Source organism: Haliotis cracherodii, unplaced genomic scaffold (genome assembly GCF_022045235.1).
Source record: "Haliotis cracherodii isolate W230 unplaced genomic scaffold, xgHalCrac1.p SCAF_2, whole genome shotgun sequence".
Classification (NCBI taxonomy): Eukaryota; Metazoa; Mollusca; class Gastropoda; order Lepetellida; family Haliotidae; genus Haliotis; species Haliotis cracherodii.
Window position 1 is genome coordinate 28635989 of NW_027266275.1, and position 576716 is coordinate 29212704.

At 40.3% G+C, this 576716-nt stretch overlaps 20 protein-coding genes, 1 long non-coding RNA gene and 2 pseudogenes across 31 annotated transcripts in view; 13 read left to right on the plus strand and 10 right to left on the minus strand.

Moving 5' to 3' along the window:
• The first annotated feature begins 1847 nt into the window (after nt 1-1847).
• On the plus strand, nt 1848-21147 carry LOC139467550 (uncharacterized). The gene is made up of 3 exons (XM_071249084.1): nt 1848-1891; nt 3192-4448; nt 21018-21147. The coding sequence occupies exons 1-3, from the start codon at nt 1848-1850 to the stop codon at nt 21145-21147; spliced, it is 1431 nt and encodes a 476-aa protein (XP_071105185.1).
• Nucleotides 21148-28583: 7436 nt separating this feature from the next.
• Nucleotides 28584-30743, minus strand: LOC139467551 (cell surface glycoprotein 1-like). Its single transcript, XM_071249085.1, has one exon. It carries the CDS (start codon nt 30741-30743, stop codon nt 28584-28586), a length of 2160 nt encoding a protein of 719 aa, XP_071105186.1.
• A 32767-nt stretch (nt 30744-63510) lies between these two features.
• Nucleotides 63511-166476, minus strand: LOC139467940 (myocardin-related transcription factor B-like). Of its 3 annotated transcripts, XM_071249536.1 has the most exons (13): nt 166400-166476; nt 164129-164175; nt 159269-159361; nt 141040-141070; nt 100252-100500; nt 93757-93822; nt 91843-91898; nt 82826-82901; nt 79578-79739; nt 73794-75870; nt 72748-72895; nt 72116-72236; nt 63511-71880 (listed from the first exon to the last, which is right to left on the minus strand). In XM_071249536.1, the coding sequence occupies exons 5-13, from the start codon at nt 100394-100396 to the stop codon at nt 71087-71089; spliced, it is 3645 nt and encodes a 1214-aa protein (XP_071105637.1). In that variant the 5' UTR covers nt 100397-100500; nt 141040-141070; nt 159269-159361; nt 164129-164175; nt 166400-166476; the 3' UTR covers nt 63511-71086. The 3 variants fall into 3 exon arrangements, with proteins under 3 accessions (XP_071105637.1, XP_071105636.1, XP_071105638.1); XM_071249535.1 differs by lacking the exons at nt 141040-141070; nt 159269-159361; nt 164129-164175; nt 166400-166476 and adding an exon at nt 120882-121471; XM_071249537.1 differs by lacking the exons at nt 79578-79739; nt 141040-141070; nt 159269-159361; nt 164129-164175; nt 166400-166476 and adding an exon at nt 120882-121472.
• Nucleotides 77410-78287, minus strand: LOC139467941 (uncharacterized). Its single transcript, XM_071249538.1, has 2 exons — nt 77863-78287; nt 77410-77809 (listed from the first exon to the last, which is right to left on the minus strand). The coding sequence occupies exons 1-2, from the start codon at nt 78094-78096 to the stop codon at nt 77564-77566; spliced, it is 480 nt and encodes a 159-aa protein (XP_071105639.1). The 5' UTR covers nt 78097-78287; the 3' UTR covers nt 77410-77563.
• A 65-nt stretch (nt 166477-166541) lies between the features above and the next one.
• LOC139467942 (3-phosphoinositide-dependent protein kinase 1-like) lies at nt 166542-194743 on the plus strand. 3 transcript variants are annotated; one of them, XM_071249540.1, is made up of 16 exons: nt 166549-166788; nt 168549-168607; nt 173134-173289; nt 173667-173709; nt 174519-174656; nt 176422-176566; nt 177821-177936; nt 180373-180469; nt 180592-180660; nt 182168-182264; nt 182884-183060; nt 185156-185202; nt 185995-186109; nt 188549-188646; nt 191656-191710; nt 192009-194743. In XM_071249540.1, the coding sequence occupies exons 3-16, from the start codon at nt 173158-173160 to the stop codon at nt 192126-192128; spliced, it is 1449 nt and encodes a 482-aa protein (XP_071105641.1). In that variant the 5' UTR covers nt 166549-166788; nt 168549-168607; nt 173134-173157; the 3' UTR covers nt 192129-194743. The 3 variants fall into 3 exon arrangements, with proteins under 3 accessions (XP_071105642.1, XP_071105641.1, XP_071105640.1); XM_071249539.1 differs by lacking the exon at nt 168549-168607; XM_071249541.1 differs by lacking the exons at nt 168549-168607; nt 192009-194743 and having other exon boundaries at nt 166542-166788; nt 185995-186041.
• Nucleotides 194744-203328: 8585 nt separating this feature from the next.
• On the plus strand, nt 203329-221048 carry LOC139468945 (progestin and adipoQ receptor family member 3-like). 3 transcript variants are annotated; one of them, XM_071251088.1, is made up of 6 exons: nt 203329-204089; nt 207493-207655; nt 208696-208848; nt 210428-210625; nt 211895-211985; nt 220429-221048. In XM_071251088.1, exons 1-6 carry the CDS (start codon nt 203833-203835, stop codon nt 220551-220553), a joined length of 987 nt encoding a protein of 328 aa, XP_071107189.1. In that variant the 5' UTR covers nt 203329-203832; the 3' UTR covers nt 220554-221048. The 3 variants fall into 3 exon arrangements, with proteins under 3 accessions (XP_071107189.1, XP_071107187.1, XP_071107188.1); XM_071251086.1 differs by lacking the exon at nt 220429-221048 and adding an exon at nt 214471-215140; XM_071251087.1 differs by lacking the exon at nt 220429-221048 and adding an exon at nt 213051-214553.
• Nucleotides 221049-238648: 17600 nt separating this feature from the next.
• LOC139467946 (AP2-associated protein kinase 1-like) lies at nt 238649-300712 on the minus strand. Its single transcript, XM_071249546.1, has 16 exons — nt 300298-300712; nt 287257-287375; nt 285060-285165; nt 284182-284321; nt 283107-283228; nt 282109-282190; nt 280965-281097; nt 279972-280075; nt 278263-278345; nt 276926-277083; nt 274580-275127; nt 272991-273115; nt 271583-271672; nt 271140-271273; nt 270137-270229; nt 238649-243246 (listed from the first exon to the last, which is right to left on the minus strand). The coding sequence occupies exons 1-16, from the start codon at nt 300407-300409 to the stop codon at nt 241481-241483; spliced, it is 3915 nt and encodes a 1304-aa protein (XP_071105647.1). The 5' UTR covers nt 300410-300712; the 3' UTR covers nt 238649-241480.
• Nucleotides 300713-300720: 8 nt separating this feature from the next.
• LOC139467947 (set1/Ash2 histone methyltransferase complex subunit ASH2-like) lies at nt 300721-400449 on the plus strand. The gene is made up of 18 exons (XM_071249547.1): nt 300721-300962; nt 303858-303907; nt 304558-304735; nt 305500-305589; nt 306733-306821; nt 307380-307471; nt 308351-308446; nt 309404-309472; nt 311472-311559; nt 314876-314948; nt 316291-316508; nt 317383-317460; nt 318792-318881; nt 320690-320883; nt 396516-396608; nt 397453-397551; nt 397785-397844; nt 399147-400449. The coding sequence occupies exons 1-18, from the start codon at nt 300916-300918 to the stop codon at nt 399237-399239; spliced, it is 1797 nt and encodes a 598-aa protein (XP_071105648.1). The 5' UTR covers nt 300721-300915; the 3' UTR covers nt 399240-400449.
• LOC139467945 (neurofilament heavy polypeptide-like) lies at nt 324038-367068 on the minus strand. Of its 3 annotated transcripts, XM_071249542.1 has the most exons (10): nt 366794-367068; nt 362177-362339; nt 343597-345445; nt 329995-330079; nt 329330-329419; nt 328276-328630; nt 327308-327392; nt 326676-326719; nt 326420-326505; nt 324038-326095 (listed from the first exon to the last, which is right to left on the minus strand). In XM_071249542.1, the coding sequence occupies exons 3-10, from the start codon at nt 344235-344237 to the stop codon at nt 326006-326008; spliced, it is 1476 nt and encodes a 491-aa protein (XP_071105643.1). In that variant the 5' UTR covers nt 344238-345445; nt 362177-362339; nt 366794-367068; the 3' UTR covers nt 324038-326005. The 3 variants fall into 3 exon arrangements, with proteins under 3 accessions (XP_071105643.1, XP_071105646.1, XP_071105644.1); XM_071249545.1 differs by lacking the exons at nt 362177-362339; nt 366794-367068 and adding an exon at nt 356704-356784; XM_071249543.1 differs by lacking the exons at nt 362177-362339; nt 366794-367068 and adding an exon at nt 356527-356655.
• A 1155-nt stretch (nt 400450-401604) lies between the features above and the next one.
• On the minus strand, nt 401605-418372 carry LOC139468947 (geranylgeranyl pyrophosphate synthase-like). Of its 2 annotated transcripts, none has more exons than XM_071251095.1 (12): nt 418167-418372; nt 417706-417755; nt 416331-416399; nt 414882-414967; nt 412063-412109; nt 410883-410999; nt 409188-409289; nt 407835-407895; nt 407392-407470; nt 405754-405856; nt 404388-404502; nt 401605-402721 (listed from the first exon to the last, which is right to left on the minus strand). In XM_071251095.1, the coding sequence occupies exons 1-12, from the start codon at nt 418192-418194 to the stop codon at nt 402631-402633; spliced, it is 948 nt and encodes a 315-aa protein (XP_071107196.1). In that variant the 5' UTR covers nt 418195-418372; the 3' UTR covers nt 401605-402630. The 2 variants fall into 2 exon arrangements, with proteins under 2 accessions (XP_071107196.1, XP_071107195.1); XM_071251094.1 differs by having other exon boundaries at nt 417694-417755.
• A 247-nt stretch (nt 418373-418619) lies between these two features.
• Nucleotides 418620-430729, plus strand: LOC139468948 (F-box/LRR-repeat protein 15-like). Its single transcript, XM_071251096.1, has 4 exons — nt 418620-418700; nt 420196-420757; nt 424438-424569; nt 427943-430729. The coding sequence occupies exons 2-4, from the start codon at nt 420207-420209 to the stop codon at nt 428124-428126; spliced, it is 867 nt and encodes a 288-aa protein (XP_071107197.1). The 5' UTR covers nt 418620-418700; nt 420196-420206; the 3' UTR covers nt 428127-430729.
• A 2934-nt stretch (nt 430730-433663) lies between these two features.
• On the minus strand, nt 433664-435000 carry LOC139467552 (uncharacterized). The gene is made up of 2 exons (XM_071249086.1): nt 434772-435000; nt 433664-433941 (listed from the first exon to the last, which is right to left on the minus strand). Exons 1-2 carry the CDS (start codon nt 434998-435000, stop codon nt 433664-433666), a joined length of 507 nt encoding a protein of 168 aa, XP_071105187.1.
• Nucleotides 435001-435287: 287 nt separating this feature from the next.
• Nucleotides 435288-436025, plus strand: LOC139467554 (uncharacterized). Its single transcript, XM_071249087.1, has one exon. It carries the CDS (start codon nt 435288-435290, stop codon nt 436023-436025), a length of 738 nt encoding a protein of 245 aa, XP_071105188.1.
• Nucleotides 436026-436095: 70 nt separating this feature from the next.
• LOC139467555 (U1 small nuclear ribonucleoprotein 70 kDa-like) lies at nt 436096-437099 on the plus strand. The gene is made up of 2 exons (XM_071249088.1): nt 436096-436442; nt 436589-437099. Exons 1-2 carry the CDS (start codon nt 436096-436098, stop codon nt 437097-437099), a joined length of 858 nt encoding a protein of 285 aa, XP_071105189.1.
• A 72-nt stretch (nt 437100-437171) lies between these two features.
• On the minus strand, nt 437172-441436 carry LOC139467556 (5'-3' DNA helicase ZGRF1-like). The gene is made up of 5 exons (XM_071249089.1): nt 441425-441436; nt 440749-440877; nt 439746-439957; nt 437636-437764; nt 437172-437205 (listed from the first exon to the last, which is right to left on the minus strand). The coding sequence occupies exons 1-5, from the start codon at nt 441434-441436 to the stop codon at nt 437172-437174; spliced, it is 516 nt and encodes a 171-aa protein (XP_071105190.1).
• A 13960-nt stretch (nt 441437-455396) lies between these two features.
• On the plus strand, nt 455397-456461 carry LOC139468889 (tigger transposable element-derived protein 5-like). Its single transcript, XM_071251022.1, has one exon. It carries the CDS (start codon nt 455397-455399, stop codon nt 456459-456461), a length of 1065 nt encoding a protein of 354 aa, XP_071107123.1.
• Nucleotides 456462-488159: 31698 nt separating this feature from the next.
• LOC139468490 (uncharacterized) lies at nt 488160-499531 on the minus strand. The gene is made up of 3 exons (XR_011653689.1): nt 499460-499531; nt 497668-497748; nt 488160-488239 (listed from the first exon to the last, which is right to left on the minus strand). It is a non-coding gene; the product is annotated as an uncharacterized lncRNA (long non-coding RNA).
• Nucleotides 499532-501830: 2299 nt separating this feature from the next.
• LOC139467557 (alpha-1A adrenergic receptor-like) lies at nt 501831-503153 on the plus strand. The gene has a single exon (XM_071249091.1). The coding sequence runs from the start codon at nt 501831-501833 to the stop codon at nt 503151-503153; it is 1323 nt and encodes a 440-aa protein (XP_071105192.1).
• Nucleotides 503154-513894: 10741 nt separating this feature from the next.
• On the plus strand, nt 513895-543678 carry LOC139467951 (protein starmaker-like). Of its 2 annotated transcripts, XM_071249551.1 has the most exons (7): nt 513895-514019; nt 516557-518350; nt 519818-519898; nt 528519-528578; nt 531806-531934; nt 532947-533122; nt 537474-543678. In XM_071249551.1, the coding sequence occupies exons 1-7, from the start codon at nt 513941-513943 to the stop codon at nt 537579-537581; spliced, it is 2427 nt and encodes an 808-aa protein (XP_071105652.1). In that variant the 5' UTR covers nt 513895-513940; the 3' UTR covers nt 537582-543678. The 2 variants fall into 2 exon arrangements, with proteins under 2 accessions (XP_071105652.1, XP_071105654.1); XM_071249553.1 differs by lacking the exon at nt 528519-528578.
• Nucleotides 543679-552483: 8805 nt separating this feature from the next.
• Nucleotides 552484-555791, plus strand: LOC139468955 (uncharacterized; annotated as a pseudogene).
• On the minus strand, nt 553658-558468 carry LOC139468956 (uncharacterized; annotated as a pseudogene).
• A 5474-nt stretch (nt 558469-563942) lies between these two features.
• Nucleotides 563943-568357, plus strand: LOC139467558 (uncharacterized). The gene is made up of 2 exons (XM_071249092.1): nt 563943-564014; nt 566930-568357. Exons 1-2 carry the CDS (start codon nt 563943-563945, stop codon nt 568355-568357), a joined length of 1500 nt encoding a protein of 499 aa, XP_071105193.1.
• Nucleotides 568358-569483: 1126 nt separating this feature from the next.
• The window catches only part of LOC139468957 (toll-like receptor 4), an 11049-nt gene continuing 3816 nt past the window's right edge, over nt 569484-576716 (plus strand). Inside the window, exons 1-2 of the mRNA XM_071251099.1 lie at nt 569484-569530; nt 576036-576716. The exon at nt 576036-576716 is cut by the window's right edge and continues 3816 nt beyond it. Of these exons, the coding sequence (XP_071107200.1) occupies nt 576047-576716 (670 nt within the window). The 5' untranslated portion in view covers nt 569484-569530; nt 576036-576046. The remainder of the gene's footprint in view (nt 569531-576035) is intronic.

Here is a 576716-nt window from a genome sequence, read left to right on the forward strand (position 1 = left end):
CTGTTTAAGAGTAAATGAGTTTGTCTCACATTGTAATATTATATCGGACGATCAGATGCGGAGAACAAGCTTCATCCAGTAACCCATTGTGTGCGTGTGTGCGTGTGTGCGTGCATGCGTGCGTGCGTGCGCCCGCGTGTCATATGTTATATAGGTATGTGCGTTGTTGTGTTTGTGTGTGCGTGTCATATGTGTATGTCTTTGTCATGTGTGTGTTATGTGTGTGTGCGCCTGACTGTGTTTGCGTGTGGGTGTGTCATATATGTGTGTTTGCGTTGTTGTGTTTGTGTGTGTGATATTGATAGTGTCTGTTTGTTATATGTGTGTGCGCGCCTGGTTGTGTTTGCGTGCGTGTGTGTGTGTAATATGTGTGTGTTATATGTGTGTGTTCGTGGTTGTGTTTGTGTGTGTGATATTGATAGTGTCTGTTTGTTATGTGTGTGCCTTGCTGTGCTTGTGTGTTTATCAATGTGTGTGTTACATAAGTGTATGTGCATTCCTGCTTTTGTGTGTGTATGCTTTGTTGTGTATGCGTTGTTGTGATTGTGTGAGTGTCATTTGCGTGTGCCTTGTGTTTGTGTGTATGTTATGTGTGTGTGTGTTTATGTGTTGGCATGTTTGTGTTACGTGAGTGTGTGCGTTGTTGTTTTTGTGTGTCTTTATGTGTTTGTGTGTGTCATATGTGTTTGAGCGTTGTTGTGATTGTGTGTGTGTCATATGTGTGTGAGTGTTGTTGTTTTTGTGTGTGTTCATGTGTTTGTGTGTATTTCATGTGTGTGTGTGAGCCTTGTTGTGTTTGTGTGTGTGTGTTCATTTGTGTATTTCGTGTGTTCATTTGTGTATTTCGTGTGTGTGTGTGTGTGTGTGTGTGTGTGTGTGTGTGTGTGTGTGTGTGTGTGTGTGTGTGTGTGTGTGTGTGCGCGTGCGCGCGTGTGTGTGTGTGCGTGCGTGTGTTTGTGTCTGTGTGTGTGTCTGTGTCTGTGTCTGTGTGTCTGTGTGGTTTACCATTATTCCAGCAGAAACAGGCTTCACACCTTGTACCCATGTTTGTAATGGGACCCTGGCTTCGGCATGACGAGTTAATGCTTTAACCACAAAACTATCCCATCGTCCCTTTTTTGTGGAATCGATCCCTGTTGATGATTTAACGCATGGACAACAGAGTCACAAGCACGTCTGGTTTATGGAGACGTTTCTGCTAGGAGACTTACGTAGGCTGTTCTACATCTCCTGTTCTTGATGATCCAAACTGGTGCAACACTAGCTTTGACAGATGGTTAAAAGACACTGTTCATGTTTGCCTATAACAGAACACATGTAACGTAGGACCACGGACAGAGCAATAGTCTAAGCAGTAGCTTAACGGGAAAGATCATTATTCCAACGACCCTGTCTTTAAGAGCATTCTAAAGGCGAACTACACCATGAATAAATACAGAGCGAAACATACAATAGAGAGGTAAAGAGAAGGAAGCAGTTATTTACGTTCATCTACAGAGAGAAATGGTGTTGGTGTTTACATTGGTTTATTGTGATTCTAAACCTATTACTTATCGGTGGGGGAGACAGGGGTGGTGCGTTGCACGCCCTAATGGTCGAACACAGGTGGTAGAGAATAACCGTTGAGTTAAAATAACATTACTCCACACACAAACTCTTTTTTCTTATCCCATTATCTCAATGACGTTTGGAACGTTGTTTAACTTGTCCAAACCCATTGGCAGACTGATATAACAGGGACGTTTACAGTGTTCAGACTACACACTAGTAACTGTATGACTTAGTGTTGCATTGGTTCGCGGAATAAATCCATTATGTTGTGTTGTTATCGTGGGATGAACGTAACAATGGCATATGAGTCACTGGCAGAGATGCTGCGTGGGATCAGATGGTGAGCGGATGCGTCTAGATGATGGGGGATTGATTCTCTGACCTTTCAGTTCCCAGCAGCTCACAGCAATGATATCTTTAGAACACATTAAACCTCACAACGATGTCCTTAGTGTGTACATACAGCCTCACAACGATGTCCTTAACGTGTGTATTCAGCCTCACAACGATGTCCTTAGTGTGTACATTCAGCCTCAAAATGATGTCCTTAGTGTGTACATTCAGCCTCAAAATGATGTCTTTAGTGTGTACATTCAGCCTCACCAAGATGTCCTTAGTCTGTACATTCATCACCACAACGATGTCCTTAACGTGTACATTCAGCATCACAACGATGTCCTTAACGTGTACATTCAGCATCACAACGATGTCCTTAACGTGTACATTCAGCCTAACCAAGATGTCCTTAGTCTGTACATTCAGCATCACAACGATGTCCTTAACGTGTACATTCAGCATCACAACGATGTCCTTAACGTGTACATTCAGCATCACAACGATGTCCTAAGTGTGTAAATTCAGCATCACAACGATGTCCTTAACGTGTACATTCAGCATCACAACGACGTCCTTAGTGTTTACATTCACCATCACAACGATGTCCTTAACGTTTTCATTCAGCCTCACAACGATGTCCTTAACGTGTTCATTTACCATCACAACGATGTCTTTAACGTGTACATTCAGCCTCACAACGATGTCCTTAGTGTCTACATTCAGCCTCACAACGATGTCCTTAACGTGTACATTTACCATCACAACGATGTCTTTAACGTGTACATTCAGCCTCACAACGATGTCCTTAACGTGTACATTCAGCCTGACAACGATGTCCTTAACGTGTACATTCAGCCTCACAACGACGTCCTTAACGTGTACATTTACCATCATAACGACGTCCTTAGCGCTTACATTCAGCCTCACAACGACGTCCTTAACGCGTACATTCAGCCTCACAACGACGTTCTTAGTGTGTAAATTCAGCCTCACAACGATGTCCTTAGTGTCTACATTCGGCCTCACAACGATGTCCTTAGTGTGTACATTCAGCCTCACAACGATGTCCTTAACGTGTACATTCAGCCTCACAACGATGTCCTTAACGTGTACATTCAGCCTCACAACGATGTCCTTAACGTGTACATTCAGCCTCACAACGATGTCCTTAACGTGTACATTTACCATCATAACGACGTCCTTAGCGCTTACATTCAGCCTCACAACGACGTCCTTAACGCGTACATTCAGCCTCACAACGACGTTCTTAGTGTGTAAATTCAGCCTCACAACGATGTCCTTAGTGTGTACATTCAGCCTCACAACTATGTCCTTAGTGTGTACATTCAGCCTCACAACGATGTCCTTAGTGTGTACATTCAGCCTCACAACTATGTCCTTAACGTGTACATTCAGCCTCACAACTATGTCCTTAGTGTGTACATTCAGCCTCACAACGATGTCCTTAGTGTGTACATTCAGCCTCACAACTATGTCCTTAACGTGTACATTCAGCCTCACAACTATGTCCTTAGTGTGTACATTCAGCCTCACAACGATGTCCTTAGTGTGTACATTCAGCCTCACAACGATGTCCTTAGTGTGTACATTCAGCCTCACAACTATGTCCTTAACGTGTACATTCAGCCTCACAACTATGTCCTTAGTGTGTACATTCAGCCTCACAACTATGTCCTTAACGTGTACATTCAGCCTCACAACTATGTCCTTAGTGTGTACATTCAGCCTCACAACTATGTCCTTAGTGTGTACATTCAGCCTCACAACGATGTCCTTAGTGTGTACATTCAGCCTCACAACTATGTCCTTAACGTGTACATTCAGCCTCACAACTATGTCCTTAACGTGTACATTCAGCCTCACAACTATGTCCTTAGTGTGTACATTCAGCCTCACAACGATGTCCTTAGTGTGTACATTCAGCCTCACAACTATGTCCTTAACGTGTACATTCAGCCTCACAACGATGTCCTTAACGTGTACATTCAGCCTCACAACTATGTCCTTAGTGTGTACATTCAGCCTCACAACGATGTCCTTAGTGTGTACATTCAGCCTCACAACTATGTCCTTAACGTGTACATTCAGCCTCACAACGATGTCCTTAACGTGTACATTCAGCCTCACAACGATGTCCTTAGTGTGTACATTCAGCCTCACAACGATGTCCTTAACGTGTACATTCAGCCTCACAACTATGTCCTTAGTGTGTACATTCAGCCTCACAACGATGTCCTTAACGTGTACATTCAGCCTCACAACTATGTCCTTAGTGTGTACATTCAGCCTCACAACGATGTCCTTAACGTGTACATTCAGCCTCACAACGATGTCCTTAGTGTGTACATTCAGCCTCACAACTATGTCCTTAGTGTGTACATTCAGCCTCACAACGATGTCCTTAACGTGTACATTCAGCCTCACAACTATGTCCTTAGTGTGTACATTCAGCCTCACAACGATGTCCTTAACGTGTACATTCAGCCTCACAACTATGTCCTTAGTGTGTACATTCAGCCTCACAACTATGTCCTTAACGTGTACATTTTCAGCTTCACGCTCCTTTTTTATGCTAGCCCACTGAGATACCATGACGCAGTATAATTTGGATACCCCACTCAGACACAGTACACTGACTCAGAGCCTACCAGCCCTTATTTTGTCCCCTAGTACTCAGCGCCTGGCAGGGTAACAACTTGAATCTGTTAACGTCTTTTCGTATGTCGCGGCCAGGGAATCGAACACCGACCCTCCGCACTCCGGGTGGCCAGATGAGAGTGAGGACTTCACGCCAGGATGTGTCACGCCACTGTCGGAGACGCGTTGATACAGTACCCCAAGAGCTGACGAATGAGCATTTATTGAGACATATTTTGGCGAAGTGGCGTAAAACAATACTTATTCGGAAACGCCTAAGATGTAACTTCGCATCGGCATTATTTCAGCCATAGAGTGACCGAAACGCCAAGACCTGCATTACGTCAGTCTTTCCATCCACGGCAAATCGCCAGGTGGTGATGCAACTGGAGTATATGTATTGTTAAACGGCGTTACGTCCAGCCAACTCACATGGCAGATATGGCAGTCAATTACACAATAGCCAATAGTGATAATACGTTGCCTTACAGTTATATAACGACAGAGCGCATGCTGTCAACGACAATCGGTGCTATCAAATGCATTGACGCCAGAAGGGCAGGTACCCTTTCTAGTTCCTCAATTGAATCGGTTTGTTTTTCAGATTTACATTTAAAACTTTCTGCCTCACTGTTCAGTCTCCGCTAATTCAGAGGAGAGAAACATGACGCAAGAAGGTTGCGTACATGGAAGATAAATGTTTTTGTTTTTCTACTGTAAATCATGCAAAGAAACTAACTATTTCAAAGAACCACTGTTTTGAACTATTTTCAGAAATCTTGAAGTTCGAGCACATAAATATACATCTTGTTTTTTTATAGAAATTGCACTTCGTTTCCATACAACGTTGATGTATGGGCGGGCTTTCCAGGCGATATAACAGACAGGATGAATTACACAGAGGTGTAACAGACAGGGTGATGGTTTACACAGGGGGTGTAACAGACAAGGCGGTGGATTACACAAGGGGGTGTAACAAGCAGGGTGACGGATTACACAGGGGGTGTAACATGAAGGGTAACGGATTACACAGTTGATGTAACAGACAGGGTGACGGATAAGACAGGGTGTGTACCGGACAGGGTGACGGACTGCACAGTGTATGTAACAGACAGGGTGACGAATTACACAGGGTGTAACAGATAGGCTGGCTGATTACACAGGGTATGTAACAGACAGAGTGACGGATTACACAGGGTATGTAACAGACAGGGTGACGGACTACACAGGGGGTGTAACAGACAGGTTGCCGGATTACACAGGGGTGTAACAGACAGGGTCACGGATTACACAGGGGGTATGTAACAGACAGGGTGACGGATTACCCAGGGGTGTAACAGACAGGGTGACGGATTACACAGGGGGTATGTAACAGACAGGGTCACGGATTACGCAGGGGGTATGTAACAGACAGGGTCACGGATTACACAGGGGGTATGTAACAGACAGGGTGACGGATTACACGGGGGATGTAATAGACATGTGATGGAAACACACGGGGAATGTAATAGACACGAACGGGTTACATACGTAGAAATATAAAGATCCCCTCAAGCATTCATGCGATGTGAAACTTGGAGAGTGATTATCATCACCAATGACCTCTGTGGCCATAAAGTCAGTGGATCAAAGGTCGGGTCCCATCAACGCATCGAAGCAGAACCCCAGTTGCCGCGGGTTCCAGTTTATGAGACCCCTCAAAGTAACACAAGCCTTCTCATTGCCACACTCTAACTGTTAACATAAGAAAAATGCGAACGCTAATGGATGCCGTGGCACAATGGTTGGCACATTTACAACTATTATAGTTTAGTGCTTACTGACGTGTATATACGAGTTGTGATTGAAAACTTCTGAGCCTAAGTACATGTACACTAATGATGTATTTAAATAAAAGCGACAAAAGCCTTTCCATATTCATGAGAAATATCTGTTAAAAGCAGAGTCGATTGTAGGATTCCGACAATATCATGATCAAGTGTTTATGAATCACTGTCAAATAGTGATTATACCAGGTGTTCGCAAAAGCGGTAGCACCTTTTACAAACACAGGCAACAGCAAGTCAACTGTTGAAAAAAACACGGGAACACATGGTACAAGTCAAAATGGGGAAAATACATCCTTAACAGTTTTCATGCATTAAGCACGATACATTAAATAATTACAGGTTCCATTTGAACATAGTACACAACCAGACAGCATATGTCTGCAGGCTTGATTCTCGGTTGATGAAAATGAACAAAATTGGCGATCGCGCTGTCATCAAGTACCTACAACAGAAAGGTCTAACTCAAACATCTATCCATGTGGACATGACGATGCTCCTTCCCGTGCCACTGTTAAGAGGTGGGCATTGGGGTTCCAGAGGAGGGAGAGCTTCGAAGATGCTCCGAGATGAGGAATACCTTCTATCAGCCAGAGACTAAACAACCAAATCAGCGGACACACCTAACATCTCCTCCCCCGAAAAAGACAAAGTATGTTTCATCAGCTGGCATGGTGATGACTTCGGTTTTCTGACCGCCTCCGTGGTCTAGTGGTAGAGCGTCCGCCCGGAGAGCGGAAGGTCCGGGGTTCGATCCCCGGCCGCGTCATACCAAAAGACATTAAAAGATGGTACTTGTTGTTACCCTGTCTGGCGCTCGGCATTAAGGGGCTAAAACAAGGACTGGTCGGCTCGGAGTCAGTATACTGTGTCTGAGTGGGGTATTCATGTTAAACTGCGGCATGGTATCTCAGTGGGCTAGCACTATAGATCGGCATCAGTCCTGAGTACAAGCAGCCACACAAACACACACGTGCATGCACGTCGCTATATAAGTGCAATAATCATGGACGCGACGTTAAACCCAACTTCACCTCACCTCATCTCTTCGGTTTTCTGGGGTTCCAAAGGCATTCTACTGGCGGTCTACTTCCCGATACGACTGCGTAAGAATATGAAGGCTAAACCTCGTGGGAAAAAATCACCGAAGGCGTGTTGTTCCACCAGGACCATGCACCTGTGTACAAGTCTGTTGTCTCCTTGGCTGCAATGCAGGACTTATATTAAACATCCTGAACATGGCGCCGTCAAATGTCCATCCCTTCCCAAACTTGAAGAAAGGAATGTCTGGCAAGCATTACACAAATGAAGATGATCAGGAGGATGCCTTCTGCACAGGGAGCTCCGGCATTCCAGCATCATTGGTAGTTTTTTGTGGACAGCGGAGGGGATTAGTTGAGACATAATTAACAACCAACTCCATCAACGCAGTCAATCCTAGTTAGGCTCATAACCTTTCGGCCACCCTTTGTATTTAAAGGGAACCTATCCTCGGGAAATTGGCAGTGCTTCCAATTTTTATTTAAACGATTTTAATATCACTTTGATTGACTTCATACAGCTTGTGATGAATGTGACTCAAGCAATTAATGACACGCTAATCACACTCAGACAATGCTTCAGTTTCACATAAGGCGCCTATATCGTCTTAGCCTGGAATTGGTCAGGCTGTGGGCACAGTCTCTGTCAAGAGCTCGAGTTTACTTTTCAAAAAGAATCACCCGGTCACTGCGAACAAGAACCAGTTAGGGATGTGGATGGCGAACCGCCCTGCCCCATCAAGACAGCATGCCAGCCATATTTTAAAATACGGCTATTGCGGTATTAAAGCTGTCATTCTGCCCCTAACAATTTAGGGAATGTTCATTACATTGAAATGTAATCTTATACCACATAAACAACATGCCGTCTTTGTTTGTCTGATGGCATGCCGCCCTTAAACCACCCCATATATTTATGACAATTTGCCTTCTGATCAATGTATCTTATTTTATGATCTGACGTCTGAATGTCATTTCACACATGTACACTCGCATCCCACGTGAAAACAGCCGCCATACAAACAAAGAAGGGTTTGTTGGGTATTTTGAGAGGCAATCTTTCTGTAAAATCTTCCATAATGAAATAGGTGCAGCATCCTGCACGGTGCAGAGATTTAGAAGACAGTTGAAGATGTAACTATGTGTATACCGACGATTACAGAGCTGATATAGGAGTTATCCAATGTACGTACAAAACCTAGGATACAATGAAAGTACAACCTCGTTAAACCGTACAGTAATGTCCCCAATAGATTGCCCGGATTACGAAGCCCGTTTTAACGATCATTACAAACGAGTAATGCCCCTTGTTATGTAACTGTAGAGGTTGTTGTAAACGTACGAGTAGTGTCAGTGGCAGAAAGTGATTGAAGTGTTAGTAAAATGTCGAGAACTGAATTTTAGCGGCAGTCGGTCGGAGCGAGTAACTTAGAGTTATCCGCCTTTGTTGTTTATGAACCAAGCTCCTTCTTACCGCGTGACACCTTCGTTACACTCTCGGTAACATGAGAGCTCCGCGAACGGGTTATCGTTGTGAGGAGCTTGTTTATGAACATGATAAACTGGTTCCGCTGTTGGTACGCGCTTAGCGCGATTTACTAGTTTACGTTTAAATATAATGTAGTTAGTATTTATTGATCTTTGTGGTCATTTACTGATTTCTTTGTACCTAGATGCCACCAACATGAGAGAGAGAGAGAGAGAGAGAGAGAGAGAGAGAGAGAGAGAGAGAGAGAGATTTGTAAAACCCAGAATATCAAACAGTCCGTCGCTTAAAATCATATACTCAACAAGATGATATTCTGAAAAGCAGTTTTAACGTGTGAGATGTAGCATTGAAGACGCCCCTGTCCTGGAAGGCCTGTCATGTCAACAACACCAACAACGATGTGTGACTATGGCTGCTACCTGGGTTCACCACTTCCAGCTTGAGTCTTACCAATCAAAACAATGGAAACGTGTGACATCATCACCCCCAACGAAGACACATACTATCCCTTCAGCTGAAAGGGCTATGGCGTCCTTGGTCTGGGATGCCGAGGCTGTCATCCTAGTGGACTATCCTCCAAAGGGCCAATTTGATCGGAGCATATTATGCTGCACAATTGACGCAATTACGGGAGGAAAGACTAAGAGACGTGGGAAGCTGAGAAAAGCTTCCATTACCATGGCTACAATCCACGAGTGTGGCTTTTGACTTCTCCAGAACCCACCTTATTCGCCTGATCTCGCTCCGTCAGCCTCCCATCTGTTCCCAAACGTTCAGAACGCTCTAAGGAACGAACTTCGCCTCTAACGATGGCATCATAGCAGCTGTGGAGAAATTTTTGGACAGCCATGAGAAGGACGTCTACGAATCTTGGATAAAACCCCTCAAACATCGTTGGCAACAGTGTATCAATGTTAAAGAGGATTAGGTTGAAAAATACATCATTTTAATGTTTTCAGTTCAAGTCCTTCTATGTGAGGCTCAGAATGTATCCATCAGACTGAACGAGCTAAACCATTAACATGTTGAAATAACAGTCGGAATTTCTCAATATAGTCATTCGCCCAACGTTTCATTAGGCAGGAAAGTTACGTTAAGTATGGTTTAATAAATTATTGTTAGGCTTGAAAGTATTGGGTATGACTTGAATTAAGATAATTTAAAAGAAAATTCGGAATTTGTTAATGAAGTGACTTTTATTTATAAATTCAACGTTTCTTTTGGCAGGAAAGTTATCAAATCCAAATTTGGTCATGGCTTGCATTAAAAATCGTCTGAATTGTAACACTTCAAAGTCTTAAATGATTTGAATTGAGAGAATTTGTAAAGAAAGTTGGCATCCAGGATTCCATCAAACTCTTTTCCCATACACTGAATAGATCTGAAAATAACACTCATGTAAATGTGGCTTGAATTTGAATGTTTTGAAAAACATCTATTTTTTTAAGACATTGAGAATCTCACCTTCTTGTCTCCAAAAAAGTTTTGCCAAGAAGTTTTAAAATTGTATTGACGACTGTTGATATATTTTGTTTTGTATCAAAAGACACAAAGGTGGGATTCTATTTATCATCCAAAATCATTCTGCCAACTTATTTAGTTTGTAAACAGTAATAATCAGTGTCTTCAGTGTAAAGTACAGCTAGAGATTAGTGATGTCATTTGTTCGACGTCATGGTAACCGATGACGTAACAATGGTCTGCTAAGCATTGCGATGCAATTTCTTTGCATGGTGTCTCATAGGAGTTAGTGAGTGAGTTAGGTTTAGCGCCGTTTTGAACAGTATTCACAGTATTTAGGTTGGAGGAAAGCACGAAGTGATGCAGGTATCAGACGTTTATCACTTTGGTAAAACCCATGAGCACGGGTAAATGCTAACATAATCGAGGCGAACCGGGATTCGCACCCACGTTTCTCCTAGGAGATATCACTAGATCTCATCGAAGCTATATATCCCATGGAATCTAGTTTTTTAACCCACCCAGAAAGAATCGCGTTTACATTTTGATGAATAGCCGCTGTTATCATCAGTTCTAAAGTCAAACCTCTGTGCATATGAATGTTATTATGAATGTGATATTGAATATATCTTTTATCTTGATAAGTTTGTAAGCGGACTTCTCCATTTAAATATTGTGATCTTTCTACCTCTGCAGCCTATGTAATGAGTGCACCTAATCAATGCACTGGGTGAACTCACAAATCTGGGCGGACGTGGCCTTGGGTAGCGAGTTTGGAATTTGTTTAAGGCTGAACAATGGCAAACCTGTTCATGGAACCAGTGTTTGTGTACTGGGGCCGCTAAAGAGGCTCTGAGATGTACGTCACGGGCTGAGAGAGACACGTGCCGAAAAGGACTAACTGATATAGTAGTGTTATTATAGAGTACTAACATTGCCGGGGTACCGTTATACTGGACGTGTACTGTGTACAGAACACTCAGTATGACGTTTAACAGATTTCTTTTTCAAGTAACCGCGTTCCAGGGCCATTTGCTGAAGAACTGGACTTCCACCATTGCAGAGTTCACCCTCTCGACATTTTGAATAAATGAAGAAAAGGGATTTTTTTAAATGGCAAGAATTTGTTTTGGACACAACTATGAATACACGCAAATATACATCACTGGCTGTGCAATGGTCGTATATAAAACTGGGAAAACGTGTGATTTTGTTGAAATTATTAATATATTACAAAATATTGCGTGACTTATAACCCATGAAGCAACTAAGACAACAGCTTGAAGAACCATGCAGTATAAGAAACAGCAATTTGGTATCTTCCCATCCTGTCGCGATATACCTGGAATAATGCCGATGCGACGTTAAATATTAACCCACTCACTCTTCCCATGCTTAAATATAACTATGTGTTGTTGAACGTATCCTGAACCCAACTTATACAGAACGGAGAGGAACATTTCGTAAGAATAAATAGAAGAGAAGTGTATACGGTAAGTGTCTAAATAAGCCTGCGATAGGAAGGTCAATCTCATTAAAATCAGACCTTAGTTCTCGCTACCGCTAAACAAAGATCTGAGGACATCCCATTACGGGTCATGTCAGAACGACCTTTCGCGAACTTCGACCGACCAATCAAATGTCGAACAGGAAGTCGAAATTAGCCAATCAGGAAGCAGCTCTCTCCAGTTTTATGGCACTGGTTTCAAAATGGCGACTTCCATACCGGACAACGCTTTGGAAAATATTTTGACAAAGTTCGCGATTCCAAATCTGAAAACCGAACAAAAGCGGTATCGAGAACTAAGATCTGATTTTAATGAGATAGTAGGGAGGTGAATATCAAAGTTAAAGGACGTAATTGTATCGAAGATGTTACATAGAGAATATAAATATATAAATATAATTATATTAAATATATCCACACGAATCGATAAAAGTTTAAAACTTCGAGGTTTGCCGAGGCTTACCATGATATCACAATGAAATGACATCACTGATCTCTCTGTAACAGAAGCTGGTTAGCAGTGCTTTTCACACTCTTTGCGAGGCTCAGAGGCTCAGAGGCTCTTTTAAATCAACCCTCGTGTATCGGTGTTATCAGCCAAGGAAACGTAAGGTCTTAAAGTATTCTCACTGAACAAGTTAAACAATTAAAATGATGAAATAACATAGTTGAAATTTCTAAATATAGTGACTTTAAATCATACACCCAACGTTTCATAAGGCAGGAAAGTTACATTAAGTATGTTTTTTTTAGGCTTGAAAGTATTGGGTATGACTAAGGTAATTTATATGAAAGTTCCATCAATCTCTTTTCTCCTAAATCAAAAGCATCATACCCCGAAGCCATCTAAAAATAGAACTCCAGTAACTTTGACCTTTGATTGAAAGTTTTGGACAAAAGGTATTGAAAAGAAACACCGAGAATCTCTCCCACGTGTCTCAGTAACTTAACTTTAACTCCGAGTCTTGCAAAGTCATATTGACGAGTGTGGCTATATTTCATATCAATAGGCACGAAGGTGAGATTCCATTTATCATCCCAACTCTTTCTTCCAACATTTTCAGGTTGTAAACAGTAATAGAAGATATTTACGCGATAAATCGTAAAGAACAACGAAGAAAGAAGTGTAGTTTATTTCAGAAATAAACTTCGAGTTGGTGTTGTTTATGTATAATATAACACTGAAATAAACCACACTTCGTTCTTCATTGTTCTTTGCGATTTATCGCGTAGATATCTTATATTTAACGATAAAAACATTGTTCTATCATGACGTCATCTTGAGATTCGAACATGCGCTCGCAACTTGATGACGTCGACGTTATTTTTTAGAGGGAAGTGTCATGTAAGTTGTTCCCCAATAGATGTAGCTGAGGTACGCAGATAAACGCAGTGGCCGAACGGTCGCATCCAAACGTGGGAGAGATATGACAATAGGTATTATGAGAAAATGTACAGATAATTGAGTGAGGATTGTGAGAATATGCGGGAAATACCAAACTTAACCCAACTGTTAATAAATGGACTTGTCCGACATTGCCGAGGTCGGATTCTATTTAGGGATTCATCATTATCAAAAGTAAGGTAACTGTTTTTAAAGATCTTACATTTATATCAACATCCCTAAAGAGGGTGTACATAATGTGTATATATCATGTAAGATATACACGATCCGTGGTCGTTGTCTATCGTACAATAAAACACTGCAGTGGAGAATAAACCACTCGGGGCTGCGTCCTTCACGGTTTATTCTCCCTTGAGTGTTTTAATGTACGATAAACAACTCCCACTCGTTGTTTATTTCTTAAATAAACAGTGTGGTGTTAAAGGTACTGCCAATCAGCTTCTTTAGCAGACAGATTAGTGATAGTATTTGATAGTGACGTCATCGGTTATAACGTCACAATGGCCTGCCAAGCATTGTCATACATTCTCCTGTGGAGGCTAGTCTGAAATGATAAAGTTTTTCCCCTGTCGACGATGTTACAGTCGTGCCCTGTGGCGTTGCTGATTTCGAGTGCATAAGGGTGCAGATACCTTTGAACATATCGGGCATTGCCTGGAGAGCTCCCCTCTCCCGACACCCCTCCCAAAGCAGCGTCTTGTAGTCTGCACTTGCCAGCAAGGTTGTAATATCAGTACAGCGACTACCTCGTCTGTCAAACCCTCTCTTACTAAAACGCATTTGTTACCTGCGAAACAAACTAGTAGTGCAAGTCTTCTAATGAGTCGCATGATTTAATTCTGTGCAGAGCAGACATAAGCTGTTGTTTTCTTCTTTAGTGCATCAGCCTGGCTTAAGTAAAATAAAAAATGATGAAAAAAATATTTTTTTAAATTGCGTGTTTATGAATAACCTTGATTTGAACACACCCCGATTATATGATATTATTGCAAAAGATCCAAATCTCCAAGATTTATGGTAACTATTTGCAAATATTTTGAAGAAAGGGCGTTGTAACCACTTCACCTTCACTTGTAGGAAAAGGACATGGAATGCTTTGTTAGTCCGCGCGATGTTGTTTCCAGTCGTCCGGATTAACAAGTGTTCGGAATAACGAGTCCTCATAGGAATCGCTCTTTACGAGGGGTCTCCGTATTAGCGAGTTTCACTTAACCTGGAATAGGTATCAGATGCAATCTAACCAGTTTTGCCAAACTGATGTAACACAATCCTGTAAACATATGGCATAAAATGACTGATATACTAGCATCACAGTTGACACTAGCGAGAGTTTTTATCGCATTATAAAACCTCCGTCAATGGTTGAAATGCCATTGCAATCTGTTTCCATGACAACGTATGAACTTAGAGACAAGTGTGCATTAGTCTGTGCTATGTGTTCGCTTTCACGACACTTTGTAATGAATCAGTTCCCTAAAGTACTGTACTTAAAGTGGTTTCCTCAAAGTATCGATGAAACTGCAACACCGGTATACGATCGGAATGTTGTCGTCGTTGTTTCAAGACGAGGTCTTTTTACCATTGTTCGTCTCCACCTGTCAGTTCTGATGTATTGACTCATTCATACGAGAATCTCTGAAGAGCCAGAGTGGTTACGATAATGAAATATTCCCCGTCCTTGTGGGTACCGCGATGTAACGTGTTTGACAGCCCCACCCCCGCGTTGCCGGCTGTCAGGTATTCCGGGGGAGAGGAGAGTGGAAATACAGCGTGTACGAGAGAAGGCTATCCAGACTGCATGCCGACGTCGTGAGTTGATGCCCACCACGTAGCATCGTAGATGATGTTGGCGTTGCAGAAATAATTACAATGAAAACAAAACTGATCAGCGTCAATCTATCAATATTCTGTTGTTGTTTTTGTTTGTTTTTTCTACACTTGATCTCAGTGTTCAGCGCATCATGGTTCTCCCTAGTAAGTCAATTATTCACGTCAGAAGATATTGACAGATATTCTACATAACGTGTACCTTTAGTGCTGACTTACACTCTAAAAATGAGTGTCTATATATTAAACGCAAAATTAAACGCTTATTTGTCTCACCTTTTTAAACACCGTTTTGTGTTTATTATCTAAACACTGTTTATGTTATTAACAAGTGTTTACGAATTAAACAATAGGTTAGTTTCTAAACGGTACTGGTGTTTACAAAATAAACACCTAACTGTTTAACCAATGTCTCACCCTTTTAAACGCAAAAACGTGTTTACATTGCTACTTGTGTTTAGGAATCAAACATCTGGCGACTAAACACAAGTAAACTAGTACTGTCAAAGTAGATGTAAACGTGTGAACATCTGATGTCCATGTAGCGCAGTCTACAGTGGTCTTGTACATTTATCATACAGATTATGCTTGAACAGAGAGAGAGAGAGAGAGAGAGAGAGAGAGAGAGAGAGAGAGAGAGAGAGAGAGAGAGAGAGAGAGAGAGAGAGAGAGAGAGAGAGAGAGAGAGAGAGAGAGATGCTACATGTTATCACTCTTCGGGCTAGTATCTGTCCTTGTTGCTGTAAACAATGCCTATAATATAGCGTAAAGATATACTGGAAAACCAGTCACGTGTAAAGCAAGGTTTGCCAAAGTGAAAGTAGGAATAATATAATAGACTAAAGGCTGACAACCCGAAGCGAATGTAAAGTAAGTGAAGAGATTTATTCTTGACAGCATAACTATATCATCTTATGTATTAAATGACTATTACAAACATGATGATGATGACATACCTGGATGACAAAAGCTCCTCTATTCACAGAGAAAGTTAACTGTTGGAATAGAATCATTAATGTGACAATAGGAATTGTGTGTTGCATAGTTGTACTTTACACCCTGAATAGCAGAATTATATAAACACAAAATAAGGAACAATCAATAGAACACTAAACACTTCAGTTAATCAAGTCGGATGTCCACGACCCTGAATGCAGTGGGATTTACAACTTCCGTTCCACGGGCCACAAATTAGTACAAAATGTGAGCACGTGGATAATGGACTTTCTAAATGTAGGACAAGAAAAGAGGTTTATATTTTCAGCTTTGACAGTTGCATAGGTAATTGTATTTCTTATCACTAGGGGCACGGGTGGCCCAGTCGTCTAAGGCGCCGCGATTCGCTGTGCAGAGTTGCGTCCCTTGGGCACGCCAGAAACCTATGATTGTGGGTTCGAATCCCGGTTCGCCCCAATTATCTTTCTAGGTTTGTCAGCACCATACCCGTGCTCGTTGGTTTCCCCGAAGTGGTAAACGTCTGAGACCTGCATCACTTCGGGCTTTCCTCCCACATTAAGCTGACACGCCGTGATGTAACTGGAATACTGTTAAAAGCGGCGTTAAGTCCAACTCACTCACTCACTCACTCTAATCACGAACACCATCAGACTTGGCGAATGTTCGTTGGACGCTTTCTGTACACCCTTGTCTACATCGTCAGGTGAAAAATCCCGAAACAAAACAACAAATAAACACTTTAACAACCTCAGTGAGATCGAATTGCATAGTCTTAATTTTATAAAATATATTTAATACTACCAGAGCAATGCTTCACATTAACATGACCTTAAATATGACGGGACACGGGTGGCCCAGTCGCCTCCATACGTTGTGCAGAGTTGCTTCCCTTGGCACGCCAGAAACCTGTGATCGTGTGTTCGAATCCCAGTCCGTCCCGATTTATGTTTCGAAGTTTGTCAGCACCGTGGGGTACTAAACACCTTTGCCAGACGTGTGGACGAAGCAAAATGGAGAATAAACATGACGTCATATGCCACGTTCCTACCCAGAGATCATTGCGGCTAATGCTCGAAGTGTGGTCAAATGCATTCATATGACATCGGGGAATTCCGACCCGTTGTGTATTGACCTAAATGCGGATTGTATTTTCAACACAGTATGTTTAGAGTGCGAATGGTAGATCTAAACACCTGTGTTTAACATTGGTCAGTTTCATGTTAAAATTTAAGTATAAAAAATCATCAGCCATGAAGGAATGATTTAAGTCTTTAGATATCTGTATTCAGTTAGAGGTGATAGTAAAACTCCGCGGACAACTTTTTGACAAGTATGTATATCACACTGAACAGCAAAACTACGACACCGAAAGATGTATCTCTTTCATACCATGGTGTGTCATTAGAAAATTAAAATATTGCGTCCAAACTCATGTTATCTGGCAGACACTTTACATTACATAATTTTCAGTAGTCTCTTACAATGCAAGTTAGCAACGTTTAGAACTTACACGCTGAGGTATTAACAGCTATGTGCGATCTAACCATACGCATGTTGTATAGTTATCATGCAGTGTAGTGTTTAAAATGTAAACAGGAAATGTATAAAACATTAACACTCTAAATACAGATGGTTTACAGTATAACGTTATGGTTAATATATTTTCTGGCACGTCTTCAACTGAATTCAAAGTCTAAGATGTTGTAGAAGTACCAAACACTGCTGGTTATTGCTTGACGTTTAATGTTGATCAGTCCATCCTGGTTTTATATTAATTACACGGATTATGTTTCAAGGTTTATCAGCACCATACCCGTGCTTGTGAGTTTCTTCACCATTTCGGGTCTTCCTCCCACATCAAGCTGACACGCCGTGATATAGCTGAAATACTTTTCAAAGCGGCGTTTGACCCAATCGAACGAACGAACGAATACACGCTCGAACGGACGAACGAACGAACGATCAATCAATCCGCTGTATTTAACTTTACCAGTGCATATAGTATGGGAAAAGTCCAGTTCATCAGCAAGTGGTTCTGGAACGAAATTACTTAAATAGAAAATCTTTTGAACGTCACATTGAACACAGACCACGCCCTGTAGAACAGTACATTGACAATGTGAGAGAAAAAACAGCAATTTATCTGTCAGAACCCGAAACTTCGGCGAGGCGATCAAAAGGCTTAGCAGTGGAAAACCTTAAGGCCCCTCCGGTTTTTAACACAGATTTACAATAGTCGCAATTCATAGACATATTTGTGAACAGATACATTTATGAATGTGGTCAAGGGCCAATTTTCACGAAGCAATCTAAGCGCTACGACTGTCGTAAATCAATGTTAGTTTATTATAACTTTAACAAAAACAGGATTACTGACAAACTAGGTATCAAAATTGTATTATACCATGGTCCATTGCATACATGACAATTGTCTTTGGCGTCGGGGGATTCTCATGTTTATGAGTGAGTGAGTTTTACGCCACTTTTAGCAATATTCCAGCAATATCACGGTGGGGGACACCAGACATTTGCTTCACACATTGTACCCATGTCGGGAATCGAACCCGGGTCTTCGGCGTGACGAGCGAACGCTTTAACAAATAGGCCACCCGACCGCCCCTTCTCATGTTTATGCTAACTACAACTTTAACAATGAAACCTGTGGTTGGGCATCAACCTTAACTAGACAGTTTACATGCCTAAGAATTGGCTGCAAACTACAAAGATATAGTGCCGCATGTGAATGAGCATCACCAGAACTCGAGGCAGCTTGACGGAGCATCAGTCATTATGACCCCAGCATGAAGGGTGCCGTCGAGTGTACGACCTACGCTTCTGTGTATCAGAAACAGTAGTTGGCAGCGTGCCATCAACACTATTTAGTGACTCCTAAACGCTAGATATGGATATGCTAAACTGCATATTAAACTTCATGAGAATCCATGTCCCTAGGGATAGTTACAGAATTACAGAATGTTTGGTAAAAGACAATATCCCCTGAAAGATTATAGATATTTAACTAAGCTAGATGTGTACAGCTATGACTGATGGGGAGGGAGACAAATAACCCCTGGATCATTAAGGAATCTGAACTGCTAAACCGCAATATTAACACTGAGTATCACTGTCCCTGATACATTTAAAAATTGTGAAGCATGTCCGGTAAAAAGACAATATGAACATTGAGACTGTGAACATGTCTAAGAGGTGGTGTTGAGGGAGGAGGTGGTATTTTTCAGCTCACAAAGCATGGCGGATAACAACTTTAGCACCGAATGTCAACATATGTAACGGAAGTAGTATGTGAAGTGCGCATGAGCAGAAGTACTGAATGGCAACACGTAACTGAACGATGATAGTACCAAATATGTGACAAAGCTGTATTTATTATTGACTATGCATTGTGATTAACAACAATGTGATACAAGGCCGTGTGACGTCATCACGGGAGACTGATCCGTACAAGAGTTCTCTTGTAAAGCCCCCGTTACACTATCAAAAACTTGGTCAAAGAAAACTTTGACCAAGTTTTCTTGGTCCAAGTTGGACTGTTTACACTCATCAAAGTTTTGGACAGGCCGTCAAAGTCCGGGTAGGCAAAGGCATATTTGGTCCCGAGAATGGCTGCTCTTTGTTGAAACAAATCAATTAATTCTTCCAACATCTCGTCAGTCCAAAATAGTTGACTCATTTTGACTTGACTATATGTACTTCCGGTTGAAAAGGGGTAAATGTTCCTTGCAGTCTGATTGGCTAAATTAAATCAACGTCATCAAACTTTGATCAAAGTTTGACGAGAAATAGGATCGGTTTCTATTCCATCAAAGTCCCGTCAAAAACTTTGTTAAAGTTTTTGACGGCATGGTACAATATTAAAAACGTGGTCAAAATGGACTTTGACCAAGTTTTTGATAAAAGTTTTTGATAGTGAAACGGGGCCTTAAGACGCAACAAATCATTTTGACTTAAATCCGCTTATATACGCTTAAATCCATTTCCCCTCATAGAACTGATACTGTCTCGTTCCATGAACACCCTTCAGTAGGGGCCTCAGTAGGGAAACCTGAAATATAAACTCGAAGATGTCATTCGATGATGATAACAAATAAAGTGCTCTAATTTCACAAACAATTTTACCTGTAAGGTAAAAAGGATCAAGTGATATAACATAACTTAATTGCAATGTTTGTACATTTGTATTTTAGCGATTGTTTATGATGATTAGCGCTATGGCCTCACATTCCATCATTGTTGAGAATAATAAGATGTCACGTCATGAGTTTTTCATGACGTTAGAAATTGATAGCATTACGTTCTCTGAACAATATCTTGACATTAGTGACGTTTCTCTGTAAGGTTCCCATTTCATACGATTTTCTTTCGTAAATATTTTGACTTATTTCCTAATATATGAAATAACCTCGAAGCTCGACATCACGGATTATCTGTCCCCCGAATGAGTAGTGAAACTCTTAAACCATCCATTCACCCGTGAAGATCCCGAGTAGAATAGGTCTTCAGCAACCCAGGCTTGCTGTAAGAGGCGACTTATATGCTTGTCGTAAGACGCAACTAACGGGATAGGGTGGTCAGACTCGCTGACTTGGTTGATGTATGTCATTCTATTCCAATTGCGTGGATCGATTCTCATGATGTCAATCGCTGGATTGTCTGATCCAAACTCGATTATTTACAGACCGTCGCCATATAGGTAGAATATTGCTAAGTGCGGCGTTAAACAACAAGCAAACAAACAAACAAACAAAATTTAAGGTGTTCAGAACTTAGGTCAGGCTGATGCGCTAAGTAAGTAACACTGACCTGCTCAAAACAATATAACATGCGACTCATTTAAAGACTTGCACTACCAGCTAGTTTCGCAGGTAAGAAAGTGTTTGACAGACGAGGTAGTCGCGGAACTGATATTGTCAATACTTAACAACCTTTCTTGCATGTACAGACTTGAAGACGCTGCCTGGAGAGGGAAGGGGGGTCGGAGAGGGAAGGGGGGTCGGAGGGAGCACGAGGGGTTGAGTGCTCTCCTGGCAATGCCCGATCTCTTTGAAGGTATCTGCACCTTCCTGCGCTAGGAATCACCGCTGGTTTTACTGCAGCTGAAGTTGACCGTAGAAACATACCTAACCTTCCTGTCGACGCCGAACCTCGACAGTTATCGTAGACACTTCTCTAATATTTATTCTTACGAAATGTAGGTCACCGTTCTGTATAATTTGAGTTCAGGATAGTTTCAACAACACTGTCCAGTTTAAACAAACACTACACCATCTCCAACTTCATACCACCATTAGTGATATGTAAGGATTGGAAGCTATCAAATAGTACTTTGTGTTCCTTCAGGCTGTTGTCATTAGTTGCTTCACATTTCATAAATTACACAATATTTTATATTAATAATTTCAACAATATCTCACGACCACTGAGTAGCCAATGCATCATTGCGTTTATTCATATTTTGCGTCTAAAACAAATTCTTGTTATATGAAAGATTCCCTTTTCTTCATTTAATCAAATCAAACTCTTCAATGATGAAAGTCCAGTTCTTCGGCAAATTACCTTGGAACGCGGTTACACAAAATTGAAATCTGTTGAACTTTCAACAGTGTTCCATAAACACAGTGCATGTCCAGTATAACATATATTCGCCGCCATTTTGTTTGAAGCAAATGCAAGTGATATAAAAGGTGGATTCTGACTGGTCAATAGGAGGGACATAGAAGGGACATAACTCGTAATAACCACTGGTGGCGCTACGACCGAGCCTAGAAATTCCAGCCTAGGTCGAGAAGGGTAGAAACTGAGCTTTTACAGTCAGTTCACTACCTTGCCTCGTGAACATGAGTATAACGGTGCTTCCACAATGTTAAAAAGAGCAGTTATTTTGTATCATTTAGTTATTGTCGGCATGTGTTGAAATGTCAGTATCACCTGTGCCGCACGTCTGTGTCTACAGTGCACAAGTACTAATACCCTAAAAATAGGTTTGCAAATGTTCTTCCAAGGCCGCTTCCGCCCATTGTTATGAGTAGGATAGAGTAAGATACCCTAGTAGCACCCGAACATACAGACACTAGTAGGTTATCACTAATCTCATTGTGTATGAGCGAATATGTATGCAACAAGGATGAATGTCCTGTTCTTTAAGAACTTACTTCATTATTGTTTAATCATTGAATAAGTTAATATTTATTTATTTATAGGAATTGACTTCAATCTTTTGGCGTTTATGGAGATATACACACGCGAACCGGTTTACGAACTGTAAGTCCGCGTAGCGTATTTACGCAAAGTGTGCGCGCTGTTTTTACGTTTATATCTCCATAAACGCAAAAACGTCACAGTCAATTCATATGAAATAAATATAACTTATTCAATGATTAACACACACAAAACTGTAGAACAGTACGACATTAGTGACATCGTCCAGCGCAATAATGCAACACAAGCCCCGCCCATTCTGTAATCAGCCAATCGGTTAACAGTAGTTTCGAAGTAGGCGTGGCCTATATTTTTGTTCGGGTTAAGGAAACAAAAACGCAAACAACATTTCTTGGTTAGCCAATCAAATGCTACAGAGGCGCTTGCACTATATTTATTCAGCAAATGGTCCTGGAACGCGATTAAATAAAAAGCAATCTGTTGAACTTCCAATGAGTGTTCCGCAAACACAGTACACCTCTGGAATAACAGTGCTTCGACAGTATCAGAAAAAGAAACAGTATTTCATATCAGTTAGTCATTGTGTGCATGTGATGTCTCACGCAACCTGTGACGTACATCTCAGATCCGCAAGTAAACAAGTACCATAAACAGGTTTTGGAACTGTTCAGCCTTGATGTATATTAGCGTTTATTCCCTTTTGTGTCCAAAACAAATTCTTGCTGTTTGAAAAATACCTGTGTTAAGGGAAATGGAATGTTCTGTTAATCAGCACAATGTAATTTCCTGTTAAATCGTCCTGATTAGCATGTTTGGGGATTGACTCATCACGTAATCGTTCTTTACTGGGGGTAGCGGCTTTCCCGGAATATTCAGACCAGACCTAGACCTAGATACTTGCCCGTTATCTAACCAGTATTACCAAACCAATACAACACAATGCTGTAAACATGTGGCATAACGTGAATGATGTACCACAGTTTTCAATAAATGTCGCACGCCAGACAGTAACAAGTACAATTTTTAAACGGCGTTTTTTTGTATGATCGGCCGGGAATCGAACTCCCGTACTATTCTCTTCACACTCTCTATTCACTAGACTACTGAGAGAGAGAGAGAGAGAGAGAGAGAGAGAGAGAGAGAGAGAGAGAGAGAGAGAGAGAGAGAGAGAGAGTATCTGTGCCTGTGTGTGTAAGTGAGTGAGAGGAGGGGAGGGTGATACAACGAACGTGTACGGGAGAAGGCTATCCAGACTGCATGTCCATGCCGACGCCGATGACGACGCCGACGCCGATGACGACGCCGATGCATGCTTTACTCTGTGCTATGTGTTCGCTCTCACGACACATTGTAATGAATCAGTTCCTTAAAGTACTGTACTCAAAGTGGTTTCCTCAAAGTTTCGATGAACCTGCAACACCGGTATACGATCGGAATGTTGTCGTCGTTGTTTCACGACGAGGTCTTTTTACCATTGTTCGTCTCCACCCGTTAGTTCCGATGTACTGACTCATTCATACGAGAACTTCTGAAGAGCCAGAGTGGTTACGATAATGAAATATTCCCCGTCCTTGTGGGTACCGTGATGTAACGTGTTTGACAGCCCCACCCCCGCGCTGCCGGCTGTCAGGTATTCCGGGGGAGAGGAGAGGGGAAATGCAGCGTGTACGAGAGAAGGCTATCCAGACTGCATGCCGACGTCGTGAGTTGATGCCCACCACGCAGCATCGTAAATGATGTTGTTGTTGCAGATAAAAATACAATGAAAACAAAACTGATCAGCGTCATACTCAGAATACTCTGGTTTCTTGTTATTTCTACACTTGATCTCAGTGTTCAGCGCCTCATGGTTCTCACTGGTAAGTCAAACCTTCAGGAAAGAAGCTGTTATCAGATATTATACATGACGTATACTTTTAATGCTGGCTTATGGTTAATATATTTTCTGGAATGTCTTTAATTTAAGTCTTCTATGAATAATATTTCACCGAACATATTTCATTTCTTCAAGTTTATCAGTGAATCTTTGTTTCACATCCGTCACACCATGGATAATGCTTCATGACAGTGTTACCGGATCTTTTCAGTCGCTTAAAGATGCAGTTCCAATATAGAGGATAATCAACGTTGCCAGTGTCCTATGTCCAAATCAAGAGTGAGTGAGTGTGGATTTACGCCGCTCACAGCAATATCTCAGCATTATCACGGCGGGGGACACCAGAAATGAGCTTCATACATTGTACCCATGTGGTTAATCGAACCCGGGTCTTTGGCGTGACGAGTGAAAGCTTTAACCACTAGATTACCCCACCGCCCCATCAAGAAAAAGGTGGTATAATATATAGTTCTTACTCTCACGCCTTCCATGTCAGTAGAAAGCCGTCGGTAGGCTGCAACAAACTACCATGGGTTCCTCCACCTTTCCTGGGATACCGGGCTGAAATAATTAGAGCATAGCTAACTGGATAACAGAAATTATGGATTATATGTCCCTCGTGTTTGTTTGTTTATTGTTTAACGCCGCTCTCAGCAATATTCCAGCAAAATGACGGCGGTCTGTAAATAATCGAGTCTGGACCAGACAATCCAGTGATTGATATCATTTGCATCGATCCACGCAGTTGGGATCAATGACATGCATCAACCAAGTCAGCAAGCCTGACCACACGATCCCGTTAGTCGCCTCTTACGACAAGCATAGTTGCCTTTTACGACAAGCATTGGTTGCTGAAGTCTGGAATCTTCACGGGTCGTGTAAGAGTTTCACTGCTCATTCCCGGGGGACAGATAATCCGTGATCTCGAACTTCGAGGTTATTTTATATATTAAGAAATAAGTTATAATATTTACGAAAGAAAACAAAGAAAATCGTATGAAATGTCAACCTTACAGAGAAACGTCACTGATGACGTCAACCTATTGTTTAGATGACGTAATGCTATCAATTCGTACCGTCATGAAAACGGATTATTCTCAACAATGGTGGAATCTGTCGCCATATCGCTAATCAACATTAAAAAATGCATGTGTACAAATATTGCAACTTAATTATGTTACATCAATTGATCTTTTTACCCTAACATGCGCAAATATTGGAATGTTATTACACTTGATCTTTGAAATCCTTCATTGAAATTAGAGCACATTGCATGTTCGGCTGACAAAATGGGTTATCCATATGTTGGGCCTAATGTTCGCCAGTCAGTTGCTTTCATGCTTACAAGAGGGCCTAGTCTCCCGTAATGACGTCAGCCTTGTATGAGATTGTTGTTAATCGCAATACATAGTCAATATACAGCTATGTCACATATTTGGTACTATCATCATAGACGACGACATGAGCGTTGCTAATTACACACAGGAACTTTCCTCTCACCACAGACAAGTTGCTGCCTACACGCTGATTACATGCCATCTCGATAACTATCAGGGGCCACTTTCACAAAGCCGTCTATGTGTTACGACTGTCCTAAGTCTTTGTACGGCAGTCCTAGCGCTAAAGTCTACGAGGTGATTTCCAAATTGAAACGAAGATTCTAATCTAGTAATCGGAAAATGACAAGTTCAATATTTAAACACAGTTTTAGATAAACAATCGAATGGCAATACAATGTGCCAAATAACTAACAGGCTTAATTAATGTAAATGCACGCACGTATGCTATAATGTTATCATAATATTGTCACCGTTGAATGTCCGGAGAGAGACTGTTTCCGTTCTTGAATCCAGAATAGTATTGGAACCGGGCAGGAATTCGTTATCCCTTTGGCAAGTAGGGTAGGAACGAGTCAGTCAAAAAAGGCCCCAAATCGCACTCACGTCGCCCTTATGTAGATACAGCCAGCCTTCTAGAAACTGCCCCATCTAGAAACCTCTCGAACAATCAAGTCTTCCATGCTCATGTTTACAACCAATCTCGCTACCGCTACCGCTAAACAAAGATCTGCAGACATCCCATTAGGGGTCATGTCAAAACGACCTTTCATCCGACCAATCAGAGCGTCACTTACCAGATCATGAAAGTGACAGTCGGAATGTGATTTCTAATCATACAACCTCGAAAACATTAACACGGGATATTCCGAACAATAGTTACGGGTTTAACGACTGAATCCTTACAATCTAGACCATCTATTAGCCATTCCAGAATGTTCTTTTGTTCAGGTTTCAAATTTGTAATCGAGAATTTGTCAAAATATGTTTCGAAGCGTAGTCGCCAATTTGAAATTAGTGCCGGAAAGCACGAGAAAACTGCCTTCTGACTGGTCATTCCACTGGTCGGTCAAAGTTCGCGCAAGGTCGGTCTGACGTTACCCGTAATGGGATGTCCTCAGATCTTTGTTTAGCGGCAACGAGAACTAAGATCTGATTTTAATGAGATTGTGTATACAACAAGAACAGCTAAGTCTAATTCAAATCTGCGACAGCACTTGATATTGCCACTGACAATTAATAGAAATATTCACACTAAACTACTTACGCAACACACCGGTAACAATTAGTTTTCACAAATATGTCCTGTTTTAGCGATTACTGTAAACCTGAGTTAAAGCATAAGGGAGGGGAGGTAGGAAATACCATTGGTTAAGGCTCTCGCTCGTCTCGCTGAAGATTCGGGTTCGATTCCTGAAACTCTTTCTTGGTGTTTCTGGTGTAAATATCGTTGGAATTGTGTGCTAAAGCGGCGTCAAACAATACTCAATCAATATTGTTGGAATTGCAAAAGTACAAACACTTAGATTGCTTTGTGCAGACGAGCCTCCGTGTGAAACAATCACAACTGATAAAACATTGCAAGCACATATAATGTTTCAACTCGTTCATATATAAGTGAAAAGGAGTCTGTACAGTAGCAGATATACACCAGACACCTTCATGTCTGTCTGCGTTACTGGCTGGGAGCCAAGGTCACTCGACATTAACATTCATTTGTAATTGTCCTGATACACATCTAGGCATGTGCAACACGTGGCATGATAGACTCAACATTTAATATGCCAGGGAATTTCACAGTTAAACGACACTCACTGCAATAACAAACACGGAAGGCACGGAGCCTTATCCCTGTGTTCTACAAGAGGAATACGTGGCACTGGCCCCAAGCCTTATCCCTGTGTTCTACAAGGGGAATACACGGCACTCGCACCAAGCCTTAACCCTTGTGTTCTACAAGGGGAATACATGGCACTCGCACCAAGCCTTATCACTATGTTCTACAAGGGGAATACACGGCACTCGCACCAAGCCTTATCCCTGTGTTCTACAAGGGGAATACACGGCACTCGCACCAAGCCTTAACCCTTGTGTTCTACAAGGGGAATACATGGCACTCGCACCAAGCCTTATCCCTGTGTTCTACAAGGGGAATACACGGCACTCGCACCAAGCCTTAACCCTTGTGTTCTACAAGGGGAATACGTGGCACTCGCACCAAGCCTTATCCCTGTGTTCTACAAGGCGAATACACGGCACTCGCACCAAGCCTTAACCCTTGTGTTCTACAAGGGGAATACGTGGCACTCGCACCAAGCCTTATCACTATGTTCTACAAGGCGAATACACGGCACTCGCACCAAGCCTTATCACTATGTTCTACAAGGGGAATACACGGCACTCGCACCAAGCCTTAACCCTTGTGTTCTACAAGGGGAATACACGGCACTCGCACCAAGCCTTATCCTTGTGTTCTACAAGGGGAATACACGGCACTCGCACCAAGCCTTATCACTATGTTCTACAAGGGGAATACACGGCACTCGCACCAAGCCTTATCACTATGTTCTACAAGGGGAATACACGGCACTCGCACCAAGCCTTATCCCTGTGTTCTACAAGGCGAATACACGGCACTCGCACCAAGCCTTAACCCTTGTGTTCTACAAGGGGAATACGTGGCACTCGCACCAAGCCTTATCACTATGTTCTACAAGGGGAATACGTGGCACTCGCACCAAGCCTTATCACTATGTTCTTCACGAGTATGGTTCAGACAAGCCCAGATGAATATACAGGGGGAATCTGGGATTCAAACCTACGATCATAGATATCTTGCCCACCTAAGGGACGTAACTCTGCACAACGAATTGCACCTAAGACGACTGTGCCAGCCGTGCCTCTCGAACCAGAGAAACATTTCATTGCTCTTTACCCTCAGATGTCATACACCTGTTTTTTTTTAGAGCTGAGAGGTTTCTAGAGTTCGCGTGGCTGCTGTTGTATGGTAGACTGCGCTCTGACGTTGGGATGTGTGTCGGTCATGTCTCTGAAAGGCTGGGTGGGGTCGAGTGGGATTTGTTGGGCTAGGGTGAAATAGTATCGAGGTAGAGTGGTGTGCTGTGTGGCGGTGGTCTTAGATAAGGTGGTGCCGGGTGGCTGTGTCGGATGGACTGGTGGTGGGTGAGGTGGAGGGGTGTTGGGTTGGCTTGTGCCGGCTGGTGTTGGCTGGTGTTGGGTGGGCTTGAGCCGGCTGGTGTTGGCTGTGGTTGAGTCGGGTTGTGTTGTATTGGGTGGGGCTGAGTCGGGTTGTGTTGGATGGGGTGGGGTTGTGTCGAGAGGGGTTGGATGGGGTGGGGTTGTGTCGAGAGGGGTTGGATGGGGTGGGGTTGAGTCGAGAGGGGTTGGATGGGGTGGGGTTGAGTCGAGAGGGGATGGATGGGGTGGAGTTGTGTCGAGAGGGGTTGGATGGGGTGGGGTTGAGTCGAGAGGGGTTGGATGGGGTGGGGTTGAGTCGAGAGGGGTTGGACGGGGTGTGGTTGAGTCGAGAGGGGTTGGATGGGGTTGTGTTGTGTCGAGAGGGGTTGGATGGGGTGGAGTTGTGTGGAGAGGGGTTGGATGGGGTGTGGTTGAGTCGAGAGGGGTTGGATGGGGTGTGGTTGAGTCGAGAGGGGTTGGATGGGGTTGTGTTGTGTCGAGAGGGGTTGGATGGGGTGTGGTTGAGTCGAGAAGGGTTGGATGGGGTGGAGTTGTGTCGAGAGGGGTTGGATGGGGTGGGGTTGAGTCGAGAGGGTTTGGATGTGGTGTGGTTGAGTCGAGAGGGGTTGGATGGGGTGGAGTTGTGTCGAGAGGGGTTGGATGGGGTGGGGTTGAGTCGAGAGGGGTTGGATGGGGTGGAGTTGTGTCGAGAGGGGTTGGGTGGGATGGAGTTGAGTGGAGAGGGGTTGGATGGGGTGGGGTTGAGTCGAGAGGGTTTGGATGTGTGTGGTTGAGTCGAGAGGGGTTGGATGGGGTGGAGTTGTGTCGAGAGGGGTTGGATGGGGTGGAGTTGTGTCGAGAGGGGTTGGATGGGGTGTGGTTGAGTCGAGAGGGGTTGGATGGGGTTGTGTTGTGTCGAGAGGGGTTGGATGTGGTGTGGTTGAGTCGAGAGGGGTTGGATGTGGTGTGGTTGAGTCGAGAGGGGTTGGATGGGGTGGAGTTGTGTCGAGAGGGGTTGGATGGGGTGGGGTTGAGTCGAGAGGGTTTGGATGTGTGTGGTTGAGTCGAGAGGGGTTGGATGGGGTGGAGTTGTGTCGAGAGGGGTTGGATGGGGTGGAGTTGTGTCGAGAGGGGTTGGATGGGGTGTGGTTGAGTCGAGAGGGGTTGGATGGGGTTGTGTTGTGTCGAGAGGGGTTGGATGTGGTGTGGTTGAGTCGAGAGGGGTTGGATGTGGTGTGGTTGAGTCGAGAAGGGTTGGATGGGGTGGAGTTGTGTGGAGAGGGGTTGGATGGGGTGGGGTTGAGTCGAGAGGGTTTGGATGTGTGTGGTTGAGTCGAGAGGGGTTGGATGGGGTGGAGTTGTGTCGAGAGGGGTTGGATGGGGTGCAGTTGTGTCGAGAGGGGTTGGATGGGGTGGGGTTGAGTCGAGAGGGGTTTGGATGTGGTGTGGTTGAGTCGAGAGGGGTTGGATGGGGTGGAGTTGTGTCGAGAGGGGTTGGATGTGGTGTGGTTGAGTCGAGAGGGGTTGGATGGGATGGAGTTGTGTCGAGAGGGGTTGGATGGGGTGGGGTTGAGTCGAGAGGGTTTGGATGTGTGTGGTTGAGTCGAGAGGGGTTGGATGGGGTGGAGTTGTGTCGAGAGGGGTTGGATGGGGTGGAGTTGTGTCGAGAGGGGTTGGATGGGGTGTGGTTGAGTCGAGAGGGGTTGGATGGGGTTGTGTTGTGTCGAGAGGGTTTGGATGTGTGTGGTTGAGTCGAGAGGGGTTGGATGGGGTGGAGTTGTGTCGAGAGGGGTTGGATGGGGTGGGGTTGTGTCGAGAGGGGTTGGATGGGGTGGGGTTGTGTCGAGAGGGGTTGGATGGGGTGGGGTTGAGTCGAGAGGGGTTGGATGGGGTGGAGTTGAGTCGAGAGGGGTTGGATGGGGTGGGGTTGTGTCGAGAGGGGTTGGATGGGGTGGGGTTGAGTCGAGAGGGGTTGGATGGGGTGGAGTTGAGTCGAGAGGGGTTGGATGGGGAGGAGTTGTGTCGAGAGGGGTTGGATGGGTTTGGGTTGAGTCGGGTGTTGTTGGATGATTATGCTGATGCTATATAGAGGTTCCATGTTGCACTGACTTGACTTCCTACCTGTTCCCACTTTATGCTGTACAAATACATGGCGATGTAATCAAATGGTCTGCTTGCTTTATCAAACCTGAACACCTTCAAAACATAACGTAGTGTTCTCCACATGCATCTGGAATGTTTACGTTCTAATTTGTCTATCAAAAACTGCAGAAGGAAACACACATGCTGTGTTCTTGTATTCCCGGGGTATATTCCCTTTTATTCTGCACAGGTTTCCTTTAATGGTAGAAGCACGTACTGGGTGGTCTTATTGGCGAAATGCATCATGGTAAAACACGGTTCCCTATAAACTTTATATATAGAAATTGGTATGTTCCGTTACGTAATGAAATCTTGAGCAATGGTTTTTCATATGTGAAGTTTAAATTTAACGAGATTAATGTTTACCAACAGGTTTTGGCAGTAGGTTACAATACAACCGATACTTTGAAACCCCGTAAGTTTGGACCTCCTTATTCCGGAATATTCGCTTTACGGACGATATAGTTGGGTAATACACATGTATATGTTAACATAAATGTGTAAAATCAGTCAATGTGTAAAATGACTGAAATTTTCACAAAGGCAATTTACAAAACGCCCATTTATTTAGTATATTGTGATGTTTTTAAGCCTTTTTTAAACTTTCAGTCAATCTGACGAGAATTCTTTTTTTTGTAAAATGACTGAAATATTTTGGCGTTTTGTAAATCGCCTAAGTGAAAAATTCAGTCATTTTACACATTGACTGTAACATATATACAAAGTTGTATTTTTCCTTACCAAGAATTCTTTAATCCGGATATTTCTTAATCCGGATAGGTTCATTTGAAGGGTGTTGTGACGATTAACCTGGCTTCATTGTTTATAGTGCGGTGGGGTAGCCTAGCGGTTAAAGTGTTCGCTCTGCCACGCCGAAGGTCCAGTTTCACCTCCCCACAACGTGTGAAACCCATTTCGCCGCTGTCATATTGCTGTAATCTTACAAAAAAGAGGTGTAAAACCACACTCACTTACTCACTGTTTATGATAAAGAGGCTGCTTCAGTGCAACAAGCCAACTGGACAGCGAAACTCGAGTACATATAGTCCTCACTTTGTAATCCTTTAGTTAATGTCCACAGTTGTATAGAATCCTAGTAGGGACATTATCGCATTGTCGCGACAATGTGATAATGTCCCTACTAGAATTCCATTAGTTAATATATTGCATTTATAGGATAACACATCAGTTGTGTTTTCCGTCTCCTTTAGCCTATGTTTCAGCCGCTTGCAAGCGAAACAATCGCTGGCTGAGGTCGCTTCGTTCTCAAACCAAAATGGCGGCTGACTTTGACAGCGGGACAAGAAATTCCTGACTGGATCAACGAGGAAATGTGCAAAGGTAGATAAAAACCCACCATCCTCAGTCTGCTCCACATCTCCAAAGAAGTCGTAAATTTCATCAGTTCGTCATCATCGAGCCTCTTTTATTACGTTCTTCTACGTCAAGGCAACCAAGCGGTAGTTGCGCCGCAATTTTGGAAGAGTCCGCATGCGCTTCGAACTGTTGCAGTGATTGATTTGCTTTCTCAAAGCGATTGGTGGCTTGCAACGCGCCCCTAGTCTACCAGTTGTCGGATTTTCATTTTTGTGGAAGCCTCGGTGGCTGAGGGGATTAGACAATAACATTCCTGATAGCCTTACAACTGAACCAGACACCAACCTGCACAATACGCAATGATCGAAGTAAAAAATTCAATGTGCATATGCGTAAAATATATTCCATTATGTACTTGAACAATCATCAAATTCATATCAGCACTCAGACTTTTACCGTGTTGAATGCAGAGCATAACGTGTAATTATAGCGTATTCCAGAGGTCAGCTTGTGGCATATTACATTGTGTAGAAATACAGAGGGACACTGTTGTATTTAAGTCGGCGGTGTTTCTCAAGGCCTCGTAATGTTAATGTCACGTTTTGTTTGATACCAAGTTTGTTTCAAACGGGATCTGTCGTTGCAATCCATTGTTAGTAATAGTCGCATTATCAAATGTGACATTGAAATTAAGTTCACAATGCATAAAGGCCCGGATGTAAACAACTATGAAAATGAACTTGCACACCACTTGATATTTGTTTAAGTTCAAGTTCTGTATTTCACCAAAACCACTCACAGTGGTTCACGGTACAATTCAATTTTATTTGTAGCACTCAACATTTGTCAGGGGCCACATATTTGACTAATTGTGGCTATTTTGGTTCTTAGAATATGTTGAGTAGTATATCTACATGAGGCAGTTTCACAATACCTTTGCGAACTCTTGAAGTCAACAAAAACACAATACATTTTTGTTTTGTTTTCTGACTGTCAGTCCCCGTAGGACCACAATATGATCTGAAGTTGCGCAGCCCTTACGGGAGAAAATAGTTTTACTTTCCACAATGATAGAAAATATAACTTTCCAAGACATAACAGAATAGTAATTTGCCAGTAATTTTCGGAGTTGCTTATACACCAATCAGCCACGGTTCTAACCGGTATACCGAGATATGATCACATGGTTGTCCGCTGCTGAACCCTGTGTATTGCAGGTATCTCATCTTAAGTGAAACAATATCGACAATACATTCACTGTGATGCTAGCAAGCTGTTCCAATAATGTAATACTAATTAACTAAACATACAAACGGCAGTTGCTTAATGACACTTCATAAATGCTGCAATGGTGCGCTAGCCAATAAAACAAAGACAATCAATGACTTTCCGGTGTGGACTACATAACTGTATTACTTTAGTCTACCTGACTTCAGACCAATCAAGCTGTTTTCTGCATAGTTTAAGTTTATTCGGTAACTAACCACTCAAGGTGGTACATGGACATAAATGCAAGAAAAAAGTTTCATTTACAGAGGATATTCACATGATTATAAGTATGAGAATATATGATAAATGTTTTAAGTATACAGGAGACAAATCTGCTGAGGTTTCTTAACACTGAGACTTTAGGGGTAGTAAATAGTTGTTGAAGTTTATGATAATTAGGTTTGACATAATAGTACTTTTTAAAATAGCGCTGACGGTCAGTTTCTAAATGTGTACTCTAAAACAAGTAGTGAAACTCGTCACCGACAGATGTATTACAACGTGGACAAATCCTACCAACAGGGTAAATCTATCCATCCTCCCTTCTCAACAGGTAGAGAGTGATTGCTGGCTCTAAACTTAGTCAATGGTAACAAGTTTATATTATTTTTTATTAATATAGGGTCCAAGGCCGAATTCTGGTTTGATACAAGTGTAAAATATTGAACTTGATGACATAGTTTGATCGTTGTGCCATCCCTGTATAAACTGGTCTTTAAGCCTACTTTCTACAGTGGACAGTAACCATTGTCTGTTGTCAACACTTTGGTTTAACCATACAAAGCTTAAACCACAACAATCTAATATATATATATATATATCATTGATACACTCGATCCATTAAGAATGGTAATTGTTTGTGATATACATCTGGTAAAGTATGTTATAGATAATTACGTTATTATTCGTACAGGATATAGTTTTGTACCAGAATGCAACCATTTGCTTCTTGATACTAATTGTTAAAGGGGTTCTACCAGTCTCACCATACAACATGTATAATGAAGTATGTTTTCTTAAATGGAGTATATACTTTAGAAACATTTTATGAAGTCCTTCCACCCAAGTGAGATCACTGAATCCCACACCTCGCAACCATACATTGCTAAAGGCGCTACCATGTGGTCAAAAGCTAATCAGTAAACATTCTGTTGGGAGATATATATTTCTGGCTTTGGATAATAAAGCAAACAAGTCTTTTAAAGATTGTTCTCTTGACCTTGTGATCTGTTTTTATTGAAAGCAATTCCCAAATATGTATAACACATCAAGTTTACCTTTTTTGAGGTGCCAGAACCAAAGATTACTATCTTTGTTTTATTTAGATTCACCTTCAGTTTCCATTCTTCGCAGTATTTTACAAAGACGTTTAGACTACTTTGTAAGTCAATGGGGTTTTCCGAAAATATTACAGTATCGTCAGCGTACAGACATATACAGGCTGACATGGGCTATGAGTACTTAAGTGCCTTTGTGAATAAGTGCTCATGTCAGCCTGTATGTGTATGGGCAGGCCCATGGGCGACATAGTTTAAATTTTGAGTTTTCGAAACCTTATTTTTTCTACCTTAGTATGTACCCTTGGAAACAGCAATGTTGAATTTTGCAATAACCTTCGACCGAGATTGGACACAGCATGGAGCGTTTCTGGACAAATGAGTTTAAATAATTAAAATAATGTTATGGACCTATATAATATATTACCTCTTTGGATTAACAATATTATGCTTATTGAATATAGTTAAAGTTATACTGTGGAACATTGTTGTTTTCGCTGCAGCCAGGGCCAAGAGGAGACAACAGCATTCCTGGAAATACGGACCGAAGTGTTTGGTGTATAGAGGAATAGCCAAATACACCAGGATGGTTTTGTGGCGTTAAATTAATGCTAAGGATTGGATTTGTATCACTCAGCCACTGGCCGTTAAGTGGGTTGGGGTGTTCCTGGTATACCAATTTTTGTATTCAGTGTGATGCATGATACTGTTATACTATTATAGTTACCACAAAAATTTATCTGTCTCTGAATGCATATTAAAATATGTTTCCACCAAACACCTACAATTATATCTTTGTTAGAATACCGATAAAACGTTATCCTAATTTCAAAACATTTTGGAAACGTTATAACCAAATGTTCACAGAAAACGTTCCTTAACGTTTTGGGAACCATACAAATTCACGTGAATAAAACGTTTCCAAAAGCATTTCTGGAATATTATACAGAAACATGTTAGAAACGGTATAATCAAATGTTCACAGGAAATGTTTCTAAAACGTTTCCTTAACCATACAAAATCACATGATGAAAATGTTTTCATAAGAATTTCTACAATATTTTACACAAATATTTTTCAAACGTTATTACCAAATGTATCCGGAAAATGTTTCTAAAACGTTTCTGGAACCATACAAAATCACGTGAAGAAAACATTTTTTTAAACTTTTCCGGAACGTTTCGTGAAATGTTTTAGGGATGTTTTCATAACATGTTAGTGTTAGCTAGGATGGGGAATAACTCACTAGACACTTCCCTCTCAAAAACAAGAAAACATTGATGCAGAGCATCAAAGTTCCCCGCCATATGTGATGCCTCACAAACGCATAATTATGATGTTACTGAAAGGCATGAAGGAACATAATTTTATTAACCACAAATAAGAAAACACTGTTATGGAAAAACATATTATTTATTTTGAGTATTTGGCAATATAGTTGAAACATTTGCATAGGGTAGGTCTATTTAGAAACAGTTTTCTTGTTTAACGCCCACTCAGCCTTATTCCAGCTACTTGACGGTGGACTGTAAATAATCGATCTGGTGATTTACATCAAGAGCATCGAACTATGCAATTGGAATATGATGTCATGCATCAACCAAATCGTTGATCCTGACTACCCAATCCTGTTCGTCGCATCTTACGGCAAGCATGGGTTGCTGAAGAAATAGTATCTTTGTACATGCACTGTGTAAAATTACCATTGTCCAAAACCAGTTTTATTCATCACTGGACTTAACAAATAATATTTACATAATTTGATAATAAGTATATCACTGTGAATATTCATATGGAATACTAACAACAGGTACTTTTTGCACAAACCTGAAACCACAAAAGACTAAAAGTCTTGAATTGAATTATGCAAGTAAAATAAAATACAAAACTTATGAATTACATACTTTCATTATGACCATGATAATGCATATTCGAATGGAATTCAAAATTAAGGGATATGTGTGTTTTACAGGTTACGGTTGGTATATCTATTTCAAATACTAAATAATAGTCATCAACATAATGTATAGTTTATACTAGAAGCCTTTCTTAATTTGATAATTACACAACAATTTATGCACATGCTTTCTTCAGTGCATAAAAAACCTCCTTCATAATTTAAAATATTTCTTTAATAATTAACAAATTTCATCATGGAAGATCATTTACTTTATTAAAGGTGTGTGACAGAGTGAATATAACTAAATGTAATGCATATTTACTCTTGAGTTTTAAACATATGACTGGTTTATTAAGTACTAAAATTACTAAATAAATAATTAAATAGAATATACTAAAATTAATTTCACGTTTAAAAACATCTTCATTGCAAAGATTTTCCAAATTACATACTCCAAATCTTGCCTTATAATTTAATGCCTATTCAAATTGTCAAAGGCACGGCTTCCATGACACTGCTCATGCAGTCAGATACCAGCATACCATGGTAAGTTGGCTAAAGTGGCCTACCTATTAGTAGTTACATTCTCATAAATAATCTAACATCACAGAAACATGTAACACATCCTCCGTAATCTTAAAACACTGTCCACTGAGACTATAAATACACGTCTGAACGATAGTACCGCACTGGTTGTTAAAATTATTGTAAAGGTAAAAAAAAGGACACATACCATTACGAAGGGTCCTATGGTTGTCAGTTGTCAGTCAGGAGCCAATAAACCTTGCAGGAATAACAAATAACCGATCATATTATTCCGAAATAAATAAACTTTTACGAGTGTCAACAGAGGTGACAACCAGGCTCGGTAGTATACTTGGTCCCGTCTACAGAGTTAGCTTAGGCGGTCGCGCATTTCGAAAGCAGAACTAGTTCATGAGATGAGGCATGTCACCGGAAATGCTGGTACCGGAAGTTGCGCTTCGAGAGTCTTACGAACCCTATTGACGTAAGGATTATGAGAAAATGTGGGAAATACCCACCTGTTCATAAAATGGACTTGTCCGACATTGCCGAGGAGGGAGTCATCATTATAAAAAAACGGGTAAATATTTTTAAAGCTTATAATCTAAGCTAATACAATTTATTATCATCCATAAAAGGCTGTACATAATGTTGATATTTCATATAAGAAGTAAACGACTCGTGGTTCTTTATCGTACAAAAAAAACTCGGCAGAGAGAATAAACCACTCGAGGCTGCGCCCCTCATGTTATATTCTCCCTAACGTATTTCATTGTACGATAAACAACTCCTACTCGTCATTTATTTCTTAAACATACCACAACCACATGGCACGGAAATTCGCTGGTCAGAGTTCTGTCATTTAGGCGTGCCCCAAACTTCGAATCCCAAAATCGCCCTGATTATGTTTCAAGGTTTGTCAACACCATACCTGTGCTCCTACGGCGTGGCAAACGTCTAATCTACATCACTTTGGACTTTCCTCCTACAGCCGACACGCCTCGACAAAATTAAAATAAAACTCACTCACAAATAAACACGTTCGAAGACGCCGGATTCTTCCAAGATCAGCCTCTAATCAATTACGCTGCGCATGTTCGCAGTTCTTGTTGGGGTCACGGTCTGTTACCCACGTATCTGCCTAGCAGTAGTAGGGCGCATAACTTCAGTAATAGAGATATTAAACATGACCCAAGTCAACAGTATCGGGCGAACGGGAGCCCAAGAGACCCGGAGAGATAGACACTGATGGCACAAGACAGTTGTGTCTGAGGTTTTAAGAAATATAATTCTACTTATTGTCGAGAATTGATGGATAGTTTCTCAACACCTGTTCATAGCCGCTGAAACTCTTGTGTTGTGATTCACTTTGGAAAAGCGGCGAAATATGTTCTTGTATGTTTAAATTCACAATATCGTTTGATGTATAAAACCTGCCCTACGTGTGCTATGGGAGATGTTTCAGGTTTCCTGAGTCCACAGACGCTATAAGAACCCGACCACATGTAGGTCTAGCGACGGTATGTCGGAAACTGCTGCTGACAGATACAGAATTGCCGAAAAACAAGCAGTTTCTCTCATAAACACTCCTCTTGGTCGACTCGACTCCATGTCAACCAGTGCGCGTGTGGCGTCAGACAAATTTCTTTGCCATCAGGTGTCATTAACACTGATAGTGTTTCTCATCGCGGAATCCTATACCACTACATGGCTATAGACACTTAAAGTAGACTACAGCACTTTAGATCACTATAGTGAGTGAGTGAGTGAGTGAGTGAGTGAGTTGGGTTTACTCCGTTTTGAAAAGTTGTCCAGTTATATCACTACGTGTCAGTTGGACTGGGAAAGACACAGACGGAGATGCTGTTACACTGGGCAGTGTCATGGCCTCCGTGGTCTTTGGTGTCGTCAGGGGTTCTGTAGCTGCACTTGGAGGCAAATCTGCTAGTCAAGACAAAAGTGGTACAAAATATCAGAAACTACATTCCTACTGTGAGTGAGTTGGGTTTGACAATTCTGAGAACAGTAGCCCTCGATTGAACATAGAACAGTTATATCACAGTGTGTCTGCTTAATTTCAGAGGAAAGCCCGAAGTGAGGAAGGTCTCAGACGTTTACCATTTTGGTGACACGCCCGAGCATGGGCATGGTGCTGACAAACCTAGAAACATAACCGAGACTATAGACCTACTTGATGACAATATGCACAGGACTATAGACCTATTTGATGACAATATGTGCAGGACTATAGACCTATTTGATGACAATATGTACAGGACTATAGACCTACTTGATAACAATATGTACAGGACTACAGACCTACTTGATGACAATATGTGCAGGATCTAAGACCTACTTGATGACAATATGTACAGGACTATAGACCTACTTGATAACATGTACAGGACTATAGACCTACTTGATGACAATATGTACAGGACTATAGACCTACTTGATGACAATATGTACAGGACTATAGACCTACTTGATGACAATATGTACAGGACTGTAGACCTACTTGATAACATGTACAGGACTATAGACCTACTTGATAACATGTACAGGACTATAGACCTACTTGATGACAATATTTAGAGGACTATAGACCTACTTGATGACAATATGTACAGGACTATAGACCTACTTGATGACAATATGTACAGGACTATAGACCTACTTGATGACAGTGTTGAATTTGGAATTTGGAATCAAATATTTTTCAGATAAAACACAACCAGGTGCCATTCACCCATAGGAGCGACCGTAATGAATCGATGGAATACATGATGGTCTGTGGTTCAGTGGCCGGAGGCAAGGCTGTCGGTAGTTCGGGGGCGAGTTACTCACAACTGCGCAATATCCATAAATGCGTTAAAAGGTGTAAATATAAATTATCAGTTAGCCCGTTTTGTTTGTGCAGAGATAAACATTTGAGGATTCCCCGGATACTGACACTGGAAATGGAACAGAGAGATGTATTGAGGAAAATGTGAATGTTTCACATTCTTTCATCGGCCGGTAATGGTTCCAGTATCAGTTGACAGTCGAACTGAGAGGCGCATCGCGTAATTGCAACGATGCACCAGTCGACGTCATTGGACGACCGTAGGGGGCGCGACGTGACTGGGTGCAGAAGACGACCAGGAAAACTCTACAGTTCCGTCTAGCAACGCGGGACGTGATCAGGAGCCACACCGGTACTACACTCCCTTGTCAGTTTACCCAAACACATTTCTAATAAGATAAATAATTGGAAGTTGGTGAATGACGCAGTGGGAGATATAAGACAGGTGAATTACGGCTCGGGAGTGAGAGAGTTTAGTTTTATGCCGCTTATAGCAATATTCCAGCAATATCACAGCATGGGACACCATAAATGGGCTTCACACATTGTAGCCATGTCGGGAATCGAACCCGGGTCTTCGGCGTGAAGGGGCGGATGCTTTGTCTCCTAGACTACCCCACAGGTTGTTGATGTTTACGATTTGGTGAAACCTACGAGCCCATTAGGGTGCTGGCAGACCGAGGATGCAGAACACAGAGAATGGTGGTGCCTTAGGCCCCTCAGACATTCGGTATCCGATAAACATGGACCGATGCTCATGCTATCAACCACTGGTTTGTCTGGACCAAGTTCGATTATGTGCAGCTCGAAGTGATATAGATGGTATAGTACTGACTGTGGCGTACTATAGAGGACTGACTGATAGAGCCGACAGTAAGTACAACGCATTGCCATAGTGTTCCTGGAAGTCGTGAAGCCCATTTCTGGTGTCCCCCGCCGTGATATTGTTGGAATATTGCTACAAACGGTGCCAAACAATACTCACTCCCTCACTCATCCTGGAAGCTTAAACTTTACAGCTTGAAACAGGCTTTGATGTTACCACTATGTGTACTGTGGCTGTGAGATTTCTGTTCTTCTTGTGCGCTTTGTATCTGCTGATCTCTGACAAGAATCCATGGAGGAAAAGATCGCTGTAAAAATTCATGAGCTGAAGTGTTTCTCATAAAGAAAACACAAGTGGGGATTTATAGTATTCGTTTTCAAATGACGTCACCAAGTGCGGATATGTGTGTTGGTATAAAAATGTCATAAACATGGATAGCAAGAATTCGTACACCCACAGCTCACCCACAGTGAACACTTGGCTAACATGACGGATAACATACGTAACATTTGGCTGATGTGTCGGATACCATGCTTAACATTTGCCTGATGTGACGGATAACATACGTAACATTTGGCTGATGTGACGGATAACGTACGTAACATTTGGCTGATATGACGGTAAACATACTAACATTTGGCTAACATGAGGGATAGCATACGTAACATTTGGCTGACATGACGGATAACATACGTAACATTTGGCTAACATGACGGATAACATACGTTACATTTGGCTAACATGACGGATAACATACGTAACATGACGGATAACATACGTAACATTAATTTGGCTAACATGACGCATAACATACGTAACATTTGGTTGACATGAAGGAAAACATACGTAACAATTGGCTGACATTACAGCAATTGGCTGACATTACGGTACGCATGGGTAACTGATGGCTTATATGACATCAAGCATGAGTAACTGATGGCAAACATGACATCAAGCATGAGTAACTGATGGCTAACATGACATCAAGCATGGGTAACTGATGGCTAACAAGACATCAAGCATGAGTAACTGATGGCTAACATGACATCAAGCATGAGTAACTGATGGCTAACATGACATCAAGCATGGGTAACTGATGGCTAATATGACATCAAATATAGGTAACTGATGGCTAACAAGACATCAAATATAGGTAACTGATGGCTAACAAGACATCAAGCATGAGTAACTGATGGATAACATGACATCAAGCATGGGTAACTGATGGCTAACAAGACATCAAGCATGAGTAACTGATGGCTAACATGACATCAAGCATGAGTAACTGATGGCTAACATGACATCAAGCATGGGTAACAGATGGCTAATATGACATCAAGCATGGGTAACTGATGGCTAATATGACATCAAATATAGGTAACTGATGGCTAACAAGACATCAAATATAGGTAACTGATGGCTAACAAGACATCAAGCATGAGTAACTGATGGCTAATATGACATCAAACACGGGTAACTGATGGCTAACAAGACATCAAGCATGAGTAACTGATGGCTAATATGACATCAAACATGGGTAAATGATGGCTAATATGACATCAAACATGGGTAACTGATGGCTAATATGACATCAAGCATGAGTAACTGATTGCTAACATGACATCAAGCATGAGTAACTGATGGCTAACATGACATCAAGCATGGGTAACTGATGGCTAACAAGACATCAAGCATAAGTAACTGATGGCTAATATGACATCAAACATGGGTAACTGATGGCTTATATGACATCAAACATGGGTAACTGATGGCTAATATGACATCAAACATGGGTAACTGATGGCTAACAAGACATCAAGCATGAGTAACTGATGGCTAACATGACATCAAACATGGGTAACTGATGGCTTATATGACATCAAACATGGGTAACTGATGGCTAATATGACATCAAACATGGGTAACTGATGGCTAACAAGACATCAAGCATGAGTAACTGATGGCTAACATATCATCAAGCATGAGTAACTGATGGCTAACATGACATCAAGCATGAGTAACTGATGGCTAACATGACATCAAGCATGGCTACCTGATGGCAAACATGACATCAAGCATGAGTAACTGATGGCTAACATGACATCAAGCATGCGGAAACTGATGGATTACATGACATCAAGCATACGGAAACCGATGGCTAACATGACATCAAGCATACGGAAACTGATGGCTAACATGACATCAAGCATACGGAAACTGATGGCTAACATGACATTTAGCATACACACCCATGGCTAACGCTTTATTAATCAAACGCACATCCATGGCTTATAGGACAGCCAGTACACCTGCAACATTCGCAAATAGTGCAAAGAGTTTACATTTCGTCCAATTACACAGTCATTAACCTTTCTTGTACATCAAGCATATAGTTTACAGAAGAAAATAAACAAAAAGAAAAACACATTTTCTAAATTGCGAAATGCGATTGTAAAATGTGACATAATAAATGCTTCATCGAGTAATACAAACGGAAGAACTTCATATAAAATTCAGTAAATATAAATTGGTTCTGAAATTGAATGATACATCTTTTAATACAAATGCATGACGACGTCTCCCCTACTTGAAGGTCGTGGGTCTCAATTTGCACATGCATGTTCATGCACAACGCACCATTTGGATGTTTGCGTGGTTGTTGAGAGAACGATACTCACACACATGGTTTATGAATGTGAACAGCACACAGGGATAGTTAAGCTATCAGGTGCCCATGAAAAAACCTTTTGTTTAACCGTAAATAACGCTTACGCAATGCCACGGCTTGCTGAAATCAACGCCGTGGGTAAGCTGCAAACAGAAATGGCGCAAAACGAACTTGCCAGACTTCATGCTCATAGAAAAACAATATCATCTCTTTGGAGACGTTATCTGTTCCAGGGAAATACTGATGACTTGCGACTACTACATTCGGTTGGTGCATCTACGGAATCGATACCAAACTGCCCCAGTAACAGCTCGGACAATTCCTAGGTTTGGGTAGTGCAACATCCAGCCCGACGTCCAGCGATACGCCCATGTTTTTCCTTCACGTCATCGTGAGGCACGCCTGGCTTGGTGTAGACACTGGCCCAGAAGACAAGACTGGGACACAGATGAATCTAGACTTCATCTGAAGAGCTCTGATGGTCGTGAAAGGCTCCATGAGAACGCTTTAGCGACGCTTGCGTTACTCAACGTCAGTTTTCGGGGTGGAAGAGTAATAGTATGGGGTGGCATAACAATTCATTGGAGAACACAACTCATCACTGTTAACGGTAATTTGAATGGCGTACCCCACAGGAACGACATTGTTTGAGATTATGTTCTACCCTTTGAGCAAATAATAGGACGTAACGCCCCGTCCGTCACATTGTTGCACGTGTTGTAACAGACTCTTTGAGGCAGCATACCATTGCTGTACTGCCATGGCCGGCCGTTTGTCCTGACCACTACCCAATGTCTGGCATGAGATGGAAGGACGCCTACGACAGGACCAGAACCTACCGGTCACGCTAGCTTTGTTGGGCCAATCTTTGGTTGACATTTGGAACAACATCCCGCATCTCGTGTCTTCAATTCGCAGCCGCTGCCTCTTCTGCATTAACGCATATAGTGCCACGGCAGCTATTGACATTGCAACTTGAGTTGTGACACCAGTCCTCTTTTAGGACGTGTCGCTCTGTCTCTTGTTACCAGGTATGGTTTCGTCAATGATTTTTACATGATAAAACATTGATCAGACGAATGACTAAATATTATGTTGTTTACACTACTTTATATGAACCGCCCTCATATAGCTGGAATATTGCTGAGTGCGGCGTAAAACAACAAACCAACTTTATATGAGGTGAGGTGAAATTGGGTTTAACGTCGCGTCCAAGATTATGGAACTTATATAGCGACGTGCATGTACGTGTGTGGCTGCTTGTACTAGTCCGGACTAATGCCGATTTATAGTGCTAGCTCACTGAGATACCATGCCGCAGTTTAACATGAATAACCCACTCAGACACAGTATACTGACTCCGAGCCGACCAGTCCTTGTTTCAGCTCCTTAATGCCGAGCGCCAGACAGGGTAACAACAAGTACCATTTTTTAACGTCTTTTGGTATGACGCGGTCGGGGATCGAGCCCCGGACCTTCCGCTCTCTGGGCGGACGCTCTACCACTATTCCACGGAGACGGTCCAACTTTATATGAAGCACAGTTACTTTTCCGGTTTCAGATATAAATCTGCTTTATGACAGACACCGTTTTGAAAAGGGACCTTCAAGAGGAACATTGAAACATGCACAACCAAGCTGCTTGTGTGGGAGAAAATAAAATCCATAATGTGACAATGTTGATTAGAGTTACAGCTTATCTTTACTTAGCTTCCAATCTTTTGTTTACCCTAACGCTACTTTCTTTCTCCTCGTTGGTTCCTGGTCGTCAAGAGGCGAGTACAAGTTAAAAACAATCAAATACCTCCACGTTCTAACTGGTTTACGTTGTAAACAAAATCACTCACAGAAAAACACTGTTCTGAAACCCATCTCCCCGTATTTATCTCCGCAATTTGAGGTCCTACGTGCAACGCTTGAGCCAGAATTACACGCTGAATATATCACGATGGCAATAACGTCAGAGAAAGGGATCTTGGGTGTCCTATCTCCAATTATCATATCGGTTGCAATGGATTGTCCTGGTGCCAAACTGTATTGTTTTGTAGAACTAGAAAAATGGTTGATGAGTGATCCACAGTCCCCTCTTAGCAGATGGTACACGCAGCGAGTTGACACTAATTATCTGTACTACTAAGCCCGTGCTATTAAACCTGTAAATACGAAAGTGGTTTATTTGTTACTGTCCGACACTGTCATTGACGGATGCTAGCGTACCGGGACGAGTCTTGCAGGTGCAAGTGCTTGGAATTTTCCGAACTAAAGAAGCTGTCTACTTTATTTTTGACTACTTGTGTATCGCGTATTTAATGACAATAAGTGGGTACATGTTTCTGTGCTGTGTGACTCGGATACAGGTGGTACACGCTGAATCGCGTCATGGCGGGAGTGCCAGATTTATTATGTAATGGGCAACTTACAAGATGTACCGTTCCCCCCCCCCCCCCACCTTTGAAAACCAAATGTACTATGTTGTAGTCAGGCAAACCACCCCCACCCCCTCCTCCCACTGAGAGAGGATCTTGATATTTTTTACCCCTCCCTTTAAAACCAAATGCAGTATGTTGTAGAGAATGTATATGGACTTTGATTTGACAACGTGTTAATCGAATTTATCAACAGAAACGCTCATAAGCTAAGGGGAAAAGGAAGCTATACCTCTCAGTTGATGTTATCATATGTTCGATTGTCAAGTGAAAATATCTTAAGTTATCGATATTATATCAAAAAGTTAAACTGTACTGACGCTAAGTCACTACTCAAAGAATACTTCGACATGGTTTTATTTCTAAAATATAACTTGATTTAAAACTTTTGCAAAATGCACAACTGATGAGGGGTATCTTAGACATCTCATTTTTGAAAATCAATATTATTTGCTATTTTCGGCGCACATTTACAACATTTCAAACATGGTAGGGGTCATGTGGATGCAAATACATTTCTTACCCCAGTCTTCATTGAACCAGTTTATTGTTACACAAAATTACACAGCCACAGATTATTGCACAAACTGGTGCAAGAAAGAGTGATAGTAAAATAGAAATAATCAAATTTAACAACAGTTCTTTCAATTTTCCATTACATAAAAAAGAAACTCGGTAAATTTTCTTTTGCTTCTCGGTTTATATGAAACTAGGCATAGACTGGGACATGGAACTTTTTTCAAGAATTCCTGTTAAGACTGATTAGTAGCGCCTTGGCACCGTCCCTGATCAGCTGGAGGCGACCGTTCTTCACTAACCGCACATGGCACAGGGAGATAGATGAACGTAAACTTGCAAGATAAGGGTATTCCAGGTTTGGAAAAAAGGAATCCTATATATTTATACTCACAAAACATACACGTTTATGTTAGAAAAAAGAACTGCAATCTTGTCCGAGGTACTCCATCAACACAAAGATGATAGTTGATCTTTTGTATCTAAGGTCATGTTCGAACAGCATGCGTTCTGGACACTCATCCTATCTTGTACTTGCAGGAACCACTTAAAAGACAAGATCACACGAAATTGAACCTCTTTTTCTTGTTCCTTTTCAACATGAAAAGTATTTACCTGGTAGTTTTATAGAAAAAAAAATACAAATATCACAACTCTCTGATTTTTGGCATTAAGACGATTAATATTTTTCACATTTACCGACAGTTCTATTTCCATAATAAACACACCATGACTGATGTCTCTTGCAATATGACGTCAATGGCGTCAATTGATAAACATATGACGTCATTAGAACCGTATCACGTGGTGTAGGTACAGGTGTGTGATTCTAGTCTCAGTTTGCAGCCTCATGTTTTGAACATGGTTCGCTGTTTGGTGCCTCGCTGTTCAAATTACAACGCCAAGAAGAATGACTCTAAAATTAGTTATTTTCTTTTTGTAAAATCGCAACGGAGAAGACAACAATGGATAAAGCACTGTAAGATTCACCCAAATGGTTGGAAAGGTCCGATGTGAGAATAGCGCGTCTGTGTTGCGCGCTTTCGCTTGCTGTCTTGTTATGTCTGCCAGGTGTTCAACTGATCGTAAGCAATTACTCCCGGATTTTATATGATATTCCCAGCAAATGCGATTCAATGCCCTTAAACACAACCTTTTTGTCTAATAGTTGATATTTTATTATGTTTATCCATCTAGCAGTTAATGATATCTACACAGAGGGAATGACACGTGGTTTTCATAACGATGTCCAACACTAGGCAATGCGTGCCCCTTTGCTGATGTAAGTAATGAATGTAGAAATACGTAACTACACCAAACCCAAATCCCAGTCCTGGGACCATCATGTGTAGCCTTATCTGTAATTCGAGTTATGAGTATCGATATTAAACAATAGGGATTCTACTGGTTTTCTGAAGTTGCTTTGTCTACAAATATATATCGAGATAGCGGAGTTCGAGTTCACTATTCATTTAACACTTCTTTGGTGATGTATACTAGTACATGTATATAAAACGCCAGAGAACAGCCAGCCTCGACCATCCCCCGACACAGATTCCATTGGACGCAAAAGGCAAAATAGAAGTGAAAACTGCCTTCATGTGATTTTTTGCAATCAATCAATCATCAATCAATCATCAATCAAACACTGGTACCTCCCAAACATGGCGTGTGTATCCGGGTTGCTACCAGAAACACAGCCCTTCTGACATTCTGGGCAATGCGGAAGGATGCAGTGTTTGGGAGTCATAACATTCTCCGAAAAGTTCTTGGTGGTTTCGACTAGGTCCCATTCGCTGTCTGAGTTGCGTGTAGGGGGCAAGGGCTCTGAGCTGAAGAGCCAAACCAGTCTGACTGTGCCAGGATCACACGAACCCTCTTTGCTGCAATTGTTTTTTTAATATGTTAGTATAATACGTAATTTCATTCCACCACGATCGAACAGCGGTTGGAACAACTGGAGAGTTGTCCACTCAACATTAATGAAAGTACGCATGTCATGCCAAGTATTCTCGTACTGCCATAAGGCGGTGGGGTAGTCCAGTGGTTAAATCGTTCGTTAATCTCGCCGCAGACCCGGGTTATAATCCCCACATGGGTACAATGGGTGAACATAGGTGAAGTCCGTTCTTGGTGATCCCGTCGCGATTTTGCTGGAATATTTCTAATAGTAGCCCAGACCCAACTCACTCACTCACCAACTGAAGCGCTGTGGATGAAATAGCGGATTGGCTATATCAAAAGAAGGGTGAGTGAGTGAGTTTGATTTCACATCGCTTTTAGCAATATTCCAGCAATATTACGACGGGATCACCAAGAATGGACTTCACCCATTGTACCCATGTCCGGAATCAAACCCGGGTCTTCGGCGTGACGAGCGAACTCTTTAACCACTAGGCTACCCGACTGACCCTTCAAAAGAAGGGAATTTGGCCAAATTGTTTAACTTAAGTTTCAGGTTTATGGAGACCGACGAAACCACCCATCTGTATCATATTTAGATCTATGCAAATAGATTTAGAGAGACTAAACACTCTCCACTTAACTGTATGAATGAGAAGGATGACTTCAACTTTCCAATACTCAACCTGCCATGCTGTCTGCATTTCACAACCCACAATCGAGCATGCTCTTCCTGCCAAGCTTTCAACATGTTCAAAGAGCGTCATACGACGCTTGTTCAGAAGTTGTTTGATCATGGTTGCAACTTTCAAGGCCTCAGCAAAGCTTTCAAAAGGTTTAATGGTAGACATGGTGAGGATATTTCAAGATTTGACGCATCAGTAACAAAAATGATGTCCAATGCAATCCCCGATTTTGACTTGTGCGATTTGTGTCTTTGCCTTTGCATGTATTTGTGACGGGTGTCATCGGTGGAGCAGGATGCGCTCACCTTTTCGCGAACATTTGGTATAATCATTATTTGATAGTGATTCATAAATTCATGCTCATGATATTCGGAATCGTACAATTGCCTCTGCTTTTAGCACAGTTTTCTTTGACTATGAAAATGTTTTTTGACGCTTTTATTCGAATGTACAAAAGTGTTCTGTATGCAAATGTTTCACAGTTACAGCTTGACATCGACAAAAACTGCCGGGCAAAAGAAAGTATACAGCAACGTTTAATGGCGGCTAAAATGCAACAAATAAGATATGGTTTTTTTCCGATGGAAATGTATTTTATACGGGTATCATAGTTACCAACACCTATTTCGAACACTGAGTCTTTGTTCTCAAATGTGTAAATGGACAGGTTCCTGAGTATCTTACCTGCCTACTTAATCAGGCCCAACATCTGGATTGTTGAGGTCCAGTGATCACCACTTTCTACAGGTTCCGTCTACATGCACAAAATCACATGGCGACCACTCTTCCGATCTCAAGCTCAGAGCACAGCAACAAGTATGTACTTTTAAGTGTCAACAGAAGACACACTTTTCAAGATTGCTTTTACTGTGTGGCATAGTCAGTCTCAGATACTTCTCGCCCACTCGGGTCTCTGCTGAGGTTTCAGTAGACCATTATTTAGTACCTGAAATAAAGTTAAGTTATTCAAAAACATAAATCTGCAAAATACAAAATAAATCCAAATGGAGCCCAGAACAATGGTTACTTTGTTAGTCTAGAGCTGAGGCAAACTAGACTTGAGTTGTTTCGTTGATTAATATATTCTCTAGCATCCGGGACACAGACTAAGATTTCAGTTATTTTTTGCCCTCTGGACACAAAAGGGCTTTGAGAAGTGTTAACTGTTATATTAGCGCTCTATGAATGTGTGTATGTGAGTATATCTGTATGTATGTAACTGCCCCAGTTAATGTCTTTACAATGACCCTTAGGGGTTTGGGATTGTCGTTTAGCCGGTACCAACTAGTCTGAGAATGTCTTGTCTATATACACCAACAGTTGGGACTGTCGCTGAGCGAGAATACTATAAGGTCGGAGAATGTTCTTGAATATGCACCAGTTGGTACTACGCTTAGAGACGTAGCTTATAATTATCACATCGACATGCTTTGCATTTTAGAAACATAGGCAAATCAATAATCCTTTTAAAAACTGCGTAATCATTCAACCTTTTACATACTCGCATCCATCTTAGTCTTTCCTTAATAAGTAAAGTGTACTGAAATCAACTGCGACTAATCCTAACATCATTAAATCCTCAATAACGATTCCCTCATTTTCTCCTCACAGGCTTAAAGCAATTGGGAAAGTTAGATAAACAGGTACATATATAATGTGCCGCCAAGCTGAGGAAAGTTTCTTGCACCTGCCGTCATTTTTTAAAAGCGGGATATATATAGATGCATTCTATGCCAGAAAGCTGTTTGCAGCAACAAACAATACCTTGATTTCTCAGAAAATATAAGCGATTAAAGTGCCTTAATTTAAATTCCCAGGCCTCTTTTTTATGCAATTTGAAATTGCCATGAAGACGTCTGGTGTATTGATATTGTTTAGGTTACTTTCTTGTGCACTTTTGAAAGTGAAATTGGATGTCATTGGCATTACTGCTTTGTTCCTTGTGTTTGTTCTTCATAATAGAAATGTCAAGATTGATAGGTATAAACTCTAAGACAAATAGTATAAACAACATTATGACAACAATCGAGGTATGTACATAAGGTTTATTTAAGGTTTGTGATATTCAGTGACTATAAATAGACTCTCCAGTTGAAGCTAACATCTCGCCTAGGAACTTTAAATATAACCTTCGCTTGTTACAGGGTGAGCGTGGGTGAGTTTAGATGTATATAGGTTGAAGTACATAAAAAGTGTGTTGAATGTCTCATGTGTTGACGAAGTACACAATACGTGTGTTGAATGCTTGATGTGTTGTATCCAGGGTAAAAGACGAATAAGTGTGTTGAATGTCTCATGTGTTGACGCAGTACACAATACGTGTGTTGAATGTTTGATGTGTTGTATCCAGGGTAAAAGACGAATAAGTGTGTTGAATGTGTTATGTGTTGACGAAGTACACAATACGTGTGTTGAATGTTTGATGTGTTGTATCAAGGGTAAAAGACGAAGTGCACAAAAAGTGTGTTGAATGTCTCATGTGTTGACGAAGTACACAATACGTGTGTTGAATGTATGATGTGTTGCATCTAAGTTGAAGATGAAATACACAACAAATGAGTTGAATGTCTGACGTGTTCACGAATGACACAATTCGTGTGTTGAATGTCCGATGTGTTGAGGAAGTACAAAATAGGTGTGTTGAATGTCTGACGTGTTGTATCTAGGTAGAAGATGAAGAGCACAATACGTGTGTTGCATGTCTTACGTGTTGTATAGAGGGTAGAAGAGAAAGTACAATAATAAATGTGTTGAATGTAGAGGAGAACCATCACCTTCAGCAACAGGACCCATGACCTACGACTAAAGGAACCATCACCTTCACAAACAGGAGCCATCGCCTTCACCAACAGGAACCACCACCTTCACAAACAGGAGCCATCACCTTCACAAACAGGAACCATCACCTTCAAGAACAGGAGCCATCACCTTCAGTATCAGGAACCATCACCTTCAGGAACAGGTACCACCACCTTCAGCAAGATGCCTGACGTGTTGTCTTGAGGATAGAAGGGAAAGTACAGCAATAAATGTGCTGAATGTCTGACGTGTTGTATAGAGGGTAGAAGAGAAAGTACAGCCATTAATGTGCTGAATGTCTGACGTGTTGTATAGAGAGTAGAAGTGAAAGTACAACAATAAATGTGTTGAATGTCTGACGTGTTGTCTTGAGGGTCGAAGAGAAAGTACAGCCATTAATGTGCTGAATGTCTGACGTGTTATATAGGGTACAGGCGAAAGTACAGCCATTAATGTGCTGAATGTCTGACGTGTTGTATAGGGTACAGGAGAAAGTACAGCCATTAATGTGTTGAATGTCTGACGTGTTGTATAGGGTACAGGAGAAAGTACAGCCATTAATGTGCTGAATGTCTGACGTGTTGTATAGGGTACAGGAGAAAGTACAGCCATTAATGTGTTGAATGTCTGACGTGTTGTATAGGGTATAGGAGAAAGTATTAAACAAGTGTGCTGAATGTCTGATAAAGTGTGTCTAGGGTTGGTGTGCATTGTGTCTTTAAGTGATAAACGAGTATATACCACCGTCTTATCTCCCAAACAAATAAGTTGAAAGATCGCCCATTCCAGATAGGTTCCCACGTGTTTGAGATCAAGACCAGTATCTTTGTGTTGAAACGGTAATGTTCACGCATTCTGAAACCATCCAAGGATTTAAGCATTGTGTAAGAGCTTCTCAAGTTAGGAGACGTTATACATGCAATGTATATGACGATAAGTGTAGGTCATATCGATTTCTGCTGCCTGGTTCATGTATACCCATAGTAAAATTATTATTAGCGTGACGTAGTTTTTCAGGGAATTATCACTCCTTCGTCGGGCAGCTAACAGCAGACCTCGGGCTTCTTCAAATGATAATGCCTTGAAAAATAAGGTTGCCATTATCTCCATAGCTAAGAATTTGTAGCTACTCCCCGAATGAACAAAACAACTAACAGCGGCCTAGGTTTAGTGGCTGTATAAAAAAACTCATGAAAGAGGTCAATGATTTTCAAATAGTAATGTCTTAGAACATAACATAGGATGACGTCTCAAACAGGAAACGTGATGCCAAAGACGTCACATAACAACAGAATAGAAACCAGCCGTCGGTACGGAAAGTGCGGGCTGATAGTGTCCCGCAGATGTCTAGGTTGGTTGGTTGGTTGGTTTGTTGTTTTATGTCGCACTAAGCAATATTCCAGCTGTATGACAGCGGTCTGTAAATTATCGGGTCTGGACCAGACAATCCAGTGATTGATATCATGAGCATCGATGCGCGCAATTGGGATCGATAACATGCATCAACCAAGTCAGCGAGATGACCAACCGATCCCGTTAGTCGCCACTTACGACAAGCAAACTCGCCTTTTACGGCAAGCATGGGTTACTGAAGACCTATTCTACCTGGGATCTTCACGGTTCGCAGATGTCTGGGAACGTGCGGGCATTTTTATAATAATTCTATCCATTTTATCTATAATATGCGATTCACGATTCAATACCCCCTACACGTGTTTATGCAGTTGATTATTTGTGGTGTGACAGTGACAGAGTTGTGAAGGAGATATTACCACTTTTAACTCTTAGAAAATGTTAGAAACAATTAAAGGATCAAAGGTACCATCACCTTCAGCAACAGGAACCATCACCCATAGCAAGAGGAACCATCACCTTCAGCAACATGTACCACCACCTTCAGCAACAGGAATCATCACCTTCACCAACAGGAACCCTCACCTTCACAAACAGGAACCATAACCTTCAGCAACAGGAGCCATCACCTTCAGCAACAGGAACCATCACCTTCACAAACAGGAACCATAAACTTCAGCAACAGGAGCCATCACCTTCAGCAACAGGAACCCTCACATTCAGCAACAGGAACCCTCATCTTCACAAACAGGAAGCATCACCTTCAGGAACCGGAACCATAATTATCCTTCACAAACAGGAAGCATCACCTTGAGAAACAGGAAGCATCACCTTCAGGAACCGGAACCATATCCTTCACAAACAGGAAGCATCACCTTGAGAAACAGGAACCATCACCATCAGCAACAGGATCCCTCACCTTCACAAAAAGGAATCATCGGCTTCACAAACAGGAACCATCACCTTGATGAACAGGAACCATAACCTTCAGGAACAGGAACTATCACCTTCACAAACAGGAACCACCACCTTCAGGAACAGGAACCATAACCTTCAGCAACAGCAACCATCACCTTCAACATCAGGAACCACCACTTTCACAGCAGAAGGTACCAACACCTTCAACATCAGGAACCACCACTTTCACAGCAAGAGGTACCAACAACTTCAGCAACAGGAACCCTCACCTTCAGCAACAGGAACCCTCAACTTCAGCAACAGGAACCATCACCCTCAGGAACAGGAACCTATCACCTTCACCATCAGGAACTATCATCTTTATCGATGCACGAAGCACGCCTTCCCAAGAAAGCGTACAATATGTTAATGTGTTTACATAACTCATCCGAAATAAGATATTTACTGTTTTCACATGGCTTTGGAATAGCATGGTTATCACAAACAGTGGTACTCATAATTTTTTCAATAAACTGTTTGAGAATATACTATTAATATGTTTCATCTGAACTGGAAATTAACTCTAGAAATTTGTTCGAGATTTTATTGCATGTGTAATGTAAGACTGTGGAGCCAGAGAGTTATCTCACTGTAATAAAGTAACATATAGAAATATCTTAGTTAAATGTAGAGAGGAGCTGTTAACGGTAAAACATAACGAAGGTAGATGGCGAAGTATAGATGTCTCATTTATGCCAATCAGGAAACGAAGACGAATGTTGTTTCCTTCCACGATGTACTGCTCTTAAAGATAGTAGGAACACGTTTATTCCAAGGAAAACGTTTAAAATTCTAAATATGTAAGTATGCAAAACATGTAGCAGATTATTCGTAACACGTGGTACAGTTAACTGATGTGCTTGGATGACCTCCATGTCAATATAACCCAGGTTTAAACTACGTAAATGGACATCTGTTTTCCTGGGTCGTCCTCAATAAACATTAGTTCACATTTACAAATACATTTACACACTCATGTCACACAATAAAATATTCAAGAATACGTGGTATTCATAACAGTTCCTCGGTCGCCTGTCAAGAAAAAGAGATGTATGAAATGAAAACGCCAAATAAAATAACAAGAAGTTCTTTAACCAATGTGCCTTCACGGAAAAAGATTCCATGGATTCGTAATGACTATTAGACGACAAAAAGCTTCCATATTCATGAGACATCTCTGCTAAAGGCTGAATCGAATTTACGATTCCGACTATGTCATAAAGATGTGTTTATAAATCAGTATCAAATACGAGTAGTGATCACACAAGGTGTTTGCTAAAAGGTGAGCGTATCCTGTCAGTGGCACCCGTCACAAACACATGCAAATGCAAGTCAATTGTTCACCTGAAAATACACGAGAACATATGGTACAACTAGGGAATTGCATCAGACATCCCTTTTGTCACTGATGCGAAATGTTTCCTCCACATGTGTACCATAAAACCTTTTGAAAGCTTTACTGAGGTCGTGGATGTTGTTAACCTGGTGAAACGACTTTTGAGGAAGAGGCGTATGGTGATCTTTGAAAACTTGGTAGAGCATGCTCAAAAGTTGTGAAGAGTCACTTTTATTTACTTTTCATGTTGTACCTTTTAGAAAGCCACAAGTCCCTTTCTTTCTTTGAAGATGTGTACTGATTTTCAATTGTGCTGAATATAGATGTCTGAATATTATATTTTGGTTGTCTATATCAACATAACTACAAACATATGTTCAGTTTCAAATTGTTGTTCCTTTCTTTCCTAGTTTCGGAGGATAACTCCTGGATTTAGCATCGTATTTATTTATCAGACCTCAGTTCAAGTATTTGGCGGAGAGTCAAGTTGGTCAGTGTCCATCCATAACATTGATGTCTGGTGAACACGTGGTCATGTTCCAAATACTAGTCCTGTAGTCACCGTGTTCCAAGTAACCTATCCCGTTGGTAAGAGGCGACAAAAGTGGACTGGGTGGGCAGGGGTCCGCTTCACCAAGCGTCGTAAAGCTACGACTGTTATGATCGGAGTAACGATCGTGCGATATGATCGGAGTAACGCTACGACCGTTATGATCGGAGTAACGATCGTGCGGTATGATCGCTTCGTGAAACTGCCCCAGGCTCGGTCACTTGGTTCATTGCATGTCATCATATCCCAATTGTGTGGAATGACATCATGGTATCAATCACCGGATTGTCATGTCGATCAATTTACAGACCAATTCAGTCACTCGATTATTAACATAATATCGTCATCTAGTTGGAATATTGGGGTGCAGCGTTAACCAAAAAACAAACAATCTCCGCGTTACTTATCTCTGGGTTTTTTAAAAGTCAAATCCTGGCCTGTCAACCAGCTCTCAACAGCTTCAACCAATTCCTGGTCCTGACCATGCAAGGGTTTATTCAAATCTCGAAACAGGCTGTAATCTCTAGGGGTCCGTTCTGGTGAATAAGGGGGATGAGGCAGAAGGTGGTATCCCCATTATGATCTGAGCAGCAGATGGAAATTGGACTTTCAAACGTCCCTTCTCAAATCGAAGACAAGAAATGAAACCTTATCCTAATGTATGATGAGAATCGAACCTGCAACCTCACTTATCGTGTTAAGTTTGGTAACCCACTGTTTTCCCACTGAGCCACCGAGGCAGACGTTCAATTTTAGATGTCATGACTTAGTTTTGTCTATGCTGCGCGTGGTTCTTCTCTCACAACATTTTGATCGCATTCCTTTTATACCGCGACACATTGTATTGTTTCACTATAACATATATCGATGTGTTCTTATTGTATATGCTATTTCTTGCATTCATAAGTGAGATAAAGCATTCCTCCTCGGTTATAGTGAGGTTGCTCCTTGGTCATATATTGCCGATACGCTCTTGCCTCGGTCTTACTTCCTCGACCATAACCTCGGAGTCGTGCTTTATCTTCCACTTCCCGTACAGCAGTCATTGCATCTTGACTGGTGTGAACTGGAACTTTGTCCTGAGGGAGGAAGTTAGACTAACATTTAGTCTCTGAAATCTTATATTACACAATATCCTTCTTGACTCTAACAATAAAAAAAATTCTCTATGCATGCTGATTTCAGAGCAGAGTGGAATAGAGCTAGCTTGAGCTGGCTAGACTTGCTTTTGTATGCATATCTAGATTATTATTTTTTCATAAAATAAATATATTCCACGGTCATGGTGCAGGACTAGGAGGAGGTTTTCCGCGGCGTTTCTCTTTGAATGACACGCGGAATCTTTTCAATAATAGGCATAATATTCACCATTTATAGTTGTTCTCCGTGGTAAAGAATCGATTGCGTATAATGCCTCTGCTGCCCCAAAAGAAAATCGCCAGAACTTTCTTAGTGGATCTGGTTGCTTGAAACTTCTTTGTTTGGGGAGATCCGAGGTGTTTCACTGCATGGATTCTTGTCTGCGTTAGGGATCACGTTGATGGATCCAGTTCTCGTCACCTGTCACTGTCCTGAAAGAAGGTGGTCACTTCATCCGATAGCACTCCAGGAATCGTCTTACAGACCCTGATACAAATATATATCAAATACAGCCCATGCAAGTCTATAATGTTTGGCAAGTCTAGATTACTGCAGTATCAAGAATGAAGAGAGTCGCTGGGCTCCCTTTTATTATACTTTTATTAATATATATATAATATTATATAATATATATTAATATACGATATGTTCATTTCAGAGACTAGATGTTAGTCTAGGCACCTTAAACCTTTGACATATGTAGATGTGCATGGTGGATTGTTTCACTCGTGGAGTGTAATGCACATACATGTATTGTTTCGGCGTCAAACAACAAACAAACAAACAAACAAACAAACATGTATTTTTCAGAACCAGGTTGAGGACGTCATCGATGTTTTCTTGTATGGTGCTGGTGGTGGGTCGACCAGAGCAGGGGCCATCATCCAAACGCTCTCCAACGCTGATATTCATTTATCCAACGATTAATTGTGGCCTCTGATAGGGTAGCCTCCCCATATACAAATGTTCTTCAATATTCTTTGGTGATTGACCCACCAAGGTGAAAACTTTGATGACGGCTCTATACTTATTTCTGTCAATTCCAATACTAAAGGGGTATGGTACCTCACAGAGTACATGATCAGAAAGTCACTGGACTGAAGGACCCCACATTGTGGAAGATGACTCAACAAACACAGGTCAATACTTATATGTCACACGTAGGCATAGCAACCAAGGTCCGCCATACCTTTCTGATATCACCTAGTAGCACTCCAGAGTGAGTGAGTATGGTTTTAGGCCGCTTTTAGCAATATTCCAACAATATCACCAGATATGGGCCACCAGCGGAGGACACCAGAAATGGGCTTCACACATTGTATCCATGTCGGGAATCGAACCCGGGTCTTCGCCCTGACGAGCTAACGCTTTAACCTCTAGGCTACCTGACCGCTCCTACTCCTGATAAGAAGCTATTGTTTATGTTGGAATGAAGAATATATACAACGGTAATACACTCGGTCTTAATAACGGATGCAAACTTTTGAAGTCAAGATGTATGGTTTTGCAGATCTCTTCCTCAGATAGTGAATATGTAAGCACTCTTTTCAGTTGAACAACATGCACCGACTTACGTCGTACTCGAAGGATGGACTTTTGTGCACAGTTAATTGATGTGTTGATATATTTGTATATAGGTATTGTTTAATTATGAAATGTGTTGCACTCAGAATAACCCCTGGTAAAGCTTATCTAACCAGCAATCAGTGTGTGAACGTGTTGGCTTTAAAGAGTGCAGTCAAATACATTTACATACTCCAGATCATATCAAAAGAAAGAAAGATTGTAAACGTTCTTGTTTTTCTTACATATGTAAATTCCAGATAACGTCTCAAGTTGAATATGTATTGCAGAGTCTAAACATACTCAAGGACATCGTTAGCTTCATAACAACAAGCCTTTCAAAGTAAAAACCTCCAGCAAGAAATAACCATCAGTTATTCATTTTCTATACCAAATCTCGCCATTGTATTTTTGAGGGAACCACAAAATTCATCGTACTACACTTATAACGATGGTGAAGGTTTGTTATTTCCCCATAGGGAATCGTGAAGGTACGAGGGTTAATTAATAAGTTCTAAGCCTCACAAAGAAGAAATTGCGTGGTGGACCCAGGTTTCATCCATCGTGACAAATCGTTGCAATAACCTTTCTGGGTCAGCTTCAAACAGAGCTAGATTATCACGACATAGAGACATGTTGTGCCTAATGTGTCTTTTTATCAGATGTCAGAAGCTTTGGAACCCACTGAGCTGATACTTTCTTCACTGCCAAAATGTCTGTGATAATGATATGTATTCTCTCAAGGGGATGCCTACTAAACTAGCAATGTTACGCTCAGTCATTTGCCGGTCGATCATCACCATATCATGGATTCTCTGAATCATTTCTAGTGTTGTTGATGTGACAGACCTTGAGGACGGGGGTCGTTTTCATAGCTCTCCCTGCCACGCTTAAATTCTACTGCCCACCTCTTTACTGTGGCATAGAAAGGGACAGCCTTCCCTAATACTATACTCATATCCATACACCTAGAAATTAATTAAACACCCCCTTGTTTTGCGACCATATCTGTCCAACAACAAGGTATCATTCTCGTCAAGCCTGGGCTTTGGCGGAGAATTAAATGTCTTGTGTTAGATGAGACTCTTGATAATGAAAACACAGAGAATGATAAAATGTTCAATATTTTAATTGCCTTAGCGATACCACTGTAATTGAGTAAAACTGAAAAACGCGAAAACTGTGGATATGGGAAGTTCCATGATCAGGTATGAACGACAATTACTGTCCAAAAATGTACTTCGTTATCTCACAAAGATAATCACAATCCTGAAAATCATTAGCGAGTGTAACCGCCCTGTGCCTGGATAACCGATTCTATCCTCCTCATTCCTCTAGTAAGTCTTCTGATACGATCACGAGGCAATTGCAGAGATGCCCGATGTAAAGCAGCTGCCACATTCTGTACAGGTGGATCCATTGCCTGCAGCCGACGTCCAAGAATGTCCCAAACATGTTCCAATGGATTCAAATCTGGACTCGTAGTGGACCAAGGCAAAGTGTCAGCAGCGTGAGAACGATTGGGTCTGGCTTTGTCGTCCATGAACAGAGGTTGAGTGGCATGTGCATGATTGTTAAAATGTGGCACAACAACAGGCTTGATATTGTCCTGGATGTAAAGATGGCCATGGAGAATCCCTCGTACTGTTTAGTCATGATATATTGCTCCCCACACCATGACGGAGCCTCCACCATACGGGACTGCTGGTACAATGTTCCTAGGGGTATACGCAGTGTTGCTGTGTCTCCAAACCCGCAATCCCCATCTGTGTGACGTGTATCAAGAATCTGCATGCATCAGACCAACGGATCCGTCGCCACGTCCTAAGATTCCAATAAGGTCTCACCATACACCAAGCCAATCGAAGTCTCTGATGATGAGCAGTTAACAAAGGACATCTGGTGACCCTTCGTGACTTCAACCCAAATGATTTTAGCCGGTTTCGGACAGGTCTGGTGGACAGATGCCTGTTGAGAAGCCATTGTTCTTTCAGAACTTTGCTCTGTCGCCTCACAAGACGTGCTACAGCCCTGTCTTCCCGTACAGTTGTCTTTTGGGGTGGCCCTGGTCGTGGACGGTCGTTTATTTCGTTTCTGTCGGTGTTTTCTGACGAGTCTGCTGATGACAGATGACAGATAGCCAAGTGGACGTCCAATGGCTCTGTATGACATACCTGTGTCATGCATGCCAATAATTTGCCATCGGAGCGCTCCTGGCAGCCTCCTGCGTGCCACAGTTACATGTGCTGACTTAACCATCGGATAACTGCCACTTTATATACCTTTACTTGCATCAATATCAAAGTGTTTTTTTCATGCTTCATGTTCATGTCTGTATGTTTGGCCGACACATTCAGTTATTGTCATAACGATACTCGAGATCGACAGCCATACTATGAATGAGAATCATGAAACGTGAATTTGTATAAACGGGTATGTCCCTGTTCTTTATTTTGTCAGGGGGTGCATATTCAATTTCTAGGTGTATACACGGTTTTCTTTCGGTTTTGAGTCTTTTTTTCTGCAAGTACTTGATCACTTAACGCTCCTCAAGTTGTCAATGTTCTAAAGGTCACACACCCCTGTTTATTTTATTAATTTGTCACAGCAAAACAATTTTCTCAATGGCTCAAGTTTTTGTAATGAAATGTCCAGAGCAAAAGATTTCACTGTTGCATGTTCTGTGCAGAAAAATGCACTGTTTGGTCCATTAAGGTATCAACATGGGATGTGTTAAACTAAATTGACTCAGTACCAGCTCGGTGTGAATTAACCTGATCGTCTAGGCTAATCCTTACAATATACTCTGAGTGATGGTCCAGGCAAAGACGGCACAACACATATTTGACACCTCTTATAAAATGTTCGCACATTGTATATATCAGGCACCTGTATGTACCCATAATGGCATTATATTATTATAATAAACCGTCCTGCTATTAGCCATATAGCAGTAATGCCACAGGTTATTTCTTTGTTTGATATTGTGCACTCTGTTGGGAACACTATCAACCATGTCATCAAGCCTGACATCCTGATTCATTTGGCCAGCATAGGTTGCTAGGGACCGTTCCTAGACATGAATCCCCACAAGGCGGGAGGGCTTCAGGAATGGGCTTCATACATAGTACTATATGAAGACATATCTATAACTCAGGTCATAAAAGACACCATTTTTAACCATTAGACAAGTCACCCCATTTCTTCATGCGATGGTCAGCTACCACACAAAGACTAACTGATTGTAAAGCAACTATGTGAAGGTCCAGCCACCATGTGAAGGTCCAGCCACCAATGTCATGATCAAGACAATATGTGAAGGTCAAGCCACCATGTGAAGGTCAAGACACTGTGATGGTCAAGCCACCATGTGAAGGTCAAGACACTGTGATGGTCAAGCCACCATGTGAAGCTCTAGCCGCCCATATAATGGTCAAGCCACTATGTGAAGGTTAAGCCACCATGTGAAGGTCCAGCCACCAATGTCATGGTCAAGACACTATGTAAAGGTCAAGCCACCATGTGAAGGTCCAGCCACCAATGTCATGGTCAAGACACTGTGGTGGTCAAGCCACCAATGTCATGGTCAAGACACTGTGATGGTCAAGACACCATGTGAAGGTCAAGACACTGTGATGGTCAAGACACCATGTGAAGGTCAAGACACTGTGGTGGTCAAGCCACCATGTGAAGGTCAAGACACTGTGATAGTCAAGCCACCATATGTGAAGGTCAAGACACTGTGGTGGTCAAGCCACCATGTGAAGGTCAAGACACTGTGATGGTCAAGCCACCATGTGAAGGTCAAGACACTGGGATAGTCAAGCCACCATATGTGAAGGTCAAGACACTGTGATGGTCAAGCCACCATATGTGAAGGTCAAGACACTGTGATGGTCAAGCCACCATGTGAAGGTCAAGACTCTGTGATGGTCAAGCCACCATGTGAAGGTCAAGACACCGTGATGGTCAAGACACTGTGATGGTCAAGCCAACATGTGAAGGTCAAGACACTGTGATAGCCAAGCCACCATGTGAAGGTCAAGACACTGTGATGGTCAAGCCACCATGTGGAGGTCAAGACACTGTGATAGTCAAGCCACCATATGTGAAGGTCAAGACACTGTGGTGGTCAAGCCACCATGTGAAGGTCAAGACACTGTGGTGGTCAAGCCACCATGTGAAGGTCAAGACACTTTGATAGTCAAGCCACCATATGTGAAGGTCAAGACACTGTAGTGGTCAAGCCACCATGTGAAGGTCAAGACACTGTGATGGTCAAGCCACCATGTGAAGGTCAAGACACTGTGATGGTCTAGACACCATGTGAAGGTCAAGACACTGTGGTGGTCAAGCCACCATGTGAAGGTCAAGACACTGTGATAGTCAAGCCACCATATGTGAAGGTCAAGTCACCATGTGAAGGTCAAGACACTGTGATGGTCAAGCCACCATGTGAAGGTCAAGACACTGTGATGGTCAAGCCACCATGTGAAGGTCAAGACACTGTGATAGTCAAGCCACCATACGTGAAGGTCAAGACACTGTGATGGTCAAGCCACCATATGTGAAGGTCAAGACACTGTGATGGTCAAGCCACCATGTGAAGGTCAAGACACTGTGATGGTCAAGCCACCATGTGAAGGTCAAGACACTGTGGTGGTCAAGCCACCATGTGAAGGTCAAGACACTGTGATGGTCAAGACACCATGTGAAGGTCAAGACACTGTGATTGGCAAGCCAACACGGTGACATGAAGCCGCCACCAACATATTTGTAGTGCTTGTCAGAGACACATCTGAATGTTCAGCTCAATAAATTAGTAAACCAGCAACACACATCCAACACAACTCCAGTACTTCATACCAAGCATTTATTTCATAAGGTCTAGATAGTGTTCACATCTGGATGCATATACAAAGCCAACTGCACTGTTAACATATGTACAAGTCACACAAACAGTCTGAGGAAAGGCATGTGCTGGCTGTTGCCCAATCTGCTGAAGATGACAACTGCAGACAGACAGACAGACAGACAGACACAGCCAGTGTGGTGATGAACAGCAGTACACAGCAGCTACAGGTGCTCTTCAAATAGCTAATACTAATCCCAAGGGCTTAACAGTATCAAAATACACAAAATAGATTTAAGATTCTTAGTTCTTTGTATGAGTTGACAATGAATGAACCATGATATTGAATCGGGTTGATATTGTGTTGAATGTCTGTGAACTAGTTAAGTGTTTGTTTCATGAAATACAATGGTGAATTGCTTATAGTTTTATGAATAAACTGCAATATTTGAAAGAATGAAGTGTTACAAGTTCCATCTACGAAGTAAATGCTCATCCAGTCATCTTCAGAATATTGCCACATTTTCTTTCCTGTCTAATTTCACTTTGGATAGTAACACATATATTCAAATATAGTGAAATATGTTTTTCCCACTTGATATCACAACTAACACCTAAAAATCTAACAACTAATCTAAAGATTTCATTCAGATACATTTGTCAAGGATCATTAGCTAAATTAAACATATGGTCCACAGCTACTGACTTACAATATTATAAGATTTGGCCAGACCAACTCCCTACCCCTCATTTTATGGAGTTTAGATTTTTAGTTTTGCAAAAACAACAGCTTTTGTTTTCGTAGGAAAATAAACTAGGAGCTTACAATGGCAGATTCTGAGATTCATAATGTCACAATTTTCTTTTTCATATTTTGCCTCCAAATAATTCTGACCACAGTTAGTTGTCTCAAATTTATTTTGCCTTGAATAAGTAAGTGAAAAACACCAGTTTTCACAGTATTCCCATTACATCACAGCATTATTTTGTCTTGAACATCCATTAAATGAAACAAAAGAGTTAGCCTGGCTTCTTCCAAAGTTTAAATAGCGATTAAGTTGTCAGACCTTCAGACTAGGGATGGCCTTGATTGAAACACCAGCGACTTGACAGTAGCACACTCTTAACATCTCATCAAGAAACAGTGTCACAAACAAGACCCATCAGATATTTCGGTGATACAAAATTGACCAAATTGCAAAAAAAGTGCATCACTAAAACACTCATTTTCAACAATCAAAAATATCTAATTTAGTTCACAAAATATTTTTATCCTCCTAGATACAATAACAAGTGAGTATCGTAAAACCAAACTTTAAAATTCAACAATGACGAGTTGGCATAGGAAAGGCGGGACTGGAAGAGGCTGTATATATAAAGTGCAGGTCAATTAACAAGTGACAACAGTGTGCAGCACTACAGCCTGGTTAACCCTTACCTAACTAGTCTACAAAATGTAGGGTTAATAATACTGGTGTTGTAGACCTGAGCCATATGAACAGGGAGGAATATGTAACATTCAATCAACCCTGGGCCTTAAATGTACAAAACAATGCACAAGATCCATTTTTTTTCCCAGTTAATCCCACTTAATTTCACTCATCCACAACACCAATAATTATCTTCTCTCATTCAAAATATTTGTTTTCCACTTGAAAGAAACTACCAACTATTGATTCTTTGATTATGAGGGAAATGTTATCAGATTTATTTATCACGTTTGGATTTTTCTGTATAAAGTGCAAATAAGGCTAGTTTTGTATTATCACATATTCACTGGTATAAGCTGTAAGCAGTATGATCACAAGGTGATGCAATGTTGTATTACTGAATGATCACAATGTGACACTATGATGCTGTACTGTACAGTGAATAAGCTACTTTGTACAATGAAACACATACCCATTGCTACAAGAGTTAGAGGAAAAGGTTGGATAATAGCACCATATCATAAAGAGAGTTTTGATTGTATGGAATCCAACTGTGAGCGCAAGGTATTGACAGTGACGTCAACACACAACCACATAGGAACAAAAGCACTGGCTAAGTCATGCAGGATAAATAGCACTAACACTTACAGGTTAACAAAGACATGACAACTGCTCAGAGATGCTCAAATGTCTAAATTTCACACATTTTATAAAAGTGATGAGAACCTTGGTCTAAATATCTAAAATAAACAACTTCTCAACAGCAAACACCAAAATGTCGAATAGATCATTTGACAACTTTACAAAAAAGAAAAGTGAATTATTAATTTCATGCAGTTTCGCTCACGTAATCTTGTCCCGAACATTCACAAAGCTAACATGGTGCTCATAAATCAAAGTTTATGAATCTCAGCTCCATGTTGCATTGTCATGCATCTCGAGGCCCTTGTTCACAAAGCAATCCTAGCTCTACGACCATAACATCGACAGTCGCAGAGCTCTGAGTGCTTTCTGATACAGCCCTGGTCAAACATGTATGTTTTCCATCACATTGTTAGATGTTGGAGCATGAGAACAATTGCCTCTCCTTGTCATGTCCAAGATGGCAATATATATACATATACACTCACATACAAACAGTGCTGTGAGGGCAAAGGGGAAACAGGCAAGAAGGACCTATAAACCATTGATAAATAATGTCAGAATTATACAGATGTTTATAACTTCTAATACACACTACAATGTTAATATATTAATTGATTCTGTTGGTTATTCTTGGGTGAGAATATTGATAACTTAGGAAAATATTCCATATTTGACGATGTTTTGTGGAATGTAAAACAACATAAACCTAGTGGGCACTACAAGAAGGTCAGGACGGGAGCAAGGTCACCTCACCTCGATGGAATGAGTAATGGTTTATACTGAAACTGTATTTCTGAAGTATTCTACCTTCGAGAAGGACAGGCTAGCTGTTTGTCTCTGCTGTCAGGTGACATCAGATGGAATATGTCATGTGGATATACCTATATCACATGAGTTAGGGTGTGATAAGAGTATGCATACACAGTACTGACTGAGTCAGGTGCAGGGAAATACCCTCGATCAACCATCTTGAACAACGCGAAGTAAATGAAGAGAGAATGACTTTAATGCTCCTTGATAGAAAAGAAGATTTTGGAAATACGCAATGTTAAACTTACCAATGTTAACTGACCTTCAGCTATCAGAGATAGTTGTGAAAGTGGAAAGGTGTACCCTATTCAAATCAGTTTCCAAATTAGAACCAATAGTTGAAGTGGTACGCAGAATTGTGAGTTAATCTTGAAGGAGACAGTTTCAAGAGGTAGACAGAATGGAAGAAATGAGATTCTAGGTGAACACGACAATGGTTTGTAAGTAAAGATGAACAACTGAAAATCACATTATCAGTATGAACAAGGAACTAATATGCAAACAGCATTGACATAATCTCTATTATGGAAGTTTGGGTGAGGAGGAAATGAAGATTGGACTGTCACCATCCTAGGTTATCCAGCGTAGTATGTCTCCATTCTATTAGAACCAATACCTAGACCCCTTCACCATAAAAGCTTGGCTTTGGAAGCAACATCACAATATCTCCCAGCATTAACCTGACACAGAAGTTCTCTCACTCGTGTCATTCAATTGTTGTATTTGTAACATCATGGGTCTTGGGTATGCATGGTTATATAAAGGAGACATAATACGCTTGATAATCGAGGGTGCTGTCACATAGGAAATGTACTTTGTAAGTGTAGAATGCAAGCGAAATAATCCGTCTATAATCCTTTCAGTGACTTTCATCTAATTTCTTAAATAGGCTCTTAAGGAAATACATATAGAGAAAATATAAAGGAACATTTTGCAGATCAATCATATCAGGTATTTATAACATGACACTATTGCAGTTATTCTCTATGTGGAAATACAAGTGAATGATGTGTCAAACTGCTACTCAAACAATATTCATGGACACATTAATTAAGTAGATTTCCTTGTGGGAAACTTTCCCCTGACAATGAAAGACTTGTAAGCCTGGCCTAACATTATGCTACTGCCCCACACCATTTGACGGTCAAGCAGGGTCACTGGTATGACTGGTATGATGCCATAGGTCAGTGGTCTTAGATCACTGTATGATGGTACAATGCCAAGAGGTCGGTCTTGCAGACCACGGTTATGACAGGGATGAGACCGAAAGATCAGCAACAGCATGGAACAATCTTAAACCATTTTCGATGGCTGTCTGACTTTATCACAAATAATGAAAATGCACTTTGTGAAGTGAGCTAGAGATAATCTTAATGAAACGTTTGGTCGATGTTTTGCTTATCAGCGACGATAGTGGACGGCTTTCAGCAACTAAGACTATACTAGACAGGCCTACTACAGACAGACAGACACAACAATGTTGAATGAAGAATGAAGGTTTTAGTATGTCATGGGTACAACCAAACTCAGCTCAAACCACACACATAATGTACAGACATATCTCGCTCAAGAAGTCATGCAAAAGTTATCAATTAATAAAGGTTTATACAACTGAATATACTCATCAATCACAATAAATAATTACAATGAAAAAATACACCATACAAAACCAACTCATTTGACACATACAGCTAAATGAGGAGGACTTCTGCATATTGAATCACATCAGGACATGTTTTACCCGGACTTGTCCCGCCGGGCGTAGGTCTGCAGTTCCTGGTTTTCACTGGGGTTTCCCAAGTCATCTGGAGGCACCTCAGACAACAACTAGTGACTGCTACACAACAGATCATTCACTGTTAACTTACTGACCCATCGCGTTACGTAACAACTCTTCACCAAAAGCTTATATCACAGAACTATTTCACAATGGTGCTTGAATACCTCCAGTCTTGAGTTATCTCCCTTGTGATCCTCAAGGTCTAGGTTGTGGGTAAGATGGTCTGTAGTTCCCATAGTTTCAATAAACATGCACCGATTTACTAGCACTCACTAAACAGGTTGGCTTGCTGGTTTACAGAGTGACACTAGTAAGTACTTCTACATTTAGCCAACAGTTTTGTTCCTGTTTGAACAGTATTAGTTCCAGAGTTTTCACCCAACACTGACAAAAACTGTTCACGGTCACAGATGTCCACAAGGTATCGTCTGGTATGAATGGCAAGGGTTCATGATAGGTAGCCATTGTCACCAATGATAGAGAAACACTGACACATATATAGCACTCAACCCATGTCTGATCACTGCACATAACAATGGTTACCACATTAATACCAAAACATGTGAAGGTCCGATTGATATCAATAGGTTGGGTCACTGCTTAGTACAGTTCATACATTCTGTTGCACACTACAGCAATGTCCATATATGTACTGAGCCTTCTGAGCACTAGGTAACCTGTAGTACACTGTATGCACATGTAGTACATTGTATGAACCTGTTAAACATAGTAACATCTGTGAACATGGCAATATCATTGTATACTACTCCAAACAAGTTAAAGAACACACACATTAGAAGGCTGTGTTTTGCAATACCCACAGCCATGACAGATTAACTATAGTCATATCAATAAGTGGGATGTTCTTTAACTTCTTTTGAGTAGCATATATTACCTAGACAACAAGGACTTCATGGCATAACATCATATGACCTGTATGACAAGGTATGACAAGGTATGACATGGTAGGACCTGTACTACACAGTAGAGGCTATTCATGCCTTGACGATGATGGTAACAACTTAACATTTGTTTATCACAGCAACAAGGAATGAGACGAATTGTGACAGTCATACCCAAAAGTAATATCAATTATTATAAAACATATTCTTTTTCTCCCCCAAAGGATGAAATTTCATAATTCATAAACAAAAACTTGACTTTCTGAGAACAATCACCAAACAATATTTCGGATGTATAAACTTGTATATATCATCGATTATTTCAGGTCACTATACATGGCCTGATGTTATGCCACATACATAGATAATTAATTGATATGATTGGATATAGTATATATTTGTACCAGTATTACATTTTAGGCCAAAGCCAAAAAGATGGAGAATACTGATAAAGAATATAAGACCAGAAAGAGTTAATTTACATGGAACTGATAGTCTTGAGCACTGACTGGTCACGATGAGAACATATTTAGATTCCAATGAGTTGTGAACGTGATCTGACTTTATGTAGAGCTTACAGGGCATGGTGATGATATGCATAACAAATTTATATAGTCGTGTAGATTCTTCAAATTACATGAAAATGGATGCTATGAGAGACTATGCACAAAGTAGAAGATGCTGCAGCTAGTGACAAAGCTAGTTGGGGAATGTTAGAATTGCACCGATGATGGCTAGAGTAATACTGGTAACACCCCTTACTCCCCTTAAAGGCATCTCATTAACAATGGTAGAAGAGTCCATTTGAGGAATGTATAGGGGGAAAGGGAAAGAGAATTGTGACCATATTCATCAGATAATGGTCTTTCCTTAGACCCTTAAGGATTTTCTATGTTTAAGATTATTCTTAACAGGTTTTTAAAGTTTTTAACCTAGTGGAAGGTTGGATTATCAATATGGTACTTGATAGTGTGGACAAACTCGGGATTTATCTACAGACTAGCATCTTGGAAGGTATTAATGCTGTGACAATATGGCTTGTATGCAATACAAACAATTAATTGACTTAAACCAGCCACTTGGTACTATTGCTGTCAATTCTGATGCTTATTAGAACCACACAGATGAAATGCTTGCTCCGGAGTCCTTGACCCAATGATCTCTACATGATATAAGTTACAAGAAACTAGGAGAAGCAGATGCTTCATAATTCATGTTTTCGCTATTATTAACAGCTGCAATTGGATTTGAATAATGCTTTAAATGAAGTGATGGCAGAACCACTCTTGAGGAAGTCTGAACCAGTGTTGCTGCCATTTCGAGGCCCTCCTGTCAGTGCCCATAAAGCTTAGTGTGATTCGTCCTACATGGTCCCCGCAAGGTTGATAACACATCATCATTGTCAAGCTCTAACTTCTACTTTGTGCATGCACAGCTCACACAGAGGGAGAGTGAAGTACGAATGGAATGCTTAGTTACAGAGGCAGATGACTGACTGATGAGAACAGAACATGTTCAGTGACGACCACTGCTCACAATGAACGAACGTGTCTACAGCACAGATATATGCAAAATACCAAAAAATAACAACATTCCGTTTTGATGGACCCAATAAACAGTGAACCAAACTGCCATAAAGTCAAGAAGTACATAGGGACACACTGTGTTTTAGTAAACTATAGGCAACCATAAGAGGCATATTCAAAACCTGTTAGGAAGTAGATTTGTAATACATGTGGTACAAGAGTGTGAAGACTATCAGCTGTCGCAGCCCTACAACACACAGTGAGAGCCGATATCACAAGCATAATCTTTTGGCAGTTCCTAGTCACTGGGCAGTCTAGATCTAGACACATCCTACACTGGAGGTGCACTGGCTCTAGCTTGTCAGGCTGGCAGTCCACCTAGGTGCTGAGGAGGCACTTGGTCCAATAGAAGTAATCGGCATAATCTGGTCACAGCAGCCCTCGGGCTGGCATCAGCGTTAACATCAGCAGCAGCAGCAGCATTACATCACACACGACCACTAACTTGAGCTTGGTTCGGCCAGTTTCTCCCAGTTCAAACCACAGTGAGAATCTGTAGGAGTGCTGAAGTCTGCTTCGTCAAAGTTAAACAGGTCTAACACTTCTTGTTGTGTCTTGGGAGTTAGGATGGGGTCGGATGAGAATGATACTGGGGCATTAGTGCTGAGTGGGGTCAGCCCAGTGCTCGGGACAATAACATCCAGCCAATCAGACACGTCTATCTGCATGTTGCTGTTGGCATCAGTGTCATTCAGTCCAAGGGATGCCAAATCGGGCTCAGATCCGTGAGTGCTGCCTGATTTTTGAGCACAACTAGTAGGCACACTGAGGAGACCGGTGTCACTGTTGGTCAACCTTGTGTCCAGAGAGACTGGCGTCGGGTCTGTCAAATCCAGACCAGAGAAATGATGGTCACTTGTCCAATCCATTCCCCCTAATTCGCCAGCAGACAACATTTCTGTGAGATCAAGCAGTTCTGTGTTGGTGTCTGCTGGGCAGGGTGGCAGAGGGGAACTCACAACTACCGGGGCAACCAAATCGGGCACTTCTTTCTTAATGTTCTTTACCACGCAAATTGGCACATCATGGGCAGATCCCAAGGAGTTGACAGTCACAGTGTTTGTGGCAGTGTTTGACATGATGACATCTGCTTTAGAGAACATCAAGCCGCCACAGCTCTGTGCTGAGTTGACTGGGAGAGACACAGACGGAGATGCTGTTACACTGGGCAGTGTCATGGCCTCCGTGGTCTTTGGCGTCGTCAGGGGTTCTGTAGCTGCACTTGGAGGCAGATCTGCAACAATCAAAGCAAATATGGTACCAATAATCAGAAACTTTATGACATTCCTTAAGTGAGTGAGTTGGGATCAACACTTCTGAGAACAGTATTCCAGTTATATCCTGAGTGTGTTTGCTTAAGTTAGGAGGGAAGCCCAAGTGATGCAGGTCTCAGATGTTTACCACTTTGGTGAAACGCACGAGCACAGGTATGGTGAAAAGTTGAGGAAAACACAGCTGCAACGACCTACCTCCATGCCTTATAAGAATCTCTAGAACATCGTCCATCATAGGACTCTTGTGTGACACTGTTGTTGGGTCAGGTGGGTTCGGCGACGATCCACGATCGGACTGGGATATCACAGCATTTGTCTACAAAACATCATAGTGACAGTGATAAAATCTTCTCACAAAAACATATATCTATATTTATCACTTATTTTATATCTTGATCATCTTAAAATGGTTGAAAAAATGAATCTTATATACTGCAAAAAAAGGTAAGGGATCATGAATATTGTTGGAGATATTACTTTGTAATAAAGTGAGTGAGTGAGTATGGTTTAACGCCGCTTTTAGCAATATTCCAGCAAAATCATGGCGGGGGACACCAGAAATGTGCTTCACACATTGTACCCATGTCGGGAATCGAACCTGGGTCTTCGGCGTGACGATCAAGCGCTTTCACCACTAGGCTACCCGACCGCCCCCTTTGTAATAAAGACTGTGTACACAATTTCATTAAGATATCACCGAAAATAGTCATGATCCCTAACTTTCTTTGTTCAGAATATGTAAAAAATATAAAACCCGGACAGGTGAATATAAAATATTTAGATCAGTTCTAAAGTCCTGTTGATCCAATCGTGTTGACTGTACACACCTGTGGTTGATTATGCATTTGTTTGATGGCATCATCATACTTGGGAGGCTCCTTCATAGGGAGGGAGAAAAAGGGGTTGGATGCACTCCTGGTTATCACCTTCTGGCCATCCAGCGGAGAGTTGGGCAAGGAGTTGCGGCCAGCAATGCTGAAGAAGCAACATAGAAAGATAAAACAACCAAGCCTTACATGCCTCTTCAGGCATTTATCCAGAAGTGCTCACATGCCCATATTCTGTCCCGATCTTAGCGCTACAATTATCCTAAGTCTATGTTAAAGTATGGGAGTTACGAATGTCTTTATGCTTAGAATTTTTTAATTTTGATAGAAACAAACAAACTCCATTAAAATTGAAAAGGAGCCCAAGTGAAATGAGAGATTCAGAGACTAATAATCTGTGAGAAAATCTAGACTTGCTCCATTTAGGACCACAACATTACAGTAAGGGCTGAGCGAAAGGGAAAATAAAATGGTTCTGTGACTGTGAGACACAGTAGGATACTACAAGAGCTGAAGAGATCCTTTTAAGGCCCAATATTTAATTTGGGTGTATTGCAATAGTAGTCATATCACAACATATGTGGCTGCCCCATATGGTTACACCTGTGGTACCCCGAATAGGGCAGAACGAGTCCCAGAAACATATGCTGGTTGCATGAGATGGCTTAATGGATCGGGTGGTCAGGCTTGGAGACTTGCTTGAAAGCTTGGGTGATCATCGTAGCCTGACAACTAGCCACTAATCCAAAGCCTGGGACTAGTAAAATTCTATTCGGCCTAGTTAGCTCAGCTTAAAATAGTCCACACAGTTACAATAAATCTAATGAAAAAATGGTATGAGTCATGTTGTGGATAGTAGTCTCAAAGCTTTTTGGCACAGACTGGACCATTATCACAATATCAATCACTGGATAGTCTGGTCCAGACTTGACTATAAACAGGCCTCTATCGTATAGCTGGAATCTTGAATGCAGCATTAAACATGTTAAACAACAAACCAACCACTACACCCTGGTCAGTACACAGTTCACAGATGAGCCACTCACCTTGTGTGAGTAACACCATTAGGAGGGACAGCAGCACTAGAGGTTTTAACTGAAGAAGCCGTGAAGACAAAGGGCTGTTGAACACCGGCAGGTGCCGTAGCAACAGACACTTTGGGCTTACTCGTGCCCATGTTCAGGCTTTCATGCAACGAAGTCTTTAGGAAGTCCGGAATAACATGCTTCTTCTCTGCACTATTGGTAACAATGACAGCAGGAATAGCCTGATTGCTGGTTGTCTGGATGGTCTGGGCATTCTGCAGCAGCTGAGCTGGAATATGAATAGGTTTGGCTGCAGTTGTCTGCAGCTGGGGAGACTTGTTGTTGCCAGCTATACTGATCTGTATGGTGTTCATCATAGGGGTTGTAGCAGTAGACTGTACCACGGACTGCTGCAACAGCTGCTGATTCTGGTGTTGGAGATGAACCTGTTGCAGCTGCTGCAGCTGGAGTCGGATCTGGGACTCCTGAAGCTGCCTCTGCAGCTCCTCGATGTGCTTCTGCTGCTGTCTCAGGATGTCCTCTTGAGTCACCTGCTGCTGAGCCTGAGCTGGGCACTGTGCCTGCTGTATCTGCTGCAGCTGTTGAAGCTGCTGCAGTTGTTGCAGCTGTACCTGGGTTTTCTGCAGTTGCTGCAGCTGTGCCTGTTGGATCTGCATTTGAACTGCTGGACTGAGAGTGGTAATAGTGTTAATACTCTGACCGGGTTCACCTGGCACCTGGTCCACATCCATCGCCACCTCAGTGGACATTGCTGACACCACTGACGGTGGTCGTGACTGGTGGTCCACGGACATAGGTACCGAATTATGATTAGAGCTGTGCTGACTTTTCAACTGGTTTAATGTCACACCAGCACTAGACACTTCCATTGAATCAGGAGAGAGTGGAGTTAGGGCACTTTCCATCAATGATGGTGAGGTCGGTGGAGAGTTGATAATACTAGCTTCTTCATTAGATGCTACTGACTGTACACTAAGTATAGCATTCACAGTCTGTATGGGTGGTGGAGAAACCACATTTGTATCCTGAGGAGTTGGACTCTGAAGGGATATTGTAACAGTTGGTTTTGGTGAATTGGCTGGGCTTACTGCAACAGGTGCAGGAGAGGCAGCCACTGGTGCTACTTCTGTGTATGGTTTTAACCTCTCGATGAGCTGTGGCTTAGAGCCAGACACAGGCATGTTCCTCTTCTTCAGCTCTGCTTTTAAGTCGGCAACCTTCAACTCCTCCAGGTTTCCTGTCAGTTTAGGATGGGAAGCAGCCACAGCATTGATGGCAGCTGATTTACTGCTTGAATGTCGACTTGGAGGAGGATGGGGCTGTACAACTGGAGATGGTGGTTGGGAGATTTGTTGCTGAACAATCTCTTGTTTAATCTGTGGCTGCTGTGGCTGTTGTGTTTGGACTACAGTGGGAGCATGGATGACAGACTGAGTTGTCTCAGTCTTAGGAACTGTAGAGACCATTGGTGCAGTGACTACCATGCTGTTTGGGGGATTGCCTTGGGGTTGGAGTCCGACAGTTGCAGGAGGGAGCTGCCCTTCACCCAGCTTCTGTGATGGCAGGAGGAATGGCAGGTTCTTTTGCTGGAACTCCAGCTGCCACTGAAGGAACAGCTGCTGCTGCTGCAGCATGACGTGGTAAGGAGTTTCGTTGTTGTTGTTCTGTTGGGAACTCTGTTGGTTCTTAACAACGTTTGGTGGACCCTTGTATTCATGGAATTTGATAACTTTAGCTTTAGGTGCAGTCTTTGGCTTGGATTTCTTTGGTCTTGATTTATTGTTGCCATTGCTGCTGGAATTCCCATTTTTGGGTGATGTAACTGGGTGGCTGCTCAACACACTTGATGAAATCTTGGTGATGATAGGAGGTGGTGGGGGGCTCTTCTGCATGGAGACCGGGAGTTCAGGAGGAGGTGGGGGCATGGAATTGGGGCTGCTGATGTCCGAGAAGCTGGAGTCATCCTGAGGGGGCGATGGCGCTCCATCACTGATGCTCTCTTCATCAAACAGGAAGTGTTGAGGTTGCATGAGGATATCCTCATTCTCCCGTGTCTTATTGAAGGCAATAGATCCATCTGTAACATGATGACAAGAGTTGGTTTAATATGCTTATCACATCTACACCTAGGTGATACATACTACAGTTTAAGGATGAATATATGTGATGAATATAGACAGTGTTATTATGTTCAGATAAATCATATTCAGACAAATACATTTTTATGTTTGGTTGATCTGAAGGTGTGACATACTAAATATGTCAAAGTACAAAAAGAACACTGATGTTACTCATAAAGGTGGCATGGTAAGATAATAAACCCCATATAATGAGCAAAACTTGCAATCTAATAAATACAAACAGGTATTTCAATAATGCAGCCATGATAAGACAAGAGGCTGGCAGGAATTTGGCATGAAGCCAATTGCTATTTCAACCACTTTAAGATCATATGTTCTTACATTCTCATTGCAATTTGAAATTATACAAAAGTTAAAGAAAATTGAATTACTCCACATAAAAAGTAAATATTTCTTAAATGTGTGTTGAAAGAGGAAATATCTGGGCTTGTGTCCGCCTGTTAGAATGTTGCTACTTGGTGTATTCTGACAAAACATTAAACTGGTGTGGCAGGAAAGATAAGATTATCTTTACAACTCTGATAATAGGCTCAAACAGAATTCAAAGGTAGTTAGCAGTTTTTCCATGCCATAGCTAGCACTACATAAACATCAAGCCTATCTCTTCCAAAATTGAAAAGATGATCTCGTCATTAACAACCTCTGCAGTAAGTCTAGCCATCATATCAGAAACCTGTTGATAACCCTACGGCAGGCCTTCAGTATGTAGAGCAACAACTTGAGTGCACAGATGTGTTCTAATGTAGAAACTGAATAAACTTCTGAAGCTGACTCTAAACAAAATCCAATGACACCCAGTAACAAAATACACCTTATCTGTAAATGCCTCTCAATAACAGTTCCTTGTTTTTCATCACATAATGTGGCACTTGAACAGTCACAACTCACTGGAGTGATGGTAAGTGGTGGTAAGTACTCTTGGCTGTAATTAATGGTGGTCCAAATGTATGACATGGATAAATGGAAGCCTCACTACAAGATGTTGATCAGCAAGAGATTACAAGAAAATAAATTGTCTTGAATTCGGTGTATCTGACTTGAAGACCTGTCTGATACTTCCAACTGTCTACACACATTCCTAACATATCCAGGTTCCCTATCCATCTTGTGTTGTCTACAGCCCCACCTGGCATGTCCAGGTTCCCTATCCATCTTGTGTTGTCTACAGCCCCTCCTGACATGTCCAGGTTCCCTATCCATCTTGTGTTGTCTACAGCCCCTCCTGGCATGTCCAGGTTCCTTATCCATCTTGTGTTGTCTACAGCCCCTCCTGACATGTCCAGGTTCCCTATCCATCTTGTGTTGTCTACAGCCCCTCCTGGCATGTCCAGGTTCCTTATCCATCTTGTGTTGTCTACAGCCCCTCCTGACATATCCATGTTCCCTATCCTGCCTTGTGTTGTCTACAGCCCCTCCTGACATGTCCATGTTCCCTATACTGCCCCTTGTGCTGTCTACAGCCCCTCCTAGCATGTCCATGTTCCCTATCTATCTTGTGTTGTCTACAGCCCCTCCTGGCATGTCCAGGTTCCCTATCCATCTTGTGTTGTCTACAGCCCCTCCTGACATATCCATGTTCCCTATCCTGCCTTGTGTTGTCTACAGCCCCTCCTGACATATCCATGTTCCCTATCCTGCCTTGTGTTGTCTACAGCCCCTCCTGACATGTCCAGGTTCCCTATCCATCTTGTGTTGTCTACAGCCCCTCCTGACATATCCAGGTTCCCTATCCATCTTGTGTTGTCTACAGCCCCTCCTGACATATCCAGGATCCCTATCCATCTTGTGTTGTTTACAGCCCCTCCTGACATATCCAGGTTCCCTATCCATCTTGTGTTGTCTACAGCCCCTCCTGACATATCCATGTTCCCTATCCTGCCTTGTGTTGTCTACAGCCCCTCCTGACATATCCATGTTCCCTATCCTGCCTTGTGTTGTCTACAGCCCCTCCTGACATGTCCAGGTTCCCTATCCATCTTGTGTTGTCTACAGCCCCTCCTGACATATCCAGGTTCCCTATCCATCTTGTGTTGTCTACAGCCCCTCCTGACATATCCAGGATCCCTATCCATCTTGTGTTGTTTACAGCCCCTCCTGACATATCCAGGTTCCCTATCCATCTTGTGTTGTCTACAGCCCCTCCTGACATGTCCAGGTTCCATAACTGTCTTGGTATATCTACAGCCCACAGCAAGCACACCAGCTCCCTACATGCACCGATACACGCAACTCAGTATACACACCATGATAAAACTTCTCTGTGTTTTGATAACATGCTATTTTCCAACACTGCTTTCAACAGTATCATCACAGCTCTAATCCATTTACAAGCACTTTTTTCTTTGGGCTGAGACGTCTTGTTCAAAATAAACCAAATTCTTTTGGGCATCAAACCATTATACACATCATTTGATGTATAATTAAACAAATAAACGACCCATATTTCTCAGGTATTACAAGTGTGTGTGTCAATTATTATTCCCTGATTTACCATATGAGTCATCAACAAGAAGCATGTAAGAAGTACAGAACCTGGGGTTAGAAACAGTTGGAGATGAAGACACTGACTTCAGGAACGCTACACATGCCCCTTCCAACCAAGTGCAGAAACATTTGCCCAGTCGGGCATAAGCACACCAACGTTTTTCGCCATCAGGTGTCTACTGAGCAATTATCCTCCATAGCACCTGTGGGATATGAGCTCGTATTTTCCTTGTTCTCCAATGGCCTGTGTGACCCTCAACATGGATGAGCCCATCCAGTCTGATAAAGCTACTTGTCTGTGCTTGAACAAATAATCCTTCAACTGGAACTCACATAAACTAGATCTGGTTACCTATTGTTATTTTTTAATGGCACCTGCTATTCCTGTAGTGTTCTTTTGCACTTTATAAAGTGAAAATGCCAGCATCACATTGGAGCTAAATGTTACGGCTTCCTACAGTTTTTGTCAGAATCTGGGAATTGTAGACATTTGCCAAAGGGGTTACAAAACAAATCGAACACTGATAAGAAAGTGTGCAAACATCTGAAAAAATAGATGGGGTTTTTTTGGTACCAGTTAGTGCCACAAAGTCATAGTTACACATTAGAAGGTCACGCACAAGACAAATAAATAACTGTTCATGACAGCACAGACTCTGTAGACCTAATCAATTTGTAAAACAATCAAACTAATGTCAGCTTCAACAAAAAGCTTCAGGAAAACCATCAATAATAATCTATGACTTTTACTAGGTAGTTTCACCAATGGGAACGGAAACTGAATACGTAGAAATATACACTATGAGATTCAGGACGGTACTGACACCATCCAATGGGATGAAAACTGTAAGCCAACAAATGAACACCACAATGCAAACCACCACTTTCCTTACTTGTGACTGCAAGGCCGTGCACTGCCTCAAAATGTAATGCAAAACTTTCCACCTGGGCTAACACTTACTCAAGACAACTTTCATCAACAGGAATCACAAAGCCAAATTTTGGAAAACTGACCATGAAATCACCTATCAAGATGAGTAAACATGAAAGAATTATTTCTGGAAGGTTTTCGTCACGTTCAATAGCATAACCACATATGTGGTATTTGTCAGGAACATGTGCTATGTGTTATGCAAGCTTGGAGCGTAGATTGTGGTACCTTTAATGGCTTCCACAAGCTCATCGCTTGTTTTCAATATGTTTCCCTCTACCAGTTCCAATGGCCCTGGTCGATTGGCAAGTTTGGTGTTGAGGCCATCAGTCAGACGAGCTTTTTTAAGCAATCTCTGTCTCTCATGCAACGATGGGTCAATTTTAGTGTCTGGAAAATAAGGAATCCAGTTAGTATAATACCACACATGAAAACCAAATTGGAGAAAATGCTCAAATTTCACTTTTCAAACCGAATTTGAAAAATCAAATGTTATGCATTTCTCACAAAGTTAATAGTTATTGGTTATTAGTAAGTTAGAGAGTGGAAAAACAGTTTGCAAACGTTTCTTTTAATTTTTGAATCTGCTATTAGAAACTGTGTTGTCTAAAGATGCGTCTATAATACTAAAAGAATGCCAGCTTATAGTGACAACATAGTACACTATTTGGTTTTCACTTGAGACAAAAGGTTAATATAACAAGACATGCAAATGGAGCACTCATGAATACGTTTCTATATCGAAGAAAATATTTCTGTATTCATTTTTGCCATGCTTAATATTTGACATAATTTAAGACACTGCCCAAGACACTGTTCCACAAAGCAATCTTAGCGCTAAGACAATGGTAAATCACTAAGATAATCATCAGATCACATGGGAACTGGGCCCAGGACTCAGGACTCGGTTCCACAAAGCGATCTTAGCAGTAAGAGGATCAGAAGTCTCATGCTTTAACACTGACGTAAGGCTACAGATCACTTTGTGGAACAAAGCCAAGAACGGTTCATTTACAGAAGTGAACAGTATTATCTCCCTGAAGTGAAATGACAGAAGACATTACCACTTCATTAAGAGATTATATCTATATGATAAGCAAGCATAAAGACTTCATGTAACAGCAAGCCCATTTCAAACCATCACCCCATACAACAAGCAAAATCATGCACAACAGAGAGATGATGTACAGATTTGGACACGTGTTTATGTCAAGGCTGTGTTTTCCCGTGTACTTTCTTTTTCTTTCTGGGTTTTCTTGGTGAACATGCCAAGATGACAGGAGGCAAAAATATTATTTTTAAGAAATACACATTTTTTATGTCACCATTTGTGGGTTTTTTTCAAACAAAATAACTTCTTGAATCCAAAGTTCTACCAAAAATACACACACACTGGCCTTATAAATAAACATGTGAGTCTGAACAATCTTTACATCACATGCATGATCATGCAGAATTGTAGTGAGTGAGTTGGTTTTTTTGTCGCCTTTAGCAATAGTCCAGCAAAATCAGGGCTGGACACAGGAAAGGTGCTTCCCACATTGTAACCACATGGGGCAGCAAACCAGGGCCCACTTGCACAGAGTGATCTTAGCACTAAGACTATTGTAAGCCTATGTTAAAGTATGGGAGTTAAGACCATCTTAGCACTAACATCACTTTGTGCAAGTGGGTCCAGGGCCCATGACGTGGCAAGCAAGCACTTTTACCACCCCGTGTAGACTAGGAGGACATACTGGGGTGAAATGATACATGGGGGTGCGATACAATCTGTATCAAGATACTAGGATCACAACACCAAATTTGAACATTTGAGGTACATTGATTCAGATTGTCCTATTAAGACAAGTATAATACTTATTCAATTCAAATCAAGATCCCAATCCTACAAAACACTGTATAGCAGTATCGTCACACCCCTGGAAGATATGTCTTTAGCCAGTCTCCTCAACTATCCACTGTGATGAAGCATGGAATGTACAGTTCATGACAACAAGGATTTGTCTGATTCTGTCAGAACAAAACACCACAGCCCTATTTTACAAAGCAGTCTTAGCATTACAATGATTGTAAGTATATGTGAAAGTATGGACATAATCACAGGACTGTCTCCCTGGTGTAGTGGGTAGAGTGTCTGCCCGGAGAGAGAAGGGTCAGTGGTTCAATCCCCCGCTTACATCATACCAAAAGATGGTACATGTTATTACACTGCTTAGCGCTTGGCATTAAGGGGATAAAACAAGGACTGTTTGGCTTGGAGACAGTATACTATGTCTGAGTGTGGAATTCATGTTAAACTATAGCATGGTCACTTTGGTGTCTCAGTGAGCTGCCACCATATAAGTCTGGACGAGTACAAACAGCTAAACATACATGATGCATGCACGTTGCTATGTAAGTGATACAATCTTGAACAAGATGTCAAACCCCATTTTACCACTCACCTCATCTATAATCACAATCTACACATTCCAACTATCGTAAGTATATGTTAAGGTATGGCTATAATCACAGTCTTAAGATTCGACTATTGTAAGTACAGACTAAAGTATGCCTATATCAGTCTTAACATTCCAACTATCGTAACGTTGCTCATAAGTATATGTTAAGGTATGACCATAATCACATTCTTAACATTACGATGATCATAAGTATATGTTAACATATGACTATAACCACAGTCTTAATATTACAACTCTCGTAAGTATATGTTAAGGTATGGCTATAATCACAGCCATACTTACGATGCTCGTAAGTATTTGTTAAGGTATGACTATAATCACATTCTTAACATTACAATGCTCGTAAGTATATGTTAATGTATAACTATAATCATGGTCTTAACATTACGACTATCGTAAGAATATGTTAATGTATTATTATAATCACAGTAAAAACATTGTGACTCTTAAGTATATGTTAAGGTATGACTTTAATCACGGTCTTAACATTACGACTATTTAAGTATACGTTAACATATGGCAATAATAATAGTTTTAATATACAGACTATCTTAAGTATAAGTAAAAATATGGGCATTACCACAATCTTAACATTACATCTATCGTATTTGTTAAATTACAGGCATAATCTCAGCACTACTCTAATATTACAAGTGTAGGAACGGATCTAGCAACGTAGCACAACCACCATCCACAGCTTATCTCAAAGTTACGACAGCCTCAGTGTTATGAAAACCACAAGTCAATGCATATCATTACAACAGTTGTAGTGATAAGATTGCTTTTGTTGAATAACGTCCATGACAAAATCTTTGAATTTATTTTCAGTCCATGAGGCATTGGATTTCCTAACTTGAAATACACACAACATGACAACATACATTTTTCAAGTTTTTTCTTCTGAAAATAAGGGCACCACTCAAAATAAGAGTGTCTTGAAATTGTGATACATATTTGAGCTTGATAAAGGCTAAAACATATATACGATATACACATTAGACAGATTGAACCCACCTTCTAGAATGTGTTGTTGAACAAGCGACTGTCGGTCAGGGCGAGACTGGATTTTGTGTTTTAATAAGTCTCCAGTCTGAAATTAATAGAAATAATTAGTACAGTATCTTAAACAATTTAAAAAAAATTAGCAAATGAGACAACAATGTTGACAACTGAGAATTAGCATGGGTTCAAATTCATGTATATTTAACAGGTTAAGAAAGGCACTTGAGTAAAATTGAAGAAATGTCTTTGTAAATGACCAGTAATTGAAGTGTCAGCATTAGCAATCTGATGGAATGTTGTACATGCTTGTGGGACAAGTGTTACACATGCAGCGATCTGCCCCCCACTGGGGCATGGGAGATAGCCTTGGAGCCAACTGTTTGGAACTAATTACACAGATAAAGCTGACATTTCATTAGTGATAAACTGGGTTGATGGTGTTTACATTCAATCACTATAAATTCTATACTGGAGTCATACCAGTTGAACTTAACATCCTTGATGGAATTCCCCCAAAATAAAACAAAGTGCAAGTTTACTGTCGTGTTAATGTGGGTGTTGTATGGTAATTTCATTAGACCTCCCTGCATTTTACTAGTTTCCTAAAAATCCTGACCTTGTACCAACAGCTTTACTGATTTCCACCTAACGCACCATCCTACACCTCCGCATCCTACCACCCCACACATCCTCCCAAGCCAACACCCCACTACACCATCTCCACCGCAACACCCACTACACAATCCCCACCACACCATTCCACACCTCCCCATCCTACCACCATCCCCTCCTCACTACACCATGCCACCCCAATCCTCTCCCACTACACCATCCAATACCTACCCATCTTACCACCCATCCTCCCAAACCAACACCCCACCCCCCTAAACCCCACACATCTTTCCCAAGCCAACGCCACACAACGTCCCTATCAATTCTAACAACCCCAACCCACCTCAGACATCATCCCCATTCACACACAAATCCCCAACACATACACTCCACCCACATCACAAATCATTTCTTAAACTAACACCTCACCCCACCCATCCCCATTCTACCACCCCCACCCACATCACAAATCATTTCCTAAACTAACACCTCACCCCACCCATTCCCATCCTACCACCCCCACCCGCATCACAAATCATTTCCTAAACTAACACCTCACCCCACCCATCCCCATCCTACCACCCCCACCCACACCCACATCACAAATCATTTCCTAAACTAACACCTCACCCCACCCATCCCCATCCTACCACCCCCACCCACACCCACATCACAAATCATTTCCTAAACTAACACCTGACCTCACCCCCCCCATCCCCATCCTACCACCCCCCCCCCCCCCACATCACAAATCATTTCCTAAACTAACACCTCACCCCACCCATCCCCATCCTACCACCCCCACCCACATCACACACCATCCCAACCACACCTTCACTCCATCCTCACACCATCCTCACCCTAACACCACCCCACTGCATCTCAAAACTACCGACTAAATGGCAGCTAATACAAACTTTTTTTTCGGTTTCTTTCTGCTATAAATTGTTGAAGTATTTAGTGTGCCATGTTTACTTGTGAAGCACAGAACCTGATTGGTTTAACACAAGCATGAATTTGCTGTACAGCAGTCGAACAGCTGAACGTCTGTGACCAGTGACCAAGTAACGGGGTAGGCTTGTGTCAGTATGAGAGAGACAGCTGCCAAAATCCACCCATTCTCTCTCCCTCCCAACCCCACCCTCCCTGGTAGTGATACCTGCAGGCAAGACAGATGATGGGATACCTGCAGGTGCAAAACCCACAGTTGCCAGCAAGGTAGTAACACCAGCAGGTGCCACGCCCACAGTTGCCACCAAGCTAGTGACACCTGCAGGTGCCACGCCCACAGTTGCCACCAAGTTAGTGACACCTGCAGGTGCCACACCCACCACACCCCCAGTTACCACCAAGCTAATGACATCTGCAGGTGCCACGCCCACAGTTGCCACCAAGCTAGTGACACTTGCAGGTGCCACACCCACACCCACACCTGCAGGTGCCACACACCACACCCATAGTGACACCTGCAGGTGCTTCGCCCACACCCACAGTTGCCACCAAGCTAGTGACACCTGCAGGTGCCACACCCACAGTTGCCACCAAGCTAGTGACACCTGCAGTTGCCACACCCACATTTGCCACCAAGTTAGTGACACCTGCAGTTGCCACGCCCACAGTTGCCACCAAGTTAGTGACACCTGCAGCTGCCACACCCAGTGTTGCCACCAAGGTAGTGATGCAGGCAGGTGGGCGATGCTGGATACAAGCCACCACAATTCCACACCAATCTTTTCTTCCAAAGTCTAACCCCCAGCAGAGCTGACTCCCACAACACCAAATTTTATTTTCCCCATCAAACTATCCTGTCATGTCTGTCTAGCTTACATGGCAAAGTCAACAATGTACTCCATGTATGAATCCACCCAGGCTGTGCCAGAGACAGACTGCAAGATGGACAGGTAGGGGTGTTATCCACTGCCACAAGTGCCAAGCTAGCATGGTCTCCATCACAACGGCAGACTCTGCAACACCCATGGCTACAACCAATGCAACAAGAGGTATGTAGGCGATGCACAGTTGGTACACCTGCAGGGCAGTTAACAAACTCATCTCCCCTCCACTACCAGACCATGATTCTACATCCACCCCACCCACTGCTGCAATCTGTAGAGATGTAGTCAGTATACCTTGGGGGGAGGGGGGTAGAAATACATGCTCCTCTCCCATACTATATCCACCCCACCCAGTGCTGCACAGCTAGTACACCTGGGGGGCAGAGATACCAGCTTCTCTCTGCTACACTGCCTGACCATGACCATGACTCTCTGCCTGCCTGGGGACCTCCGACAGTTGGTCCTCACATTCTTCATTACATCAGTATCTATAATCAACTTCTGTCAGTCACAGAACATTTAGCCTGTATGACAAATTAACCATGACAGCTACATCATGGCATCAGCTGCTTCAGGTTTAGGTGATGTAACTTCATAGACCTGTACCACTGGTGTAGGGCAGTGGGGGAGGACATCCCTCAGGGCAAGTCCAATCTGATCACACAAGTACCGCAACACTCATTCCAGATGAGAAGGTACTCACTGGGCTTCAGTGGGATTTATCACACCTGCTTCACTAAGCCTATGTTAGCCATGTCAAGCAGAGACACACTTCAGTCTCAGATGGCATCTACATAAAGCATTTCAAAATCTTCTTCAAGTGTACAGGTCTATTCAAAAGATAAATATCAAAATCTTGAAACCAGTACATGAAAAATATATTTGAAATGCTACTGGCAGCCACATGTGCCATGTTACATCTCGACACAGTACACGATGGCATCAATGTTCGGCATCTCCTCTACACAATCTCATTGGGACTCTTCATATGACAGTTTATGTCTTGATAATCAAGTGTTGAAGTGCTTCCATAAGAACTGCTTTAGCTCCCTTAAGAGGTAGGTCAAGTCATCAGAGTGTTCAGCTCATGACCACATGCTCTGGCAATGCAAAACATCTGCCTACCCAAATACAGATCGTTCAAAATTATTCTCGGATAAACATGCACCTAATTTCTAAACAAATTGCTAGGGTTTAAGCATAATCTTGGCATCACTGAGCCCTGGGGTCCATGTTGCCAGCATATGTGCGATGCTGCAGAACATGAGTACACTACTGTGATGGTATCATACCAAGCTTACTTCAATCAGGTATTAGGTTTACCACATGTATATTTACATTGCATCAAAATACGTAATGGTGCTTTTCTACCTATGTAAAAGATTAACAAGCAAAACATAAAAGAATTACACATTAACAAATTCATGTGTACAAGAGCACTGCCCAGATTCACGTGTACAAGAGCACTGCACAGATTCATGTGTACAAGAGCACTGCCCAGATTCATGTGTACAAGAGCACTGTCCAGATTCATGTGTACAAGAGCACTGTCCAGATTCATGTGTACAAGAGCACTGCACAGATTCATGTGTACAAGAGCACTGTCCAGATTCATGTGTACAATAGCACTGCCCAGATTCATGTGTACAATAGCACTGCCCAGATTCATGTGTACAAGAGCACTGCCCAGATTCATGTGTACAAGAGCACTGTCCAGATTCACGTGTACAAGAGCACTGCCCAGATTCATGTGTACAAGAGCACTGTCCAGATTCATGTGTACAAGAGCACTGCCCAGATTCATGTGTACAAGAGCACTGTCCAGATTCATGTGTACAAGAGCACTGTCCAGATTCATGTGTACAAGAGCACTGCACAGATTCATGTGTACAAGAGCACTGTCCAGATTCATGTGTACAAGAGCACTGTCCAGATTCATGTGTACAAGAGCACTGCACAGATTCATGTGTACAAGAGCACTGTCCAGATTCATGTGTACAATAGCACTGCCCAGATTCATGTGTACAAGAGCACTGCCCAGATTCATGTGTACAAGAGCACTGTCCAGATTCACGTGTACAAGAGCACTGCCCAGATTCATGTGTACAAGAGCACTGTCCAGATTCATGTGTACAAGAGCACTGTCCAGATTCATGTGTACAAGAGCACTGTCCAGATTCATGTGTACAAGAGCACTGCCTAGAATCATGTGTACAAGAGCACTGCCCAGATTCATGTGTACAAGAGCACTGCCCAGATTCATGTGTACAAGAGCACTGCCCAGATTCATGTGTACAAGAGCACTGCCCAGATTCATGTGTACAAGAGCACTGCCCAGATTCATGTGTACAAGAGCACTGCACAGATTCATGTGTACAAGAGCACTGCCCAGATTCATGTGTACAAGAGCACTGCCCAGATTCATGTGTACAAGAGCACTGTCCAGATTCATGTGTACAAGAGCACTGCACAGATTCATGTGTACAAGAGCACTGCACAGATTCATGTGTACAAGAGCACTGCACAGATTCACATGTGCAATATTACCAATATTTTTCAAATTGGAATTACCTTGATTGCAACGCCCAGACTGTTTTGAAACACTTAAATATTTAACCACACTGCAAGGCTAATGAAAGACATGTCTAAAGTAGCATTAGAATAGATTCTAACTCACTTCAGGAGAAATGAGTGGAAAAACACTTAAGTTCAGTCACAAATCATCTTAAAAAAGGTAACAGGTTTCAATTACTTAAAAATGAAAGCCATTATTAGTAACAAAACATATAAATCCTACAGTGTGTTTCAACAAATTGCATTAGTGCTTACATCTTTTCCTCTAGCCTGGTTGAAAGGTCAGTGACCTAGAAATGACCCTGGAGACTACCTATCAATGAATGTCACTTAATCATGGCAAAACCAGCCCCACTTTCATGCATTACTACCATCCTACCAGCGTGCTATATAAGCGTGTCTTCCACCTCTGAACATAAAGCATATCCAGTGAACAATATTGTGTGGCTGTAACACCTGAGGAGAAATATACATTCCCAGCATTCTCAGGAGTGAATTATCTAAAAAGTCCCAGCCCCTTCATAATATGAAATAGTCAGCCAAACAAACCTAGAAACATAATCGGGGCGAACCGGGATTCGAACCCACAATCATAGGTTTCTGGGGTGCCCAAGGGATGCAACTCTGCACAGCGAATCACTGCGCCTTAGACGAAAGGGCCAACCGTGCCCCCTCAATATCAAAGATCAAATCAGTGTTTTAAACTGCCTACCGCCTTTAAACTGCAGGCTGGGACTGGCATGAGGAAAAAATCTTGTTGCAGTTAAATTGTTTCAGGTATGTTAAAGAGATTTGTTACCTGTAATTAACCATAACTTAATCAGATTTGAATATTTTCCATGGTAGAATGCTCAAGCAGCTTTAAATAAACAATTTTCAGATTTTCCTGGCAATATGGAGATCCAGGGGAAAAAGAAGTCAATAAATGTGGAAAACATGTCTGCACTACTAAAAAACATATGTACACTCTGCAAAATTGCCCATCCATTATTTATGACAACTATTCTCCTCTCCTAAAAGTATCGACCATGTTTTCACCTACAAGTGTGTATGTATAGAATGCCAATCTCGAGGAGAACCAGGAAATGTATTTAATACATCACCTTTCAACCCTACCCAAAGTCAAGTAGCATTAAGGTTGGGAATCTCTATATTCACTTAAAATAATGTCTGCAGTTCTGGCACATGCTGAACCCATGCCAAAAACAATTTGTTATCTTCCACTTGCATGCCACATAATGGCAGCAGTAGTTCCCTGTGTTCTGGAGAGCATCATAGACTCAAAGTTCTGGCTTTCTCTGCAGGAACTACTCGCTGCATAATTTCACTGATCGCTTACAAGAAATTGAATTATAAAAGCATTACCATAATTGCTGAGGGAGTGTGTTGGTCGCCTGTCAAAACACCTAACAACATTGTAATGATAACATGTCTCTCACATTTTTTCTAAACAGATTCCTTGTAACCTTTGATTTTGATAAAATCCTTTAAAAGTTAGCGAAGGCCGTGATCAGTCTTGACACAGTGTAATTATTATCCCATTTACAGTCAATAAACATGTTTTCTGAAGACAAAATACACTTTAATTACAATGCCTTACTGAATGGTAATTTCAGCAAGAGAGCCTATCAAATACAAATAAACAAGACCTGGACAGATTGCTGTTAAATGTTAAGATCCCTAGATTGGTTGACTGCCTGTTTAGGGAGCTAACTGTACAGGCAATCACCAAAATCTGGCAACTGGCACCAGACCTCCAAACAAACAGTTCCTGCTTTTCTTCACTTCTTGAAAATGGTATGGGAAGAAGGAGCAAACGGAAAGTGGGCGAGGCAACTTCAAAGGCTCCGCTACCATTTATCAAAGGTTGGTATACACTGTGAAGTCATGCCACCTAATTAGCAGTGTGCACCTTCATGGGGGCACTGCCGTGGTATGTAAACTCCATCACTGCGCCCCCTGGTGGGGCCATCTATCTTACTCCAATGCTGGATGATCAACAAATTATTTCTATTATGCAATTATATAAAAAGTGTGTATACCTCTTAAACTATACTAGGTAGAGGCGGTCGTCTAGCCTAGAGGTTAAAATGTTCGCTCGTCATGCCAAAGACCCGGGTTCGGACCCCGACATGGGTACAATGTGTGAAGCCATTTTCTGGTGTTCCCCGCCGTGATATTGCTGGAATATTGCTAAAAGCAGCGTAAAATCAAACTCATTCACTCCGTGAAGGTATTGGGGATAAATCTATTGATTAAAGATGCAAAAGATGCTCTAATTTAGTGAACCTCAAGGCCAATCACGAAACAAGGGAGACAAGTGAGACAAACTCTCACACCCCTGAACCATTACGATAATGTCACACTATTGTTGCAGTTGAGCCTGCGGCACAAATTCAGTAGCCATTCTGATCATTCATCTTGTTCAAGTACAAGTTCAACATACATCAATCATGACATTTTTTAAGTGGGACAAATCACTCGAATCTGTTGATTCAGGAAGTAGAATTATCTTATCCCTCCGAATTCTAATTCTGGAATCAACCGATTCGAGCGATTTCTCCATTATTTTTTGTAGTCATGCTTGAAGCAGTTTCACTGAACATAGTTGACTTATCGAACACATTATCATTCTGCAATATTTTATGTCCATTCTTTTTTTTATGGGAATATTTCAGATTCCAATTTTCTTTCTGCCTGGAAACATGACTAACTGACATGATCAGCAATGAGATTACTCCTTGTGAGAAGCATTAGTAAACTGCCATGTGGACCAGTCTGACTCAACAAACAGTACACCAGGACGTGTGTACCATGATAGCACACCAGAAAACTACAAGAAGATGAACCATATCCTGCCATGCTGGCCTAGCCCGTGTATTGTGTAGCTGCTTGTGTATGAGCAATGTTTTCACAGGTAGCCATATTTGTTGTGATATCACATCAGTCATATTCCACCAGATCTAGCAAGGATATTAAAGTTATCTCTCATCACAAAGCAATGTGGACAAGCTCAATAAACAAACATCAGTGAACATTATTCAACATTTACGGCCCATCTTTCCATTCAGTGCAGTAAACAAGCATCCCTGGCTAAAACAACCAGTGTTGACATTATACAGCTGTGAGTCGGCCAAGCTTAGACTACCACCTTCAAACACAGTCTGTGATACAAGTAGCAGTACAGTGCCATCCAAACCACCCTCATCAGACTAGCCGCAAATTTGATGCCACAAGTGTGTTTAAAAGAATGCAGACCTGCTTATTTATCTTACAGCACTGACTCTGTGTTCCCTGAAGATGAAACTTGGGATGAGGTAGAGGTAGCCATGTCTCCCTCGGTCACATTACTATCTGCCGGCATGGCCTGCATGCTTCCCATGTTTGTTTATCTTACAGCATGCATGTTGCAGTCTCCAACTGAGCACTTAAAAGCCTTGTTTAAAGACCACACTGCAACCCCAACCTGTTCCTGTTAGTGTCTATGTGCACTGACTTGACACTACATGTGCTGACAGTGCTAGGATAACAGTCAGATATGTATTCTGTCAGCTGGTTGCAGGGATAAAGGGTTAATGCAGCTGCATTTCATCACAGCACCTGTGCAACTGTCTGTTTCCATGGTAATGTTTTCCTGTAGTCAGGAAACAGGGATTAAAGGAATAAATTTGAAGTAAGTGAGTTTCTATTTCCATAAATATTTTTTTCTGTCTAGTTTCTGGAACGATACGAGATACTTATCACCTTGACGTGTTCCATGCTAATTTCCTGCTGGTTGTATCAATACAAATATACAAGCCCCTTGAAAAGTTAATGGGCTTCTATCTGCACCATTCCCTCCTATGTAAAGGTGACAGGTTCAGGCTACACCACAGAAAGCTGAATTGGCAGTACCAATAAATGTGTTCTAGTGCATGAGAAAGTAGGTGACAGCGAGTAGCCTCCCACATCTATCAGCTGCTTGCGTGTGTGCATGCTGGACACTTTCTGATTTATATTTATGCTTACCTTTGCCCTTTCCAACTGCTTCCTCTGTTCAGCGTATGCTGGAGGGGTTTTCAGTGCTGTAACACAAAATGCAGCGTAAGTCACCAGGTCATCAACAGCCTTTGTACATGGAACTCAAATGTGTCAGTCATCGTAGCCTCCGTACATGTAATTAATATGGGACACTCTCATCGTAGCCTTCGTAGAACATGTAATGAATATGCGACACTCTCATCGTAGCCTTTGTACAACATGTAGTTAATATGTGTCACTCTCATCGTAACCTTTGCACAACATGTAATGAATATGCCACACTCTCATCGTAGCCTCCGTACAACAGGTAATTAATGTGGGACACTCTCATCGTAGCCTTTGTACAACATGTAGTTAATATGCGACACTCTCATCGTAGCCTCCGTACAACAGGTAATTAATGTGGGACACTCATCGTAGCCTTCATATAACAGGTAATATCAATATGCAACACTCTCATTGTAGCCTTCGTATAACATGTAAATGAATTTGGGATTATTTTGATACATTCACAAGGGTCTAGGAGAGAGACTAACTGCTGTTGTATGGTGGTACTTAATCATCTCTCTTCCCGCTCCATCATAATGTATTTACACCACAAAACAAAAAGCTTTCTTATCAAAAGAAAAAACTAAACGAAAGTATGTGCCCCACCTGCAATAATAAATACACAACACATCCAAATATATCAGATAAGCCCAGCAACTTTAGAAATAAATTATATAATAAATAAGTTTCAGCAAAAATCATGTCTGTTTTGATATTACTGTTTATTCTTCTAACTCTCGAACACTGTTTAAGTTTGGAATCAATTCTGCCTTGATCGTGAAGGGATGTGGAACCTTATCTCGGAAAAAGTGTGTGGAAGACACACATTATAATTGAGATCTCAATATCGGCTAAAAGATAATTGTTATCTTGGCTGCTTCTCCTTGCATTAGAAGAGGGTTTATTGAAGTGCAGTTGACCTGCAATATGGCTGATTATACAGGTGTTGACATACAGATACTGTCTACCATCACCGCTGAGAATGGGCACAATAATAAGTCTCCTTATCTCTCGCATGCCTCTCATTCAGGGTTGTAATCAGTGTTTTTCTGTCCCTAGATAATTAATGTCTGTTTTCGTTTCATCTCGAGCGCTTCCAGTTCAAAGCTGGAGTGAATTCCTGGTCCTCCTCAGCTGTCCTGGAGAAAATGGAGTGATGCGTCTACATTCCTCCAAGTGGCCATGAATACAATTCTGTCATTCCTGTGACTTAATGGCAGTGGGCAGAACACACTACCTCTGCAACCATATAGCAGTGGACAGTTGCAGAGAATAATAATTAGCTGAATGCCACTTTAGCCACCAGTCTGTAGTCCAAGTCATATAAAACTTATTGGTCAAGCAAGCTCTGTAAATTACCCAAATCTACTGAACATGAATTCAAGTGACAGGTTCGAGCAAGAAAATATTTTTTGGCACAGACTGATTTAAGGTTCACTGTGAGCAAGATAATGCAGTTTTATGCCAGAGTCAGCACTTTTCCAGCAATATCACAGTGGACAGTACAGAATGGCTAAGCAACGATCCGAGCCGTCAAGTCACAGGGGCACACTATCAGCAAGGCTACACATAACCTCAATCAAGGGCAGAGTGACACTTCATTAGTTTGGTTGCACACTGAAATCACCCAATGTTCATTTGAGGGTGGCTCTTATGACAAGCAAGAGGTACTGGAGAACTATTCCTAACACTTGAAACTAAGCAGGCAAGTGAAGTGGCCTTGTCATAAACCTAATGCTAAAAGCTGTAGATTAAGGGGGCCCCTAGATTCAAATACCAGCAAAGCTCAAGGGCCAGGTCAGGCATAGCTATATGCTTTGGTTATCATCAGAAATACATTCAACATCAACTTACGTGGATATATTCCCCTGTCGACCAGTTCATTGACCGACCTCCTTAACATAAGCTTTCTCTTCAATGCTGAAACAGAACAAAAACATGTGTCAACCATGGAACTATTCAGATTACACCAAGAAATAATTGTCTCATTTCACGCAGCAACTAATCAGATCCTTATATTCATGGCAGTATTCCGATGGCTGCATCATGCGTAACGGCTGTAGAAAGCAACATACATGGCCACAGGTGTAAAGCCTAGTTTCATCCCAGATGGCACAGATCTCATATTGAACTGTGTAACGGGCATTCATGAACACTCCAGATAAACCATGAAACAGAACAAGACAGGTCAACATTCAACAATGTATCCATGGGATAAGCTAGAGAATTTCACACAATTTCAGGACAAGTTAAGTACCATGATACATATCATACTGTGACACAACCATTTCAATGTGTATCGATACGTATGTAACCCTGAATGTATCCCAAAAGATGACCGGAGGTAGTAGGAAGTGGCCTGCCAGAGTAAACTTGCTCTCCGAGCCGACCAGTCCTTGTTTTATTCTCTTAACGCTGAGTGCCAGGCAGGATATCAACAAGTACCATCTTGTAACATCTTTTGGATCCATGGGGCCAGTGATCAAACCCTCGAACTTCTGCTCTCAGGGCAGACCCTACCCACTGGACTACAGGCAGTCACATATGAAACGCAGTATTAAAAGCATTGTCTTCATAGAATACGCACTGGGAGAAGTGGTTCTAATTTCTAAAGGGATGTTTCAGGATAAATATTCAACCCAAATTTATCATAATAACAAAGGTCAAAGGGAAAGCAAATAAGTAATTGTTTGTGTTTTCTTGGTCATGATAGATGCGCCTTCCTCTAATTGTAATCTGGTGGACAGGCTGCTATGTCGGCCATCAGAGTTGGTTAACACAGAGATGCGTGGTACATATCTAGCATAACACTGTGGCATGGGGAAGATCGTCCAGATACTTTGGCCATGTTGAACCATCTGCCCCAATCACTCAACTCAGCTGATTAGCAGTACTGATTCACAGGCTTAATTCACTTATATCTAGCACATCTTTTGATGGAGGCTGCACCACCTCAGAGTCGTTTCCTCAGCTGTTGTTGCAACTTGGGAGTTGACCTTCACTACTACCTACAAGCAGAGTCAACAACTGAGTCAGTCACAGCAGCATGGAGGGAAACATTCCGCACATAGCCTCCGCCTGTCCTCCTGGACATATATCAACACACTGTCTGTACACACCACACATGTCTGTACACAGCTTATATGTCTCAGCACTACACGTCTCAACACACAGTACACTTATCAACACATCTCAACACATCGCACACATCTCAACACATTAATCAGTGGTAAACAGCCATGTCATAATCAGTTTTAAGTACCCTCATACTTCTTGTTATATTACACAATGATTTCTCCTCTATAATTACATGTACATTAATGGTGCAAATTAGTTTTCACTCTTAGAGACATTTCCGTCTTGAAAAGTTCTATGACATCAACGCTTCATAAAAAATTATGTGAGGCAAAAAGTGCTGTCATTACTGCCATGCTAACGTGAGGTGAAATGGGGTTTAACATCGCGTTCAAGATTATTGCACTTATATAGCGACGTGCATGTCATGACAGTGACAGATTTCACCACCACATGACATTCATGGCTTAACAGGACCATGTCTTGACAGTGACAGATTTCACCACCACATGACATTCATGGCTTAACAGGACCATGTCTTGACAGTGACAGATTTCACCACCACATGACATTCATGGCTTAACAGGACCATGTCTTGACAGTGACAGATTTCACCACCACATGACATTCATGGCTTAACAGGACCATGTCATGACAGTGACAGATTTCACCACCACATGACATTCATGGCTTAACAGGACCATGTCATGACAGTGACAGATTTCACCACCACATGACATTCATGGCTTAACAGGACCATGTCTTGACAGTGACAGATTTCACCACCACAAGGACATTCATGGCTTAACAGGACCATGTCATGACAGTGACAAATTTCACCACCACATGACATTCATGGCTTAACAGGACCATGTCATGACAGTGACAGATTTCACCACCACATGACATTCATGGCTTAACAGGACCATGTCATGACAGTGACAGATTTCACCACCACATGACATTCATGGCTTAACAGGACCATGTCATGACAGTGACAGATTTCACCACCACATGACATTCATGGCTTAACAGGACCATGTCATGGCATAGATATATCTTGTATATGCCAGGCCACGGCATGACATATCCCAATCAAGGCAATGCAGAGCTAATGGACATCATGCCAGAACCATATCTTGGGATGACAGACCCGTATGTCCAGAACAGGAAGGGGGATTCTTGGCATCATAACCATCTTAAAAGCGTGTGGGGGAATTATTCTGGGGACAGAACACATGTACAATGATGAGCATTTGCTTGAAGTGACCTGAACCAAGAATGCTTTCTGGTATTTGGAGCAGGCTGATGTCCACTCAGGGAGCCTTGGCTATGCTTGAAGTGGGGAGTTTCCTAACAGCTGTAATTGGTTTAATCAGGCATGATGCTCTTCAATTAAGATATATTACCCTAGACTGAATCCAACATGAAAGCTTTCAACTGCTTATCATCGTTCCAGAAGTCTAGAGTGCAGTGAATGGTGGCTGTGAAAACTTGGATTATCTAATGTAAAAGCAGTCTTGCAATTAAAAAGTGAACCTTCCTGTCTTAAGATACCAATACATAAAATACATATGTATCTCTAAAGCAGCATGAATTTCACATTAACAGATTTCATCGGTAGCAAATTGATTCTCAAGGCTCGTTTAATTAGACCCCGGTTATGCTGCTTTACCAATTATCACAGGTAATATACTATTTATGTGGACTAAAGGGGCATTGATTGGAACTTCTTCCCATTTCATACTTCATTGTATCTTGCAAGAGTTCTTGTAGATGAGGGCGCCAGGAAGTGGTATTCCAAGGCCGGGATATCTAGGGCAATCTATTAGTATGTTCTTACACAAGGTCACAGACTTGGCAATGGTTCCAGTCTATAAGAATCACATGTACCAAGTCTAACAGGTGTAAGCAGACAAACAGAGTGTTTGTGTGTTGACAGTTTGGTCCGAAAAGCCAAACTGACCAGTCATAGGGAACAAGCCGGCTATTTCATCATCAGCTGGCAGTGTTACCTATCTCACCTTGGGCCATCTACACAGGTACCAGATCAGTGAAACACTTGCAGCACCATCTGGTTAAGTGTTCAGTGAAAAAAAACTGGCACTGAGCCCTCCTCCGACTCCTTGTTCATGCATCCGTTCTGCATTCCTCAGTCTACCGTTGGCACAGAGCCAGAGTCACAGATCTTGGTTGGCTGAGAATCCCAAAGGATTCCCTTGCTGCCGATGAACAGACGTACAAATTAACTGCAACAAAACAAGACTCTGTGCTGTGTTGGCACTTTCTGTGTGGATGCTTCAAGACCGACAATGGATACTGAGCGGGGGCAGTGGACAGAAGGAGAAGCGGCCACTGATAACGGTGGAAGGAGATAGAATAGAGTGTAGCACCCCTGTCCAGGGTCAGCTAACATTTCATCACCTGATAGCGACCCACTCAGGGGGAACCTACTACCCTACAACATCAAGCCAGGTTTCTTCACCCTTCATAAAGCTTGTTAGACAAAATGGAGCTATTTGACGAACAGAATACTTTGAGAAATGCAAAAAAGTTAGGCAATTAAGATAAGATTAGCATTGGAATCATGTCCCAGAGAGCCCCTATGCGTTATCAGTGGTATGGTGAAGGATGTCTCAGGTTTAAATAAATCAAATTATTTTTTCCTTCTCCTGACAGAGTTTTTATTACAACCTGATATCTAGAATGCTTTTCTGAGAGATTAGAACGAGGGAGGGAGGGAGTGAATGAATGTTTAAATGCCTCTGCAAATACAACAACTGCCTGTAAATAATCAAGTCTTGAACAGACAGACCAGTAGCTGATGGCCAAAGCAATGGTCGACACTGTCAGAACACAGTGACATACTCTGAGCCATGTCAATATTGCAACCACCAGTTTCGTTGGCTCTTGAGTCAAGCATTACTCAATTAAGAATTATTCAGTCCTAGAATCACCACAGGGTGAGAGATCATAAAGTTCCTCAGAGATCTTGGACATGTTTTAGTACTTGACCAACTAATTACAACTTTATTGAATTTGTGTTCTCAAAGAAACCTGTAAATGCTATTTTTGCTACACTGCAACAACCTGGATGGAGAGAACTCCAACTCACGAATACCTATGTCCAAAGTCTGTAGATCAGGACACGTACTGACGTAAGTCATGTTGTCAGGCTCGGTACCAGTAGGAGCTTCTGACAGTTCAATGGCCCAGGAAACAAGAAGAGAATGGCAGACATTCGGTACAAAACAATGTACCCATTAGCTTGTGGTTGTATATATATAGATTATTGCTGGCTCAGCTATTTTGTCTTCATTGAGGTTTTATAACTGCACTTGTAACAGATGATAGACCCAATTTGAAAAAAAATATCATTGTTCCTTAGAAAGATGTCAAGCAAACTTAATGTTTACAAGAAAAAAAAGAAGGCCATATTCTAACAAATCACATACTAAACTTTCAGCAGGCCCTCGCTTGTCGAAATATCTTCATATTCCAGTGGGACTTTCCAAAACATTTGAATCTTGAAATCAAAGCTCAAAACACCTATTTCCAGTGAAGCATATGAGGTGAGGTGAAATGGGGTTTAACGTCGCGTCCAAGATTATTGCACTGATATAGCGACGTGCATGTACGTGTGTGTGTGTGTGTGGCTGCTTGTACTAGTCCAGACTGATGCCGATTTATAGTGCTAGCTCACTGAGATACCATGCCGCAGTTTAACATGAATATCCCACTCAGACACAGTATACTGACTCCGAGCCAACCAGTCCTTGTCTTAGCCCCTTAATGGCGAGCGCTAAACAGGGTAACAACAAGTACATCTTTTAACGTCTTTTGGTATGACGTGGCTGGGGATCAAACCCCGGACCTTCCTCTCTCTGGGCGGACGCTCTACCACTAGACCACGGAGGCGGTTGTAAAGCATATGACTTTCATGAGGCAGAAAAGTGGGAAAACTGTTCTGGGGCACTGTGCTATGTACCACTTTCTGTATCTATATTATAAATTGATTATTATTGTTCAACTGCTGTGCTTTGAGCATGCATTGGGTGTATTGAGGCTAGCTCACTATAAGTACACATTATTATTATCATGATTATACTGAGATATAAATGTAACTGATAGTAATGACTGCCAAACTTTCACATTGTGTTCCTCGAGAGAGGGAGGGAGAGAGAGAGAGAGAGAGAGAGAGAGAGAGAGAGAGAGAGAGAGAGAGAGAGAGAGAGAGAGAGAGAGAGAGAAAAACCAGTTCACAAAATGTGTTACAGCTACTCCACAGCGGGGAACACCAGTAATAGGCTTCACATATTGCTGCCATGTTTCCAATCAAACCCAGGCTTTGTGAGAAACTAACAAACACACTTCCCACTGGGCCTCCACAGTCCCTGGCATGGCGGGATGGTCTTAATGAGCAGAAGCTACCATTACCATTCATGAGGTGTGGCAGAGACACAAGTTTTGTACCCAGAGTAAGACTGAGTAGGTTTAGCAGCCTTACTATGGACATATTACTATTAAAGACAAGTGTCAAAGACGTCAAATTTTACCAACGAGGAAACTGGAACCAACACATACTACTCAAGATAACTTAAGGAACACCCTATTCTTTCATAATTCTAAAATTAATCTGTCATGACCCAGACTGATAAAACCAACCTCCTAAAACAATTTATGAGCCCTCCAAAATAATGTTCAAGTCTTGTTGCCAGGACTGTATTTTGTATGTTTAAACTGAGACCAAGGTAAGGGCTCAAATTAGATAAGATAAATTCATGCATTTATGTTTTGTATATATGCCATGTTCTCATCTCTGTACAATATAAATGCTCTATTTTTGTACTAGGTACCAAGTGGGCATTTTGCACGATATAAGAAAGAAAAGAAATTCTATTCTATTCTATCAATACAGTATCAACACTAAGTGTACGCTGACAGCCACCTCATGATATACATAAATGTTTATATACTGTAAATGAAAATAATACGTAATACCTCTTTATATAATGTACATTACGTATATCTACATCTCATAGTTATATTTATGTCCATATATAGATAGTTTGTACCCTGCCCTACGAGGGTGTTCTGTACAATAAAAATTATTCTTATATTTTTTCTGACATGACTGACGGAAGGATAGTATTATGAAAGAATTGGGTGGTCCTTAACTTCTATTGAGTAGTATATTTGACACCATCCTCTGGACAAAATCAAAATCAAAATCAAAATCAAAACAGTCATATCCACATTTTGTACATAACTCACATTCTTTGTTTTTATCCATGGTCTGCTGAAGGGAGATCTCGTCCAGCAAATTGTGAGGGCTAGAAGGTGATTGTGTGGGTGGGTCTTGGTCCGTAGATGTCCCCGCCCCAGCTTGTTTTGCTCTTTCAGCAGCCAACTTCTCCATTCGGCAATCTTTGCAATAGATGCAATGGATTATCTGGATAGCGTCCTTGTCAAGTTTGGACCCGCCCCCGTACAGGGGGGACCAACTTGTCCCGCTACTGGAATCTGAAAACAAATAAAACACAATAAAAATCTAAATTTTTTAACATCCTGAACTATGAGGCAACCAACATCCAGCTTTCAGGATTGAATCAACATGTCATGAATCATGTTGCTGATACATTTTGGCAAGGATGCCTCACATGCTTTACTGTAGTCCCGTTGGGAATCAACCTGGACAGGCAACCACACTCCTTTCTTCGCGAAGCTTCATATACTCTGTGAAAGCAATGTACGGCTCACTATTGACAACAAGGTAAAACACGGTCACTAGTCCGATTGTCGGAGACCAGTGAAAATCTCTTGGGACTGGTTGTTTTCTCCTGAAATGTACATATTTTGCATAAACCACTAATCCGAAGTTAGCTAGCGACTAGGTAGATATGGCTAATAATGCCTACCTCTGACAACCTGTTCTTCATGGTGACCCAAGAGTCATGCATGACCTGACATACTTATCAGACAAGGAGTCAATATGAAGAGTTACCATGAAAAATAGCCCCAAATGAGAATAATGAGGAAATAAGAAGATAAATATTGTTTTCAAAAAGGAAAACTGACTCATTACACACACACGGATCCTGACACATTACATTTTTATTTTATTTTGCTGTTGACAGGATTTCTTGATCATACTGATACTGTAAGATCCTGTTGTACGTATAATAGAACAGGACACAGCAGATACCATATTTCCTCTATTAGAAGGCCTGGTGTTTTAATTTCACTCAAGCCGTTGACAAAATATCTATTAGAGGCCAGGGTTTATTTTGTTTAATGCTGGCACATAGCAATGAACTACCATACTGAACCCCAAATTCTACGTTCATACAAAGGGAACATTTGCAGGGAACGTCCATTACTAATCACCAACATATCACAGTATTAGAGACCTGGCTTCTATTCTTGGGACAGAGTGTATGACCAGGGCCCACTTGCACAAAGCGATCTTAGTGCTAAGATGATCGTAACTCCCATACTTTAACATAGGCTTACAATAGTCGTAGCGCTAAGATCGCTTTGTGCAAGTGGGCCCTGGTGTTAATTAGAGACCAGTGAGCATTGGAGGCCCTGTGTCTAATAGGGGAAGTGTTTTTCATAATTGTTTATCTTGACCACAGCTACAAACAAACCATCATTAGACACTGCAGTAAGTGGCACAATCCCAAATGTCTGCTACAAACACTAGAACAGTTTACTTTCTCACATTCATGAAAACCACCAACAAATTCCACGGCAATTTCTCTGTCTATGAAGCAGCCATGACATATTCTCTCAGAACAAAAACCGTGACAGTTTCATTACAAGGGTAATCACAAAACAAGGGCATTTCATGAAAGAAAAACAGAAACTTGTACCCAGGCACCTTCACTGAACAGAAACAGATACTGGGGTATTAGTAGACTTGCACAAGTCTCTAAGGCAATAATCATTAATTGGAATCATAATTTCAAGATAATATAAACAATACGAACAAGCTGTAAGTCCCTAAGTGTACTGTCTGCTTAACTAGACTTGTACATTATGAAGATAATATTACTATAGATCCATGGACTTGTCATTGAGTATAGCCTTGGACCAAGGCTAGGGCATTAGTTATGCAGGTAATTCATTCAGTGTAGCCCCACTACTGAGCTGACAGGAGGAGGTGGAGTCAATGAGACCCAGGTGACGACTTGGAATATCTAAAGTACCAGCTTTTGTATATGAAGGGACAGAAGCTTCACGGGCAAGGTGCTGGGTGAGGGGGCTTATAGGTGACTTATCTCATCTGATTCATCTGAAACTCCAGGTGATCATAATTAAGGAATAAATGAGAACCAGGACAGGAGTGATAGTAAAATGTACTAAAGCACTGATGCCTGCCATGTTGGCATCTGTCAGCCCTTCCACCAAATCTATATGAACATATATGAATGTCAACATACACTCACAGAAGCCTTATGTTGTTCAAATCACTAAAGTTCTCTTCCGCATCACAAGTTTCAGTGTAAAGATTTGAAGAAACTGATAGTTGGTGAATGAGTTGGTTATTTGGTTTTAATGTATTTCAGTCTCATCATGGCATGTTAACTAAACGTTGGAAGAATGTTTCAAAGTTGTTTAACGTTTCGATTCTTTCCACTTTGGTGAAACCCACCAGCCCAGGAAAGGTAGGGGGGTGGTCACAAAGGATCATGACCAGGACAATTCCGGGATTTGAACCCATGATGAAGAGTCCCGGCTGGCTCAGAAATGTCTGTTTGTTTGTTTGTTTGTTTGTTGTTTAATGCCGCACTCAGCAGTATTCCAGCTATATGATGTCTGTCTGTAAATAATCGAGTCTGGACCAGACAATCCAGTGATTGACATCATGAGCATCGATCGAATTTGGATACGTTGAGCCTGACCACCCGATCCCGTTAACCCCTTTTACTACAAGCATAGTAGCCTTTGACGGCAAGCAATGGGTTGCTGAAGACAAATTCTAACCCGGATCTTCACGGGTCGGCTAAGGGATGAATTCAGAACAACTAGCTGTGACGAGGATGGAAATTAGCACTAGCCCACTTGTCCAGACCAGTGTTGTTAATGTAAACAGTATCCTAAGGGCTAGAATTTTGGGGGTATTGCCATATGTTATCACTATTCAGGCTAGTCAACTTTCTTGGTTAATTACATCCCTGTGTGACTTATGCCACTGGGCTAGCCTTGCTTCAGAAGTGAGGATAGGCTTGTTCCATGACATGGAGGTACGGCTTCTGCCTCACGCAAGGCAACAATATAGTGTTACACATGCTTCCTGATGCAGAACACCTGCAGGTTCACGTATGTCACCTGCAGCAGATGTGATACTGTAGGTTACACTGTATAAACCTATCCCCTCACGTCATCGCATCAGATTCTGTCTTCTAATTAATGACCTGATACATGAATGAGAGTCAGTCTGTGCAAAGTTTATCTATGCCACTCACGCAAATAAAAGCCTGATCTGTAATTGTTAACCATAGCATATAATGTGTATTACACTATAATGAAGTAAGTGTGTGTGAGTGCGTGTGTGCGTGCGTGCGTGCGTGCGTGTGTGTTCTGTTATGTGTGAACAATGACACATTATTAATGGCACAAGGCTGATCACTCGATCCACAAAGTCACGTCTTATGACCAGCATAGGTTGCTGTGGCCCTATTCTAACCCAGGATCCCCAAGTGACTCATACTTCAAAGAAAAACAAACAAGAAAACAAACAAAATACCTACATATATTTGATTCTATTTGCAACTTGTCCACAGTCGAAGAGAAACAACAAACCCCTACTGATAATGCCTCTGGAACCAGATCCAAAATAATTCCTCTAATCTGTGTAAGTTGGAAATAAACGTCTATCAAGTGATCTTCTCTAAACACATCATGTTTTTCAATAACAAGCCTTGATATTTCAATACAGACAACAGAATGCAAAACATGAAAAACATCAAACTTGGCATTGACAATAACACTGATATTTGCAATTCTGTATGCCATAATTTCAAAGAGCACAGCATAACCCACCCAGATTCCTCCTGTGAAGTTTATGAGATGCGAGTCGTCGGGAAGAGCAGCAAGGCTAAGAACCAGCCCTGTTTACATCTCCCTCACAGAGGGACATGATATTCACAGAAGTTATCAAGAAGTCAGAATTTCAAAGTAAACATGTTGTGTGATACAATTACTGTGTTGCATTCGAAATGTTCCTGTAATGTATCTGACATCTATCTTGTCCCCTCTAACATCTGGCGCTGTCATCACTAGCTTTGGCCAGCCAGCTCGCAAATACCCAGGGGCATATTTCAGCCATTCTGGTCATCTAGAGTATGTGTATTTTGATGTAACTGCCAATGCCTTGGTTTGTGATGAGGACACCAGACACAGGCATCTCTTTACCATGATTAAGAGTATATATCACATGTTCTGTAAATGAGGACGATTCCTGCTGCTTCCATCAATGCTGCAGTCATGCGTGAAGGTATTCGCATTTGACATCAGAAACTGCACCTTCCTAGAGATTCAATCCCAGGTGTAACAAGCAAACACTTTGACCACTGTACCAATTTGATAGTGCATGAAATGGAGTTTAATGCTGCTATGCTAGACAGGCTTCAAAGTGTATGACAATATCAGCATAGATCATGGTGGAGAGTTAATTTTCAAAGATGGTCATGCTGTCAAGTGAATGAGTGAACCATGTAATCCACTGTAGTCACACATTTCAAGCTACATCATAGAAGTCTGTGCCAAATATGTTTGAGTCTACAAACCCTAACTTGCATTTTTGCATTATGCTCAGTAGATTTTAGTCTCAGTATAGTGACTAGAATAAGCTGATCTTACTTGGGCAGAAGAAATTTTACTAGACCATGTAGACTTGGACTTGAGACTAGTGGACAAAATCACAGTCTGGTTCAGGCACACCAGTGACAGAGCATGAACACCACCTTCTGAATACAATGACACACAAGTCAGCTATTATCCTTACACAAGCTTGTAAACCCAACTTTTGACCTCATTGGAAAATCATTGGACCTATTCTAACCAAAAACCTACCCGGTAAACTGTTTATAAAACATATATAAACACATGGTGCTGACAAACCAAGAAACATAATCGAGGTGAACTGGAATTCAAACTCAAAATCATAGGTTGCTGGTGTGCCCAAGGGTGCAACTCTGCACAGTTCCTTAGACAACTGGACACCGCCCCCTATGATGGATCAATCAGATCTGTGAATGTCCTAATAAAATATTTGACAACCTAATTAAAGAGTTCATACATGTTAATGTACTTTACTTTTTATTATTATGAATGTTTTCCAAAAGGATTTTAAGACCCTTTGTGCATGTGTCTCCTCCGGTCTTGTGTTCTGCCTGTACTGTAGGTGCCAATACACGCAGGAGAGGATGCCAGACCACCAGTAATCAGCCACCGATTAGTCCCACACTTAGCATTCATTGATCTCACACTACCTCTTGGCACAACCCTGCATTGCAAGGTAAGACTTTACCACACATTCAGTCATATCATATGGCAGCATGGCTTGTTCCGCCATGGTTAGAGGCAATGCTAATCCAGCCACCATCGGCCCAAAGAATCTAAATGTTCAGTATCGCTCATCAAATTTTCTTCTTCTTCTCATCAGGATACATAAGCACAGACAGTTATGAAAGACCCATGTTAGAAGAAGAAGTAAGGAAATATTGTTTCATGGTTTTCAAAGTTCCGTGAGCAGAATATTTCCCCTGACCTTATTCATAATGAGTTATCAGAGATATGTTTCCTTTGAGCTACAGATACCTACAGATACCTAGTTCCAAAAGATTCCCTGTGTCATTTCTTTATGAGCAATAATTTCCACTGCCAATATAAACATACATGTAAAGATACAAAGAAGTAAAAACAAAGCCAAATTGGCTTTTTTATCACAGCATCAATCATGACCACAAACCCCATTTGTATGTACCATCTTGTTATCCAAGAATGTCAGTACTTTGGTCTGGAGACCTATTACTGATTGTCTGTCTGTCAATTTTCTATGAGGTTTCTGTGTTAAGGTAGTGGCACTTTTAAGAGTTTCTAACCAGGCCCACAGTAGCTGCTGATGAAGATAGGTTTGGTACAGACTTCTTGATGTCTATCTTAAAATTAGGAGGCTGTTTGTTGTGGTGAAAGACAACACATCGCCTCTCCATCCAGGAACAGGCTGTCCCTCTGAGCAAGGATACTTCCCTGTGAGTGAGCATGGTTGGGGTTAGTGCAACAATGGCCAGACCCATTACCTCCCAAGTCTGGCATGGCTAGCATTCAAGGAGGCTAATTTCCCTCCCAGGTTATTGCTTGACCATTTGGCCAGTTGGTGTTATCTGGGGGATCTAACAAGCCTGGGGACTGACCAACACATGCTGATGGGCCTCATTACCCGCCCCCAGCTGCTTCTGTGCCACTGCAAGACACTTTCACTGAGAGGCATCTGACTTCAGAAACTACACTTACATCATGTACATGCTGAGATGCAAAATTTGTTGTACGAGATAAAAACAGGTTGCACCCATAATTTCATGAATAATTCTTTTGAAACAGCAAAAAGTATTCTTAGAGTCTTACTCTTAATTCAGCTAAGTGACTGTTACACACACAAAATAATACTAAGGAATGGAGAAGACAAACCCCTGGGAAACCAGCCCTGTATGCATAGGTGCTGTTGATGGCTGCCGGACTTGCATACAGGGATGCTGTTGATGGCTAGCCACTAGTTGTATAGAGCATTGCTGTTGACAGTGACACTATTGATGGTTGCTAACCCTGTACACAGTGACACCAGTTGTATAGAGCACTGCTGTTGACAGTGACACTATAGATGGTTGCTAACCCTGTACACATCGACATCAGTTGTATAGAGCATTGCTGTTGACAGTGACTCTATTGATGGTTGCTAACCCTGTACATAGTGACACCAGTTGAAAAGAGCATTGCTGTTGACAGTGACACTATTGATGGTTGCTAACCCTGTACACAGCAACACCAGTTGTATACAGGGATGCTGTTGACTGTGACACTAATGATGGTTGCTAACCCTGTACACAGCGACACCAGTTGTATAGAGCATTGCTGTTGACAGTGACACTATTGATGGTTGCTAACCCTGTACACAGCGATACCAGTTGTATACAGGGATGCTGTTGATGGCTGGCCACCAGCTGTGGAAGATTGAGAGGTTGTGGGTCAGTTGGGATGGCCAGTCTGGCGGTCAGCAGCCAGTAATTAGAGTCCTCTCTATGACAAACATTTCCTGTTTGTTGTGAATGCGCTTGTGTTTTCACGGCAGATAACTTACAGATGGCCGAGCTGCAATTTCATGGTATCCTCCTCCACAGCATCTCCCAAAGAACAGCACTTAGTGTACCATTGCTGCCACCAAAACAATATTTTCTGTGAACCATGCAGCTAAGGAATGGCTGCAGGAGCAGAATGGTGTAGTGTCTAGCAGCTACCAGCTCAGGCATCTCGTCAGAGGAATGCATTATGTTCCATGTGTTGTCCTTGTTTTGAAACTACAAGACTTAAATGAACCATGACTGATGTAAAAAGTTATTTCTATCTATCTATTCTCAGCAGCACGCTTCTACCTTTACAATCTCGCAAACACGAGTTCAACACAGAAACAGCAAATATCAATTAACTTGACACATGAATCATCTGTACAGTGGAAATAAGTGCAAGCTGATATGCTCCCTAGTTCACTTCCATGCTCTTATCTCATTCGCATAACACATTCAGCAAATTAACAGAAACATAAGACCATGAATTACTTCCCAGCTTCAATCTTTTTCACAAATTTTAAAACATGTTTTTTTGGCTTTGAAGATAAACACAACAACAGGAAAACTATCCTGCATGCTTCTCATCTGTACACAACATACCATAAGCCATCATGGTGAGGTGAAGTGAGGTGAATTTTGGTTTAAAGTCACATCCAAGATTATTGCACTTGCACTATATATAGTGCGTGCGTGTGTGGGTGCGTGCGTGCGTGCGTGCGTGCGTGCGTGCACTAGTCCTAGTCTGGACTGACGCCGGTTTATAGTCTTAGCTCACTGAGATACCATGCCACAGTTTCACTTGAATACCGCACTCAGACACAGTATACGGATTCAGAGCCAGCCAGTCCTTGTTTTTGCCCCTTAATGCTGAGTGCCAGACAAGTACCATCTTTTAACATCTTTTAGTATGACACGGCCGGGGATTGAACCCCAGACCTTCTGCTCTCCTGGCGGACGCTCTACCAGTAAACCATGGAGGCAGTCTGAGCCATCTTGGATACAGGTAATTGAAATGCTCTTCAGCAAGTCCTAAGCAATCTGGCTGCAACTTATTACTATATTTCGGTCATAAATGTCACAGGCTTGAGGGCAAGTTCCACCTGCACGTACTGGTCCAATTACAGCCATTGTGTGTATACATTCTGGTATATTCCTTCAGCGCCATCATCTTCCTACACACATTCTTCCATGCAGGCACACTGTCTTCCCAGTTAGTCATGTTGTGTGTAATCACACAGCTATCTTACAAATGTTACAGCTAAGTGCAATCTTATCGGCAACTATCTGATGAACATGATCTTATTTTTTCTGTTCTGTATGTGTATATATAGCTGCCATTTTGAAATTCCAAAGGTTGAGAAGTATAAGATTAATGTGTTGAGTTTTCATAAAAAAATCTAATTCCTGATCAAATGTCTACCACTTTGAAGGCATTAAATGAAAATCAAATTCATTCTAAATCTTATTCTGTCTTTTTCAAAATGTGTTTTAAAATATAATCCATTCATTAAAAGTGTAAATAGCACGACTTTTATCTATAGATATGAATGATAAAAAAGAGCCAATAATATACCAGCATGATCAGGAGTATTGCATAAAGTGGTGCTGTGAGTGAGTGAGTGAGTGAGTGAGTGGGTGGGTGGGTGGGTGGGTGAGTGAGTGAGTGAGTGGGTGGGTGGGTGGGTGGGTGAGTGAGTGAGTGAGTGAGAGCGTTTTGATAGAGGCTTAGAAATATTTAAGAAAGTACCACTAAATCAGATAACATGAATAGGTTCACAAATTGCTTCATGAATCATACACAGAGAATTTGTTTGTTTGTTCATTCTGACAACCTTTTACCACTTTTATCACAGCTATAGCCAGATTTTCCACAGGTTCAGGTACCAAACTCACTGGGGCTCCTTTTCAATTTCAATGGAGTTGCTTGTTTGTATAAAAATAGTATATTTTCATTGACAATGCATTAGTCTGGGTTATCTATCAAGGGCTGTTGCTTCGGTGACACCACAAGAGAAATCAGTTGCAGCAGTATCTACCTCTAGGTGTACATCTGTCAAGTTGGTTTCTTCTACTATCCAAGTCATGCTGATATCCAGCTATTGGTGTGCACCTGAAAGGTTGGCATGCATTTGGTTTCATTTACCTGAATACACATGACCTATATTCCTGGAAGAACATGCAGCTGGCATTTGAAGGGTAGAAGACATGCAGGAGATGGCATGACTGAAACTATGTGGTGGAACAGTACATGTTTCCACCTAGATCCACATCTGCAACTGGACTTGGACAAACACTAGCCTACACAAATAGCCCGCTGACCTGGAAATGGGCAACATGGAACTTGGGAGACATTCCCCCACCACAAAGGTGTAGCTAACAGCAAGTCAATCTACCCACTGGCTGTTGCTAACCTTTTAGCCAGACAACAATCAGTAGTCTTGCCAGATCCAGGTTGACCTTTTCCCAGTTTTAGGAACACCTTGATCCTAAGTCGGAGTTTGCACAACAGAGGGATGACCTTACCAGACATCTGGGTGGGCATCCTACTGTACACCGATGTCCATGTGTTATTAGGATCTAGCCTGCTCAGGTCAAACGCTTGGGTATCCAAACACTGTATGTAGAACATGTCCCATGGTGCCTGGTGCTTTTAGTTAATCAGCAGACCATGACGCTAATCTTTGTTCAAGATGGTCAGATGCTTTGATGTGTCTGCTGTTTCCTCATCATATCAAACTCAACTGTGTCTGAGCAGAGACAAAGAAGCTCAAACATTTAAATCTTCAAAACATTTCTACTGTTTATCAATTGCATGCATCTTTCTCCTCAAGGAAGCCTTTCTGATCAAAACTCAACCTCAGGAAGAAACAAAATGACGTATCTCCACGAATCATTAAGCACATCACAGAAATAACATATAATGATAATGCATGCGAGATGATAAGGTATGAGTAAAGCCAGCATGGGTCTAGACCACCTGATGTGCTTCTCTACCACCATCAGATGTTCCTCCACCAGTTGCTGTTTCAGGGTAGAGTAGGGGAGATGGGGCACCATGGCCAGACACAATTACATCATCATGAATCTGCAGATCTCTACAGCGTACACGATGTTACAAATGGTCTCATATTTCAGCGATGACTAATTAGAGAAAACAAACATTTCATGAAGCTGGTAACATAACATTTATATTCACTACGCCTGTGTTTATTTCTTCATTACAGTGAACTGTAGCCGGAAAAATTATTCTTCATAGTTGTGATGGGATATGAGGAAGATTCTGGGTGGAGTGACTTTTTCAAGTTCTTAGGGGCATTCCTGTTTCTGTTATTGATTTTCAATATTATCTTTGTTTTTTTTCCTGTTTATACATATGATTTATCAAGCTCATCTCAACTTGTGCGCTGTAAACAAAGTCAACTCCAAACAGTTGTTTTCTCAATTTTTTTACATAAAACTATCATCATCTAAGATAGATTTTTGCAAAAAAAATTAACAAAATTTAATCCAGCAGCAGTAGAAATGTGACCTCTGATCCACCAGGTGTTTAGGACGGAAGCAATCTCTCCACATGGATACAGCAACTCTAGTGCCAGCTAGGGCTCTTTAACAAAGAACCAGTTCATTCAGCAGCAGCCGCTCACTGCAAACCTGCCTTGAATTTAGTGAAGTGGGCACCGGGGTATACATTGAGATAGCAGGACAGCTGGAGTCCACTGATAGAGGCCATCCTTAAACCCTCCAGCACTCCAGGTCCCCCCCCCTCCGGGTCCCCCCTTCCCCCATACTGATACTATCTGACGTAGACTGACCCATCCCTGTCATATTTCCCCCACATATGTACACAATAACAGGCGCTGTGCTCAATCACGTTTTGGGGAGGAATGTAAAAAGTTAGCCTTTTTACGCATGAAACGTGTTATCTATTTATGAGAGCTCAGAGATATAAACACCATATTCCTACATAAGCTGTATTCCTTGCTATGTTCACTCACTGTGATGGAGAGGATGCTGACACAGACAACCTTGTCATTATACTCCTCAATTAACCATTGTAGGAGCGAGTGCTTGAACAGACATCAAGTGCCTAGCAACACTAACCTTTTCAGAAAATGTATGTTAGCAAAGAATTCTGAAGTCGAAACTTTATTTCAACACAAAGCTGAGTGAGTGAGTGAGTGAGTTTTCAGCAGCTTTATATCAGCTATTAAAAATATCCCATCCATTCTTCTTCAATTAACCTTTCACATGACTATTAACAGTTCCCAGTGCATAAAGCAAATTGTCTTACACTGAATATACAACAATGCTGTGTAGATATTTCACCTTGCTGAACACACACTGCTTTGCTTATCAAAAACAAACATCACAGTTATGCCAAGTTTAAACAGGAAACCTTAGAGTGAAGTCACAACACACAAGCTGTGCGTGGCACACGAGCATGATAATCAGATTCAGAGCCTCATGTTAATTTCCTGCCCCATCTTATGCTATACCATCTGGCCAATATACACATGCACTGGCTGACTTCAGACTCGCAGGCAGAGCAGTAGTGCTTACAGCCCTGTTGAGCTTCCAATTATACATGGCGGATAATATAGATAGAATACTAAGACACAACAGTATAATATTTCATAGCAATACACTGTTGCTTTGCAATATACTACTCAATTTATGATAGTTGCTCAAAGAGTAGTGAGTGAGTGAGTGAGTGAGTGAGTGAGTGAGTGAGAGTGGGTTAATGTTGCACTGGACAGTATTTCAGTTATATCATGGCATGTCAGCTTGACGTGTGTGGAAAACCTGAAGTGATGAAGGGCTTGGAGAAATCTGAATAATTATTTGAAGATGTTGTCAAACAAATAGCATTTTATATTGCCATGGAACGGACATACTTTCAGCTTCATTTTAAGAAAAAAGTAAACATAAGAACACAGTTCCACACATAGTTGTATTCTGAAAACAAATTGGTAATATATATTTACATTATGTCAGGCAGAACGTACATTTGTATATCTAAATGTACTGTCATTGTGTTATTCATGTATGCAGTGGCTGTACGGGTATATCTATAGTGTGTTAGAGCGAGATAGAGAATGACACAGATAAGTGTATGTGTGACCGAGAAATATTTATACCTTGTTCACCTTGTAAAATGACCCGTGAAGATCCCGGTTACAATGTCTTCAGCAACCCATTCTTGTCGTAAAAGGCGACTATGCTTGTCTTAAGAGGCGACTAACGGGATCAGGTGGTCAGACTCGCTGACTTGGTTGATGCACATCATCGAATCCCAATGGCATGGAACGATGCTCATGATATTAATCACTGGATTGTCTGGTCAGGCTTGATTTTTTACAGACTGCCATCATATAGCTGGAATATTGCTGAGTGTGGCGTTAAACAAACAAACCAACCTTGTAAAGTAGTTCATATTAGAATTTGTACCCGATTCCCAATCAAAATGAAAGAGTACAAGACAGATTAATCATGTTATCAGCCCAGCCCCTGACTGTAGTAACACTAACATACACATACTAAAGTTGTAGTTACGATAACTTTGTGAAGGGGACCTGAAATCCTGTATGGAGACAGGTGCATTTAAGTACATGCTGGCATGCCCTGGTCATTAAGTTCTGACATGAATCAACCAGGCAGGTACTAATGCCTCAGAAGTGAGGTAAAGTCAGTTACAGCATCGCGTGTGCTGTTAATCAACACTACCAGTAGGTGAACATCACAACCCTGCCCTCCTTCAGCCATCAGGCTGGCTACCTCTGTGACATACCATGCAACAACCAACCATCTGACTCATATTATTAATCAGTGCACTCACTTTATCAAGTAATTACAGTGCTTCCACCAAGGAATTAACAGTGTGTCAACGACTCAAAAGCTTTACACTTTGGAGTTAGGATGTTGAACTTTGCTCACAAAGGTCAAGTTATGTCTTAATTTTAACAGTCAATAAATTTGAGCTTCATTGATGTTAGTGGTTAGTGTTTCTTACCAGATGTGAATGCGGGAGTCCTAGGTGCATGTCATATCAGTATCTCTTTTCACTGTGATCAGTTTGTGTATCTCGGTTATCTAAGTTTAATCATTCATAACCATATTACCCACATACACTATCACATGACATTGACACACGCTTTGCGGCAGTACAATATATCCGTCACCTTTTCCTTGATGCTGTTAAGCTGGGAGTGTGGGAGCAATATTTTGTTGCCTTTCCTGATGTTGAATGTTTCAAAGACAATTAGTAAATTGTTTGTTTCTGACTTTGTATCATAATGATTAACAAACAAGAACAAATTAGAGAAATTCTGTAGTGATCAAGTAATCCAAAGACTGTTTAAAATCTGAACTTAGTGTTAAATGATGCTTATTTTGTACAGTTCATGACCTGCTTGAGTCAGATGCTTATAAGTCTGACAAGTACTTGAATGGTAGAAGGAAATTTAAACTATGTCACCAATGTCCCCTGTGCAAGAGACAACTGTCTGTAAGTGGAATGGACTCCCTGATCAATTGACACAAGGACAGGATGTTTTATCTGGTGGTGACAGCAGATGGCTGTGTCCTTCCTCAAAGGAAGTCATGGGCGGCCATCTTGTATCTCAAGTCTGCTGACCAGTCAAATTGTTCAGCCTGAGGACTGAGTGAATGAATGAAGGAGTGAGTGAGTGAAGCGGTCTGTTCCTCATAATAAAGAAGTTGACATCCATAAATTCTCTTCCTCTTGTGTATCGCTTCAAAATGCCTTTCAAAGAGTAAATTAAGAATCATACTTAAGACTTAATTTTGTCACTAAAATAACTTCCACAAAAAAACCCATTTATTTTGTTTTAGTCCTATTTCCTGGTCCCTGACCAGTCCAGTTATCGGACATGTTTCAACAGCTTATGCATCAGCACCCCACAGCTGGGCCGTCATGGCAAGCATATCAAACTATACACTGACCATATGGTTTGCCAGTTACTATCACCGACCCTGTCACATCAAATACTTCATCAAGCTCTCAATGCTTACACCATATGGCAAAACATAACTTCCAATGATCTAATTATCCTCCATAAATACATCAGCTTTCACTCAATATGCACCAAATACTAACTCTGCATTAAGACAAAAACATGGTGCATTATTAACATCCGTTTGCACTGGCTTTGCAGTGTGTTTTTCGTGTCATTTAGGACATAATAAACAAGATCACTTCTTCCTACATACTATACTTATTAATATTATCTCTAACATGAAGCCTAACGATTGGCTATAATTACACTGGTAATCATACCTCACTCTGTATAATGTTAGGGTAATATAATGCAATATTGCACGTTGCATCAGCGTGATCCATCAACATTACACAGATTATGAAAACATGGCATATGACATGTATCAGTTATCAACAAATCTGTAGAATTAACTACCCTTTCATGTGTATTACCTCTAATCTTCATCAGGATCATGCCATTATCAAAAACGCAATATTAATGAGATTTTGTTTGTTTGTTGTTTAACACCACTAAGCAATATTCCAGCTATATGACAGTGGTCTGTAAACAAGTGAGTGTGGACGAGACAATCCAGTGATTGATACCATGAGCATCGATCATTCAATTGGGATACGATGACATGCATCAACCCAGGCAGGGTTCCTGACCACCCTCACCTGCTAGTCGCCTCATACAACATCCATAGTCACCATTTACAGGAAGCATGGGTTGCTGAAGATCTGTTCTAACCCAGATCTTCACGGGTCTTTAATGAAAAGAGTTGTGAGTGTGTTGCACAAGGGTGTATATACTTACATCATCAATATCGGTTGTGTCCTCTGCAAGAACTATCAACAAGTCTCTCCCTGGGTGAGACATGTTCGTATGTCATTCAATGTCAACAGTTTTCCATACTGGACTACTACCTTCCCTACACGGCGAAAATGCTGAAATGTCATTTCACTGACATTACATATTCACACAAAAAGATGCAAAACAGTAACATTGATGTAAGTCTGACAACTTCGATAAAATATATTTGTTGATTTTATTTATCAAATTCATGACGCCGTGGCCAGTGTTCACGGCCTATGGTATTGAAAGAGTTAATTAACGAACAATTTATTTCCTTCTTGTTAAAATTATTTACAATCACTTCAATGACAATAGCCGGAATATGAAATTTGTAGGTTTGACTTTGAAACAGGAAAATCATGTACTTCCCTATCATTAATATTATCTTAACACCAACTACACACTGCTACTCCCTGATTGAGCCACTGACAACATGCAAAGGCAAGAAGAGCAAGAGTCATCAGAAGATGACATATCACCCACCCCCCACAATAGCAAAAGGCACTATTTCAGCCCCTGGTTAATGCATATATTAAATTTGAATGAAAAATCTTTGACAGTTTTCAAGTTATGCTCTGGAAACAAAATACTGACGGATGGATGCATGAAGTGACAGACAAGATGATGATTATAATCATATCCCCCTGCATAATATGCCATGGGGGTGGGGGGAAGAAATAGCTTTAATTCCAACCATCCCTACTGAGGACTGAATCACAAAAATAACAGTGAAATTTCTGAAGTATTCCCTGGAGTTGTAAGAAACACCTTCTGTTCCCCACCATTACAGACTTATCTAAGAACACTTCATCTAGTACTCACTAAACTCTCCTTCAACCATCTGGCTTCACAAGGACAGCTGTATTTGTATTCATTTCTTTTGGTCACTCTTAAACTGTTCCACTAACACAGAACACTTAACCTCAACCATACATCCTGCATCAACCTTCCCCCCCCCTTCAACCCCAAGAGCTCCAAGTCGGTATCCCCCTCCCACCAGGAGTGCCCATCCCGTCCCCCCCTTCCCACCCCGGGAGGCCCCTGCCCCCAGATTAGACCAGGAGATGAGATCAAAGCACCGGGAGAACATAATCCGCAGGAGCCAATCAAGCGACCATCTTAATTAATGAGGCTGTAAGTAGTAAACAGTGCAGCTGATGGTGGATGTCCTCCAGGTGATGAGTGAGTGGTCAACACACCCTCCAGTAACACAGCCAGGCCAGTCATCGTGACATTTGAAGCAACATTTTCTAGGCCAGTGTTTACTACATACACAGAGATAACTAAAAGACCAACCAATAACACATCCCAACCTGGTGTGACAATTAGTGAGGGTACAAAAGATACAAGATTTTATTGCGCAAACATTCCAAGAAGAAACAGTGACAATATTCTATAAACTATATAAACAGCGTTAACAACTACATACTTAATGATAACGAAAAGACCCACCCAATAACACATCCCAGCCTGTTATCACGATAACTGAAGGTGCATATCCTGGACCAATATTTACAATATTTATAGCGATAACACACGAAAACACACAATTACACACCCAACTCTGTTATAAATTCAGTAGTGCCACTTCCTGGAACAGTGTAAACAATGAAATAAATTGTACTAATACAAGCTTCCTAATACCACATCCAGCTGAAAAAAAGACACTTTGTCACAAGATTATTAAAAGCTGCATAAAGCCTTATTTCCACTCCCCATTTATAAACAATAACTCTCAGGTAACTTGGTTAGATAAACTATGACAACCCATGACAACATTTTAATAGTTATTTTTTATTTTATAAGGAACAGCAACAAAACCTAAGCTGCCAAATTAGATTTCTTGGACTGATCCTGACGATATAATGTGACTGAGGCAAGTGAGATTCGATTAAATCTGAACTGCTGTGTTTAGAAGCCTGCTAAATGAGCCAATCCTGCCTTTACTACCCACTACAAGTCATCACAACCTCACCCAGCACACAAACCTACTGTTAAAGCCCTGATAAACTCCTGTAGTTATGGAGAGAAAGAACGGCAGTAATCTGAATGGAAGCAGTATCCATTTCAAAACATAGATGATTGCAGTCTAATATTAGTGTGTTTTGTTTCAAGGGTTATCTCTCTGCCCACATGCACAGCTGCCTGAGAAACACACACACATTGTGTCTATAATCCACACATTATATCACACATTCATAAAGCTGAAGCAAGTGTGTAGTCCAGGACTTGGGAATCAACAGCTCCATTCTGTGTTATCAGCTGATCCTCAGCTGATTGGGTGATGTGTAATAGGAGCCCTGACATGCGAGCCTGCTGTCTTTACTCTCTCTGTCAAGCTGGTGAGCGGTGTCACGAGGACAGGCTCTCACTGATGCTCCACATGGTACTGCGTGATATAACCACAGCTTGTTCTTAGGCAATCATTATCAACACATGGCAGTAATCACTGTTTGTGTGTTATTCGAAATATAATTCATTCAAATAAACATTGGTCCTTTTCTTTGAAAGAGAACTAATCTTTAAAGAGTTAGAAAAAAAGAAGTATTTTTTTATAACAAATCTAAAACATTCAGAAATAAACTTCCAAATGTAATTTCCTGTTTTGTAAACAAAAAGTCACATACACATTAGAAACAGATAATATGGCAATAGGCACATATGGAGGAAATAGTAAATAATGGTTTTTTAACAGTATTATTATGGCAATACTTGACACAACTAATCAAAAAGTAATACCTGACATATCATCTCATCAAAATGTAGTACTTGGTGTACTATCTCGACACTAAAATCTGACGTATCCCACGCAAAAGTAAAACGTGATATATGATCTCATCCCTAAAGCAAAATCTGATATATATATCACATGCAAAAGTAAAACTTGATAAATCAACATATCATAATAAAACTTGATTTATCAACACATTGCAGAGCTAGTCAAATGTGATGCACTGAAAGTATTCTTTGACAGACATCACCAAATTGCCTTTGTTTGGACTAAATGACTTCACCTTGCATCTATATCAAGGGACCAGTGATTCTTCTGCCAGTGCATGTAATGCATGTGCATGTGTTTTTGTGCATGTGCGCTACTCGCTACTCCCTGTGCCCAGTTGATCTCATCTCCGAGCCTTCTCCCTGGTAAATCTATCACGGCCAGATCCCTTTCCTACGAGCGTGTCACGTTCATCTAGCTTTTGCTTACATATGTCATCTTCTGCTTCAACTGATCCGTTACAGAGAGATAACATTTTTCAAAACTGCATACTGCCTGAAAGTGGAGCCTTGACATTTTGAGTATGAACCAGAATATGAATGTGGAAGACATCCTTGCTGGCATAAAAACGAATAGTCGGGAAGATGGATGATCTCCGTTTCATGTCATGTCACGCTTGTTTTACTGAAAATAAATTGATCATTCTGATAATGCTTGACCTCATCTACATGAACTTGGCACTTTTAAAGCATAGGTTTTCACAAGGCATGCTAGCTGGGGTTTATTCTAGAACCAGAGTCAGAATATTCAAGCCAAGTTTCTTCAACACTTTCAACACAAACTGCATTCCTTATTCTTAAAACATCCAGTTTAAACTAGTGTAGGAATATGGACGCCATTAGTGACCACAAAAACATATCCTCATGATTGATGGCTTCTGAATCTGTTAATTGGAAGTTACAAAAAAAGATCCAAGCAGGGATAAATCTAAATCCTAGGCTATGGTTTAATGACATTCTGTCTTTGGAGGTCATCTGTGATGTCATAGTTTTCTTGACATTGCTGACAGATAAAACAGAGTCCCATTCCTTTCCCTGGAACTCCGGATAAACCAGAACACACATATGTAACCCTCCAGACGCTGACTGGGTGCCAAGTTTGTGCAATCCTTCCATAAAAATACACCACTTATCATGAGTTCATAAAAACAATTATAGTAATTTCAACCGTACCATTAAACATGCATGCTCAGTTCAACACGCAACTATCCATGAAATCAGTCATAATCAAAATTTACATGTGGGTTTTTCAAAAGACTCAGCTCGTCAGCACAAACAAGCAACTAATACCCTGTCAATGTCTTCAGCAACACATCTTCGGTACAAGCTGCGTATCTCTATACAAATTAAACCCAATGGAAAAGAAGGATGCAATTGGGGTATGTTCTAAACCAAGCCAGTGTGCCTCATATTAAAGCTATCCTTTAGTGTTCTCATATGTCATCACCACTCTGGTTTATAGACTTCCTTGTGTCTACCCCTTGATTTCATTTTTCAGATAAGATAAGATAAGATAAGATAAGATAATATTTATTGCAGAATCGTTCCATTACGGGACAGATGCAATTTTAAGAGACAAAACATTATGATATGAAACATCAATTCCCAAGAATAACCAGTCTCGTTTATCCACCAAAAACGATTCCATTGGGTGCACAAGGCAAAATAGTGATGGACAACCATGTTGTATTGGGACTCTCCACTTTCATATGCAAAGATTGTGTACAAGAGCAAATCCATCATAGTAGAAATGTTGGAAACAGGGAGACTCTCTCGCCATTAATCTAAACATTTCCTTTCTTTTCTTCTATATTGGATACAAAGGGCTTATATCCCAACATCTACATACATCAAAGGGCAATAATTCCAAATCCACAAGAGAAAAGTGATGTTTTCACTATTTGAACCCATATCTGATTTATGAAGCAGAACATCTTTCTCATTCATCACTCAGCGAGACCCGTCCCTATGCTTGTGTGTTTATGATGTGAAGATGACATTATAAACAGCAGATAGAGGCATAATGAATAGTACGCACAGAGTATCATCTCCCTTGGGTGGGGGAGGCGATAACCTGCGTAACTCCCCCTACATATTACAGGTTATCTACTGAAGCAGTAGCAACTCTATCGTCTTGGACAACTCGTGCAACAGCTGGAGAGTGTCATGTTGCCCAGTGCTTTGCAAACTGGCATATTTTTATTATCCTCAAGTTTACTCAGTTTAAACTTCCTCTATGTTACTTCTGCTTGAGACAAGCATGGCAAATACAAATGAACTTGTACACAAGATGGATCACAAGTATTTAGATACCATTGACATTATTCATAATTTGAACAGATTTTCACATTCAGTAGGACACCTGAGATACTAATAGTTACTCACTCTGTCAAAAAACATCTGGTGATAAACTTAAGAAATACTGGAATGTTACAAGAGAGCTAAAATTGAAATATCAATATGCTGGTTCAAAGTGTCTCCCGACATGTTTGCAAGGGCATAAGTCTAAAAAACAGGATAAGCATGTTAAAAAAAATATAATAGTAAATAAAATCTAAACATTTCTTCCACAAGTAAAATAATATTGTTCACTTAGAGATATTGTCTGTAATACTTTCAGTGATTTTATCGATGCCATACATCAGCATATATTTTGTAGGTAATATATTGATACCGAAAACTCTGATCAATGACAGCATTATCAAATGGTTGACATAAGTGGTAAGTGGTAAGTGGTATGAAATTAGTAGTTAGATATTAAAGAAGTTGAGTTGTGTTGTAACTCTGCACATGAACACTGACAGATGCACGAGATGAAGATGCCCTGAGCTGAGGAAGTCAGCTTCACCTCCAGAAGCCATTAGGAATGTTGTGAAAAGTGATATGTAGCAAGCCAGTTGCCTGGTCGGAAGGATCCACTCACCCACATTCGACGTATTCTGGACAAGACAGGCCATGTTTTTACTGACGGTTGTAGCAGCAGCCAGACTTTTAGCAGTGTCCTTTCGTCGTTGTTGTTGCCGTCGCCGTCGCTGCTGTGACGACTTGCCTGCCGTGGACGCCGCCTGAATGGTGGAAATTGTCCTGGGTGACAGCGCGAACTGTCCTGCAGCAGCAGGCTACAAGCACTGGCCAGCTCACAGTACCATAACCCAGGTTGTCCAGGGTGGTGTTGGACGAGCCGGTAGGGCTAGTCACTTGTACAACACATGGATGCAAAACACAGTACTATCCCGGTGGGCAGTCCACAGCTGACTACCACAGCTGATGAGATGGTCGGGCTGCCCTGTCAGGACTGTCGTCACTGTCAGCCAATGAGAAGAGGGTGCGGAGGAGGTGTATCCCAAGACTACTGAGCTGGTGTATGTATAAAAGTAAGGCAGCTCCGGCTATTCTGCAGTAATAGTTTGTCAGTATGGTGTGTGGGGGAGAGGACCTGGAACCAGCAAGCATCAGTCTAGCTGCTGTAGCAGTGGAATGTGTAGATGCTCCTCTCTGTCTGACTGTCAGAGGTAGCCAGCAGTGCTGCCTCTCTGCTCTCTCACACACACCATGTGGTCTCCATTAATCGGATGCCCAGCTATAAATAGACTGGCACACTCCTCTACCCTCACACACCTCCAGCCAATCACAAGGAACTTACAGTAGACTGCAATTTCAAGCCTATCAAATTAAAGTGTTTAGATGATTAATTAATCTGGTAGCAATTAACAAGTTTACAAGAATAGTTTCATAACCAAACTGACATATTTTTGTGATGAACATAAACTATTATTTAAAAACAAGTAATATGCTGACCAACTTTATAAAAGATTAAATAAGTAAACCTCGCTGTATTTCCTTACACAATAAAACTGACAACACACTTGATGATAATATTTTACGTTTAGTAATGACAAGTAGGATTATGTGTCTGTTAAATTTGAGAAGAATCATGAAAAAGATCCCAATTCAAGTTTATTTAGTTATAACTAATGAGATGTCCGAGTCAAGCGGACTTGTATTTTACTGATGACATGGACAGTGAAGATAAAGAGCCGTGAACGTTCAATTACAACAGGGTGTTAAAATGACCCTGAAATAAGAACGTAATAAAATAAAATAATTCAACAAAATAACAAAATTCTCCCAATTTTACTGCCAAGGTCACTCAGTATAACATCCAAGATAAGTCCCTGGTGCATAAAACTAAACACACAAGAAAGCAAATCTTATTTCTACACCTAACAGTTACAGAGATCTCAAAGCGGAAACTAAATGGATGACCTCAAAGGTCATCCTTCCTCATGACACAATATTGACATGTGCTTTCTTCGCCACAGCTGACTCCAACCTGCAGGGACATTATGGCCTCATTTCCAAGAGACAACTATGCAAATTTGCTCATGTCTCGTTAGCTGAAATGTCCTGTTCATCAAGCCAAACATTGGCAGCAAATGTATTGCCTGTGCACCATAGCTAAACTGAGAACAGACATGTCAACACTTTATTGTTGGGTCTCAAGTCATTTGCTAATTTGCATGGCAATATACAAATACTGCTTGTTGGACAGTGTTTGTTCACTGAAGACTTGACTTTAATCAAAGCTTACATGTTCTTACCTTACATTTAGCAATTTTCTAAACTTGACTCTTGACCACACCATTATTGTGGTGATGCTAACTAACTACACAGGTAAATCTGTTATAGGTTCTGTGAGTACTATCGCTATTTCCAATACAGGAAACATCAAAATACCTGCAAAACAAACAACACGTTTCTGGCAATGTTCCTTGTTCTGATTATTTGATGTCACAGAATGTTGTCTTTATATAAACAACTCATCAGGAGATTACATATCCCCTGGTCTGGTGCAATTCGGAAATGGAGTTTGGCTACTTATTCCCCACTTTTGGCTCATTGTCATTGGATACCTTCAGTTCAGCGAAGAAAAGATAATGCTGTTCAGTATTTTTAAATATCTCAAATCATCAAAAGGCAGTATTGCATGTTCAATCAAGATATATTTAACTGTTTTGTAGTTTTGCTCTGGAAATGAGTGAGTGAGTTGGGTTTATGCCGCTTTTAACAGTATTCCAGTTATATCGCGGCTTGTCTGCTTATTGTGGGAGGAAAGCCCGAAGTGATGCAGGTCTAAGATGTTTACCACTTCAGTGAAACACATGAGCACGGGTATGGTGCTGACAAACCTAGAAACATAATCGAGGCAAACGGGGATTCGAACCCACAATCCTAGGTTTCTGGTGTGCCCAAGGGATGCCCTTAGATGACTGGGCCACCCATGGAAATGACACCACCCTCATTTTCAGTAGAAGTCCAAGTTGTCGTCATGAAAATATGAAGAAATTCTTACTCTAAAACTGACATTATTATGCAGTCCAGCCAGCAATTCCATATTTTCATAAAGTAAAAGCACTTTGTCACTATCAAGTACATCAAATGTGTACTCTGTGACCCAAAACATTTTGGCACAGACTGATATAATAAAGAATATGAAGATATGCAAAAATAAAGAGGTCAATTGCATCATTGACATTACAGCTTAAAATGCCACTTAAAAAATTAAGAATTGTCAATCCAGCTCAGTTTGGAACAGCAGATAAATCTGTGATCGTACTTATCCCATCTGCCAGAAGTGCAACTGCACATATGACAGGCCAAGGACGTGGAGGTATGTAAGAATACTGCACCGAGTTGAACACTTCAAAAACACAACAACTAACAAAGGCAAAAAGTGAGCAGCACCAACCACAGGCAAAGGTAGGGAAACAGTATCGAGAAATGCTGCTCATTTACTTGGAAATGAGGGTCACATTTCTCTCCAAAGCCATTATCACTTCTTCCAAAGAAAACAGAAACCAGAGAAACTATGTTTGTCTTCAATGCCATAAATTTCTGAACCTCCAGTGTCCATCATGGAGCCCATGTTGATGACCACCCCGCTGTGATGAATATGCAGACTGCTACCTGCAGGAGCAGACGCCATCTTTCACCAAGTCACCGGGACCTTGCCATGACCTCATGCTGCGTCTGTTCTCATGATAATGATGAGCATTCAGCGCCACCAACAAGAACCTTTTCAAGAAATATGATAAACCCAAGCCAAAAGTACTTACTGGATTTTAAGCAAAAGGGTCGACACTATTCTATGATATTTATCGAAGATAATGGCAAGGTAATTTTGGAAAATAGACAGAAAATGGAAAACAAAACATGGCTGACTGACACAAAGTGACCTGAAAGATTTCGGTTTTGCTTGCCCACTCCATGTTTTTTTAACATCCCCGCAAGGTCTATGTGCACATTAACCGTTGACTGGTATGTAGGAATACTCTATTGGTGAATATCCTAAAGTAAAGAATGAAGGGAATTTTCTTTGCCTGTTTTCTCTTTGAAGCAATACAATTAAGGAAAGCGGGTAGTGTTAATCTCACAATTAATCTATTATGACCTTATCTTTGTAAAACTCTGCACAAACATATCCTTCGGACAGTCGGTTGAATGTCTCCATGCCAACATCAGTCACTGGAAAAATAGGTAACTTCAAGAAACAGCTGAAATCCAAAGAAAGAAGCCAGCCATTAACAGAGATCAAGGCATCTACCTACCCAGGGTGCACTCTGCTGTGCTTTAATCCTATCATCAACTGCAAATGGACATCCTTATTACCTTATTGTTTGTGTTGCCATTGTCAGCTCCTTGTTATTTTACACCCAGCCGAAGCACTACACCTTTAGTGTACATCATTGGCTTTTCTCCTGATAATCTCATTGTCATTATACTGTTATCTTTGTAAACCTTAATCCTACCTTGTGTAAAGAAATGCGTGCGTGCGTGCTTACTCAGTATTCACCTGATGAAGAGGCAAGAGGTAGCTCTGAAATGCCATTACAAAGTTGTTATCTATCAAAAAGTGGCTATGAAGTAATTATTTAGGTGGTTTTCATTTACTTTAGTGATACTGTGGATTACACATTTCCAAGAGCTTTCCATATATCAATAACATACGGTGTGGTTACCAAAAGGGGTCCCGCGACCAGTCCCTATTGCATTATGGTAGGACATAATGTTTGAAACCGGTTTGGACATGCAGAGGATATACTACTCAAAATTAGTTAAAAACCTACAATTCTTTCACATTACTATAGTTAAAAGGCAAAATATACTGACAGATACCTTCTCCACATGTCCTCCTTCCATGTATCTCACATGATATAATACTTCCAGGTATCTCACATGATCTAATACTTACATGATCTAATACTTCCATGTATCTCACATGATCTAACACTTGCATGTATCTCACATGATCTAATACTTCCATGTATCTCACATGATCTAATACTTCCATATATCTCACATGATCTAATACTTCCATGTATCTCACATGATCTAATACTTCCATATATCTCACATGATCTAATACTTCCATGTATCTCATATGATCTAATACTTCCATATATCTCACATGATCTAATACTTCCATGTATCTCACATGATCTAATACTTCCATATATCTCACATGATCTAATACTTCCATGTATTTCACATGATCTAATACTTCCATATATCTCACATGATCTAATACTTCCATGTATCTCACATGATCTAATACTTCCATGTATCTCACATGATCTAATACTTCCATATATCTCACATGATCTAATACTTCCATGTATCTCACATGATCTGAAACATCAGTGTGTGAATTGAAGTTCAGAAATGGAACAAAATAAAGGTGGTATACCCACGAGATGTTCACCGTTTTTTCTTGAATATATTGCACACCTTTTTGGACATTATACACGCCATAACCTGTTGTGATTTTTGTTTGTTAATGTTTTGACATTATTGTAGCATACTTCCTTTAGAATTCTACAAATTAGACCTTGCAGTGCATGTAGCCCTGACAGAATTTATCCTTGCTGAAACACGCTGTGATGTAATCCATTCATAGCATCAGCGAAGTAAGATTAAATGTTACTCAAAATAGGGCTGAGGAAAAAAATGGTTATTTTAGTCTTAAGAATGTTAGACTTTTCAAGTTTGTATCTGATGTTTTGAAAAAAGATTGAAACAAACTACAAAACTTCTTTTTCAAACAAGCAACACAAAATTTATACAATTTTGAAATATACAAAAGGTCGATGTTAAACAGTGGTAAATGATTGAAGTCTAAAACATAGTTCTTTGCTGTGCCTGGCATCGTTCACTTTGGAATACAGCTTATTAAAATGATGTGTAGTTTTTATGTATCCTATAGTGTATCTCCTTACAACCTTACTGTCAAGAATTGCATAATAGTATGACTGTGTAAAAGTAAAGAAGCATGGTTAAGTTGGTGAATAGGCCACACTGACTTACTAAAACAATGATACATGTTCTAAGATATATGTAAAACAGTTTGGAACAATTGATTCATCAGCCATAACTTTTTGAAAATTCTGTCCGCCATATTTATCAAAATAATGTTTTTTCATTGCCGTAACATTGTAAAGGAAAAAGCAAGTTTTTATCTCCTGATCTGGTAGTTTTCAAGTTTAGAAATATTGCACTTTCCTTCCCTGCATTTGATTTCCACACTTCTAAAGGAATTAAATCTAGCACACACACAGACACACACAGACACACAGACACAGACACAGACACAGACACACACACACACACACACACACACACACACACACACACACACACACAATGGACCAGGAACAACAGTTAATCTGCTACTTATCTACTGTGTTCCATAAATATTACAGTAGGCCAGTGTCATTTTATACCATCAAAGGATCTCACAAATTTAATTTCTTATGACTGCAACAATCTGGGCAAGCTGTTCTCCATCAGGATGGTAGTTAAAGACACAAGGGGTGTGTGCAGAGTGCCATTTGATCAATGCTGTTACAGGTAGGCCCTGTCAAGCTCTCCACAACTGGAGGAGCGATTGCTACCACATCAAAGGGCAGAAGGAGATCTGGAATCTCCCTGTCTTCAGCAAGAATGGACCAATGAAGGAGGTCAACCACCATCTCTCATACAAGGCACTTCTCCCACAGCCGGTTAGACTTACTGTAAGTTGAAAACAGTTACTTGTCTAAGGCAGACTTTAGGACAAACAAATAAGACTTGACTCTCTCCTGAGAAGCAGACCTATATTCACAGCTCAACTTAGTCATGAGAAACAGACTTACACTCACAAGAGACAGACATAGGGACTGGTCATTTATTATAGGGAGGGGAAGGAGGGAGGGGGGCATGAAATAATTACACAGTTTTATTTTCCCAAATAAAAAATATAAATTTGAACATTTTTGGGATTTTATAGTCCAGTCCTAAGGCCAATCTCATTCCCCCCCCCCCCCCCCCCCCCCCCTCTCCACACACACCTACTGGTATAATAAATTACCAGTCACCAGACCCACAACCCATCGATCTATTCCAGAAAAAGATTAACATTGACTAGACTATGACATGAACATCACCAACTTCCCTGACAGAGACAGAAATAAATAACGTGACTCACTCCAGCAGGAACTAAATGAAGAACTTTCCAGATTCAACCTTTACATTCTTGATAAAAGAAAGCATGCACAATAAACTATTGTAAAATGAATGAGAGTGTGGGATGCAGGCTGTTTGGTTGAGAAATCTTATTAAATGGGATTCAATCATGAAAATCTTTCATACTTTACACTGGATACAACAACTTTCCTTCATATGTATCTTTCTCTCCCACCCCAATTTTTTTTGAAAAACACCATTTGTCTTGGCAAAATGGATGCCACGTTAATCCAATATTGTTCAATATTTTCCCAACAACTTTGAGTTAGTTTACTTAACCAGAACCATGTGACGCCATCACATTGCAGAGTGCCGTCATGTCCGTCTAACAACTGTGAGAGTTCATGTAGAGAGAGCATGCTTCAGAAAATGACTGTACCTTTTGTAGTTTCAAATGTCAATAAATATAAAGTGTTTTCAGGTTTGCAAGTGTTATGAAATATATTCGAGGCCTGGAGATTTTCGGTCATTATTGGACATTGTCGGTCCAAATGAAATATCTAGAATGGATTACTCAACAGGAAAACAAAGTTATCACTGTCCCCCACATTAGAATTTTGTTGGTTCATATAGCAGGTAAAATAAACTATTAAAAAAGATATCTATAAAGCCTAAAGAAGAGATAGGCACTAGTGTATCTTTGTCATCACAAAAAATGATTAAATGATTAAACACACGCAAAAGGCCACGAGGGAAAAATAATTTATGGCACCAATTCTCGAACGCAGTCTTCTGAGTCTTGATAAGTATCTCTAAGATGAGCGAACTTCAGTAGTTTCTGAGAACAATTTTCCCCATTGCAGACACTATGCACTGTGTAAAATAACATGGATCATGTGCCATAACTGTGTATGCTCAAAACCTAAAAACATGCATCAAGGTAAAGTAACTCTGTAAAAAATGATTTACTGCACCAATTTTCAAACTCAGTCTTGACAAATATTTTTCTTCGTGGCGGGGGATAATAATGTTGATCTCCCAAAAAATTCATGTAATTCTCAAAAAACACCCAGATTCTTTGCCCTGTTTACCTGGTATCTTATTTATGCACTTACAACATGCCTGGTTGCAGGGAACCATCAATGTCCCTAATGCCAACCACATGACAACAACTTCCCTGCTATTCATCTATTGTGTGAATCCCTAACATGCCCTTGTCTTAGGTGATAAACCTTCATTTGTGTGACACAAGTATTTTCAGCCTTGCATAAACACTTCGCACTCATACGATTACACAACTTCCTCATGCAAGTTTTTACCTCAAGATAAAGGCTTACAAACTAATTAAAGGTATGTGGCAACGAGCATATATCTCTTAACTAGATCGAAAACAGAAATTATTCATATGGCAAGGAAAGAACATGACTGACTCAAAGATAAGCAATTAGCTTTACTATCACAATATAGAAAGATGTACACTTACACTGAACAAGCCTTGCATAATCACCTTATGTAACATCAGGTGCAAACACAATATACACCGTAACACATACCTCATTAACATAGACAGGATGTCGAATAGGGTGGAATCTATTACAAGAGAAGATATAAAGCTGATTATTGCCTTGATATATACCACAAACACAATCTGGAGTACTATGTCAATGCAAACTGCAGACATTCAAAAAGTGGGTGAGTGAGTTGGGTTTTTTACCATTTTAAACAAAACTACAGCAATATCCAGGCGGGGGACACCAGAAAATGGCTTCACATATTGCTCCCATGTACTGGGAATCAAACCTGGGCCTTCCATTTGATGAGTGAATACTTTAACTAGAAGACTTCACCATTGCCCCCAAACCAAAGTATCTCAAGGCCAAATGAGCATCACAAAATGATGCTTTTTTACATCAAGTCATCAAGATATGACAAGCCTAAAAACTTTATTCTTAATTTATCCATTATTTTTCATACCCTCCTCACCATAGCACCTTTCCAACAGCCTTGATGATCTGTTGTGGATTCAAGCTCTGAGAGCATCCAGGTAGCTAGATCAACAGTGTTATGATAACGACTCTGCGATAAATAGTCCAGTATAGAAGCATAGCACTGGTGCAATAAATCATCAAAAAATCCTATTTTCCTTGCATCAAATACGACGAAGTTGTTGCAAAATACCGTTCCGTATCAGCCAAATACCCATCATCCCACATGCATATGTTTTTCCGAACCAAAAATATACAAAATCGGTTGCACATGATGCCAAAACCTGCAGTAGAAGTTCAAATATCGGTGGTCCACACACCTCTCCCGTTGGTAATAAACACTTACATTTCATCAAACATCATGGCAAACCAATACTCTAATCAAGTCAGGAGCTATCTTATCAAGTGGTTACCTAGCTTGGTAGGTATGGAATAGCTATCAAAATATCTGTGAGCTAACGCCTGCAAGCAACAGCACATGAGTCTCCTGTTGTAAATACCACCTACAGATCTTTGTGCTGACACAGAAATCACCCATTGCTGCTGGCTGGCAAATAGGTAAATATGGGGGATAATTAATTTTTCAAACAGCCTTATTGGCCTTTCCGCTTAACAACTCTGGGTTTAGGAGGGAGCTACACATAATGTCACTTGATGAGTAGAATGGGGAAATATCACCTTCTGAAAGGGTATGGCTTCATGGTAAATTCAGTTGGCTAGAAAAACAAGGCATTTCATTAGGAGTGTTGGTTGGAATCTTCCCTGCCAAGTTTAACCTTCAAAGATTTGGCATGCTTGACAAATCAGCCCTTGTTACTTACAGGCATTACATTTCACGTGGGATGTAAACCAATCATTTCTATGATATTTTATTAACATTGCCATTTACTAATAGTTAAGAAAGAATATTTCAAAGACTTCAAAAATGTTTGAAAAATCTGCAAAAATTGAATGCATCCTAAAATAGACTTCAAACCAGAAACAGAGTGATTGAATTAGGTTTAATGCTTTGAAGAGTATTTTACATTTTAGCCACAGCTTGTCACCTTGTGGGAGTAAGGCCCCAAATGATGTAGCTTGTAGGTATGTATACCAATTTGGTGAATGCCAGAAGCATGAACATAGAACTGGGAGATTGGGGTGAAACTGGGATTCAAACCCAGGATTAGTGAGTGAGCTGGGTTTAACTCCTTTTATAACAGTATTCCAGTTATATTGCGGCATGTCAGCCAAATGTGGGAGGAAAGCCTGAAGTGATGCAGGTGTCAGACGTTTACCACTTTGGTGACACCTACGAGCATAGGTATGGTGCTGACAAACTTAGAAACATAATCGTGGCGAACCGGGATTCGAACCCACGATCAGAGGTTTCTGGAGTGCCCCAGGCACTGAGAGCCTTAGGCGACTGGGCCACCCGTGGACCCAAACCCAGGATTAGCTGACCCTGACCCTAACACCGGCTATCCTACCCTTTACTCGCAACAGATTGTTTTGTTCCTTATTTAACACCGTACTCAGCAGTATTCCAGCTATATGATGGCGATCTGTGACTAATCGAGTCAGTGAATGACATCATGAGCAGCAATCTACACAATTAGGTTCATCAACCAAGTCAGGGAGCCTGACCAATAGATTCTGTTAGCTGCCTCTTACGACAAGCATGGGTTGCTGAAGACCAATTATGACCCAGACTTGCAATAGAAGAAACTTGAAGCTGAAAATCCCATAATTTCCTCACAGAAACGGTTTCACCTTTAACCATGTCCATCTAACAGCTACCATGTATACTTGGGTGGTCTCCATTCTACTAACAATGTCATTTATAGCTAAGTAATCTCCCCTACAAACTGCATCTAATCTTACTAGTGTCCATCAGTGATACCACAAGGGCGTTACTTCCACACAAACATTATACATGTCCCAGTAAGCATAAACACGAGCATTTGTCCAGAATCTGATTCAGGCTGAAATGCATTAACTACAGAGGAAAATGTGACTGAACTCCCTGCATACTGTGTTTGTTTGTTTGTTTGTTTGTTTGTTTGACGCAGCACTCAGCAATATTCAAGCTAAACGACAGCGGTCTGGTAATAATCGATTCTGGACCAGACAATCCAGTGATTGACATCATGAACATCGATCCAAGCAGATGGGATCGATGACATGCATCAACCAAGTCAGTGAGCCTGACCACCCGATCCCGTTAGTCACCTCTTACGACAAGCATAGTCGCCTTTAACGGCAAGCATGAGTTGCTGAAGACCCATTCTACCCCTTATCTTCATGTGTCCCTAACAATTGGAATACAATGACATGCATCAACAAAGTCAGCGTGCCTGACCACCAGATCCCGTAAGTTGCCTCTCACATCAAGCATAGTAGCCTTTAATGGGAAGAATGGATTGCTGAAGACCCCGGATCTTCATGGGTCCCTTGAATACTGGACCAAATAGTAATGAATGGGTTGACTGATAAAGATGAAGATTTGAGTGAGTGAGTGAGTGAGTGAGTGAGTGAGTGAGTGAGTGAGTGAGTGAGTGAGTGAGTGAGTGAGTGAGTGCGCAATATTCCAGCAATATCACATCAGACGCCATGTGGGGAATCGATTAAATTATTTCCCTCCACTTCATTTGAACACTAGTTTCACCAAGCACATATCACTGAAATCAGACACACTTTGATGTCAGATGCCAACTTTCACTTTACTAGCATTTGTTTCAGAAAGAAAACCAACTTTATTTATTGCAGTACTCATTCCAACCATGCTGAATCCAGATTCCACACCATAATGACACCCAAAGCAAAAACAATCATTACAACTTCAAATTAGTCCTGACAAAGTTACACACGATGTTTACCTCATTGGCAATTAGTTTGCTGAAAGAGTACAACATGGGTCTAAACACAGACTATTTCAACAACAACCTAAAAGTTGTATTATTTGTAGCCAAACAAATGATATCAAATTGGGAAGCAGGGAATCCTGAAGTAAATGTTAGTCAGGCTCCATGGTAAACAACTATATCTTTCAACACGGCCTCTGGATATTGTTTAACACAAATCTATGTCAAATGTCCAAAAGAGAGTAAAAAGTGTTCCTGGGCCTCCTGGTGCATGCTGTGTAAGTTGGAAGTGCCCCACTACCTGTAAACAGATGCCAGGTTGGAAGATGGGAGGCTGATTCTGCTGTCATGGCAGGCAGATCAGTGCTACCACTGCCACACAGACAAGATAAAAGAAGCTGCATGGCTCCGAAACATTGGCTTGGGTAGAAACTGAAGGTGGTCCTTGGGTCTTTGTGCCTTTCTGATCACTATTTTAATCTGGTGTTGCAAATTAATTTGTAATATTATCAGTGAAATGACCCCTTGACACTTCTCCTTTATTTTCAAAAAGTGATGGTTTTGTACTTGGGTACAGAGGAACAGTTTTAAAGCTTAAGTGAACAGTGATATTTTAGTTATTTAATGGGCATGACTGAATTGATTTTTGTTTTGTTTCTTTGTTGTTTGACGCCACACACGCAATATTCCAGCTATATGATTGGGGTCCGTAAATAATTGAGTCTGAACCAGACAATCCAGTGATTGAAATCATGAGTATTGATCCACGCAAATGGAAAACGATGACATGCGTGAATCAAGTCTGACCACCCGATCCCATTAGTTGCCTCTTATAGGGGGGGGCAGTCGGGTAGCCTTGTGGTTAAAGTGTTCGCTCGTCATGCCGAAGACCTGGGTTTGATTCCTGACATGGGTACAATGTGTGAAGCCCATTTCTGGTGCTCCCCGCCGTGATATTGCTGGAATATTGCTAAAAGCGGCGTAAAACCATACTCACTCACTCACTCTTACTAAGGGTGTGCAGAATTACCGGTACACTGGTATATTGTGGTTAAAATCTTCAGCAATACATATTGTGATACGTTTGTAAATGTAGCAATATATTCGGGCAAATATATATAAGTATATTTATGTGTTCCTAATTGATATGGAGATTGAAAATAGTTTCTTTCTGATACAACTTGCCTCTGACAATCTTTTTATGAATTAGCATGTACACATCGTGACCATCAAGCTCCTAACAGCGAAAAGGAAAAAAATGAGGGACACTGACTGATGGTATCTGACATTAATACAGGGTATAACTCTGATTAACTCATGAAAATGTAAATTGGTAATACAGGCTAAAGTATGGCAATATATAGCAATACAAAATCCAGGTCAATACACAGCCCTACCTCTTACGACATGCATAGTAACCTTATACAGCAAGAATGGGTTGCTGAAGACCTATTCTACCCCGAATCTTTTCGGGTGTGACTGAATTGCCAGTGTATCTTCATGTGTACCATCTTATTCATGATAAACTTGGTGATACATACATTACAGTCTATCTTAGACCATGTAGACGTCTCGACAAAACATATACAGCACCTAACCCTCACTTGTGAATTGAATGACATAGATTGATATCAATGTTGAATTCAAGTGTCTTATCAAGTCAAAACGATTCACATGTGATCTAATCTCAAACTTCAACAAATCAATTGTCACTTGTCATGACAGAAACTATTCAAAGTATATCAGAATCACCAACAGAAACATTTTTTTGTTTCCAGAAAATGTGTATTATGATTCCCTAAATTCTAAACTGTGCAAATAAAAAGCCCCTTGTTCTTGCTGCTGCAGCAGTAAGCAACTCTGAAATACCCACATATCTAACAAACAAACAAACAAACAAACAAACAACAGACCCATCAAGAGTCAGCCCTAACGCCATTTACCGAAGTTGTTTTTGTTGACTGACTGCCACTCCAGCAAACAGCGTGTATTTGAGAAGGAAGGAGTGGACGAAACTACAAGTGTTTGTTGGGCAAGTGTTTACAACCAGATGTGCTTCATGTCCCGATAACTCCCATGACAAGTGCTTTTCGCTTTTCACCATCGCTGTGTCTGAACCAAACCCTGGTGGCCAGCCATGTCACCCAGGTAGACTTCCCACAACCACAAAATCTGCCTCTCACCAGCATAAACATTATCTATCAGAATGTTTATTCTCAACCATCTTGATCTTTATTTTATTCTACATGTTATTGCCTTGAGATGATAACTAACCCATTATTCAATCAATTTTTTAATTTGTTTGTTGTTTAACACCACACTCTGCAATATTCCAACTATATGACAGCGGTCTGTAAATCATCTGGTCTGGACCTGACAACCAGAGATTGACATCATGAGCATCGATCTGTGCAATTGGGATAAATGACATGCATCAACCAAGTCAGTGAGTCTGACCACCCAATCCTGATAGTCACATCTTATTTAATCATGTAATCCAGGAAGAAAGACCCCACTGTTTGTTATTTTTATTTTCAGATTAATGCTTCTATTACTGCTATACAACTCACTTCTATACATCGTGTTTGTTCAGGACATATCAGACAGGATACATCAGTGTTCCTTGTCTCAGGAACATTTCTTAACAACTGGACACAGGTTTAACATGATTGTCAAAATCACGTTTTCACAGGTCCAGCCAAAAGTTTTGATAAGGGGGATAACAATAACGTACTATACATCCAATCATGATACAGTTGCCTAAGACTCATTTACATCGGCTTATCATGTAAATTATGAAAAAAAAGAACAATTGCAGTTTGTATTGAAATCCTTAAAAAAAGTGCTTATAATCCAAAGGAAAACATTGACAAGTATTGTATAATATACGATATATCAAGCACCTACTGCAATATATATTGTTACCGGTATACCACATCCCTCTGAAGCCTACATTACTAATCTTGTTTTGATATCGTCAAAGCATTGTATCAGGCCTCTACTACTGCATTATAAGTCATATTCCATCTACTGGTCACTAGTTCTGAGATTGTCAGAATGGCGTATGAGACTCTTCTACTGCAATAAAAGTCATATCCCATCCCTCAGGTGCCACTTCTGACTCCCCAGTTCTGACATGGTCAGAGTGGTGTAGCTGGCTCTTCCAAAGCAATATGAATTATATCTCACCTGGTGCCACTACTGACTCCCTTGGTTTGTTATGTGTTTCCGCTATGGAACAAGAGCTATCACTTCACAGTTCTGACAATAAAAATATGAAATTGTATTGTTAACTGTTGCCAAGATTTCCGGTCACCCTTACATTACTTCCTGAAAGTGTTTTGACATCTAACGTTATTTATTGAGAACAACATCTCCAAGGGCTCTTGGTGCAACTTTTTTAGAAACACTGGTTATGTGCTCTTAAGTCAGATTGCCCTGTAGATTACCCAAGATTACCCAAGAAAACAATTAAATCACCTCTGGATCATAAAGGCCTGCAGACCATCCCTGGATCATAAAGGCCTGCAGACCATCCCTTGATCACAAAGGTCTGAGGACTGCTCTGGATCATAGAGGCCTGCAGACCCCCCTGGATCATAGAGACCTATGGACCACTCCTGGGTCATAGAGGCATGCAGACCACCTGTGGATCATAGAGGCCAGTGGGCCACCCCTGGATCATAGAGGCATTCAGACCACCCCTGAATCATAGAGGCCAGTGGACCACCCCTGGATCAAAGAGACCTGCGGACCACCCCTGGATCATAGAAGCATGCAGACCACCCCTGGATCATAGAGGCATGCAGACCCCTGGAACATAGAGGCATTCAGACCACCCTGCATCATAGAGACCTGCGGACCATCCCTGGATCATAGAGGCCTGCGGATCATCCCTGTCCACCCCTGGACCATAGAGGCCTGCGGACCACCCCTGTCCACCCCTGGGATATAGAGACCTGCGGACCGTCCCTGGATCATAGAGACCTGCGGTCCACCCCTGGATCATAGAGACCTGTGGACCACCCCTGGATCATAGAGACCTGCGCACCAACCCTGGATCATAGAGACCCGCGGACCACCCCTGGATCATAGAGGCCTGCGGACCACCCCTGGATCATAGAGGCCTGCAGACCACCCCTGGATCAGAGACCTGCAGACCACCCCTGGGTCATAGAGGCCTGCGGACCACCCCTGGATCATAGAGGCCTGCGGACCACCCCTGGGTCATAGAGACCTGTGGACCACCCCTGGGTCATAGAGGCCTGCAGACCACCCCTGGATCATAGAGACCTGTGGACCACACCTGGGTCATAGAGGCCTGCGGACCACCCCTGGGTCATAGAGGCCAACAGACAACAAAGATTCACAATGGACAGTAGAATCTCCCTCAACCTAGGAAGAACAGAGTGTATCTGATGCAGAGTGTTTAACCACAGTTGCTCACTAGAATAATTCGAAACAAACAAACTGTCCTTGTGATTTATTGTTCAGGGGTTAAAGGTGCAAATAAACAATTCTGCTTATTTTGCAATATCAATCACTAAAAGAGCCCAGTTTTTTTCTTATCTTGTAGCAAATACTGTAGGGAAGACTATTTTTAGGTAGACAAGAGTGAGTGCATGGTCTAACAAGACAACAGACACAGGGTTTATCTCTTGTCTTTCTTCTCAGAATGTGTAGCCTAATTTCTCTAACACTAACTACGAACCATGAAACTGTGCGTTAGCTACTTCAGTGTCAGGAAGTAACACTAGCCCGCTCATATACAAGGCCAGTAGAATGTTAGCTTTCTGACTTGTTGGCTGGATTTTACTTTTTCAGTGTCAAGAATTTCTGGATCTAACAAACATGTTATTTACACCACATAGTACTTACCAGTAGTCCCTGTCATAGATCAGAAAACATACTTTATCATCACACAACACTGTATAGTAGGGGCTAGTCTTAAATACAAGGACATGTTCTTCAGCACATGGCTATTGAAGCTTTTGGCACAGCTCCTGATAAAAAGCTACATATTTGTGTAAAATAGAAAAATAAATCACCATTGCCCAATTAATTTTAGTTGTTTGCATACAAATATGTATGAAATTTGTCAAAAACCCAACAGTATAACAACACAATGTAATTACCCAATGTATCCTTTGACCTTGCGAACCTGTATTTCTTTGATCGAGTGCAGGCATCACATATACATGAACTCTACTGCAGTGAATAATGCATAAAAAGGCACTATGTCTCACTTACTGTTAATTAGACATATATATTGCTGTAGTGAGATTAGGCACCATGCAACACACTTGGGGCAGCACACAAACAGACACAACATAGAAGTCACCTGTAAACAGCGTTTCAAGCAGACTTCTTTTTTCCCCCAAAAAAGTCTACTCGTTGGTAGAATACCTGTTAGACTGGACCCAAGGGAGTGAGATACACTGAATACCCAAATAAAACTATCAACACCCAATGTGTGTCATAATGTGTCAGTAAATACTTAATGGCGAAAAAAAATATCTGCAGCCTGTTTCAGGATCATTTCGTGTTCAGTATTTTGAAAGTAAGGATCTATGATTATATTCTCACTTCAGGAAACTTCAGGAAAACAGTTTTTGATGAATGCCAACCATCTTGATAATAACAAACTCCCAACTTGATGCAAACTTCAAATAATGTGTATGTCAGCATAATTTACTGCAGATATTTTAAGTGTGATTCATTCACTATTCAAACAGTTTCAGAAATATAATTACCGACTGCTGCAACAACATAAAACTGGAAAAGCCATTTTGTGAAAGAAAACTTAGCAATACATACCGCATTCGACATAATAATCGCCTAGAAATAGGGGGCTCTAATTAGAATATTATTTTGGTGAAAAACAACAGAGTTGAAATATTGTAAATTTTGTGGTTTATGCTGGCAGTGTGAAATGTTTATATACGACAGATATATTTTTCCAGAATTTAATTTAAAAAAATCAAGAATGCATATAACACAGTATTATACACAAATAAATAAGTCTTGTGTACATTGATTAATCGGAAGGGGTGCTAATTGGGATTGTCTACTAGCCAATATATTAGCAAATATCGTTTATTACGTCGAATATTGTATATTATTGCGCAAATAGAACACTGGAAAGCTCCTAAATTTTAGAATAAAATGCTAAAGAACACCAACAATTTGAAGCTATGTGTTGCAATACCCACCAGCCATGAAGGACTAACTATAGTTACATGAAACATTCTGGGTTTTCTAAACATCTTTTGAGTAGTATACATCACTGAATCACTGAAACATCTTTTTAAACTGGACGACAATTGGAATTTAAAGTGTAGCATCTAGATTATTAAACTTCAACATTTGAAATACTGCCTTTTCTGTTGTCAGGAGAAAGCTGAGAAACTTGAAAAGTCTATGATCTGACTTAAGTTGATGTGACATGGCTAATTTCCAAACTTCTTTGTTAAACATAAAAATCTCTTAAAAGTCAGAATGGTTTCAAATAAGACACTTGTTAAGACTAGGATTAGATGACAAAACATAATATCCTATTGTACAGATTCCATGCTGTTTGGTTATTAGTGTCAAGGCAATACAGTTAAGACCTTGACGTTTGTGAGTGGGTCTCTTCTATTTTTTTGTAGTGCATAGCTCACATGCATGTAAGGGTCCATACCCCATTTTTCATTCACATCCTCATTTGCCAACATGCTAATGTCTTGTTGTGAAGTATCCCAGAGAGGAATTGACTGAGATTGACTGAGCACATGCCACGATCCCCGCGCGCCTCAATCCCCGCCCGCCTCATCCATCCTCCACTCCCCCTCCCAAATCATCTACCCAAAAACCACTCAAACCTCTACACCCCTCCCCATCACACAAACACCAATCTTCTTAAACCTCTACCCCCATCCTCTCCCTCAAACACTCATGCCTCCCCCCTCTCCCCACAATCAACTCCTGTCTTGCCCACTTATCCTCTTCTATCGCAACCCCAATAATCTTCTTTCCCCCCTCCTCTCTTGCCTTCACCCCCTTGTGTTTCTCCTGACTCCCTGTGTCTTGGGAGATGTAGCACCAGAGTTGTAGGTCTTTATTGATGCAAGGTGGGGAGGGTATTGCAGAGATGCAGCATGTAACAACTGTTACCCATATAACAGCCAGGACCAGGCAGGTACATAACATGAAGGATAAACTCATACACTACTGGTGTTGCACAGGTAGAGTTAGCAAGTGAGGAGGTTCAGTGCCACTTTTAACAGTATTTTAGTCATATGATGGTGTGTCAGCTTGGTGTGGGAAGAAAGCCCAAAGTGATGCAGTTCCAAGACATTTACCACCCACACACACCGGTATGGTTGCATAGAAACCAACATCCATAATCAGGACGAATCTGGGATACACTTATGAGAGATGCAATCCTGCACATTCACAGGTAGAACTAGCTTTTGATTTACACCCTTGAGGTAGTCTTGAATTGCTGTAAACATGTTGCACATGTGCAAGTCCAGACACTAAGTCCCAGAAACATAGCAGTCTTTTTTAAACATATACATCTACAAAACATAAAATAAACCAAATGGTGGCCAGAACAATGCTTATTTTCAGGCAATCTAGACTTACCAAATCATTGTTATTTCTAGACTTGAGTTGGATTTCTTTTTTAATTTATTTTCTTGGGTCTGGGAGACAGACTAAAGCATTGGTATCATGACTTGGGCATGCAGGTCTTGAATGTGAGTGAGTGAGTGAGTGAGTGAGTGAGTGAGTGAGTGAGTGAGTGAGTGAGTGAGTGAGTGAGTGAGTGAGTGAGTGAGTGAGTGAGTGAGTGAGTTGGGTTTAACGCCGCTTTTAACATTTTTTCCAGTTATATCCAGCGTGTCAGCTTAATGTGGGAGGAAAGCCTGAAGTGAAGCAGGTCTCAGACGTTTACCACTTCGGTGAAACCCACGAGCACGTCTATGGTGCTGACAAACATTGAAACATAATCGGGGCAAACCGGGATTCAAACCCACAATCATGGGTTTCTGGCGTGCCCAAGAGACGCAACTCGGCACAGCGAATCGCGGCGCCATAGACAACTGGGCCACCCGTGCCCTCGAATGTGATACAGACTCACAACTGGGCAACCTTAACACTGGATTACCTGATTCAGAAATTACAACTACAGCATACCAATAGAAACATTTCAAATGTCAGAGCACAAATTGATGACTTTTGTAAAGTGGATAATGGTAAGTGAGTGAGTTTGGTTTTACGCAGCTTTTACTAGTTTTAGCAATATTCCAGCAATATCACGGAGGGGGAGACACCAGAAATGGGCCCATGTAAGAAATCGAACCTGGGCCCTTGGCCTGACGAGCAAACGCTTTAACCACTAGGCTAGCCCACTGCCCCTAAGTGGATAATGAATCATGGGTATGAAATAACAACACTTCATGCAAATGAAAACATTCCCAGCAGTCATGTCCAGAAGGCAAGGTTTCCACATGCACAGGGTTTCCACATTAACAGGTTTCCACATTAAAGAGGTTTCCACATTAATGTGAGTTTCCACATAACACCTCCAACTTACCAGGGTCTTGACAAATGAGGTTTCATTGCATATGTATATGATACAAGTTCAACTACTGTTGAACGATAGCAGTCACATTTCAGAAAACCTTGTTTGTTATGAGACACGGCAGCCTGTAAAGAACCAGTCACAGACATCCTGGGTGTGAAATGAAACAAAATCAACACTCACCACTGGTCTTCTCGCAGTTCTCGGGATCAACCTGGAACAAATCAGCGTTTATGAATCTGTGTCAGAAGAGTGGGCAAAACATCCAGAAAACAAGAGCCCATGAAGGATTGTCCGAAACTTAGAGGGACAATCCTAACTGATAACTCATCAGAACTTCTACAAAGTTCTCAACCCTTGGTATTTCTTCACTACATGCATGACAGCTGTGTAGGAAAAAGCACTGAAAGGGCTCTTAAAGAAAACTAGAAACTAAATAATCATAATAATCAAACATTTTCAAAAAAATAACCAAAATTCTGAAGAGCATTAAATGTAATTACTCTGAACAATTTCTTAGTTATCGACCATTCGTTACATTCATTTCAACCTAATTTGTTTTGTCTCTCCCACTGGCCCATAAAACTCTATAAAACTGGTCCTAGTCTGATTTTAAGTTTTTAGAAAAATTCTCTGTGTTCAGATTATACTCTAAACATGTTTGACTGCATTGTAATAATAACGTCTGGTTACATGTTTACTACCCAAAAGATTTATAAGAACGCCCGATTCTTTCATGATACTATAGTTAAAGGGACAGTACATCCACTGTTCTGTTTTTCAAAATCCTGCATGCAATAATTTCCTAGTGGGACAACACCTGCCCAGTTCAATCCAAACCAACACAATAGAGCTCAGCACAGTGAAGTCAACACAAGCACTGCACAGAGTAAACAGGTATCAGGCTTGTTTTCTTAAAGCTCTGCACGCTAACGTCGAACCCATTCGACAGAGGTGTCCATCCCCGTGCATCTGATGTCGAACCCATTCGACAGGCGAATAGCATAACAACACCCCAAAATAAAACTCGCCATATCTATTTACCAAGAAGGCTTTGCGTAACATTTAAATTACGTATGACATGCATAAATGCTCAGCTTGCTCAATATCAAAACGTTCAGTCATTTATTTACCTCAAAAAGAAAATATCGCGAGTTAAAAAAGTTTCGGCCAAACTTCTCGGCACACATCTACCAGGAACGGCCATTGTTGACTTTTGGCACTTCACGTTGAGCGGCATGCAGTCCGATATTTTCTTTATAATTTCATCATTTTTCCTATTCGATCATAATTTTTTGTTTGCTGACGAAAGGAAAACACTCATGTTCCTTTATTTCTAAAAATTAGCAACTTTCGGTGTAATTAATTGTTAACAAAAACAATCTGAATCGTAACATCATCGATTGGATGGAACTTGTACGATCATGGCAACGGCGGTAAACAAACAACTCCACATGCATAGTTATCCCGTTAGACTATTACAATCATTTTGTTACATCTAACTTAATTTTCTAGAATTATTGACACGCATGTATAAATCTTTGTAAAAAGAATTTCATTTTTAAAGAGTTTGCAAATGATTTCGTTTGATAAACTTTCCGACACATTGCCAAGCCGACAAACGTCAGTGATACGTTTGGGCGTGGCCTACCTCGCGATTTGTTGAGTCGAACAAAGTCAACAAACACTGCGAAAAATGACAAATATTGGATGATACGCAAAATCTGAACTGATATACATTCTAGGTAAACCATTCAATAGCAAAATAATGCATTTTACGAGAAATAATCAAAATACTTGCAATTTTAGCTATCATTTCTGAAACCGGAAGCACGTACCGCATGTGACACATGGAAGCAAAATATGCAAAAGTTGGTAAGCTATCATAAAGAAATAGATTCAAATTCAAAAGAAAATACATAATTTACTATTTTTCGTCAACTATTTACTATTTATTGATCTGGAGAGCAGTCTTCACTCTTATTTGTTTCATATTTCTTCGTGATTGTCGCCATAAAATGTGTAAGTCTAAATCCGAAACCGTAATGGATTTCACGCTCGATGATTTTAATTTTAAAATATTTTCTATAAACGAGCGCAACGGAGAGCGATCCAACGTATTGATATGCCATAATAATAACATAATATTGTTATTGGTCTAACATTACAAAAAGAACAATTTAAATATTAAAGATGTTGTTGAAAACTTTCTGAGAACCTCCCGTCCTCTGAACCGATAACATTTTGGTACACAACGAGGTAGTGTAAATATATATAGATTCTAGGCTCCTATTTATATATATGTGTGATTTTGTACCCAAAACAAATTAAATTGTACCCAAAATACTTTGTGAATTTGTACCTAAGAAAATAAGACAATAGATCTATAATTATATTTATGTTTTAATGTAGATGAACAGAACACATAATAAAATATTTCATCAAGTTCCAAATATGATTATGACTGTGATCCTTGAAATTGATTGTTTAGTTTTGAGAGAAAATTGACGTCTTGTCACTGAAGGAGAGGCCAGTTAAGTTGGTCAAACCTAAGTTAGAATGAATTGTTTTGATAGGAAAGTGATATTATGTTAAGTTTAAGACACCAAATTAATGTATATCTTTGAAATAATTCTAGGTAGATCTACAAAATCACATACCCATTTGGGTAACAAATTACTAGAAATTTTGGGTACAAAAGTCACCACTGTACATTTCAACTGATTTTTGTGAATCAATGGGATAAAAAAAATTCGTCTGAATGATTCCTTTTCTCATTTTTTAAGACAAGAATTTGTTTTACATAACAAAACAGGCAGATCTACACGGATCACGTTTAGTCCTAAAAATGTGAAAAATATGGACACCTCAGAAATGAGGGCTTATAAGGTTATAATTCTACCTAACTAGTCACATGGTTTGACTTAGATCTAGGTCTATCTAAGAAAAGTCCTTATGAAAATCTTTTTTTAATTTTTTTATGACACTTACATTTCTGGCACTTAGACAAAGAGTATTCAAGGAAAGACAGATATGTTTTTGAATGAAAATATGACTTTCCTTTATAATTCTTTTTTCATGATGACAGGGGAACTTTTATACACACCAGCTGAGGAAGTTGTGATACTGTGATAGCATACAAAGGAAAAACAGGTTGGAAGCAGTACCTGTATGTATAAAATAGACCACATAAGGTGAACAAAAGTAATGGATTGGCTGACTGGAAAAAATACATCTGGCAAGGGTAAACATGTAAACAGGCATGTTTCTTTTCATTCCAACCAGAAGACTGAGATAGCATTTTCTAAGAAACCTATGGCAAACTAACCAGCTTATGTGCCACCATGGTTCTTGTGATTAAACAAACAAAAATGTCATGTACTGTTACAAGTACTGTTACTGTAATTAAATTAAATTAATTCCTATTAAATTATATTTCAGAATTGTTTTATTTGGAAACAAACCACATAATGCGCAAAATTAATGTCCATATGAGTTTAGTATGTATATGTTAAGGATCTGATTTAATCATTATTCATGGAATACTAAAATTAAAATGATGACATCAGAGAGTTACTTATTCACATAGTTGATTTTCAGAGTGCAAGATAATAATTGTTGAATAAATATGTTTAAACTAAAGATAATAATTGAAGTTTGATCAGTTACACTGTGCTGATGCAAAGACTAATATTTACTGTCCCCACACACCATCATTGTGGGAAAAATAACTATTAAATATAACTTTAAATTTTAAAACCTGTAAAAAGCTGTAAATAATTAAACAATTACAAATCTATCATCAATGCGCAATCATGGTGGTCTTCATATTTTTGGAATAAATTTAGAAATCCTTCGTGAAACTGTTCTAAAATCATGCTAGAATCTATGAATGTATTCCCGAAAGGAAAACTATCCTAAATGTAATGTGGAACTAACACCGAAAATATGTACGTAGAATTTTATTGCGTATATATACCCTATCATTTTCAGCAACGCGGGGATGTTATTTTGAAACACGTTTTGTCAAGCCCATTTTCGCGCACCTGTTGTTGAGGGTGATCTTGCTGATCGACGATATCCATAGACGTATTACGTGGGATACACTTGTTGAAATATGAATCATGTCCCATTTATATTCAATGGTGATTCTTAAATATCAACAGAAGTTCAAATAAAAGATATCGAGAAACTAGCATGTGGCATGTTGATTTATCGTCTACTGTTTCCGGGTCACGGGAGCATGCAAGGTCAAACGGATTAACTAATACGCGAATTATATCGTCAAAGTCACATTTTTATTTTATGTTAGTGGTGATTACTGATACTGTGTATCGACTTATACTTTTGCTGTATGTGATAGGCGAACTATTTCAAAATTTACTGTAATTGTTTTGTTTCGAAAGCTTATCAGCAGACTACCCCTGTCTGTGACATCACATCCGGTGACCTTTGCACTAATTGAAATAGTGCTGACAGAATTCACGATCTTTATTTTCATTTTTCATTCGTCATATTTATTGGAATATGACGAATAAAACATTCTTCGATTGAGAAGATCGTCAACTTTCGCCAAGTTATATTTATAAAGGCAATGTAAACTTTGTTGATATTAAAATAGCAATAAGTTATGCGGAGGTCGGGCGAAGCGCGCCATGTTTGATTTTAGGACGTCTGCTAGCATCATGACACGGGTTGTTTATTTTTGTATATCGTAAATATTCAACCAAAACGCTTGAAATTAGGATTAGTGAATATCTATAAGTCATTAATTGTTTCCTGCAAATTTTATAACATGACACGTCAGATTAACCCGAATATTCGTATTTCTGCAACCGACATGATGACCTCGAAAATTAAGTTATTTTTCTGTTTAACGTTTAGATAATAAATTCACTGAAATGGTTCATAATTTACCATCGCGCTGATATATGCCGATTATAAATCCCGAATTTTTACTCAATTAAAATTATGATATCGGAGATATGATTATTGAAATCAATTTGCAAAAATGTTACGATATTAGAGGGTTCCTAGCATGAAATGCAAACCACCTTCAATAACGCAATTCAGGTAAGTTCAAGAAAATTAACAAATTTTGTGTTCGCTTTGGTCTTAACCTTGGTATGATTGAAAACACCAGGAAATTTTTATATAGAATTGTGTAGTTTTCTATCAGGAATAAATGTGCAAAATATTTCTTCAATTGGCCCTTGTTTAATGAGGCACCGACTGTTTGAAATCACCCACCCTCTTTAGAGCGCCTTATGCTAAAATTAATCCAGCAGGCAGGGGTAAGAAGTGTGAAAATAATTCAGCAGGCTAAAGGTTAATAGAGAAAAAAAAGTAAGAGAGAGTTTGTGTGTTTTTAGCAAGCATGGGTTGCTGAAGACCTATTCTACCCCAAATCTTCACGGGGTCAAAAGGTTTTGTACAGGCACAGTGTGTGTTGCTGGCAAGCCAAGAAATTTTGATTTGGGAATCTGGGATTCAAACAAATGATCATGTTTCTAGCATGCCCAACATACCAAGGGATGAAACTCTGTACAAACAATAGGTGCCTCTGATGACTGGGCCACCTTTGCCCCCTACGATTGTACTGATAGAAAATAAATGTTTTATAAATAACAAGTGCATTAATACTTCATTACATATCTACCACCAGGGTTTAACTGGATGTAAAATATTGCATCCAATGCACATACAAATTGAGACTTGACTCAAATAATTTACATTGCAAGTCCTGTGGGATGCAAAAAGTATGGATGTTGGAATCACATAATTTATGACAAATAAGGATTTTATGTAACACATAACTGACATTTCTATTCTGGGTAAAAAGTATACTCAAAGTTCAAGGTGTCATTTTTTTATTTCTCCACTGTAGCATTGAAACCCATACATATTAAGATTCTCAGTAAGATTAGTCCCAGGCAGCCTATGCTTGTCATAAAAAGAAACTGAATGGATTGGGACCCAGGTCAAGCCTTGTGACTTAGTTTATTGCACATTTTTGTGCCCTATCATGGTTAACATTTTTACTAAGTTATCCTATAATAATTAGATCCACATCAAGTGCTTTTATGAGTTACCATGGTGTAATATTTATACATCATTTCATATAATAATTTAGCAAGTAATACTTATCATCAGGTAAAATGCATATATAAAATATCAGTAGCATCTGTCTAAAAAGCTATAGATTGAAACTACTGATATTTTATATATGCATTTTACCTGATGATAAGTATTACTTCCTAACTATTATATGAAATGATGTATAAATATTACACCATGGTAACATACTTGATGTGGATCTAATTATTATAGGATAACTTAGTATAAATGTTAACCATGATAGCCCCAATACAGAGGCTTTTTCCAATATCAATCACAATATCAATCTTATGTCTGGTCCAGATTTTATTATTTAGAAGCTGCTATAATGAGCTGAAATATTGCTGAGTGCTGTAGCAAGCCACAAACAAATCATTTGGGAAACAAAGCCTTCACAATAAGGTCTGCATGGTCACGGTCCCACGCTGTACAATGAACAAGACAGCCAATTAGCAGCTCTGTAACCACACTGGAAACCTGCTGCATCAACTCGGCACACCTGGAACCATACCCTTACTCGCCATGCATTACTGCTTGGCCTGACTCGGATAGGCCGATTATGAGGAAATACACAACATCTCGCAGAGGTAATCAAAGGGGAATAACTCTGTCTGCACCAGTTCAGCCTGATGATGAACTATTTAGCAGAAAATAGAATGCCAGTCAAAAAAACATGAGATTAATGATCATCTTTCGTATAAAGCACGCCACGAATGTTTATGAGTCACTTCTGGTGTAATCTTCATGACTGTTTGGCGGCAAACAAAAACAAGCAAATTGCCTTGTTGCCATTAAACAATGTTAAAAATCTTTGAACCACCTTTGCCTAGTGCCAGGATCCACACCACATATCTCTCATCTTTTGAATCTAATTTGGGGGTTTCAGGAAGAAGCGCCGCAGAAAACCTTGACAGTTGGTAGATCACTCAAACAATGGCAGGAGGCTACTTCCGACTGTGGAAATGTGGCAAGAAATTCTGAAACCACGTTTTTCCAACCATCCCTAGTTTTCCCGCCTCAAGCATTACTAAGAGATGCAAGCGCCTCAAGAGTTAAAAGTCTGAAACAAAACTGCTCCACATCACTCACAAAGCCACATCTGTGTGTGGCACTATCAACCTCCCTTTACACCACCTTCCCTTCAGTAGGAGACAAAAGCTCTCCAGATCACTCACACAAACCTCCTGTGTGTTGCACTTCCATACCTGCATCAACCCACCATCCACGCTTCACACCACCTCTCCAACTCACCATCACAACCACATCTGTGTGTCCCAAACAAACCACCTTCCCTTCAGTTTAAGACTAACCTCTCCAACTCACCATCACAACCACATCTGTGTGTCCCAAACAAACCACCTTCCCTTCAGTTTAAGACTAACCTCTCCAACTCACCATCACAACCACATCTGTGTGTCCCAAACAAACCACCTTCCCTTCAGTTTAAGACTAACCTCTCCAACTCACCATCACAACCACATCTGTGTGTCCCAAACAAACCACCTTCCCTTCAGTTTAAGACTAACCTCTCCAACTCACCATCACAACCACATCTGTGTGTCCCAAACAAACCACCTTCCCTTCAGTTTAAGACTAACCTCTCCAACTCACCATCACAACCACATCTGTGTGTCCCAAACAAACCACCTTCCCTTCAGTTTAAGACTAACCTCTCCAACTCACCATCACAACCACATCTGTGTGTCCCAAACAAACCACCTTCCCTTCAGTTTAAGACTAACCTCTCCAACTCACCATCACAACCACATCTGTGTGTCCCAAACAAACCACCTTCCCTTCATTTTAAGACTAACCTCTCTAACTCACCATCACAACCACATCTGTGTGTCCCAAACAAACCACCTTCCCTTCAGTTTAAGACTAACCTCTCCAACTCACCATCACAACCACATCTGTGTGTCCCAAACAAACCACCTTCCCTTCAGTTTAAGACTAACCTCTCCAACTCACCATCACAACCACATCTGTGTGTCCCAAACAAACCACCTTCCCTTCAGTTTAAGACTAACCTCTCCAACTCACCATCACAACCACATCTGTGTGTCCCAAACAAACCACCTTCCCTTCAGTTTAAGACTAACCTCTCCAACTCACCATCACAACCACATCTGTGTGTCCCAAACAAACCACCTTCCCTTCATTTTAAGACTAACCTCTCTAACTCACCATCACAACCACATCTGTGTGTCACAAACACACCCTCTTCCCTTCAGCCAGAGACAAACCCCTCTGATACATTGGCACAACAGCCTGCGCCACCTCCTTCCCCACCAAGACAAACACACCCCTCTGATACATTGGCACAACAGCCCGCACCCCCTCCTTCCCAAGACACACACACACACACCTTAGGTACATTGGCATAACAGCCCATGCCCCCTTCTTTGGCCCCTTCTCTCCCACCCCCCCCCCCCCCCCCCCCCCCCCCGAGACATTGGCACAACAGCCTGTGGCTCCGCTACATTTCACTGCCACAACAGTTAAAGACTCTCTCCTGCTTCCAACATTCAACCAACATCAGTGTACCGAAATACATACCTGTACAACACACACATTTGTAAAACACATTCAGACATTCTACACCCACCTCACCTCAATATCAGGCATCCATATTCACAGAACTCAAGCAAACAACTGTTTTTTTTCGTAAATAAAGTTCATTATTTCAGATCAATTTAACTGAATACTTTAAGAGAAGGATTCCCTTTAATTTTGATATTTACCAAGCATAAATTGTGTCCATGAGCAGTGCAGGTCACCGACACTTTGAAGAAATAGATAAGATCTCCCTGGCTATAGAACAGAACAGTTTACACATCTGTAATGCAGCAAACTTCTATTTCCGTGTTTCTCTTTCTCCGTGCTTAAAGATATACGCACTCCAAAGAGGTCAGGTTATATTTTTCATTAACAGTTTATCATGTTTTTGTTTTCAAGACAATTTGTACTAACTTGTTTAATACTCGCTGTTACAAGTTCATGGAACTGGTAGTGCAAGATAAAGCAGATTGTCCTAAGATTTATGGTGCTGATATTGTTTCAGTTGTTTAAAGCATATATTAGTACAGTGATCGCTCGCTATTGCGCTCTTCGATAAAGCGCTACTTCGGTTACTACGCGCGGTAACACATGGCTCCCAAAATTTATGTACACTTTTATTACTGATAGTTTTACACAGACATAATTGTATTGTTGTTCGTTGTTCATTTGCACATAACGCTTCTCATTGCATAATCAACCGTTTATCGCTGAATGGAGTTCTAATAATCTGTTTGAAAACATCCGCGGCAAGTCCCGGAAATACGATTGTTCAACTAGTTAACTTTTCACACTATCGACCTTTGATCTTAGAAGCGCATGCATGCAATAAAAGAGAACCACAAGCGAAGTTTATATTCTTAATTAGTGGGCAATCCAATTTGAGGCGACACTGTCACACACATGTAGTTGCTGTCACAACACGGCGGTCATTCATTTCGTAATCGCGCTTTCGTAACATCACCTGTTTTTTTCCGTAGTTATAACAAGCGATTTCATTGGATTAAAATTTGTTTCTAATGACGCTTTCTTGCCGAAATCTACTACAAGTTTCGTGATTGGTCAATTTTGAGCACGTGACCTCAGGCAGCCAATCAAATTATAGCTGTGATACCAAGCTCGTGTTTGATAAATTTCAGAAGTTGGCGAAAGATTTTTTGTTAAATCGTGTTATTCTGAACGTTTTAAGCAGGAAATCACGATATATATTAAAAATATGGAACTTCGCGAATGTATCGTGCTAGGTTACGAGCTGTGACAAAGATTTTTCATGCATATATTTTTGCATTAAACATTGTGTCCGAGCCGAGAATTCAAGGCGACGAAAGCCAAGATGTCATTTGACTTACATTACACGCGATCGCACAAAACGATGGAAATAATAACTTAGATGTAAGTTTGATTACTTTTAGATATATTTTTGTTGATTTTATTTATCACTTTGTATAATATATTTAAAGATTTGTTTAAAACGTCTTTATTTTGCTCTTTGATGTGGACCCGTTGTCGAAATGTGTGTCCGAGAATTTTATTTTCAATAACATCGCGGGAAATAGTGAATAATTTTTTAATTTATCGATTAAAAATGATAAATTGAAATGGAATACGTATTTCAGACATTGTGAAATGTGACAGATTTAATAAATGAATGATATTACAGGTAGATCTAGGTCCATAAAAATATATACTATTTTGATGTGACGTGAGATAAACACATATTGATGATTTGAGATTTTCCGAGCGCGCCTCGGCCTCGGTTAAACGGCTCATCGTCTATAACGCCCACCAATTATTTGGACCCCATTGGTAGCGTTATAGCGAGCGAGCGATCACTGTACACTTATCCATTAAAATTTATCAAAAGCATAAGAATACCTAAAGTTTCAATGTTGGTGGTTTTCTGCCTCACTAAGCAATATCCGACATCGTCATATGGTGGATAGTCGAGGTGGTCTATTAATCAAGATTGCCATTGCCATGTGAAAACATCTTAACTCAGCATGAAAGTAAACCATCTTCCTGAGGCAAGGGAGTTAACTCACTCTTAAAGTCCAGTTTCCACACTTGCCGAATTTGGCTGGAATTATGAAGTTATATCTTTGGGGTGGACTAACAGGTCTATGCATAGTCCAATCAAAATCAGGTAACGAAATTGACATCTGGTTCCTCAACTGCCGTGCAGATTTTGGCCAATTGCTGCATTTGTAAAGGATGTGTACCACCAACTCAGTGTCAACAGATATTTTCCAAATCCTTTCATGTTTCTAAACAAGGTGCTCACATTTGATTACAATATACATTTTGATTATCGATCTGATCGTCTTGAATGGGTGCTGCCATTTTGTTTGAAGCAAATGCAACTGGTATGAGGTGGAATCTGATTGGTCAATAGGAGGGACATAGAAGGGACAAAACCTGTTACTGGGGGCGCTACAATCTAGCCCAGAAATTCCAACCTAGTTTGGTAAGGGTGGAAACTTGAATTTTACAGTAAGTTCCCTTGGCTCGGGAAGATGGAAAGTAAAGGGGTACTTGACTCATTGACCTAAAGTTAAAAGCTAAAGATTTAGGACATCCCCTGATTCAAATACCACAGGAGCAAACATAAGCTTAATTTCGGTCAGGTGTTCATGCTCTTGCACACAAGTTGCAGTCTACAAAGTCAAAACAAACAAAGGCATACAAAGTTTGAATATTGTAAAAAGAGGTGTGTTTGCAAGTACATGCAAAGAGACAAGAAGCCCTGTCACTGTCATTTCTTCACAGTTTATAGTCCTGATGTACCACCATGTACTTCCAGTCACAAAACATCACTTTCAGACCTTGACCTTAATCAAGACCTTGACTTCTCAACAGTCCAACAATTATCCAAGTCTCAGGTTTGGTTTGGTTTGTTGTTCAACGTCACACTCAGCACTATCCCAGCTATATGACAGCGATCTGTAAATAATCAAGTCTGGACCAGACAATCCATCTCATGATTAACATCATGAGCATCGATCCACGTATTTGGGACCGATGACATGCATCAACCAAGTCGGCGAGCCTGACCACCCGATCCTGTTAGTTGCCTTTTACATGCATGGATGGATCTTCATGGGTCTCAAAGTCTCAATATTGTAAAAGTAACAGGCAATAAATGACAACAATGTTACACAATAGCCTCAAAGATGACTGATCTTTGATAGACATAGCAACAACACTAACAGTAGCAGGATCTGTAAAGATACATGCAAACATACAGTTTCATGCCTGCAAAGAGATAATTATTACTGACAATGACACAGCCATGTTTAACAGGTCTACAGTTTAGAGAAGGCATGCATCATCCAAGTCTTATGACAACTGCACTAATACTGAGAAAGTGCACCTACAAACCATCTTTTGAGGTTTTTTGTATCTCGTGACCTTGACCCTTGATATTTTGGTGATATGTACAAGAATTGCCCCAAGGACATTTGGAAAAGGTCCATGGAAGGATAACCTCTATTGTTAATAATCTTTGTGTAGCAGTCATAAGATAAGAAAAAACACCAGAGACGGTTGTCAAATTATAAAAAAACTAAAACAGTTTCTTTACATGGGTCTGTTAATATTACACAAGAAGGTGGGCGAGTGAGTTGGGTTTTGTCAGTACGTTCACAACTTTTAGCATTATTCCAGCCAAAGGACGTTGTGGGGGGCATCAGTTATGGGCTTCACAAATAGTACTCATGTGGGCAATAGATCGTGTGTCTTCAGCGAGACAAGATAATGCCTCATCAACCAAACTAAACAACCTTATTGTCTACACACTGGATAAATTAGCATCCAATGGGTTTGCCATGGAAACCAAACGAAACTTTCAACATTTTTTTATGGAGCTGATTTGAGCTGGAGAGAGAACATTTTTTATCATCCTTGTGAAGATACAACATGTCCATCTTTATTGCTTCTTATTTTTTTTAAAATTGTTTTTAATTTGTACTTCAGAAAAATACAAATATCCCTTCGGTGAGGACATCTACACAATAATTCAAGTCATAAACACTTGATTCCCATTGTATTGCTTTTCACAAATCTGTGGGCTACCTCTTTCACTTTTAGGTGGATAGCAACCCTAGTAGATAAATCTGTGGGCTACCTCTTTCACTATTAGGTAGATAGCAACCCTAGTCGATAAATCTGTGGGCTACCTCTTTCACTTTTAGGTACATAGCAACCCTAGTAGATAAATCTGTGGGCTACCTCTTTCACTTTTAGGTACATAGCAACCCTAGTAGATAAATCTGTGGGCTACCTCTTTCACTTTTAGGTACATAGCAACCCTAGTAGATAAATCTGTGGGCTACCTCTTTCACTTTTAGGTACATAGCAACCCTAGTAGATAAATCTGTGGGCTACCTCTTTCACTTTTAGGTACATAGCAACCCTAGTAGATAAATCTGTGGGCTACCTCTTTCACTATTAGGTATATAGCAACCCTAGTAGATAAATCTGTGGGCCACCTCTTTCACTATTAGGTATATAGCAACCCTAGTAGATACATCTGTGGGCTACCTCTTTCACTTTTAGGTGGATAGCAACCCTAGTAGATACATCTGTGGGCTACCTCTTTCACTATTAGGTACATAGCACCCCTAGTAGATAAATCTGTGGGCTACCTCTTTCACTTTTAGGTACATAGCACCCCTAGTAGATAAATCTGTGGGCTACCTCTTTCACTATTAGGTACATAGCACCCCTAGTAGATAAATCTGTGGGCTACCTCTTTCACTATTAGGTAGATAGCAACCCTAGTAGATACATCTGTGGGCTACCTCTTTCACTATTAGGTATATAGCAACCCTAGTAGATAAATCTGTGGGCTACCTCTTTCACTTTTAGGTGGATAGCAACCCTAGTAGATACATCTGTGGGCTACCTCTTTCACTATTAGGTGGATAGCAACCCTAGTAGATAAATCTGTGGGCTACCTCTTTCACTTTTAGGTGGATAGCAACCCAAGTAGATACATCTGTGGGCTACCTCTTTCACTTTTAGGTGGATAGCACCCCTAGTAGATACATCTGTGGGCTACCTCTTTCACTATTAGGTAGATAGCAACCCAAGTAGATAATTTTATGGGTTATTGAAAACAAACACTAACTTCAAATCCTATTGACCATTGCAACAGTTAAATTGCAGGGATTTATCATAACTTTGCTCTGATTGTTCAGTGAAATACAAGTTACTTCTACAAAGTCATAACATTAGTTATTACTATGTAAGATGAAGTGGGGAGTTTGTAATTCCAGTTGGAGATTCTTTACTAGCATTTGCTGGAGCCATGGGGCCGGATGGTCTCTGACACTCTCCCCTACTAACCTACCAATATCCTATTACCTCGGCCACATGAACAAGGATAAAAAAAAAATGTGTCAAAGATTTTACCTAATGACTCTTGTTTTACTTTCTATGCAGACAAAACCTGCAGTGTACCTTGACAAGTTTGACACACATCAACCACTGCAGAAAATACAAACATGATGAGCATCTTCAACACGAAAAAGCATTACCCCTTTCTGACCTGATAACCTCAAATGATATTCATGAAAGAAAGGAAATTCTTAGCTGAGGCTTGGTTTGTTTTCTATACATCTGAGGCTTGGGTGAAAAACCATACTGCAGTAATTGGAGCTGGTAAATATGAAAGAAAGCACGTGTGTGATGAAGAACAGCCTGGAAGCCTACACTCAGCCAGCAGGGACTGCCATGAACCTTTTTCTTCTACTACATTTCTGTATCTCTTCAGATTAACAAAGTCACGTTGGTACTAAAGATCACATCTGTTTCAGCAGCAAAGGATGAAGATATGATGGTTTTCAACACCTCATCTCAGTCCCACCTTCACCATGTTTACATTCAAAATTACTTTTTCACATGATTTCGGATAACGTGGCAATTTATATAGTATTAAGAATCCATTACATGATATAAAAGTGGTTCAGATTGCCATTGTTTATTGAGAAATCTAAGAAAGACAAACAACTGTAAGTAATGTGGGTCCCCTGCATACTGTAATTCTAAAGTCTGGCCCATCATTCTCATAACTGGTCCCAATCTGATTTATCCAGGCTTCTAAACTAATAGCCCTGGCAGGTAAATTGGAAAAAAAGTGTTACTTGGTTCAAAATTTGGATTTTTGTAAAAGTTAATATATTCTTAATTCAGAGGAATTTTAACATTGTCTTTTGAGATAGTTATATATCATTGTATTGAATGATAAGCAATAAAACCTCTTCCTATTTACTGGCCCTGTTATCAGTGAAATACAGGTTACTTCTACAAAGTCATAACATTAGTTAATAGTTCTACATATATATACACATTAACATGAATAGGTAAATTTTAAATTCCAATTTGTAAATTTTTTTATGACATTCAAATATCGTCCTCTTGAGCAGGTTGGTTAGACTAACATCTAGTCTCTGAAATGAACATATCATACATAAAAAAAACAGTTGTTCAGTTATCTTAATAAAAATATAATAAAAAGGAGCCCAGTGACTGCAGTGATCTAGACTTGCCAAACATTATAGACTTGCATGGGCTGTTTTTGATACATATTTGTATCAGGGTCTGTAAGACTACAGGTTGGTGGATGCTGCAACATAAGCTGATGCTCCCTGTTGGTAATGGTGATGTAGACTTCATAAACACTGACAAATAACTGTTAATCTGTCGAACTACCATGACTACATCACCTGCAACCCATGAAAATACGGGGTACAATGGGTTTATAGCAACCCTAGTAGATAAATCTGATAAAAGGCGACTATGCTTGTCGTAAAAGGCGACTAACGGGATCGGTTGGTGAGACTCGCTGACTTGGTTGATGCATGTCATTGTATCCCCATTGCGTGGATTGATGCTCATGATGTCAATCTCTGGATTGTCTGGTCATATAGCTGGAATATTGCTGAGTGCGGCATTAAACAACAAACCAAACATCACCTACAATAGACTTATAATAATTTATGTTTGTATTTTAATGTTGCATTCAGCAATATGATAAATGGTGGCGGCCTGTTAATAATTGAATCTTGACCAAACAACCAGTGATTGACATCATGAGCAACATCTCAAACTTTCTGGGTATGCTGATACAATGAATCAAGTGTTGAAAGTTTTGCTTCATTTTCTTTCTTAAAATACAAGTTGGTCATTGATGGAATCACCTCTGACCAAACTCTAAAACTCTTCCTTCACTTTGTACATAATCCATAATTATCATCTCAAGACTTCTGAAAGGAATCGTAGTCGCAGTAGTTTCCGACCATGGCTTGTACTGTGAATACTGGTTATACTACTTCTAATTAAGGGGGATCCCAGGATCTCTGATGTTGTCAACTATTGTTCTAATGACCAAACATGATCAATTTCTGAGTGAGTGAGTGAGTGAGTGAGTATGGTTTTACGCCGCTTTTAGCAATATTCCAGCAATATCATGGAGGGGGACACTAGAAATGGGCTTCACACATTCCATGCCGGGAATCAAAACCTGGGTCTTCAGGGTGACAAGCAAACGTGTTAACCACTAGGCTACCCAACCACCCTATCAATTTCTGAAGTAACAAACACTGAATATAGTGAGTGAGTATGGTTTAATGCCACTTTTACGTTTTAGCTATATTCCAGCAATATCACGGCGGGGACACCAGAAATGGGCTTCACACAGTTTACCATGTCAGGAATCGAACCCGGGTCTGACGAGCGAACGCTTTAACCACTAGGCTACCCGACCACCCCCTGAATAATAGTGAATAACACCATGTCCCTCGTTTCAAAAACAGACTGACTGTCAACCAAAACATACTTCATATTTGGCTCAGGGATGTAGGGGAATGTCCTATCAAACGCTGATAACATCAAGGAAAGGTCACGATGCCATTTGTCTCCAACACATTCACAGCATACCATAACTAACAGTGTTTGAAATTAAAAGTGAAAGTCAAGGGGTACTTGTCCTAACCCTACTGTTATAAATTGAAGAGCTGTGGGGATCCTAGATTAAAGTACCATGGTAACAATCTTCAAGGACCCCAGGACCTCCTTTTATTTCGAACACTGACCAACCATTCAGCTTCGTAACTCACTAAAATGCAAATATCAGTAAGTTATAAACTCTCTATCTTTTGGCAGATTCACCAGCAGAGTCTTCATCTACCATCTTATAGTCTTGGATGCAAAGATTTACAGCCCACAAGTTTATATTTCATACCAACTACAGAGTAACCTTCCCCAGTTTTCTTCTGAGTGAGGTGAATGCTTTTAGCAGCCAAGAGACAACTCGTCACAAAGTGTTAAGACACCTTAACCTCCCATCAAGTGGTACCCCTGCACTGGCAAGGTACCGGTACTGATTCAGTACAGACATAAATACTTCTTACCACAGGGGTGCCTACCCTATTTATGCCCTGTCACTAATATCTGGATAAAATAGGACTCGGGGTTTTATGTGACGCACAAATGCACGTTCAGTACGCACAAATGTTGAGACTGGATGCAGAAACAGAAAATACTGTATCCTGAGACACACACAATACTATTCACTGTACCTGCAGCACATCAAGAGCAATCTGCCATTTCAACCATAAATCATGGCCATTGTCCACATGATCATTGATTCCCTCTCTAAAGTAATTATTACAAGAGTTTGCCACTAACGTGGCTACTACCTCGCCCCTGTTGCAGAATTTATGACATAATTAAATCTAAACAAACCCTAACCTTTTTTAACCGAGGTGGAACTTGTCATCGAAATTGTAAAAAAAAGAAGAGTTTGGAACCTAAGTCCATCTTGCTGCCATGGAAACATAAATAAAAATTTCTAAAATTTCTAAATAGCAAAAGGCACCAGTTCAGCATGTACCTGACAAACCTGCAAAGGTTGATGAAAACATATTGAACGGTTTATGAGTTATGCTCCAGAAACGAAACGTGACTGACGGATGGAGCCTGTTTCTATATCCCCCATCAACTTTGTTGGGCGGGGGATAAAAATGTACAGAACACGACACCACTGCATTACTTTACAGGACACTCATATTGCCAGCAAGGACCCTTGAAATTAATTATTGTGGGCCCCCTGTATCCCCACTTTTGAAAGTCAAGGTAAAACCTTGGGAGTAATTTTTAGCAATCTTACAGTAATCTTTGTCAGTAAAGATCCTTGCAACCCGGCCAAGTTAGTTCGTCTGTTTTTCGGTTCAAATGTTTATTGCCATTCGCCATGTTACTCAACATTTTCTCAATGGAAATCGAAAACTACACAATTTTTTTTCAATTTAACATTAAATACAAGCTCCCTACTGCATACTTCAAAACAAGATAATATGTTAATCTGCAAGCAAATTACATACAATGCGACGAGTAAACTACTAAATGTAAGCTGTTGATTTCTATATTTTTTTCTTAACAACTGACTTTATTGTAATACTGTAATATTTAGCTTAAAATCGTAAAACTAGGCACCTCTGTTAGCCAGTATGCAAAACAGCTGGTCAGCTGGCAACGACTCACTCACAACTATATGGCTAAACACACTGGATGGACACATAATCAGTATGTGTCAAATTCATCATGCATACTGATATGTTTCTATATATCTGAAACAGAAATAGAAACCTGATGTGTGACTTGCTGGCATTCAACTAATTAAAAAATACATATATATGACAAAATATAGAAACTTATAGAAAATTAGGAAACTTACCAACTGTATGTGGGAAAGGAAATCTGACCGATGAGTTCAGTCCAAAGGGCAGGCTGGCTACCTTGCTGAAGTCCTATTGGCAAAGCCGATGAACTACAAGTAAAATTAGATGCTCTTGTTAATAAATAAAAAAAAAGGCCTTTATCTGTTTGTTAAACTGGTGGTTGGGGGGAAGACCAATATATAATCTTTCTACTGTCTGTACTGTACTGTCTAGCCATACTACACCATGACAGCAAGTCCCTTAGGTGTTGGCTTAAGTGTTTGACCATTGCTAATTACCTATTGGCGTCAATTAACCGTTGGCTTCCCTTGTTAAGTTTCCACCTTTGTTATCATATTACTTTTGCTGTTCTTGCAGGTAAAAATATATGTTCTTTGCCAACTATGTTGAATGTAAACATGAATAAGTGTTAGAGGGAATAGGAAAATATCACTTCATAATTTTATTATTTAATAAACTGTTATGCATAAATGAAGGATACTGTGGAAAATGTTCTATGTAAATAGACAAAAAAGGTTGTTATCGTTATTTCATTAATGATAATTTAATCAATTGCCAATGTTGAAATGCTAAACGATTCCCAACAGCTGCACAGCAACAAGCAGGGTGTTCAGCTGATGGACATCTCAAGTTACTGATATTAGTGATAGAAGGGAAGTAACTCTTGGTGGAGTTAGAATACACTGATCAATGGGCCAGCCAGTTCATAACGATGAAATTAAAAACTCTTTAATGACTTACTCCTCTAACATGTTTAACATTTGACAGCGTAACAAATTTGTTATGTACATGTTTTTGAAAATGAATTTGTACATGTTGAAAACTACAAAACCACAAAATCAAATTTTAGAATTGTGTTTAATCTGACTTCCATTTGATGTTGGTAATCAATTTCTAAACTATCTATAACATTATCCGATGCATAACAAACAACATGTGCTTGACATCTCAAATGGTTGATGACTCAAAAAAATCTGTAAGAACTAATGGCAACAAGAATTTGTCTTTACCCATCAAAAAGATTATGCAACACAAACACTAACAAGAACCAGTCTCTCTGCCAGAAGGGCTTATCTGTTGTATCATTGAATTATTAGAAACTCACACTCCTTAAACATGGTTCAATGTCTTGCAACATTAAGCATATGTACATTGAAACCTTCGGTTTATGTGATTGATATTAAGAGCAACAATCCACACCATCAGTGTACAATCATCACAATAAACAGTCACTAGTTAATGGGCTTAATAACCTGATCCATAAACATGCCTCTCATGACAACACTGGTTGTGGGCTTGTTCCAACAAGAACCTAAATACTGTAGTATACACGGTATAGAAGGTGACATGTATGTAACCTTTCAGGGATGACGTCTCACTTTAAGAAACAAATCAGTAACTCCCCAAAATAGTGCCACTGCATGCTATAGTGAGTCAGCAGTAGAGCCATAGGCTCAGTTGTGACCTCTTGCAGGAATTGATAGTCATTAATTAGAACCGACTTTCACTTTGTGTGAGTTCATTGGAGTATGAACCTTCATACAGTGTTTGGCCCTCACTTTATACATACTCCAGTGAACTCACACAAAGAGGAAGTCAATTCTTATAACATTATATATCGCCATTTTTTACTGTGATGGATGTAGCGCTAGATCTATACGTGTGACTTCATGTTTACACTGACAGCCACACAACAACCAGCTGTATCGCGGAATAAAATAGTTCCCCAAACACAGCGGTGACATGAGTGTATGTATGATGAACTTGCTTTACAGGAACATCTGTTGTAGTTTGTTCACAACAAATGTATTCAAATAATTGATCATATAATAATATAATCATTGGATGAGTAAGGTCTGTTAGTAACTACCTCAGTAAGTCAGTCACAATTATAGCGCGTTGTAACACATGTTCGACACGATAAACATGACGGGAGAGATTTCCGAAGTTGTTCATGAACCTGTTGCGCTTATATGTGTTAGTGGAAAGGTGATTATAAAGATGTGTCAAATAGATACTAAATTCATAGATTGCTGTAGACTTTAACTGTCAGTCTTAACATGGATTGAGTGGATACTACAATAGTTTGTATGCATTTTTTCGTTTTGTCCACTGGGATGGGTTGTAGCGAGAATCATTGTGAACGATTATGCAGGCATTTATGACGTTTCTCAATGTATGCTAAATAGCTGCCATCAAGATTAAAGGGTCTAAATGATCAGACACAACACTTCTGTATGTACTCATGCTGGGGAATTACCAGTGTTTTACCAAGGAATGTGTAAGTAGTCCATCAGTGTTTACGTCACTTCAAGAACACAGTCTTGTGAAAAATGTATGAACATGAAATAGTGTCCTTCATGCACTTGCGAATGTTAATTTTGTGGTCATGTGACCAACATCTCGTTCAATGGAAAAGCTGTATATCATGTACTAAAACGTTATTTGATATTACAATTGATACTATGAATTCATGAGGACCATTAGACTGTAGTCATGACCATTATTTCATCATTTCTCATGATGTTATATATTGATCATACATTTTATACAATCGACAATGGTTTTGACTTTCAACATTGATCAATTGACTGATTATTTGATCAAGCGAACGAACACTATTGCCGGATATTCTGATTACGTAAGGAACAGTTTGATGAGTCACCGTTTGAGTCTTCCGCGTTCTTGCTATTATGATCACAATGAACATTATGTCAACATATAATAGTTCAACAACAAACATTACTTGTTATGAGGTGAGGTATGGCATTTATGAGTGAGTGAGTATGGTTTATAGCAATATTCCAGCAATATCACGGCAGGGGACACCAGAAATGGGCTTCACACATTGTACCCATGTCAGAAATCGAACCCGGTTCTCCGGTGTGATGAGTGAACACTTTAACCACTAGACTACCTGACCGCCCTCATGGCATTTAAGATATATGTAGGCACTAGCCATTCTCTGACAACTTTGGTTACTTTAAGGCATCAATACAGTAATCAGTGATTGTAATCGAGAAAAAGGCCATGATGTAAGTTCTCTTGACTTTTAGCCAGGTGAGCTAAAAGACCAGGAAACATAACTCGCAGTATCAATATCTCATAAAATCAATAAATGTCCAAAAGTACCAAATACTTGTTGTGACACAAAAGCAATAAATAACACTACAGTAAAACACGGATATAACGAACACGTATAGAGCAAACAAACGGATACAACGAAATGTTACAAAATCACTGATTTATCTCCTATATATTATCATATAAAATTTATGAACATGACAAACTCTCACTTACTTACTTACTTACTTTGGAGATTTAACGTGCGCTTTCCGACTGATGCGTATTTCGCACAGGGGCCCGGCCAGGCCATTTAATGTGTTTCCGAAAGGGGCGAAAGTGGTCTGTGCAACCCAAGAGGGGGCTTTAGGGGTTGCTTATATAGAATTTGGGAATTTTGAGATTTGGAATAGATGCCGATGGGGTTGGGGAGTAGAACTAAGGGAGCTGGGTATGGTGGATGTTTGTTTATTTGATTTTGATTTGGTAGATTATAGTGTTTTTAGATGCGTTTTAATTTTTTTTTGGTGGTTATTTAGGTTGGTGTGTCCTGTTTGGAGTTTAGTGAACTAACATATATAGTGAACTGATATCTGATCCCCGACAAGCCCAAATACAACTAATTAGTGACATGTATAGTGAGCTGAAAAATCTCACTCAGTGTCAAGTGTCACTGACAGTTGGCTATACACAATCAACAGTGTATCAACACACTCAGTGGATTCAAGTTTCAATGAATCAATCTTCTTAAACTTGCTTTATGTTAATCTTACCTGTACATGTAATTGGACTAAACTTGTCTGTAAAACAAACATTAAACCTATGCACATGATGCAGTTTCACGAATGCAGTCAGCAAAACAAGGCAGGAGCAAAATCGCTGACTACCCATCTCCCTGTATGAAAATTGTGAAATGCTGAATACATATTTGATAAAGAAGGTTCTAAAATTGTTATGAATCTAATGTTATTGACTGAATGTTATGAAATCAATTGAATGCTATGAAGTACTCACTGCTAATACAAGTCAATGCTGCAATTATGTGTAGTGTGTTTTGTTTTATCCAAGATGGCGGACGTTTCCAAGCGAAAACATATATAACAAACTGATTTCTCCGGTCTCTTGTAGTTTGTTATATCCAGGTTCTACTGTACAGGTTACAGTCCTACATTGTCCTAGTTGTATAGAACTATGTGTAAAGTTACAAAAGGATGAGCGATTTGAGAGTTCAAAGACTAATGTTTTGTTTGTTTGATATATAACCATACAAAGCCACACTCAGCAATATTCCATCAACATAACGGCAGTCTGTCGATAATCCAGTCTGGACAAGACAAACCAGCTGACACCATGAGCATCGATCTTAACAATTGGGATCACCCCTTATAAAAAACATGGGTTGCTGAAGATTAATTCTAACCTGGATCTTCACGTGTCCCAAAAACCAAATGGGCCTTAACTATAGACGAAGAACCAAAGTCTAATATCCTAAGACATGTAAAGAGGAAACCAATGCTATACTTTAAGAAGCCACATATGGAGACTATTGAAATATGAACGGTACATAATTCAGTGAGTGAGTTGGGCTTAATGCTGCTTTAAACAGTATTCCAGTTATATCACGGCATGTCATGTTAATGTGGGAGGAAAGCCCAAAATGATGCAGGTCAAAGACACAATTCAGACAATCTCATATTGGTTCTTGGCAAATGGCTTATCAAACACTTTACTTTTGGACATGTCCATGTACTTGCGGGGAATGACACAGGTAGACATTACAAACTCTGACTTACCTTCCTTGATTACAAAGGCATGATGGCAGAAGCACCCAAATGAGTGTCTGAAATGAACAAGAAGATCAGTCAGTGTAAATTGGCAGAAAGAGCTAAGGATCATTCTGTGAATACAAGAGAGAAAATGAAACAGATACAGCTTTCTCATATACCATGTATGCCTGAGTGAGTGAGTAAGTGAGTGAGTGAGTGAGTGAGTGAGTGAGTGAGTCTTACGCCTCGTTTAGCAATATTCCAGCAAGATCACAGCAGGGGGACACACATTGTACCCATGTGGGGAATTGAACAGTGAGTGAGTGAGTGAGTGAGTGAGTGAGTGAGTGAGTGAGTGAGTCTTACGCCTCGTTTAGCAATATTCCAGCAAGATCACCGCAGGGGGACACACATTGTACCCATGTGGGGAATTGAACCCAGGCATTCTCCGTGACAAATGCATTAACCACTTGGCTACTTCACCAATCCCATAAGTGAGTGAGTAAGTTAGAGCCGCTATGAATGTGTTTTAGTTATACAGTCTGCATCTTTAGCCACTTGTCCAAAGTCTACGTCTAGCAAAATGACCTCAGGCCTAGTAAGATCAGCTGAGTGATACTAGTCCATAACGTATGACTAAAATCTACTGAAAATAATGCCACAATACCTTAATGTGGGAGAAAGCCCAAAGTGATGCAAGGCGTGTGTGTTTAGTACACGCATGGGAATAGTGCTGACACCTAACTATTTAACATCTTAAACTTGGCCAATCATGTCAGTGAATACTGTCTTACGGCGAAGTCACGACTTTTACAATTTTGTTCCAGTCTTTAAAAAGCCAGGAATTTTGTAAAAGTCGTGACTTCATCGTAAGACGGTATTCACTGACATGATTGGCTAAGTTTAAGATGTTAAATAGTTAGGTGTCAGCACTATTCCCATGCTTGTACTAAATCTTACTTAAACTCGCAATCTGATATGATCTGGGTACAATTTTCAGTACAACACGTCATTTGACATGCCTTCAAGAGTCATATGCACCATAGTCAACATGACAAGTAAGAAATAGTGTTTTTGATTTGTCAAATATACAACCATTGTCAATAAACATCCAATTGTCATATAATGGGTAGGTTTCTGGACCCATCAACAGAAAAAAAGAGTATCTTTTAGGTCATTTACAGATAATTATGCAAATTATCAAACTATTAGTCTAAGATTACAAAAATCAATATCTAAAAGGAAGTAGCTGCAGCCTTTCACAAGTGTAGGCAACTTTAGGCCTTTTGGGTCTGAACTAAAAAGTTTGATTTGGCCGAATATAGCTGAAAAATGACCGAAATGTTACTTGCTTCATTTTGGCACTGTGAGGGATATCAGATTGCACTTGGTTATCTCATTACGAAAAATTATGACAGGCCAGACAGACTCTACACAAACCTGACATTTTATAGACGGGAGCAGCTTCCCTTTAACTAAAGGGATATTACTCCAGTTGAACTGACAATAATGATCAAATATTATCTGTGGGCAATTGTCTTTTTGCCTATATGGTAGACTTTATGCCACTGTCAAGAACACTAGTTACAGCTGGGGCTGTCTGATTAATCACTGACATTGTGACAACATATTCTAAAGGCACATTTTAGGACATGTTTGTTCAGATGCCGTTTGTGAGAGATGAAAATATTTTTTTATGACAGAATTTAACATTACACCTAAAGAGTTATCGTGTATGTCGCGATTGAAAATAACCTGAATTAGCAATAAACACTATAAATCTAGCTCACCGAGGCTTGATAAAATATTTTTTATTCATAATATTGGGTATTCACCATCCAAAATTATACTTGTGTGATTACCTATTTTACTAAGCTGAACTTTCACACATTCTTCAAGAACCCATACACCGATCGGTATATCCTCTCTCTGATTCTTCCTACTAGATTTTCTGAAAGGGTTGCAGATAGAAAACTAACCTGAGGAATAAGTGATGGTCGGTTTAAAAAATGCAAATGTCAAATAAACTGTCAAGATGAAAAGACTGGTACATGCACAGTGCATCACGCACAAAGTATCGGGATATGGTTATGCTAAACAAGTGCACTGCCTTTCGTGTTAAAAACGTGAAAAAGATTTAAAACATCTCTTCCTCGTCATGACATGACAAGTCGTTTTCACTTTTTGTGTTCAGTGGTCTGGTTATCTTGCATCTCACTTTGTTTTAGGTAGCTGTCATAAGTGTTCAAAATCAAACAATGTTGTTTCAACAAAAAGGATGCTGTCAGGTGAACAAACCTTTGACAAATCCGGAAATCATGACGAATTAGCCATTTCGCCCTTCGATGTAAATAGGCAGCCATTAAATACCCCGGATGAGCGGTGCCTGTGACGTCATGTCTGAAGTGTCAGTTTTCACTTTCATTTTCAAATGTCATTGACATTTGATAGCTCTAGTATTTTTCAATGATATATCAGTTTCTGTTTATAACTAGATAACACCGACGCCTGAGAAACCTTCAAAACATCTGCATTCTTAAAAAAACAATAATCGGAAGTAGAGTTGAATTATAGAGGGCGTTGCGAATACTCTGACATGCGTACTACGGCACCCCGGTTGTTGTGATGGCACTTGCTGCAAATGGGGTAAATGCTGGCACAAATTTGAGAATCGGTTCATCATAATGGTAATATATTCATAAGATTTATACAGAAAGTATTCCACGTTATTTTTATATCAATTCCATCCTGTAATCAAATTAAGAATATTGAACCTCGATCTTGTGATAGTGTTGCACACCTCTTCAACAGTTATGCGGTGTACAGCACATGCATGACAGAAGATCGGGATTTAATTGTAAACTGAGTGGTCCTACCCTTGGAACATGATTTTGTAGTGACCAAAGAAACCCTTTTATTTGTTGTATAGATACTATGATCAGTGCTTGACACGGGCCAAAATTTGTCAGTTGTCCGAATGACCAGCGCCAAAAAAATCTTCTGGTCCGGTTGGATCTCTGATAGACACAATGGTGCTTAGAGTTTGGACTCGATCAATCGCAGATTTCAAAAGTCATTCAAACTTATATTACTTTGTTTGTCCCCAAAGTTACACCCGTGTCGAGCTGTGATAATAACCAATTTTAAAGACTAATTGATGCGAGTTATTTTGGTTTTCTGAGTCTGACATGATTCTGAAGAATTCACTTAATCAATTAGTGAATTACACAGAATATTTTTGTATGTGTGGAGTGACAACCGATTTTGAAAACAAGAAAGCCATTAGACATGGGTTACTATTTGGGTGTTATACAGAAAGGCAGTCTTTGGACTCTGTTCCAGGAGGAATGTACTACTACCATACATGCAAGTGTTTAAGTGTTTTGTTTTGGTCAGCTCATGTAGGATCTGGTAAAAAATAAAATCATCCACATTGTCAGAACAAAGTAAACCAATATTAAATGGATCACAAATTATTATGGTCTAAATTGTCAATATATATGCATATTATTATTACTGAGTAATGGGTGAAGCAGTTAAGATGTTCTCAGATATGTCTATCAGGTAGAACATTATGACAAGCTGAAATACCCAGTATGTAGAATTTTACCTATTACATTGATAATATAAAAAACTAAATTGGATGAGCTCATAGCAGTGTGACCCCTTACACTTGCCTTCAGCAGGAATTGCTCCCTACAGTAACTGAACATAAGGAGTAAACCTGCACTTTGGCACAAGTTATAATAGATCTCAAATTGGAGTATGAGAGGATATTTTATGTTGGCCTAACTAAGCCTCCAGCTAAGATGATATTATCTTCAGTTATCCTTAGGGAAGACTTGTTTTATTTATTACTTTGCAGACTTAAAATTATTTGTGAAAGACCCTGATCTGTACATGCTGTATGTTGGAAGCAGAAAAGACATTTCACATTATTCTGATTTCAAAAGTTATCACTGTGGTAAGGGTGTTATTTAATCTTGCATTGTTGTTTATATAATAACCTAAAGTAATGTATTGTGCTCACAATTCTTTTGTGATGGACCGCTGATTAAGGCCAAAAGCTTATTTCATAAACATGATGAAGAAATTAGTGCTTTTCTTATTTCATTCTTTGGGTATTTTTTAGGGTGAGAGTAACATGATAATCCAATATGAGTTTCTTTTTTAGAAAAGCCTGTATAATATGCATATTTTGGGTAAAACATTTATTTGGTGAACATGGTGAATACTAGTTAACAACAATACATGTGTCTTTATTAGGAGTCAAACAATGCTAAGTCAATGTCACCTTGGTGTTAAGAACTAATCACATTGAGTGTCAGTTTTGTGTTGTAAAAATGTAAGTTATTTCATGTAAACAGTTTGTCCGAAAAACATACCAGTTATCATCAGTTATGAGAAAACAAAAAGAAAGTGTTTGGTTAATTTATTACATTTACAGGACAGTTAGACACAGGGAGTGCTATAGAAGACAAGAAGACTTCCTTTCTGTAGAAGAAGGTAGGAAGGAATGAGTATGGCATGCAAGAAACTGTTTACAGAAACTGCTCTTGATGCATGCTGAATAAGCAGGGATTTATCTAGACCCATCCAGAGGCCAATATTTGGTCCCAAATCTGCAGCAAATGTCTTGGATTAGTTGCTTGTGATTTGGTATTGAAACACATCCTTATTATGCTTTAAGACATGTCATGGGTCATCATTATAGGCAATCTCATTAAAATCAGATCTTGGTTCTCGTTATCGCTAAACAAAGATCTGAGGACATCCCATTACGGGTCACGTCAGAACAATTTTTCATCCGACCAATCAGAGCGTCGCTTACCAGATCGTGAAAGTGACAGTCGGAATGTGTTTTCTGATCATGCAATCTTGAAAACGTTAACACAGGATATTCTGAACGACAGTTACAGCCCGTACGACTGATTCCGTCAAAATTATCGTCTATCTTTTGCTTCCGTTGGATAAACATTTGAACTGAGGAGGTGTTGCACAGTACGTGGAAAGCACTGCCATACAATCTCAACCATATACTGTAAATCGTGAAATTAATGCGTCTCCAAAAGAATGCAACCACTGGACCGTAGCCAAAAATGCGACTCAATATGAATGCGACACCCCGTCCTCTCAAGCATCAGTGGATTTCTATCTAAAGATGTCCTCAGTCAGGTTTAGAATCCTCACCTTAATCCAATCACACACCAAATAGCACCGCGTATTAGTGCTGAGTAAAGTGCTTCCGCAAAAACAATACATGAGCGCTGGCTAGTGTCGGCCTTTGACACAGTCGCAAAGAACTAAGGGTGGCATCTGTCTGAACTTGCATGTGATGACATAAGTGAGTAGAACTCTTGTCTTGACCTCAGCAGTGACAATTCACAGGACGTCATTGAATGACATTGTTTATATACTTTATATACAAGTGCTGCTCAATAAACAGTGTTGGTAGTTTTGCTTTCCAAAATGTCTTATTGTTGATATAAATGGGATATTTAAAAATGCGAGCAAAGACCACTCGTATTTTTCGCATTTAATTCACGCTCGCGTTAATTTCAAGATTTACAGTATTAGACATTTGGAAATGTTGGTTTGTTCAGTTTTCAAAATTTTAATCAAGAACTGTCTCAACATATTTTTCAAGCATAGTCTGAAATGGAAGTCGCCAGGTTGAAACGAGTGCCGTAAAGCTCAAGAAAGCTGCTTTCTAATTGGCTGATGCCTACCTCTTGTTAGTCATTTCAGTGGTCGGTCAAAGTTCGCGATAGGTCGTTCTGATGTGATTAATAGGATTCATCCGATCTTTGATTAGCGGCAGTGAGAACTTAGATCTGATTTTGATGTGATTGTCACTATGGGTGGATTAAGGTCCCCATACATGTCCTGATACACACTGATCATGATCCTGGTCAGCACCATACCCATCACTGACCATGCTTGTGGTTCATAATGGTTAAATGACTTTTATCATGTTTTGTTTTAATATGGTGAAAAGGTAGATTTGATGGAACTTACGTTCTTCAATCACTCTCACTTGTTTTGTTCAGATGTATCCAAGATTCCTAACTAAGTACCCTTGGCAGGCAAATTGGGAACATTGTAGTTTGTTCAATGATGGATTTCTTTATAAAATTCTTTATATTTTCTTAATTTCAGTGGTATTGGGACATTGTATTTTCTGAATGAGTATGACATGCAGGAAACTGTTGCAGTCTTGAACTTACACAGAAACTGCATTGATGCAAGATTAAGGACTAAACATGTAATGGCCCTGTCCTTTATTGTTCCTGTTAACAGTGAAATACAGTTCACCTCACCCAAGTCATCATGTTAGCCTTTAACTATATTAACATCAACTGACATCTGCTACAGTCTTTGGGTGGAATACAGGCAACTGAGCAGGTCTAGATAACTTCAAAACTTTCTCAATTTTTCTTTAATATGAACGTCACACAAACAGTAGTGGGAAATGACTATCCTTATTACACATTTATGATTGTTTCACACAAGGCACACTAACTAATTACATCTAGACCTTTACTGAGACTCTGGGACATTGTTCTCCTTTAAGACAGTTCTCAATCTTGTCAATGTTGCACATATTAAGCAAGAATGTGAATATTAAACCTGAGTGCATACACTTAGAACCATTCATTTGCTTGTGAGTGCACATGTGGCCAAGCCGTCTGAGTTGCTGTGTCTCTTGCTTTTGTGTACAAGTGGATAACCACTGCAAAGCATGTTGTCCTGTAACTGTTGTCTTATGTATTATTTCAGTAAACATGCACAGGATGTAGAATTGGGTGATTAGGCGTGCAGTGTACAAGCTTTATGAGCAAAAGTTACCCCCAACTAGTAGTAGAACTTGGGAGGAAATAAAAGGCACAATTCCTCGATTACACTAATTATTGGTGACCCGTGAAGATCCAGGGTAGAATAGATCTTCAGCAACCCATGCTTGCCGTAAAAGGCGACTATGCTTGTTGTAAAAGGCAACTAACAGGATCGGGTGGTCAGGCTCGCTGACTTGGTTGATGCATGTCATCGATCCCAATTGCATGGGTCGATGCTCATGATATCAATCACTGGTCCAGGCTTGATTATGTACAGACCACCGTCATATAGTTGTAATATTGCTGAGTGCGGCGTAAAGTAACAAACCAACCAACCAACTAATTATTGGTCTCCACAAGATGGTTTTTGATTCACTACACATGGCGATAACCCGAGCAGATTACAGGTGGAAATATTCCATCCTGAAACGCTATCTCCTCTCCATTCGTGACTATCGCAGTGAGTGCTTCCAGATCAGTTATCAGTTGTTCCACTGACTTCATGTGGCTACCGCCAGATAGATGAAAAGTACCCACGGTACCATCAGGTAAACATAATCATATCATTGTTTGTACGCCGGAACCCGTGATCTGGGGCTTATTGATGGTTGTGAGCTACTTTTCGAGGCGAAAATGAAAATAATCTACAACCCTAGTGTCACTGTCACGAAAAACGCCAGTTATCATAATGTCTGGAAACAAGATACTGTCGTGCCAACCATTAGTAGTCAGAAGGCGACACTGCAGGAATATCTGACATCTTGCAATGTCGACTTCAGACCATCTGAGATTAAAGTTCAACTCACAGAGAAACTTTGCCAGAAAAAGGAATCAGTAAAGTACAAGACCGATGTCCTGGCGGTACAACACGGTCACATTGTGTTATGTATGCCAGTTAGACATTGTAAGCCCAACCCTGTTGAGCTTATCTGGGCTAACATAAAGGGTTCGTGGCAAAACATAACACAGCATTCTAACTCACACGTGTTAAAGGGTTGATCAACATAGCTTTTGCTAGAATCCCACGAGAGGTATGGCTGAAGGTTGAAGATCAGGTTCTTGAAATAGATTGTCAGTACCGCCAGTATGACAGCAGAGATATCAGCCTTGTTGCACCACTTATCATATCTCTGGATGATAGTACAGATTCAGATAGTCATCAGCTGAATCAGATGCTGGCTAAAGAAATCATCTGTAGAACAACAAATACTTCTTGATAATCCTCAACTTTCCAATACTCTTCCCATTTCATAGCTTCTCACTATTCCATCATTTTCCAAGCAAATATAAAGCAGTACATTTCTTAATTGCCTCCTGACGCATATGTCAATGAAATACAATAACAGCAATATTTTGAGACGGATGCACAGGCCAGTCTGAGGTCATCACCTCGGGACAGGTATTAGGTAAATACCTCAGGCTTTAGGCATTTTCGTACATGCATGACAACACATGGATATTTTCTAATCTTATCATCATTTTACCAGTAATAGTACCTTTTAGGCTGATCACAGTGTCAGTTAGGATAGGCTTGATTAGGTAGATTTGTGTTATGTATTTTCATAGCCCTATGATTTGTATTTATTAAACGAAGCCAGAAAATCATTTTTCTAGCATTTCCGACTGTACTTTGGTATTCAGCCCTAAGTCTGCTGGAAGCTGGTCAGATGTCCGTTCAAAATCCCAAATTGAAATTAAAATGTTTTCGCTTCATGTTAATATAGTTGTAACTGGTGTTATTTCTTTGAAGACGTGACTTGTTTTTCACAGATAACAGGGCCAATAAAATGGAAGAGGCTTAATGCATATTTATATATCTGAATTTAAGAAGCTAGAAACTTTTAGAAAATCCCTGTTGTGAACAAAATAATTATTTTTTCCCCAATTTTTCTGCCAGTGACACTTAGCATGGAGTGCTAGATAAATCCCTGGTGGCTAATACCTGTCTTCAATGTGTAAATTGTGGCCCGGTTGTCTAACACAACACTATTAGCTGTGCCTAGTTGCTTACCTTAGGCAGTCAAAAATCATATGATCCTGGGTTTGAATCCAAGATTCTCCCTGACTTTGTGTTAAAAATCCAATCATTCCTCCCACTTTTAGCTGAGACCTCGTGATAGAAATGAAATACTGTTCCAAGTGGCCCAAACCCAACTCAATGTGTTATTTGTTGATAATGACTCCTTCTTTCCCCAGTCAGGGGTGAAGGCTGGAGAGGACATGGGGTCTCGACGAACAAGTTCCTCCTCATCAATGTCTGTGACTGACACAGAAACCACAAACAAGCCAGCAAAGAAGACACCAAATGATTTTATCTTTGGCAAAGCTATTGGAGAAGGATCTTTTTCAACTGTAAGAAAGATTATCATTGTAAAACAAATGGGCGGGTGTGTGTGATACAGTCTGATTGGTTGAAAGCATTGTTAATATGTTAATTTATACATATATACTTTGTCCTAATGTCAGAGTAATGATAACGGACAAGTTAAACATGCATTTAATTTTATATTACTGCATCTTAGATCTAAATTGAGAAAGAAATACTTTGATAAACAAAATGTGTGCACCTCCAAATGAGTAATGAGTTCATTTTTCAAATACTTGTATGCACTTCCGTTTTAGATTTATAGATTTGTCTTTGATCAAGTCCTTGTGATTAAGAAGACTTAGGAAGATATTATATGTGAACTGTTCCTGTGTATAAGTAATGCTTAACCTCACTGGTTCAGGTGTACCTGGCGAAGGAGGTTGGCGTGGATAAAGAAGTAGCAGGTGAGTTGCACAGAGTTAGAGGAAGGAAGAACTCGGTGGGGATTCTGGGGCAGAATAGATAGACCTGCTTGCTGGATCAGCTCACTCGTGAGGATCTAGGAATTGCAGTGTCTGCCCTGGCTGATTGTGTGTCAACTGCATTGAGCATTGTCAGCCAACTGTCAACCACTGGTTTGTTGGCCGTGACAAGATAATTCCCGTGACATAGCTGGAATGTTGATGACTGCGGTATAGCATAACATTCACTCACTCACTGAAGGAAGGAATGTCTTGTCCTTACTTTCACATTCATGGTTCTTGCACTGTGGCATAGTAGCAGTGTTGGTGGTGCTAAGCAACACTTTCTTTTCTGCTTTGAGGCCTCAATATCGATCATGAGTTTGTATTTTGGCTGCTGTCATATGACTGGAATGTTGCTGGGAGCAGCTTGGAACATTAAACAAATATTTTTTGCGATTGTGTTCGTCATAATCAGTCTGCAGTATTAGCCCCTAGTCCACACGTGAACTTTCTAATCAGCTTTGAGGCCTTGAAATCTTTGTAGGAGCGAGAGAAACATTCAGTATATCTCATTTCTGGAGGGACGGGATGTAGCCTAGTTGTTAAAGCATTTGCTCACCACGTCAAAGACCCGTGTTTGATTCCCTACATGGGTACAATGTTTGAAGCCCATTTCTGTTGTCCCATGCCGTGATATTGCTGGAATATTGCTAAAAGCGATGTGTTTGTCTTCCTCTGATACAAAACATAGCGTAAACGTAATATATTTAACCCCTAAGGTTAATTTTTTTTTTGACAATTTGTTTCAGTGAAAGTTTTGGACAAGAGGCATATAATCAAAGAACGCAAGAACGAATATGTGATGAGAGAAAGAGAGGTTCTCATGAAGTTAAATCACCCCTTCTTCATTCAACTCTTCTGCACATTTCAGGACACAGAGAGACTTTGTATCCTTCAGCAGCTACTTGACACAAACACAGCACACCACAATTAAGGATGTCTGCTTAATATTAAACTTTTGGGGGCGGTCGGGTAGCCTAGTGGTTGAGCGTCCGCCCGGAGAGCGGAAGGTCCGGGGTTCGATCCCCGGCCGTGTCATACCAAAAGATGGTACTTGCTGTTACCCTGTCTTGGGCTCGGCATTAAGGGGCTAAAACAAGGACTGGTGGGCTAGGAGTCAGTATACTGTGTCTGAGTGGGGTATAAACAGTACTATATTCAGTGTTTGTTACTTCAGAAATTGATAGGGTGGTTGGGTAGCCTAGTGGTTAAAGCGTTTGCTTGTCACCCTGAAGACCCAGGCTCGATTCCCGGCATGGGTACAATGTGTGAAGCCCATTTCTGGTGCCCCCCCCCCCCCATGATTTTGCTGGAATATTGCTAAAAGCGGTGTAAAACCATACTCACTCAGTCACTCAGAAATTGATCATGTTTGGTCATTAGAACAATAGTTGACAACATCAGAGATCCTGGGATCCCCCTTAATTAGAAGTAGTATAACCACTATTCACAGTACAAGCCATGGTCAGAAACTACTGCGACTACGATTCCTTTCAGAAATCTTGAGCTGATAATTATGGATTATGTACAAAGTGAAGGATGAGTGTAAGAGTTTGGTCAGAGGTCATTCCATTGATTGAAAATCTGCCCACATTTGTCCAAATCAGCTGTTTTGGGATCATTTTGCCTTCCCTGTTATTTTTTTGTGATGGACTCCAAACAGTTAGGTATGTTAAGTAAGAAACAGTCTGTCACCATTGTTTCACATGTAGGTAGCATCACCGACAACAAATCTTTGCCGGCATGTAATATAGATAGATGGTGCAATAAGACAACCAGTCCATCACTCCAGTGAAGTCTGGGCCAGAATTGGTCTTCAGCTGCCCATGCTTGTCCTAAGAGGCGGCTAGCAGGATCAGGGCAAACTCACTGACGTAGTCGGTCATTCTCTCCCATTTGCATAGATCAGTGCTCATGATGTCAGTCAAAGGTTTGTCTGGTCCAGACAGATTCGTAACAGGCTGTCATATTGATTATTGCTGAGAGCAGCGTTAAGCAACAAACAAACAAAAAACAGTCAATCTGGATGTATATTTGTCATGGACATCTGTGTAGAACTCTACATTACTGCATCACATTTTGTCAATAAAAATGGTAAAAAAAGTATAATTCCTTTGAATACCCTACCTCTGTTACATCATTGCCATAAATTCCTGTTTGCCTGTTAATCACACTATAAATTTTAATTTAAAATTTGAACAGATGTCCTCTTTACTGCCAACCTATGTTATAGTTGTGGGGGTAATCTATCCCCAAAAAGCTGCGCATGCGCAAGACGGGAACACATCACTTCTTTCCTCAGTGTCCGGATGTCAACAACCACAATTTCGCTCCCCACATCCAGACATTTTGGTAACGAGTTCTTCACACTATCTCTGCTGGATCTTCTGCTGCTTGTCGTAAGAGGCAACTAACGAGATTGGGTGGTCAGGCTCGCTGACTTGGTTGATGCATGTCATTGATCCCAATTGTGAGGATCCAGACTCGATTATTTAGCTGGAATATTGCTGAGTACGGCGTTAAACACCAAAGAAAATGGTTACAAAAGTATTTCTCTCATATTTGATTCCGTGTTGAAAGATTGTAGGCTGGAAATGCAGAGAATAGTTCTTGTAAAACCAACATGGTGTACTTCCCTTGACCAGTATCCAGATTTTGTGTTGAGTTATGCAAGAGGGGGAGAGCTGCTCCACTACCTGAACAAGCTGTCATCCTTTGATGTAGCATGTACACAGTTCTATGCTGCGGAAATAGTGATAGCGCTCCAGCATCTACGTAATCTAGGCATCATCCACAGGTACGCCTACATTTGTATTATACCATGTATAATTTTAGTCATTGTAACAAGTAGCTCTTTATTTTAAGACGACCGCCTCCGTGGTCTTGTGGTAGAGCGTCCGCCCGGAGAGCGGAAGGTCTAGGGTTCGATCCCGGGCCGCGTCATACAAAAAGACGTTAAAAGATTGTACTTGTTGTTACCCTGTCTGGCGCTCGGCATTAAGGGGCTAAAACAAGGACTGGTCGGCTCGGAGTCAGTATACTGTGTCTGAGTGGGGTATTCATGTTAAACTGCGGCATGGTATCTCAGTGAGCTAGCACTATAAATCGGCATCAGTCCGGACTAGTACAAGCAGCCACACACACATATACACGCGCATGCACGTCGCTATACAAGTGCAATAATCTTGGACGCGACGTTAAGCCCAATTTCACCTCACCTCACCTTATTTTAAGACTGTAAGAGTTGCAACTTATTGTACAATTTATGGATAACAGTAATACAACAGATTCATAGAACACCCCTGTGGTTTGGTGCATAAAGTGTATGCCTGGAGAGGATTGATGGTATTTGTTGTTACCCCCTGTTCCGGGCATCAAGGGATAAAAGAAGGACTGTTTGGCTCGGAGTCACGATTCTGTGTTTGAATGAGGTATCCATGTTAAACTGTGGCATGATATCTCAGTGGGCTAACACTGTAAAACTGGCATTAGTTTGGACTAGTACAAGCACACATGCTCACACAGGCACACATCACTAGGTGAATGCCAAATATCGCATTCGACGTAATAAGCGCCCCGCTCTAATAAGCGCCCACGGCAATATTTGCTAATATATTGGCTAGTGAACAATCCCAATTAGCACCCCTTCCGATTGATCAATGTACACATGACTTATTTATTCGTTTATAATACGCACTCGTGTGTTATATGCGACCTTATTTATGGGCAATTAAATTCTGGGTAAGTATATCTGTCGTGTATAATACACACAGACTTTTATTTTGTATCATTTCAGGCTGTCAGCATAAACCATGAAATTTACAATCTTTCAACTCTGTATTTTTTTCTCCAAAATTTTATTCTAATAAGAGCCCCCTATTTCAAATTTTGAGAGCGCCCTGGCCGCTTATTACGTCGAATACGGTATCTTGATAAGGAGAATAATTGTTACCTTGATGAGATACACATAATTTTTAGTCTTTTGGGGTTTAAATTCAAAATGTTTAAACATGAAAATATCCTGTAGTACAATATTGAATTGATATTTCAGAGATCTCAAACCCGAAAATATTCTTCTAAATGATGAGATGCATATCCAGATCACTGACTTTGGGTCAGCCAAGATTTTGAAAGACTCTTCTCCAGAAGAAAACTCTAAAGGTGGAGGTGAGGTACTTAAGGCCATCACAGCCAATGCATTTAAGGCTTGCACCACACTCACATGCCTACCCCAGACCATCTTCCTGAGGCAAGGAAATTAACTGATTATTAAAGTCCAATTTAAGGACTTGCCGAAGTAGGCTGGAATTATGGAGTTACATTTTGGTTGGACTAACAAGTCTGTGCATAGTCCAATCAAAATCGACATCCAGATCATGACAACATGGCAGATATTTGCCAAATATTTTCATGTTCTTTATCAAGTGCTCAAGTGATTTGATGCACTTTGCGAGGTAAGACCATTTTTATCATAATAAAGATCTTGATTATCAATCAGATCGTCTTGTTTGAACAATTTCAAGTGATATGAGAGGTGAAATCTGATTGCTCAACAGAAGGGACATAACTCATGTAGCCACTGGTGGCACTACGATGGAGCCCAGAAATTCCAGTCTAGTTTGGAAAGGGTTGAAACTGGACTTTTACAGTCAGTTGACCCTAGTTGAATTGGGGTTCCTTGGGTCCTTGTGGTATTTACCCTTAGAACTTAGGGATGTGACACAAACCCTTTGACTTCCAATCTTTATTTGGACTTTTTGAGCTTGTCATGACACAGCCACTTTCTCTCACATGCTCAAAAGATGCGGTTGGGTGGTGGTGTGGTTTAAGGGTTCATTAATAACACCCGTGGCCCAAGTTAATCCAACTAACATAACAGGCAATTAAGTTGATAGAATAATGCTAAATGCAGAATAAAACTTCATGCATTGACCATAAAGCTTTGACAGAAACTCTTGTGTATTATCATGCTAGATGGATTGTAAAGCCAGTTGCCTGTTCAGGTTTTGTAGACCATATTGAATGTTTCTTTTTGAAACGTTTTTATTACCTGTGTAATTGTGTTGGCGCAATATCCATAGATGCCCAGTGGTCTCAGGTGCCACGATTTACTGTGCTTAGTTTCCTCCCTTAACCAGGTTTTACTGATGATGGATTTGAATCCCAGATTTGTTCCAAATATGATCCTTGGTCTGTTGGTACCAAAACCCGGTCATGGAGTTCATTAAATCAATATAACCTGTCCCACTTTGGGCTTCCTCCGAAAACAAGCTATGACTGAAACATTATCACTGGCTGTAAAGTGTTGATATGACTGAAACATTATCACTAGCTGTAAAGTGTTGATATGACTGAAACATCACTGGCTGTAAAGTGTTGATATGACTGAAACATTATCACTGGCTGTACAGTGTTGATATGACTGAAACATTATCACTAGCTGTAAAGTGTTGATATGACTGAAACATTATCACTAGCTCTATAGTGTTGATATGACTGAAACATTATCACTAGCTGTAAAGTGTTGATATGACAAACATTATCACTGGCTGTAAAGTGTTGATATGACTGAAACATTATCACTAGCTGTAAAGTGTTGATATGACTGAAACATTATCACTGGCTGTAAAGTGTTGATATGACTGAAACATTATCACTGGCTGTAAAGTGTTGATATGACTGAAATGTTATCACTAGCTGTAAAGTGTTGATATGACTGAAACATTATCACTAGCTGTAAAGTGTTGATATGACTGAAACATCACTAGCTGTAAAGTGTTTATGACTGAAACATTATCACTGGCTGTAAAGTGTTGATATGACTGAAACATTATCACTAGCTGTAAAGTGTTGATATGACTGAAACATTATCACTGGCTGTAAAGTGTTGATATGACTGAAACATTATCACTGGCTGTAAAGTGTTGATATGACTGAAATGTTATCACTAGCTGTAAAGTGTTGATATGACTGAAACATTATCACTGGCTGTAAAGTGTTGATATGACTGAAACATCACTAGCTGTAAAGTGTTTATGACTGAAACATTATCACTGGCTGTAAAGTGTTGATATGACTGAAACATTATCACTGGCTGTAAAGTGTTGATATGACTGAAACATTATCACTAGCTGTAAAGTGTTGATATGACTGAAACCTTATCACTAGCTGTAAATTGTTGATATGACTGAAACATTACATCATTATCTGTAAACTCTACTAACTCACTTCGATATGGTTGTCATGGAAAGAAGTCTGCCCACTTACTCAATATTAACGAGCATGTCCAGTTGGTCCGAGAACAGCTTGCAGACCTGACCTTTCACCTGCAGGTTTTTGGTGCAAGTCCTGTGTCAATCTCCATACCTCAGCTCATGGGTTTCTTCCAAATGGTGACGTCACCTTGGGTTTTCCTCTCACATTAGCTGACATGATATGATATGTAACTGAAATACTGTATAAACCAACTCTTCCTGATCCAATAGATTTGATGAATTGATAACAGTTGACTTGATTGCAGATAGATTTGATGAATTGATAACAGTTGACTTGATTGCAGATAGATTTGATGAATTGATAACAGTTGACTTGATTATTGTTCAGATGGCACTCCAGCCTCGGGTGGGCGGCGGAACTCCTTTGTTGGAACTGCCCAGTATGTGTCCCCGGAGGTACTCACGAGCAAGAAGGCATCATTCAGGTACAAGTTTGTCACATTTCATAATTCTGTCTGTAACATCAATGTAATGTCAAAACAAATCCTATTCATATGTAGGTGAAAGTGTTGAGGCCGAGGTGACAAGGAATGTTGTGTTGTTGCAGCTCGGACCTATGGGCGTTAGGATGTATCATATACCAGTTCCTGGCAGGCTTGCCGCCATTCAGGGGAGGGTAAGTGCACAACTTGGATTCAATTGATTGTTGAGTGTGATCATGTTGCTTGAGTTAGGCAAGACAAGACAAAGTTTATTTAATAGACAACATGCCAATCATGATACACAAAAAAACCATCAGTATTGTTCACAGAGCTAATCCTGTATTGGACATGTTGGAGAAGAGCAGTTACATATCTTCACAATTGCAGGTGTTATTGAGTATTTGAGGGCAAGAATTTATCTTGTTGAACAGCTCTTCAAATTGCAGCACACCGTTCCATCCATTTTGAAAATGAGCCATTGCTTCACTTTGCCATCTGGACCTGTGAAGATCCGGGTTAGAATAGGTCTTCAGCAACCCATGCTTGTCGTAAGAGGTGACTTGGTTGATGCATGTCATCGATCCCAATTGCGTGGATCGATGCTCATGATATCAATCATGTGGATTCCGGTCCAGACAGATTATTTCCAGACTACCGTCATATAGCTGGAATGTTGCTGAGTGTCGCGTTAAACAACAAACCAACCAACTTTGCCATCCTTGATTCCATTGTTAAGTGAAGTCACCATCTCTATTTCTGTGCAGTTGTCTCTCACACATGAGCTTGTCGTCAACAACCAAACAAACTGACTCTACGTTCATATGCCATATCTACGTTCAACAGTGTGGCCCATACATTGGAACCCTTGATATGTTAAATTGAATCAGATCATTGCTCATAATATTGATCACTGGATTGTCTCGTCCAGAATCGACTATTTTTAAACCGCTGTCATATAGCTGGAATATTTCTGATAGTGGCGTTGATCAACAATGGTGTTCAAGGCGGTGTTAAATTCCACTCACCGTCTTTCTCCCGCAGCTGAGAGCTGTGTCACTTTAACCCTCTGCAGTTGTTTGACTTTTGAATATTTATGTGAATGCTTTCATTGTTTTCACGAGAAAATATTTGTCATTAACCATTGAGTAATGTAAAATTTACATTCTGCTCTATTATTCATACCTTCACAATCATGGTAACAATGATAAGCTTCTCAAAAGAAGTTAAGGACCACTTGATTCTTTCATATTACTATAGTTATTAAGCCATACCTGAGGATTCTTTCATATTGCTATATTTCGTTGGTTGGTTGGTTGGTTGGTTGGTTGGTTGGTTTTACGCCGCACTCAGCAATATTCCAGCTATATGACGGCGATCTATAAATAATCGAGTCTGGACCAGACAATCCAGTGATTGACATCATGAGCATCGATCCACGCAATTGGGATCGATGACATGCCTCAACCAAGTCAGTGAGCCTGACCACCCTCGCTCTTACGACAAGCATAGTGGCCTTTAATGGCAAGAATGGGTAGCTGAAGACTATTGCTATAGTAACAAGATCATGACATAACTACCGTCATATGAAAGAATCGGATGCTCCTTAACTTCTTTTGAGTAGGATATATAGCTTCATTTCTATTAGAATGATTTCTTTTCATTGATCACACTGCTATCTATTCTTTTTCTTCTTTTTTTCAGGCATGAATACCAAATATTCCAGAAAATAACAAAATTAGAGTATGATTTTCCCGAAGGTTTTCCAGATTCAGCCACAGACTTAGTAGAAAGGTTATTGGTAAGTAGAATTCTGATATATGGAGGCTGTCAAATGAGTGTGTTTGGGGATGATAAACTGCCTGTATTTGGAATAAAAATTGTATTCAGTTCACCAAGGTGTCAATCGTTGCTCTACGTCAATCACTGGATTGTCTTGACCGAAATATCTTCAAGACACTGTCATAGAGCTTGAATTATTTTGATTTTGGCACTAAATACAAACAAGTCATAATAGCTTTAATCCCAATTCACTCACATGTTGGAGATATCTGTGAAGATCCAGGTTAGTATAGCTCTTCAGCAACCCAGGCTTGCCTATAGGCAACTATGTTTGTTGTAAGAGGCGATTAACGGGATCGGGTGGTCAGGCTTAGTGACTTGATTAATGCATTTCATCATATCGAAAATTGTGTAGATCGATGCTCATGATGTCAATCACTGGATTGTCTGGTCTGGACTTGATTATTTACAGACTGCCGTCATATAGCTGGAATATTGTTGAGTGCGGCATAAAACAACAAACAATCAAAGATGGTGGAGATGCCAAAATGTCATATGTTGTTTGTAAGTTACAGTTGTTCAATTTTCATGAAGATATAAATTAAGAAAGGATCTCTAGTTTGGTTTTATTTTCTCAGGTCATAGATGAAACAAATCGTTTGGGTTGTCCAGAGTTAGGAGGATTTGGCCCACTGAAAGATCATGAGTTTTTCAAGGGCATCAATTGGGACTCTTTGAAAGATGGACCTGCACCCAAAATGATGCCATATCTACCAGCAACTAGTCATAACCCTGAGCTGTGGAGCTCAGAGAGGGTAAGTTGAAGGCGTATCTCCCAGCAACTTGTCATAACCCTGAGCTGTGGAGCTCAGAGAGGGTAAGTTGAAGGCATATCTCCAAGCAACTTGTCATAAACCTGAGCTGTGCAGCTCAGAGAGGGTAAGTTGAAGGCTTATCTCCCAGCAACTTGTCATAACCCTGAGCTCAGAGAGGGTAAGTTGAAGGCGTATCTCCCAGCAGCTTGTCAAAACCCTGAGCTCAGAGAGAGTAAGTTGAAGGCGTATCTCCCAGCAACTAGTCATAACCCTGAGCTGTGGAGCTCAGAGAGGGTAAGTTGAAGGCATATCCCCAGCAACTTGTCATAAACCTGAGCTGTGCAGCTCAGAGAGGGTAAGTTGAAGGCTTATCTCCCAGCAACTTGTCATAACCCTGAGCTCAGAGAGGGTAAGTTGAAGGCGTATCTCCCAGCAGCTTGTCAAAACCCTGAGCTCAGAGAGAGTAAGTTGAAGGCGTATCTCCCATCAACTAGTCATAACCCTGAGCTGTGGAGCTCAGTGATGGAAGCAGTTTAGTTGGGGCTGCCATGTTTTCCTAAACTGCTACTTGTCTTTTAGCTGGACTCCTTGTTTTGGACATCAAAGCTTTGTTTTGAGTATTTGTCAATTGACATGATGCTAAAAATTGCTGTTGACTGACATTGCACTGTTCCTGTTGTGGTAAATGAAGGAAGATAATATTTAATTAGTTCATGCAACTGTTTTATCAATTGTAGCCAAACAGAATTGTACAAGTGCACTGTAAATCCTACAGAGCACATTGACAGACTTTTCTAGTGGGTCTATCTGTCGACCCCTGTTGTGATACATAGAGGATATGATATGAGTGTTCATCTCATACTATGTTAGCGACACGAGTGTCAAAATAATTAGGCATGAGTGTTGTAACATAGTATGACATGAACATGAATATAATTTTCTATTTATTACCAAAAAAGATATCTACATACAGAGACGAATTTGATTGTTTACCTATAAGGACAGCAAGTTGCAACTGCAGCGGAACCACTATTTGTCGATTTACGTCAACAGTCTTCAGCAATGACATCGTTTCTAGTGTGACGTCATTCCGACCTGACGTCACAATAAGATTCGGATGACGTCAACAATGCTGTCTGGATGATGGAAACAATACACTGTTGACGTGTGATGTGATATGACCCTAGGGCACATAATTGTTATGAACCCCGATATGTTTGCCCTCGTAGGTAATACCATATTTGACGTAATAAGGGCCCAGGGCGCTCTCAAAATTAGAAATAGGGGGCTCTTATTAGAATGTTATTTTGGTGAAAAAAAACAGAGTTGAAAGATAAATTTTGTGGTTTATGCTGACAGCCTGAAATGTTTATGTACGACAGATATATTTTTCCAGAATTAAATGCCCATAATTAAGGTTGCATATAACACACGAGTGAGTATTATACGCGAATAAATAAATCTTTTTGTACATTGATCAATCAGAAGGGGTGCGAATTGGGATTGTTCACTAGCCAATATCTTAGCAAATGTCAACGTGGGCACTTATTAGAGCGGGGCGCTTATTACGTCGAATACGGTAAATCTAAATATGGGACAGATGATACACTGTGAATGAGGGGAGACACAAAAACTGATGCTAGGAATGGATGCTGTGCCACCGCTGTGGTCCAAACTAGGGATGAGTTTGTAAACTGTTTTGTGTTTGGATTCAGATCACATTTTCTATTTTTTTGTTACTTCATGATGATAAAATACAACTTAGATTCAATTATTGGACACCCATGTAGATACGGGTTAAAATGGATCTTCAGCAACCCATGCTTGTCGTAAGAGGCGACTAACAGGATTGGGTGGTCAAGACTTAGTTTATGCATGTCATCATATCCCAATTCCGAAAATCGATGCTCATGATTTCAACTGGATTATCTTGTCCAGACTCGGTGACTTTGTTGATGCATGTGATTGTATTCCAGTTTCCCAATGTCTGGTCTAGAGTCGATTATTTTACACACTGCCATCATGTGGCTACAATATTGCTGACTGCAGCATTAAACAGTCAAACTTAATTATTGGTTCTTCCTTTTGTTTACAGGTTGGCTTTGATGACAAGAGACTAGTTGAGATAATAACAGACACAGTGTAAGTAAAAGTGATGGGAGAGCCTTAACTTATTCTTAATATCGGCTCTGGTTGCATTAGTCAGACACACCGTTTCAGATTTAAACTTGGGGATAAACCAATTTTTGGAGGAACAAGGAAGACATTTTGCTCATTCAGTGTCAGGAGGAAACATGACAACTGTGTGCATATAGTTATTTCACTTTTGTCAGCTTTATGACCAAGCTTCAGGAATTGATGCTAGCCAAGGATTACAACTACCGTATTCGACGTAATAAGCGGCCAGGGCGCTCTCAAAATTAGGAATAGGGGGCTCTTATTAGAATATTGTTTTGGTGGAAAAAAACAGAGTTGAAAGATAAATTTTGTGGTTTAAGCTGACAACCTGAAATGTTTATGTACGACAGATATATTTTTCCAGAATTAAATTGCCCATAATTCAGAGTTCATATAACACACGAGTGTGTATCATACGCGAATAAATAAGTCTTGTGTACACTGATCAGTTGGAAGGGGTGCTAATTGGGATTGTTCACTTGCCAATATATTAACAAATATCGCCGTGGGCGCTTATTTTCGTCGAATACAGTATTCCAGATAAAGTGAGATACTTGTCAGATTGATGTTGAAACCCAATCCCTCACCCACAACGACATAGACTCATTGTTATCCAAAATGTCCTGAAGAAATTTAATGCTTTATTTTTCACAATTTGTAATGACAGAAGAATGTCTTTTCACAACTTGATAACATCAAGACAATGTCCCACTGCCATTTGCCTCCAGTTACACCAGTATGTGTTTGTGTTGACAGTATGACGGCTGACGAGCGCAAGAAGGAGCTGGAGAGACAGGCCACAGGTAACAAGTACCACCAGTTTGTGGAGGGCAACCTTATCCTCAAACAAGGCTTGATAGATAAACGGAAGGTTGGTTCAGACTTTCTCTCTGTTTGGCTGATAGTGAGCGAGGTTTTGTGCTGCTTTCAGCAATATTCCAGCAATATCATGGCAGGGAACATCAGAAATGGGCTTAACGCTTTGTGTCTATGTGTGGAATAAAACATGGGTCTTCGATGTTACGAGCAAATGCTTTAACCAAAAGGCTACCCCAGTGCCCCTATTTGCTAGAGTATTACATAGAACTGATTATAAGTCCCGTGTTTGTGTATGATACAACTGTTTACATGATTAAAACATTGTTCACAACGTTATTACTTAGACGAAGAAGTGTGAATGAATTAAATTTGTCACTGGATTGAAAACTGATTTATTTATTCTTGTAACTGAAAAGAATGAAGAATGATGATCTGGTCCTCGAAGGTGTCAGAATTCCCTGCAGAGTTGCTGGAAACCTATGATCAATGGTTACATCACAGTTATGTTTCTAGGTTTGTCAACACCCGTCCCTACTCATGCGTTTCACCAAAGTGGTAAACATCTAAGACTTGTATCACTTGTGCTTCTCGAGCATCAAATTGCCACACTGTGAAATACTGTTCAATGCAGTGTCTGAAATAATTGCCTGCCTGCCTGCCCGCCTGCTTGTGGCTAGTAACTCTTGTGTTGGGCTGAATGACATTTTCTTCCAACTGCCTGACTGTCTGGCAGATAATTTTAAGACTACTTACGTATTCTGTTTTATTTTCTCCTTGTAGATTCGCAAGTAATTGTTTGCATTATTTCAGCTGAATCAAGACATGATTTGTTTCTCTCTTTTTGGGTTGCGATTTTTCAATATTTATTATGTCTGAATACGGGCAGGTAACTTGGAAGATGGGCAGGCAACACTTATAGGTCACCTGCTCGACTGTCTTGTTGGGTTTTAAAATTATTTCAAATACTGGTGCAAAGCAGTGTTCAACCCCATTGAATCTGTTACTTCAATCACACATTTTGGATTTCCCTGAGTAATGTGTGGTCTGTCATTATCAGACCAGATCTTGCGTGTTTCACCAGTGGTATGTGTCCGAGACCTTCATCACTTCCAGCTTACTTCCCACTTCAAGCTGCTATGCTTTCATATGAGTGAAATTGTGTTCAAATCTATGTTCAATCACTCACTCACATGTTTTGTTTGTTTGTTTGTTGTTTAACGCCACACTCAGCAATATTCCAGCTATGTGATGGTGGTCTGTAAATGATTGAGTCTGGAAAAGACAATCCAGTGATTGACATCATGAGCATCAGTCCATGCAATTGTAATACAATGACAACTAAGTCAGCGAGCCTGACCACTCGATCCCGTTAGTCCCCACTTCTGACAAGCATAGTCGCCTTTTACGCCAAGCATAGGATGCTGAAGACCTATTGTACCTCAGATCTTCATGTGTTCTCACTCACATGTGCAACCAGTGAAAAGAGTACTTTGTCTTTAGCGGTGGCACGTGGTCCTGTGTACAGCGCACAGGTCACAATGAGATGAAGTAAAGAAACGTTGGTTGGATGGGTGACCATATTCAGCAGCTTAACTCCGGAGAGTTTCCTGCTCCACACTGAAGGTCGTGTAGCACATGTGGTGTCTCCTTAGACAAGGGACTGTTCAAAATATGCCTCGCTTCACCCAGCAGTGAATGGTACCCAGTAGAAGGAGATGGTTATAAAGCTGTCAGCTTCTAGTACCTCAAAGGCAGCTTGGGTTATATACTCCCCAGGAAGCTGAGAATGAAAATTTAGTACACACTGATCCATTGCCCGGGGTAATAATAGAGTAAAGCGACTGTGTGCAGCGTGGCTGGTATTTGGGGCTGTATAAATAAATTCTTATGATAATATTATTACATTTGTCAATAGCAGGATGGACAGGATGTTATGAACTGAAAGGCCTGAACTGAATATGATTGCAAAATACAACCTTCGTTTTCAGTGAAATATTTCTGTGATGATGAGCTCTATCTTGGGGCCTGAATTAATTGATTGTGACATGCATCAACCACCATGATATCAACAGACTTATATGATACTTATAAAGACAGTGAGTGGAGGAGTTTAGGATTGAATGAATAAGTAGGGAAGGCTGCCAGCATAGGGACCACATGGTTGATCACCATGTAGGAGATATCATTAATCAAATGATTAATTGTTGTGTGCTATATAAGTGAAAAATCAATTGACAAGGCACTGCTTTAACTGAGTACCGACCAGGTGGCCCCTGTACAAGTAGTCTTCCCCAAATATTGCTTTTCACTGCATTAACATTGTTCCAGCTTTTCGCGGTGATTTGTACATAAGACAATTCAGCTTGGGTCAATTGTGGAGTGTCGATCGTGTGACAAATACCATGATGTCATGATATTCAACCGAACTTTCCAGGTCTTCAGAAGACAGTGACTTGACAATGAGTATTGATAATGCCACTTTCTGTTGCAGGGTCTGTTTGCCCGGAGGCGCATGTTGTTGCTGACAGAGGGCCCCCACCTGTACTACGTTGACCCTGCCAACATGGTCCTCAAGGGACAGATACCATGGTGAGATACACAATTTAGGGATAGCAGCTTCTTTATTTACAATTTGTTATCCATAAATTGTGTCTACTTTGTCATCTGTCAACTTCTAAGTAAGGCTAAAAAGGCACCGCCTGCATCATCATTAAGTTTGTCGCATGTTTCGTTTTTATTTTATTTTTATTTCTATTTATAAAACAAATAAAAAATCCTAAAACTTAGAAAAAATGAGATCAGATATAGCACACAGTTACTTCCCTTTACATGCGCACTGCTTTACTGCGCATCTCGTGTTATGGTCATGGCAGCAATAGGAGTTTGTATGCTGGTTAATGTAGGAGATCCTTTCCCAGGTTGATTTGATGGTACACAACCGTATATTTGGTTTGAATACTAGTTTGAACAAGCAAAAAAAACAGCCTGCCTGCACTATATTTTCAAGTCATTGCCTGCGAACTAATTCTTTTATTGTTTTTTAATCCTAATGCCTATAAAACAATTCTATCAGTGGGGATTCTGGGTAAGAATAGGTCCCCAGTAATATGTGCTTTGTTTGTTGCTTAGCTCTGCACTCAGCAATATTCCAGCTATTTGACGGCAGCCTCTGAACCGTCAAGGTACAATGACACACATATTAGCCAAGTCACCGAGCCTGACCACCCAATCCATTTGGTTGCCTCTTATGACCAGTATAGGTTGCAGCGGGCCTATTCTAACCAGGAGTCCCCATGGATTGTTTGACATACCTGTCCTTCACTATCACCTGTCCTCCAACACTGAGCTGATACTTCCACTGAAAACTGTCCATTGTAGCTTTACCTCCATGGTAGACTCAAGAAGATCCGGGGTAGAATCATCTTCCCGAGGCAAGAGAGTTAACTGACTATAAAAGTCCAGTTTCCACCCTTGCAGAACTAGGCTGGTATTATGGAGTTACATTTTGGCTGGACTAACGAGTCTATGCATAGTCCAATCAAAATCGCCCACCAAAATCGAAATCCGGTTCGTAAACCGCCGTGCAGATTTTGGTCGATTGCAGGATTTGCAAAGCAAGTGCACCACCAACTCGTTGTCAGCAGATATTTTCCAAATCTTTTCATGTTTTTAATCAAAGTGCTTGCGTGATTTGATGCATTTCGCTCTGTAAGACCCGTTTGATCACAACATAGATCTTGAATATCGATCAGATCGTCCTGACTGGGCACCACCATTTTGTGTGAAGCAAACGCAAGTGATACGAGAGGTGGAATCTGATTGGTCCATAGGAGAGGCTTAGAAGGGACATAGCTGGTAATAGCCACCGGTGGCGCTACGATCGACCCCAGTAATTCCAGCCTAGTTCGGCAAGGGTGGAAACTGGACTTTTAAGTCAGTTAACTCTCTTGCCTCGGAAAGATGGGGTAAAATAGGTTTCACTAACCCATGCTTACCGTATAAAAGGTGACTATGCTGTGTCGGAAGAGGCAACTAATGTGATCAGGTGGTCAGGCTCGCTGACTTGGTTGATGCAATATCCCAATTGTGTGGATCGATGCCCATGATGTCAATCACTGGATTGTCTGTTCCAGACTCGATTATTTACAGACCGCCGTCATATAGCTGTATTATTGCTGAGTGCGAATTTAAACAACAAACAAGCCAAAAAAAACTCATGGGGATAATAAAACTGGTAGCTTGCAACTCACCCTTTGCTGGTCGTAAGAGGAGACTTCATGGCTTGTGTGCTAAGACTGTCTCTTGGATGACATCATGTCATGGTGTACATTATTGCTGATGAGATCAATCACTGGATTGCCTGGCCATGACTGGATTATTTATGGGCTGCTGTCAAACAGCTGGAATATTGCTGTGTGCTAAGTTAAACAACAAACCAAACTCAAATTAGAAATGTTTGTCATTCTGAACATGACCTTAATTAGAATTAGTTGGAAGATTGGAAATATGTTTGTTTTAACATCAGTGATTATTGAAATGAGATGTGTTTGGATAGTTACATGTGATGCTAATTCCAAAGTCAATATGACCCAATTGGAACACTGAATAAGCATGCATACTCAGGGTTGTACCTTGACTTACAACGTCGAGAGTCCAATAATTAATTGTAAGGGTCCTTGCAGGCAATATGAGGGTCCTGTAAAGTAATGAAACGGTGTAGTGTCTGTACATTAAGATCATGTCTTTACAGCCTGGAATAAATCAGTGATCATGTGGACAGTGGTTATAACTGATGGTTGAAATAACAGATACCCATAATTGCTCTTTATACGCTGGAGGTACAATGAATATTAAATATTGTGTGTCCCATGGGACACAGTATATTTGTTTCCTGCATCCATTCTCGCCCAATCTCATTTAAATCAGATCTTATTTCTCGCTACTGCTAAACAAAGATCTGAGGATATCCCATTACGGGTCACGTCAGAACGACCTTTTGCGAATATTGACCGACCAATGAAATGACTGACAAGAAATCTACATTAGCCAATCAGAAAGCAGCTTTCTCGAGCTTTACGACACTAGTTTCAAACTACGCTTCAAAACATATTTTGACGTATTCTTGATTTAAAAAAATTAAAACTGGTAAGAAGAACACTCTGGAATGGCTTATCGATGGCCTAGATCATATGGATATAATCATAAAACCTGTAACTGTCGTTCAGAATACACCATGTTAAATATTTCGTGGTTGCATGATTAGAAAACAGATTCTGACTGTCACTTTCATGATCTGGTAAGCGACGCTCTGATTGGTCGGATGAAAGGTCGTTCTGACATGACCCTTAATGGGATGTCCTCAGATCTTTGTTTAGCGGTAGCGAGTACAAAGATCTGATTTTAATGAGATTGATTCTCGCCATTTGTGCATACTGGATGCACCTATGTGCGTCATGTCAAACCCTGATACTGTTGTTTCCGGTTTACTTGTGTTGGGCACTATTACCAAGGTGTCGTGAGGGAAGGGAAGGGAAGGGAAGGGTTGTGTTATATTAGTCCTTGGTTCTTTCCTTATCTCTACCTTTCTGTCTGTCACAGGTCCAAAGAACTTCGTCCTGAAGCCAAGAATTTCAAGATATTCTTTGTACATACTGTAAGTACAGTACACATTGTGAAGTAGAATCTTCCACAGATCCGCAAATTTAGAGCAACTCTGAACCCCCATGAACATCCCCAAATTATGGACAAGGCTCCATTGAAAAGGAAAATATCCATTCTCATCCCTGTATAATGGATAAGGCCCAAGGATAAGAATAAGCCTGGAAAGTCTCCAGCAATTAATTTGTTTTTTTATGTGGAAAACATGTTTCCAGTATTTCATAGAACAGATAATATAAAAATCAAATCTCTTGAATGTATGTAAAAAAAATTGTTGTTTTTTCCACCCACAGCCTAACAGGACATATTACTTAGAGGACCCTGAATCCCGAACGGAAGAATGGGTTCGTAAGATAAGGGAGGTGTGGAGGCGGTACTACAGTTCCGACAACAAGCCAGTGGAGAGGCCCTAGCCATGGTGGGACTGTGTGTGTGGCATACTGACATACTGACATACCTAGCATACTGGCATGCACTGGGACTGGATATCAATGTGCTCTACAAGCTGTAAATGCTGTACACAGAGATAAATCTAGGCCACACAATGGAGGGATTCCTTCAGTATCACTGCACATTCCCATCAAATTCTAATCTTAACGGGGGATTATTCTCATTCAGATATGAGCCCATAACTTTTTCATTTGTGTTATACATGACCAATGGCCATTGGAACAATCTCCAAGGAGACATGTAATACTGTAATCATCCACCATTAAAGTCAATGAAATGGAAGTTACCAAAGCAGCCAATCAGAGAGGTTGTTACAATCCTGTTTATGATTGTCATGGTCCAATCACAATTTGTGTTTCAAAGTGGAATAGTCTGTAATCAGTCTTGCCACTTGGTGGTCATATCTGTGAATGTCGGAAAACACTTTAATGCAAGTAGGTTGTATTAGTGCGTCCTTAGGTGCTCACGTTAATGTGTCATTCCTCCCCCTTCCATCACCCCTTTGTTGTCATCCTAGATTCATCTCTGTGTATATGCCCCAATAGTCAAGTTATTAGCAGTCTGCTATGTATTCCCAATTAAAACTTAATACTCCAATCTAGTACTATACTATTCCACTTTTGATAGGGATAATGATGTCAGGTATATTGAACTATACACTTGACTTATTACCGGTTTTAGAACCATGTGTGTATCATGGGAGGATAAACAATATCCCCATCAAATGTGAAGTAGGATATAAACATTTGTACTTCAAATAAGGTTAGCAAATCTGTCTTAAGAAAGGATTATATTCCTTTGGCTCTTTCTGTTTTGCTTTTGATAATTAATTTAAAGAATTTCACTTTAATTCTGAACTTAACTTTTAACAGTGTTTCATGCAATAGATGGGACTGCTCCCAGACAGTACCTATGATGTGGTTCTGTTGCCATGGTTGCTGTTGTCTGTTAATGTTACGCAATGTTGCTTGTGTATGGATTCATTCATCTGCACTAGTTGCTATAGTAATGTATGTTTTGCTGCTTGTGCATCTTAGCACATGCAGTCTTTTCTGTTTTTGTCTTTCAAATAGTCATGGAATGTGCCATAAATAAGTCCAGTCCATTCTTCAGGACGTCATCAAATCTGAGGTGACTGACCTATCTTTACAACCTAGTGGATTACTGTCTTGGTTCTCTCAGTCTCATTAAAATCCCATCTTTTACTCTGAGACAAAACCCCTATGCGTGACCATTTGATTAACCTGATGCTACCTCCTATGGAGGGATTTCAGATCTTCACAAAGTTATCGTATCAGAGGGAAAGATCTGATCTTAATGAATTTGTGTGGATCATTTGTCTGCAAGTCATGACAATGCCAGAAATTGTTTACCTATGTGGAATATGTTCATTATCGGAATCATGCCTATGTGGTATTATGCACTACATCATTATCAGTGTGATGCCATTGTTGTTCATCACGGGGGACCCAGTGGTCAAGGTCGCTGCAGTTCATTGTACAGAGTTGCATCCATTAGTCGAGTCAGGATCTGCAGATCCTGGGTTAAGATCCCAGTTTATGATCATGGTTTTGTCAGCACCACAGCCATGCTTGCAAGTCTCACCCAAGTGGTAAACATCCGAGACCTGCATTTCTTTAGGCCTCCAACATAAGCTGACTTGCCAGGATATTACTGAAATACTGTTTGATAATGATAAACTCACTTCTTCACTCCTCTTTGTGAAGCCTAAATATTAAATCATTCAAAATAACATGGAATGTGTAATCGTGAGTTCGAATCCCAGTTTGCCTGATTATGTTTCTATGTTTATCAGCACCATGACCATACGTGTTGGTTTCACCAAAGTGGAAAATGTCTGAGTCCTGCATCCCTCAGGACTTTCTTCCCACATCAAGCTGACATGCCGTGATATAACTGGAATACTGTCCAAAGGAGTTAAACGCAACTCACTCAAAATAATATGCCCCACCTGCCGTGAAGCCACATTCTGTAAGCTGTTTCCAGATGCTACATGGAATTATTACAGTACCTGAAAGGTTCACATGTTATGTAGATAAAACTTTGAGCACCACATCAGAAATTACCAAGTCAATTTCTACCCATAATAGTGTGAGTAAAGTGCAAATGAACAAATTTGCTGGTCGATCCTTTTGCTTCAGTAATCAATCATTAAAGCTATAGTACATAGAAGCTGAAATTGCAAATCTCTGAATCCAGTGTGTCATTGTGTTGAGATTGTTCTGTAGTAGGCTGTTTTTTCTCTCCTTGTTTTTTATATGTAAGACTGATGCTTTCACTTCTCGTTAAAACTACCGGTATTCTTTTTTGCTAGTTGTAGTGCAAATTAGTTTTTTCCTGGTAACATCATTTTTATCAATTAGAATATTATGGTGATGTTATTAATTAATTAAGTGCAATTTCATGATTTATTGAACCTATGATGCAGAACCCAAAACATGCCTCTCCAGCAGGGGGTGCTCCAAATGCTGTCACCGACTAGAGTTACCTCCCCTCGAGCCCTCATTTTCCATCTCTGATCAGCTGGCAGCATGTTGTTGTGAGCTATTCTTTAATATCCTTTTTTTGTTCTTTTTAATAGTTTTGTGAATAATCTTTCCTTTGGAAGGTTACTACATACATGAAGTGCTGACATCTTTGTCGGTTAGCAGACCAGATTTAGTTTACCATGCCCTCTGTGCGAGAATAATGGGCAGATTTGTAAGTACAAGCACCACGTCTACTGTCACCAGTTGGATGACTAGATCCACATATCTACTGCAGTTGTGTTGGGACTCAGCAGTGCAGCTCTTTTGATTGTCTCAAGGGTTCCTTTACTCATACTCAGCTTATAGCTTTGCTGCTCTCTAATCAGCTGGAGGTGATCGTCAACTAGAAACATCCTGCCCCCGAATGAAGTTTGTGCAGCTTTTAGATGAGAGTAAAGTGAGAGCTAAAGGGGAGGTAACTCTGGTCGAAGACCTGCTGGAGACACATGCATTATGTTTATAGGATCAAAGAAAATAAGGAAAGTGCTAGTATATCATAAATATACTATTTTTTTAAAATTTAATTTACTTATTCACTCTTTTAGAAAATTTATCCAAAATGAAGTATGTATCTATTAAAAAATATTACATGTAAAATAGTAAATGATGCACCTTCCCACCAGATAAAACAGTTCTATACGATTGCCTGTATCCATAACCACGATCATATATAATAGTAACTCGTTCAGTCATGTGTACTGTCAATGTAGTTGAATCCCTCCTTGAGTTAACATACCAGTACTGTGTTGATTTGTTGCAGACATTTGTCCTGTATAGAAATGTCTTGCCACTTACGGAACCCCTAATCTGTGTTTTGTTTTGTTGTTGACAAATCTGTACAATGTATAAAGTTTTGTTATTATTATTATTTGTAAATATTGTATTTTGAGATTGATATCCCGAGTCTTAGTGGCCCACTCCCTGAATTGATTGTTAACTTCCATTATTTATACTGTTAGTACACAGATAGGGCTACGTCTATGTGCAGCTAACCAGTCCACTCCCTGCACCCTTCCTTCTACATGCTAACAAAAAGGTTACTTTACTTGGCTGAAAAGTTTAGAAAATCTGTTCTCAGGTAACAGCTTTTAACATATTATCACAAATGTGCAGATTATTTGTAAAACATCAGTTCCAAAAAGTTTACTACTAAGAGGTAAGAATTGTCCTCCTTTTTCAGTGAAATTTACATTTGGGCTTCTCAGCTCAGTTTCAATTTTACTGTTATTTCTAAATCTTTTTGTCTTCTAGCCCAAACTTGTCGTTCTGAGAAACTTTCAGTAAAATTTAATCTTAGAATGTAGATTATCATCTGTACTTTGTGGGGTGTGTTTATGCTTGGAATGAAGAGTACACTCACCAGTGAAGTATGTTGACAATGCATTGGCTTAGCTTACTGGACCAATTCATTTTTATGTTACTCAGGCTTCTCATTATTGCAGACTGAATTTGGTCCATCACTTGGTGTGGAGGGGTGGGGTTGTCTAGAAACATGTAAACAATATACTGATCTTGCTAGGGGGCTTTTGCTGATGGAGGGACCTGGCAACCAATCTCATTTTCTTATTTTTAGCCTTAGGTAGTTAAGCAAAGTGTATCTTGATAAAGGCAAGGGTTTCCTGTGTGGAGTAACTGCACAACATTGATAATCTGCACGTGAAAACAAATCTTGGAAATCAAACAGTCAACATACATTTTGTTCCTATGATTATATATGGTTAGAAGCATTGGTCTGGTCAATATTTGAAAATAAAATCAGAATTTTATCATAACCCATATATTGTTTGTGTTGTTTATTCCTTTGTATTGATTTATATGGACTTGGAAAACCAATTCTAATATGGTTCTCACTTACAACTGTTACCAGGGGTCCGGAAAATTTAAAATCCCAATCGGACACTTGCATTTACGCCACACCCCCTTCAATTAGCACATTTTAGTACGACTTTTCACACACATTACAAGTTGTTTAGGTTCAGTGTTACCTCGTTATTGCGCGCTCCAATATAGTGCTAACTCGGTTATAGCGCGCGTTAAAGCATGGCTCCCAAAATTTACTAACATTTTTAATAAACTCAAGCTTTCCAATGACTTCTTTGATAGGCATTTAGAAGTTGGAGTACTAAGTAAGGATAAGAATTTATTGATGAATAACTTCTTTATTATAGAAACGGGCTCCGTCCGTCCGTCACGTTTCGTTTCCGGAGCATAACTCATAATAAACCGTTGAATATTTTTTCTTCAAACTTTGCAGGTCTGTCAGGTACATGCTGAACTGGTGCCTTTTGCTATTGAGAAATTTTAGAAAATTTTATTTTTTACGTTTCCTTGGCAACAAGATGGACTTAGGTTCTGTGAGGGTAGGGTTCGTTTCCGGAGCATAACTCATAAACCGTTCAATATTTTTTTCATCAAACTTTGCAGGTCTGTCAGGTACATGCTGAACTGGCGCCTTTTGCTATTTAGAAATTTTAGAAATTTTTATTATTTACGTTTCCATGGCAACAAGATGGGGACTTTTTTTTACAATTTCCATAACAAGTTCCACCTGGGTTAAAAAAGGTTAGGGTTTGTTTAGATTCCATTGTCATAAATTCTGCAACAGGGGCGGGGGATATAGCCACGTTAGTGGCAAACTCTTGTTACAATTGAGAACGACGTTTCGGTGTAGGTTCTAACACCGTAATCAAGCAAGTGCTTGCTTGATAACGGTGTTAGAACCTACACCGAAACGTCGCTCTTAATTGTAATAAAGAAGTTGTTCATCCATAAATTCTTATCCTTACTTTTTCCAATGACACGATGTTTTCCCCCCATCTCAGAAAACAGATCACGTAACACCGGAAATACCAGTCAAGAAAACCGAACTGAAGTACGCAATTTATTCCTATTATCATAATATCTGGTAATAAAAAAATTGTTCATTGTTTATCTTTACTGATGTTTGCAATATATTTTATAAATTATATTCAAATTTCATTCAATAATCATATTAATGTTTACAATAATTTCGGCGAAATTGTATGCGAAGTAATCGGTGTATCGCACAACTCATCGTTATTTGAAGCAACCACGGTCAGATTACCGCTACTGACGCCTTGAAACGAACTTTAGTTGCAAGAGAATTGATACACATATCATAAATGCTGTACCATGACTCGCCAAAAGTCATATTTGAGGCAGTTTGACTAATAAATGTCAACATACCATTTTCGAAATACATGTAGCGCGGGAAGTCCCTACGGTGACTGGTCAAAATCGTTCCATGCGTTAAAAAATATCCTGCATACCATCTGTACCAAAGTACTACAGAGAGCATTCGCTACCCTATGTCTCCAGTGAGCATTCGCTACCCTATGTCTACAGAGAGCATTCGCTACCCTATGTCTACAGTGAGCATTCGCTACCCTATGTCTACAGAGAGCATAAAATACCATATGTCTACAGTGAGTGAGTGAGTATGGTTTTACGCCGCTTTTAGCAATATTCCAGCAATATTGCGGCGGGGGACACCAGAAATGGGCTTCACACATTGTACCCATGTCGGGAATCGAACCCGGGTCTTCGGCGTGACGAGCGAACGCTTTAACCACTAGGCTACCCGACCGCCCCCATATGTCTACAGAAAGCATTCGCTACCATATGTATACAGAGAGCATTTGCTACCCTATGTCTACAGAGAGCATTCACTACCCTATGTTTATAGAGAGCATTCACTACCACATGTCTACAGAGAGCATTCACTACCCTATGTCTACAGACAGCATTCACTACCCTATGTCTACAGAGAGCATTCACTATCCTATGTCTACAGAGACAGAAGGTCGTCTGTCCAGTGGTTGCTAGGCACCTTCTGACCTGTGGTTGCCAGGAGGTCGTCTGTCCAGTGGTTGTTAGGCACCCTCTGTCCAGTGGTTGCCAGGAGGTCGTCTGTCCAGTGGTTGCTAGGCACCTTCTGGTCTGTGGTTGCCAGGATGTCGTCTGTCCAGAGGTTGCCAGGATGAAATCTATCCGCTGTTCCAGTGGTTGCCAGGATGTCGTCTGTCCAGAGGTTGCCAGGATGTAATCTATCCGCTGTACCAGTGGTTGCCAGGAGGTCGTCTGTCCAGTGGTTGCCAGGATGTCGTCTGTCCAGTGGTTGCCAGGATGTAATCTATCCGCTGTACCAGTGGTTGCCAGGAGGTCGTCTGTCCTGTGGTTGCCAGGATGTAATCTATCCGCTGTACCAGTGGTTGCCAGGAGGTCGTCTGTCCAGTGGCTGCTAGGCACCTTCTGTCCTGTGGTTGCCAGGATTTCATCTGTCCACTGTACCAGTGGCTGCCAGGAGGTCGTCTGTCCAGTGGTTGCCAGGAGGTCGTCTGTCCAGTGGCTGCTAGGCACCTTCTGTCCTGTGGTTACCAGGATGTCATCTATCCGCTGTACCAGTGGTTGCCAGGAGGTCGTCTGTCCAGTGCTTGCCAGGATGTCATATGTCCGCTGTACCAGTGGTTGCCAGGAGGTCGTCTGTCCAGTGCTTGCCAGGATGTCATATGTCCGCTGTACCAGTGGCTGCCAGGAGGTCGTCTGTCCAGTGGTTGCTAGGGACCTTCTGACCTGTGGTTGCCAGGATGAAATCTATCCGCTGTACCAGTGGTTGCCAGGAGGTCGTCTGTCCAGTGGTTGCTAGGCGCCTTCTGACCTGGGGTTGTCAGGATGTCATCTGTCCGCTGTACCAGTGGCTGCCAGGAGGTCGTCTGTCCAGTGGCTGCTAGGCACCTTCTGACCTGTGGTTGCCAGGATGTAATCTATCCGCTGTACCAGTGGTTGCCAGGAGGTCGTCTGTTCAGTGCTTGCCAGGATGTCATCTATACACAGTACCACTGACTGGCGGGATGTCGTCGATCCACTGGTTACTAGGCACAACTGGCCGATGGTTACTGGGATGCCATCAGTCCAGTGGTTACTAGGAGGTCGTCTCTTCTTTAGTTTCATTGCAATGGCTGTTCCATGATTGAACAGACCAAGGATCTGAATTGCTGTGAGTCACTGAGACGAAATTAACTCCAGAAGCACCTGGCAGGTGTTGATAAAAACGTCCCCTTCCCCATCTTCCCAAACATACCCCTAATATTTCGTTTGAAAAAAACCAAACCTAAATTGTCAAAAACGACCTCATTAGTCATAATGAAAACGGCTTGTGCGTTAGACAACATGTGATTATTCGCTACCATATGTATACAGAGAGCATTCACTACCACATGTCTACAGAGAGCATTCACTACCCTATGTCTACAGACAGCATTCACTACCCTATGTCTAAAGAGATCATTCACTACCCTATGTCTACAGAGAGCATTCACTATCCTATGTCTACAGAGACAGAAGGTCGTCTGTCCAGTGGTTGCTAGGCACCTTCTGACCTGTGGTTGCCAGGATGAAATCTATCCGCTGTACCAGTGGTTGCCAGGAGGTCGTCTGTCCAGTGGTTGCTAGGCGCCTTCTGACCTGTGGTTGTCAGGATGTCATCTGTCCACTGTACCAGTGGCTGCCAGGAGGTCGTCTGTCCAGTGGCTGCTAGGCACCTTCTGACCTGTGGTTGCCAGGATGTAATCTATCCGCTGTACCAGTGGTTGCCAGGAGGTCGTCTGTCCTGCGGTTGCCAGGATGTAATCTATCCGCTGTACAAGTGGTTGCCAGGAGGTCGTCTGTCCAGTGGCTGCTAGGCACCTTCTGTCCTGTGGTTGCCAGGATTTCATCTGTCCACTGTACCAGTGGCTGCCAGGAGGTCGTCTGTCCAGTGGTTGCCAGGAGGTCGTCTGTCCAGTGGCTGCTAGGCACCTTCTGTCCTGTGGTTGTCAGGATGTCATCTATCCGCTGTACCAGTGGTTGCCAGGAGGTCGTCTATCCGCTGTACCAGTGGCTGCCAGGAGGTCGTCTGTCCAGTGGCTGCTAGGCACCTTCTGTCCTGTGGTTGCCAAGATTGCATCTGTCCACTGTACCAGTGGCTGCCAGGAGGTCGTCTGTCCAGTGGATGCCAGGAGGTCGTCTGTCCAGTGGCTGCTAGGCACCTTCTGTCCTGTGGTTGTCAGGATGTCATCTATCCGCTGTACCAGTGGTTGCCAGGAGGTCGTCTGTCCAGTGCTTGCCAGGATGTCATATGTCCGCTGTACCAGTGGTTGCCAGGAGGTCGTCTGTCCAGTGCTTGCCAGGATGTCATATGTCCGCTGTACCAGTGGCTGCCAGGAGGTCGTCTGTCCTGTGGTTGCTAGGGACCTTCTGACCTGTGGTTGCCAGGATGAAATCTATCCGCTGTACCAGTGGTTACCAGGAGGTCGTCTGTCCAGTGGCTGCTAGGCACCTTCTGTCCTGTGGTTGTCAGGATGTCATCTATCCGCTGTACCAGTGGTTGCCAGGAGGTCGTCTGTCCTGTGGTTGTCAGGATGTCATATGTCCGCGGTACCAGTGGTTGCCAGGAGGTCGTCTGTCCAGTGCTTGCCAGGATGTCATATGTCCGCTGTACCAGTGGCTGCCAGGAGGTCGTCTGTCCAGTGGTTGCTAGGGACCTTCTGACCTGTGGTTGCCAGGATGAAATCTATCCGCTGTACCAGTGGTTGCCAGGAGGTCGTCTGTCCAGTGGTTGCTAGGCGCCTTCTGACCTGTCGTTGTCAGGATGTCATCTGTCCGCTGTACCAGTGGCTGCCAGGAGGTCGTCTGTCCAGTGGCTGCTAGGTACCTTCTGACCTGTGGTTGCCAGGATGTAATCTATCCGCTGTACCAGTGGTTGCCAGGAGGTCGTCTGTCCAGTGCTTGCCAGGATGTCACCTATCTGCTGTACCAGTGGTTGCCAGGATGTCATCTATACACAGTACCACTGACTGGCGGGATGTCGTCGATCCACTGGTTACTAGGCACAACTGGCCAATGGTTACTGGGATGCCATCAGTCCAGTGGTTACTAGGAGGTCGTCTCTTCTTTGGTTTCATTACAATGGCTGTTTGAACAGACCAAGGATCTGAATTGCTGTGAGTCACTGAGACGAAATTAACTCCAGAAGCACCTGGCAGGTGTTGATAAAAACGTCCCCTTCCCCATCTTCCCAAACACACCCCTAATATTTCGTTTGAAAAAAACAACCTAAATTGTCAAAAACGACCCCATTAGTCATATGAAAACGGCTTGTGCGTTAGACAACATGTGATTATTATATGTTGTTTAAATATAGTCAACTACAGATTACAACAGATAAACGTACTAAAACCATCTATAATTCCCACCATATTTCCTCAAACGCAAGGCCTCGAAAAAGCGCTTGGGTACCGGTGTATCTGAAAACAATAAATGCCAGGTCTTGATAAAACGCAGTGTAGTTTTTATGTAGTTATTACATTCTTTGCGTGACGATCGATCCCTTCACCGGAAGTTCTTGACAGAACCGTGTGGAAATTCAGTGTCTGGAGTTAACGGATTGATCTTCTCGTTTCAAAGAAGCGTATGTGGCTTTTATGTTCATTAAGATTGTTGGTCTCCTGTTGTTGATGAACACTTACATCTCGTATGGGAACCCAGAAACCAGTGCGATAGAATTTCAGTATGAATTAGAAAGCTGTCTAAAACATTAGCCGGGTAACATTTAACTTGGACTTTGAACATTCGGTTATATTGTTGCAGTTGACATTGACTTTTCATCTTGCTTAAAATATGTGATCGTTTTCTTCATTCGGATTATGCGTACGCTTTTACTTTAACCCCAGTTCCTTTACTCCGGTATAAATTAATTACCAGATTATCATCCAACTTTTGAAAAAAATAATAAAGAGGGAGGCATTTTTATCATCACTTTTTGCTGAAAATCGTTATGAAAATGAAGTATATTGGAATAATATAGAAATAAAACGATGTGTGGAGGGAACTTAAAAGTAAGGAGGGAGGGTGAGAATCTAATTATTTGTTAATACTAGCCTTATGTACGTTAAAAACAGATGAATGAAATAGCAAGAATTTCATAACCCATCCCTTATTGTATTTCGACTACTGTATGTGCCCCTGCTAAACAGAAGCACTTTGGAGAACTTTTAAACTACTTTACCTTGAGATGGATTAAACCAAACCATTGGTCGAACATTGAAATCATGTTAAATGCTTCCGGTAAAGACTGTCTGAAAGAAATGAGCATCCCATCGTTTAATCAAGGGAATAATGGTAGCCTAGATTAGGCCTAGATTAGGCCTAGATTAGACTATAAAATCTAGTCTCTGAAATAAACATATCTTACAAGAAAACACCAACAACACCAGTTGTTAAATTATCTTAATAAAAATAAAATAAAAAGGAGCCCAGAGACTCTCTACATCCTGATACTGCAGTAATCTAGACTTGCATGGGCTGTATTGGATATATTTGTATCAGGGTCTGTATGACAGACTATGTAATTGGTTGTTTTCTGTTTTAACAGCATCTACACCTTTGATATTAAGGTAATATAAAACACAATGTCTCATTTAATTCACAAATACACACTGCTAAAAATTGGGGTTTGAACCCACAATGGTGGAAAACAAGTATTATTACGTAATATTTCTAAACAAGGGCGGACAACTCTCGATATCTTCTCCTTCATAAGCGGAAGTGGGATTTGTTTATAGAGAATAGTGTTTACGAGTTGTCATGTGAACCCACTTATACCGCTGCCTGAGACGGGGAACATGTGCAGACGACATGCAGTGGCGATAATGGAAGCACGGAACATGCTACAAGAGAAACAGCACCTACAGAATTAACCCGCTGGGCGCGTGGGATGGTTGTACACGTGATTGACTCTGGAAGAATGCAGTTGCCCCAACTCTCACTACAATTTCCACTGATATAGCGCTTTCTTAACGACTCCTGTCACGTCTAGTCGTTTCTTATACAATATATATGCTATCGTGGAACAAAGTGTATTTTGCATGTGATCGACTCCTCGGACAATGACCTCTGCTTAAGATAAAGGAAACAAGCTTTGATCTGTGTTGAACACATAGCCTACATATACAGTCACTTGAAGCACTGTGTATCGTCATTGGTATAAGCCCAAGTGTACCATGGAAAGTTCTGTGTGAGATCTTAGGCGGAGTTGTATGAAAAGATTGTCAACTGAACAATGACTATGGGTCGATCAAGCTCAGACACAGTCAAGAACCGACTGTCCACGTCTTCCCATCGACGGGATGCATACAGCATCCTGGATATTGAGATCGACCAGGGGATGCCCCAGACTTGCAGCTCGGGCCTGTGTGATGTCAGCCCCAAAGACATCCCACTGTACAAGTACAATGAAATACCCGACTTCCTTCAAGGGAATCCATTTGTTGTTGAAGGTTACAGAGTATCTCTTCCATTCAGTCTGTGTCTAAAAAGGTAATTTAGTCATCTTTGTTGTGGGAAAATGGTTTTAAAATCAAAGTAAAATGTTTGTTTAACTCTACTGCAGTATATCTAAAATGATTATCGATTTTGTCTTTAAAAGTCTGTGTCTGAAAAGGTAATTTAGTCATCTTTTGTGTGGGAAAATGGTTTTAAGATCAAAGTAAAATGTTTGTTTAACTCTACTGCAGTATATCTAAAATGAATATTGATTTTGTCTTTAAAAGATTTCGTTCTGTTCCCTATCTTGCTTATGTCTTTGTTAAATGATAAGCAACTTTCTAAGGTTCGAGTGAGATGAAATGAGAGGATTTTTCATGCCTTTAATGTGTTTAAATTTTGGTATGTGGCAGCAAATTTAGAATAGGCATCATTTATTGCAAAGTTGAGTATCAAACTGTCGACTCAAAGTAACAAAATTAGTTATTCTGTATGTGTATAGATACAAAATACATATGTAGACCTGCATTTAATCAAGTTGATGCTAAATATGAATTAGGTGATCCATTAAATGTCTAAAATTGAATTTTCTGCCTTCTCACTGTCAATCTTTACCATGTCATTAAATCTGTAATAAAAGTAAATACTTCTGTTGCAGTGAATATTACTTTACTATTGATATATTTAAATGGTATTGATGCTGTATACACATTTAAAAAATAGGCATACATTGATATATGATGACATTCCTAAAAAATAGTATTCTTGTTTCTGCCTATTGCTCTCTCTTTTGCTTTTGTCACAGAAAAGCACTACAATATAAAATTGGCAACACCACACATATCGAGTTGAGATAGCAAACAACAAATTAGTTAATGCAAATCCAGTGGTAAACCCTGGGTAATTAACAATACTGTATATGTGGGCTGCAATTTAGGATTAATGAACTGCTCTCAGTGAATCACAGGAGCAAATATACTGAGTGAAGCGGCATGGGTTGAGTCCAGTGTTTTTAGTGGGTAATCGATCTGAATTACGGCATCACCAAACAAAATATGGTGCTGTATATACTCAAGCAGTTTGTTTACACCGTAATACTTCACTCGAACATATCACAGGCATTGAAAGCATATAAGCACAGCAACTTGGTAAGCTAACATGAGGTGGGCATCCCTAAAGAAAACAAAGCATGCTTTGCAAGGCTTTCGCTCTACATCGCGCCTCACCATTATGACGTCATATCGCTCATTGTGACGCAAAAGATATGATGTCACAGTCGTATATAGAAAAGCCAAAATTCCAAGCTCTCTGTTGTGTCCAAAACGTAAGTACATTCCCTTTGTTGATTTCTATCGTGTTTTTCTGCACGAAATATATTGCCACACATCCTTTGAATATTGCCGTAACCACATCTGTACATTTTGTAACCTGTAATTGAAGATATAGTTATTGAAATATGCCCACCAACAATGACTTAAAATAGTACTATTCTATGAATTTTAGCTTCCGCGGTGATGCGGCCGTCAAACCAGCTGTTTCAATCAGAGGGGGGTTTATTGTGATTTTATAGCCTCTGATTGACCAATCAAAATCGAGTAAATTTCAAATTCATGGTAGAATGAGCATTAACAATGCAGCCATCCAATGATTCATTGGTATATCCAGCAATACTAACTGGCAATAGATTGTATTGATTCATACATTCCAGTACTCGTATCTGTAACATTCCGATAAATAAGACATGTTAGATGTATTGCGTATGGAACAATGCCATTGACGTTCCAGTAGACATATTCTGGAAGAATGCTGTTCCCAGCTGATCAGACTAAACCAGCTGCGTTTTGATATAAGAAAATAAAAAAATACTTTCCTCAAACATGTCAAATGTTACAATTTATATCTTTCATAAATCACATGTTTTATCTCCCTTTTCAAACTAAGTGCCTGTGGCAAGCAATTTTGGAAAAATTCATCGTTTTTGAACAAATTTGTGATGGTATGAAAAGTTATCATTTTCTTATTTCATTCATCCAAAACAAATTTATTTAAATATTCAATCAATAAATTAATTAACTCATCAAGAAAATGAAAATATTTGAACTTTGAAAAGGTTTCTTTTGATGTAAATGTATTGAGATAATGCACATTCCTAATTGTCCAATTGTCTTTAATAAACAATCAGCTATGTCTACTTGGTAACTAACTGCTTCTTGTGACTCTTGTCAAATTTCTGCCTTGCCAATATATCACAATAAAATCACAATACAATTTCAAAGCTCCAGTTAACTTTTTGAGCAATTGAGTTTTTACTTGAGGGTTTCTATTTTAATTGGGTTACCCCCGGTATTACATTTTCTATTGGGTAACCAAACTTTTTCTCTCATCTATTCATCACTCTATTTGTTTTTTTCCCAAAATGAGTAAACATTTTGAGATTTAAAAAAATGAAATAATGTTTTAGATGTAATATAACGGTTGTAAATATAGGCTTGACTCGGAAAAGTAAATTAGATCTTAAATGTGTTTCGAAAATTCGTTCCATTGTTTGCCTCACTCAGTATTTACGCATGCTGTTTTCAAACAATTGAGTTTTCCTTCCATTAAATGCATGCGTTTCTGTACACAAGTTAATTGAAAGTAATTGGGTTTTGAATAGTTTTGGGGGGTATTTTACGCAAATACGCAGCTTATCGGTAGCTCTGAATTTGAAAGATCACAATATATTGCAATACATCTTTTTGTCCAATTCCCAGCCCTAGAGCGTGCCATATGTAGAGTGTGCCATATGTAGAGTGTGCCATATGTAGAGTGTGCCATATATAGAGGTTATCACACGAGTGTGTTTGGGGATGGTAAATATCCTGCATTAGGAATAAACATTTTATTTAGCGAGCCTTGGCGAGCTAAATAGTAAATACATAGTGTTTATTCCTAATAAGGATGTTTACCATCCACTAACACACAAGCGTGATAACATCTTTATCATATAATGTCATTCTTTAATTCTATGCTTTAAAATCGCTTTCCCTCTCTCACAAACATTACCTAAACATTGCGAGTTTTCCTAGAATGCGCGCATTAATATTTATTACGTCACAGGGTAAGTGATGTGTCAGTCGGACAGTTACAGTGGCCAATTTAGTTCCAACTGAAATCTGTTTCTTATACAGTGGCAAAGCAACATGTACACAATACAACAATTGTTTTTAATTGCCTTTCGCGTCAATCCATCGGTCTGTCCGCTAGAGTAACTGTCCTTTGTCAAAGGGAAGCTTTGAGTTGGCCTCAGATCCCTCCCTCACTCACTCACTCACTCACCATGCTCACTCACACCATTATTTGGCACTATAATGCAAGGATCTTGGATATCATTAACACCAGGTGGTTTGCTATTGGAGAGAGGGCAAGTGCCTTATGTTTGCTCTGTAATGATGCTAGTATCCCTTTTTCTTTCCAGCTTGTTCCTCTGGAGCAATGAAACCATCAACATCTGGTCACATCTCCTTGGGTTCTTCATCTTCCTGCTGCTGATGCTGTATGACAACATCATTGTCATTCCCTCCTACAGCGGCACCCTCTCGGACCATGTCGTCGTCACCGTCGGCCTTCTCTGCTATCAGGTGCTCACATCGTCTTGCTGGCAAATGTCACAGATACCAATCCATGTTGAGATACTATATATATGTGTAACATATGCATTTTGTGAATCAATTTCTTCAGTCATGGTAATGTTAAGAAAATAATTCAAATTTAAAATGACAAAATGTGGTTTATCATCTAGGACAATTACCACCTGGCCATATTGGGGGTCATGGTCAGAAAAGATTCCCAGTACCTCAGGACTAACATGTGGGTTGATCTGAATTTGGAAAACACTGACAAGAACCTTTGTACATTCTTATACATGATAGGCGACTATGCTTGTCATAAGAGGCGACTAACGAAATATACCCTCTTTGTCAATTTCTAGCGCCTTTCCTGCCCAAAATGGTATTGCCACACAAACTTGGTAACAGTTGTAGGGGCGATCGGAAACCTAGTGGTTAAAGCGTTAGCTTGTCACGCCAAAGAACTGGGTTCGATTCCCCACATGGGTACAATATGTGAAGCCCATTTCTTGTGCCCCCAGCCATGATGTTGCTGAAATACTGCTTAAAGCGGCATAAAACCTCACTCACTCACTCTGATAAGTAACAGTTGTAACATGCACCTCTGTATGTTGTAAGCTGCATGTGTATTTTTCACAATACCTATCTAAAGACATTGAGAAGAAGTACTTTTGTATCAATATTAGCTTCCGTGGAGAGGCAGTCGTCCAATGAGCTATTTCAATCAGAGATGGTTGTTATGATTTGAAATTTTTATTGACCAATCAGAATTGAATATGACATGGTAGAATTTAGTGCAGTATTTCAGTCATGGCGTGTCAACTTGTTGTGGGAGGAAAGCCCAAAGTGATGCAGGACTTGGACGTTTACAAACCCACGTCAGGTGCTGACGAACAAATCTGGGATTCTAACACAGTGTCACAGGGTTCTGGCATGTCCAAGGGGCACAACTCTGCAGGGCTTTCAGTCTACTGAGACAATTTTATCATCAGAACAGTGGTTGACTTAATTTAGATTTTAAATCTAACATAACCATATGTCTTGTGTTGCAGTTCTGCATGCTGTGTTCGACGGGCTTCCATGTGTTCTACTGCCACTCCGCCCGGGCCAGCAAGCGGTGGTTGGCGGTCGATCTGACGGGGATATCAGTGGGCATTATCGGCTGTTATCTTCCTGCTGTACATTATGCATTCTATTGTTTGTCTGTAAGTAAACCCCACTGAGTGGTGTACATAGGAGTTATCAGACTGTGTCTACCTAGTTACTGATCAACCAGTGGCCTGGGTCAGTTGGTCAGGTGAAGTGAGTGCTTGTAGATGGTTGATGAACGAAGTTAGAGTGCTTATGAACGCATTAAGAGATCAATTGAGATGCTTGTAGAGGGTTGATGAACGCATTTAGAGATAGATTGAGACGCTTGTAGAGGGTTGATGAACACATTTAGAGTGCTTATGAACGTATTTAGAGATAGACTGAGACGCCTGTAGAGGGTTGATGAACGTATTTAGAGATAGATTGAGACGCTTGTAGAGGGTTGATGAACGCATTTAGAGATAGATTGAGACGCTTGTAGAGGATTGATAAACGTATTTAGAGATAGATTGAGACGCTTGTAGAGGATTGATAAACGTATTTAGAGATAGATTTAGACGCTTGTAGAGAGTTGATGAACGTATGTAGAGCGTTGATGAATACATTTAGAGTGCTGATGAACGCATTTAGAGATAGATTGAAACGCTTGTAGAGGGTTGATGAACGCATTTAGAGATAGATTGAGACGCTTGTAGAGGATTGATGAATGCATTTAGGGATAGGTTTAGACGCTTGTAGAGAGTTGATGAACGTATGTAGAGCGTTGATGAACGCATTTAGAGAGAGATGGGACGCTCGTAGTATGTTGATGAATCCATGTAGAGTGTTGATGAACGCATTAAGAGTGCTGATGAACGCACATAGACATAGATGGGACGCTTGTAGAGTGTTGATGAACGTACATAGAGCGAGATGGGATGCTTGTAGAGTGTTGACATGTTTGTTGAGTGTTTATGAAGTATATGAGTATATAGGTGACTAGAGTAGATTGACAGGGACAGTGCATGAGTGACAACAGGTCACCGTATTCAGTAGGTAGATAACATGATACTGTGTAGATACACACCACTAGCAAGTAGAGAGGCTCATGTAACTGATCATATCAGTTCTGTGATAACTGTCAATTGATAATAGTTACTATGATATGTACCATATGTCTTTATTGGATGATCAATCTTGTCTTCACAACAATCTACCTGTCAAGCCAGACCAGGGAAATTGAATCTGTAGTTTCTGTCACACCTCAATTGTTCTATCCCTTTCAAACTGCTAATGTGGAATTGCAATAAAAAGACATTTTACCATAAATTTTCTGAACTCAATATTGCTTGGAAGGACTCAAATTTTATATTTTGATTTTGTGTGAATTTTTGTTCAGAAAAAATGCAAACCTGCAAACATGATCAAAGGAACTGAATTTGGAATATATTTTTTTACTGGTTTAGATTTTAGTTTAAAGATATCAACCTCTAAACAGAACTCAGAATTAAGATTTTGAATATGTTTAGATATCAGTTTTAAAAACCCTATCCTTTGGGTCCAATCTGCAATTAAACACCAGTAGGCTTTAACTGATCAAATAAAAACTGGAAAATTTTGAATTATGCGTCTCTAGACAGTCACAGTATCATGACATATGTCTGAAATAGGCACACTGGAACACTAAAGATTTGACATATGTTGTGTTTTCAGATATGGCGGGATATTTATCTGATCATAATCACGCTGCTGGCAGTGGGCACCATCTGTGTTCAGCTCCATCCTCGCTACTTCTCCCACGCCTGGTTCTACCCCCGCATGGCCATCTACTTCTGTCTCGCCGCGTACGGAGTCATCCCCACGGTGCACTGGGTCTACCTCAGTGGCGGCCTCGGTGCAAAGGTCGTTCAGGTCAGTGACGAGGTCAGATAACATCAAGTTGACAGGCAATCATATAACGTCAGACCTTTTATTAAACTTGGTCTTGATCAGGTGTTCAGAATCAGTGACTCGGTTGATTTTGTGTCATCGTACCTCGCCAGTATCGGTGTTCATAGTATCGATCACTCGTTTGGTCAAGATTTAATTATTTACTGGACGCTGTCATGTATCTTGAATATTGATGTGTTAGGTGTTAAATGGGGACTAGACTAAGGCAAATTGACAGTTCTAGCAAATTGGTTTCAGGTAGTTCAGCTATCCACTAGCCTATATCAAAGCCTAGTTTCCACCCTTGCTACATCAAGGCCACTTTTCTTGACTCCACCCTGGCACCACCTCGCATAGATCACTAGTTGTACCCCATGTAATGAAAACATGATGTCCAATCATATCGCTGTTCTTATCTTGTATAGCTTCACAAAGAATGTGACTTCCATAGGCAACGACCTAGTCAATAAGATAACAACAACAATTTCATTCCTGACACAAAAAAAAGGCAATCGTTGTGGTGATTAAAAGATGAAAAGTGAGTGAGTGAGTATGGTTTTATGCTGCTTTTAGTAATATTCCAGCAATATCATGGCTGGGGACACCAGAAATGAGCTTCACACATTGTACCCATATTGGGAATCAAACCCGGGTCTTCGGCGTGACAAGTGAACCCTTTGACCACTAGGCTACCAGACCGCCCCTAACGATGAAAAAGACGTATTCATGTAAACAAAGACAGGAATTGGTAAATCGCTATCATACGGTGCACCAGTCATGGATGTTGATTTTGTGAAACGTTCTCTGATTGGATTATCGATATGTGCAACAGTCCAATCATATTTAGCACAGGAAAGTGGGCTTGATGTGGTTAGGGTTGAGACAAGACTTTGATAAAAAGCCTAGTGGACGCTTTTGCCTTGGGAAGATGGATGGCTCTAGGTACGATACTCTATTTGGCTGAAAAGTAAAATCTTAAGATGCTCATCAGCCTAACAGTTAATGAATACCCTAATTTCATTGAGACAGTGACTCATCAGTTTGTCACATAGCTCTAATTAGAACAGCTAGTCTACAAATAGGTTAGAAATAGGCTCTAGGTCCCTTTGTACACAACAGACTGAGAGTTGTGAAGTTTGTAATGACATCCAGAGTGATACCACAATGACATATAGCCCTGTGAGCAATGGTGACCACATGGAGACAAATCTGTAACAAACGAGGTTGTTCATGAAGATGTCATTGTTTCAGCTCTTCGTACCCAAGGTCATCACCATGTATGTGTTGGGGGCAACAGCGTTCTTCTTCTTCCTATCCAAGTTTCCAGAAAGAGTGTTTCCAGGTAAGAGTCCTTAGTCTCCGTTTTACCTGGTGAAGGGCATTGAGGTAGGCATCGACAGTGTATCCATGCTGTGATCCCTCCCCACCGAGCACTGCACGACAGTCCCAGGGATTAGGTGCCCATGTTTTGTCTGTTTGCAAGACTGAACTGGATTAATGGATTTGAGTTTGCATATCAGTAAAATGTTTCATCAGTCACCATGTCAGCCAAGCATTGTATCAACAAATGCAACTTGTACTCCAGATCTGTAAAGCAGTAAGTGTTGTATCTCCCAAATCAATCTTGTACTCCTGGTCAATCATAAGTCAACCATTGTATGAAAAAGGTCAATCTTGTACACCAAGTAACTCATAGGTCAAGCATTATATCATCAAAGTCAATCTTGTACCTTAATGTTATCAAATGTCAATCATTGTATTAAAAAAATCAATCTTGTACTCAAAGTATATCATAGGTCAAGCATTATATCATCAAAGTCAATCTTGTACCTAAATGTTATCATATGTCAATCATTGTATTAAAAAAATCAATCTTGTACTCAAAGTATATCATAGGTCAAGCATTGTGTCATCAAAGTCAATCTTGTACCTGAATGTTATCATATGTCAATCATTGTATTAAAAAAGTCAATCTTGTACTCCAAGTATATCATAGGTCAAGCATTGTGTCATCAAAGTCAATCTTGTACTCAAATCTTATCATAAGTCAATGATTGTATAAAAAGGTCAAACTTGTTTGCAAGTCTTTTCTTTAATCAATCATTGTATCATTGTATCCATCTTGTACTTCAAAGCGACACAGATATTTTGCTTATCAATTTGCTTGGGCGGGTCAAAACAGACATATAACTATGTTTGTGAAGCACCATATAATTAGGTCACCATATAATTAGCTCACCTGACTGAAAGTGTTGAAGTAGTAAGTCAATCCTACCATTAAGCCTAGAAGGCCAGAGGTGAGTCCATATTCAAATTATCCCGATACAATCTGCACGTTGACCTCCCACCTCATCACCTCTGTATGCTTGACCCGGCTGCTTATCAAGCATTTTCTTGTTTATTTCAGGCATATTTGATTTCCTTGGTTCAAGTCACCAGTGGTGGCATTGCATTGTAGTGTGTGCATATCTGTGGTGGCATCACTCAGGCCAGGACATACTGCTGTATAGGACCACACATGAATGCTCAGTCTGACCTTCACCTTGAACCCTTGAACCTTGACCTTCAGGAATTCAACCAATCCCCTTGCTTGATACAGACAGCTGCATAACATCTTCATCAGCTAGTTACATGCATAATAAGGGCATATACACTTTTACAGTTGTTTTTTACGCAATTATCAGGGAAAGATGACCCAATTTTGCATAATTGTTTTATCATTATAACCGTCCTGTTTTATATGTTTTTGTTATATTGTGTTTTATATAAGTGTGAAATATTTTTAGGATATTTGGTTGTATGTACGGTAGATTTTATGACTAGCTGTCAATGTGATATAACTGTGTATAGATCAAGGTGTTAGAAGGAGAAATGCATGCAGTGTTTAGGATGTGTGTGAAAGATGGGCTATTGATGGTGTCTGTAACACTTGATAATGGTTTTGCCTCAATTTGGCTAAAGTTAAGCTGAACATGGGCAATTAATTTGCAGTAGCGTTTGAAAAATCTCATTATTTTTTCTTAAACTTATGAGATGTAGAGGTGTGTTTTTTATGATTAAATACAGATTGTAAGTCTTTTAACTGTACCAGGATCTGCTTATCAGGGGTCAAATCCCATTTACCGAGATAATGATTCTTGGTTTGTCAGCACCACACCTGTACATGTGGGTTCTACCTTGGTAAAATAACTATCAATCCAGCTTTAAACCCAACTCACTCACTCACCCAACCTAGCACCAAGTTTTGTGCTATCTGTTTATCAGAATCTGTTGTGTTGTAACCTTTGACAGGTGTAGTCCATTGCTTCAGTGCAAGCCGTATGTATGTTCAGTCAGAGAGGTAGAGTAACAAGGCGCTGTCCTGAGATACTTTATCATGGCAAGGAGGCAAGGATGGCCTAGTCGTCTAAAGCGCTGCAGTTCACTGTGAAGAGTTGCTTCCCTAAGTGTGTCAGAAACCTATTATTGTGAATTAGAATCCCAGAGGGCAGAGGGATTGCCTTGTGGTTAAAGCATTCACTCGCCACGCCTAAGGCATGGGTTTAATTCCCACATGAGTACAATGTGAAACTGGTGTTCTGGTTGCTTGAATGTTGCTGAAAGTGCCATAATATCCATCTCACTCGCAGTCCAGATTTGATCGTGTGAATCGATGCTCATGCAGTTGACCACATGTTTAATTGGCCCAGATTATCTATAGACTACTGTGATATAGCTGAATATTGCCGAGTTTTGCCGAGTGTGGCGTTGAACACCATCCCTCCACTGAGTCCGTCCCCACTCTGCCAGCCAGACAATGCACTAAGAGGTGCTTGTTGTTGTTTCAGGTTTCTTTGATTACATTGGGTCCAGTCATCAGTGCTGGCATACGCTCATTCTCTGTACCTTTCTGTACTGGCACGAGACTGGCTGGGACTTTGTTGTGTATCGGAGCTATATCTGTGAGATCTTACAACATCCGTGATTATCAAGTATATCATAGCTCCATATATATATGTACTCCATTTCTGGTGTCCCCTGCCATGATATTAATGGAATATTGCTAAAAGCGGCGTGAAGCCATACTCACTCACCCATATATGTACAGTAAACTACTTTTATTATGAGTGAGTGAGTGAGTTGGGTTTATTGCCGCTTTTACAGTATTCCAGATTTATCGCGGTGTCAGCTTAATGTGTGAGGAAAGCCCAAAGTGATGCAGATATCTTTTAAGACGAACTCAAAGGGACCACTAAAAACCGTAGTTTGTAATAAGCATTTCTAATGAATTGCCTCACTCTAGTCGTTGCATTTTATCGACAGATTATATCCACTTTGAAGGTTAAAGAGTAGTCACTGTGTCACTATATGTAATTGAGGGTGCAAATTGGACCAGGTGTCATTACTTAGTCCAGTTAATCACCTGCCTTCAACTGTTAATTGCTGTCTTGAACAGTTGTGTGGGAACATGGATGTTTGGTGAACTGCATGCATAGGCATCTTTGGTAATATTTTTTAATGTACATTTTGAGGGGGTGGGGTGGGGGAGGGGGTAAATTTTACGAAACATTCTTCTTTCTCTTTATTTCTTTTCAGGACATCACACATGACATCACACGTGACATCACACATGACACATGTCCAGACACATGACACATGTCCAGACACCCCTATTTCTCTGGAACAGCTTTTTTATTTAAAACAAAATCCTGATACCTCTCAAAGTTGGTGGGTGCACTGGCATTACATATTACAAAGGTTTGTAGTGGATATAAAAATATTTTAATTTCAAGTTTAGCAATAAGCTGATACATGACAAACACATCTCACCCACAGCCAGACATCCGCCACCTACCTACACGACAAACACATCTCACCCACAGCCAGACATCTGCCACCTACCTACACGATAAACACATCTCACCCAGACATCTGCCACCTACCTACACGACAAACACATCTCACCCACAGCCAGACATCTGCCACCTACCTACACGACAAACACATCTCACCCAGACATCCGCCACCTACCTACACGACAAACACATCTCACCCACAGCCAGACATCTGCCACCTACCTACACGACAAACACATCTCACCCAGACATCCGCCACCTACCTACACGACAAACACATCTCACCCACAGCCAGACATCTGCCACCTACCTACACGACAAACACATCTCACCCACAGCCAGACATCTGCCACCTACCTACACGACAAACACATCTCACCCAGACATCTGCCACCTACCTACACGACAAACACACTTCACCCACAGCCAGACATCCGCCACCTACCTACACGACAAACACATCTCACCCAGACATCCGCCACCTACCTACAGGACAAACACATCTCACCCACAGCCAGACATTCGCCACCTACCTACATGACAAACACATCTCACCCAGACATCCGCCACCTACCTACACGACAAACACTCGCTAAACAAAGATCTGAGGACATCTCATTATTGGTCACGTCAGAACGACCTTTCATCCAACCAATCAGAGCGTCGCTTACCAGATCATGAAAGTAACAGTCAGAATGTGTTTTCTATTCATGCAACCTTGAAATATTTAACAGAGGGTGTTCGGAACGACAGTTACAGATTTTATGATTATATCCATACAATCTAGGCCATCTATAAGCCATTCGAGAATGTTCTTTTTATCAGTTTTATTTTTTTTTAATTGAGAATAAGTCAAAATATGTTTCGAAGCGTAGTCGCCAGTTTGAAACTAGTGTCATAAAGCTCGAGAAAGCTGTCTTCTGATTGACTGATGTCAATTTCTTGTCAGTCATTTCATTGGTCTGTCAAAGTTCGAGAAAGTTCGTTCTGACGTGACCCGTAATGGGATGTCCTCAGATATTGTTTAGCAGTAGCGAAAACTAAGATCTGATATTAATGTGATTGGATCAGTGTGGGACTATGTAATCATTCCAGTGTCAAAAGTCTCTGTCTGTAGTCTGTAGGGCCTGTCACAAGGTACTCCAGTGTAGAGTCTGTTTCATCCCTAGTATGATCCATGTACAATGCAATGCCACCACTTGCTTACTGACTTGCATCTACGTTTTGAGGGCATGCATGTCTCATTTGCCAGAAGTGCTGTAATTTGCTGTTCAGAGTTGTGTCCCTTGGGTGTGCCAGAAACCTGTGATCGTAAATTTGATTCCGAGATGTGCCCTAATTATGTTTCTAGATTTATCACCTCTATATTCATGCCTAAAAGTGGTCAATATCTGAGATCTGCATCACTTCGGGTTTTCCTCCCACATCAAGCAGACACTCAGTGATGTGACTGGAATACTGTCAAAACAAACTCATTCATCAACTTTCAAGTTAGTTTATGTTTTATTTGTTTGTCTGTTGTTTAACGCCGCACTCAGCAATATTCCAGCTATATGACGGCGGTCTGTAAATAATCGAGTCTGGACCAGACAATTCAGTGATTGACATCATGAGCATCGATCCACACAATTGGGATCGATGACATGTATCAACCAAGTCAGCGAGCCTGACCACCCGATCCCGTTAGTCGTCTTTTACGGCAAGCAGTCGCCTTTGGCAGCAAGAATGGGTTGCTGAATACCTATTCTACCCCGGAATCTTCACGGGTCAGTGAGTTTATGCAAGACCCTGTTGTGTCAGTGGGCTTCATATTTTAAACTCATAATTTGTAAGAATTCCATTGAAAAATAGGAATCGGCTTGTACATCTACCCCAGAACTGTCCATACTTATGGCAGTGATGATTGTATATGTGTCTCAGTCAGTTATTTTTGTTTGTTGTTTGACGCCAAACTCAGCAATATTCCAGCTATATGATGGTGGTCTGTAAATAATCGAGTCTAGACCAGGCGTTCCAGTGGCTGACATCATGAATATTGATTGGGATAGGATGACAGCTAAGTCAGTGAGGTTGACCACCAGATCCCATCAGCCAGACAGTATATGGAGAAAGATACATGCAAGCTGCATAATTAAGGAAAACACATCTTTTGATTGTTTTGTTTGTTGTACCAACATTTATAATTATTTATGAGCTTTAAAATATAAGTTATATCTTGTTGTTTTGATTATGTATTTTGGTACAGATGATATTCTACTTCAAATATAGGAATGATTTATTTGAAAATAAAATCTGAACACGAACTGTAATATAGGTTTGTTTTGTATCAGTTTCATCAGTGTTGACTTGAGGCTGATGATGTCAGTCCCGTCTGCTGCTAATACTGCAAAATATTGCTGCTATGAAAATATATGACATTTCGGGATTTATTGTTTAATACCTAACTTATCATTTAAGAATTGACCTTCACTTTGTGTGAGTTCATTGGAGTATGAACCTTCATAGAGTGAGGGCTTAACTGAGTGATCATCGGAGCTGTGTCATTGTCTGACCTAGTTGAGGATTATAGTCAATCCTGATTATCACATTACTGTCCAGACCACCGAAGCCATGACTTTGCCAACTGACGCCACCTGCTTGTACTACCTGGGTGTGTCCAGATGTTCCAGTTTTGGCTCTAAACCTGACTGAGTGTACAAGACATGCCTGTATAGGCAGTTGTCTTGGAAACTGTAAATTCCTCCGAATAAAGAAAGTCATTCTCCGGGTTATGGATTTCTGCAGGCAAAGTTGTGTTGTGACTCAAGGCAGCACCAACATGAGCATGGCATGGATGTTGTAAAGTCTCACAATATTGGAAGAACAATCCCTGTATTACCCACGCATCCAATGAACTTGGCAGAGTTTATATTGACTTTCCAAGGTGTCTGTGAAGCTAGGTGACTTCCTGTGAAAATACAATAGCATGAGTACATAGTGTAGTGGTGTACCAATGTCAGCTGTACTCTTATATATATCAACCTGGAAAATAATGAAGCACTTCCCACTTAAAATAGCAATTGTTAGCTCACCTGCAGACAAAAAGTATTAGATGTAATTACTGCAGACAAACCTAATGAGCACATGTAGATACTGCAGACAAAACTAAGGAGCACATGTAAATAGTGCAGACAAAACTAAGGAGCACATGTAAATAGTGGAGACAAAATAAAGGAGCACATGTAAATGCTGCAGACAAAATTAAAGGGGCACATGTAAATAGTGCAGGCAAAACTAAGGAGCACATGTAAATACTGCAGACAAAATTGAGGAGCACATGTAAATAGTGCAGACAAAACTAAGGAGCACATGTAAATACTGCAGAAAAAATGGAGGAGCATATGTAAATATTGCAGACAAAACTAAGGAGCACATGTAAATACTGCAGACAAAATGGAGGAACACATGTAAATACTGCAGGCAAAACTAAGGAGCATATGTAAATACTGCAGACAACTAAAGAGCACATGTAAATACTGCATAAAAAAACTAAGGGGCACATGTAAATACTTCAGACAAAACTAAGGAACACATGTAAATACTGCAGACAAAACTAAGGAACACATGTAAATACTGCAGACAAAACTAAGGGGCACATGTAGAAACTGCAGACAAAATTGAGGAGCATATGTAAATACTGCATACAAAACTAAGGAATACATGTAAATAGTGCAGACAAAACTAAAGAGCGCATGTAAATACCGAAGACAACTAAAGATCACATGTAAATACTGCAGACATAATTGAGGAGCACATGTAGAAACTGCAGACAAAATTGAGGAGCACACGTAAATACTTCAGACAAAACTAATAAACACATGTAAATACTGCAGACAAAACTAAGAAATACCTGTAAATGCCTAAGGGATATCATTCTTCACAACAAATTTCAGTGATTTTCTGAGGTCAGCAAATTTCTGAGGTCGGTCTTACTGTTGGTAGGGAACAATGAAGAAGATCAAATTGTGCATACGCATCATCATTAAATAGAAAGATCATGGTAAGAATTGTCGACTAATGGGATAAGGTGGTCAGGCTCGCTGACGTGGTTGATGCATGTCATCGTATCCCAATTGTGTAAATCAGTCCTGATTCCCCTGCAAAAAGGACCGCGTGCGTGGTCTAGTGGTAGAGTGTCCGCCCGGAGAGTGGAAGGTCCGGGGTTCGATCCCCGACCGTGTCATACCAAAAGACGTTAAAAGATGGTACTTGTTGTTCCCCTGTCTTGCATAAAGGGGCTAAAACAAGGACTTGTTGGCTCAGAGTCTGAAAACTGTGTCTGAGTGGTTAAACTGCTGCATGGTATCTCAGGGAGCTAGCACTATAAATTGGCATCAATCCGGACTAGTACAAGCAGCCACACACATGTGCATGTACATCGCTATATAAGTGCAATAATCTTGGATGCGACGTTAAACCCAATTTCACCTCACCTCACCCTGCAAAAAGAAAGAATATCAACTTTTGAAATACAAGTACTGTATGGTGATACAAATCACACCCATAGTATCAGGATATGTATCATATCGCGACGTGAAGATCCGGGGTAGAATAGGTCTTCAGCAACCCACGCTTGCCGTAAAAGGCGACTATGCTTGTCGTAAGAGGCAACTAACGGGAATGGGTGGTCAGGCTCGGTGACTTGGTTGATGCATGTCATTGATCCCAATTGCGTGGATCGATGCTCTTGATGTCAATCACTGGATTGTCTGGTCCAGACTCGATTATTTACAGACCGCCGTCATATAACTGGAATACTGCTGAGTGCGGCGTAAAACAACAAACAAACAAAATCGTATCGCGACCCCACCATATTACACCTCCAGAAGCGATCAATAGGTGGACCACCATGAAGTCTTGCTGCTTGCTGATCTGTGCCTACACTGTGTGAGCTGCTGTTTTCTGTTGCAGGTCACCTGGACTACGTAGGTTCAAGTCACCAATGCTGGCACACACTTATACTTGCTGCGTTTGTGTACTGGAGGTTTGCAGCAAATGCCTTCCTAGTCATACGATTGCAGGAACAGTGCTTCTGATGCCATCTCATCGCCGACCTCGTCTCTGACCTCATCATGAAGGCGCCATTTATCTTACATGATGAAGGAGACCACTTTATTGTTTCAGTATAGAGCTTTACACATTGTTATTTTTGTGGTCATTTTATGGTATATGAAGACAATGCATTTATTTATATAGGATATACACTGTTGCTTTATTGGTACAGTTGCATAATTGATTTCAGTGGAATAATAGATTTGCCTGTTTAATCAGAGAATACATATCATTTGATTCTTTCCTCTAGTCATTTCTCACTTTAAGGGAGCAATCATTTCATTTTCAGCATGTTCAGGGGGCCCAGTATTTATAAAAAAAATAATCATTATACTGTATTTGTTTTACATATATACCTTGTACAGTAGGGAAAAAAATCATGTGGCCTTTCTTGCAGACCAGTCAAAAGTATACAGTTTGATATTTATACTTATTAAAAAAAGTAAAATTGAACACCTGTTTATGTTGGAAAAAATAACTGAGCTTTTACAGATTTAAGAAAATATACTGATATCAAAATCCCCCCCCCCCCCCCTGAAAATCAAATGGTTGCTCCCTTAGCTAAATTGATCGCATCCTTGATCATCCAATAAATTATACTTCTCCACACTATTCAGATAAATAGTCTAGACCCATGTGTAAGCAGAACTTCACTATGAGTAATTTTCCACAGAATTTCTCTGGCACAGGGGCTCTAGTTGATTGGACTGATATTTTAGCCTTGCATCAGTTCATTAGAATGATGAATGAGTCCAACTATTTCTATTTTTAGAATGGAGATGTATGATATACAGTGGGTAATCAGGATACATTGAGAGCAGCATCACGTTTCCTGGAGTGAGTGAGTGAGTGAGAGAGACAGACAGTTTACCAGTATTCCATTAGTTTGGTAGTGGGATCATTATGTTATGTGGCGTGCCAGGTGAAATGGGGTTTTATGTTGTGTTAAAGATTATTGCACTTATATAGTGACATGCATGTGTGTGCGTGCATGCGTGTGTTGGTGCTCGGAAACCACTATGGGAAGAAGGATGACAGTTTGCATACGTCATAAGGGATAAATATGTTGATAAGAGTTTGAACACCATAATCGAAAATTAATGTTTCGAAAAGTTATGGCCTTTGGATTGTCTTTGGAACTTGATGCACAGTACTGTCAATTTTTCAGGAACCACTTTAGATGACATTTTGAATGCATCATTAAGTGATGAAAATAAGTCTGAAAAACGCCATTAAGAATGAGTATATTGCAGAGTTATGTCCCTTGCTTCAATTTTTGGGGGGTGTTTGTTCAAGTGAGCGTAGGGTTTGTTTCAAAAGCATTACTTACAAACCATTTCATGTGTATTTGTGAAACTTTGTATGCACATCAGGCATTTGCTGAAGTTCTGGAATTTATTAAATGTTTCATGCTTTGCATTTTTTCCAAGGCAGCATGTTCCAATTTTGGTACTTGTTTATATAATGCCAAACCTTTGTTTGTTTTTCCATGACCCGTCACAACTGTATTAGGCTAGTTAGGATGTGTTGCCAATCAATTTCTCTAAGAAATCAAAATCATTTATTGACAGTAGTAAACATGCAAGAATGGGGTGACGTGTGGATGATGCCATCTTGTTGATTCTTGGATAACAGATTTTGTATGATGAAATGTGTTGGACAAGGAAATGACCGTTTTATATTCTTTGGGGTGGGTGGGGAATGCTTGGATATTTGTTAGAAACAATAGTTATTCAGTCACTGTTTTGAGGCATGCGATTGTTTTCTCTGAAAGGTGGAATCGAACAAATTTTTTAACAATCATTTTTGTTTTCCTGACATGTCCTAGAAACAATTTTTGAATAAAACTGGAGGAAAATTTATTTGTTACCAGTATATATTTGTTAACAAAAAGATATTTGCCAAAAATATTCACATCCCACATAACCCCCACCCCACCAGGACATCAAACGGTCAGTCCCTAAGCAACAAGGTATTAGCTAATGTGTTGCATAGTTCTGCGTCTGCAAGACATTGGCGCTGAAAGTATTTCTGTTCCAGTAGATGACATATCAATGAAATTGTTAGCAATCCGATGAATGAAAAATTTGCTTATTTCATGAGCTGTGAGTTATTAAATTATTGATATGTCTGTATTATGAATTGGATAATGTAAGTTTCTGATGATTCAAAAGTACCGTATTCGACGTAATAAGCCCCCACAGCAATATTTGCTACTATATTGGCTAGTGAACAATACCAATTAGCATCCCTTCCGATTGAACAATGTACACAAGACTTATTTATTCGTGTATAATACTCACTCGTGTGTTATATCAACTTATATGCACCCTTAATTATGGGCAATTAAATTCTGGAAAAATATATGTGTCGTGTATGATACGCACATACTTTTCTTTTGTATAATTTCAGGCTGTCAGCATAAACTACAAAATTTACAATCTTTCAACTCTGTTTTTTTTCTCACCCAAATTATATTCTAATAAGAGCCCCCTATTTCTAATTTTGAAAGCGCCCCGGGCACTTATTACGTCGAATACGGTAACTGATGTTCTGCACAGTCACAGGAATCTGAGTTGCGATATAAACAATGAAACTGTATGCCTTTTTACTATCAAACATCTTTCTATATATAGACTCTATATCCTGAACAAAGTTATGGATCATTAAATATTTTTATATACTGTACACACTGTCTTCACTTTAAAAAAATATTCATAATCACTAACTTTTTTGTTCAGTATATAAACACATGTTTATATATAGAGAGGGATGTTTGATAGGCATACTATTTTTTATTTTTTTTTATCAGATTCATTTTGAGGGCACGGTGACCCAGTCATCTGAGGCACCTCAAATCGCTGTGCAGAGTGCATTGCAGAAACCTATGATTGTGGGTTCATATACCGGGCTGCCCTGATCATGTTTCTAGGTTTGTCAGCAACATACCCATGCTTGTGGGTTTCACCGAAGTGGTAAACATCTGAGACCTGCATCACTTCAGGCTTTCCTCCAACATTAAGCTGACACTCCGTGATATAACTGGAATACTGTTGAAAGCGGTGTTAAATTAAACTCACTCACTTACTCAGATTCCAATAGTCAAAGTAATGCATGATTTTGTAACAACCATAATACCATGATAATTTAAAACTTGAGTGCGATGGTGGTAGCATAGTGGGTAAAGCATCTACTCGTCACGCCGAAATTCTGGGTTTGATTCCTGGGTACAATGTGTGAAGCCCATTTCTGGTGTCCCTGTCGTGATAATGCTTGAATATTTATAAAAGTTGCTCGAAACCCTGAGTGAGTTATTTACTGAATCAGTCTGGTTACAGCTACTACATCGCAATCAACATACGTGAGCGACTGGCCATTCAGCTGTAGCCTGTGGTGCTGTTTGAAGTTTTTATCAAGTTTGCATAATTAGTTATCATTGGTTTTAAATATTCATATTTATTTATTCTTTGATTGTTCTGTTGATGCATAAAACGCTGAAAACTTGTCTTTGTTTTCTTTCATGAAATTGATGAAATTCTATGATCTGTGAGTTTATGTGTATGCTCCGCTTGAACATTATGTCTGTCCACTTGTTGTGTTTGTTTCTTTGTTGTTTAATGCCACACTCAGCAATATTCCAGCTATATGATGGCGGTCTGTAAATAATCGAGTCTGGACCAGATAATCCAGTGATTGACATCATGAGCATCGATCCACGTATTTGGGATACGATGTCATGCATCAACCAAGTCAGCGAGGCTGACAACTCGATCCCGTTAGTCGTCTCTTACGACGAGCATAGTCACCTTTTACGGCAAGCATGGGTTGCTGAAGACTTGTGGAAGGACCATGTTCATGGAGATTTTTCACACTAAAATGTGTTCCGAATCTGGAGCAGCATCTCTTCATCCGCAGATGTCACAGAGCGCCACATTCTGACATTTTGAGTTACATAGTAGATAAAATTGACACAGAGTGACCAAAGACTGGTCGATAATTACTCGTGGATATACTACTAAAATAAATGGATGCTGCCACCAGTCACAGCCGATTGATATATCTGAACTGCTAAAACAATTAAACTGAACAATAAACTTTGAAACTTGAAAGTGTACGAACTTGGCTGCAACCGGAAATGGATCCATGTAATCAATACTTTCTGGAAGTCATGTGACCCAGAATGAAAAACAACGAGGCCACACCTCCACGAGCTGTCAAAATGCGATGTCAGCATGAAGTCAAATCCTAATCAAAGCTTGGAATTAAACATACAGGATCGATTCTAGAACGATCCATGTAACATCAGTATATAAAAACCCTTAACTGTCATGGCATCATCAGACAACCTCCCTATAAAACCACAACCTATACAATAAAAATCTCATGCGAAAAAAATAGAATTTAGCTGTGACGTAACTCTTGAATCCTACCTTGCTTGTTAAAGTCAAAATTGCTGCTGTCAAAGTTAACCGTGACAAGTCTGTTATATATAGGTGACCTCGGAACACATTTTACGCAGACGTGACTTCAGAAAATCCAAGATGGCGATTGTAAATGTGACTAACGTGACTCAAGTTGGAATTTACTAATTTTGTAACTTGGAAAAACACTGCATAAAGGTATATCATCCTTATAACATACAACATGATGCTGGTACCATGGCTGAAATGAGAATGATGGCTGGGAGTTGTCCCACTGTCATAAAAGGCTGTATCTGTGATCTTTGAAGAACGTGTTAACTTTGATAGAACAGGAAGTTTTGTTACACTATTCTTCATCAGAACGTTGTAGATTGCCTTGTTTTTTACGCATATAGATAAACATAGTAGATAGTATTCTTCATGAGAATATTGTGGAATGTCACGTTCCAGTGTGGGAAATGTTCTAAAGAAATGGTAATACCATGTTCTGGTATGGATGGTATCACAGAGGCCACATTCAGACCAACTGTCGTAATATATATTGGAGATAAGATTCTTCATGAGAATGTTGTAGAGTGCCATGTTCTTGCCAGATATAGAATTATATAGCAAATATTATCTTCCATGGAGTGCCACATTCTGGCGCAGACAACTATGTTGAGCGCCGTGTCCTCGCGTAGATAATGGTCTACGTGTTGTAGAGCGCCATGTTCTAGTGTAGATAATGGTCTACTTGTTGCAGAGCGTCATGTTCCAGTGTAGATAATGGTCTACTTGTTGCAGAGCGCCATGTTCCAGTGTAGATAATGGTCTACTTGTTGCAGAGCGCCATGTTCTAGTGTAGATAATGGTCTACTTGTTGCAGAGCGCCATGTTCCAGTGTAGATAATGGTCTACTTGTTGCAGAGCGCCATGTCCTCACGTAGATAATGGTCTACTTGTTGCAGAACGCCATGCTTTAGTGTAGATAATGGTCTACTTGTTGCAGAACGCCATGCTCTAGTGTAGATAATGGTCTACTTGTTGCAGAGCGCCATGCTCTAGTGTAGTTAATGGTCTACTTGTTGCAGAGCGCCATGTTCTAGTGTAGATAATGGTCTACTTGTTGCAGAGTGCCTTGTTCTAGCGTAGATAATGGTCTACTTGTTGCAGAGCGCCATGTTCTAGTGTAGATAATGGTCTACTTATTGCAGAGCGCCATGTTCTGACGAACTACAACAGATAATATATTCCATGTAGTCCCAGTAAGTTAAAACACCAGACACAGGAAGTATTTGGGATTTCTTTATTATAGCTGTTAAGTACAGCTAGACTCGCAATAACATGATACACATGTTGACAGGAGTAGCAACACTCGCAGACAACCATCTACAGTCACACCAGCTCCCACTCACATTGCCATTCTTTCCTAATAACAACTGTCTGCTGGGCATGAAGGCTGTTTCAGCAACCACAGAATGGCTGGTCTACATCCAGGCTCAGTCACTAGGTTCCAGCTGCGACTATCAACAAGCCACTTGAAATATACTTATAAAAGAAGGTAATGAGTGAGTGAGTGAGTTGGGTTTAACGCCGCTTTTAACAGTATTCCAGTTATATCGCGGCGTGTCAGCTTTACGTGGGAGGAAAGCCCGAAGTGATGCAGGTCACAGACGTTTACCAGTTCGGTGAAACCCACTAGCACGGGTATGGTGCTGACAAACCTAGAAACACAATTGGGGCGAACCGGGATTCGAACCCACAATCATAGGTTTCTGGCGTGCCAAAGGGACGCAACTCTGCACAGAGAATCGCTATAAAAGAAGGTAAAGAACACCTGATATTTTTCATTTGACTACAGTTAATCTGCCATGGCTGGTGGGCAATACACTGCCCTCCAATTGTGGGTGTTCTTTAAGTTGTTTTGAGTAGTTTATATTCTGTTTTGAAATGTGAAGAGGAATGGTGTGGACTTCAACTTCATTGACATGGAAACTATGAGTACTTTGCAGTGTTAGAAATTAATCTTCAGACGTTTAAATCTTTTGACATACCGTATATCGCTGTCTATAAAGCGACCCAATGTATAAGATGACCCCCCTGTACAAGCCTAGCAATAGTGAAAACTTTATGCTGACAAATAATAGTCAAACTACAACAAAAATGACTTTCAGCGAGTCAAAGTATTGTATTTAAGATATATACCGGTATACCCATTCTCCATCCACTTAAGTTTGTTTCAAGGGGTCAATAGCGGTAATATGTCTGTAGTTGCTGTAAATAACAGTGAGTTGTGCGGTCTTCCGATCACTTCACATATGATTTTGCCAAAATGAAAATAAACAATATTGAATAAATTTTGAATAAAATTAATAAAATAGATTACAAAGGTAAGTCCAGATATATAATGAACTGTTTTTATAACCAGACAGTGTAATTACATGATTAGTTTGTGTACTTCATTACGGACTTGCTGACATGGTATTTCCGGTGTTACATGCTCACAGTTGTCTGTGTTGGGGGGGAAAACATCAAAACTCTTCCTGTGTATAAGACCCCCCCCCCCCCCCCCCCCTTGAAAGGCCCCTAATTCTAGGTACAAAAAACTCGCCTTATACACAGCGATATACGGTAAAGATGATGACAAAGACCTGATGATATTTATCCTGAAGTTGAAAGAATACCTTCTGTATCTTCTACAAGAACTCTCAACATCCAAATGGCACTGGACTTGAAAGTATAGGTTTTCAATTTTAGAAAAGCATACCCAGAACATTTGTATTGTCCTGTGAGGTCAGACCAATTTTCTTTAACACTTTTATCAGATTTGGTTGTCAGGTTTTGAGTGAAGAAAGGAAGAAGAAAAGTAATAGAAGACATTAAAATCACAACATAGGCATGACTAGACAAAATTATACCATGAATCTGGGATACAATGTATACTCAATTCCGATTTAATAGTCAATCAGAGATATTAGTTCACAATAATCCCCTGTGATTGAAACAGCAGAATAAAATAGAAATTGAAAAGAACTTCTTTCTCGGTCATTGATCTGAGGTCTGAGAAGCCCATCTTTGACAGTTGCTAACGATCTCTCAGAGGCAAATATACAAGACTAAAAGTTCTTTAGCTGGGGGGAGAGGCCAGACAAAATTGCAAAAGAAGTAAATAATTGGTCTTTCCTCCTAAACATTAAATCCAACTATCAGTCCACTATTCAGACAAAACACATTATTCCTTGCTGATCAACATCGTGTGCAGCTGTTTATAAACAATGAAAAAGGAGAAAGACAAAGAAAAACTGGTTGTATCTGGAAGCCATGTTGTGCTCCTAAATCTCATTCAATTCAAATCTCAGTGCTCGCTAGCTCTACACAAATGCTAAACATCATTTGGAATGCCTCATGTTTACCTCTTCAGGGTTGCATTATTCAATAACAAAGTCTGAATTTCACTTTTGTGATCTTGTTAAAGACACTCGGATTGGTCGGATGTAAGGTAATTCTGATGTCTTCAGATCTCTGTGTAGTAAGCACTAAGATCTGATTTGAATGAGATTGTTTGTTCCCTGACATGGCAGAATGAATGTGTGTCAGTGTTCTTTCACGGACACATCTCGCTGCAACTCACAGAGCAACAAGCACCAGTCACGCTCCATGTCACAGGGAACATGTCAGTATAAGTAGTGAGTGAGTTTGATTTTACGCCGCTTTTAGCAATATTCCAGCAATATCACGGCGGGGGACCCCAGAAATGGGCTGCACACATTGTACCCATGTCGGGAATCGAATGTCAGTATAAGTACCAAGACAAGCTTATGTGTTGACCATATCACTGCAGCGAGCAACAGTCATGTTATTGGAATATACAGCCATTGTCACTAAAACTTCGCCCGTCTCGCCATACTTCAGCCACAAGCCAAGAGCAGTCATAAGATACTGCAGCTACTAAAATACATGATCCGTACAACAGTCTCACTAGTCCGTAGAAAACCATTGCAGCTCCTTGCTACATAACAACAGTACAGTGTGGAACAAGAAGAAGAGCAAACATTATCCCCATTCACCATGGCTGATTCCTTCGTCTGTTAATACATCTGGATATATATATTCTCTCCATGTTAACAATCACGGGGAAAACAAGCATTATCATATCACCAACTCAACATTCTAGGGTTGACCAATACATACTATTATGAGGGCATGTCTTTCAAGCTTAGTGACCAGTCATTTATTACAGGCGTGGAGTGTGTCCAGAGGTTTTTGATGAACTAAAGTACTGAAAATAATGACCCTCCTCTCTTAAAATGCTTGTCCTATTTTTGGATGACCCTCCCCTAGAGACTGTCATTTATTGGTGACCCTCCCCTGATTCCCTCCGACCCCCCAATAAATGACTGGTCCCTTATGAAGCCATGATATCAGAATGAAGCTCACATGCGGACTACATTTCCCCACATAATCCTATGCATTCAATAGTGCCTGATTTCGAACAGCACATTCAACTATAGAATCATGTACAAGTTACGGTAGCATGTATACTATTCAAAAGAAGCAGAAGAACACATGATGTTTTCATATGTTTGTTTGTTTGTTTGTTGTTAAAAGCCGCACTCAGCAATATTCCAGCTATATGACGGCGGTCTGTAAAATAATCGAGTCTGGACCAGCCTATCCAGTGATTGACATTATGAGCATCAACCCATGCAATTGGGATCGATGACATGTATCAACCAAGTGTTTTCATGTGACTGTAGGTAATCTGTCATAGCCATGAAAGATAAACCATAATAATTTGATCTGGTGTTCTTGTACTTCTTTTGAGTAACATAAGGACATTAGAGATACATAAATAACATTAAAATTATATCACACCCCTGGTTTCCTCAGGATACAAGTGCAAGGTAAATAATGGCACATGTTTTTATTATGTTTGCATATAATTAAACAATTCTGACCTGTTTGGAACAAAACACTGCATGACACTGAAGCTTAATAATTATATTCCATTCACAATGACCAAATAGCAGCACAGAAAATATCCTTATGACAACCCAAGCCGTTGGAAGAACCAGCCAAAGATCAGAGTGTGCTTTCAGCTGACCAGTGGTTTCTTGCAGTACATGAATCTTCACTTTCTAATTTACATAAGTTCAAGTTCTTTTCACAGGATGTCTTCAGACATATGCAGTATATTCATATCATTCCAAGAGAAACTAAACCGATTACTGACATTGTGGAAGTCATTGCAACACTGGACAGTAAATCCACCATCTAAGGGAATGACCATTTAACATACACAACTCAAAATAAGTCAAAAGAGTACCCATTTTTTTTCTTCATATGACTATAGTTAATCAACAGTCATATGAAAATTGGTTGGTTTTTTTAACTTATTTTGAGTAGCATATTTGAGACAGGATATGTTTTGGGTCACTGCTTAAAAAAAATATCTAAAAGGTGGAGCTAAAGAACAGGCAAACAATCTCTTTCCAGTCCCCAGATGACCGATGAAACTCCATGTCCATCAAGCCTCCTGAGGTGTCAGGGGCGGTCGGGTAGCCAAGTGGTTAAAGCGTTTGCTCGTCACGCCGAATACCCGGGTTCGATTCCCGACATGGCTACAATGTTTGAAGCCCATTTCTGGTGTCCCCCGCCGTGAAATTGCTGGAATATTGCTAAAAACGGCGTAAAACCATACTCACTCCTGAGGTGTCACAAACTATCAAGTGCAAGCTCAAGGACTCTGATATATGTGTCATCTTAGACCACACCATGCCTAGATTATATACATTGTCTCTATTTGTTATCTGAGGACCATGTTTATGGTAACAGTTGTGAGTGAGAGCTACAGCAAAATAACCGTGCAGTGCGCAGATGAAACAGGTGAATAAATTATACATTACACAGGTAAAAAACAATGCAAGAAACAAACATGAAAACAGTATTCACATCATTCATCCAACAGCTACCATTCTTGCAAATAAATATTACAACCATGTTTTAGAAATGCTAGGAACGGTCCTGAGATGGTGGAGGAATACAACCTGGAATGATCCGTTTCAGCTACTGTTGTCACACTACGTTGCCCAAAACCCTTACTGTTGACAGACTGTTGTCACACTATGTTGCCCAAAACACTTTCTGTTGACAAACTGTTGTCACACTACGTTGCCCAAAACACTTTCTGTTGACAGACTGTTGTCACACTATGTTGCCCCAAACACTTACTGTTGACACACTGTTGTCACACTACGTTGCCCAAAACACTTACTGTTGACACTGTTGTCACACTACGTCGCCCAAAACACTTACTGTTGACACACTGTTGACACACTACGTCGCCCAATACACTTTCTGTCGACACGCTGTTGTCACACTACGTTGCCCAAAACAGTTACTGTTGACACACTGTTGTCACACTACGTCGCCCAAAACAGTTACTGTTGACACACTGTTGTCACACTACATCGCCCAAAACACTCACTGTTGACACACTGTTGTCACACTACGTTGCCTGTCTACTGTGTTACATCAACGAAACTCGGGATGGCACAGGCTGGAGTTTCTGGAGTTTTCTTCCTCATCCCTAAAATCGTCATGCGTACCTAGAGCCACCTTGTCAAACAACACCCAAACTCTGGATGGCAGACACAGGAACTAGTCTTCCTTGCTTATCCAAAATCCTGTCATGTGCATCACTACAGCCAAGCAACATGTGGAACAGAGCCCTGGGCCTTGCTGCTTCAACCACAGGTATCTTGACTTTGATGAAACATTTACTGTTGCAATTTCTCACAATGACCTTATGTCCCCTGGATATGACCTTGACACACTTTCATATCATAAGACGCAGACTGTTGATGTATGGTACACCGGACGAGAAGATTGTTAAACTATGCATTCTGGGTAGTTTCATGTTACACGATACGAGTAGTTCACTCAATGCAATTCAAAACCTCAAAAGATCAAATTGAACATTCTGAAAAGATGCAAATATTCTGCAACATTGGGCACACCAGCATAGCTGAAAACCACTACATTTCTCCATTCAAACACATATTCTGCTACGGTGGGCACACCAGCATAGCTCAAACAGTCTACAATTAGCTATTCACGCACACACCCCTCCTCCCTCTTCCAGCTACAGCAGCAATTCCTAATCAAGCAATTCCTATTAGTATGCCATATGATGAAGATGGCTACAACCTGTGGACCATCACCCATTATGTAACAATCACTGACCAGGACAGCAGGGCAATGGTGGCATTTCAGATTTTGTCAGTGTTAACTTGGAGTCAATTACAAGTAAATATCAAATCAAACAAAAAATAGAATTCAGGACATTAATTAAAAATGGGCTACTTGTCTTAGAGCTATGAAACATCATGATGAAACAAATGTATACAAAAGTAAAGTCAACTTTTCATTTCATTTTCACTCAGGAACATCCTAACGCAAGGATAGAAAATGGTCAGAACATAAAGCCCGCTCCCCAAATTATTTGTTTGTCTTAGCCACAGTCAGCAATATTACATCTATACTCCTCAAAAGAATGGACCAACCGATTCTTTCATATTACTATAGTTAACTGGTCATGGCATGACAGACTAACTATTGTGATATGAAAGAATTGGGTGGTCCTTAACTTCTGTTGAGTAATATATATCAAGTTTACCTGTAAATGATGAAGTCTGGGACAGACAAACCAAAGCTTGATATTATGAGTGAGTGAGTGAGTTGGGTTTAACGCTGCTTTTAACAGTCTTCCAGTTATATCGCAACGTGTCAGCTAAAAGTGAGAGGAAAGCCCACTTTGCTAAAACCCACGAGCATGGGTATGGTACTGACAAACCTAGAACATAATCGAACGAAGTTGATTATATGAGCAATGTCGCACACTGTTGACAACCCAATCCATTTTAGTCACCTCTTATAACAAGCTTAGGTTGATAGGGACCAGTTCTAATCCAGAATAAAACAACTAAAAAGACTAGCTACGTTCATTCTTGCCTCTGACCAGATGGGGGATGATTTGATTGGATAAATATCTGTTTGATTGTATGTTAAAATACTGTCTCAGTAAAGACAACCACATGAAAATCAGCAAGATCAATTGCCATGCATAATGTAAATATGAGCATATTTAGTTTAAAATCCTATCAGTCTACATAGAAGATACTGCAGGTCGTAGGCCACCATATTAAAACCTATGAGCGTAGGTATGGGTCCTGGCATTGCCACATTGAGACTGCCAGCCACCATAGACCGCCTGTTTGTAGCGGCCATAAAATTTCCGAGTCCCGTGATGGGATTCGAACCACGGACCTTCTGATCAGAGGTCGGACGCCTTGTCCACATGACCAAAGAGGTTAACCCCGTCAGCAAGCTGACAAGGTAAGGATGTCATCTGTGGGATGACTCCATGTCCTACTACATGTTCACCATCCACAACTGTAGAATAATAAGGACAGAGCAAATTATTTACTTGTCATACGAACCTGCCTATCAGGTTTCTTCCAAATTGCGGGGGAAAAAACAATACAACTTACGTTCCAAGTGGAAAAATAAAAACTACAATACGCCTGATGTGATTGTATTCCAAGTAAGGGAGGCTACTCTAAATACAATTCATTGTCATATTTGTTTAATATGAGTGAGTGAGTTGGGTTTATCACTGCTTTTAACAGTATTCCAGTTATATTACTGCGTGTCAGCTTAATGTGGGAGGAAAGCCCGAAGTGATGCAGGTCTCGGGCGTTTACCACTTCGGTAAAACCCACGAGCACGGGTATGGTGCTGACAAACCTAGAAACATAATCAGGGTGAACCCTGATTTGAACCCACAATCATAGGTTTCTGGCGTGACGCAACTCTGCATAGTGCCTTAAATGACTGGGCCACCTGTGCCCCTACTTAATATGAAAGCCTTATAGCCATTGGCTAATTCTCTACCAACAGCCAATGATATTGAATGTTTCCCACTGCCAAAACTTTGCCTTTTGTTTTTGCATTATGCCAAGGTGCTTCTGTCTAACAACTGTGAAAAGTCCTTCAACCTTGTAAAGAATTATATTTGTCATGACTGACGATAACTCTGTAGGTGACAAGCAAACATGAACGTTTGGATACAAATTGCTCATGGGTCTGAAGAAAACACCAACACGCAGAATAATATTGACAGTTCAACCTTTTTGCACATCTTGGTAACTCTTAATTTGAAATATGTAAAAGTCCGAGTTGTGAAAGTTGAAAACAAGACGATTTTTTAAGTTTCCACATTTGATAAACTGATGAGCGTTCTTAAAGAAAAACGAACAATCGACCAACTTCCCGAGAAACACCATGATGATAATTGAAAGTTTTGTGGCAACTACAATCTCTATAACGGTTCAGTGTGAAAATGTGCCACCTGTGAACCCTTGAACAAAGTTTTTTCTCCTTTCACACCCCTTCTGCATCTAGACATTTAAAAAACAACTTCCTGTGAAACAAGTAATTAATTTGGTATGCTCTGATGGACATTTCCAATGCACTGAATCCACTCACTGAAGCACGCTCATGGAGTTACATTTATTATTACTCCGAATAATGGCTCAGTGTCAGTTACATTTCATTCTCAGTTCCATGGGGATTATACAAGGTCATGTCAGTTTATGTACTTATACTTGCAGCTTATGGATGACGGATGAGTGAACAAGGCTCATGGTTACAACACAGTATACCTTTATCATAATCAAATCAACACAAGTCAACAGCTTGTTAATGTGTAGTCATGTCTATTGTTGATAATGATTCCTACTAAAAATATGCTTAAAAAACAAAGTTAAAAGATTATGGAGGCTCCCATGAAAATTGGTGATGGCAACCGGTAGACTTACGTTAGTTGTAGTGCTACAATCGTTCTGTTGATAGGAGCCCAGGGCTGGTACATTGATACGGCGAATGGCAGATACTATTTTGATGGATATTGCGGGCTAACATTACAAATGGCAAGGTAAATAAAGAAGCATACGGTACTTGCCAAAAAACATATCATCAAAATGCACACAAATCCTTTCAACTGAGTTGCCACTATCATGGGAGACATCATACCAATTCATGACATGTCTATTATACAGTCTCATACCAATGACATGTTCAATTTCTTCTAAATATCACAAAGTTAACGGAACTTAACAAACACATTCACAGACTAGTATGGCCAGGCAGTACAAACTATCACACATCCCTCTCACAACAACCTCACAACTCTGTCAGCTAATGTTAAATTTATGATTTTAGTTTGTGCACAAGCAACGACTACCTCAGCTGCAGCATTCTTGTGCTTTTATGTATCTTACAACGTCACAGTTTTATTATGAACTGTACATCACTAATACATTGTACTCCATTTTTTTCTACTATGGATCAGGTTACACTTTACCTATACCACAATCTAATACTTTGTCGGCAACGCATACTCAAACCTATTCTTCTGAGGTCACTCACTAATGCCTACTTAACCCTTCACTCGCCATCCTCTTGTTCTCATTGCCATCTTGTTTATGCTTCATTATCTGACTGAAAGGCTTCACGACCCTCTCAGACAAGGTCACGTACAATCACTGCTTCAGAGGCAGCACCACTATGCACCTAGGAAATTACTACACAAATCATCAATCACAGGCTCTCTGAGTGAGTGAGGGAGGGACCGACCGTATAATTTTCAGGCATCTGGGATTTGCCATGCCTGACACAGTAACTATGGTAATATCAAAGAATTGGGTGTTTTCTATCTGATTTTGTGTAGTATATGAGTCTGTGCTTAAAAACACACATTTTTTTTCTGTGAAGGAAGGAAGCCAAAACAATTTTTTTCTACCCTCAACATAATATTTATCACATCATTTCGCACCTCCAGTGAACGCTTTATTTATTTTTGTATGGCATGTGGAAAATTATTATTTTTCAAAGCATTTTCAGACAGTTTTGATTTTTTTTTTTAAATCCCACGCCACCCCGAAATATAAAAGGGACGGCTCCTGCCCAACTCATCCTGGCTTAAGATCAGGGCAAAGGTTAAAGGCGTCACTATGTACCTAGATATCACTACGCAATTGGCAGACATGAATTCAGTCATTCATCAAACAACAATATTCCATGACATGCAGACTCCAAATCACAGTGTCCTGGCAGATGCAGGCTTGTTAAACACCTGTTGAAAATCGAGGCACTAAGACAGGAGGATATCTGCAGATTCACCAGACAATCCAGCCACTTGTTCATTACATGCCAGTGAAGAATGCAGTTCAGAGCTGTGGAGATACAGGTTCTTATAAAAAGCAATACTGGTAATAATACAGCAATTTCAACTGCCATTCTATGCAACTTGCCAAATTGTATTGTAAGTATATACATGCAATGTCTTCTTGTGCAGTTATCGCAATAGAGAGTGAGTTGGGTTTAACGTGGCTTTTAACAGTATTCCAGATATATCACGGCGGGTCAGCTTAAAGTGGGAGGAAAGCCCGAAGTGATGCAGGTCTCAGACGTTTACCACTTCGGTGAAACCCACCAGCACGGGTATGGTGCTGACAAACCTAGAAACATAATTGGGGCGAACCGGGATTCGAACCCACAATCATAGGTTTCAGTTATCGCAATACATATGTGGGACTCAGATCAATGTTGGCCTCTAATCTGTCTGACTTGTAGCAGAAAGTATAATCAAACATAGTCAGATCGAACATGTCTTCAAATGATATCACCTGCACGATGACATCATGTTCAAGCGGTGTCAAAGGATGGAGGAGCTGGGGTAGCCAAGACGTGAAAGCGTTCACTTGTCAAGCCGAAGGCCCTGGTTCGATTCCCATTGGTACAATGTGTGATGGCCTTTCTGGTGTCCTCTGCCAGGATATTGCATATGTATTGCTGAAAGTGGCGTAAAACCATACTTGCTTACTGAAGGGTTGTTGCCCATTTCATTCTCATGTTGTGTTTTGGGTGTATCAGTTATATAGCGCACAATCAGCAATATTCAAGCTGTATGTTAGGGGCCTGTAAACAATCTGGACCAGACAATCCAGTGATTGATATTACAAGCAATGATCCATGTCGTTTGGGTATGATGACACACAATCAACCAAGTCATCTTATCTATTCGGGGTGGTGGGATAGGCTTAGGGGTTAAAGCGTTCGCTTGCCACGGGTTCGATTCTCCATATGGGTACAATGTGTGAAGCCCATTTCTGGTGTCTCCCACCGTGATATTGCTGGAATATTTCTAAAAACGGTGTAAAACAAAACCCGCTCACTCTAATCTATTCAGATGCCCCATATGACAAGCCTAGGTTTCGGGGAACCCATGTTAGCACGGAATCCACGCTGGTGTAATTCTCATGGCTTTGTCTGCATCCCACTTTACTCCCCATCTGGTCAGTTTAATATTTAGAGCCAAGATTGTGATGTTACAAGATCTAATTTCTTAATAATCATTGTTTGTGAGATACAATAGTAAATCTACCACAGATGGGAACTACATGTACATCACAGATCAGAGTATTAGCCATGGATCTGAGTCCTAACATGGGTTTGCATGCTGCACAAACACAGTTAAATGCAACATGTTTGTGGGGAGATATATTGTCTGGCTGCAGCTACTGCAAGTGTAACAGACAAGACTGATAGTGAGGCCAGACCTCTTTTTAAACCTTGTTACAATACAAATCCACCGACTCCCAAAAATTGAAATGCGAAAAAATAAAAACATATGAAAAGCAGATTTGTTTTTTTGCTGACCAGAAATGAGTAAAATGTTTTAAAAAATCATTTACTGTCACTATCAATATTAATAAATTATTTAAAATACTATTATTAAAACATGCTGAAAACTTATTTACATTTTGATGAAATAAAATATATATTGGAAATTGGAATTGTATTTTTGGTTAAAAAATCCATAGGCTGCACTTGAGGATGCTACTTGCAGCCTAGAAGTGCTGAAAGTTTAGGTGTACTATACTTTGATACCTGCTCACAGGGATGTTAGAAATAATCACATTTGATTTGTTGACTATACATTTTTTATGTTGTCCAGGTAACTCAGGACAGCATGCCGATGTATGCAGCATTGTTGAGTACTACATATCAAAGCCATCTATTTTCATTTCATGAACAAGTATCATTAGGCTTGGGACACCCATTCACTAGGACAAGTATATCAATCTTTCCTTTGCTTATTCATTATTTTCCTTGTGGAACTATTAGTAAGTATCACAATAGTTGTCAACACCAAGAGATGGTCACGCCATCATGTGATGCGAGCTCCATATAGACCATGACAACTGTCAACACCAAGAGATGGTCACGCCATCATGAGATGCGAGCTCCATATAGACCATGACAATTGTCAACACCAAGAGATGGTCACGCCATCATGTGATGCGAGCTCCATATAGACCATGACAATTGTCAACACCAAGAGATGGTCACGCCATCATGTGATGCGAGCTCCATATGGACCATGACAATTGTCAACATCAAGAGATGGTCACGCCATCATGAGATGCGAGCTCCATATAGACCATGACAATTGTCAACACCAAGAGATGGTCACGCCTTCATGTGATGCGAGCTCCATATGGACCATGACAATTGTCAACATCAAGAGATGGTCACGCCATCATGAGATGCGAGCTCCATATAGACCATGACAATTGTCAACACCAAGAGATGGTCACGCCTTCATGTGATGCGAGCTCCATATAGACCATGACAATTGTCAACACCAAGAGATGGTCATGCCATCATGTGATGCGAGCTCCATATAGACCATGACAATTGTCAACACAAAGAGATGGTCACGCCTTCATGTGATGCGAGCTCCATATAGACCATGACAATTGTCAACACAAAGACATGGTCACGCCATCATGTGATGAGAGCTTCTAATGGAAGCAAGAGGACTCTACCACTTGTGAATGTTCAACAAACTCAACAACGCTGGCCTCCTGAGCAGCAGATGTAGCCAAAGATTTCTACAGCCAAACATAACAAACTACTCTAAAACAGTTCCATCCTTCATATAGGCAGTGGCTAATAACAGTCATATCAACATACAGCAAGACCCCTCACACTGCGCTTCAACATCCAGTTCATCCACATTCTTTACCCAGGGTGAGACTATAGCCACTAGTCCGAGACTAGTGAAAAGTGTTAAGGACTAGTAGTTCCAAATGTAATAACATCACATATCCCACTAGTACGAAATGATTAGTGGACTAGTTGATTTACCTCTACCACTGATAAAGAGATTGGCGAATAAAACTTCTTTCACCAAAGGCGAAATAAACACATTCATGATACACAAATATACTTACAGGGTGGTCCAGACTGGTCAGTGATTACGGAACCCAGAATAATTTTCACTGTAGTCAGACAGGTCATGAACATCAAAGCACATTCAGAAACATGGACATAGAACACGTTCTACATTTCTTGGTTGGGTGTAGCCCGTGTCCGCTCATAACTAATAAACAAGTCTTAAAGCTTAAAAAATGGAATAGATGCTTTCATCAATATGCCTTAAATACAAAAGGATGAAGTCTGTCACCAGGATTCTTTACATTCTACCACAGTCCCGTTCAACATATAATTAGGTAAGATTCATAGACATTTCATGTTTAGCCAATCAGGGCCCCATTACACAAAGCGATCTTAGCGCTAAGGTGATCATACAGCAATAGAAACTAACAGGTTTAGTCCACTAGTCCTTATAATGATAACATATAGCAAAATCCTTAAAAATGGCAAATATCTACTAGTCCTTAGGATACCTTAACTATTGGGCAGTTTGGCAAGGACTACAGGACTAGTGCCAAATTCTAACACTGTCGTAACTCCCATACTTTAACATAGGCTAATGACAGTCATTGCGCTAATATTGCCTTGTGGAACAGGCCCAGATCTTTATACAGAATGAATTAAGTGACATAACAAATTATGTAGCAAAGTTTTGCTGTTTGGACAATGTTCAGGTGAATAACACCACACATTAATTGTCGTGTGGTCTAATGTTAGCTTAATTGTGATCATCTGATTGTGCAGATGTTTTGAAAAGAAGCTATGATTTTTTAGAAGATTGTGAAGGACAACTGAATAACGACCTTGACATTGGCTTTTGCTGGACATTCTTGCCAAGGGAGATAAGACAATTATTTGCAATACTATTCACACAAATGCTCAGTTTGATAGTACAAAATGTTCAAGTTTTGGTGTGCAAATAGATCTACTTGTCTCTTGATTATCACTAAGAGCAAAAACGTAAATAAAATAGCATTTCCACAAAATATATTTCAAAAGAACAGTCAAAAAGAACAGAAAATAAACTATATGAAAACATTAGTAAAACATTTATATATCATTTATGCATCTAAAACATTCCTAGTCATTCAACAATCAGGAATAAAGATATCGAGATAGGAAACAGTTCTTTTAAACCACAGGTGAACATAACAAATGAATTTTGAAAGTCAAACCTAACACCAAGGTGTACCTCTATTTTACCTACATCTTGTGTGAAAACATTAAGTACATCACAGCTGCAGATATATTATTCATACCTGTATTATATTAAATCTATCACAATATTACATAATAAATAGTACAGGGCCCGTTCCAAAGAGCGATCGTCACGGTAAGATGATCGTAACTCCCATACTTAACACAGACTTAGGACAGATGTTGAGTACGATCGATTTGTGGAGCTGGGCCCCGGGCCCTTTTACACAAAGTGATCTTAGTGCTACGATGATCATAAGTGTTCGTTAAAGTATGGAAGTTACGGTCAACTAAGCGCTAAGATCGCTTTGTGGAATGGGGCCTGGAGTGTAACTACCTCTCAGGACATACCCAGTAAATGGATGAGGTTTTCGCCATGGTAATATCAATTATTCCTTCTGCTACCAGATATAACAATGTTAAAATCGAAGCCATAAACAGCATAAAGGCTATAAGGCTAAAGGCTATTATTGACCACAGCGAAATATGTCTCTTTCAACATGATTACTAGGACACTGATCACAAAAGAACTGGGTTATACACAACCTAAATTCAACGCTATATGATTATGATGGGCAGTAAGAGTGAGAATTAACATCCTGCATACAGCACAACCAACTACCTTATACGGCTAGTGCACCTAGGTAGAGAATTAGATGATAAATAATACACTACATTTGGCCCAAAAAAATTAATACTTGCGTTTCTCTGAATGCCCCTTATAGATATAGGTGAGAAGAACAAGTGACTTCATTTTATAAATTCATATATATTGAACAAAAAAAAGATATGGATCATGAAAGTTTTGGGGAATTTTTTTTTAAAACTGATCATAAGGTCTGAGGAAAAAATTCCCCGAAATATGCATGATCCCTAACATTATTGTTTAGTTTAGTTGTTTTTGACAACTTATTTTCAGGAAACACAAGCATTTTTTTTTTGCCCAACAGATCTATCACTGAGATAACTTATTTTTTCTTGACAGTAAATGGCTCTGCTGTAGCAGGGATAGGTAACTTGCGCTGTTTCCGTGGCCATGTCCCTGGATCGAATCCGCCTGACGAGACTTTCATTGCTTCCAGGGAGGCGTTTGTAATAGCTGGGGGAGAGGAACCCTTTGCAAAAGCTGGGTGCCTAATACTAGCTATATGCAGATTCTGCGCAGACTTAGAAGTAGTGGGTTGTCCCTTGCCATCTTGGGCAAAACCCATCTGCTCCTGAGACGGTGAGTCCATATCAAGTTCATCATCTTCATCGTTGTAACTCATGTTTGAGAATGCTGCACTCGCAATATCACGAATAGGTTTCTTGGATTTGACTTTGGTTTTGGAATGTTTTGACATAGTAGGATAATCACTGTCTGTGACAAGAGCCTGATCTTCCTCCAAGAAAAGGTCGTCAGGTCTCTGTCTTTGTGGGGAGGAGTGGGTCTGACCCATGGTCTTGCTGGAACTGGCTGGGTGCTGACCCTTCATGGGAGTGCTGGTCATCACAGCGGACTTGGACATGCTTGTATAGCCAAACATCTGCCCCCCTGGACTAGAAGACTGGGTCTGCTCGTCTCTCCGGATAGAATGCGAGCTCACGGCACGATGGAACGGAACTGCCCCGAAAGGATCCTCAGCTGTGTTTGATGGCGGTATTTCTTGTGACCCAATCTCTCGGACTCCTGAAATCTTCTGAGCTGCTGAGCTCCCCCCTAAAGCAGTCCTGACTTGATACCCTGAACCAGGCAGGGCATCCACAGGGGTTATCACAATTTGGTCCTCACCTATAGGCGACACCGGGCATGAGGAGGGGCCAGTAGCTGTGGAACTGGGCGTCCTCTTTCCCCCGAATGGAGCATTCCCAAACACATCATTCTCGGGACTCTGTGCAGAGTGAGATGCATAGCTGGGAGTAGTACTATCTGCAGGACTGACAGTCTGAGAAGAGGCTTGGCTCTTCAAGGAACCTCGATATTTGAAGGGAGCATTATCAAACACTTCATCAACAGCTGGACTGGCTTGTGAAGAAGCACTTGGTCCAGAAGCAATGCTACTCCCAGGGCGCTTCTTACTCCCTTTCTTCTTAAATGGAGCAGCTCCAAATATATCATCAGGCCCTTCCTCTGGACTCAAAGCTGAGGCTCGAGATGAGTTCATTTTACTGTTATTGTTCACATTTACATCTTCAGTCACAGGTTTTGACATATAGTGATGCTGATTGCCGTAAGCATCTTGCAGCTCATCATCATCAAGCAGTGGCTTCACACCATACTCATGTCCAACTATCCGATCCGACTGGAAGCTGTCTGATCGCATGTCATTTTTACTGTTCCGGACACTCACCTCCCGTGGAGCCACATGCTCCACGTCCTTCCTGCGCGTAGGAATATCAACCGGACGACTTCCATATTCATCATCAAGCTCCTGATAGCTGAAATCTTTCATCCTCGGCTCAGCTACCCCATCACAATGGTCATCCTCCGCGTATGACGAACTAGATTCTATCCTGTCTCTGTGGCTGCCCTCAGAACCCTTCCGCCCCTCCATCTGGGATTTAGAGTGCCGGATCTCCTCCTTCTCAGACTCGTCTGTGTCCACCAGCTGCTGGTACTTAGACCTTGACAAGGCCGCCTTCAAGTTCCCTGCACCGAGGAAGCTCTTGGACTCAGATTCCGATGGCAGTTTCTTCTCCTTCTTTGGGCGATCATCTTCTGAATCTGGACTTCCACGGGATGGGCTGTTCTCATCTGTAACATGTAACAGTTTGGGTTAATTTGTAGTTTCACAGTGCTATTGATAGATTACTGAGTCATATTCAAATCGGTGCAATATTGTCCGAAGTCTGATTCTATTATTACATGCACAAACAGAAGTAGCCCCATTCCCACCTTTACCAGAATGCCCGACATCTTCCCCTACAGAAGTCTGCTTACATATTACTGCCAAGCATGTTAGAGTAAATATTGTACAGGCGTGCCTCGTTTATAAGGACACTTGCGTCATTTCACAATCCGTCCGTATAAACGAATTTCCGTATAACTGAAACCAGCTTCTTACTGGAAGAGTTACTTCCCTTCAATTATGCAACTCATGACAGATGACAGAACAAACAGATACATCCACTCAATCTTTATTCATACACGTTTCAAAACGTCTGTCATGGAAGTTTGAACTTTACCACATTTTGAGGTTTGAATTTTAAACAATAATGTGTCACTTGGTTAATTGACTTCTCACGAATCAAAGGATTACCACCAGCGGAAGGATTACCACCAGCGGAAGTGTATTGTCCGGATAATTGAGACAATTTTGTGTGCATTTCAGTGTTTTGTGTATGAAAATGACCGTCCGATTCCGGAAACTGAATTTCCGTATATACGGGTAAATTTATATAGTAATTATTTCGTTTTGAATGAAAATCGTCCGGGAACCGAGGTTTCCGGATATCTGAAGTCCGTATAAGCGGGGCACGACTGTATAAACGTTAATATCTACTGAAACTAATGTTCGTGAAAATAATGACACATAGTTAGGGTACAATGTATGCTTGCTCAGATTTCAGAATTAGTGGAAAAGACTAACTTAATAGATTTGTGTCATCACTCTAAATATTGAGTGAAGAGTGTTCTTTCCATTAAAGAACACATTTCATAAGGCATTTTGCGGTGAGTTTGCGAGATCAGTTAAATATATCCTGTCTCCAGTTAGTCTCTGCAGAATATTCATATTGTCTAGTAGTCCATCTGCAGATTATTCATTTTGTTTAGTAGTCCCTCTGCAGAATAGTGATATTGTCCAGTAGTCCCTCTGCATAATAGTAATATTGTTTAGTTGTTTCTCAGCAGAATAGTAATATTGTCTAGTAGTCAATCTGCAGAATATTCATACTGTTTATTTTTTTCTCTGCATAATAGTAATATTGCCTAGTAGTCCCTCTGCAGAATATTCATATTGTTTAGTTGTTTCTCTGCAGAATATTCATTTTTATTAGTAGTCCCTCTGCAGAATATTCATATTGTTTAGTAGTATATCTTCAGAATATTCATTTTCCCTCTGCAGAATAGTGTTATTGTTTAGTAGTATCTCTGCAAAATAGAAATATTGTCTAGTAGTCGCTTTGCAGAATATTCATATTGTGTAGTAGTCCCTCTGCAGAATAGTAATAATGTTTAGTTATCTCTTGGCAGAAAAGTCCAGAAACAGTGTCATTAATTTGGAACTCAGTTACAACACTGTGGATAATGCCATGTTGCCAGGGAAACGAGTAATTAGGAATGTTCATATATGCTTCACACATCACACAGAACCATCTGCCTCTCAATCATATTGTGATGTACACATACTATACAGGCTGCTACATCCTGAATACTGATGGTTTAACAAATCATACACTGCACCAAAGACCGTGTAGTGTTTTCACAAAGCTGTGCCATCACATACAATATTTCCTTACAACACACACCATAGCTCAGAATGTGATGCAAGGTCTAAAATTAACGGGTTCTTGTTCATGAGGTTTGTGAGTGAGTGAGTGAGTGAGTGAGTGAGGTTTAACGTGGCTTTAAACAGTATTCAAGTTATATCGCGGCGTGTCAGCTTAATGTGGGAGGAAAGCCCAAAGTGATGCAGGTCGCAGACGTTTACTGCTTCGGTGAAACCCACGAGCACGGGTATGGTGCTGACAAACCTAGAAACATAATCAGGGCGAACCGCAATTTGAACCCACAATCAAAGTTTTCCGGTTTGCCCAAGGGATGCAACTCTGCACAGCGAATCGCGGTGCCTTTGACGACTAGGCCACCCGTGCCCCCGATTTGTATTTAAATCTAGAGGCCCCTTAATGTATCGTTTAACATTAGGGTTATTTTAAGAACCCCTTGAATTTCATGCTTAATTTTTAACACTGCGATAATGCAAATAATGCAAGAACATCAACACTGCTGTAATACTAATTCCCCTCATATCCCCAATAGTCTATAGAAAACCCAGGGTTAGAGCTGGACTCAAAAGCTGTCCTAACCCGAGAGAAGATAAAATGCCCTTGTAATGTTAAAACAATCTGGAAATTAGAACTAGCCACGGCCAATGAAGTGTGTCAAGTCCCTGATATGCAGGTGTAATATGAGATCAGTACATTAGGCATACAGCACTGTTTGTGAAATTGTTAAAAATTCTCCCTTAATATAGTCATGCATTATTCAATTTCTATCTCACATGCAATTCCATATCTGTATAAAAGAAGCATACTGCAAACATTAATATGTAAATTTGGCTTCAATTAATGCAATTAAAAATTGTAATTCTCGTAACTATTTGTCCTTAATGACAGCCAGGTACACAACCACAGAGTAACTTTGACTGCCAATCATGAAGCACTGAATACCCTGAATCTCTCATTATCATGGTCACTGGTGCATTCTGGGATGAGTGAGTGGGGATTAAAGCTGCTCTGACCAATACAGTACAACCTGGTTATAATGCCACCTATTGTCCATTTGAAAATATGGCATTGACATTGGCATTACAACCAACTTGGCATTATAAAAGGTAATTAGATAGTGTAGAAATCTTTCCCAGAAAAACATGGCATCATAACTGGATTGGCATTATTAAAGGTAATTTGATAGAGCAGTAATCTGTTTCAAGAAAAACATGGCATTATGTAGAGGGAAATGTCTGAGTAACTCTCCATTCCTTAAAAATAGTGGAGCAGAAGACCATTATTTTTAAGGAATGGAGAATTACGAGGATATTCCCCTACTTAAATCTCATCCCTACTTTTATACTTTGACAAAATATTAGGTTGTGGAAAATATTTGAAAAATAAACCAGAACTCTTTGTTGTCTGTATTTTTACTGCGTGAGTCGCCATTGCATGATGCACGAGGAATGCATTCTCTGCCACTGTTGATTCTCAAATCAAACGATGCGGGTTCGAATCCTGCTTGCAACACATGTTTTCGGAAAAATTATGAAATCATTCACGGGTCAATAAATGTAGAAAAAAGTTACGTCTATTCCAAGCGGAAATTAATTCAAATGTTGGTTCAAGATAATGTATAGAATTGTTGACAAACAACTCTCCATTCCTGAAAAAATCATGGAGCATTCAAACAATAGTATGACGTCACAGATGTGTTTTAATAAAAGTTAAAACACATCTGTGATGTCAGTCTATTGTTTGAATGCTCCATTACTTTTCAAGAATGGAGAGTTTGTCAACTATACATTATATTGAACCTACATTTGATTAAAAATTTCCACTTGGAACATTTATTGACAAGTAAATAATTTCAATTTCTTTCCGAAAACATGTGTCGCCAGCGGGGCTTGAACCCGCATCGTTTGATTAGTGAATGTGTAATTGTCAACCACAGCTACGGTGGTACATGAAGTAATAGTGTGAAATTAACTATTAAATATTTTCATAATTTTGCATCATGTTTAAAAGCTCAAAATGATATGTATATAATAATGTGCTAGAGCAGGTTACCTACAACAATGTTCATATTTATAGCAATTAGATAAACCTTTGACGAGAAATACAAATCAGGTAATCCAATTTATCCTTGTTCGGGGTTCTATATTTCTTATTATTCCCGTCAGCATGTATTGACGATATGCAAGCTTTTGATAAATACTAGTTTAGGACACAACAAAATTATGAAGAGCCGTGAACCATGCATTGTAAATGGTATCTCGCAGTGGAGCTTGGCGCACATGCGATAGCGGCAGATAACGCATTCCTTGTGCATCACGCACGGGCGACTCACGCAGTAAAAATACAGTCAACAAAGAGTTCTGGTTTATTTTTCAAATATTTTCCACAACAGAATATTTTATCAAAGTGTAAAAGTAGGGATGAGTTTCAAGTTGGGGAATATCCTCTGCCTCTGCTCCATTATATTTAAGGAATGGAGAGTTACTCGGACATTCCCCTCTACGTAATTGATTGTGCGGAAATCTGTTTCAAGAAAAACATGGCATTATTAAAAGGTAATTTGATAGGGCAGCAATCTGTTTCAAGAAAAACATGGCATTATTAAAAGGTAATTTGATAGGGCAGAAATCTGTTTCAAGAAAAAACATGGCATCATAACCAGGTTGGAATTATAAAAAGGTAATTTGATGGTGCTGAAATCAACACCAAGAAAAACATGGCATCATAACTGGATTGGCATTAGAACCCTATTGTACAGCACTTAAATTACATCATGGTGTGTCAGTTTGATTATTTGCAAACTTGCACAGGTTGTTTTCTGCGATTTCCAGAAGTAAAACTGCATGGACATTCACTGGCCCCAACAGTGATAACACATTAAGACAATCTAAAAAGCCTGAAATTCTACTAGCCCTCAGGATACCTTGAACATGAAACAAAGTGACTAGGGCTAGCGTGCTATTGTTAATATGCATCCCTCTGCTGGCACTGTAAAACCCTAGAGCTAATGAGTCCTGAGATCACCTCTAGACCTACCGTATTCGACGTAATAAGCACCCCACTCTAATAAGCGCCCACAGTGATATTTGCTAATATATTGGCAAGTGAACAATCCCAATTAGCACCCCTTTCGATTGATCTATGTACACAATACCTATTTATTCGTGTATCATACGCACTTGTATGTTATATGCACTCTTAATCAGGGGCAATTAAATTCTGGAAAAATATATCTGTTGTGTATAAACAGTCAGGCCGTCAGCATAAACCACAAAATTTATCTTTCAACTCTGTTTTTTCCACCAAAATAATATTCTAATAAGAGCCCCCTATTTCTAATTTTGAGAGCGCCCCGGGCGCTTATTGCGTCGAATACGGTAATTCAACACTGCATCACTACCTATTTTCCCCCAGGACATCTGCATAAACTCCACTGGTCTGTGACAAAAACTGTGCTACTAATATTAGTATGGATGTCAAGTACTTGACTTCTCCGGAACATATATACAAACCTCTAACACATGACCAGTGTTTGAAATTAAGGTAGTCACAGGGTCCTCCAGGTTTGCTCTTGAGAATTGGAATCAAGGACCCTAAACGTAAACCCAAATAGGGTCATGATTGGGTCCCATTAACTTTCATGCTTAATTTCGAACACTGCATGACTCAAAGAAAATGTGACATTGGTCTCAAAGGAATAGCTGAAAACGCAGAAACAATGAATGGAATTTCAACCATTGTTTGTGTTTATAAACATTTCCCATTTTAGATCAACAATCAGTAGACAAGCATATAAAGCAGTGATGACAACATGCAGCAAACATGTACAAACAGAGACCTTGGAATGCACATCAACTATTAACAGGAATAATTCACCTTTTATATTCACGACAACAAAACAAGTTTGGAGTAAAGTTAAAATACTTACACAAGGCCATCTCTAACAGAATTAAGTGAGCCATCTTGATTTTCCTCAGCTGAATATCTCATATGGTGTATCCCATTAATGGATGATGTCTATATGTTATGAGTTACTACTGTTTGGTGAGTACAACATTCACAACCAACACAGCCGACTCATGTGGACAGAGCGGATGAAGTACATGAGACAGGAATTGTTATTCAGCTGCATTCTCACAGCTGCTGATTGTGTTCAGTTGGTTTTTTTTCAAACACTCCTTTAAAGGGCATTGACACAGCATAACGTGTCAGTATCATGAGTGAGTGAGTTGATATTTAACGTCACATCGGCAATATGTGCAAGTTATGCGTTAAGAATACATATATTTCGATTAAATCGATGCACAGTAATATAACTAGAATATCACAGATTAATATTTAAAACTAGCATACAACCATAAAATATATCACTTTATGGAACATGGCTATAAATCGCCAGCAGCTGAAGGTAGATCACCATGCTAGGGTCCATGGGGACTTACAGAACCTTTGCTACCTGCATGGACCCCAGCCGGATTTACATCATTTCTTCAGGTGTTGGCCATTATTGTCAAATTTCGCAAAAGTTAAATGAACACATATTCTACGATTGAAAATGTGGTAGAGAAAAATGACTTCGAAGGACATGGTCTTACATACCCTCTCTGGGGGACAATAATTTTACGATCCAACTAATTTCCTTCTGACAAGTCTAAAAAGATCTTTTTCTTAATTACAAAACATGTTCAAAATTTATTTTAATAATTCTATTTCTTTAAAAAAATTAAAAAATTAAATGCGAATTAATACAATTAAAAAATTCCTTGACAGATGATGATTTGAAATATTTATCCCTTGCGATGGCAAATTCAACAGCCTGAAGACAGGACATAGAGTCTGAAAAACAATGAATTAATGATGTTTAGACTGTTTGATATATTCTAGACCTGTTAAAATGGCCTTTGATTCAGCTGTAAAAATGGAAGAGTAACTTGGTAATCTAGTTGATATAGTTTGGGATCCAACGACAGTGGCGCTGGCAACAGCGTCACCATCCTTGGACCCATCTGTAAATATTGATTTTTAAGTATGTATGTATTTCTTAACTGATTACATGTATATTCTTGTTGGTACGGTAATTGATTGGTTTCTGATTTGTTTAGTTTGGTCAATGACAGGTTTACTTGTGGCTTTACCATTTGCCAAGGAGCAGACAGCAGCAGGAAAGGAGATATTGTTTCAAGTTGAATGTCAGCAGCAGAAATATAAGGTTTAATTCCTATTCCAAGAGGTTGAATATGACCTTTTACCATACAAATCCTCATAAAGGGGATTAAACACACATCTGTATGCAGCATTGGACTCACTGGTATGTAACTTTGTGATATACTGTAAAGATAGTTTAATATAACGTTGTTTAAGTGGTGGCTCGTCGGCCTCAATGTACAGACTGTCAATGGGAGAAGTTCTGAAAGATCCCAGACAAAGCCTAAGACCTGGATGATGTATAGGATCGAGTAATATAAGGTTACTTTTATAAGCTGCATCATAGATGATGGAGCCATAATCAAGTTTAGAATGGACAAGTGATCTATATAAGTGAAGGAGGGTTGACTTGGAATTAGAAACAACCTTTCGTAAATCTAGTGCCTTTAGACATTTAGCTTTCAGATATTTAATATGTGGTAAAATAGTAAGATGATAATCAATAATTATTTATAAAAATTTAACTTCTTTTACAACTTTAATTGGAGTTCCAGCTAGATGTAATTCTGGGTCCCTATGAGGTTTATATTTTCAACAGAAATTAGTGCAATTGGTTTCAGATTTAGAAAACTTAAAGCCGTTCTGCTCTGCCTAATCATTGATTTTATTTAGACAAAGTTGCAAGTGTCTCTCAATCGTGTTCATATTTTTACCTCGACATGATACATTAAAGTCATCGACAACATTCGTATAAAACTTAAGATAAACTATTAATTTTTATGCTAAACAAAGTTACCGATAATATGCTCCCTTGTGGGACACCTTGATCTTGTTCGTAAAAATCAGACAAGGTGGATCCCACATGAATTGCCTATCTGTTAAAAACTGAGATATAAAATCAGGCAAATGTCCTCTCAATCCCATTTCATAAAGATCTTTTAAAATTCCATGTTCCAAAAATATTGATGTCGCATGTTGTTTATTAATGATAGCATTTTTCACAAAAGATCTTTTTCTTAATTACAAAACATGTTCAAAATTTATTTTAATAATTCTATTTCTTTAAAAAAATTAAAAAATTAAATGCGAATTAATACAATTAAAAAATTCCTTGACAGATGATGATTTGAAATATTTATCCCTTGCGATGGCAAATTCAACAGCCTGAAGACAGGACATAGAGTCTGAAAAACAATGAATTAATGATGTTTAGACTGTTTGATATATTCTAGACCTGTTAAAATGGCCTTTGATTCAGCTGTAAAAATGGAAGAGTAACTTGGTAATCTAGTTGATATAGTTTGGGATCCAACGACAGTGGCGCTGGCAACAGCGTCACCATCCTTGGACCCATCTGTAAATATTGATTTTTAAGTATGTATGTATTTCTTAACTGATTACATGTATATTCTTGTTGGTACGGTAATTGATTGGTTTCTGATTTGTTTAGTTTGGTCAATGACAGGTTTACTTGTGGCTTTACCATTTGCCAAGGAGCAGACAGCAGCAGGAAAGGAGATATTGTTTCATGTTGAATGTCAGCAGCAGAAATATAAGGTTTAATTCCTATTCCAAGAGGTTGAATATGACCTTTTACCATACAAATCCTCATAAAGGGGATTAAACACACATCTGTATGCAGCATTGGACTCACTGGTATGTAACTTTGTGATATACTGTAAAGATAGTTTAATATAACGTTGTTTAAGTGGTGGCTCGTCGGCCTCAATGTACAGACTGTCAATGGGAGAAGTTCTGAAAGATCCCAGACAAAGCCTAAGACCTGGATGATGTATTGGATCGAGTAATATAAGGTTACTTTTATAAGCTGCATCATAGATGATGGAGCCATAATCAAGTTTAGAATGGACAAGTGATCTATATAAGTGAAGGAGGGTTGACTTGGAATTAGAAACAACCTTTCGTAAATCTAGTGCCTTTAGACATTTAGCTTTCAGATATTTAATATGTGGTAAAATAGTAAGATGATAATCAATAATTATTTATAAAAATTTAACTTCTTTTACAACTTTAATTGGAGTTCCAGCTAGATGTAATTCTGGGTCCCTATGAGGTTTATATTTTCAACAGAAATTAGTGCAATTGGTTTCAGATTTAGAAAACTTAAAGCCGTTCTGCTCTGCCTAATCATTGATTTTATTTAGACAAAGTTGCAAGTGTCTCTCAATCGTGTTCATATTTTTACCTCGACATGATACATTAAAGACATCGACAACATTCGTATAAAACTTAAGATAAACTATTAATTTTTATGCTAAACAAAGTTACCGATAATATGCTCCCTTGTGGGACACCTTGATCTTGATCGTAAAAATCAAACAAGGTGGATCCCACATGAATTGCCTATCTGTTAAAAACTGAGATATAAAATCAGGCAAATGTCCTCTCAATCCCATTTCATAAAGATCTTTTAAAATTCCATGTTCCAAAAATATTGATGTCGCATGTTGTTTATTAATGATAGCATTTTTCACAAAAGTCTCCAGTCTAACCAAGTGGTCAATGGTACATCTATTTTTTCTAAAACTACATTGAATATTTGATAAAAAATTATTGGTTTCTAAAAAACATATAAGTCTGTTATTTACCATTCGTTCCATGGTCTTGCAAACACAGCTGGTAAGTGATATTGGTCTATAATTAGAAGGATCAGTAGGATCACGGCCAGGTTTAGGATTTGGAATTATGACAGGATTTCGCCACGATGAAGGGAGATTACCCGTCCAGATATGATCAAGCATACCGGTAGTTAACAATGTCTCTAAACAGGAATCAGGCAAATGTTTAAGCAATTCATAAAGGATATTATCAGAACCTGTAGCAGTATCATGAGCTTGCCACAAGGTGGTACGCAGATCATGAATGGAAAAGATTTCACTATAATCCTCACCATTATCAGAATCAAAATTAAAAATATTTATTTCTTCTTGTTTTTTAACTTTCTGAAATTTGGGGGTATAATTTAAAGAGGATGAATGTTTAGCTAAAGTTTCTTCAAATTTATTTGCTGCATCAGATTTAGCAGTAAATAATGTGTCACAATCCTTAAGATGGTGAACACTAGATTTAGAACCTTTACCTTTAATCCTTTGCACCATATTCCAAACCTAAGACATAGGTGTTCTGGAACTTATTTTCGAAACATAGTTTCCCAAGATTGGCATTTATTCTGTTTAAACATACGACAAGCTTTTACGTTTAATATCTTAAATTAATTTAAGCTATGAACAGTTGGGTGGTTTCAGGAATATTTTTCTGCCATTTTCCTTGCTTTCCAAGCTTGTTTACAATCCGTGTTGAACCATGGTTTACGAATATGTGGATTTGTAGAGGACTTTGGAAAACATTCATTTAAAAGTCAGCAAAAAGCTGAATAGGATCAGACACATCACTGAAACAATCAGGATGTTTGAAATAAAGGCCAGTTTGCCTTTGTAAAATTCTATCTCGTTGAAGGTGGAATATCAGAAGGATTTATTCAATAAATTTTGATGTTTTAGTGATAGTTGGGAAATGGTCATTTCCACAAAGGTCATTGTGGACTGATCATTCAAATTCATTGAGAAGGTAAGAATCAGTTAGTGACAAATCGAGTGAAGAGTAGGTCCCAGTTGCAGGATGCAGATAAGTGTTTGAGTCATCATTATAATACATAGGTCATTATTGGAGATTTAAAATCCTCAAGTATTTTACATTTAGTGTTAGTGGTTGTGCCACCCCAGAGTGTTTGTGGCCATTTAGATCACCCAGGATTATACAAGGTTTGGGGAGTTGATCATAGAGAGCTTGAAGATCAGTCAGCTGAAGAAGGTGGAATGTACAGTGAGCAGAAAGTAAAAAACAACGTTCAAAGTAAGTCGCACTGCAATGGCTTGGAGATTGGTGTTAAATACCGGTATAACAGGGCTGTGGATAACATCTCTCTTAACAATGATTGAAGATCCTCCAGTGGCCCTTTCACAAGGAGGAGAAAAGTAATGATATGCATTAAACTGACGTCAATAAAATTATCTGTCTGCATTAGATACGTTTCTTGCAGACAGAATGCTGAAGGTTTAAAATCCTGAACTCAGAGCTGTAATTCATCTACAATTCTGTTGTACTATATGTGAAGAAGCTATCTCTTCTGAGGATCGACGGGAGATCTACCCCTCACCTTCCGTGAGGGCGACAAACTGTGTGTCCTATGATGACGATAATGACTGTTGTCAGTCACCTCCATATCCTCAAGGGATCCATACTTATTAAAAAGTTGGACCTGGTTATCTGCCCCTTTTGGGGTTCTGCCACTATGATACTTTTTGGATGATTCTGTTTTTGGTTTGGGTTTGTTTTTTGGCAACTTGTTTCACTTTAGTTTCTGAGTTAGGTTTAGCTGATTGAGATGATGATAGTTTCTGAGATAAAGATGAATCCTTATCACCAGACGCCTGTGATTGAATGATTGTTTGTAAAGAAGAGATGGTTTGTGAACTGGAGGTCTCTTCTGGAGGTCTCTTCTGGAGGCCTAACCTTGAATGCAGTAGACAACATGGTAGGGGCAGAAGCTTTCGCCCATGCGTATTCAGTCTGTGGATCTCCAACAGACGGCACCAAGGATACCAGGAGGGTATACTCAAGCAGAAATATATCTTGAAAAGATACATACTACTAGTTTGGCCCATGAGCCACCGCCTTCTGGCACTGGCATCTAGGCAAATTTTTAATTTAACAAATATAGTGAAAATCAGTGTAAATGATTATGCATACAATTCTATCATAAATATAAATTTTCAGGCTGAATAGTGAGAGAGCAGAGAGCAAGAAAAGTAAGGTGCTCAGGGTTTGGCATGACCAGCCGATTGAAAGGATCAGTCCCATCCTACCAACTATATAGGCGAAGTAAATGTGGAAGTAGTGTATTGGGCAAAGGAAACGTATTCCGGGAAACTCATATTCCGCACATGAAACTCATGTCCATTCATGACCTCTAAACTTATGTAGAATAATCCTAATAATACTGACTAATTTTTTTTTTTTTCTTATTTTTTTTCCTCCTTGCTCATAACGAGAATGCTCTCGGTGGTTTGATCCCATTCCACGTCATACCAGAGGACAGTAAAAAGATGGTACTTGTTACCCTGCCTGGTGCTTGGCATGAAGGGGATAAAACACGGACTGGCTGGCTCGTAGTCACTATGCTGTGTCTGAGTGGGGCATGTTTGAAGGAAAGAAAGAATAAAAGAAGAAGTAATTGCTTCTAGACATATAAATGTCAACCCCAGAGAAAACATAATGAATATCTGCCGAAACAGATTCCATTCAACATGAAAGAGGTGAGGTGAAATGGGGTTTAACGTCGTGTCCAAGATTATTGCACTTATATAGCATGTGTGCGTGCGTGCGTGCGTGTGGCTGCTTGTACTAGCCCGGAATGATGCCGATGTGTAGTGCTAGCTCACTGAGATACCATGCCGCAGTTTAACATGAATACCCCACTCAGACACAGTATACTGACTCCCAGCCGACCAGTCCTTGTTTGAGCCCCTTAATGCCGAGCGCCAGACAGGGTAACAACAAGTACCATCTTTTAACGTCTTTTGGTATGACGCGGTCGGGGATGGAATCCCTGGGCTTCCGCTCTTTTGGCCGACGCTCTACCACTAGACCACGGAGACAGTCCCAACATGAAAGAGAGAGTGGCTAAGTTGGTTTCTTTCAGCAATATTCCAGCAATATCACGGCGGTGGACACCAGAAATAGGCTTCACACATTTTACCCAGGTGGGGAATTGAAACCAAGACTTCAGCATGGCGAGCGAACGCTTTAACCACTGCCCAGGGTGTGGAAGACAAAATAGAGATGAAAGTTATAAGAATGGATCACTGAAAATCAGTGATGACACCAGGTGTTGCAAAAAGGGTAGCATGTCCTTCTCCACTGGTGGCCACCGCCCCTCACACAATTTGCATAAAAACGTAAGCGTTTGTTTGTTGCCTTATACGGCACAGCATTACTGGGGAAAATGTCAAATGGCAATTTAGCATTTATGAAAATGAACTTTTCAGGGCAAGTCCTCCCTGTGATGAAAACAGCAAAGCGAGAGTAACAAACACTCCAGAATCTATGTTTGAATAATGGCAATTTCTGAGTCGTCACGAATACACTATGATGCGAATAAAATGAATATGAATATGAATTCATGAATAGAATAACAAGTCAGCAGTTATATTCAGTGAAACAAAAGCAACATAATTATTTGACATGGTTTGTTAATTATGAATATATCATACATTTCTATACTGCACTCATCTATGTACTAGTATCTGCTCAAATGCAACAATGACGAGTGACCACATTACTGTCAAATTAAATATCATAAGACATCCCTATCAACAACAAAAGTTGCTGTGACACCAATATTTTAGTGTATTTTTCAAACAAGTAAAGTTTGGTTTTCAATATTGTAGTACATGTATGGAATCAAGTCAAAAACACAACTGCTACAGAAAAGCATGCATTCCATACAAGCCCCATGCATTTCACTACCCAAGAATGTGTATAAAAACATGTGTTAATGGGATTCCATATGCATTGTTTAGCATTGTGCTGACAACAACCACTCAGAAAAACAAAATTACGCAATAATTCAACATTACGAAATGCCACGCCTGTCCGAAAATGAGTGTCTGCGAGCCATTGGTATGCTTGAAGCAGGATCGAGTCAATGTGATGTTGCAAGACAATTTAACGTCCACAGAAACACCATTTGGTGTTTATGGCAACGTTGGCAACAGACGAATGCAGTCAGAGACCATCCTCGGAGTGGCAGGCCATGCGTAACCAATAATCGACAAGAAAACTGGTTTCGAACAACACACCTACAAAATCGATTCCAGCCAGCAACAGTGACTGCAAGAAGCATCCCTGGCTTTCGACGAATATCTTCACAAACAGTACGTTGCTGCCTCAGATGTGCAGGGATTGTTGCTAGACGTCCCATTTTGACAGGTAACCACCGTCAAGCACGTCTAGTGGTGCAGACAGCGTCTACGCTGGACTGCCATGCAGCTGGGACAAGTTCTATTCACTGACGAGTCTCGTTTTCACCTCACCCACAGCGATGGACAAATTCGAGTGTACCGACGTGGAGGTGAACTTTATGTCAATCATTGTGTCATGGAAGAGGATCGGTTCGGGGGCGGCTGCGTTATGGTATGGGGTGGGATTACAGCAAGACAGAGGACCTGTTTGATAGTGGTAGAGGGAAATCTCAATAGACAGGGCTACCGCGACAAGATCATCGGCCCTGTTGTTCTAACGTTTTTGCGTCATCATGGCCCAGGCATTACCTTTCAACATGACAACGCCCGGCCTCATATTGCTCGACTTGTTCAGGATTCTCTTCAACAAAACAACATGAATGCCATCCCCTGGCCGGCTCGCTCCCCTGATCTCTCACCAATCGAGCACATGTGGGATGAGATGGATCGGCGTTTTCGATGTCAACAATGTGTTCCACAGACACTCCAGGAACTTCTAAACATGCTCCAGCAGATATGGACAGATATCCCACAGGACTTTGTGCGACGCCTGGTCCATTCCATGAGACGAAGATGTGTTGCTTGCATCGCAACCAGAGGTAGACACACATGCTATTCATTTTGGCATGTTCATGTTTTTTATGAAATCACACATTTTCTGAAGTCAGTATGGCAAATTAAACCATTTGAACACTTACAGGTGTCTTTTATCTGTTGCAAAACCGGAACTGTTTCAGATTTGGTAAAAAACATAACTTTGCATTTAATCTTATTCAATGTCACAGGAACTTTTGTTGTTCAGTATATGTATATAATATGTTCTGATGGATATTTTAAGGTACAGGGTATGTAATTGCGCATGATTGCATATTCATAAATATTAAATTCTAGTGGTCATGAATAACAAATTCATTTCATGAATGGATACGGTTCGATTCACAGAATACACGAGTGACTCGTAACAGCCCTAATGGATATTGTCATGGATGTGATCTGATAAATATGGTATCATGATCCAATAAATGTGCAAATGAGGTGATCTAGAAGGAACTACTTTTAAGAGCCAAACATCGATGAAATGTCTTCTTGCTCAAAACAGTTGACAAACCCAGAAAGTTTAAACTGTTTGAAAGGCATTATTTAGAAGTTGACGGATGACAAAGTAGAGACAATATATGGATAACAACTTCTTTATTTACTGGATCTATAAGGATCTATACCGAAATGTCGCCTTTACAGTAAACATGGTACATGTCTCCTGATGTGAGGGTGGTTCTGTAGACAAGTCATTTGGCACTATATGATAAATTGGTTGCTTCAATCAAACACTATTCATACATGGTACCAAAGGTACTACATTGAGTGTTATACCTCATATTCACTGCAGGACTGTTTTAAGAGAGACATTACGGAGTCAATTTAACTGCTGGCCCACTGGCCCGTGGCCTGTTTAAATTACAAAGGGCTGGTTGAAACGTAAAGTTGATTGACGTCTGGCTGGTCAACATTTCACCCCTTCTCCGTGAAAGTTTAATTTTTGTAATTGTGTCATCTCAATAGAATGACAACCAGCTGCCATTTTGTAATGTTGTGTACAACTTCTTTATTTGCTCCTAAAGAGCCATGAAACGAGGCAAATGGAAGCCAAGATTTAATCTCAGAGTGCAGGAAAAAACGTTTTAGGGGTGAGTAGTTCTAAAATTTTCAGAGCCCTGCGAGGTGGATACACAACCTGAAGTTTGGCCACTTTGTGACCTCCACCATTTAGTTGTAGGACAGTTAGCTGAGAGAAGGGCCAGTAACTTTTAAAAGGAGAAAGCCCTGCTGGCTTCATACAGATATGTTGTTACATCTTCTCCTGCAGTACACCATAAACAGATTATTCCCTCACGTCCCAGAAAACAATTATTATTCCTAATATATACTACTCAAAAGAACTTAAGGATAACAGGTTAATGATAGTCAAATAAAAGAATAAGGTGGTCCTTATCTTCTTTTGAGTAGCATATTTATGATACGGATCCCCAATCAGCTAATAATCTCTATATATCAACCCCTGTTGATATTCCCGACACAATAATAAGACCAATCAAATGTCACCATGTGAAATTTATTGCATGCTTTTCTAACGTTCTCATAGCATCAACTTGGGACTGACTAACAAGGCAGTTGCAATCACATATAGTATATACATCATAACAACCATATCCACAGCCTGAAAGTATTTAGGGTACCTCAGATTTTGCATTGTATTGCACCATTACCTGGCTGTCATTTCAACATTCGTTCATGTCAGGCTGCACATCCATTACATGTAAACACTGATTTCTTATGAAGCCCTCAAACCTCAGCATAATAACTGCACAGCTGCCAACTTTCCAAACTATGAGCAGGTTTTTTTTCACATTCCTTTTCCCCCGACAACACACTACAACTTCCAACAATACGAGTTACACGTTGAGCATCTCAATTGGACTGCAACAGTAAACACAGGATTCAAACCAGTTTAAAAACAAGACGCACTGGCGTATGTAGCAGACAGTTGAGGCTAAATGACCATCTCTTTACAGGTGTCTATGAAAATTTAGTCCTTGTGATGTTATTTTCAGATCGGCAAATTATTCGTATGAATTAAGGAAGAAATCGTATCTTATTTGCAAATTTACTAAAAATTGGAACAGTTGGCAGCTCTGTTACTGTGATATACAGTAAAACCCTATTAATCAGGACAGTACCGATCCCTGTGTAACTTTGTTAATCTGGATGGTTCTTATACCAGTGAAATCACCAGTATTAGCAAATTTCTGGATTATAGGTATGTATAATGTCATTTCATTTATTTGAGGCATTACACATAGAAATTGGTTGGAAAGCAGGCATCCAGATTAACAGGATCCAGTCTAACAGGGTTTCAGTGTATAGGATGTAATGATACAATACATATCATGATACAGGAGTAAGGACTGTTACATGCCACGATAAGTGAAAATTATATTACATAATGTGATCTCGTGGACATAGACACAGTTTGAGGTGTTTTAATACAGAATATAAACATGCAAAGTATCACTTGTATTGTCAGGTTATCATTTGTATCGCGATACAACCATTGTAAATAGATGTGTTGTATCGGCGGCGGAAACGTTGTAGCATGATACTGTATCACCAATTGTTACACCGTGGCAGACTAATGTTCTACACAGCGGACATCATCGACAACATGTCTATAACAAACATATGTTCCCCTTGTGAACCTGCCTTAATCCTCTACATCAAGTATTCTCAATGAAACTACAGACACAAGGTAACAAACATGTGGCCAGTTTCATAACAAGTGACCAAACTGATAATAAAATAATAACACAAATGATCAAATAATTTAAGGAAAGCAAACAAATGTTCAGTCGGTGACCATTTGATAACTAAAACAGTAAACAGCACTCCATTGCAGCATGTACACACATATAACAGTCAATAAAATCTCTCATAATATTGGTATAAAACTGAAAACATATGGTGCATTGTTCCGGTCATACAAGGAGACTAGCACTTGTGTGACCTTGGGGCACTATAACCTCTCTACCATGGGACTAGATTACATCTAACTCAGCTCCTAGCACTACATCTGGCCTGCCAAGGCAAGCACCTGTGACATCAACTGTTCCCTGGACAAGTGTTACAGGTGGCCTGGGGTCCTTGGGGTACGCTCCTATAGAAATGTTTTACAAAACAACTTTTGAGTCTCCTACCCTGAACTTTTCCCCTGGCATTATTTGCAATAGAATTCAGTGTTAATTTACAGACTCGTACTAATATTTGAATCAAGGTCCCCATTAATCATCAGTTTTCAAAAGTAGCGTTATCAGGACCCCTGGGCTTACTTCCTCAACTCTGAAACAAAGCATTGACTACACTTGCACTTGATATCTGATATCGTAAGTAGATACTGAAATGTAGCCCAACCTAAATAAAAAGGGAATGTCTCTCAAATCTATGACCACTTTAGGGCTGGGACTAGTCCAGATTTACTACCTGTGTACCCGACCCCCTATTACTTGACTCTACCCGGGTACCCACTGTAGGTCTCCAAGAGTTGGGTAGAAAATGTCTAATTGGGAATTGTTTTACGGCAGCCTTGGCAAATTCTGTTTTGATACATGTATCAAACGATCAGATCATTCATACACTGAAGTTGAATCTTTACTCAAACATATACAAGTCAAAAGGAATGTATGCATTGTCAGAAAGAAATGACTTGTAGTGTAACCACTGAGCTATAGTCAGTTTTTGTCATTAAGTATATCATGTGACTAACCACGGGTCTGGGTAGTCCTGTGAGTACCCGGGTCCTACTGAGGACCCACCCAGCCCGAGTACCCGAGTTACCCGTCCCAGCCCTAGACCACTTGATAAACAGTTTAATTTGAAGAAATTAATACATCTACTTTGCAATGTTTTGGAATCCTGTGAATTACCAATGGTTTTGATACCTAGTATACATCAACACAAAAGTCATTACTGAACTACTCAAAACCTAGTGCAATGCCACATCATATTAAGATTCACAATGAACACTGCTGGCCTGAAATATACTACTCAAAAGAAATTAACCACTTGATTATTTCAAGTGACAAGAGTTAATATGTCATTACTATAGTTATAGGAAACAATCGGATGGTCCTCAACTTCTTATGAGTAGTATACATTGCATTGGGTTTAACGCCTTTAGGAACACTATCTAAATTATAACATGGTGTGTCAGTATGATATTGAAGGAAAGCCTGAAGTGATGCGGGTCTTACCACTCGCCACTGGTGAAACCCACAAACATGGGTATGGTGCTGACAAACCCTGGAAACATAATCTGGGATTCAACCCCATGACTGTAAGTTCTGGCACGCCTAAGACAATGGGGTTACCCGTGCTCCCTGTTTACCTCAATTGCAGCCTCTATCTTCTTCTAGATTTAACACTTAGCTCAAACTATTCTCAATATACAACACTTTACACATCTGTAAACTCATGTTTTATGATCTACATATTCAAACAGATGGTTCTTGTCTTCCCATTCCACACATAAAGAAAACATAACTATAACGTTGTGGCCTAACCAGCAGCGAAATTGAACACACCTTGAATGGCTACCAATAGCACATAACCTCCATGATTCCATATCTATATAACTAAGCATAGCCTAAGAAGCAAGATACACTAACATCGGAACAACAGCTACTCCTCAGTATGACTACAGAAAGACCAGATCCCACTGACCATGTGGACTCAGAAAGGCACAGGAATACTTGATTAACATGAACTAGTGATCACCGTGCACCTATACTACATACTAAAGTCTAACACTATAGGATCTCCAGAATAAATACCATATGGTTCCGATATTCCCTACCTTTCAAGAGTGAGTGAAGGAGCATGTTATTTACCCATCTGTTTTTTTGGGCAATATTCCGTATATATCCTGGCAGGGGATATTTTGGATATGATACCAGAATCAAACCAAACCTTCTGCATATCAAACAGACACTTTCACTGCCCCTCTTTCCTAGGGTTAAACCTAGCTAAATATTGTATCCAACTGACTGTATCTACCATTGCTACTGTGTTATCTGCGTTATTGGATACACACTAAGAAAATCATTCCCAATAAATGATATTTTGGCATTTTTTTTCAAAGACAGCATATTAGGCAACGTGAGTATTTAAAGTCTGTTATAGGTTGAAATATTGTTATTTTGCAAAACTAAATAATACATCATTTGACAAAGAACATAAATTCCAGGTAATCAAAAATGAATTAACAGATTAGTTTAGACAAGATTTATTTGGCTGACAAAAGGAAATGTGGTTCTCACAAAACCAGTGTTTGTAAGTAAGTCTATTTAATCAATCTATATTATAGGGCAACTTTTGTTTTACAGGACGTAGTAGTATTTGTTGATTATTTGATACATAGCTCAATGAAACTATCTAGTTTGCCACAGGGAGATCGGAACCATATTTGTTGTCCCATCTACAGCCTATAGGTCAATTGAAGCACACCTGTTATCTATGAAATACTACATCATACCTGCTTGCTAGACTTCCTTTACTGGAACTGCCATGTATCATGATTTAGCACACAAGACATGTTCTCATCATAATGTATCAATGCATGGAAATTTAGTACCTGGAATGCCACTTTCCTAAAAGCATTTATCTGATTTCAGCACAACACTCTACAGTTGTTTCCTTGAAATCCTCAGTAAGTCAAGGGTGATCTCAATGAGTGTCCAATTAAGTACTTGATATATTTATACACACAGTAAATTTGACAGTTTTGGGAAATAAATTTTTCCAAAGTTTCCATTTGAAACATACATATTAGGTTAAAATATAAAAGGATCCGTACCTAAAAAAAACCAACTCCTTTTTTACAAAGCAGATGAAAGGAGTGACAAGAAGCACAGAAGAGAGACACAAGGTAGTGTTTGCAATGAAGGGGGCCTGTGTTCCCGAATATCTTCTATTGTATTTAACTCTAAGGATACCTGTATATAGGTGATAATATTAGGCTTGTGTGAACGATAAAGACCCCTTGACATTCATGTTAAAGTTCTGACACCTATAAAGGTGTGTATGGAAGGGAGACAACTAGGTGTGTAAAGAAGGTAGGGAGATTACTTGGTGTATAAGGAAGGGAGATAACTAGGTGTGTAAAGAAGGTAGGGAGATAACTTGGTGTATAAGGAAGGGAGATAACTAGGTGTGTAAAGAAGGTAGGGAGATAACTTGGTGTATAAGGAAGGGAGATAACTAGGTGTTTAAAGAAGGGAGCAACCACAAGCTCCTCACAGCGATAGTACGTTCCCGGAGCTCTCTAATACTATCGCTGCCACCAGTCAAAACTCCCCGCTGTGAAAAGGTGGCCACAACCATGCTTTGACTTGAACTCGCAACCGAATGACCGTTATGTTTACAAACAAGTGATGACTGTCGTGACGCCGAATACACTTATCGCTGCTAAATTACTTTCTTCGTTTGTCAATTTGAAATGGCCGCGCCCACACTGGTGGCAGCGATGTTACCGAGAGTGTAACGAAGGTGTCACGCGCTGGGAAGGAGCTTGGGAGCAACCACAAGGAAGGGAGATAACTAGAGAGGTAAGTAAGGGAGATAACTAGATAGGTAAGGAAGGGAGACTACTGATGTGTAGAAAAGGGTGAAAAGCTGGTATGCAAGGAAGGGAAAATGCTGGAGGTGTCAGGAAAGTTACTTCTTGTAGTTTTAACCTGGATTTATCTGTGTAGTAGTTTTCATGTCACAGACTTTTTGTACTGTGGACATATTTCTACCTTTCTCATCATCATTATAACTGTCAAATGTGTTTTGTACTAACAAGGATATCATGCCACAAGAAACATAAAAGGCCTAAAAGGAGTGGTTCTGAAAACATATGGATTTCTCAATCAGGACTGCATGTATTGGCAGACTCTTCAAACTGTATTTCAAATAATATTTATACTATTTAATACAATAACAAGAATGTCAATAAAAATGTAAGGCCTACTTAGAACCACAACCATTTGTCTTTTATAAATTATAGCCTTTGTTAAGTTGGTAATCCATTCATTCTGTTGGCCCACTTCCTCAACTTTGGAATGTCCTGGCAGCCATTGTATCTTACAAATTATTTTACTTCAGAAGTCATATTTAACGAAACAGTCATGGTAAGGCTTTTCTAAAATATACACAAGTATTTACAGGTAATCTACTATCACAGGTATTGGCAATACACACAACGTATCAATGTATCAAAACAAACATGCCTATAAACTAAGTACCAAATCCTGACAATAAGACTGTTAAATACCTTAGAAAATACAATAGAAAAGACAGTTTACTCTAAAGTTTCATATCAAATTACTTAAGAAACTATGAAGACATTTATACATTATCTAAGCATTCTATATACAGAACATGTTTACACTAGAACTATAAATATACGCATATTCAAACAAGTCATGAACTGTTTTGAAATAACGATAATGTACATATTTCTTCACCAAAACAACATCCTGTCATGGCAAACTTTGGATCACTTCAGTTTGGGGCTACTATTTCTATGCAATAGTGAGGTATTCACGAACACAGTACATTAAAAATATTCTGATTGTTGACTAGATTTTGTGTTCCCCAATGTCACCATCGACTATCATTCACTGTCAAAATTTGAGCAAGACTGGCTTGGCCACATGGCAATGCCAACATTGAACCTCATCAGCATAACAAACTTTACCCAGAAACCTCTGACGTAATGCAGGATAATCCCTTCTGGAGCTTGGAACATCAATATTACATACACTGGTGAAAAGTATCTTGCCCTTTGGTCATTGGTATAATACACATTTCCTAACTAACATCTCGGCACTATTAATGTTTAGATTTTTTTTTACAACATTTTTACAACTTTCTTTAGATATACAAGCTTTGTCATATTCAACAATATTACAGCTATATGTTGACAGCCAGTAAATAGTGGAGTGTGGACCAGACAAGCCAGTGACTGATATGAGCAACGATCCATGCCGTCGGAGTACCACACACAACCAACCAAACCATGGAGCATGGCCACCTGAAGCATGTGGTAGCCGTGTATGACAAGCAGAGGAAACAGTAAACCACCACAGTACAAATATTTTAGTGTGAGAAATAGTGACATCATTTTATTTATTGACTATTTTGAACACTGTTAAGTCTTAATGGCTGTGCACTTTGATGTTGTTGTCGGAAATTGGAATGGAACCCACGAGCTAACGCCTTTAACCACTAGGCTACCCGACCCCCCTGAGTGAGTCAGTGTGTGAGTGAGAGTGTGAGTGTTTGTTTTGTGTGTGCCATCACTACCTGAAGGGTTTCATAGTAGAAACGCACTTGTATATCATTTGAAATGCATGCCATGTGTTTCCTTGTGTTTACTGTTCACGAACTGTTCTACATGTGCAATGGTGCAAATGGCACGTGCAATAAGCAAAGTGCCATGCAGATATTGTTGAATATCAGCTGGTATATAAACATCAGAATTAATACATGTTTAAGTCCCAAAATCAGTTGGATGTTGGTTCTGTGTGATTATTTACTAGCATGTGTTTACAAGGTATCACTGCCATCATGAGAAATATCCGATTCACAAGTACAACCCAATCGACCCATGTTGTGATGTATATTTATACATACGGTATATACTGGTGTATCAAAAATACAAAGAGAAAAACTGTTGAGTGAACCACAACCACTTTGTATTACAACAGTGACAGCAAAAACAGCTACTCTGATGGGTTAATAATTCCACTCCTAAACTAACAATATACCTACACTCTTTATTTCAGTATAAAGTCGAAAAACATCTGCTCACAATCAAACCATATGTGTAAGTTATCTAAAAAGAAGAAGCATTTCATCTACCTTGAACTACAGAGAGCAGCTAATCACAAGACAAATTATGGATAAGTCAGATAAATATGTGTTTGATATTAAAGGTGATTGGGATCCTTGAGGTTGGCTCCCATAGCATTTAGGGACCCTATCCATTTTAAATATTCACCATTAGGGTTACAACAAGTACCCCATGACTTTCATGCTTAATTTCAAACACTGAATATCGATGTAATAAACATTCAACATTCAATATTAAACCTTGTATAGGAAAGGTTTCATTAGTGTTCATTTTGTTTGTTCAAAGGCTCCATTTATCGACAATGAATAGTGGCCATGAGTCATCGTCCTCGTGGTTACATCATATAGTGGTAAATAGTGGTGCAATACATCAACAGAATCACTCTTTTTCCAATATGTAGTTACACACTAAACAGTTACCTCCCCTTATTAAATGGATGCATAAATACGTCATACACATCAAAATCTACAGTTTGAAGGCAAAGATACCAACTTGTCATAATGCCTTATTCTGACTATCATGTACACAACTCAAAATACATTTAAAGAGCAACTGATTCTTTCCTAATACTATTGGTATTCTGTCATGGCATGCATGACATTAATTAGAGTAATATGAAAGAATCTGGTGTTCTTTAACTTCTTTTGAGTAAACCTGAATGGCCATTTTGCTCAGTTTAGTTCAAAATTGCACAAAATGATAATCCATGACTGATTTGTTGTAAATCATAATCTGAGACCCTCAGCTTTGGGGGAACCATTTCATAATACTACAATTATGTAATACCTCATGAACTGACAACTGAAAACTTCATTACCTCAGCACAAATCGGATCAAGTGACTGCATCTTACAGTCTTGTACAGTTTTGAGCAGGAGGCCACTATAGAGGAAATAATTTGGCACTTTCATAATCAGCTTCCAATGTTCACGGACACTTGATAGATATTTGATATGTGATATGCTGTCTAGGCGCATAGCAGAATTGATATGTGGTGATTACAATCAAATAAATAAAACATGTCGTCCTAATCAAACTCAAAAAAAGAGATAGGATTTCAACATGTCAAATTCCCTGTAACATTCCAATGCACAATCAACACTCCCTCCAGCCACAGAGTCTAACAGCTCCATGACAAATCTCTGGAGCAGGCGACTATCAAGCCTCTTCGAACAAGGTCCAGCCAGACAAACACCGTCCCGGATAGAAGAACGCTGACGGCACATCTCCATAGCAGCCTGCAAGACCCAGACCAGACATTAGTCATCTGTGGAACACGCAGAGGGACAGACAGAATAGGCGGTGTCACTTTCTACCTCCGTATGTGGAGCAGGAACTGTGAGAGGTGGTTCGGTTGCCATGGCGGTCAGCGGTGGAGGTATTCCCATGCTTGTTGTATCTCACTGCAATAACAACAGCAAGGCAGCCGGCTGTAGAAGCATGCAATCATGCACTGAAAGTTACAGGGAATTGCCAGACATTGCTTTATGTTGGTCTGGCTGACATTCTTTGTACCTAATGCACAATTAGCGATGTAGAGTGAAGAGATAGGTCTGTACAAGAACTGATAGAGCTTTCTAAATCCACATTCAAATCTGCTATGCATAGAAACTCCTGGTACTGAAGTTATCACAGGATTAGAGTTATTAGTGATTTAGTAAACAAACAAACAGTTAGTAAACCATGCCCAAACATGACTACTGAAAATAGTTAACATGACAATGAATCCTTTCATGATGGGGAAATTATTTCACTGCAATAATAACATGGACAGTAGTTACACACTGGGGAAAGGGTGGTTTAGGTTGGGCTGTGTGGAATGAGGAAATCACATGCAGACATTTGCCCTGCCATGATATTCAAAACTTTGGCTTTTCGTTTAAAATAAACGACAATGTTCAAAGATGTGTTTCATACACAGGAACCTCAGTATCCTGGTCCTTACACTACTCAAACACAGTTAAAGAACACCTGAGTCTTTCATAATACAGTCCAACATTGTGTCGAAGATGAAGGGACTTATGTAACTGCTTCGGGTTATCCTAGGTTTAACACAACCGAAAATGAGTGAGTGAGTGAGTACGGTTTTACGCCGCTTTTAGCAATATTCCAACAATATCACGGCAGAAATGGGCTTCACACATTGTACCTATGTCGGAAATTAAACCCGGGTCATCGGCGTGGCGAGCGAACGCTTTAACCACTAAGCTACCTGACCGCCCCCAACCGAAAATGATGAATAAAGAGGGAAAACGCGGTGACCATGCCTTAACTTCGAGACAACTGTAAGTTTGACACAACAGTGTTTGTACTGGGGTTTATCTGTCGGTCATCGGAACTGGTCAATATTGACTAAACTTTCATTTACATAAAGGTACATCTCATGAAGACTATTATCTCCTGTATACTTGAATGAATAACAAATAAGCAGTGATCTGGTTCAGCAGTTTAAATTAACCTCAGCTATTTACTTGCCGATAACACAAAGGACCTGTCCCAAAAGGTCTGAAATTCTACTGGCCCTTGGGATACTTGTAACCTTAGCATGAATAACATGGCCAAGCAGGTTAGAGCCAATTTCTATCCCTGCCTTAGGGAAGTATGGGGTATCAAATCCAGATCTTATCATCAAACATTAGACATGATCAGTTTGTTTCCAGTAATCAATTGAACCATAACCAATTGCTTATTTTTTTTCTGCATTTTCCAGATATTGTCAAAGAACCTGTTAATGTGAAATTATAAGAATCTTGTCCATAAATGAAAACACCTGATTGTTGGCATATTGATCACAAATACGTTTAGGAGTCATGTACATATAAAACTAACTAAGGGAATCGTTCAATGTTTTTTTGTTTTTTTTACTAATATCACTAATTGCAATATTTCTTCTCCACGACTGGCTAGGAGCACTAACAGATGATCTTTGTATGAGTACATGTAACCAATCGATCTTCATCACCAGAACATCACCATTGAAGTAATTTTCATAGCTAAGGAAAAGTACAGGTTATGTAAAGGTTAATAAGGTGTACCTGTTGGAATTTAAAAGATCCCAAAAAGAAATAACACTTTTCAACCGTCTTCATAATCAGTAAATGTCATTACACCATGAGCTGATAATAAGCAGTTGTAATCGTGAAAGTTTGCCCCTTTGTTTCATTTGGACTGATAACCTATTCAACTGTCTAATTGGGTTGTCTAATGAATCATACACTGTATTAATGATGTTTGTGTACTAACCTCAAGTTATGCACATAATTTGAGCTGAAGATAATTTTTCACCCATGATTTTTAGCTGTGCCATGATTTTTAACCCTGCCAATGGAACTATTATACCAACAATTTTGAGCCCTGCAAAACAGGGGGTTATTTAACAGGAGCAGCATGTGTTGGCTCTGGTCATGTTAGGTGAGAGAGAGCATGGCCCTGTGCAGCTTCTTGCAAGGTAGGAGGAGACGTGAGAGCTGGGAGGAGATTGCAAGGGAGGCCAGAGGCAGAGGCATCATGCTGTGGTCATCTTATGTAATCTAGCAGTGGAAGACGTGGATGCAGACTTACCCCCTGGTTTCCTGAAAGGTGCATTTGAGAAGGGATCTGAAGAGTCGGACCCGGACATGACTAAATCTTCTCTACTTTTTACATTGGATATACCTGTAGAAGAACAGAGACAACATAAGATACAGCAGACAGGAGAAGGGTGTAAACAAGGTAAAGATTTTTTGGTTGTTGGTTGGTTTGTTGTTTAACGCCGCACTCAGCAATATTCCAGCTATATGACGACGGTCTGTAAATAATCGAGTCTGGACCAGACAATCCAGTGATTAATATCATGGGCATCGATCCATGCAATTGGAATCGATGACATGCATCAACCATGTCAGCGAGCCTGATCTACCGATCCCGTTAGTCGCCTTTTACGACAAGCATAGTCACCTTTTACGGCAAGCATGGGTTGCTGAAGACCTATTCTATCCCGGAATCTACAAGGGGCACAAGGTAAAGAATGCTGCGTTCAAGATTACTGCACTTATATAGCGACGTGTGTGTGCGTGCGTGCGTGCGTGCGTGCGTGCGTGCGTGCGTGCGTGTTTGGCCAACTGCTTTTAATCCAGACTAATGCTGACTATATAGTACTTGCCCACTGAGATACCATGCAGCAGTTTAACATGAATACCCTACTCAGGCACACTATACTGACTTTTACCCCTTAATGGCGAGCATTCGGAAGGGTAACAACAAGTACCATCTTTTAATGTCTTTAGTATGACATGGCCGGTGGTCGAAACCCCGACCTTCAGCTCTCAGGGCAGATGCTCGATTACTATACCACGGAGGTGCTCATAAACATGGTAAAACAATAAAGCACTATAATCATTGTGAGTGAGTGAGTGAGTGAGTGAGTGGGTGGGTGGGTGTTTGAGTGAGTGAGTGAGTGAGTGAGTGAGTGAGTGAGTGAGTGAGAGTGAAATGTTTCAAGCTGCTGTGAACGGTATTCCCGTTATATGACAGTGTGACACACCTGTGACAGGTCAGACAGCTGGGTGAAAGTAGGACAACTTACTTGTGTTGGATCCACGCCTTATTCTATCAAACTCGGCACCAAACATCATATCATCTGAGTTGGCTCCAAAGTTGTCATCACCGAATGGGTTCCAATCTGATAAATCTACAGATAATGCCCTAATGTGTTCTGACCTGTCAAGTAAAAACAAAACATTAATCATCAATCTCAGCTATATGTCATGGTAAGGAGCCACTTAACAATGCTGGGACCTTTTTCTGGCAAGTAAGGTGGTGGGGAACATAATTTATAAACTATATATATAAAATACATCCAATAACAGAGAAATTACAACTTCTAAACTTATTTTCATTCGTTTTTCTTGTCACTAGAAACCCCCAATCATCCACCAGCTTTTTACTTTTGTAAACCAGAGGGAGCATTCTTCCCAGAAATCCCCAGTGGGGTGAAGGCACTTCTGCTGCCCGTCACTGACAACTTACAATGGAGGAGAGTGGACTGGTGTTGTGCTGGCTGACTTAGACTTGTTCTCCAGGGGAGCGGACAGAAGGTTGCTGGTTGCATTGTAGGCCCTGTACAAACACAACACATCTTTCATGATAATGACACTGTGATGGACTTGTATCCCTTCCAAAAACATTGTTCATATTGTGAAAACAGGTGCCCTGGGCCCACTTGACTGCACAACTGTGGGCCACCCAAACAACTTTAAAAAGTAAAACTGGCAAATGTCAAATACCCATATTTAACATGCGAGTGAGTGAGTATGGTTTTACGCCGCTTTTAGCAATATTCCAGCAACATCACCAGGGGACACCAGAAATGGGCTTCACACATTGTACCCATGTTGGGAATTGAACCTGGGCCTTTAGGCGAAAGCTTTAACCACTAGGCTATCCCATCGCCCTTATTTAACATGTTGGTTTGGTTTGTCGTGTGTATGTTCTCGAAAACTAAGTCAGAAATAGCAATCAGCTGTGCACATGTTTCCTCCCAATCTACCAGTGATTCAGTTAAAAAGTAACCAATGATACAACTTCAAAGAATTTGGATGCAATGGTCGGAAGAAATTGTATTTGAAATTATTATTTTAGACGTCAATAGAGGTAATCTGACTGTGGTTGCTGTATATAACCAATCACTTCGCACATGAATGAAGACATTATTCAATGAAATTTAGAATAAAATGATTAAAATATATTAAGAAAGAGGATAAAAATATCAAATCTGTGAAAACTTGTCTACAACCCCAAATATGTCCTATGAATGAAAGTTTACTAGAGTACATTGTCTAGAGTACATTGGAAACAGGAAATGACATATCTCCCTGTTCTGGTGCAATTTGGAAATGGAGTTTGGCTACTTATACCCAACTTTTGGTTCATTGCCAGTTCAGTGAAGAAAAAGATAATACTCTTCAGTAGTTTTCACTATCCCAAATCATTAAAAGGCACCAGTTCACCACTAGAGTGATCTGTATAGCAAGTTTCATCAAGAAAGATTCAATAGTTTGGGAGGCTCCGGAGATGAGAACTACCCTCATTGGACGGACAGACATGCTGATCGCTATATCCTGCCATTTTTCCAAGTGGTTGCATTAAAAAGGATTGGTTTGTTGTTTAACGCCGCACTCAGCAATATTCCAGCTATATGACGGCGGTCTGTAAATAATTGAGTCTAGACCAGACAATCCAGTGATTAATATCATGAGCATTGATCCACGCAATTGGGATCGTCAGCAAGCCTGACCACCCAATCCCGTTAGTCGCCTTTTACGCCAAGTATAGTCGCCTCTTACAGCAAGCAATGGTTGCTGAACACCTATTCTACCCCGGATCATTAAAAAGGACTTTGAGCCAAGATGGTTTGTCAGAACCTGAGAGCACTCACCTGAATGCACTTCCCTTGCCCCCCATGGTGAGGAATGACGTATCACTGACATTCCGCCGATGAGCTTTCACGTGCCTCTGAGGGGATGCAGGTGGGGTGAGGGCAATAAGAGGCTGGTTATCTTTCTGGAAACAGATACAGGTTTCACTTAGGATTTCATGTGACACACAATTCTGGTGAATCGTTGCCATACAAACATTGTGAATGAACTTTTAAGATTACATTAAAAGAGCATGTTGCTTAACACTGTAGTCAGCAAGATACCAGCTGAGCCAGTGAAACCAGTGTTTGACAGCAATATTCCTACTGTATCACAACAGCCTATAAACAAAAAGCCTGCCCACGCAATCCCCACTTTCAGCATCTTCTACAAGTATGAGGAACATGGACCTCTTCTTACTTCAGGGGGTAAGTGGGTGAGTATGGTTTTACGCTGCTTTTAGCAATATTCCAGCAATATCACGGCGGGGGACACCAGAAATGGGCTTCACACATTGTACCCCTGTCGGGAATCGAACCCGGGTCTTCGGCGTGACGAGCGAACGCTTTAACCACTAGGCTACCCGATCGCCCCTCTTACTTCAGGGCTCTAGATATATGTTCTGAGCATTTTGGCAGTCCATTGGGTTTTTAGGCCAAAGAACAAACCATTTTTTTGAATATAACTCTCCTAAAAATTCTCTTTCAGATGACATCTAATTTGGAACTACATGTATTCATTTGCTGGCCCAAGTGTTTCCGTCACATGATCTCATAAAAGAGATATGTACGTCTAAGTTAATATAAGCGAGGTGTAGTGCTTTGCACATCATTCACGGCAGTAGAATTTATGTTTATGTGATGCCTGAATCCATCACTAATTAATGATCTATAAACAAATACACAACACAAGCTGAAAGGAAGCATTGTGTAATTATGCACCATGTTATTTTGCTGTTTGTTAAACTATAACCCATACGCAAGCAACTCAAATTAATTAGGTAGAGGTGCCTTATTTTGTTATTTAAAACGAAGATGCAGCTTCTCTAGAGCTGTCACCTGGATTTGGTTTGGTTTGTTGTTTTAGACTCTACTGCAGTGCACAAAAGGACTATGTCCTGCTTACTGCAACTGAGACAGGTATCGCGTGAGCTTATGCAACATTGGGCAGCACGTGCATTGAATAAACTTAGAATTTACCTGAAACAGCATTTTGAAAGAATTATTTTAAAAAATGTCTACCCATTGGTATCAAAATACCCAGTAGACTTGGTTGGTTGGTTTGTTGTTTTACGCCACACTCAGCAATATTCCAGCTATATGACGGCAGTCTGTAAATAATTGAGTCTAGACTAGACAATCCAGTGATTGATATCATGAGCATCGAACCACACAATTGGGATCGATGACAAGCTTCAACCAAGTCAGCGAGCCTGTCCACCCGATCCCATTAGTCGACACTTAGAAAAAGCATAGTAGCCTTTTAAGGCAAGAATGGGTTGCTGAACACCTATTCTACCCCAGATCTTCACGGGTACTGTCACTTGAAATCAATACAGGATTAGACAGTTCAAACATAATTCGGCCAGCAACAGCCACTGAAATCTCACCTGATTATCATCAACTGTGTTCATCTTTGGAGGAGGAACAACAGGCTTTTTAAACATATCCTCCTGCGTTGATACACATGGTGGAGTGGTCTCTTTCTGTTGTTGCTGTTGCGGTTGTTGTTGTTGCTGCTGCTGCTGTTGCTGCTGCTGCTGTTGTTGTTTTAATTGATGGTGATGTAGGTCATCATCAATCTGTATTAACTGTCCTGTTTCTACAGAAGTAACACCAACACCCCCTGCTCCCGGCTCTTGGAATGGGTCAGAGAAATTGGCAGGGAACATTAAGTTTTCAGCACTATGAGACTGTGAGATAGCCTGCTGCTTGTACTGGTCACTGAGGACATGCTGTAATACTGCAGGGGGTTGGGACGAGTACATCTGGGAGCCCTGGGGTACAGGCAGTTGCTGCTGACCCAGGAACTGCATCTGCTGTGAGTTGAAGACAGGTGCTTGCCCTGGGGGGTACTGTGGTGATGGCTGTTGAGGGTACTGTGGGGAGGGTGCTAGGTGCTGCTGCCCAGCGTAGCTTGGAGATGGCTGCTGGGGATCTGGTGACAAACGCACAAATGATGTTATCTAAAGAACAAATGATGGTGGTCAAATCTTTGTGTCATATGACAAAGAATAAGAAAAAGGTCTCATCAAAAGTTGAACCTTAAAAGAGCACTGAAAACATTTGACCAAAATGTAGAACTTCAATTGTCACAACCCTAATGATAATTTCAAATGCTGAATTTTCATTATGTTTGTTAGTTTGTTGTTTAATGCAGCACTTGGCAGTGTCCCACCCTTATGACAGCGGCCTGTAAATAATCAAGTTTGGACCAGACAATCCAGTGATTGAAATCATGAGTGCAAGTGCATTTATAATGCGCCATATTCCATTTACCAAGTGGATGCTCATAGCGCTACACTATTATTACCCCAGTCAATGGATCAGTGAGCACTTGATTTTCATTCTCATCTCCCTGGGGAGTATACAACATAAGCTGCCTGTGAGGCGCTAGAAGGTTAACAGCCACATTACCATCTCATCCTACCGGGTATTCACTCACTGATCTACGCAATTCGGATACAATGACATGCATCAAGTTCAACCAATTCAGCAAACCTGACAAGCCGATCCCGTCAGTTGACAAGCTTGGGTTGCTACATACCAATTCTATACATGGCCTGCTTATTAAAGGATACACCCTCAACCCATATGGACACCCAACCCAAAATACTGAAAACGTATGTTAACTTAACCCAGGAATCAAACCATGACCACTTCTGCAGCTGCACTAACCACTGAGCTGTCTCAAAGATCCCCATTTATCAACATGATGTTGCAAAAACATGTAATCTAACATACATCAACTTGTCAAAATTCTCAAATATTTTTTAAAGGCTAAATAGAATAATAGTCTTGGTTCTCAGGCTCCACCCGCATCATCATAAAGTCCACTGCTGTTTCATTTTCATTTCCATTTTCAAAACGTAAAAAATATTTACACATTCTGGTCTCAAACCCTCGACCCAGGCAGCGAAATGCTACAATACTTAAGAAGAACATGATTTTGTCGAAATCATTGTGAACAAAATTTGGTTACACACTTGCTTGAACAACAACAAAACAAACCAAAACCAACTTCCACCCGCACTATATTTTCAAAAGTCATTGCCTGAGAACCAATTCTTTAATTTTTTTTAAAGCCTAATTTATTGTTGTATATATTTATTATCATCAATATCTTGATTATAGCAGAGATGCCAAGCCAAATTGAAGCTCTGGAGTAATCGGGATACAAAACAACAACATAATTTCATGTAAAAAAGCATGATGTTAATGGTACCAGGATGCGGGTTTTGCCTCAACATCTTTGTTAGGCCCAGTTCTAAGTGGAACACAGGTACACATGCACTGAAGCTAGTAATAAAGTCACTCAGGACACCATCACTATTTGAAAAATAAGGCGATAAAGCTCAACATAAGCAGAAGAAATGACTCTGCTTCTTTTGAATGGTTTAATATGATATGAAATTAAATATCAAAGCAATTCATAAACACTGAAAAAAATTGATAATATTCCTTATCATCTAAAAAGTTTTATAATGAGGTGCTACAACTCTATCAGTGACATCCATCGGGGCTGCATTAAGAAAGCACGTAGTATTTTCTACAGCTTTGGCAATTAAAAATCATTTTAATTACCAAAGCATTTCATTCAAGCCCCCCCCCCCCCCCCCCCAATCATATTACGAAGGGGCAATTATTCTTTAATAGATTTTTACTCCCAGTTATGGCACGGATACATTGTTCCTCATGGAAATGATGAACGTATTGAGGTCAGCTTGTCAACTTACCAACAGGTGTGTTAGGGTTGCTGGCTGAGGGTCTTTTCCTCGGCACTATAGCAGTCTGAATGGGCAATCCAAGACCTCCACTCTGAGGCATTGCTGACCCCTTCGGCCTCTGTCTAGGTGTCACACTCGTACTCTCTATTGATGATGATACCACCGACCTGCACAGGAGATACAACAGTTAATAATTATCTAGGTCGCAAGCAAGCATACCCTCTAAACCCTAAAAAACGACACTGACTAAATTCTTTTTTATTAACCTAATATAATAATAATAATAATAATAATAATAATAATAATAATAATAATAATAATGTCTGTTTGTTTGTAGCCTCAATGAATAAAGAAGTTGTACTCTGTACGTCTACTCTTTGTTTGTTCATTTGTTTGTTTGTTTAATTGTTTAACGCCGCACTCAGCAATATTCCAGCTATATGAAGGCGGTCTATAAACAACTGAGTTTGGACCAGACAATTCAGTGATTGACAACATGATCGATCCACGCAAATGGGACACAATGACATGCATAAAACAAGTCAGCGAGCCTGACCACCTGATCCTTTTAGACGCCTCTTACGACATGCACATAAACAAAGAAGAGACTATATCCAAGACTCACATATACCTCATGTCTTTGACTGTAACTAATTAATGGACTGGATGGAAATAAAAAATAAAAAATTCCGTCTTACAAATACAGAACTAAGTCTTTGGGATCGATGACATGCATCAACCAAGTCAGCGAGCCTGACCACCCGATCCCGTTAGTCGCCTTTTACGACAAGCATAGTCTCCTTTTACGGCAAGCATGGGTTGCTGAAGACCTATTCTACACCGGAATCTTCACGGGTCTATTGCATATAGCAATGTTTCGACGTAGATTCTTACACCAGCTTGATAACTGTGTAAGAATCTACATTGAAACGTTGTTAGATGCAACAAACCAGGAGTTGTTATCCATAAATTTGTACGTTTTCTCATTTAGAAGTTGAAAGATCAACACTAAGCAAGGATAAGAATTTATGGATGAACAACTTCTTTATTGTAATTAAGAGCAACGTTTCAGTGTAGGTTCTAACACCATTGTCAAGCAAGGGAGCTTACGGTGTGGGAAAGTACACCAAATCATTGCTCCAAATTGTAATTAAGAAGTTGTTCTTATCCTTGCTCAGTGTTGAGTGTTCATATCTCTAGGAGTACACATAGTAAACATGGTAAAGAAGAGATCCCCAAATCTATTTTGTAATTCAAATGTTTTAAGCATGAAATTATGGCAAACAAGAAAATAAGTCCTGTTTGAGGGTGAAGGCAGGTTTTTGTAGGAAGGCAGGATGACTTACTTCTGTGCTGTTGTCCTGGTCTGGCGCGCCTCTGCCTCAGACATGGGTGTAGGAAGAGAGTTCATGTCTGGTGTTGTAGAAGACTGGAAGACAGGTACACAATACTAACTCAGTCAACGGCAGCAGCGGAGTCATGTCAGTGTTTGAAATTATACATGAATGTCAGGGGGCCTGTGTCATAACCTTAAGTTAAAGATTTCGAGGGTCCCCAGATCCCAACACAACATGAGATCTCAGGGACCCCAGCACACAGCTTAATTTCCAACACTGCAGGTCCACATCAATATTCCCCTACTCCAGAGTTCCAGATAAGCTTTCGGTGTTGTGGGTATTTTACCCATGCATTTTAAAATCATTGGGTATCAGCAATTCTATCTGGGTATTCAAATTTCTGTTACCCACTAGTTTTTAGACATGTGGGTATTCAAGTTAAATATTTAAAAACACTATTCATATAGTCCCTGCAAACTGGTGTCGTGTAAGTTCGAGAGCTTTATAGGACTAAAAAATACCACGATACTTCCACAAGAAAGTATGAAGGCAAATGATCATGATGTTACTGTCATCGTGGAGTTTGGCAAGGTTGACGGAACGCCCGCTTATAATTTCAAAATAAGTTGCTGATTTGCTAATCGAATACGCAGGGTAACTTCACAATATTTTGATGATAGGCACAAGTTTTATTTTTGTAGCGTATCTGTTATGTTCGTTGCGTATTTGATATGCTTGGATTTTATTTTACTGCGTATTTCTGCATTTCTGATGTGTATTTTACGCAGATACGCAGCTTATCTCGAGCTCTGCCTACTCCCTCGAACAAGTTATTAGGATATCACACCTGTCACTGTCCCTCCCACTCTCTCTATTAAAAAAACAGTCAAAATAAGATAGGACTTGATTTCCCTTAAAAAGTCAGCATAACCATGATAACACACATCAAATTTTTATTGTCATAATCAATCCATTTCTATGAGTCTACACCATAGTCTACGATATCACCAAAACAAATAACCCAACGAATCGGCCATCATCTACAGCTATTACTATCCGAAAATAATATAGTACCAAAAGAGGTGAGGTGAAAAGGGGTTTAACGTCGCGTCCAAGATTATTGCACTTATATAGCGACGTGCATGTATGTGTATGTGTGTTTGTGTGGGTGCTTGTACTAGTCCGGACTGATGCCGATTTATAGTGCTAGCCCACTGAGATACCATGCCTCAATTTAACATGAATACCCCAGTAAGACACATTATACTGACTCCAGGACGACCAGACCTTGTTTTAGCCCCTTAATGCCGAGTGCCAGACAGGGTAACAACAAGTACCATCTTTTAACGTCTTTTGGTATGACGCGGTCGGGGATCGAACCCCGGACCTTCCACTCTCCGGGCGGACGCTCTACCACTAGACCACGGAGGCGGTTAGTACCAAAATAGGTCACACTTAATTCATTAGGTAGATACTGTTTAACAACCAATGCAATGTTACAAAAACATGTAAATACAAAACAGTCGTAAAATTATATTCATTCATGACGCATGAAGCAATGATGCAAGACTTGACTGCAAACAGTAAGTTGCAAGAGTATGTGGCTCAATAAATGTGACTAAGATATCAAGGAGGGATGTTTGTCTGCCTGTTTTCAGCCACAGTATTACCAGCATTGTTATTTTATTTCTGAATAGTGACAGAACGGACACACTTACATTCATATTTGGCACAGGGTTTTCCCTTCCCATTAAACGGAAAGCAACACAACACACTTGGTAGACGTCTGGTCTCTTTTCAGGCTCAACTTCAAGCATGAACGCTGAAACAGATACACCACAAGAATAAGGAATGCTCTTCTAAGGTTTGAGAATTTTTTTTTAAATGTTGTCAAGAAGAGAGAGTAAGATGAAATGTTAGAGAGAAGAAATGCTTACAAATATAGCGTTACCACAATAGTGAGTGAGTGAGTGAGTGAGTGAGTATGGTTTTACGCCGCTTTTAGCAATATCACAGCAATGTCATAGAGGGGGACACCAGAAATGGGCTTCTTACACTGTATCCATGTGGGGAATCGAACCCGGGTCGTCGGCGTGATGAGCGAATGATTTAACCACTAACGTAGATCATTGCCCCATTAACGTAGATCAAGATTTTTATTTGCTTCAGCAATATTCCAGCTATATAAATTTAGTTGCCTTCCACTAATACATTTTGTTTCCTTCCATGACTGGCGTATTAATACATTTTGTTTCCTTCCATGACTGGCGTATTAATACATTTTGTTTCCTTCCATGACTGGCGTATTAATACATTTTGTTTCCTTCCATGACTGGCGTATTAATACATTTTGTTTCCTTCCATGACTGGCGTATTAATACATTTTGTTTCCTTCCATGACTGGCGTATTAATACATTTTGTTTCCTTCCATGACTGGCGTATTAATACATTTTGCTTCCTTCCATGACTGGCGTATTAATACATTTTGCTTCCTTCCATGACTCACCAATTAATATATTTCGCTTCCTTCCACGACTTACCTGTTTATAAATATAGTTTCCTTCCATGACTCGCGTATTAATACATTTTGCTTCCTTCCATGACTCGCGTATTAATACATTTTGCTTCCTTCCATGACTCACCAATTAATTAATTTTGCTTCCTTCCACGACTTACCTGTTTATAAATATAGTTCCCTTCCATGACTCACCTATTAATGAATGTAGTTTCTTGGAGTACCTGGAGTGATCTGGGACAGTGTAATTACCACTCTGAATGGCCAGCGAGCTTTCTCCAAAAGGAAGTGAGAAGAAGCACAGTTTGTACAACAAGCAGCCCAGCGCCTGGAAGAAGGGAGAGAACCAACTGCACCAAGACAGGACAGACTCTGATGTCACAATGAGGGTTACAACTGGTTCACAATACATAGGAATCAATGATGAAGTCATCCCAAGCCAGCATACTTCCTTTCCATCATATTGTCAGATAGTGTCTATATCTCTTACTCTCTGCAAAATGTGCAATGGGCACAGTTTCATAAAGCAATCTTAGTGCAACAACTGCCTTACGCTTATGCCAAATGGTTGAGTGAGTGAGTGAGTACGGTTTTATGCCGCTTTTAGCAATATTCCAGCAATATCGCGGCTGGGGACACCAGAAATGGGCTTTACACATTGTACCCAAGTAGGGAATCGAACCCAGGTCTTTGGCGTGAGAAGTGAACACTTTAACCACAAGGCTACCCGACCGCCCCCTAAATGGTGGACATTATGAAGATTGGAGTGTTGCAATTACTTTGTCTTGCAGTGGAAATAAATGTTCTAAGACTATGACCAATTACATATACTATTCACAAGAAGTTAAAACAACACCCGATTCTTTCATTTTACAATAGTTAATGTCATGCCACGACAGATATTATAATTGTAGGTCATGACAGACTAACTTTAGTAATATGAAAGAAGCAGGTGTTCTTTAACTTTTCTTGAGTAGTAGTAGTAGTTAACACATCAATACAAAACAATTATACTGTCTTTCCAATTAATCCGCTTCATATCAAGGGTCAAGCTATGATAAATGATAGGGTTAGTCCTTGGTAATATTCTAGCTATATGACAGTGGTCTGTAAATAATCAAATCTGCAGCAGACATTCAAGTGATTGACATCATCTGCATTGATTCATACAATTAAGATACAATGACACGGTATCAACCATCACTGATTCCGATCCATTAAGTCACCTCTTACCACAAGCATAGGTTGCTGGGGACCTATAGTCTTACTCATAATCTCCACAAGTTAGTAGTTGGAGTGTTGCCGATCATAGCAGTACATCAGGAACACAGAAACTCACCCATATGTCAGCCTTTGTTGTGATGGGTTTCCCCCCATAAAGATCAACCATCTCAGGTGCTCTATATGATAATGTTGTATATCTGGAAAGACATTCAGGTCATATATAAATTACAAACACATTTCTTTCAGGTGCCTGAAGTCCACACAAATTTTTTTTAAAGAAAAAACACTTATTACATTAAATGTACTTTCACAAAAGTACACTGGACAAACATGTGGAAAATATATACATGAACATGCTTAATGAACAGTATAATTCACATAGATAGATAGAGAGTGAGTGAGTGAGTGAGTGAGTGAGTGAGTGAGTGAGTGAGTGAGTGAGTGAGTGAGTGAATGGGTGGGTGGGTTGGTTTTCACTCCATTTTTAACAGTATAACAGTATTCCAGTTATATCACAGCATGTCCGCTAGATTTGGAAGGAAAGCCCAAAGGCATGCAGGTCTTAGACGTTTACCACTTTGGTGAAATTTACAAGCGCAGGTACGGTGCTAACAAACAAACATAATCAGGGTAAACCAGGATTTCAACAATCACAGGTTTCTGGCAGGGCCAAGGGACACAACTCTGGGGGCTGACTGGTGGCAGTGATAGTGTTCAGCTCCATGAATGGGCTATCACTGTGAGGGGCTTGATGAACCTCACTGTCCAGAGTTTAATGGGACATTGACATTATCAACAACAATTCACTTTGCACCATGTTATCAAACAATACAATTACATGATAGGCTTTCTATGTTTCGAGCAACAAAGTGTTTATATAATCTGCACTTACGATGGTCTACTTGCTATATCAACAGTCATGTCTTGGTGTTGTCTTGAGACAACATTACCATGAGACATCAAGGAGCAATTTTTGAAAATAAATCAGATGGTTTTCTTTGTTGTGTCAAAAATAAAATATATTCACAAATGCCAGTGTGTGCCCTGATGTTCATGCAATGTTTCAGACCTACTACCAAACTACCTGTCTCAGTCTGACTCTATTTTACTAACTTTTGAATATCCTCTTCAATCTGTTTTACGTTATGAGATTCTGGCACCATGGTTCGACCTGTGGCACTGCCAAAATCACACAAGACATAGTTCCCCCCTTCTCCAATGAGGATGTTCTCAACCTGAAACATAGACAGTTCCATGTATGGGTTTAATGCTGCTTTGAACAGTATTCCAGTTATATTATGGCACGTCAGCTTCATGTGAGAGGTAGCGCAAAGTGATACAGATCTGATGTTCACAATTTAAGTGAAACCCAGAAGCACGGGTATGGTGCCGACAAACCTGGAATCAAACAGGGTGACCTGGGATTAGAACTGTTTATTAGAGTGAGTGAGTTAGGTTTAACGCCGCTTTTAACAATATTCCAGTTATATCACAGTGTGTCAGCTTACTGTGGGACGAAAGCCCAAAGTGATGCAGGTCTCAGACGTTTACCACTTTGGTAAAACCCACAAGCATGGGTAGGGTGGTGACAAACCTAGAAACATAATCTGGGCGAAAGGGGATTTGAACCAACGATCATAGGTTTCTGGAGTGTCCAAGGGAAGCAACTCTGCACAGCAAATCGCGGTGCCCCCACTGTTAATTTGAACCAATGATTAAAGGGTTATGGCATGCCCAAAGGACACCATTCTGCTCACAAATTGCTGCGCTTTAGACGATGAGCCACACATGGCTCCAATAATAGCATGAAAAGGGGGGCGGTCATCTACTTCCCACATGATACACACCTCATCATGATCTTTTGTACAGAAGGAACAAGGTTTATGTGACAACAGGATGAAAATAGATAAAGCCAGTGAGTTCTGTTTTTAGAAGCTTTTCTGACAGTGTTTTGTTGGTTTATTTGTTGTTTAACACCATACTCACCAATATTCCAGCTATATGATGGTGGTCTGTAAATAATTGAGTCTGGACCAGACAATCCAGTGACTGATCTACCCAAATTGGACCATGCATCAATCAAGTCAGTGATCCTGACTGTCGCCTTTTACGGCAAACATGGATTGCTGAAGACCTATTCTACCCCTGTTCTTCACGGGTTGACACTGGTTTATCGACACTGGCTTACCTTGAGGTCCCTGTGTAATATGGGTGTCTGACAGTGGTGGAGACGAGACACTGCCTCAGACACATCACAGAATATTTTCAGCACTTCCTTCTCTGAGAAGCCACTGTTTATCCGGTCATTCATGAGTTGTATGACAGACCCTTGACACAGAACACAAAGTTAAGCCACCAATTAGAAAACAAAACATTTGCCACAACATACACTCTGATTACAGCAGGCATTTTAATTTAAATACAGTAGAATTAACTTCCTTAATTTCTGAAATATGCTTGGAAATGCTGACATAGCCTTTACCAATACCAAAACACAACTAATACTAAATGCAGCTGATCTTACATAAAAGAAAGAATGCTTTAGTTGATAAATGAGGTTAGAAAATTGTCAAATTTACTCTCATAAAATGAAATGTGCAGGAAATAGAAAGTCAGTGTCCAATGCTACTGCAGTATGATGACATGCAATAAACCAAGTCCCTGAGCCTAACCAACCAATACAATTTCCGAGTCCCGTGATGGGATTCGAACCACGGACCTTCTGATCCGAGGTCGGACGCCTTGTCCACAAGACCAAAGAGGTTAAGCCCGCCAGCAAGCTGACAAGGTAAGGATGCCATCTGTGGGATCCACACCCTGGTACTTTGACAATGGTTGGAATCAACTAGGTTTAGTGAATTTGTTGTTTAACACTGCATTCAGCAATATTCCATTGACATGAAGGCAGCCTGTAAATAACTGAGTCTGGACCATACAGTCCATTGTCTAGATTTTGAGAATGTTGTAGTACGCTATCACGCCTCTTTCAACCAACATAGGCTCCTGGGGTCCTACTCTGACCTGGAACCCCCTGGAGCATATTAACTAAGTGCACATGCATCCTACCTCTGCAGTATTGCATCAGGATGAGAACCTCGTACACTCTGTTTGGGGTGACCGTGACGCTGGAGTCAAGGAAATGGATGATATTCTTGTGACCACTGAGGTCTCGCTGCAAATGAAATATGGTTGAAATTCTTATTCAGTGCACAATTTATTTCAATATCTTGATATTAACTACGTTTAGAGTTGGTGTTACATTCAGTTTACTGTGTAGATTACTATACATCAAGCAACTTGATTTAGCAGACAAAACGGTAGTCTTTAGACAACCAATAGGACTTCCAGTTGTACGTGTTGTACAAGAGTTATCTGTTTGTTTTGATTGATGTTTAACGCAGCACTCTGCAATATTCCAGCTATATCATGGCGGTCTTTAGGCTTAAAAAAATAATAGTCTTGGTTCTCAAGCACTGCCCACATCATCATAAAGTTCATTAAACATTTCATTTTTGAGTTTCAATTTTTTGTGCATTGTGTTTAAGTATTAGGATTTATATATATTTTTCTGAAAATGGAAATAAAAACAAAACATGTGGCAGACTTGATGATGATGCGGGTGGTGCCTGAGAACCAAGAGTATTATTTTTTTAGCCTGGATCTTCGCAGGCAGTACAAGAGTTACAAGAAACTTAAAGTCCAGATAAGCTGCATATTTGCATAAAATATGCTTAATAAATCACCATGTCCCAATTAAGTTGGAGTTGCTTGCATACAAATACCCATGAAAAATTTAAAAAAATTAATAGTATATCAACACTGTGTGTAATTTGCCAATGTAGCCTTTCCAGTCCGCATAACAACATATCTTGACGTATCAATATCTTCTATTGAATGCAGGCACCACCTGTACATAAACTCTACTGCAGTGCACAAAAGGACTATGTCCTGCTTACTGCAACAGGTATTGTCGTGAGCTTATGCAACATTGGGCGGTACATGCACAGAATAAACTTAGAATTTACCTGAAACATCATTTTAAGCAGAATTATTTTAAAAAATGTCTACCCATTGGTATCAAAATACCCAGTAGACTTGGTTGGTTGGTTTGTTGTTTAACGCTGCACTCAGCAATATTCCAGCTATATGACGGCCGTCTGTAAATAATTGAGTCTGGACCAGACAATCCAGTGATTGATATCATGAGCATCGATCGACGCAATTGGGATTGATGACATGCTTCAACCAAGTCAGCGAGCCTTACCATCCGATCCCGTTAGTCGCCTCTTACGACAAGCATAGTCGCCTTTTACGACAAGCATGGGTTACTGAAGACCTATTCTAACCCAGATCTTCACGGGTACCCAGAAGACTGAATCCGGGGGAGGTAAAACATCATAAATACACAAACAGTACAATAAGATACCCAATTGGAATAACAAGAATGAGTAAATTCTCAATGGTTTAAATAAATAAAACATTATCTGGAGCCCTGGTTTTGTTTAATACTGTTTTGAACAATTGTGTGTCAGCTTGACGTGGGAGGAAGGATTGGATTGGATTGGATTGTTGTTTAACGCCGCACTCAGCAATATTCCAGCTATATGACGGCGGTCTCTAAATAATCGAGTCTGGACCAGACAATCCAGTGATTAATATCATGAGCATCAATCCACGCAATTGGGATCAATGACATGCATCAACCAAGTCAGCGAGCCTGATCTACCGATCCCGTTAGTCGCCTTTTACGGCAAGCATGGGTTGCTGAAGACCTATTCTACCCCAGAATCTTCACGGGTCTGGGAGGAAGGACAGAAATAGTGCAGGTCTGCGTACATTTACCATCTTGGTGAAGCTGATGACCATGGCATGGTACTGACAAACCAAGAACCATAATCAAGGTGACCGGGATCCGAAAAACATTTCTGGCATGCCTAAGGGCATCTCTTAACAGCAAATTGCGGCACCTTATACCGTTATATGAATAGGCCATTAGTCCATCACACAAACTTAATGGTTTGTGAAAAGGTCTTTGACTCAATCAAGTGTTAAAGCATATCATCTTAAATCGAAAATGTGATCAGCCCAGCTGGATGCATGACTGATGCTACCTGATTACAAGCTCTTGTGAGGGTAAGACACTGGGGCTCACAACATCAGAAGAACTGATAGGCACAAATCCAATCCACTTCAAGTGCCAATAGGACGTTATGGCAATAATTGGGTAATTATGTGCAATCATTACCAATAGATGAGTACTCACAGCAATTTTGATTTCTTTTTGACAGACTGCCAAATCACGGTCATTGTTGACGTACATGCGCTTGAGGGCATAGCGGGATCCATTTTGAGCCTTCACCAAAAACACAATGGCAAAACCACCTGGAAAAGAAACAGAATTGATCAGTTATTGTCGTCTGTTTCATTCAGTGCCAGCTGCCGCAACACGTGACAGTCAAAGCTCAAATTGCGGATCAATCTCAAGTAACTCTAGACTTCTCCTAGCTCTAACGCTTGCTGAGTGATGTATAGAGTTATAACCTATGTCAAACAAGACACTATATAACAAGGATTACACTGCAGTAAGTTAGTGACATAGACATTTGTATCTAAGCCAGAGTAATGGAATTAGAAAGATTGAGTTAGGAAATTGAGGAACTTGTACAATCATAAGAGACTGCAGGTCTTTTCAGCCAACTTTTAAGGTTACATATTTTCATTAAGTAATTTCCAGGAGACACAGAGGAGAAAATAACCTTTTCATAAAAACAGCCTTCAAAATTCATGCTAGTCCACTACTAAATTGTGCTGAGGACAGAGTAAAACCAGTGATGGTAGTCCTCATTGACTAGTAGCATTTGAGAGCTATAACTCTGAACCATTTTTCAAAGCTTCACTTTTTCTACAGCTTGAATAAACTTGAATAAAACTGACAGAAAATGAAAACATAGTACACATTTTTGTCTTGTACAAGCGTGACCAGCTACAAACTCTGAAGACTAGTTAGTCTGTAAAAAAGGCTGAATAAATGATTCATTTCCACATGTGTTCATGTAAGCATTTTAAGTCAGTTAACACGAACAGTAGTTTAATTCTTCACAGGGAAGAAATGAAGCTGTCAACATTTACATGAGACATTTACACAGTAAAAATGATTTATTTATTTATTTGTTTGTTTCACACTTAACCCAGCAATATGACAGCGGTCTGTAAATAGCCAAGTCTGAACCAGACAATCCAGTGAGTGAATATGGTTTTACGAATATGGTTTTATGGGAAATCGAAATGTCTTCAGCGTGACTTGCGAAAGCATTAACCACTAGGCTACCCCCACCACCACCATCTCATGACAATCCAGTGACTGACATCATGAGTATTGATCTAAGCAATTGGGATACAATGAAATTCATCAACCAAGTCAGTGAGTCTGACCACCTGATCCCGTTAGTTGCCTATTACAACAAACATGGGTTGCTGAAGACCAATTCTAACCCGGATCTTCATGGGTTTATTTACTAAAAATAAGACCTAAAAGCCTTCAACGATAGTAGTGTTTGAAATACATAAAATTGACAACAGCTACTGCCATTAGGACCAATAGACTTCAGAGTGAGTGAGTTGGGTTTAACGCTGTTTTTAACAGTATTCCAGTCATATTGCAGCGTGTCAGCCTAATGTTGGAGGAAAGCCCGAAGTGAAGCAGGTTTCAGACGTTAACCACTTCAGTGAAACCCATTAGCACGGGTATGGTGCTGACAAACCTAGAAACATAATTGGGGCGAACTGGGATTTGAACCCACAATCATAGGTTTCTGGCGTGCCCAAGGGACGCAACTCTGCACAGCGAATCGCGGCGCCTTAGACGACTGGGCCACCCGAGCCCCCCATAGACTTCAGAAGCTGCAGGCCCTGACTAAACTCTTCAGGCTCTCATTAGAAAAAAACTACAGCTTATTGTGACAAATAAATAGACTCATAAATTTACTGCAGGCCACAAGGACTATGGGCCCGACATGAGATCTACCTGCCACGGGCTTCAGGGCAGGCACTCACTTTCTCACTGACTGGTAGAGTGAGTGAGTGAGTTTGATTTTATGCCGCTTTTAGCAATATTCCAGCATTATCACGGCGGGGGACACCAGAAATGGGCTTCACACATTGTACCCATGTCGGGAATCCAAACCGGGTCTTCGGCGTGACGAGCGAACGCTTTAACCACTAGGCTACCCTACCGCCCCCTGACTGATAGAAATATATATACATGATACACGTTACTGTGACAATACATTGTGAGTGTCAGATGTAACTGTGGGAGTGTGATGATTCTAGTATGTCGTCATGTTTACTCTCACCACATGTGGTGGTGAAAGGTCCACCCAGTTACCCTATTGGGCGACAGATAGGGATGTTATTGTGTACCATATCAATATATCAGTAATTTTTAATACTGATGCAGTTTCGATACAAATGACTGAATATTGATCTGTATAAATAATTCACTGCCAGAGACATGTTCACATTTATTAAGGTCACCATGGTAAAGATTGATAATGAGGCAGAAATTCAATTCTAAGGATCTAACAGATCAGCCTAGTGCATATTTAGCATTAATAATTGCAGGTCTAATTAGTAATGTTAACTTTACACATACAGAATAATTAATAGTATTGTTGGTCGATATATCAAAATATCGCGGTACTTATATATCGACTCGACACTAAAACTTTCAACTAACTACAGCCCTAGTGACCATCAATACATAGTTAAACAATTCCCTTTGTTCTGTGTCAATATGACAGAAACATTGACTGAGGAACCTTTGGGGGTCTCTAGAAAAATACTAAAATCTTAAGAGCAATTATATTACATTATACACCTTATGACTAGTAAAGCATACCTTATTTGAATTTTTTTTCATTTTTTTTCAATCTTATTAAATTGGGAATAAAATATTCATATTCAACTGGCATTAACATATATAAGTTTGATTCACCATGTTTCAGAGATTCCGTTACCTAGGCAATATGGAGCCCTTGCCCATGTATGTGTAGATCTATGTTCACTGTTTTCATAGGTTGGGTTCCAAATTCCATGTACTACAAGGACAATGGCACAGCTAAGATAAGTTCCAGGTGCCTGAAGTCCACACTTAGAAATCACATTTTTTAAAAGCAAAAGCACATATTACATCCAATGGACTTTCACAAAAGTACAACGGACAAGAATGTGAAAAATAAATACATAAACATGCTTAATGAACAGTATAATTCAGTGAGTGAGTGAGTGAGTGAGTGAGTGAGTGAGTGAGTGAGTGAGTGAGTGAGTGAGTGAGTGAGTGAGTGAGTGAGTGAGTATTGTCATACACTGCTTTTAGCAATATTCCAGCAATATCACAGCGAGGGACATGGGATTCACACATTGTACCCATGTGGGGAATCGAACCTGGGTCTTCGGCATGACGAGCGAACGCTTTAACCACTAGGCTACCCCACTGCCCCTAATTCACAAAGTTTGTTTGTTGTTTAACGCCGCACTCAGCAATATTCCAGCTATATGCGGTGGTCTGTAAAACCTGGGGATGCAGAAACTGAAAAGGATATTATGTTTCAAAAAACAACAAATCCTTTCTTACACCATTTATTTTTATATGGGGCTCCACTTCCCTGAGCAACAGGGATTTCAGAATAAAAACATAATCATAAAAAATATATAAAATAAGCAACAAACATAGTGAAACGACATTCACAGAGGTTGAAGATGGGATCAAAAGTATTGTTCTTGTTGGCATACTTCAAATTCATATAGCACACTTGAGTGATTGAGTTCATATTTAACGTCACATCAGCATTATTTCAGCCATATCGTGAGGAATGGCACACTTGAAAGAAATGGGGTCACTTGCCAATAAGTAGTTAACTCAAACAGATTTTTCGGGAGTGATGCTTTCTGCTATTGTCATTTTAGTAGAGAAAATAAAGCTGAAATTCATGTTCCTTAAATCTGCTTAAGCATGTTAAGTAACTATTTCTTTTTCTGTGAAATATGATGTCATCATTTGTGAAAATGATTCAAGTGTAAACTTAAAGAGGCAGTGATCATGCTAAAATGGCTGTTTCCTCAAACTACAAAGCTCTTGAATAACTAATGTGACAAGGAAACTGGAGGAAGAGCAGGAAGTAGAGATTGTTAATATCAGGAACCTATATGTCATTGTCTTCTTGCTTCAGGTCATATTAGGTCAAACCCAGATTCTCTTTATTCCTAAAACAGGTCAACAATATTGCTGAGTGTGGACTTTCTGGTCAAGGTATAGACTTCCAGAATTAACCTACTTTCAACATAAAAATCAGTTTTGCAACAGAACTAGCAAAAGAAAAAATAATTCATAACATCTAACACCTGAGCATGCTGTGAGAGTAAGCCAATGTGAACAGCTTTTCAATTTTATTTTAATCGCTATCATGCGAGAAGAAAACCTGAAAAAATGCTGACTCTATGTGAGTGAAATCAACGACCACAGCTATGACACTTCCAAACCAAGAATCATAAGGATACATCTCAGAACTGAACCTCCAAACAGTGGATCTTGGTAGCCAAGGGATGCAACTCTGCAAAGCTAGTTCAATTCAGTGCCTTCAACTACTTGGTCACCAGAAGCCATTATTAAACTAATGATAGTACTTTCATTTGTTATAAATCTAATTCAAAATGAACCCTTTAGGGTTTCTTTACAAAACTGACATGCAAATAGTTACTCTTGACGAGGTCAGTATGTGAAAACAAGGGCCCGACCCCTGAGGTGGTATGACCGAATCACGGTTGCAGGCCAAGATCCAGTCAGACAGGAGAAGGGGTCGGTTGATCATGTCACGAGTCATGTTTGAGGTCAGTGATAGTCATGTTTCGGGGGAAACCTTGAAATGTACTGTTTCGTCACTTGATGGGGATTAACTAATGGAATTGCAAGATTCTTAATAGAGGTAAAACAACATTGTTTGAAGGAAATTACATGAAAAGTCTTCAAGATATCAAGGCTTGATCATTTGGATTGGTCTGTATGTCAATTCAATTTTCCTATCTCAATGAAATATCCCTTCAATTTTGTTTTGTTACGTCATGAGATAGTTTTGAGATACATTTTAGAAACAGACTTGATGTTCAATTGATTCATATTTCCATATTTGGAAAAGATCAAATTCTATATCTGAAAAATCCCTATATCATGTATACAGAAAATGGCACCACTTTCAACATGTTCACCTGTATAACCAAGAGCTTCAGATGGCTGTGGGTCACCACATAGCAATTCTATTTAACAGACGGTTTGCTTAAGTTGTCGGTTTTTTTACCGATAGAAATGCTAAGCAAGGCGTCACATGTTTTATAATTTCACAATTAAAAAGTAAATAGTATATGTAGTAAGCATTAGTCCTACATCCAGTATTGATTTAATAAAACAATACACAGACACAGCCTTAGAAATTGGCACTAGCCCTATAGTCCTTGCTAAACGGCCCAATAGTAAGGTATTATAAGGAACAGTAGAAATTTATCCATTTTTAAGGGTTTTGCTATATTTATATGCTTTCATTATGAGGACTAGTGAACTAAAAATGTTAGTTTCTACAGCCATTAAAAATGTAATTGAAATTCTGAGTAGCCTGTGTCGTTGCATCAGACTCTCTGTATCATAGGGAAACACTGTCACGAAAAGCTGTAGGAAAAAAACTGGAAGTAGATATTTCTGGGGCAGTAGCCTGCTCGAAAAGGGAAAGAAGTGACTCTTGTTCAGTTTGAAATGAGGGTATATTGGCCAATATGATCTGATTAAAGGCTGTCCAAACAGAAATTTGAGTTTTGTTTATTTGACTTACTGACTTTTGCCATTGACTTATTACATTTCTTGGGGCCAAGTCATTGACCTCTGTACAGCTGTTTGTGTCCAACTCACTGCGACCCACTCAACTAGACATGGCTGGCTGACATGAATGCATAGTTTTGTGAAGAAACATCGACCAGATTTTATGATGAATAAATAATGCAAATGCTTATCACTTCCATTCAATAATGGCTGGGGGCAGATCTTTCTGGTCAAGATTACAGCACAATACTGCTTAAATATTTCAACTGTGGAATCTCTGGAAAGAAAGAGTTAGGCTTAATGACAAATTAATAACTTTGGACGATATTTCTTTTCTATCACTGCATCTCAGTTAAATGTTGGATGCCAAAGGTGAGGCAGGTCTCAGTTGTTTCCCACAAGCATGGGAATGGTACTCATAAGCCAGGAACCATAACGAGGGTACATCTGAATCTGAGCTTTAACCTCGTATCCAGAAGACGTTAGGCTTAGTATGTGGACTGATCACACCAAGCCAGAATAAATTGTATTTGATTTGCTAAGACTGACAAGGAATCCCAATCAGGATATGTCCTTACAACATTCAATAAATATTTCCTCAATGATACTGACCTTTCATATAAATCACTTTGGTTCTACCAAACAGCTTTATCAAGTATAATAACTTGTATTACCAAATGTAAAGCCTCAAGAACTTAATGATGTTGTGAAAGGTTTGATAACAAAACCTATGTCAGTAAGTTAAACTAATGGCTCAACTTTGACCTCAGCTGTTGATGATAATAATAACAATAACAATACTAATAGTATTGCATACTTATTACATGTATATAGCTCTAACATCGGGATTATGAAAAGGACCCCTTGACTTTCATTCTTAATTTTGACAACTGTGGTAATAATTTATCTTTAATGTTTGCTTCAGGGGACACAATCTTAGGGGATACTGTCCTTGGTACTGTTAGATATCACCTCACAAAAATCCCCAGGAAGTTTGGCCCTAACATTAGACAATCTGACTAGAGCTTGTGCTATATTACATTCCTGCTACATTATTTTTTTCTTGAAGGAAAGTAAGCTCTTATTTAACATGTGACAAGTTCTCATACAAAACAGTGTGTGGTGAATCACAGCTTCACAGGAAATCACGGGATCTCCTCAATTAGTTCAGAAAACCTGACCTGACCTGGTACTCAGAAATGTATTTTAGCTATATGACCATGGTCTGTAAAGTAAGGAAAATACAAATTTCCAAAAATTATGATGCTGTAAGATGCGACTAAATGTATCGAATGGTCAGGCTTAGTGATTTGGTTGATTGTATGTCATCATATCCAAAATTGATGCTCATGTCAGTCAGTGGATTGTCTGGTCCAGAGCTGATTTCTTTTCATCTCTGAGTCTGCTAGAATGAGTGAGTGAGTGAGTATGGTTTTACGCCGCTTTAAGCAATATTCCAGCAATATAATGGCGGGGACACCAGAAATGGGCTTCACACATTGTACCCATGTCGGGAATCGAACCCGGGTCTTCGGCGTGACGAGCGAACGCTTCAACCACTAGGCCCCCCGACCGCCCCTCTGGCTGCTAGAAGTCTTCACAATGACAACACCGTGTGACTTATAACATCAAAAGGGGGAAAAGGTCTAACCTTAGCCCATGTAACCTATGTACAGAATTTGTGTCAAAATCTAGCAGGTAAGTTCAAACACTCTGCAGCTTGAAGTTTTGCCATGGGGCTCTGCAAACAAGAGAAATGTAGATCCTATTCACAGGAAGTATAGTATAGGAAGTATAGTCATGTGAATGTTGTAACTCCCAAGATTGAAGAGGGCAGATTTGCTGCTCTTTCTTTACACAGCCGGGTCACAAGTACTTATTGCAAACAATTTCAAGGCAATGTTTGTCTTGTTCCCAAAATGCAGGAAAAATAATGTATCTTTCTTTAAACGTGATCCAGGTCGCAGGGCTCCAGATAAGCTTTTGGTGTTGTGGGTATTTTACACATGCATTTTAAAATCATTGGGTATCAGTAATTCTATCTGGGTATTCAAATTTCTGTTACCCACTAGTTTTTACACATGTGGGTATTTAAGTTAAATATTTAAAAACACTATTCATCTAGTCCCTGCAAACTGGTGTCATGTGGGTTCGAGGACTTTGTAGGACTAAAAAATACCACGATACTTCCACAAGAAAGTGTGATGGCAAATGATCATGATGTAAGTGTCATTGTGGAGTTTGGCAAGGTTGACAGAATGCCCGTTTATAATTTCAAAATAAGTTGCTGATTTGCTAATCGAATACGCAGGGTTACTTCACAATATTTTGATGATACACACAAGTTTTATTTTTGTAGCATATCTGTAATGTTCGTTGCGTATTTGATATGCTTGGATTTTATTTTACTGCGTAATTCTGCATTTCTGATGCGTATTTTACGCATATACGCAGCTTATCTGGAGCTCTGGGTCGTCCCATTGCTCAGAGGTGAAGTACAAAGAAAACCATATATGTACAGATAATAACCTAAGAATCTAGGACATAAATTTGTAAAATGACTGCTGATTATATGGTGAGTTGTTTGACCTAAAAAGAAAAACTTGAGTCACTAGTCCAGGACTATTTCTTTTGGTCTGGTTAGCTTTTCTCATAAAAGCCCATACATTAACACTGAGATCCACTGAAAATGATGTCAGAGACAGATTTGGGCTAGTAGACTCAATAGTGTTAGGCACAGGCTGCTTGCTGCAAGTAACTACATGCAAGCAGAGGCTTCAAATAAGCATTCTGTCACTCAAACATGATAATGCATTCTATTCTGAGTGGAACTTTTGACAATACAGACATGCTCAGGGATGATTCAGACTCAGAGAATGACAAAACACCCCATTTTTTATCAAATGAGTAAGATATCTTCAAACTGAAGCATAATTATCATGATTATGGCAAACCTGCATACAGAGAAATTAAAAAATGTAAATAATATCCACTGCAACTATGTCTGCAAGTCAACGAGTATGAATATTGTAATCATTGAAACGAACAACATTGAGATAAGTATCTGATAAGAAATACAATGTAGTACAGTCCCTGACAGATTTTGTTCACACAATCACAAAGTTTCAATTCAAACAAAATACATTCCCATAATAAGCATAAGGCATCACAGATACTTTGTATTTCATGTGGTGTTGTTACAGTTGTGATCCTAGCGACCCATCCCTCAGGACTGGACAAAACAAGTCCTGAATTCGATACCTTGTAATGTGGCCAGATTTTGCCATTTTAACAAATAGAGTAATATCTAACCGTATTTTAGCAGAGGCCTTTTATACAGTTAAACTTTGCTGACTTTTATATCTGTATATATTTACATTTTAGCACATTTTGTATTTTTATAATTAATGTCTTTCATAAATGGCTGAGCAATTGGTTGTTATATTTGTTACATAATGAGTAGGCATACACTGTAGTAGATGTCCATGTAAAATGACACGTGAAGATCCGGGGTAAAATGACACGTGAAGATCCGGGGTAGAATAGATCTTCAGCAACCCATGCTTGCCTTAAAACAAGACTATGCTTGTCGTAAAAGGCGACTAACGGGATTGGGTGGTCAGGCTCGCTGACTTGGTTGATGCAGGTCATGGATCCCACATTGCAAGGATCAATGCTCATGATATCAATCACTGGATCGTCTGGTCCAGACTTAATTATTTATAGACCGCCGTCATATAGCTGGAATATTGCTGAGTGTGGCGTTAAACAACCAACCATGTAAAACAAGTGAGACAGAAATAAACGACTACTATAACAATTTCATACCTTACAACGGTGTTGAATTGTTAAAATGAAAACAGTGCAGAAACATCGTAATGCAGTCAAAATATAAAATCAGTTTGTAATGGAGCATAATGAGAGCAACTACAGCAAAACCTTACTTGGATAAGTACTGAAATAACTTTAATCCTTAAATGTCTGAGAGATTAAGGCCACCACAGGGTGAACTCGACATAAATCATAGGTGCCAATTTTAGACCATGGTCGTATTGGTGATTAAAATGATTGCAAAATAGAAGGTTGGTTAGTTAGCTGTTTCATTTATCAAGTTTATTAGCATCCATCATTTGTTTATTTCTCGGATACGTTGTGACAGTTTTAGTGCTGGATCTAGTGTCATGTGAGTCTACTGGCTCAAAATTGTCTAAATATCATGGCATCATTTTCAGTGGATTTTAGTATTCATGGACCAAAATCTTTTTACGAGACTCTGGCTTTGGATTAGCGGGAGAAGACGCAGACTAGTATTGGTGGCATTTGTCATTATTCATAATCAGTTTGTTCCAAGGAACCAATCTCTTACTAAACTAAACAGTTACAAATGGTTTCTGTATTTTTTCATCATGATTTGAAAGTACTAAAATCTTGCAAATAAAAACTTGGTTTCATATAAAATATCGAGCATATGTGTACACAGATTAAGATTTAATTAACGGTTCACCATGTTGACCATCCCAAATAAAAAATGACATTTTGAAAATATTATTCTCTGCAATCATTCACTGCATCAGTACACCTGGCAAACAATCAATCGTCAGAACATCACAAGGTAATCTCAAATCAATAAATAATATGAGCTACATTATATTACAAAATGACACTTCAAACATCATGAACTTCCCTTACTAGGTCATGATGAGACAACAACAAAATATACATGTTTCTTGTACATGTACTTGTTTCAAGTAACCAAGGTAACATGTATTCAAGAGAAATCAGTTGGTAGGTGGGGTTTTATGAAAACTCTTCTGGTGAGTTTTAGTTATTTTATTGTTAGATGAATTTCCATATGAAATATCAGTCACAGCAACAATAACATGATAAAACATTTTCCCGAATGTAAACATTGATGGCTGTTTTCCAGCTGTAATACAGGGCTCGATTTAAGGAACTGGATTTAACTTGCAACAGTTGCGTGGTGACATGAAAGCAGGGTTGCACCAGGCAAAACCTAGTTGCACCCTGGTCCTATAAATTAATCAAAGTTGAAACATAGGCCGATCTTCTACCAGTGTCACATAAATAAATGACGTAATGCTGTATAACTTTATGGGAACATGTGCACATAATCTTGAAGAATCCAGAGTTTGTTGATGTCAAGCCAAAGATGGTGAGGTGAGGTGAGGTGAAATGGGGTTTAACGTCGCGTCCCAGATTATTGAACTTATATAGCGACCCAAGCCAAAGAAAGTGTGACTAATTACACATAACACAGGGATGAGTGATATGGTAAGGTAAATAAAACTCAGAGGTATTGTGTTGAAAGATCAAATTCCACAAATCATGACAATATCGACCAATAAATCCCCTTAAAAAATGTAATACATGGACACTACTGTTGGATTGATTGACTGGAAATGTAAACAACAGAAAATGACAATAAATAAGGGTATCTCGTCAAATTTTCTGAAAATATTTTATCTGCCATTTATCAAACCACAATTTCAGTTTCTCCACCCTTGTCCACCGACATCAAGTGTATAGGTCCAGCAATGAGCCGTTGTCATTACCCTACCTGTCAACAGGACAGTTTACGACACAAAGTCCTCACAATATCAGTCAGTCCATGATAAAGTGTATCTTACTAACAAGAAAAGCTGACACTTATCTATAAGACATTTGGCATACACAATGTGTTAACATTGTTATGTTGACCATACATACTAGATGTGTTATCATTTTATTGTTTACCTGAAATGCTGGATAATTGTATACTTTTAAAAAAAGGCTTTTAAATTACCAAAGTGGTCATGACAAAATGTGTAGCCTGTAGGATTTGTACAATATACCAACTGTGCATCCGATACGTATCACGACACCCTGTTCACGATCCGATACGTATCACGTTACTTGTATGTGCCCTTATCTGTGGCGTGTAAGCCATCTTTTTCATATACAGGATAGTCAAATACCTAACACTCTTTACGAATTTACAGTTGGTTGTGTCAAGTATGGTGCAATGGATGAAAATATTTACTTTTTCACTACTTATTATTGTTTGGCATAACAACCATTAAAGTATCATTTAAGGTATGAGTCGATATATTTTACTTAGTGTGTGACTGTGATCGATACTGGTATGGGGAAGTAAAATTTCACAATCCACCAATGCATCGTGTCCAGTTTGATGACGTGACAGAATAGTTCTCAATTCTTTTCTTACAAATTGAAGATTCTTGCCTAAAAGGTTTGACAGCACATGTTTAGCCATGTCAGTCAAAACTAGGACTGGGACAATACACTAACTGTGCAATCCAACACCTATCACGATGCCTTGCTCACAATCCAATATGTACCATGATACTTGCATATGCTCTTATCTTTGGTGAGTAAGCCACCTTCTTCATTGACAAGATGGTCAAATACCTGGCACACTGATGATTTACAGTTGGCAGTGTCAAGTAAGGTGCAATGGATGAAAATATTAATATATTCACTACTAATTAGTGTTCGGTGAAACAGTTATTAAAACAAACATTTAAGGTAAGAATCAATACTTTTTACTTAGTGTGCGACTGATCGATACTTGTAGTATCGAGAAGTTAAAAATCTCGGTCCTACGGTGCATCTGTGTCTCGTCCCACTACCAGTCAAATCTTCATGTCATGGTGTTAAAATTATTAAATTAATAGGTACACAAAACAATCAGAGCCTAAACATTGCTGAATAATTATTTTAACAGGATGAGTAATGTTTCACCAAAATAATTTTGTCAATACTACATGGTATCTCAAGTCAAAACAGTTTGTCACTATGTTGCATTGTTGGGTTTTACTGTTGATTCTATCATATATCTTTGCTGCTATTTGTGTATATGTATGTATTAGTGCATGTACATGTGGTGCCTAGAAAGGTGGGCAAAGTTCTGTACATAGAGTTTAATGTTCACAAGAAATGGCTTAAAATTGATAATATTGGGAACAGTGAACTGCTTTAATCATTAGAAAACATCAGTCCTACCATGCATTCTAAATCAAATATATGGGATTTGGCATCATATGCCTATTTCTTTCTATAAGATATGTGAAAACAGTGCCAAATTTCCTGACATGATCAGATGAAAAACATGACAAATCTTCTGAACATTCTACTAAATAATTCAAGTTTTTACTCCAAGAAATAGAAGAAACAATCTTTCCCTTATATGCAAGAAAGAAGCTGAAATAAATGTGTGTATCTAAGCGACAGTTGTTGCACACAAACACCAAAGCATAATTCAGCTTACAATCAACATGCCATTGCAGAATAAAGACATGAGCTTTTTACAGGTAGAGTAAAATATCAACGTGACAGATGGGTGTCACGTCCATAAATATGTTAGAGTCCGTATCTTGAGTTCACGCCCCCAAATAAGATTTGCTTAGGTTTTGTTTGACCCACCTTCTGCAATCACATCTTCAACTGTGACACTGTATCTCCCAACTTGGAACACTTTTCCAATATGTGCATTTTGTTGTGTTGAACCGTCAATTTTTGAGAAAAATTTCTTCATGGCAGCGGCCTACAAATGTGAACTTGTAAGTCAAATCATTCCGAGGTTACTCATCAGATCAAAATTGAACTCGGTTACTTCCTGTATTCTCACTGACTTCCGCTGGCTTCTGACAAATTTCGGAGTGCCACATTCCCGAGCTGAAATCTCTCACTGTCTCACCGAAGTATATACCACTGCACGCTGATTCAACAAAGACCTGTTATACTTTACAATAAACGGTTCATTTGTGAATACTGATTGCGGCGAATTCATCGCACCTGCTTCTGCTAAAATTATGGCGGACTTCTCGTCTGACAGACGTCACGTGACACACCTCGGCACTTGTTACATGGGCTTGTTTACCTTGGTGTCATTATAAAGCGCCGCTTCTTTGCCCATTGAAACCGCTGATCAGTAATGAAAACGTTGAAGGTTTAAGATAAACCTGCATTTATCCGTTGTTCGTATCACTGCGACTTGTTCATTACTCATCTCGCGGTAAATAACGAGATCAAATTAGGAAAATGGCCGACAAGGCGGGAGAGAAGAAATCGAACAACCATTCCCCTTTGTAAGGAAGCAAAGTTGTGTATTGATCAGTGCGATTTAAAGTTCATTTCCACATGGATGTGTCAGTTGTATCGTTTTCTACCATGTCATTCTTATTTGAATATGTTTAAAGGGTAAAAACGGACAGATTTGCACTGAAATTGGATTTGTTTACAAAATATTATACTGAATTTGACAACACGTGATTATCACTATGGGACAAATTTTATGACATGGAGCAATGCATAGTCTTCCTTGGCTGCAAGACAGTCACAATGAACGTTGGTCACTTGTTTGTAAAATCAGAAGCGAAAACATGTGCTGTGTTCGTAAAATCAGGGGGTTGGCCAACTATATGGGTTTTATGCACATTGTAAGCCTAAACGTTTTGTCAACTGTATTGGTGTTGTTCAAGTGATTATTTTTTAGCGACTAGAGTTGACTCAACAATTAACTTTGATTTTAAAATGAAGTAACTGATGGGCAATGTTATGTGATCAAAAATGAAAACTTTAATCATCCCTGAAGAAACAAAACCTTTTTCTTTTATAAGATTAATGCCATTATATGTAAATAACTAGTTTATTTAAGTGCATATTGTACTCAACAATGAAAACAGTATAATGAAACTCAATGTGATATAGCTTTATTGTCCCAGAAAACGTACAGATTGTATTGCACATACAATGAAATGGCTTTATAGTACAATTCTGTTTTTGAGAGTGGTGCAGATATGTTTAACAGGTCACATTCTAATTAACATAGCATGATAACATTGATAGTTTCTTTAGAGTATCGTTATCAGTTGTTGACATGATCGATATAAATTTTTGTTGAGTGGAATGTACATAAAAAGGCAGATCAATATATATACACTTCTTAGATGGTCATATTTTGGACAGACTAACAGAAAATGAAACTTATCATAGTTCTTTTGAAAAGCTTGTAATAATTGCGTTTTTCTGAACTTAAAACATGACGATATTTGTAAGTAAATATCCTTAAGCCTTTTGCGTATAGATACTAAAAACGAATCTGGATCTACACATTGATTATGCCAAATATACCTATAGCCACATTCTTTTAATAATGACTTTACATCATATACCCAATTGCGAATTCCATGTTTTTCATACAATAACATCATATTATAACATTTTCTTGTTTATCTATCAATAGGCATTTTAAGAATCTTGAACCAATACATGAGAATTCTAACATGTTGAGATATGTAAAGTGGTACACGTCCACATTCACCATATAACATAACACTTGATGTACATTTTTTTATGCCAAGGAATCATTTACAAGCATATAGATGGAACAGTTCAGTAGTTCTGTATTCAGCATGTCCCCGGACCTCTGCGCCATATTATAAAATTGGAGTAATTTTTGTATCTAATATTTTAAAAAAGGTTTTATATGAAAGATAAGTGAAAGTTTTTAAACTATGTAAGATTCCCATAAGTATCTTATTTGTCTGCATTGCCGCATTACTGTTGTGGTAATTCCACGATACTCTGCCTGTGAAAGTAACCCCCCAGATATTTATAAGAAGTGACAATTTGTAACGGTTGTGAGTTAAAGAACCATTTTTCCCTACTTAATAGTTTATTTCCCTTTTTATAAACAAACACTTTCGTTTTCTCAGTATTTACTTGGAGTTTACAATTAGAACAGTATAGTTCCAGTTGATCTATCAGATTCTGTAAACCTTTTATCGTACTAGAGAACAGAACTGTATCTGCCAAAAGCAACAGAAATATCTTAACAATATCTGGATGCAGCTGTCTACCATCCGTACAATTATCCTTATTTTGTGCAGCAAGTTTATTGATGAAAAAAAAGAACAGGAAGGGGCTAAGAATACAGCCTTAGCATACACCAATGTTACATGTAAAGACATCAGAATATATTCCCCTTTTTTTTAACACATGACTTTACATTTTGATAAATATTGCATAATAATTTACCCATTTTGTTACACTATTTGAAAGAAACTGCCCACATTATATTTCTGTGTACAGAATCAGACGCCTGTTTGAAATCTACAAAAATTGCATAGAATTTTCTACCTTTTCTCTGTATGTGTTTGTGAATAATCGCATTAAGTATGAAAATATTATCCATAGTTGAGTACCCTTGTCTTAAACCTGCTTCTTCCGAAAGTTTATCAAATGAATCGGACCAAAAGGTGAGCCTTTTATTGATAATAGAAACAAATATTTTGCAAAAAAACACTCAGAAAGGTAATTCCTCGATAATTGTTTGTATCAGTACATGATCCTGATTTATGTAGTGGAATAATCACACCAATAATCCTCTCTTTTGGGAAATAAGACGTTTCTAAAATCATATTAAACAGTAATTCAAGGTATGGGAGTAGAATATTGACAGAATGTTTAAAACTTGGTAATAATTAGTTCTTCCCTTGCTGATAATATGTTGTTATAGCAGTGTGCTATCTTTACAGTATTTGCTTTGCAGGCAAATTTGTCAAAGGCCATGATGTGACTACAAATAACAGAATTAATTGTTTGTCATATTAACATGTATTTTGTCCAAGCTTTTCCATTAAGATTTCAAGGTCTAGATGCTATTTTGATAACTAAAGCAAAATTGTAAGCTAGAAAGTTGATTTACAAACATTCTGATGGGTGAAGCAAGAAGCATTTGGCTAGCATGCAAGTCAGATATTTAACACTTTGCATAGCCATGATAGCACGTAAAATTGGACAAGTGATATTTCCTTCTTGTAACACTGTAGTTGATGAACAGTGTTAGAAATTATTGGGTCCTTGAGTGTTTCTGCATTTGAATCCAAGGACGCTAGGTGTTAAATTTGTGATAAAATGGGCTCGTGACAAGAACCCCGTGGCTGTCATAAATATTTTGAAATATTTCTGAACATTTTCAGGGAAGATAAAACACAGGAAGAGCAAGAAGAATTTAGAAAACAAGACACAGGTATGTTATCAAGCAGTGCATGATTATGTTTTATCAACTTGAACAGGCACTTATCCTAGGCCTTTTGACATTCTTAATAAATTCCATCCAAGTTGTTCCAGTTCTACATTGTTTATCTACAGGATTAATAGAAATGGCCATCAGTACTGTATCTTCATAGGCACACAGACCCCCCCAAAAGTAATTGTGTTTCCTCTGTAAGGAGATGAATTTCTATTTACTTGATTAAGACTAAGAGATGACCCTTATTAGAGCAGGGGCTAAGGGCATGGTTTTGAAAAAAGAGCCAGGGGCCCGTTTCACAAAGAGATCGTAGCGCTACGACTGTCGTAATTCTAAGTTAAAGTATGGAAGTTACGATCATCTTAGCGCTACGATCACTTTGTGTCTTACTCTATGATAAGAACCAGGTAAGCTACAGCTAAATATTTCTCACCATTACATTTTGAATATCATAAAGTTTACTTAACTATACCATCCCTTCTTGTAGCTTCCAGTGCCAGGGAGACTTGAATGAGGGCTAGGCCTCTAATAAGAACTGACCTTAATAGAGGCCTAGAATAAAGGTAAACTGTATTGATAGCTCCCGGGCACTGAGTTGAGTGAATATATTTGTTTACTGCTGCCTGAGTGAATGTTTACATCGCCAGAGGCCATGGATACCAGTGAGGGGTGTGAGGAGGGGGCACCTGTCCCAGGGACTACTGACTGTAATGGGGACAGTGGTCAGGAGAACAAGGAAGACATTGACATGACGCCAGCATCAGATATGGGAGACCTTCCACCTCCAATGTCAGATTCACAGCCACAAGCTTCTCAGTGCTATTGGTAAGAAAGGGTGCAGTTATGAAAGAAATATGAAAATATATACCCGTGAATATCCGGGTTAGAATAGGTCTTCAGCAACCCATGTTTGCCGTAAAAGGAGACTATGCTTGTCTTAAAGAGGCGACTAACGGGATCGAGTGGTCAGACTTACTGACTTGTTGACACGTCATTGTTTCCCAATTACGTAGATCGTTGCTCACCATGTCAATCACTGGATTGTCTGGTCCGGACTCAATTATTTACAGACCACCATCATATATCTGGAATATTACTGACTGCAGTGTTAAACAACACACAACAACAAAATATATGGAACTATGATAGGAAAACACTATGGAACAGCCCAGATCTCTGTATAGCGATAAGTCAATATCAAAACGTTTACAGGGAGCAGCACAGAGATATGGTTACTACAGCTAGGTGCATGGGTGGCCCTGTCGTCAAAGTCATTGCAATTTGCTGGCAGAGTTTTGGACCCCTTTGGGATGCCAGGATCCTGTGATCATGGGATTCAATCCCAGATTCTCTCTAGTATTCTTGATTTCTGCCCAAAGTATTAACTTTTAATTACTGCATCACTTTCTTCCCACAATCAGCTGATGTGCCATCATATAACTAAATAATGTTCAAAGCCATATTAAACATGTTAAACACAACTTATTCCATCAATATTACTAACCTGGGACTATGGAATGGTTGTGCTCTTGTTTCCTTAAGGTTGTTCTTTATGAAAAGGATTAAATAAAATGTATACATTGTTTTAGTGGCAAAGGTCGAAACATAGGCAGTGTGGAGCTCCAGTGCAATGTGTGTCAAGGCTGGTTCCACTCTCAATGTATCAGCTGTCATATCGGGTATGTATTCTGTGTATCAGCTGTCATATCGGGTATGTATTCTGTGTATCAGCTGTCATATCGGGTATGTATTCTGTGTATCAGCTGTCATATCAGGTATATATTCTGTGTATCAGCTGTCATATCGGGTATGTATTCTGTGTATCTGCTGTCATATCGGGTATGTATTCTGTGTATTCACTGTCATATCGGGGTATGTATTCTGTGTATCGGCTGTCATATCGGGGTATGTATTCTGTGTATCAGCTGTCATATCGGGTATGTATTCTGTGTATCAGCTGTCACATCAGGGTATGTATTCTGTGTATCAGCTGTCATATCGGGTATGTATTCTGTGTATCAGCTGTCATATCGGGTATGTATTCTGTGTATCGGCTGTCATATCAGGGTATGTATTCTGTGTATCAGCTGTCATATCAGGGTATATATTCTGTGTATCAGCTGTCATATCGGGGTATGTATTCTGTGTATCAGCTGTCATATCGGGTATGTATTCTGTGTATCGGCTGTCATATCAGGGTATATATTCTGTGTATCAGCTGTCATATTGGGTATGTATTCTGTGTATCAGCTGTCATATCGGGGTATGTATTCTGTGTATCAGCTGTCATATCGGGGTATGTATTCTGTGTATCAGCTGTCATATCGGGTATGTATTCTGTGTATCGGCTGTCATATCAGGGTATGTATTCTGTGTATCAGCTGTCATATCGGGTATGTATTCTGTGTATCAGCTGTCATATCGGGTATGTATTCTGTGTATCAGCTGTCATATCGGGTATGTATTCTGTGTATCAGCTGTCATATCGGGGTATGTATTCTGTGTTTCAGCTGTCATATCGGGTATGTATTCTGTGTATCAGCTGTCATATCAGGGTATGTATTCTGTGTATCAGCTGTCATATCAGGGTATGTATTCTGTGTATCAGCTGTCATATCAGGGTATGTATTCTGTGTATCAGCTGTCATATCGGGTATGTATTCTGTGTATCAGCTGTCATATCAGGGTATGTATTCTGTGTATCAGCTGTCATATCAGGGTATGTATTCTGTATATCAGCTGTCATATCGGGGTATGTACTCTCTTTTTATTAGATGTCGAGTGATTGAGGCTTGTAATTGATTCTGTTCATCTATTTTCAGCAAATGCATTCCCTTCATGACAAACTACCAGTTTATTTGTAAAAATTGTAACCAGACAGGCCTGGAGTCGTGTCAGAAGAAACAAGCCAGTAAGTGGAGCAGCTGTTGACGATGTTCACCTCTACATATTGTGTCACCTTAACATTGTTACATATACAATCACACCATGGAGATTCTGGGTTGCAATAGGTCCCCAGCAACCTATGCTGGCTGCAAGAGGTGACCAAATGGATCAGGTTGTGATGCTTGGTGTCTTGGTTGATAGCGTGTCATTGTACCCTGAGAGCGTGGATCATTGCTCACAACATTGATCACTGGATTGTCTGGTCCAGACTTGATTATTTACAGGCCCCCGTCATGTAGCTGGAATATTGCTGAGTACAGCATTAATCAACAACACATTAAAACTGTTAATAAGCATTTCATAATCACTTGTTTTACCTTCGAGATGATTTACAGCTTTTGAGGAGTATAATACAATGCAGAAGATGATTTATTTTTGTCAACACCGTATACTTGTAGTAGCAAATTATCCCAGATTTTCCTTATTGCCTCAGTTCCCGGTTGACTTGTCTGTTTGATAAATAATCCAGCTCCAGTTTCTGCTGAGACTTTGTGTAACAATGTCGCATGTTTCTTGCTTGCAGGTTTTACACAGATCTGCTACACTGCACTAGCCAACCTAGTGCACACCGCCGAGAGCAAAGGGGAGTCCAAACAAGTCTTCTCCAAGGACAGAGTGAGTAGAGTGCCTGCACAAAGTTATCTCCCTTTGGTTAGGATGTCGGTGTTACCTTGCAGTTGGGTGTCAAATTGTCTTGATTTCATCATTTGTTGCAACTTGGAGAGGGTGCTCTTAGTCATTAGATGTGGACATCATACTCCCTCATCCATTTATTGTCTAGTATCAGTCGCTAGGGATCAACCCTGTTGGAAAAGTTCCAATAAGCAGTGTAGGATTTACAGAGCATTTCTACATCTCTGTTTGGCTACTCAAAACATATTTTTAAAGTCTGTTTGCCAATCTGTTCCTTAATGACTTGCCTTCGGATATGTTAACCTTGTTAACTTTGTTAAAAATAAGTGAACTTTGTGTTAGGAACAGCCACACTGATTTCATCTTAATATTTAATGCATTTAGGGTGCAATATTTTGTGTCTGGTTAAAGCCTGCATGCAACTTGTTTGACCTTTCTGCATTCTAGGCTGTCTAAGACCTGCTGATTTCATAGGCATGTCACAGTGTCTATAACTAGCCAAGTAGCCATCATACAATTATGGGACATGCTAAACTAACAACGCTTAGGTTTTCCTAACCTGAATCCTTTCTAACTACTGTCAGAATAATAAAGTAAAGGGACCCCCCCTTCCTGCTCCTGCTGCTCTTTTTTTTCACTCTTTTAAGAAAGAATTCATTTTAAACTGTGCTTAACTGTAAAATGATTTGTAAAATTTGAAATGTGAAATTACACCCAACATGGTACAGACTTTTGCTATCCGTTCACCATAATTGTGAAAGAACCTCTCAAGAATATTCCTAACTTTTAAGCAATCATTTGTGGACTGTAACCTTTCCATATTTCATGCCTGATTTTGAATGAAGAATGTCTGTCTTTCAGGAGATAATTCCTTTCATTGACAAGAACTGGGAAAGTCTTACAACAGTCTCTCGAAGAACCAAACTCACATGGCACACTACTGTCTTCAAAACAATGGTATGTCACATTGTGTATATATTGTTTAGTGTGGACACCACTGTCTTCAAAACAATGGTATGTCACATTGTGTATGTATTGTTTAGTGTGGACACCACTGTCTTCAAAACAATGGTATGTCACATTGTGTATGTATTGTTTAGTGTGGACACCACTGTCTTCAAAACAATGGTATGTCACATTGTGTGTGTATTGTTTTGTGTGGACACTGGTGTCTTCAAAACAATGGTATGTCACATTGTGTGTGTATTGTTTTGTGTGGACACCACTGTCTTCAAAACAATGGTATGTCACATTGTGTGTGTATTGTTTTGTGTGGACACTGGTGTCTTCTAAACAATGGTATGTCACATTGTGTGTGTATTGTTCAGTGTGGACACTGGTGTCTTCAAAACAATGGTATGTCACATTGTGTATGTATTGTTTTGTGTGGACACTGGTGTCTTCAAAACAATGGTATGTCACATTGTTTATGTATTGTTTTGTGTGGACACCACTGTCTTCAAAACAATGGATGTCATGGTGTGTGTGTTAAAGTTAAAGAGTGAAAGAGCACATGTTGTTCTGATTACCTTAGCCTTCTTGATTAATGGCAACCTCAGAATATAAAAATCAGTGTTTACCGTTGTTGAAGTCCATGAAATAATATCATATAGCATTAAAATGACTTTTTGTAAGTCTTGTATTCATGGTAAGTGGAGAAATTTGTAGAGGTTGAGCTTTGTATTATCTGTCTATTGTACCACCTTGGCAGGGAAAATGTATGATCTGTCTATGGCCTTTTTAGAAAGTGTGTGATTGTTGTCAATGGTTCAGAATTGCCATTATCTAAAAATGGACATGAAATGCTGCCATGAGAATGTGTCTTCAATGCAAGCAGGGTTGTAGGACCATGTCATGTATTTATCTATAATGGGATGTGGTCTTAGATTGATCTACTGATTGCTGATGTTTCAGACCAAAGAAATTGACCTGTTTGCGTGTGATGACTCCACAGGGGACTTCTGTTTCAGCTTATTGACACAGGTGAGCTAATACTCGGTTGTTCTGGAGAGATTTCTGTAGCATACTTGGCTTGTGCTTGACCTTGTCCTTGCCAAGTAGGATCTACGATGGTATTTCTTCACATATCTGCACATACTAGCATCAGGATGGGAAATTAATTTATATTTCAGGGCTCTGGATAATATATTTCTGGAATACTGATGTCTTTGGGTATTCTATATGTTTTTACTCCCTTGGGTCCAGTATGTTGGGTATTTTTACACCAATGTGTAGACAGTTTCAAAAACTACTTGTGCTTAAAATGCTGTGCCAGGTGACTTCTAACTAGTATCTGTTCGTGCGCTGCCCTGAGTGTGTAACATGTGACATAGCTTCACAACAGCGATATACATGTCTAATTAACTATGAGTGAGACGTGGTTCCTATTTTATGAATTATTCACATTATTGTATGTAAGATGCCTGCACTCGCTCAGTACCAGTATAGAGAGATAGGTAAAGAAATCCAGGCATGCAAGTTAAAAATTTAACTCCATTGACTGTTGTTCTACTATTGGGATTTAAATTTTTCATGCATATTTGTACTCAGGCAACTCAAAATGATTTGGGTAGTTCTAATTTATTCTATCTCATTAAAATCAGATGTTAATGCTCGCTTCCGCTAAACAATGATCTGAGGACATCACATTATTGGTCATGTCAGAATGACCTTTCTCAAAGTTTGACCGAACAATAAAAAGACTAACAAGAATTTGGTGTTAGCCAATCAGAAAGCAGTTTTCTCGAGCTTTACAGCGCTAGTTTCAAAATTGGCAATTTCCATTCCAGACTACGCTTTGGAAAATACCAATTTTGAAAACTGAACAAAAGAAAATTCTTCAATGTCTAATATTTGGCCAAGATTGTGTGGCAGAACTTCGGACTGGCTATGGAAAATCTCTTCCATTTCAAATGTGTATTGCATTGAAGCCAGAGATAAATGATGAATCAGTCATACAGCTTGTAACTGTCTTCCTCGATGCCCAGTGCTAACCATTTTGAGGTTGCATGATAAGAAAACACATTCTGACTGTCACTTTCCCGATCTGGTAAGTGATGCTATTTGGTCGAATGAAAGGTCATTCTGACATTACACTTCATGGGATGTCCTCTGATTTTTGGTTGGCCTTAGCAAGAACTATGGGATTGCTGATTTCTTTTTCACAAATACAGAGCTGAGTTTATCTAAAGCTCTGATCATTTCTGTGGACTAGTAAACATACAATCTGCAGAGTTTCCATCTACATAATGGTAACTGTGGTAGTCCACAAGGAAATGTCAATATTCCTCCTTAATTTCCTCCTTGACATGCAGACTTACATAATTTCAAGCACTGGTCATGTTGGTGAGATTTCTTATGGACAACAAGAGGCCATTTAACTGACACTAATATGTCCATGTTTTCTCTAACATTTGCTGACACACAGTGAATGGTTTTTCAAGGCTCAATTTAAGGAACTTGATTTAACCTGTACCAGGTGCACGTTGATGTGAAAAGCTAGCTGCACCAGACTAAACCAGGTTGACCCTGATCCCATAAATTTATCAAAGTGAATGAGTGTGTTAAAATCTAACGTCGCATCGGCATTATTTCAGCCATATAGCGACGAGAACAAGCTCATATATAGTAGTTATATACACAAGTTTTATCAAGTTGAAACACAGATGCATAAGCTCGTCTGAATAAGTAAAATCACAGATCTCCGATTACTGTTATATATCATGAAACTGACACAACACTGGGATGAGTGATATAGCATGGTAAATAAAACTTTGAGACATGGAATTTGTTCAAAGATTGATATTGTTTGGACAAGTAAGGGTTAGTAAGACACAAATTTGAATTTTTGGGTGCATGTAAACATAAATATTTGGTTGTGTTTTTCAATAATAGGCTGCACTTGTGCATGTTTTATATAGCTAAATCAAGCCCTGATTTTGCGAGAGTGTTTTATGTTTTTGTCTGTCTGCTTGTGTTGCAGGATCTGTCCAAGATCGGCCCCAACAGTGAGGTGACCAGGACCAGTCAGCTGATAGGACAGCTTCCAAAGGCTCTCCCTGTGGTGGACAGTATGTATCCATGTTCAAAACGAGGCTGTATGAGCAGACGTCCTCCACAGGAGACATGCTGGGTAGCGATTCCTGTGTAGATACTCCTAGTCCAAATTGTAGAAAAACGTCCCTATCTAGAAGGATCTTGTGTTGTAACAAAACTGTCAGCCGGTCAGTAACGTGTGGTCAGCAGACATCTCGAGTCCCTCACCCATTGCCCAGCTTCACACAAGGCAGTGTCATATTACTATAAACAAAACAATCTTGTGCCTAGCAGGTATAACTGGGTCTAAGTTTGCATCACAAATATACTGTATTCCCTTGAAAAGTCTACAGTCTGCTGAACACTACCTCCTGTCTGATGGATTGTGACAGCCACCGGCTGTAAACAGGACAGAGGTGTGTGGTGGACAAGCTAAGGCAGGGAGTAATAGATTACTTCATTTTAACAAACTTTCTGAGATTTTCAAAGGAGTATAGATAGCTGGTGAGGCACCCATTTATCCATGGGCATCCTGACTATTTTGGCAGTGTTAGACATACCGGTAACCACCTTTAGTCTGGTTGAGATGCATTTTATTTCTCTCACAATAGCTAGTTATTTTACATTAAGGTTTAATCCCAAATGATAAAGTGTTGATGCCAAAGACCCAGATTCAATTCCCAAAGGAGTCACGATACTCCTATGTACATGATGTATGTATTAATACATTGTGATACTTATTTGCACCGGTTTTGCTTGAAATTCCCACTGTTCCATGCAGCCTGGCAAAGAAGACGTTGACATCAAACAGTTTGTTTTAACTTGCATGACTTGTTATCATGGTACAATGCCATAAGATTTATCATGTTTTGTGGTAGGCGCTATGGTATGCCAGGCCAAGTATTTGTCAGGCTAGATTATTACTAACTTATAGCAACATATTACTTAGTGAAAATCAATACACAATTAAATCATAATGAAACAGGGCTAAGTTTGGGCTGATAGGGATAGCTTCCCAAATGACAACAAACAACTGTGGAGTGTGGGGCTGATGATGTTTCTTGAGCATATGTAGGTAGGTAGGGACGTAGGTAGGTACGTAGGTAGGTAGGTACGTAGGTAGGTATGAATGTACGTACGTCAGTCTGAAACAAATAACAACATAAGCAGATCTATAATACAATCTAATAAATATGTACAATCTGTTTGTACAGATACTCTTACTTACTCTTTGCAGTTGTAAAATACACATCACTTTCATTAACAAACAACATTTAAATGACATGAATCTAGTTACACTTATCTGACCCATGAAGATCTGGGGAAGAATAGGTCTTCAGCAACCCATGCTTGCCGTAAAAGGCAACTATGCTTGTTGTAACAGGCGACTAACGGGATCGGGTGGTCAAGCTCGGTTACTTGGTTGATGCAATTGCGTAGACTGATGCTCATGCTGTTAATCCTTGTCTGGTCCAGACTTGATTATTTACAGACCGCCGTCATATAGCTGGAATATTGCTGAGTTCGGGGTTAAACAACAAACAAACAAAAGTTACGCATAGCAAGACAATAGGTCAAGGTATTAGGATACCAAACATATTGGTACAATTATATAGTGATAAGTTGTATGAAACTGCAGGAATTACAAGGTCAAACCTGTGCTGGCACCACCAGTGATATACTATGGTACATACACACTCGGCAAGTGTTGCCAGTGACACACCTGCATACGGAAGCAATGTGTATGCAGAAAACTCTATATATACAAGTGTTATGATATGGTACAATAATGATAAAACTATAAGGTACGCTAGCCAACATACAATGCTCATACACCTGCACTTACCCAAATACATCAATCACTCACATCAAACATACAATGTATATACGTACCTACACCCGAAACAAGTGTCAAAACGTGTGGTGTCCCCCGGAGTGACTTCATATGTTCAAATGTGCCTCTGTTCACCCAGCAGGGAATGGGTTACCAATATGTGAGGTGGATGTAAAGACCTAGCACCCTTAGGCAGCGTGGGTTGTATACTCCCCAGGGATTTGAGAATGATAACTGGAATGCAAATGGATCCACTGATCGAGGAGCAAATATAACTGCATTTGAGTAGATACCAATACCTGGATACCTGTGGTGTATGAATGTATAATATAATAATAATAATAACAACGCTCTTACACCTGCAGTTTTCCAGATACATCAATCGTTAATTTCAAACATACATTCACATTTACTTGCCTTTACTGGACAGATAGGTTATAACATAAGATATGTAGTCGATATAAAGTTAGGTTACAGTGTAATACTTAATTCTACAGGTTTCCCAATAAGTCACTGAACTCCCACATCATCTACAACTATAAATTTGTACCAGATACATTATATTTCTAATCAATCAAACCTGAAATGCACTGCACAAAACATCTTATTTCTAATCACAGTAACTAGAAATCATCCATAAATACAACATCATACAATAGATTATCAACTAACCTCAAGTGTGAATAAATTTCCTCCTATCCCTCTATATCGTCACACAATGAGAAAGGTGATGAAGACCACTGCAATAAATATACACTGACTACAAGATGTCCTATGAGAAGTAAAGGAGCAACTGATTTTAAAATGTATACAATCTGAATATTGAGGTTTATAGCAATGGCCAGCTTGGCCTATCAGCGACACAATAGATTGGGCTGGGGTGTTGGGGCAAAGAGTGCTCTAGGTCAAAAGCATGCAGTGTGACAATTATTGGGGTTTGAACTGAGAGAAAGCTGTACAGAGCTACTGAATGATTTTTTAAGGTACAAAATGCTAAATTATAAAACAGAACTAATATTCTAACTTATACTACATTCTTATTGTATAGTGTAACTATCAAAGGTACTTAATGTAACTATCAAAGGTACTTAACTAATTAAATGTCAACAGACCCATGAAGATCTGGGTAGAGAATAGGCCTTCAGTGACCCATGCTTGCTGTAAGAGGCGACTATGCTTGTCTTAAGACTAACGGGATTAGGTGCTCAGGCTTGCTGACCTGTTTGATGCATGTCATTGTATCAGTCACTGGAATGTCTGGTCCAGACTCAATTATTTACAGACCAACGTCGTATAGCTGAAATATTGCTGAGTGCGGCATTAAACAACAAACCAACAAACAAATGGCAGTGAGGTCAACCTTACTACTTAATACAAACTTACTGATGATTCTTAACTAAAAGTTACAAACTCTTACTTACAAACTTGCATGGAGATACTGATATTAACAGGATAATTGTGCTCTGTATTGAAATGGTAGATGCCTGCCACAGACAAAGAAATGGGTATTGCTTCAGGTAAAGGACGCACGGCCAAGAGGAAAGCACCCTTCGACAATCAACTAATACCAGGATCTAAGCAGAAAAGAAGGTAACTGACACAGTTGATACCATGATGCATGTCTTGTAAAGAGATGATTGATGAAGCTTCATGGCAGACCACCTCCATGGTCTAGTGGTAGAGCGTCCGGCCGGAGAGTGGAAGGTCCCTGGTCGCGTGATACCAAAAGACGTTAAAAAATGGTACTTGTTGTTACCCTGTCTGGAGCTCAGCATTAAGGGGCTAAAACAAGCACTGGTTGGCTCGGAGTATTCCATGTTTGAGTGGGGTATGCATGTTAAACCGAGGCATGGTATCTCAGTGTGCTAGCACTATAAATCGGCATCAGTCCGGACTCGTACAAGCAGCCACACACATGTGCATACATGTCGCTATGTAAGTGCAATAATCTTGGATGCAATGTTAAACCCCATTTCACCTCCCCTTATGACAGCATGATAGCAGTCTGTGCCAAAAACGTTTTAGGCTAGTTTTCAAAACTTGGCTCTTAGCATAATTTTCAGTTGATTTTAGTGTTGATACGGTCTATATTTAGCTGAGCTGACTTAGAATTAGAGTTTTACTAGACATAGGCATGAGACTAGTGGCAGATTGATAGTGAGGTTAGTTTGGAGTCACTAACAAGTGTTTAAGTCAGCTGGGAAATGTTGATATAAATGATTGATTAAAGTGTGTACGTATTTGAACTGGTTAGGTTTTAACAGGGGTTTATCAAGACCACCTTATTAAAGTTTTAACTGATGTTACGACCTTGTAGAATCTTGTGTCATACCGATAACAGGACCAGTAAAGAGGAAGGGACTTTAATACTGAGTTGAAAGTTGTTGCATTGAATGCAATGTTAAAATACCTCTAAATATAGGAAAATCAAAACTTTTGAAAATCCCAGTCTTGGACACAATAATATTTTGCCAACTTTCCCTGCTAAGGACACTTTGTTTGGAATTCAAGTTTAATGAAGTCGGCTATTGACTGTTGCTACATGATTGGTTAAGATGTGTTAGTATTTGAACTGGTTATTTTTTATGTCATATGTACTTGTTTAACTGCTTAACTGACAGCTTTTTATGCAAGTGAAGAGATGTAGATGTAATTTATGCCCATCACAATATGGGGTTCTGTGATTCATATAACGCAGAACAATTTGGTTATTGAACTAATGTTCCCCTTCAATTCAATTCAATCCACGTTTCATATTTGGGCTTTCAAACCTACAACCTATTACCAGTTCTCATATTTATCATTTTCAAAAGTGAATGTTTTAATTTGGATCTTGCAAAATTTGGATACAATACAGTGTCTTTGCATTTTTAGTCTTGTGAAGTTGTAACTAAATACCTAGTGATTTTAATGACTTTTTCACACTTTGCAGTGATCAGAGTTCAACAGCCAAACTCCCACCTCATGGCTACCCCTTGGAGCATCCATTTAACAAAGATGGCTACCGCTATATCCTGGCAGAGTGCGATCCCCACGCACCCAACAGACAGGCGTTCGACGAGAGCCTGGACTGGGCTGGAAAACCTATACCTGGCTACCTGTACAGGACCTTCCTGTCTTCCCATGTTCTCCTGGCGCTGCATGATAGAGGTCAGCCTCCTTGTTAGTTGTCAGCTTGCTATGTAAACATATGCTTGAACTTAACCTTTCAGGGGGCATGGATGCTGCAACTTGCTGTTCAGAGTTGTGTCCCCTTAGCCTGCCAGAAACCTATGATCATATGCTTGAATTCCAGATTGTCCCCGATTATGTTTCTAGGTTTGTCAGCACATTGGGAGACCTGTATCCATCTAGGAAAGCACCAATAGCCTTCGTTGCGATATGTTATGGTGTTCAAATTAAGTCAAGGGGTCCTTCTCATTGCCATTATGCTGCAAGTTAAGATCTGGCGTCAAAAGTATTAAGATAACAAAGGTGGAAACTTAACAAGGGAAGCCAACAGTTAATGCCCATTGCCAATCAGCGCTGATTAACTGTTAAGTGTTGACTTCTATTTGTCCATTGCTAATCACCTATAAGCGCCAATTAACTGTTGGCTTCCCTTCTTAAGTTTCCACCTTTGCTATCTTATTACTTTTGTTGTTCTTACAAGTGCTTATATTTGTTCTCTGCTTCATAGCATTCATTCCCCCGCCGTGATATTGCTGGAATAGTGCTAAAAGCGGCGTAAAACCAAACTCACTCACTCACTCATAGCATTCATTCACCTGATGAAGGAGTAAGAATATACTCCGAAACGTTGTGTTCATCACAATAAAGAAGTTGACATCCATAAATTCTCTTCTTTATGTGTATCACTTTTAAATGTCATTCAAAGACTTGATTTACATGACATGTTCAGGGAAAATTTCCGTCATCAAAGGAAATGAATAGTTGTCTTATGCTGATTTCATGGTGCTGTTGAGACTTGGTGATGAAAACCGAATGTGTTCCTTGATCTGAGTGTTATGTTTTCCTGTTCCAGCTCCCCAGTTGAAAGTGTCGGATGACCGGCTGTCCGTGACGGGGGAGAAGGGATACAGTATGATACGTTCAACTCATGGTATGGCACGCAGTTCACAACCTCTTGTCATGCTTGTGGTTTCTTCTGAATTAATTATGTGCATTTTTATAATGCGCCATATTCACACCCTAAATACGACCCGTGAAGATACCCATGCAACCCATGCTTGTCGTAAAAGGCGACTAACAGGATCGGGTGGTCATGCTCGCTGATTTGGTTGATACATGTCATTGATCCCAATTGCATGGATTGATGCTCATGATGTCAATCACTGGATTGTCTGGTCCAGACTCGATTATTTACAGACCACCGTCATATAGCTGGAATATTGCTGAGTGCGGCGTTAAACAACAAACAAACAAACACCCTACATACACTCAAAGCGTTACATTATTATCCCAGTGAATGGATCCGTGTTCACTTGAATTTCATTGATATATACTACTTTAAAAAATTAAGGAACACACAGTTTTTTCACATTACTGTAGTTAATCTGTCATGTAATGTGAAAGAATTGTGTGGTCCTTGACATTTTCTTAGTAGTATAGTTGATGACATGTCATCATACCCTGATGGTGTCAATCGTTGCTTATCATATCAGTCATTGGATTATCTGGTCCTTCCTCAATTATTTACATGTTGGAGTATGGCGCTAAACAACAAACTAACAGTTTCTCATGCAAATATGGTAAACCTCAGTTTACAAATCAATGAGAGTCGGGTGAACTACATTGCCTGTGACTGTTGAATTATTCAAAACATATAACAGAGATGTTATAAGAGGCGACTAACGGTTGGTTGGTCAGGATCTTTGACTTGGTTGATGCATGTCATCATGTCCCATGGAGACCACCGTCATATAGCTGGAATATTGCTGAGTGCTGCGTTAAAGAACAAACAAACAATCAAACATAATGGAGAACATGGGCTTACATGCCACTTTTTCCTTGAAGATCTGGTTTAGAATTAGTCTTCAGTAACCCATGCTTGTCGTAATAGTGTGCTCAAAGGTGGTCAAACTTGTTGACTTGGTTCATGGATGACATTGTATCCCATCTATTGAGATTGATGCTCATGATGTCAATCACTGGATTGTGTTGAGCCAGACTCGATTGTTTATAAACGACCATCATATAGCTGGAATACTGCTGAGTCCAACGTTCAGCAAGAAACAAACAAGCCAATTTGATAAATATGAATACTTTCAGACGGTAAATTAAACCAAATAAATTTTGTGCCAGGAGAGAAAAAACTAAGAAAGGCCAGCTAACAAACCAAGCTCTTATTTTAGTTCCCAGTGAGATGTTATGCTTGTTTCTCCAAGGTGCAATATGATCTGACACAGTGCTGATATTTTCCTGTATCCTTAGGGGTGCAGTGTGGTCGATGGTACTTTGAGGCCAGGATCACAGACATGCCACCCGAGTCAGCTGTGCGGATAGGCTGGTCGCAATCCCTCGGTGAGTAGCTTCACAGTGTCCTCTACCAGTGCATAAACTCACAACAGTTTCATTGAAAGTTGCTCTCACAGTTTGTATCTTGTTTAAATCCTGGCTGCCATGGCGGATAGACTTCTGTATATATTGAGTTTTATGGTCTTATTGTCACATAAACTGATTGGACCCCTGAAGATCTTGGGTAGAATAGGTCTTCAGCAACCCATACTTGCCTTAATAGACGACTATGCTTGTCGTAAGAGGCAACTAGCGGGATCGGATGGTCAGGCTTGCTGACTTGGTTGAAGCATGTCATTGATCCCAATTGGGTGGATTGATGCTCATGATATCAATCACAGGATTGTCTGGCCCCGACATGATCATTTACAGACCGCCGTCATATAGCTGGAATATTGCTGAGTGCGGCGAAAACAACAAACCAAACCAAACCATAAACTGATTGATATCATTGCATAAATCTAATAAACATCAAGGTGAGCTGATGGCCCTAGTATCAAGGCTTCAATGATATCTGCTCATGTGTGTTGGTGGATAAAAAAAGTGAAAAATTCCTCATACAGTTTTCCCCTCTGATACAGTTAGTCTATTTGTAGAATTTGTTATAACCTGGATTTGAAGAATTGTCCCTGATATCTCTGTTTGATTTGATTCCGTTGTCAACTCTTTCTTATGCACAGACAAATGCAGTGTGTGGGTTTGTATGAACCCATTATTTGATTTTCTGCATTTATTCTAAGGAAATACACCCTGGGATTCCAATTTAGAATTGATACCCAGCAACCTATGCTGGTTGTAAGATGGATCTGGTGGTCAGGCTCTGTTCTTGGTTGATTGTGTGTCACAGATTCCAATGTGGGTCGCTACTCACAATATCGATCATTGGATCCTCTGGTCCATACTCGATTATTTACAGTCCCTACATTGTATTGATGGAATATTGATGAATGCGATGTGGAACAAATAAACAAACTAAAGGGATATATTCGTCTCTTCACTTATTTTGGCATTGCAGTATTTTCTTCATACAGTGTTTTGTTTAATAGGATTGCTGGGTTCCCTTTTCAATTATCAGGATTTGAAATTAACACAAGTTTGCTGGTCATAGAATAAGAGTAAAACTCAGGAAAAACTAGAGAAATTTCTTTATGTACTACCACTTTTAACATTAGGTAGATAACAGCTCTGCAGCAGAACATATTTGCAGATGAGTGATTGTTTACTTTACTTCAATTTACTATGCAACAAAATTTGTAAGTTTACAAAGAATGAGGCTGTACATTCCATCTCACAAATATTTCAGTTATGTATTTTAATATTTCAATAGTTGTCAATGAGGTATCCTCAGAGTACAGTTCCCACTGTCCAGGTACCGTATTAGACATAATAAGCCCCCAGGGCACTCTCAAAATTAGAAATGAGGGTCTCTTATTAGAATATTATTTTGGTGAAAAAAAGAGAGTTGAAAGATCGTAAATTTCGTGGTTTAAGCTGACAGCCTGATATGTTTATATATACAAGACAGATATATTTTTCAAGATTTTAATTGCCCGTAGTTAAGGGTGCATATAACACATGAGTGCGTATTATACACGAATAAATAAGTCTTGCGTACATTGATCAATCAGAAGGGGTGCTAATTGGGATTGTTCACTAGCCAGTATATTTACAAATATCGTCGTAGGCGCTTATTAGAGCAGGCGCTTATTACGTTGAATACTGTAATCGCCAAGCTCCATGCGGGTATGACAAGTTCAGTCATATTTCAATAGTTGTCAATGAGGTATCCTCAGAGTACAGTTCCCACTGTCCAGGTAATCTCCAAGCTCCATGCGGGTATGACAAGTTCAGCTACTCATGGCGGTCCCGGAAAGGCACACGCTTTCACCAGAGTCATGGCAAACATTACAGCGAGGACTTTGGCAAGGGCGACGTCCTTGGCTTCTACATCCACCTCCCCCCTCCAGGAGACTCGGGGAAGCTGCTACCTCCCACCTTCAAGGATAGGGTGAGTACCTGACAGCCTTCATGTGCTTGGTTCTCAGACAGGAGGAAATATGGATATTTTTGCCTCATTGGTAATTACACCAGAACAAAACTATTTGACAGGTAGAAAACAAACAATAGGTGTTTGTGTTTGCAAAAACAGAACCTATCCTTTTACTGATATTTCCTTACAAAGGTCCCAAAATCTTTACATTTCATATACTTCCAGATCTTGGCCTTAATAAAAAAATAAATTGTTCAAGATCCAACAATTATCCAAGTCTCATTATTGTACAAAGGGTGTGATAGTGGAACATTAACTGTGATGACACAGTTTCACAATAACATCATTCATGACTTTGACCTTTGACTTGTTTTGACCTTTTCAAAGTTTAATGATAAATGTGTTAATCCTTTTTGAAAGAGTGTAACCACAAACCTTTCTGTGGGGTTTAATGTCTAATGACCTTGACCTTTAGCCTTTTCATGACATATGCCAAAGAAATTACCGAGGGTAATTTGGAAGAAGTGGCAAGGCAGTCAAAGTGTCCCGTTTACAGGGCTTTTAGTTATCTGACAGCACTTCACACTTGAACATGAATAATGTTTTGAGAGTCTTTACCTGAGAACCAAGTGTTTTACCCATTTAGCCTTCGGTGTATGTATGCATTGAATGTTTTCATTTGCAGGGCAGTTCAAACAGTATGTCAAACTTGATTATAGGGGACTGTCATGTCATGTGTTTTGTGACAAGGGGATGGAGATTTATGAGAAGGAGTTTGTGTATTGCATTGAAACCAGACACTCAGAGGACAAGATGTTGTTGGTGGTCGTAGTGTTGACTGGATTACTGAAGAATGGCAAGCTTGTTTCAACCATACAACAGTAACAGATCAGCCCAGATCAGCCCTTTGTGAATTGTTCAGCAGAGCTTGAGTTATCTATTTGAAATAATTCCAAATTGTGTATGACTAACCCTTACCTTTCCACACAAGAACAATCTTAGAACACTCTCAATACCTCTGAGCTCTATATTCAATATGACATCACTAATCCCTGTGTTATGTGTGATTTATCATGCTTTCTTTGGCTTGACATCATCAAACTGGCTACCTCAAATTATGTGCACATGATCCTTATATATATTTTACAGGAATACGTCATTAATTTATGTAAAATCATGACCGTCATCAGAGTTGTGAGATTTTATATATTTAGACTAGTTTATGCATCTATGTTTCAACTTTGATAAATTTATGGGACCAGGGTGCAGCCTGGGTTTGTCTGGTGCAATTAGGTTTCTGTCACTTGCAGCATGTAAAGCACTGATTTCACACTTCCAATGTTCAACGACCAGTGAAGATTCTGGGGTAGAATAGGTCTTCAGCAACCCATGCTTGCCGTAAAAGATGACTATGCTTTTTGTAAAAGGCGACTAACAGGATCAGGTGGTCAGGCTCGCTGACTTGGTTGATGATCGTCAACGATCCGAATTGCGTGGATCGATGCTCATGATTTCAATCACTGGATTGTCTGGTCCAGACTCGATTATTTACAGACCGCCGTCATATAGTTGGAATATTGCTGAGTGCGGCGTTAAACAACAAACCAACAACCAATGTTCAACAAGGGTTTAGATGGCTCAATAGTAGAACTAGGGCTGTTCTCTCATAATGGACATTATGATCAGTCACTTCCTCATTCTCCAAGAGGCGGCACGGGTGGCCCAGTTGTCTTCGGGATTCAAAGTGCAAAGCTGTGTCCCTTGGGTACGCCAGAAACCTATGATTGTGGGTTTGAATCCCGATTTGCCCCGATTATGTTTCTAGGTTTGTCAGCACCATACCCGTGCTCGTGGGTTTCAACGAAGTGGTAAACGTTCGAGGCCTGCATTACTTTCGGCTTTCCTCCCGAATTAAGCTGACACGTGGCAATATAACTGTGATACTGCTAAAAGCGGCGTTAAAGCCAACTCACTTACTTACTTATTCTCCAAAACATTTTATGCACCTTGTGGAAGAATAATTGCTGAATCTGCATACCGTATTCCCCATATTAAGTGGCCTGCCCTCAAAGTGCCCCCTGACCAACTTCTCGTCCAATTTGTAAGCAATGTCTTCGAAGCCTGAACAGTCTGTACTTTATCCTGTACATTACAGATTCTGTTACAGAAAACAGGCATGTATAAGGGCAGTATATAATTGCCTTGTAACTATTATATGAAAAAGTTTTTATTTCTTTGAAGTTAGAACTATTTTTGTTCATTATCGTTAGATCATTGATAACAAATTTGAATTGTGTCTTGTTTTAATAAGTCCCATTTTATCAATCTTGCACTCACCATACAGTTTTGTAGTTTTGTGTTAGGCATTTCTTTTCCATACCAAAGACCTGATTCACTTTCTCATATATGCAGGACTTGTTAATCCCATTGCGGATCTGATAAAATGAAATACCTCGATACTCATTCACTTTTGAACTTTTCACTCAGCACATTGCAGTTTGAAACGACCTCAGGTTGGAATCCATATTGGCACTGGTTCTGTGCATGTGACGTCACCCAACCTGGTGGCAGTTGTGAACGGGATACGACCTTTCAGATTGTTTCCATTTGCCTTTGTCTTCAGATCTAAGTGTACACCTGATTTCTTTTAAGCACAGTATGAAGTAGGTAGAGGAATAAACAGTGGATCTGATTGGACATGAGTGAAGGTCAGGCATGTAGATATACAGAGTTATCTCCCTTGATGTGTTTCCTTGCGGTGGTTAGTGATACGTATGTACTTGTTTGTCTTGGATTTGTGAGGCATGGGTGTCACACTTGTCTCACTGTGCAGAGAAAGCTATGATTATTGGTTCAAATCCCCTTTCGCCGCGATTATGTCAGCACCATACCTATGCTGTTGGTTTCAGCAAAGTCGTAAACATCTGAGACATGTATCACTTCAGGCTTTGCTCTCACATTAAGCTGATTCGTGATATAAATGGAATACTGTGCAAAGTGGCATTAAACCCATCTCTCTCACTCACTCACTCACTCACTCACTCACTCACTCACTCACTCACTCACTCACTCACTCACTCACTCACTCACTCACTCATGGTATGTGTTCAGCATAAACAGGCAGGGAGGGCATTTCATCACTTACACGCACAAAAAACAGTAAAGATTTGAGTGAGTTAACCAAGTTTATTTAGTTGGTAAGGCACCATTATAATGGTTTAAAAAATACACCATATTCTGTACAAGCTTAAGTAGTTGACCTACTTGCGAATAACAAGCAAAACATCCTGTCAACCGAGAGAGGGAAACAGTGCTATGTACATCACATCGATAGCAGTGGACATAGTCAGTAGTCATGTGACCTGGTCAGGTATGTCTTGCATAGGTTCGTACTGCAACTCACGCAGGAGTATTGCACAGTGTCTGCATGATGTGTAGATGTGGGAAAGGTTGAGATCAAGTTTGGTATTTTATGATGTACCAAGACATTTGATTGCAGGAGTTTCCATGCTTACTTATTTCTAATTTCTAATCTGAGTTTGTAACATTGTTGTGTTTTTCTGGTTATGATTTTAAGAAACACGAGATTCTGTGATGTCAGGAATTCAAGAAATAGATTTATGTCAAGTGAACATGCATGTTTTGGCAGAATATTTTGACACCTGTCAATCATCTCTATCATATACAGCACTGTAGATCACAAGGTTGTCGTCAACATGTTTCAACACAGATCAACACAATTGTTAATAGCACTTCTACATAAAGACAGAAGAAAACAAGACCAATGACTGAGTGTTGTGGTGTTGAGGATAATAAACAGTAAAAGCTATCTGATTTCGAGGGTCAAGTTCATATTTAATATATAGTGGACTTATTTTCTTATTATTTTCCACATACTGAATGTTTTTACTTCTTTGAGAAATATTTTCATTCAACAGATTTGTGTGAATTTTTCTTCTTCTTTTCTTGGAACTATTATACAGAAGAAATGTTATTTCAACTTCCAGTTTGACAATACCACCAGTTATCTTCTTCTTCTTCTTTTCTTGGAACTATTATAAAGAAGAAATGTTATTCAACTTCCAGTTTGACAATACCACCAGTTATCTCCCTTTGCAGTGGTGGTTTGTGTTAACAGGATGCTAGCAATAAAACTGACTAGGCCCCAATATTTCAGGCAGCAGGAAATGATGGGATGAGCAAGACAACAAACAAACTGTCATACAAACTTAACACAATTAACTGAAGTAACCATGGTAACAATGGGTATATATGATGTCAACAATGGCGTAACAGTAAGGTAGCCCTATCATTCCATCTGCCGACTCTCACGCCAATAATGCTTAACATGTGCCTGAGTCAGTGTTTGACCAGCCGCTTTCATTGGACGCTTGATGCACGGCTGCAGATCTACGGGACTACACTACATGCTTTCAGACGTTCTCTGACGTTCAATTAATTATCCTTTCTAAATGGAGCTAAGTGAGGCAAGCCATTTCCAGGTTGGATCTGTTTCGTAAAACAGTCTTGCTGCTACAATTGTCATAACTTATACTTAAAAATGTACACCGACGACAGTTGTAACACTAAGATTTCACAAAGATGTTGTCACCAACATTTATGTTTATTTCTGAGTTTTGTGACTTGTCAGCCATTGTTTGGTTGAGTCTGTTTCCAACAGCAGTCTTACTGTTATGTCAGTCGTAACTCTACCCTAAGATGTAGACTTCAACAGTTGTAGCAGTATGATTGCTTTACAAAAAAACCACCAGAAGCAGTTTTTTGTGACTTTCGAAGCGATCTTGCTGTTAAGAGTTGTAACTCAAGTCTTTGACATTACTACAGCTGTAGTACTAAGATTCCTTTGTGAAACCGGGCCCTGGTTTGGATTTGTTACATTGACACTTTCTTGCATTGATCTGCAAGTAGTTATGTCTGTATGATATGTTATTTACCTTGAAGGTTTAGATTTTAGAAATGAAAGTGGGGTAATCCAGACAGTATTGTTTCTGATCCAGACTGATGTCTGAGACCAATATGGTGTCACATGATTGTTCTCAAGGCACTGGATATCACAGTGATATGTCTACAGCGACATTGACTGAAGTAGTCTATGGGCACGTGGAGATCCTCCGGGCAGTCAGACATGCGTCTGCTTCACGCCAAGCAGATTCTTTGTAGGGTCAGAATGAGATCGTTCTCGACTTTGAGGCTCCATGTCATCATCACTCTGCAAGAGAGAAATAGAGGTGTTTGCTGAATGGTTATAATGATCAACACTTGACTTTGTTAAAACACTTAAGCATCAGATACTTGGAAAAAAAAATGTTTGTGATTGAGATAATGATAAAACAATGACTACTTTAACTGATAAAAATCAAAACCGAGGATAACACTCTTTTGCTGATATTGGAGTTCTGTGTATAATTTGTATAAAACATCTCCAAATTTAGAGCAGTTCAAGTGAATTATTTTCAGCCATCATCATCCACACAGTGTTGTGGTGTTCATCCTGCTGTTGTGCACATACGGAGGGTGTTTCAGAGTTACCTACCCCTGAGGGCACCACCTTGTTTGTGGCCAGGTTCCGGGCACTCTGGCAAGTTGGGGGCTTGTCTTCTTTTAACCTCGTTTTCAGAGCTGAAAATGGCATCAGGCCATGACAGATTATTTATGGTAATGTGAAGGAATAGGGTGTTCTTTAACTTCTTTTGAGTAGTATATGTTACGTTTGATTGGCTTAGTCCACAAAGTGACATTAAATGTCTCCTTTAGAATATACTAGATATACCAGTGTACTGTATACTTACATTTAACAAGTTGGTCCATCTGTTCCCCGTGCACTGAAGGAACCCTGAAGAAAGGAAGAACTTGTTGAAGTGGTTTATTAATTCTTGTTATTATACATTCTGGGCATCAGTACTGTAAATTGTAGGTGGATGTGATTAATAAAACGAGAACGGGCACAAAAAACTATATTCGATTCTCTGGAATCTGATCCTCCCACAACGGGACTAAATATGTTTAGTGAGAACAGTAGATTTGAGATACGACACATAATAGGGATTCTTCTAGACCTGCCCAGAAGATGATATTCAGTCCCTAGTCAACAGCAAATGTCAGTAAAAAAATTCCAATTCATGTTTATATAGTTACAGTAAGTGTGATAGCTTAGTTGAGGTGATTTGTATTTCACTCAGGAAGAGGAATAGGCTTTAGTCCATAGTTTTGTGTTATTGCAGTGAATGTAATGTTAAAATACAGTATGAGGGTCCCTCGGAAATTTAGAAAAAGAGGACTGTAAGAATCTCAAGTTTGAACAAAATAGCAGTTTTCCCACACTTTGTGAGGAATCAAAGATAAATTCCTTCACAACTGATGTGAAAAGGTTGATTTGATCGTTGGATTCTTTGATGGTAGAAGGAAAGGGGTGTCCACTCACAAGAACTTCCTCTGCTCCTTGTTGGCGCTGGTTGGTCTGAGACTGGCCCCTTCTTTGGAGGACGTGGGAGGTGAGGACTGGGGCGCTGCAACAGATTGGCACACTTCACATGAAAGACTGACTTAATGTTTCTTGACAAATGTGTTTGCTAGTTTGTGGTCTGTTGAAAAACTCAAGATTGTCTACACTGTCCTTGAGTTGTGTTTCATGTTCTGCATTAATGAAGCTGAATACCATTAAAACCTAGTCAACTCCTTGATACTGATAGACTGCGCCTCATGGGCAGCTTGGGTTGTATACTTCCCAGGAAGCTGAGAATTAAAATCGGTTGCACACTGATCCATTGACCAGAGTAATAATGAGTGCTTTGAGAATGCTTTAGGGTGTGGATTTGGAAATAAGCACATCATATCTACTGCTTTTATCAAATCATGACATCATTAAGAACATGTGGTGGCAATAATCTTTGGTGGTTTACTGTCAGTCCTCTTGCCTTGAGTGAGTATGGTTTTATGATGCATTTAGCAATTCCAGCAATGTCATGGCACGGTACTCCAGAAATGGGCCTCACAGAATGTGGGGGATCGCACTTGTGGATTAATCAATAGGATTAACTACAGATAACTAAGACCGCTCTGTGCAGCGGGGCCCAGGACGTCAGTAGTTGGGGTTTGTTTGTTTGTTTGTTTGTTGTTTAACGCCGCACTCAGCAATATTCAAGCTATATGATGGCGGTCTGGACCAGACAATCCAGTGACTGACATCATGAACATCAATCCATGCTGTTGGGATCGATGACATGCAACAACCAAGTCAGCAGGCCTCACCACCTGATCCCATTAGTCGCCTCTTACGACAAGCATAGTCGTCTTTTACAGCAAGGTGTCTTTGTTTATGTTATTAGGTACATTATCATCATCATCGTAATATGTCATAAATAAAAATATCATCAGATATATTTCACTTACAAGATCTGACAGGAATTTTACTGGTCTTCTTTTCACTGGGATCTTCTATTTTCACAGTCGGATCTATTTGCATAAATATATTCCCTCCATTAGACTGAACGCTCTTCACCTTAGGCTCTTCTGGCACCTCCTTGGATGGCTCCTCTGGCTCAACCACTACAGGAGTTGTCTCCCTTTTGTCCCTCACCTCAGCAAACATGCTGTCCACTATTAGTTTGGCCGCCTCAAATGAATTCCGCTTTTCCTCCTGTTTGGTCGGTTCACAGAGTTCATCCTTGCTGTCTTTCTTCTCAGGAGAACTGCGCTGAGATCCAGATTTGCTTTTAATACTGCCTTCAGCTTCTTCTTTTATCAGCTAAAAGAACATCACAAAATTAGTTAATTCTAGTATTGTTGATTAATGGTTTGTCTTTATTTAATTCTGCTGTGGTCTAGGGGTAAAGTGTCTGCACACAGAGCAGAAGGTCGGGGTTTGATCCCCGGCCGTATCATACCAAAAGATGTTAAAGATGGTACTTGTTGTTACCCTGGCGGGCGCTCGGCATTAAGAGGCTAAAACAAGGACTGGTCGTTTCTGTATACTGTCAGTATACTGTGTCTGAGTGGGGTATTCATATTAAACTGTGGCATGGTATTTCAGTGGGCTAGCACTGTCAAATCGGCATCAGTCACCCCATTTCACCTCACATCGCGTCCTTACTTAACTGCTGTAGTGAATGTTATGTGGAGGTCAGCAACATTACTGCTTCATTACAGCTACATCAAGGCAGAATGTAATTTGTGTCTTGGGCTGAGAACTAGCGATTCGATTCTTAAGCTATTCACGTCACAGGGTCACAGACTATTGGTCAAGCCACACACTGTGACCTGCCAATCCCCGATTTTAGTTGACTTTTGATGTGCTTGGGGAACATGCCTCTCTTTAATACATAGAGACGTTGTATGACAAACAGTGAGAAACAGAAATACTACAAACTTAGTTTTTATATGAAATATTTCAATGCCTGTCTTTGCTTAGTATTTGCCATGTCTGTGTGAGACCAAGGTTACTTACTGCGAAGCCATCTTCCTTGGAAGCTGCGGCCTTCACTCGAGGAGCCCGACTCGCTCTGGCTCGGTTCTTTGGAGGTGGTGGTTTTCTGAACTGTGAAATCAAGGGGGAATATTCCAAGTCAGCAAACTTACATACATTTTAATGTTGGAGCAGGGACAGACTAGTGGCCTTGAGGTCAAGGGCACTGCAACTGACTGATTTGAGTGTGGCTACTAGAGTTTAGGAAGATAACAACTAGTCACTTGAGATTTCACTAGTTTCAGACTTATAGACTTACAGAATCCACTACACTAATGCAATTTGATGGGGAAAAGTGCTTCTTATTGCTTAAATATATAGACATAAATAAGGGCAGGGTCAATTTTAGGGCAGGTGGATCAGGAACAACAAGAAGTTGTTTTAACAAGTCTTAGTTGATCTACAAGGTTTGGTTGGTACAGGTAATATTGACAGGTGAAAATTACTCACAGACTTGGTATCTCGGTTTCTCGCAAGAAAAAGTTGTTTCTTAACTGTGCTTGAAATACAAATATAAATACAGGCAGGGGCAGTTTTAGGGTAGGTAGATCAGGAGCAACAAGGTTTTTCATCCAGTGCTAGGTTCAGCCCCATTGAAATAAAGGTTTGGTTGATACAGGAAATGATCACAGGTGAAAATTACTCACAGACTTCAGTATCTCGGTTTCTCTCAAGACGACAGAAAAATCACCCAAATCATCATCTTCCAGCAATTTGTCATTTTCTGTTTTTCTGAAAGGAGAATTTTCATAAATGACAAATCGAAATTGTTGCATTAACATACCTACACAGTACCTATGCAAAGAGACACTAAATTGTGATAGCAAGGATTTAATGTTTAAGACATTAGATGGCCACTGGTACCTCTGTCAATCTTAGAGAGGGTCTGTCCTCCATGCCAGTGACCATTCCCAGTCTAAATCTGGATGTTGTTTTAGTGATGTGCAGTGTTTGAAATGAGCACCTGCCCGTAAGCCCATGGCTGATAGATGTCAGGTCTGTAGTTTCAAATGGGTATGGGTCCTTAAGCCTGCAGTAAATTTACGTGCTGATTGATCAAATGTTAATTGACAAATAAGTGCCTGAAGAGTTTAGTCAAGGCATGCAGGTTCTAAAGGCTGAGGGGGCGATGGGGTAGTCCTGTGGTTAAAGCGTTCCCTCGTCACGCCGAAGGCACGGGTTCGATTCCCCACATGGGTACAATGTGTGAAGCCCATTTCTGGTGTCCCCCGCCGTGATATTGCTGGAATATTGCCAAAAGCGGCGTAAAACCATACTCACTCACTCACTCTAAAGGCTGATGGTCCTGTGGCAGCCTGGCAATATATTTTGTTTCAGACAGTGGTGACGTGAGTCTAACTGAGACAGTCGTGTATAATTAGGCCAGTAGGGGGTAATCATTTATTGTTAAGTTGATATGCAAGTATATAAATTATATAACATTTTAGTTTATGGACAACCCTCGTTTACAAGACTTGCTGGGTTTGTACTGCATGTTGGCCTAGGCCTAGATAGCTTTGTAAAATCTGTCTTGATGAGAAACTCCGTCAAAGTGTCACATTATTTTCAAATTATAAAATTTTGGCTTCGACTTTTGATACAAGATAATAATTTGATTTTGAAAAAACTGTATAGTTTTCAATATAAAAGGGCAGAGAATGGCAACGCTTGCTGGGCACTCAAGGTTAAATCATTGCTGTTTTCTTATGGATTTGCAGAGGTATGGCTTCAACAGGGTGTTGGTAGATCTGACTTATTCTTACATAAGTTTAGGCAAAGGAGCGTAGACATTGAAAATCAAGTGTTGCACAATAATTGTGAATCTTGTTCTAAGCTTGAATTGTTCTCTGCAGTAAGGGATAAATTTCATATAATAACTGGATTTGATTAATTGATGTAACATTATTTCCAATTAATATCTTGAATTTTCTTGGATCCAATCAGCGTCTTATGGTTGAAACAGGCAGATACCATAATATACCAAGACATGAACGTTTCTGTCCCCTCTGTGTTGTAAGTGCTATCGAAGATGAGTTCCACTTTTATATGGTGTGTCTGTTCTATCTTGATCTGCGGTCTAATCTCATACCCAATTATTATCACATGTTTCCAAGTCGTGAGAAAATGTCCTTATTATTCAGGTCGACTTGTCGAAATCAAAGTATTTGCAACAATTTAGCAAAATATGTATTTCTTGCTGGTAAGAAACATAATTCCATTTTCAAGGGAATACCTGTGTCATATAATTAACACCAATAATAACAGTTTGAATACTGCATTGTAAATCTTATAATTCAGGGCTCTGTCATATTTGTATGCCATCATACTCTGCACGTGTATAATGGGCCGGTGGCCTCATTACCTGAATAAAAAGCATCAATCCCAATCCCTGGGCCTAGTCTTCCTTACAGAGTACACGCTGACATTATGTTGGTTTTCTGGAGTTTGGCCTCATTGAACATTCCTGTGTTACATGAAATATCTAAATGGCTGTCTTGCGTGTCTTAAGTTATAATATCTTTGTTTAAAAATTTGATTGATTTATTGATATTCAAGTCTGGCACCTTCAAGCTTGTGAAATGTTTCAATAACTTTACGATCCAAGTTACAAAGTTTCATGTGGAGTTCACAGGTCTGCTACAATTTGTGTATTGTGAGTGCATAATATTTCCAATGGGCTTTGAATGTTTGCATTATGTTGCTATGTTTAAAGGTTAAGGGTGAGTATGGCCCACACAATACCTCGTATCAGTCGTCACCTTGCTCTGTTGTTGTGTGAGAGCGGCAAGACATGGGTGCAACTCGGACATGTGTCTGGCTCTCTGCCAGGGCAAACATGGACAACGGCATAGACCACCAAATAGCTGGGACGCCCACAAATGCTCAAGTTAATTGCCTCCATGCCAAATATATAGGCCATTATGTCATGATGGTTCGACTTATGCAGGAAGGATGTGTTGTGTCAAGATGTTCTCTGCCTGGGAAGATTGATCATACCCACTGACAGAAGCCAGCATTGACTGATATTTAATGCATAACTTTCCTCTGTGTGGGATTCAATCTTTCATAAACAGAATGCCATAGTTTGAAACAGAAAAGGCAAAGTTTCTGATCTTTTGTGTGTGTGAGTGAGTCAGTATGGTTTAATGTTGCTTTTAGACATATTCCAGCAATATCTTGGCAGGGGACACCAAACATTTGCCACACGTTGTACCATGGGGAATTGAACCTAGGCCTTCGGCATGGTGGTTGAACCTTTAACCACAAGGCTACCCCAATCACACTTGATCTTTTGAATATATTTATATTGATAATCATTGTCCCAAAGCAGCTTGTGATATATTCCCATGTATACTAGTGAGATGATGAAATTACTGAATCCTGGTGTTATATGTCCGTATCTACCAGTGAGGTGATGTGGTTACTCTAGTGAGACCATGGGTCTCTGACTATTATCTCTGGCTGTGTTATATTTCTGTATCTACCAGTGAGGTGATGTGGTTACTCTAGTGAGACCATGGGTCTCTGACTATTATCTCTGCCTATGTGTTATTTCTGTATCTACCAGTGAGGTGATGTGGTTACTCTAGTGAGACCATGGGTCTCTGACTTTTATCTCTGCCTATGTGTTATTTCTGTATCTACCAGTGAGGTGATGTGGTTACTCTAGTGAGACCATGGGTCTCTGACTATTATCTCTGCCTATGTGTTATTTCTGTATCTACCAGTGAGGTTATGTGGTTACTCTAGTGAGACCATGGGTCTCTGACTATTATCTCTGCCTATGTGTTATTTCTGTATCTACCAGTGAGGTTATGTGGTTACTCTAGTGAGACCATGGGTCTCTGACTATTATCTCTGCCTATGTGTTATTTCTGTATCTACCAGTGAGGTTATGTGGTTACTCTAGTGAGACCATGGGTCTCTGACTATTATCTCTGCCTATGTGTTATTTCTGTATCTACCAGTGAGGTTATGTGGTTACTCTAGTGAGACCATGGGTCTCTGACTATTATCTCTGCCTATGTGTTATTTCTGTATCTACCAGTGAGGTGATGTGGTTACTCTAGTGAGACCATGGGTCTCTGACTATTATCTCTGCCTATGTGTTATTTCTGTATCTACCAGTGAGGTTATGTGGTTACTCTAGTGAGACCATGGGTCTCTGACTTTTATCTCTGGCTGTGTTATATTTCTGTATCTACCAGTGAGGTGATGTGGTTACTCTAGTGAGACCATGGGTCTCTGACTATTATCTCTGGCTGTGTTATATTTCTGTATCTACCAGTGAGGTGATGTGGTTACCCGGATAAGATGAAGGTCTCAAACTAACATGCTGTTACACCAGACAGGGAATACACAACTGATCTGAGACTGACCACATAATCAGATTCCCTGGTGTGTAACATCGTTGTAGCTGGCTGCCTAGATGGAATGCTTGTCAGAGCTGTGTTATGTAAATACAGGCATCAGAAGGAGTAGGACTGTAATCTGGTGGAGTTGTATTGACAGAGGCCGGGGAAACCTTCAGCACATGCTGTTGCATTGTCTCACATTGTCTTATGTCATTTGAAATGTGCATTCCTGGACATAAGGAGTTGAAGGCCAATCAAATAAGTTTGTTAATCAAATATAACTTGCACATGTACAGTAATAACCACTGCTCTGTGATAAGATTGGGATTGATTACTGGGTTGAATACTGTTTGGAATACTTGGTTGAATACTGTTTGGAATACTGGGTTGAATACTGCATTGATTACCAGGTTGAATACTGTTTTAAATACTGCATTGATTTCTGGGTTGAATACTGTTTTAAATACTGCATTAATTACTGGGTTGAATACTGTTTTAAATACTGCATTGCTTTCTGGGTTGAATACAGGGTTGAATACTGCTTGGATTTCTGGGTTGAATACCACATTGATTACTGGGTTGAATACTGCATTGATTACTGTTTTGAATACTGCAATGAATACTGCATTGATTACTGTTTTGAATACTGCATTGATTACTGGGTTGAATACTGCATTGATTACTGTTTTGAATACCACATTGATTACTGGGTTGAATACTGCATTGATTACTGTTTTGAATACTGCATTGATTACTGGGTTGAATACTTCACCGATTACTGTTTTGAATACTGCATTGATTACTGTTTTGAATACTGCATTGATTACTGGGTTGAATACTTCACCGATTACTGTTTTGAATACTGCATTGATTACTGTTTTAAATACTGCATTGATTACTGGGTTGAATACTTCACCGATTACTGCATTGATTACTGTTTTGAATACTGCACTGATGACTGTTTTGAATACTGCACTGATTACTGTTTTGAATACTGCATTGAATACTGTTTTCAATACTGCATTACTGGACTGATTTTAGCCCATGTTTCATTGTTACGAACTATAGATCATGGGCAGATTGCACTTTATCAACCAGGCTTTATAGTGTTTTGTGTTATATCTGTTCAAATGTACTCATGTTGTTGTGAAAAACAGGGAATATGTAACTCAATAAACCCCAGCAATTCACTCTGGCTTTTTAACCTAAATATCATTCAAAGAACATATTTTGTCATGCCGTTTATCATCAGGAAATAGAGTGCCTTTTAGTTATGTTGTGATTAGAACTAAGTCACTTTTCCTTATGTATTTGTTTAGGAGCTAATTTAAGAAATGCTTCCTTCTAAAGTTCATTTGATTAGTTACTTAGGTTATAATTACTGTGGCAGATGTTGTGAAAGTTCATCAAAAGTTCGTGGAAGACTAATAAGAGTAAGGTTGCATTTTAATGATAATGGGACTGGTTTTCTGAGTTGATATTGTGTTTCTACTTTCTGTCTGAGAGAGAGATTGAGATGTAGACATTGTGCTGACTTGGTATGGTCATGTGTAGTGCACAGGAAGCCAGGCCCAGTCTGGCTAGCCGTCAGGAGGAAATACGATAACAAGTTGAATAACTGTTGTAACTGTTGGAGATGTAGAGATGATGTAGACAGAGATGTTGTTAGACACAGAGGTCTTGGGGCAGGAGCATAATAGATATTGTAAAAATGATGGATCCGAAATCTAACAATATTTGCAAAGTTGTAGGATTATGCAATGTGTACTGTAGCATCTGCTTCTTAGTCTGATGTTGAGTAAAGTGTTGTGTGGATAACAGCAGTACAGTGCTATTTCCTGTTACCACTCACAATCAATCAATCAATCAATCAATCAATCAATCAATCAATCAATCAACCTCTCACTCAATCAACCATGTAACCACTCGCTCACACTTGAAGGCCAGTGGGGTAGCCTAGAGGTTAAAGTGTTCACTTGTAATGGCGAGGACCTGGGTTCAAATCCCAACATTAGCACAATGTGTGAATCCCATTTGTGGTGTTCCCCTGCCATGATATTGCTGGAATATTGCTAAAAGCGACGTAAAACAAGACTCACTCACTCACTCATTGACTTGACCAATCACTGACTCAACCAACCAACCAATCAACCACTCACACAACCTTCTGACATATGACTGATAGACACTACGTGGGACAGCTACAGTTATGAATATGCCAGTCCACTCACCAAGCTGGTAAAAGGAAAAGGAAGATCAATTATAAAGGAGTTAAATAAAACATGGTCCCTAGGTTGCTGCTAGCTGTGAAATTAACAGGACTGTTCAGAAAGTCAATATGCATTGTGGCTGACACCTCACTGTGTGTTGAAAAACAGAGATGAAAATGGCACTGGTTTTCTCCATTGAGTCAGGGTGCAGAAAGGTTTTGTCCAACTTTGGTAGTCGGCTCCTTGTTCACCTATCAGAGGATGATTTGATAATAGAAGAAGGGGATGAGGAGCATGGGAGGTGACGACATGATGTGGAGGAGGAACAAGGACCGGAGGTGTTGCACAGGTGTTACCTGCGTGAGTCGGACATGTCAGCCATAGATGTGGTCAGTGTTAACGTGGTGGTAGAGAAAAGTCACGCCACAACAGACTTTAACAGCAACATCAAATACATGCTGTCTTTTATGTCATACTGCGGTGGCCATGTTATGGAGGATGGAAAGTTTTCACCCCGTAATACCACAGTTTTCATTTGCCATTCACTTTGAACTCTTTTATGTCTTACTGCGGTGGCCATGTTATGGAGGATGGAAAGTTTTCACCCCGTAATACCACAGTTTTCATTTGCCATTCACTTTGAACTGGGAAACGTGTGTGGTGTCCCCCCCCCCCCCATGGTGAAGCTTGTTTGGTGCGATGTATTTGATAGTGTGTGAAAAAGCCTTCTTTGCCCATCAGAATAATTGATTGTAGTATTAAGTCCAAGGGCCATCATTTTGTTTCAAGGGGAGTGAGTTTTATCGTCTGTGACTATCACTCCTGTTATTTACCATTTTCACAGTTCTGCTGGAGGTGATGGATCATAAGACATGCATGTTTCTTTCAGAAATGTGTCACAAAATGAAACAGATGCTGTTCTGTCACAACATGGAGAAGTTTGTGCTTTGGTTTAACTTCACATTTGGGTCTGTGTTTTAGTGGATTTCACTGTGGCGTGATGCAGGTGTAGATGAAAGAATGTGATGTATTGTCTTGTAGGTAGATTTGCATACCCTTCATTGTAGAGAGGCTCATGCAGTAGACCATGGCCTTATTCACAACATGGCTGCCAAACGTTCAGCGAAAACATGGTGTCTGCACAGTGGAATGTATTCTGTATTACCAAATCAAAACCTTATCTCATCTTAAAATGTGACCAACCCGAGACAAGGGACCTTTTCGGTGAAAAATCACATTTTGACTTTGTATCGTATTGGAACATAAAAATACAATTTGCAAACTTCAATTCATATTCATTACAGTGATAAATGACATATAACTGTTCTTGTAATAGTTGTAGTTTTTAGACATAATTTCTTATGAATTGAAAGTAGACATTACGAACTAATGAGAGAAAAATAAGAATTTGCGTATAGTCCGCACACATGGTAATCTTCACTGCAGTGAGATGATGTCAAACGTCTTACAACGTCACAGCACCATTGTATCCTATCACCCATACAGACCCTTTTCTCCTGGTGGTTCACATGTATTATTATAATTAATATCTTAAATACTGGGGGGGGCGGTCGGGTAGCCTAGTGGTTAAAGCATTCGCTCGTCACGCCGAAGACCCGGGTTTTGAATCCCGACATGGGTACAATGTGTGAAGCCCAGTCACTGAACTGGTAACATCTAAATGAAACTGACATTGCGTGTGGCAGGATCACCTACATGGAACAGTGCACTGTGGCAGGGAATAGACGTGACGTCATCGAATGCCCCCGAAACAATCTCTCCCTTGTTTACAGTATCTTTTGGATGAGTAAAAATATTGTTTTGTTTTTTTTGGTACTAGAATGCCCATATGATATCAGTATTCAGTGGTGGTGTTAATAAACATGAGTTTTATTCCCTTTACAACAGGGTGACTTTAATAGGGTCAGAAGTATTTTATAGGGTAGGTCAGTTGATCGAAACGACAAGGATATTTTAAGGCCTTATGGATTTCAACTGCTTTATTCTTTCAATGCGACATTTCGGTACATGCTTGTACCTTTATGAAGCAAGTGATCAACCAAGTGGTTATAAACGCCACATTGAAAGAATAAAGTTGTACTCCGTACGTCTACTCTTTGTTCGTTCGTTTGATTGCTGTTTAAAGCCGCACTCAGCAATATTCCAGCTATATGACAGCAGGCTTTAAATAACTGAGTCTGGACCAGACATCTCAGTGATTGACATCATGAGCATCGATCTACACAGTTGGGATACAATGACATGCATCCACCAAGTCAGTGAACCTGACCACCCAATTCATTAGTCGCCTCCTTCAACAAGCATAATCACCTCTTATGACGAGCATGGGTTGCTGAAGACCTATTCTAACCCGGATGTGCATGGGTCACGTCTTCTCTGTCCTTCTTGATACAACATCTTTACAATACCACTTAAAAATATATATAGTATTCTATCTTTTTTATCCCAGGAATATATTTCACCTCAGTTCTATATTCAATGCAATTTATGATTATTTTCAGATAGTATAAGACAGTGGAATTTGTTTATCAATCTTGTCACATAGTGCATCACAAACGTCAATGACCCTCACCTTGCCTATGGCCTAGACTGGACAAGTGACAGTTGGGAATTTTCTGGGATCGTGTGAGGTTACTGACAAATAGTGGAGGAAATCAATTCAGATCTCATCACTGCACTGCGTATGTTTGTCATGTCAGAGTTGAGCCAATTTCTTTGATTGTTTGAGATCCAAACAAACGAACAATTGTTCCACTTACTGAACTAGGTCACTGGTATAGGAAAGATGACTACCATGGTTACGAATTAATGATGACACAATAGCTGGGAAGGGGGTGGGTACAACCCGGTGTTGGTATGCCCACGGGAATTTGGCATGTTATCAAAACTGACATTGCGTCGTTACTAGGGTGAAGTGCAGATTGACATTACTATCTAACCTATAATGTCCAACAAAATCTGCATGAGATATTTTTGATTTGTCAGTCCTTGTCTTCCATTGGTGGACGTCCTTAGGATCCAAATCCGCTTAAAATTATTATCATGGAGGTAATCATCCATCGTTTAACATCAGTGTGCAAAAGTGATAGAAATGTCTTAGAAGTAAGAAGGGAAGATGTTAGACAGACATGACTGAGAGTGTGATGTATTTCCTGCTAAATGCTGTCACTTTGATGTCCCAGTCTACAGGGAGCAGTCCCCAGGGCTGAACGTGCCTGTGTGGTTGTGTGAGGGGAGATGGTTTATACATAAGGTGGTGTGATGGTGGTGGGCTGAATGTGACTGTGTGGTTGTGTGAGGCGAGATGGTTTATACATGAGGTGGAGTGGAGGTGGTGGGCTGAATGTGACTGTGTGGTTGTGTGAGGCGAGATGGGTTATACATGAGGTGGAGTGGAGGTGGTGGGCTGAATGTGACTGTGTGGTTGTGTGAGGCGAGATGGGTTATACATGAGGTGGAGTGGAGGTGGTGGGCTGAATGTGACTGTGTGGTTGTGTGAGGCGAGATGGGTTATACATGAGGTGGAGTGGAGGTGGTGGGCTGAATGTGACTGTGTGGTTGTGTGAGGCGAGATGGGTTATACATGAGGTGGAGTGGAGGTGGTGGGCTGAATGTGACTGTGTGGTTGTGTGAGGCGAGATGGGTTATACATGAGGTGGAGTGGAGGTGGTGGGCTGAATGTGCCTGTGTGGTTGTGTGAGGGGAGATGGTTTATACATGAGGTGGAGTGGAGGTGGTGGGCTGAACGTGCCTGTGTGGTTGTGTGAGGGGAGATGGGTTATACATGAGGTGGTGTGATGGTGATGGGCTGAATGTGACTGTGGTTGTGTGAGAGGGTGGTCTGAATGCACCTGTGTGGTTATGTGAGAAGAGGTGAGGGGGTGGTCTGAACGCACCTGTGTGGTTGTGTGAGAGGAGGTGAGGGGGTGGTCTGAACGCGCCTGTGTGGTTGTGAGAGGGGGAGGTGAGGGGTTGGTCTGAATGCACCTGTGTGGTTGTGTGAGGGGGTGCTCTGAACGCACCTGTGTGGTTGTGTGAGAGGAGGTGAGGGGGTGGTCTGAACGCGCCTGTGTGGTTGTGAGAGGGGGAGGTGAGGGGTTGGTCTGAATGCACCTGTGTGGTTGTGTGAGGGGGTGCTCTGAACGCACCTGTGTGGTTGTGTGAGAGGAGCTGAGGGGGTGGTCTGAATGCGCCTGTGTGGTTGTGTGAGGGGGTGGTCTGAACATGGTTGTGTGAGGGGGTGGTCTGAACGCGCCTGTGTGGTTGTGTGAGAGGAGGTAAGGGGGTGGTCTGAATGTGACTGAGTGGTTGTGTGAGGGGGAGGTGAGGTGGTGGTCTGAACGCGCCTGGGTGGTTGTGTGAGGGGGTGGTCTGAACACGCCTGTGTGGTTGTGTGAGGGGGAGGTGAGGGGGTGGTCTGAACGCGCCTGTGTGGTTGTGTGAGGGGGTGGCCTGAACGTGGTTGTGTGAGGGGGTGGTCTGAACGCGCCTGTGTGGTTGTGTGAGAGGAGCTGAGGGGGTGGTCTGAATGTGACTGAGTGGTTGTGTGAGAGGAGGTGAGGGGGTGGTCTGAATGTGACTGAGTGGTTGTGTGAGGGGGAGGTGAGGTGGTGGTCTGAACGCGCCTGGGTGGTTGTGTGAGAGGAGGTGAGGGGGTGGTCTGAATGTGACTGAGTGGTTGTGTGAGGGGGAGCTGAGGGGGTGGTCTGAACGCGCCTGGGTGGTTGTGTGAGAGGAGGTGAGGGGGTGGTCTGAATGTGACTGAGTGGTTGTGTGAGGGGGAGGTGAGGTGGTGGTCTGAACGCGCCTGGGTGGTTGTGTGAGGGGGTGGTCTGAACGCGCCTGTGTGGTTGTGTGAGGGGGAGGTGAGGGGGTGGTCTGAACACGCCTGTATGGTTGTGTGAGTTGGTGGTCTGAACGCGCCTGTGTGGTTGTGTGAGAGTCGGTGAGGGGGTGGTCTGAACACGCCTGTGTGGTTGTGTGAGGGGGTGGTCTGAACGCGGCTGTGTGGTTGTTTGAGGGGGAGATGAGGGGGTGGTCTGAATGTGACTGAGTGGTTGTGTGAGGGGAGAAGGGCAAGACAGTAAGTGGTGTGGTGGTGTGGTAATGATGGGCTGAATCTACCTGTGTGGTGGTGCCAGGGGAGAGAAGGGGTGGCCTAGATGTGAGGTTGTGTGGCTGAATGCTGTGTTGTTGTTTTATGTGAGGTGAGGTGGTGGGCAAGACGTGATGGTGTGTGGGTTGAATTTCATATTCAATGTCCCCATATCACTACTGTGTTAAAACATGGGTTGCAATGACCTTTGGGCAAGAATTTCCTTTACTGGTAAAAGGTTTGTGCATCAGTTGGTGGTGATGCAACAGACTGCAAGATGTGTCCCAGGTGGTAAATAGATGAGTTCTTTGCTGAATATTGTGACAGTCATCAGTGAGTGAATTGTGCAGTGATAACAATTTTCCTAAACAATTATTGGCTTAGAAATACCTTACAAAGCCAACTTGAGGACACAAGTATGTGTTTAGAGGGTTTGACATGACAACTTGTCAAGTGAAAAGCTGTAAGGACTAGTATGTTCTCCCTAAATATGGTAATGTAATTACAACATTTCTACAATTAATTGTGGTTTAGTTAAATGTAACTTGTAGTATCAACCACAGGTTTACTGTCAAAAATAAAGCCTTAAGTATGTGTAATTCTTGATAAATTTTGAATGTACTAGCTTTCATACACATGTCAGGGTTTCGAAACTCCTGGTACTAAAGTGGCGATGACACCTTGTGCCGATTTTAAAGTAGACTGGACAAACATACGGAATAGGATAAAATATTAACACACTTAATAAACCTATATCTTCTTTTCATTGAAAAGTATCCATCTGGTTGGCAAACTTCAATTTCCATGGGCACACCCTAGCATCTTTATCAGTGCCCTGCAGCATGTGAGATAAAACTATTTCTGTCTCTGTATGCTGTTTGATGAAAGAAAGTATGTGAGTTATGTTGGTTGGTCAGACTTAATTGAGATTCATTTGTTGGCTACATGAGACTGATGTTCACCAGCTCATCATTCAGTATAACTGAACCATGTGTCACCATGTCAACCTACACTTCAGCAATAATGTAGTGTATTCAGCCTGTGTTTTCAGAACATGTTCTAGAACTACCTCTGATACTAGTTGTTAAAGTGTTAAACTATCTTCCCCTGGAGTCAATGTAAGCTCCTGTTTAATGACATATCAAGAACCGATGGAGAAATTTCTGATGGGGAATGCGGGACTCTATCAATCAGCTTTCCCAGGATATAAACTGAATATCATCATTGTAAGAAGATTTGTCATAATAAACACTCATATTAATGTCAAGCAGACATTCATCTAAAAATCGTTTATCACAGAATCACTGGCCTGTGGCAGACTTGAAACAATCATGATATTGTCATGTTTTTGTGATATATTTCCATGCCGTCTCAGTGTTAGAAATCAAATGAGTTTCTTGAAGTTTTCAGCTACTTGGTACACAATGATCTTGGGATACCCTAAATCTTTCGTTCCGAACATTTGTGTTATTAGCCTTGACCCTTCTTTTAAACATGCTTCTGCTATATTTGTCTTGTGTGGTTCACAGCCCCCATTTACGTCTATTACAACATAGCTGCTATGTGGGATACCTGACACTCGGCCGGACCTGGTAACTTGATAAGGACTATTGTGTATTGCCACTGTTATCTACATTGCAGTGCTATAACTCAGTAACTCACTGCTTAGTTTATCAACAGGTTCTTTGTGGTGCTACAAGATTGTCCCGTGATAGAATATCAAAAGGAACATAATCATTAATCATAACTTAGGTAGTAATGTGTGGTGCCAGTAACAACAAGCTGTACTGTGTTGTGTCGTAACACCACGTTATGAGGTCTTTAGAGGCGCACTAACATGCTTCAGTGACTTCATGGCACATGTGATTTCTCTATCTTGTTATAGCAGGCAGAACATGTAATGCACATGTTATGCACAAGCCAGATGAGTTTATGAAATATGTGAATGCAGAAATAATGTTGCTGTTCTTGTTTGCTATTATGCATAATATATATATATTTAAGAAAATTTCATTAAGAAATTTCTGATAGGCTTTTCATTAAGAAATTACTAATAGACTTTTTCATTAAGAAATTACTGCTAGACTTTTTCATTAAGAAAATACTTATAGGCTTTTTTATTAAATAATTACTAATAGACTTTTTTATTAAGAAATTACTAATAGACTTTTTTATTAAGAAATTACTGATAGACTTTTTTATTAAGAAATTTCTAATAGACTTTTTTATCAAGAAATTACTGATAGACTTTTTTATTAAGAAATTTCTGATAGACTTTTTCATTAAGAAATTTCTAATAGACTTTTTTATCAAGAAATTACTGATAGACTTTTTTATTAAGAAATTTCTGATAGACTTTTTTATTAAGAAATTACTGATAGACTTTTTCATACAAAAATATGCATTTGATTATTTCTTATGTTTACTTCCCTGTAGTAAGTGTGGCGAATGTCTCCTGATTGTTAACCTGATACGAGTGTGTCTTATCTTAGATAGCCAGCTTTACGAAAGCAATGTAAATAAGTTAAAGTTGTTTGTACACATTACTTCAAGCCTGTTGATACTTACTCTTCCAACTCCTCTGGTTTTGTGGTATCCTTTTCCGGGGAGGGTGATTTAGACTTCTGTTTTTCTTCTTTCTCAGCCTTAATAGCATCTGCATCTTCTGCCTCCGATGTGGTGCGCTTCTTACGGCAGCAACACTGAAATATGGCTGCCATCACACACATACCAAAGAAAGCTGCTACAGTGGTAGAGACTACAACCACCATCTTAGGTACACTAGACAGTATGTCCCTCTTCCGGACGTCCTGGGACAAAGCTTCGGAATGCCCTATTTCATATTCCTCATCTTGATATATCGAATTCTCAGCTCTTAAAACCCTCCGGCTATTTTCGAACTTATGTTCCCTGTAGTCAGTGGGAGTGAAGTCCCAATCAGACTGTTGTCTATCTTTGGATTTAACTTCCCTGTTGTGGACCTGTTGGGAAGTTTGTTGATTATGGGCAGCCTGCCTGTGTTGTGACTCATGATCCTGTACTATAGGAAGCCTCTGCTCTTCATGGTCGCTGCTCCTTATCCTGTGGCGTCTCCTCGCACCTTGTGTCTGTCCGTCTGCCTCTACATCTTGCTTCAGAGTGAAGGCAACAGCTAGGGAGAAATAACTAGCTGCCAGGAGCAAGCATAGGTGTATAGGTTTCCAGGTCATTTTATCTAGCAGACGTAACTTTACAGGAAGTGGTGATGATTGCCACTACATGATCGGCAGGTTTGAACACTCGCCAATTTTCACTATTCCTGAAGTAGGAACACTCACTTGAGCGCGAAGCAAATAATGAAGTTGTGCACTGAGTTAAGAATGTGGTCAGGTGCATATAACATGGGGTTTACTCTCCTGGCTGACGGGGAGGGCCACGGAGCAGGGTCAGATGTGTCTCACTGTATACACACTTCATCCCCATCCTCCCCACACGGGCAGACGCGCACTGAAGTAATCTCCATGTTGTTTAATTACTGACCTGCAGGCTGCCACCCAAAGGACGTATGGTCAGATATATCACCTAGTTGGACACTAGTGTAAGCAGACGCCAAATGATTCAGGTGTGGGGTGGCATTTGTTCATACTACACTTGTGATTTCCGGGGTCACTTTGTAAATAATGTAAACCAAGATATTCCCTTGCAGTCACGCTGGTATGTTGGAGAGTATGGACGGAGAATAGGATAATGCTGACGTTGCCTGGATTAATCACTCAGCTGTAATGCACAAAACTGAATCCCTTCCTTGTGAGAAATATGCAGGTAAATTGTTCACAAGAGCTTCAGGTTCAGTCCACTGGAGAGGAAGAATTTCTGTTAATTCGTTGTAGAAGATGAAAATGAGATATAAGTTGTCCGTCTGCTCCCTTGTTTTGAAGGTTCAACAGAGAGAAGCAGTGTCTAGACGCGTGTTTGTTGATGCAGACAGCAGATCAATTAAACAATGCAACAAATACACACATCTCCCAGCTCCTAATTCCTTGGTAATGAGAATGAATCTTGCCTGAAGTCGTAGTTCTCAACTTAAAGGAAACCACTGTTCCTAGCTTAAGCTTGTGACAGGAGTTCAGTCCAAGTGACAGAATTTTTAAAATTGAATTATTTTCATGTGAAGAGAAGTTGTGTTTTGACCATTGTTCAGTTTAAGACTTAAACAAATAGTATTTAAATCACAACACACTTTTCTCCAATTGTTTCTCTAAAAAGTGTGAATTGTTTCCTTGTCAAATCACTCCTCCCTATTCTGGCTAATCACTTCTGGTCTGTGATGTAACCTTCCTCTTGAGATGCAGTTCTTGGCCATTAGTCGGCAGCATTTTGATTGTAACTAGTCTTGTCATCTCCGGCTGTGCTGTCAACACTGTTTCATGTCATGTGCCTGTCAACAAAATACATCACATTAGGAATATGATCCAGACCTACAGGATGTGAACACTCTCATTATATCTATATATGGTAATTATTGTTATCTGTTCAGTGCAAGAGGATGTAGTCATGATAGGTATGTGACGCAAGCACCAGTAATGTCGCGTTCATCCCACTTCATGTCTATTTCCTGTAATGAATGAATAATTTAACGAAATAATGGCATAATGCTGACATTAAAATCAAGAAATTCCTGTCAACAATGAACAGGCAAACTCTATCAAGCTGGCTGGCCTTGTGTCAAGTCTTACCCTAGTTACACAGCTCAGTGATGAGGCAGCTCAATGATGGGGGCATTGTCGTCTAAGGCGCCCCGATTCACTGTGCAAAGTTGCGTCAGTTGAGCAATCCAGAAACCTATGATTGTTGGTTCGAATCCTGGTTCGCCCCGCTTGTGTTTCTAGGTTTGTCAGCACCATACCCGTGCTTGTGTGTTTAACCAAAGTGGTAAATATCTGAGACCTGCATCACTTTGGGCTTTCCTCCCATATTAAGCTGACACGCCGTGATATAACTGGAATACTGTTAAAAGCTGTGTTAAACCCAATTCACTCACTCACTCACTGCAGTAGGACAGATTCCAGGGGCAGTTCTCCAGTGCTGAATCTCACATACCAAGAAGTGAAGTGAATGGGGCAATATGACACTGAGGAGAGCATGAGGAGTGGCATGCTCCCACAGATCGGTACACCAACCTGACATCTTTATACAACTCGGCAGTGATAGTGCACAGGTTACTGATGGGATCAGTATGGTCATAGCAGATGTTCCTCTGTAACATAACACTGACGACTTTTGGCATGTCAGTAGTTACTAGGGTCTCTCCCTTATGTTTAACAAGGAATTGTTTTTCTTGGGGAATTGAATTTATATTGACCTAAGGCTTAATATAGTAAGGAGACACAGGATATATTTCCACTCTTGATGTGTCCTTTTGGTTTCATTTTCGAATGAAATTCAGAAATTAGAATCCAAGATTACGTAAATTTTGATATTTATTCTTGTTAATGATTTTATCAAATTTTATCAGGCAGTTCCCATATTGAATTATGTTTGGGCAAAGATGCTGTAATTTAAGCTTTATGTCACTGAATGACATTCGACCTAAACAGGATATGATAGTGGTGTGCTGTCAGCTGTGATGGGATCTATTGATGAGGAAATGGCCTGGCCTGCTTTCTGTGTAATGTTGGAATTCCTCCGTGATAGTTTCACCATTTCCATGGCAACTACACTCTTCAGTTTGTCCGTCCCTCATTCCATTCATGCCTTCTCGTTATCATGTCTATGTTATTACTAGCCCAGTGTGCAATAATTCCTCATGGGAAAGTCACCCAGAGGAAGGGACCAGAGTTTGTAATTGAGGGAGAATTAGCAGAACAACGGTTTCAATCTGTGGTGGCCTCAGTATTCACTGTTAAGATGAATAATAAAAAAACAACAACTCATGTTTGCGGTAACCCCACCTTTGCAAACTGAAATGGACTTTTGTATACTGGTATATTGCTATATGTCCATCAGCAATACACATATCACAATACAACCCATGTGTATTAATATTTTCCAATACAGTCACAGAAGAATTGATATATAATCATATATGATATATCTTCTATCTGGACATTTGGGGATGGTCGGGTAGCCTAGTGGTTAAAGTGTTCGCTCGTCACGCCGAAGGCCTGGTTCGATTCCCCATATGGGTACCTTGTGTGAAACTCATTTCTTCTATCTCCTGCCATGATATTGCTGGAATATTGCTAAAATTGGTGTAAAATCAAACTTATTCACTCATGATTGCAGTGGTAGAGATATGCTTGTATGCTGCCTACTCCCAACAATGCAGATTTCCTTCCTTTAGTTGACTTGATGACAAGGCAATACATATTGCCCGCCATTTCCTGGGTGCAGTAGATGGAAGTCTTTAGGGAAGTAGCACTGATTATTAGAATGGAGGATATATGGGTTTTCTTGTCACATGACATGCTTATGTCATTGATCGAGTGACATGGCAAAATATATATTGTTATTAGTGAGTGGTGGCACACTCGATGAGATGTACATGGGTTGTTGTTGGCGATAAAAGTCAAACATTGTAATAATTAGACGTGTTGTATTGCAATTGTTTGCCCTAATTTATACCATATGGGTAGGAATTTAAAAATGCCAATGGTTTTGTTGATAGTATGCATAATAATCGACAGTTTTATATGTCTGAATTAGTTAAAAATGAAACTTTATTTATACGTAAGTTTTTCTCGCTGAGCATTGTCTGAATACCATGGCGTCATTGAGGCAGATTAAAGTGGTCCTAACAAAACTTTGGTCAAATATCAATTTTATGTTTTCAGATAAATATACCCCTAGTTTTGCATCACTAATCACAAGATAAAGCTAGGTATATTACCATAAAGGCTATGAACATTTTCTGATTAAAAAAACTTTGTAAAGTACTTGGTGGTTTTGATGACATGTATGTATCTATGTTATTAAATTAGAAGATCCTTACATAGCTATCAAGACATTCAATAGTCATGGAATGTCAACCACTGATATTTTAACTTGACACCAATATTTTGACATCTGCTCATGAGCAATTGCAATGCATAAATCAATCAGTAAATAGTCCAGTGTTGGTCAGTAGCTTCCAACTTGGTTTGCTAATCACTGAACCCCGTGGTGATTCTGGGTCCCCAACAACCTATACTGGTCGTAAGAGGCGACCAAATTGATTGGGTGGTCAGAGTCTGTGTCATTGTTCCCCCATAGAGTGGATTGTTGCTTACAATATCAATCGCTGGATTGTTCCAAACTCACTCACTCACATATTGTTTGCTATTTAATGCTACATGATGGTGGTCTGTAAATAATCAAGTTTAGACCAGACAATCCAGTGATTGATATCATGAGCACTGATCCACGCAATTGGGATTGATGACATGCATCAACCAAGTCAGCAAGCCTGACCACCCGAACCTGTTAGATGCATAGGTTGCTGAAGACCTATTCTAACCCACGGGTCCACTCACATATTGAGCTCTATGAGGCGTAAATGTCTGTTTCCAACCTTTGAGCATATAAAACTATAAACATGCAAGTTCTGTATGTGGAAGGCTGGAGATATCTGCCTGATCTTGCTAGATATTGTCGGGATCCACTATGATATGCACATCCTCTCAGACGAGAAGTATCCTATCTCCATGCATCTTGTCTGGATCACACGAGGCTCAGGATTCTGGACAGACATGATAAGCATGCTTCCACTATCCATACAATCCTGGTTTATAGGGAAATGGGTGGACTAGCTAGATGTCAGATGTGTGGCCAACATTTTTAATTCAGGGTTTATCTTATAAAAATATGACAGGGAACTGTTATGGAGATTGTGGGGAAAAACAGATGTCTCGGGTGCTGTTGATATGAGGCCGATAAAGCTCTTGCAGCCAGTGATATCATTTTCATGGCTGTCATATGTGTTCTGGTGATAACTTTTAATGAGTTTTCCTTACAAGAAATTGCAAGCATGTAGGAGTGATTACAAGAATGTAGTTATTTGCCCATTCACACAACGGACATGCAAACCATGGTTGTCAGCTTACATTGGTTTGATTGTTTGTTGTTTTACGACGCACTCAGCAATATTCCAGCTATATGACGGCGGTCTGTAAATAATCAAGCCTGGACCAGTCAATCCAGTGATTGATATCATGAGCATCAATCCACGCAAATGGGATTGATGACATGCATCAACCATGTCAGCTAGTCTGACCACCCAAGTCGCCTCCTACGACAAGCATAGTTGGCTTTTACGGCAAGCATGGGTTGCTGAAGACCTAGCCTATCCTGGATTTTCACAGGTCTGTCAGCGTACATGTGATGTGCAGCCAAACTGTGTTATGTTTATGTAGAATGGAGAACTGGAAAGTAGGAAGTGTCTCAATGTTATGGCAAACCACATTGTTATGATTTTTACATCCAAAGTCTCAAAACAACAAATCGTATTTGCTGAGAATAATTAAAAATATCCTTAGAACAGCTGGAATAACAGCAACAAAATGTGGAATTAGTGATTCCCTTGAAATAGATCAAAATACTAGTTTCCAGTATGCAGCCACAGAGGTACTACACTAAGGATCTCGAAAATGTATTTGGAACTTGGAGTAACATTCTACAGCCAGCTAAAATGTATGCATATGAACTTTTCTTTTTCTTTTTGACATTGTTCCTCTTTTCCGCCTGGCCTTTCCTTGTCTGTAGTGAGAGTGCTGCCCAGGGTCTGCTCTTTTGATACTTTAAGGACTTTTAGACATTGGGCTTGCAGCATTCAAATGGCTATAAAGTCATTATTTTGGTTATTCTAAAGGGCGCACGTTACCAGCCCCTATTGCATTATGGTCGGAAATTACATTTGAACCCATTTTGGACGTGCAGAGGGTATTATATTTTTCTGAAATACATTACAATAGTGTATGAAAAAATACCTGATGAAAGACTAGTGATTGCAGATGACGCGGAGTCTATTGCCGACATGCAACCTTTGTGTACAGTCGTCCCCTGTACTGAACTGTGCTGCACAACAATAATGTTACCTGTATATGAAATGTATATGCTTGCTGAAAGTACTTATAATTATAATTATAATAATATAAAAAACAAAACCATTTATATTTGTGTGGAATGAGATAAGGGAGGAGCTTGAATGTGATGACAAACTAAACTATTATGATGCCGTGCTGTGAGGGATAAATATTACAACAATCAATTCAACTCCATTGTGTAATTGCAGTCTGATGAGAGATTTCCACAGGAAGATAATGTACAGGGGCCATCAATAGTGCAGTGTGAGATAAAAAAATGGTATTTATAGTCAATTACAATGAATAATAGAGATGCGGACTTGCATGGCTGAGAGAGCTGGGAGTCACTTGTAGATGGCTCAACTTCAGCTGGTTTTGGTGTAGCCATTGATTACTGCAGCCACACATGGCTTCAGGGCAGTGTAGATTCCATTACCTTATGCGTTTAGTGAGATGACTAGATTGAGAGCTAGGTGGCTTAATGGGTGTATGGGTTTAGATGACACATGGGTGACTATAGGGTGAGAGTGAGTTGAGTTTTATGCCCTAACTGTATTTCAGTATAAAGATGTCAGTTTGATGTGGAGAAAAGCCTGGAGTGATGCGGGTCCTGGATGTATACCTCTTGGGTGAAACAGTAGGAGTTGGGGAGCCTAGTGGTTAAAGCGTTTGCTCTTCATGCTGAAGACCCGTGTTCGATTCCCGACATGGATACAATGTGTGAAGCCCATTTCTGGTGTCCCCCGCCGTGATATTGCTGGAATATTGCTAAAAGCGGTGTAAAACCATACTCACTCACTCACTTGGGTGAAACCCATGGGCGGGGATTGGATTTGGTTGTTTGGTTGGTTGATTTGTTGTTTTACGCCGCACTCAGCAATATTCCAGCTATATGACGGTGGTCTGTAAATAAATGAGTCTGGACCAGACAATCCAGTTATGGATATCATGAGCATCGATCCTCGCAATTGGGATACGATAACATGCTTCAACCAAGTTAGTGAGCCTGACCACCCGATCCCGTTAGTTGCCTCCTCTGATTGGAGCTGCCAAACCTAGAAACATCATAAGGACGAAACTGGGATTGGAACCTGGGATCATAGGTCTCTCACTATCAGGGAAGAGCAACTGCTGGTTAGGACCTGGCTGACCTAGTGTATCATCTTACCCCAACGGTGTGGGTCAACTGGTTTGTCTGTCCAGGCATGGTAGATAAAACTGGTAAAACCCTTCTCCCTCACTGCTATGTGTATTGAGCACTAGCCATTTATTGCTTTGTCCAATACAATCAGGACATGCTCACTCTTGCCAGCCGACAGACTATAGCCAACTTGGCCAATCATTTACTTTCTTTTATTCTCTGACTATCGATCCAGGTAAATAACACCTACCATTGTCCTGCTTTGATGTATGGGCTGCTGGACAAGCAGTGGTCTGTCAGGGCAGAGATGCTTCACGGGTCTATTGATTAGGACTTTGGATAGGGAGCCTTGAACTGGGATAGGTAGTCTTTACAGTTGGGATAGGGAGCCTTGAGAGCTGGAATAGGGAGACTTGAGAGCTGGAATAGGGAGCCTTGAGAGCTGGAATAGGGAGCCTTGAGAGCTGGAGTAGGGAGCCTTGAGAGCTGGGATAGGGAACCTTGAGAGCTGGGATAGGGAGCCTTGAGAGCTGGGATAGGGAGCCTTGAGAGCTTGGACAGGTAGCCTTTAAAGCTTAATAGGGAGCCTTGAGAGCTTGGATAGGTAGCCTTTAAAGCTTAGATAGGGATCCTTGGCAGTTGGGGATAGGGAGCCTTGACAGTTTGGGATATGGAGCCTTGATAGCTGAGATAGGGAGCCTTGTTAGTTGGGATAGGAAGCCCTGGGTGTGACATTTCTACTGGTCTTGTTGTGTCAGCTGTAACTTCACTCATATCAGGGTTTTATGGGACTCGGAAAGGTTCCAGAACTCACAAATGTACAGAATGGACACATCAAAACAAGAATATAATGTCCCAAGGGACACACAATAATATTCATTATACCAAATTCTTGAAAAGATATATAGAGGTCATGTAATTAAAGTAATTATCAGTACACAGTACACTATACAATTTCATTACTTTATTTAGTTAATTATGGGGAGTCCTTTGGACCCTGAGTTTTGGAAGTCAGAGTAAAGCCTTGCAAGTGAAATACTTCATTTTACAGGCACTGCCTCTGTTCCTGTTCCTTTGCCCAATGCTTTACGATAGAGGGCCTGCGTTTGTTTAGACCCTGTTGCACATACAGTGTGTAGCAGCTGGCTCATGAGATTTCAATTGTTTACAAAACACAAGCTGGAACTGTTGGCAGCTGCATTCGTTTATTACATTTCACTTGTATGTTCAGTGTCCATAATTAAGCATGGAAGTCTTGGGTTCCTAGTCAAATCCCACATTTTGGGGTCCCTAGACTCAGTACGACAGCAGCAAACCTCAAGGTCTCCTTAGTTTCTCAACACCCCTTAGTTTCTCAACACCCCTTAGTTTCTCAAAAACCCTTAGTTTCTCAACACCCCTTAGTTTCTCAACACCCCTTAGTTTCTCAACACCCCTTAGTTTCTTAACACCCCTTAGTTTCTCAACAACCCTTAGTTTCTCAACACCCCTTAGTTTCTCAACACCCCTTAGTTTCTCAACACCCCTTAGTTTCTCAACAACCCTTAGTTTCTCAACACCCCTTAGTTTCAAACACTGATATTTGAGGAATGCAAGTTGACAATTCCTACCTCTGTCATCATGGCACGTGTGGAGATAAGACAAAAGACCTATGTTACATACTCAGGTAATTATATCATAATTTCCTGAAAGTATTTGGGTTATGTTTGTCCCCTCTCCAGCTCCTGAAACTATCCATCACTGAGACTGGGGGCATCTCGATACCGCGCCAGGCATGATCGGTGTGGGTAATCATTTTCTGTCGTGGAAGTTGTCCACAAAACACATCATACATTATTCATGTCCATGTCTTTGGCCCATTAGCCGGGGATTGACCCACAGTAATTAAAACACCACCTCCCTGTCATTGAACATGCGTGAAGCTGTCAGTCTACCTGAATGCACAGATGATGTAGAAGCTGGTGATGTAGAAGCGGATACAGAAGATGTATTATGTTGGTATTCTTATTGTTATTGGAAATGGCATGGGCTTATTTGTTTTGTAGTACTATATGTTTGGATATATGTTTCATTATAGTTTTTGGGCTTACAATAATATATGTAATGTCATAAAAAATATATAATTTCATTAGGTTATTGATCAGTAGACTAATATTAATAGTAATATATTACTTCAACAAAGGGAGTTACTGTTACCGTTTGTGCAGTTATCATCTATCTATAATCAATGGTCCCGGAGCTAACCAGCGAGGCGTACAGGACTCTTGTTTATTCTGTATGTAGTATTTCATGGTCGGGTTCAGTCCTCTACAGGTTAAGTATGCTCTGATAGCTTAAGGGCAGTTAGTGACTCTAGTTTAATCATTCATCAGGATGTCACTTAGCTCAGGCGCACCTGATGCAGTTGGAACAGTGGCAGCCAATATTGGGATTTCCCAGTGACAAGACTGAACTCTTGCAAGTTAAGATCAGCTTGTTCAGCCAAAGTTTAGAAGCAGACTGTACTTGGTGCAGTTGGTAAAATTTCCTCAAACAGGCAAATAATGTCACATATTTCCAATTTTGACCATGTATACATGGTCAAAACAAACTGAAATATAATTACTTTCATTTTGCACAATGTTCCTGTTTTCATCCTGTTGATCTACACTACAGATCTTTGCCATATATACATTTAATTTTCCAATAAAATGTGTGGTGCGGCCAGTTGTTATCTGCAGTGCACTCGGTTGGTATCTGCAGCCTGCACTAGACACAGCGGAAAAGAAAACAACTAAAATGCACCCTGATGGGTTATGTCCAACTAGACCACAGCTCATTTCGGACAAGTGATTTATGTAAAAAAATAATAATTTGGGATTAAACAGCTTGTCCTTCTGGATTTTCACTAGTCTTGGACTAACAGGCCATATTTATCCCTGTGAAGTGTATTTAAAGTACCATGTAGTACCATATAATGAAAAATACCCAATGATGATGTTTATTATATAAAGCCAGTGATAAATGTATATTCGCATGTGTAACTTGGACATACACTTGGAAAATGATAACTATGTGAGCAGTGTGTGTCAAAGATGTTTTAAAACTTGACTCTTAGCCTCATTTTCAGTAGAATTTAGTGTTATGTGGACTATAATTAGCTGAGCTAACTAGACCGAACAGAATGTTTCTAGACTCAGACTATTGGCTAAGGTCACAGACTGTATGGAGTGAGTGAGTGAATGTGGTTTTACGCCGCTTTTAGCAATATTCCAGCAATATCACGGCAGGGGACACCAGAAATGGGCTTCAAACATTGTACCCATGTCAGGAATCGAACCTGGATCTTCGGCGTGACGAGCGAACGCTTTAACCACTAGGCTACCCGACTGCCCCCACAGACTGTATTAACACGCTTAATGAACATAATTTAGAATAACTTTGTTTTCATTTTTATTGAAAACTATTTTTCTTGTTGATAGACTAAACTTCCAAGAGCGCACCCAAATATCTTTACGATTGCCCTGCAGCACTCTTAAAGCAGACTCTAGTTCTACACCTGTATTTACAACGTCACAGCGCAGCTCGGGCCCTGCCTGAGAGAGCCAGTGCTCCCTTCACCACACTGTCACATGCCTGCTGAATGACTCAATCAGCACCTAAATAATCTCCACTCTCATGCGACCCTATTTTGTTGAACAATATTCATTGCAGACTGAGGATTATTCTTGCTTATGTGACATGCCGCTGAGCAGGGCTACTGATCTGTGTGAGGGGGTCTGGGATGTCTGCGTGTCCAGTGTCGGTGGGGTGTAATGCTGTTACTGTAGGGGTGGCAACACATTCATGCGGGTCATGTTAGACTTGATAACCCCATTGAGGAAAATGTCACCCGTTGTTGAGGAAAACTCAGAAGATTTATCACAATAGGATTATTTGAATGACATCTTAGGTCATAATAAATTATGTATTTGATTTTCTTCCATATTTGCAGAAAATTATGAGGCTGGAGGCTCTTTTCTGAAAAAGATTATTTAAAAAGTTTATTTTTTATAGTTTATACAAGTGATCAAGGCCTCAGTGTACATTAAATGATGATAGATGTAATTCATTTATTATAGCAGTTAGATTTTGTTGTGTGCTGTTTGGAGTGTGACTGAGAGACCCTGTAACTCTCCATAAATACATACTTAAGCCATCAGCCTGCCTGTGTCATGGTGACATAAGGGAGGACATGTGTCATGCAACATTGTCATAGCACGCAAAATACAAAAATCAATAACCTTGTTGCCCTCCAAATTGTACTTTCTTTATTTGCTATTGATTTGTGTCCCATATTTACTAAGACCGTTAGATCTAATCTGTATTCTGTGTTTTAAATTGTGATATTGTTATTGGAATTCTGCTATTTGTAAAACCACATTCACGTATTCATAATAAGGTAGATTTTCAAACTATTTATCCATTATGATAATATGATATTAATATTGATAACATTTCATTACATTATTCTTCAAGATATTAATCCTCTTAAGAAATCTTTTTTGAAGTCCAGTATTTTATTAGGTTTCTTTTTTTCTTTTTTTTTAAGATTCTACTTCAGTTTTATCTCGACTCACCGGTCAACACAGTGTTACACTTACTTGTGTAACTTAATAAGCCAGTCTGTATTCACACTCTCATATCCAGACACTTTAAACTGTCAGGCCAATTTGCCTTCTTGGCTTGTGTTTAGAATTATTGATGGGGCAAATGTTTGCATTAACAGAACTGACAATACAGTGGCATGCTCATAGACTGTTTTGTTAGATAAGTGATGGGAAAACATTTGGTGGGGGTCTGTGTGTAGGCGTGTCTCCTTGTGTGGGTAGGGCTTACAATAGGGGACATAGTACAGGGGCACCTGTTAGGGTCAGGGAGTGGCAGGGGGCGTGGCATCATTCCTCCACATGGCTCACATTGGGTGTCAGTCTTTGCCTAAAATGTTTCTATGAACTACCTAAGCTTTCGGGTCATTCAAATAGGTTTTACTGTTTATGCATGGACTATTTTTGCAGACTTCTGGTTAAGTGCTCTTGACTCTGGTTTGAGTGGCTGAAGTTGTAGTTATCGGCATCAATGTTCTTGGGTTGGCATGTTTCAGAAATTAATGAACAGATATTGCAAAACTAGAGATTACGTATCACACAACAGGTGAAATATATCATTCATGATGAAACTGTTGAGGAAAGAATCAGTCTGGGAATACTTGCACCAACATGAAAGGTTGACTGCGGCCATTCATACAAATCATATTGAACATATCAAGACATATTTAAACTGAATACTGCATGTACATACTTGGAAGATAGACGCTCATTCACACATGTTGAGTGTGGGGTGTGCATCTAGCAGCATAATCCCAGTGGTACATCCTCTGCCCTGAAGCACGTGGTGCTGGAGCCAGCTGCAAGGTGATCCCTACCCAAGTGTTCTACAGGCAGCATGGAGGAAGGTGGGAGATAGGACAAGCCTTACCTTGGTCACAACACTGCTCACTCACACACAGGCTGCAGCAGAATGGAAGTGTGCAGGACAACCAGCATTAGCCTGCTGTCAGATGTAGAGCCTGCCTGACTGCCTGCCTGCCTGCCACACTGACTGATTGATTGGCAGTCCGCTCGCTCCCTTTCGTGCAGGTAGACCATGGTAGTGAAACCAGGGGACTATTCCTGGGGAATTCCAGGTCCAGTGAAATGGGGATTTCTGCAGAGCCAGCCCGCATGTGTAGCTGGTCTTGTATTAAGTGACAATGATTGCCTAATAAAATGCAAGTTGAGGAGGAATGTTGACTCCTGGTGAAACAATGGTAGTCTGTGGTTCTGTTGCTGCTCTAGCATCAGATGTTATGCTGATCTCTGTACTGGACATACACTTCTGACTGGGACTTCAGCTTGTGTTGTGGCAGAGGCTTTCAAGAAGATAGTATCAATCTCGTCAACAAAATTGTCATTCTGACAAATATCTGGCATCCGCCCGGAAGATATGGCAAATTGAAAACTGTTCATAAACCATCCATACATTTTGTTAATGTTAAATGTTACTAAAAAACAAAAGGGTTTTTGTCATTGCTAAACAAAGTGCGGGAATATAGGTTAATTTCCTAAGAAAATGTGAAAAACTACAGTGGCCAGGAATTTAATATTTGAAATAGCTGGCTAACCACTGGTCTCAAGTGAAGTCTCCAGACATTCAAATACTCAGTAAGACTCTCCAATCTTAAAACACATAATGTTTATCTCCTGAATAAAGCATCTCTCTGACACCACTAATGCTGAGTCCCTTACCTGCTTGTGCCTGTGTTGGCTTCAGGTATATATGTTCTCCCACTGCGTCACCTGGGACTGCCCCCGGGGGCAAGGGACCACTTCTTAATGCATCACTGAGCATCTCACACATCAATAGCTACAGACTTAGAAATGTCCCCTCTGGTAAATTGTAACCTAGATTGGCTACACTGTTACACAAAACCAAAACAGATACTGACAGGTAGGAAAAGTTTAAAGCTGATGTGGATATCATCATGGAAAATGTCCCTCTGTTCATGTTGCTGAGTGTGCAACTTCTTCCCTCGTCCTGCCATCTCCCACATCCCCTATTCTGCTCCATCCTGTCCACATTTCCCACCTTCTCTCCCCCTCATCTGACCACCATGATACTTTGAGTGACACACAGTCATCCATTTCACACATTTGTATCCTCATTTTGTCATCCATCATGACATGCATGGGATATTGGGGACATATTCTACCACAGAGCTCTCACATGTGACCTTTCTGTTTACTATAGGTGACCTTGACCTTTACTTCAAAATTTAGTATAATGTAAGGTTCCTTTTCGATACAAAATCAATTACAAAGGCTTCAGAGCCATGAACAATTGATGACTTAAGCTTAATGGCTAGTTTAGTTTTAACACTGATCCTCACATATGCATATCAGATACACGCCAGCTGTGAGACATACATTAACAATTCCAGCTGTCTGCCAGAGGGCACCTGTTGGGATGTCAGCCAGGGTGTTGTTAGATGAGTAATTCCAGGAATACTTCTATGTGCACCCCATGTAATTCATTCCTCCCATTACACACCCAGCCTATCTCTAGCATGGCTTAAAGAGAGCACTGATATCAGTCACTGAGACAAGAGGCCTATCTCTAGCATGGCTTAAAGAGAGTACTGATATCAGTCACTGAGACAAGAGGCCTATCTCTAGCATGGCTTACAGAGGGCACTGATATCAGTCACTGAGACAAGAGGCCTATCTCTAGCATGGCTTACAGAGGGCATTGATATCAGTCACTGAGACAAGAGGCCTATCTCTAGCATGGCTTACAGAGGGCACTGATATCAGTCACTGAGACAAGAGGCCTATCTCTAGCATGGCTTACAGAGGGCATTGATATCAGTCACTGAGACAAGAGGTCTATCACTCACAGTCACAAGGACACATCACTCACACAGCCACAAGGACACATCACTCACACAGCCACAAGGACACATCACTCACACAGCCACAAGGACACATCACTCACACCACTCACACAGTCACAAGGACACATCACTCACAGTCACAAGGACACATCACTCACAAGGACACATCACTCACACAGTCACAAGGACACATCACTCACAGTCATAAGGACACATCACTCACACAGCCACAAGGACACATCACTCACACAACTCACACAGTCACAAGGACACATCACTCACACCACTTACACAGTCACAAGAACACATCACTCACACAGTCACAAGGACACATCACTCACAGTCACAAGGACACATCACTCATACCACTCACACAGCCACAAGGACACATCACTCACACAGCCACAAGGACACATCACTCACACAGTCACAAGGACACACAACTTTCACATACAGAGACAAAGAGGTCGCTATAGAGTCAGTAATAAAACAATCACAAAGGACCATGAATAGACTTATCAGAGACGCATTGGTCAAACAATGGTCCCCGGTAATGGCCTTAAACCTTTCACCATCACATGTATGCCTTATGCATCACTGGAGCCTACCGTCTGTGACCTTGTTCAACTCAGGAATAATTTCAAAACAATGGTCAGAACGATGGTGAATCGACAGTCATGAATAATTTAACAAGGAATTAATAGTTAATGGCAGAGAGAGCTTACCTGCGTATTTTGAATATGGTCCCAAGTTGTGACCTTGCAGCAAATATCACTGACTGATTATGAAGGCAGAGTGTGTTACAATTTTTGTCCGTATTTGTTGTGTTGTGACTCATTCACCTGAAGGCATCAAGTTGTCAGATCTATCAGGGTCAAAACTACAGCCAGGGTTTTATGAGACGCATAGAGACAGCATCCAGTACTCACTAGTGAATTACAGGAAATGCAGAAATGTATTGGAATTCAGGAAATAAGTTATCTGCTTACAAAGGGATGCACAAATAATTAAACATTATACTTGAAATGTGTTATTTTATCAGTAGTTTGTTATCCAGACAATACAAGTGATATATCCATGTTATTTAGACTATACCCATGAGATAACCATGTGTTATCCAAACTATACCAGTGATATATTCATGTGTTATCCAAACTATACCAGTGATTTAACCATGTTATTCAGACTATACCAGTGATTTAACCATGTTATCTAGACTATACCAGTGATTTATCCATGTTATCCAGACTATACCAGTGATATATCCATGTTATTCAGACTATACCAGTGATTTAACCATGTTATCCAGACTACACCAGTGATATATCCATGTTATTTAGACTATACCCATGAGATAACCATGTGTTATCCAAACTATACCAGTGATATATTCATGTGTTATCCAGACTATACCAGTGATTTATCCATGTTATCCAGACTATACCAGTGATCTTTTACCATGTTATTCAGACTATACCAATGATGTGTCCATGTGTTATCCAGCCTATACCAGTGATTTATCCATGTTATCCAGACTATACCAGTGATTTAACCATGTTATTCAGACTATACCAATGATATGTCATCCAGACTATACCAGTGATTTAACCATGTAATTCAGACTATACCAGTGATTTAACCATGTTATTCAGACTATACCAATGATGTGTCCATGTGTTATCCAGACTATACCAGTGATTTAACCATGTTATCCAGACTATACCAGTGATTTATCCATGTTATCCAGACTACACCAGTGATATAACCATGTTATCTAGACTATACCAGTGATTTATCCATGTTATCCAGACTACACCAGTGATATATCCATGTTATTCAGACTATACCAGTGATTTAACCATGTTATCCAGACTACACCAGTGATATATCCATGTTATTTAGACTATACCCATGAGATAACCATGTGTTATCCAAACTATACCAGTGATTTATCCATGTTATCCAGACTATACCAGTGATCTTTTACCATGTAATTCAGACTATACCAATGATGTGTCCATGTGTTATCCAGACTATACCAGTGATTTATCCATGTTATCCAGACTATACCAGTGATTTAACCATGTTATTCAGACTATACCAATGATACGTCATCCAGACTATACCAGTGATTTAACCATGTAATTCAGACTATACCAGTGATTTAACCATGTTATTCAGACTATACCAATGATGTGTCCATGTGTTATCCAGACTATACCAGTGATTTAACCATGTTATCCAGACTATACCAGTGATTTAACCATGTTATCCAGACTATACCAGTGATTTAACCATGTTATTCAGACTATACCAATGATATGTCATCCAGACTATACCAGTGATTTAACCATGTTATTCAGACTATACCAGTGATTAAACCATGTTATTCAGACTATACCAGTGATTTAACCATGTTATTCAGACTATACCAGTGATTTAACCATGTTATTCAGACTATACCAATGATGTGTCCATGTGTTATCCAGACTATACCAGTGATTTAACCATGTTATTCAGACTATACCAGTGATTTAACCATGTTATTCAGACTATACCAGTGATTTAACCATGTTATCCAGACTATACCAGTGATTTAACCGTGTTAATCAGACTATATTTGAGGGTTCGTTTCTTTCTAAGAAAGAGATATTGTGAACTATCCACGAACTTATAGTTTGACATGTAATTGTCATATGTCTTGATTGTCACACCAGTCTTATACTGCTATTTCTGTTGTGATAAGAAATACTATCCCTGTATCAGTGCTTGGACAGTCCATGTCAGATGTTTTTCATCCTTTAGTGTTTGACACTGAGATTTGTTGGTGCTCCAAAGGACCATCGCATAGAAAGATCTGTTGGTCCTGTTGGATTGCTTCTATACCCAATGGACCTGACAGAAAAGGGTCTTACAAGGTATGACTTCATTGCACAATAAGAATGAAAAAACAGTCAAGAAGTAAACCACTGTACCACACAGGGTTGTTTAGTTGTTGCTTTTGTTTAGAATTTTTAGTTGATCTTTTGCTGATTTCAAAAATACTTTGTTCTTCTCTAAAACAATCTTGACCACCGGACCTGAATTGGCTTAATTTTACTATTCCTTAAGAAAATATGCTAACTTGGACCAATGTTAGTGTAGAACACTTTTCTTCATTCGCTAAACTTTAATTCAAACAAGGAAACCCCCTTCTGTTACAAGTATGAGGTATCAGACATGCTTTGTATTTCATATGCTGTTGGTACAGCGGTCACCTTGGGTTCCATTTTGATGAGTGAGTGAGTATGGTTTTAAGCCGCTTTTAGCAATATTCCAGCAATATCACGGTGGGGGACACCAGAAATGGGCTTCAAACATTGTACCAATGTCAGGAATCGAACCCGGGTCTTCGGTGTGACAATCCAACGCTTTAACCACTAGGCTACTCGACCGCCCCCCATTTTGATACCAAGGACCCCACAATTTAGTATCAGGAGTCCCCAGAACTTGCACATATATAGTAAAGTAAAACTCTACCTGTTATGCTGCGATGGCCTTCAGATGGACTGCGATCAAATGGTAGTTATTGACTTTGACAACATGGTTGTTGCACGGTTCGGAAATAAGATGAATGCTTGTGACCACTTCAAAGTCCGGCGGTAAGATTGTGTAACAGTCTTGAGGGGAAACAGTTTTCTTCCTGAAATAAATACATCAGAGAGTGAAAAAGTAGCTATTGATCGGTTGTCCACTGAGACAAAAGATTATAACACTGCAGAAATAGATCTGAGAGACCAAGTTGAGTTTGATCCTGAGGGCTTACGATGAATCATGGAAGGGTGAGGTGTCGAATTCTTACACAGGAGAAAGCGGGGATGATACACAAAGTCACGATATGTTGTATTTCTTAATAGCAAAGTTGCATTGTGATCGTGGTTCAAAATGATTGTTGACACAAGCAGATGAAAGTTTAGTGAAAACATTTTTTCAATTTTTTTAAAAATATCTTAAATTGAAAAAACTTGATGACAAACTGCCAAACACTTATAAATGCTGTGAAGGACTACATTTTCTGTGCATAGCCAGGTACAATGTGGTTAAGATACGACGAACTATAAAGTCCCACTATGTAAAGTCCCATTTTAGTTGTGAGGTGATTACCACACATGCTCCTGCCTGTGTATGCCAGCAACTAGCACTTGACATAATCCCAGCCAAAATTCATTATGGTTAAAATTATTCATTATGATCAAAAGGAGTAGTACAGCGTTAGAAATTGGCACTAGTGCTGTAGTCCTTTCCAAACTGCCTAATAATTAAGGCATCATAAGGACTGGTACAAATTTGCCTTTTAGGTTTTGCTATATGTTATCATTCTAAGGACTAGAGGACTAAAAATGTTAGTTTCTACTGCTGCAAGTAGAACCTTTTCTTATTTGGCTTCTATGTCACATTACTATGGATGAATGACGGAACTGAGATGTTTTGTACTCCTGATACAGTGATGAATGGAGGGATATACAGGGGGCACTCAGGCTTCACACAATACTGGGTGATGGTTACACCAGAGTGAGTGAGTTGGGTTAACACCGATTTGAACAGTATTCCAGTTATATCATGGTGTGTCAGCTAAATGTAGGAGGAAAGACTGAAGTCTCAGATTTACCACTTTGGTGACACATAAGAGCACGGGTTTGGTGCTTACAAACCTAAAAACATAATGAGGGGGAAACTGGATTTGAACCCACAATCATACATCTCTGGCATGCCCAAGGGACGCAAATCTGCACAGCGAATCGCGGAGCCTTCGCCACCCTGGCCTCCTGGTTACACCAGAAGCTGTGGATGATGCCAGGATAATAGTGTCACACAGTAAACAGGATGGTGCAAACTGGTGCAGGGGCGACATGTCATGACTGTCCTCTCTCTCTCTCTCTCTCTCTCTCTCTCTCTCTCTCTCTCCTCTCTCTCTCTCTCTCTCTCTCTCTCTCTCTCTCTCTCTCTCTCTTTCTCTCTCTCTCTCTCTCTTGCATTACATTCACAATGTAGACAAGGAATGTATGGTCACCTGTTATTACAAAGTACAGAGATGCCTTGTTGACTGAAGCAGAGAATGAATGAACCATTACCCTGGAGCAGTCTGCGCATCCTGCAGAGATCCTGTCAGCCGGGATCGAGGCTCTTGTTGTGAACAGTTTGCCTATATGTTGTCATCAGTCGGGCAAGTCCGTAGAAAATGAACTGTTTACTTTGTGGAAACCCATTTATGCTTTTAGATTTTCATATTCCTTTTGAGAATGAACACTGTGTGACTATTTGTTCAAGAAGGCTTTAGCAATGTCCTAAGTGATAATCAATATTGAACATTCTGATGTACATCTGCCCAACAGATGAAGATAATAATATTCTGAATCCATACATAGAAAGACACATGCCATGGTCAGATGCAAAGTACACCATCAGACTGTTCCAAATCCTTGGCTGAGCATGATCTTCTGTCAATTTTAGAGTTATTATGTAACTATCGTTTCCTGAGTTTACTAGACTGAACAAAATTTTGCTAAACTGGGGCTTTTAACTACTGGCTAAAGTAGGAATTGGGTGTAGCACCAGTCTGAACAGAATTTCATTATGTCAGTGTGTGTCTGTTTTATGGGGTGGGTGGGCAATTTGTGTGTCGCCCTGATTATGTTTCTAAGTTTTGTCAGTACCATACCCGTGCTCGTGTGTTTAACCAAAGTGGTAAACATCTGAGACCTGCATCACCTCGGACTTTCCTCCCACATTAAGATGACATGCCGTGATATAACTGTCATACTGTTAAAAGTGCCGTTAAACCCAACTCACTCACTCACTCACTCACTCACTCACTCACTCACTCACTCACTCACTCACTCACTCTTGTTTCATGTGTGAGGAGAGCACAAATAATGCTAACTAGTTTAGTGAAACCAACAGGTATTGCACTGAAACCAAGACTCGTTATCACAGCGTTTATAGGGTTCTAAGCCACAGCTTGCGTTTCCTGGAATGGCTAATTGACGAGTCCTGGAACATCCGCTGTTAGGAGTGGGGGCAAGCCCACACATAGACCTCCACCATTAAGGCATTGATATATATCCCAGCTTTAACAACAAAGCTACCAGTGTTTCATGCTACAAGCCATACACCTGATAAAGTAACCTGTTCTAAGTGCAGGTATTGTGTTATGAGATTATGTCCAAGCTTATCACAGAAGTGGACTGGTTGTCATGGCGCTCCAGGATCAAAGTCATGGACTAAGCCAATATTGGCATCAGTTGGAGGTCAGTGGATGTTGACCACCGGTCAGATGAGGATGGAGAGAGGTAAATAAACACCGTATCACACAGGCAAACAAAGACTGTGTGTTTATTGGATATTCACTGTAGAAAGACTTAGATATGTCACGATAGAAGCTTCCTTGGAACTGATAGCATTCCGGCTTCAAAACATGGATTAGCACTTTTTGTTTTGGAGGAAGATTAGTTTAAAAATGGTGAAATGCTTTTGTTGTGACTTGGAAAAACTACACAAATTCAATATCCCAAATCTTATGGGTTATATTTATCATCTTCAAACACAAAGTTATTCCTTTGTTGTTACTGGGCATGATAGTGTGTAAAGGACTGGGCACGATGGTGTATAAAGGACAGCGGATACGATCTTGACTGACTGGTGTGGATTGAGGATCATAAATACCATGTCCTTATGTACTGTTCACAACAGATAAGCTTTCCCTCGGAATCATTGAAGGACAGTTTGACTTGTGTTTTGTTGTGTTTGCATTTGAATGGAATGTTCAAAGATTTTGCCTGAGTGAAATCAGCAACACCACTATGTAAACTTTCTTATCTGCCATTCCTCAGAAACTGCTAGCATTACTTTTTGTATCAGGCAACAGGCCATGGAAAATTCATTACTATTTCTTCTGTTCCCTGTAATAATTTTAAGTGTTTTTAATGCAGTGATATTGGTTACTATCATAAGGTATTTCATAGACTATGGAAATATGGCTAATACATAATGGGGTGCCTGAATAAACCTCCTGCTTAACGCTTTTAATGCTTGAAGGAAGGAAATCTAAAATCAGTGATATCTGGGCGTGATATCAAATCACTTGATGAGATATTAACACCTAGCCCATGAAGTTATCCCAAACCTGCAATCTTATGAAGCAGTTAATGGTGTCTTTGGCTAAAAAAAATATAACAATCTTGGTTCTGAGGCACCACTCACATCATCATAAAGTCTGCCACACGTTTTTATTTCCATTTTTAACCAAAAATATAAAAATCATAATTCTAAAAGTCAATGCACACACACACACAAAAATGGAAATGGAAACAAAAACAGAATGTGCAATGAACTATGATTATGGGGGCAGTGCCTGAGAATCAAGACTGTTATTTTTTTAGCCTTAATAAAGATTTTGTAATGTACTTCCAAATCCCACTTTTGGGGGAAAATATCTGTAAGCAGATTATCAATTTGTTGGGAACAAACATGGTGCACACAGGCATCTCAGACAAGTTTCAATTCCACGTTAATTTCCTTGTTTCGCTATCAGTATATGAGGAATTATGGATCATCATGGAATTATGTTGCTGATGTGGTCACGCCCACTCTGTGCCAAAACTAGACAGGACTTGTATTGTTAATATTGTCAGGAGATTTTAGTGTTAATATGTGGACTAATATTTGTTGAACTCCTTTGAGAGAAAGAAATGGTGGTTGACTCAGGTTTCAAACCAGGCTTAAGTAGCAAACTGAAAGAATAGCAAGTCATAAGATATAACTGAAAAGTCTACATCAGCCACATTAGATTCGGAAAGTCGCAGAAAGTTTTCCAAGAGCATTTCCAGCTGTGGATAATGGATATAGACAAATAATAGATGTGTAGTCACAGAAAGGATAAGATATGATATGCTCTTCTTCACTGAAATAAAAACCATCAGCGAAAGGAAACTGAATTAAATACAGGAAATTAAATATTTCCATCAACAGAGCTCAGGCAGGAAATAAGTTCACCATATTGTCCATTTTGGCCTGCAGGAACTTCCCTATGTCCAAAGTCAACATATTGCCCTGCAATAAAAGTGAACTATGTGATAATTTGTCTCAATTACTACTTACTGACTCGGTATATTACAGTTATCCAGGCTATACTAGTTATATGTATCCATGTGTTATGGCTATACCAGTTTTATATCCATGTGTTGTCCAGGCTATACCAGTGATATATCCATGTTACCCAAGACTATATGAATGATATATCCACATGTTATCCAGGCTGTACTGGTGATATTTCCATGTGTTATCCAGGCTAGACGAGTGATATATCCATGTGTTATCCTGACAATCTGTCCAGGTAGCTTCTGCTGTATAGTCTGGATGAAACAGGTGGGACGGCTTTGGTTGAATAACGGTATGTCAGGTGTAAAATGAGGTCATCTAGTCATGAAGCAGGAAGTGATATAACGAACATTACAACATAGGCGGATACGGTTCATTACTCATGCATTACAGTTGACAGAACATTGGGGTTGAAGCATTGGTTGGCTATACTTTTAAATGAAATATGCAAAGACTAAATAGAAATACTGTATGTTTAAAAGGATAAAATAAAAGAACAGTTATATTTGTCCAAAATGTGATATTGTGAGTTTTTTTTGGTTGTTTTTTAACATCCAATTTGAGGAGATAACCCATCCATATATGATTATTGAATAAAGGTTGATGTGGGTATACCTGTGACCAAGGCGAATAACAGGTGAGTCGGCAGGGACAGTTTAATAGTTTAGAATTAATAAAATAATTAATTATAATTATTTGGTCATCAATTTAAACAGATACACAGGGATAGATTCACCTGGAAATAAATGGTATGGTGCTTCCGAAAATTCCAAGTTTATCAGGATATATTCTGTTTTGGATATATCTATTTAACTTCCGTGTTATTACACGTGTTATTGTATGAGGGCATGTGGCTCAGAACGTTCCCCAGAAACACATGCATCTTGCTGCAGCAGCTAAAGAGGGGCAGGAGAGGAGTGATGTATGATGAGGACACAGTTAGTCTGGATCAACCACCAACAACATCCATATGTAACAATGGACCCAGAGGTCTCCAATCAATACAGACAATCCAGTGTGTCACAGATGGCTTCTACATAAACGGTCCATGTGCATCCTCATAACGTTACCTACACCAGACACGCCTACATATTGATCAATACTGTCCAACTTGTTGCAGGGAAAGAAGGCAGAATGTTCCATTAACCTGAACTGATTCCTCCATATTAGATGTCTCCAACTTATTGACTTGAATCAGTGAGGAAAGATTTGATACAATTGTCAAGTAACATAAGGGCGGTTTATTTCTCTTTTTATAGAATGGATCGTTGCTTGTTATATCAGTCACTGGTTTGTCTGGTCCAGATTTGATTATTGTTTGGTAGTGGGTAGGGGTAAGCCTTGCTCCAATGCTGTACTGAATGATAAGTCTATGGATGTGTCGTAATTCTATCCATATAATAGGCAAGTCTAGATAAGGATGCTAGTCTTTTATGGGGACAACTTGTTCTTATTATTAATATGATCTAGAAATTATGATTTAAACTAATAATTATTGCCTTAGAGACTTGCAAGTCTAGGCGGGGCTATGTGTGAGGGGATATAGGGAAGTTGGGAAGTGAGAAACAAATGGGGTGCCGCGATGGATATTCAACTTTCTAACCAATCACCTGAACAAGTAAAGTGAACTGGCAGACATTCCTGATGAGTAATCTAATGGATATTTATGTAATGGCTCAGAATGAGTCGGGCAGCTGACAGAATGTTCAAGAATGCGGAGGTATGTGATTAGGTTGATAGTGGGATGATACACCGATGCATCACGATGTTTTACTTCTCGACACGAGTATCGATCACAAATGCACACTAAGTAAAAAGTATCAATTCTTACCTAGATGTATTCTTTAATTCATGTTACATTAAACACTAATTACTAGTGTAAATGAGTAGTGAAAAAGTTAATATTTTCATTCAATGTGCCATACTGGATACTGCCAACTGTAAATCGTCAGTGTGCCAGGTATTTGGCCATATTTGAAAAAGATGGCTCACGCACCACAGATAAGAGCACATGCAAGTATCGTGATACGTATCCTATCACACAGTTGGTGTATCATCCTAGCCCTAGTTGATAGTGTATTATTGTACCCAATGGGACGATGCTCATTATATCAATCATTGGTTTGTTCACTCGATATTTGCATGCTAAACAGACCACCGTTATAAAACTGGATTATTGTTGACTGAGGTGTTGGATGGCAATATTAAATACCCAGAAAGGTGGCACATGTTACATGGTGTCTGTATTATGGGGAATGTGAACTAAGAAGAGAACACTGTTATTGCATGCCAGTTTGTGTGGAAGTACTATGTTGTCATGTGACACACCATGTGATGGTGACAGTTGGTACGCAGTCCCGAAATGACTGTGACCCTCTCACCTACGACCTCGTGACACACACTCATCAGATCTCACTCAAACGGATGCTCGTGTCTCACTGAGACTTACCAACTCTCCAGGAGTACCGATATCTACTATTTATTGTCAATATACTGTTGTGTTGTTGTGACAACTTTGAAAGATTTTTTGTTGTCTTTGAAATTTGTTTTTAGAAATCAGAGATAGGTTATATCATCAGTTGACAGTTAAATACCATTTAAGAAAATATCTTTATAAGAATCTACAGTTTCTTAGTTTTAAATGTGATGGGTTGATTGGATTGTGATAAGAATTATTTCTGAAAATTCAATGACAGCCATTTATCTTCTTGACTTTGAGTTGTGGTGTTGACAGTGAAAGTCAATTACAGAAAACCTATTGAGAAGTAGTGAAATGTTCAATTTTTGAATGAATAATAGAATATTGATGGTATTTCATAAGAAATATTTCAAAAATTTGTGTGTATTGAATTTGTTTATTTAACAGTGTTAGTAATCCATTAGAAAAATTCTATTGAAAAATATGTACAAGTAAATACATTATTTTATATTATTGTGATTTGCAGAAGAAATGTTTATAAATAAATAAATGAGATGACAACAATTTATGTACATTGATTACTGACCTTGGGTAACGAAGAGTGTTAGAATTTCCTGCCTGAAAATGACTGATAATATGTTATTGTGATAATTGTATGAAATGTTAATGGCTTGGCGCCATCCATCCAAAACACAATAGATGTATGTATATAGAAGATCTCACTTGAGAATATAATGAGGAAGTGTTTAGTGAATTCCTTGTGTTGACTTAATCTTAGTGCCACAGTTGGCAGTAAAGTTCGCCAGCCACAGAGATCGAGGAGAATGGGGCCAGGTTCTAGGAGACTAAGTAAGTTTATTTTGGGGAGGTTTCCAAGTTCATGTGTTAGGCTGGAGTTTATTCTGCATTGCTCAGTCGGCACAAAGACAAAATGTGTGTTGAAGACTGCATCGGTTCTTGCACACAAACAAGAAATCTATCTTTGAGTGTTTATTTTCAGCGACATTTCTCCATCAAAGAGCGTCTGGGCTTGAATGAAAGCAGCTGGGAAATGACATGTTTTCTGTGAACTCCCCTTTTTCTGGAAATGCTTCTTGCATATTTTTCTGGAATGTTTTGCCGTCTTTAAATGTAGCATGAAATCTGTGTGCATAACAGACATTCATTGATTGCTATCCAAACATGCTTGGAAGGAACTTCAGCATTAAATCATTTCTGGAGAAAACTTTTCTAATTTCTAATTTTCTATTTGGATAATGAATCCTTCTCCCTTAGCTTGTAATGAGGAAAGATGGTAGCCTAGTGGTAGCCACCCCTTGGGTATCATGGTGTAGTGTTTACAACATGGATCTGACATTAGGGCCACTGTACCATACTGATATGGTATAGCATACAATATGGCCGTTGTAGCAGCCATGTTGGATGTGATGTAATGTTTACAAGGTGCGTGAGTGTTTACAAGGTGCGTGAGTATTTACAAGGTGCGTGAGTGTTTACAAGGTGCGTGAGTGTTTACAAGGTGCGTGAGTATTTACAAGGTGCATGAGTGTTTACAAGGTGCGTGAGTATTTACAAGGTGCCTGAGTGTTTACAAGGTGCGTGAGTGTTTACAAGGTGCATGAGTATTTACAAGGTGCGTGAGTGTTTACAAGGTGCATGAGTATTTACAAGGTGCATGAGTATTTACAAGGTGCATGAGTATTTACAAGGTGCGTGAGTATTTACAAGGTGCATGAGTGTTTACAAGGTGCGTGAGTGTTTACAAGGTGCGTGAGTGTTTACAAGGTGCGTGAGTATTTACAAGGTGCGTGAGTATTTACAAGGTGCGTGAGTGTTTACAAGGTGCGTGAGTATTTACAAGGTGCCTGAGTGTTTACAAGGTGCGTGAGTGTTTACAAGGTGCATGAGTATTTACAAGGTGCGTGAGTGTTTACAAGGTGCATGAGTATTTACAAGGTGCATGAGTATTTACAAGGTGCATGAGTATTTACAAGGTGCGTGAGTATTTACAAGGTGCATGAGTGTTTACAAGGTGCGTGAGTATTTACAAGGTGCATGAGTGTTTACAAGGTGCGTGAGTATTTACAAGGTGCGTGAGTGTTTACAAGGTGTGTGAGTAGTTACAAGGTGCGTGAGTGTTTACAAGGTGCATGAGTGTTTACAAGGGGCATGAGTATTTACAAGGTGCGTGAGTGTTGCGTGAGTATTTACAAGGTGAGTGAGTGTTTACAAAGTGCGTGAGTGTTTACAAGGTGCGTGAGTATTTACAAGGTGCGTGAGTGTTTACAAGGTGCGTGAGTGTTTACAAGGTGCGTGAGTATTTACAAGGTGAGTGAGTGTTTACAAAGTGCGTGAGTGTTTACAAGGTGCGTGAGTATTTACAAGGTGCGTGAGTGTTTACAAGGTGCTTGAGTGTTTACAAGGTGCGTGAGTGTTTACAAGGTGCGTGAGTGTTTACAAGGTGCATGAGTGTTTACAAGGTGCGTGAGTGTTTACAAGGTGCTTGAGTGTTTACAAGGTGCGTGAGTGTTTACAAGGTGCGTGAGTAGCAGCAAGTGACTCTTCCTCCTGGCCACACCCACGTCCCTCACCCCTACACCAGGTGGCAGCCATTACCGCTGACTTGTTGGATGTTACAACCTTACTTTTACAACCGGCTCGGAGGTCAGGCTGTTAATACAATAGTTTCCTAAGTAAATACTCGCCCAGTAAATGTGAAGTAATACATTTCACATGGAATTATTTCAGGAATTTCTCTGCATTAATGTTTTGAACCGTGAGTTTTCAGTGTAGATTTGAAGGGGGTGTTTTTTTAAATGGTCCATCTATATCACTGATTTGTTTTCTGGAGGAGATGCTACACCTTCCCTTAGGCAACATGTCAGTGTTGTGTGTGGTACCAAGAAAGAAAAACTGAAGCTGATCTCCCCACAACATTAAAAAAAACAATTATGAAATTTTTTTTTTTTTTTTTTTTCTGTTGTAGGAGACGTCCTTAAATGATATCTGTGTGTAAATATTACACAATATTAGAGAATTAGTACAAACAGTCTGTTGTATGATAAAAGAATGGAAGTATATAGTGAAAGTAAACTAACAAAAATATAAAAATATTAATACATGACATGTAATTGTAGAGAAGTAATTGTGTAGGAAACAACGTAAAAAATAATCTGTGACCACCAAGCTCGCTCGCTCACTCACTCACTCACTCACTCACTCACCAGCTCTCACCAGCTCTCACCAGCTCACTCACTTGCTCAAGCACTCGCATTCACCTTTCCACCGGCTCACTCACTCTCACTCACTCACTCACATTCACCTTTCCACCGGCTCACATTCACTCACACATTCTTCCTCTCACTCACTCACTCACTCTCACTCACTCACTCACTCTCACTCACTCACTCACTCACTCACTCTCACTCACTCACTCACACTCACCTTTCCACCAGCTCACTTACTCACATTCACTCACACATTCCTCCACTCACTCACTCACTCACTCACTCACTCACTCACTCACTCACTCACTCACTCACTCACTCACTCAGTGTTTGGTGGAACTCCACCAGCTTCTTGTCATCTGCTGATCTGGGGAGGTGCTCTCATCCAATATTTACTTCACAATCAAGGAACGCCTCAGATGAAGGTCACTGGGATCTCACTGATTGAATTAAACATTTATTTGATGTGCGCGATGTTGAGTTGATTACAAGCTGAATGTAATTCCCATTATGACTGGAAGGTTTGGACAGTCAGCAGAATATGCCATCACATTATATACAGCAGATTCTCTGTCCGAATAATCTCACCAACAACTAAGTGAAAAGGATTTTGCCTGTTTGAAGTTAATGTCCAATTCTGGACCTTTATCTCGGTGTCTCGGCCCTGATGGCCATGACAGCCATGACAGCACAAAAGGCCATCACAGTGGGACATGGTTCACAAAGGCTTGCATTAAGAGATCTGCCTTGTCTGATTCTAGAATCCATGAAACCCAGGGACTTTAACATGATGAAATTCAGAAGTCCAGGCAAGGTTAGAAAAGTAACAGAGGTCGGCTGGTCCGAGACTAATAAATTCCAGGAAGAACTGGTGACATTTCCTTGTGGACGACCACTTTTACCATTAGGTAGATGGCGACTCTATAGCAGGACTAGTGTTTTTTCCTTGTGGACGACCACTTTTACCATTAGGTAGATGGCGACTCTATAGCAGGACTAGTGTTTTTTCCTTGTGGACGACCACTTTTACCATTAGGTAGATGGCGACTCTATAGCAGGACTAGTGTTTTTTCCTTGAGGACGACCACTTTTACCATTAGGTAGATGGCGACTCTGTAGCAGGACTAGTGTTTTTTCCTTGAGGACGACCACTTTTACCATTAGGTAGATGGCGACTCTATAGCAGGACTAGTGTTTTTTCCTTGTGGACGACCACTTTTACCATTAGGTAGATGGCGACTCTATAGCAGGACTAGTGTTTTTTCCTTGAGGACGACCACTTTTACCATTAGGTAGATGGCGACTCTATAGCAGGACTAGTATTTTTTCCTTGAGGACGACCACTTTTACCATTAGGTAGATGGCGACTCTGTAGCAGATCATTACTGCAGACTAGTGAAAATATTCAATCATTATAGTCTTGCCAGTCCTGTTCATCTTGAATATGTTGAATGAAATTTATCCCCTAATTTTTTAACACACGATGGGACCTGTATATTTTCAAGATCAGAATAAATCTTCTAGCTATTTAAGGGCATCTATCTTAGTTATTTAGATTACCGGTAATAGTAGGTTTGTGTAACACAGCTTTGGACTGTGTTACATCACACTGTGTCAGTCTGAAACAGAGGCAAACTAAATGTGATGAAGGATTCTGAAATATCTAGATTTGTAACTACAATAATTGATCACTGCCCCAGCTGTGGGACATAACTCCAGACGTGGTGCTGTATTAAACTACCGTGCCACCTGTGCCTCTACAACAATTACAGTAACTGTCAACAAGATGACACAGGTGACTGATGAACATGTGCGTAACCGGTCATCACGGACGTCTGGCCAACAGGGACAGTACGACAATATTGCATCGATTCCTTGGAGATGTGGATATTGGAATAGTTTTGTCATCCCTCAACATGTGTTGAATGAATTAGCCCTGAGGGATACTGACGAGTTGGACAAGCTAGCTCAGACTTGCAGATTTGTTTTAAATACTGCCTCAGTTGGTGCAGAAACATTTTAGTCGACAGCCTGAACTTCCGGCATCATTGTCAGTCGATTTGTTTGTTTGTTGTTTTATATTGCAGTCAGCAAGATGTCAGCTATACTTGGTATATTGATAATCTGGGCAGCCTCCGTGGTCTAGTGGTAGAGCATCCGCCCGGAGAGCGAAAGGTCTGGGGTTCGATCCCCAGCGGCGTCATACCAAAAGACGTTAAAAAATGGTACTTGTTACCCTGTCTGGCGCTCGGCATTTAGGGACTAATCAGCTCGGAGTCAGTATACTGTGACTCCGAGCTGATCAGTCCTTGTTTTAGCCCCTAAATGCCGAGCGCCAGACAGGGTAACAAGTACCATCTTTGTCTGAGTGGGGTATTCATTTTAAGCCGCGGCATGGTATCTCAGTGGGCTAGCACTATAAATTGTCATCAGTCCTGACTAGTACAAGCAGCCACACACACACACACATAAACGTGCATGCACGTCGCTATATATGTGCAATAATCTTGGACACAACGTTGATCCCTATTTCACCTCACCTCACCTTACCATTAATCTGAGTCAGACAAACCAGTGGTGGATGTCATGAACACTGTACCATGCTTTCAGGGTATGGAGATAGTCAGTCTGACATGCAATAGAGTGATGGGTAAAAGAATCTGTCCCCATTGGCTGTTGTAAGCCATGTTAAGACAAAAACAAAGTTGACAAGACAGACAAGACTACGGATTAGTGGTGATAGTTGCAGACTACTGTAAGGCCTTTTTTGTTTTATTAGTTGGTTTGAAAAAAAAAAAAATTCAATTTCCAGATTAGTTTTACTACCCGGTAATAATGAACAAAAAAACAAGTTTTAACATGGCAAGATACCGAAATAGGATTCATTGGTTTTTTTTTGTTAGAATAAATATTTTATACATATTCACCATTTTTTACAAACAGCGGTGATAAAATCTGTATTTTCTTTTCACCTATTTGTAAAGCAGTCAACCCAATCTTGCTTGATCAAAAGTAATGTTATTTTAGGGGTTTATTTCATTATTTTTTTGGTTGATTTTGTAAGCCAACTAATAAGTATAAGGCCTTACAGGTGGGACCCGTGAAGATCTGGGGTAGAACAGGTCTTCAGCAACCCATGCTTGCCATAAAATCGACTATGCTTGTCGTAAGAGTCAACTGATGGGATCGGGTGGTCAGGCTCGCTGACTTGGTTGATGCATGTTATCGTATCCCAATTGTGCGGATCGATGCTCATGATATCAAACACTGGATTGTCTGGTCCAGACCCGACTATTTACAGACAGCTGTCATATAGCTGGAATATTGCTGAGTGCGGGATTAAACAACAAACCCAACCCAACTAACCTTACAGGTGTCTGTGACATCCTGAAAACCTTCCTGTCATAGAATGACACCTGGGATCCACCAGATCCTTCGGGACTCCGCAAACAGTTGGGACAAATTGGTGAATTAATCTAATACATTATTGCACATCTTGTTTGTATTCCACTATTTGCAAAGGAAATCAATGTCATGAATAGAAGACATGTTTATTATAGAGGTGGTTTGAGGTCATCTCAGACAATTTTGTATTAAATGTTTGTGTAAACTCAAAGCACAAATTGCTGATATTTTTCATGTGTAAACTTGATCTTTGAGCTGTGATTATTACCCACAAACAAAGCCATGTTTTATTGTTTTGTTGGATCATGGATCTGAATTTATATTGACATATAAAAATCTTTTTCCTTGAAGTTCCGAGAAATGTGCATAAAACATATTCCATTGAATTTAAGCTTAAATTTCCTGTGGGGCACAATCAAAGATACGTTTGTCATTTTCTCAAAATTGTTTTGAAATTTTTACATTTTGATAGTGCAACTTTAGAACTGAAATGAATAGAAGTAAATTTTGCATATATGATTTCTAAGACTCATTTCTTAAAAAGGGTGTGTTAAAAGTACATTTGAGATCAATGGAAATGACTACCAGCCCCTGAAAGACGTAAAATGTGGAAATGTCATAACCACTATGACACTCCAATGTCAGGCCCCCATCTAACATGGCTGGGTAAAGCCAGGCTCACCACACCGCACTCTCCTCATATTGACACACAGAGCCACCAGAAGTTAAAATATAACCCATCTGCTTTTTGCAGCTGAGAATGTGCTTGTGGACACATCTCGTTGTAGACCTGTGTGATGGAGGCTGAGACAGGGCTTGCGTCTATTGATCTGCACACCGTGCGGGGCATTGTTCACAACAAACACCCTTGATAAAGTAAATCATGCACATCCTATTTCTGAACAGAGGAGCATACAGATACCCTACAGGTGCCTGGATCGAACTGGGCAGAACAGACGAGCATACAGATATCCTACAGGTGCCTGGATCGAACTGGGCAGAACAGACAAGCATACAGTTACCTTACAGGTGCCTGGATCGAACTGGGCAGAACAGACGAGCATACAGATATCCTACAAGTGCCTGGATTAAACGGGGCAGAACAGACAAGCATACAGATACCCTACAGGTGCCTGGATCGAACTGGGCAGAACAGACGAGCATACAGATATCCTACAAGTGCCTGGATCGAACTGGACAGAACAGAGGAGCATACAGATATCGTACAGGTGCCTGGATCGAACTGGGCAGAACAGACAAGCATACAGATACCCTACAGGTGCCTGGATCGAACTGGGCAGAACAGACAAGCATACAGATATCCTACAGGTGCCTGGATCGAACTGGGCAGAACAGACAAGCATACAGATATCCTACAGGTGCCTGGATCGAACTGGGCAGAACAGACGAGCATACAGATATCCTACAAGTGCCTGGATCGAACTGGGCAGAACAGACGAGCATACAGATATCCTACAAGTGCCTGGATCGAACTGGGCAGAACAGACGAGCATACAGATATCCTACAAGTGCCTGGATCGAACTGGGCAGAACAGACGAGCATACAGATATCCTACAAGTGCCTGGATTAAACGGGGCAGAACAGACGAGCATACAGATACCCTACAGGTGCCTGGATCGAACTGGGCAGAACAGACGAGCATACAGATACCCTACAGGTGCCTGGATCGACTGGGCAGAACAGACGAGCATACAGATACCCTACAAGTGCCTGGATCGAACTGGACAGAACAGAGGAACATAGAGATATCCTACAAGTGCCTGGATTGAACTGGGCAGAACAGACGAGAATACAGATATCCTACAGGTGCCTGGATCGAACTGGGCAGAACAGAGGAGCATACAGATATCCTACAGGTGCCTGGATCGAACTGGGCAGAACAGACAAGCATACAGATATCCTACAGGTGCCTGGATCAAACTGGGCAGAACAGACAAGCATACAGATACCCTACAGGTGCCTGGATCGAACTGGGCAGAACAGACAAGCATACAGATACCCTACAGGTGCCTGGATCGAACTGGGCAGAACAGACAAGCATACAGATATCCTACAGGTGCCTGGATCGAACTGGGCAGAACAGACAAGCATACAGATATCCTACAGGTGCCTGGATCGAACTGGGCAGAACAGACGAGCATACAGATATCCTACAAGTGCCTGGATCGAACTGGGCAGAACAGACGAGCATACAGATATCCTACAAGTGCCTGGATCGAACTGGGCAGAACAGACGAGCATACAGATATCCTACAAGTGCCTGGATCGAACTGGGCAGAACAGACGAGCATACAGATATCCTACAAGTGCCTGGATTAAACGGGGCAGAACAGACGAGCATACAGATACCCTACAGGTGCCTGGATCGAACTGGGCAGAACAGACGAGCATACAGATACCCTACAGGTGCCTGGATCGACTGGGCAGAACAGACGAGCATACAGATACCCTACAAGTGCCTGGATCGAACTGGACAGAACAGAGGAACATAGAGATATCCTACAAGTGCCTGGATTGAACTGGGCAGAACAGACGAGAATACAGATATCCTACAGGTGCCTGGATCGAACTGGGCAGAACAGAGGAGCATACAGATATCCTACAGGTGCCTGGATCGAACTGGGCAGAACAGACAAGCATACAGATATCCTACAGGTGCCTGGATCAAACTGGGCAGAACAGACGAGCATACAGATACCCTACAGGTGCCTGGATCGAACTGGGCAGAACAGAGGGATAGAGACATGCCACAGGCATAATTATTATTGTCTTTGGACATACTTTGATGGAGAAAAAACAGAACCTTATTGAGGAAAGTTAGTGTTTTGAAGACAGGTGGATAATTGATTTTGATATAGCTGAAAGGCTTAGATTGACTTCCATTCATGTTGATGCAGGGATGAGAATCTTCCACGGATCCGTGAATTCCCGTGAATTTTAGTGACAAGTTTGTTAAAATCTTATGGCTTCCCCCATAAACATCCCCAGATTATGGACCATGCTGCATTTCAAAGATGTTTCATCTGAAAAGGAAAATATCCATTGTCATCCCTGTAGATGAATTAGAACCAACCTTTCTTGATGTGAGAGAGTTTTCTGATGATCTGTGATGAAGAAACTTTGAACAACTTCATTGTGTAATCTGTGTAATCTCATAGGTAATTACACTGTTGGGGTGGTGAGCTTATCTGAAACATAGATTTAGTATTACCTACCTTGCCGGTGCAGTTGCAGGGGAGATTGTGAGTTGCCACGGAGACTTGAACTCGGCAGCTGTGTGTGTACTGGAATATCCAGGCTAAGACAGAGGAAGAGAGGGCCACAGTAGTGCCCTCCTCACACAAACACTAGACTAGCTGCAGGCTCCTACTCATTGTGCGTATTGATGTACCAAGGCTTATACAGCTGGTCTCACTCAAACACTAGACTGGTTGTGGGTCTCTGTTCTTTGTGAGAATTGATATGTCAAGACTTGGTTATACACACACCTCACAAATACTAGACTTACTGTGGGCCTGTACACATTATAAGTACAGATATAATTCAAGCTAAGACTAACACTTATGTCACAGATACTAGACTTGCTGTAGGCCCCATTCATCGTGAGTACAAATATATTCAGACTAAGAAACATACCTCCAAACATACTAGACTTAAAACAGGCTTCTGTTCATTTGGTTGTGTTATTTTGGTTTCTCTAAGTTAGGTTTATGTTGTGAACATCTTGAAACATTTTATAACATTGCCATGGGCAAGTTTATGCAGAGTGTGGATAATTAAGTGAAATGAACTAAGGTCTTGTCTACAGACGATCTATCAGATCCACAGCAATAAACACACAGTAGTACAGTAGTGAATAGAAATGTACACAGTCTTTTGAGCTTGTGTGTGTGTGTGTGTGTGTGTGTGTGTGTGTGTGTGTGTGTGTGTGTGTGTGTGTGTGTGTGTGTGTGTGTGTGTGTGTGTGTTTTTTCATTCCTTCTCATCACCAAGGGATATGACTTGGATTTTCAAATAAGTCCCTGTGGGGGTCACTTTGGGAAATAATAAGTGCTCATTGTATATCTAGACTTATGTTTTCATAATGATCTATTTTGTAAATTTTATTCAAAATTTCATTTAATATTGTTCACATTAATTTGGTGGACGATTCCGTACCGCAAGTGGCTGGCCACCCGTGCTACTAGATTCCATTTCAACTGTCAAAGGTGTGAAAGGGCTGTATTAGTACTTATATATGTCAAAAAATTAATATTTATCTACTAGCCTAGAGCCCCTTGAGGATGCCTGGTTAGGATTGATCCTGAGCAGCCTATGTCAGTCGTTAGGGGCGACCAAATGGATTGGAGGGTCAGGCTTAGAGACTTGACTGATTGCATGTCATCGTACTCGATGGCATGGATTGTTGCTCACAATATCAATCACTGGATTGTCTGGTCCAGACTGGATTATTTACAGGCTGCCGTCATACAACAGGAATATTGCTGAGTGCAGTATTTAACAACAAAGAAACTAAGCTAGACCTAAAATACTATGGGACATTCCTTAATTTCTGCCCTGTGGAGATGCCAGGCCAGGAAGGTCCCCAGTACCTCATGCGTGTCATAAGAACAGACTTAAAAGGTGGTCAGATGCAGTTACTTAACTTACCCACCTGGTTCAGACTTGATTATTTGAAGACTGCCATGATATAGCTGGAATATTGACGACTGATGTTTTCACAACATTCGATCTCTCGCTCCTACACTACCTGTTTAACATGTCACTACAGTACAAGAAATCATCTGTTTACAATACACCGAGATTGAGACATGAATGGTCAAGGCATGAACAAATTGAGTCATTGATCCCCAATCAATCACCTGTTGTAAGGTATTGATCTTCTCCACACAGCTAGCATCTCGTCCCATCCCATTGCAGACCAGGTAATTGCTGTGGAGTGATCACTTCCTTCTGGAAGTGCCATCGCTTTTCTAATCAGCATTCACGCAGCTATTGATAAGCATTCACACAGCTATTGATAACCATTCGTGCAGCTATTGATAAGCATTCACACAGCTATTGATAACCATTCGTGCAGCTATTGATAAGCATTCACACAGCTATTGATAACCATTTACACAGCTATTGATAACCAGTCATGCAGCTATTGATAACCAGTCATGCAGCTATTGATAACCATTCACACAGCTATTGATAATCATTCACACAGCTATTGATAACCAGTCATGCAGCTATTGATAACATTTCACGCGGCTATTGATAACATTTCACGCGGCTATTGATAACAATTCACGCAGCTATTGATAACACTTCACCCGGCTATTGATAACAATTCACGCAGCTATTGATAACAATTTACGCAGCTATTGATGACAATGCATGCAGCTATTGATAACAATGCACCCAGCTATTGATACCATTTCGTACAGCTATTGATAACAATGCACCCAGCTATTGATAACCATTCATGGGACTGTTGTAATTGTTTAAGGTTTGTGGAAGATTGTTTGTGCCAAGTCTAGATCTGAAAATAAAGAAAGCCTCTTGGCTCCTTTTTATTATATTTTATAACTATAATTTACAACTGTTTTTTCTGTAAAATATGTTATTTTCAGAGACTAGATATTTGTCTACAGAAGGATGGATGATAAAAGATAATACTATGTGAAGTTAGAAGAATATGTCTCCTATGTTTAATGGTTACTCTCCAGCCCTGTAAGATCCATCACAAATCCTCTCATACCCATTGCACAGATCAAGATGATTAAGAATAAAATAAAATATTCTGTGGCTGGTAATTGCAGACACATTTTCAGGTAGCAAATTTGATAAAAGATGACATTTTGTTACTTGCTACCATGGGGAGCCCTGTCCTTGCACTAATATCAGGGCTGGATAAAAGGATTTTGTTTCATGTCTTGTTTTCAGTGGGCTAGCACTATAAATCGGCATCAGTCCGGACTAGTACAAACACGCACACACATGCACACACACATGCACACACACATGCACATCACTATGTAAGTGCGATAATCTTGGACGCGACATTAAACGCAATTTCACCTCACCTCACCCACCAGGGTGATGTGTTTGACAAGCCAGTACGTTGCTGGTAGTAGATCACGGTCCACTGACTTCCTTCAGAACATACATGCTGAGAGTGTTGAAGGATGTGAAAGAACCTTTTATTTCCTAGACAGTGGTTAGTGTTCCATTGAAACCATCCATTAAGGTAAATGTGGATAATTTAATTCCTGCACTGTAAGCAAGAAACAGCTCGACCAATCATGATGAGTTTATGGTGATTAAGCTCTCAGTTGGCCCGATACATATGGGCACTTGACTGATTTTTCATTCATGAAATATTTGCAAGTGAATTCAAATATTGAGCAATTAGGAACTCAATATACATGTACACTAGCCTGCATTTAGTGAGACAACATAGGGCTGTGACTAGGGATGTATGTGTGATATATTGATGAAGCACTCGCTACTTGCAACACAGGAAGCTGCATCCCTGCATCCCTGCATCAGTACATACTACAGCCACTCTGTTGATGTGAAGCAATGCAAGTTTACCTGGAAATACTCATTCCAAAGTGTTTCCAGTAAGATAGACGAACATCTACTTTCTGAAATGAAAATATTTTCCAAAAAAAACAGCTGTTAAATTATTTTAATAAAATATTATAACAAGGACCGGCTTCATTTTCAGAGGGGCGGTGGGGTAGCCTAGCGGTCACACCTAGTCACACCAAAGACCCGGGTTTGATTCCCTACGTAGGTACTATGTGTGAAGCCCATTTTTGGTGTCCCCCGCTGTGATATTGCTGGAATATTGATAAAAGGGTCATAAAACTGTACTCACTCACTTCATTTCAGAAATTACAGTAGTCTAAACTTGAAAACGTCTATAGACTTGCATGGGCTGTATTGGATATTTTTTTTTTAGGATCTGTACGACAGACTACCAGTAAGAGATGGATAGACATTGTCACTAGCTTGAATCCTGTAGTGTTTCAATGTTTTTAGTGGTGTGTCCTGGACTAACATATAGTCTATTGTGTCTTTAATTACACAGTACATTTCTCTCTTCTAAAAGTTTTTTCTTATGCTGATTTCATTATGTGGAAAACAGCTTGCTAGGTCTGGCTATTGAAGGTCCCTTACAGATTCGATGCGTATCGCAATACTCAAAAACCATATGCAATATGTATTTGCAATACACGTGAGGACTCAGTTATGTGTCAAAATGATGTTATTTGCATATGACGGAATGCTTTCATATGGTGTTTGTAAAATAGTGTTTGTTTATCTGATACTAGCCAAGACTGTGTCGGTATATTGTATTGGCATCAAGAACCGATGTCTTCCGGTATATTGATCCAGGCCTACGGCTAACTAGACACGCCTATTTCTTTTATCGAGATTGCTTTCATCAAATTAAATGCAGATATTCCATGGTCATGATTGTCCTAATAGATTGTCCTTACTTTGGTCAGTAAACCTATCTGACAGGTTACGTTTACTGCCTGAAGTAGTTTCTATACTTCGTATTGAGTAGTTCTGTGAGGAGTACAGACTGGTAGGGGGCACGGCTGGCCCAGTTGTCTAAGGTGCCACGATTCGCTGTGCAGAGTTGCGTCCCTTGGGCATGCCAGAAACCTATGATTGTGGGTTCGAATCCCGGTTTGATTATGTTTCTAGTTTTGTCAGCACCATACCTGTGCTCTTGGGTTTCATCGAAGTGGTAAACGTTTGAGACCTGCATCACTTTGGGCTTTCCTCCCACATTATGCTGACACGCTGCGATGTAACTGGAATACTGTTAAAAATGGCGTTAAACCCAGCTCACTCCACTCACTCACTCACTCACTCACTCACTCACTCACTCACTCACTCACTCCAGACTGGTAAAGCGTCCTGTCTCTCAGTTCAACTCAGATCAAGCATGTATTCCACCAGCTGCAACCAGTAGTACAGATTGATGTCGTAAACCATCATGGCAAAATAGTCAACTTGGAGAAAAAAGGTTATCTTGGGTTAGGCATGTTTTGTGTGCAGAAGCGGTTGTGGATGACATGTGTGGCCATTAAGATGATGTTATTGAGGTGCAGTCTGCAGCAGATGGCTGTGACAGTGTTTGAGGCGTCTCCATCTGATGCTGGACAGTGTTACGGACCTGTCAGTAACTAAAGGGATATTGACTAGACATTCTTGACTCCACTAAACTAGAATAGCATCAAAAACACACAAATGCTTGTTATATTTTAAACATGAAGTGACAATCCATTTTCTCTGGACCATATTTTAAACATGAAGTGAAAATCCATTTTCATTGGCTTAAAAATTGATTTGATTTCATGGTGAAACCTCCCATTATTCTGCCACCATATAATCACTTGAACATTTCACTCTGAAATCAAGTAACTGTAGTGCTGTACCTCGTGGTATGTGATGATAGCAGTTAACAAAGATAATCTAAAAATAATTTTATATATTATTTCTGATATTTCTTCTGGGGACTCAAGGTCCTGTTCCACAAAACGATCTTCTCACTAAGACAATTGTAACTCCTTTACTTTAGCATTGACTTCTGTTTGTTTATTTGTTTGTTTGTTTGTTTGTTGTGTAACACCACACTCATCAAATATTGTGGCTGTATGACAGTGGTCTGTAAATAGTCGAGTCTGGATCAGACAATCCAGTGATTGATATCTTGAGCATCAATCTGTGCAATTGGGATACAATAACATGCATCTACCATGTCTGTGAGCCTGACCACCCAATCCCGTTAGTCATATTGACTTATGAAAGTTGTAGCGCTGAGGTCACTTTGTAGACCAGGGTCCTGATTAGAATAGGTTCCCACAACTCTATTGCATGTTGTGAGAGTGACTACTTGTAGATTGGATCAGGTGATCTGGCTGGGTGACATGTCAGATTGCACGTGTTCACACCTGATTGGTGTAGATGTTGCCCATTGTTTTAGTCACTTTATTGTCTGGTCAAGAGTTTATGATTTACAGTTTGCTGTTATATTGCTGACTGTGTCATATTACAAACAAACAGCATATTATTAATTATTCCTGCGACTATCCTCCCTGTATTAGATCATAGCCAAAAGTCCTGTATTTTGGCTGTCATCACACTATAAGGTTTTCAGATTTTCAAAAGAAGTCCTCTTCACTGTCAACTATCCATAACCAGTTGTGCAAGTAATAGTATCTTGTTGCCCAAGCCTCTTGAGGACACAGTGATAGATCTGTGCTGTAACCGACTCGTGAGGACAGTGATAGATCTGTGCTGTAACAGACTCGTGAGGACACAGTGATAGATCTGTGCTGTAGCAGACTCGTGGGGACACAGCGATAGATCAGTTCTGTAACAGACTCATGAGGACACAGCGATAGATCAGTTCTGTAGCAGACTTGTGAGGACACATTGATAGATCTGTGCTGTAACAGACTGGTGATGACACAGTGATAGATCTGTGCTGTAACCGACTCGTGAGGACACAGTGATAGATCTGTGCTGTAACAGACTCGTGAGGACACAGTGATAGATCTCTGCTGTAACAGACTCTTGAGGACACAGCGATAGATCAGTTCTGTAGCAGACTCGTGAGGACACAGTGATAGATCTGTGCTGTAACAGACTCGTGAGGACACAGTGATAGATCAGTGCTGTAACTGACTCGTGAGGACACAGTGATAGATCTGTGCTGTAACAGATTCGTGAGGACACAGTGATAGATCTGTGCTGTAACTGACTCGTGAGGACACAGTGATAGATCAGTGCTGTAACTGACTCGTGAGGACACAGTGATAGATCTGTGCTGTAACAGACTCGTGAGGACACAGTGATAGATCTGTGCTGTAACTGACTCGTGAGGACACAGCGATAGATCTGTGCTGTAACAGACTCGTGAGGACACAGTGATAGATCTGTGCTGTAACAGACTCGTGAGGACACATGGATAGATCTGTGCTGTAACTGACTCGTGAGGACACAGTGATAGATCTGTGCTGTAACTGACTCGTGAGGACACAGTGATAGATCTGTGCTGTAACAGACTCGTGAGGACACAGTGATAGATCTGTGCTGTAACAGACTCGTGAGGACAGTGATAGATCAGTTCTGTAACAGACTCGTGAGGACACAGTGATAGATCTGTGCTGTAACAGACTCGTGAGGACACAGTGATAGATCAGTGCTGTAACTGACTCGTGAGGACACAGTGATAGATCTGTGCTGTAAGGATCTGGTTCATCCCAGGTAGGACTCCCAGTGTCCCTGCAGGGGAGTAGGAGGGGACGTGTGTTTGCTGCCAGATCAATGCCAGCTCCTTCAAACATTGATTTGTCTAAAAGGATCATGTACCGCGACCCTGGCCTGTTAATGGGGACAGTTGTGATGGACAGTTGGCGATGGTCATAACGAGTCCTGGGAAGGGCCCTCCTATCTATGCCGAGTGTGGTCAGGAATACTGTACACTCTGCAGCATTATGACAGGTCGGAGGGCATTCAGCTGTAGATGGTGACAGTGACTAGTGGCTGGGGAGCTGTCATCTACATCCAACTTTATGATCTGTTGTGGGATCCATTATGAGGATGAAGATTGTGTAGCATGGGACTTCTAAACTGTTTGGGGACCGGTGGCTCAGTTATCTAAGGCGCTGCAATTCACTGTGCAGTGTTGTGTCCCTTGGCCTTGCCAAAAACCTATGATTATGGGTTTGAATCCTGGTTCGCCCCGATTATGCTTATAAGTTTGTCAGCACTATACCCATGCCCATGGATCTCAGCAAAGTTTACAACGTTTTTGACCCGCATCACTTTGGGCATTTTCCCCACACTAAGCTGACACGCTATGATATACTGTTCAAATTGTCGTTAAAACCTAACTCACCCACTCTAAACTGTTTTCATTTAATTCATTCTAAGGACATTGTTTCAGTCAAAAGCAGTACAATAAATGAAATTTAGTATTAATTAAACAACTAATAAGGGAGTACAAAATACTAAATTATAGTATTTTGTACTCCCTTGTTAGTTGTTTAATTAATAGTTTGTTCTATATACATACAATAAAAATATTACTTACGATTTCTGAAAACTCATTTAACTATTTTGTTGAGCGTTACTTTCTATTCTACTATGGCAGGTGGAGTGATTCCTCACTCAAGTCAGTGATGGTGAGTGGACATGGCAGTTGGAGTGACTTTTGATGTAAGGTTAGCTCCTTTGCCCAGTGTCGGTGGTCAATTAGACAGTCAATTTAGTAATCAATTAATCGTGACTTGTTTTTCCGAGTTCGAGGATACAGTCTTGCTTCAGCCTGTAGTAGCTTAGATTTTCGTATAGGGGTTTAGATTGATGGATTTCTGTTTCAAGAGACTTTATATTAGGTTTACGTGATGGATTACCATGTGCATAGACCCAAATACTGGGTCTACTCATCCCTACTGTTATTTATGCATCAGTTTAAGTACAATATAGTGCTAATAGTGTAAATCTGGAAAGTTTTGCACCATGATGTTACTGGCTAATAGCCTTAACTGGACCTGGAAAGTTTTGCACCATGATGTTACTGGCTAATAGCCTTAACTGGATCTGGAAAGTTTTGCGACATCCTGTTAATTACATTACCGAAGATCAAAGCTTCTTTTGTTTCGTGTTATATCTTATAAGTATGCAGCATTTTCTGTTTGTTGGTGGTCTGCAACTATAGGTCATTATGCAAAGTTATAGAAAAAATATATTGTGAGTCAGAGTTTGAGAAATCCTGCGATAAGAAGTAGATTCGACAGACTTGCATGACTTCTCCCTTACAAACGTCTTTGGGGGGAATGTTGAACTTGCTCCAGTTACACACTCCACTCAGGTCAACATGCATGTTTAGCCTAGAATCACAACTATGTACGTATGTCTTCTGACATACATGTATTAATACTGGCAGACTAGAGATGCCCAGCAGAACAAATCTGTATTGAAATTTTCACAGGATTGCATACTTCATATTACTGCACAGAAGATTGTCATTTTTTTATGACGATGAATGCCATATAAGGCCTTATATTTTATTTAATGTTTTTACGATTGCAACCCCCCACTCTCTCTAAAAATGAAAATTAGAAAAAATAAAAAATGATATGAATTTTAACTTTTATTTTATTTTTGGCTGACTGTTTTACAATTGAACAACCCAATTACGTGAAATTTATCACCGTTGTTCATAAGAAATGGTGAATCTAACATATAAAAATCTTTATTCTAACACACACAAACAATCAACTCTCTTTTGGTGTCCGGCCATGTTAAAACTTGTTTGTTTTTAATTCAGAAGTTACTAGCAGTTCGTAGCTAAGAGCTAAGATTTGTAATAAAATAATAAAAATTTACAACCTTCAATGTTATAACCAACTATTAAAATAAAAGGCTTAATTACTGATAATGCACATGCAGTGCCTGAAACATGTTTTTAAAAGAGTCCCAAGTTGTGAATCTAGCTCTCAGTACAGGATGGTAATAGAACTGACTGCAGCCCACCACGTCCCAAGTGGGCAGAGGGCCAGAGTGAGGACGGGAACAGAGTCATGGCTGGGAATTAATCACAGGCATTAACCACCAAGACCTGAACACTAATTACTGTGTGGTAGCGAGGTGCACATTACGATAAGGGTTAGATTGTTGTCTTGTGAGGTCAGCAGTATTTAGACAGGCGGGCGCTGACCGCCCTGGATCTGTAGGTCATTATTTGTTGTAATGTATTGTTATATGAAAACAAACACAAGGCACTACATTGTAATTCTTTGTTTACAATTAGAAATCCCTGTTTTATATACCTCAGGCTTCTAGGCTCTATTTGAATTCACTTTTAATCTAATACAAGGTGAAAGAGATGACACAGTGGGTTTGTTGGGTTGAGATGCAAAAGATATCACACACATCACACATCTCACACACAAATCCCTTGTCCTAGTCAGTGTTGAATTGAACCACCCATACCACAATACCCCATTCACTCACAGCACAGTACACTACTGACTCACACACACCACACCACACACCCACACCACACTGCTCCACTTCACACACCACACCACACCACACCACACCACAATGCTCCACTTCACACCACACCACCACACACCACCACACCACACCACACCACACACCCACACCACACTGCTCCACTTCACACACCACACCACACCACACCACACCACACCACACCACACCACACCACACCAGACTGCTCCACTTCACACCACACCACACCACACCACACCACACCACACCACACTGCTCCACTTCGCACCACACCACACCACACCACACCACACCACACCACACTGCTCCACTTCACACCACACCACACCACACCACACTGCTCCACTTCACATCACACTGCTCCACTTCACACCACACCACACCACACCACACCACACTGCTCCACTTCACACCACACCACACCACACCACACCACACCACACCACACCACACCACACTACTCAACTTCACACCACACTGCTCCACTTCACACCACACTGCTCCACTTCACACCACACCACACCACACCACACCACACCACACCACATCAAACCACTACACACCATGCCACACCTCACTATACCCACTTTAATTAGGCAGTACACCACCCACACCAGACCACAATACACCACCATCCAAACCACATCACAACACACCACACCACACCACACCACACCACACGAACCTCACACCACACCACACCACACCACACCACACCACACCACACCACACCACACCACACTGCTCCACTTCACACCACACCACACCACACCACACCACATCAAACCACTACACACCATGCCACACCTCACTCTACCCACTTTAATTAGGCAGTACACCACCCACACCAGACCACAATAAACCACCATCCAAACCATATCACAACACACACCCAGGCCACATCACACGAACCTCACCGACCACCTATTGCACCAGCAAGACCACTCACTGCCCCAACTATTTCCCTTCCCACCATCCACCGACCTCTCAGCCACCCACATCAGTTGGACCACTCTCTGCCCCCTACCACACCCTATCCTTCAATGTAGTGAGACAGAGAGCGGTTCAGTCCAGGTGCTCCTACCCACCATCCACCAGCCTCTCAGCCACCCACATCAGCTGAACCACTCTCTGCCCCCTACCACACCCTATCCTTCAATGTAGTGAGACAGAGAGCGGTTCAGTCCAGGTGCTCCTACCCACCATCCACCAGCCTCTCAGCCACCCACATCAGCTGAACCACTCTCTGCCCCCTACCACACCCTATCCTTCAGTGAAGTGAGACAGAGAGCGGTTCAGTCCAGGTGCTCCTACCCACCATCCACCAGCCTCTCAGCCACCCACATCAGCTGAACCACTCTCTGCCCCCTACCACACCCTATCCTTCAATGTAGTGAGACAGAGAGCGGTTCAGTCCAGGTGCTCCTACCCACCATCCACCAGCCTTTCAGCCACCCACATTAGTTGAACCACTCTCTGCCCCCTACCACACCCTATCCTTCAATGTAGTGAGACAGGGAGCGGTTCAGTCCAGGTGCTCCTACCCACCATCCACCAACCTCTCAGCCACCCACATCAGCTGAACCACTCTCTGCCCCCTACCACACCCTATCCTTCAATGTAGTGAGACAGAGAGTGGTTCAGTCCAGGTGCTCCTACCCACCATCCACCAACCTCTCAGCCACCCACATCAGTTGAACCACTCTCTGCCCCCTACCACATCCTATCCTTCAATGTAGTGAGACAGAAAGCGGTTCAGTCCAGGTGCTTCTGGCCCGCCTGACACATGTGGTGCTCCTCACCTACCCTTGTACCCAACATGTGTATCATCACGTGTATCATCATGTATCCTGGCCAGCTGCCCCTTAGTCCTTCCCTCGTATTCAGTGTCTCAGGATGAAGACTGAGGTTGAACTAGGTAATGAAATCATGTCTCACACTCAAGGGACTTTCATAATCCGAAATGTGTGTCTCTCTTCCTTGTAATCTACAGAGTCTGGGGATGAAGATATTAAGGCTTGAAGTAGGTAATGAAATCTTCTGTTCTACTCTAGGGACGTGCATGACCCAGAATGTGTTATTTAGAGCTGGTTGATTTGGTGGTGTGCCAGCCCAGGAAGTATCCACACACTGAGGATGTATACAGGTATCAAGCTGGCATCAGGCCTACCATTACATTCCAGTCCAGGGAAACACAGAAAGTAGGCCTGTGTAGGCTGTGCCTCACAAGTCCAACAGGAACTTATGTTTTCTTGGGGATAGAAAGGCGTTTCCAGGTCATTGTACTGCAGGTACATGAAGACAAAGTTTGACTAATACATTTCAACTTCTTTATTATTTCATTGCATCATTTCCAAAAAGGGACTGGTACTTTTTACTAAGAAGTGATCAATAACTGGGTGGAACATGGTTATATAGCGAATACTACATATATGTCAGTTTGTGTCAAAACTGGTCAAAGTCAAAGACCTGCATCACACCGAGCTTTCCTCCCACATTGAGCTGACATGCTGTGATGTAACTGGAATACTGCTCAAATCAGTGTTAAACCCTCCTCGCATTCCCTCCTTCCCACCCTTCTTTCCTCACTTACTCCTGCACTCACTCACTCACTCACTCACTCACTCACTCACTCACTCACTCACTCACTCACTCACCTTACACCTTACAAGACAAAACTATTTCACAAGGTTCAGGCTTTGGTAACCATGGTGGCTAAAGTCACAGACCGGCACATTGAGATTAATAAAACAACAAACAAGGGTGACAAGTGATGACAGGGATGAAGCCTGCACAGCAGTTGTTGGTCACCTGCTTGATAACGGTACTTGCCTCTGTAGTGAAATGTCCTATTGAAAGTCAACTCTCTTCATTAAACATGGAGGGGTGGTCGGGTAGCCTAGTGGTTAAAGCGTTCGCTCGTCACGCTGAAAACCCGGGTTCGAATCCCGACATGGGTACAATGTGTGAAGCCCATTTCTGGTGTACCCCGCCGTGATATTGCTGGAATATTGCTAAAAGCGGCGTAAAACCAAACTCACTCACACTCACTCATTAAACATGGTAGCACAGTCCTAAAATGCCCCTTAAAGACCGAGGAGCATATATGTTTATTCTGTTCATGTCATTTAAAAATGGCAATGCTGGGACATTCTCCTGTTGATTTAATGGAAGGAGGATAAGCCAGAACATTGATATGTGTGAGTGGTGATTCAATCCACAAATGTTGAGGCTGAGCATCTCTGAAGGGAAATTACCTCTCACTGCACTACTTTGTTGCCTCTCCATTATTTGTGGAAAAACAAAATTGCCTACATTTAGAGATCTTGTGAAAAGGTTAAAGTGTTGGCAAGACACTATCCAGGAAGTGTGGGCTCCTGTAACCTGATTTAAGTGGCATCTAGCCAAACTTTAAGGTCGTTAATAATTAAGTAAGACTCTTGGGAATGCGCTTCTTCCTATGCCTACATCTTGCACGTTACAACGGTTCGTTTTATGAATTGATTTAGTCATTTCTGCCCTTTTTCTGAGAATTGATAAATTTGTTTAAAAATTCTGATTTGTATTTTATAGCATCGTCTGTGTGATCAGTGTGACCATTAGGTGCAAAATGGTGTCATTGTGAATTCTGATTCCTGCAGACTCGGTGTGAATACTACCAACATGTCCTGTAACAGCAAGGGGAGTCAGTGTTTCATGATGCGCTCAGCAATATTCCAGCTATTTCACGTGGCCTATGAGTAATCGACCCGTGACGATCCGTGTATCAATTTATCTTATCCTTACTTCATACTCCAACATTAAAATGACATCAAAGACATCATTGTCACAACATTTAAGTTGAATTGTAATAATACTAAGCAATTTATATATTTGAAAAATCCAGAAATAAAATCCTGGTTAGTGGAGATGGGGTGGAGAGTGGCCTGAATTTGGTGTGTATTCTGTAGTCACTGGATGGTGTGATCTATGGTTGTTCTAGATGGTGTGCACCCATGAAGATCCAGTTCAGAATAGGTCTTCAGCAACCCAAGCTTGCTGTAAAAGGCGACTGTGTTTGTCGTAAGAGGCGACTGGGTTGATGCATGTCATCATATCCCAAATGAGTGGATCAAAGTTCATGATGTCAATCACTGGATTGTCTGGTCCAGACTTGATTATTTACAGACCGCTGTTGTATAGCTGGAATATTGCTGAGTGTGGCATTAAACAACAAACAAACAAACAAACCAAGTCCGGACCAGACAATCTAGTGATTGATATGATGAGCAACAATCCATGCCGTCAGCTAGGATATCACACACAGTTTCATCCAAGTGTGTCACCTCACTTGCAATAGGCAGGAACCCATGGGTATAACAGGTTAGAATAGGTTTCTTGCAACATATGTTGGTCGGAAGAGGCAACTTGAAGGATTGCGTGGTCAGGTTGGTTGGTGATTTGGTTGATGGAATACCACACACACATTAGATTACATACAAAATTGAAAGCTGGCTAAAGCTTTAAAATGTAATTTTACTTAAATTTTAATGTTACAAGATATTTGTAAAAAACAATAAATGTAACCATTAAGAGATGTAATATAAGTTTATGGATCAGTGTGAAATACTGGCTATATGCATGATAGCGACTCCCTCCACTGTAATCTTGTCAGCATATTTGGACAGTAATGTACACGCGACCCCCCCCACCAGCATCAGGCTCATCAGGGACAACAAAAAGTAATAACTGAAATGAACAGTAAACAGACCTGTAAGGGTGATTATTTTCATGCAATTTGTTGCCTAGCAACATATCGAAACGTTCAAGTATCACGAACAAGATAACTCAAGTGGAATGGCAATGTTGACTTGATCCCAACTTGAGTGAAACTTTGTAACTCCTAATGATCCATAATGGTTTAGCCTGGCAAAACGTTTATTGAGCTGGGTGTAGAGGGAGTTGGTTGCTGTCAAAGTAGCCTGAACAATAACCTGACTGTAATGAGGCTTGAGGCAGACCATAACTTCAGGACAGGTGTCAATGCAGTTAGCATAGTAAATGTCATATTGCTGATGAGGTCACCTTGTCCATTCCAGTCCGTGTCCCATGTCCTCATGGTTGGCATTTCCCTACTAGTCTGTGAGACAGGACCGCCTCCGTGGTCTAGTGGATAGAGCTCCTGCCTGAAGAGGGATTGATCGGTGGTTCAAACCCCTTGTAGTCTTTGCCATGCAGTAGTCTGTGAGACAGGACCGCCTCCATGGTCTAGTGGATAGAGCTCCTGCCCGGAGAGGGGAAGATGGGTGGTTCGATCCCCTAGTAGTCTTTGCCATGCGGTCCAGTCTGTGACAGGACTGCCTCCGTGGTCTAGTATAATAGAGGTCCTGCCTGGAGATCGGTGGTTCAATCCCCTGCCTTAATACCAAAAATCGTTAAAGATGGTACTTGCTATTACCCTCTCTGGCACTTGGCATTAATTAAGGGGATTAAATAAGGACTGGTTGGCTCGAAGTCAGTGTATTGTGTTAGTGGGGTATCCATGTTTAACTGAGGCATGATTTCTCATTGGGCTAGCACTATTAAGCCAGCATTAGTACCACACACACTAACACACATTACATTTCATACAATATTTAAAGCTGGCTTAAACCTTTTATCGTTTTTAAAAATATATACAGTAATCTTGAACATGACAATAAATCCCATTTCAGACGTATGGAATGAGTGTCATGTCATATGCATGGATAGTTGACAGATTCCTAAGGGGGATTTGGACTAGAATGAGGATTAGTTGGTCACAATGTCACCTCCCTTAACACTGAAAAAGCATGAAAGTAATTGGAATGCATGAGATGTATTGTCAGGAGAAAATGTATTGTACAGAATTATCTCACCTCAGGACTTACTATGCACCTTTTGCCTTGATGAGTAAGAGGCAGCCAGGTGATCTTCCAAACCATTAAAGCAGTCCATGTTAGAAACATTTAAATCTACTTGCCAGATGTTGGCTATAAGTGTCATTTTCTCTAGATTTTGATGTTATTATTGGACTGTTACTATCTGAGCTTTCTAGATTCAGGTTTCAGACTAGTGGCTCAAGTTGCATAAAGCTAAAGTGAAATTTACAAACCCACTACCTGCCTAGCTGCGCGTCCGTGTGTGCATGTGTGCGTGCATACATTGGGCTATGCAAGCATTTGTTTGTATTTTAAGATGTATTGTATAGATGAGAAGTAAATGAGCACATACACATTCACATTCCATTGGAGCTGCCAAGATTTATTGTGGGTATATGATATGTGTTATTGTGGGTGTATGATATGTGTTATTGTGGGTGTATAATATGTATTATTGTGGGTGTATGATATGTATTATTGTGGGTATATGATATGTGTTATTGTGGGTGTATAATATGTATTATTGTGGGTGTATGATATGTATTATTGTGGGTATATGATATGTATTATTGTTGGTGTATGATATGTATTATTGTGGGTGTATGATATGTATTATTGTGGGAGTATGATATGTATTATTGTGGGAGTATGATATGTATTATTGTGGGTATATGACATGTATTATTGTGGTTATATGATATGTATTATTGTGGGTGTATGATATGTATTATTGTGGGTGTATGATATGTGTTATTGTGGGAGTATGATATGTATTATTGTGGGTATATGATATGTATTATTGTGGGTGTATGATATGTATTATTGTGGGAGTATGATATGTATTATTCTGGGAGTATGATATGTATTATTGTGGGTGTATGACATGTATTATTGTGGGTGTATGATATGTGTTACTGTGGGTGTATGATATGTATTATTGTGGGAGTATGATATGTATTATTGTGGGTGTATGATAGGTATTATTGTAGGTGTATGATATGTGTTATTGTGGGTATATGATATGTATTATTGTGGGTATATGATATGTATTACTGTGGGTGTATGATATGTATTATTGTGGGTGTATGATATGTATTACTGTGGGTGTATGATATGTATTATTGTGGGAGTATGATATGTATTACTGTGGGTATATGATATGTATTATTGTGGGTATATGATATGTATTATTGTGGGAGTATGATATGTATTACTGTGGGTGTATGATATGTATTATTGTGGGTATATGATATGTATTATTGTGGGTATATGATATGTATTATTGTGGGTATATGATATGTATTATTGTGGGTGTATGATATGTATTATTGTGGGAGTATGATATGTATTATTGTGGGTGTATGATATGTATTATTGTGGATGTATGATATGTATTATTGTGGGTATATGATATGTATTATTGTGGGTGTATGATATGTATTATTGTGGGTGTATGATATGTATTATTGTGGGAGTATGATATGTATTACTGTGGGTGTATGATATGTATTATTGTGGGAGTATGATATGTATTATTGTGGGATTATGATATGTATTATTGTGGGAGTATGATATGTATTATTGTGGGAGTATGATATGTGTTGTTGTGGGATTATGATATGTATCAATGGTCCTGTCTGTGCTGATGTGTTGCTGCACTACTGAGTATGGCAGCAGCAGTATTACCTGGTGTCATCACTTGTTGTTGCAGCCACTGGTCAAGTTCAAGAGCCACCTGTACTTCGAAGAGAAGGACTACGTGACAGAGGCAGAGAAGGTGCTCAAGGAGTCCACCAGCAGTGAGGTAGGTGCACCACCCACACAGTACACACCATCTGGATTTGTTTCTTGTTTAACGCTGCACTCTGCAATATTCCAGCTATATGATGGCGGTCTGTAAATAATTGAATCTGGACCAGACAATCCAGTGATTGATATCATGAGCATCAATCCATGCACCTGGGATACTATGACATGCATCAACCAAATCAGCGCGCCTGACCACCCAATCCCGTTTGTCACCTCTCACGACAAGCAGTCGCCTTTTACAGCAAGCATGGGTTGCTGAAGACCTATTCTGAACTGAATCTTCATGGTTGCACACCATCTATAACAACCATAGATGACACCATCCACAGAGGACAGAATACACGCCAACCTGAGGCCACTCTCCACACCATCTACACTAACCAGGATTTTATTTCTGGATTTTCAAATATAAAAATTGCTCGGTATTATTACCATTCAACCTTAATGTTGTGGCAATGATGTCTTTGAGAGGCATTTTTAGTTGGGGTATGCAGTAAGGATAAGATATACTACTCAAAAGAAGTTAAGAATCACCCGATTCTTTCATAATGGTAAAGTAAATCTGTCATGACATGAGAGATTAACTATGGCAATATGAAAGAATCAGGTGATCCTTAACTTCTTTTGAGTAGTATATATTGATGAACAACTTCTTTATTACAATTGGGAGAGATGTTCCGAGGTAGTTTCTGACACCGTTATCAAGCAACTTGTTGTAAAAAAGAAGCTGTTCATCCATATATCTTATCCTGACAATCTTATCCTTCATTGTGACAATAGGTTTCATTATCTATTTTCCAGTTTTTTCTTCCAATTTCATCAGACTGTGTTGTTTCCAGATTATCATGTACAAGAATGGAAGATCTCAAGGCATTGCATACACGGACATATTTGAAGGAGTGTACTACCCGGCAGTCTCAATATTTAAAAATGCAACGGTAAGACCTGTATAAAAATTTGTACTTCAACAGTCCAATGTTACTTTTTATCTTTTACTGATTAAAGTGGTTTTAGTTTCACTATTATAATATGCAGTTAAGATGTGTACTTCATAGTATTTCATTATTTCTATATTGTCTTTTTTTGGGTGCTTCAGATTCCTTGTCTTCCATTACCATTAAGCAATCACTCACTCACTCACTCACTCTCCCAAAATGTGCTGCTCTTTCAGGTGAAAGTCAATTTTGGTCCCAAGTTCAAGTACCCACCTAAAGACATCAAATTCCGACCTGTAAGTATTACCACACAGATGAGGCATTCTTGCCTTGTGATCCCATCTTTTATGGAGCGGTCGGGTAGCCTAGTGGTTAAAGCGTTCGCTCATCACGCTGAAGACCCGGATTCAAATCCCGACATGGGTACAATGTGTGAAGCCCATTTCTGGTGTGCCCCGCCGTGATATTGCTAAAAGTGGCGTAAAACCAAACTCACTCACTCCGTCACTCCCATCTTTTATATTGGGTCATTTATCTGATATGATATTGAGATGTTGTTTTTTTAACGCCTCACTCAGAAATATTTCAGCTATATGATAGCGGTCTGTAAATAATCGAGTCTGAACCAGACAATCCAGTGATTGACATGAGCATGTGATGACATGCATAACCAAGTCATCAAGTCTGACCAACCGATCCTGTTAGTTGCCTCTTACGACATGAATGGGTTGCTAAAGACCAACTCTAACCCAAATCTTCATGGGAAGATTGAATGATAATATGATAGGCAATGGATACACAATACCTTTCGATGTTTGAAGGATAATTTACACTTGATTTACACCAGTGATCAGTAACAATAATCCTATGATAATGACATGCAAGTAAAGGTTGTGTTACATCACCTGTAAATAATCAGGCCAGGCAAACCTGAAGCTGTAAGCATGAGCAATATACTAAATAATCCAGTCAGGAGAGACAGTGTTACCATCTCAAGCTCAGGGCAGTCACCCCAAGAGGATTCTGGGTTAGACAGCCTATGTTTGTCGGTAATGGGTGACACAATGAATTGGGTGATGTTTTGTTTGTTTGTTTAATGCCGCACTCAGCAATATTCCAGCTATATGACGGTGGTTTGTAAATAATCAAGTCTGGACCAGGCATAATGAGCATCAATTCACGCAAATGGGATACGATGACATGCATCAACCAAGTCATTGAGCCTGACCACCCGATCCCATTAGTCACCTCTTACGACAAGCATAGTCGCCTTTTACAGCAAGCATGGGTTGCTGTAGACCTATTAGGCTGTGACTTGGTTCATTGTTTGTCACCTTACCCCAATGGCCTGAATTGGTATAAGTCTCGATTATTTATGTGGCTGGAATATTGCTGAGAAAGAAACTAATCATATCAGTCAGACCTTACAGCAAGCAGAGGGATTGAGCCACAATGTGAGGAGGATTTTATGTCCACTTCCTCTTCTGGCACTGGATTGTCTGGACTAGACTCCATTATTTTCAGGCCGATGTCATAAAGCTGGAATATTGCCGAATGTAACGAACTAACGTATATGACTTTCTTCCCCTGTTTGCCAGGTGTCCGAGGCTGCCCAGCAGGCCGTGGTGGACTACACCCTCTCGGACCTCATCTACCATATAGAGAATGAGGGCAAGTTGCCGGAGTTTTAACTATTAGGAGACAATAAGTTGCAAACCTAGGAGTGGTGGATACAGAAAGATTTGTCTGCCTTTGGGGACTGTGCAGTGTTCACATCCGTGTGTGTCTTCCCAGTGCCTCACAGGGCATGACATGACCTGACCAGGGCAGAGCTTTACTATGAGGAGAGCTGTCATCCGGACTTGAATCCAGTGAAAACGCTTAAACACTGACAGGTTCTTGTTTGACTGGACAATAGACACATGCTCTGATGCCTGTACAAAAGGAGGAGAATTTATCTCAAGATTGCTGCAACATCTGCTGATGTGGAACTGACCATCCGTTAAAAGAGCTGTTGTGTCAAGACCTTCTCAACTCAAGCGCAGTATTAGCTTGTCTCATTAGTGCTGTATTGTCAGGAAGGTGCTGCTTACTGATCCTGCATAGTTGTGTGCACTCGGACTCAACCAGCTGCTGTACCTTGATCCGACATTTGGCTGGTCCACTAGACAAATGCCAACCAGGTCCTGTGTTTTCAAAATCAAAATTGCTGGTCTTAAATCTATAAGTTTGTTTCCCTCTTTTCTTAACCTATGACAATGAAAGAACAGAAATTGACAACATATTTTTAAATATAAAGTTGTGCAACAAAAAAACACTGTGTAGACATTTTTCTGTGGCGCCAGTGTCCTGGTCATTTTGGTAACTTGAAAAAATTATATTTGCTGCAAAATTTGTTATGACATTTCAAAATGTGCCAAGGATGTTGTCCAGGATAGGTTACATCAGCGATAGAAACTAACAGTTTTTGTCCACTAGTCCTTATAACGTATGACAAAACCTTTAAAAAGGCAAATTTCTACCCGTCCTTACAATACCTAAACTATTGGGCAGTTTGGCAAGGACTATAGGACTAGTGCCAATTTCTATCGCTGTGACATGTGTATTTACGTCGTACATGTAAATGTATGTGATAGTGTAAGAGAAGATTGAGGACTGATATCTAATTTGATTTAAGTTGTTCGTTGATGTTATGGTAACCTGTTGTGATTGCTCGTCACTTACGTTACGGAATACTGGATTATTTCCTGAAAAGGAACCTGTCTTGATGTTTATGTCTTTGAAAGTGTCACTGTCAATCATGTGTTTGCATTATGTTATAGCATGGTTCAATGAATCATGTACATCATTATTGCCTTTTTTAGAAATTTTACAAGAAACAATTCAGTGTTGATGTCTACATAAAGCCAATTTATTCTGAATAAATACTGAAACAGCAAATTCAGGAATCAGTGCAACCAAAGATTGACCACCAATCCATTGAGTCGCCCTGGACACGCCATAAGATGGAACTTGTTGTTACCCTGCCTGATGCACGGCTTTCAGGGATGAAATTACTGATTTGACTCAGTATACTGTCTCTATGTTAAATTCTAGCATGGTGGCATTATGAAACCGACATTAGTCCAGACTAGTACAAGTAGCCACGCACTCACTAAAATGTACGTCGCTATGTAAGTGCAATAATCTTGGAACAAGCATTGGTTGTTGGGGACCAGTAATAACCCAGAATAACCATGAGGCCACTGAACCTCATTTGTCCATATTAAGTTGATCATAATAGTCAGTAATGCTGTTTTATGCCTAAGACAACATTATCATGGCAGCCTGTTAGCAATCAAATTAGTGGTTTGGTATGTGATGTTTAATGACGCACCCTTCAATATGGCAGTCTGTTATCAATCAAATCGAATAATCAAAGCAATTGATTGATATTATGAGCAAAAGTCCATGCCGTCTGTAAATGATGACACTCTTTCCATCAAGTCACTGTGTCTAAGCGCCTGATCCTATAAGTCACCTGTTACATGTGTGTAATGATACGCCTGTACAGTACTGTATCGCAATACAGTGCCCATGATACAATACATCGATTTACAACTCCTGTATCGCGATACATACGATACAATACATTAGAAGTTGTATTGGTGTAAAAGGCATGAGTAATAACAAAAACGACCCGTGAAGATTCCGGGGTAGAATAGGTCTTCAGCAACCCATGCTTGCTGGTATTCCCTGGTTGACTATTAACAACATAACCTTCACAGTGCCACCTTGCCTATATTTTACTGCCCTACAATATCCCATCTTTAATCTCTGAAATTTTAAAACAAATGATTCCGATGTGATTCACCAGCAAAAAGAAAGATTATCAACTTATGAAATAAAAGTACTGTATCGGGATATGAATCGTATCATCCCCATAGCGTCTGGATACAAGCAAAGCCTGCTCGGGACCTATTCGAACCAGGAGGCCAACACATAATCAGCGGTGTCTTGCCAGCAACCAACGGACCAGCACCACTGACATATCCCATATTCACAATTCGGGGTAAAAACAAGGCAAGGAAGGGGTGATCGACATGAGACTGTTTAATCAATGCACAGAAATGCCCTTTTTGGAGGGGGAATGGACAAAAAGAAGGCAAATTTGATGGTAAAAGTGTATAACAGAAAACAATGCTTTGAGTATTTGGCTGTACAACTGGAACGTCACACGATCACATCTCACGACCAGCATCTATCTCGGCCACGAACACAATGATACATTCACAACTACAACACAAACCTATCAGTATTTATGTTGTAGCTTTAACTGGAAAGAAATATACCATTAAACCATTAAAAAAGAACAGAGATGTGTAACCCTACTCAGAGATGCACGAAGAGCAATAGTGAGTGAGTGAGTATGGTTTTACGTTGCTTTTAGCAATATTCCAGCAATATGACGGCGGGGAACACCACAAATGGGCTTCACACATTGTACCCATGTCTGGAATTGAAGAGCAATAGAATATCCCAAGAAGTTGTTATCATAAAGTAGACTGTAGTAATATGATGCTGATATGACCAAGGGTTCCTCACTTGGAAGGGTAGCCATTGAAATAAAGAATACAACTACGATTTGCTACTTTGAGTTCAAGACCCTGACTTGAGGATGGCCGACACCAATGTTATTTTCCCTGCAGTGAATACCTTTTTGGTTAATCTTTTTATATGATATCAGTGACCTTTGACAAAATATTTTTTTCCCATTCATGTTCATACATATTTAAAATGTCTTCTGCATTCATTTACTGATTTTCATTGTCACACATATTTTGGACCTCTTTGGTGGGGCTTGAGATTCAAGCCTGTATTAAGTTTACACACAACAGAAAAACTGTCACAAGTTGCTGGCAACTGCAGACACTGATATGTGACATTCATTTGTTCACTTTCATCCTACCAGCACTTACAATCATCATCATCATCCCATCTGCCACGACTTGAGCACACGACGACATCCATCACAGACTTGGCCTTCCACTGGGCCTACAACAGTATTGTATAGATGAGGTTTCATTGAGTTTCCACCATCTACTATGATTCCTCTGTGTATACTTTCTTCAGCTCTCCCACGAGACTTGACAGCGTAGGGTTTCCACCTTGTTCCTCAATTAGCTCCAGGGCTCTGAAACATGGAGGACGCAGACTGAAATATGGAGGACAAGGACCTTTGTGACCGAAACATGGAGGACAATGGCTGAAGTATGTTTGGACAGGGACCTTTGTGACCGAAACATGGAAGACAATGGCTGAAATATGTTTGGACAGTGACCTTTCAGACAGAAATATGGAGGACACGGACTGAAATATGGAGGACAGGGACCTTTGTGACCGAAACATGGAGGACAATGGCTGAAATATGTTTGGACAAAGACCTTTGTGACCGAAACATGGAGGACAATGGCTGAAATATGTTTGGACAGTGACCTTTCAGACAGAAACATGGAGGACACGGACTGAAATATGGAGGACAGGGACCTTTGTGACCGAAACATGGAGGACAATGGCTGAAATATGTTTGGACAGGGACCTTTGTGACCGAAACATGGAAGACAATGGCTGAAATATGTTTGGACAGTGACCTTTCAGACAGAAATATGGAGGACACGGACTGAAATATGGAGGACAAGGACCTTTGGGACCGAAACATGGAGGACAATGGCTGAAATATGTTTGGACAGGGACCTTTGTGACCGAAACATGGAAGACAATGGCTGAAATATGTTTGGACAGTGACCTTTCAGACAGAAACATGGAGGACAATGGCTGAAATATGTTTGGACAGTGACCTTTCAGACAGAAACATGGAGGACAATGGCTGAAATATGTTTGGACAGTGACCTTTCAGACAGAAACATGGAGGACAATGGCTGAAATATGTTTGGACTGTGACCTTTCAGACAGAAACATGGAGGACAATGGCTGAAATATGGAGGACAATGGCTGAAATATGGAGGACAGGGATCACAGTGATCGGTTTTATGAGCAACATTCCATGCCCTTCGGATGTAAGGACACAAGCAACCAAATCACTTTTCATGACCACACAATCCATTTGGTTGGCTGTCATTTGTAAAACCAAAATTTCATACATGTTTTTCATCCAGTGTGACATTATGCCGTGCACTGTTAAACTGTTCATAACTGGCTAAACGAGAGAATCAAACGTACAGCTTGACAAATGAATGAGCTGACCAGAAGTCTACAGTATATACACAGGGCTGATGTCCCATATGCCAGTGCCTCATCGAGCTTGTGCGGTTAACACAAATAATCGGCTACATAAGAACACTGATTTATTTCATACGACTATAGTAAATCTGTAATGTCATGATTAACTATAGTCATATGAAACAATCTAGTGTTCTTTAACGTCTTCTGAGTTGTATATAGTCAACATTTCTTCAACAATTGCTCCATTCATCTCATAATATTTGAATGGGGTGGGAAACTTTAGGCCTACAATACAATCAGCACTTTTTTTAGCTGCCTCCTCATTTTAAAAATCTGTAAGCCATTTTATGTTTTTATATTTTCTATAAGGCTTCTCTATAACATCAACTGAAGAAGGTTGGGATTAGTATGTTAGGTAGAACTATTTGTAGCTCATCAAGTCACAAGACAAGGGAAGATATCCATGTTGCCATTTGCTTCATCTGTGGGTACCTGATGCCATGTGTTGCAGGGAGGTACGTGGGGAGGATTTATATAATGGCATGAATGCTGCCAATGTTAGTGACAGAGATGCCCCCCTATGACGATCTCACATCTTCCACCACCGACATACTGACCTCTGCTCCAGGCTGACCAGTGTCTGCTTGGTGTAGTCAAAGGACCCGATCTTCATCATGTAGTCTACACAGTACTTCTTCAAGTCATTGTCCGTTGTTCTCTGTCGTAAAATGTCTTGTTGCAATTAAGGCAGTTAAACTTGCTAGCTGCACATTTTTTTAAATGTGATAGGTATTGTAAAAACAAAAATGGTTTCCGGGTCAAAATGTTCCGAAGCTCTATGAAAAAAAAGGAGAAAAATAAAAATCTCTTGGTAATCTGAAATAAGCCTTTCATACCATTCTCTCAGCTCTAACCCTCTCTTTACCCCTTGTCCCCTCACCTTCAGAAGCACTTTCTTGATTACGCTCTCGCCCAACCAGACCTAGGCCTTAGATACACTCAACGAGACCTTGGCCTCACATATCCTCTACCTCACGGATCCCAGCCTCATATACCGTCTACCCCACCAGATCTTGGCCTTGCATACCTTCTTCACACACAGACCTTGACCTCATATACCCTCTACCTCACCAGATCTTGGCCTTGCACACCTTCTACACTCACAGACCTTGACCTCATGTACCCTCTACCTCACCAGACCTTGGCCTTGCACACCTTCTTCACACACAGACCTTGACCTCATATACCCTCTACCCCACCAGATCTTGGCCTTGCATACCTTCTACACTCACAGACCTTGACCTCATGTACCCTCTACCTCACCAGACCTTGGCCTTGCATACCTTCTTCACACACAGACCTTGATCTCATGTACCCTCTACCTCACCAGATCTTGGCCTTGCATTCCTTCTTCACACACAGACCATGACCTCATGTAACCTCTACCTCACCAGACCTTGGTCTTGCATACCTCCTACACTCACAGACCTTGACCTCATGTACCCTCTACCTCACCAGACCTTGGCCTTGCATACCTTCTACACTCACAGACCTTGACCTCATGTACCCTCTACCCCACCAGATCTTGGCCTTGCATACCTTCTAAACTCACAGACCTTGACCTCATGTACCCTCTTACCCCACTTGACCTTGGTCTCACATACCCTCTACCCCACCAGATCTTGGCCTTGCATACCTTCTACACTCACAGACCTTGACCTCATGTACCCTCTACCTCACCAGATCTTGGCCTTGCATTCCTTCTTCACACACAGACCATGACCTCATGTAACCTCTACCTCACCAGATCTTGGCCTTGCATACCTTCTACACTCACAGATCTTGACCTCATGTACGCTCTTACCTTGGCCTCACATACCCACACTCCTCACAGACCTTGCACTTCCCTGCACCATTATGGACATCAGCCCTCCCTGCACCCCTCACCCTCCCTCCCTCCCCACTGCCCTAGAACAAGGATACTGATGATCTGGTTGTTGTCTGGGCTGGACCGGATGGCATGGATGAGAGGGAAGGAGAACTTGCCCTCTGTCAGGTCTTCACAGTAGCTCTTGTTGGCTTCATACTGAAACAGGCCACAACTTATCAGTTCCGTCTCACATACTGAAACAGGCCACAACTTATCAGTTCCATCTCACATACTGAAACAGGCCACAACTTATCAGTTCCGTCTCACATACTGAAACAGGCCACAACTTATCAGTTCCGTCTCACATACTGAAACAGGACACAACTTATCAGTTCCGTCTCACATACTGAAACAGGACACAACTTATCAGTTCCGTCTCACATACTGAAACATCCTGCAACGTATCAGTTCCGTCTCACATACAGAAACATCCTGGAACGTATCAGTTCTGAAACAACCCACAATGTATCAGTTCTGTAACAGCCTGCAATGTATCAGTTCTGAAACGGCCTCCAAAGTATCAGTTCTGAAGCAGCCCTTAATGTATCAGTTCTGAAGCAGCCTGCAACATATCAGTTCTGAAACGGCCTCCAAAGTATCAGTTGTGAAACAGCCTGCAATGTATCAGTTCTGAAGCAGCCTGCAACGTATGAGTTCTGAAACAACCTGCAGCATATCAGTTCTAAAACAGCCTGCAACGTTTGAGTTCTGAAACAGCCCTCAATGTATCAGTTGTGAAACAGCCTGCAATGTATCAGTTCTGAAGCAGCCCTCAATGTATCAGTTGTGAAACAGACCTCAATGTATCAGTTGTGAAACAGCCCTCAATGTATCAGTTCTGAAGAAGCCCTCAATGTATCAGTTCTGAAACAGCCTGCAATGTATCAGTTGTGAAACAGCCCTCAATGTATCAGTTCTGAAGCAGCCCTCAATGTATCAGTTCTGAAGCAGCCCTCAATGTATCAGTTGTGAAACAGCCCTCAATGTATCAGTTGTGAAACAGCCTGCAATGTATCAGTTCTGAAACAGCCTCCAAAGTATCAGTTCTGAAACAGCCTCCAAAGTATCAGTTCTGAAACAGCCTCCAAAGTATCAGTTCTGAAACAGCCTCCAAAGTATCAGTTCTGAAACAGCCTGCAATGTATCAGTTCTGTAACAGCCTGCAACGTATCAGTTCTGAACTAGCATGCAACGTATCAGTTCTGAAACAGCCCACAACGTATCAGTTCTGAACTAGCATGCAACGTATCAGTTCTGAAACAGCCTGCAACGTATCAAATTAGAGGCAAACAAACATGTAACTGATTCATATTCAAGGTCATAGTCTATCTCTATAGAATATACTATAACACAGACATGACAGCAACATAGAGCTTGTAGGGACCATATGAATTAGTCTGATAAACTGGCACTGTATTCTATCCATTTCCTGGATTCTGATGAAATCAAACAGATTATTAATTCAAATCAGTATTAATTCAACGATTCATTCAAACAAAACATGGAACATTATCTCACAAAACTAGCACAGCATAAGCATTTCTAACTCCTGAGTGCGGCGTTAAACAACAAACTAACAAACTCTTACTCCTGGCTGTGTACTTCATTGTGGCATACAAAATATATAACACGATAAATATGAACACAACACACTTGTATGCCACACAGAGATCAGTGTCGATGTGTCTCACCTCTTTGGAATATAGGTTGGCATAGTCGTCTCGGATCTGGAAGTACAATCCTAGTACATCTAACAAAGGTTTAAAGTCACTGAAATATAACAGAAACACTTTTTCATATATCACATAAATTATAAATATATGAAGGATTTTTAGACCAGACATTTTTTTGGAAGCCTTGAATAAATGTAAATGTGAAAGCTAACCTAATATGAAAAAAAGCACTGTTTTTTTTAAAGCCGCAATAACCAGATATAATTAAAAACATTTACTGTCAGTATCAAGATTAATAAATTATGTAAAATATTATAATCAAAACCAGTTGAAAATTATCTTAAAAACTTTAAAAAGCAACAAATTATGAATTGAGAGAGGAAATTAAAAAGTTTTTTTTTTTCAATATTCCAACCTCAATTTTGGGCAAAAGAACGGTAACACCAGCCTTGTGTACATACCTCTTGTTGTCACTGAATAGTTGCATAAGTCGAACAGCTAGACCAAACAGTCCACCAGTCTCTGAAACACAAGGTCACATTGTAGTATCAAGGCCAACAGGAATACTGTTTCAGTCATGAAAAAAGATTGTTGTGCTTCTGTTGGAAGTGACCGACATGGTCAAAAAATACACTGTTGACCTGCCGATGACACACTCAACAATAACAAAGACACACACACCCCCAAGTTGTTTACCACATACACATTGCCATGTATATATTGTACATGCTCAGCTGATAAATGTCCCCCAATGAAGACACTCTTGGAGTACTTCTGATTGAAATCCTTGCTAAGAAGTGAGGTGAGGTGAAATGAGGCTTAACATCACATCCAAGATTGCTGCACTTATATAGCGTATGTGTTTGTGGCTGCTTGTACTGGTTCAGACTAATGCTGATTTTATAGTGCCAGCTGAGGCACCATGCCACAGTTTAACATGACCAAAAGTCCAGGGAGACGGTCTGCTAAGAAGCAACTTATCCTGCAATTACCGTATTCGACGTAATAAGCGCCCAGGGCGCTCTCAAAATTAGAAATTGGGGGCTCTTATTGGAATATTATTTTGGTGAAAAAACAGAGAGTTGAAAGTTCGCAAAATTTGTGGTTTATGCTGACAACCTGAAATGTTTATATACGACATATATATTTTTCCAGGATTTAATTGCCCATAATTAATGGTGCATATAACACACGAGTGTGTATTATACACGAATAAATAAGTCTTGTGTACATTGATCGGAAGGGGTGCTAATAGAGATTGTTCACTAGCCAATATATTAGCAAATATCGCCGTGGGCGCTTATTAGAGCGGGGCGCTTATTACGTCGAATACGGTACATACATTACACATATGCATCCTACAAGCTACCAATATGACGACTATAAAAATATGCATCATACCAATATCCTTTGGAATTTATAGAACCAAAAATATGCATGATACAAGCTACTTATATCATTTGGATATAACAACACTAAAACCGTGCATCTTACAAGCTACTGCAATGACAACACTAATATTACACCTCTTACTATCCATGGGCATGATGACATCCCATTTATGTAGCTTACAATCTCTCCATATTCATCATGACCACTAAAGCTTTATATATCTAATATAAAGAAACATCGGAGATACTGAACATTACTTGAATCTTTATCTCACATCAAGCAACTATGTAAAATCAATGGCTGTATGCGCCACAATGTGACAGACTGAAAGTTGTTGTCCATATGATCTACACCAGACATTTGTAGCTATGACTGCAGTAGTGTGTAGAGCTATGATTCTACAATGGCTATGAGATACTGACTGCGTATCACCATGGTCTTGTAGTCCTCCTCCGTGGGGCACAGCACCGCATCTCTCCAGTAGATGTCCATCCCCTGCCCGCGATGAAGCTCCAGCAGCTGCTCTGTAACCATGGTAACACCCAACAGGTTAGACTAACATTTAGTCTCTGAAATCTTATATTACACAATATCCTTCTTGACTCTAAAAATAAAAAAAAATTCCCTATGCTGATTTGTGGAATAGAGCTAGCTTGAGCTGGCTAGACTTGCTTTTGTATGCATTTCTAGATTATTATTTTTTCATAAAATAAATATATTCCACGGTCATGGTGCAGGACTACCAACAGGTATACATCACGATGAACAAAGAGGACACTGTGGACCGGGACTCTTTAGTTCTGGTTAATTCACTTCCTTCATCACATTCAGTGTTTCTGTCCTCCAACCATAAACAATACCTTGAGGCTTAACAAGTAATGAGGAACAGACGAGCGAGGGATGTCCTCTACATTTCTCTATGCATGTTAAGCAGAGTTTAATTGACTAAGATGCTGTAGACTTGTGGAGAGTACCAGTAATCTGACCATGGTTGCTGTTAATAACAGTGAGTTGTGAGATCTTCCGATCGCTTCACACAAAATTTCGCCAAAATTAATTAAAACAATATTAAGGAATTTTAAATAAAATTAATACAATAAGTTACAAACATAAGTCCAGATATACAATGAACACTTTTAATAACCAGACAGTGTAAATACATGATTAATTTGCATACTTCAGTATGGATTTGTTGACATGGTATTTCCAGTGTTACTTGCTCACGGTAATGTCTTTCCATGGGAGAAAAAACAACAAAACTCATTATGGTGTGTATAATGCGCGCCCCCTTCTATACAGCTGAGTTTTTTGGAGAAAAAAGTGTGCACCATACTACGGAAAAACGGTATTGAGTAAGTCACTGCCAAGCCTTGTTTGATTACATTACTTCCAGTCACATTTTTAAAAATTAAAGTTCTCACTCTTTGTTTGAAATAATATATGCAATTAACTTTATTATTTTTAATCAGCCTCAGATGAATATGCGCAGGACCAAAAATGTTGTTTTTTTATGAACAAATGAAATGCATTCAGATCCTTTCGATAGGGGAACAAACGGTAGGTATGAATGTAACACAAAACATATATTTTTCATTAACGATTCATGACATTTGAAGTTCAGATATGCAGGACAATTACGTTTTTTCATCCATGCATGTCGCCTGATATTATTGTATATGCCACATCTATCTCATGTGACCCTGATATCAACAATCCAACCATTGCCATCAGCCATTGACCATCTGATCCCCAATTCATTCGGCTCTTACAACAAGCATGAGGCTCTTACATGCAAGACCCGTGAAGATCCGGGGTAGAATAGGCCTTTAGCAACCCATGCTTGCTGTAAAAGGCGACTATGCTTGTCGTAAGAGGCGACTAGTGGGATCGGGTGGTCAGGCTCGCTGACTTAGTTGATGCATGTCATCGAATCCTGATTGCGTGGATCGATGCCCATGATGTCAAACACTGGATGTCTGGTCCAGACACGATTATTTCTAGACAGCCATCATATAGCTGTAATATTGCCGAGTGTGGCATTAAACAAGAAACTTACAAACAAATCTATGCAAACTACAGAGGTCATGGGCAGGTGCACCTGTGACCTGTGAACTGACCTGTAAATACTGTATTGACCTCCGGATGTCCGAGGCTGTGGAGTTTTGACAGCGCTAGGAAGTACACATAATTGGCAGTGTTGATTGTCTGTGGAATTCCGTATATACTGTGTGCCACTGCAAAATTCCATCATATCACCATGGTTTAGCATGCATCACACTTGCTACCATACCAGACTTTTGTAATCAACAGGAAATATTTACATTGAAACCTAAATCCTACATATATTTCTATCTTTTCAATTTACATGCATTAAAATATATATGTACCAAACGATTAACATTGAATAATAACATAAGACAAAGATAAAACAGGCATTTTCCTTTTTGGGAGGAATGAGTAGCTGTAATTGGGAATTGGGAGTTATCTCCCTTTATCTGTTGTTTTACAGGTTCCACTACAATAAGAATTAGTTGTGCAGCCAGCTGCTTTCCTAGAGAAGATGGAGCGTGCAGTGAAGAAGCTAGCAGCTATAATTGGATGATACCATGAAAGATTTTAAAATCTCCATTCACCCAGTAATTATTAAATGACCATGTTTTTCAAGTTGATTCTTTATTTTTAACTTCATTATTGTGACTATTTATACAGAATGTGTGCTGGGTATATTATGTGATTTTATTGCACCTTTAGGTTTGGATATGCATGCATGTATATAGAATGGCAGTTGAATGCAGAATTATAAGTTATTAAACATAACTTTACAGATGTCCATGGGAAATATTTGGTTGTGTGTAGCCTACAGGGCAAGCGTATATTTCAGTTATTCCTACTGTCTATGTTTTTCTGTTTATACATCACCATGGATACGTATTGGCAAGAATTGAAAGTAAATGAAGTGAATCTGGGACCAGTTTGGGTTTTTAAAGTTTTTAAAGTTGAAAACATATTTTAAATTGATATGATCTTGGGGGCATCAATCATGGATGGAATTGACCCATGACCGCCTCCTTTTACAAATATATAAATAAACTGGTCCAGATTTGATTATTTACAGACCGCCGTCATATAGCTGGAATATTGCTGAGTGCGACGTTAAACAAACAAACAAACAAAACATTACTATAGACGTCTATGGGAAATCATTTGGTTGGTTGTAACCTACAATAGGAGAGAAGTGTCACTACACCGGTCCCACTCTTAATACCATCATCACTTTCTGTCAACAAATACACTCACCTGGTATTCCTCGCCTCAGCTTGGAATTATCCTCGATGTCATCTATTCTGTAAATGACAACACTGCTTTAGCTTTCAAGGAGGAAAGTCATCATATCATACGCTTGCTTTATCATAACTTAGCAGTCTTCTTAACTTAGATCAGGGTTTTAACAAAGACAAGAATATTGCCTCACATATCATTAAAAACTGACAATGGATGCATGTAACCTGCATTGAGATTGTTGACCATCTATAGTAATGGCAGTCTTCACAGGTCGCAGAGTGTTAAGAGTTTATTTCTATTCTCAGTCAGTCTGTAGACATGGTAGAGGAAGGTGTGGTCAGCCTGTGATGAGCAGTTTCAAGGTCACAGACATTTACCCCTTTGTTGAAACAGAAGAGGTGTTGATAGACAAAGGATCATATTTGGATGAACACTGGATTCAAGCCCATGGTTTTACCCTGATCTACAAAACTAGGGCTCCAGTGGACCACCAATAATTAATTGTAAGGGCCCTTACAGGAAATATGAGGGTCCTGTAAAGTAACGAAATGGTGCAGTGCAGCCCAGCACTGCGTAGTGTAAGATTTGATAATTACTTTAATTACAGGACCTCATATTTCTTGTCCAGAATATTATTGTATATCTCTAGGGAAGCAATATTTCGGGCATCCATTCTATCGATTTGTTGGTCATGTTCGTACAGGGCACATATTTCTGTGTTGTGTTAAGCCCTGCAAACTCCAGACTTCTCTTGACTCTGGCTTCAGCACCTTCCAAGGCAAGAGTTAACTGACTATAAAAGTCTGGTTTCCACCCTTGCCGAACTAGGCTGTAACTATAGAGTTATATTTTCGCTTGACTAATGAGTCTATGCATAGTCCAATAAAAATCACAAAATTGTCATCCGGTTCATAAACTGCCATGCACATTTTAGTCAATTGCAGGATTTGCAAAGCATGTGTACCGCCAACCAGGCATCAGATATTTTTACCAAATGTTTATTGTTTTTAATCATTTTATTTGATGCACTTTTGATTTTGATCTACCGTGCCCTGGCCCTGCTGGGGATCTACTGTGCTCTGGCCCTGCTGGGGATCTACTGTGACCTGACCACACTGGGGACCTGCTGTGCCCTGACCACTCTGGGGACCTGCTGTGACCTGACCACACTGGGGACCTGCTGTGCCCTGACCACACTGGGGACCTGCTGTGACCTGACCACACTGGGGATCTACTGTGCCCTGGCCACACTGGGGACCTGCTGTGCCCTGACTACACTGGGGACCTGCTGTGCCCTGACCACACTGGGGACCTGCTGTGTCCTGGCCACACTGGGGATCTACTGTGCCCTGAACACACTGGGAACCTGCTGTGTCCTGGCCACACTGGGGATCTACCGTGCCCTGACCACACTGGGGACCTGCTGTGCCCTGACCACACTGGGGATCTACCGTGCCCTGACCACACTGGGGACCTGCTGTGTTCTGACCACACTGGGGACCTGCTGTGTTCTGACCACACTGGGGATCTACGGTGCCCTGACCACACTTGGGACCTGCTGTGACCTGACCACACTGGGATCTACCGTGCCCTGACCACACTGGGGACCTGCTGTGTCCTGACCACACTGGGGATCTACCGTGCCCTGACCACACTGGGGATCTACCGTGCCCTGACTACACTGGGGATCTACTGTGCCCTGAACACACTGGGGACCTGCTGTGCCCTGACCACACTGGGGACCTGCTGTGCCCTGACCACACTGGGGACCTGCTGTGCCCTGACCACACTGGGGACCTGCTGTGTCCTGGCCACACTGGGGATCTACTATGCCCTGAACACACTGGGGATCTACTGTGCCCTGGCCACACTGGGGACCTGCCGTGCCCTGACCACACTGGGGACCTGCTGTGCCCTGACCACACTGGGGACCTGCTGTGCCCTGACCACACTGGGGACCTGCTGTGCCCTGACCACACTGGGGACCTGCTGTGCCACTGACCACACTGGGGATCTGCTGTGCCCTGACCACACTGGGGACCTACTGTGCCCTGACCACACTGGGGACCTGCTGTGACCTGACCACACTGGGGACCTGCTGTGCCACTGACCACACTGGGGATCTGCTGTGACCTGACCACACTGGGGATCTACTGTGCCCTGACCACACTGGGGACCTGCTGTGCCCTGACCACACTGGGGATCTACTGTGCCCTGACCACACTGGGGACCTGCTGTGCCCTGACCACACTGGGGATCTACGGTGCCCTGACCACACTGGGAACCTGCTGTGTCCTGACCACACTGGGGATCTACGGTGCCCTGACCCCACTAGGGACCTGCTGTGACCTGACCACACTGGGGACCTGCTGTGCCCTGACCACACTGAGGATCTACTGTGCCCTGACCACACTGGGGATCTACTGTGCCCTGAACACACTGGGGATCTACTGTGCCCTGGCCACACTGGGGATCTACTGTGCCCTGAACACACTGGGGATCTACTGTGCCCTGGCCACACTGGGGACCTGCTGTGCCCTGACCACACTGGGGATCTACTGTGCCCTGAACACACTGGGGATCTACTGTGCCCTGAACACACTGGGGATCTACTGTGCCCTGGCCACACTGGGGACCTGCTGTGCCCTGACCACACTGGGGATCTACTGTGGCCTGAACACACTGGGGATCTACTGTGCCCTGACCACACTGGGGATCTACTGTGCCCTGACCACACTGGGGATCCACTGTGCCCTGACCACACTGGGGATCTACTGTGCCCTGACCCTGCTGGGGATCTACTGTGCCCAGGCCCTGCTGCGGTGACTACTTACAGTAGACTGGCATTGTGAAGCATCTGTATTACTTCTCCAATCTGCACAAGCTTGTCTTCTGGGATCTTCAGCCAGTAGTTGAGGGCCTGAAACATCACCGGCACTGAGACACTATGTGAACACACAGAGTCGTGCTACATGTAACACCAACACTTCCCTGCCATACATAATGTGCTGCTATACATAATGTACTCAAGGACATTCATGGACATGATGGAACAATTTGTACAATAACTGGATGAGAGACAGTTGCATGACAGATGAGAGACAGGTGTATGATGATGAGAGACATGTGTATGATGGATGAGAGATAACTGAATGATGGATGAGAGACATGTGTATGATGGATGATTGACAAGTGTATGATAGATGAGAGACAAGTGAATGACGGATGAGAGACAAGTGTATGATGGATGAGAGACATGTGTATGATGGATGAGAGACAAGTGTGTGACGAATGAGAGACAAGTGTATGACGGATGATAGACAAGTGTATGACAGATGAGAGACAAGTGTATGACGGATGATTGACAAGTGTATGACAGATGAGAGACAAGTGTATGACGGATGAGAGACAATTGTATGACGGATGAGAGACAAGTGTGTGACGGATGAGAGACAAGTGTGTGACGGATGAGAGACAAGTGTATGACAGATGAGAGACAAGTGTGTGATGGATGAGAGACAAGTGTGTGATGGATGAGAGACAAGTGTATGACACATGAGAGGCAAGTGTATGATGGATGAGAGACAAGTGTATGACAGATGAGTGACAAGTGTATGACGGATGAGAGACAAGTGTATGACACATGAGAGGCAAGTGTATGACAGATGAGTGACAAGTGTGTGACGGATGAGAGACAAGTGTGTGATGGATGAGAGACAAGTGTATGACAGATGAGAGACAAGTGTGTGATGCATGAGAGACAAGTGTATGAAATGAGAAACATGTGTATGATAGACAAGTGTATGACAGATGAGAGACAAGTGTGTGACACATAAGAGACAAGTGTATGATGGATGAGAAACGTGTATGATAGACAAGTGTGTGAGGGATAAGAGACAAGTGTATGACGGATGAGAGACGAGTGTATGACGGATGAGAGACAAGTGTGTGACGGATAAGAGACGAGTGTGTGACGGATAAGAGACGAGTGTGTGACGGATGAGGGACAAGTGTATGACGGATGAGAGACGAGTGTGTGACGGATGCGAGACAAGTGAATGACAGATGAGAGACAAGTGTGTGACGGATAAGAGACGAGTGTGTGACGGATGAGGGACAAGTGTATGACGGATGAGAGACAAGTGTATGATAGACAAGTGTATGATGGATGAGAGACAAGTGAATGACAGATAAGAGACAAGTGTATGATGGATGAGAGACAAGTGTATGACGGATAAGAGACGAGTGTATGACGGATGAGATGATGACACTTATTTACTCACTGCAGCCAGCTTGGTCCTGATCTTCTTGCCAGGAATCTGGCAGATGTAATCGTATGGTTCAAGGAGCACCTGATGAGGAAATACAAAAGCAGGTTCATATTAACATCATTATTTGTCTGAGCAAGGTATTGAATTGAATTTCTCAAAATTAATTGTGTATTATGATAACTCATTCAAGGACACTAAAATATTTTGTTACCAGGTTTCACTGTGGTTCTGTCTGCCTTGCAACCAGGCTTTAGTGGGTGCCTCAGTTAACCCTCACTTTAACAATGGGTGCATAATTCAAGTGTTCAAAAAATGACCATCAAGGGTACTGTGTGTTATATTCATATACCAGCAGATGTATATTAAAATGTAAATATAATAAATGTTCTAAGTTGTTTTCTTTCATTACCATGATTACCACTTCAACTGTTCTCTCGCCTGAACATAACAACACAAGCATACAACACATTTTGAACAGAGAATAATGGTACTGAGCAGAAGGTTCTGAAGTGCAGACGACCACACAAAGCTACAAGACTAACTTCTCCAGTGTATCACCATGTGTAAATATGAAACTGATAAAAATCAAATAAATCACACATGCATTACGGGTCCATCACTTCACAAAACAGTAATACCGTATTCGACGTAATAAGTGTCCCGGGCGCACTCAAAATTAGAAATAGGGGGCTCTTATTGGAATATTATTTTGGTGATAAAAAACAGGGTTGAAAGATTGTAAATTTTGTGGTTTATGCTGACAGCCAGAAATGTTTATATAAGACAATGTAAGCTAATTCCGTTGAATACTGTCATTTGTGAACAGAAACAATAAATGCATCCGGAACCTCCTCTCAGAGAAAAAGTGTGTATCTTGAAGTAGTGACTGATAAATATTTCCCAGCAACCCCCCACCACCACCCAACTTCAGATACTCAACATGTTCATTATTACCAAACAAATTTCATTACACATCTCATTGACTGCCATGTGAACATGGTGAACCCATTTTTTTTACTTACACAAATGAAAATAAAAACAAAGCTATATCTTTGAATATATCATTACAAACAACAAACAGCACTAAGACAAGACAAAATATACCGTGAGTGACATATAATGTGCTGGTCTAACAGATAACGGAAGAGATTGGACGTTTCAGTCTACACGAAGATGAGACTTGGACTTTCTAGAGGTAACCTAGCTCTTCATTCAAACACAGTATGTTAACATGGTTAATCACAATACACCTTTACGCTATGATCAACAAAATGTCTGTATATTACTCCAAAAACATCAAACAACCATGCAACGTAGTCCATGCAGTGGGCATTTCAGCTCCATAGAAGAGGACAACTTGGTCAATCTACCCCACCTTCTCAATTACCTCATCTGTGAAACTGGTCTGTAAAGGCACAGCACTCATTTTTTTGGAGTCTGAAAGTTGGACAAATAATCATATAACAATTATCTTGAACATGAAGAAAACGAAGGGGGTTGGGGCAGTCCTCTTTCGCATAGGGATTTCATCATGTTCATAGCTAAACATGAAACACATTCGTCTTTATTATCAATGTATCATGCGACGCTTGGAAGATACATGGTATACAAACGGGCTACAAAATTTCAATATTCATCTACGAAATTCTGTGATTAGAAATGTTGTGCACTTAAAATAAGTTAAATAGTTCAATGAATATTACCAAGTGCCTTTAGTGGTATTGTTAATTAAATAAACGTTTCAAAGTTACATACAAGTCGTAAATATGCGGGAATAATCGACAAATTCAGAAAGAAAACATTTTCGTTATGAAATAAATAATAAATAGAATTGAACGAATATATTACTGTTAGTTGTCTGTTGGCTGTCTTGCATCTCAAATATATGAAGGTCCTTCCCACTGCAGAGATCGATCAAACCTGAAATTTGTATCGCGCAAATATACACTCCCAGTGACACCCGAGATTATATATGCTTGCTGTTAATGAGATGTGCAACAGTTATATTGAGCACCTAACTCATCCAGCATCACCCGGAAACGTCGGCATTCATTTCACGTGTTTCCTGTTTACTACATAAGTAGAGTTACGATAAATGTTTTCGCATTTAGATACGATGTCTAAACAATAAAAGAGATGTTTATGGAAACATGCCTAAAACTCCTCTAAACCGTTGTAAAAGTACAAATTAACCTTGATTTTGCGAAATAGGAATTTCGAAAATACGAACATGTCAAAATATTACACTCCTTACAGCGACATAGATATCGAACTGAATGACGTCAAAGTAACGTGCTGTGGGGAGTTTGTATGACAGGTGTTTGAGGTGGAAAATTAAGAATGCGTGAACCGCTCAAAAGGTCATCAGTCAGTTAACTGACGGTGAGTTTGTCAATTTGTTTGCAGCTAATGCAGTTCCAACATTATAAGTTGCAATATGAGATCTACCGTATTAGATCTTGTCAAGGAATCGTGCATACACTACACTGTATACGAGGCGAAGCAATGACCGCCAGTATCAGTGTCCTCAGCAGCTGATCACTCACTCACGAGCATGTTTGTTTGTTTGTAAACGCCACACTCAGCAATATTCCAGCTATATGACGGCCGTCTGTAAATAATCGAGTCTGGACCAGACAACCCAGTGATTGATATCATGAACATCAATTTATGACATGCATCAACCAAGTCAGCGAGCCTGACCTCGCCTGTAGTGTTATGGCAAGCATGGGTTGCTGAAGAACTGTTCTAACCCGGATAAGAAGTGTAAAACTTCTACTAAATATTTCCCTCTATAACCTGACCAATTTCTAATTAAAGGTTATTTCAGAATGTGGGTGGAATATATGTATGTATACCACGAAACTATGAAAAATAAAAATGTATTCATAAATACGATAAAAGCTCTATCGTGCAGAGTGACACATTTGTATTTATTTCAACATTCTCACATGATTGACTTGATATAATAAAGGCCTTTGTCAAGTCACTGTTCTGGGTTCGAATCCCGGAGTTGCTGAGATTATGCTTGTGGGTTTCATTTGTTTTTCTCTCCCATGTTTGTTGACTCACCATGACGTAGTTGAAATAGTATTCAAACTCACAACTTTACATATAGACTGTCATCTCAGCACTCTTTTAGTTCATGCTGAAAGATGAGGTGAGGTGAAATGGGGTTTAACATTCCGTCCAAGAAGTACCATCTTTTAAAGTCTTTTGTATGACACAGCCGGTGATCAAACCCTGGACATTCCGCTCTCCAGACAGACGCTCTACCACTAGACGACAGAGGCGGTTCATACTGATAAATGCTGATGATGTCAATTGTTGGATTGTCTGGGTCCACACTCGATTATTTACATATTGCTGGAATATTGTTGAATACATTAAACAAGCAAAACAAACAAAAATCTTGGTTCATGATCCAATATATTAACGGTCAATTATCAGTTGATGTGTAAGTACATAAAATGCATCAGTTATCATTAGATTATCAATAATATCTGTAAAATAACATCACGTTTTATAAATAAATATTTCAAAGCTTGAGGTATCTTTGAGATGAGTGTTTAAGTGAATAACCTGGGGCTACTGTATAGTTATTTTTATCTTAAACATTTGTTAAACTAAATAACTACTAGTTTAAGTTTTCAAGTTGAACAAAAAAGTTAGGCCAAATTCAAAATAATTGACATCAGGTTCAGAACTGTTATATTTTGCAATAACAGTAACAGTTGGGTTCAAATCCCACCTTTACACTATTTAGAATTCCATATGCCTACATGAGGTGCTACTCGAACATGAAGTGCTACTCGAACATGAAGTGCTACACAAAGCACAGTTTGACTTACTATGATCATCCCACGTTCTGTTGCAGGCGTGTCCAAAATGGCGACAGCTGATGGACCAGTGACAATCTTCAGTCTACCCTGGGAGCATGTCATCTGTCGGCACCTCTTCCCCTTCCTGTCCGTGAAGGAAGTCTTTCAACTACGTGTAATCTCCACTCAGTTCCGTGACATTGTCGACACCTTCTTCAGAACGACCTTCACCCTTGATCTAAGTCGGGTAGCAGCGAGGGTCACATCGGAAGCCTTCGTTCTCATGTCACACAACAATCTGTGTTTAAAGAAGCTCACGCTAATCAACTCTAAAGATTGGCTATCAGATACTGTCCTGAAACCCGTGCTACTCAATAACCCCTACTTGTTGAAGGTAGATTTAACAAACTGCTCCAACTTGACGAACCTGTGTGTGAATGTGTTGGCAGTGAACTGTCATGCACTGCAGTTGCTTGTGCTGCGAGACTGCCACTGGGTCAGCAAGGAGGCTCTGACCGGGCTGCTGGTCAACTGTCGGGAGCTCGAGCACGTGGATCTGACGGGCTGCTGGAACCTGGACGACGAGGTCATCAGTCAACTCATCGTCTATGGTAGAAAGTAGGTTCACTGTCGCCTCTCTTTCAGAAATACACCGTTTAGAATGTGCAAAGGCCCCTAGGCCAGAATCTTTTAATTTTTTGGTTTACAGATTTTTACATACAACTTTTTTTTTTAAATTGCCATCTTGTCTAGTATACCATCCTCCACCCTCAAGATGAACTTGGAAATAATACTCTGTATTTGATACAGTTGCCGCCATTGTCCCAGAACATGCCTCATGTGAACCGGTAATTGAGTCATTTGCCATTCCTAACATCAAAGCTAGCATTCAAAACTAGTAGAATTGCTTGGTTTAAACAATATTTTATTTTCTTCAAAACGGATTGGTCATCTTGCATAATGCCTATTTCAAGATCTCTCTGATACAAGAAGATTAAAATATTGCAACACACAGTGAATGATAAAATGTTGAACATCAAATATATATATAGATGTACAAGAAATGTCGAGAATACTTGAAGGACTTTTAAAGCGTTTTACAGAATTGCTTCTTACCAGTGACCTGTTGAGTATTAGCAACTGCCAGGTTTTGCTTACCCGATAATCAAATTATTATTTTTCTTTCATTTTATTTTTCCTTTTGTTGGCGGTTATTAAAAAAGTGATGAATTGATTTTTTTCCACTTTTTCAACCAAGAATCAACATGATCATGATGATCAAGGTGACTTTTTGAAGAACAAAACAAAATTTGGAAAGTCTTTTTCAATATTGTTTTCTCAATGCCCTGGAAATACAATCATGTCTGGCTTTAGATTTTTTCACAAACAAAAAATATGTAAGAGTATCAATTTAAGTTAGCAATATCACCCTCCCTCTTATAACCATGACAACCAGACCCCTTTCCCCATGTTTATAAAAGTGAAGCATTTCATTACATGTTTACTGGTCTAGAATTCCATGTACTATGAAAATACCCTGATAAGCACATCTGTGTCAAATGGTATCTCAACAAGGAGATAGTCTGTCTCCCAGACCCTAGACAATAAACTGAAAAAGGAGACCAACTCAAGTCTAGATTGCCTCAGCTCTGGGATTGTTCTGGACTCCATTTGGATTTGTTTATTTTTTGTTATGTAGATATATATATTTTAAAGTAAGATAACTTTATTTCTGGGATGAAATGTCAGTCTATAAGGAGCCCCTATTGCCTCTAAATGCTCAGGGCATAGCTTATATCAAATATGGTACTTCTAAAACCCAGGATTTCTCTTAACTATTGATTATAGCAATGTGGATACCTATAGTGTTGGGGAACTGGTATAGGCTGATATTGCCACCAACTTTTGTCTTTGTAAACATTTTCATTATTCAGATTTATGCATGAAAGTCAAAGGTTCCTTGTCTAATATTAAAATTATGAGTAAACTATTTTGAGTGTTTCTGGATTAAAATACTATTGCAACTAAGATTATGGACGGATGTAATACATTGTGCACCTCTGCGTCATGCTACTCATTGCATGCATTTATCATATGCACAGCAGAATAAGCCAATTAAACTAATTGCAGCGCCATCTGGCGTCAAGATTTCAGTGCTCGTCTTTTTGTCATTTGTTTGTATCATGAATTGATATTTCATATATATATTTCTCAATGAAAATGAATTAATGGCTGCCAAGTCATGCTGGTTAATGTGTTTTTGACGACTAGTTTATCACCCCTTAAAAAATTCATATTTATCATGTTAATAAAAATGTCCAAAAGAGTCATGAAAATCAATTATGCAAACATGCAATAAATTACTGTAGTGTAGGGGAGAATTAATCAATTCAACATCAGAAGCCATTGTATCATAAACCCTCCATTCAGTGAGGCTTTGATATCATTTTACACAGATACTAAAAAAAACGGTTCATTGTGTGTGATTGTGCAGATATTTATGACATTCTCGGATTGCGTCTGTCTGTTCATATTTTCACCCTTTAAAACGAAATAATGTAATAACCTGGCAATAAGTGTTCTCTTGCTACAATCGTGTTTAGATTTCAATTTTTATGATTTAAGTTTTCACTAGGACGTTGTACCTGATCATTGGCTTCCCTGCAGACTTATCGTTAATTCCTGGTGACAAAGTAGACACAATTTATGAATATAAATAACAACTTCTTTATTTAAGAGTTTCGGCTTAGATTGATCCTTATACCGTTTTCAAGCAAGGCTGAATGATGATGTTGTTGTTGTTGCATTAAGTGTTTAGGAGGTCGCCTTCTGCCTAGGCAATTTCGGCTGACCTGTCCCTCTTTGGGACTCCTGTGTGTGAGTAGGGTACACCTATCTATTGTGAGTTTGGTGTTCACATAATTTCTGTTTTTGTGTTGATATGATTTCTATTTTCTTATCTTGATAAGATTTCATTTCTATCCTTGGCTGCTCTGTTTATATACATTCGAGTATCTGTCCATCTCTCAGAAATAGAGTTAGTTTGGCCTTCGCTATTGCATCTCTTGGCTTTAGGAGATCTATGACAGATAGCGGATCTAACTGCAATTCTTGTTTTAACCTAGCCCGGGCTGGGGCATGGTCTGAATGATGAGCATAGTAGAGAATATATATAGCAGCTGGAGGATTAGCAAAAACAAAACTGCTTACATCAGAGAGATTAACGTGAGTAGGTTAAACAATGACAACAGAAGGATAAAACTGAAACACCATGATGGACAGAGAACACGTGATGAGGAAGCCAATAACACAGGAACCTAATTGAACAGGATTAAGTGTACATAGGTGGGGTGATTATTGCTTTATGAGTTCATAGCAGGCGGATGTGATGAAATAGCCTTGATCTCTGTTGATTGTTGGCTTGTGGCGGTGAATGTGGACTGCCTCTGTTAGTTTTCTTTTTGTGAAGTCATGGAGGTTGTTGGAGAGGAATTGGACGTTTCCCAGGTTTTCTGGTGATTGTCATTTCTCATTATTGATGTACAGCATTTCCAACTCAGTTGTGGAGGGGTTCTACAGAAGGTAGTGGAGCCAATTAATGTTTATTTATTAATCAATTGTATAAACGTCCTGGACTGTGAGTTTGTTTTTCCATGCACAGTAAGTTATTTTGATGAAGGGGAATGATAACTAAAGCGGAAATGATGTTTCAGCCACTTTAGGTTGTAACCTATCTCTACGCTGAAAACACAGTATGTTTATCTCCATTCTACCGTGACTAATTAAAACGTGAACCATGTTAAACTGCGGCATTGTATCTCAGTGTGCTAGCACTATAAAACTGGTCTGGACTAGTGCAGCCACATGCACACATGCATTCACATCACTAGCAGAATGAAATAATCTTAGCGCTAAGGTGATTGTAACTCCCATACCTTAACATACTTATGGCAGTCGTGGCTGTAAGGTTTTGTACAATGGCATCCTGAACACCACATTAAACCCCATTTGACTTCACCATTCAGAGGTTGCTAGTTACACCCCTCACCACATAACCCCATCGTCAGTGCTTCACCGTCTTACAAACACCATGTTCCTTCCTCAGTCATAAATACAAATGGCCGCTATGCAGTGTAACAGTGGTGCATGTCTATTTTCAGTAGGCTTATAAACTGAGGCCATGTAAAACTCACGGAAGTGACATATTCCTCAGATGTATTTACAGGTGATGGAGGACCATGGTGTATACAAACCTGTTGTAGTATAGACTGCGAGTAACCCAGACAATTTGTATTCAGGATCCGCTATCTGTCTGTGTCGAAGATCTATGGGTTGACGGACACAGCTATATCTGTGATATCCCACAACAGCCCCAGCCTGCAGCACCTCAACATCCATGGCTGTTGGCGCGTCACCAACGACTCCATCAGGTAGGCTGCTGTCTCAGTGTGTGTAAACTTTTGTGTTCACCAAGACGTTACATCTGATGAAGGGGCAAGAAGTAGCAGTGAAATGTGATTACTAGTAACTAATTAGTTGTTATTCAGGAAAAGATTCATGTCTTCGTGTTCTTCTATATGTAAGACTTGATACATATCGGTTCATGGTGCCAAAGACTATGCATACATGTCAACCATGGTGCTAAAGACTATGCATACATATCAGTTCATGGTGCCATAGACTATGCATACATATCATAAGTTCATGGTGCCAAAGACTATGCATACATGTCAACCATAGTGCTAAAGACTATGCATACATATCAGTTCATGGTGCCATAGACTATGCATACATATCATAAGTTCATGGTGCCAAAGACTATGCATACATGTCAACCATAGTGCTAAAGACTATGCATACATATAAGTTCATGGTGCCAAAGACTATGCATACATATCAGTCCATAGCGCCATTGACTATGCATACATATCAGTTCAAGGTGCCAAAGACTATGCATACATATCAGTCCATAGCGCCATTGACTATGCATACATATCAGTTCAAGGTGCCAAAGACTATGCATACATATCAGTCCAAGGTGCCAAAGACTATGCAACATATCAGTCCATGGTGCCAAAGACTATGCATACATATCAGTCCATGGTGCCAAAGACTATGCATACATATCAGTCCATTGTGACAAAGATCATGCTTACATATCAGCCCACAGCCCCAAAGATCATGCATACATATCAGTCCATGGTGATAAAGATCATGCATACACATCAGTTCATGGTGCCAAAGACTATGCATACATGTCAGTCCATTGTGACAAAGATCATGCTTACATATCAGCCCACAGCCCCAAAGATCATGCATACATATCAGTCCTTGGCGCCAAAGATCATGCATACATATCAGTTTATGGTGATAAAGATCATGCACACATATCAGTTCATGGTGCCAAATATCATGCATACATATCAGTTCATGGTGCCAAATATCATGCATACATATCAGTTCATGGTGCCAAATATCATGCATACATGTCAGTTAATGGCTCCAAAGATCATGCATACATATCAGTCCATGATGATAAAGATCATGCACACATATCAGTCCATGGTGACAAAGATCGTGCTTACATATCAGCCCACGGCCCCAAAGATCATGCATACATATCAGTCCTTGGCGCCAAAGATCATGCTTACATATCAGTTCATGGTGCCAAAGATCATGCACACATATCAGTTCATGGTGCCAAATATCACGCATACATGTCAGTTAATGGCTCCAAAGATCATGCATACATATCAGTATATGATGATAAAGATCAAGCATACATATCAGTCAATGGCGCCATAGACTATGCATACATATCAGTTCATGGTGCCAAAGACTATGCATACATGTCAGTCCATGGTGACAAAGATCATGCTTACATATCAGCCCACGGCCCCAAAGATCATGCATAAATATCAGTCCTTGGCGCCAAAGATCATACTTACATATCAGTTCATGGTGCCAAAGATCATGCACACATATCAGTTCATGGTGCCAAATATCATGCATACATGTCAGTTAATGACTCCAAAGATAATGCATTCATATCAGTCCATGGTGCTAAAGATCATGCATACATATCAGTCCATGGTGATAAAGATCATGCTTACATATCAGTTCATGGTGATAAAGATCATGCTTACAAACAGTTCATGGTGCCAAAGATCATGCATACATATCAGTTCATGGTGCCATAGATCATGCATACATGTCAGTTAATGGCTCCAAAGATCATGCTTACATATCAGTTCATAGTGCCAAATATCATGCATACATATCAGTTCATGGTGACAGAGATCATACATATATGTCAGTTAATGGCTCCAAAGATCATGCTTACATATCAGTTCATGGTGATAAGGATCATGCTTACAAACAGTTCATGGCACCAAAGATCATGCATACAGTATATCAGTTCATGGCTACCGGTATGTTCACATATTTTTATTTGAGCAAAGTTGATGCATTGTCACATATATTTGAGTGTGGTGTACAAAATGTAAATCATAAGAAAACTTTTTGTCAATGGTACCGAAGCTTTGTTCAAACTACCTGTCCTTCTTGTGTATGAAAACATAGAGGAAAGACTTAGGGACTTTGTCAATACTTCATGAAGTGTTTAAAATACCTGCCTGCCGGACAGCCTGAGTCTATTTTGAGGGACGGTCAGTTTTGAAAAGTTGTACGTCCGATGGTGGGGAGTTAAAGTTACTAAGTTGGCTATCCACCAGTTGATTGTTATTTTCTGAGAACTCACATTAAACTTCTATTCTTATGTTTACCCTTTTGTTACTTTCTTTTCGGTAGTCTAGAACATTCTTGAATGGCAACATTTTATCTGGTCTGGTAACTTGTAAGTTGCCAGACTGGTTGTCTGAGAGGAATATTTGGGAATTTATACACTGCATCATGGGTTGAATTTATTAAGTTAGAAAGTATTTTGAATTCAGTCATCCAGCTTGTAACTGTAGTTCGGAAAGCCCTGTTTTAGGCCTTAGAGGTTGCATGAGTAGAAAACATATTCCGCTAACAATATAACATAACAATCTAAATACTTGTTTCATTATTTTATTACAACGTATATGTACCGTTATCTATCGTGTAGTTGTCAAACATAAGTACGACTTCATTTCGTTAATCCGACATACTTGTTAATCCGACATACTCGTTTATCCTACATAATCATACACAACCAACCATGTCAGATTAATTGATTAGTTGACTGTACAGTGTTTTACCTTGACTTACAAATCCATAGAACTCCCAAAAAATTCTTTCACAGGTCCATAAAGGAGGGTCTTGAGTGAGTGAGTGAGTTGTGTTTAACACCGCTTTTAACAGTATTCCAGTCATATCACGGTGTGTCAGCTTCATGTGGGAGGAAAGCCCGAAGTGATGCAGGTCTCAGACATTTACCACTTCGGTGAAACCCACAAGCACGGGTATGGTGCTGATAAACCTAGAAACATAATCGGGGCGAACCGGGATTCGAACCGACAATCATAGGTTTCTGGCATGCCTAAGGGACGCAACTCTGCACAACGAATCGCAGCACCTTAGACGACTGGACCACCAGTGCCCCCTGAAACTTATGAAATGGTGTAGTGTAGTGTACTGTAAGATTTGATGATTATTGTGTTACCGGACCGTTGTATTCCTTGTCAATATTATTGGTTGTCCCTCAGGACACATATTTCTGCGTTGCGTAAAACACTGATAGTATTCACAAACCTGTGAAGTATTGACAAAGTGTTGACAAAGTATTGACAATGTATTGCATATAACCTCTCTGTATTGCAGGCTCCTTGGAGAGTTCTGTATGGGGCTGAAAGCTTTACAGATCAAAGACTGTCGAGGAATAAATGAAATCAGCCTAGCACGACTCCGAGCACGCGGTATCAAGATGGATGTGCCCCCACCCCCACAAGCACAGACTCTGAGCTATCTACATCGAAATATTCACAACCTCAATGTACAGATATGATGTCTCGTCTGTCTCTAGGAAACACGGTTGTGTGTGTCCCACACGGGAGCTATTCCATGTTGACATTGGAAGACATACCAAGTAGTTCATCTTCCATCAAATTACATGTTTATCTTCCATTATGTAAATCACGTTATCGCTAATACGTGCAGTTTGTTTTAATGTTTCATGAATTGCGGGGTTTGGGCCACCAACTCATCTGGGTAAATGGGGCTGTAGAAAATGAAATCAACTTTACTTGTGTGTGTCTTTATTATTGTGATCTAAGAAATATGTTGACACCCGAATGCTATCTGTCAAGTTATCCTTTACCTGCCTTTTTCTTCTCTCTTCAAAAGATGCTGCTGTCATATTGAAACTGGCTTTATTTGTCAAATATGCTATTTCTCTTAGAAACAAACTGTTATTATTAAGATTCAGCCGAATATGTAAAACTTCTTATATGTAACTTGTATTTGGGCCGGAGGCCTTAAACATAATAGATATCTTTAACTTTGACTTTGGGTAGGTCAAAATCTATAAAAACAACTTTTTTGGTGTGTGTGCATTATTTTTATTTGGCATTAAGAAAAACTTAATGTTTATTACGTTATTCAGGATTTTCACTATTTTGACAGTTACGTCAGTCTGAGAACTTTCTTCTCTGTGTCCAGAAAGTATATCGTATATGTATGTGTGCATATATATTGTAATAATCCAGAGAACACACACTGGTCACTGGTGCAATCAACACACGTCTTTATTCCATTACTGTACAAATCCAACGGTCCAAATGGTCTAACAGCCCTCTCCTTCATTCTATTTTCACCGTGCACCTGCTTTCCTAGCAACACTATCCCTTTGTCTGCCATATTTGTTCTACTTTCTTTAGAGTTATCCCCCTTACACTTCCCATACATGTATGGTAACACAAGTTACCTCCCTTTCCAGCAGATCTTTGTGTTTGTCAAAACACCTTTATGCACACAAGATCTTTCGCCAGTCTATGGCTCTTCAGGTATAATGAAAACTTTATCGTAGTCACAGGTGACGCACAACAGCAGTATTTGTGACATCACAATGTCTGTGACTTAACAGCTAGTGACAATACATTATGGTGTGAGTGCACAAATATACATTGAACTACGCAGTAAGGTTTTGGTTTCAAAAGCATAATGAGCATCAATTCTTTTTCCAGTCGTAAATGTTTGTCATTGTTAAACAATTTATAAAACGGAAAGACCTTATTTTAGCAATTTCTGTTTCTTAGATTTTAATCTGCAATCTTGTTATTATTTGTTATTTTATGATCGTTATATTGTCATGTTTGGATATTTGTATTAGAGAAATAAGAAAACTAATTGGAAGAATTGGAAGCTATGAAGAAGGAATGTTAATAACCATGGTTACAGATGCTTATAACAGATATATGTATGTTCTTGTGCTATGGACAAGCCTACTGGTACCCTAAACTTTGCAAAAGAAAGCTAAAAAATATAACAACTTGTTTTATTGTTTTTAAGCAAAATGTAGTAAGGAAATGAACCACTTATAAACCCTGACAACATATTTTAATTTGTTCTTGGCAAATTGACTAGGGAAATCTATAAAGGAAGACGTTAAGATGGTCTGACTAAAGTTTAATTCTAGATGAATAAATTATGTAGTTATTGTGATGATGATGAAGATGTGTGTGTATCTGTTGTATGTATGTTGAAGGTAGGTGTTGTCATAAGTGAGTGTGACAGTTGGCAGTTTACACTGACATGAGGGAACAAGCATGGGATACTGGGACCTATTCTTGTCTGGAATTCCCAAAGGGAGATCAGTATAAGGTACAAGGGACCAATTCTTCTCAAGAATTCCCACGGGGAGGTTAACTGTGGATGCCTTGTGCTTCCAAACCCATTGGGAAGATGTCATTGTGTGCTGGAGACATCTTCTGGCTCTGAATTACATTGGGGAGACAAGCATGGTGTACTGGAGACGTCTTTTGTCCCTGAATCACATTGGGGAGACAAGCATGGTGTACTGGAGACATCATCTGTCCCTGAATCACATTGGGGAGACAAGCATGGTGTACTGGAGACGTCTTCTGTCCCTGAATCACATTGGGGAGACAAGCATGGTGTACTGGGGACGTCTTCTGTCCCTGAATCACATTGGGGAGACAAGCATGGTGTACTGGAGACGTCTTCTGTCCCTGAATCACATTGGGGAGACAAGCATGGTGTACTGGGGACTCTTCTGTCCCTGAATCACATTGGGGAGACAAGCATGGCGTACTGGGGACGTCTTCTGTCCCGGAATCACATTGGGGAGACAAGCATGGCGTACTGGGGACGTCTTCTGTCTCTGAATCACATTGGGGAGACAAGCATGGTGTACTGGGGACGTCTTCTGTCTCTGAATCACATTGGGGAGACAAGCATGGCGTACTGGGGACGTCTTCTGTCCCTGAATAACATTTGGGAGACAAGCATGGCGTACTGGGGACGTCTTCTGTCTCTGAATCACATTGGGGAGACAAGCATGGTGTACTGGGGACGTCTTCTGTCCCTGAATCACATTGGGGAGACAAGCATGGTGTACTGGGGACGTCTTCTGTCCCTGAATCACATTGGGGAGACAAGCATGGCGTAAGGGGACGTCTTGTCTCTGAATCACATTGGGGAGACAAGCATGGCGTACTGGGGACGTCTTCTGTCCCTGAATCACATTGGGAAGACAAGCATGGCGTACTGGGGACGTCTTCTGTCCCTGAATCACATTGGGAAGACAAGCATGGCGTACTGGGGACGTCTTCTGTCCCTGAATCACATTGGGGAGACAAGCATGGTGTACTGGGGACGTCTTCTGTCTCTGATGAATCACATTGGGGAGACAAGCATGGTGTACTGGGGACGTCTTCTGTCCCTGAATCACATTGGGGAGACAAGCATGGTGTACTGGGGACGTCATCTGTCTCTGAATCACATTGGGAAGACTTCATGGGGCACACGGGATGTCTCCTCGAGCGTGATGAGGGGATGAATGTTGTTTGTCCGTGAGTGGATGAAGATGTCAAGAGTTGCTTCTTTTGGTCCACTTTATATTTAAACACGTCAATGTTATGAAGTCAGCTATGGTGTTACTGTTTGGTACATGGCATGAATGTCAGAAGCATCCATGAATAATGGTGTGCACAGTGAATAACAGAATACAATATTATGTTGTTTTATGAATGAATGAATTGGTCAAGATTTGTCAGTATAACTGGTTTTGCAAGAAAACTTTCATGTTACATCACTGTTATTTATGTCCCAATTGTCAGTGTCAGAGACAAATAAATTCATTTACCTCCGTATTGAATAATCATTGAATTGTACATCACAGTAGCATTTCTTTCGCAGATTATCTGTATGTATATATGCAGCATAATGAGATATGTCCTCCAAACATCATAATCATAATAATGACTCCAGGAAAGTTTTCTTTCAGAGGCCATGCCATAAAATTCCTTTTCAGTTTTGTCTGTAGACATGATTTTCTACCCGATGAAATTAGGTCACTATTAATGAATTATTAGATGTCATCCATTTTTTTAAAACTGTGTGACGTTATATTTTGTGCAATTTGTTTTAAAACAAATTATTCAGGGCATTGGTGTACATTAACTGCCAGTCGATGTTAGTGCAATGAATTATGACTATGATAGGACGACCTATATTATGTAAAATGGTGTATTTCATCAAGACAAGTACCGTAAGCAGGGTGAACTAATATAAATTTCCTTTGTTTGTCCTTGGGGACAATAAAATTATGTAATGTGGGCAGAGGTGAAAATCTAATAATTTGTTGACTGGTATTATGTTCTATTATGGCCTTAGACTGTACCAGGACAATACAGTCCACTCTGAATACAACACAGTCTCATACAACCTAAACGTCAGCTATTTCAAACCTACACTAGTATATTACTCATGTAGAGTTGACTCACTGGATATAACACACTTATTGTGCAGCTCCTGTGGAGTGTTATATCCAGAGTTGACTCACTGGATATAACACACTTTTTGTGCAGCTCCTGTGGAGTGTTATGTCCTGTGTTGACTAACTGTGGATATAACAAGCTGATTGTGAAGAGTTATATCCAGAGTCAGCTTGATTATGTTTCAAGGTTTGTCAGTACCATTCCTTGGCTCTGTGTTTTCACCAAAGTGGAAAATGTCTAAGACCTGGACCACTTAGCCCACTTCAGTAACTCAAGTACTGTTCAAAGCAGCGCTAAACCAAAATCACTCATTCACCGTATATTGTTTGTGAATCCAAGATTGTTGTTGAACATATATTGTTACTACAGTCTTTCCTTGCAATGTCTGAATGTATATTTATTGGTAATAAAGAATGTTTTCAACATGTTTAATGTGGTTTCCCAACTTTACTGTCAGTTGTCATCTTCAGCTAGCACTAGGAGCAGTGGAGTAGCCTAGTGGGTAAGGCGTCCACTCATTACACTGAAGGCCCAGGTTCGAATCCCCACATGGGTACAAAATGTATAGCCCAATGCTGGTTTCCCTAGAAATATTCCTGGAAAATTACTAAAAGTGTCCTAAAACACACACTCCTTGGCAACAAAGATTGATGGGCTGACAAAGGTAGAAGTTGTTTTGTTTGTTTGTTTGTTTAATGACGAAGTCAGCAGTATTCAAATCTGGGACAGACAAACCAGTGGTTGATATTATAAGCAACAACCCACGCCATCAGGGTACGCTACACAGAATCAACAATGTCACCGAGCCTCAGCAACTCCAACCAGCAATAGAATGCTGAGGACATACTGGAGACAAAATTTGTAAAGACTGGTGACAAAAAGTACAGCAGACATGAGCAAAAGCTTAACTATTAGTACTGAAATAATCACAAAAGAGAGAATTCTTAGAATAAAATATATATTTTTTCCTTTGATTTGAGAGAAAACAATCCTACATATACTTTTCACATCATTACACTCAACCTAGTACATATCACAGTCGGAACAGTCACTACACCAGATGTTTCAGGAATAATCCGAAATGTAGATTTAAAGAGGGGGATGTTCAGTGAGACTGGGAATCTTCACAAGCATCTGGAGTACAAAATGGAAAACTAACTCAACACATGTAAAGAACAGTCACCACGTCAGCTCTGGTCTGATTTGTATGATGCAAGATCGTCATCACTTTAGCACTGGTTGTCACATATATGATGGCAAATCTTCATCACTTTAGCACTGGTTGTCACATATATATGATTGCAAATCTTCATCACTTAAGCCGTGGTTGTCACATATATGATGGCAAATCTTCACTTTAGCACTGTTTGTCACATATATGATGGCAAATCTTCATCACTTTAGCACTGGTTGTCACATATATGATTGCAAATCTTCATCACTTAAGCCGTGGTTGTCACATATATGATGGCAAATCTTCATCACTTTAGCCCTGGTTGTCACATATATGATGGCAAATCTTCATCACTTAAGCTGCGGTTGTCACATATATGATGGCAAATCTTCATCACTTAAGCTGCGGTTGTCACATATATGATGGCAAATCTTCATCACTGGAGTTCATCTTGTCATCCAGAAACACTCCCGGATCTAACAAGTGAGAGCGTCGTGGCCGCTTATTCTTCTTACATTCTGTGCTGAGCGTGTTCACAGAACATTCTGATAATACAAAGTCTTCAGTGAGGAGAATATCCTGACTGACCCCAGAACCAGCACCATCAGCAACAGCCATGTTGTCATTCACAGGGACATCTAGTGGAGTCAGAATCTCAACACTTTGTCCTGAACTGTCCGTACCTTGCCCTGAAACACATCACATCATATTACCAACAGATGGGGTACTCTCGAAGGAAGAGGGTTTCCAAAAGAGGTGGATGTCTGCTTGAGTGAGTGATGGGCAATACTGCTCTCACTTCATAAAGTTTGTTGGTTGTTTAACGCCGCACTCAGCAATATTCCAGATATATGACAGCCGCCTGTAATTAATCGAGTCTGGACCAGACAATCCAGTGATTGACATCATGAGCATCGATCCACGCAATTGGGATCGATGACATGCATCAGCCAAGTTATCAACCACCCGATACCGTTACTTGCCTTTTACGACAAGCATAGTTGCCTTTTACGGCAAGCATGGGTTGCTGAAGACCTATTCTACCCTGGATCTTCACGGGTCCACTTCATAATGAGTGAGTTTGGTGTGACACTGTACTGCACAGTACTTTAGTTACATAACAGTGTGTCAGCTTGAGGGAGGAAAGCCTGAAGTGATGCAGGACTTAGACGATTTCCACTCTGGCGAAACCCAGGGGTATAGGTATGGTGCTGACAGACATAACCATGATGAACAGGGATTTGAACCCATGTTTATAGGTTTCTGGCACACCGCAGGGACCCAACTCTTGTACAGCGACCTGCTGTGTATCAGTCAACTGGGCCACCTGTCCCATCACTTCATATCAGGGAACAACAAATGGTTGCATTTCGAAAAACATGCAGGCAGCCAAACCTAGGCCCTAGTAGACAGAAGAGTCTGATATCCACAACAACACCCTACTGCTGCTTTGGCGATGGCTTTCTTTATCAAAGCTGGACTATTATTGTTATCAATCTGTATTACTCCGTACACCCACCTGACAGAGACATGGGGGGGCTGTCCTCCCCCTTGCATCGCTTCCTCTTCCTACTCGTCCTTTTCTTCCTGCCCTGCCCCATGCTCTCACTGCCTGGCCCCTCCTGAGAGGACCCGGTTAATGCCTGACCTTGTCTCTCCTCCACCAACGCAGCCAGCTCGACGGTGGCTGTGGAAGACATCTGCAGACCTCGGGGATAATCTGCAGTCAGTGAAATGCCTGCCGTCATCATGTTCTCACATATTTGAGGATCCGAGAAAGCAGCAAGACATATTCAAATACTCAGATGTGACCTCACTAATATTCTGTATTCATGAGACATTTTCACATACTAGTATCTCTTGATACAATGCTACATCTACATGACTGTATTGTCTTGATTCACACACTGACATGAGGCACATTCACTTCGAGGCTCACATTCTGTTCTAGAATAAATTCAATACGATGAAAGATATGACAGTCACAAGGAATAAGAAAGACATGCACATAGACTAATAAAAGTATGCTTGACACATGGACTGTGAAAGATATGACAGGTATGTGGACTGTGAAAGGTATGACAGGTACAAGGGCTGTGAAAAATATGACAGGTACATGGACTGTGAAAGGTATGACAGGTACAAGGACTGTGAAAGATATGACAGGTACATGGACTGTGAAAGATATGACAGGTACATGGACTGTGAAAGGTATGACAGGTACAAGGGCTGTGAAAGATATGACAGGTACATGGACTGTGAAAGGTATGACAGGTACAAGGGCTGTGAAAGATATGACAGGTACATGGACTGTGAAAGGTATGACAGGTACAAGGACTGTGAAAGATATGACAGGTACATGGACTGTGAAAGGTATGACAGGTACAAGGACTGTGAAAGATATGACAGGTACATGGACTGTGAAAGATATGACAGGTACATGGACTGTGAAAGGTATGACAGGTACAAGGGCTGTGAAAGATATGACAGGTACATGGACTGTGAAAGGTATGACAGGTACAAGGGCTGTGAAAGATATGACAGGTACATGGACTGTGAAAGATATGACAGGTACAAGGACTGTGAAAGATATGACAGGTACATGGATTGTGAAAGGTATGACAGGTACAAGGACTGTGAAAGGTATGACAGGTACAAGGACTGTGAAAGATATGACAGGTACATGGACTATGAAAGGTATGACAGGTACAAGGACTGTGAAAGATATGACAGGTACATGGACTGTGAAAGGTATGACAGGTACATGGACTGAAAGGTATGACAGGTACAAGGACTGTGAAAGGTATGACAGGTACAAGGACTGTGAAAGATATGACAGGTACATGGACTATGAAAGGTATGACAGGTACAAGGACTGTGAAAGATATGACAGGTACATGGACTGTGAAAGATATGACAGGTACAAGGACTGTGAAAGGCATGACAGGTATGTGGACTGTGAAAGATATGACAGGGACAAGGACTGTGAAAGATATGACAGGTACATGGACTGTGAAAGATATAACAGGTACATGGACTGTGAAAGATATGACAGGTACATGGACTGTGAAAGATATGACAGGTACATGGACTGTGAAAGATATGACAGGTACATGGACTGTGAAAGATATGACAGGTACATGGACTGTGAAAGATATAACAGGTACATGGACTGTGAAAGATATGACAGGTACGTGGAATAAGAAAGACATGCATATAGACTAATAAAAGTATGCTTGACACATTGACTGACAGATATGACAGGTATGTGGACTGAGAAAGATATGACAGGGACATGGACTGTGAAAGATATGACAGGTACATGGACTGTGAAAGGTATGACAGGGACAAGGACTGTGAAAGATATGACAGGTACATGGACTGTGAAAGATATGACAGGGACAGGGACTGTGAAAGATATGACAGGGACAGGGACTGTGAAAGATATGATAGGTACATGGACTGTGAAAGATATGACAGGGACATTGACTGTGAAAGATATGACAGGTACATGGACTGTGAAAGATATGACAGGGACATGGACTGTGAAAGATATGACAGGGACATGGACTGTGAAAGATATTATAGGCACATGGACTGTGAAAGATATGACAGGGACATGGACTGTGAAAGATATGACAGGGACAAGGACTGTGAAAGATATGACAGGGACAAGGACTGTGAAAGATATGATAGGCACATGGACTGTGAAAGGTATGACAGGGACAAGAACTGTGAAAGATTTGACAGGTACATGGACTGTGAAAGATATGATAGGCACAAGGAGTATGAGGAAGGTGTGAGATGGTATTTTGGAACTGTTGTATACCTCTACAGATCCGTATGACACGAGACCACAGTTTGTTGCGAGACAGGTTCTTCTGATGGCCCACGATCAGCAGGTGATGTCTGGCCCGTGTTAGTGCCACGTTCGCTCTCCTGACAACACATCACTGTAACAGTAACTCAAACACACTACATGTAATACAGTTACATGTAACCTTGCTGAGCCATGTGGAACTTATTATCAGCTAAATGATGATGATGATGATGATGATGATGATGATGATGATGATGATGAAAAGTGCAAAAGCAACACCATAAAGCTTGCTCAAAGTGCTACATTATTACCCTGGTCAATGGATGAGTGTGCACTAAATTTTCATTCTCAACTTCCTGGGGATTATACAACTAAATCAACACAAAAGACATCAATTAATTTTTTAAGGTTAGGTTTATTTTCTTTGCCAAATACCAATGTTTTATTCTTATTAAAGAGATGTTAAAATGAAAAAGCATGGATTTTTAGCAACAACATTTGATGAACATGTCTTTTTGTTGTTTTTAAATATCCCATTTTTGATATTGTTGAAACAGCCATACTTGTCACTGTCTATGAAGCCAATGTTGTTGCTGCGGACACAGGAGAGGATGATGACGTCCTTCTCACCGCCTTGAAAGGCATCCACCGTGGACACCTGGACACACTTGAGCTGCTTGTTGACGGCGGGGCTGAGAGGCACAAACACACCTATCAGCAACTACATTGTAGTATTTCTACCATCTCAGCAACTAACGGGATCGGGTGGTCAGGCTCGCTGACTTGGTTGAACATATCCCAATTGCTTAGATCGATGATCATGATCTTAATCACTGGATTGTCTGGTCCAGATTTGATTATTTACAGACTGCCATCATGTAGCTGGAATATTGCTGAGTGTGGCGTTAAACAACAAACGATAATCTACCATCTCAGTAGGGTAGATTCATGGTTGAAGCATAGGTTGTCAGGCTGAAGGCCCAGGTTTGAATACCCACATGGGTACAATGTGTGAAACACAATGTGTCTCCCAGCCATGATTTTACTTGATTGGGATAAATGTTGTAAAACCATACTCACACACACTACCTTTTTGTGTCCCTGAAATTGCAGACAATGTTAATATGGACGAAACCAACAGAATCCCAATTAATCTTCAACCCAGCTGTCATCATGGTTGGCATTGTTTAAAAATATGAATAGACTGAAATAAGGACAGCACTATTTCTTAATTAATTGTTTCTTGCCTGGCAGTAACCTTTTCCTCTGAGGATAATCTGTGGCTGCTTGAAAAGGTTATACTCTAGTGATAGGTCAAAACTGTTAAGACAAAACATTTTATGCATTAGGGACAAAAACAGGCTATTTTAACCCCTGTTACATGCCATCTTTTGCTTAGTATTCTTTCTCCCACACAATATGTAGACCTTCCCATTGCAAGCTAAACAAGTAATAATTAATTGATTAATAATTGTGACAATGACTGAAGCCTGGTCAAAATCTAGTTAAAATTGCAGGCAATGCAGGCAATAACATATTTCACTGAATTGTTCACTTTACTATATTTCAGTACTGTACAGACGAAATACAATTAAGGTCCAAACAGTATTAGATATAATACACTTCTTTGCTTTTTAACAAAAGCAGTTTTAACATAATTGCACATTATACATGTTGGAGTATTTGTGTTCTTACAGCATTGGCATAAAACAAGTACTTTTCTGTATTCATATTAATGACAGTACTGTATTAAACTTCAGAATATTTGGAAAGATGTAAAATTTAGATTTTATGTAACTTTGCCTAAGATGGCTATAAGCTGGACAAATTAACAAAAAGTGATATTCATTTTCGATATGGTTTAAGTTACAAACTTTACATTTTCTAAATTCACGAGGAATATTATAATGTCGTCCATGTTCAAAATCTAAATTGGGAGAACTAAGCCGAAAAACGAGTCAATGTGGTTTTGACTTTATTTACAGTAATACTAATCAAAAAAGTTCTCACATAAAATGGATGTTTTAAACTGTGCATGATAAGCCATTTTGGCGTTTTCAGATAAATCACTGTGCCAAACCTGAAAAAAGTTGTCTTTTAACCGTTGACGTAACATATTTTAAAATAGGGTTTTATTACCACATGTTTGAAAGAACCAGACATCACCAAATCTTAAAATAACAGTTTTAAGTTTCGTTAACCAATTTACATGGCCTTGTTCATCGTATAACATATTGTAACATTTTGGGGGTAAGCGGGATTCCTGCATATTTAAAATAGACAGACAATATTTGACAGATTTCAAAACAGCAAGCAACTGGATAGAGTATCTACCACACTCACCTTACACCCCATTATTTGAACTTTACATTTAAAAGGCGCTTACAGGCATACAACTGTCACTGAACCCCGAAATTTCGGCCCCAAATAAAAGTATTGGTGTTATCTTTGCATCAAATAATTTGAAGTAAAAGTGAGGTGAGTGTGGTTTCAAGGAAGGTATACTACTTAAATTGAATTGTATTGATGGAACTTTTGGTCACAATACTGTCAAGTTTCCACCAAATTCATAATGTTTGGGATCTCTGCATTTATCCGCCTTTTACGACAAGAATATATTCCTGGAGACCTATTTTAACTCAGAATCCCTGGAGGGCTATGAAACAGAATTACTTGTCTGTGTGTAGACTTGTGATGATCTTGTACATCTGAGCCTTGTAGAGCGTGATGACCCCGATACTCCCGGCCTCCACCCCCTCCATCACCAGGGCATGGATCAGCAGCACCACCAGCCTGGCCTCACTCTCGTTGTAGTAGCTCCCCGAGCCATCCGTCACTTCCTGGCCCCCCGCCTCATCGTAGAAACTCAGGGTTGGGAACACAGGCTGGAACAAGACAACAAGACTTTAAAAACTAGGGACACTACGAAACAGGAAAAACTTATTACCATTTGATATACTTTGCCTTCTTTATCTTGTAAATATCACTGCATGTCAGCTGTGGCACAAAGGACAAAACTGATGACAAGGTGGTTACCACTTAATGAGGTGAGGTGAAATGGGGTTTAAGGTCGCGTCCAAGATTATTGCACTTATATAGCGATGTGCATGCAAGTGTGTGTGTGTGTGTGTGTGTGTGTGTGTGTGGCTGCTTGTACTAGTCCGGACTGATGCCAACTTATAGTGCTAGCTCACTGAGATACAATGCCGCAGTTTAACATGAATACCCCACTCAGACACAGTATACTGACTCCGAGCTGACCAGTCCTTGTTTTAGCCCCTTAATGCCGAGCGCCAGACAGGGTAACAAGTACCATCTTATAGCGTCTTTTGGTATGACACGGTCGGTGATCGAACCCCGGACCTTCCGATCTCCGGGCGGACGTTCTACCACTAGACCATAGAGGCGGTCCTACCACTTAATGAAACCCACAAGCAAGGATCATAATTAGGGTGACACTGGGATCCTAAACCATGATCCTGGCAGGGCAAAGGGAGACAACCCCTTAACCACTGTGCCACCAGTGCCCCTGAATATTAACACTAATACTGGTAATAATTGTACAATTTGTCATAACGATTCAAAGACAAACAAAGGTAAAAACAATTCATCACATAATATACATTCTGCAATGATATTGCTCTTGTAAACAGATCATCTGGATTGTACAACTCACGGATAGTGGCTGTCTGCTGTCCTCGGTCACTCCATCACACAGTTGGCCCCTGTAGAACAAGGTGTTGGCGATGCCACTGATCCGAGGGTGACAGCGGTACTGAGTTCGCAGCAGCACAGGACAGTAGTCCTAGCAACAGGAGGGGAAGGTTGATCATGTCATGTTGTGTTGTTTGTTTGTTGTTTAATGCCACACTCAGCAATATTACAGCCATATGATGGCAGTCTGTACCTAATCAAATCTGGACCAGACAATCCAGTGATTGACATCATGAACATCGATCCACGCAACTGGGATGATGACATGCATCAACCAAGTCAGTGAGCCTGACCACCCGATCCCATTAGTTGCCTCTTACAGCAAGCATGGGTTGCTGAAGACCTATTCTGACCCAGATCTTCACGGGTGGTCATGTTACATATTAAGGACATTGGTGACGTACCCCAGCACTCTCTTGTCAGGGTGTAGGGCTACATAAGGCTACATAAGGCTACATAAGGCTTAAAGAGGGACTATGGTCGATGGTCTGGTGTTCTATATGTTGTAATGAAACTCAGCGTCTGTGTAACAAAGGTCATGATTAGCTACTGGACTGACTTGAATCCATCTTGCTAGGAGAGACAACTGGCCCAGCTTTGTCTTTCTTTAACAAATGTTGTACATATGGGACATTTACAACAGAATCCATCAATTGAGTTTTATATGGATATATAAGCCTGTCCTGGTATTGGTAAATGAAGTGGTTAGGCCAAAATAAATTCAACATTAGATTTTTATCTCAATTTTAAAAAACATAAGGCGAGAGGCATTTTGTTTTTTATATCTGTTACCTACCAACTTCATCAACCGGTCAAACAAAGTTTGTTCCAAGCCATCAGTGTGGGCTGCCTCAGAGCCTTGTATAGTCGGGTCAAGTTGCTGAACAAACAAGGGAAATATTTCTTAATTATACCTGGATGTTAAATAAAGGTACAACATACATCAAACATTGTCATAGTTTTATATTAATAAAATCTGTTCCTCAATCGATCATTTACAATAAGTAAGCGAGGGAGTTTTAACACCATTTTCAACGGTATTTCAGTGTCACATCCTCCTTTATCCAGGGTTTCATATCTATTATGATAAATACCCTGGACCCATCATAGACATCACCTATTGCACATTGTACACAGAAGTCTCGTGTTCAGTGGAGTAATTTGACAGGGATGCTACTTGCAGAGTTGGGTATACAAACTGAGCCCAAACAAAGCGGTGCTGACCAATGGGTCCGGGGTGCTTACATCGGCATGTAGATACAACACAATGAATAATGAAGGCTGACAGGGAATGCTGGATTGACGACCATACCTTGGGGTCCCCCACCAGCACCAGGTTCTCACAGCTGAACCGGGCTATCGGCAGCAGGGACGACGGCTCTGTCATCTGACTGCACTCGTCAAGCACCACAAACTACAACCAAACATAAACATAGGTCTAGGATAGTAATTACTTGGTTCTTCAAGAATTTAATTGTAGAATTTCGCTGTCCACATTCTTCAATCAGTCATCAAGGCTGAGTTCTTAAACTGCTCAAATTTGTTAGTCGGAAGTATAGTCAATTCAAAACATCATGTAAAAGTGTCCTGGTTAATGTAACCCGTCATGCCACTATATCTTTATGCATTGACAGACCACTGGAGTTATATTTACATTTATACTAACACACTAATTTTTGTACGAAAATAATATACAAATCTGGACTTAGTTCTTGTTAAAATTACATTATTAGTGTAGTGTCCATGACCCATTCAAAAACATACTCTAACTCAAAAGACTGGAAATACCACTAGCGAATCAGCAAAACAAGTTATTCTATTATTCAGGTTAAAGCAGATTTTAGCAATTGCAATACGATGTAGACACCCTGCCTCCCCCGAGGATTGCTCAAGATCCTTTGTGACTAATGTATACACTTACTGGGAAGTGCATGTTGTGGAGGCAGTTGAAGCTGCAGGCCGCACACGTTGCCCCCACCACTCGCACTCCGCCCAGTTTCTGTGAGAAATACATGAGCCAGTTTATATACTCACCGCCAAATGAAACACGAATATAATACATGGTGGTTAATATATGAAGAATTACTCATACTCAAAGAGATATTAGATTTGTTTGATGCACAAATGAACATGCTGGTATGTTGTGTGAACCGACAACTCATGAACCCACCCCCCTCAGATCCATGACTCGAGATGCACCAACTGTCTTGTGCAGGATTACCGTGTAAAGTTTGGAAATCATGACTGATTAGTAGTTTTGTCATTAAGTGGTACACTTTGAAAACATCTCTTCTAAATGTGCATACTTTTCTATATGTTTTCATGGTTTCAATAGTTTGATATGAGTATATTTGTGGCTGGAGGGGAGCAGGGAAAGAAGAGAGGGGGGCCTTTGATTTTTGTTTGAGACAATATATTTTCAGTCCTCACTACAAGACATACAATGACTTGCTATGACAGGAGAAGCCAAATTATTTCGAGATCCACAACACATCCATCATGTCCCGATCCAGTGTATGTTTTTTTCTGTTTTAAAGGCTGAGGACAAATTACTCTTTCCGAGCATTTTGGGGAACAGAAGAATATTTGTCTTAAAAAGTTCCAGAAGTGCAGTGCCATCTCTCAATATCACTTCCAAATAATGTATATATTTCATACTTCAATGAAATATCAAAGCAGTTGGCAATTATAGGGTTAACCCGTGAAGATCCAGGGTAAAATAGGTCTTCAGCAACCCATGCTTGTCGTGAAGATCCCGGGTAAAAAAAGTCTTCAGCAACCCATGCTTGTCGTAAAAGGCGACTATGCTTGTCGTAAAAGGCGACTATGCTTGTCATAAGAGGTGACTAACGGGATCGGGTGGTCAGACTCGCTGAATTGGTTGATGCATGTCATTGTATCCCAATTGCGTGGATCGATGCTCATGATGTCAATCACTGGAAGGTCTGGTCCAGACTAGATTATTTACATCATATAGCTGGAATATTGCTGAGTGCTGCATTAAACAACCAACCAACCAACCAACCAACCAACCAACCAACCAACCAACCAACCAACAAACAAACAAAATTGTAGGATCATGATATTTCTGTACAGAGGGATGTTAAACTGTAAAAAACATGCAGGACTTCTGACAACAGTGCACCAACCTTCTTGTTTTCTCCAAGTCTGTGCTTTTCTATGCTCTTACGCACCAGTCTGTGGAGATACACAGCTACAGTTACTCCAAACATGACAATTACACACTAGACGGTGTGCCATGACCACAGAATTCATATTAACATATCAACTCGTCATATCATGGAAGTTATTATAAGGCAAACAAGTTAAGCTTACTGTTGTTTACACATCCAAGACTACAGTAGTACCGTACTAACATGTCATGACCACAGAATTCATATTAACATATCAACTCGTCATATCATGGAAGTTATCATAAGGCAAACAAGTTAAGCTTACTGTTGTTTACACATCCAAGACTACAGTAGTACCGTACTAACAGAAGTGTGTAGGTCTACAAAGCAGCTGTAGCTCAACAAGGGGCTATAACATGAAGGGGTTATAACATGCACCTACTGTTTGTCTCCTGCAGGGATGTCACTACGCAGCATCTCCTGCAGATCCTTCAGCTCCTGGCTGTCTGACCCCGAGGCATGGACACTGGAAGAACAGTGAGTGAGTGAGTGAGTGAGTGAGTGAGTGAGTGAGTGAGTGAGTGAGTGAGTGAGTGAGTGAGTGAGTGGGTTTTTGAGAGAGTGAGTGGGTAGGTGGGTGGGTTTTTGAGTGAGGTGGGTGAGTGAGTGGGTGGGTTTTTGAGTGAGTGAGTGAGTGAGTGAGTGAGTGAGTTGTGGGTGGGTGGGCTTTGGAGTGAGAGGTGGGTGAGTGAGTGAGTGTGGGTGAGTGAGTGAGTTTGGGTGAGTGAGGCCAGTAAGAGAGTGCCTGGCATATGCACTAGAGTACGACCATGTGCAATGGGGAGGTCACACAGTCTCTGACTAAACACCACTAGACTGTGCAGCACAATCTTAATTATCTGAACCTCTAAGTCTGGTAACTTCAGGGAACTGTGGCAGCACATAGGACTATGAACCTTCTTACAGTGTGGATAACATGCATATTTAGAAACTATGAGAATGCTAGCTAGCAACTGTTGCAGGAATGGTGCTCAAAGTGTAGGTGATTCTGATTTTCCTTTTATACCTATATGGTAGGACAGGCTTGGCAATTTTCTTCACACTGCCAACACGAATAAAATCTTCAAATCCAAGATTGAGCAAACTGAAATAAATAGTTGATACCATCGTCAGAAATTCACACATTTGTATACCATGTTCCTACATCTACCATGAATACATAAGGCTGGGCTGCAGTATAGTCACAACTGTCAACCATCAACAAATCAAGCTATGGCCTGGTTCCCAAGAGAGTAACACCAGCGAGTCCTCTGGACAGTGAGCACACAGATTACATCACACTAACAGCAATATGTCTGCTGAAACATGTGCCACAGACCTGCGGCCATCTACGTTACAAATCACATCTTTAGGTAGCATTTTGACGTTGGTATGATAAACAAGGGATAGTTCTATGGATATACAAAGTATAGTAAAGAAAGTTGTGAATCCATACATAAGGAGTGAGTGAGTATGGTTTTACGCCGCTTTTAGCAATATTCCAGCAATATCATGGCGGGGGACACCAGAAATGGGCCTCACACATTGTACCCATGTCGGGAATTGAACCTGGGTCTTCGGCGTGACGAGCGAACGCTTTAACCACTAGGCTACCCGACCGCCCCTGTACATAAGGAAGAGAACTTATGGATGTGAACTTCTTTAATATGAGGAACACAATGTTTCGGAGTATATGCTTATTCCATCAGGTGATGTCATATCATATACTCCGAAACGTTGTGTTCGTCATAATAAAGAAATTGACATCCATAAATTCTCTTCCTTTTGTGTATCACTTCTAATGTCTTTCAAAGACTAAGTAATTATACAATTATCAGAACTACCGGTATGATGAACAATGACTCCCAGCTAGTGACAGACTGATTTTAAAACTCTTACATCAAGTGATTGACTACGATCCTATGCCTGTGAAAATGTTATATTTGGTGTAAGAAATATATGGCATTTAGATCCATATTGTTGAAAAATGGAGTACCTGTCTCATAGTACCCTGGGGTTTTCAAATTGAAAGAATATCACTATGTAAGTTAATTCTGGCAGTAATCGGCACTGTTGTGCAAAGACTATAACTTTTGTACACACCCCATGAGCACTCTGTCCACTGCCACGTTGGTTGTTGAGGAGATGAGCAGTTTCCATGGAAACGGGACATCAGGTGAGTATGAGTCATTCTTGTCAAACACATCCACAAGAAACCTGATGATGACAGACAGCAGGAAGCTCTTCCCAGCCCCAAACACACCTGACATAAAGGATGTCTCACATAATACATGACATCTCTACTACAGAAGTCATCTTATGACACAGCAGGAAGCTCTTCCCGGCATCAAACACACCTGACATAAAGGATGTCTCACATTATACATGACATCTCTACTACAGAAGTCACCTTATGACACAGCAGGAAGCTCTTCCCAGCCCCAAACACACCTGACATAAAGGATGTCTCACATAATACATGACATCTCTACTACAGAAGTCATCTTATGACACAGCAGGAAGCTCTTCCCGGCCCCAAACACACCTGACATAAAGGATGTCTCACATTATACATGACATCTCTACTACAGAAGTTACCTTATGACACAGCAGGAAGCTCTTCCCGGCCCCAAACACACCTGACATAAAGGATGTCTCACATTATACATGACATCTCTACTACAGAAGTCACCTTATGACACAGCAGGAAGCTCTTCCCAGCCCCAAACACACCTGACATAAAGGATGTCTCACATTATACACGACATCTCTACTACAGAAGTCATCTTATGACACAGCAGAAGCTCTTCCCAGGCCCCAAACACACCTGACATAAAGGATGTCTCACATTATACACGACATCTCTACTACAGAAGTCATCTTATGACACAGCAGGAAGCTCTTCCCAGGCCCCAAACACACCTGACATAAAGGATGTCTCACATTATACACGACATCTCTACTACAGAAGTCATCTTATGACACAGCAGGAAGCTCTTCCCAGCCCCAAACACACCTGACATAAAGGATGTCTCACATTATACACGACATCTCTACTACAGAAGTCATCTTATGACACAGCAGGAAGCTCTTCCCAGGCCCCAAACACACCTGACATAAAGGATGTCTCACATTATACATGACATCTCTACTACAGAAGTCATCTTATGACACAGCAGGAAGCTCTTCCCAGCCCCAAACACACCTGACATAAAGGATGTCTCACATTATACATGACATCTCTACTACAGAAGTTACCTTATGACACAGCAGGAAGCTCTTCCCGGCCCCAAACACACCTGACATAAAGGATGTCTCACATTATACACGACATCTCTACTACAGAAGTCATCTTATGACACAGCAGGAAGCCCCAAACACACCTGACATAAAGGATGTCTCACATTATACACGACATCTCTACTATAGAAGTCATCTTATGACACAGCAGGAAGCTCTTCCCGGCCCCAAACACACCTGACATAAAGGATGTCTCACATTATACACGACATCTCTACTACAGAAGTCATCTTATGACACAGCAGGAAGCTCTTCCCAGCCCCAAACACACCTGACATAAAGGATGTCTCACATTATACATGACATCTCTACTACAGAAGTCATCTTATGACACAGCAGGAAGCTCTTCCCAGCCCCAAACACACCTGACATAAAGGATGTCTCACATTATACATGACATCTCTACTACAGAAGTTACCTTATGACACAGCAGGAAGCTCTTCCCGGCCCCAAACACACCTGACATAAAGGATGTCTCACATTATACACGACATCTCTACTACAGAAGTCACCTTATGACACAGCAGGAAGCTCTTCCCAGGCCCCAAACACACCTGACATAAAGGATGTCTCACATTATACACGACATCTCTACTATAGAAGTCACCTTATGACACAGCAGGAAGCTCTTCCCAGGCCCCAAACACACCTGACATAAAGGATGTCTCACATTATACACGACATCTCTACTACAGAAGTTACCTTATGACACAGCAGGAAGCTCTTCCCAGGCCCCAAACACACCTGACATAAAGGATGTCTCACATTACACACAACATCTTTACTACAGAAGTCACCTTATGACACAGCAGTAAGCTCTTACTCATATTATTTATAATTGCCATCATCAATGGTTAACTGTTGTCTGTGAATTTGTACTGACCATGAATCAACAGGACAGGTTCCGAGGAGGCAGCATCCTTGTTCATCATGGCTGCCACTCTCATCAGGGCCTCTGACTGATCCTTGTTCAGCTTGAACTGGTTCAGGTAGTCCTCGGCCAGCTTCATCTGGAGCACAAAGCATACAGCCAGCTCCTGAGTGAGTGAGTGAGTGAGTATTGTTTTACGCCGCTTTTAGCAATATTCCAGCAACATCACAGAGGAGAACACCAGAAATGGGCTTCAAAGCCCCTTTAGACAAAAATAAGCAGAGTAAGTCCGATGAAACAGATGAACGAACACATGCAATATATTTGCATTTAGTTCTCCTTTATTCCATCACCTCTAGTTAGCCATTCACGGACCGTCTCTCTTCAAGTGCGCATGTTTTTGACGTCTCTGATGGCTTTCCCGCCCCCGCCCCCGCTCCCACCCATCTTCCCGAGGCAAGTTAGTTAACTGCCTATAAAAGTCCAGTTTCCACCCTTCCTGAACTAGGCTGGTATTATGGAGTTACATTTTTGCTGGACTAACGAGTCTATGCATAGTCCAATCAAAATCGTGCACCGAAATCAAAATCCGGTTCGTAAAGTCTCATGCAGATTTCGGTCGACTGCAGGATTTGCAAAGCATGTGCACCGCTAACTCGTTGTCAACAGATATTTTCTAAATCTTTTCATGTTTTTAATCAAGGTGCTCACGTGATTTGATGCACTTCGCGATGTAAGACTCGTTTTATCACAATATAGATCTTGATTATCAATCAGATCGTCTTGACTGGGCGCCACCGTTTTGTTTGAAGCAAATGCAAGTGATACGAGAGGTTGAATCTGATTGGTCAATAGGAGAGGCATAGAAAGGACATAACTTGTAATAGCCACTGGTGGCGCTACGATCGAGCCCAGGAATTCCAGCCAAGTTCGGCAAGGGTGGAAACTGGACTTTTTAAGTCAGTTAACTCTCTTGCCTCGGGAAGATGGCCCCCGCCCAGTTTCTCTTGCTTATCTCATCCAGTAGTTGTGCATTTCATTTTCAATTCTAACTCCTTCTTTTCTTCAGTGAGCATTTATTTCAGGTAACAGCAGAGCAGCTTGTATATATGTAAATAAACCTGTACATATGTAAAATGGGTTCAGCAATGCTTGTGTATATTAATGAATATGTTTTCAGGATGCTTGTATATATGTAAATAAACATTTCTTACCAATACCTGTATATAAGTCAAGGCCTGTCTCAATAAACAATCTCGAAGTGTCCATGTACATGGGCTAACCTGCTTGTAACAAATTAACTTGCTTCCAAATTACTACTCACGATTAAGGCTACTTGCTTTAAATTTAAGGTTAAAATTTAACATTACCTTGTCCGGAAAAATGAGATTTGATGATAAAAAACAAAGCAGATCCAATAAAACCGTTCGTCCAAACGCATCACAGCAACGGCCATGGTAACCCGATGCACGTGAGTTCCGTGCAAATTGAAATGCATATGCGTTCCCCCATTTCTTGCCCTATAAAAATCCACCCGGATCGGATAACATTCATTCCTTTTTGAATTGCTACCACATGCCAAGATTGACAAGAAATCAGAGACGCCAAGCCCTTGGACGATTACAAGCTGGACAAACCACCCGGCAAGTAGCCAATGCATTTCAAGTCCCAAGTCTTCAAAAACATCGGTCCAGGGAGAGGCAATGGTGTCACAGCAGCTCGGTACATTGATCAAGTCTTGATACCTCATTTGGCACGTCGCCGCAACCACGAGTTTCAGCGTGATAACGCCCGTGCTCACACTGCGAGAGCAACAAGAGACTTCCTCCAACAGAATGGCATCAGAACCATGCAGTGGCCAGCACTCAGTCACGATTTAAATCTTATTTAGCACCTGTGGGACAAGATTCAAAGGCTGAATGACGTCAGACCAAGGCCGACAACTGCGTCAGGCATTCCTCAGAGTATGGGCTCAAGTGCATATGGCCTTCATCAACTGCCTCATCCATTCCATGTATCGACGTTGCACGGCAGTCATCAATGCAGACAGACTTATTTTTTGTGGAATATGTTTCTGTAACAATCAAATGTAACTTTTGACCACCATCTGATTTTCAGTGTGGGAACTCAAAGCACAAACCTGGATCAATGACCAGAAGGCAAGCCGACGTGTTTAGGATGTCACAAGACCGTGCTATTCAGAGAGGTCTATCAGTTAGCAAGAACATGTATTCAGTAATGAGTGAGTGAGTGAGTGGGTGAGTTTGGTTTTACGCCGCTTTTAGCAATATTCCAGCAATATCACGGCGGGGGACACCAGAAATGGGCTTCACACATTGTACCCATGTCGGGATTCAAACCCAGGTCTACGGCCTGACGAGCGAACGCTTTAACCACTAGGCTACCCGACCGCCCCCTATTCAGTAATGACATTACTTCATACCACTGAACATGTTCAACATGAAGGGAAGAGGGTCCGTGAGGTTTGCTCCTGTAGAAATGAACCAGGGCACCCCTAAATCTTTTACTTCTAACATTAGGGCTATGACAAAGACCGCTTTACTTTCATCCCCAATATTGGACCTGAAATTTGTTCTGTGATTTACTTGATATTCTTTTGACATAAGATTTGTAGAAGTGGTTGAGTGCAGTCAGCGTTATTAATTCTGGCTACATTATATCAGATATTAAGGAACTAAAATCTTGAGTGAGTGAATGTTGTTTTAACTCTGCAGTCAGCAGTCTTCTCAGGGCAGCCTATACACGAGCACTGCAGGAGCAATGACCATAATATTGGTTGGTTGGTTCGTTGTTTAACGCCGCTCTCAGCAATATTACAGCTATATGACGACGGTCTGTAAATAATCGAATCTGGACCAGACAATCCAGTGATTATTGTCATGAGCATCGATCCATGCAATTGGGATCGATGACATGCATCGACCAAGTCAGCGAGCCTGACCATCCGATCCCGTTAGTCGCCTTTTACGACAAGCATAGTCACCTTTTACGGCAAGCATGGGTTGCTGAAGACCTTTTCTACCCTGGAATCTTCACGGGTCAATGACCATAATAATGTGTATATCTATAACTTACTATAAAGTTGCCAGGGGTGCACAGCCTGGTGTGGGAGGGGGCTGCCACTCCGTGTCGGCGATTGTCTTCAACCCTGTTACATTGAAACAAAAAGTTATCATTAACACTTGTAGGTGATGTATATCACACATGTATCAGTACAAACAAATCAAATCAGTGGATTTATAATGCGCCAGATTCTATTCACCAAGTGGATGCTGACAGCGCTACACTATTATTATCCCGGTCAATGGATCAGTGTGCACTCGATTTTCATTCTCAGCTCCATGGGGAGTATACATCCCCAGCTGCCCGTGAGGCGCTAGAAGGTTAACAGCCACATTACCATCTCATCCAACCGGGTATCCACTCACTGCTGGGTGAACAGAGGCACATTTCGACCAAAGTCACTTGCCTAAGGAGACCCCAGATGTGGCACATGTGCTTCAGTGTGGGGCAGGCCTGAAGCCTTAGAAACTCTCAGGAGTCAAGCTGCTGAACAATAATTGGAGTTGCTGAACAATGAGGTGAGGTGAAATGGGGTTTAACGTCGTCTCCAAGATTATTGCACTTATATAGCGACGGCATGTACGTGTGTGTGTGTGTTTGTGTGGCTGCTTGTACTAGTCTGGACTGATGCCGATTTATAGTGCTAGCTCACTGAGATACAATGCCACAGTTTAACATGAATACCCCACTCAGACACAGTATACTCTGAGTCTGAGCTGACCAGTCCTTGTTTTAGCCAATTAATGCCGAGCGCCAGACAGGGTAACAACAAGTACCATCTTTTAACGTCTTTTGGTATGACGCGGTTGGGGATCGAACCCTGGACCTTCCGCTCTCTGGGCGGACGCTCTACCACTAGACCACGGAGGTGGTCCGCTGAACAATGAAGACATATAACTACAGATGAGAATAACTGAGAACATGCATCATTGATTTATATGTGGAATAATTATTGCAGTTATTTGTGATATATTGATATTGAGTCATCACCAAATAAGTTCAGATCCTTCATTTTATGAACTATGAAAAATCGAGCAGACCACTGGACGTGCATGTTGTAAAAGTTGACTGTCTGAGACAAAAACCTCTATCTCGGAATGTCAGGCAGACGGGTATATCATACACTGCATATATGCAGATAGAACAACAGTAAAACAATTACTATCATGATTGTATTGAAATGGAGAGATTTCAGGGTTTCTTAGAAACATATGGGAGGTGCTGGTAGTATTGATAGGAATGATAGATATTAGGGCTGGGACGAGTCCAAATTTACTACCTGGGTACCCACACCTCTACTACCCGACCCTACCCGAGTACCCGCTGTTGGTATCAAGAAATAGGTACAAAATGTCCGATTGGGAATGGTTTGCCAGTAGCCCTGGCAGAATGTATTTCGATACACGTATAAAACGATGTGGTCATGCATACACTGAAGTTGACTGAAGCTATATCTTTGTTCAACCATATGTAAGTCAGAAGGAATGCGTTCAAAGTCATTTAGAAATGCTAACATTAAAGACTTAAAGTTGTTGTGTAACCATGTAGTTATAGTGAATTTGTGTCATGAAACAATATATTATGTGACTAGCTTCGGGTCCGGGTAGTCCTGTGGGTACCCGGGTCCTACTCGACCCGAGTACCCGAGTTACCCGTCCCAGCCCTAATAGATATGCTTGGTCGCCTGCACTTTCTTTAGGATTGTATCAAAACGTGTGAGGATGAAGAATATATATTCATATTTCTGGCTCGGCCTGGCAACAGACCAACTAACTGTTCTATTACTCAGAGATTCGATAGGTCTGATTTTAGGTAGATTCAAAGTGTGTGTTTAATGTGTTTTTCTGAAAAGTTGAGAAACATTCTTTAGGGCTCGAGATGACAGTCTGTGAAGGCTGAGAGAGGTGTGTGTATGTTTGTTCATAAAACAATATATCCAGTGAATAAACAAAAACAGCAGACAAGGTCACTGTTGAGCTGATTCACTTTCATCCTCAAACTGCTGGGCCCATGCTACTGATACATCACAAAGATTTATCTACAATTCCAAACTTAGTACCCTTGGAAAGCAAATTGGAACAAATATTGTTATTGTGATTAAAATCAGTTTGCTATCATAGTCATAGGTATTTTTGCATTGAAATTGCCATAATGTAACTCTGCATTAAGGCCTCTTCCACTTTATTAGTCCTGTTATCAGTGAATCACAGATCACCTCTGATGAGCCAGAACATTTATTATCACAACAATATCAGGAGTTGGGCAATCGTCCATTCCAATTTGGGAGCTCCAACTGACATTTGCAGCAGACGTCCTACCTGTTCAGGATGTAGGGCAGTACAGGCAGACATGACAGCTGTACATGTTCTTCCAGGTTCCCCAGGCTAGACAGTTCTGTCGATGCATTCCCCGCCAACATTGCATGACATTCACCTACAGGAGATACAACATTGTACATATGTACCAACTTGATAGACACATTCCCCATCAACATGGCATGACATTCACATACAGGAGATACAACATTGTACATATGTACCAACTTGGTAGACATGCTCCCCATCAACATGGCATGACATTCACCTACAGGAGATACAACATTGTACATATGTACCAACTTGATAGACATGCTCCCCATCAACATGGCATGGCATTCACCTACAGGAGATACAACATTGTACATATGTACCAACTTGGTAGACATGCTTCCCATCAACATGGCATGACATTCACCTACAGGAGATACAACATTGTATATATGTACCAACTTGATAGACATGCTCCCCATCAACATGGCATGACATTCACCTACAGGAGATACAACATTGTACATATGTACCAACTTGATAGACATGCTCCCCATCAACATGGCATGACATTCACCTACAGGAGATACAACATTGTATATATGTACCAACTTGATAGACATGCTCCCCATCAACATGGCATGACATTCACCTACAGGAGATACAACATTGTACATATGTACCAACTTGATAGACATGCTCCCCATCAACATGGCATGACATTCACCTACAGGAGATACAACATTGTATATATGTACCAACTTGATAGACATGCTCCCCATCAACATGGCATGACATTCACCTACAGGAGATACAACATTGTATATATGTACCAACTTGGTAGACACATTCCCCATCAACATGGCATGACATTCACCTACAGGAGATACAACATTGTATATATGTACCAACTTGATAGACATGCTCCCCATCAACATGGCATGACATTCACCTACAGGAGATACAACATTGTATATATGTACCAACTTGGTAGACATGCTCCCCATCAACATGGCATGACATTCACCTACAGGAGATACAACATTGTATATAGGTACCAACTTGATAGACATGCTCCCCATCAACATGGCATGACATTCACCTACAGGAGATACAACATAGTATATATGTACCAACTTGGTAGACATGCTCCCCATCAACATGGCATGACATTCACCTACAGGAGATACAACATAGTATATATGTACCAACTTGGTAGACATGCTCCCCATCAACATGGCATGACATTCACCTACAGGAGATACAACATTGTATATACAGTGAACCCTCGACTTAACGCTCCTCGATGTACCGCTACTCCGGATGCACCGCGGGGTAAACCATGGCTCCCAAAAATGCATGAAGAATTTTCCCCTAAAAGCGTGTTAAAGCGCGTTAAAGCGCGTTAAAGCGCGTTAAAGCAAATAAAGTTACAAATAAACTGATGAAATTTAATTCCAAGTCGATTTACACGTGTGTGTATTTGTAAAACAATTACGTTCATTGTATCCGGCTGAATGTGATCGAAACCATTCTGCCTTTTGTTCCGGTTGTGAAAAAACATATCGTACACAGATCTGGCATTAAACTCACATAAAATCAAATCACAGCAACAACAAACATAAGCCTCATTGTTTGATTTAATACTCATCTCAGCTTGTTGTGATTGGTAAGACAACATGTGAGATGTCTTCGAACTTCAAACCGGCCGCGTGTAATGCAATAACAACAATCGAAACAATGGCTTCCGGTATTTTATCCGGACTTGAGTAACCGTGAGAGACCTATAAAAAACATTGGAACTTCATTGTTTAAATAGCGTAATTACGAAGGGTATAAAATAAATCTTAGTTCATTAGTCTTTACCATTTCAATCATGGCAACCACTGCGAGTAAATCTAAGCGACAGGCGTACACTATTAAAGACAAGTTGGAGATCGTGAGGCGGGTGAGAGAGGGTGAATCGCAAGCCAGCGTCAGCCGTTCAACTGGGATTCCAGCAGGGACCATACGTGGATGGCTAAAAGAAGAAAAAAAACTACAAGATCTTGCATTTGAGACCCAGGAGATCGGGGGATTGCAGAAGAAGCGAAATAAAGGGGCAACAGACTCTACACTTGATGCAGCGCTGTTTGCGTGGTTCACGCAAAGCAGACATGGTGGCATACCACTATCTGGCGAGATAGTGAAAATGCAGGCTCAGAAACTGTCCCAAGATATTCATGGCCCTGACGACACATTCAAGGCCAGTGCAGGCTGGTTATGGAGATTTCAGAAACGACATGGAATCAAGTCGTTTACAGTGACCGGGGAGCGGAGATCTGCCGACGACGATGCTGCTGACGCGTTTCCCCCCATCCTAAGAGAGCTGATGGAGTCCGAGGGGTACGACGAAGAGCAGATCTACAACTGTGACGAGACCGGCCTGTACTACAAGCTGTTGCCAGACAAGACCCTAGGCACCAAATCCTGGATGAAGGTGACGCCAGCCACCATCAACAACTGCTGGATGAAGGGCCTTGGACCAGCATTCGGGGTTGATGAAGATTTCGTGGGGTTTCAGGAAGAAGATGTCATCGATGCTGTTCAAAAGTTCCGCGACTATGCTAAGGAGAACAGCATCGATGTAACCCAAGAGACGGCCATGATGTGGAACGCGTGCGATGACAACCTGCCGATTGCAGAACTTCTCAACGACCAAGAGTTGGTTGCCGCAGCAATGCCCGTCGAAATCATCGACGATGAAGAGGAAGAGGAAAAGAGCGACAGCGAAAACAGTGTACAGCCAATGGTACCCTCCGTGCGAGATGCCATTAATGGGGCCGAGCTGTTATTGCAGCACTTAGAAAAAACTGACAACAACGAACAGCTACACGTGATACAAGTCCGCTGCATACTGTCACGACTTAGAAACAAGGAACGTGACAGTCAGAAACAATAAAAAATTAGTGACTTTTTTAGAAAATAGAAATGTGTTCATACATTACGTCATTACACACACCAGTTGCATGGTATCAAGAATTTTGAGTGCAATTTTCCCTTTGCATAATTATCCTTATTAACAGAACTAAATATATCTCTTATCCACTCAAATCTACGTTTGTGTTTCATTTTTATAAATCGCTCAAGTGACCGTGTAGTTACGCACGTCATGTCAAGGTACATTGAACATAAAGTGCATACAGAGAGCCGGCCGTGTCCGGGTTTTTCTTAACTTTGACACGTCATTATTTATTAACCAATCAAAGCCTTGGTTGCACATTAGTTTCGTTACAAGGCTGTTTGGCTTTGTAATGTACTGTCATCGATCGATATTGTGAGTAGGTCGGCGATCGGTCCAATTTTCTCCCGAAAAACTTAAAATATAACAACATTTATTTAGATTCTACATGTATAACATCCAGTCGTTAAATAATACAGACTACTTTGATTAATTTACACAAAGTATTTATATTTTTTTACGCATGCAGTTTGAATCATCGTACACGATCAGTGTTACATAGATCTACATGTCCCATGCCACTATGAAATAATTGCGCCACTGTTCCATTCACCACCATCATTACGTAATGTGAACCTCAGCAAGGAATATCTGTACACCGCTCTTTCCTACACCGCGGGGTCAGTTTCTTGGACCCCGATGACAGCGGTATATCGAGGGTTCACTGTATGTACCAACTTGATAGACATGCTCCCCATCAACATGGCATGACATTCACCTACAGGAGATACAACATTGTACATATGTACCAACTTGATAGACATGCTCCCCATCAACATGGCATGGCATTCACCTACAGGAGATACAACATTGTATATATGTACCAACTTGATAGACATGCTCCCCATCAACATGGCATGACATTCACCTACAGGAGATACAACATTGTACATATGTACCAACTTGATAGACATGCTCCACATCAACATGGCATGACATTCACCTACAGGAGATACAACATTGTATATAGGTACCAACTTGATAGACACATTCCCCACCACTACTGCATGGCATTCACATACTGGGAAAACAATTTTGTATCTCTTAAACACAGTAGTAGTGAGCAGTGAATCTTGATGCACATATTAAACATAAGAACTCTCATAATGAACAAGATAGTGACTCACAGTTGTTGGTCCAGTTGGAGGGGGAGAAGCCAGATATCGGGTCTATTTCGACCTCATTGCTGGAGTTGGGACCGAAGTAGACACTGCGAGCAACGAATGTCTTCCCTGGTTCAAACATCAGTGACTGTGAGACTACCCATAAGTCATCTGGAGAAACAGAAAGCAGGTAACATGGAAGTGGAGTGGAGTGGAGTGGAGTGGAGTGGAGTGGAGTGGAGTGGAGTGGAGCGGAGCGGAGTGGAGTGGAGTGGAGTGGAGTGGAGTGGAGTGGAGTGAGTGAATAATCTATGATGCAGTCACCAATAATATTCCAGTCATATCACGGCTTGTAAATAATTGGGACAGACAGCCATGTTGATTCTACCCAAGAATCCCTGTGGGGGCCAGGATAAATGTAAAACACTGAATCAAAGGTTAGATATTGAATTGACGTTCTAGGCAGTTGCCAAGCAACCAGTTACATGCCATACATCATCTTAATCTTGGGTGTATTGAAGAGTCACAGATGGCTGCTTTGAAACAACAGCTATGAATGACAAACAGCTATGATGCACACACCTTTAGCATAGTAGGACGATGCATCCTTCTTGCTGAGCCTGATGTACATACTCTTCTTCCTGCTCTCCTCCTGTCTCTGTCTCACCCACGCCTGGAACCAAGCATGGAGTCAGTAGGGGCGGTTACAACCCAGCTTACAGCAGTATTTCAGTTGCAGCACTGTGTGTCAGCTAGATTGGGTAAAACCAATGACAGCAATGTGTTGTGTATTAGGATACATATCATCTTCCCAAGGCAAGAGAGTTAACTTACTATTAAAGTCAAGTTTCCACCCTTGCCGAACTAGGCTGGAATTACTGGGCTCGATCGTAGCGCCACCAGTGGCTATTACCAGTTTTGTCCCTACTAAGCCTCTTCTATGGACCAATCAGATTCCACCTCTCGTATCACATGCGTTTGCTTCACACAAAATGGTGGCGCCCAGTCAAAACGATCTGATCAATAATCAAGATCTATATTGTGAAAAAACAGATCTTACATAGCGAAATGCATCAAATCACATGAGTACCTTGATTAAAAACATGAAAAGATTTGGAAAATGTCTGCTGACAACGAGTTCGTGGTGCACATGCTTTGCAAATCCTGCAAACGACCGAAATCCGGATATCAATTTCGGTGCGCGAATTTGATTGGACTGTGCATAGACTCTTTAGTCCAGCCAAAATGTAACTCCATAATACCAGCCTAGTTCGGCAAGGATGGAAACTGGACTTTAATAGTCAGTTAACTCTCTTGCCTCGGGAAGATGGATACATATGTGATAATTGCCTAGCTCTAAACTGTTGTTGACCGTTCAGATTGATTAGAATCTCTCTAAGGACACCTATGATGAGATGAAACAAAGGTTTTAGGATCTATACCATAATAGAATTGGTGTGATTTATAGGCTGGATGTAAGACTGATGACTGAGAGTTCAATTTGGGTCATTGGTCATTTTACTGCTGCCCGTCTGCTCCTACATCAGTAGATAACAGTTATCTCCCTTCCATTAACAGCTTTCAGTCATCTTATTTCAGAGAGGTGAGGTCAAATTGGGTTTAATGTTACGTTCAAGGTTATTGACATGACATGCTTGCACATGTGTGTGTAGCCGCTTGTAGTAGTCCAGACTTTAACCAGTTTCATAGTGCTAGCCCTCTGAGATACCATGCCGCAGATTAACATGGATACCCTACTCAGAACCATTATACTGACTACCAGACCTTGCTTCATCCCATTAATGACGAGGGACAAGTAGGGTGACAAGTCCATCTTTTTCAATCTCTTGGTATCAAACCTTAGTTATTAGAGAAACATTATATAAATTATATCTTTACTAGTTATCAAAATTCATATTTTCATCAACTGATGAGCCTAAAAACTAAATCCACCATCCTCCATTGTATCATAACCCCGTTTTGTTATGATAAATACCCTGCACCCATTGGCTACCACAGCTTCCTTTGGGAAATGGCATCCCCATCTCCATCTCTCTCACGGCTAACTTAGCACGGACGTTCTCCCGCCCATATAAGAAATGTGAGAGTGTAATCTGATTGGTCATCTAAATTTAGCATCATGCCATTTAAATAGGGCTCAAAACAATGCAATCACAGCTGGATCCTGGATATTTATAATAACAGAATAAGGATACAATACACTTGATAAACAAGAACTACACTCTTGTACTAAATTTCCAATGAAGTCTCAACTGAAAAAAATATATGGAAACTTGTCTGTGTAGGTTTTAAACAATCCCTGGAAGTTACATCTTCATGCTAGGTTTAACTTTCCAATGGTATAACCACCTAGTGCAGGATTTTAGGTCTTACTTTTGAAAAGTAAGACTTTCCTGAGATTTACATCATGGTAAACTCACAAAGAGGTTATTTCTTAAATATAACAAACCTCCAGTTCAACTGTTTAGGCAAAATTTGCAATAGGTTTATAATGAATAAAAATGGACCCATACAATAGACTTTCTCCACACATTTTTGACAACTTTGTCCGCCATTTTGTTGGATATTAATATGGTCACAATGCATGTGTACTAGACATATTACAGTGATCCCTCGCTATTGTGCTCTTCGATAAAGCGCTACCTCGGTTACTACGCGCGGTAACGCATGGCTCCCAAAATTTATGTACACTTTTAATACTGAGAGTTTTACACAGACATAATTGTATTGTTGTTCGTTGTTCATTTGCACATAACGCTTCTAATTGAATAATCAACTGTTTATTGCTGAATGTATATACAGGAAGCTGGTCATGAATAGTTTTGGCTTTTTTATCACAGGAATAAAGCGCTAATGTATGAATTTCATAGTCTCATTTCAAATTGTCACTTATGTAAACTTTGTCCAAAAGATGAAAATATGCAAATTTTTTAAGAACGCATTATATTCAGTATTTTCTTAAGTATTGTGGTATGTCTTCATAAGCATTTCAAATCATGGTATAGAAGTAATACCATGTATCTCTATTGCTCATAATACCTGTGAAGATCCAGCTTGGAATAGGTCATCAGCAACCCATAATTGTGGTAAGAGGTGACTAACGGGATCGGGTGGTCAGGCTTGCTGACTTGGTTGAAGTATCATGTTTAACATTTATACTAAGTTATCTTATAATAATTAGATCTACATCAAGTGCTTTTATGAGTTATCATGGTGTAATATTTATACACCATTTCATATAATTATAGTTTAGCAAGTAATAATTATCATCAGGTAAAATGCATATATAAAATATCAGTAGTTTCAGTTATAGCTTTTTAGATGGTTGCTAGCCTAAGGTATCAAGATCCCATCTCCCAGACAAAGGATATTTATTTAAGTATATCTGTCATCACCTACCGGGGTATATTAGAATAACATTACTTCAATTAAGACTCATTAAGGATTAGCCCCATACAAGCTCGTCTATAGTGCATTAAGGATTAGCCCCCATACAAGCTCGTCTATAGGGCATTAAGGATTAGCCCCACACAAGCTCATCTATAGTGACACCCTAATCTCTTTCAAAGCATCCAGTAAATATGTCAACAAGATTAGTGCCAGTCCAACAGGATTAACAGGATTTAGTATTCCCCTCTGTCCAGCCATCCATTTAGCATAGGACACAACCAATCGTGTATCAACCAATCACATACCTTTCTATTGTTCAAACTTTCATTAAATACATACTGTAGCCAAGTTCTAGCAGAGAGAAGGGGTTTGACTCTCTTACAAAGCAGACCTCTCTCCCACAGCCCAGAGTGTGTACCGACTCTCTGTGGCACCCTCAGTTATTATCTAAGCATAAATTGTAAATTGTTAATTGTTCTTGTAAATAAAATTGTAATTAGTCTCCTGTGACTCTGGCTCTTTGCTGACTAATTCCCCAAGAAAACCAGCACGTCATTTGGAAGGTATTGTTCACCTAGAACAGTTCCATGATAATTTGGCGGAGAATCATCGTTTTCGGAACCACGGAGTCCAGGAACTAACTACAACCAACTACAAGAACCCATTGGAGGACATGTCCAACCGTGATCATCTGATGGAATAACAAGCAAGCTGCATCTACCTCTGACCTCAACACTGGATTAAAGACAACCAACTCCTCCAAAGACACCAACAAAGGAAGAAAAAGTCTTCAAATATTGTAAGTACTACATTGTTGATTACTTGTCTTCCTTTAATTTAGTACGGTACATACTAATAGGTGTCATGGCAAATATGGAGTCTGGTATGGAAAGTAACTTCGAAAGTGAAATTCCAACAGTGTCTTTAGTTACGCCCCTTGCCAAAAGTGTAATTCAGGCAAAATTTGGCACAAAAACAACAAATTGTTTAGTAGATACAGGGGCATCCATTTCTTGTATTTCGTCTGCTTTTCTGAGCACAGCTTTTGAAAACCTTACTCTTGGAAACTCACCCTTTCCACAGGTTAAAGGTGTTGGCGGCGAATTGCATAAAGTGTTAGGTTCAGTTGTGTTAGATTTTGTCATTGAGGATCAGGAATTTTCTCAAAGATTCTATGTTCTGCCTACACTACCAGAAGCAGTGATACTAGGCGAGAACTTCCTTGATGACAATGATGCAGTCTTAGATTATAGCTGTCATTCCTTGATACTTAACAACAGCACCTCAGATAGGCAATATATCAATTTCATAGCCAATTCAATGCAAGAGATTAGTGGATTAGCAAAAACAATAGATCAGATTTACATCCCCCCTCAGAGTGAAATTCATTTCAAGGTCAGACTGTCAGAGACCAAAGAGGATTCCCTCATCCTCATTGAACCCATTGCTTCCCTCACTGCTCATACTGAAGTAGCAGGTGGTAGAACTCTTTCCAAAGTGAAAAGCAAAACTGCTACATTTAGGCTTATGAATCCCTCCCAAGAAGAAAAAGTTCTTGACAAGGGAACAGTTGTAGGCAAATTTAGTTACATTGACCAAGACTCTGTTTATGCAATCGACTGTGACCAACCATTCATCAGTACCGTTAACACTGACAATGAGAAGAGAGACAATGACACCAGGGATTATGTTAAAATTGCACAAGAATTAGGATTTGATTTGACCAATACACAACTGACTCCAGACCAACGACACAGACTACTTAGATTCTTGGGACAAAATAGAGACATGTTTTCAACGAGTCTTGCAGATTTAGGAAAGACTGACATGCACCAACATATCATTGACACTGGCGACCACCCACCCGTTAAGAGTAGACCATATCGCCAATCTCCTCATCTCCAAAAAGTCACTGAAGAACTTACAGATGATTTTCTGAAGTATGATTTAATCGAGGAGTCTACTTCTATGTATTCAGCTCCCATTATCCTAGTCAAGAAACGCGATGGCTCATATAGATTTGTTTGTGACTACAGAAAGTTGAATTCTGTCACTTTACCAATGTCATGGCCTCTTCCTGTTTTTGATGATGTTGTTGATAACATAGCCAATGCACAAGCTAAGATCTTCTCAACTTTAGACCTTGCTAATGGCTTCTTCCAAGTGCCATTACATGAAGATTCAAAGCATAAAACTGCTTTTGTCACCCATCAAGGCCTTTATCAGTTCAAACGTTTACCCCAAGGTTTGACAAATTCTCCACTTTGTTTCCAACAGCTCATGAGCAAGGTGCTAAGAAAATTGCTTTTTAAGGTTGCGCTGATTTACATTGATGATTTGATAATTTACAGCAAAAACTTTGAAGAGCATCTCCAACATTTGGAGCAAGTATTCTACTATCTCAAACAGGCAAAATTAACACTAAAGCCATCCAAATGCAATTTTGCAACAGACAAAGTTTCTTTTCTGGGTCATGTTTTATCATGTGGAGGTGTTCAAGTTGATGACAAAAAGATTGAAGCAATTAGAACCTTTCCAGTGCCCAAATCACAAAAGCAGATCCGCTCCTTCTTAGGTCTCACGAACTTCTACAGGAAGTATGTGAAAAATTACGCTCACATAGCGCTTCCACTGAATGCCTTGTTAAAGAAGCATTCGGAGGCAGAAGTAGGAAAGAAACCAAAGTTCCAATGGTCACTTGAGTGTGATCAGGCATTCAACACACTCAAACATGCCATGAGTAATACACCTGTTCTGGCGTATCCAAATTTTGACAAAGAATTTCTTCTTGCAACTGATGCCAGTGATATGAGCATAGGTTTTGTTTTGAGTCAAAAAGACGAGAAAAATAATGAACATCCAATAGCTTATGGTGGTAGAGCTCTTCATGGCAGCGAAAAGAACTGGAGCATTACAGAAAAGGAAGGCTTAGCTCTAGTTGAAGCCATTAGATCCTTTCGTCCATACCTTGCAAATTCCAAATTCACAGTCTACACTGATCATATAGCATTGAAATGGCTGAAATCCATCAAGGATGCCACAGGTAGGTTAGGGCGATGGTCTTTGGAACTTTCTACCTACACTTTTGACATTGTTCATCGCAGCGGCAAAGCCAATGGGAATGCCGATGCTCTCTCACGTAGGGAATATGAGGAAAATATTAACTGTAATGATCAGACAGAAGAAGATGCTGAGAAAACAGTCTTCTCAGTAACTTCAACTCAGCAAAGCAAATCAACTAGCAATACCACAATCTTGCCAAACACCCATTCATCCACACGGGTCACACAGACAACTCAGACTGAGGATATTTGCACACCTATTGTCAATCACTTAGAATCAGACACACAGACAACACATTGGTCAGTCACCTTTGAATATGAAGAGGATTATCAGTCAGTACCAGTTAATGTTGTCGCAGCATTACATGCTACAAATGCTGATGTTACCCAAGACGCATTGGTTGAAGTAAGTATAAAAGAACATCCAAATTTACGTCACCTACAAAGGATTTGTCCAGATTTCATCCAAATCTTTGACTACAAAGAGGATGATGTCCTTCCACAAAATGAAAAGGATCGTCAAAAGATTCTTATCGAAGCCAATACTTTTGAAATTGATGAAGGCATCCTATACAGATTTGTTCCACAAAGACAGAAAGGCCATGCAGACAAGTTCATTAAACAGCTGGCAGTCCCAAGAACCCTCAGAAATCAAGTCCTGCAATCCTATCATGACTCAGAGTTTGGCGGTTGCCACCATGGGAAAGAAAGGATGCACAACACCATGAGACCTAAGTACTACTGGCCCAAAATGTACAGCGAGATTGCTACTTATGTCCAGACATGTGAGGTATGTCAACAGACCAAGAGGCACTACCATGCTAAGAAGGCACCACTTCGTCCACTACCTGTAGAAGAGGTCTTCACCCGATGGCACGTTGACATTCTCGGTCCCCTGCCAACAACACCAGATAAGTACAAGTACATTTTGGTTATCACAGATGCATCATCCAGATGGTGTGAAGCCTTCCCACTTCGGACCCAAGAAGCCAAAGAAGTAGCAGATGTTCTCGTCAGAGAAATATTTTGTCGGTATGGCGCACCAAGGACCTTAATTTCAGACAGAGGTCAGAACTTCATGTCCAAACTTATCAAAGCAATTTGTGAACTTTTGGCAATTAAATTTACCCATACCAGCCCATACCATCCTCAAACAAACAGCTGTGTAGAAAGGCTCAATTCCTATATCAATCAGTCACTAAGAGCCTATTGTAACAAGTCTCAAAATGATTGGCCCCGTTTTATTCCTGGCATCATGATGGCCTATCGGATGGCCCCAAATTCATCAACACAAAAATCCCCATATGTCATGCTTTTTGGCCGAGAAATGAGAGCTCCACAAGATGTAGCATTAATTCCAAAAGAAAATTTAGGCCACAATAACAAAAGTTATCTTTCCAATTTGCTTGAGGAGCTTGAAATCACTAGAACAATCGCAGCTGAAAACACTGCTCGGGCTAAGGAGGTGTATTCAGAACAATATAATAGAAAAGCTAAAGAACCAGAATTCGCCCCAGGTCAAAGAGTTTGGCTTTACTGTCAAAAAGTTGAAAAAGGCCTTTCCAACAAATTAACCAAAAAGTGGTATGGTAGCTATTATATCGTCCATACAGGTCCAAATTATACCTACAAACTACGCCGAAGTTCTGACGACAAAATACACAAACCACTGGTCCATGCCAACCGTCTGAAGCCATATTTTGATCCTGCTGATCGTCCACAGTATCCTCCAGAACCATACCTCAATGACACCAGTAACATAGATTCAGGAGTCATGGATGACAATGAGGAACCAGTCAGTGATTCACAGCCTGACAGCAACAATTCCCCATCAACAAGTTCAACTTACCAGGCTACTGATCAGTCACCTCCACAACAGAAAGGTAAGAAGGTCAATTCCAAAACAAAGGCAGGTACTTCCAGCAACAAGAGTCCGAAGCAAAAGACCCCAACAAAGAAGAAAAACCCTGCTTCAAGTACAACAGAAAAACCTACCAGTCCCACGGCAACAATGAAGGAAAATCATGCCACACCAGGTCCTAGTGCTCCAACCAAGGTAAATGAAAAGGTAAACAAAGGGAAAAGAGGAGTGAATAGTAAGCATCACCAGCCCAAATCCAGAAAACAACCTGACGACAGCCCGGTACAACCTCCAAGTCCAACATCAGGTAATCAAACCAAGGATATCCCTCAGGTTTTCAAACCAGAGGACATCCACTCAATTGTTAGTTCCAAGAGAGCAAATGGCAAAATCTACTACAGAGTGAAATGGAAGGATCAGGAAAGAGGAAACACATGGGAGTATGGCAGCAGCATTCCAGACTCCATTCGGAGAGAATTTCACCTCAAAAGAAGTATGTCAGGAAAACGTCGAAAACGTCCACTGAAGAATCATAAGTTTTTCGACCAAAAGGAAACAGCACAAGACAATAAATCAGTCAATGTTCTGTCAGGTAATTCAATGTCAGGGAATGTCCAGCAAGTCAACACCAAACCATGCATAGAATTAGATGTCAAACCATATCTGTTTTTTCCAAAACACCTACGAAAAATAGATCATAAAATAGAAAGAGTTCTGGGCATTGAAATTATTCAAGGAGACTGCTATGTCAAGGTCTTATATAAAGGATTTCCTGATACTGACTTCACATGCTATTTTGAAAGTGTTCCTCCCCACCTCATACAGCGCTACCTTGATGATAGCTGGGAGGATCTCCGTAATTGGTCCTGTCTAGAAGATAATCCTCGATATGATCCAGAGGAAGCACCAATTTATAAATCCCAAAGGGTTATTTTTCCACATGAAGACTTTGGAAACATGAACACCTTTTACTACCGTATTTCACTCACAGACATTAGTCCCCATGGACCATACCAGGATCAACTCGCCGTACATACCGAACAATGCCAATTGAACATATTCTTGATCAAAATACAAAATCTCCTGAATAAACGGTGCAAATCACGAAACAGCTATTAGCTGTATCTTGTTATGTTTACTTGTGTCCAGTCTTTTCACTATGGGTTGCCAGTTGAGAACAAATGGCATCAGCCTGATCATCTGAGTTATTTGTATCACAGCAAATTTTGAGCATTGACCTGATCAACCAATCTCAAAAGCGAAGTGAAACGAAACCGAACCATACTGCGAATCGAAACCCAAACCGCACCGAAGCGAAGCAAACCGTACTGCGAATCGAAACCCAAACCGCACCGAAGCGAAGCAAACCGTACTGCGAATCGAAACCCAAACCGCACCGAAGCGAAGCAAACCGTACTGCGAATTGAAACCCAAACCGCACCGAAGCGAAGCAAACCATACTGCGAATCGAACCCATACCGCACCGAAGCGAAGCAAACCATACTGCGAATCGAAACCCAAACCGCACCGAAGCGAAGCAAACCGTACTGCGAATCGAAACCCAAACCGCACCGAAGCGAAGCAAACCATACTGCGAATCGAAATCCAAACCACACCGAAGCGAAGCAAACCATACTGCGAACCGAACCCAAACCGTACCGAAGCGAAGCAAACCATACTGCGAATCGAACCCAAACCATACCGAAGCGAAGCAAACCGTACCGAAGCAAAATAAACCAAACCCTATCACATTGAACCGAACGAAAATCAAAGCGAAACAAACCAAATTGAAATAAAGCAAACTTAACAACCGAAATGAACCAAAACAAAGAAAAGGCAAACCAAATAGTTACGAAAACTAACAAAGAATTCTAAAAAGGTTATACACCTTTCTAACACCTTTTGTATACCGTATTAGTGTAATAAACGATGCACTTGTTATATGCACATGCACATATATGTATATATAATTCGTCTAATGATTGTATCCAAAAATAGAAGGATATTACTATTTTTCTCATGATATACTTTTGTAATTTGCCGCCAATACATTCTTCCTGGCCATGACACCGTTTAGTAATAATTATGTACTGATCTTTTACATCATAATTATCATATTTGTTTTATTTTCTAGTTATTACAGACAAACTGAGGAAGTATTTATATATGACATATTATTTGAACATGCTAACTCTCTTTTCTTTGTTTCCATGTAAACCTCCATGGACACAGCTTACTATCTTACAACCCCAATCCAGGATGTGGAACTCAAGGCCTCCTACATCACCCATAAAACCACCAGTACAGAGTGCCAAGACAAGCCAGCTCCACATCCAGATTCCCTGATGACAGCATTTTTATATTATGTTTTCCTTATATCAAAGAGACTCTATAATAATTATTATTCACTACTACCAGTGTAACTTTATACATTGTCCATCTAAGCCTTCATTATTTTTATTTTTACACGTTTGGGGTCCAAACTTTTTCAGACGGAGGGGAACTTATCATGGTTAACATTTATACTAAGTTATCTTATAATAATTAGATCTACATCAAGTGCTTTTATGAGTTATCATGGTGTAATATTTATACACCATTTCATATAATTATAGTTTAGCAAGTAATAATTATCATCAGGTAAAATGCATATATAAAATATCAGTAGTTTCAGTTATAGCTTTTTAGATGGTTGCTAGCCTAAGGTATCAAGATCCCATCTCCCAGACAAAGGATATTTATTTAAGTATATCTGTCATCACCTACCGGGGTATATTAGAATAACATTACTTCAATTAAGACTCATTAAGGATTAGCCCCATACAAGCTCGTCTATAGTGCATTAAGGATTAGCCCCCATACAAGCTCGTCTATAGGGCATTAAGGATTAGCCCCACACAAGCTCATCTATAGTGACACCCTAATCTCTTTCAAAGCATCCAGTAAATATGTCAACAAGATTAGTGCCAGTCCAACAGGATTAACAGGATTTAGTATTCCCCTCTGTCCAGCCATCCATTTAGCATAGGACACAACCAATCGTGTATCAACCAATCACATACCTTTCTATTGTTCAAACTTTCATTAAATACATACTGTAGCCAAGTTCTAGCAGAGAGAAGGGGTTTGACTCTCTTACAAAGCAGACCTCTCTCCCACAGCCCAGAGTGTGTACCGACTCTCTGTGGCACCCTCAGTTATTATCTAAGCATAAATTGTAAATTGTTAATTGTTCTTGTAAATAAAATTGTAATTAGTCTCCTGTGACTCTGGCTCTTTGCTGACTAATTCCCCAAGAAAACCAGCACGTCATTTGGAAGGTATTGTTCACCTAGAACAGTTCCATGATAGAAGCATGTCATCATATCCCAGTTGCGTGGATCCGATGCTCATGATATCAATTACTGGATTGTCTGGTCCAGACTCGAATATTTCTGAGTGCGGCATTAAACATCAAACAAACAATTGCTCATTGGTTTTCTGGTCCAATGAGGCAGATGTCATATATTGCTGAGTGCAAAACAAACAAACTTACAGGGATGCCCTTTCTGTGTTTGTTGTAGCTGTCCCTGTGCTTGTGCAGATACAGACACTGACAGTAGAAGGTGACGGAATTGCCGCGGATGTAGGCCATGATGCTGTCAGCGCTACCAAGGCTGGCTCGGGTCACGCCCGCAGCAGTTGCGGTCTTACTCCCTGTGCTGCTGGGCTGGTCCATCCACTGAAAGAACTGAGGACAGAGTCAAAGAGTCAGTGGGTGGGTGGATGGGTATGTGTGAGTCAGTGGGTGGGTGGATGAGTATGTGTGAGTCAGTGTGTGAGTGGATGGGTATGTGTGAGTCAGTGTGTAAGTGGATGGGTATGTGTGAGTCAGTGGGTGGGTGGATGGGTATGTGTGAGTCAGTGGGTGGGTGGATGGGTATGTGTGAGTCAGTGTGTGGGTGGATGAGTATGTGTGAGTTAGTGTGTGGGTGGATGGGTATGTGTGAGTCAGTGAGCAGGTGGATGGGTATGTGTGAGTCAGTGGGTGGGTGGATGGGTATGTGAGTCAGTGTGTGGGTGGATTGGTATGTGTGAGTCAGTGAGCAGGTGGATGGGTATGTGTGAGTCAGTGGGTGGGTGGATGGGTATGTGTGAGTCAGTGGGTGTATGGGTCTACATGAATCAGTGTGTGGATGGGTATGTGTGAGTCAGTGGGTGGGTGTATGGGTATGTGTGAGTCAGTGTGTGAGTGGATGGGTATGTGTGAGTCAGTGTGTGGGTGGATGGGTATGTGTGAGTTAGTGTGTGGGTGGATGGGTATGTGTGAGTCAGTGGGTGGGTGGATGGGTATGTGTGAGTCAGTGGGTGGATGGGTATGTGTGAGTCAGTGGGTGGATGGGTATGTGTGAGTCAGTGGGTGAGTGTGTGTGTGTGGATGGGTATGTGTGAGTCAGTGGGTGGGTGGATGGGTATGTGTGAGTCAGTGGGTGGATGGGTATGTGTGAGTCAGTGGGTGGATGGGTATGTGTGAGTCAGTGTGTGTGTGTGTGTGTGTGGATGGGTATGTGTGAGTCAGTGGGTGGGTGGATGGGTATGTGTGAGTCAGTGGGTGGGTGGATGGGTCTATGTGAGTCAGTGGGTGGATGGGTCTGTGTGAGTCAGTTGGTGGGTGGATGGGTATGTGTGAGTCAGTGTGTGGGTGGATGGGTATGTGTGAGTCAGTGTGTGAGTGGATGGGTATGTGTGAGTCAGTGTGTGGGTGGATGGGTATGTGTGAGTCAGTGTGTGGGTGGATGGGTATGTGTGAGTCAGTGGGTGGATGGGTATGTGTGAGTCAGTGGGTGGATGGGTATGTGTGAGTCAGTGGGTGAGTGGATGGGTATGTGTGAGTCAGTGTGTGGGTGGATGGGTATGTGTGAGTCAGTGTGTGAGTGGATGGGTATGTGTGAGTCAGTGGGCAGGTGAATGGGTATGTGTGAGTCAGTGTGTGAGTGGATGGGTATGTGTGAGTCAGTGTGTGGGTGGATGGGTATGTGTGAGTCAGTGTGTGAGTGGATGGGTATGTGTGAGTCAGTGGGTGGGTGGATGGGTATGTGTGAGTCAGTGTGTGAGTGGATGGGTATGTGTGAGTCAGTGGGTGGGAAGCTGGGTATGTGTGAGTCAGTGTGTGAGTGGATGGGTATGTGTGAGTCAGTGTGTGGGTGGATGGGTATGTGTGAGTCAGTGTGTGAGTGGATGGGTATGTGTGAGCCAGTGTGTGAGTGGATGGGTATGTGTGAGTCAGTGTGTGGGTGGATGGGTATGTGTGAGTCAGTGTGTGAGTGGATGGGTATGTGTGAGTCAGTGGGTGGGTGGATGGGTATGTGTGAGTCAGTGTGTGGGAAGCTGGGTATGTGCGATTTAGTGTGTGTGTGCATGTGGATGGGTCTACGTGAGTCAGTGGGTGTATGGGTCTACATGAGTCAGTGGGTGGGTGAATGGGTATGTGTGAGTCAGTGGGTGGATGAGAAGAGGTGATGGCTATTGGGTCGAGTGAGTCAGCATTATTTCTGCTACTTCATGGTGAGCTGTAAACTAATCTTGACTGAAAAACAATCAGTAATAAAAAATAGTTAGTTTGGGTAAGATGGTCTTATTTGACTTTCCTTGTCATGGCCCAATAAATATCAAAAGATAACAATTGAACACAGGAGCAAACCTCAAGGACCAGAGACCCTCCTTAATTTCAAACACTGTTCATATGCAGCATCCATTGTCATCACCCAATATACTCTCTGTCACAAAAATGCAATGTGAGGGACCCAACCTCCCTGGAATTCCAAGATTATGTAGAACTGTCCTTACCAGTGTGACTCTCAGCTGAACAAGCCTAACACAGTGGTAGACAGTGTTATATGAGAAGTGAAAGGTACCTTTTTCTTAAAGGGAGACTAGACTCAGCTCTAACAGTTAATTTACGATAAATTTGGGGGAATACTCGATTCAGATTAATCAAAGCTATCAAATCACAATAACCACCTCTGATTGAAAAAGCTGATTTGACCGCGTCACCACAGAAGATAATATTAAAAGAAAAAAATTGTTATTGTCAGTCATTGTCAGTAGGCATTTTAAAACAATTCTATGTACAATTATAGGCTATAAACACATAATAAAATGCACATTTGTGTTTTTTAGATTACTACCATATTCAAAGTATGTGTTGGAATTACATTTGTGCTTAAACAATAGAAATCGACTGATGGTGAATTTCAAGTTTTGGGGACATCAGATTTGGTGCTTTCCTTTAATTGACTGATATTTTTTTTGCATTACAATGAGCGATACAATGTGTGAAATGAACTTCTAGTGTTCCCCACCATTTTTCTGGAACCATGCTCATTTAGTGTTTACCTTACCTTACACTGCTGGTTCCGAGGTGCCTCACAGGCATAGAAGAAGCGTCCCTTGTTGGGTCCCTCCTTCCGGACCTGCACAAGCTTGGAGGGGATGCCACACTTACATGGAGGATTGGAGATGGCAGTGGACTTGCCAGGCAGCTTACTGCTTCCGCCTACACACACACATACAGATTATGTTTTCCTCATGCGGCACTGAAGGATCTCTCATCTCTGAACACTTAGCGCTGGTCAAGTTAGGCTAACATAAGTTTCTCAGAAAGAAGAGGAAGATGTTCTGGAATGAATGCAACACTCTAGACATGCTAGATAAGGCCACCCAAGGGTGTACATACCTATAAATACATATGTCTGTCTTTGAGCCACCCATAAAAATATTTTTAAAATGGTTCTCCTTGAATCCAGATTTTATAAATAGCAAGGTGACCAGGGTTTTTTCTTCTTCCTGTTCTACACCACATTTTTCTAAAGGGGTGTGGGGTGTGTGGGGGAAGTGAGTGAGTGAGTGAATGAGAGAGAGAGAGAGAGAGAGAGAGAGAGAGAGAGAGAGAGAGAGAGAGAGAGAGAGAGAGATTAACACTTGATTCTAATGTACCATGTGACCTCTTTTGGCCTTGCCCTCTGAAACTCAAGGATAAAAAAGTTGACAAAGCTGTTCTTAACAGTGCATAAAATATAAAAATAATAAGAGCTAGACAGGCCAGGAAAAACAAGCAATTTATTTTAACAAAATTCTTTTGTGTGTATGTTTTACCCTCAACATATGGAATGAGAGATGAATCTGGCCGAGTTGAGTAATACATCAAACATCTACACAAAGGAAAGGTTGCTACATCATCATTCAAATCAAAGTGAAACTGAACATAAAATCTATACAAAACCCTTGAGAAAGCCATTAATCAGTTGTGTGTGGCAGTAGCGCCAGCGTCCATCTTACCATCTCCGGAGTACTGGGTTATGTCCACTCTGCCCAGAGCACTGTGATAAATCTTCGACAGCTCAAACAACATGATATTTAAGTGTTCTGCAAACAAGATAAAATGATTATTTACCTATAATGACACACTTTACCCAAGAGCTGTACTTTATCAATGATTTTTGATGGATGTGAATTGCAAAAAGACTTCCCCAAAGAAATATTTGAGTTAATTTCATAGTTTCAGCCACCATGGACAATTATTCTTTGTCAATGAAATGATATCACAGAGATGTGTTTGAAATAATTTTTATTTCCACTAGTCTGCAAAAAAGCTCAGCTACAGAGCTGCCATCTACCTCAATCTGTGGGGATTCTGAGTAAGAATACAGGGTCCACTTGCACAAAGCGATCTTAGCGCTATGACTATTGTAAGCCTATGTTAAAATATGGGAGTTACGATCATCTTAGCACTAAGATCATTTTGTGCTTGTATCAAGAGGCGACTAAATGGATCAGATGGTCGGGTTCACTGATTTCGTTGATTGGATGTCATCGGATCCCATTTGCGTAGTTCAATGCTCATGATGTCAATCACTTGATAGTCTGGTTCAGATTCAATTATTTTCAGACAGCTGTCAAATAGCTGGAATCTTGCTGAATGCGGCGTTAAACAACACACACCATATACACAAGGGTAAAGTGGTAGTCTACAGGGTAGTAACACTCATCCTTGGGTTTTACTGGGTTCCGAGTGTAGACTTATGTTAAGATTTTAACTCTGTACAGCAACAAAAATCCTTCTCAGCATATTTCAAATTATTTCAAATCATTGCTGATCAATACAAGTTTATTGTCTGACAGAAATTATTTTGAAATCACACTTTTGGGGTCATGCACAGGTAATATGTTTTTCAGTGCATTGGCAGTTTGGAAGAACAAATTTCATCACCACGTACCAGAATTTTTATCGAGTTTTCCGGAGCAACTAAAGGCTAAATGGGCATCTAAATTCCAAGACTCAACAGTAGCAAAGGACCTTAAACAAAATTGTTAAAAACCTCAACACAAAGTCACAACACACCATCACAACAAACTAAACGGACAGGGCTCTAACTAGACTCCACATGGGGCACACTAACTATAACAACCACAAGTACAAAATTAATAAACATTGTACAGTCCACTGCCCCACTGTCCTACAGTGGAGGATATCACCCACATATATTTCAATGTAAACACTACAAAATACACAAACACCTGTTAAGTGAGAGAGGCACAAACATTACTACAGTTCAGCAACTTCTCACTAAATCATCCAACTACTGCCACCCTGGCAGTTACCTCATAAAATCCAAATGCAATGGATGGATCTAAATTAGACTAACATCTAGTTTCTGAAATGAAAATATTGTACAGAAGAAAAAAAAGTTGTTAAATTATATGATTAATAAAGAGGAGCCCAGAGACTCTCTTCATTTTCATTGCAGTAATCTGGACTTGCCAAACATTATAGACTTGCATGGACTGATATATTTGTATCAGGGTCTGTAAGACAGACTAGATCTAATTATGCTCCTTCTTAACTCCCAACATTACTACCTTGACATAAAAACAATTCCAGGTAATTCCCTCAGCTAAACATCCAAGGCCCTATTCCCCCATACGCCCATTACTCTTGTGTAATTACTTTACGTCCCTTCTGAATCATAACCCTTTATGGTTAATATTCTTTGGCATAAATTTGCAAATGAAATCGTTTTTGGCTATTTCATTGCAATGTTTCTAGGCATGCCCTGAGTGCGACATCAGGTCCTCTGGAATCTCTCATTAAATCGCCAACATCATCACTTTGAGGTGAAGGGAAATGGGGTTTAAAGTCACATTCCAGTTTATTGCACTTAAATAGCGACTTGTATGCAAGTTTGTGTGTGGCTGCTTGTACTAGTCCGGACTGATGCCGATTATTGTGCTAGCATACTGAGATACCATGCCTCGGTTTATCATGAATACCCCGCTCAAACACAGTATTCTCCTAGCAGACCAGTCCTTGTTTTAACCCCTTAAAGCCGACCGCCAGACAGGGTAACAACAAGTACCATCTTTTAACGTCTTTTGGTATGACACGGCTGGGGATTGAAACCTGGACCTTCCGTTCTCTGGACGGACGCTCTACCACTAGACCACGGAGGCGGTCTCATCACTTTGAACATTATTTTGGTATCTACTTGTGCTAGCATCATACCAGCCTTGATGCAAGTCTTAGATGTTTACCACTCCAGTGAAAACCACGAGCACAGACATAGTGATGACAAACCCAAAATATAATAAGAGCAAACTGGGATTCAAAACCATGATTATGTTTCTGGAGGGACTCAACTCTGCACAGTAAATAGCAGTGCCTTAGACAACTGCTGCTGGATGTCTCATGTATGTGTCACTAGAAGACAGACATGCTGGGTACCTCTGAGGGCAGCTGTGATGACCTGCTTGTACGCCTGGAGGTTCTGGAAGCTGGCTGGGATGACCACCTGGCGGGCGGGGGTCACATTGGCCTCCACCTCGGAGTGGCTAGGGAACTGAAGCTCGCCACACAGGCTCCTCTACACAACAGAGTAAGTGAGCATGGAGAGTGAAAGGTGGAAATGCCAACCTCAAATTGAGGCAATTTATTTAATAAACTTTTATTATTTTAGTTTTTTTTATGGATGTCAACATCTTTATTATGAGGAAAACAACATTTCAGAGCATATACCCTTTTTTTCCTTTTATTGTTTATAAAAATAAGTACATAAAATGGGCTTCCGCACAGGGTAGCAGATAGGCACAGTAAATGAGGTTTTTCTTCCAAACATTTCAATTATTTTTGGTCAACGAAATATTTTATTTTCACTTTAAATTTTTGGGAGACATTGGATGTCAAACCAAGTGTGAAAAAAAAGTCTGGCCTAAGAACATAAGCAATATTACAGCAATATGAAGGTCGCAAGACTGACCAGTGGTTGATTGTGTAACAACAGTCCATGATGTGAGGGTAAGTGGATACACAATCAATCAGGTCACACATTGTTACCACTGATCCTGTGTGAGCGTTTCCCACAGCATGGGTGCTGGCATCCCATCCTGTCCTGGGATCTCCACTGGAGATTACTGACAGGAATAGATACAGCCAGAGAATGGTATATTGCACGGTAGTGAGCAATTCATCAGCAGACACCCAGTAGACACAAAACGGTCATTACACGGTATATTGCACGGTAGTGAGCAATTCATCAGCAGACACCCAGTAGACACAAAACGGTCATTACACATAGCCTTCCGACCCAGGAAGATCCGGGGTAGAATAGGTCCTCAGCAACCCATGCTTGCCATAAAAAGTGACTATGCTTGTCGTAAGAGTCGACTAATGGGATTGGGTGGTCAGGCTCGCTCATTTGGTTAATGCAGGTCATCGTATCCCAGTTGTGTGGATCGATGCTCATGATGTCAAATGCTGCATTGTCTTGTCCAGACTCGATTATTTACAGACCGCTGTCATATAGCTGGAATACTGCTGAGTGTGGCGTTAAACAACTTATAGCCTGGCACTGTCATCAGCTGAACTTTACAAATCAATTTTCAGTCATTTCTATTCAATAAACTAATGTACAACATTTGCACAGAGAAAAAGTACATAGATGCAAAAAAATAGTAATCATCAGTAGCATTATTTGTGTTATTGACCATACTCTTTTTTCATCATCCGAACTCCTAAAAGCTCTGAATTTGAGTAAAGCTAAAACTAGGTGACAAGGCCTGACAATTCACTTACACCTGGAGGATAAAATCATTTTTGGACAAAGTATGATGTAACTGGCTTCCACAGTCAAATAAACATACTGTCCTTTAGGAGCCAACATGCTTCCTACAGTGACCACTGTGACATATAGTCAAGTCAATGTCAAGTCAAAATCACTGATAATTTCTTGTGAAAATTGTTAAACATTATAAAATTGGTGACACTTGGCACAAAATAGTGTAATAATTCTGCCAAAATCAAAATGGTTCGCATGTCTGCACAAAAAATTGTAAACACAGGCTAAATACACCACATGACACAAATGGAAAGTCTTTGATATTTTATGATATTTTCTCAATGAAAGTTTCATGACATATGTTTATCTAAATGTGTAGACTTTTCAAAAATGAAATAGATGACATATGTAATTCATGGAATGAACTGAGTTAGATGTGACAAATCTTTCTGGCCTGTGGCAGAGGTACTTGGTTGACTGAAAGGAACTCTGGGTAGGACAGCGTTATGCTTGTTCATACATTACACCCAGTGGGCATTCCTGGTTAGAATAGGTCGTCAGCAACCTATGCAGGTCGTGGGTCAATAGAGACCAGTGGTCAGGCTCAGTGAATTGGTTCATAGCGTGTTCTCGTACCCTGACACTGTGGATCATTGCTCACAACATTAATCACTGAATTGTCTGGTCCAGACTCAATTATATACAGGCCAATGTCATATTGCTTGAATATTGCTTAGTGCATCATTAAACAACAAACGAATGAACAAACATACACTACAACTCTGGTCACGAAGAACTCCACCAACCTGTGATCCCTTCAGGGTGCTGCTGGAGAAAGACATCATCACCGGATTCCTGAACTTCCCGAGTCCGACCTTCCTGCTGGATAGCACACTAGAACTCCCTACTGAGTCGCCACACATAAACCTTGGGCTGGTGAATTTAGTACACACAGAGTTCGTACCTTGTTCTTGGTTGATGAACAAATCTGGTGATAATGACGAATCTGTGTTTCTAATATATTCGGGACCTGTATGTGGCGAATGTTGGACATGTTTTTTCTGTGTTACATATTTTGGTTTATATAGATCTTCCTTTGACAGCATAGCATTGTCTTCCTGCAAACAGTCCTCTTCAAAACTATCGTCAAATTCATCCACTAACTGGCCTGTAGTCCTGGTATCACTTCCACCAGTTTCTTTAACAGCATCACATGAGGAATTGTCTGACTGCCGTGTCACAGATTTAGAGTCATGGTTTAACGCTCTCCCAAAGAAATTATCACAGTCAGCATCAAGGACCTGGTACAAGGGCAAATCATTGGATTGGTTTCTCTTACGTGACATAATACCTCTATCATTAATTTGCAATCTACTTTCTGAAGGATCACCAAGACATCCTATATTTCGAGTTTCGTGTATCTGTATTTCGGACTTGGTCCTGAATCCTCCATCATCCTTACTGAGGTATCTCCCCCACCGGGATGTCTTCATCTCAACCTTCTCCTCTTCTCCCCGAGTTTGGCCCTGCTGTCTCTGCTGCCAACCAGCTGACCCCCTATACCTATATCCCCCACCCCCAGCCCGGTCACTCCCACAAAACAACTCCCCCTCCTCCTCCATCTGATTGTGTCCCTTCTGCCAACCAGCTGACCCCTGGTACCTTGACACCCCACCCACAGACTGGTCACTTTGAACATGACCACTCGGCCCATACAAGTCCGAGTCCATTGTGGGTTTCCTCAACACATGAGATGATGCCTCTGGGTCCTGCATGGTGGGGCATGTACTCATGACAATCCTCTTTTCAAACACATTACTCTTCTTTGGTTGAGCTTCCCCCACATCGTTAGGTCTCTTGAATCTTTCTCTGCAGAACTGAACCTGTGCTTGACCCAGATGTCTACTTGATCGCCCATGCAGCTGATCATTGCCTACTGTAGCAGTAGAGCCAGCACCACATTGTGGTTCATCGCCAGTCCACTTGACACCTGTCTCAGTCCCACTGGAAGATTCCAGGTATGTGTCATACACTTCCACCTGTGTCCCATCTGTAGATGGGTTAGTTATAATAGGCTTTCTCCTCTGTTGAGAAGTTAAAGGTGGCATGTGCATCACACTAGCCTGGGTTGTTGTATCAGCTGAGGCCTCCAATCTTGTATATAAGACAGCCTTCCTTAAATCACCTGTTAACAATAGAAAACACACTTTGGCAAACTCAACCTTACACCAGACTGTGTTGTATCAGCTAACTCCTCCTCTCAATTCCTCCTAAGACAGCCAATCAAAAGTTGCTGTTAGTATTCATCATATTCAAATATTTTCTACATAAAAACTGAAGACTAATAACAAACACTAAATTCTATAGACTTGAACAATATATGATGTCATCAATAGAAGAAACATGCAAAAGGCTGGCAATTAAAGAGATGTTCACAGAGCAAAAAGTGCATTTTGCAAGGATTTAGGAGGATAGTTAAAACACAAAGGTTAAAACAAGGTAAAAATTTACACGATCAGGAAAACAGAGCATTATGTAGAGACCAATAAGTAACTACACATGTTCCAAATTTCATTACATTTTGAGTCAAAATGGCCAAGCAATAGCCATGAATAGTTTTTTAGGATCCTTTCCACACCAGGATTGTAGAAGAAGGTCGAAATGCATTTTGTGAGATAGGATAAGTTTTGAAAATATATGGTTTTTTTAATATACATGTATCTGCCATTTGAACACTTTTGAACAAATTCAGGTGTCATCATTGCTTCTAGAGTCCAGTGGTTTCTGAGGAGACGATTTTTACCAACGTCTATGCAGGCTGGGATGTAGTGTACTTGACTTTCAGTCAGATAAGCCAATAATTTGATTTGATACTAAAACAGCATCAAGGCACTGTTCCTCACCAACTAAAATCAGTGTGTCCTGAAAGTTATTTGTTGTTATATTTCTGGCTACCAGGATTTGGCAATATAATAAACTTCAATATATTGCCATCTTAATCATATTTTTAACAATTTTATTTACTGTATTTGACGCAATAAGCGCCCACGGCGATATTTGCTATTATATTGGCTAGTAAACAATCCCAATTAGGACCCCTTCCGATTGATCAATGTACAAAAGACTTTTATTCGCGTATAATGCACACTTGTGTGTTATATGCACCCTTAATTATGGGCAATTAAATTCTGGAAAAATATATCTGTTGTATATAAACATTTCAGGCTGTCAGCATAAACCACGAAATTTATCTTTCAACTCTGTTTTTTTTCACCAAAAAAAAATTCTGATAAGACCCCCTAATTTTGAGAGCGCCCTGGACATTTATTACGTTGAATACGGTAAATGCCACAAATCTGGGTCCCAACATGGTGTGAAACATCCTCTGTACCTCCGGTACTGGGAAGCTAAACAGTAGTAACATCAGGATTGACAGTTAGGGTTAGAATTAATTTTTAGATTCACTAGTCCACAAAAGTGTTATGCTACAAAGCTGCCATCTACTTTATATGGTAATATGGTAGTCCACAAAAAAATGTCACTTCCTCAATTATAGTACTCAAAGAAGCAGATTTATGTTAATGTTTCGAACACTGACGGTATTGCAATAGATGTTATACTTACCATCTAGATCCGGCACCACATGGTTGTTGACAGGGATGGAGTCTGATGAGGAAGGTGGAGAGGCCCCATTTGAAGACTGTGGTACATTTTGTGTATCTTGGGAACTGCCTGGCTGTAAGGTAAAATACTCATTTTACACGTTTGACATTTTCAGCAGCAGTTGTGTCCTGGGAACCAGTGGGGATTACAGGAAAGAATATAGGTCCCCTGCACCTATGCTGGTCATAGGAGACCACTAAAAAGATAAGGTGGTCAGACTCGGTGTCTTGGTTGATTGCATGTCACCACATCCAAATGCTCATCATATCAATCACTGGAATGTGTAGTCAAGACTTGAATATTTACAGATCGTTGTCATACACCTGGAACATTGCAGTGCAGCATTAAACAACAAACACACAACACTATCCTGCCATATCCATTCCATTTTTGACAAATTCCCAATATTCCTGTCCTCATAGCAACATATGCTGGTATGTTGATTGCCTGTATAAATAATGAGGGATGTAGCAATTAACAGTCGTTTCAGTGAATTGTGATAACCTGCTAGTATAGTTTGGTGAGGTCACATATCTGTTTTAAATATTATATGTTTAACTATTTCCTGTTAACTGAACCTCTGGTATTCCCTTTGATGATGGCAGGACGTCTCCGTTTTTAATGTTTAATATTATGTATAGTTTTGCCGCATTCGCGCCATTACTATCAAGATACTCCACGACAAAATATATCACTCAAAAACCTACAAATAATACATCATAACATACAAACACTGAGAGCAGTCTATTTATGAAAACTACAGCACAGTGTAACCAAACCTTGATACCGCACTGCTCCATGTCATATGGCCTTGACACCATCTTTGGCTTCCCCCGATTCCAGTCGATGTAGAACTCCTCATCAGCATCCTCTTGTGACAATGTGTCTACAGGGTAGAAATAAATTGCTGGCACTGGCTATTCTCAAAGTCTCACAAAAATCAGTTTGAGAAACAATATATTTGTATCTATTTGTTCACCTAACATTTACTGAGCAAGTGAGTGTGATTTTACGCCACTTTTAGTGATATTCCAACAATAGTATGGCAAGGGATACGCGAAATGGGCTTCACGCAAAGTATCCATGTCGGGAATCAACCCTTTAGCTTATTGAGCGAACGCTTTAAACCATGAGGCTATAACCATAATCTGGATTTGAACATTGTTGAAGATTTCAGATACAAATGATTCAATTGACAGAAGTGAATGTAAAGGACATTTTACTCAACAAAACGTTATAACCAGTCATATGCAATGCTGGTAGTAACAGAGCACACACATCTTACCCAAGGGCAGCGTTTGAAGTTGTTCTGACTTGAGATGGGTAATAATATTGGGCACAGTCCCCAGCTCAGGCTGTGGTTCTGTTGTGGACGTGGAGGAATGGCTATCTTGCACTAACCAGTGGTCATCAGATGTGGCTCCACAAACACGGTCAAATGCATGCAAAGAAGGTACTGGACTTAAGACAACATCTTTGTGAAAATCATTTCTTTTCGTTAAAGGAAACTGTCCGTTTGAATACATCTTGAGCTTAAATTGCTCAGGTGATGAGTCATCTTTGTCTTGGTATAACGGAAACTGAGAGCTGATAAGATCACTGAGTTCTGGGGAAGTCTGACCACCAATTTGTATGCAACCAGAGGACACCTTCTCCAGTGCAGCCTTTAGTTGTATCTGCGTCACAATGCTCGGCCTCCCGTACTGTCTGGTGCATCGGACACCGGTGCTAGAGGGGGGGCCAAGAGGGTCCTCTGGCATGTCCTGTGTGTGTGTCCTTGGTAGACCGTCCCTCCTCACCACTCCACTTGCTACCATCCCCTTCACCAAGTAGCCACCAAGCTTTCGACTAGCCTGCTCAAATAGTCACAATCAATCACTTAAGTATTGGCTTTCATTCAAAAATCAGTTTTATAGGAAACAGTAGAATAAGGTTACAATAAACCAAATATAAAGTGGGATGATGTGCTTCAACCATGGTTTCCAGGAAAGATAACTATAAACTTAACATGTCTTTAATTTCAAATATACAAAGATAACCATAAAGTAAATATCAAAAGCATGATATATATGATATATATTATTTTTCTAGCATAGATCAACAAAGTTTTTTGTTGTTGTTTTGTTTAACGCCGCACTCAGCAATATTCCAGCTATATGATGCCAGTCCAAAAATAATCGAGTCTGGACCAGACAATCCAGTGATTGACATCATGGGCATCAATCTTCGCAATTGGGATACGATGACATGCATTAACCAAGTCAGTGAGCCTGACAACCCGATCCCGTTAGTCGCCTCTTACTGCAAGCATAGGTTGCTGAAGACCTATTCTACCCCGAACCATGTCAGATCAATAAAGCATTTTGAAGAAAATACACCCAACAATGGACTTCTATAGTTTGCCTGTGTTTTCTCTCCAACTCACCTGACAATGTAGATCCTGATTCTGATGAGGGTCACACATGTCTCCCTGCCTCCGATACATGCTGCTGGGTGGAGGCAGGGGGGGTGCTTTTTCTGCTCTTACAAAGTCTAGCAAACAGAAACTGGTGCTTAAGCGTGTACAGTTGGTGGGCAGAGAATGTGGAGTTATTGTATGTCATGTCATGTAATTGATTATCAGTATTATGAGAGGTGGTTATTGGAATTTGAAACCTCTGACTGAATATTCAGAATAGAGTATTTTCCAAATCCAGAGTAGAATTTGTTTCAAAACCACTAAAAAAGATGCCCTATTTAGAATAAATCAATTCACAAGTTGACCGGCATCAAATAATGTTGCAGAAGTATGAAATATTCCATAAACAAATCTGGCCCAAAGTCCTGATTCTACGATATGATATTATCCATGTCTTAGAGAGGGTGTGGTCATGCAAACTTAATTTTTAAAAGTCTGAAACAGTTCTTTGGCTTAACTGTCATACGAGTGACTCCATAAAATGGTGTAACTGGGAATGGGTACCACACACAGCGTTCCCCCAATTTTGGTTTCAGTTAGAAACAATTGCACAAAAAGTAAACAACAAGGGAATAACAAAAGTTACCTTCTTGCCTCTGGACATAGGAGTCATCCACAGCCTCAAACTGTCTCAATGTCAGATGTCCATCGGGAATTACACGGTCATGTCTCAACCTCAGATGTCCATCGGGACTGGCAGGGATGTGTTTCAGGGTATTTCTGTCTGCCTGGTCTCTACAACTGAACCCCTTTGAACTCTCAACTTGGGGCCGACCTCGCATTGAAATGATACTGTCAGATGTCAAATACTTTCTCTGTGTAGAGGACACAGTCCCTGTCAAAGTTCTCGGAAATATCTGGGTATGAGACAAAGGACTTTCATCTGATTGGTTACTGACTTTCTCAGGATACTCAAGCTTTGTGTCCAGTGATGTCTGACTGCCTGTCATGGGTAGATCTGGTGTATCAGGCATGGGGAACGACATGTCCGAATCACCAGGCTGGACCATCAAGCTCTCAGTGGCATGTCTCGATTGATCAACATCATCAGCAAACACTGTAGACATCACAGACTCACTAGAGGAGGGAAACTTGTACTCAGTGTCATCTTTGCTAGACACAGACAAAAACATGTCACTGACAGAATCTTGCTGTGTGTGAGTATCCTGATTACTGATGCAGTGGTTTGAGTTGGCAATGTTGTCATATTCAGGTTTAGAGATATTACACGATGTTTGTTTCTCCGGGGGAAGGGATGTATCCACAGAGCAATCAGGTTGGAGTTCCTGAAGGTGCTGTCTGTGATCCTGTTCAGAGGTTTCGGAGCACTGTTCAGCTTCATATGATGGCATACTGTTTGGAAGAGGTTCAGTATGATTATCTGTAATATTTGTAGCATCATATACACAACTGATTCCTTGACCTTGTTGCACATCTGATGACTTTAACATATTGTGTGGATCTTCCCATTCACGTGAGATGTGCCTACCTGCTTCCACACACAAACATGACTTATTCTGTGGACCTGAAAAGTTATCAGTCAATGCATCGTCAGATTCTCGAAGCTGCCTATGACTCAATACTGACTGCTTGTTTACTTGCAGAGGTAAACTTTCTTTGTGAAAACCAAACTGTCTTGGCAGCTTGTCATCAAAAGCTGAAAAAGATGGTGATTTGAGAGGAACTGATGACAAGTTTTCATTCCTGTCAGATACTGTTGAAGCAGCATTAAGTCTCCCAAGGAAGCCAGATTGTGAGAACTGTGAAAGAGAGCTGTTCAGGTCAAAACTGTCAGGGCTAAACAGGAGGTTGTTCAGGGGGTTAATGCTATTGTGAATCTCCGGAGACACATGCTCTGATATTTGAGAACAAGTTTGTCTCTCAGTTTCAGTATAAGGGTTGGTATTTCCCATCTTATCTGTAGGTATATCAGTGTCCCCATGTCCTTCAGAATCTGGTATTGATCTGCCAGTTTCTGGACTACCATCAGGACAATCCTCTATTGTCCTCAGCATGACCTTACTCTTAGGTCCATCTGAACTATCTATACTTTCACCTTTATCATCCACTAACTTGGCAGTCCTGGAAACTTGTGTATCCGACAGCATTTCCATGGATCTATTACCTTGAATATGATCTGCTCTAAACTCTGCCTCACTGTTTTGAAGTAAATCACTGTCGACGGACCCGGGTTCTATATCACCCCATGAGGATAAATTCAACATCACATCTTCCTTTTCATCACAGGCAACATCAGATTTAACCAATGCTTGCCCTGCTTCCTCTGATATTCCAGAACACCTCTCTGTCTGTACCACCGATGTTGATTCTCTAGGAATGCCCCCTGTAGCACCCTCTGCTATGCACTGTGTATTGTCCTCTGACATTGCCTGCTTTGCATCTTGTCCTATTCCAGAAAGACTCTCCACCTGTTTAACAGGAGCTGCAAGTAAGGGATTGCTGGCTGTACCAGTCGCTGCTACACAGCATTGATTGTTCTCTGCCACTTCCTGCAGTGCATTTTCTTCTTTTCCAGAAAGATCAACTGCTTCTTGGGAATATTCTGACATAGCACACCCTGCTATACAGAGTTGATTGTCATCTGCTAGATCTTGCCTCGCATCACGTTCTTTTCCAGATGGATTCTGCACCTGTTTTTCAGCAGGTGCTTGTTGTGGATTAACTGCTGTAACACACCCTTCTATACAGTGTAGATTGTCATCTGTCATTTTCTGCCTGGCATCTAGTTCTATTCCAGGACCCTCCACCTGTCTTACAGCAGGTGCTTCATGGGGACTACCTACTGTACAGTCTTGTTTTTCCAGATCCGTCTGCTCATCCTCATCACTGGATGATACATGGGACAGAGGAGAGAAGTTAATGTCAAAAGTAGCATCAGACAACTCAAATGGGTTAACAGCACAATCTTCCTCATTATCATGATCATCATTTTCATCTGAACATTCATTAATCTTAGAAGCAGGGACCATGTTCTTATTACTTGTCATCTGTGTATCAAAGAGACCATCATTCCCTGGGACGTCAGAAAATCCAGCTCCAACAACAGACTCCTCTATTCTTAAGTCAGAGTTCTTATAATCTTGAGCTACTTCTACAATGAGATTATTTTTTAGTAAGGACTGGTTTGAACTCATATTGTCTGATTTGACATTTTGATAAATGCTTGACACAGGTTTGTGCTTTAAAAGTGCCATTATCTGACTGGTAGATCTCTTGGTGGAGGCTGTGAATTTAGAATGACTCTTGTTTACAGAATCATCAGTGTAGCTGCTAGTCTCTAAACCCAGATAGTTTGGATCACCATCAGTTTGAACCATTTCAGTTCCTTTACATTCATTATTCTCAGCTTTGAAGGCTGAATAATCTGTTGTAAAAGTTCGAGGTTTGTATTGTTCTTGAGAATTTTCGTCACTAGTCTGGCTTCCTTGAGAATCTGAATTTGATCTGGAGCCAAATGTTCTCCAGGGATTACATTTTAATCTCTTGCGGTCTTGCTGTGAAGGACTTCTCTCTCTGCTGCCACCCCTGCCATGCAGCATGGACATGAAACTGGAGAGTTGAGGGGAGATGTCAGAGTCTTCACGACCAGTCCCCTGACTCTCTGCAGCTGTAGCTGTAGGAAGCCCAGGGCCTCTCTGATCTGTTCTACCTCTGTTCCTGAAGCTGCCAAGTTGGTCCATTCCAGTTTGAAGGGCCCTTTCTTTGGGAAATGCTGCTGTCCTGTCTAGAGAGCCTGCTTGAGGGACACCTGCAGGTGCCTGATCTTGACCCGGAGTGTTCCTGGAGTAGAGATTCGTGATGCTGGCCCTGTAGCTGGTCATCCCCTGGAGGGGACTGAGTCTGGTGGTGCTACCCTGCTTGGCACTGAGGCAGGACAAGTCAGCAGATGCTGGATCATCCTCTATTTGCTTACAAATTCTAGGTGGTACAAATCCCTGAAAGAAACATGTTTCTGATCAGTCTACAATCGAGTAACTTGCCTGACTAGCACAAATGGTATAATCAAGAACATGATGTGCATTTTTCATAGTGAAATCACATACCGCATTTGACGTATTAAGCGCCCAGGGCGCTCTCAAAATTAGACATAGGGGGCTCTTATTAGAATAAATATTTGGTGGAAAAAAAAAACAGCATTGAAATTTCGTAGATTATGCTGACAGCCTGAAATGATACCCCAAAAAAATCTGTGCTTATTTTACACAACAGATATATTTTTCCAGAATTTAATTGCCCATTATTAAGAGTGCATATAACACATGTGTGCGTATTATACACGAATAAATAAGTCTTGTGTACATTGATAAATCGGAAGGGGTGCTAATTGGGATTGTTCACTAGCCAATATATTAGCAAATATCACTGTGGGCGCTTATTAGAGCTGGGCGCTTACTTCGGTGAATACGGTAAGTGCAATATTCACAGTAAACAGTCAATTACAAGGACAGGCTTCGTTCATGTATCATGAAACACTTCTTATTCAAGATGAAAACTGTCCACTGGTGCGTTGCCATGTAATTGGCATGTTGTTGATTTTGAGGATGAATAGGTTCCTAGTACTTTATGCCTATTTCCCTATGGTTGTTTAAAATGGGGATCAGATAGCTACAATGTGTGACATGCATTGCTGTGTGTCATCATACCCAAAAGGAGTGTAGTATGCAATCACCCACGTTTGTTGGGTCAAGATTCAGTTGCTGTGATACTACTGATACAGCATAAAACATCATTCATTCATTCATTCATTCATTCATTCATTCATTCATTCATTCATTCATTCATCCATCCATCCATCCATCCATCACATACCTTTCTATTCCCCCTTCTGAGTCCCCCTCTTGGTGCAGTCGGGACCCTGCTGCCACTGAGAGGTCGACCCACACATGACGAGGAGGATGCTGACGGGACATGGGAGGAAGAGGTCCGGGATCTCTTCTCCTCAATGAGGATGAGGTATCGGTCACTCTCAATTTGTTCCCCTTGGAGCACGTCTGCTGCCTTCACAAACAATGTGTCCAGGCGAGTCTTCTTGTCATCATACAACACTGCCTGTTGGGAGATGGATAGGCACTTTTATGGTGCTCATTACCAATGATAAAAATAGAAACAACTTTGCAAAATCTTGGACCAACTATCAAGTTTCTAAATCAACATCATTTTTTTAATAAAATGTAATCCTGTACTGACAGGGCGGTTGGGTAGCCTAGTGGTTAAAGCGTTGGCTCGTCACGCCGAGGACCCGGGTTCGATTCCCAACATGGGTACAATGTGTGAAGCCCATTTCTGGTGTCCTGTGATATTGCTGGAATATTGCTAAAAGCAGTGTAAAACCATACTCACTCACTCCTGTACTGACAAGTCGGTCAACACATCTAAATTATTCTAATAATGATGAATGTTTCAACGTAAGTGTCTTCACTGTCAGTTCTTGATCTCAGCTCTCAAGGTCAAGTTAACTAGTTTAGGAGACCAGCAATATGTAACAACATGCTTTGGTTTGTTTGTTGTTTAACACCATACTCAGCAATATTCCAGCTACATAATGGGGGTCTGGACCAGAAAATCCAGTGATTGAAATCATGCACATCGATCCACGCAATTCCGATACGATTACATGCATCAACCAAGTCGGTGAGTCTGACCACCCAGTCCTGTTAGTCACCTCTTTCGACAAGCACACATTAGAGTCTAAATGGAGGACTGAGAGGATAATAAGACTAAATAACAATGCAAAAAATTCAACAAAAGTTTTCTGTTGACATATTTTAGGTGTTAGAATAACAAACTAAATTTTACATACTTAAAAGTTTCATATGTGAGATGCAGGTGAGATAATCATTTTTTGATCTTTCATTTGGTTACCTTGTCTTAAATATGAGGACACTGTCCTTGCCATAGGAATCATAGGAATCTGGTCCTGCCATAGGATTCCTGCCACAGGAATCTGAGTATTCCACATATTATATACTACCCGCTATGATTTGCTTATCTTTGATATCCATACCAGAGTGAAAGCAGTTCGTGTGAAAGCACCCAGGAATTATGTCACCCACGAAGTTAGCTGCCCCAAACTTTCCCTTGCTTAAATCATGCAGCATTAGGGGAAGCATGGTGGGCCTTACCCCTGTCATAGCAGGACAGGATGCAATTATCCCACAGCCCAGTGGTGGGGTTGGACACAGTCACACACTACTCCGGGAGACCAGATCCGAACGCATGACAAGACATTTCATGTTGCAGGGTGTTTCATTAGTCTGTATCGACAACTCCCTGGCCATACGATAGACACGAGGTGACATAGGGAGAGCGTACATCGTGAGGCAAGTGTTTCTGAATGTGCCTAGGCCAGTCAATGTAACAGAATTCATCTTCCATCATAGGAAAAGTTAGCATCTTTATCCAGTTGAATCCTTTTTCTTCAAATGCATGCAGAAACCAGGGCCCCATTCCACAAAGCGATCGTAGCGCTACGACAGTCATAAGTCTGTGTTAAAGTATGGGAGTTACGATCACCTTAGCACTACGATCGCTTTGTGGAACAAACCCCTGAACAGCCAACTGGAAATGATGACATTGTGGAGGTTGTGGGTCGAGGAGGTGCTGCATCAGTACAGGATTTCGCTGTCAGGAATCCTTTGATCACTTTGGTCTCAGTGATAGATCCCTGGATTGTGGCTAAAGAGGAAACCGTAAAACTGAATGCCAAGCTGACCTGGCAGCTGGTTTTAGAACAAAATCACACATTAGATCTGAATGCAGCTGGGCAGTTTTGCGTGCAAAGGTGACTTGTGTGATGTGAAGCGAGTCCATCTGACCAGCCGAGCAGCCTTTGCCACTGTCAACATTACAACCAACTAGACTTCACCAGTTCCTCACACTCAGATCCCATTTTGTGGAGTAGAACTTCCAACAATGGCCTTCCTGTTGGAAACCCTTGATGAAAGCAGAAATTTCCAGAATCATGCTCCTTTCGTGAGATAAGGAACATAAGTTTTGATGTCTGCCACATCAGAAGCAATTCGATGCACTAAGGGAAAGTAGAAAATCAGTCACAAACTGTATCAATGCTTTCTGAGATCGAAAACGTTTCGTCGTTAACAGACCGCAAACAAGACCCATTTTAATATCATAAAAGAAACAAGTGGAAATGCAATGAGCTGTCGCTACCATACAAAACAATGTAACGTCTGTGTTATTTAAAGATTAGCCAAACAAAGTTGAAGTAGACCACATCTGGTAACATCCTGAGCGGCCTTGAGGAAACCCAACAGGACTGCGAAATGTCTCTAGATAGGGTTTTCCAGACATCAGCATCTAAATCTGTAACCACCTGTCTTGAGGAAGCAATAGGTGATTCAAGACTATGAAACTGACACCCCAAGAAAGTGGGTTAGCAGTCTGAATTTTACACTAAGTGTACATATATAACTAGAATGAGTTTTTACTCACAAAAACAGATCCCCCTTCCTTATTTTCTTATACATTAGTTAAAGTTGTTACTATTACAAATATGTATTTGTAAACCCTTGTAAAGATTCGGATTAAAGCATTAATGAAGAAGCCTTTCAGTTGATGCCATGTCATCTCTTAAAGGCATATAAGAGTACTGAACTTTTAACAGCTGTTTGGATGAAAGATTGTATTGTGCAAGTAGATGTACCCATAATGAACAATTAGTAGCTTTATGCTTTCAAGAAATACTCTTCAGAATTTCCATACTGTTCCATGAAAACACAAGAAGGTTTTTTTTAAAATAATTGAAAATTATAAAAAAGGTAATAGTTGAGCATGTGGGTCATTGCACATGTCCAGTTTCATGATAAAATATTCATTAGTTTGAGAGTTAACAGAAGTAACAGAAAGATCAAGGGAAGCTAACTCTGAGGGTGACTTACTTCCAGCTTCCAGGAAGTGTTCAGGTGAGCTGTTTCCACAGCGGTATGGTTATTGAACTCCATAAGCAAAAGTGCACTGTCATAGCAGAATAGTAAAAATAGAAGAATGACAAGGACCGAAATCCAGAGTCCCAATAGTTTTTACAATGAATCATAAGTCATTCAAAGTGTTTGTCAGTGACAGTAGCTGACGAACTACGTGGCTTGAGGTCAGGAACATAGGAGTGCCTCTTAGGTTTGTTGCCTTTTGTCACCGAACAAATATACATGATTTACCACTACCTATATTTAGTACCATATATGATGATACTGCACTTGACAAAAGGCCACCTTAGGATCACATGTTCTGATGACACGTGTTTATCTGCTTGTTCTGGGGAAGGAAACATTTCTCAAAGGTTAGCAATACAGGCTCTCCTGGAAGGGATCTGATTGGCTGACTGAACATGTGTAGGCAGACGTCACCTCTGGAAGAGATCTGATTGGTTAACTGGACAAGTGGAGGCCCTCATCACCTCTGGAAGAGATCTGATTGGTTAACTGGGCAATGTATCCACACAACCTCACTTATTTAAAGAACTTTATTATATTATTAACAAATGAATTTTTGTAAAGCGCTACAGTCCATTTATTGAAGCATGCACAAAGTATTAACACCATCATAACTGGTCAGTAGATGTGTCCACTTTACTTTCTTTCTCAGCTCCCTGGGGAATATACAACCCAATCTGCCTGTGAGGCACTAGTAGGTTTACAGTCCCATTACCATCTCGTCCTACTTGGTACCCATTCACTGCTGGGTGAACGGAAGCATATTTTGAACAGTCACTTGCCTAAGATGACACCACATGACATACACATACTTCAGTGTGGGGCAAGACCGAAGCCCTAGAAACTCTCAGGAGCCATAGTCCCCCATCCAACTACTCTCCATGACCTGATTTAAAAAAACAAACCATGACTATAGAAAGAAAACTATGACACTTATCCTAATAAGTATTCATATGCACTGAAATATCCTAACAGGGCTTCATTTGTGACCCACTTGCCTTGCCATAACTTAACTTACACACATAAACCCTTATCCCTATCATAATTTTGAAATATTGGTTCCGAAAAAAAGACAAAATAACTCCCTTTAATTTAAGTTTAAATAACAACAGCCAAAAATGAATAAGACTTCCTGTTCACGACCCTAAAACATTAAATTTGCTGACTACGTCCCTCCATGTTGTACAACTCATGAGCGATCACATCAAGGACATGAGCTTTGTTGACTTGCCCCTCATGTTGTGATGTTGTACATCATATACCAATGTTAAAGAGGTTAGGAGTTGTGTTTAATACCACTCAGTAGACTCGGGGAGGTGAGGCAGCAGGTACATACGACTTCATAGTTTGTTACAGAGGCAAAGACCATCATAAACTTGTCAATTTCTCCTGACCTAGTTCGCAATTGAAGAGGATTGTCAACTGGATTGAACTGGTTCCATATTTCACAATCTCCTCTTACGTCATAAATATCAAATTTAGCTTGTCGTAATAATCAGACATTGTCATGGCACCATTATTGACATGGTAATGTTGAACTTGACATTTTGGTTTATCAAACATTTTGCTAATCATCGTTAGTGACAATATTTTTTATTATAGAAAACCTGAGCATCTAGAATTGTTTTATTAAAGTTGCCATGAAACAATGAAGTACAGAATGTAGGAAGACTTTATTACCCAAAGACACATCAGATACCCTTTGGGATGGCTTATTTTATCAACGTATCTATTGCAACTGGAGTGAGTGAATATGGGTTTTACGCTGCTTTTAGCAATATTCCAGCAATATCACAGCAGGGGACACCAGAAATGGGCTTCACACATTGTACCCATGTTGGGAATCGAACCCAGGTCTTCGGCGTAAGGAGCGAACACTTGAACCACTAGGCTACCCGACCGCCCCTATTGCAACTCGAGACTTTCATACACTTCTTAGTTCGTTAGACTTAGGCCAGTTGGATAGCCTCATGGTTAAAGTGTCAGCCCATCATGCTGCAGACCCAGGTTCGATTTCCTACATCAGTACAATGTGTGAAGAGCATTTCGGGTGTTTCCATGGTTACCCAGTCCTGTTATCACTCAGCTCAGCTCAGCTCAGCTCAGCTCAGCTCAGCTCAGCTCAGCTCAGCTGTCAATGTGACAAAATAGGATGGACCTCTCAGTTAAGGTGGGGCCTAACTGACATCCCCATGTATGAGTTTCATATATGCCATTCAAACAGCAACTGGAATATTGCGAAACGCAAAGACAAATATATGTTGTGAAATATATATTTTTTCTCCAAGTATTGATTTATTACAATATGAAAATATATTATTTCTCAATTTGTGGCCCTCATACATCACTTGTCAGCATGTCTCCTCCAGATTTGTGACATTCTGAAAGGAGTATTTGTTTTCTCCCACTTGTCTGTTTGAAGTGGTCTTCAGCAACCCATGCTTGCCGTAAAAGGTGACTATGCTTGTCGTAAAAGGCGACTAACGGGATCGGGTGGTCAGGCTCGCTGACTTGGTTGATGCATGTCATCGATCCCAATTTCGTGGATTGATGCTCATGATATTAATCACTGGATTGTCTTGTCCAGACTCGATTATTTACAGGCTGACATCATACAGCTAGAATAATGCTGAGTGTGGCGTTAAACAACAAACAAACAAACAAATCCTAGTGACACTATTGAACTAAACACGACTGTGTCTGACATAAACCATGTCCTAATCACAAGTGGATTATAACAAATCACTAACCTTTCTGTACCCAACTACTACAAGGAGATTTGTACAAGAGATTTAATTCAACAATAAATACCAGTATTGAGTTAAAAAACAAACACACACTAAGAACTAAAAAACTGCTTTGGTATGTACTGGTGGTAGCTACTTATATTTCAAGAGATTGTTTTACCAGATATTTGTAGGAGACATTTTGAAAATACTCTTCTATAACAACATAAACTGAATGGGAGTGTGTGCTGCAATCCTATAAGTTGATAACCTTTGTTGAACATGTTAAATGGAAAACTTTTGGACACTTTACTGCATATGAATGGGCGAAATGGATACCACATTTATTAGATAATGAGGTGATAAATATGTGTAAGAACAGCATTGATTCAGTAGTAGTCTGTCCCATTCTGTCAACCTCCTTTTCCCCTTAACCATTGTTACGTAAAGGATACATATGGACTGTCACTTCAAAATAAGAGTTTCAGAAATAACCATAATAACAACCTGAACTTTTTTAAATGTTTTAGTTGGTTTCTGGATTTTATTTCTTACAATCAAGGGCCAGTTTTTAAAAGTAACTAAGTAAACTTAGATCCTTCAATTTTTTTATTTTTTTTTATTATTAAAACTTGTCGATAATATTTTGTTTGGTTCCTCCATAAACATAAGCACTGGTGTGCACACTGTGTAAATCCATGTAGTGTACTCATGGCTATATTTAGCCCTTGCCTAAAAAGATAATACAAATACAAATATTTGGAATCTTACTGGTACTAATCATGCTAATCGATGTTAGTATCTTCTGTTCCTTGTGTCAAGATTTTTTAAGATGTTTCATTGTACATTTTTTTTTCTGACATTGCTATGAGACAATGAATGTAAAAAGACTTTATTAACCACAGAAACATTAGACACCCTAACTGAAGTCAATGTAGATTCATATTTGCAATTGGAGTCTTTTTTAGACTTAGGGAGGTTGGCTAGCCTCATGGTTAAAGTGTCGGCCCATCATGCAGAAGACCCGGGTTTGATTCCCCACATAAGTACTATGTGTGAAGGCTATTTCTGGTGTTACCCAGTCCTGATAGCTCTGGATTACTGTGAAAAGCAACTCATTCGCTTGGTCCCTCCCTCCCTCACTCACTGGATATGCTATGATTAACATACAATAAAGTTTGTTTGTTTGTTTGTTTGGTGTTTAACACCGCAATATCCTAGCTATATGACGGCAGTCTGTATATAATTGAGGCTGGATCAGACAGCATCTCTGCAGAAGATTCTCATCCCTGCACATTTGATGATTGATGCTAATCTATCAGTTACTGATGAACACAACTTCAAAGTATCAAAATCTGGAAATTGACTGCAAATGGGGAACAGACACTGGATCATTGAATGACAATAACAATATAGGAAAAAACATTACAACATTGTATCGGGCGGAAAGAGGGTCTTTAGAAGTCATTGTGCTGCATATAGTACACTGAGTTTAAAAAAGTTTTGCAATAAAGGTTTCACTAGGATTGGGTCTCTTCAGGTTCTCCTACATGCTACAAACTGATTGCACTCATCATAAATCACTTCACTGAGATACGGAGAGCACCAGTATTTTATGAATGATCATGTGACATTTTATTTACAATTCGAACACACAGCCCCAGCCCAGACAAGTAACCCGGGACACTGAAAAGAGAAAACAGGCCTCAAATTTACAGCACATGATCACCAAATGGGGATACTTCAAGTGCCTGTAAATATTTCCTGTGGCATTACAAAGTGTTGACACCCTCCAAACCTGCCTGGAAGAATGGATGTAAATGAGTGATGATCATAGGTAAGCTGTACTGATCCTGTTAAAGGTAAGATAAAGGCTGAGTCCATCACAGTTTATTGTCATTCTTTTGTCACTCTGGCCGACTGTTTTCTACCAGTTCCAAACATTTCCGTTGTAGACTCAGGGAAGCACTGATGATGTTGCATGTATCCTTCAATTCTTCACAAACGCACATCTAGGAAGCATATGTTACTTCCTATTGCTCCCAAGCTTTCATTATCAATTCTAAAAACTGCTTTAAATTGTGGTTTAATACTAGTTTCATCATTTAAATATGATTCCAATTAGAAGCCTGTTGATTAGAATCAAGGACCCCTAAAGGTTTCAGGTGTTGACTTCAGAACATGAAATCCAACTACCGTATTCACTGGTTATAAAGAAAAAGAGAAATTGCCAAAGAGGGTGCTTATTTAAACCATGCACAACAAGTTGATTGATGTGGTGGGCTAAGTGTCCTTTTTGGTCCAACGCAAATATATAATTTTAAATTTATGAAAAACTTTGAAATATTGGTATAAAAGTTCTCCTGTTCCGATGACTGACAACCAGCCTTTTGTAGTTCCTACACATGCACGTTTTGGCTTCTGACATGATCAAGTATGTAAGGAAAGAGGTTGAAGTTTCAAACTTCAAAAACAAATCTAAATATATGCCTGAACAATGATGAGTTCTTTTACCATATGTTTGTGTTGTTTATACACATATCCTAGGAAATCAGGTCGAGGCAAATACTTACGTTTAAATAATCAAAACATGCTTTATATTAACCAAACAGTGAAACACCCTGCTATTTTCTGGGGTTACCATGCCAACAGTAATCTGATTCTTTGGGGAAAAGTCCAAACTAAATGTCTGGGTACACGATATGATAAGTAAAGTTTATCTAAAACATACCAGTGTGTCGGGGGATTAACATGATGATACATGTATTGAGTACTGAAGTTGGAATTGCATAATAATGAAAAAGCTAAAACATATATGTTGATGTTATTAACAATACCATTCCTAGTTTACTGCTAGACATCCCCCTTAAATTTCAGGTTCACCCTTTTATATGCTGGTTGAAAGACAATGAATGCACCACGCCATCAGTTAAAACACTGGCAACTGTTAATGGAAATAATGAGAATACCAGACTAAATTGGGATCATTTAAAAAATTGTCCAAGTGACAAAAATATCTTGCCACCCACCTCTCCCCAAAACTATTAAAGACATAAAAAAGGCAAGGATTTATCTAGGGTTCCAAACTGAGGCAGGCAAATTTAAAAGAATTCTTATTTATTTTAATTGGGACTTTATTAACGTTCAGACTGTTCTTATTTTCATAATTTTGGAATGTATATTAGCAAAACAATACATTTTAACACTGCATTCAATTCAATAATGAAAAGTTAAGCCCTAAAGCCTCGTCCTCTTTACTGATACCTTTATTTTTAAAAAGTCACGTTGACCAAGACTTCACGTTAGTTATAACTTCATTGAGTTAAATTGGAAAACTTCTATTTCCCATTAGGGACATTTTACTCACATTGGCTGCATACTTGGGATTGAACATCGACCTTAGGGAAGATCGAGTTATATATCAAACTCCTTGATTCATTGATGTCTCTTACCCTGGAGACCACCTCTGTGGTCTAGTGGTAGAGCGTCCGCCTGGAGAGCGGAAGGTCCGGGTTACGTTCCCTGGCCGCGTCATACCAAAGACGTTAAAAGATGGTACTTGTTGTTACCTTGTCTGGCGCTCTACATTAAAGTGCTAAAACAAGGACTGGTCGGCTCGGAGTCTGTACACTGTGTCTGAGTGAGGTATTCATGTTAAACTGCGGCATGGCATCTCAGAGTGCTAGCACTATAAGTTGGCATCAGTCCGGACTAGTACAAGCAGCCACACACAGACACGTGCATGCACGTCACTATAATCTTGGACGCGTCGTTAAACCCCATATCACCTCACCTCACCTCTTACCTTGGAAGCTGCAGAAAAGACTTTCAGCATCCCATCATGCCAGGTTTTAGCTTTCTTCGTCTTCTGTGCTGTGTACAAAATCTGAAGAAACATCACATCATTGTCAAACCAAGTACTATTAGAAGAAAACCATTCTTTGTATGGATTTGTTTCCTGGGTTTGTTTTATCACTGTACTACTGTCTGCAGATATCTTGCAATGACTTAACAAGATGAGTACCCTGGCACAGTAGCTCATTTGAATGTGGAGTCAACAGTTAAAAATATTAACAAATATAGCCTGACTTAAGTTGCTGTCTTCATTGATATTCAAATATTTCCTGAATAACTTAAACACTCACACTAAATTCTACACATTTTAAGAAAATATGTCATCAAACATGTAAAAAGAAGAAACATACATAAATAAGTTCAGCTTCCTCGGTCTGTTAATTTCCAATGAAAAGATGTTTACAGTGCTAGGAAATGCATTTTAAGAGAATTTAAGGCATGGTTCAAGCGCAATTGCCAAACCAAGAATTTAAATATCTACAAAAAGTGAACTTTTGTGTCCTACTAACTACACAAATATCAAACTGCATTACACATGGCTTAATGATTGACATAAATAGAACTTTCAATATGGCTGTTGTGGCGGCCATATTGAAAATCTGATTTGAGCCTCTTGATTACATTTGGATGTGAACATTGATAGGAACAAGCATGTGAAGTGTGGTCCAGTGGTTCCTGAAGAGATGATGTTTATAAAGCCAAGAGCTCATTTTGAGAACACAGTAAAAGTGCAGAGGTCAAATCAAGGTCGAAGTTTATCGCATAAAAAAACAAAACACAACAGAACATACATCATATAGTTGAGACACACTTAATATATATTACAAATTTCATTCTTAACAAAAAACATGTGAATAATGGCCTTAACATGCTTAAAACAGGACTAAATTTTAGTGTTTTACGGGAAATGTGTTTTTGAAATGTCTGGGTACCGGAGGAAAAAAAGAGAGACAAAGATGGAATTTGTTCAAATGCTCAAGAGAAAATAAAATGCAGTTATGGTTAGAATTAATGTCTATCACATGTTTAAGTTTTATAAAAGATGGTTCGTGTTTATCTCAGCAGCATAAACTATTTCTATCTGAACATTCTCAATGTCGAAAGCACAGCACAAGTCACCTACAGTGTTATCATGAGTCAAAAAAGTTGAAGGACCTTTCACAATTGTTTAACTAAGGTAACTTGACATTATGCACCAAGAACTAGAACTATCAAAATGTAAGAAAAGTTAGAAAACGACTTGATAAACATCAATGTACATTAGATATTCAGATAGCATTTAAATGACCTGGCAAAATATCATAAATGTCTATCTAAGTCTTGCCTAACAGCTGGGTTAGCTACTATTGCCCGTGACAAGTTACAGTTCATATGTTTGGAAGTAGCAGTTTTGTTTGTTTGTTTGTTGTTAATGCAGCACTCAGCAATATTCCAGCTATATGAGGGCAGTCTGTAAATAATCAAGTCTGGATCAGACAATCCAGTGATTGACATCATGACCACTGATCCATGCAATTGTGATACGATGACATGCATCAACTAAGTCAGCGAGCCTGACCACCCGATCCCGTTAGTCGCCTCTTTCGACAAGCATAGACGCCTTTTACAGCAAGCACGGGCTGCTGAAGACCCATTTTACCCCGGATCTTCACGGGTCGTAAGTAGCAGTACAGAAGTTCGACTAATATAATAATTAAGGAATGTTGACAGACATCATGCATGTGATTGTACTTCAAACTTACAACAAATTCTTCCTCTGCCATTGTTAATCATGGATTTTCATTTCCGATGCTTTTCATCTAAAGATTCTGAAACACAAATCAGAAACTTCATAAGGCCTAATGTAGCAAAAATGACAAATGATGCGGTTAATATCAATAATCATATGATATAATCATAACTCTCAGTATCAGGCTTCTTACTTTGAAACATATATCCAGGTTCGTAGGACAAAAGAGTAAAATATAAAAGATTTCAACATGTTCAAGGTTTTTTGGTTCCTCAAAATGTTACGTGAATAGTTGCGGTATTAGTTCAGCTTGTTTGTTATTTAACCAACTGTTTTTCAGTTTAACTTATTGTATGCACAGTTTTTGTGGTGAACAAACAAGCATGCATCTAGAAAATGGTGGCACATGGTCCTCTGCTCAGACGAAGGTCACCAATCAGGTGAAGTCAAGTAATGTTGGACGCTGAGCGTCTTTGGATGGGTGAGCGTGTTTCCGCATCTTGGCTGCTGAGTTTTTTGGGCATCAGTCCTGCCCCACACTGTAGCACACATAGCACATGTGGTGTCTCCTTTAATAGTAGGGCTGGGACGATACACCAACTGTGAGATCCGATATGTATCACAATACCTTACTCACGATCCGATATGTATCACAATACTTGCATGTGCTCTTATCTGTGGTGTGTAAGCCATCTTTTTTTATTGACAGGATGGCTAAATACCTGGCACACTGACGATTTACATTTGGCAGTGTCAAGTATGTCACAAGAAATGAAACTATTTATGTTTTCACGATTAATTTGCACTACTGAATAGTGTTTAGTGGAAGTTATTAAAATTAAAGCAAACATATACGGTCAGAATCAATATTTTTTACTGTGTGACTGTGATTGATACTTGTATCAAGAAGTAAAAAATCTGATCCACCGATGCATCAGTGTATCGTCCAATCACTAGTTAATAGACAAATGACATTTTTCGAAATATGCCTCTGTTCACCCATGGGAACCCGGTAGGGTGAGATGTGACTGTTAACATTTAGTGCCTCACAGACAGCTTGAGCTGTATCCTCCCTAGGGAGCTGAGAGAGGAAGTCAAGTGCACACTGATCCACTGACTGAGATAATAATGATGTTAGTTGTACTAAACTTTGAGAATGGATCAACGGATGGCCTATAGTGCATTACAAATATCCATTTATTATTTTATTCAAATCGTTTGTAAATACCGCTTTTGAGATATTTCTTAGTTACAACTCCCATTAACATTTTGAAAGAGCAATGCCAATATTTTGTAGATTTCACAATCTCACCCTGTTATCAACATGATCGAAGCACTTATATTTTTCAAATAATATTTTGTTCAAAAACAAAATGTGGCCCAAGTGGCCTGGTCACCTAATGCGTTCGAATTTGCTGTGCAGAGTTGCGTATTGCACACGCCAGAAACCTATGCATGGGCGGATACAGAAGGGGCGCACCCTCCCCCCCCCTTTTTTATTTCGAAAAAAATCTATATTTCTGTATAAATTACCACCAAAGACAATAAATAGATCTTAATTGTGCACCCCCCTTTTAAAAAAAGCTGTATCCCCCATGCTATGATCATGACTTTGAATCACGGTTCGCCCAATTATGTTTCTAGGTTTGTCAGCACCATACACATGCTTGTGAGAGTTTCACCAAAGTGGTAAACGTCTGAGACCTGCCCCACTTCGGGCTTTTCTCCTACATCAAGCTGGCATGCTGTGATATGACACTAATACTGTTAAAACTAATAAAAGCAACAATAAACTCAACTCACTCACTCGAAAACAAAATATATCAAAATATTGTCTAAAACATCACAGTATATTATCATTTTTTATATGATTATTGTACAAGGGCATATAGTTCTCAATGAACTACTTAGCATTAATATTTGAAGAAAAAAGTATCACCATTTTAATGTTTCAAGGACAAGTTAATTGACACCAATAAGCGTGCCAATAAACCTGTTTAACCAATGCTTATCTGGAGTCATATAGGTCAAAATTAGCCTCTGATAAAATCACCACTCCTAGGTGCTTGTACTATCAACAGAAACAGTAAATCTTCCTAAAATGTGTACCAAACCGAGTACAAATCATTGGTAGGTTGAAAACAGATCACAGCATTTCAACATTGTAAATCTTCTCAACTTCTGAACCAGACCTTCTTAGTAACACAGGCTCTGTGTTTACAGACTCAGATCAGCAGAGAAACAAATCACACAACTCTACCTACTGAAATAGCATCAGGAAACAATAAATCTTGTATTTTCCTTCTATGTTTCAGACCGGCTAATTGTTCCAGGTTTACTGCTTCAATATATCTGTCTGCGGGCAAGCCGGAGTCTACGTGGGGATGTCGTCATCAACTACGTCTGAAGAGTCTACTATATCACATGGCGGGGAAAACATTGGGATCTGGAGAGTCCCGGACCCCACTCCGGCCCCAACCACCTCACCAGTGTGGGTACAGAATGCCAGCAGTAACAACACAACAGCCATGCTTCTTGATCTCTCCCACCTGGAGTCCGACAACACTAATGTCCGACATGACGGGACAGATTTGGACTTAACACCAGGGAAAATTGTGTTTGTGATTGTCATGTTCCTTCTCAACATCTTCATGCTTATTGGAAATTCCATTTCAATTGTAACAATAGCAAAGACACCCAATCTGAGAAGCAGGACTTACTACTGGCTGGTGCTGAATCTTGCTATTGTGGATCTGTTTAATTCACTCACAGTCGTTCCAATCAACACAATATGGGAACTTTACGGAATCTGGCCTTTAAGTATCGACTTCTGCAACATCACAATCTGTGCTGATTTGGCCTTCAGTGCAATTGCAAGTTATTCCACAGTGCTTGTATCTATAGACAAATACCTGTACATCACTAAGCCCTTCCTTTACCACAGTATCTCAGCACCATGTGTCGCACTTGGATCCATGATCGCAGTGTGGGTCATCTGGATCACCTTCTCCGCAGTGTCCGTATTTGGAGACTTTGCTCGGAACCCACACCCAAATGAAACAATCTACAACGGACTGGACACATGTAACTTCGTCATGACAGACATGTACGCAGTCCTCAGTGCAATAGTAACTTTCATCATCCCCTTCTGTATCCTCCTCTTCACAAGTCTTAAAATTCTGTGTGTGGCCAGGAAACATATTTGCCGCATCGCTGCCAATCACGAAAGCGTGCAACAGTCCGACTCCCAGTCTGTTCTCTTCGGCGGTAACTCGTCTCGGCGGAACACTGACACCAATACAACCAGCCTGCCTCGAACCTCCATCTGGACTACCAGTTCCACACCCAATACACAAACATCAGGCAATAGCCGCAGAGAGGGAAATCGGTCTATAAAAAGGAAATTTCCAAGAGCCAGTTGTCGAGCTTTTGGAACTGTGATGATCGTCGTTTTGTTTTTTATCATCATGTTTGCCCCCTACTGGTTTGCTTCCATTGTGGACGTTGGGTGCAGCTGTATCGCGCCGTGGGTGTACGAGGATTATCTTTCCGTGTTTTACTTCAGTCATTCTCTGGTAAACCCTTACATCTATATGTTCACAGACCGGAGGTATAAGAAAGCATTGAGAGAGCTTTTCAGAAAAAAGAGGAACCGTAAAGTTTCTCAAAGTCATGTAAGATCCTGTAGTGTTCAACAGGATAAATGAAGGTACTTGAGATATTAATATGCAAGAATATTCTTGAAACTTCAGAAGTAAAGAACAATGTGCCGTGATGTACCAAGAAATTTGTTGTGTCCATGGTGCAATGGTACAATGGTTATTATGTTATGTTTAGAATTTAGAATGACAGTCAACGGGTTCTTATAACATGTTAAATGTTATAGATTGAGGGGTCCCTAGATTAAAATATTACAGGAGCAATCCCAAGGAACCCTCTTAAATCTGAATACTGTTATATGACTAGCATTTGTTTGTTTGTTGTTTAACGCTGCACTCAGCAATATTCCGGCTATATCATGTATAGGACGACAGTCTGTAAAGAATCGGGTCTGGGCCAGACAACAAGGTGAATGGCATCATGAGCATCGATGATGAGCATCAACCAAGTCAGTGAATCTGACCACCCGATCTCATTAGTTGCCTCTTATGACTAGCATTTTGTTTGGGGACATGTTTGTTTTCTGGTAAATGAAGTAAACGAAGTGTTTTCTCATTAGGGGTGTGGTGTTGTGTGTGTTCCTGCTTGATTCCTTCACCAGATTCAATCTCGAAAGCACAGACTTATTCTTTCAAGGTCTATATCATCTTAAACGCTTGATGCCCGTGAAGATCCGGGGTAGAATAGGTCTTCAGCAACCCATGCTTGCCGTAATAAGTGTCCAAGTCAGTGAATCTGACCACCCGATCTCATTAGTTGCCTCTTATGACTAGCATTTTGTTTGGGGACATGTTTGTTTTCTGGTAAATGAAGTAAACGAAGTGTTTTCTCATTAGGGGTGTGGTGTTGTGTGTGTTCCTGCTTGATTCCTTCACCAGATTCAATCTCGAAAGCACAGACTTATTCTTTCAAGGTCTATATCATCTTAAACGCATGATGCCCGTGAAGATCCGGGGTAGAATAGGTCTTCAGCAACCCATGCTTACCGTAATAAGCGTCTTGTCGTAAAAGGCGACTAACAGGATCGGGTGGTCAGGCTCGCTGACTTGGTTGATGCATGTCATCGTATCCTGATTGCGTGGATCGATGCTCATGATGTCTGGTCCAAACTCGATTATTTAAAGACTGTCGTCATATAGCTGAAATATTGCTGAGTGCGGCGTTAAACAACAACCAACCAACTTAAAGTTTTAAACACATGATATATTCAACAGTATCATCTTTGTGACTATTACAATCATATGTGCTCCTTCAGTTGCTTCAAGATGATCATGTTGATGGCAAGTGTTGGTCTGATTATTGGGTTCAATACGGCATGTACATGGTCATGATCACATAGCAATCATATTTATATTTGTTTTAAAATCCATAACTGTTTATTGTTGTTAAGAGTTTATCATAGTTGATACTGCCGTGTATAATTCTGTACATCATGAATAAGTATGGCAGGAATTGTGCCGACCATTTGATATTTGGGGAGGGAAGCGGGGAGCCTGTCTATATTGGTACACAAACTTTCAATTCAATCAAAACCCCAGTTCATCCTCATGAATGTTATAGAGTTTGATGCCACACTTATAGTTAAGGCTATCTGCTGGTATGTTTTGATGTCACTAAGCAACTCAGCCTGTTGTGTTTGGTATGGGAAGTGTTCTAACGACATAATTTTAATCAATCTATTGATACGAAGCAATTCAGCTAAGAATCATGGATTACAAGTCAATTCATCAAACTAATTAATCAGTTCCAGTCTGTGCCAAACACTTTTGAGGCTACTACTACTAGTACTAGCCCAAACTTGGCTATTGGCATCCTCTTGAGCTGATTTAAGCGTCATTTGGGGAATATTATTAGCATACGAGACCAAATTTCTCTAGACTTGGGCTTCAGACTAGATGATAAAGTCACGGACTGCAACTCCCATTTATGTATCTTACTGATTTCAGCAAAGTGAATATTGTGAGTAGTGAGGTGAGGTGAAATGGGGTTTAACGTCGCGTCCAAGATTATTGCACTTATATAGCGATGTGCATGCACGTGTGTGTGTGTGTGTGTGTGTGTGCGTGCGTGCGTGCGTGCGTGCGTGCGTGCGTGCGTGCGTGCGTGCGTGAGTGCGTACTAATCCGGACTGATGCCGATTTATAGTGCTAGCACACTGAGAATCCATGCTGCAGTTTAACATGAATACCCCATTCAGACACAGTATATTGACTCCGTGCCGACCAGTCCATGTTTTAGCCCCTTTATGCCGAGTGCCAGACAGGGTAACAACAAGTATCATCTTTTAACGTCTTTTGGTATGACGCAGCCGGGGATCGAACCTCGGACCTTCCGCTCTCTGGGCGGACGCTCTACCACTAGACCACAGAGGCAGTCTGAATGTGAGAAGTGCCACATTGTTCTAATCCATGAAGCACTGCATTGTTTCCTTGTTGAGTGATGGCAGTATGTCAAGATGTCACAATGGAAAGTTACAGCGCATCAGAAATTGAGGAAAATATGTAAATGTGCACACATTTTCTCCCAAATTAGACACAAACACAAGAAAATATGTAAATGTGGACATTTTCTCCCAAATTAGACACAAACACAAGAAATCATAAACAAGATAAAGTTTTAATAATAAATGTAGTCTGAAACTTCCGCCACTACTCAGAATCCCAAGTCTAATAAAGTACTCCTGGTCAAGGAAGAGCAAAAGGGTTAAGATTTTGTCTTTATCTTTCAACTGTATAGCAACGTGGTACAGTAAGGTAATACTAGTCCATGTACTAAGGCTAAAATATACCATGATTAATGATAATGTTAACCTGTTTTCCTATATATGTTTCAATAGTAGATCATGGTAGTGTGTCTGACAATGATAGTGATTGAGCCTGGTTTAAAGCCCCATGAACTGTACTGGACATTCTGTAACAATGCTGTGCTTCATGGATTGGAACATTGTGGCAAGACTGAATACCATTCATTTTGCTGAAATCAGTAAGATACACAAAATGGGAATTGCAGTCTGCGACTTTATCCACTAGTCTGAAGCCCAAGTCCAGTGAAATTCAGTTACATCATGCTAAAGTTTGGAGGGGAACCTAGAGTGACACAGTTGTTGCAGAAACCCATCACAGAAACCAAAGATCATAATCAAGGAAAATATTAGATTTAAACCCACGATCAGTTTGGTTTTTTTCAAATCATTTTTATTCCAGTTTGACCCACGATCAGTTGGTCCTGTTAAGTTAGTTAGTTTGTTTGTTTTTAACGCTGCACTCAACAATATTCCAGCTATATAACGATGGTCTGGAAATAATTAAGTCCAGTCCAGAAAATCCAAGATTCATCAATGCAATTGGTAGATGTTGACATGCATCAACCAAGTCAACAAGCCTGACCACCTGATTCTGTTAGTCGCCTCTTACGACAAGCATGGGCTGCTGAAGACCTCTTCTAACCCGGATCTTCACTGGGTGGTCTTGTTAAGGCAATAGGATGCAGCTTTGATTGTGTTGTGGACCTTAGACCTCTTGACCACCCATGCCCCTGGCTAAACACACCAAGCATAATAGACTGCATAGCAACCCATTACTGTTCACTTTGAGATTCAAGGGATTGGGGAAATATTAATGTCAGAAAAAGTTAAATCCTTTACCAGACCAGCTGATATCCATAACATATGTAACTCATTATACTGTACACTCCTATCCCCTCGACACTGTCAGTTTTATTGAAGCATTTCTTTAGGCAGTACAGGGTATATAACAGTAACAGAGAAAAGCTGAACAGTATCTGTCATTCATAATATCCTACAAAAACGATACCGGTAAATGTTTCATCATGAAACAATGCCAATTGTCATGGTATAATAAATATATATTATTCAAAAAAAGTTAAGGACACCTGATACTTTCACATTACTATAGTTAATCTGTCATGGCATGTATATCTTGATTAACATTGAGTACTAACTTTGCATGCTTATTAGCAAGAAAAACACTCACTTTCCCTTTGACATTCCGTGCAAGGAGCAGACATTTGCTGCTGTACAGTTTCAAGTAGCAGCATTTCAGTTCATACTACCAACTTCAACATGTTCAAGTAGCCCTGAAACACAAACCAAGATAACTATTGCTTAAATTAATTTCTTGTTTCTCATGAACTACATTTCCTAATTTTAAAGCACTGTAAAGAAAAACGTTTTGAAATTAAATTTCATTTTTGTAAGCACATGCCATTCAGTAATTAATTACATGTACCGGTAATCACCATGGCCTGTCTCTACCTACTTCCAGATGCAGGTCACAGAAGCGGATACATGTTACATTAGAGTTAACTTATATCATGTGTATCATTTTGTATGTAGATTTGTAACCAAATAAAGAAACAGAATGTCAACTATTAAAACCCTCCCTCCCTAAGCTGTTGTCATGAGACACAAGAATATTGTTTGTAAGTGGCCTAATACTGCACGAAAACTTGTGATGAGAATTTTTAGAATATTACTAAATAGTATTACTTGAGTACTTGGCATGCTCAGTGGGTATTTTGATAAGGGTAGAATACACTTGATATTGTTATCGAACAATTATTTATATTTGTTTAGTGGTGGCGGAAAGAGTGAGTGAGTGAGTGAGTATAGTTTTATGCCGCTTTTAGCAATATTCCAGCAATATCACAGCGGGGGACACCAGAAATGGGCGTAACACATTGTACCCATATCAGGAATTGAACCCGGGTCTTCAGCATGACAAGCAAACGATTTAACCCTTAGGCTACCTGACCATCCCTTGTGACGGAAAAAGTGAGTGAGTATAGTTTTAGCAATATCCCAGCAATATCACAGCAGCGGACACCAGAAATGGGCTTCACACATTGTACCTATGTCAGGATTCAAACTTGGATCTTCGGCATGACCATGATGACAAGCGAACACTTTAACTACTAGGCTACCCAACCGCCCTGGTGGCAGAAAGAAACAAAGTATACATCTCACATGTCTTTATCTTTTATTGGGAAATACAAGGCGATTTCATCCTCAGACTCAATTGTTTACAACCATAATTGATTGATGACCAATGATTGGTGCCCCACGACGGACTGATCCCCACTAAAGTGGATGGCCTTGAAAACTGTCCATCATTTCCTTAATCTAGAAACATTTTTAAAACACAGGCTTAATAGCTATACATGTGAGATAGTAATATTTATTTGTTGTAGCCTTACTTGGCATTGAAAGCACATTTGCTTGGGTAAAATAAACATGCTTCCATGGAAACATTGTGTTGATTATGTATGTTAAATGGAGAACACAGCCAGTCCATGGAGCTTGATGGAAAAGAAACTACAGTCAAGTCCCGTTAATCCGATACTCATTAATCTGACGATCGGCTTTATCCAACACTAATCTTCGGACCCGATTAATTCAGTGCTATTTAGACCCTTTAATCCAACAGTCTTGCACTCCGACTCTGACACACCCAATTTAAAACGAATTAGCGAAATCACTCATCAAACAGTCTCGTTAATCCGACACAGTGATCAGCATACTCCATGGTCATCTGCCTGCGAGTACAATGCCCATGTCATACAGTCATACAGTCTGTAACAGTTGTTTTGTGTTGAACTTTAGAGGTTGCATGATTAGAAAACATTCGGCTAACAATGTAACATAACAATATGAATATTTCATTTTTATTTTTTTATTACGAGTTTATATTGTTATCTATCATGGAGTTGTCTGATTTTCAATCACAAACGTTGATACTACTTAATTTCGTTTGTCCGACATACTCGTTAATCCGACATAATCATATGCAACCAACCATGTTGGATTACCAGGACTTGACAATATACAGGTTTAGAAACTAACAGTTTTTGTCCACTAGTCCTTATAATGATAACATACAGCAAAACCCTTAAAATGGGCCAATTTCTACTAGTCCTTAGGATACCTTTACTATTGGGCAGTTTAGTAAGGACTTCAGGACTAGTGCCAATTTCTAACGCTGGTATATAATAACCTTCAGATTGGTGTGCTCACCTCACTTATCAATACATATCATGATACAAGAGTCATGATGCCATATATATACACACTGACAAAAGAAATTTGAATACCATACATTTTGGTTAATATGTGAAGAATATTCAAGATATTAGATTGGTTCGATGCACAAACGAGCACACTGTTATGCTGTGTGAACGACGCTCATGAATGCATCACATGTGACGTCATAGATCCATGATTCGAGATGTACCATTTGTCTCAAGCACCATATTGTAATAAGAATAAAGACACTCATGTTAAACTTGACTGATTGTTAGGTTTGTCATTACACATTGGAAACATCTCTAAACATGTTTCTATGGTTCGCGTTTCTTTTGGCGTTGAGCATATATCGCCATACTTCATTTGCCATAGTTTTGCACGCAATACATCATATACCATGTGACCAGGCCTGGCTAACATGAGGATTTAACCAGTTTGTGTTTTACTTGCATGACTCGTAGCTTGTCCTGATTGTTTCATGATATTCGATTTAGCATTCTTTTATAATCCTGACATACAGGCATTTATTTTTATTTTTAAATTACTGTATTCGACGTAATAAGCGCCCAGGGCACACAAAAATTTAGAAATATGGGGCTCTTAATAGAATATTATTTTGGTGAAAAAAACAGAGTTGAAAGATTAATTAAGTGGTTTATGCTGACAGCCTGAAATGTTTATATACGAGAGCTACATTTTTCCAGAATTTAATTGCCCATAATTAAGGGTGCATATAACCACGAGGGTGTATTATACACAAGTAAATAGGTCTTGTGTACATTGATCAGTCGGAAGGGGTGCTAATTGGTATTGTTCACTAGCCAATATATTAGCAAATATCGCCTTGGGCGCTTATTAGAGTGGGGCGCTTATTACGTCGATGTGTTTATTGAAATGGCATGTATCACAACAGTGATCCTTGATGTAACGAAATCCGCAGAATTCTGGGATTCGCAAAAAATGCTCCTCCCTGTGAATAGTAGTCAGGCAAGGTTAGTGCAAAACATAGCATACTATTTAAAAATTATAACAATTAATACATGGTGTTGTGAATCATGTATTGTATTGCCAGGAGAAAATTTGAGATGCATCGATGCTTCGGTTAATCATGACACCTCTACCTGTATATCCCAAGATACGCTAGCAGTGGTCGATTTTATGCATGAAAGTCGTGGGGACCTTGTCATAACTCTAATGCTGAAAAGCTTTAGGGGCTCCTTAGACTCATATACTACTGCAGCAAACCTCAAAGACATCTCTTAATTCTGAACACTGTACAACGGTTGTCTGCATAGATCTATCTAAACTAAGACTTCATTGTGAATATGTTCTACAGAAATTATGAATATTAGCTTGTGGGTGACTATGAATAATCAAGATATGATAATGATCTATGAAAAAACATCTTCATAATTCTAAATTGAGTTGGGTTTCCCCGATAGGTTTGTAATACATATCATGATAAGGAAACTCAAGGGGTTGGTTGGTGTTTCAATAAGTCTTTACAGTGTTGGTAATTGGCACTAGTCCTATAGTCCAACTGCCCAATTGTTAAGGTTGCCATTTTCAAGGGTTTTGCCATAGGTATCATTATAAGGACTAGTGGACTAAAACTGTTAGTTTCTATCGCTGGTCTTTATAATGTAACAATTCCATGGCAGTCAAAACAAACTAGCCGAGTAGAGGAACTGATAGTCATTTCACCTGGCAAGTAGATAAGACACAAGTCAGGTTGAAAATACGCAAGAATAATCACCTTAAGATATTTCAGGTTACGTAAGTGGATGTTCACTCTGACAAGTACAGTAAGAATGTTGTAGACAAAACTGGATATTCAACTGATTACACACAGCCTGTTTCTAACCAGTGCCACGACAACATTTTGAATTTTTCAACATTACAAACTAAATTTAGGATTTTATAAATATCCTCTGAAAATATGTAAATATATGTCCATTGGTTTCAGATCAAAGAGTTTAACACAAAAATTAGCTGTTGATGCAGCCCCTTTGAATTTGAATTTTTAAAATGAAACAGTCCTAACATCACAAATACGATAACTGACTTAAGCATGTTAAGTATATTTATTCTTTCAAAATACTACAGAGAAGCAAAACTGTTATTGTTTCTTGTCATGTTTTGTTTGTTTTTCAACAAGGCAGTCAGCCACATTTCATATCATCTGGGCCTGTAAATGTCTTGGCCAGACAAACCAGTGATTAATATATGAGCAATGTCCCATGCCACGGAGGTACAATGACATGTAATCGGTCAAGTCACAGAGCCTCACTATCAGATTCAATTTACACTTTAACAAGGTATAGAACATTGGGGACATATTCTAACCTTGGTCCCAATCCGGTCAGTGGGCAAACGTGCATTGATGGTTGGCAGTTGAGGCACAATAACTACAAAACCTATTTTGGATTGGTCTAAAATATTTTTACATTGGTCACACAGGCTACAAGATATTTTCTGATTGGTCACACGCTTTATTAAAACAACTGGGGACATATGGACACTTTTTACATTTTAAGTCATGAATTTTGAAAGTGAAATATCTGGTCGGTCAAAAAGCAAAGAAATCATTGTACAGGATTTTTTAATTTTATCTGAAAGTTTGATTTGGATCGGGAGGTGACAAAAAATACTAATCTTGGCCTGGTTTATGTCCTTATAAATATTATGAATAAAAAATCTGAAATGTAATGATGATCATCAGGGCTCGATTTAGCTACATATCACATGCACCAGTGCAATCTGTTATTAATAAGTGCAATCTAATGTTAATATCTACATGTATCAAGTGTATATCAAAATATTTCAATTTGTGTCTTCCACACAACATCGATCATTGATAACACTCAATACCTCTATGCTTTACCATGATATACCATACTATACCAGTACATACTAATATTTGATAACAAATATTGGCTTAATTGCGGCTGACGGTCAAGGAAGTAAACAAAAAATCTCCGAGCTTAATGGCATTGAGCACTCTGATTGGTCTGTGCTCCAACCGTAACAAATGCACATGGGGATATTTACCAATCAGAGCGCTCAACGCCATTGAGTGCAGAGATTCTTGTTTACTTCAATGACTGACAGCCATGATTGAGTCAATATTTCAATAAAATCACCTGACATAGGTAATAATTGCCAAAAATTAAGATCTGTGGCATGCAGGGCATATGTGGAGGGAGGTAGGGAGGTATTGTGAACATGACATACATATATATATATATGGGTCCGTTGTTACAGTTATATCGCTATCCTGCTTCAGGGGCGTGTGTTGCACATGGGGTCTCAATTACAATTTCATCCATTTGAAGAGCACATAAAATCCTTAATCAAACAAAACACTTTCTAACTACAGTTCAATCGGTTTGCTTATGACACTTAGGCAACAATAAATTTATGAATTTTTCAGTAATCATTACAAAATATAATCTGATCAGAAACAGGTTACTATTAACATGATTTATACTACTTTCATAATCTTTGCTTCAGCAAATCTACAATGCAATTCTTGTTTTTTATTACTTGCCCGTGAGATCACCTGTTTAATAAACATACAGAAGTATTACACATTGTGTAATACCAAAACGTGTGCTTAAGTACTTCCAGAACACGTTTCACGAACAATATTGAAAGCTCTCAACATCCCTTGGCTTATTCAACAACACTGAAACAACGTGGAGATGATAAATCACTAAGAGGAGCTTAATGCACACTCGATGACCCCAGCAACCTTGTTGCTAGGCTGACGACACATGGCATTGTTTCCCCAATGGATCTTGCAACTGAATTCTAAAGGTGGACTGTTGTATGGTATTAAATTCATATGTTTCAACTTTTGACGTGTTTGAAGTATTATTCTGTTAAACTCAATTAGATTATGCTGTGAATCGTGTAGGTGTCGGCCTATTCACACTCAACAGTATAATTCTGAAAATGTTATAAATGACAGGTAATAAATAAAATACTAAACTCGCCCCCGTGTAATACCAATTTTATGAAACTTGTGAATAGTTGTGGTATCTGAATCGCTTTCGCATGTCAGATACCAGAACTATTCAATCGTTTCATAAAATTGGTATTAAACGGGAGCTCGTTTAGGCTGGTATTCTATATATCCAAGCCTGGGCTATTCCAGTAACTGTGAGTGATGGATTCTGGCTGATTGCAAGATTGCTATCCCTTGTCATAGCGCTTTTTTTGTGACTGAGTCTGAGGCATGAGAGGGCTACTTTAATTTTCCTTTCATCTGAGTATAGCAAGGCTTTTTGAGGATCTTGGATTGAATTTTGTATAGCAATCTCTCAACGTTATGTGCATCCCATTGAGCTTGCCATTTTGGGGCTATGGAGGCTTGATGTCACCAAGGACCATCCACGTAAATCTATAAATGGCCTCTGATGTAACTGATGTTTGGCCTAATTCCACGGTCACCACAAATTCACAATCCAATCTGAGTGCAGACGGCGTTTGTTATCAGCATGATCAGTGTCATCTCATTGGTTTCAATAACTACATATAGACAAAAGTAACGGCATGGTATGGATCTGACATACAAACTACACATTGATATATCTCTTTCGTAATTAAAATATAGTAGACAGTACATGACACGCGTTTGTTTACCTCAAATCTCCCGCCATTGCAGACAAACAGAGACGCTGCTGTAAGCGACCCTACGATCCCATGTCGCTTAGAACGTTAATAATCTATGGGGAGGAAACTCTGTCGGGCACCTGCCAAGTCAGAGACTGACACTTCGAGAAACCCATCATGAACAAACCTAACTCTCTTTTGATTGGAATATTCCTGTCAATATCAGGCAGTATATTGTTTGGACACATAATTGAAGGCAAGTATTTATGAGATACCATTTCGTTTTGGAGTTTGGGATGTCAGCGCGACAGTGGAATCGAAAATCACACAGTAGTCTAGGGTAGTAGATCATAACAAAATCAGTGATTCGCCATGTCATGAAGAACGAGTTTGCCCGAATGAACGATTTGGGCAAAGTTAAGTATCTAAAGTTTCAACAACATTTCGGAATTTTCGAAACACTTTTAGAAGGAAAGTAGTGAAGTAGTGGGAACCTTTCAACAATTTGCCCCTTCATTGGCTTCAATGATATATAGCTTGTACTTTTGGAACTTGGTTTTTAAAGGAAAATAAGGTTAACCAATTTTAAGCGAGACTTCTGTGACAAAAACCGTCACGTGATTTCATTAGCCCTGAAACTGACATTGTAGATATGATTTGTCAAGAATAGCGAATAATTTAATCTACATTGAGAGAGATGTCATTTAAAGATTGGGGTGGGGGTCAGATGGAATCACTGGGTTGGAACAGCACCGTTTTTTACGAAAACAGCTACTTATATTTATAACTAAGATATTAACGATTTATCTGGTAGTATTGATGTTTTTTTCTTGGTACCATTGATTCTACTTTTGTTACTTTATTTCCACACAGCACTTATATTGTCATCTATTGATTATATTGTTGTTGTCTGGCAGGAAATCCTTGGCAATCTGAAAATATTTGTGTTAAAGCATATACTTACTTATTTTACTGTATAAAGAGCATTCAGATGTTTTTAATTATTATTTTCTATTTTTATTGTAAATTATACATTTACAATATAAAATAATCACATAGTTACCTGTTACCAGTTACAAACTTCTAAACCTGATGCTGAAATGTTCAAGTCGGAAATGGCTGGTACCCTTCTTTCATCCATCTTGTTTTCTGCAGTAGTATCTTCTTATTGAATCAAGTAACATATAAAAAAAAACGGAAGGGGAAATCTTTTTCATTCCTGCAAATTTATTTATATCTACTATAGCATGTATAGTCCAGTACCACAGACACGTTATGTCTACTGGTCCCATTCATCACAAAATATGTCATGATGATTTTCCTAACTGTTTTTTTTGCATACAACACATCAATAAATCATTGGGAAGAATTACCTGACAGCACTCTGTCATGCATCTTAAATACAATAAAATGTGTAAAAATACTTCAGACTTCAGAGTATGCGATGTTTTCACAAAAAGTCGGCGAGTATAGTCATGAAAATAGTAGCCGTTTTCACATTGGGCTAGGTTCCATGTTTTGCCAATTGGTGATGTTTTTGCAAGGTTATGATTTGCTGAAGTGCCGACAAGCAATGCATAATTCGAGAGTAATTTCTTTCACTACATTAGTGTATCAAAAGCCTCTGACCCTCCTCTGTAATAAATGACAGGAATCAAACACAACTGACCCTGAGGATAGAGAGTCATGCACAAATATGTATTACTAATTCTTTTCTTGAGATATATCTAGTTTTTATGCTACTGGTATGAATAGATGCGAACATATTATAGCCTCTGTAATAAATGACAGGAATCAAACACAACTGACCCTGAGGATAGAGAGTCATGCACAAATATGTATTACAAATTTTCTTTCTTGAGATATATCTAGTTTTTAGGGTACTGGTATCCATAGATGCGAACATATTATAGCCCCAATAAGTTAATGTTATTCTAGCAATGATAATCAATATATATATGTACACACATGTGATACAGTAATTCCCTTCTTCATGTTCTAAGTAATATAAGTTGTGTCATTTGAGCATGCTAAGAGGTTGATTGATTTTCACATTGGTGTTGAGTTCGAATTAAATCATCACCATGCAATTGTTATAGATTTATGAGTCTCTTCTTAAGGATCCACTAGGAGCTAGTTTCCTTTGAAACAGCCAAGCAACAGTAGATGGCAACAGATGCAGCAGGGGTTTCACATCAGCATCTCTATATTTGCATATATTGATTTCCCTTTAACAAGTTATTGGTCACACAGTTACAGTATGAAATTTATGTTAAATTGAAGGAATAATTCAGATTCTGTGTTACTTATGTTACAATATTACTTTTACATAGAGAGCAGGTGTTGATTTTGTGCAGCTGACGTGCAAAGTGTAAAACTGTAAAATATAGATAGGTTATGTTATACATCATGACACATGTTAAACACTGTTAAACAAGGGGCTGATTGTTTTGAGCCTGTGAGTGAGTGACATATAGAGCATCTCACCCGAGTGTCTTTTGATATATTTCATATCAAAAGACACGAGGGTGAGATTTTATTTATCATCCAACATCATTCTTCCGACTTTTTCAATTTGTAGACAGTAATTAGCAGTGTCTTCAGCTTAAAAAGTGCTGCTAACAGCTTCAGTAGCAGAGCCATTAGTGATGTCATTTGATTATGACGTCATGTAACCAGTGGTGTCACAAGCGATATCTCCTGTGGGAGCCAGTTTTGGATGATAAATTTTAAGGATGCTAACATTTTTCTCAAATATATATATATAATATTGGTTATTTTGTTTGACTTCAGCATCTCCAGTCAACCCATCAGTGGTCAAGAGAGATGACAGTATAGGATTTGAGAATGATGACTTCAAAGGTCAACTACCTGTTGAAAATAGAGAAGAACAGGCAAGATTACCAAACACTGATTTAGGACAGGATGACAGAGTAGGAATAGAACTGGATGAGCTGGAGGAAGGGAAGAGGAAAGAACCAGTAGAAGGGTATGTTGGTGAAGAACCTCTCAGAGGAGATTTGATGGAAGGCAAAGAGGCAGTGAGTTCTCACTCAGCCTTGGTGGATGACCTGTTGCCATCTAGTATACAGGAAGGTGTAGGGAACAATGCTGAGGCAAATACTTCCTACAGCAGACTCACAGATGCCAATCATCAAGATGACAGCAAGACAGAGCTTGGACTTGGTCAGCAGGTGATCATTGAAGCTGAATCTAGACATATCCCAGACAACCAAGAACAGCACACAGTTAGTGTTCCTGGACAGGATATACAGGACTCACACAAAGCTCCCCTAGTTCTGCATGATTCCACTCAACAGCCTCTAGTTCTACAAGATCAACAGGGTACAAAACAAAACCATGACCAGGCCTCAAATCAACAGCCTTCGGTAAACCAGGGTTTGAACCAACAACTGGAGCAGCAGGGCTCAAATCAACAACTTCCACTTCAGCAAGGTTCAGACCAACAACTCCCACTTCAGCAAGGTTCAAATCAACAAGTCCCACTTCAGCATGGTTCAGACCAATCAGCCCAAACACAGTATGCCTCAAACCAACAACTTCCACTTCAGCATGGATCAGACCAACAACTCCCACTTCAGCGTGGTTCATACCAACAACTTCCACTTCAGCAAGGTTCAGACCAACAACTCCCACTTCAGCAAGGTTCAAATCAACAAGTCCCACTTCAGCATGGTTCAGACCAATCAGCCCAAACACAGTATGCCTCAAACCAAAAACTTCCACTTCAGCATGGATCAGACCAACAACTCCCACTTCAGCATGGTTCATACCAACAACTCCCACTTCAGCATGGTTCAGACCAACAACTCCCACTTCAGCAAGGTTCAAATCAACAAGTCCCACTTCAGCATGGTTCAGACCAATCAGCCCAAACACAGTATGCCTCAAACCAAAAACTTCCACTTCAGCATGGTTCAGACCAACAACTCCCACTTCAGCATGGTTCAGACCCACAACATCCACTTCAGCGCGGTTCAGACCAACAACTCCCACTTCAGCGCGGTTCAGACCAGAGAGACACCAATCTCAATCAGAATCAAGGTTTAAGCAAATCTCAAAATGCAGTTACAAATTCTTACCTGAACCAAAACCAGAAGTCTTACCTGCAGCAAGTTCTTCAAAACAAAGTTCAGTCAGAGTCTCTACAGACAGATGGAACCAAGCAATCAGGAAATGATGTTCCTGAGGAGTTCAAGGTTGAGGACAATCAGCCATTGGATGGTTCCAGTGAACCAGCTGCTCCACCCAAAGACCATTACTCGGATGACGGCTACTTGGACCCTCCTGCAAACAACCTGGATACAGACAGGAGCCTGTCAGACAAAGGCGATGAAGACATGGGCCATAATGCTAATCTTTACGATGAAGATGGTGAAGCAGACACTCGTCTGAACAACAAAAATATCATTGATGATAATAACGAACAAGCTGTCTACAATGGTGATAATGGTGGGAGTGACAGAAAGGCAGAGCAGACAGACGATAATGATGAGAAGGACCAAGGAGTTGATGACGACTATGATGACTATTCTTATGAAGACAAGGACGAAAAGGATGGATATGGTAAGGAAAATGTTTTACAACTATTTTAATGAATGAAGCTCTGGCATGTAACGTGAGACATTGTTATCTGTGGTTTCACAATACAAACTTTTATGTTTTCCAATTTATGCTACAATCATATATTTGTGTATGTAAACTTTGCAAACACAGTTTACAAACTAGTTTGACACTGCCAACTGTAAATCATTAGTGTGCCAGGTGTTTGACCATCCTCTCAATGAAAAAAATGGCTTACACACCACAGATGAAAGCACATGCAAGTATTGTGATATGTATCATATCGTGAGCAGGGTATAGTGACATATATCAGATTGCACAGTAAGTGTATCGTCCAATCACTTGTCACAAGCAGTGATCATGTGATGAGAAGACATGCTGTTTTACATTGCTTATCTTGTCACTAGTGATGATAAAAAGACTTGTTGTTTAAGACTGCGTATCTTGTCACTAGTGATGATTACAAGACATGTTGTTTAACACTGCGTATATTGTCACTAGTCATGATTGCAAGAATGTTGTTTAACACTGCTTATCTTGTCACTAGTGGTGATTACAACAGTGTTGTTTAACACTGCTTATCTTGTCACTAGTTGTGATTACAACAATGTTGTTTAACACTGCGTATCTTGTTACTAGTGGTGATTACAACAATGTTGTTTAACACTGTTTATCTTGTCACTAGTGGTGATTACAACAATGTTGTTTAACACTGCGTATCTTGTTACTAGTGGTGATTACAACAATGTTGTTTAACACTTCTTATCTTGTCACTAGTGGTGATAACAAGAATGTTGTTTAACACTGCTTATCTTGTCACTAGTGGTGATTACAACAATGTTGTTTAACACTGCTTATCTTGTCACTAGTGGTGATTACAACAGTGTTGTTTAACACTGCTTATCTTGTCACTAGTGGTGATTACAAGACTTGTTGTTTAACACTGCTTATCTTGTCACTAGTGGTGATTACAACAGTGTTGTTTAACACTGCTTATCTTGTCACTAGTGGTGATTACAAGACATGTTGTTTAACACTGCTTATCTTGTCACTAGTGGTGATTACAACAATGTTGTTTAACACTGCTTATCTTGTCACTAGTTGTGATTACAACAATGTTGTTTAACACTGCGTATCTTGTCACTAATGATGATTACAAGAATGTTGTTTAACACTGCTTATCTTGTCACTAGTGGTGATTACAACAATGTTGTTTAACACTGCTTATCTTGTCACTAGTGGTGATTACAACAATGTTGTTTATCACTTCTTATCTTGTCACTAGTGGTGATTACAACAATGTTGTTTAACACTGCTTATCTTGTCACTAGTGGTGATTACAACAATGTTGTTTAACACTTCTTATCTTGTCACTAGTGGTGATTACAACAATGTTGTTTAACACTGCGTATCTTGTCACTAGTGATCATTACAGGACATGTTGTTTAACACTGCTTATCTTGTCACCAGAAGGTCATGACGAGATTAAACGAACTTCAACATCCACGACACCCACAAAAGATGACTGGTACGGTGACAGAAATGAAGAAGGTATGTATTTAGCTCTCAAACCCTTTCGACAGTGTGACATGGTGTGATCCTAGCAGTGTTCACTTTGGTTTAACCTGTCATAATGTATGAAAATGTCAGGATATTTTTGATAATAATGTATATTTTTCTATCAGGAATAAATGTGCCATATATTGTTTCAGTCTTTCCACTTTTAATGAAGCCTCAGGTGTTTGAAATCACCAACCCTCCTTACAGCGCCTTATGCTATATTTAATCCATCAGGCAGGGCTAAGAAGTGAGAAAACAATTCAGCAGGCTAAATGTTCAATAGCTGATACTGTTCTGCAGTTATATAGTCATTCAACATGTCTCCAAGTTACATCATGCTCATACAGCATATACAGGTTGAAGAAAGAAGGAAATCTTTATGTATTGGGAACCATCACAGCCCATACCCACAATATGATTTCACGTCTACATATGAAACTGGGTATCCCTGTAGCGGTATAAGGCCCCGTGACAGACTGCAATGGTAGTCCACATCTGGTTAATAGTTCAAAGCTCTGTTGTATCTTATTCCGGTTTAGAATTGCACACCAGTAACTGAGTAAGAGTAAACCAAATGGATAGGGTGGTGAGACTGTTGTGATATTTGCGTGTGGATTGTTGCTCACTATATCCATCACTGGATTGTCTTGCCCAGATTTGATTTTTTACAGGCTGCCGTCATGTAGCTGGACTATTGCTGAGTATGACATTAAACAACTGTCAAACAACCTGATAAATTGTATTTACTCACTCAGACACTCACCATGTGATCATGATAATATTCCATGTCTTTGTCATGGTATTTCCTTTGTACATGATATTCAACAATGTTCAAGGCCATGGGCAAACCATGGTAACTTTGTACATACAGTAAACTACGGTTATAACGAACTCGCTTATAACGAACTAACGGATATAATGAACTTACTTTATTGGTCCCCACTATTTGCTGTAGTTATGCTGTATATATGTTTATAACGAACTACGGTTATAACGAACTAAAATTAGTAGTCCCTTTGAATTCGTTATAACCGTACTTTACTGTACTTTGACATCAATCAGCATAGCATCAGCATGAGTAGTGTTGTCAGTTGCAGGGGTATTATATACTTCCATTGTAAGGGATGTTAGGATGTCTGCTTTTGGGGAACCAAACAGTAATAATATCAGAAACATATTTTTAAATAATTTTTAAAATTAAAATGAAAAAGTTTGAAAATTAATTGACAAATAATTTAAACTGAATTTGTGGGGTCATTCCAATGAGGAATTCATCTCGGGTACCATTGGGTACATCATAATTAATCCCATGTCTCAGCAGTACTAGCCGATGGGGTAGCCTAGTTGTTAAAGTGCTATTTCATAACTCCTCTCCTCAAGATCAATGTCATATATATATGTCTATCGTGAATATATTTATAAAATAACAAATACGTCAAATTGATGTCATCCTTGTATGGTGTCCATGGGGGGTGTCAATTAATGATGTCCTTGTATGGTGTCAATTGATGATGTCCTTGTATGGTGTCAATTGATGGTGTCCTTGTATGGTGTCAATTGATGGTGTCCTTGTATGGTGTCAATTGATGTGTCAATTGATGGTGTCCTTGTATGGTGTCCATGGGTGGTGTCTATGGATGGTGTCCTTGTATGGTGTCCATGGATGGTGTCAATGTATGGTGTCCATGCATTTGCATCATTTGGCCATCTTGGTAGTCTGTCGCAATCACAGTCCCTGAACCTTATAATTTTCCCTTCCACCAAGCCCTTACTGTGATGCTATATATGATTTTCCACAGATTCAGGAACCTCCCATTTCACTGGGGCTCCTTTTCAGTTTACATGGAATTGTTTGGTTTCAATCAAAATTGTTTATTTTCAGAGACTAAGCATTAGTCTACATCTTTGCTTGCGACCTCATCTCCCCAATCTCCCCATCTCACATACTATTATTGTCCCAAATCACTTGCTGATGAAGATAACCTCTATCTAGGTGCCCTTCTTTCTTTACACCATATACATGATACATATAATACTACTGAAAAAAAGTTAAATAACTATAGTTAATCTGTCATGGTCATGATACAAAAACTAAAGTTATATGATAAAATTGGGTGTTCTTTACTTGTTTTGAGTAGTATACATAGTTCTACCAAAATTCATACTTTGTATAATTCACTTATAAATATGTGTGTGTGGTGCGTGCGTGGGTGGATGCGTGTGTGGATGGGTGTGTGAGTGCATGCGTGCATGCATTACAATAGCTCCTGCACTCCTGACTTAACAGTTTTGAAAAAATTACAGGAAAGTCTAATGCATTTATTATGGCCTAATGCAAAGCTTTACAAATTGTGAAAGTAAATTTCTTCTTCTTCATAGTTTATTGAAGATTGGTGAAACATGCATTACTTTTTGTCATATCTATTCACCTTTTTTATCCAGGCTATTTCTCTTCAACCTATGGCTATGGCTATGGCTATGGCTATGGCCCAATGAGATGTAAATCAAATCACTTGCTCTGTTAGGACACTTATGATACCTCTCTGTGTGGCCTCTCTGTGGGAAGATCTGGCAAGCCCTCAATATAGGAATAAAACATCTCATTTTGACAGAGCTGCAGATAAGCAGCGTATTTGCGTAAAATACCCCCCCCCCCCTTCCTAAAATACCCAATTAGCATGATTAGTTTCCTTGAGTACAGAAACGCATGCATTAAATGACAAACTCAAATGTATTTAAACAGCATGCCTAAATACGCAATAAAGCTTTTTTAGCATGCATACTAAGGTGCTAATTTCCAAAACACAGTTATGAGCTAATTTACTATGTTTACTTTCCGAGTCAAGCCTATATATTTAGAACAGTTACATACATCTAAAACATTATTAAATTTGTTTTAAATCTTAAAATGTCCACTAATTTTGGGGAAAAAACAATAGAGTGATGTATAGAGGAGTGAAAAAATATTGGTTACCCAATGAAAAATGTAATAACTCAATTAAACTAGAAACCCTAGAGTAAAAACTCAATTGCTCAAAAATTATCTTGAGCTCTGTTTGATTAGATTTATGTAATTATTAGACATTAAGTTCAGGAAATAAAACAGTCAGGGCAGCAATATATAACTACTGATGGGCGGAGAGGTAGTCTTGTGGTTAACATGGTTAAAGCGTGGGTGCAATGTGTGATGACCATTCTTCGTGTCCCCCAGCCGTGATTTGTCTGGCATATTGCTTAGAAATGCTAGAAACTCCACTCATTCACTGTCAGAATTTACTATCAGCTACCTACATGGGTATATACTATATGCTCAAGTGGTCAGAATATGCTCGGATCTGAGCAGAGATTGTGGAGTTTCAAGTTACAAAATGACATTCCATTAACAGGCTCTGTGCTGGTCCTTAAGCAGAGGGGCCTTGGAATGGTGGATCTTTAAGTAAAAAAAACGGAGATCATATCATCAAGCAAAAACCACTGTGTAACAAAGTATTTAAGTAAGGTTGCCATTGATTGGAAAGTTTACTATCATTATATCGACTCAGAAGTATCATGAGATATCAAAATTAGTTATTCTGTAGGTGTGAAGATACAAAATTCCTATCTACACCTGCAATTAATCAATTTAATGCTGAATATGAATTAGGCTGATCCATTGAATGATTAAATTGAATTTTCCACCTAACTATGAACCAGGTTAATCCACAGTATCAACATTAAAACCATATCAATACATTGATATTGCAACATACAATAGTATCCCTTGCTGTAAGGACTGACTTGTGTAGCATGTTAGGGAGACTCTCAGTGTTTCACACTGGCACAAGTCAATGACTCAAGAAACAAATGACCCACCATTTGTGAGCGATATTGGTGTCCCTATGTTTCTGACACCTAGACTATCATTCTCCCAGTCAATGTGGCGTTTGACCTGAAAGTAATCCCACTAATGTGAAGCAGTCTCTCCAGGGCCCACTTGCACAAAGCGATCGTAGCGCTACGACTATTGTAAGCCTATGTTAAAGTATGGGAGTTAAGATCATCTTAGCGCTAAGATCGCTTTGTGCAAGTGGACCCTGGCCTATGCAGCTACACACAGTCACCAGAGGTCCTCTGTTTTGGAAGAGCAGGGGAGTGAGACTCAACCTTGCTTGTCCACCAGGACTAGCTTAAATAGTGACAACAAAATTAAGAAACAGGTACAATCCCTAAAGCCTGACATTCTTCCATGTCTACCAGGACTAGCTTGAATAGTGACACCGAAATTAAGAAACAGGTACAATCCCTAATGCCTGACATTCTTCCATGTCTACCAGGACTAGCTTGAATAGTGACACCGAAATTGAGAAACAGGTACAATCCCTAAAGCCTGACATTCTTCCATGTCTACCAGGACTAGCTTGAATAGTGACACCGAAATTAAGAAACAGGTACAATCCCTAAAGCCTGACATTCTTCCATGTCTACCAGGACTAGCTTGAATAGTGACACCGAAATTGAGAAACAGGTACAATCCCTAAAGCCTGACATTCTTCCATGTCTACCAGGACTAGCTTGAATAGTGACAACAAAATTAAGAAAGAGGTACAATCCCTAATGCCTGAAATTCTTCCATGTCTACCAGGACTAGCTTGAATAGTGACACCGAAATTGAGAAACAGGTACAATCCCTAAAGCCTGACATTCTTCCATGTCTACCAGGACTAGCTTGAATAGTGACACCGAAATTAAGAAACAGGTACAATCCCTAAAGCCTGACATTCTTCCATGTCTACCAGGACTAGCTTGAATAGTGACACCGAAATTAAGAAACAGGTACAATCCCTAAAGCCTGACATTCTTCCATGTCTACCAGGACTAGCTTGAATAGTGACAACAAAATTTAGAAACAGGTACAATCCCTAATGCCTGACATTCTTCCATGTCTACCAGGACTAGCTTGAATAGTGACACCGAAATTAAGAAACAGGTACAATCCCTAAAGCCTGACATTCTACCATGTCTACCAGGACTAGCTTGAATAGTGACAACAAAATTAAGAAACAGGTACAATCCCTAAAGCCTGACATTCTTCCATGTCTACCAGGACTAGCTTGAATAGTGACAACAAAATTAAGAAACAGGTACAATCCCTAAAGCCTGACATTCTTCCATGTCTACCAGGACTAGTTTGAATAGTGACAACAAAATTAAGAAAGAGGTACAATCCCTAAAGCCTGACATTCTTCCATGTCTACCAGGACTAGCTTGAATAGTGACAACAAAATTAAGAAACAGGTACAATCCCTAAAGCCTGACATTCTTCCATGTCTACCAGGACTAGCTTGAATAGTGACAACAAAATTAAGAAACAGGTACAATCCCTAAAGCCTGACATTCTTCCATGTCTACCAGGACTAGCTTGAATAGTGACACCGAAATTAAGAAACAGGTACAATCCCCAATGCCTGACATTCTACCATGTCTACCAGGACTTGTTTGAATAGTGACAACAAAATTAAGAAAGAGGTACAATCCCTAAAGCCTGACATTCTTCCATGTCTACCAGGACTAGTTTGAATAGTGACAACAAAATTAAGAAACAGGTACAATCCCTAAAGCCTGACATTCTACCATGTCTACCAGGACTAGCTTGAATAGTGACAACAAAATTAAGAAACAGGTACAATCCCTAAAGCCTGACATTCTACCATGTCTACCAGGACTAGCTTGAATAGTGACACCGAAATTAAGAAACAGGTACAATCCCTAAAGCCTGACATTCTACCATGTCTACCAGGACTAGCTTGAATAGTGACACCGAAATTAAGAAACAGGTACAATCCCTAATGCCTGACATTCTTCCATGTCTACCAGGACTAGCTTGAATAGTGACATCAAAATTAAGAAACAGGTACAATCCCTAATGCCTGACATTCTTCCATGTCTACCAGGACTAGCTTGAATAGTGACATCAAAATTAAGAAAGAGGTACAATCCCTAATGCCTGACATTCTTCCATGTCTACAGCTCTAACAGATACACAAAATACTGTAATGCCAATCGGTCATGATCAAGATTTTGATATGTAATATTCCTTGAATGTTTTTGGAAAACAAATTGTCCATTCATTATTTAATAGTCAGTAGTCACAGGACTATTTCTTCCTCATGGTTATAAAGATTTCTTAAGTCTTGCTCAGGCAGAAAGTTGTAATTCCTAATCCTTCAATACGGCCGATCAAACCCAAGTGTGTGTAATCGTCCAGTCTTGTCTATGTGTGATATGTCATATATACACCACTTTCTCTTTCACTGCTTATGTTATGCTGTGTATACAACACACAACGATGTTGTTCACTGACACAACAGGGTGGGGACATACATGTCCTAGATACTTTCAGGGGAAATAAGGTTATGCTCTGTTAAGTCTATGTGACACAAGGGTGTGTCCTGGCTGGGCGTGGATTGTACTTAATGTCTTCAGTAGGTGTACCCAATAGGACATTGAGACTTTTGTATTATCATTTCATCATGGTCATGTTCTAGTGAACATCATTGTATATCTCATTGCTGTTATTCTATATAACTCTGATCGTGAAGATCTTGGGTAAAATTGGTCTTCAGCAAACCATGCTTAACGAAAAGGTTTGTCGTAAGAGGCAACTAACAGGAGCAGGAGGTCAGGCTCACTGACTTGGTTGATGCATGTCATCATGTCCCAATCGCGTGGAGCGGTGCTCATGATGTCAATTATTGGATTGTCTGTTCCAGACTCAATTATGAAACGTGAAGTCACACATACTAAATGAAATTGTGTTACACATCCATCGAGGTATAGCAAGATAAAAAATTATAAGAACTGACTTACATTCCGACGTTCATACAGTTTGGCCCTTGCTCAATGCAGGCCTATAAACTCCAATGAACTCACACAAAGTGAAAGTCAATTCTCAAATCTTTCATTTGTTAAAGACATTCAATTCTAACATGTCTAGAAAGTATGAGCTATGGTAGTGGTCATAATAGACAACTTTGTGGATGGACAATTTGAAACTGGCCTTGTTACCATGGTTCCTTAAATGTACCAAGCAGACACATTTCCTCCATTTGCAGCATTGGTGGTTAACTGGAATTTACAAGGAACATTTAATATGGAGCTGTCATGCTCTAGCAACCATGGATATGCTTGTGAACACTATAGCTTGTAGAGAAACCAGATTATGAGAAGAATGTGGTGTGTAATGTGAGGCTGGTTTGCACCCATTGAGAGGAGTAATATGTTCATGCGTGGTGCTGTGTTGCAGGACTAGAGATTAGAAACCAGATAACCCTTGAAGGCTCCAGTTGAAGGCTCCAGTTGATCGTAACTGGTTTCTGTTGGACTGTGTGACTGTGAGCAATCGGACAGTGTTACTTGTGTTAAAAACCATGACAAATAGACACAGACCCTTTCTTCTTCAAACCAAATGACCAACATGTTCAAACCTGTGTTACCATGGTTAGTGAAACACAGCAATCATTTCTCTCCAAAATTCTTTTTTGAAATCTGTTAAACCACAACAATAATTTCCTCACCAAAACTGCCATGTAGCCCTCTGGTTGATGTGTTCGTTTGTCCCACTGTAGTCTGGGTTCAGTATTCCAGATGGGTACAGTGTGTAAAACACATTCATGGTGAACCCTGCACTAATTATCCTAGTCCTGCACCATGACCGTGGAATATATTTATTTTATGAAAAAATAATAATCTAGAAATGCATACAAAAGCAAGTCTAGCCAGCTCAAGCTAGCTCTATTCCACATCTGAAATCAGCATAGGGAAGTTTTTTTTATTTTTCGAGTCAAGAAGGATATTGTGTAATATAAGATTTAAGAGACTTAATGTTAGTCTATAATTATCCTAGAGTGTTGCTACTCATACACTCTCACCAGGGTTAAACACAGCCACTGACCCATTAGTCCCAGACTAGTGAAAATCTGGAAGATCTATTTTTCCTATCTGGAAGATCTATTTACATTAAATCACTTGTCCTACTTGTTTTATAATTCAAAACTGGCCCCCACAGCAGATATCGCTTGGCTGAGATGAAGTAATCTCTTAGGAGATATAGCTGCAATGAAATTGCATCACAATGCCATAGTCCAATCATATTTAACACAGGAAAGTGGGCTTGATGTGGCAAGGGTGGAAACAAGACTTTCATTAGAAGGCTAGTGGACACTCTTGCCTCGGGAAAATGTCAGTTACCATGACATCACAATCAAATGACATCACATATGTGTCTGCTACTGAAGCTGGTAAGCAGTACCTTTATACTCAAGATGCTGCTTATTGGTAAAGACTGAAAATGTTGGATGATAAATAGAATTGCCCCCTAATGTCATTTGATTTCAAATACAGTATACCAATACTTGCTGGTAACAGTTAAAACTCCTTGGCAAGATTTTTGGGTTTATACTTTTATTTATCATTGTTTATTGAGATATATTTGATATCAAAATATACTTGGGTGTCTAACCCTGTCACTCTGAATTCTGTCTCTTTTGATAAGTTGGACTTGCTCATTAACCCGAAGTGTGAAGTTAACATACATGGTTTAAGCTGCTTGTGTTAGGTGTGTGACTTCTTGTAGGTGATAGTGAGTGGTGGCGAGTGATGGACCCTAACACTGTCTCCCAGCAAAATAGTATTGGTAAGCATACCATTCAGTGGAAGTTCCCCTATCCACTCCTGGAGCTCATCCTTCTAGAGCACAGGTCTGTTCCATAAATCCAACGTAGCTCTTAGATCATAACTCCCTTATTTTAACATGGACTTACAACTGTCGTAGCATCACGATCGCTTAGCCAAGTGGGGCCAAGGCCCAATTCACCCCTCCGTTTAACGTTGTCAATGCTTCATGGCTTTGTATAGACTGCTTCCTTCATGACCCTAGACTAACATCTAGTCTCTGAAATGAACATATCTCACAGAAAAAAACAGTTGTTAAATTATAGTTATAAAATATAATAAAAAGGAGCCCAGAGACTTTCTTCATTTACAGATACTGCAGTAATCTAGACTTGCCAAACATTATAGACTTGCATGGGCTGTATTGGATATATTTGATTAGGGTCTGTAGGACAGACTATCATGACCCATCAGTGTGTAGTTGCTATTTTTAACCAACGAATCAGGAAAGACCTGGTTCCTGGAAAAGGGAAACCAGCGAGTGATGAAACCAATGAGCACTCAGCTCACATCTCACAAACGGCAATATTCTCATTTGATGAAAGGTGTGCAGCATGTGCCCTAGCCTTGTGGCTGTCTTTCTTCTCAACACATGTCTTTATTCTGAGGCAATGGTAGAGTTTGCATAAACTTCATGCTAGGCTCATGAGCATAATGAATGATACCATTTCATTAGCTTACAAAGAATAGACATGTCATGTGTATTCACAGGTGTATAACAAAGTCATGAAGTATTGACAATGGTAGTTTCACTAAACCAAAGAAATGCTGTGACCACAACGAGCATACTTTCCATTATTGGGATGTCAGAGGTTATAAAAAATTTCAATCAATTACTCCTCTTACTTAAAATGTTTCATATCCAATTAGACCTTCTTTCATGATATCTAAATATGGTCTAGAGGCGACTAAATGGATTGCATGGTCCGGAAAGCCCAACTCACTCACTCACTCACTCACTCACTCACTCACTCCGGAAAGCCCAACACACTCACTCACTCACTCACTCACCTCACCATACCTCACCTCACTTCACAAACTCACTCACTCACTCACTCACTCACTGACTCACTAACCTCACCCACCCACCCACCCACCCATCCACTCACTCACTCACTCACTCACTCACTCACTGATTGTTGGTTTGTTTGGTGGAGGTTGTCTAACTTTGTCTAAACATGTTCATTATCTTTTTGCTTAAAGAATGGATTTGTTTGTTTGTTTGTTTGTTGTTTAACGCTGCGTTCAGCAATATTCCTGCTACATGACAGCGGTCTGTAAATAATCAAGTCTGGTCCAGACAATCCAGTGATAGACATCATCAGAATTGACCTATGCAATGTGGAATGTGATGACTCAACCAAGTCAGCAAGCCTGACCACCCGATCCCGTTCATCGCCTCTTACAACAAGCATAGCTTTTACAGCAAGCATGGGTTGTTGAAGACAAATTCTACCTGTATCTACAAGGGTGAGAAGTCTGGAAAATAATTGGCACCCCATGCTTGTCATAAGAGCTGACTGATGTGAGGATCATGTGGCTGCAATGTCTTCCCTGTGTGACAACATGATGGCTCCTTGCTCGTGCTGGCATCCACTGCCTGGCGCTGATCGGACCATACTTGCCGGCCACTGCGGCTGATATATAGATAATACAACTCAAGTCACTGTCAGACACTACTTCAAACAAGTTGTTACAAAACCTGTCTAATGAAGGGAAACCTGTAAGATAGGTTTTGAATGGTAATTGACAGGCGTGACTGCAATGATCTGTTTCTTACACACCCCAACATGGCACCAATGTGAAGCTCTGGGGTAGAAGAGCTCTTCAGCAACCCAGGCTAGCCGTACCAGGCTATTATGTTTGTTGTAAGAGGCGACTAACAGAATGGCGGTCAGGCTCGCTGACTTGGTTGATGCATCTCATCGTATCCCAATTGTGTGGATCGATGCTCATGATGTCAATGACTGGATTCTCAGGTCCAGACTCAATTATTTACAGACCGCCGTCATATAGTTTGACTATTGCTGAGTGCAGCATTAAACAACAAACAAACAAACAAACCACTTTAGCATTGTATCGATGTATATTTTATCTATTCTCTTGATCCCTGTGGCACATTAATACATGACACAAGTCAGATGTGACGTCATCAGACTCACTGCTTACTATTCATATATACCTAGTGTGACCCTTCACAAAAGATTGTCAGCCATATCTGGATTGTCAAGGCAATGATGATAATGTAAACAAGATAAGATCAAAGAACATTTATTACACTCTCTAAAACAATAAAGTTTTGACACATGAGAAGCATGAGAAGCAATGAATTATGATCAGGAAAGTAGTCCTTCATTATCTGACCCACACTCTGGCGCAGTGGTGACCCAGCATAACACCACTGCCACAGGCTAATTTGCATATTTGCATATCACATGACCGGACGTTTCTCTTGTTTGTAAACAAACACGCTTTTTCAGAAATCAGTATAGAACGGACTGATGCAAGTTTTGGGGGGCGCTTTACATATTGTGTTGCATAATTATATCAATATGCTACTACAACTGCGACTGTGAGTTGCATGACTATATATTTATACATCAAAGTGACCGTGTCGCTAGCTCTCCGTTGGGCTTTGATGACAGCACGTGGAGCTGTACAACCAATGTAAAACTAAGGATAACTACGCAAAAACAAGTAGATTTTCGCATATTAAGATACTTTCTTAAGGAACCGTAACCATTCTTTGACATTTGTTTATGCAAATGTGTAGACTTGTCAAACATGAAACGGATGAAAAGCATATGCAATATCTTGAATGGACTGTGAAAGATGTGACGAATCGTCCCATTGTGCTGGCCTGTGGCTGAGGTACTATGCTGGCTGGCTGCTGGCCGCATGGAACTCTGGGTAGGAGAGTGTGACCATATGTCATGTCTATGAAGGAGCCAATCACGGACCTCGAAATCGACCTCGTACATGTTTGATATCAGTCATTGCATTGGCTTTCTCACCCACAGGTGTGTAAATAATTGCCTTCTGTTCTACAGCATGAAAACCGCTCACTCCCAAATCATATTATATGGTTCTAGTGATTCAAATCTGTCTATGTAGGGGAATGATGCAGCTGTAAATTGACGCCACTGTTGTGAAAACTGCTCATTGGGGCCATTGTCACTGATGTTGTAGATGGAGATGATGGGGTTGATGGTATTTTGGATAAAGAGGATGAGGACTACAGTGACCCTGACATTGATCAAGAACTGGAGTTTCAGCAGACACACCATATGAAGCCCCACACTGACAGCAAGGGGGAAGGTAGGTGTCTTACATATCACTTGGGTTCCAGCAGACACGATGGGGAAGATTCAGAGAGACGGCAGAGGCGAAGGTAGGTAGGTGTCTTACACATCACTGGGGTTCCAGCAGACACGATGGGGAAGATTCAGAGAGACGGCAGAGGCGAAGGTAGGTAGGTGTCTTGCACATCACTGGGGTTCCAGCAGACACGATGGGGAAGATTCAGAGAGACGGCAGAGGCGAAGGTAGGTAGGTGTCTTACACATCACTGGGGTTCCAGCAGACACGATGGGGAAGATTCAGAGAGACGGCAGAGGCGAAGGTAGGTAGGTGTCTTACATATCACTGGGGTCCCAGCAGACATGATGGGGAAGATTCAGAGAGACGGCAGAGGCGAAGGTAGGTAGGTGTCTTACATATCACTGGGGTCCCAGCAGACATGATGGGGAAGATTCAGAGAGACGGCAGAGGCGAAGGTAGGTAGGTGTCTTACATATCACTGGGGTCCCAGTACACACAGAAGGACGCCTTACTGATGAGTAATATGTCTTTCAGGTTCCATTTTGGCTCTCATAGACAATTATTACATTAGTACAGTTTGTCTATCTATATCATGTACACAGAATCTGTACCCAATCTGGCAATATTGATGCGAGTCAATACCTGAATACACTTGCCTTACAACTTGAGCCACTTGTCACTCAAGTTGAGAGGAAAACATTCTAGTCTTGGAAGCCAAGTTTTTCATATATTCAGATTAAGATTGAAAGTTGATCTCTCAGCCTCAAGAGACAATAAATTATTTCTTTTCATGAGGTGTCCATTCATCCAGCAAGGATTGTATAAAGCTGCACACTTCTTGATATCCTTGTCATTCTGTTACAACTAACTTTCATATGTGTCTAGCAGATCCAGAAGTGTACTTAATAATTCATAGAATCATCCCAATATTTCTGCAGACCTTTTTGGCCATTTCGCAAATGAGCACACTGAACATATGCATGTAATATCAAATGTTGATTTTCTGCAGAGTTTTTCAACGACAACATGAAGACCAACTTCAAGGAAGGCCTTGTTGAGAACAAACTGCTGAAGAACAGGGTCGGTCTTAACGCCCCGTCCAGCATGGTTCTCTTCTACACCTGGATCATACTCATTGTTCTCATCGCCGTGGTTTCACTGTCAGCTTTCCGGTACCGCTGCAAGGTCAGTACTGGTGGGACAATAGTGGAGATGTATGTTGCTGTATCAATGTCGACACAATTCGGGAACGGGGTGGCCAGGGATTGATCTCGGGACTCGGCATGTTCTATAGGTTGCTTCCTACACTCTCCCTCCTGTAATGTTTTTAACCCCACCTCTCCCCCCATTTACCCTCTCATCAACCCACTAGGCCCCATTTACCCTATCACACACCCACTAGGCCCCATTTACCCTCTCACCCACCCACTAGGCCCCATTTACCCTATCACACACCCACTAGGCCCCCAATTACCCTCTCACCCACCCACTAGGCCCCCATTTACTCTCTCACCCAACCACTAGGCCCCCAATTAGTCTCTCACCCACCCACTAGGCCCCCATTTACCCTCTCACCACACACTAGGCCCCCATTTACCCTCTCACCATACACTAGGCCCCCATTTACCCTCACCCACCCACTAGGCCCCCATTTACCCTCACCCACCCACTAGGCCCCCATTTACCCTCTCGCCACACACTAGGCCCCCATTTACCCTCTCACCATACACTAGGCCCCCATTTACCCTCTCACCACACACTAGGCCCCCATTTACCCTCACCCACCCACTAGGCCCCCATTTACCCTCACCCACCCACTAGGCCCCCATTTACCCTCTCACCACCCACTAGGCCCCCATTTACCCTCTCCTGTACAACCCAGCATCTCGAGCTGACTTCAAACTTCAGAATGTTTCCCTGTGACTATGCACAGTGTGCTATTGACATCCTTGGATCAATCAGCCCAGCTGTGCCTTTATTTTGTGTGGCAAGTTTATCCAAGTGGTTGGAATATCATTGAACATGGTGCCATGATTTGCTCACTATTGATTCTATTGACAAGGTGACATATGGTCCTTTGTCAACATTTTCACTGTGTAAATAGCTGATTCACACAACCAGAACTTTATGTGTACATATAAATATGTTAAATTGCAGTCTTTGTTGTTAAGTAGAGCTTGAGTGAATCTTGTGATTCATAAATAGCCTTGGCGTTACATTACATATCTGCCTGCCTGACCGTCTCAGACAGCTTTTAGAGAATGCACGCCCAATGGTCGCATTGATTTTTTACATCATGTATGTAAACTATATGTTTAAACATTTGTGTAAGATCTGGACTGGCAACTTTCTTACCAGGCAGGAAACTTGTGTGTGTTGACAGACTGGCTAGATTTTTCATGAATATTCAACATTGCCAGAACTTACAGAGGGACTATGCTCCATGATCTATACATTTGTGCTGTGTTGGGAACAAAGACATTGTCTCCCATAACATGCATACTTGAGTCACTTCTAGAATGATATACATGTAGACCACTCCACTTTTGATAATCAGATTTGTCATTCTATTCAAATATATACGATAAATCGCAAAGAACAATGAAGAACGAGGAGTGGTTTATTTCACGATAAGATATTGTTCTATCATGATGTCATTTCTGGAGAATCCAACATATGCTTGCAACTTAATGACGTTGTAAATTGGACATGTTATTTTTGAGAAGGAAGTTCTTAGTGGGTTGTTTCCCATAGGTGTAGTTGGGCAATGCAGAGAAGCGCAATGGCCGTACGATCGCACCCAAAAGAGGGACAGATATGACAATCAGTTTTGGGAAAAATTGTACAGTAATTTGGGTGAGAATTGTGGGAATATCTGGGAAATACCAAACTTAATCCCCTGTTCATAAAATGGTTTTGTCCGACATTGCTGAGGTCAGATTGTATTCAGGGAGTCATCATTATTTAAACACAGGTAAATATTTTTAAAGCTTTTACATTTTATGAACATGCTTGAAGAGGCTGTACAGGATGTTGAAATTTCATGTAAGTGAGTGAGTGAGTGAGTGAGTGAGTATGGTTTTACGCCGCTTTTAGCAATATCCCAGCAATATCACGGCGGGGGACACCAGAATTGGGCTTCACACATTGTACCCATGTCGGGAATCGAACCCGTGTCTTCGGCGTGATGAGCGAACGCTTTAACCACTAGGCTACCCGACCGCCCCGAAATTTCATGTAAGAAATACCTGACTTGTGGTCATTGTTTATCGTACAATATAACACGGCAAGTGTGCCCCTCATGGTTTATTCTCCCTGCAGTGTTTAATTGTATGATAAACAACTCCTACTCATCATTCATTCTTAAATACACTTGACATATTATGAGAATTTGTTTTGCGTATCAGGGAAAAATAACAAATATCCCTATCATAATTGAGTTAATGAGCTTGGGAGAAGTTAAATGCCCGGGGTAATGCTGAATGTTGCAGATTCACCTAGACCTGCCTAGAGCCGAGTACCCCCATCCCCCTTTAATGAGCTTGGGAGAAGTTAAATACCCGGGGTACTTACTGAATGTTGCAGATTTACCTAGACCTGCCAGAGCCTAGCACCCCCACCCCCCTTTAATGAGCTTGGGAGAAGTTAAATACCCGGGGTACTTGCTGAATGTGGCAGATTTACCAAGACCTGGTCAGAGCCTGATCTTCAGCCCCATGTCTGCAGCAAATGTCTTTACAAATTCCAAATTGGAGTAATAAATTTCCCAGTTCATGTAATAACTAATTTTATGGCTTTGTAGAGGCTTTACTGTATTTCACTGACAACAGGACCATTAAGGAGGAAGAGATTTTAATGCATAGTTTCATAATATTGCTTGAATGCAATCTCATAATACAATTTTAAAATACCTCTGAATTTAAGAAAATAAGAACTGTAAGAAAATCCCAAGTTTCCATGAAACAATATTTTTCCCACATTGTCTGCCAGGGACACTTAGTTTTTAATCCTGTCTGAATCCCTGTGTTGTGTGCAATCTTTTATTCCTAAAGTTTGGGGGTTTGGGGTGAGGGTTGGAGGTTTTCATGGGGAGAAGGTCTACAAGTCTCCCATATGACAAAATCAGCTTTTCGACAGATTTACAGTAAAGGCAAACATAACTTTCTTATCATCCTAGTTTTACTCTTATAAAAAATAAATGGCATCTTCATTCTATGTAGAAATGAGCTTCAGTGGAAAAACATAAACTTGACATACTCAGGGGGTCTGCTGCACAATCAGCCTTGTTAATCACTGCGATGAAGGAATCTCATCACAAAATCTTTTTGTACATGTCATGTTCACAACTGAGTTCTAAGGGGATAGAGGCTATGTCTCAAAACAAGGGTGTAATATGTGAAGCCTACACCTTGTGTATTGGGATATTCTCTCACTCAATCTTTGGCAATGGTTATTAAGATTTTTTAAATTCAGTGCTTAAAAGATGTGGATGGGTTGTTTAAAACATTAGGATTGGTTGTTTGGAATGTAGGGATGGGTTGTTTAAGATTTGCAGATTGTTTGTTTAAAACAAGAATGTTAAGTGTGTGAGTTAGTGAATGTTGATGCCAGTCAGCAATATTGCATCTTTGTCCCTTGTTTATGTCAGGTATCAGATTTAACTGTGCTAATTTAGAATGATCTCACTGCATAAGGTTTCAAATGTTATATATAGAGCCATCAAATTAGCTTTATCAATCAGGTTTTTATTGTGATTTGAAACCTCAGATTGACCAATCAGAATCGAGTATGTTCCAAATTCAAGATTGAATTACTGATACTTTACTATTTTGCGAGGACTGGTCAAAAAGTTTAAAGCCTAACAAGCAATACCAACATTTGTGAAAGTGTACTTGTTCTGTTTCATTTCTGTGTCCATCTGGACCCCTATCACGTTCAACTGGCTGTCACTAATATACAAACAGCCTCAACAGACCAAATACACTTGCAATGAACTACTCAAACAATGTACTACATTGACTAGTTCACTTTGTTATGGCCCATACTTGAAAGTTAATCAGGCTTAGAACGTTTTGACCAGCCGTCGTATGATGACACACTATCAACCAGGAGGATGTTACCGGTACCCCCACCCCCTAGGCACCAGCCATACCGCTTAATTAGTAAATAATTAAGTAAATTAGACTTGGATTTTCTCAAATAATACATGACCATGCATGCTCATTAGCTTAGGGCTAAATATTTTATTGGTTGTCACTCTTTGCAAGAAAAAATACATAAAATGAATATCAACACTGAAATATTGGCATCTGAGTAACAAATAAACATTTCATGGCATCCAGTGTACAGCACTGCGGCATCCAGAGTACCCCTTACCAGGCCTCAGCATCTAGTGTACCAAAAGGGGATTAGCACCTTCAACCAGGACGCACATTGCTACCTCTTAATCCACAGGATTAATGAGAAACGGTTCATCTAAAAAACCCTGTAACAAATACATGCACAGCAATGAAACCTGTTTTTTTTTTTTTCACAGGGAATGATCATGAATGGAAGAAACTTCAGGAACGGAAACCATGGCAACTATAGACATGAGAGACCTGGAGAAGAAAATAAAAGGCTGCTGGAAAATGTGTACACATAATATGTTGTTCAGTTAATATTCTCCTGATTGTGTTCAGTTGTTAGGAAGGTAGATTATGTGGAGGTGCTGTAATACATGTTTCTGTGCATATGTAAATACTTGTGAATCTGGAATACTTAAACAAACAAATATAAGAAACTGCCCAAACTCATTAACATCAGATCTTAGTTCACGCTATCGCTAAACAAAGATCTGAGGACATCCCATTATAGGTCACGTCAGAACGACCTTACATCCGATCAATGAGAGCGTCGCTTATCAGATCATGAAAGTGACAGTCGGAATGTTCTTGTTAATCATTTTAGTGGTCGGTCAAAGTTCGCGAAAGGTCGTTCTGACGTGACCCGTAATGGGATGTCCTCAGATCTTTGTTTAGCGGCAGCGAGAACTCAGATCTGATTTTAATGAGATTGGAAACTGCCTTAATTGCTCTCCTGCTGTTGTCAAAAGGAGCTTACAGCTGTACATCTGAAAAGGAAGTGTTAGTTTTCTGTTTATTTGTGTTCTGTGATGAATGCAAACTAATATGTCTGTCCTCCTCATCGGGCTGATCCAGAACCTGATGTTGCCTATCTCCGGAGGCAGGAGGAGTTTCTACAACGAAATACTGTAACTATGGTAAACTGGTCAGTTATGGTAAATAATGTGGGCTGTTATTATGAGATATGACAGGTTATTCTTCCAAATGTTTTGCAAATTGTATTTTCAGAAACAAATCTTATTTGAAAAAGTTGAATGTGTATGGGTGTTTCATGATTTAGTCTATTCATGTATGGTCCTATTGTCCCCAACTATTGTTGTACAAGGACATTTATCACTTGTAGATACTGCAGCTGTAACGCCTAAGGTTTCCAGAATCTACCATTTAATTAATGTCACATCCATTACTTTCGTTGGATTTGATCATCGGAAAGTTTCACCATGAGCAAGTGTAGGGCCACAGGTAGTGTCTGACTATCCTTTGATATACTGGGACACATTAGAAATGGGACAGCTGTTGTCCCAATCAATGTTTGTGACACGAGTTGGAGAGGAATGTGTTGATAGTTTAACACTTTAAAATAGAGTTTATTATTAAGATCAATTTATGATCATATACTGACTTACTTCAGTATTTTATTAAATCATTTTCATCACTATTTCCTTTATACAGCAAGATGACTGAAAAACTGTTCAATGCAGAGTTAAATCCATCTCACTCATTCACTCACTCATGGTTTCAATAACTATTTTCAGTTAATAACGACTTTCTCAAGTGTTTCTTAAAAGTATTTTCAATAAGTATTGCCTTTCTACAAGGTTATATGAAATTATTTACACTTAGTAGTGCCTTTCTACAATGTTTCATGCATTTTTTTTCACTTCGTATTGCCTTTCTACAATGTTTCATGAAAATATTTTCAATAAGTATTTCCTTTCTACAATGTTTCATGATATTATTTTCCATTAGTATTGCCTTTCTACAATGTTTCATGAAATAATTTTCAATTTCTACTGCCTTTCTACAATGTTTCATGAAATATTTTCAAGTATTATTGACTTTCTTCATTGTTTTATGAAAATATTTTCCATTAGTATTGGCTTTGTGCAGTTTTTCAAAATGGTTATCATGTTTCTCGTGATCACTGTACTAAACATTGCTAAATACCTTCAAATTATTTTTGTTGAAATCAAAGGACTAACGTTTTCTACAAGTGTTTCAGCTGTACTGTGATATTGAATGTAGATGTTCGGGGCTGAGTCAAAAGACATGTCCTTGATTTTCGTGTGAAAGACATACAATGAACAATAGATAGAAATCACAAACAAATGCATGGAAACAAATTTAAAAGCTTCACCTTTGGCAGTTTGCTGGAAGTATGCTTGTGTTTTGTGCTCAACATTATGTAAAGCCATATGTACAGGCAGACAGACACTGAAATGGGCAAGATAGAAATTTTGTCCTTTGACACAGTCCCCTTAAATGGGAATACATGTTTTGTGGTACTTTTTGTATAAAAATATGTGCACCATTGGTAACCATGACGATTGATGATAGATATGGCTGACATGTTCTTTTTTAAGACTAGTCATCTAATGGGGATTAATGTTGTGTGGGAGTGATCTATCACATCATAGCAGTGATCTAATACCACGTAGCTGTGATCTAACACCACATAGCAGTGATCTAACACCACATAGCAGTGATCTAACACCACATAGCAGTGATCTAACACCACATAGCAGTGATCTATCACCACATAGCAGTGATCTATCACCACATAGCAGTGATCTATCACCACATAGCAGTGATCTAACACCACATAGCAGTGATCTAAGACCACATAGCAGTGATCTAACACCACATAGTAGTGATCTAACACCACATAGCAGTGATCTAACACCACATAGCAGTGATCTATCACCACATAGCAGTGATCTATCACCACATAGCAGTGATCTATCACCACATAGCAGTGATCTAACACCACATAGCAGTGATCTAAGACCACATAGCAGTGATCTAACACCACATAGTAGTGATCTAACACCACATAGTAGTGATCTATCACCACATAGCAGTGATCTAACACCACATAGCAGTGATCTAACACCACGTAGGAGTGATCTAACACCACATAGCAGTGATCTAACACCACGTAGGAGTTGTTGATAATAGTGGGAATCTTTACCTAGACAAGCACAAGCTGTAGTGTGCCTTGATGCAATGTGTTGTGTGCCTTGATGCAATGTGTAGTGTGTTGCTAACATGTTAATACAACCTGTCTCTGTATGTAAACTGTACATAGGAGAGCTACTTAAGTGGGACTACATTTTAACATGGTGCTATCATTTTATGCAATGTAGATTTGTCTGTAGTTTGAATCCTGTATTTCAAGGTATATCAGAGAGTTAGCTATTGGGGAAGAAGCAATCACCTGGGTTTGTTGATGATGTTGTATCTCACACCAAGTATTAATGGCATCACAGCTGTATGAACAAACACTTTCATCACAATCATCTGTCAGCTCTCAGTGACTGCGTGAAGTGAACCATTCTCCCATGCAGTCGTACCCTTGCTTCACAATCATCTGTCAGTGACTGCGTGAAGTGAACCATTCTCCCATGCAGTCGTACCCTTGCTTCACAATCATCTGTCAGTGACTGCGTGAAGTGGAGCCATTCTCCCATGAAGTCGTACCCTTGCTTCACAATCATCTGTCAGTGACTGAGTGAAATGGAACCATTCTCTCATGTAGTCGCACCCTTGCTTCACAATCATCTGTCAGTGACTGCGTGAAGTAAACCATTCTCTCAAGTAGTCATGCCCTTTCTTCACAATCGTCTGTCAGTGACTGCGTGAAGGGAACCATTCTCCCATGCCGTCATGCCCTTGATTCACAATCATCTGTCAGTGACTGCGTGAAATGGAACCATTCTCTCATGTAGTCGCACCCTTGCTTCACAATCATCTGTCAGTGACTGAGTGAAATGGAACCATTCTCTCATGTAGTCGCACCCTTGCTTCACAATCATCTGTCAGTGACTGCGTGAAGTGAACCATTCTCTCATGCCGTCATGCCCTTGATTCACAATCATCTGTCAGTGACTGCGTGAAGTGAACCATTCTCTCATGCCGTCATGCCCTTGCTTCACAATCATCTGTCAGTGACTGCGTGAAGTGAACCATTCTCTCATGCAGTCTTACCCTTGCTTTACAATCATCTGTCAGCTCTCAGTGACTGCGTGAAGTGGAACCATTCTCTCATGCAGTCGTACCCTTGCTTCACAATCGTCTGTCAGTGACTGCGTGAAGTGAACCATTCTCTCATGCAGTCTTACCCTTGCTTCACAATCATCTGTCAGCTCACACATATGTCGCAGTGACTGCTTGAAGTGGAACCATTTTCACATGAAGTAGGGCTACACTCAATGGTGATTCAGGGCTTATTTTATGTTTGAAGAATTAGGCATGCAGAGTTACATCCATATTCATCATGATGTGATGGAGTTTGAATCCTAGATATGCCAAGATCACAACCCTTGGTCTGTCAGCACCACACCAGGTTGTGTTTCACCGAAGTGGTCCACTTCTAGACCTGTGTCACCTTTGGCTTATCCCCTAAATCTGGATAATCTGTGATGTGACTAGATACTGTTCGAAGCCGCCTTATACCGTAATCCTCACTCAGAAGGGTGTCTCAGGTATTGTTGCTAGGATGGGTGTGATGTCTCTGTTACGCTTAATATCCCTGACAGTCATCCAGTGCATTGGCAAACAGGCGGCTAATGTCATCATGAAGGAAGCCCCTAATCACGTGGGGATGATCTTTGCCCAATGTCTAACCAGACAACAATTTTTTGTGTTAGACCTGGGGCCCCACACATTTTTGGATCATTTTCTTCCACCACATATCATTCTAATAACTTTTCAGAAAGGACAAATTTTATGTTTGCTTGGCTCTGTTGTTCTGTTTGAATAATATCCCTTCACCTAAATATGAATTTGCACCCTTGAAAAACGTATGTTGTGCAGTGCTACCATATCAGCAATATTATATTGACAAATAACTTTTATGATATTCAAACATGGCAGAAGTGAAAATACAGATCTGCCTGTTTCAGTCCCCTTTTTAGTATTTTACACCCATTTATGACATATGTTTTATGACAAAGGTTATATTCTGATACAGATATTATGTTGTTTAGTGTAAAATTAACATTGTTAGGAAGTTGTTATTTTTTTATCATTGTAACTTAAATGGATTTTGTCTCAATTGACTTTAAGATGATTGTTGGGATTGTCTCTCATGGTGTGGGGGAGATGTCACCTGGGACACACATGTTGCCTGTGGGGATACGGAGCTGTATCCCCCTTCTCAGCAGGATGTTATTGCTGTAGATGGATGCTAGGGGTAGCATGCCGATATACAACAATGGCTTCCAGGTGCAGGTGTATTGATTGAGGGTGTCATGTGTTTTGCTTATCAGTGAACAGCCTCTTGTTTGGTAGGAATTAGTTTTTTTGTATTTGAAGTACATTTATGTATTATTATGATTAGAGCAACTTATGTTTTTGCTTTACAGATCAGCCCACTTTTAATTCATCTTCAGAAAAAAATGAAAACGCTGTTTTTAATGAAAGATGCTTATTGTAAACATCTCATTATAACCCTGACAACATCATATTTTGCTTTTTCCAGCTTTTTGACTGATAATTGAGACTTGTTTTCCTCTTCCCTCCTCCTCCCTCTGCATGTCCCTCTTCCCTCTCCTCCCCATTTTCTTCCCCCTCATCTCTCCACCCCTCACCTCCTAATGTGGGGTGGGGTAGCCTAGTGGTCAAGCGTTGTCGTCACACCTTGGTTTGATTCCCAGCATGGGAAGCCCATTCTTGATGTCCCCTTCTATGATATTGCTATTATAAAAAGAGGCATTAACTCAACTCATCATCATATATGCTCAGACAAGAATACTCTTTACAAATACAGCTGGTTCAACCCTTGTCTGTACAATGGATATCTCTTAATATTACAGCTGTTTTCATGTGGCAATATTTGATATTCTTAAAACCACTCATATTTCATAGCAATGAACATTACTTGTCCAGGGATATTGATGTATTGTCCTTGGCTTGCAGGCATATTGTTTAGTGTGTGATCAGTGGAGGAATATAGTAAGTTTTGTTTCTATGCATTGTGTGGAAGCACAGTCACAATGGCCTATCAATATGATATGTACACAGCCTGTGCCAAAACATTTTGAGTCTGGCTCAAATTTGTGATTTGGTATTATTTTAATTTATTTTAATATATACTTCATGACTACTCTGTCCTGACTACTCTGTCATGACATGACATAGCATATTAAGGAACACTCAGTATATTCATTTGACTATAGTTCATCTGTCATGATGTGGCAGATCCACTGGAGTCAGGTGAAAAAATTGGTTCTTTTAATCTTTTGGGTAGTATATTTAATGTGTTAATATATGGATGTTTATGAGCTGAGCTAACTAACTTGGTGTTAATGGTAAGCGTAAATGGGTAGAGCAATAACTCTAAAGTATGGCGTAAAGTCACAGACTGTGTACATTATAATCTGCTTCCCAGACTCTAGAACACAAGTAACTAATGTTATATTTTGTGTACGATAGAACACAAGTTAAACGAGTCCAACTCAAGTCTTGAACATTTTGGCAAGTCTAGATTGCCTCTGCTCTAGCATTACATTAAGCTTTGGCTCCCTTTGGATTTTATTTTGTAGCTATATATTTTTATATAAGACAACTTAATTTCTGTGACTAAATGTTAGTCTGTGTAAGCTACTGCACTGTGGGAAATACCCATGACAGCTCGAGCTGTGAACAAAGACCCATACAATCAGGACTTCTTTTATCCGCAAGTCATTGACTCTCTCAGCTCCATGTGGAGCCTGCTGGCTGGGTCAGGAGCATGGAGCATGTAGTGGTAAGTATGGGCTTTATAATGTCTGTTTTTGCTTGGATTTTAAACATGTGTACTTTACATGAGTATTCTTATGAAGTCATTTTAATATGCTGTTTTTTATTTTCATGTGTCACTCATGTGTGGGTGTTTTATAAATAAAAATACCAGGGTGGATGTGGCGTTGTGTTTGTCTGTTATCCAGAATCTTCCCAAGGCAAGAGAGTTTACTGACTTTAAAAGTCCAGTTTCCACCCTTGCCGAACTAGGCTGGAATTTCTGGACTCGATCGTAGCGCCACCAGTGGCTAATACCAGCTGTGTCCCTTCTAAGCCTCTCGTATGGACCAGTCACATTCCACCTCTTGTATCACTTGCATTTGCTTCAAATAAAATGGCAGCGCCCAGTCAGGGCAATCTGATCAATAATCAAGATCTTACATCGTGAAGTGCATCAAATCACATGAACACCTTGATTAAAAACTTGAAAAGATTTGGAAAATATCTGTTTACAACGAGTTTGCGGTGCACATGCTTTGCAAATCCTGCAATCGACCGAAATCAGCATGACAGTTTACTAACTGGATTTTGAATTCGTTGTGCGATTTTGATTCGTCTTTGCATAGACTCATTAGTCCAGCCAAAATGTAACTCCGTAATACCAAGCAAGGGTGGAAACTGGACTTTTATAGTCAGTTTACTCTCTTTCCTAGGGAAGATGATTTTACAGAGGAACTGAGATGCTGATGAAATATACTCAACAACAAAAGTTCCTGTGACACCAATATTTTAGTGTATTTTTCAAAAAGTAAAGTTTGGTTTTCAATATTGTAGTACATGTATGGAATCAAGTCACAAAAACGCAACTGCTACAAAAAAGCATGCATTCCATGCCAAAGTTTACTTTTATGCAAGCCCCATGCATTTTACTACCCAAGAATGGGTATAAAAACATGTGCGTTAACGGGATTCCATATGCATTGTTTGGCATCGTGCTGACAACAACCACTCAGAAAAACAACAAAATTACGCAGTTATTCAACATTACGAAATGCCACGCCTGTGTGAAAATGAGCGTCTGCGAGCCATTGGTAGGTTTGAAGCAGGATCAAGTCAACTTGAAGCTGCAAGACAATTTAACATCCACAGAAACTCCATTTGGTGTCTATGGCAACGATGGCAACAGACGAATGCAGTCAGAGACCATCCTCAGAGTGGCAGGCCACACGTAATCAATAATCGACAAGACGACTGGATTCGAACAACACACCTATGAAATCGATTCCAGCCAGCAACAGTGACTGCAAGTAGAATCCCTGGCCTTCGACGAATATCTTCACAAACTGTACGTCGTCGCCTCAGATGTGCAGGGATTGTCGCCAGAAAACCCGCCAGACGTCCCATTTTGACAGGAAACCACCGTCAAGCATGTCTACAGTGGTGTAGACAGCATCTACGCTGGACGGCCATGCAGTGGGGACAAGTTCTATTCACTGACGAGTCTCGTTTTCACCTCAGCCACAGCGATGGACGGATTCGAGTGTACCTACGTCGAGGGGAACGTTACCTCAATCATTGTGTCATGGAAAAAGATCGGTTCGGGGGCGGCAGCATTATGTTATGGGGTGGGATTACAGCGAGACATAGGACCTGTTTGATAGTGGCAGAGGAAAATCTCAATGGACAGCGCTACCGCGATGAGATCATCGGCCCTGTTGTTCTACCATTTTTGCGTCGTCATAGCCCAGGCATTACCTTTCAACATGACAACGCCCGGCCTCATATTGCTCGACTTGTTCAGAATGCTCTTCAGCAAAACAACGTGAATGTCATCCTCTGGCCGGCTCGCTCTCCCTGATCTCTCACCAATCGAGCACATGTGGAATGAGATGGATTGGCGCCTTCTACGTCAACCACATGTTCCACTGACACTCCAGGAACTTCAAAACATGCTCCAGCAGATATGGACAGATATCCTACAGGACTTTGTGAGACGCCTGGTCCATTCCATGAGATGAAGATGTGTTGCTTGCATCGCAACAAGAGGTGGACACATATGCTATTGATTTGTAAATTGACATTTTGGCATGTTAATGTTTTTTTATGAAATCAAACATTTTCTGAAGTCAGTATGGCAAATTACCATTTGAACAATTACAGGAGTCTTTTATCTGTTGCAAAACGAATTGTTTCAGATTTGGTAAAAAACATAACTTTGCATTTAATCTTATTCAATGTCACAGGAACTTTTGTTCTTCAGTATGCATTCAGCCAGGACAAGATCTAGTTCACCTGCACCTGATTTGTTTCGTGTGTTATGGATGACTACTCTAAATATTGCAAAAGTAAAATATTTAGTAAGGATAAGATATATGGATGAACAACTTTAGATTACAATAGGAGGGAAGTTTCTGTGTAGGTTCTGACACCATTCTCAAACAAGTGAGCTAACAGTGTTAGAAAGTACACCGAAACATTGCTCCTAATTGTAATAAAGAAGTTGTTCATCCATATATCTTATCCTTACTTAGTACACCAACTTCTAAATGCCTCTCAAATAAGTTAGAATTTTTGACAAATAATGGCAAAATGATTGAAAATATGCTTACACACATCAAACAAGACAGAGCTTGATCACCTGACCTCTGCTTTAGTGGGCTCTGGTGACAAGCTACAGCCAACAGACTCTGCTGCGATCTGCTCATGTGACCAGAAAACAGGCAACAGACACCGCTAAGAACGGCTCATGTGACCAGAAAACAGGCAACAGATACCAATTAGATCTTTGGACCTAAGTGGACGCCATTACTTCAGCCGTGTTCATTGAATTGAAGTGAATGTCATTAGTTATGCTGTGGCCATTGAACTGAAGTGGACGCCATTAGCTCTGCTGTGACCATTGAACTGAAGTGAATGTCATTAGTTCTGCTGTGGCCATTGAACTGAAGTGGACGCCATTAGCTCTGCTGTGGCCATTGAACTGAAATGGACAGTATTAGTATTGCTGTGGCCATTGAACTGAAGTGGACGCCATTAGCTCTGCTGTGGCCATTGAGCTGAAGTGGACGCCATTAGTATTGCTGTGGCCATTGAACTGAAATGGACAGTATTAGTATTGCTGTGGCCATTGATCTGAAGTGGAGGACATTAGTTCTGCTGTGGGTATTGAACAGAAGTGGATGCCATTAGTTCTGCTGTGGCCATTGAGCTGAAGTGGACGCCATTAGTATTGCTGTGGCCATTGAACTGAAATGGACAGTATTAGTATTGCTGTGGCCATTGATCTGAAGTGGAGGACATTAGTTCTGCTGTGGGTATTGAACAGAAGTGGATGCCATTAGTTCTGCTGTGGCCATTGAACTGAAGTGGATGCCATTAGTTCTGCTGTGGCCATTGAACTGAAGTGGATGCCATTAGCTCTGCTGTGGCCATTGAACTGATGTGGACACCATTAGTTTTGCTGTGGCCTTTGAACCTAAGTGGATGCTGTTAGTTCTGCTGTGGCACTTGAGCTGAAGTAGACGCCATTAATTCTGCTGTGGCCATTGAACTGAAGTGGACGCCATTAGCTCTGCTCTGACCATTGAACTGAAGTGAATGTCATTAGTTCTGCTGTGGCCATTGAACTGAAGTGGACGCCATTAGCTCTGCTGTGGCCATTGAACTGAAATGGACAGTATTAGTATTGCTGTGGCCATTGAACTGAAGTGGACGCCATTAGCTCTGCTGTGGCCATTGAGCTGAAGTGGACTCCATTAGTATTGCTGCGGCCTTTGAACCTAAGTGGATGCTGTTAGTTCTGCTGTGGCACTTGAGCTGAAGTAGACGCCATTAATTCTGCTGTGGCCATTGAACTGAAGTGGACGCCATTAGCTCTGCTGTGGCCATTGAGCTGAAGTGGATGCCATTAGTATTGCCGTGGCCATTGAACTGAAATGGACAGTATTAGTATTGCTGTGGCCATTGAACTGAAGTGGACGTCATTAGCTCTGCTGTGGCCATTGAGCTGAAGTGGACGCCATTAGTATTGCTGTGGCCATTGAACTGAAATGGACAGTATTAGTATTGCTGTGGCCATTGAACTGAAGTGGAGGACATTAGTTCTGCTGTGGGTATTGAACAGAAGTGGATGCCATTAGTTCTGCTGTGGCCTTTGAACCTAAACGGACACCATTACTTCAGCCACGGTGATTAAGCTGAAGTGGACACCATTAGTTCTGCTGTGGCCATTGAACTGAAGTGGACGCCATTAGTTCTGCTGTGGCCTTTGAGCTAAAGTGGACACCATTACTTCAGCCACAGTCATTAGGCTGACGTGGACGCCATTAGTTCTGCCGGGGGTCACTGAGTTGATGTGGGTGCCATTAGTTCAGTCGCGGCCATTGAACTGAAGTAGACGCCATTAGTTTTGCTGTGGCCTTTGAACCTAAGTGGATGCTGTTAGTTCTGATGTGGCACTTGAGCTGAAGTGGACGCCATTAGTTCAGCCGAGGTCATTGAGCAGTTCAACATGAACCCAAGCTAACAACACTCAATTATCCTGTTTCATCGGAAATAGTTGGGTCAGAACTATTTTCGGAAGTAGGGAACCATGGAACTATGCCAGGCATAATTGGGGCACAGTTCAGAATATCAGACAGGGGGGAAGTGGTTATGCGCCCGCACGCATGAAACAGATTTAAAGGAACCTAAAAAAAAACCCAAGAATGTTGACATAAAATGGGAGAAACGAACAGCCGAAGACAAATGTTCACATGACACATACTTCAAATTTTGTTTATTCTATAAATGTTTATATCATATGTTGAAATTACATTTATGACCCGTACTGAAGCATTACCCGACTTCAATAACGGCAACTCTTCAAGACGGCGCTGTGTCCACGTGCTGGAGAATGTGCGTGCGGTGTGTGTTCCGATACCTTGCAGCGTTGCGTTAAGTTATTAAACTGTATATTTGAAACATAAACATGTGGTGCATACACTTGCGCTGCTGAACTCCTCACCACGTCTGCAGGAGGCACAGCGTTCTGTCTGTTCCCAATCCCCGACTTCCTCCTGCTATGGGTGCAGTTTTCTCACTTCCTTCCAGTGTGGCACAGACACGTTGGACGCACATGGCTAAACGCTGTATCTATAGTCTCTCACACAGACCAGTAAACACGAAACTATCTGAAAACTCCCAACAGTACCTTTGGCAAGAAAAACATGACCAATTATTCTAAGCCGCTAAATAGGGCCCGTGGTGTAGCCTAGTGGTTATAACGTTCGTTCGCCTCGCCGAAGACCCGGGTTCGATTCCCCACACGGGTCCAATGTATGAATCCTATTTCTGGTGTCCCCTGCCGTGACATTGCTGGAATATTGCTAAAGGCGACTTAAAACCAACTCACTCACTTACTAGTCGCTAAATAACTGGGATACCACGTTAAATTTTAACACACTTTCTCTAGATTCTTCACATTAAGAAACAGATACTCAAGGAACCAATCTATTATATACTGAAGACAATTTAACAGAAACAAATTTCAATTATTTTCATGTCAGAGATAAAATTGAGTCAATGTGCCTGGACGTACATGACTGACGACTTTCATGTGTGGTCGAGCCTGGACCCTACAAACCAAAGAGAACGGAGATGGTTAATCAAGTCATGTACTATTTAATTGTTTGTTTTTTATCACACCAAATTGCTAAGATATTGCTAAAAGCGGCGTAAAATCATACTCATTCACTTTATTACACCAAAAAGACGTTAACAGATGGTATTTGTTTCCCTCCCTGAAGGACTGGTCGGCTCGGAGTCCACGTCTGAGAGGGGTATATCCATGTTAAACTGCGACATGGTATCTCAGTGGGTTAGCCTACAAACCCCGCATAAGTCGGGACCAGTACAAGCAGCCACTCATTGCACGTCTGTTGGGCACGTCGCTAAAGAACTACTTGTTAGTAGTTTAACACATGAAGCAATATGACGGCGGCCTGAATATTATCGAGTCTGTACCAGATAAACCAATGACTGACATTATAAGCAGCGAACCACGCCGTCGAGTTGATTTGGACCAAATCCATTTACAAGACACCCCCCACCCCCAACCCCACCCCCAAACACCCAAACAACCACTCCCACCCCAATCCCAGCAGTGTTTGGTCCAAAAAGATAACTTGGTTGACGGCGGGTCATTGGCGTGGGTTGTCGGGTCCAGATTCCATTATTTATTTGCTACATTCATATGACTGGAATATTTCACAAAACAAAGTAATCGGCCAAGAGTCATGCATTTAGCTGGAATATTAATGTGTTGCGTTATATTGAAAAAAAAAAAACCCACCGAAATCACATCATACATTGCCAAATATTTGTCAAGAAGCAATATATTTTTCGTTTTATTTGGTTTCTATGATGAGTGTTTTCTGGCATGTTAAATGAACACAAATATTCCCATCAGCATCAGCGTTATCAATTTGCTCAAAGTGGTCTTCGTGGCATATGCTCTCTTTTACCACATTGGCACAATATGGGGAACATCGTGACGGCTGCAGGTTGTTCTGTTACAGATACCGCCTGTCCCTCTGCAGTCAACGCCATGTGCACACAACGGTTACTGTAGGCCATTGGTTTTACTGGGTTTACATACATACATTTAACTTCAATTTTCAGAGGTGCGTTTGCAGCATTTTTGTTTTAAACGTATATTTTTCATGTAACATTTGGCCATGCGCTTATTCAAGGCAAGTATTAAGGTCACCTTGACATCATCTATAACGCTCTATCTCGTTTGTCTGTTCATCCACAAGGAAATTGGCAGAGGATAATAGTTCGTGTTTCCCTGAATCGTTACCGGAGAAGACCTCTAAAACTATAACGGCTACATTTACGAAACTTGGTACATACATTCACATAAACTTTGCTATGGTTTCCTAAAAAATACATTTATGGGCTTTGTCTCTGAGTTGGGGTACGAAGGTTCAGGGATGATGAAACTTAGTGCACTTCGTGCTGAAAGTCGTTTCCGGAGCAGAATCTAAAAAAAATTACATGTACCGAAACATGTATTTTGGTATGGAATTATCATTATGGAGAGTTTCGAAAATATTTCGGGACGCAGGGAAATACGGACACATGCACGGACGGAACCCATTTCAACACTTATTATATTTTATGATTTCTAGTTATAGTCAGTATGCCAAGTACCTGCAAATGGAAAAGTTGGTTTCAACGATAGGTTTAGCTAATTTTGGTACGAAAGTTCTCCCTTATTAGTGCCAATGATAAGTAGTGTTCGAGATAAGCCATCCAATGAGTTATCAAATACGTCATTAAATAAATGAGCTATTAAATAAGCCTTCCAACAAGTCAATTAGTCCATTGAATAAGTTATCCAATAAGCCACCCACAAGGCAACGTAGAAAGCCACCCATAAGCCATTCAGTAAGCTAACCATTAAGCCATCCAATGACCATCAGTCAAATAAGCCATCTAATCAGTCATTCAACTAGTCATCCAATGACCATTTAATAAAACACCCAATACGCATTCCAAATACCATGTTATAAGACAACCAATGACCATCCAATAAGACACCCAATGACCACCCAATAAGCCATCCAATGACCACACAATAAGACACCCGATGACCACTCAATAACTCAATAAGCCATCAAATGACCACTCAATAAGCCATCCAATGATCACCCAATAAGTCATCCAATGACCACCCAATAAGCCATCCAATGACCACTCATTAAGCCATCAAATGACCACCCAATAAGCCATCTAATGACCACCCAATAAGCCATCCAATGACCACTCAATAAGCCATCCAATGACCACCCAATAAGCCATCCAATGACCACTCAATAAGCCATCCAACGACCACACAATAAGCCATCCAATGACCACCCAATAAGCCATCCAATGACCACTCAATAAACCACCCAATGACCACTCAATAAGCCATCAAATGACCACTCAATAAGCCATCAAATGACCACTCAATAAGCCACCCAATAAGCCATCCAATGACCACCCAATAAGCCATCCAATGACCACTCAATAAGCCATCCAACGACCACACAATAAGCCATCCAATAAGCCATCCAATGACCACTCAATAAACCACCCAATGACCACTCAATAAGCCATCAAATGACCACTCAATAAGCCATCAAATGACCACTCAATAAGCCATCAAATGACCACTCAATAAGCCACCCAATAAGCCATCCAATGACCACCCAATAAGCCACCCAATGACCATCTTATATGCGATAAAACATTGTTCTATCATGACGTCATTTCTTGGAATTCGAACATGCCCTCACAATTGACCTCTCCGCCGAATTTTATTGACAGCTGACTTGACCAATCAGCGAGTCGCTCTGACAATCTGCGCACGCATACTTTGACTGTAGTCATTTCCTTAGACAAGCTTGTGCTATTACGTAATCGTTCTATCGGCCAACTTATCCAGAAAAAATGGTAAAGAGGTGCAGTCACGGTCTGTGCAATAGTGATGACAGATATCCTGAACGACTAGAAGGCGGTGTCAAGTTCATACCGTTTCCAAAACCGAAGACTGACTACGAGAAGTGCCTACGGTGGATAAAACTTTGTGGGCGACCACATAATCAGCTCAATCTGTCAAACATCAACTGCAATAGATATGTTTGCACAAAGGTACATTTCCCGTACATTTAATCAATTTTATAGATGGATACGTCATTAAGTTTTGTTTGGCAGCGATCAGTTTTCCATTGGCCAAGTAGTGAATATAAATTAGCTGGGTTGGTAATCATCGAACACATATATACATGTATATAGATCTATGTATATAAAGATTTCACAAACTTATTGAAAACTTTTGAATTCATTGTGTTTATATACATTATAGTTCGGTTTATTCACATAATAGAGGTTTTCATGTTAAATTTGATTTTCATCACTTCGTCAACAATTTTCCAAGTGAGCAACATCCAGACCCATTACCTGCCAATCACATTGACAAGGCTGGACTGAGTAGGAAGCCCCTTACAAAAAGAAAGCCCACTGATGATGGAACTCAGAGGTTTGTGTACACTGTAAGAAGCCATTTATTGGTATTTTACAAGTTGATTATCAATTTACATGATCAAATACTTTGTAAAGTTTCTACAGTTGATTCAGTTGTTCCATCTTGTTCACATAAGTTCATAAATAAGATTTTCTCATCTTGTAATGAATACTGCCCAGGGGAACTGTATGTTGATAATTTGGATGAAATAAAAATAAATGATGTCAGTTCTGCATGCAACAAACAATAAAAAGGGTCGGTAGGTATGGCTTTTGTTCTTTAAATTGTTTGTTCATTTAATAAAAGTTTGATAATAATATTGACTAATGTGAAAATTCAGTGTTAGCCAAAAAGTTGGAGAGATTGGAAGGCAATACAAATTGAGATAGCACATGGGGAAATTTATTAGATTTGTTGAGTGTTTCGTTAACACCCAGTATGATGTGAAATTGTTTGATAAGGTAATGCATGCATCCAGTCAGCACCTATATGGGTCACACTTTATCCTCTTTTGCTATTAAACATTGTTATATGACACTCATGCACATTATACTGTATGAACTCAAATAACAGACACACAAATATTTGATATTGGTTGAATTTTATCTTCTCAAACAACAATCAATAGTAACTTTTTAAAAGTTTATAGTTTCAAATATTGTTGCAGCTTGGAGCCAACAGAAAAGATAGCTAAATCTGACAAGCCATCTTTACCTTCTGCCACTGCTGTTCATACAAGTTCAACCGTGACAACTGATTGTCAGACTGACTCATGCTGTAAGTGTACACACATTATGAGAACTTGGCAAACACAGTACTGGTTTAACATGCTGAAAGTAAAAAGCACTCAATTCATCCAACATTTGTTGCATAAACACAGGAAGTGGAAAAATTCTTTGTATGAACAGGTCTTTTTGTGTGAAAACAACAAAGTCACAAAAGGCAGCACCTGAAATCATGAGTTGTCCTTGAACTTGATAAAAATATTCATGATAATGGGGAGCTTTCTTGATTGAAATTATCCCATCTGTATTTTGCAAGCAGAACTTTGGCAACAAACAGCAGGCATCATTGATGGACATGTCTCGGGCTGAGTATGGACATTTTACTTCTATGATGCCTGTAATACCATCTTCACACACCTTCCCAAATGGAAACTTTCTGTTCACTACAAGACCACAATCATGAACATGATTACCTGACTGCTTAATGTATTTTTCAATAGCTTGTCTTTCATTACTTTTGCCATAGCTGGTTGCAGCAGATGTGAAAGCCTTTTCATTTATGATGTTGTTGATGAACTTTTCTGTGATGGTTTTTCTTTTGAGTATGATCCCAAATGTGGATGCTGTCAGCCTGTGTTTCCTGGCTTGAAACCACAACAGACTGTTGGTCTGGTCCCTTGTTAGTTGCTCTAACTGTTCACATTGCTCCTGTGTCATATCCTCGATGTGGTACCCTGCTCCAAGGGTCACTGTGGCGGCCTGGGGAAAAGCTAGATTGCCACATCTAGTGCCAACAGATTTTATTGGCTCAGTCTCAAAAAACTTTTCCTGAAATAAAAAGCAAACTGACATGAAATCAAATTAACAATGTTTATTTGTCATTACATTATAACATCAATTTGTATTTGGCAGAATTGATTTCCTTTTACTTTTAAATGTTTCAGGGATCGACCCAATGGATATGATAGTACTTATTGCAGAGAATGAGAGCCTGAAGAGAGATCTGGCAAGATGCAGTTTGGAGCTTATAGATGTCATGAGAAAGCTGAAAGATACTGAAGAGGAATGTGAACATTTAAAAAAGCAAAAATCATTTACTTTTTCGATTGATGTTATGTTGGAAGATGCTAAGCTTATTAAGTACTACACAGGCTTTAACAAAGAAACCTTCATTGCCATATATAGGTATTTAGTTTCCAGATCCTCAATCATGTCCTCTTAGGTATCTTGGGAAAGGAAAATTGTCCAAAATTAGGAAACTTTCCCTTGAAAATCAGTTGTTTTGGACGCTTTGCAGACTGAAGAATAATTTCCACTTGCAAGATTTGGCTTTTAGATTTGCAATTACTCAGCAAGTTGCAGGGGTTATCTTCAATTCCTGGATAAATTACATGTTTCTCAGGTTTGGGGAGGTAAGCATCTGGCCCCACAGAGATGTCTTGTTTGAAAAGATGCCAGAGGACTATAGGAAAGATTTTCCAAGTACATTTCCTATTGTTGACTGCACAGAAATTAGAATTGAAAAACCATCTTCACTGAATACCCAAACTCAAACGTACAGCAATTACAAGTCCACTAACACATTGAAGGCATTAATAGCTGTAGATCCGAGAGGCTCAGTTATTTTTATTTCTATGCTGTTCTCAGGGGCAATGTCAGACAAAGAAATTTTCAAGCAGTCAGGTTTTCAGTCAACACTGATTGATCTTATTGAGATTGGTTATCTGGAGAAGGGAGATGGAATCATGGCAGATAAGGGGTTTGATATTGAAGCAAAAGTAGAGAAAACAGGGTTTTGGCTGAATATACCACCATTTGCTAAGTCTGGTGTACAGATGAGCCAAAAAGATGTCATCTTCACTCAGAAGATTGCTGGGCACAGAGTACATGTCGAAAGAGCTATACGCAGAATCAAAAGTTTCAAGATTCTCAGTGGCCGCATTCCTCTATCAATGGTGTCTTCAATTGATCAAATTTGGTATGTTTGCTCTTTTCTGACAAATTTCTAGACTAAAATCTAGTCTCTGAAATGAACATATCGTACATAAAAACAGTTGTTCAGTTATCTTAATAAAAATATAATAAAAAGGAGCCCAGTGACTCTTTTCATTTTCAGATACTGATACTGCAGTGATCTAGACTTGCCAAACATTATAGACTTGCATGGGCTGTATTTGATATATATTTGTATCAGGGTCTGTAAGTCAGACTAACAAATTTCATGCCTCCTTGTATCAGAAAGAAGTAAATTGAGACTCAGTACTTGTAGTTGTTTTTGCAACACTGCACAATTCTTGTTAGACCTATCATGTTATCAGGCTAAATTTGTGTTTGTACTGCATACCAAGGTTCTGCTGTCACATGTTTGTTAGTATTGTTTGAGCTTGGGCCAAAGGTCAGATTCACAGGTAGCAATGTAAAATTACATAATTTAGACTGAAAGATAACTTTTTACAATTTTTTTAGAAAAGACATGAGAGTACCATATTGAATTAAAACATAATCATAATAATACTTTTGTCAAAACTGAACCACATGAACTATAATTTTATGTGACCTGTCACCTATTCAATTACATAAAGTGGTTTTAATCCGAACTTCCTTTCGCCCAAACACATGAAGTAATTTTAATTCCAACTTTTCTTTGCTAGATAGGACATTGTCCCTGATTTGACCTGAGCTTATAAACATGTAGCTTAAGCCCTATTTACCATGATTTAATGTTACTATAGAGTTAAAACCTGACAGTGTACAATGGGACTTTGATAATAGTCAACCCATGTGAAAAACATCCTCCAGTAATAATGATATAGAGTAATATTACTGTTCAAAATTCTGAATTGCTGTATTAGGAGTTTCACTATAATAGTGAGTGAGTGAGTGAGTATGGTTTTACGCCGTTTTTAGCAATATTCCAGCAATATCACGGCAGGTGACACCAGAAATGGGCCTCACACATTGTACCCATGTCGGGAATCGAACCCGGGTCTTCGGCGTGTCGAGCGAACGCTTTAACCTTTAGTCTACCCGACCGCCCCCACTATAGTAGCATCCTCAATATCTCTGGTGGCTACCCCTTAACAAACATGTTAAGGTTGGATATATCCAGTCATTTCCCATTGAGTTACAACATGCTTGGCAGGTAAAGGCTGTGGTCAAATTCTAACAAACACTAAGTAAGGCCTAACCATTGCTAAACTTACATGCGTTGACAAGCCACTGCCAACAGGAACTTGGCCAACATGAGTGTGCACAGTTTTTGAGGGGTTGCAGACAAGGTATCCAATGGGAAGGTCTTTTAGGCCTTGAAGATGTTCAACATCTGTCTCCTCGACCCGTACATTTCTGTAAAATGTAATTGTCTATCTCACTTTCTTAATCCAGAGAGCTTATTGTGCAAACGTGAAAGCTCACTTCCTTGTTGAAGTTTATCCTGTTGATGAATTCAAATGTGTCTTGTTGAACATGTAATACATTTAAGAGTGATAAACATGATAATTATCATATCATGGCATCTATTTCCATTGAACATGATGATTATCATTTAGTTTTTATCAATGTATATTTAGTTTATATAATCAAAGTTTATTTAGTTTATGTAAATGTTTATGATACATGTGATACCAGTAAATTTTATGTATACAATTGTTTGCTTTGAGCGAAATAAGGAAGAATAATTCATGAAATAAATCAGTATAAATCAAGTACCTGCATTCTGTCAATATATTAGTAACTGGTTTCATTTTCCTGTCTGGTTTTGGGTTGACAAAAACTAAATGTGGTACATCGCCTGCTTCAACTTTGGTACACCGAGGTTTGCTCCACTGTTCAGGAAGTGATGTACAGGACAGCTTTGATGGAACCTCAGTGAAACCCATCAACTGCCATTGCTGCAGTGCTATGATGAATCCAATGGCATGGGAACATGATCCACTAGCTCTGAAAAAATTAGAGAAATTCAAAATTGATGCTAAATTAGATTGCAAGTTTTTATAATCCATACAAATAAAACATTAAAAAGTTAGTTGCATATTTGACAAATATATCAGATGTTGATATTGATCTTTTTTTAACAGGTGATAAGGTGTTTTTGATCTGGAAAACTTTAGAGTCAGTACTGTAAATTAACACACAATAACTTTTCTTTCGTTAGGAGATATGAATGAAATGTCTTTACACAAATTTATTATCATGATCATTACCTCTAGATATAACTAGTATCCTGTTAGCCTCAGTAAATTGAACGAATGTATCACGAAATTAGGAAACATGATACGTTTGTATCAACAATAAATATTACGGGATAATGCATCTTGTCAACAGTAATGAGACAAACCTGGTTGTAAACGTTCAACTTACCCTGCTTGACATGAACAATAGGCATAGGAAATTTCTTCAGGCTTGATGTCAACATGAACACCATTGGGCGGCTCGTTTTTCTTCATACTGCGATAGCACTTGGCACTACTGACGATGGTGTCATTCTCTCCATAAGTCATGCTTACTGAATGGAAGTACCCCTCACTAACACTAACTTAAACCCTTGCTGTTTTCTTTTCATTGAAAATGACACCTGTTTCATGAAAGAAGTCGACAAATCAGCCTGTAAATCCGTCATCGACGCCCTCCGAGTTTGACAAGAGGCAGCCATGTTGTTTATAAGTTTGTCTAAGGAAGTGGCGGAAAGGTCGTGACCTCTTTGAAGGCGTGGCTTAACCGTCCATACGGAGAGGTCAATTTGATGACGTCGTAAATCGGACGCCGTTTTTTACCATAAATTCCCGAAGACGTGGGATGCCCATCTCCCTAACCTCAAATCTCTGCAAAATAATGGAACTTATGACTAAAAATAGGCTACAGCACTACCTAGACCAAAACAACATCATAAACCCCGACCAAAGTGGCTTCACTCCTGGCCGATCAACTCTCGATAACCTCGCCCGACTAGAACAGGGTATAAAAACAGGACAGTTAAACAAGCAATACACCATAGGCATATTCCTCGACTTCTCTAAAGCTTTCGATATGGTATGGCACCACGGGCTAATACAAAAACTTAAAAAAATAGGACTAAAAGGCCAAATAATAAACTTCATCCAAGATTTCCTAAACAATCGCAAAATAACCGTGGATATAGACCATACGCTATCGGACCAGTGTCCCCTAGAAAATGGCACTCCCCAGGGCAGCATCCTCAGCCCAACCCTCTTCAATATAATGATAAACGATCTATTCGAGGGCTTATCCCCTAAACTAAACACTTCAAAATTCGCGGATGACGGAGCCCTATGGATCCGCACTAAAAGCATTAAAATGGCAGAAAACTTAATCCAAAAATCTCTAAATAAAATACAACAATGGGCAGACAAATGGGGCTTCTCCCTTAACTCAGATAAAACAACAGGAGTATAGTATTCAAACATAAAAACATGAAACCTGCCTTCCCAATCCTGCAGCTAAACAACCAAACAATCAAATTTCAAAAACAAACCAAATTCTTAGGACTCATTTTCGATCAACACCTCACCTGGGAGGCTCACGTCCAAAACCTAAAAACTAGATGCAGTAAAGACCTTAACATACTAAGATGTCTCACCGGCTCTAACTGGGGAGCCTCCAAAGATACCCTCCTCTCACTCTATACAGCACTAATTAGATCAAAACTAGACTACGGCTGCGCCATATACAATACCCTAAACAACTCTCTATCTAAAAAACTTGACTCAATACAATACCAAGCCCTTAAACTAATTACACGCACCCAACATGGCACCTCCTACTCCACACTTCAGGCACTTACAGGGGAAATGCCACTAAGTCTACGCAGGGAACATCTAAGCCTTAATTTCTGGGCCGCGTCCCAAACAAACCCTCTCATCCAAAACTTAATTAACCAAAACATTAGCTCAAGAAACCAAGCTCTAGCTCGCAAACATCCCTTACTCACCCCAATATCCCAAAGAATAACTAACTACCTCAATGAACACCAAACTCAAAATCTTAAACAAAACTGCAAAAAATCAAATATCTTCACCCCTAAACTCAAAATACCCAAAATAGACACAACGCTAGCAAACCAAATAAATAAACAAACCGACCCAAACATAGCTAAAACCACCACACTAGCATACATACACGAAAATTGGCCAAATTGGTGTCACATATACACTGACGGATCTTCAGACCCGATCTCCAACCACACAGGCTTCGGAGTCCATACCACACAACCAGTTATATCCACACAATCTTACCGACTCCCTAACAACCAATCTATATCCACGGCCGAACTTATGGGCATGGCCTCAGCCCTGCATAAGCAACAATCTAAAAACAACAATAAAATCCTAATTCTCACCGACTCCCTAAGTGGACTATAAGCCCTCCAAAACAAAAATACCAAAAACGACCTAAATTAATAAACCAAATACTTAAAAGCTCCAACGACCTAACAAAAGCAGGCAAACAAATAACCTTCTTGTGGATCCCCGCCCACGTAGGAATTTACGGCAACGAAAGCGCCGATAAAGCAGCTAAATTATCTCTCAAAATACCAGAAATAAGCCTAAACCTACCCATCTCAAAATCAGAAATTAAAAGTGTAAACAAACAAAAAAATAACCAAAAAATGGCATAATCAATATCAAAACTCAAATAGCCAAATAAAAAAAGTGCTCAGAAAACCACTAGCCAAACCTAAAATCCTACACCCCTCAAAAAAATTTGACAGATTAATTACAAAACTCCAAACAGGACACACTAACCTAAATAACCACCTAAAAAATCTTAAAAGGCACACCACAGGCAACTGCCCCCACTGCAAACAACCCGAAACCACAGAATACGCACTCATCCACTGCACCAACTACCAAACACACAGAACCACACTACAAACCACCCTCAATCTAAATAAGGTTCCTACTCTAGATGAAATACTAAACCATCAAAATAAACTAGAAAACTTCAAGGCCCTAGGCCTATTCCTAATCAAAACAGACCTAATTAAGCGCATCTAAAAACTAATTAATCTACCAATCCAAAATCCAATAAACATACAAACACCCACCTCACCCGGCTCCCTTAGTTCCCTCCTCCACCCACCTCGGCATTTATTCCAAATTTAAAAATTCCAAAAATTCAATATGATTAAGCAACCCCTAAAAGCCCCCTCTTGGGTTGCACACACCACTTTCACCCTTTTCGGAATACACTAAATGGTCTGGCCAGGCCCGTGTGCGAAATACGCTACAATCGGAAAGCGCACGTTAAATCTTCTATATTAGTCAGTCAGTCGGATGCAGCTAAGATCGTGATGGCAGATTGTTCGAATTCAGATTTGTTTATGTTTCGACCAAAGTCCAACCAAAAATGCATGTATTAGCAAGATACATCCTCTGAAGATCTCGCGTTATACTTATTTTTGCGAAATTGACAGGAGGTTGATACGTGTAACATTGTGAACAGCATATTTTTACATGATGCAGCTGTTTAGGTTATGAAACTTGATAAATGTATCAATATTACCGATTTGATAATGAACCCAGACTGAAGGGGTGAGTGTATTAAAATACAAGGAAGTTGCAAGCCAACAACAAATTTACTTTAGTACGGGCTTCGTTTCCGTATGGAATCATATTTGCATCCAACCACACGACCCGGAGCATGGGCCCTGACTCAAGGTAGGTTTCAGACAGCGGATTTTGTATGGTGCATGTCTACTGTATGGTTGTCAGTATTGGTGCTAAGTATACACTAAATTGTCTACTGCATGATAATAAATGCTCCAAACCATTTCCATAATCATAATAATACATAAAGGTGACAAAAACATTTCAATAATCATATGAAATATCTGCTAAAAGCAGGGTCCATTGTACGACTCCAGCTACATCATAAGCATGGGTTTATAATCACTATCAATTAGTGATGATACCAGGTGTTCGCGAAAAGGCCAGCGTATCCTGCCCCACCGGTGACACCCGTCCCCAATACACGCAAAGGCAAGTCAAGTATTCACATGACCTATGGTTAGTAAATATAATCAAATATTCCCAATATTCTTGTCTCACGTGTTTTACCACAGTCTTAATCGAAAATAATTCGGAAATTAATCGAGTCTTTCACCGGTCGTTTCGTTTCATGTTGTTTACGCCGCATTCAGCAATATTCTAGCTGTATGACGGCGTTCTGTAAATAATCGAGTCTGAACCAGACAATTAAGTGATTGACATCATGAGGATCAATCCACGCAATTGTGATATGATAACATGCAACAACCAAGTCAGCGAGCCTGACCATTCAATCCTGTTAGTCGCCTTTTACGACAAGCATGGGTTGCCGAAGACCTATTTTACCACGGATCTTCACGGGTGACTTCACCAGCCAAAACATCGACAAGTGGATGGGAAACGAAGTTATTACAAATATCTCTTCATATCTCTATACCCGTTGTGAAAACCATCCAGCCTCACCTCTTTATTAAGACGATAGACGTCCAATGCGAGACTGAAGATAGCCCGTTACGCCTTTTTGTAATAGGGGAACAGCATATGATATATAGAGTCTTAGCCGAGTGTGTTTTGTAAATAGCCTGCAACCTCGGGGTATCGCGGTACTTATCATGTACGCTAAACGGAACAAAATGCACTCATTACCCTTTATATTATGATTATTCGTGTTCTCTATATCAGATATCGTTTATTATATCAAACAATGCATATTTTACTGATAAAAGTTCATTATTTACATTAGTAGCTCCGAGTAAAAGCCGGGCCTCGCGGTCTGTTTGACAAGGGAGAGAACTCCATCGTATCGCGGTACAGAGAAAAGTTGTGTATGGAGGTCCGAATTGGACAAAAAAAGGACATAATTCTACCAACCACTTGGTATGATCATGCCAGACATCAGTGATTTGTCCAGACAAGTGCAAAGACAGCACAAGTAAAATTCTAAATGTGTTATCAGTAATAGGTATTCAATGCATATTTTTCGAAAAGTAAGAGAAAAATATTTTTATAAGTCAACAACAAATTATCAGAAATGATATTCTAAGATTGTTTATAAAAAACATTGGATGACAATAATTTGTCACAAAATGAAATTTTTTTAAAAGTCAACAATAAATATATAAAAAGCACTCCTAGTATGCCCAAAGTATGTATTTATCTTTTGGCTTCTAGTGAAGAACGTATTTCTAAGTTTGGCATTATGGCCCTTATGATCTTCCAACAGATTCTGGGCACAGAGAGGGAGAAAAATGTGCGGACTACGTAACTTCCGTTACCTTATTAGTCGCCATGAATATGCAGATGATCTAGTTCAGGGCGATAGAGAAAGTTTACTTGGGGAACTGCGGGTTATAACGTTGGCCATTGATAGATAGGGGTAAGGCAATATTAAAAGTCACAAGACCAAATAGCGTCCATTCCAATTTCCAAACATATTTCCAACACAGGAAATGTTTGGAATGCCTTGGAATGGTTTGGACGAACTAAGGGAGTTGTGTGTGTTGGTTGGTTGTTAGATAAGGTAGTTTTGGTTTTTTATTATTTTATTTGGGGTTTAAATGCGACCAATTAGTCCTGTTTTAATTAGGTATAAACCTAAGGCTTTGAATTTTTCTCATTTATTTTGTGGATTTAGGATTGATTCTAGTTCGGTTTTAAGATTTAGGGTGGTCTGTAGAGTTGTTCGGTGTGTTTTGTAGTGTGTGCAGTGAATGAGTACGTGTTCTGGTGTTTCTTGTTGTTTGCAATGTGGGCAGTTTCCTGTTCTGTGTAGATTAGCTATGTTACGGTGATTGTTTAGTTTGGTGTGGCCTGTTTGTAGTTTAGTAATTATTCTGTCGATTTTTTTGGATGGGTGTAGTATTTTTGGTTTATTTAGGTGTTTTTTTAGTACTTTCCTGATTTGGCTATTTAAGTTTTGGTATATATTTTGCCATTTTTTGTTGATTTTTTGTTTAGTGAGACTTTTGATTTCTGATTTGGAGCTGGGTCAGTTTAAGCTTATTTCTGGGAGTTTAAGGGATTATTTTGCTGCTTTATCTGCCTTTTCATTTCCAAAGATTCCTACGTGGGCGCGGGTCCAAATGAATAAAAAAGTTAGTCACTTATAAGGTTACCACGTTGAAAATGGAAACGATCGTTAACAAAAACAACAAAATGTATTCTCTCATCATTCAGCCTAACGGTGATATAACTGCAACAATCAAGTACGCTAAAGTATTACACATGGTGGGTGGAGGACCAGGGGCACTTTGAGTTTGACAGGTGTCATCAACTGGTCAAGTAACATCACGGTTTGTATATTTACGTTGATTGGACAGTCTAGACTGGCGCCAACTAATCATCACTGGACAAAATATCATCCATTCCAAACAATCCAAAACTTGGAAATACCACCATTCCAAATGGAAATATGACCATTCCAAAATTTGTCAAGGTCATATTTCCAAGCTTGGATTTGTTTGGATATGTTTGGATACAACATGTCATAATCATATCTGTTAAACGTTGTACAACTTTTGACCTTATGTGAGATTAGTAATGACATGAAAGTAAATAATTAAGAGTATTTTGGCGCTATTTACCACGAAAAGACCAAATTATGAGCAAATTTAACTAAAAGAATTTCTGTCATTTAAAGTGGCTACTCTTTATATTTAATTTCTTATCTTCCTTGTCTATAATCATATGACATTGACTATGAACTTTGAACAATTAAACAAATATTTTGTTTTCCCATACCGACTAACGGTTGTCGTAGAACAAAGACCGTTTCGAGAATATAGAGGGCCTCATATTCTCATAGAGGGAGTCATTATTATAATTTGAACTAATATACATATGTACATAATAGTAGTAGGTATAAATTAATTTTGATAAGTGTTCGTACAAGAATATGAACTTCGAATTATCTCGGAATTATGCGCAACACATAGGGTTGGTAATTTTATAATTGGTCTGGAACTATCTGACGGTAATTCAAAACAGGGAACAAGATTTCGTCAGATGAATCATTGAGCCAGGAATGCAACGATTTAAATGCTGACAAAATGAATAAACATATCTGGAACAGAGTAGACTGTTCATGCGGACAATTATATGCTACGTCTATTGCCAACGAAGTTTATCACCCCATGTTATAGCATTTGTTTCATATAAAAGATAGAAGCCAAATAAGTTAGTTGTTATGAATTAGTTTTACCTCTCTGACATATCACGCAACTGAATATCAAATAACCAATTACAGGAATTAACCTATACATGGACCCTGTATGCAGTTAGTTCTTTATACAGAGAAAAGTGAAATTCAACAGTTGGCAATAGGTGATCATTTCAAAGCGTAAACAACGACCATAAGAGCTTTAATGTGATTTGCACAGTATTTGTTATGGTTGAATAGTACAACTTTCGGTGAAAATATCATCCCTGAAGCCTAACATGACCCAAAAATGATTGATGTACACAAACAGTTAATGTACATATGAGGGAAATTCATTTCTCTTTAATTTTGTACTTGACCACTGAATAAGCAATTATTATACAGTCATTCATATCAGCAACGAATGACTTTTACCAATGTTGAACGCAGAGGGTAATGTGTTTTTATTGCGTATTCCAATGGGACTATGATCAACATTCAAGACCATTGTCCCTCGACAAATCATCAGTAGCTTGTGCGCACACAATAACTTAGTCTTCACCTGTATGTACCTTGTTTGTGAGTGTGATTGAAATGTGTTGTGGGTGGTTCACCACTTAAAGTGAGATCAAGGCGATGTTAATAACGTATGCTATCCCATGTTCTACGTTTGAAATATCAACAAAAAAATAACAGAGATTATCCGTACTATTGAGACCCGTGAAGATCAGATGTGAAGATTAAGGTGTCTTGCAACATCGCGTTGACTTGATCCTTCTTCAAGAATTCCAATTGCTCGAAATCGCTCATTTCCGGACAGGCGTGGCATTTCGCAATGTTGAATAATTGCGTAATTTTGTTGTTTTTCTGAGTGGTTGTTGTCAGCTCGATGCTAAACAATGCATATGGAATCCAGTTCACGCACTTGTTTTCATACCCATTCTTGGGTAGTGAAATGCATGGGGCTTGCATAAAAGTCAACTTTTGCATGGAATGCATACTTTTCTGTAGCAGTTGCGATTTTGTGACTTGATTCCATACATGTACTACAATATTGAAAACCAAACTTTACTTGTTTGAAAAATACACTGATATATTGGTGTGACAGGAACTTTTGATGTTGAGTATACTATTCACAACTGTTATATTTTTTAATTGGGACCGCCTCCGTGGTCTAGTGGTAGAGCGTTCGCCCGGAGAGCGGACGGTTCGGGGATTCCCAGCCGCGTCAAATCAAACTTCGTTAAAAGATGATACTTGTTGTTACACTGTCTGGCGCTCGGCATTATGGGTCTAAAAGAAGGACTGGTCGACTTGGAGTATAATGTGTCTGAGTGGGGTATTCATGTTAAACTGCGGCATGGTATCTCAGTGGGATAGCACTATAAAGCGACGTCAGTCCGGACTAGTACAGGCAGCCACACACACACACGTGCAAGCACGTCGCAATATAAGTGCAATAATATTGGACGTGCAAGCAAACCCTATTTCACCTCACCTTTTAAAGTGTCTACTTAATAGTCGTTTAACGTCCATAAAATTACCATCAAACAATTCACGTCATTGACAAGGATACGCAACTTGGTCGTTATGTGATGTCCGCAGCAAAACATTATTGAATTCCTTGTGAGGCTCCAAACGTTTCTAATCGCTGCCGTGGTCTATTGGTAGAGCTTCCGCCCGGAGAGCGGATGGGACGGGGTTCGATCCCCGGACGCGTCATACCAGAAGACGTTATCATAACATAGTACTTGTTGTTACCCTGCCTTACTCTTTGGGGCTAAAACAAAGACAGGTCGTCTCTGTGTCAGCATACTGTGTCTGAGTTGGGTATTGATGTTCAACTGTGGCATGGTATATAGGTGGGTTAGCATTATAAAATATAAGGACTGGTACGAACAGCCACACACACAAACACGCGATAATTTAACGCGACATTTAACCCTATTTCACATCACCTCACCTGAAAACTTTTCTGTCAACACTCATATGTCCTTCCAAACAGAATGCATCAGTTGTTTTACTAAGAGTCAGATTAGTCCATTTCCACATACAAGCTGATGTAACCGGAAACAAACCTCCAGCTACACAACCAAGTCTCGCAACAACCACCACCACCCTACCTCTGCCCCAACCCTCCCTCCGGCTACACAACCAAGTCTCGCAACAACCACCACCACCCTACCTCTCCCCCTCTACCCACCACCCTCCCTCCGGCTACATAACCAAGTCTCGCAACAACCACCACCAAACTACCTCTCCCCCCACCCTCCCTCCAGCTACACAACCAAGTCTCGCAACAACCACCACCACCTTTCTCCCCCCACCCTCCCTCCAGCTACACAACCAAGTCTCGCAACCGCCACCACCCTACCTCTCCCCCCACCCTCCCTCCAGCTACACAACCAAGTCTCGCAACAACCACCATGCACCAACCTACCTCTCCCCCGACCCTCCCTCCAGCTACACAACCAAGTCTCGCAACCGCCACCACCCTACCTCTCCCCCACCCTCCCTCCAGCTACACAACCAAGTCTCGCAACAACCGCCACCACCCTACCTCTCCCCCGACCCTCCCTCCAGCTACACAACCGAGTCTCGCAACAACCGCCACCACCCTACCTCACACCCGACCCTCCCTCCAGCTACACAACCAAGTCTCGCAACAACCACCATGCACCAACCTACCTCTCTCCCGACCCTCCCTCCAGCTACACAACCAAGTCTCGCAACCGCCACCACCCTACCTCTGCCCCGACCCTCCCTCCAGCTACACAACCAAGTCTCGCAACAACCGCCACCACCCTACCTCTCCCCCGACCCTCCCTCCAGCTACACAACCGAGTCTCGCAACAACCGCCACCACCCTACCTCTCCCCCGACCCTCCCTCCAGCTACACAACCAAGTCTCGCAACAACCACCATGCACCAACCTACCTCTCTCCCGACCCTCCCTCCAGCTACACAACCAAGTCTCGCAACCGCCACCACCCTACCTCTCCCCCGACCCTCCCTCCAGCTACACAACCAAGTCTCGCAACAACCGCCACCCCCCTACCTCTCCCCCACCCTCCCTCCTGCTACACAACCAAGTCTCGCAACAACCACCACCAACCTACCTCTCTCCCCATCCTCCCTCCAGCTACACAACCAAGTCTCGCAACAACCACCACCCCATTACCTCTCCCCCGACCCTCCCTCCAGCTACACAACCAAGTCTCGCAACAACAACCACCACCCTATCTCTCCCCCCACCCTCCCTCCAGCTACACAACCAAGTCTCGCAACAACAACCACCACCCTACCTCTCCCCCCACCCTCCCTCCAGCTACACAACCAAGTCTCGCAACAACCACCATGCACCAACCTACCTCTCCCCCCACCCTCCCTCCAGCTACACAACCAAGTCTCGCAACAACCGCCACCACCCTAACTCTCCCCCCACCCTCCCTCCTGCTACACAACCAAGTCTTGCAACAACCACCACCACCTTTCTCCCCCACCCTCCCTCCAGCTACACAACCGAGTCTCGCAACAACCGCCACCACCCTACCTCTCCCCCACCCTCCCTCCTGCTACACAACCAAGTCTCGCAACAACCGCCACCACCCTACCTCTCCCCCCACCCTCCCTCCAGCTACACAACCAAGTCTCGCAACAACCGCCACCACCCTACCTCTCCCCCACCCTCCCTCCAGCTACACAACCAAGTCTCGCAACAACCGCCACCACCCTACCTCTCCCCCCACCCTCCCTCCAGCTACACAACCAAGTCTCGCAACAACCGCCACCACCCTACCTCTCCCCTACCTCTCCCCCTCTACCCACCGTAGAGGTGTTCAAATATAATAGTGACCAGCCACCAGTCGTCGTTTACAGTGCATTAATCTACAAGACAATGAAGCGATTTTCCGTTATTCCCGGTGTATTGAAGACGCGAAATGAGATATTGTGTTGCGTACGGGTGTACTAAGCAATAGTTCCAAATGTCATTTCTTCAAATATTCAGCGAAAAGGCTGATTTGGCAAGGGTGAAATGTCCCTTTGGTCGTTTACTGGCTACGTTTCAACGGAAGTTCCGTCAATATTCAGGAATATATGTGTCACAGTTGTCAAAAATTCAATTTTTAATATTTCACAATAATACACAACAAACATCCCGCTACATGAATACATGCAACAAACATACAAGAGACAGGCCTCACCTCGACACCCTGGATTTATAACACAATGAACGAGCAGGGGTGAGACTTTCCTTTGGACGTCTTCTGGCAACGTTTCAAAGATTTGTTTCCGTTGCATTCAGTACCATCTGTGTCGCTGTTGTTAAACATTGACTCTTCCGCACATAACTCATGACACACACGAGGTTGATGACTAACAGATCCCGAATACATCCCCACCCCTCATTGGGAGAAAGGGGAGGTGTGATCCCTGACGTTCAAGTTTCAATGTGCCATGTCCGGAGGTCGAGTGATTATTCACAACTCTTACTGCGCAGTTCTTCTCTCGAAACAAGGAAGGAGATTTGACAGTGTTGAAAATAAATCAGCAGATCAGATGAAACATGTCACGAATGAATAGCCTTGCTGTGGCTGAACAATTTGTAAGTTAAACATTTTCGGAAACTTTGATATGTAAACAGCAAATATAATTCAGTTTAATGTCATCTTAAGATGTTAGTTTAATCCTGCTTATCTTGTGGATACCATAAAAATAAATTAAAGTTTATTTTGAGCTGGCATGAATATCATAAAATACTTACTAGTAAGTCTATCCTCATAATTTTCTCTATTCCACCATGCGTCTGGTCCCATACAAAATATTCTTCATGAATACTGTAAATCGAGAAAATTAATGCAATGATGAGTCACCACATTAATGCGAGTGTCCACCACATAAAGGAGTTCTGGCTGACGTTCGACCGAATAATATCATTTGCTATCTTCACAAACTTAACTTCCATTAGTGTATGTGAAAAGTTCATATGTTCATAGGCTTCTTCACCGAGTGTACACTGTTGTGGACGTTTTCAGTTAAGGATTAGTATTATATCTTGACATAATTAGGATATAGAGATTACTACACGAGTGTCGCTTTCGCTCGTTAGATACGTTTTGAAACAACTCGTTGTAAGATCAATGGTATCTGTCAGGCACGAGTACAGTAATCTGTTTCTTACATACCCTAAAATCGCACCTTTTTAGCATCGAACCGATGAATTTTGTCTATATTCTCATGATTGCAGTAGCGTATTAATACATCACACCTCTGTCATAAGTGACGTCATCCTATGTGCTGCTTGCTACTCATAAATAATGTGACCCTACACAAAAAGGTTTCCGTCCTATCTGTGGATTATAAAGGCGATGATGAAAATGCAAACTAGACAAAAACCAAGAACACACTGTGTGCCAAGTTGAAAGTTGAAATTACCAAATATGTACAACAATGTTTACTTCCGTATGACATCACTACCGGTGACCGACTTTTACAAAATGACGTGTTCACTGACAACAGTACGCGGGATTTCCAGAGGAGGTTTTCGTTGATTTAGGGATCGTATACACATAAATGTGTCACGTAAGTAATCAGAAACATTCTGACAATCTGCGTACTGTTATTTGTTTACCATGTTTTCCAATGTAACCAAGAGAATTAGTCAGAAATGCAGACAACTACCGTCATCGTTGTGCGTGATTTAGCGTCAGTCATGGCGTCACACAGGACGGAAACTTTTACGGTTTCTGTTGAATTTACCACATCATTGTAATGTATATGTGTAATTCCATAATTAGTGCAACGATACTCTTCCCATGAATATTCTCAAACGCGTGATGGAGCCAGTGTATGCAACAATTAGTCGAAAGTACCTCTAAAAATGCTACACAGTGTAAAATCTGAATTTTGCTTTGTTTACATTTCAGCAAGTACAATTTTCCGAGCACTGTTTTCGTTTCCATACCTAATTTATTTCGCATGATTTCATCTAGATAATTTGCATTGGTGACAAAGACCATTTATCCATTGTTTCGAAAATGTATGAGGAATTCAGGGTTGCATGTTTCTTACACACCTGTGGGTGAGAAACCCATTTGAGATAACTGGTATCAAACATATGTGTGAGATCAAATTCCAGGACTTATTTTCGATGAACATCTCACCTGGGATGCTCACATCCAAAACCTAACAACTAAATGCAGTAAAGACCTAAACACCCTAAGATGCCTAACTGGTTCTAACTGGGGAGCCTCCAAAGATACCCTCCTCTCTCTCTACATATCACTAATTAGATCAAAACTAGACTACGGCTGCCCCATATACAACACCCTAAACAACTCTCTATCTAAAAAACTTGACTCAATACAATATCAGGCTCTCAAACTAATTACACGCACCCAACATGGCACCTCCTACACCTCACTTCAGGCCTTAACAGGAGAAATGCCACTAAGTCTACGCAGGGAACAGCTAAGCTTAAATTTCTGGGCCGCGTCCCAATCAAACCCTCTCATCCAAAACTTAATAAACCAAAACCAAAACATCAGCCCCAAAAACCAAGCTCTAGTTCGTAAACATCCCTTACTTACCCCAATATCCCAAAGAATAACAAACTACCTAAATGAACACCAAATTTAAAATCTTAAAGACAACTGCAAACAATCAAATATCTTCACCCCTAAACATAAAATACCCAAAATAGACACAACACTAGCTGGCCAAATAAATAAACAAACCGACCCAAACATAGCTAAAACTACCACACTAGCATACATACACGAAAATTGTCCAAATTGGTCTCACATTTAGCCGGACGGATCCTCAGATCCGACCTCCAAACACACAGGTTTCGGAGTCCATACCACACAACCAACTAAAACCACACAATCCTTCCGACTCCCAAACAACCAATCAATATTCACGGCAGAACTAATAGGCATGGCCTCAGCCCTCCATAATCAAGAATCCAAAAACCACAAAAAAATCCTAATACTTACCGACTCCCTAAGTGGACTGCAAGCCCTCCAAAACAAAAATACCAAAAACCGACCTAAATTAATAAATCAAATACTTAAAAGCTCCAACGACCTAACTAAGGCAGGCAAACAAATAACCTTCTTGTGGATCCCCGCCAACGTAGGAATATACGGTAATGAAAACGCCGATAAAGCAGCTAAACTATCCCTCAAAATCCCAGAAATAAGCTTAAACTTACCCATCTCAAAATCAGAAATTAAAAGTGTAAACAAGCAAAAAATCACCCAAAAATGGCATAACCTATATCTAAACTCAAATAGCCAAATAAAAAAAGTGCTCAGCAAACCACTAACCAAACCAAAAATTCTCCATCCATCAAAAAAAATCGACAGAGTAATCACTAAACTCCAAACAGGACACACCAACCTAAATAACCACCTAAAAAAAATTAAAAAACACACTACAGGTAACTGCCCACACTGCAAACAACCAGAAACCCTAGAACACGCACTCATCCACTGCACACACTACCTAACACATCGAACCGCATTACAAGCCACCCTCAATCTAAACAAGGCTCTCACTCTAGAAGCAATACTAAACCCACAAAATAAACTAGAAAACTTCAAGGCCTTAGGCGTATTCTTAATAAAAACGGAACTAATAAAACGCGTCTAAAAACACAATAACCTACCAAATCAAAATCAAATAAACAAACAAACATCCACCATACCCAGCTCCCTTAGTTCTATTCCCCAACCCCATCGGCATCTATTCCAAATCTCAAAATTCCCAAATTCTATATAAGCAACCCCTAAACCTCCCTCTTGGGTTGCACAGACCACTTTGGCCCCTTTCGGAAACAAATTAAATGGCCTGCCAGGGCCCGTGTGCGAAATACGCATCAGTCGGTAAGCGCACGTTAAATCTCCAAAGTAAGTAAGTAAGTAGTGTTTTGTCGTGTCAAGTGCGGGTCTCTCTCTCTCTTTGGAAAGTTTGGAATGAGCGATCTTTCCAAAGCAATCCAACGTTCATTCCAAATTGGAATGGACGCTCCTTGGTCCTGTGATGCATGACGGTGTCTACAGAACAGAACAGAACTTTATTTCTCCAAGGTTTAGGCTTACGTGGATAACGGAAAATTTTGTTTAAGTGACAGCGCATTTGTAATTCAATCTATTATACTTTCCTTGATTGATTATATGGCTGCGGTCGTAGATCCGGATGTATCTAAATATGCTCAGTATATACACAGGGTTTATTGTCATACTATTAGTATTAATAGATACAATTGAGTATTTATACCCTTGATCGTACAGTTTGTATGATTTGTGTTATGATTAAATTGACAAAATAAGAAATCATTCCGTGTATATGTGTATTATATATTGTACCCCAATACGTAATTAAATTGTGTATAAATAAGGACACTAGGTTAATTACTGTAATTGATTATTTGATAAACATATTCACATTTAGTTGCCCGATATGTCACAGAGGTAAAGCTAATTCATAACAACTAATTGTCCCATCTATTTGGCTTCTATCTTTTATATAAAACAAATGCTATAACATGGGGTGATAAACTTCATTGGCAATAGACGTAGCATATAATTGTCCACATGAACAGTCTACTCTGTTCCAGATATGTTTATTCATTTTGCCATCATTTAAATCGTTGCATTCCTGGCTCAATGATTCATTTGGCGAAATCTTGTTCCCTGTTTTGAATTACCGTCAGATAGTTCCAGACCAATTATAAAATTTCCAGCCTTATGTGTTGCGCATAATTCCGAGATAATTCGAAGTTCATATTCTTGTACGAACACTTATCAAAATTCATTTATACCTAGTACTATTATGTACATATGTATATTAGTTCAAATTATAATAATGACTCCCTCTATATTCTCGAAACGGTCTTTGTTCTACGACAACCGTAAGTCGGTATGGGAAAACAAAATATTTGTTAAATTGTTCAAAGTTCATAGTCAATGTCATATGATTATAGACAAGGAAGATAAGAAATAAAATATAAAGAGTAGCCGCTTTAAATGACAGAAATTCTTTTTGTTAAATTTGCTCATGATTTGGTCTTTTCGTGGTACATAGTGCCAAAATACTCTTGATTATTTACTTTCATGTCATTACTAATCTCACATAAGGTCAAAAGTTGTACAACGTTTAACATATATGATTATGACATGTTGTATCCAAATATTTCCAAACATTTCCAAACAAATCCAAACAAATCCAAACAAATCCAAGCTTGGAAATATGACCTTGCCAAATATTGGAATGGTCATATTTCCAATTGGAATGGTGGTATTTCCAAGTTTTAGATTTTTTGGAATGGATGATATTTTGTCCAGTGAATGATGCTAGAAGTAAGTATCAACGCATTGCAATTGTTTACGAAGTGAGCACTTCCTGGTTACTGATTTGCATTAATAGACAGCCGCTAAGAGGCGTGTCCCGCGTGAACTATCGGAAATCACAAATGCCGCGATACGATGAATGCCGCGGTACCACGGGGTCCGAGTACTATACATGAAATAGGAATAAAACATATGTACTTTGCGCGCCAGAGGGTAGCATAATGCAATTAACTTTTTATTTTTCACGGGGTAATGATCTCTTTTCCATGTGATATCATTCTTAAAATCATCGATGTTTAAGACGCATATTTACCAAGAAACTTAAGACACTGCGTGTGACTACAATGTTTCATCCGTCTTCCCGAGGCAAGGGAGTTAACTGACTATAATTGTCCAGTTTCCACCCTTGCCGAACTTTCTGGAATTTCTGGGCTCGATCGATGCGTCACCAGTGGCTATTACGAGTTATGGCTATTCTATATTCCTCCTATTGACCAGTCAGATTCCATTTCTCACCTCACTTGCATTTGCTTCAAACAAAATGGCAGCGCCCAGTCGATAATCAAGATCTATATTGCAAAACGGGTCTTACCCTGCGAAGTGTATCAACTCACTTGAGCACCTTGATTAAAAACATAAAACAATTTGCAAAATATCTGTCGAGGCCGATTGGCGGCACGCATGCTTTACAAATTTTGCGACCGAAATCTGCAGGTTGAAATCAACATGTTTACGAACCGGATGTCAAGTTCGTTATACGATTTTGATTGGACTATGCACAGACTCGTTAGTCCAGCCAAAATGCAACTGCATAGCAGCCTAATACGGCAAGGGTGGAAACTGGACTTTTATAGCCTCGGAAAGATGTGTTTCATCGAACCGCCTCATATATTTAATAGTGCCAAATGATTCACTGCCATGTTTGTCTCCAGAGACCATGCAGGTTTATGGGGAACATCAGAAAATAATATATTGATCAAACAGATATTGCATCGAAGTATGGAGGTTAAAAGTAGTTCCTGTTGGCCGACCACATTTGCATATTTATCGGAAGTTTGTTGGATTGGTTTAGGTGTGCCAGAACCATATGATCGTGGGTTCGAAAACCAGATGTGTTCCTAGGTTTGTCAGCATCATACCCGAGGTCGTTCGTGTATTGCTGACAGTGCAATGGTATATGTGTCCGGCGTGAAACCAGACTATAGTCCTCGACAATTGAAATAGAATCCTGGAACATCGCGACTATTAATCAATAAAGATAGATGCATGTGTGCTGATAAGTGCTGATACGTGTGCTGAAGACAATCCACCCCGGAGATAAGGAATATATATTACTAACACAAATGACAAACATTGCAAAACGTGCTTTTCAAGAAATATCCATTTTGCTTACAATAAACATCATCATTCAGTTTTGATCACGTGGTAACAATCAGAGTAATAATATTAGTAAGGTGACTATTATCTTCTTTGTTTGTTTGTTTGTTGTTTGTTGTTTAATGCCGAACTCAGCAATATTCCAGCTGTATGACGGCAGTCTATAAATAATCGAGTCTGGACCAGACAATCCAGTGGTTGATACCATGAGCATTGATTGGGTTGCTGAAGACCTACTCTGACCCGGATCTTCACGGGTAGACTATTATGTACACCATAAAGTCACAACCATTATAAAGAAGCTGGTTATTACTAGTTGATGTTGATACAAATGCTTGCGCACTGATTAGTAATTGAAGTAATATCTTTTAATTGCAGATAGTGCTACTATGAATAAGATTTTTCTCCTGGTTTTCACACTGGCCCTGAAAGCCACGTCGACCATGACCAACAACGAAGTTGATGAGAATGAAAGTTGTGACCGTCGCTGTCACTGTTGGCATGACAACAGAAGCTATGGTAGGGACATGAACATAGCCAACTGTTCAGGCCGGAACATATCTTCACTACAGGATCTCATCCTTCCTACAAACACCAATGTCATCCTTCTGGAACGTAACAACATCCGTAAATTGGGAAATGACGACTTTAGACCATATCATAATCTGACCCATTTAGATTTGGGCACTAACAATATATCGATAGTGGAAGAGAGAGCGTTTGGACAACTGTACCAGCTGGTTTTCCTTAACTTAGAAACAAATCATATTGCTTTACATGTTTTGTGCCAAATACCACAATTATTCCAAGACCTTGTCAGCTTGAAGATTTTGAAATTGAACGGAAATTCCTTTGGAAATGGAAGAACCAGTGTACACTCTGATAAAAAGGAAACCCCGAACATTTACCCTGATGTTTTTCACTGGCTTGTTTCGCTGGAGACCTTATTCATTGACGGAATCACCAACGCATCCTTTTCTTCAGGATTCTCTAACCTCACCAAATTTACCAGCCTTATAATGTCTGGCGATAATGGACAATGTACCATAGGTACCCTTC

Coding starts and splice junctions, on each gene's coding strand:
- LOC139467550 (XM_071249084.1), top strand. CDS start 1,848: ATGGCATATGAGTCACTGGCAGAGATGCTGCGTGGGATCAGATG. Junction 1,892..3,191: donor ATGCTGCGTGGGATCAGATG/GTGAGCGGATGC, acceptor CGATGTCCTTAG/TGTGTACATTCAGCCTCACA. Junction 4,449..21,017: donor CACAACTATGTCCTTAACGT/GTACATTTTCAG, acceptor TTGCATGTACAG/ACTTGAAGACGCTGCCTGGA.
- LOC139467551 (XM_071249085.1), bottom strand. CDS start 30,743: ATGGAACCTCTATATAGCATCAGCATAATCATCCAACAACACCCGACT.
- LOC139467941 (XM_071249538.1), bottom strand. CDS start 78,096: ATGGAACCTGGACATGTCAGGAGGGGCTGTAGACAACACAAGATGGAT. Junction 77,810..77,862: donor GGGGCTGTAGACAACACAAG/GCAGGATAGGGA, acceptor AACACAAGGCAG/GATAGGGAACATGGATATGT.
- LOC139467940 (XM_071249535.1), bottom strand. CDS start 120,915: ATGGCCTGTCTTGTCCAGAATACGTCGAATGTGG. Junction 100,501..120,881: donor CCAGAATACGTCGAATGTGG/GTGAGTGGATCC, acceptor ATTTGTTTTCAG/ATTCCAGTAGCGGGACAAGT. Junction 75,871..79,577: donor GCTTGTGGAAGCCATTAAAG/GTACCACAATCT, acceptor ATCATGTTACAG/ATGGATCTATTGCCTTCAAT.
- LOC139467942 (XM_071249539.1), top strand. Junction 176,567..177,820: donor AATCTAGGCATCATCCACAG/GTACGCCTACAT, acceptor TTGATATTTCAG/AGATCTCAAACCCGAAAATA. Junction 180,661..182,167: donor TTGCCGCCATTCAGGGGAGG/GTAAGTGCACAA, acceptor TCTTTTTTTCAG/GCATGAATACCAAATATTCC.
- LOC139468945 (XM_071251086.1), top strand. CDS start 203,833: ATGACTATGGGTCGATCAAGCTCAGACACAGTCAAGAACCGACTGTCC. Junction 204,090..207,492: donor TTCAGTCTGTGTCTAAAAAG/GTAATTTAGTCA, acceptor TTTTCTTTCCAG/CTTGTTCCTCTGGAGCAATG. Junction 207,656..208,695: donor TCGGCCTTCTCTGCTATCAG/GTGCTCACATCG, acceptor CTTGTGTTGCAG/TTCTGCATGCTGTGTTCGAC.
- LOC139467946 (XM_071249546.1), bottom strand. CDS start 300,409: ATGAAGAAATTTTTCTCAAAAATTGACGGTTCAACACAACAAAATGCA. Junction 285,166..287,256: donor AAAAAGAAATCAAAATTGCT/GTGAGTACTCAT, acceptor TTTCATTTGCAG/CGAGACCTCAGTGGTCACAA. Junction 271,274..271,582: donor CCAGTCCACTCTCCTCCATT/GTAAGTTGTCAG, acceptor TTTACTTGACAG/GTCAGAACACATTAGGGCAT.
- LOC139467947 (XM_071249547.1), top strand. CDS start 300,916: ATGGCCGACAAGGCGGGAGAGAAGAAATCGAACAACCATTCCCCTTT. Junction 309,473..311,471: donor GTTTCAGCTTATTGACACAG/GTGAGCTAATAC, acceptor CTTGTGTTGCAG/GATCTGTCCAAGATCGGCCC. Junction 318,882..320,689: donor AGGCTGGTCGCAATCCCTCG/GTGAGTAGCTTC, acceptor CCCACTGTCCAG/GTAATCTCCAAGCTCCATGC.
- LOC139467945 (XM_071249542.1), bottom strand. CDS start 344,237: ATGACCTGGAAACCTATACACCTATGCTTGCTCCTGGCAGCTAGTTAT. Junction 327,393..328,275: donor TAAAATTCCTGTCAGATCTT/GTAAGTGAAATA, acceptor AATCTGTTGCAG/CGCCCCAGTCCTCACCTCCC. Junction 326,506..326,675: donor GATGGACCAACTTGTTAAAT/GTAAGTATACAG, acceptor TGCCATTTTCAG/CTCTGAAAACGAGGTTAAAA.
- LOC139468947 (XM_071251094.1), bottom strand. CDS start 418,194: ATGCAAGACAGCCAACAGACAACTAACA. Junction 412,110..414,881: donor CTTCACAATGCCAGTCTACT/GTAAGTAGTCAC, acceptor TGTCATTTACAG/AATAGATGACATCGAGGATA. Junction 404,503..405,753: donor AGACAACAACCAGATCATCA/GTATCCTTGTTC, acceptor AATTGCAACAAG/ACATTTTACGACAGAGAACA.
- LOC139468948 (XM_071251096.1), top strand. CDS start 420,207: ATGGCGACAGCTGATGGACCAGTGACAATCTTCAGTCTACCCTGGGAG. Junction 420,758..424,437: donor CTCATCGTCTATGGTAGAAA/GTAGGTTCACTG, acceptor ATTTGTATTCAG/GATCCGCTATCTGTCTGTGT. Junction 424,570..427,942: donor GTCACCAACGACTCCATCAG/GTAGGCTGCTGT, acceptor TCTGTATTGCAG/GCTCCTTGGAGAGTTCTGTA.
- LOC139467552 (XM_071249086.1), bottom strand. CDS start 435,000: ATGACGGCAGGCATTTCACTGACTGCAGATTATCCCCGAGGTCTGCAG. Junction 433,942..434,771: donor CCCCCCCATGTCTCTGTCAG/GTGGGTGTACGG, acceptor GATGTGTTTCAG/GGCAAGGTACGGACAGTTCA.
- LOC139467554 (XM_071249087.1), top strand. CDS start 435,288: ATGGACTGTGAAAGATATGACAGGTATGTGGACTGTGAAAGGTATGAC.
- LOC139467555 (XM_071249088.1), top strand. CDS start 436,096: ATGGACTATGAAAGGTATGACAGGTACAAGGACTGTGAAAGATATGAC. Junction 436,443..436,588: donor GACTGTGAAAGATATGACAG/GTACGTGGAATA, acceptor GGACTGTGAAAG/GTATGACAGGGACAAGGACT.
- LOC139467556 (XM_071249089.1), bottom strand. Junction 439,958..440,748: donor ACAGCAGACAGCCACTATCC/GTGAGTTGTACA, acceptor GTCTTGTTCCAG/CCTGTGTTCCCAACCCTGAG. Junction 437,765..439,745: donor ACAAGTCTACACACAGACAA/GTAATTCTGTTT, acceptor TGTGCCTCTCAG/CCCCGCCGTCAACAAGCAGC.
- LOC139468889 (XM_071251022.1), top strand. CDS start 455,397: ATGGCAACCACTGCGAGTAAATCTAAGCGACAGGCGTACACTATTAAA.
- LOC139467557 (XM_071249091.1), top strand. CDS start 501,831: ATGTCGTCATCAACTACGTCTGAAGAGTCTACTATATCACATGGCGGG.
- LOC139467951 (XM_071249551.1), top strand. CDS start 513,941: ATGAACAAACCTAACTCTCTTTTGATTGGAATATTCCTGTCAATATCA. Junction 514,020..516,556: donor GTTTGGACACATAATTGAAG/GCAAGTATTTAT, acceptor GTTTGACTTCAG/CATCTCCAGTCAACCCATCA. Junction 533,123..537,473: donor CTTTCCGGTACCGCTGCAAG/GTCAGTACTGGT, acceptor TTTTTTTCACAG/GGAATGATCATGAATGGAAG.
- LOC139467558 (XM_071249092.1), top strand. CDS start 563,943: ATGTATTCTCTCATCATTCAGCCTAACGGTGATATAACTGCAACAATC. Junction 564,015..566,929: donor ACGCTAAAGTATTACACATG/GTGGGTGGAGGA, acceptor CCTTCCAAACAG/AATGCATCAGTTGTTTTACT.